The sequence below is a fragment of the Mustela lutreola genome, chromosome 13 (assembly GCF_030435805.1).
Source record: "Mustela lutreola isolate mMusLut2 chromosome 13, mMusLut2.pri, whole genome shotgun sequence".
Taxonomy (NCBI): domain Eukaryota; kingdom Metazoa; phylum Chordata; class Mammalia; order Carnivora; family Mustelidae; genus Mustela; species Mustela lutreola.
The window spans coordinates 14,849,319-15,426,034 of NC_081302.1; the positions used below are offsets into that span (position 1 = coordinate 14,849,319).

Here is a 576,716-nt window from a genome sequence, read left to right on the forward strand (position 1 = left end):
GCAATGTCCACGTTTTTGCCAGATGAGGGTGTAAAGGGAGCCCCTGTTTCAATTTGCATTCATTTGAAACCTGAGTTTGAGCATCTCTCGCACGCTTTTAACTTTTTGTTTCCTTTTAGTTTTTCCTCTTCTGACTTGGCCCATTTTTCCTTTAGGATTCCTTTTGATTTTGCAGGCATTCCTGGTACACTCTGGAGAGACACCCCTTTTACCGGTTTGAGACATTTCCTCTCTCTTCTCCCAACCTGGCATCCACACCTTTTTTCATGATTGTTGTGATTTTCATCCCATATTAAGTTCTTCTGTCTGCACGTGGGCCCATTTCTCTAATTTACTGCTCCGGGTGTGTATCCTTCTGTAGGCACTACCCTGTTTTTATCACTTCTGCTTCTATATGTATCCTAACATCTGGTAGGAAAGTCCCCTCTCTGTGTGTGTGTTTTTTTTTTTAAATAGAAAATAATTTTTATTGTTTTATCAGAAAGACTTTGTATATACATATATATTTTTTAATAGATTAAAAAAACATGATGGTTTTGGACAAATTTTAATAAAGCCAGATGTATTTTGGGGGTCGGTGGTGAGTTTTTTGGAAAAAAAAATTTTTTAAAAGCTAACCTTCAATAAAGCATCTTAGAGCACATCAGTTTTATTAAAAAAATGGTAAATTGTATATTATAAAAAGTCTTTAATATGAAACACACGGGCTCATACCTTAAAAATTTTCAATCTTTAGGTGGGACCTACTGCTTGTCTTTGGTTTCTGAAGATATAAAATTAATTTAAATTATAGCAGATCAAACATCACGTACGTGTGTGTGAGGCTGAGGCAGAAGGGCTGTCGGAGTGAAAGTGGGCTTAAGAGTCATGAGAACTAGGGTCCCCTGGGTGGCTCAGCTTGCTAAGCATCTGACATCAGCTCGGGTCATGATGTCAGGGGTCCCACTCAGCAGAGTCTGCTTCTCCCTCTGCCCCTCCCCCACTCTTTTATGCACACTCTCTCTCAAATAAATGAGTAAAATCTTAAAAAAAAGAAAAAGTCATGGGGCACGTGGGTGGCTCAGTCAGTTAAGCGTCTGCCTTTGGTTCAGGTCATGATCCCAGGGTCCTGGGATTGAGCCCTGCATCAGGCTCCCTGCTCCGTGGGAAGCCTTCTTCTCCCTCTCCCCCTGCTTGTGTTCCCTTTCTCGCTGTCTCTCTCTCTGTGTCAAATAAATAAATAAAATCTTTAAAAAAAAAAGTCATGGGGCACCTGGGTGACTCAGTGGGTTGAACCTCTGCCTTCGGCCGGGGTCATGATCCCAGAGTCCTGGGATGGAGCCCCATGTTGGGCTCTCTGCTGAGTGGGGAGCCTGTTTCCCCCTCTCTCTCTGTCTGCCTCTCTGCCTACTTGTGATCTCTATCAAATAAATAAATAAATAAATAATCTTTTAAAAAAATTCAAAAAAAAAAGTCATGAAAACTAAACATGATGTGAATCCTTGACTAGATCAAGAATTGGATTTTTTTTTTCTTTTTTTAAAGCCGCACATGACCTTATGGGGTAATCCAGAAAATCTGAAGCTAGGCTATATTGACACCATTAGCATGGCAGTGGTAAGTTCCCCGGGTGTGATAGTGTCCGTGTGTCACATAGAAAAATGTCCTTGTTCTTAGGTGGATGGAAGTATTTAGGAATGAAATGTGCATCTGCAGCTTAATTTCCCATGGTTCCAAAAATTAGTATATAAAGCTAAGGAGGCAAGATGTTGTTGATGGAATGGCTAAACTTAACCAGTCAGGGAACGACGGGTGTTGGCGAGGATGTGGAGAAAGGGGACCCTTCCTACACTGTTGGTGGGAATGCAAGGTGGGGGAGCCACTCTGGAAAACAGTACGGAGGTTCCTCAAAAAGTTGAAAATAGAACTGTTCTACGTTCCAGTAACTGCATTACTGAGTGTTTACCCCAAGGATATGAATGCAATGATCCCAAGGGGCACCTGCACCCCAATATTTATAGCAGCAATGGCCACAATAGCCACACTGTGGAAAGAGCCCAGATGTCCATCAGTAGACGAATGGATAAAGAAGATGTGGTATATATAATGGACTATTGCACACCATAAGAATGAAATCGTGCCATTCCAACGACGCGGATGGAACTATAGCGTATTTTGCTAAGTGATATAAGTCAATCAGAGAAAGAGAATTATCATATGATCTCACTGAAATGTGAACTTAAGAAACAAAACATAGGATCATACGGGAAGAGAGGAAAACAAGATGAAATCAAAGGGGGACAAACCATGAAAGACTCTTACTCATAGGAAGAAAAAAAACTGAGGGCTGCTGGAGAGGAGCGGGGCGGGGGTGACGGGCATTAAGGAGGGCACGTGAGGTCAAGAGCACTGGGTGTTATCTAAGGAATAAGGAATTGCTAACCTCTACCTCTGAACCAATAATCCATTATACGTTAATTAAATGAATTTAATTTTTTTTAAGTGGGGGAAAAGAAGATGTGGATATTTGATGAGGAAGGTTGGGGTGTCTGGGTGTTCTTTCTGTTATAATTTCAACTTCTCTGGCCTGAAAATTTTCAAAGTAAAATATTGGGGGAGAAGAAATAGGAAATCATAGAAACAGTAGCAATGCCTATGGAGAATTGGGTGTCAAGACATTCACGTCCTCGGAACAAAGCAGTCCGTCAGACTCTCCCCAGCCACCAGGTCTGCATAGGAAAGAAACCCAAGTCCCGCGCCCCAGAGCCTGCCTCAGTGGCCCAAACATCCCCACCGTCCCTTTTTAAAGATTGATTTTGGGGGATGTCTGGGTGGCTCAGATGGTTAAGTGTGTCCTTTTGGCTCAGGTCATGATCCCAGGATCCTGGGATCCAGCCCCGTGTAGAGCCCCTCCCTGGGAGCCCCTTCCCACCCTATCGAGCCCCTCAGTCTCCCTCTCCCTCTGCCTCTCACCCACCCTACCTGCTCTGTCTCTCTCTCTCCCAAATAAATAAAAATAAATATAATCTAAAAAGAGAAAAAAACATTTTACAAGGAAGGGACCTACATTTCTATGATTCCCAGTATTTTGTTGTGCTTTCTTTTCTCATTTTTAAAAAATATTCACTGCCACACCTAATTTCTTCAAGAAAGCTCTCAGAACCATAAAACCTTTGATTCCGGTGGACCTTTATTTCCCTACGTACATGTCAGAGTAAGCTTATCAATTCTTCACGGCATCGTAGTGCAATAAAATGTCAGTGTTCTTCGGCATCGGTAAGAGAAAGAGGACTTTGCAAACGGAAAGAAAGCGGATCTCTAGACAGAGACTATCATTTTTAGGTCTTGAATTACCTGGAAAAATTTTTTCTCTACTTGGACTTTGGTAAAAATCAAGCTCTTAAGCCCTTTGCTCACGATACCACTGCCAGCAGGTGTTCGTAAGAAAGTCAGGTTGAGAAAGGCTGAGATGCTGACCGGGCGCAGATACGGGGAGAAAAGGAGGTGTTTTGCATGTTCTGGACAAATCCCTTAGCGAAACTCGTGGCCGATAATAACTGTATTTCTTGTTCTGTGTCACTGAAAATTATCTAAAATCAGGAGGTAGATGTCCCGTATCTATCTCTCTGATTTCATAGTAATGTGATCACAAGCCACGATTATGGTTTTATTACAGGAAATCGTAAAATGTATTGTCCGGCCAACTGTGTTTTCACTTGGCCACCCTCGTTTAAAGTGGCTTTCCAGCGGATATCATGGCCCCATTCTAGGTGGGAAATTGGATGGACGTCGGCTAAAGCCATCAGCACTGGGGTCAATTAACAAAGCAACATCATCTGGAATTGTAGTGGCTTATTTTAAAAAGTGTTATTGGATTATTTGTCACTTTATGCAGTAAGTCTGAGGCCTCCACAGAAAGAACCAGATTTATAGCCCTGAACGGGGTTCTCCAAACAGCCCGCGGCTTTGCCCAGGGCTTCCCGCTTTCAAGTTGGCATGTTGCCACCATGAGTAGCGACTCAAAAGGCTCGATCTGGCCTTCACCCAGGACACAAAGATTCAGGCTTTTCTACCTGTAAATAAACAAAGAAAATTAGGAGTTTTTCTGAGGATGCTCCTTGGCCATAAAGTCAGGGAAGATCCTTCTAGGTTCAGACAAGCATGAGTGGGGCTGGTTCTCTTGACGTTGGTTGTTGCCCGAATCTGCCCTGGGAGACACAACCCGGAGACCCTTCGGGTACATTCCCCCTGCACGTCCCCAGGAGGGTGGGTGCGGAGCAGAGGGGCGCCAACTCAGCCGGCTTCTGTCCCCAAACCACGCATTGCCGCACACACCCGGCAACGTCAGAAGAGGCAGAGCTTGAGGCAGCAACTGGTGTCCCCTCCAGCTCCTACCTGAAACACAACACGCTGAAGATCGGCCACGGCAGGAACAATTACAGAGAACACGGCAAGCCCCAGGCCTCGCGCACAGACGGTGCACTTTCCCTTCTCTTTATTGTGAAACGGACATGCACAGCAGGAGAGGGCCTCACACGGAACCTCGGGGTCCCATCACGAGTAGCTCAGACAGGCTACGAAGGGAAGGTCCGGCTGTCCCCATTCGGGCTCTGCTCTGACACGCACCAGTGGCCCAAAGGTTTGTATTCAGCCCTTCCTTGTGGTTCCACATCTCTCTCCAAACTGGCATTCTTGGTGGCTATCAGTTACCTGGCCCGGGTGTCTGACTCTGTTTGTCTATATGGGTCTGGGATTAACTTCAAAAAATATATATATGTTATGTTATGTTATGTTATGTTATGTTATGTTATGTTATGTTATATTATTTATTTATTTTAGAGAGTGAGCGAGCAAGTGAGTGAGTGTGCAAGCAGGGGGAGGGGCGTGGGGAGAGGGAGAAGCTGAGAATCCCAAGCAGACTCCATGGGGAGTGTGGAGCCCGCCCCGGGGTTCCTTCTCATGAACCAAAGATCATGACTTGAGTTGAAACTGAGAGTTGGACACTCAACGTACCGAGCCACCCAGGTGCCCCCAACTTTTTTTTTTAATGATTTATTTATTTGACAGACAGAGATCACAAGTAGGCAGAGAGGCAGGCAGAGAGAGAGGGGAAAGCAGGCTCCCCACTGAGCAGAGAGCCTGATGCAGGACTTGATCCCAGGACCCTGGGATCATGACCTGAGCTGAAGGCAGAGGCTCAACCCACTGAGCCACCCAGGTGCCCCCCAACTTTTTTAAAAATCACCTTCCAGACCTCTTTCCTTCTTCTTTGGTTAGCACATCTCTGGACCTTACTTACTTCGGGCTGACCCCTCCAACGCATCCCAGTAGGACTGAACCCTGGTGAGATTACTCCAGAACTATACGCAGCGTCTACACCTCCCAGCACCGACGAAGAAGCAAAGTGAGTTGCGGCGTGAATTCTGTCAACCTGCTACCTCACAGCAAACCTCCCTAACTTCCCCTAAGAAACTTCCTGGCTTCTTTAAGAAGATTAAAGTTCCTTCAAAGCAAATGTGAAGCTAGTTCAATATTTTGTACCCCTGGACAGCTCCTTCCGAAAAATGAATCGTCATCTCCAAGCGACTTGTCAAAACCTCATCGTCTCTCCACACAGCTTTCTAAATTAATACGGATTTGAGTAAATTCTAGACAGGATTTTGGATGATAATTTCATAACCATATCATCATTTGGTGTTGGAACTGTCTTTTCTTGATTAGTTTGTAGTGAATCAACTCTCAGCCTAGAAGCTAAAAACATAATTTTATATTAAACGGAGATGGATTAGCATTTGATGCAGGTCCCACTGTCAAGCCGTGGGCAGCAATGCACTATAAGCGAGAGGCTCCGTCTTCCCAAACTGAAACTCTGCCCACTAAACCGTAAGTGTCTCCCCTCCAGCTGCTGGCAACCACCATTCTACTTTCTGGCTCGAATTTGACTGCTCTGGTCACCCCTCATAGGAGAAAATACACCGGGGCGCCTGGGTAGCTCCAATGGCTAAGTGTCTGCTTGGGCTTGAGTCATGATCCTGGGGTCCTGGGATCGAGCCCCCATGTTGGGCTTCTAGCTCAGCGGGGAGTCTGCTTCTTCCTCTCTTCCTGCCTCTCCCCCTGCTTTCTCTCTCTCTCTCTCTCAAGTGAATAGATAAAATCTTCTAGAAAGAGAGGGAGAAAATACACCATATTTGTCCTTGTGGGACTGGCTTACTTCATCAAGCATAACATCCTCAAGGTTCATCCATGTTATATGTCCGAGTTTCCTTCCTTTTTGGGGCTGAGTACTATTCCATGGTCTGGATGTGGCCCATTTTGTTTATCTGTTTGTCCGTCAGTGCCCACCTGGCTTGCTTCCATGCTTCAGCCCCGATGGGTGATGCTTCCAGGAACGCCCCCACTTTCCATCCTTCTGGGTGTATGTAGCCCAAAGAGGAGTTGCTGCACCCAACGGTAATTCAACACTTCATTGTCCGAGGCTATTTGTAGCTTATTATGAAAGCAGAGCAGACTATCCGAAAACGAACAGAGGTGTGCCGTTTGTGGAGTTTCCCCGAGCTGGGCACTGGCTCACAGGAAGACGACGAGCACCCCGCGGGCACCACCTGTCCTGATCTCCCGGCCTCTCCCCCACATCACCCTCAGTGCCCCCCGCCCAGCTTTCAGCAACACAGATTCATTTCATAATCAAAATTATTTAAACTGTTAAAAACGGGGAAGGAAAAGCCGATCTTCTCAGGGCTGTCGAGACGATTCAGTGAGGCTCTCGGAGTGATGCCTGGTTGTCCCGGGCGCTGCGAACCAGGCAGATACAATCCCCTGCCCAGTGTCCTTTCTAAGGGCGTGTGGAAAGCAAGCAGGGCGCTTGGCTCATATGACAATCAGCAATGGTTTGCTCCCCTCCCCCGCGCCCCCCTAGTCAGTCATACCCTATCCACAGCCTCATCTCTGTCTTCAAACGCGGTCCCATCTGGCGGGAAGCTCGAGATGTCACCAGGGTCCTGTGAGCCCAGAGCCGTCAGGGCAACCTCTCATCTGATAAACGTCCGAGTCATGTGCGAGCCTCACGATGGGCTTTTCCCCTTACCCTTTCCTTTCTCCTTCGTGGCTTTTCCCATCATCAACACCCTCCTACACCTTCTTTTCTTCTTCTCCCCGCCAGCCCCAAGCTGCTCTCCAGGGGGTGGGGGAACCTGTTATCTTCTGTGGATTTGCGTGGATTTAAGTCTGGGGGCGCCCCTCCCAGGGATAAAGGTTTTCAAGCTCAGTGACTCAGTGATTTAAAGCTGTCCCACGTCCCGCCACCACTCTGGATAAAAAAGTGCATCTGCCAATAAATGCACCTTCAAGACGGTCCCTTGGCCTCTTTTCCCCGACAAATTGTTATCCTGTTGTTCCTCCTGTGTAGAAATTCTGGTGCTCCGACAGGTTAACCCTTACTTGTACTAGTTGTGTAGGTAATTACCTGGAATGTGGTGGTAGCCTCCAAGAGTGCCTCTGAGGTGAGCTGCCCTAGGGGCCAGGAGACAGACTCATGGTCTGAAAAGTCAAGAGGCGCGGGACAGTGTGTAAGGGGATATATGGACGACACTGCCTGAATTCCGGCTCACGCAAAGTTCCTCTGCGCTCCTGCACCTGCCTTTCTCTCTCTCTCCACCCACCCACCCTTGGTCTGCGTCAGCCTCCTGGAAGCATAGATGTGAGGACCAGGGTTGCCACTAGAGCAAGCGGCCCAACAGAGAGCAGGTGCAAGGGACCATATGCCACCTGCTGGATCAGAAACACCGGGGCATGCGCACCCGGCCCCAGCGGAAGCCGCCAGTTCGCCTGTTGAACAGCACTGCACTTTGTCTCCGCCACATATGGGGCCACAGTGGGACAATCCTGGGCATCCCTGGTGTGTGGTCAACATGAACACATCACAGCTGGCAGCTTAGAGCAAGCATGGTAACTTGATTTTTCTTTCTATCTATGATGAATATTGTTTGTTCTATTATATATTCTTTTTAAAAAGATTTTATTTATTTATTTGACAGACAGAGATCACAAGTAGATGGGGGGGGCAGGTTCCCTGCTGAGCAGAGAGCCCGGTGCGGGGCTCGATCCCAGGACCCTGGGATCATGACCTGAGCCGAAGACAGAGGCTTTAACTCACTGAGCCACCCAGGCACCCCTATTATATATTCTTTTTATTCTATGTATCTTCAGCCTAGCTTTCAGATTGCCAGCTTACCAGCTATATTCAATATATCCCATTCATTTTGTTAATACTTCACAAGTGACTTTCTTGTGTACTATCCATACCTAGCACATGGGAGGTTTGTGCATCTTGCTTGTTTGTCTTGTCTTCTGTAGCAGAAGGGACTGTGACCAAATAATATAGCAAACACACATCATGACAGACAGCTTTGGTCTCGATCAAAGGCATTCCTAGCATTCACAATCACATACCAAAGGTTTGGAGAGAACAAAGCACCTTCCTACTGTCCTGAAATCATCGCCCCAGGCAAAGGCCACGACTCCCATGGAAGAGTCACGGAACACTATCCAATGTGCTAGGAAGGATAAGCACATTTGTAACTGGGTTTCCATAGTCCTGTCTTAGGTTTGGCGTTTACTGAAATTGGGAATATACATACCCACGGAGATTTATTCTCACAATGCTACGTTCTTCTAAGATTACTACTATCAGGACGCCTGGGTGGCTCAGTTGGTTGGATGACTGCCTTCAGCTCAGGTCATGATCCCGGAGTCTCGGGATCAAGTCCCGCATCAGGCTCCCAGCTCCACGGGGAGTCTGCTTCTCCCTCTGACCTTCCCCTCACTCATGCTCTCTCTCACTGTCTCTCTCTCTCAAATAAATAAATAAAATCTTAAAAAACAATAGAAGAATTGCTTATATCCCAATACCTCAAGCATGATTGTACTTCTGTGTCCCTGATTAATGCCAGGAAAAGAGGCATCAGTCTTATGTGAATGATAAAATGCTCCTGGCCATGTTTTGGCTCCTCCGATCTCCCCTTTTCTATTTCCACTGACATGTGAATTCGGGAACACAACTTTAGTTGAGAAAATTCATATTGATGTTACTCTCTTTAAATAAAAGAAAAAAAAAATCGGCTAGAGAGCTCTGTTGTTACCCCCAAATAAAGCACTAAGCCTCCCAAAGAGAGGTACCGTTGGTCCGTACAGTTGCCCTGTTCGGCCACCAGGTGGCAGCACGCACCAGTAAGACACCACGGGCTGTCGCTCAGTCCCGCTCTTCTGCAAGCTTGGGTTGGCAGCAGAAAGGTAGCGACGGAGGGCTGGGGACCCTGAGAAGGAACACCGACAGAATGATGACGCAAGGAAGTGAATGAAGGCTGAGAACAGGGAGGCAATGTAAAGAGTAGAGGTTAATAATGCAGACTTTGGGATCACATAGCTTACTTTCCAACCGGGTTCTGCCACTTCCCTAGCCCTGAAGCCACAGACACTTTAGTTTTCTTATGGAGAAAATAAGAGGAGGGGCACCTGGGTGGCTCAGTGGGTTAAAGCCTCTGCCTTCAGCTCAGGTCATGATCCCAGCGTCCAGGGATCGAGCCCCACATTGGACTCTCTGCTCAGCAGGGAGCCTGCTTCCCTCTCTCTCTGCCTCTCTGCCTGCCTCTCTGCCTACTTGTGATCTCTGTCTGTCAAATAAATAAAATCTTTTAAAGAAAGAAAGAAAGAAAATACGAATAACTGCAGGTGCGGCATCTGGCTGGTTCAGCAGGTAGAGCACGCCACGCTTGATCTTGGGGTTGTGAGTTTAAGCCACACATTGGGGGTGGAGATTGCTTAAAAAAAAAAAGAAGAAGAAGAAGAAGAAGGGAACACCAAGGAGACTTTGCATACACAAAAAAGTTTTTTTAAAAGGTCGTTTAATTTTAAAAAAATTTGAATATAGTTGACACACGATGTTACATTAGTTTCATGTGTATACAACATTGTTATTCATCTTCTCTATATGAAATCAGAGAGGGAGACAAAGCATAAGAGACTCTCAACTCTAGGGAAAAAATAGGGTTGCTGGAGGGGAGGGGCATGGGAGATGGGGTAACTGGGTGACGGGCATTAAGGAGGGCACATGATGTAACGAGCACTGGGTGTTCTATGCAACTGATGAATCACTAAACTCTACCCCTGAAACTAATAATACACTATATGCTAATTAATTAAATACAATTTTTTTTAAAAAGCCACTTCTCTATATCTTATGCTGTGCTCACTAAAGTGTAGCTACCATCTGTCACCATCAGCACTGACAATGTCATTGATGATGTTCCCTATGCTGGACCTTTTGTTCCTATAACTTAGCCATTCCACAACTGGAAGCCTGTATCTCCCACTCCCCTTCGCCCATTTTGTTCATTCCGCAGCCCATCCCCCTCTAGACACCATCAGTTTGTTCTCTGTGCTTCTAGGTCTGTCTGATTCTGCTCCACAAAGGACCGGTCACCCAGTTATCTCTAATACTTCTCATTTTGTAGAAAGGGGAAACTGAAGGCATAATCTCTTGAACTGTTGAACTGACTTACCCACAGCTAGTTCATAAAGCCCTTGAAACGTTCCGCTCCTCTCTGTTCTGTCTGTACCTGTCAGATATGCTGCCGGAGCAGTAATGCCCAGACAAGAGCTCATTCCCCAGCAAGCACCCAGGATCGCTAGCACTGGATTTTGCTCTCCTGTCCCCGGACAAAATGCCCCTGATTAACACGCATTAAAGAGGATAGGGAGGTGCTTGATGGGGGTTGTTTCAGGTTATCAGTTTAATGATGTATTTATTTTGAAAAAGAGGAAGGAAAAGGAGAAAGAAAAGGAAGTTCATGAGTGGTACTCAGCATGACTCGGCTTTTTCTTTTTTCCTTTCTTTATATATGCTGATAAAAGCAAAAAAGCAATTGGCTTTGCAGCATGGACCACTTATAGATCCCTTTCATATTTTAAAATTAAGTTTTAAACATTTTTGTTTCCATTAACAACTGAACAGTATTGTAGGCTGTAATAATGATCAGAAATAGGGACCCTGAAGAAAAATTAATCCTGGCTATCATTTGGTTGACTTGTGGTATGCCATTCATTTAGAATGAAAGTGATGGTTTCGTTTGCATGGTTTACATTTTTTCAACAATAAAAAGGCAACAATTTTTTTCTTTTTTTGTTTTTGTTTTTTAAGATTTTATTTATTTATTTGACAGACAGAGATCACAAGTAGGCACTGAGGCAGGCGGGTGAGGGGGGGGAGCAGGCTCCCTGCTGAGCAGAGAGCCCAATGCGGGGCTCGATCCCAGGACCCTGAGATCATGACCTGAGCTGAAGGCAAAGGCTTAACCCACTGAGCCACCCAAAGGCAACAATTTTTATACTTTGAGATGTTCATTTACTCTAATGCCTGCTACACTGCTTGACATGGTCTTGTCTGTCTGCTGAAGGCAAGAGAAAAGTGGTATCAAATTGCAATCATTGAGGCAGGAAGAAAAGAAATCTGTTTATGCTTCATTGTCTCTGCTGAGGGTACTCTGGGTTTTGTTTGAGAATTACCGGGCAGATGATGGATGAAGAGAATTCCACTCTCTAGTTTGCTTCAGGTTCTGGAGGATACCAGAACCAGAATCCCAAGACACCCTCTGGGGTGGGAGTGGCCCCCCCCCCCAGGTCACCCGGGAAAGCCCAGAACTACTTCCTCTCCCTTCCAATGCAGCAGACCCAGAACACCCCCCTTAAACAGTTGGTCCAGTGAAAACTACACCCTCAGCGCCCAGCTGTGTTTATGCATCTTTGTGTGTGTTTGTGTATTTAAAATGTTTTACAGGAACTTAACTTGGAATTATTGAGTAAAGCATGACCGTGTTTAATCCTTTCTTCCTTCAAATCACAAATTCCAAATAGTGACATTTTAAGCTCTTCAAATTATGGCCAAAAACAGATCTCTTGGGGTTTTCAAGATCCTCTTTCAACTAACAGCGAAACAAGGCTTTTTTGAGAAGACGGTGTGGTTCCATAGGCAGAAGATGATGGCAGCCCAGATTACGTGGTGTGAGAGAGGGGGAGGTAGAGTCGAGAAGCAGTTTGCCAGTAGAAACTTCTGGGCTTGGAAATGGGCTAGAAGAGATGGGGGAGAGAAGAAAGCCAACAAGACTCCATCACCACGCATAGTTACAAATTTGTTTTCTTGCAGTAAGAGCTTTTAAGATCTTCCCTCTTGGCAGCCTTCAGATACACAACACAGTACGGTTAGCCATAGTCGTTGTGCCGCACTTCACATCCCTGGGATTGATCTATCTCAGCACCAGAAGTTTGTACTTTTTGTACTTTGTAACTTCCTAACCCCCTACTCCCCACCACACTGCCTCATTGCAAAATTAGGATGAAAGTTACAGATATTGGGCCACCTGGGTGGCTTAGTCAGTGAAGCGTCTACCTTCGGTTCAGGTCATGATCCTGGGGTCCTGGGATTGAGCTGCACATTGGGCTCCCTGCTTGGCAGGGGGCCTGCTTCTCCCTCTGCCTGCCACTCCCCCTGCTTGTACATTCACACTCTCTCTCCCTCTCTCATTCTCTGACAAATAAATAAATAAAATCTTTAAAAAAAAATGATACAGATATTTACTGGGTAAACAGTTTTTAGCAAAGAAGGTACAACATAGTTCATGCGGCCACTTTTGCAGCTCAATCCACTCCCCATTCTCTGACCTTGTGGGATTACTAGGTTGCATTTCTGTCTCTGTTCCTTACTACTGGCCAGCAAGCTCCAGCTTGGACATATATGGTTTCTGGCCAATGAAAAGTGAGTCGAAGCAATATGTATTGCTTCTAAGTAGAGTAAGTTTTAAGATCCTTCCCCTGGTTCCTCCATCATTCTTTGCCATCTGCCTTGAGACCAGTATATCCCAGAGAGGAATGCTTGTGGAAGGAAGAGCAGAACCTCAGTTGACCTACAGCCAATATACCTCAAGCCTTGATCACTGTAAGTCACGGAAAGTCAGGAAACTATTTATAACACAGCATGAGCTGGCTGAGGGTTACCCATACATAGGAATTCCAACTTACATATTCTTGCAATTCTGTGAAGAATTCGCTTGGACAACTTTTTTTTTTTTTTTTAAAGATTTTATTTATTTATTTGACAGACAGAGATCACAAGTAGGCAGAGAGGCAGGCAGAGAGAGAGAGAGGAGGAAGCAGGCTCCCTGCTGAGAAGAGAGCTTGATCCCAGGACCCTGGGATCACGACCCATGTCGAAGGCAGAGGCCTTAACCCACTGAGCCACCCAGGCACCCCTCACTTGAACAACTTTGCCAAGGCAATACTGCTGGCCTTTTCTTTGGGATGGCTGCACATAGGGAGCCACCAGCCCTGTCCATTAGAGCTGCAAACTGGAGGTTTCCGCGGATACTTTTCCTACGTTCACGTAAGGCAGGTAGATGTACAGGTGGTGTTTTCCAGCTGTCTCAGCTGGTGCACACACATGAGACTCCTTTAATATCCCCAAGCTGTAGCAACTTTCTAATATCCATCACTAGAAATAAGAGGCCAACAAAAACCTGTTTCCTAACACCCAACGTATTAACAAACACAGGGTCAGCTTTGGACTAAGTAAAAGAAGGGCAATATTGCGATTTGTTGTGGCCAGCCCTGGAGCATGGCCCTTTCTGATATAATGCTGGACACCCTGGACTGGGCCTTTTGTTTTTGTTTTTTGAGTCTGTAACATTTTATCAGCAACAAAAATAGTAGGTTTTTATCATCTGAGAGAGGTAGTAATTGAAAATACTACAGAATTATTAGAGGTTGAACAGATTAGTTTAAAAATGTAATTTCGTGGGGGGCCTGGCTGGCTCAGTCAGTAGAGCATGCAACTCTTGACCCAAGGGTTGTGGGTTTGAGCCCCACATTAGGCATAGAGATTCCTTTAAAATATTTTTAAAATAAAAATAAATTAAAAGGCCATTTTTTTTTTTTTTTTTTTTTTTTTTTTTTAAAGATTTTATTTATTTATTTATTTGACAGAGAGAAATCACAAGTAGATGGAGAGGCAGGCAGAGAGAGAGAGAGGGAAGCAGGCTCCCCGCTGAGCAGAGAGCCCGATGTGGGACTCGATCCCAGCACCCCGAGACCACGACCTGAGCCGAAGGCAGCGGCTTAAACCACTGAGCCACCCAGGAGCCCCAAAAGGCCATTTTTTTACTTGGAGGCAGAACAGGTGACAAAGACGATTCTCCCTTCAGAAGGTTCTTGGGGCCATGGTGACGCGTGTCTCTTTCTGTCACCCCCAATTGTACTGTGTTGCCATTCCCTCTCCATCCTATTTCCGCTGATGCATCAATGCTTTCAGACCTCAATATACCTTTTTATCTTCAATTCTCTTGCTTCCCCCTTTGAAAAGAATCAGCTTTTTGTTTTTAGAGAGAGAGCGAGAGCACATGCTCACAAGGCTGGGGAGAAGGGCAGAGGCAGAGGGAGAGAGAGAATCTCAAGCAGGTTCTGCGCTGAGTGTGAAGCCCCATGTGGGGCTCGATCTCACAACCCTGAGTTCATGGCCTGAGCTGAAACCAAGAGTCAGATGCTCAACTGACTGAGCCACCCAGGCCCCCCATGAATAAACTTCTTAATCAACAGAGTCATCCATGGTTAGCACAACTGGATGAACATGGAAGAAAGGAGAAAGCCCAGAAAAATGTCAAAAGGATGACGGAAAAATCTGTGGAGTCTCACGCTACAGCTTGAGTGGACCTTGAGGACATACTTGGAGTAAAATAAGGCAGATGCAAAAGGACAAATACTGGGGTGCCTGGGTGACTCAGTGGGTTTAAGCCTCTGCCTTCAGCTCAGGTCATGATCCCAGGGTCCTGGGATCAAGCCCCACATCTGGGCTCTCTGCTCAGCGGGGAGCCTGCTTCCTCCTTTCTCTCTGCCTGCCTCTCTGCCTACTTGTGATCTCTGTCTGCCAAATAAATAAATAAATAAATAATCTTGAAAAAAAAAAAAAAAAAAGGACAAATACTATAAGATTCCCCCCAACATGAAGCACCCAGAATGGTCAAATACATAGAGCCCTAAAGGAGAAGGGTGGTCCCCAGGGGCCGGGGGCTGGGGGACGAGGTGTTCAACCGGTATGTAATTCAGTTCGCAAGGGGACAGGCGCTCTGGGGCTCGGTGGCACAGCGGCGTGAATGGACCAGCACCCCGGAACTGCGCACTTAGGAATGGTTAAGTTGGGGGGCGCCTGGGCGACTCAGCCGGTGAAGTGTCAGACTCTTGGTTTCAGCTCAGGTCTTGATTTCAGGCTCCTTGTTGCACTCCGCACAAAAGAAATGGTTAAGATGGTAAATGTTATGGTGTGTGTATTTATCACAATTAAAAGCAAGGCAGGGAGATAGGGACGGAGGCCTGGCTCTGCGGAGCCTCTCCAGAAAGCCTGGATAGGATAGTTCGTTCCCGGCGAGGAGAACACCGAACGGCAGGCCTGTTCCGTGCACACAGACCACTCCTGGGCCCGAGTTTACCCAGTTTGCCGCCAGGAGACCCACAGAGCTGATTCTAGGCACCCGCGGACCAGTTCTAAACACGGACTGGAAGTTAAACCGCTCAGAGCACTAGCACTTTTTTTTTTTTTTTTTTTTTTTTGCAAAGACATCCTTTTCCCTGTCTTTCTTTCATTTTTTTTAAATTTTTTATTATTTTTTAAAGATTTTATTTATTTATTTGACAGAGATCACAAGTAGGCATAGAGGCACAGAGGCAGGCAGAGAGAGAGAGGAGGAAGCAGGCTCCCTGCCAAGCAGAGAGCCCGATGCGGGACTCGATCCCAGGACCCTGAGATCATGACCCGAGCCGAAGGCAGCGGCTTAACCCACTGAGCCACCCAGGCGCCCCCTTTTCCCTGTCTTTCACATCAGGAAAGCTCGCCAAGCCAGAAGACAAAGAGCAGGTAATTAAGAAGTGATGTTGTTAACCAGCCGCTTCTGTTTCCACTCACAATAACAGAGCTCTCTATTTCCTGGTGGAAGGAAGGTCTTGATTTCAAGGATAAATCCCAGAACACGGAAAGGATGGGATTAACTGAAGTCCCTCTGGCCTGGGCCCAGGTGAGCTCCCGGCGACGTTTGACCAGGAATGGGGACATCGCTGAGACCTCAGGTCAGAGCCACACAGGCCAGGGCCCTGGGGAAGGCGACGAGCGAATGAATTAAGAACATTGCCCTGCGGGTCACAGCGCAACCTGTCCAAACAGGGCAGGAGTCCGCCGCAGGCCACTTCCGGACCTGGGCCGGAAGGAAGACGCTCTCCCCGCAACGCTGGCCTAGGACTGCGCCGGCCCCGACTTCCGGATGCGCCACTGCGCATGCGTCTGTGATCGCGGTGGCCCCGCCCCCCTTCCCCCGCAGAGTTGAACCTCTAGGTTGAACCTACCCGCCCCCGCTTCCCCAGAAGAGCGGCACTGAGGTCCAGAGAAGGCTTGGCGAGGTTCCAGAACGAGCCTCTTGAGTTTTGAGTGAGCCCAGGACTGACAGGGAAGATCATGAAGAGTCCGAATGACTCACCTCTGGACCCCAAGCTGGTTCTCCCGCTGTCCTGCCCTCTGGGGTCTCAACCCTTCATGGGTCTGCTCTTGGATCTGTCCTTGGACTTTGCCCTCAAATCCATTCAGACCTCCCAGAGTTCCGTCTCAGAGCTGAAATCTATCTACCTAACCTACCTACCTACCTTCCTCCCTTTCTTTTTTTACAGATTTTTTAAAAAACTTTTTTAAAAAGATTTTATTTATTTATTTATTTGACAGACAGGGATCACAAGTAGGCAGAGCAGCAGGCAGAGAGAGAGAGAAGCAGGCTCCCAGCCAAGCAGAGAGCCCGATGTGGGGCTCAATCCCAGGACCCTGGGATCATGACCTGAGCCAAAGGCAGAGGCTTTAACCCACTGAGCCCCCCAGGTGCCCCACAGGTTTCTATCTTTAAGTAAGCTTGAACTTCAAACCCGGAGATCAAAAGTTACGTGCTCCCCCAACTGAACCAGCCAGGCACCCCAGAGCTGAAATCTTTCTAAAGCCAACTTCCAGGTTGTTTAAAGCATATTCCTTGATATTCAGGGAGCTTTACTCGGAAGGGCAAGGAGGTGGTGAGGATACAAATGGTAAAAGGGGCTGAGATATGGCTCTGTTACATCTCTCCACTTATTTATTTTTTTTTTAAAGATTTTATTTATTTTATTTGTCAGAAAGAGAGAGAGAGAGTGAGCACAGGCAGACAGAGTGGCAGGCAGGGTCAGAGGGAGAAGCAGGCTCCCTGCGGAGCAAGGAGCTGGATGTGGGACTCAATCCCAGGACACTGGGATCATGACCTGAGCCGATGGCAGCTGCTTAACCAACTGAGCCACCCAGGCGTCCCTCTCCACTTCTTTTTAAAGATTTATTAATCTGGGAGAGAGAGAGAGGGGACACCCAAGAGAGCATGAGTGGGGTGAAGGGCAGAGGCAGAAGCAGACTCTCCTCTGAGCAGGGAGCCCCATGTGGGGCTCGATCCCAGGACCCCGGGATCATGACCTGAGCCAAAGGCAGACACTTAACCCACTGAGCCACCCATGTGCCCGACATTTATTTACTTATTTATTTATATTTTATTTATTTATTTGAGAAAGAGAGCATGAGGTGTGAGGGGTGGAGGGAAAAGCAGACTCCTGGCTGAGAAACAGCCTGATGTGGGGCTTGATCCTGCCACTCCGGAATCATCACCTCAGCTGAAGTCAGACGCTCAACCAACTGAGCCACCCAGGTACCCCCACATCTCTTTATAAAGTAGGGTATGTAGCATGCAGCAAACACAAGCATTTTCACTGGATCCAGGCCCCCTACAACTGTGACAGGAGGACAAGTTGCTTTTGGTGGCCCATGACCTCCACTTGGTAACATCCTCCCAACACTGCAAGTTTTGCTATATTCATACCTCTCTTCAAAATTATTTTTAATTTCTAGGAGGCCTGACTGGCTTAGTTGGTAAAGCATGGAGCTCTTGATCTCGAGGTCATAAGTTTGAGCCCAAGGTTGCTTAAATAAACTTAAAAAAATTTTTTTAAAATTATTTTTAGGGGCATCTGTGTTGCTTAGTCGTTAAGCAGCTGCCTTTGGCTCAGGTCATGATCCCAGGTCCTGGGATTGAGCCCCACATTGGGCTCCCTGCTGGGGCAGGTGAGCCTGCTTCTCCCTTCTCTTTTGCCTCCTGCTCCCCCAGCTGTGCTCTCTCTCTCTGTGTCAGAAAAATAAAATTTTTTTAAAGAGATTTTATTTATTTATTTGAGATAAAGTGAGAGAGAGCATGAGAGCAGAGAAGGTCAGAGGGAGAAGCAGACTCCCCATGGAGTTGGGAGCCAGATGAGGGACTCGATCCCAGGACTCCGGGACCATGACATGAGCCGAAAGCAGTCGCCCAACCAACTGAGCCACCCAGGCACCCCAAGAAATAAAGTCTTTTTAAAAAATTATTTTTAATTTCTAATATCAGATGTTGGGTGACAAGGTATCTGATTATGTTACTGAATAATAATGACAAAAGAGGCTGTATTGAGTTATTTCTCCAGCATTTCAAAGGGAAGACATGAATCATTCCACAAACCCATCTTGTAAAATTCCAAAGTACATTATGAAACTGATGGCCTGTAATGATTTAGGAAAGGAAACAGTGATCATTGGGACAATCTCCTGGGTTCAATAAAGAAAGAAATCCAAGGCCAAATTAAAGACGTTTGCTCATAAAAGCTGATGGGTTAGAAGAAAACTTTAGTGAGATCTTGTTTTAAGACTTTAGAAACCATCTGACAAAGTTTCTCAAGATTTTTTTTTTAACTTTTTAAAAAGATTTTATTTATTTATTTGACAGACGGAGATCACAAGTGGGCAGAGAGAGAGGGGGAAGCAGGCTCCCTGACAGAGCGCCCGATGTGGGGCTCGATCTCAGGACCCTGAGATCATGACCTGAGCCGAAGACAGAGGCTTAACCCACTGAGCCACCCAGGTGCCCCTCAAGGTATTCTTATTTTTAAAGATTTTATTTATTTATTGGAGAGTGAGTGCATGGGGGGGTGGGGGAAGGGCAGAAGGCGACCGCAGACTCCCTGCTGAGCAGGAAGCCTAATTTGGGGCTCAATTCTGGGACTCTGGGATCACACATGATCTGAACAGAAGGCAGACGGTTAACCGACTAGGCCACTGAGGGGGCCCCATCTCAAGATATTCTTGAGAATATCGTGCTGAAAATATACATTCAGCTTCAGGATGATTGGGTATTAGATAATATTTAGGTGATTATCAAGTGTGATAATGGAGATGTGATTATCTTTTAAAAAGTCTTTATTTCTTAAAGCTGCATTCTGGTATGTCTGTGGGTGAAATTATATGCATCTAGTTGTGATAAATGCGGGAGGCACCCCCTGGAAAAGTGGAGAGTTTTATGAAACAAGATTTTGAGGAGACATTTTTCTAATTTCTAACCAGTATACAATTTCTAAAAAAATATTTTATTTATGTATTTTTCAGAGAGAGAGAGAGAGAGAGCGCACAAGCAGGGAGAGCAGAAAGCAGAGGGAGAAGCAGGCTCCCCATTGAGCAGGGAACCTGATGTGGGACTCCATGTTAGGACCCAAGGATCATGACCTGAGCGAAAGGCAGATGCTTAACTGACTGAGCCACCCAGTCTGTAACGTTTACTATCATTACCCCAACCTTATTTGGGGGAATGATTTCTGGACGCGTCATTTTCCTTTACTTTAAACTTTTGATTTCATTACATTTTGGGTGGATTTCTCATAAATAGCCTATAGTTAGATGGTGTTTCTTGTCCAATCTGAAAAATCTTTCCTATGATTGATAAATGTAATAATATAATACATATATGATAAGTAGAAAACATTACACTCACCATATTCTATTGTCCTTTTTTTATCCTATTTGAGATGGAACCTGCTACTTTAGTTCTGGGCAATTCTCAATTTCTTTTAAAAAATTCCTACTTTACATATATTCTCCCTACGTCTCCTCACATTTCATACATTCTGGCCCCCATTTCTCTCTCTCTTTCTTAAGTACGCCAGCGCGGGGCTTGCAACCAGAGCCCCGCGCTCAAGCCGCCCGTTCTCCTCCCTTTCTCTCTGGTCTCATTCGTTCCATCTCTTCTTTGCTTTGTGCCGTCGTCCGTTCGGCTTCAGATTTCCCTTCCCGGTTCCTAAGCCACTTTCCAGCTATGTCTAAATTGCTATTTAATCTAGTAATTGAGGTTTTACACATTGTAGTGGCCTTCAGTGGAGGTTGCTTTCTCTGTGGGAGCTCCCTGTTTCATGGTTGATTGGTTGGTTTGCGAGAGAGCAGGGTACGTGCGAGGAGGGGGAGAGGGAGAGAGAATCCTAAGCAGGCTCCACCCTGAGCGCAGAGCCTGATGCGGGGCTCGATCTCACAACCCTGAGATCATGACTTGAGCTGAAATCAAGAGTCAGATGATGAACTGATGGAGTCACCCAGGCGCCCCTTATCTAGTCATTTTAAATTTGCTTCTGCCAGGTTCAAGGTGGAGTGGAACAGGGTGTCACTGGTTCCAGTTAAATAACCCCCACCCCGCCCTGCCTCCCTCTCTCTCCTCTCCTTCCCGACTGACGCCTTTGTTCTCAGTTTGTCGAAGTCGGGAGCTCGTTGGGAAAACAGAGACCATGCTCGTATATTAAACAGAGGGACTTAATACAGAAAAATACAGAGAACTGATGACCTAGACAGCGGGAATCTGAACGCCAAATGGGGACGCCAAGGTAGCCCTGAGATTAATAACGGCAGGAAGCAGATTAAATCCCTTGGATTGAGGGAACAAAATGAGAAAGGTGGGGTGACCAGAGCTAAAATTTTGAAAGAAAGGCCCCACATGTGGCTGTTTAGATTCCCCAGGGGGCATCTCTCAAATCGAGGGGGGAAGGGCGGTTGCCAGAGGGCCAGGGGGGGAGAACAGAAGTTAGTGTTCGGTGGATACGGAGTTCCAGTTTGGGGAGAAGAAGAAATTCTGGAGAAGGGTGGTGGTGATGGTTGCATAATGTTGTGACTGAGCTTAATGCCCCAGAGCCGCAGGTCTGACAGTGGCTGAGTTCCAAGAACGCAGTAAAGATCAATAAATCCTGGTCACCGTTCCCAGGGGGGGAATCCCCTCCTCTTTATCAAAATGCTTTTGCTAAGTCATCCTTACCTTTGGGTTTTCAGAGAGAAACATAGAGTAGATTTTGCTGGAGCGGCCTCATTCCTGGAATTTCTGATTCTGTCTGTGTAGCGGCCACAAGTTAAAATGTAGAGGAAGGTCAACCCCTCCCCTCACAACCTTCTACTAAATCTTAATGATTGCTGATTGCAGATGGGCTTCTGCCACAAGTAATGTCGCTTATTAGGCAAACCATTTATGAACAAACAAGCATAAAAACAGTTCACCTAACCGGTTCTATAAGCTCTTTGAAGCGCAGCTCTCTGTCCTCGTATGTACTCGGATTACCCCTCAGCTTTAAGGTTGAATTGAGACAGATGACAGCAATTTAAAGACAAGAATTAGTTAACCAACTGACAATCAAAATTCTCTGAAATCATGGCTGGACACACGGGACCATTTCAGAACCATGTCTCGGGATCCATTGGCAAGAAGAGAGGGAAAATTCTTTCAAAGTCTTACATACAACCTGCTCATGTAAGGTTTATATGATGCTGTCCAAATTATTTTAGTCTATCCACATATCTTAAATACCTCTGATTCACCAATGAGGGTCCATTTCTAGCATCCAGAGTGCCAATTAGAAGATATCCATTTTGCCAGTGAAAACCCATTAGTTCACACTGGATTGGTTGTTTGCAAAAGCTGTGAGAACTGCGTTGCTAATCTGCAGTTGGACTGTGTATCATAGCTCCTAATTTGGGTCTTGAGACTTTTCATTGCTACAAAGATTCCATCCTCTCCCAGTCCTGACCTGTTGTGGTTTGAAAGATAGAGTGAAGTTCAAACACCAATCTCCCCACCTGTGAATGCAACATTTATTTGGAAACAGGGTCTTTGCAGATGTCATCAAGTTAAGAGGAGGTCACATTTAATTACGATGGGCCCTAAATTCAATGATTGGTATCCTTATAAGGACTCTGTCCTACTTATTATATTCATTTCATAGCACTCCCCATTATCCGAAGTTATTGTTTACTTGTTTATATCTGTCTTCCTCTACTAGGCTAGAAACTTCATATGAGCAAGGATCCTCTCTGTCCTTTTAAATTCCGTATCCTCAGTGTTTTTGGGAGTGATTGGTGGTACGTGGTGCTCAATACATATTTCAGAAATGAATGAATGACTCTGGCTATTTTAGCTTCCCCATAAGAAAGTACCAAACCTGGGTGTTGTGTGTCCACTATTCATATATAGAATTTGTTTTCTCATAATTCTGAAGGCTAGACACAGCAACAGTTTCTCAGCACAGTGGGTTGGGGGTTGGGGGAGGTAGTATATAGATGAAGGTCCTCCTTCCAAGGGGAAGCAAAACCACTAGGTGAAAAAAATGTCTGGGTGACAGCAGGATGAAGCTGGAAGAAAGAATTTAGGGCCTGGGCCAGTTAGACCTGATGTAGTGAAACTGACAGAGGAGTTGCAAGCCAGTGCTCAGTGCAACAGAACTGGGTCAGGTGTTGCCCAGCTGAGGACATATTCTTTAAGTCCAGCTGCAAACTGGGGATGGAGTGTATGGTAAGACCAGTGGATCCAAAGGGCATTGTCAGGTCATTGCATTACTGCCTTTGCCGTCAGTGAGTTTCTTGATCAGGATCAACTGTGGAATGTAATGCATGACTTTGAATAAGGTATTCAGTAAATCTCACTGGTGGTGGGGCTGGCAGAAGTATGGTGCAGAGGGAAATCAAATCCAAATCCAGGACATGCATGGCCAAATTGCTGCTCTCGCGATGATAGAAAGGTCCAAGGACCAATATGCCATGAGGCAGCTGGGGCGGCTTTGCACACCCTTCATAGGGTACCATGCTGAGAGGTCAGGGCTGGTTGCTGCCACTGCGGGCAAGCTGGACACTCAGTAGTCACAGCAGCAAGCCCAGCCTGGTGAGATGAAGTCTGCGTTACTGAGTCCAGACATAGCTTCCACCTCTAGCTGCTCTGCCATTTTGTTCGTGAACTCACTGAGCAAGTCTTGAAGAGGCCAAGCAAAGATCTGTCCTGGAGTGGGGATACCCCAATAGCAAACGTCTTCGGCAGTGAAGGACTTCCAGGGGAGTCTTCCCATGGGACAAGAATATCATCCTACTGAGGGACTGCGCCCAAGTTCCGTCCCTCCACCCACGTATCTCTTCCCTATACTTGTTCTTCCAACCATGAATTCCCGCCACCTAGCTAAAAGTCTAGCCATGATGGGTAGCTAGACAAGATAAATAGGCTAAAAAGAAAGAAAGAGGAAGGAAAAAGCACAGAAGGAAGGGAAGGAAGGAGAGAAGGATGAAGGGAAATGACAAAGACTTTGTCTTTTATCTCGGGTTATCTTTCTCAGGCCAAGCTTTCCAGACAAAGTGGGTAAGGAAATGTATGTACCACTCAAATTTTTGCCCACGAGGAGGATTTCCCATCAACTCATTTGGTTCTGTCCTTCAGGGTGGCTGTCATTATGTCCTAGTCGTTGACCTCTCCCGAATAGAACCATTCAGTGCAAAGCCCACTACTTCCTGCTCTGCAGGTCCAATCAGCATGATGTTCTCAATGTCGTGGGCCAGACGGATCCTCTGTGTAACAGTGAGATGATAAGTCCCCGCTAAGTAAGTTGTGTCATAATGCCAGAAATTTATGTCATCCTATCGTGGCATTATGAAGGCATAGTATATGCTCTTGAAGATAAAAGCCAACTGCCTTGGTGTTCTCTGCTTGTTGGGGTACAGGAATGAAATAGCTCAGTACATCCATATCCAGTAGCAGGTGCTAAGCTGATTTTCTCCAGGGAAAAACTGTTATCTAGATTAGCAGCTGTATTTAGAGTTACCATCTGATTAGCCTTATAATAATCCACTATTTTTACTCTAGTTGTATCTGACTTCTATCTTGGCTAAACTGGGACTATGATAAGATTTGCCACCAGCAGAAGTTGTTTCTTAATGTTTGTTTCTCTCATTCCATGATAGAACTTTTTAAAAAAGTGTGTTTATTTACTTATTTATTTATTTGTAATCCCTACACCCAGCATGGGGCTGGAACTCTCAACCCCAAGATCAAGAGTCGCATGCCCACCTTGTGAGCCAACCAGATGCCCCTCTTCCCTTTTCAGTCCCTGCTGGCTAGAATGAGCATGTAACCTCTGGCATTTCTGCAGTTGCAAAGTCATGGGAGTGGATGAGATCACCTTGGGAGTCAGCACAGATGAGAGAAAGAGAAGTTCATGGGTAAGAAGATCAACAGAAATCAGAAGAGGTGACTAAAGTAGGAGAAGGACCAAAAGAGAGCTATGCCATAAGAAGCAAGAGAAAAAGGTGATCCAAACATAGATGTTCCACAAAAATATGTGATGCTGGTAGGTTGAGCAAAACCTAGAATGAGAAATGACTATTGAATTTTGCAACAGGAATGTCATTGGTGACTTGTGGGCTTATCAAATATCTTCTTGTAATTAAATCTAGGTAACGCAATTTTGGCGGGAATGCTATAGAAATGTGTTGTGTTCTTCTCCTCTGTCATGTGTTAGGATTCTCCAGAGAAGCAGAGCCAAGAGGATATATATACACCTATAACAGAGCGTTTATTATGAGGAATTGTCTTACACAATTATGGAGACTGGGAAGTCCCAGTGTCTGCCTTCTGCAAGCTGGAGACCCAGGAAATGGTGTAATTCTAAGTTTGAAGGCCTGAGAACCAGGGAGCCAATGGCACAAATCCCAGTCGGAGGGCATGGGAAGATGAGATGAGATGTCTACCTCAAGTGGTGAGGCAGGGGAAAAGGAGTGAATCCCTCCTTCCTGTCTTTTGTTCTAGGCAGGCATTTAAAGGATTGCGTGATGCCCACCCACACTGGGGAGGGCAGCCTACTTTCCTGAGGCCAGCCATTCAGACGCTAATCTTAGCTCCAAGCAGTGTGTCAGCTGGGCACCCCTGGGACCAGTCAAGTTGAAATCCACCCCCCCCTTTTTATTTTATTTTATTTATTTATTTGAAAGAGAGTGTGAGAGAGAAAGCACTAGGGCCGGAGGGAGAAGCAGACTCCCTGCTGAGCAGAGAGCCTGGTGTGGGACTCTATCCCAGGACTCCAGGATCATGACCTGAGCTGAATTCAGACACTCAACTGACTGAGCCACCCAGGAGCGCCTCAAGTTGAAATCCTATTGGGAGATAGAGATAATTTCAGGATGATCTAGAGAGCTTTCCGTACTGATGATATCACCTGGATCAAAGCTCTCTCCAGACCGTACATTTACTGTTTTCCCATGGAGCTTAGTAAGAGTCTTGTGCGGATACCCTCTGAGACTATGTAAATATCCTATTGCTGATCATGATTGTGCCTGCTAGTGTTAGCACTTATTTTTGCCTGCACCGATGATTACTGTGATTTGCTGTGTGGTGATTTTCTAATTTCTGCCATCTTTTCCACATTGACTAATGGGAATTTACTTTAAAAAAGAGCCTCGCATTCCCTTCTCAGTGAGAAGGGGTAGGACTGAGTCCCAGCTGCTGGCTGGGTTCCTGGTGGTGATGCTTCATGGTCACCTTTGTCCAGAAGAGAAATTGGAGGTCGATGAAAAGGTGCTGGCCTCTTGACCCTGCAAAGAAGAATCGGCTTTCAGTTTTTCATATTGTTCTCTGCATTTCGATATGATTGCCTTGCCGTGGGTTTAATGATACCGATTCCAGAGTCAAATCGCCTGCATGCAACGGACTACTGACTGATACTGGGGGAGAAATGCAACCAGCATTTTGCATTCAATTTCCCCCCCTTGTCGGAAGCAAAGAAAGGACACTCTTCTCAAGCTCGGCATGAATGAGACATGACCTTTATGAACCTGATAGCTTTAGATAACCTCACAAAGCCTTTTTATTGGACTTGGCTAGAAGCTCAGGAGGTGCCTTTGACTCAAGAACAAAACTTTGATTTGAAAGGGATTTGGGTATCTATTTTTTCCTTCGTAGGAGTAGAAAACACAACCTTTCTTCTCTTACAGAAAACCATACTCTATAGGTAGAGAAATAAGGGCAGGATCTTTTAGTGAATGAATTCCAAGTGTTTTAGGGTTGGGAACTCACAATCCTCATAATACTTCTTTGCAGGCAGGCAAAGGATAGAGAATCATTAGTCTTTGAGTAAAAACCAAGGCGAAGGAGGGCACTCGTAATAAAAAAAAGAACAAGCTGGCCTCTGCGGAAAGGTGGGATGATGGCTAGACGAGCGTCATTGCAGCCGTCACTGGTAAGGTGTGCAGGGGACCTCTGCAATTGCATTCCAGAATCTTCTCTCCACTGTCATCACTTCTCGGGCTCTGCTCTCCAAACCTCATTGAAAAACAAGCCCGGAAATACCCTGAATTGCTGATCTTCAATCAGTTCCTCCAGGAGACTTAAGCCCTCCGTGAACGTGACATCCCCAAACTACAAAGGGGTGCAAAGCAACTCCGTATTGCCCATGTTTTCTGTCTACCATCTGACCGTGAGTATTTCCCAACATAAGCAAGACCAGATTCTTTGGCCAGAGCATGTCGGAGTGTTGAAGGAGCAGGGCAGAGAGCCAGGTTGAGGACTGGACCCTGGGAATGGGTCCATCCACCCAGACAGTCTGGGTTGGGTTCCTCTTTTTCAAATCCCAGCTGCCTATCCCACCCCCACCCCACCACCCAAGTCCCAGCGATGAGTACTTCTCTCCTGGATCGCAGTAATAGTGGCCACACGAGCCCTGCATTCACTCCCTGTGGTTCTCAGCCTGCAGCAATTTGGCCCTCCAGGGACCTCTGGCAAAGTCAGGACACATTTTTGGTTGCCATACCTTGGGGCTGGGGCGCTACTGGCGGGGAGGTCAGATCGCTGCTAAATATCCTGCCGTGTACGGTACGAGACCCCCACCAGAAAGAACTGTCTAGTCCAGAATGTCAATAGTGCCAAGATTTAGAGACCCTGCTTCTCGTTCCCTTGCAGTATCTCACATATATAACCTTGCTCTTTTCTTTTTCTTCTTTTGAGTAAACTCTACCCACGATGTGGAGCTTGAACTCATGATCCCAGGATCAAGCGTCACATGCTCTACTGACTGAGACAGCCACATGCCCCAACTAGGCTCCTTCTTAAGAAGAGCAAATCAGATCATGCTTAAAAGCTCTCTGTGGTTTCCCATTTTTCTTAATATGAAGATTAAAAAAGAAGATCCTTAGCTCCTTGAACTGCGATGGGGCACCCACTCTCCCTCTTTTCTGGTATCTCGTGCAGTAACCAAACTAACTTTATTCCTTTTTCTTTTTTCTAGAAAGCATACTACTTCCTTCTGCCCGACACGGTCTTTCATATGTTCTTCCCTCTTATAAATCATGTCCCTCCCTCTTATGAGCCTCTCCGCCTTTGACCTGCTCACTACCTCCTTCTAATCCTTTAGAAGACCTCAGCTCAATCCGTCCCTGAGCCCTATCCTGTGATGTAGCCTGAGATGATCCATGTGGAGAGAGGAACCTGGCCATCCAGCTCTTCCAACCCTCCTGGCCGGCTCAGGCTGCAGGGTACGGGAGGCCATGTTGGACACCTGGGGCCCGCCAAGCTCCCAGCTATCTGCCGGCATATGGGTGAGCTCACGTGAGGCCAGCAACAAAGCTGCCTAACCAACCATCACAACGGTACTAAAGAAACAATTATTTTGTTTTTGTTTTTATTTTTATTGAGAGAGAGAAAGTAGTTGCACGCATGCAAGCACGAAAAGGTCAGATGGAGAGGGAGAGAGAATCTCAAGCAGGCTCCTGCTGAGCGTGGAATCTGACGTGGGTCTTGATCTCATGACCCTGAGATCGTGACCTATGTTGAAATCAGGAGTTGGGTACTAGGGGTGCCTGGGTGGCTCAGATGGTTGAGTGTCTGCCTTTGGTTCAGGTCATGATCCCAGGGTCCTGGGATGGAGCCCCATATTGGGATCCCTCCTCAGTGGGGACTCTGCTTCTCCCCTTCCCTCTTCACCCCATGCTTGTGCTCTCTCTGTTTCTCTCTTGTCTCTGTCTCTCTCAAATGAATAAATAGAATCTTAAAAAAAAAAAGAGTTGGACACTTGATTGACTGAGTCACCCAGGCACCCCTAATTAACTATTTTAAACTACCGATATGAGGGGCGCCTGCGTGGCTCAGTGGGTTAAGCCTCTGCCTTTGGCTCAGGTCATGATGTCAGGGTCTTAGGATTAAGTCCTGCACCAGGTTCCTTCCTCAGCAGGGAGCCTGCTTCTCCCTCTGCCTGCTGCTCCCCCTGCTTGTAGTAGTTCTCTCTCTCTGACAAATAAAAAAATAAAATAAAATAAAAATTAAACTACCAATGTCTTAGGGTGGTCTGTTATGCAGTAATGGACAACTGATTCATTCTTCCCAGAACTCTTGAGTTGCGTACTAAGGAGAGTCCCCTGATACTGTGTGGAATTTTCCCTTCAGCTCCCTGCTCGCTCACCCCTCACGGAGCTGCTGGTCCAGGCTTGGAGTTTCTGAGTCACGGTCCACTTGACCACACACAGGTCAGTCGGTAGAGGAGGGACACTATTTTTTCCTTCCCATGTCACCACCTTGTCCTCTCAGCCTCCCTGAAACTGCAACACTACACTAGGCAGGGACCTTCTAATTTAGTGAACTCCAGAGTTGGAATAAATTCAAAAAGTATTTCAGTGCAGGAGAGGAATGCCTGAAGTTTTTGACAACTTGTCTTTTCCCAGAGTATAAAATGGAAATCCCTGAATTTGGTCCTTCGCCAAAGGTCTCTCAGCGGGCACTCCCCATGCCAACATTGTCCCCTTATCCTTGTTTTTTTTTTTTTATGGGGGGCCCTTCTGCACCTCTCTTCTTTGACTCTCTACCCAACACCCCAATAGAGACAGCTCAACATCACCTAAATCAATTTCCACTCCCCTAGCTAGTTGTACAAGTCTCCAGTCTAAACCACTTGGTCTGGGCTGATGGGAACTTCTTCAGGCCATGAGTCGGTAGCATAGGGGTGTCTGAAAGAGCAAATGCTCTGATGTTGGTGGCTTCTGGGTCTAATGTGAGTATGGGTCTCTAGGACGATGGATTTCCTTCCAGAATCCCACCCCCGAGAGGTCTGTGAGTGTCTTCTTCTTTAAGTCTTTGATCTGATAGAACAAGAAGGTCTATAAAACTCACCTAACTTCCATCAAGAGGTAAAACAGAAGTTTCCAACGGTAGATACCACTCCTCAAGGAAACGATGCAGACTATACTTATATTTAAGAAAAAAATAATTTCCTTAACTAACCCAGTGTTGCTCCTTTACACCTAGGTCTCTAAGAAATGTCACATCCCAGTTTAGGGGCAGAAAAGGGTCTTATTTCTTCCCGTCCCATTACAGCATGGCCCTATTAGAATATTAAGGGAATGGAACGCCTGGGTGGCTCAGTGGGTTAAAGCCTCTGCCTTCGGCTCAGGTCATGATCCCAGGTCTTGGGATCAAGACCTCTGGCTCTCTGCTCAGCAGGGAGCCTGCTTCCTCCTCTCTCTCTGCCTGCCTCTCTGCCTACTTGTGATCTCTGTCTGTCAAATAAATAAAATCTTAAAAAAAGAATATTAAGGGACTACCTCACCTTTAATGACTGTTTCCTTTGCTATTCCATAAGGCAATCCTCATAAAAAGAAAGAGACCCATTCCTTCCCTTATACCAGAAGGCCCTATATAGAGAAAGTATTAATATAATATTTTGTGCTTGTTTTTATTTTTTGTTTTGTTTTGTGATGTTTCCTGAAATGAGTGGTGACCCATATCTTCCCTTTGAGGAAGAAGATTGGATATTAGTTCAATTGAGGGGAAAGGCTTAGACATTAGGGTGCATAGAGAACTGGGTGAGCTCCTAGGTGATGGGCTAAGATGGCATCTTCAATATGGAAACAGTGTCTCTGTGTATAATGTGGAGGACAAAGAATAGATTATAGATCTAACCTAACTATAAATCAGATGATCTAGATTTAAGAAGAATTCATTAATCTTCTATTGTTGTCCCTTCAACTTTAGCAAAGTCTTGTTTCAGCTTTCCAGGGCAGGTGTTCTTTAAAGTTTATTTTGTTTGGGGACACCTGGGTGGCTCAGTCGGTTAAGTGTCTGACTCTTGATCTCGGCTCAGGTCATGATCTCAGAATTGAGAGCTCGAGCCCCATGTCAGGCTCTGGGCTGAGCATGGAACCTGCTTAAGATTCTCTCTCTTCCTCTCCCCCCTGCACCTCCCCCACCTCGCTCCCTCTCTAAAAACAACATTAAATTAAATTAAATTAAAATTGATTTGTTTTAAAAATCAGGTCTGCTATGGGATTTCAAAGGAATACACTAACTAGGTCTCCCTGAGTAGACAATTCATGCTTCATCTTCTCTCCTGCTGTCTTACCCTGGCTCACGGATCACTGTAAGACTGCTGCCTCCCCTCCCCTGTTTTTACCAGACCCCTAGTTGGAAATGACTTACTCTTCACACAGGCTCACGGCTTGGGAACGTGCTGTGCAGCGCTGACGGCCCACCCTGCTCCTACGAGGAGACAAAGTTGGAGCCATACCTGCAGGGGTTGTCTGGTGCCCACCCCCTTCCCCCTGCCCTCTCCGTGGAGCTTTGGAGGTGGTGACAGTGGGTGACAGGGTTCTCCAACTCTCTGCCTTGAGTTCCCAAGCCTTGGCTCCCCTCCAGCCTGAGTTTTCATTTCCATCCCGTGGAGGAGGATTTGGTCGGCCATTCTCCCAAACCCCACTGTCTATGCCAGGACCAGCCCCCTTCAAACTAAAAAGTCAGGAATCCCGTTCTCTCGTTCCTATTTGTACTTTGTGTGGCCTCCTATTTCTTCCATGCCAAGAGGTAAAGGAGGGAGGGCAACCACATACCAAAGGCATGATGGGGACACAAAAATGGCCTCCGACTGTCACGTGAAGGCGCCTTGCCTTCCAGTAATACGGAAGTTTCCAACACCAGCCATTCCCATCAGTGCTCAAGAAGACAAGAGCGATTACACAGATGAGCGTGTGACACACAAGATCAGACAACAGGCCCCAACGACCTCAGAAGCTGTTCGAGGACGCAGAAGATCCCATCAGAAACTGTTGAAGGGGAAGAGGAATCCTCTACTAGAACAACATGCACATAATAGGGAAGAGTTCAGAAGCTGCCAAATGGGCTTCAGCCCACAAAGGGCTTTCGTGTCCACCTTGGCGCTCTGGGAGCTTGTGGGCACGGCATGGATGTCCGCCAGTGGCATCCCACCAGCTGGAGCTGAGGAACCAAACAAGAACAGAAGCCACCTGGAAAGTTTATTTATTCTGAAGTTTTCCTATCCCACCTAGCAGCACAAGTGGCAAAACCCTGAAGCTGCTATGGAAACCTCAGCCAGTTTTACAAACACTGGCCTCTGGCCTGATTTCTGGAGCTCGAGTACACAAAGGTTTTCTGTATCAGATAAAGTTTCCAGATTCCTGTGCTAGTAAGTACTGTCCATCTTCAGAAAGAGAGGGAGAACTACAGAGACCAAAATGTTTATTTAATATATTCTAAACAGAATAAGACGTCCTCATAGTAAGAGGAAAACATGAATAGCCACTGGTTTAATTTTTGGAGAGTTTTTAAAAGCTCACTTGAAATAATGAGGAAAGATTGATTAAAGCTCTTGGGGCGCCTGGGTGGTTCAGTTAGTTGAGGACTTGACTGTTGGTTTTTGGCTCAGGTCACGATGTCGGGGTTGTGGGATCAAGCTCTGCTCTCAGGGCAGTCTGCTGGAAATTATCTCCCTTTCCCTCTGCTCGCTCACTCTTTCTCTCTCTCTAAAATAAACAAATAAAATCTTTAAAGCTTGATTAGAGCTCTGTACCCTGTACAGCCCACAAACCAGCAGCAATAACATCACCTGGGAGACGGTAACAAATGCAGATTCTCAGGCACCAACGAGACCTACGACTTCAGAATGAACAGTTGGACCAGATTCCCAGACAATCTGTGTAAACATTACAACCAGGCAAGGCACTGATCTACGGAGCTTTACAATTACTGTAAGTAATAAGAAGTGCCTATTTATTCATGACGACAGACTGAAGTCTTTGGAATGGTGTGATTCATGTGTCAGGATACTATTTCTTTCCTATAAGATCTAGGTGGCTTGTAGCTATTACAAAATTATTCTCCTAAAGTCTTGAGACTGAGATTTTAACTGAGATTTTCAAGATAAACATTTCCTTGTCGCGTGGAATCATTTCTGTGTTGGGAAAATTAGCAAAAGCAAGTAGAGGAAGGAAGATGTTAGGCTTCCTCTGTGTGAGAGCCAGGCACGTTCAAACAAAGCAAATGCCTCATGGTCATGTTTCTATGTCGTGGCCCACAAGGGGACCGAGCTCTGCTGAATGAACTGGATTTTGAAGGAGTGCAAGGCAGGAATCCTTGTCCTTCTAATCAGAGTCCATCCCATAATGGCCGGTAGGCACCTGAAGGCTTGAAGATGCCCTTAGCCTTCTAGAGGTTCATGTGGCTTTTCCACGTGGGTATTTCTTCATGGGTATGGGTATGTCAGTGAAGCACGAGAGCTAGGTTTTTGTCTCACGGGGTCGAAGAATGAATCGTGCAAACAAAGGAGAGTGGGTAAAGCTAGATAGAGTTTTATTAAATAAGGATCCAGAAGAAAAGCTCTCAGGAGTAAGAGGGATCTCCAAAGGGTTGTCACTGAGGTTTTTTAGGGATGGTCTTTTATAGAAAGCTAACCAGGAAACTTAAATCTTTTTGACTGCTCTACCGGCAGCATCCTTGAGTAAGGACTAGTGATAACATCTTCAATGCCTTACTTCTTTTTAGGGTCTGATTCTTTTCTGTTGACCACAAGAGACTGTCATATAAGGTTTCCCCTCTCAGACACTTAGGACAGGGAGCTCCGGTGTGTTCTCTGATCTCTGGTTTCCTTATACCTCCACATTTTGGGGATTTCTGTGAGCTTGATCACAGAGCCCCCTCTCTATCCCTCCCTCCCTAGCCCCGCCTGTCCCTTATTCATTAGGAAGTCCAGTCAGGATGTCCTGAGGATGAGGGCTGAAACACTCGGGTGCGAGCAGCAGCGGTCAGTAGAGACCTCTACTCTGTTCTAGTAGTAGTACGTTATCCTCAGGCTGCATAGACTATAACACATTGCCCAAATTCATCCAAACTCCGCCACATAGACAGATTCATCCCATCCCCCGGTAACCATATGTAGGACAGCGCTACCACGTCTTCGCTGAGCAATCGATGTGATTACTGGAACTCGGCTTTATTATGAAATAGGAAAAGCTTGTCTTCGACCACTGTGGAACTTTTGTTTTCAGAACAGACCCTGGGCTTGTAAACAATTTGTAGGCTTGTAGATAACTGGGCTTGTAAAACTGCCCTTGTTACTGCCAACCGGCACAGACATGGCCCCTCGCACGTTCCCTGATGCTGGACCCCATTAGAGCTGTTACCCCCACACCTGGAAACTGCACTGGTAACACCACCTGGGCAAGAATGGATTCCACCTAAACTGCCTGTTTGCGTTGTTAGTTCCCGAGCCAAAATCCTGTGCAGGTAAGTCCAGTTGTCAGAGTTCGAGCAGGTGCCTGGCCAAGGGGGCAGGTGAGTAGGCAGTTCGGGGGGTCACCCTTGTGCCCTGCTGGCCCAGCTCCAGTTCTGTTCTGGTATCTGTATACCAGAATGCTCTGCAGGCCTGTTTAGAACAGGGGCATCCAACGACCTCCGGAAATGAATCTCAAGCCTTTCAGGAATTCTATTCCCTGGTCAGTTACTGGCTTAGGAAGGGACGTGTGATCCAGCGAGAACAAGTGGAGAGAGCAGCAGGCAGAGGGAGAGGGAGAAGCAGGCTCCTCACTGAGCAGGGAGCCCGATGTGGGACTCGATTCCAGGACCCCAGGATCATGACCAGAGCTGAAGGCAGATGCTTAACTGACAGAACCACCCAAGTGTCCCTTGAGGAAACTTTTTAACAATTATTTTTAAAAAGAGACATCAATCAGAGTTAGTGGGCTTTTCCCTTTCCTTTCCTTCTACATATTGGTGTTGAAGGATAGTTGGAAGAAAGCAGGCAGGGACGAGAAGCCCCTGCCCTCAGAGGAAACCACTCTTAAAAGAGTTTTACACCCACCCTGGAAGGAGCCCCCCACTCTTTCCCACGTGATAGACGGATGACTAAAACCTGACTGGACGATGGGTGCGTGGAGGTTAATCAGATTAAAACAGCCTGCCAACGAAGCCCATAAAACCCCTTAGACTTAAAAACTGGTGGCAACCCTTTCAGGTCTCCTCCCTCTTTGGGAGCTTTGGACTGTCACTCAGTATACTTTGCTTTACTACCACTCAATAAACCATGCTTTGCTGCCCATCCCTCTGTCTGGTCTGCCTCTTGATTCTACCAGGAGGTGTGACCAAGAACCATGGGCACGGAAGGAAAACAAATCCTGCAATAGTGTGATAAGATGTAATGTTTGGAGGTTTTGCAGCCTTCTTGTGACTAAGAGGCAAGGTCAGTGATCTAATCTCGGGTGGGACACACCAGGAACATCCAGAGCCAAGGCTGGCTCTATGGGCATGTGACCTATGCATTAGCTCAGGGTCCCATGTTTGGAGAACCCTGAGATTGGTGTAATGCTCTCTTGTTGTCATTTGGGGAGTCTTTTTGAACAATGAACTCCACGTTTTCACTTTGCACTGGGCTCTACAAATTATGTGGCTGGACTTGTCTGAAACTTAATTAGATTTTTATTTATTTTTTTAAAAGATTTATTTATTTATTTGACAGAGAGAGATCACGAGTAGACAGAGAGGCAGGCAGGGAGAGAGAGAGAGAGAGAGAGAGAGAAGCAGGCTCCCTGCTGAGCAGAGAGCCCGATGCGGGACTCGATCCCAGGACCCCGAGATCATGACCTGAGCCTGAGCCACCCAGGTGCCCCTTAATTAGATTTTTAAAATTAACGTATAATGTATTATTTGCCCCAGGGGTACAAGTCTGTGAATCATCAGGCTTACACATTTCACAGCACTCACCATAACGTATACCCTCCCCAATGTCTGTAACCCAGCTACCCTATTCCTAGCTCCCCATTAATTAGATTTTAAAGCGTCCTGGATAGACCTATGTCTCATTCTAAAACAATACAGCTGTTGCTGTCCTTTGCTTCAGTTTATTGTTAGGTCTTGGGCTTAATTTATTTGAAAAAAAATTTAACATTTTTTTGTATTACAGGGTAGCCTAGCTTTTAAAAGTTGGGGAAGCATTATACTATGTTAGAAAAAAAATGTTTTAAACTCTATTAAACAAAGACACAGACCAACATGGAAAAGCATTGCAAACAGCGCCAAGAACTTAACAAAAAATAAAGGGCACTTCAAAATTAAATTCAGACTAAGCACTTCAAAAGGTATCTGAGGCCAAATTGCATCTAGGCTAGGAACCAAGAGTGAACAAACATTACCTCCACAAATTAAATTTTAAGTGGCTGCAGGACATTTTCATCAAATTCAGATGAAGTTTTAAAATGGTTGTATCTACCATCCATCAAAGTCCTGTCTAGACAAAGGATGGCATTTTCTGTTTGGGGAAACCAGGAGAGGAAAAACCTTGGGGCCATATCCTGCTGATATCCTAGGAGACTCAATAGCAGGATAAGGCCCCCGAGTGTTGGGGAGGCTCACTCCAACACTTAACCCTCCCCTTTCCTCCCACGCCCTGAGGAATCAAGGGCCAGGTGGGGACATCGCCATGTGTGGACATAAAAGGAAACCTCACTACTCTAATGACTGGCTAGAGGGCAAACACTCTCTAGAGGTCTTTAGTGCGGTCTTTGGACAGGATGAAAGCAAGGATGGCCAGGGAGAATGGTGTTTTTCATCACCACCCTCATCAGTTTTATGATTTAAATCAAATTTATTTTAATTTGCTTCCCAATTTTTTCTACTTTAAAAGGAATATGGGCTCATCATGGAAAATGTTGAAAATATAGTAAAAAATAAGATGGTTGAAATAAGTCCACATACATCAGTTATCATAGAAATTCAAGTTGATTTTACCAAATAAAAGAAAGAAATTGTCATGTCATGGGCGCCTGGGTGGCTCAGTGGGTTAAGCCTCTGCCTTTGACTCAGGTCTTGACCCCAGGGTCCTAGGATCGAGCCCCACATCAGACTCTCTGCTCAACAGGGAGCCTGCTTCTCCCTCTCTATCTGCCTGCCTCTCTGCCTACTTATGCCTACTTGTGATTTCTCTCTCTCTGCCAAATAAATAAATAAATCATCTTTAGAAAAAAAAAAAAGAAGAAGAAATTGTCATGTTGGATGACTCACAAAAGCCAGACCTTTACCGTTTACAAAGATGTAAGGACCCATTAAGTTGAAAGGGAAAAAAAACAGGAACATTAATTACATGTCAGGTAATATTAGCTAAAGCAAAGCATGGTCATATCATGCAAAATATATCTATCTCTAAAATAAGATCTGAATAAAAATGAAGATATTATATATCACATATTGTGGGCTGCAGATAAACGGGACGGATTAGGAGGAGTCATCTGGTGTCCACAGTAGGTGTCTGGTTATCTATGTATTTTACAACAAAATAGCTGTTCCAAATTCCTTTGTCCCACCTCACTCCTCACTCATCCCAGACCCCATCAACGCACACATTTCTATTAAGTCATGATCAAAATACTTTTTTAAAGATTTATTTATTTATTTGAGAGAGAGAGAGAGCGTGTGCATGAGTGGAAGGGAGGATCAGAGGGAGAGGGAGAAGCAGGCTCCCCGCTGAGCAGGGAGGGCTCAATCCTGGGACCCTGGGACCATGATCTGAGCCCAAGGCAGATGCTTAACTGACTGAGCCTCCCAGGGGCCCTCAAAATATTTTTCATTTGCATAGTGGCTACGAGATGGTTACAGAAAAGCATGCGGCCAATCCTTTCTAAATTAAAGAGATTGCTCACTTCAGATATTCTGAGTGCATTAAACAACAACAACAGCAACAACCTATTAAGGAAAGGTAAGTGTTCCCGCATCCTAGCCCCTAGCCACCCTCTCCAGAGGCAACAACTGTTAGGGCTGTGAGGTCCTTTGTTCAGATGCAAGCGTGGGTGATGTATGCTAGTGGCTCTAGTTTTCCACAAATAGCACACATGGAAATACTATCCTCCCTCTGGCTTTTCTCATTTCGTGATGTGTTTCGGACCGCCTTCTGTGTCAACACACAGAGATTCACCTCATACTTCTTGTTTCCCTAGTATTGCACTGGGTTAATGCTCCGTGTTAATTTAACCCATTCTCCCCTGAGGAGCACACGTGTTGTTTTCAGTCTACACCGTGACAACCAATTTGTGATAACATCTTTCTTCAGAGCTACTAACACACATAGGTGACTACATCTTTAGGATGTATTCCTGAAGGACAAAGTTGTGTTGAAACACATGACCCTTAACGTTTTGATAGATTTTTTTTCAAGAACTTTCATCATCAACAAAAACAAAAAACCAGAAACCAACCAACCAACCAACCAACAAACAAAACAAAACTGTTCATCCCTTGTTAGGGGTGCCTGGGTGGCTCAGTTGGTTAAGCGTCTGCCTTCAGCTCAGGTCACGATCCCGGGGTTCTAGAATGGAGCCCTGCATCAGGTTCCTTGGTCAGTGTGGAGCCCGCTTCTCCCTTGGTCTGCCACTCCTCTTTTAAATTTAATTAATTAATAAGTAAATCCCTAACAAAACACTTTCACCAAGATTTCTAAAGGTGCTTATTTCTGCACCACAGTCATTGTTACACAAATACATTTTTTTTTTAATCTTATGTATTCTGTGAGGTGAAAAATTGTATCTTGTTGTCGTTCTAATTTGTATTTCCCTAATTATGAGCAAGGTTGAGCATCTTTTCTCCAGTTCATAAGCAGTTTGCCTTTTTCCCCCTATGAAGGGCCTTCTGGATCTTTTGTTAAGCGTTCAGCCGGGTTGCTGGTATTTTACATGCTGCTTCATATGCTGTCATTGGAAGTTAAAGGAACAACCCCTTTTACGTGTCCTGTATGTCCTGCCATTATTGTTTCCTGGCTTGTCATTTACATTTTGATTTTTCTTTATGTGAACTTTGCCCTTGTTGGGGCCAAGGGCAGACTGCCTCAAAACGTACCAGTTTGGCATACTGATTATTTTTTATTGATTGATTGATTGATTGATTTACAAGATTTTATTTACTGGGGCACCTGGGTGGCTCAGTGGGTTAAGCCTCTGCCTTTGGCTCAGGTCATGATCCCAGGGTCCTGGGATCGAGCCCCGTGTTGGGCTCTCTGCTCGGTGGGGAGCCTGCTTCCCTCTCTTTCTCTACCTGCCTCTCTGCCTACTTGCGATCTCTCTCTCTCTCTAAATTCCTTCATTTAATTCTCTTAAAAAAAAAAAAGATTTTATTTACTTATTTGAGAGAGCAGGAGTGGGATAGGGGTGCAGGAGGGATACAGCCCGAGGTGAAGCACAATACCAGGACCTCAAAATTATAACATGAACCAGATTCAGATATTTAACCAACTGAGCCATCCAGGCACCCCGATATTGATGATTTGTTTTAAAATTTTATTTTATAGGCAAATCATAAAACCAAATGATTTATTATTATTACTTACGATATCATTTTTCTGAAAGAGAAAGTGAGAGACAGTACAAGGGGAGGAGGAGGAAGGGGAGAGAAGGAGAAGCAGGCTCCCTGCCGAGCAGAGAGCCCCATGTGGAGTTCAATCCCAGGATCCTGGGATCATGACCTGAGCTGAAAGCAGACGCTTAACCGACTGAGCCACCCAGGCACCCCAGGGATATTGATGATTTTAAATAAAAGTTACTTAAGAGGCTGCGCAAGGACATTCAGACCCTCCTGAGAACCACCTTCTCTCCCAGCAGGAAATAAATCTCCCGTGTGAAAGGTACCCTGGCTGTGCCAGCAGGTCACGAGACATCCTTATCACCAAAAATGGGAAATTTTAGAGCCGAGAAGCCTGTGTAGACAATCCTTATCACTTTTTCCTAATTTACTACCCCAGCAAAATCATGTTTACATTTCCTTACTAACGGATCTCCCAAAGTCCAGTTTTCTCATCCTATCAATTTCTCACAGATTTATTGTCTTTCTGTCTAAAAAGTATTAAAGAACTGCCTGTTTTGGTCACTTTTTTATGTCTCTGTTTGGTTATTGGGCCTCTGTGGGCACATAATAAAACTTCTGTTCCCCTGCTAATCTGCCTCATGTAAATTTAATTCATAGTCCAGCTGGAAGATGGTGCCAGTAGAGACGATTTTCCCCTTCCGTTCCCCATGCAGCCAACTTATATTTCTACCGAATCCACTGGAACACTCTTGTTCTTGAAGATGGCCGGGTTTATGCCTTCTTACAAAAGTCTTCTCTAAGCCAAGATTATTAGAAAGAAATCACCTATGTTTATTTCTAGGACTTTTATAGATGCATTTCTTAAGTATTTAAAATCTTTGAATCATATATACATGTTTGGTGTAAATTTTTATCGAAATTTCTTTCTCAGATAGTTGGCTTGTTACCTCAACACTTTTATTTTTTTTTTTAAGATTTTCTTTATTTATTTGACAGACAGAGGTCACAAGTAGGCAGAGAGGCAGGCAGAGAGAGAGGAAGGGAAGCCGACTCCCTGCTGATCAGAGAGCCAGATGTGGGGCTCGATCCCAGGACCCTGGGATCATGACCCGGGCCGAAGGCAGAGGCTTTAACCCACTGAGCCACCCAGGTGCCCCTCAACACTGTTTTTTGAAGAACGTGTCTTCAAGAGTCGCTCCCTTTGTCCCATTCTAAATTCCTTCATGCTTTGTCATCCAGAATGCAAGTGCCCTGTACCTCATGACTTTGCTGGCACTGAACTACTTTAATGATCTTAGCATAGGTTTTTGCCTTTCTACACTGAGGTGCCAACGCACTTTTAGTCCTTCTGTTTTGTCTTATCTTTAATCACATTTGTTCCTTCATCCCTTTGAATTTCTTCACAGAAATTTCTTTCAGACAGACCCTATGTCTGTCTGTCTATGTGATTTAAAGGATTCCTATTTCCCCTAAATTTCCTTCCAGATTACTGACGTGTGTGGTCATTGGTTTCGGATGGAGGCTTGGCCCCACAGAGCAAGGCTGGCTCCTTAGGTCTATGAATAGGTTCCATTGTTCTGGAAGAAAGACTGTTTAACTTGAAATTATCTCCCTTGTACAGAAAAATAGTCAGGTAACCGGAGTCTCTGAACTCTGTAATTGTATAGCAAATAGGCCTTCCAGTCTTCCGCATGATTTATGTAACCTTGATCGCTCAGTTTAGAACCACACGGATTGTTATGGAAGTCGTAGGCCAGTGTCTCGGGAATAAAATTTAACAAGACTTTTCCTCTTTCGAGGGGCTTCGAGTCTCCGCTGTGGAGAAAGGAGGGAGGGCGGGGTCTGGACCCAGAGGCCCCGGACTCTAGAACATTACAGACCCAGCCCTTGCGAAACTGGCCAGTATCAGGGGGCATGGTTGGGATTGTGAGGCTACGTTGTTGATGCCGGTGGCTTTTAAGCTGTGCTCTGGGTCCAAGCCTATTTGGTGGAGGACAACTTCACTTCGAGGAGAAGTCTTCCTTCAAAATCTCTGTACAGTGGCTGCCCCAGCCTCGAATGAAGCCCCAGAGGCAGAGGATCAGGCCTCCCTCCTTCTCAGGGCAGAACCCGTTTTAAGTGACTCGGTGACACAGGCTCCCCAGAACCCAAATCTCTCTAATTCTCCACTTTGTGGAAGGGCTACCGAGCTCCAGCTTCCCCTCAGCAGCCGGGGAACAGTGGGGCCGGCCCAGAAGGCAGGAAGGGGCTGCTGGAAGGCAGGGTTGGGCAGAAATGCACCCTGTTTCCTGTCACCTCAACCTTGGTTGTTGGACTTTTTTTTCTTTAGTGCCTGAGGTTCTTGGTCATGCTGCTTCGAAGAAGGAAGGGGTGTAGACTAGACAGAGGCATGGGCAGCAAAGCCAAGTTTATTGAGCGATAGTACAAAGCTTCCCGAGAGGGTAGGGTGGTCACTGGAGTTTCTAAGTCTAGAAATTTTTGTGGGCTTGTTGGCAGGAGCTGTTTTAATCTGATTAACTCTCCAGGCAACTCTCATCCAGTCAAATTTGTCTATTCACATGGGAAAGGGCAGAGGGCTCCTTCTAGGGTGAGTGCAAAACAGAGACTTCTGAGAAATGAGGTCTGTCACAAATCCTCTTCCTGGGAAGGGTTCAATCCCTGAAGAAGATTGAAAGTGGGCATCAAGCCGGGTCTGTAAACAAACCTTGGCACAGGTTTATCTTCTCTTCCATTAGCTTTCTCCATATATTTACTCTAATGACCCCCTTGAGTGACTTATCACTGGATTTCTGTGCCACATCTCTGAACAAATTGTTTCTCTCCTGTTAATCTATCTTTATCAGGTGAAATTTTGAGGCCCCAGCCGAGAACCTAGAAGTACAGAAGAAAAAGGATTCTTTTTCTCCCCTATGTGATAAAATATACATAACATAAAATTTATCCTTTTGACCACTTTTAAGTGTACTGTCCTGTGGCATTAAGCTCATCCACATTGTGGTGCACCCATCACCACCGTGGGTCTCCAGAACTTTCTCATCTTCCCCAGCAGTAACTCTGTCCCCATTTCGCAGTAACTCCTCGTCTCCTGCCACTTCTCCCTAACCCCACGGTCCCGCAGCGGTGGCAGGCACCATTCTAATTTCTGTCTGTATGAATCTGACTTCTCTAGGTACCTCATCTGACGGAAATCACCGTATCTGTCTTTGTGCCTCCAACATTTCTGGCCACCAATGTTTGGGTTTCCTCCCCACGCCAACCAATTTTCTGATGGTCTGGACACCAGCTGGGTGCCCTACAACTTCACTCTATTCTGACACTATCTACCTGGAATTAGTCTCAGACCCCACAGGTGAAGGGCTCGGGCCCACCAGACTGACCCTCCCCACCACCCACTTCAGAAGCCAATGGAGAGTCCTGGTTGTCAGTGGGCTTTCTGACCCACTAGCTATAAATCAGGGTTCCCAGAACCCCTTGCTTGGGTTTTGTAATCTTCTAGAGTGGCTGACAGAACAGAGAAAGACAGTTCAGTAACCAAAATATCCATTTCTTACAAAAAGGAGACAACTAGGAGCATCTGGGTGGCTCCGTTGGTTAAGCAGCTGCCTTCTGCTCAGGTCATGATCCCGGGGTCCTGGGGTTGAGCACCTACCCCTGATCCCCATCGGGCTCCCTGCTCAGCGAGGAACCTGCTTCTTCCTCTGCCCCTCCCCTGGCTTGTGCTCTCTCTCTAATAAATAAATAAAATCTTAAAAAAGAAAAAAAGGAGACAGCTCAGGAGCAGCCGGGTGGGAGAGAGATGGGCCGAGAAGAGTTTGGAGGAAGAACCATGGAACAGCCAAGCCCTCTCCAGGTGTGCTACCTGGTCAGCTCGTCCACATATCCACCCACCCAGAGGCTCCTCAAACTCCTTCAGGCAGGGATTTTTTTTTTTTTTTTTTTTTTTTATGGAGGCTTAATTCATAGGCATGATTGATTAAGTCCCTGGCCATTGGTGGTGGAACTCAACCTCCAGCCCCTGTCGCATCCGCCAGGTGATGGATGTGATGGAGTGAAAGCACCAACCCTCTAACCAGTGTTTGGTTTCCCTGACAACCAGCGCCCATCCTTAGGGGCTTTCCAAAAGCCACCTCATTAACATGCACTCAGGTGTGACAGAAAGGGGCTTGCTAGAAAAACAACTCCAGAAGGTCTGCTTAGGGGCACCTGGGGGGCTCAGTCAGTTAAGCAGCTGCCCTTGGCTTGGGTCCTTGGAGCCCCACCTTGGGCTCCTTGCTCAGGGGGGAGCCTGCTTCTCCCTTTGCCTGCGGCTCCCCGTGCGTGCTTGTGCTTGTCCTCCTAACCTCAAATAAATAAATAAAGTCTTTTTTTTTTTTAAGTTTTTTTTTTTTTTTTAATTTACTTGACAGAGAGTGTGAGGGAGCATAAGCAGGGGGAACAACAGAGAGAAAGGGAGAAGCAAACTCCCCCCCAAGGAGGGAGCCTGATGTGGGGCTCAATCCTACCACCCTGGGATCATGACTTGAGCGAAGGCAGATGCTTAACCAACGGAGCCACTTAGGCGCCTCCCAAATAGATATTTCTAATTATAAATCACAATATCACAGACTTCAAGGCTCATCCACGTTGCTGCACGTGTCAGGATCTCCTTCCTTTTTAAGGCTGAGTAATGTCTATTGTCTGTTTACACCACACTTGGTTACATTTCTGAGTGCATTTATTTTCTTCATCTAAATCTTGACTTCTATTCAGATGGGTTTTATAGAGCTTATTTTTTTAAAGGCTGAACATTGAACCAGCAGCTTCTTTCCCCTTATCTCCTGAAGATTCGTTTACATTTTACATGTAAATAGAGTAGTAAGTATATATACTCAGCAAATGCTGCTGTGAGGTAGGTCAATAAAAGCTATTGTTTTCATTTAAGTGTGACAGAAGTATCTTAATTCTGACCAAGAATTTATTCTGCTATAGGTAATTATGCAGTGTGTGTGCCGTTTTTTAGCCCTTGAGGTTCAGATATACTTTACGTGTGTGTTCTTGGGTTGGGCAATTTCATGCATGTATGTACGTATGTCAGAAAGAGAGAGAGAGAGAGAGCGCGTGCGCGCACAAGCAGGGGGGAGGGGCAGAGGGAGAGGAGGAAGCAGGCTCCTCGCCAAGCAGGGGAGCCCCACGCAGGACTCGATCCCAAGACCCTGAGATCATGACCTGAGCCAAAGGCAGAGGCTCAACCAGCTGAGCACCCAGGCACCCCTGAGCTCTTTAAAATTTATGTGAGATCTGTTTTGGGTTTTTTCCCACAGATAGTATTTGTTTGCTCTTTGTCCTGAACCTCTTTTGCAATCAGATTGTTCCTGCTGGAACTGTGCCAGCTTGAACTGTGTTGGCCTTTGATTCAACTCTTTTTGTGGGATCAGACGGTGCTTTTGGGGTGGTGCTAGCCTTTTGCTTCACTCTTGTTAGGGGCTGGACTATTTGTACTGGGTCAGTACAGGACTTTGGTCTGATTCCTTCTGGAGCCAGGCTGTTGCTGTTGAAATTGTGCTATATAAGAATGTTCCTCCTTACTCCAGAGAAAAGCCTCTAGGAGATGGGATCCCAGTTGTCAAAATACTTGGAGCTCACCCCAGAATCTGTTGGTTTTATGTTTAAAAACTATGTCCATCCACATGCACATTTATAACTAAATAGACTGACTTAACGAGAAATAAATTAGAACTTCAGTGGTCAGTATGGACAAATTTTTGATGTTGAACTTGTTTTACTCTAAATTGGAATGCTGCAACTTCTAGGGGGAAAGCCTGGGATGCTTATTTTATTTTATATTTTATTTTATTTATTTGACACAAAGAGAGACATAGTGAGAGAAAGAACACCAAGGGAGCGACAGGCAGAAGGAGAGGAAGAAGCAGGCCCTCCTCTGAGCAAGGAGACAGATTTGGGGCTGGATTCCAGGAACCCAGGATCATGACCTGAGCCAAAGGCAGCCGCTGAACTAACTGAGACACCCAGGTACCCCTCGGATGCCTATTTTACATGGTGCTTTGAGTCTTCCAAATGTTTTCAGGACTCTAAATTTGTCTCTTTGCAAAAAAAAAAAAAAAAAGAAGAAGAAGAAGAAGAAAGCCTTCACAAACATTATTGCTAAGTTAACTGAGACACACAGTTGAAAGTTGAAAGGAGTCAACCTGTCCTCTGAGGCCCCTGCTCCCTCCCCCCACCATTCCTCTGCAGCCACTTTGTGCTGGGCCTGTTCCTGCCATTTTCCTCTGTTCTCTCTTCTGAAGTTCCATTTGCCTCTGCACCTCTCCCCTTCTCCCCACTCTCCTTTGTCTATTTTTTTTTTTAAAAGATTGCATTTATTTATTTGTCAGAGAGAGGAGGGGTACCAGCAGGGGGAATGGCAGGCTCCCCACTGAGCAAGGAGCCCAATGCGGGACTGGATCCCGGGACCCCAGGACCCCGGGACCCTGGGACCCCGGGATCATGACCTGAGCCGAGGTGAGACACTTAACTAACTGAGCCACCCAGGCATCCTTTCCTTTCCCCATTGAAACCTGCTTCTTTGAAGTCAAGCTTTCTGAGGATCTAACTAAACCCCACATTTGTTATGTTCCCTGGACTAAGACCAAATTAGGAGCCGTAGTTGGAGAGTTTCCTAAAGTGACTGAGGGCCCTCATTAGTTTGCTGAAGAATTTAGCGTACTTGTTCAAATTTAGCAACTGGTTTCTCAAGATTCATATCAATTAGCTCACATGCTTGTTGGTGAGGCTCGGGCCAAACACTGGATAAAACTAATCTAATGAGAAGATCCTGAAAGGGGTTTAGAGACACAGACACCTAACTTTTGGCAAGATGCTAGAACACTTATTGGAAATCTCCAGTGAGCAATTACAGTAGTTTTCCTAAGCCTGTTGTTCTGAAGAAAATTCAGGCTGGAACACAGAAGCCTGATGAACCCATACTTAACAATTACAATCAACTCCAAATCGTCTTTTAACAAAGTTCTGGTCTTAGGGCGCCTGGGTGTCTGACTCTCCATTTGGGTTCAGGTCATGATCTCAGGGTTGTGGGATTGAGTCCCATATCCCTGGAGTGGAGTCTGTTTGGGATTCTCTCTCGCCTCCCCCCTGCTCCTCCCTCTGCTAGCCTGCAGTCTCTCTCTCTCTCAATAAATAAATAAATAAAATCTAAAACAAAACAAAAAACCCCAGAAAGCTCTGTTCTTCTTTTGAGAAGAAGGCAACATTTAACTCTGTTTATTAATAAGCTAAACCCAGGGGCGCCTGGGTGGCTCAGTGGGTTAAAGCCTCTGCCTTCGGCTCGGGTCATGATCCCGGGGTCCTGGGATCGAGCCCTGTATCGGGTTGTCTGCTCTGTGGAGAGCCTGCTTCCTCCTCTCTCTCTCTGCCTGCCTCTCTGCCTACTTGTGGTCTCTGTCTGTTAAATAAATAAATAAAATCTTTAAAAAAAAAAAAATAAGCTAAACCCAGCTCTTTCTCCTTTAGTTAGAAGGAGCAGGATGGGAATGGGAAGCTGTTCATTTCACATGTAGTTAATTTGGCAAACCAACTCCCTCGCATCCAAATGAAAGGAACCATCTAGTTTCTGCCGTTACTGGAAAGATCCAGGGCATTGGAAAAGAAGATTGTTACAAATTTTAGCACCCCGGACACCTTCAGCTTTCTAGTTAGTTTTTCTAGGTGCTCCTAATTCTCAGTGTCAGGGTATCCGAGGAGCTACAGAGCCTTTTCCCAAACCTCCCCTCTTGCCAGACCCCAAGAATCCCCTCCAGATTAGGACTAGATGCTCTAGCTACACTCTGGTGCCTTACCCCACTCTCATAGAGCTACCCCTTCTTTCAGTACTCAAATAGCTCCTGTGTGGGGGCCCAAACCTCAGCAGGTTTCTGTCTGAACCTATTCCCTTCTGTGGGGGCCCTTTGAGGGATACACTCTCTTATCCTTGTAGTTCCTCTGCCTCTATTCATTTATTAGACCAAGATTTCTTAGAAAAAAATCATGCTGGAATTTTCTTTCTCCCTAAAAGGGGAATAATGTTAAAATTTGACCATAATTATCAAAATAGCCAAGTAGGTAAATTAAATGGCCCCTTGACATCTTTTATTTGTTCCATTTTTCGATGGCTCTATAGCGGGGTCCGAAGAACACGGGTCGTTTGTTCCTATGGGATCCGCAGCCATCTTCATTACGGACAGCATCTTCAACTGAAAATGGCAAAATCCCCATCGTGCCTCCCATCTAAATTCAAACAGGTTCTCAAAACCTCTTCCCATAATTGAGCAAAACTCTACAAATAAGCTTTTCAAGGGAGAGAGAAGAAGCCCAAGAGAGAAGATTACAAAACTCAGGGCCGCATTCTCCCTACAAGAGTCCCGGTAATATTCCTTTTTTTTTTTTTTTTTTTTACCTCTGAGAAAACCCAATGGCTGAGATTGGAGGTTTGTCCACAACCTCTGAGCCATAAATAACCTTATCATCCCTTAACAATCTGTTGTTCCTAAGCCCCATGTCCTACTGACATCCAATCCCATGGAAAGCAAGATGTTGTGATTTATACAGTGCATTTTTCGTGTTCCAGCTGATAAAGACAGCCAATGTTTGTGCTTTCCTTTGGGAAGAACAGAAATACACCTGGATAGTAATACCCTAGGGTTTCATAGAGAGTCCTTCTTTACACACACCTTAAAAGCTGATTGGAATGATAGCAAGTTTTTGGCAGGCTCTACGTTGTTAAAATACATAGATGATTTGCTTCTCTGCTCCCCTTCTCAGACCTCACAGGAGACAGCATCCACCTGTTAAAACTTTTGGCATTGGGGCGCCTGGGTGGCTCAGTCGGTTAAGTGTCTGTATTCAGCTCAGGTCATGATCTCGGGGTGCTGGGATCAGCCCCACTTGGGGCTCCCGCTCAGCGGGGAGTCTGCTACTCCTCTGCCACCGCCCTCCCTTCACTTGCCTGGGCTCTCTCTCTCAAATAAATAAAATCTTTAAAAAAAAAAAACACCTTTGGGGCTTAAATGGACATAAAGTTTTCAAAATAAAATTACAGTTTGCTCAAACTCAGGTTCACTACTTAAGGCATCTGATTTCAGAACAAGGACTACATTTGGATCCAAGTGAACCCCTCATGCTGACAGGTTACCTTCTGAATTCCTGTGACAGTTTATGGAAACCTCTACTAAATACAGGTTTTTCGTGGGTTACTTATGGTCCTCATTTGAAGGATAAAAATGGTAGGGGCACCTGAGTGGCTCGGTCAGTTAAGCATCTGACTCTTGATTTTTGCTCAGGTCATGATCTCAGGGTTGTGAGATGGAGCCTGCTGTTGGACGTTGTGCCTACTGTGGAGCCCTCTTTTTTTTTTTTTTTTTCTTTAAAAGATTTTATTTATTTATTTGACAGACAGAGATCACAAGTAGGCAGAGAGGCAGGCATAGAGAGAGGGGGTAGCAGGCTCTCCACTGAGCAGAGAGCCCGATGGGGGGCTCGATCCCAGGACCCCGATATCAAGACCTGAGCTGAAGGCAGAGGCTTTAACCCACTGAGCCACCCAGGCGCCCCCCACTGTGGAGCCTTCTTAAAATTTTTCCTCTCCCTCTGCCCCAGATCTCACTCTCTTTCTCTCTCTCTCTCAAAAAAAAAAAAAAAAAAAAAAAAAGTGATAATGGCCAGTAGTGTAATGGTGAAGTTATTGCAGCTCCTCCTGGAGTCATTCAAACACCACTTTTACATTTGGCTGCTTTAGCCCAGGAGGTAGAATGATGTGCTTGTACCTTAGCTGAGGGTAAAACTGCAGACATTTATACAGAGGGTTGATACGCCCTCGGGGTAGCTCATGACTTTGGAATATTATAGAAACAATGAGGCTTTCTTACCTTAGAGGGGAAAACATTAAAAATGGTTCCTGTGGGGGCACCTGGGTGGCTCAGTGGGTTAAGGACTCTGCCTTTGGCTTGGGTCATGATTACAGGATCCTGGGATCAAGTCCCGCATCGGGCTCTCTGCTCAGCGGGGAGCCTGCTTCCTCCTCTCTCTCTCTCTGCCTGCCTCTCTGCCTACTTGTGATCTCTGTCTGTCAGATAAATAAAATCTTTTTTAAAAAAATGGTTCCTATGTCCACAATTTATGTCAGATGCCACACTTTTGCTGGCTGCTCTGGCTGTTATTAAGGGCCCTGGGCATTTCAGACTCAACATCCTGGAGGCCAAAGGAAACCATTTCACTGATATTTCTGCCCAGAACCTTGCCCTCAAGGAAATCAATAGCCAGACCTCTGTCATGGTCTGGAGGGATGTTCTCCCAAATGATAGTTTTGGAAAAATTGGTGAGATATCCAACAATTGGCTCCAGGGTGGGAAAAGCAATATTGGAAATCTGGTAACAGTTGGTCTCTAAAAAGGAAACTCTGGTTAGACCAAATAACAATCTGTTCCCACCAGAAATTCCAAAATCAGCATTCATTAACACTGTGCATGCATTAAACTATTGGTCTATTGGCATTCATGAACCAATGTTGGTGGGAAAATCTTAATAAGGTCACGAAAAGTGCCGACCTTTCTTGTCTCACCTGCCCAAAGTATAATCCACGGGAAAGTGTCCATATAAACAGTTTGGATTTCATACAACTTCCCCCTTTCATGGATAAATATGTCTTAGTCCATTGTTTGTATGTTTTCTCACTGGACCAAAGCTTTCTCTTACAGAGACTCAATGCCGCTTCTGTTAGAAAACATTATCCCTACTCAAAGAATCCCTCTCAAACTTCATAGCGATCAGGGAACCCATTTCATTGGTCACATGCTTCAACAAGTTTGTGCTGTTTGGCTGGTTTTACACCACCTTCATTGTGCGTATCGTCCTCAGTCCTCAGGGTTAATCAAACACACTAATGGCCCTATTAAACGGGCCAAGTTTGTAGACTGCCAAATATGTTGGCCTAAACTGCTGCCATTGGTCCTTCTAGATCTCAGACCTACCCCTTGGGAACTCATAAACTCTCACCCACTGAGATAGCCATGGAGTGTCCAGTATACTTGGCTCCTGCTTCTTTTGACTTAAGTTGATAAAGGAGATATATTTCAATAGTGTAAAGGTCTAATTGCTTCTATTAAATGTAGCTATACCTTGGGAGAGCAATCTTCACAGTGCACACCTGGGAGACAGATGACCTTAAGCATCGTATCTTGCAACTGTTAGAAGAAATACCTCCAGAGAAACTCTTCAACCTCACTGGAAGGGTCCTTTTTCAGGAACTGGTAACCAACCCTTGTGCTGCCGAACTCCAGGGTAGAGACTCTTGAAATCACAAAACACCTCTAAAGAAAGCACCTAATCCTGACTGAACCCGCACGCCTTCTGGTGTCCTGAAAGCAAAGATTTACCAGAACTGAAGCAGATGACATCTGACAAGACCCTTCCCCAAGATGTTCAGACCAGGCCTGTATACTTTTTTCTCGCTGTTGTTTCTCTCTTTCTCTCGTGGGAAGACAATGCCTCTGTCTGCATTTCCTAAGCCCCTGTGAAACGGGAAAATCTTTTGATTATGGCCTTTTGGAAACAGCCTCCTCCTAGCTTTGCGCAGTGGCAGTATCGTAGCCAATGAGGTTTATCCGAGGCACGATTATTGCTAATTGGAAACAGCCTCCTCATGATCCTAAGACAAATTAATTTTTCATTGCTTTTTCTGAAGGTAAGAAGGTCCAGAATTCACAAGTCTTCTTTCATCTGAACTATTTTTTAAATAAAGGTTTTGTTTATTTATTTGAGAGAGAGAGAGTAAGAGAGAGAACATGAGCAGAGGGGAGAGGGAGAAGCAGACTCCCCACTGAGCAGGGAGCCCCATGCACGGCTTGGTCCTAGGACCCTGGGATCAATACCTGAGCTGAGCTGAAGGCAGATGCTCAACCGACTGAGCCAGCCAGGCACCCTGAACTGTTTTTTAAAAATATTTTATTCACTTATTTTTAGAGAGAGAGAGAGAGAGAGTATGTGTGCAAGCAGCAGGGGAGGGGGGTAGGGAAAGGGGGAATCTTAGGCAAACTCCATGCTGAGTGCAGAGCCCAACTCAGAACTCAATCTCAAATCCCATGAGATGAAGCCTGAGCCAAAATCAAGAGTTGGACGCTCAACCGACTGAGCCACCCAGGTGCCCCTCATCCCAACTGGGAACTGACTTTGAATTCTTATCCAAATGCATGGTCTCTGAATTTGCAACCTAATACTAGCTGTATTAGCAATAACACATTTAGTTCCAAACACTCATTTTGAGATAGCAATGGTGTTTTAAGATGTGTTTGGAATTTTAAGACATTTCGCCCTCTGCAAAATATTCATCAACCTCTGCTTTATATTTGTACCTGCACTATTCCTTCCTAGAAGGACTTGGTTATCTCCTTCAGTGTGTGCTTGCAATACTCGCTATTTTGCTTTCACACCTGCTTTACACAGAGACTTCCGGGCGTGACTATGGTTTGCCTTCGCAAGGAGAACCTTTCTCCCGTGTCAGAGTAAGTGCCAATAAATATTTCAGTTGGCCACTTTCAGACTTAGAGTCCTAGTTTAGAACCATCACCCAATTGGGAATTACGCTACATCTTCTGTTTTTATGTATCATAATTTAAGTTTTGTATTTTATTGCCTGTCAAACTTGTTTTAAAGAAGTAAAGCAATGTGGGGCGCCTGGGTGGTTCAGTGGGTTAAGCCGCTGCCTTCTGCTTGGGTCATGATCTCTGGGTCCTCGGATCGAGCCCGTCATTGGGCTCTCTCCACAGCGGGGAGCTTGCTTCCTGCCCTCTCTGCCTGTCTCTCTGCCCACTTGTGATCTCTGTCCAATAAATAAATAAAAAAAAAAGAAATAAAAGCAATGTGCTCTTGAAGGTGATGTTGACTCAACACTGAGGTGGTCCCCAACACTTATGGCCTTGAGAAGATACAGATTTTTAGATGGAAAGTTCCTAAGATTTTTCTCTCTCCTCACCCTCCTGGTTACTCAAACATGGCCTTAAGTAATTTACAGCACCTCTGCACTTTCCTCCTGCCATAAGATAGGAAAACCAGGAAAGGTCCTTCTTGTCACTAAGGGACAAAACCACTAAATATAAAGAACTTGACTATTCATTAGAGAGCCTTTCAAGGAAATATTTTGATTAAAAGGGAGAAATGTGAAAATTAATAAAAGGAAATCTTGTTTAGAATGGAGTTGGGAGGCTGTCACCCGGAGTGCCCTTGCCTTCTCGCTCCTTGTCAATGGCCGACCCAACAGGGAGAGACACACCTTGCTCTGGATACTACTTTGCTCCCGCTGCAGGAGGAAAGAAGGCTTTCCTCCTCCCCTGGCAACAGCTGAGCCAATGGGAGGCTGTCGCAGCACAGCCAATCAGAAGCCCCCATATGGAACTCCCAATTCACACTAATGGGTTTTCCTTTTTTTTTTTTTTTTTTTTAATGTATTTGTTTCAGAGAGGGAGAGAGTGAGCACAAGCCGCGAGAGCTGCAGGCAGAGGGCCTAGAAGCAGGCTCCTCGCTGAGTAAGGAGCCCAACTGCAGGGCTCCATCCCCAGACTCCGGGATGATGGCCTAAGCGGAAGGCGGCCCCTTAAACCACTGAGCCCCCCAGGCATCCTCATGGACTTTTCTTTTGTATCAGGCCTTCTCAGCCTCCTGTTTTCCTCTTTAAAAGACTGTCTCCTGGGGCACCTGGGTGGCTTTGCCACCTCTGCCTTGGGCTCGGGTCATGATCTCAGGGTCCTAGAATCAAGCCCCGCATTAGGCTCTCACTCAGCAGGGAGCCTGCTTCCCCCTGTCCCTGTGCCTGCTGCTTTGCCTACCTGTGATCTCTCTCTCTGTATCCAAAAAAAAAAGACTGTCTTCTGCTTTGTTTTGGGGACTTGCCTGTGGCTTTGCTGTAGCTTGCTTGTGCTGGATTGCAACTTTTCTGCTAGTCCCAAATAAACTCATCTTCGCTGGTGAGAGAACTCACAGTTTTGTTTTTAAGGCTAACATTGTACACCAGCTCTTGTCAGTGCATGGATTGGAGGCTTCTGGAGAAGGCGGCAGAGGGAGATGTTAATTCCCTGGGACTCCTGGCTTGCCTCCTGCTTGGGCAGAGCTGACTCGGGTGACAGAGAAAGTCCTTGGCCATGGCTGCAGGAAGTCAGTGTCCTGCGAACTGGGACAGGCCCAGGGCTGCTGGGCAGGTGCGGGCAGCATCTACGACACCGTCTTATTAGAGATTGGCCACCAAATAGTCCACATTGCCGATGAATATGTTCTCAAGAACTCCACGCCTGTAATTATTTCTTTTCTGTTCCTCCTCACAGCAGAGTTTCTCAAAGGAGTTGTGTATAATCACGGTCTCCACACCTTCACATGCCATCTCTCAATACGTTTGTGTGGGGTTTCTGTCTCCTTCTCTTTGAAGTGCTGCTTTAATTTTCCAAAATGCCCCACCTTGCCCAATCTCATCATTACTCCTCTGTCCTCAATTTACTAGCATCTCAAAAGCATGCATTCCAGCCTTTCCTTCTAGAAACACAGTCCTCATGTTCGTGACCACATCTTTGTCCCCTTCAGTCTCCTTGGGTGGGTTCTCTGCCTGGAAATGTCGGAGGGCCTCAGAGCTCAGTCTGCCTTCCCTCCATTAGTTTTTTGGTTTGTTCCCATCTTATTTCTTTAACAAACATTCTTAAGTAAATCTAGGCAAATGTCATCATTTTATATAATCTGCTTGGGATATATGTACATTTTTTAAAGTAAAATTTTGTGGATTTTTTAGTATTCTTGAAATAGTTTGTATTTAAAGAAGAGGAAACTTTCACAAATTGTTTGGGAACATTCATGAAGCTATTAGGAAACCAAAGCACATTACAATGACATTCACTTTTCCAGCTGTCATTCCTCAGGCAATTTCTTTCTTTCTTTTTTTAAAAGTTTTATTTATTTATTTGAGAAAGAAAGAGAACACATGTGCAGGGGGGCAGGGGGAGAAGCAAAGGGAGAGGAACAGACTCTCTTCTGAGCCCAGAGCCCGCAGGGCTGAGATAATGACCTGAGCCAAAATCAAGAGTTGGACCTTCAACTGAGCCACGCAGGCGTCCTTCTTCAGACAATTTCAGTCACAAAGAAGACAACTGAGACCAAGAAGCATCTAAATTGCCAAAATTATCTGCCCGAGCTAATAATTATTCCTAGCAGAGATCCTCAGATCCTTACTTAAAGCCTAGTAAATCTTAGGGAAGGGAGAAGAGATAAAAATATGAGAAAAACAGGAATGTAACTTTAAAGAGTTAAATGGCTTTTATTAAATATGTGTAAGTAAACCCATAAAACCCTACACCTGTGTTTCATTAGGCCTTAATAGTACTGTACCAAATGGAGTAATAATGCATGCTTCTAATGATTTCAAATAAGAACATTTGTTGGGGCGCCTGGGTGACTCCATCGCTTAAGTGACAGACTCTTGGTTTCAGCTCTAGTCATGATCTCAGGGTCGTGAGATTGAGATCGCACTCAGGCTCCTGTGTGGAGTCTGCTTGGGGACTGGCTTTCCCTCTCCCTATGCCCCTCCCCCTGCTCTCTAAAATAAATAAATAAATCTTTAAAAAAATAAGAATAAAAAATAACCTTTGTCATTCTGTCTCACATACCTTTAGAAGGGCATCAACAATGTATTTTAGAATAATGCCCATTAAAATTAACATTTTTGTTTTAATATTGAAACATTATGCGCTTCATTTTTGTTGCTCAGATTATAGTAAAAGCTTTAACCCGAAAGTGTGACTCTACAGATAACAGTTTCATTTTCCTCCCATATAACAAATATATTATTTATATATTTATTTTATTCCAAGTTACATAAAAAGCTTCTGTTTTTTACTATGTTTGAGGCATTATTTTAAGTGCATTACAAATAGGAACCCATGTATTCCTCATCATTTTATTAAATTAAAGATTTTATTTATTTGTTTGACACAGAAGGAGAGAGAGAGAGCACAAGCAGGGGGAGCAGCAGGCAGGGGGAAAGGGAGAAGCAGGTTCTCCCCTGACTGGGGAGCCTGATGTGGGCGGGGCTCGATCCCAGGACCCTGGGATCAGGACCTGAGCTGAAGGCAGACACTTAACCTACTGAGCTACCCAGGTGTCCCTAGAACTTCATTTAGATGCAACTTGCTACTTTTATCCGTACAGCTTCTCCCAGAGTGCAATTGAAAGGGCAACCAAAGAGGAGGAAGGGAAGTCTCCCCTCAGGAAACAAAAAAGAATTCCAAAACTTCTTTATGTATAGAAAGTACTTCAGCTTTTTTATATCCCTGAATGTCCTACAATGTATCTGAATATCCAGAACGATTGAACATTAATAATAGACAATGCAAATTAATCTTATAAATGTATTTCTTCAAATTCTACGTCTCTTAGTTTAACTAAAGCCGCCTTTAAAAAACTGAAAAAAAATTTTTTAATGGAGGAAAAAATGGATCCTGTGATGTAATTGGCAAGGGTTGGAAAGAAGATGATGATGATAACTTTGGTGTTGTTTCACAAATTATTTTTCAAAAATAGACAGGACAAACACTATGTCTGGCTTTCTAATTTCTGATTGCGTCAAAGAAAGTTGTATCTCTATCAGATGATGTATAAGCCTATGAATTTCTCTAAGGGATCATTGAATATTTTATTAATATGTAATATCAATCTATAACTTTATTTATTTAAGAGAGAGAGACAGAGAGAGTGAGAGAGAGCACACACTGGGAGAAGAGGGAGAAGCAGACTCCCTGCTGAGCAGGGAGCCCGACAAGGGGCTTGATCCCAAAACCCTGGGGAAAAAAAATCTCTCCATTTCCTGTTCTATTATTACACTTGACCTTTTATTCACTAATAATTTTTCTAAATTTATTCACTAATAATTTCACTAATAATTATTGAACTAATATTCACTAATATTTTACCAGTATTTCATAGGCTTTTTTCTTTTTCTTTCTTTTTTGAGGGGAAGGTACAGAGATTTCCTATACAGCCCCTCTTACACATACAGAGCTCCCCCGACCCGCATCCTGTCCTAGAGTGGTGCGTTAGTCACAGGAGGAACGCACACTGACATGGCACGGTCACTCAAAGTCTCTAGTTGACTTTAGGGTTCATTCTTGGTGTTGTGCATTGTACGGGCTTCAACAACTGTGTAATGACGTCTCCACCACTATGGTGTGGTACGGAGCCTTTTCCCTGTGCCCCGCCTATTCACGCCCCTCCCCCCCAACCTACACGCTCTGCCAACCACTGATACTTTTACTGTCTCCATAGTTTTACCTCCCTGAGAATGTCATACAGTGAGACCCATCCAGTCCGTAGCCTTTGCAAACTGGCTTCTTTCACTTATGTGCATTTAAGTTTCTTCCATGTCATTTCATGGCTCGCTAGCTCACTTCTTTTCAGTGTTAAATCATACTCTGTTGGCTGGATGTACCACAGTTTGTTTCTCCGTTCGCTTACTGAAGGACATATTGGTTGCTTTCAACTTTGGGCAATTACGAATAAGGATGCTAGAAGTGTTTCTAAGATTTAAAAAAAATTCTCACCCTTGAGAATGAAACCTATGCTCCACCAGCATACTTCCAATATGTATCCAAAGCAGATCGAAGAGGCACCACCCTTGGCCCACTTCATGATTTCTCCCTCTTTGCCTTAATTGCATTATTGCTAGTTAATGTTAGCATATTAATTTTCTCCATCTGCCATTTACTTATATTAAACATTGCAGGAAAATATAATAAAACACTCAAATCGATCTGCAAACAAGTGTTTTCATTTATAGTGCAGAAATGGTTGTTTTATAGCAACTGAGCAAGTTGGTAGGCAGGAATGGATGGCAGTGTTTGCTATTCGGTCACTGGACCAAAGTACAAATTTCAAATGAGAAAGGTGGTTTTAGGGGGCGCCCGAGAAGCTCAGTCGGTTGAGCATCCCACTCTTGGTTTCGGCACAGGTCACGGTCTCAAGGTCATGAGCTCAAGCCCTGCACTGAGTTCTGTACTCCACAGGGAGTCTGCTTGAGATTCTTTCCCTCTTCCTCTCCTGCTCACATGTGTGCTCTCTGTCTCTCAAATCAATCAATCAATCAATCAATCAATCTTTAAAAAGAAACAAGAAATAAAAAATGCTTTGAGGGTAGCAGAGTAAAGTTAGAGGTTCCATAGCACTCGCAGATAGAGGCTAGAAGGAGCCGGTCTGGCTGTTTTCGGTTGACAAGTGAAGACTTAAGCAGTCTGGCTGTCGAAGAATGAAAAATTGCACACGTACACCCCAGTTGGTGAAACAGGTAGTAACTTCTGGGCTAGAATTTGGTCTCAGTTTAGAGAGCGGCATCTCTTCCTGGGTACCAGCAAACCGTACCACATAGTTTGATTCTGAACTTGGCTGAGATACCTGACGTGGGTTACATATGTCCTTACAGACCAGCTTATCTGAAAAGGTGGCATACTGATGAGGGAGCAGGAGGCTGGCGGAGGACAAAGCAAAAGCTGGCGCCTTGCACCCCCCCTCACCTACTCCCCTCCATATGTGTAGCATTCCTCAGGCACCCCTGACTGCCATAAAACGATAAATAGTTAACTTGCAGAGATCACAGTCCTGCAAGGCAGGAGTCTCCGTTGGTTTGCAAATATCCTTGAGATTTACAAACAAAGAAGTTACCTTATCAATAGCCCAATTTCCAAAGACACAGAACTCAGTTCCTCAAGCCCTAATGTCACCCTCCCCTCCATAAAAAAACCGAAGGAGGCGGAGGTAGAAGGAAAAGTAAATAAAGTTAAATTTCTTCTAAACCTAAATCTCATTAACAAGGATGCTTGATAGCAGGAATGTAACATTCCACCAGGAGACTCCCAATTGTCTTTACTTGATAGTAACCAGGCCTTCAATATCCTGATAGTATTCTTTGCCCCAATAGCCCTTCTGAACACCCCTTTGTCCTCACCTACCCAACTCCTGTGTACATAACCAGCCACTCCTCACAACCCAGGGCAGCAGCTCTTCTTGCCTACAGGTCTTGTCCCCGTGCTTTAATAAACCACCATTTTGCACCAACGACGTCTTAAGAATTCTTTCTTTAGTCGTCGGCTCCGAACCTCCTCACCCCACCGAACCTGACTTAGGTTCAGGGACTTCATCAATACCAGGCTTTCTTAGCAAAGCTACCAGCCTTGGGCTAAAGGCCAGCTGTCCCTTTTCACTGGCTTCTTATCCCCAGCTGCAAGTTTAATCTCATTTCCTCCTTCTTGCTGACTGTGGTCAGTGGTAAAATAACCATTACCAGGAAGAATGTAGTGAAATCCACTTTAGGAGGTAGGAAACAAAAAAGAAAAAGAAAAAAATCATCTCACTCACCAGGGCTCAGGCAGAGTCAGCTGATAGGAATACAGAATCTATAGTTGAGTCAACGAGTGCTGTGAAAATGAATCAATATTCAAGTCAAAGACATGGCTGATCCCAAGTCCATCGATGAGGTGTAAGCATGTGATTACCATGGGCGAGAAGTGAAAGCGGAAAAACGGGGAGCCGAGGGCAGCATCCTGTCTGCGAGGATCCCTGGCCACTTCTCTGTTGCTTTTACCACTGTTCTTCAGATGCGCCTCTTGCAAGATCTGCTTCCACTGCGGCCTCTGTGCAGAGCCTGCGATATACCAGTTACCTGTCCCCGGCATAACTGTCCCTTCACTTACTCCTTCCAGGCTCTTCCTTTATGTAGATCTGAGTTTCTTTTCTTTTCTTTTTTTTTTTTTTTTTTTTTAAGATTTTATTTATTTGCCAGAGAGAGAGAGAGAGAGCAAGCACAGGCAGAGAGAGTGGCAGGCAGAGTCAGAGGGAGAAGCAGGCTCCCTGCGGAGCAAGGAGCCCAATGTGGGACTCGATCCCAGGACGCTGGGATCATGACCTGAGCCGAAGGCAACTGCTTAACCAACTGAGCCACCCAGGCGTCCCTAGATCTGAGTTTCTGACCTCCATGATTTTCCTTCTCTCGAGAGAACGTCCTTTAACATTATTTTTTGTTTGTTTTGTTTTTGCAAGGCAGGTCTACGGGCAACAAAATGCCTCCCTTTTCATTTGTCTGAGAATGTCTTTATTTCACCCTTGCTCCTGAGAGACCGTTTCTCAGGGCCCAGAGGTTGGTGCTTTGTCTCTCTCAGCACTTACCATCGGCACTCCCCTCTCTTGGTTTGCGTGGTTCCCGAGAAGCTGGGTGTAATTCTTACCTTTGTTTCTTCTAGACGCAAGATTTGAGCATTCTGGTCTATTTGAAAAATGGTTCCTTTTCCCTTCACCCCTACGGGAAGCCCTAGGGGGTGTCTCTCTGCTGTGAACTGTAGGGACCTGGTCAAATGAAGGAAATCTCACAATATTGTGGGGTTCCCTCCATGACTGGGTCCCCCTGGATTTTTTGACTTTCAGGCTTGTGCACGCTGAGCCTCCAGCAGTTAATCAGCTACTGTTCAGGTCCCTTCCCTGCCCCTTCCGGCCAGGGGAGCCTGCGTATCCAGGATAGTTATGTTATAATGTTCTCCCCATTCTGGGGAGGGGTGGTTTGCTGTGTGTCCTCCCCTCTCTTAAGGATCCGAAAAGAGTTCTCTCTCTTGTCTTTGTCTAAAGCTGCTTTCTCTCCCTACGTTATACTATGTAACGACGTAGATTTTTAATTTTAATTTCGGATTGTTGGTATTTTGCTCGCAGATTTACACAAGCCTGGTTCCTTGGCTTTCATGTTTCAGCTCAAGTCTGTCCTTTGAGCAGTGTTCCTAACTGCCCAATGTAAATCCGCTCGCCAGCCATCTCCAAGCACTCTCGTTCGCTGCTGATTTTCCCTCCTAGTCTTCATCAAACCTGAAATTATCTTGCTCATTCATTTACTTACTTGCTACCTTACTGTTTACTGTCTATCTTCTACACTTGACCCTCAGTACTTTGAAGGGTATCTGATGTACAGTAGGTGTGCACTCATTTAAAGTGATTCATGATTGATTGATGATAGATGATTGACTGATTTTAAAGATTTTTTTTGAGGGGGGAGGGGCAGAGGCAGAGGGAATGAGAATCTCAAGCAGACTCACTCTGAACACGGAGCCTAGGTGGGGCTAGATCTCAGGACCCTGAGATCGTGACCCCCAGCTGAAACCAAAAATCCAACATTAAACCAACTAAGCCACCAAAGTGCCCCCAAATGCGGTATTTCCTTTTAAAAAATCTGTGGTGGTTTGATAGGTGAGAGCAGATACATGGATATATTTATATTTATATTATTTTTTAAGATTTTATTTATTTATTTGAAGGGAAGAGAGAGGAAGTAAAAGAGAACATAAGTGTGAGTGTGGGGGGAGGGGCAGAGGGAGAAGCAGACTCTTCGCTGAGCAGGAATGAGGGGAGCAGGGGTGAACCATCCACGTGCCCCAAGTATTTCATTACTATTAAGAAAGTTCTGGGCGCCTGGGTAGCTCAGTGGGTTAAGGGTCTGGCTTCGGCTCAGGTCATGATCCCAGGGTCCTGGGCTCGAGCCCCACATCCAGCTCTCTGCTTGGAGGGGAGTCTCCTTTTCCCTCCCCACTCCCCACTTGTGTTCTCTTTCACTCTCTCTGAGCCAAAGGCAGAGGCTTTAACCCACTGAGCCACCCAGGTGCCCCAATAAATAAAATTTTTAAAAAAGTTCTGAAACCTAAGGATGCCTTCTTTTTACAAAGTAGAGTACTTTCAAGGTCATTTGTAAAACAGCACCAATCTTATTCATTTGCTTTCTAGGTAGGACAGCAGTGAGTGTTGTTAGAGCCTATCCATTGGTTACAGCAATGCTGTCCACAGAAATACACAGTGAGCCACATCTGTGATTTTAAGTTTTATAGTTGTCACTTTAAAAAGGTAAAGAGGAGGGGCGCCTGGGTGGCTCAGCGGTCAAGCGTCTGCCTTTGGCTCAGGTCATGATCCCAGAGTCCTGGGATGGATCCCACATTGCGTTGGGCTCCTTGCTCCGCGGGGAGTCTGCTTCTCCCTTTAAAAAAAAAAAAAAAAAGTAAAAAGAATGAGAGAAATTGAAACCAGTATGAGCAAGGTATTTTTAAATCAGTGTGTCCAAAATACTACTGATGAGGAAGTGGAAGGCCAGCAGCAGCCGACACACAAGCTGACCCCCCGACTGTCCCGCCTCCCCACTCCTGGGTGGGGATATGGGTGTTACTCTTCCAGGACACTTCCAGCTGCCATACTGTTAATGACTCGCTAGAGGGAAAACCAGACTTAGCTTGATACTAGCAAGGCCGCCAGCATCCTGAGGGTCTACCTCCTTCAAACCCATAGTATAAAATTAATTGCTCTAAGTGCAGCTCTCTTTTTTGGGGGAAGATTTTATTTATCTATTTGACAGAGAGAGAGCGCGAGCTGGCGTGTGTCTGAGAGCACAAACAAAGGGAACAGGAGAGGGAGAAGCAGGCTTCCTGCTGCCCAGGACCCTGGGATCATGACGCAACCTGAAGGCAGAGGCTGAACTGACTGAACTACCCAGGTGCCCCTCCAGTGCAGCTCTTTCTGCCCTGGGTCCTGTGCCCATGCTTTCATAAAATCACCTTTTTGCACCAAAGACACCTCAAGAATTCTTTCTTGGTTGTCGGTTCTGGACAACACCTACATTCAAAACTATATCATTATCATTTCAGTATGTAACAAATGTAAGAAGTCATAAAGGAGATGGTAAATATTTGTTTGTAGTCTTTGAAAGTGTTTATTTTTTTTTACACATACAACACATCTCAATTTGGATGACGTGCATTTTAAGTCTTCAGAATCCTCGTGTGAAGAGTGCTGTTCTGTTGGACAACCCAGGGGTTACGGTGTCTTCGTTTGGGTTCTCACCATAGCACACCTGAGGTGAAGACTTGAGTGGGTGTAGTTTATTTTGGAGGTGATCCCAGAAAAACATTTGTAGGGAATGGAGAAGTGAGACAGAGAAAGGATGAGGCCAACCAGGGGTGTCTAAGCAGGCACACCGGGGCTTACAGCTGGGCGCCATCCTGCTAGACAGCAAGGGCAGACAATATTTCAGCTGTCAGACGAGGAGGCTGGAGCAGTCATCTACCTGGTCCCCATCATTTGGGGGTCGATTACAGGGTCCTGGCTTGCCTTGCAAATGGGCCCAATGTGCTTCTGTAGCCAGAAAAAGACCTTGAAGCAGAAAAAGCTGCCTTTGACTTGGAGATGTGACAGAGACTATGATGGAGAGCGATAGCTCCTGTTACGACACTAAGGATCCTATCAGCTTCAGGAACCCCAAAGATGCGACAGCACCAGGACTGTCCTTCAGATTACTCTTCTTACTTTCTTCTTTCTTTTTCTTTTTTTTAATTTTAACTCATCTTTCTCTTAGGTATCCCTACTTCCTGGAACACCACTTCTTGGCACACAGTTGGTGTTTACTAAATAATTGTTGACTGTGTGACCTTCCCATGGATACCTGCTTTATTCTTTCAGGCCTCTCCACGTATGTGGGAGGCATGGCTACCAGCAGATATGGGTCATATCTTTTTAACTCCCTGATCATAAAAGGAAAGTGAGGTTTTCTTTTTCTAGCTCCAGGAGGGGAAAAAATCTCAAGAGAAAAAGCCGGTTGACTGGTTTGGGCCATGAACTTGTCTCTGGGCCCATCCCTTTGGCCATGACCATAGCGTGTTATGACTGGCTAAATTTGAGTTGGGCGTCCACCCCTGAGGATATGGAGGTGGCGACTTACTAGAAGGGGGACCCATGGAGCAGTTGTGCCCTGCTGTGTATGCCCACTGGGGTATGTTTAAAGGGCGGATGCCGTTTGTCCCATATTTCTTGGGAGAAAAATGTTTCAGGAGCAGCTCTGTCTTAGCTGGGCCATTTTATTTTTTATTTAAAAGATTTTATTTATGCATTTGAAATAGAAAGGTACAGAAAGAGCATGAGCAAGGGGAGAGGCATAAGGAGGGGGAGGAGCAGACTTCCTGCTGAGCCAGGAGCCCTATGTGGGGCTCGATCCCGGGACCCTGGAGATCATGACCTGAGCAGAAGGCAGACACTTAACCGTCTGAACTGCACAGGTGCCACCCAGCTGGGCCATTTTAGTACTGTATTATTAGCGAGTCTACCTACTACAGATTTCACACTTGACGCTTTGGGTATTTGAGAGGGATCCCAAGGACCATCTAGTAATTTGTAGTTTGTAAAAGCACAAATTCGCATTATGTCTCTGAGGTTTGGGAATAAATCACCAAGTAGGAGACGGAGTCTCCCTCTAGATGTCCACTATCCCTCCTCAATAGTCAATGGTGGACTCCACTCACTCAGCGTAAGATTTTCAATGTTATAATTGTTATATGTTAATATAACATGTAATTAATATAATATAATGTTATAATTTCTGTGTTACAGCATGCATCCGTGTCCTTCCTTAAATAATATTCCATTGTGTGTAAGACCACATTTTATTTATCCGCTCCTCGGTTGGTGAGTTGATGGACATTTGGTTCTCAATCCCCCCGACCCCAACATATATTTTTTGGCTTTTATGAATAGTGCTGCTTAGGATATTTGTATTTAAGTTTTTGGTTTTGTATTTTAAGTTTTGAGATACATGTTTTCATTTATCTTGGGTAGGGAGTGTTGGGGTATGTCATTGAAAAGACCTGAGCTGCGCCCCAGCAATCGGAGTCTGCTCACCCACTTCTTTGTCCTTGGAATGTGGGCTCCGCTTGCTTTTTTCCACTTGCTTTTTGAACACTGAAAATCTGCCAGAGGCTGCCCCGAGGACGTAGTCCTGATGTAATGATGTGGTGTTGAGAAAACTTGTTTGTTCTATGTGAGTGAAGCTAGTTAAGATTTGCCTGGTTTCGGGGGGCGGGCGGGATGCCTGGGTGGCTCAGTTGGTTGAATGACTGACTTTAGCTCAGGTATAGTCCTGGAGTCCTGGGATCGAGTCCCGCATCAGGCTCCCTGCCTAGCAGGGGGTCTGCTTCTCCCTCTGACCTTCCCTCCTCATGCTTGCTCTCTTTCAAATAAATAAAATCTTAAGAAAAAAAAATTTGCCTGATGGGGTGTGGGGTTGCTTTTGTCTTGCTGTCCCCGCAAGACAAGCCTTGTATGTAAGTTCTCTTCACATGCGATCACTGCTGCCTTCCAGCTGGAATGACCTGCCTCTTTCTTGAGTCTGTCCCTGCCCTTTAAGTACAGCAGCCAATTTCAGATTACACGGCTGTGATGGTGGTGGTGGTGGTGGTGGGGGTCCTCTTGGGATGGTTCCAAACCCATGGCTATGAGGAGTGCAATTCCTGGGTAATGTCATTTTGCAGTTGTACATTTTTTTATCCCCACCAGCAACGTGTGAGGTTTTCAACTGCTCCACTTCCTCTCCAACTTTACTGCCTCTTTATAGTACTGAACTGTTTATTTAAGATCAACGAACGTATGCAGGTCAAGCTTTGCAAACTCTGTGCCTATGCCTGTCATATACCGAAAGGCATTCATTGAGCCAAAGGCATTTGTTGAAAGAATGAAACAAAAAATTAAAAAAAAAAAATTTTATGTATTTATTTGAGAGACAGAGGGCGCCTGGGTGGCTCAGTGGGTTGAGCCGCTGCCTTCGGCTCAGGTTGTGATCTCAGGGTCCTGGGATCGAGTCCCACATCGGGCTCTCTGCTCAGCGGAGAGCCTGCTTCCCTTCCTCTCTCTCTGCCTGCCTCTCTGCCTACTTGTGATCTCTCTCTGTCAAATAAATAAATAAAATCTTAAAAAAAGAGAAAAGAAAAGAAATAATTTATTTGAGAGACAGTATGAGATGGGGGAGGGTCGGAGAGAGAAGAAAACTCCCCGCTGAGCAGGGAGCTCCATGTGGGACTCCATCCCAGAACTAGAGCTCCGAGATCATGAGCCAAAGACAGATGCTTAGCGGACTGAGCTACCCATGCGCCCCCAAAAACCCCTTTTATTTGCATGCTGTCTTATGTTTCATGAAGTACACTTATGAGTTATGAGACTCATAGTAACTCTGTAGGAAGTAGGAAGCCTGGAGAATTTTGATTCCTGTTTTAGATCTGAGAAAAATAAGGGTCAGGAAGTTTAAGTAATGAAGGAAAAGTCTAGATCCTTGGTCTCCTGGCTCCAAATCTAATCTTCTCTCTACAATTCAACACTGGTTCTCAGTCAACCTTCTAAATACCATATTAGCTCACTGACAGGAAATAATGGTAAAAGGTTTCAAAAGATCTTAGTTTAAAAAACAACAACAAAAAACGAAAAACAAAAATCAGTAGAAGCTAAAGGGACAGGGTGTTTTTGGCAGTTGGGAGCCCTCTGTCATTCTGAGACTTGCAGGGGCTGGAGAGAGTGGCCTGGGGCAGGGGTGACAAGGGAAGTCATTAGGCTTCTAACTTTAGTGAGAGGTTTTCATTTTTTTTTTTTTTTAGATTTTTATTTATTTATTTATTTTTAAAGATTTTATTTATTTATTTGACAGACAGATCAGAATTAGACAGAGAGGCAGGCAGAGAGAGAGAGAGGAGGAAGCAGGCTCCCTGCTGAGCAGAGAGCCCGATGTGGGACTCGATCCCAGAACTCTGGGATCATGACCTGAGCTGAAGGCAGCGGCTTAACCCACTGAGCCACCCAGGCGCCCCTAGATTTTTATTTATTTATTTGAGAGAGCATGAGCAGGGTGAGAGCAGACGGAGAGGGAGAGGTGGACTTCCCCACTGAGCAGGGAGACCAACACGGGGCTGGAGCCCAGGACCATGGGATCATAACCTGAGCTGAAGACAGATGCTTAAATGACAGAGCCACTCAGGTGCCCCACAACCTTTTAAAAAAGATTTGTTTATTTTAGAGAGAGAGAATGAGAAGGAAGGGGCAGAAAGAGAGGGAATCTCAAGCTGACTTCACACTGAGTGTGGAGCCCACTTTGGGGCTCGATCTCACCACCCTGATCTCAGGGCTTGAGCTGAAAGCAAGAGCCGGAGGCTTAACCGACAGTGTGCCCCAGGGGCCCCAGGGGCCCCTTTAGCTCTGACTAGACCTGGTGGCTGAGCATTTATAGGGCTGGAAAATTCACGGAGTTTCAAAGAGAACTGTAATCAGGAGAGGGCTGATTGTTTAGATTTATAGATTGCATTATCTGAGAAATCTCACACGGAAAGGCAGTAACTGAATACTCATAGTGTTCTTACAATATTCAGACCTAATAGTCTTCCTTTTTGTAACAAATTCTGAAACATACATGAAATATCAAGGAAATAGCATAATAAACGCCCATCAGCTATCAATGAAAAGTTATCAACATTTTGTCATTCTTACACATTTGACTTACAAAAAATGTTTGAAGATAATAAAGCTTTCTTTAAAAGCCATTGCCCCCCCCCCCCCCCCCCCGCTTTACTGAGGTATAACTGACAATCAAAAATTGTATTTCTCTAAGCTGTACAACCTGATGACTCGTTAGGCACACAGTGTGAGGTCCTTGAACCAAGCCAATCAGCACACCCATCACTTCACAGCTTCCCCATCTTCCTTGTTTTCTTGAGAACACCCAAGATTGACGCTCTCAGCCGACTTCAGGCATACAACATAGTATTGCCAACGATAGTCACATCGCTCTCTCCGTTTTCCAGAACTTCTTCATCTTGCATAACTGAAACTAAAAAACCATTTCTTTAAAACATTGTTTATTTATTTATTTGACAGAGGGAGACACACAGAAATTGGGGGAAACAAGCTGGGGGAGTGGGGGAGGGCAAGGCAGGCTTCCTGAGGAGCAGGGAACCGGATGTGGGCGTCGATCCCAGGACCCTGGGATCATGACCTAAGCCGACTGCAAACGCTTAATGACTGGGCCACCCAGGTGCCCAAATGCCTTTTTTTTTTTTTTTTTTTTTTTTAAATTTGTGGAAACATGGACCTTTGGAATATCTGGTTCCTGAGGGAAAGAGAGAGTGAGAGCGAGAGCATGTATGCATGAGCAGGAGTGGGAGAAGCAGACTCCCGAATGAGCAGGGAGCCCGAGGGGAGACTCAGTCCCAAAACTCTGGGATCATGACCTGAGAGAACGCAGATGCTTAACCGCCAGAGGCACCCAGGCGCCCCACATGGTGTTATACTAGTTTCAGGTGTACAGTATAATGATTCAACAATTCCTTACATTACTCTGTACTCATCATGGTGAGTGGACTCTTAATTCCTTTTACCTATTCCACCTCAGGTAACCAAAAGCCAAGATCCATAACACCATTTTAGCCATGGGAAATGGGAAATTACAAAAAAATAAAATGATCTTTGGGCACCTGGCTGGCTCAGTCCATAGAGCGTGTGACTCTTGATCTCTTGTGGTGAGCTTGAATCACCCCTTGGGGGTAGAATTCACCTAATATTTTAAAAAAAGTGATTTGGTGGGCACCTGGGTGGCTCAGTCGGTTAAGTGGCTGCCTTTGGCTCAGGTCAGATTCTGGAGTCCTTGGATGAGTCCTGCGAGGGGTTCTCTGCTCAGCGGGGAGTCTGCTTCTCGCTCTGCCCTTCACCCTGCCTGTGCTTGCTCTTTCTCAAATAAAATCTTAAAAACAAAGTGATCTTGCTATAAATACCATGTAACCTTGTTTTTTTCATTTAGGGTTGGAGGGGGAGAGAAGCTGCTGCACGCTGGCCATGAGGGCCACCGGACAACTGAAGTCGTCGAGCGGGAGTCCGAGATTTTGTTCATTAGAAGCCCTGCAATCATTCATTCATCCCCCCGGCACTTTCCGCACACACTGACCATCACCAGTGGGACAGAGCAGGTTGGACTCTTGAGTCCCGGTTGGGTTTCATCATTAATGACTCTAGGACACTGTAAAAGATTTGTCCTTAAGCCTTATCTCTCCCATCTGGAAAACAGGGGTCATAACACCTCCTTGACTCCGGCCTTGTTGGAGTCGGAAGTGAAGTAAGGTCCCGGCAGTGCACATCCCCGTGTTCGGTAAGGCAGGCTCTGTTGGCCACTTCTACTGGGCTAGGTTCTGAGGCCACGATGAAAGGAGTCATAAAGCCGGCTCTCTTCTTTGCCTAACCCCTTCCCCAATCTCGGAGGGCAGCAAAAAGCCGACAGGTGCTCCTGGGCGCAGTGCAACCTGTGAGCGGCAAACCGCCTGCGGCCAGCGACCGCGTGCGTTCATCGTCCCAAGTCAGTTGTTCTTGCAATCCTGCCACCTTTCTTTAGGTCTCGGAGCTCCACCAGTTTAATCTGTGCTAAATCCTGCTCTTGGCCGAGGTCACCGGTTTGACTCTCACGTTGGAGAACCTCCCACAGCACCCTTGTTTGGTCCTGATGAGGGCAGCAAGCCCAGAAGGCTAAAGCAGCGCGGCGGCTCCCCCACGTGCTCCGCAAGCCGCAGCCCAGGGGGCGTCGCCGAGCCGCGGGGTGGGCAGGGTCGGCTCCTCCCCTCCGCCCCCAACGCTGGGTGCCTGGATCCCGAGCGCCAACTTCTGCAAAGTTCGCCGCCCGGTGAGAGCACGTGGGCGCCTGCGGGCAGCCGGCTCGGCCTACCCCCCTCCATCGGACGCGGCGGGCGGCCTCGCCTGGCGCCGCACGGGGGACGCGCAGCACCGCCGCCCGGTCCCGCCGCCTGCACTCCCGGCTCCCGGCGGCGGCTTCAGCAGCAGCCGCCGCCGCCGCCGCCGCCGCGCGGCCCGGGGGGCGGGAACGGGGCGGGCCGCCGGCGCTCCGCTCCCGGAAGCGGCGGGTTCTCGGGCTCCCGCCCAGGGGACCGGCGCGGCCGCCGGAGCTCCAGCATCCCCGCCGGCGCCTCCCGGAGCGGCGCGACCCCGGCGGCGAGATGCTGCCCGTGTACCCGGACGTGAAGCCCAACCCGCTGCAGAACGCCAACCTCTGCTCGCGCGTGTTCTTCTGGTGAGCGCCCCGCCCGAGCGGCCGCATCCCCCCGCCGCCGCCGCCACGCGCCTGCCCGCGGCCGCCGGCGCCTTCGGGGGCTGGACGGGGGAGCGTCGTGGCGGGGGGGCTCGGGCCGCCGGCGCCGCGCGGCTTCTGGCCGCGGGGGGGGGGGCACCCCACGCCGGCCGCGCGGTCCCCCGCCTGCGCCCTGGCGCGCCGGGCGGGCGGGAGCTGGGCTGGGGAGGGGAGCCGGGGACCTGGTGGCGCGGGGCTCCCAGGGGGCCCCTGCCTGGGCGTCGGCGGCCTCGCCAGCCTCCGGGGTCTGGGAGGAGGACGGGGAGGAGGAGGAGGAGCCGGAGCGGCCGCGGCAGCCGCCGCCGCAGCAGGGGTTGGGGAGGGGGAGATCCGAGGCCGCCCCGGGAGAAGTCCTGCCCACAGGGAGCACCGCCTGGATCCCCCCGCCTCCAGCCGCTGCCGCCTTGCCCCGCACCGCGCGGGGATTCGCCCTTCTCGCAAACCCGAGCTGCACCTTTTCCTTCCTAAGCAAGCAGCTTCTGAACAGCCTCCTTTATCTAAACCGAGGTCTAAGTCGGGCCCTGGACCGTTGCCACCCCCCCGTTGCGTCCCCACTCTTCCGATATACCGATCTGCCCTACGTGACCCGGAGCTGCACACTCCGCCGGCTCCTGTGTTCGTGACCACGTCCTGCTGTCTGTCTCCCTTTGTCCGCGTGCGGCTCACACCGTGTGTCCTGGGATCTCGTGGGGGCAGGTTTCGTTTCACTTTATTTCATGAATGGGAACACTGTTCTCGAACACGGTCAGCGTTTGTCTGGGACACACGTAACCACAGCTGGAGTACGGTTTTGGCACAGCCGCTTTCCCTTTTGCAATTATTTCCATTTCCACCTTGGAGGACCAGCTCCGGAGATGGGGTCCTTGAAGCCTGTGGGGTCGTCTCCGGATGTCTAGGCTTTGGAGAAGTGATCCGTGGTCTTCATGCGGGTGGTCCGGTCCAGGAGTCCTATCACCCAAAAATCACTGGAGGGTCCCCGAGCTGGGAGAGGACGCAGGTGAAAAACGGCTCAGAGAGGTGACGCAGGTGGCCGGTTTTCCATGTGGTAGCTGGGACCATGAACTAGATGGGCCCGAACCTGTGGGCTCTAATTGATAATTAGATAATTGATAATAGATAATTGATAATTAGATCTTCTGTTTCTTGACCCTAAACTAGCCCTCAGGCTTTAATCGTTCCCATATTCTGATATTTTAACTTTTTTTATGGGAAAGCCTAGGAGATACCAAGGGGGTGAGCTCTCTCTTAGGCTTGTTTTGATGGTGGCTTATTCCGTGTGTGGGGACCTCTCTTGGCCCTTTGGCCCCCCTCTTTTTTTTTTTTTTTTTTTTAAGATTTTATTTATTTATTTGACAGAGATCACAAGTAGGCAGAGAGGCAGGCAGAGAGAGGGAAGCAGGCTCCCTGCTGAGCAGAGAGCCTGATGCGGGACTCAATCCCAGGACCCTGAGATCATGACCTGAGCGGAAGGCAGCGGCTTAACCCACTGAGCCACCCAGGCGCCCCGCTCTTAAGGAAAGAAGAATTTGGGTAGAAGAAGGAATTTGGGTGTGGTTATCATAAATAGTAATGAAGTAGGCAAACATCTCCTTAACTTCAGGCTAGGGCAAGGAACTCTGGGAGCACTTTCTGTTTATGGGTTTTTCACAAGGTGTGTGCATGAAAATGGGCCGGTGAGGACTCAGATTGATGACTCGGGTAGGCGCTGTTTCCAGCTTCCCCCTTCTAGGGAAGGACCTCTGACCTCTGTCTTGCACCTGATGGCCTGGGATCATACAGCTGTGTCTTGGTAGAGCAGGATCCCCCATCAGGCCATCTGGCCCTGAGCCCTGTGTTTGCACCTGCTGGACTGAGCCACTGCTGTTGGGATCCTTGTTCTTAAATGCACGGAGAAGGCTATTCCAAACATGCCTTTGTGCTTATAGGATGGATTTTTTTTCTTTTTTGTTTTAGGCCTGATTTTCTTAAAGTCATTGCTGTTGGGGATGAGCTGGTGGACGTGAAACCTATCATGCTTGAGGATGTGTGTCTAAGGGCGGCTTGAGGGCGGCTGTCCTCTAAGCATGGCCCTCACACCTTCGGTGGCATCACCATCACCATCACCCAGGCGCTTGTTAGAAATGCAAGTTCTCTGGCACCCATTCCAGACCAGTTCTGTAAATTATGTAGAAACTTGGGGTGGGGGTGAGGTTTAAGCCTGTGCTCCAAGTGATTCTGATGGAAGGTTGAGCCTGGCTCACGACGCCCACTGGCATTGTTATTCCAGTTTTATAGTTTTAAAAAAGGGGCAAGTCTTTTGAGGTTATCTGTTGACCATGATTACCATCCTGTATCTGTTGACCTTCTGCATGTCTAGAGATTTGAAAATCTGAGGCCGCCTTGGTGATTTCCACGTGTACCCGGATGTCGGCGAGAAAGTTGAAATGAGTCCGGGCAGGAAGGGCTGCCTGGAGACAAGGCCCACCTTGCAGGGAAAACCTGCATCTTCTCATTGGATGTTTACTTTTCTTCTCAAATTTCATCTGCTTTCTGAACTTGTGAACTGGTAGCCCTCTACTCACAGGCTGCCAGGAACGAGCTTTATGGAGTTCTACACACATGGCCTTAGCGGGGTTTTGGTGGGTTTTGGTATTTCGACATCCAAGCTTGAACTTGGGTTTAGGAGGAGCTGTACACAATGGGTGTTGGTAATTGTTGCAGAATTTTGGTTTATTTTTTAAGTACGCTCCATGTCCAACGTCGTGCTTGAGCTCACCACCAAGACTTGCACACTTGACTGACTGAGCCAGGGAGGTGTCCGTGTTGTGTATTTTTCAAAAGAATATGTATAAGATTTATTTATTTTCTATTTTAATTTTTTTTGGTAAGATATTTAAAGCTACAGAAAGAGAAAGGAATATGGATGACTTATTTCTGTTAGCCAGGTAAACCTGCTGATGCGTTGGTTTCTTAGTCTTCCCCCTAAAACTCACAAAACACACACATGCCTTTTCTATAAAACCAAAAAGTTATTCTTCCCCTCCCAAATAGTTTTGAATCCTGATCCCTTCTTAATTATTTATTTATTTATTTTCCCTTCTTAATTTTTTACGGCTAACATTTATTCATAGCATTAAATCTTCAAAATGTGGTATTTAACAATTATAATTTACTTCCCTTTTGTTGAATACTGTTTATTTCTAATTACGATGTAATGCAGATCCATGCCTGTATATTTTGGTGCGTTTTTCCTTTTTCTCTGTAGCCAGAAGTGGAGTAACTGGTGAAAGGCAAAATTTTATTTTCTAATTTTGGACCAACTGACCCTCAGTGGTTTGCATGTATAGCTCATTGTCAACTTTAAGGACCTGAATTACTTTTTTTTCTAAGTCATGGATTAAGAATAATATCAGGGTTTTAATTTGAATTTGATTTTGTATCTTTGAATTGTGTATTGGACTTTTTTCCTGTGAGGTCTTTATATGTTTGAAAAAACTTGTAATAGTGCTTATTTTTTGAGATTTTCATTTGACTCTTAATTTAGATCAGAAGTTTTTTTTTTTCTTAAAGAATTTTAAAAAAGATTTTAAAACTTATTATTTTTAAAAGTTTTTATTTATTTATTTGACAGAGAGAGAGAGATCACAAGTAGGCAGAGCAGCAGGCAGAGAGAGAGGGGGAAGCAGGCTCCCTGCTGAGCAGAGAACCTGATGCGGGGCTCGATCCCAGGACCTTGGGATCATGACCTGAGCTTGAGGCAGAGGCTTAACCCACTGAGCCTCCCAGCCGCCCCTAAAATTATTTTTAATCTCTTCGTCCAATGGGGGCTCAGACTTACAACCTCAAGATCAAGAGTTACACACTACTGACTTAGCCAGCTAGGTGCTCCTAGATCAGAGGTTTTAAATTTCTAGATTATTGAGCTCTTCTTTCTGGTTTTTCCTGTTGCTTCTGTAATATATCTTTTTTAGATTCCAGCATCCTCTAAATCTCCGTAAGCATTTTCTTATACAAAGTCCACTAGAATTTCCTTTTGTATTTGGTATTAGGCCTCTTTTTTTTTTTTAAACAAAACAGCCCATTTTCTCATCATGGTTTATTGACTGATTCTTCCTCTTTCCTGTTATTGGAAACAAGTGGTGTAGGCTTATCCAGCTGGTACTAGATTGTCCTGTCCCCTGAGATGCCCTGGACGTGTCCTGCTCTCCTGGTGCACAGCTCCCTGGAGATGTGCTCCTGGTTTCCCTGTCTTCCCTCTCCCCGTGGTTAGCCGCTCAGGACCCGTTCCTAGAGAAGGCTTTGGGCCACACGCATGCAGGCCACCTGAGGGTGGCTGTGTTCTCACTCCCCTGCCACTGGTTCAGTCTGTGAACTGTCACTTTGGAAAGCCAGTGCTGTTAAGTCTCCAATCTGACTGCCACTGGTGTCAGATTGGAGACTTCCAATCTAAGAGGTTTGGTTTTGTCATTTATTTATTTTTTGGCGATGTTTCAATTATTTACTTGAGATGTTTCATTTTAAACTGGGGTTTTGCACCTTTTTAAGAATGCTTAAAATAAAAAAATATTTTAATTTCTTTTTTTTAAATTTTATTTGAGAAAGAGCCAGAGTGTGTGCCTGTGCCCAAGCAGGAGCGGGGGGGAGAGGGAGAGGAGAGAGAAGCGAACTTCCCACTCAGCATCTCATAGTCTGACACAGGGCTCGGGTCCCAAGAGCCTGAGACCTTGACCTGAGCAGAGAACCTGATGCTGAAGTCAGGTGCTTAACGGACGGAGCCACCCAAGCTCCCCATGAGATTTTAATTTTTTAAGTAATCTCTATGCCCAACGTGGACCTCGAATTTACAATCCTTAGATCAAGAGTTGCAAGTTTTAGTGACAGCCGGCTGCCCCTAGAATGCCTTTTATTTGTTCTTCTTCTTATTTTTTAAAGATTTTGTTTATTTATTTATTTGGGAGAGAGCATGGGAGTAGGGGAGAAGCAGAGGGTGAGGGACAAGCAGACTCTGTCCAGACTGGATGCCGTGACTCTGAGATCACCACCGCAGCCTGAACCAAGTCGGGCTGACTGAGCAACCCAGGTGCCCCTCCCCAGAATAACTTCTAATGTTAATCTCCTGTTGTTCATTAACAATCAGACGTACACATTTTGTACAAGGAGGCTGGCTTAGTTTTTCAGGGCCCTGTGTTTGGCTTCACCCTGTTCCCCTTTCTTTAGCATTTAGTTTGATGAGTTTTTGGCCAATTTATACAATAATTCCAAGCCCAAGCAAGATGTGGAACACCCTGAAGGTGTACTGAAATTTACTAAGCCTCTGCAATGAAATAAGTCGAGTAACAGAATATAAGTTCATCTCCTTTAATTTCTATTTGATTTTTTCTGTCTGTTTTTACACAGTTCCGCATCTGCTCCATGTGAGTAGGGTTAACTCAACTCATATTCATCAGGTGTATTAAGTAGATAATTTCCTTTTTTGAGTTCTCCAGGGGATCCCCTCTCCCTCTTGTATCTCCCAGGCTTGGCCTGCTCTGTGGGGTGAGGAACCCAGTGAGGTCATGCGCCCTGTGAGCCTTTATCCGAAATCTTGCCTGTCAGTTCTCAGTGGGGACAGCAAACCCTGTCCCCTAACACGAGAATGTCTCTGTGGGTTTCTTTTCTGTGTGAATCTGAAGCCCCTGCAAATGTTTTCTGTGTTTCTATGCTGATGAATTGTGTAAAGGTGGTTGCCAGCACTGCAGTGGGAAGGACAGGGCTTTGGAATGCGTTCACGTCTTCTCTTTGGCCCTGCAAATTCCCTGTGGCTACCTGTAAGAGAATGATCTGAGCCTTGAAATTGGGAGACTGGGGATGATTGTTAATGTAAAGTCTCCTAGTCCAGAGCTAAGGCCTCTGGTTGTTATGGCCAGGGGTTCCTGAAGACTGGAATGTTAAGTTTTAGATCCATTTCAAGATTGATCCATTTTTTATTTTTTTATTTTCAGGGTTTTTTTCTTTTTTTTTTTTTAAGGTTTTATTTGACAGAGCGTCCGCGCACAAGCAGGGGGAGCAGGTGCCCTATTTTTAGTTTTTAACTATTTTTAAGTAATCTCTACACCCAACATAGGGCTTGAACCACAACCCCAAGATCAAGAGTCACATGTTCTTCCGACTAAGCCAGCCGGGGACCCCAAAGATTGAGCCATTTCAAGATTAATCCTTCTAAGATCTCTTTATATTATGTACATAGTGTGAGATAACTAAAAATGTAAGATAGAGGGCAGGATTAAATTTTTTTAGAAGTTAAATCTCATGTTTATCGGGACGCCTGGGTGGCTCAGGTGGTTGGGCATCTGCCTTCTGCTCATGTCGTGATCTCAGGGTCCTGGGATCAAGTCTTGCTTGGGGGAGGGTCCCTACTCAGTGGGGAGTCTGCTCTCCCTCTCCCCCCTCCCCCCTCGGTATCTCTCTCAAATAAATAAAATCTTTAAAATGAAACAAACTCGTGTTTACTTATTTCAGTAGTATTTTCCAAGACACGATTAAAAATGCAGATGAGGGTCCTTCCTTCTGGGAAGGTATTTTGGGGATCTGCATTTCAGTTCCTGCTGGGCACTTAGGGCGAAGGTGGTTAGCCCTCGGGGCTGGGTCCACTGAGACAGCAGTACTGATCGTCACTAACACCTGCTGAACGCTTCCTGGGGCTCAGCCTCGTTTGCTCGCGGTTTCAGTGTCTCAGGCAGTCCTCGGTCCTGTATGGCAGTGCATCTCCAGAGAGGTTGGGGCACTTGTCGTCGACAGCACAGCCCGGTGGGCGGGGGGAGGTCTGCAGTGTGCCAGTTGGTGTGGTGCCCATGTCCTCAGCCCACACAGCCGCCCAAGTGCTCAGGCTTGTGTCTGCCTGGCTGTGACAGGTAACCCCCAGCAGACATTTACAGCTCAGGTCCGGGAGTGACCACGCCCTTCTCAGATGCTCACAGGAGAAGGTTCCACCCTCTCTCCATTATGCCGTCGCCCGATCTGCCCTGTGTGTTGTTGGCCATCAGGTTCATAAGGCACCAACCTGTCTGTTCCTGCTGATGTTGCTGACCTCAGATCCCGTCAGCTGAACTTGAGACATGCCCTTGGAGTCCTTCATTCGGCAGGCGCTTCCAGAATATGAATGTGTGAGACCCGAAGGGAAGGAAAGGCACAGAGGTGCGCGTCCTCCTGGAGCGTGTGTCCCTCTCCTCTGTTCCAGCCTCCCTTGGCTTTTCCTCCTCACAATGGGTTCCCCCCACCAGTCTTTCCCCTAAGATCCATGCCGTCCTCCTGTTTAAAAACCTCTCATACCTCCCAACGGCTTTCAAGAGCAGGTCTTAAGGGTGGCAACTCAGAATCCTTCAGGACCTGCCTTTTGCGTCTCGTCTTCCATCATCTCTCTCACCTCTGGACTTTTCTGATGAGGTGAGGCAGATCTGGTAACTACCGGAGCCGGACTGCTGTCCCGACTGATGAGGGGCAGCTGCCTCTTGGTGAACCCCTTACTGGGCTGTTTGCCAGGGTGTGGGAGCGAATGGAGGAAAGCAGGCTGGATGCCCGTACCCTTGCCAGAGGCCCATGTGTACAGCCCTGAGCTCTAATCCAGGAGATACCGACCGTGGAGCTGCATCCCCCCTGCCTTGGAGCTGAAGTGCCTGCCATATAGATCTGAACTCTACCGCTTACCCAACCAAAGGCAAGTTTCCTCATCTGTGAGATGGGAATAATCACGATACCCATCTCCTAGGGTTGTTGAGAGGATTAAATGAACCAAACACTGTTGGTTTACCAAAATAGTGAATAAATAGTAAGAGGAAACCAGGCCACCTTCCTCTAGTTACTTAGCATTTGTAAACTAACAGTTTCATTTGTAAATTGCCAGAGTTTATTTCCCAGTTAGAGGATGAATGTAAATTTCGGAGTCTCATGCCTTACCGGTAGGAACCTAATGGGGGGTTTGCGGGGGAGTTGGCAGCCCGAGTCAATTTTTTTTAACAGGGTTCTGGGAGACTCAGGGTTCTGAGCTTTGGGAACCAAGTTTCCGGGCTCTCTTTCAGCCCTTAAAGTCCATTTCTGGTTGAGAGCACAGTGGGAGGCCAAGGGTACTGGTCCAGCTTGTAGTTTAGGTAATTCTTTGGGCCAACATTTGAGGGCCTTTTGTGTTCCTGCATTCAAATCCATAAAAATAACATTCCTGTTCTCAAAGCGCTCACCCAGTCCAGTCTTCTTAATTCTGTCACTGGTGTCAGCTTCTGAGCAAAACAAGCCCCTAATCTTAGTGACTTAGTTAAAAAACCAAAACAAAACACACAGGAAGTCACGTTTGTAGACCTTTCCGGGTTGGTGGGAGTGGGGAGCCACCCCACACACTTACTCAGTAGCTGGTCTTTCTGTATCTTGTGGCTCGGTTCTTGGGTCCTCTCCAAGTCCTCTTAATTCAGCTGGAAAGGAGTTATTTGTGGCCGGTTTTTGTGTTCGTGGCTTGGCAGCTACCTACGTCCTTGACACTCACGTTTTATCGGCAAGGTGTCCGCCACACGGTTGCCTCTACCGTTAGGTGGGCTAGAAAGTGTGGGCCATGTGTCCAGGTCGCTGTGAGAGAATGACGACACGTCGGGTGTGCGGTGTTTAGATGTGGGACTGATGCACGCGCCAATGGGGGGGTTCAGGGAGGGGTCGCGTGGGACAGGTGGGGAGTCCTCTTGGAGGGTGGACGGGCATGTGTAGGGCACAGGATTCTGGAAGGCTGGAATGTCCTGAGAACAGTGATCAGGTGTTGTGGACGCCCCTCACCCCCCCAACCTGGTGATTTTGATACTGTCATCCAGGATCACACTCCTGCCCGTTTCACCCTCCCAGCTTTCGTCCTTATCTCTTCTGCCCAGTCCTGGCCTCCATGAGCACCTCTAGTCCTTCTGGCGTTAGCTCCTAATTCCTTTCACTGGCTCCGTGGCCACTTCTGGGCCATCCTCTTCCTGGGGCTAGTTCCTGTGTGCTCTGCTTCCCCAGGCTAGCTGGTATCTGCCCTACTTCCAGGGTCCCGGAGTTATAGGGTTGGATGGGAGAGATCTTAGATCATACTCAATGCAGGAATCCCTTCTGGACATCGTTCAGTGGGGAAGTTTGCTGCTCTTACTAATCTTCATTCTGGAATGATAGAAGACTGCTGTTACAAGCCAGTTTTCTTTTTGGGTAGTTTCTGCCCATCTGTATCTCTCTCTCTCTCTCTCTTTTTTTTTCTTTTTTTTTGTCAACACACAGCGTTGACTCCCCCTTCCACGTGCTGGCCTTCTGGTATTCTTCAAAGACCACCCTCATGGTTCTATTTAAATCTTTTTTTGGGGGGTGGCACCTGGGCGGCTCGGTTGTTAACTGTCCTTAGGCTCAGGTCGTGATCCTAGGGTCCTGGGATTGAGCCCCATATCAGGCTCCCTGCTCGGTGAGCAGCCTGCTTCTCCCTCTCCCACTCCCTCTGCTTATGTTCCTTCTTAAGCTGTGTCTTTCTCTGTCAAATAAGTAAATAAAATCTTAAAAAAAATTAAAAAAATATGGATCCATTAAATCTTTCAGGTATTTGTCTCCAGTTCTTAGGTTGCCTTTAAATGACAGGGGTTTTGGACCCTTTTCCATCTGCTTGAACTGAATATGCTTTGGTTTATCAACGTCTTTATATTACTGTGGCATCTAGAATTTACCTACTATTCTAGGTTTATTCTGGCCAGCGTCAGTGTTTGAAGTAACTGATCTGACAGTTTAACAACTATTTTTGAGTGCTTGCTGTGTTGGGGGAATGTTCTAAAGCAGGAGTTGGCAAACTGTGACCCGCAGGTCAAATCCAGCCTACTGTCTATTTTTGTAAATAAAGTTTTATTGGAACATGGTTGTGCTCATTCATTTATATATTGTCCGTGGGCTACAACAGCGGAGTTGAGTGTTTGGTACAGAGACTGTATGACCTGCAATGTCTAAAATATTTATGATCTAGTTCTTTACAGAAAATGTTTGCCCCGCCCACTACCCCATTCCAAATGTTTGGGATATATTAAGAATAGATTAAAATCCATGGGCAGAAGCAGGGAGACCTGTGGGAGATTTTTCACAGTGGTTCAGGCAAGAGGTAGCTTTGACCAGGAGGGTGATGGGAGTGGCGATGGTGAGTAGTTGGGTTCAGGAAAGAGTTTATTCGAAGGTAGAGCTGGGCATCTCGGATATTAGATTGTGGAACTATCTAATATCTAATATGTAATCTATCTAATGTCTAATATCTAATATCTAATATCTAACTATCTAACTACCTAATAATTGTGGAAGAGACAGGCAAGGTTGCCTCTGGGTTCAGCCCGAGCCCCCGGAAGGATCGAGTCCCCATTCAGTGAGCTGCTGACGCCTGCAGGAGGAGTAGGTTGGAGAAGACCAGGAGTTCGGATTTGACCATATTCAGTTTGAGATGCCTTCCACACGTTTAAGTAGGGAGGTGGGGTATGCATTGATCGTGTGTCGGGGGCTCCAGGAAGAAGCCTGGGCTGGCGAGAACACTTGGGTATGGTGAGCGGTATATACCGCTGGGCTGTGTTGGACACATGGACAACTGACATCACAGTCAGTGGGGTTTGTCCCCACACAAAGTTCATTTTGTTGGTCTCAGGGTCCAGCATCCATTGCTGTCGGTTGAAAGTAATGCCAGAAAGGACAGGTCTTGGAACTGTCCTGCAGGTTGTGGCTGATCCACTCGTGAGCACTGGGTCGAAGATGAACTTGCCACAGGTATGTGGGGAGGTCATGTCGTCTGTCTTATGGGAGTCCAGAGGTACCTTATGTACTTGGCAGTCAGTCTGAAATCCTGCAGAGAAAGGAATTAGCACGATTTCCTCTTAATGAGCACAGCCTGGCTCTTGTGGGATCTTTCCTTTTTTTTTTTTTTTTTTTTTTTTAAGATTTATTTATTTACTTGAGAGAGCACGCAAGCAAGAGCACACACAGAGGGAGAGGGAGAAGCAGACTCTCCGCTGAGCAGAGACCCTGACATGGGGCCCATGCCAGAACCCTGGGATCACAACCTGAGCTGAAGGCAGATGCTTAACCGACAGCCATCCAAGTGCCCCGCATTTGTGACTTTTTTTTTTAAAGATTTTATTTATTTGACAGAGAGATCTCAAGCAGGCAGAGCGGCAGGCAGAGAGAGGGGGAAGCACGGTCTCTACTGAGCAGAGAGCCGGAAGCGGGGCTTGATCCCAGGACCCTGAAATCACGTCCTGGGCCGAAGGCAGAGGCTTAACCCACTGAGCCACTGAGGTGCCCCCCATTTGTGACTTTTAAAGCTAAGCTGTTAACTCATTGAGGGCAGGAACAAGTGTCTTTAACACCTTTATTCTGGTGCCTAACCGAGCATCTTGAACTTAGCAGGCTTACCCAGTGATTGTAAGTTATGACTTTAGCCTTCCTAATCGAAGTTTCTCTAATTTGGAAATGCAGGGCTCTGCCTTAAAAAGGAGCAAGCTGGGCATTATGGAATGTTGACCTTAAAAATAAAACTGTCAGTTGTGTTACAAGCAAAAATGAATTTATATCGGAATAGCAGAAAATTGCAGGCGGGGACATTCAAGCTATAGCAAAACTGTAGGCAAGTATGAAGTGTAAAGAAGAGGAACCTCCCCCCCCCTTTTAAAGATCTTTTTAAAAAAAATTAATTTATTTGACAGAGAGAGAAAGATCACAAGTAGGCAGAGAGGCAGGCAGAGAGAGAGGGGGAAGCAGGCTTCCTACTGAGCAGAAAGCCCGATGCGGAGCTCAGTCCTAGGACCCTGAGATCATGACCTAGGCCAAAGGCAGAGGCTTAACCCACTGAGCCAGCCAGGTGCCTCAAAGATCTTATTTATTTGACAGAGAAAGCAAGAGAGCACAAGCAGGGGGAACAGCAGGCAGAGGGAGAAGCAGGTTCCCTGCTCAGGGAGGAGGCTGAATGGAGGGGTCTCGATCCCAGGATCCTGGGATCATAACCCGAGCTGAAGTCAGACGCTTGGCTGAGTGAGCCACCCAGGTGCCCCTCCTGACTCCATTTTAATTAATTAGTTAGTTTTTGAAGATTTTATTTATTTAGTAGAGATGATGAGAGGGGGAACACAAGCAGGGGGAGTCGGAGAGGGAGAAGCAGACTTCCCACCGAGCAGGGAGCCTGATGTGGCTCATGACCTGAGCCAAAGGCAGATGCTTAACGATTGAGTCACCCAGGCACCCCAGTCTCGGTGTATTCTAAAACTTGTGTTTTAAATATAATAAATGGATAAAATGCTATCCACTTACTTTTCGTCCCCACTTGGAATGAAGCAGGGCAAGGCAGCAGGGAGGGAATGTGGAAGTGGTGTGGTGTGTCATCTCCATGTCCCATGGAGAGGTAACCTGTTAGTAACTGCTGCAGAAATTAAGATTTGTTAAAAAAAAGCAACGAAGGGAAATGTAATTTGTACTGAGAATGGGGTCACTGTCCGGAAGCACTTGGGAAATTATAAGATGGTGGTAGCTGTATTCTCCAGAAGGTTCCTAGAAAACCCTTGCATAGCAGAGCAACGTGGCCAAAACCACCCAAGTGAGCATCTGGCACCTGCTTTATTTCTGCCTTGCTCTTGGACTCCATCCCTGCAGAACCGCGAGAGGCTCAATTTTGTTACTGAAGTCACCTTGTCTGTGTATTTTGTAATGCATTCCCCCCCACTCCCACCCTATCTGAGGCTCCCTGTGTGTCCTGGAAGGTCCTGGTTGGAGCCAGTGTCCCTCGCAGTCACTGGTCAGAGCTGCTTTGTATCGTGGTCATTTGACCTCTATTACACTGAATTCACTAAGGACTTTGACCTCACGACCTTAGCCTTCTCTCGACCTGCTGGTTATGGACCTGCTGCCTCAAATTTTGAGTCGAATTTCAGGGTAAAAGTCCCCAGAACTTTTCAGTCTTGGAGGCAGTGCCCTTAAAAACCCTTCAGAGGACTTGACCCGGTAGGAGAATGAGCTTCTCTCCTGGACGGGCGGGCCGGGAGTTCAAGTGTCATTCTCGCTCCTGAAACTGGATCACGCAGGCTGGTGTCCGTTCCTGGGAGCCAGGTCTGCATCCGGGGTGAGGGACCGTCCCACGTACGTTAGGTTCTTTAAGGCTCGTGCCCCGAACTTTCTCTTTTACATCCGCATGGAAATGAACCAAGTTAGTTTGCTTCTGTGAAAGCCCCGTGCAAGTCCTTAGTGTGCCAAGTATTAACAGCTGAGAAAAAGAGGGGACCGTCATTCTCAGCATGCTCCGAATCCTCTCTGCTTTTCCCCTTTCGCGTGCACGTAGTCCAGTTTTTTTTAAAAGAGATCTTTTAAAGAGAATTCGCCCCCCTGAGTCAGCCAGATTAGGATCCCTTCCTCCCTCTCTGTCTCTTTCTCTCACTCTGTCGCTCTTCGGTCATCTCCGCTAGGAGCTGCTCAGAAAGGAAGCCGAAGTCTTGGAATTCCTTAAGGCTGCTTCGTGGACTCGGACCCCCTGGAGGGAGGGATTCCTTTCCTGTAAGGGGGAGGCACAGTTTCTAAGACGGCTTCCAGGAAGGATGGGGTGCAGCAGGAAGGAGCCCCACAGAGCAGCGACTCACACACGCTCCGCTCCGGAGCAGGGAATTTCGGCGCCTTTGAGTTCTGGGAATTGGCGTTTTTCTGTCGAGGGCAGAACGAAGTGAAGGCACGGCTCCTCCTCTGTGGGTCAGGCTGTGGGGACGGTGGTGTGGGAGGTGCGTGAGGGCTGTGGCAGGCGGGTTGAACCCCGACTGGCGAACCTGAGATCAGCCAGAGGCAGGTGGGCTTAAGCCAGCCCTGGGTCAGACCGGAGAAGGTCTGGTTCAAAGCCATTAGCGGTTTCCTCCCTCTCACAGGGGATTCCTGGCAGGAATTTCAAGGAAGAGGTAACCGTGAGCACGGATGTGGCACCCTGTGTGCGGAAGGGCCGACCGTCTGGTGCTGGGGGGAGAACGTAAGCACGGGTGAGGCTAGCATGTTCTTCCAGGATGGGGACCCCCCACCCCAAGGAAGCCTGGCGTGCTGACTCCTCCCTGTGGCTCCTCCCTGTGGCTCCTAGGGCGCTGCTGGTGGCTGAAGGTCCCATTCCACATTACCTGCCAGTGCTGTGCTTCCTTCCACCTCCTGCTTTACCTGCTATGTTCTCTTGAACCTTCTGTGTCCCCCCCCAAGTCAGCCCCGGTTCCTGGTTCTCTCCCGCAACCCAAGTCACCCCCATTAGATTCCACAAAAATCTATCTGCGATGGGGTCTGGGGGTTTGTGAAGATAGGGGTTGCGTGTTGGGTGGGCTCCCCCCCGGCCCTGCAGGCAGTGGCCCCCCTCATCTTGGGCACAGACATTCTGATCGCTCCAGGCCTTTTGTGAACAGTTTGCTGCCTTACTGTGTACACTCCTGTCACATGAGGTATGGTGGTACTGTAGACGTGGTGATGTTTGTACACGCTTTGCCCAGCGCACCCCTTTGCCTCCAGCTGAGGATACTGGGGTGCACAGGGTATGTTTTGGGCCCACAGCAGCACAACTTCGTCAATGGAGGGGATGGGGCTGTTTGATCCCCAGCTTCAGATGTTGGAAGTCATGAGCAGAGGTCCCTGGAAGCAGAGGAGGGAGAGTTACCAGTGAGCGTGTGGGCTGAGCCTGAGGAGCTGGTGTGATCCAGGGAAAAAAGGCTTCTTAGAAGAGGTGCTCCTTGTTAAACTGCATTGTGTTTTAGTTTGTGCAAAAGTTCTTCCCTCGGGGCACCTGGGCGGCTCAGTGGGTTAGGCCTCTGCCTTCGGCTCAGGTCATGATCCTTGGGTCCTGGAATGGAGCCCCGCATAGGGCTCTCTGCTCAGCGGGGAGCCTGCTTCCTCCTCTCTCTCTGCCTCTCTGCCTACTGGTGATCTCTCTCTCTCTCTCTCTCTGTCAAATAAATAAATAAAATCTTTAAAAAAAAAAGTTCTTCCCTCTTCTCAAATCCCAAAAGAGGTGTACCTCCAGAAACCTGATGTGTTACAGATGGCTTCTTTTTCCTATATTAGTAGTCTGGTGTCTGTATTCAGGCCTAGTCTTTACTTCTTCTTCTTCTTTTTTTTTTTTTTTAATTTTTAAAGATTTGTTTATTTATTTTTTTGACAGAGATCACAAGTAGGCAGAGAGGCAGGCAGAGAGAGAGGAGGGAAAGCAGGCTCCCAGCTGAGCAGAGAGCCGAATGCGGGACTTGATCCCAGGACCCTGATCATGGACCGGATTATAACCCAAGCAGAGGCTCTAACCCATTGAGCCACCCAGGTGCCCCCCCAAGTCTTTACTTCTGAGGTGGCCCCTGGCCCCTGATGGATTTAACCCTTAGGTTAGACTATAGAGAGAAGGGTTTGTGTTCTTTATACCTGGGTTCTCCATTAAAAAAAAAAAAAAATGTTTGAGAGAGAGAGAAAAACATCACAGGCAGGTAGACGGGGCAGAGGGAGAAGCAGACTCCTTGCTGAGTGGGGAGCCTGTCGCGGGGCTCAATCCCGGGACCCTGGGATCATGACCTGAATGAAAGGCAGGTACCAACTGACCGAGTCGCCCAGGTGCCCCTTCCCATTTTATTTATCTGAGAGAGAGAGTGTATGTGTGTGTCCGGGGTGAGGGGGGAAGCAGAGGGAGAGAAGGAGAATTTCAGACAGACTCCCCGCTGAGCCCAATGTGGGGCTTGATCTCATGATCCTGAGAGCATGACCTGAGCTGAAATTGGGAGTCAGATGCTTAACCCACTGAGCCATCCCGGCGCCCCTGTCTATATCTGGGTCTCCAGATAGGCCACTGTTCTCTGTGGTGTTCTTGCTTCTTTTTATTTCGGAAGGAAATGGTTTGGTGTGGTAGCCTTCCCCCCTCAACTCCCCCCCACTAAAGGAAAAGAAATCCTACCTCGATTTAAAGTAAATCAGATCAAGAGTAAAATTTTTTTTTAAAAGATTTTATTTATTTATTTGACAGAGAAATCACAAGTAGGCAGAGCAGCAGGCAGAGAGAGAGGGGGAAGCAGGCTCCCTGCTGAGCAGAGATGCAGGGCTCGTGACCTGAGCTGAAGGCAGAGGCCTAACCCACTGAGCCACCTAGATGCCCCAAGAATAAAATTTTTGAGGGGTACCTGGGTGGTGCTATGGGTTAAGCATCTGGTCTTGGTTTTGATTCAGGTCATGATCTCAGGGTCTTGAGATCGAGCCCTGCCTCGGGTTCCTAGCTCAGAGGGGGGAGTCTGCTTGAGAGTCTCTCCCTCTCCCTCTGCCCCTCCCACTTGTGCTCTCTCTCAAATAAATAAATAAATTGTCAATTTTTGTTTTTGTTTTTGTTTTTTTTTTTTTTTTGATTGCCTGAGGTCCTAGAGCTGTTGCCAGTCTTGTTTTTAATTTTTCTTTTCACCTGTGCCTTTTGCTTCTAACTCTTGTTTTGCCCCTTACCCTGTTGTAATTATTAATGACCCCTCATTTTACTCCTAGGGGTGTCTTAGGTTGGATGATAAATAATATCGCTCTAAGTGAGCTGAAGTTTGTATTCCCTAAACTATACCCTTCACTGCGCCGTGGAACTTGGGCAGCAAGTGTGGTCAGGGTGAGGCCAGACGTTTGCTACTCTTGTGCCGGGAGTGATGGGTAGTGAAAACCCGGGATCCGCCCCAACCTGGGAGAACCTGCCGCCTGGGCTTCGTCGGTGAGAATGCGTGAAAAGCTCCCGTGAAAGCTCCCGGGAGAGCGTGCGGCCCTGGAGGTGGCCCCTCGTAGACCAGGCGGGTCCCACCAGGCGATGGGAGTGTGGACGGAGATGGGTGGTCCAGTTCGTGGCGCCGGACGGGTCTCCCGGGATGCGTTGGAGTCCAGCCAGTGAAGACCACTGTGGCCCAGCACTCAGCTTCTCTGCGTGGGAGGTAGGGGGAGCGAGCTGGCCAGGGGGCCATGGCCCGGGGCTTGTGGTGAGCTGTCTGGGAACCGGGGAAGTCCTGGGGCAGGAGGAAAGGCTGGAAGTCCCCTGAGATGACACAGACCTTCACCTCTGAGTGGCCCTGCATGGCGCCCAGCACTTGGGGGCTGCTGAGCTGGTGGAGGCTGGCAGGCGGCACCCCCAGGTGACTGTCCTGGCTGAGGAACTAACAATGTGTGCCCTCGGGCCACATCCAGTCCCAGCCAGTTTCTGTCTTTGTCCATGGAACATGCCAGTAGTAACTGGGTAGATGGAAGAAGTCCCGGAGCCCGGCTCCCTCTCCCAGATTCTCCGATTCACTCCCTTCTACAGGACATTCTTTTATTATCTCGCTCCATTAGCGGCAAATGCTTAGTATTTCAGGATTTTTCTGTGCATGCCATAGACCTCCGGGCTTCTCACTCGCTGATCTTTTTCTTGGAACATGCTGACCTGCGTCTCGGTCCACGCCCGGCCTCCTCTGAGAGCCTCCCTCACCTCCAGCTAGAGTAACCGCCGCCAGCCTCAGCCGCCTCTTTCATTTTCGCCCTGATCGTTGTCATCGCTCTGGACCTGTCTTCAGGCAGTTGTCCCTGCTTTCCTTCCTGTGAGCTCCACGGAAGAGGCCATCTGTGGGCAACAGTCCAGGAAAGGTCTTGGCACATGGTAGACCAGCACTTAGGACCTCATCTGAATTAGTGACTGTCAGAATTCCTGTTTACTCCAATCCTGTTGCTGAGAACCTGGTTAAAAAGAAAAAAAAAAAAAGAAAGAAAGAAAAAAAAAGTGAGGGACGCCTGGGTGGCTCAGGGTCATGATCTCAGGGTCCTGGGATCAAGTCCTACATTGGACCCCCTGCTCAGCGTGGAGCCTGCTTCTCCCTCTCCCACTGCTGCTCCTCCTGCTTGTGCGCACTCTCTCTGTCAAATAAATAAATAAAATCTCTACAACAAAAGTTGTGGGTTACATTTGAAAAAAAATGCATAAAGGCATGTACGCATTCTGTGCTTTGAGAGCATGTGAGGGCTGCTACCTTGGGGATCAGTGGGGATGATGGGGGAAGATGCCGTTTGACTCTGGCCTCTTTGGAGGGAGAAAGGGTGGTGTTTCCTCTGCTTCTGGGTTATACGTTGGTTCCTCACTCTTCTAGACTCTTGCAGCGGGGGTGGGAGGGGGGTGGTCTGTGTTCCCTCCTCTTTGTTTCGATGAAGTTCGGGTGACCTTCGTGGAGGGACAAGGAGCAGAGTGGCTTGCTAGAGGGAATCGGATTTGCCTGGAAGCGGAATCCGTGTCCCTGGGGTGGGTATGGGACTGGGGAGACGGGACAGATGGGAGCCAGGGGTGACAGCCCATTTGCGGAGTATGTCTACCTGCAATACCCCGTGCTTTCTGCTAAACCCATTTGTGTTGTTTTCAGTTGCTCTTTTTCTCCCCCCACCTCTGAGGTTTTGCGGTCACAGGAAACATTTTTCAAAGCGGGAGAAGAGCCTAAGATTATTAAGAAAGCAATTTTAGCATGTCCCGAGATTCCCTATGGAGCTTTCCGTCTTCTACTTCCTACTGAATAAGCCCTTTAATAGACCGTGTAAGAGGCTTTTCAAAGGCTGTTTTTGTTCTTTCTGAATCTGTAGCTAGGGTTGGTATGTTTGTAATTGACCTAATGCTTCAAAGAATGAACTGGTTTAGCTGGAGTTTTCCGAAAATCTGTCCCATTGACACAGTATTGCCCAAAGAGAAAAGTGTATGGTTTCTAATTAGCTTCTCCCCCTTAACGCTGAACACTAGGTAGAGAGGTTCTTACATTTTAAGTTGGTGTAATCGTTCGGGACAGCTGTTCTCTGTATTGTGTGTAAGAGAGGGTACGCTGGGCTTCTGTTTTCTGGTTCGGTTGTTTTCGCTTGTCAGAATGTGGCCGGCAAATCCCATATTCCAGGTCTGGAGTCCCCCGCTCAGAGCTCTGAAGAGTTGTCTAGAAGGGAGGTGGGAGGGGGATGGCCCCGAAGAAGGACCGGTTCGCCGTGGAGGAGTCGTGGAGGAGTCGTTCCAAGTTCAGAGCCCGCTGGAGCCCTGGGGAGTCTTCGATCACACCTTCACTTCTGCCTTGGGGCTGGGAGAGCCTTGTAGCTTTTGTTTGTGGACTTGAAGCAGCCTCTGTTATTAAGTCGTGGATAATAGGAAGTCAGATCAGTGCTTGTTAACCCTGTGCCTTTTCCCCTAAGAATCTAGGGTGGTGATGTGATAAAAATGAAATGAAAAACTAGGCACAGCTACTTTAATTGTGTTTTCTTGGAGTACAAAACATAGGTGTGCGACCGCCTGCCTTCCCCCTCTGCCCCTCATATCATCTGCCCCCCCAAATATATATATTTTATGGATATAAAATATATATAAAATTAAATATATTTTAAATACAATTGTATAAATATATATGTTATATAATATATAATTGTATAAGTAAAATATATAAAATATATTTATTTAAATATATAAATATAAAATATATATTATTAAGAATATATGTTTTAATTTTTTTTGGATTGTATGACAACCAGGCAGGGGCCTGAAATCTCCATCAGAGTGTTCCAGTGGAGCCTTAAATGTTATATTGCTCTGTTGTGTGATGACCTAGAGAGAAATCTGATGGTCAGGTCAGAGAAGGGAGCTTGGGCAGAAATAATAGCTGAAGCAGGCTTGTTAAGAAGACCCGGGGTTGCCCGGGTGGCTCAGTCGGTGAAGCGTCTGGTTCGTGGTTTTGGTTCAGGGTTGTGAGAGCGAGCCCTGGGGGTTCAGGGTTGTGAGAGCGAGCCCTGGGACAGACTTGCACTCAGTGTGGAGTCTGTTTGAGATACTCTCTCTCCTCTTTCCTCCCTCTTCTGCCCCTCCCCCTGCACTCACTCTCTCTCTCTCAAATAAAAAATCTTAAAAAAAAAAAAATGCAGAAGAACCCTGGAGTCCTCTGGAAGGGCCTGGAGAAGGGCCTCCGTGGTGCTCGACTGAAGTCTTAGAGATCATCAAAGCGGAGTCACCAGGAAAGAACAGGTTTAAAAACCATAACACCACGTGCTATTTGGAGACTTAAGGGAAAATAAAAAGGGGTTTGGAAGTTTGGGGGGAGTTTAAATAAGGGAACTTCTTTTGAATAAATTAATTGCTTTTGAGTAAGGGAGAAAGCTGATTGTGGTAGATGCTTCTTCCTAAACTTTTTGGGTTAAACTTAGTGTTTTCTTTGTCTGCCTTGAAGACATAAAATGAAGTGACATGTTTGGTGTATGTGTGTTATTTCTGTGTTAAGTAGGTGTTTGGGTGTTTTTTTTTTTTTTTTAAGATTTTATTTGAGAGAGAGTGAGCACACAAGCAGGGGGAGGGGCAGAGAGAGAGGGAGAAGCAGGCTCCCCGCTGCACAAGGACATGGGACTCAGGACTTGACCCCAGGACCCCCGGGATCATGACCTGACCTGAAGGCAGATTAACCGTAACTGACTGAGCCCCCCAGGCACCCCTAGAAGGTGTTTAGCTTTGCCTAGCATACACTTTTCATTATTCTAGGCACTTTGGAAGAGACAGAAAAAGGTAAAAACCACCTAGGGCCCCATGGGGCTTCTTGACCACTCAGAGTAGAGAGGACTGCTCTAGACCTCGTGTTTGCTTAATGAAATCTGTGGTCATTTCAAGAAAGGCTAGGCTGGGAAGTGCTGTTTTCCCTGCCTGTGAAAGGTCTGTCTAGGGCTCATGAACTTGGAAAACGTGGTAAGTACATTTCACCGCAGATACCTGAAGTGCCCCCAACATCATTCTCAGCCGAACCTTAAGAGTATTTCCCCGAAGGAAGTTACTTTTCAGCATGCCCCGGAGGTGAACCAGCCTGCACTCTGAGTACAGGTCTATAATCTAGATTCCTTGGGAATTCAGATTCAGATGGCTTCTTCAACCTCTTGGGTGGGTGGGAGCTCCCTAGGTCTGCCGCCTGTTTTCAGGCTTTAGACTGATTGCGATTAAGGCCACAGGTTCACGGGAGAGCCAGCCCCATGCTCTGCCTCTCTCAGGTCCGTGGTCTGTTATGTAAATAGAGAAGGAACCTCAAGTTAACTAAGCTTGAAATTAAACCTGAGAAAGTCCCCGGCAAACCAGAGCGGACTGACTCAAAGTGTCCTTGGGGGTTACTGCCAAGTTCTCGTCTGCTTCCTGCAGGTTTTGGACAAGCATGGTGATCCCTGCATGTTTATAAACACTGGGATGCCAAGGGATCAGGTGATACAAACATTGGCGGAGGCTTTATAGACAAACCCTCTGTTGATCACCGCGTCTGTAAGTATAAAGGCTCTGCCTGGGCTTCCGTTGGAGCAAGAGCAGTGTGGCCGCTGGAGGCTGCGTGACCTTCTGGTCCTCTGCCCCCAGGCTAGTCGCTGTGGTTTCAGTGCAGTCACAGCGGCTGCCTTCATAGATCGCACTGTTGACAGCCCTGTCCTCTGACTCAGGGTGGCAGATTCCGTTGTTGATAGAAGCCAGCCAGCTGCTATGACATTGCACACGCTAGTGTCATCTGTCTGCAGCTGTCGCCACACATCCCAAGCTGTGCTGCAAGACCGGGGTTAATCATAGGTCCGAGCTGATCTATGATAAGGGTCAAGAGCCAGGCCAGCTGGCTATTTCTGGTTGGGTCTTTCTGCTGCGTCTTCCGCTGCTCATGATTTGATCACCTTGTCTGAGGCCTTGGGAAGGAGAACCTCCCCGCTGGGAGACCCTCCCTAGAGCCTTGTTGCTGGAACTGTGGTCTGCACACCAGTCCCCTGGCCATCACTGGGTGCCTGGGAGAAATGCAGAGTCTCAGGCCCCGCCCCCAGACTGGGTGAATCCGAATTTGCATTTTAACAGACCCCAGGTGATCTGTGTGCATGGACCCGGCTCCTGTGGGTTGCTGCCTCGTGGAGGTTGGGAGAGCAGGAAGGGAGAGTGTGGAGAGCTGTGGACAGGGTTTGAAGGCCTGAGCCCTACCTGTGGGCTCTCCAGTGCCACATGGTTCCCTTCCTCTCCAGTGCCACATGGTCTCACCTAACTGTAAGGGGGGGGTGGGGCTAGGAAATAGGGTCAAACCCTGTGCCTGGGATAAGGGGAGGAGGGAGGGTCAGACTCACAAATGGGCCAAAGATGGAATTAGGTGAGCCAAGCTATGGTGTGGTTCAGTGGTCAGTAGAGGCCCATCTTTCCTTCCACTGCTCCTTTTCTAGGGCTTTTCCTTAAATCACTGTATCAATTGATTAATGCATCTTCTTTCTTTCTTTCTTGTAAAGCACGTATGGGCACATGAGGGTGGGGAGGGGCAGAGGGAGAGAGCATCTCAAGCAGACTCCCTGCTGAGCGTGGAGCCTGATGCGGGGCTACATCCCACGACCCTGAGATCGTGACCTGAGCCGAAGTCAAGACTCCAGTGCTGAACCAACTCAGCCACCCAGACGCCCCTAATCAAATTATTTACAAAGTATACTTAGTACTGATAAGAGGAAAAATATGTTGTTCTTAACCATAAATGGCACCTATTTAATTGTTGGATGACTCACTTTTATGGAGAAGGTACCCCGCCACTAAGACCTACACAAATGTGGGTTTTCCTCCCGTTTCTGTTCCTCCCTCTTTCATCCTTCCTTCTCTTTTATGATGGATAATGAGCAGCATATGCAGCAGTGGAGGAACAGTGTAATGAACCCTGAGGACGCAGGTAGGGGTGTTGGCGTTTTTTAGCTCCTGGCCAGTCTTGCCTCAACTCTGTTCTTCCTGTCTTGGGTGTTTGTGTCCGTTTTTTTCTTCCCCCTGGCTAACTCTGATGGGTGAATGATAGTGTAATGGGCTGAATTGTGTGTCCCCAAAACTCATGTTGGAACCCCAATGCCTTGTACTCGCTCCATTTGGAGAAAGAGCTTTTAAAGAGATGATTGACATGAAGACATCTGGATGGGCCCTAACCCAGTCTCCTAGGTGTCCTTAGAAGAAGAGAAAGTTCGTGCGCACACAGATAGACCGGGGCGGGGGGCACGTGTACAGAGGAAAGGCCACATAAGGACACAGGAGGTGGCCATCGGCAAGCCGAGGAGAGAGGCTTCAGAGGAAACTAACCCTGCCAGCACCTTGGTCTTGGACTTCTAGCCTCCAGAACTGTGAGAAAGTAAATTACTGCTGTTTAAATCATCTTGTCTGTGGTATTTTGTTATGGCAGCCCTAGCAGCCCAAGGCAATTTTTTTTTTCTTTGACGAAGGGTAGCAAAATCCCTACTTTTGTTATTAGGTCACTGTATGCATTTATTAGGTGATTTTTGCAAATATTTCTAGGAAGTGGTCAATTTGTGATTATATATAATTTACCCTTGTCCATTGTACTTCTCACTTAATGCCACTTTTTTTTTTTTTTAAAGATTTTGTTATATTTGACAGACAGAGATCACAAGTAGGCAGAGGCAGGCAGAGAGAGGAAGGGAAGCAGGCTCCCCTCTGAGCAGAGAGCCCGATGCGGGGCTCGATCCCAGGACCCTGGGACCATGACCTGAGCTGAAGGCAGAGGCTTTAACCCACTGAGCCACCCAGTCGCCCCAGCCACGGTTTTTAACCTTTATTTTATAAAACAGGCACAGAATATTCTACAAAATAGAGACCTAGATTAGAGAATTGTTATGGGGTTAACCCCCTTGTAACTACCACTCAAGTTCTAGAATAAGATTTTGCCAGCTTCTGGGGTGTGTGGGTGGCTCCGTGGGTGAAGCCTCTGCCTTCAGCTCAGGTCATGATCTTAGGATCCTGGGATCGAGCCGCACATCAGGCTCTCTGCTCAGCGGGGAGCCTGCTTCCGCCTCTCTCACTGCTGTTCCCCCTGCTTGTGCTCTCTCTCTCTCTGTCGGATAAATAAAGTCTTAAAAAAAAAAAAGATTTTGCCAGCTTCCCCATATCCTGTCCTAATCACAAACTCTTCCCTTCCTTCAAAAAGAACTAAAAGTTGCCTTCAAACTCTCTATGGTATTTCTTTTAAATCTCAATAGGTGTATAGTTCTTTTTTTATAAAAATTTTATTTATTTATTTGACACAGAGAGAGAGATCACAAGTAGGCAGAGAGGCAGGCAGAGGGGGAGGGGGAAGCAGGCTCCCTGCTGAGCAGAGAGCCCAATGCCAGGCTCGATCCTGGGACCCTGAGATCATGACCTGAGCCGAAGGCAGATGCCTTAACCCACTGAGCCACCCAGGCACCCCTCAGTAGGTATATAGTTCTTTTGTTGTACTTTTTAAAAGGTTTTAAGTGATCTCTAAACCAATGTGGGGGCTCGAACTCACAACCCCAGGATCAGAATCCTATATGCTCTACTGGCTGAGTCAGCCAAGCACCCTGCTTGGTTGTATTTTTAATGCGTGTGCCTACTTTGATGGTTTCACAATCTGTTTTTAAAATTCAGTGTTTATTTATTTATTTTTAAAAAGATTTTATTTATTTGACATGAGTGTGTGCGCGTGTGCATAAGCAGGGGGAGCTGCAGGCAGAGGGAGAGGGAGAAGCAGGCTCTCTGCTGAACAAGGAGCCCCATGTGGGACTCGATCCCAGGACCCTGGGATCATGGCCTGAGCCGAAGGCAGACACTTAACCAACTGAGCCACCCAGGCATCCCTTTTGTTGTTGTTCTTGTTTAGATTTTATTTTAGAGAGCGCACTTATGCTCAGTGAAGGGGCCAAAGGAGAGAGGAGATCTCAGGCCGACTCCCCACTGAGTGTGGAGCCGGACCCCGCGACCCCGAGATCATGACCCGAGCTGAAACCAAGAGTTGGATGCTTAGGCGACAGGTGGCCCTTCCTGAGCTGTTTTAGAGAAAAATTGGATCAGTTTGAGATCTTAAAATCTTGTCAATGTGTCTGTTAGCTCATAGGTCAGCTCATATTGGAATGAAAAACCCCATATACACACAAGTTATGTACATATATACATAACATAACACATGTATATACATATGTATACATAACACACATAATGTATGTATATAAATTGTCTCTGGCATAACACCTTCACTTTGTTGTCATTGTGATTCCCAGCGAGGCTGATGGCCTCCCAGCATGATTTACTATTGGGTCTCCTGAGCGAGTTGGCTGTTTTTTGAGCGACCCCTTAACCCGTGAGGGAGGACCAAGTTTTCTCCTGACAGGTGCCCCTGACTTGAATCCTACTTTCTTCCTGGTGGCGTGGTAAAGCCCAGGGGCTCCCCTTCCCTCTACTGAGAGGCCTTGTTCCTCGTGTGTTTTGCTGCTGTCCCGTCCCACAGCTGTTTGGAGCCTTATCCCTGTTCCACTTCTGAACCAGTGATCGGTGGCGACATGGGTGGGGGGTCGTGCGGGGACACCGGGGGCTAGGACTCGTGTGTCCTCGTTCAGTAGCTGGTCTGTTGGGCCATGTGGGGAATCCCTGCTTCCCTGCCCCTTCCCCAGGCACAGCTTGTTCTCTGGGGAGGAAGGGCTCTTGGATCTACCCTTTCCGGGTTTCTTCAGACCAGGTCCTGGTTCAATTATGTAACTGACCTTGACATCTTCGGGCCAGGGTTTCCCTCTGAGGTTTACAGGCTGTACCAGATTAGCAGCGTATGCTCTCTAACCCCCTGTGATCAAAGGATCATTGACCGTCCTCCTTCGTGTGTCTGTCTTACGTGGAAACATAATTAATTTGCCATGCAACTCCAAATGAAACCCATGAGCAAGTTCCGCAATGTAGATTCTTCGTCTCTGCCCCAGGTCCTCGGACACAGAACCCCGGCGAGGGGGGCGGTCTGGGTTTACCGTTCATGAACGTGTCAGGTGCTTTCATGCCCGCTGCTTACATGAGAACTTTGCCCTAGACTTAGAGCATGTGGTCACAAGGCAAGGGGAGAGGGCTTTTAAGACCTTTCTGGTCTTTTGAGTCAGTGCTGATGGGAGTCTTCATAGTGACAGTGACAGGCTGGAGAGTGCCTGGTCTGGGACTACTGTTTGGTATTAACTTGGGTGAGCAGAGGGAGACCATGGCAGAAAGGGGACGGTCAGAGCAGGGCAGCCAGTGGCGAGCTGATCTCAAGGCCAAGCTGAGGAGGTGTCTTGAGATGTGAGCATCGGTCTGGAGCTCTAGCAAGAGCTAGAAAGTTCTGGCCCCAACTACCTGGAGTTCGTCCAAACCGCACAGGGGAAGGGTACAGCCCTCTGTAAGACTGGCCTCTCTTCAGATGGCAGTTGCAAGTTTGGGGGTCCCTAGGCCACCCTCTTTACTGGCCAAGCTGGCTGCAAAGTCAAGGGTTCCCACAGCCCACTCAGGTTCAGTAATTTGCCCGAGCCCCTACAACTCGGGAAAGTGCGGTCTTGACAATTACAGATTTATTCTAACAGAGACAGATTGGAACCAAAGGGAAGGTGGTGAGGTCTGGGAGGGTCCCAGATTTGAAGCTTCCGTGTCTTATCCCTGTGGTGTCACAGGGTATCACCCTCCTGGTACTTCATTGTGTGACAATAGTCAGAGTATTGCCAACCAGGAACATTCCCCCAGGCTCTGGTGTCCACAGAGTTTCTGTTGTGTTTTTCTCATGCAGGCATCACCAGTGGAATCCATCCCCAGCCTCCCCCAGAGGCTGGCCCGGTGCCCTATCACTCACTGGCCCAACACTCTGATCAGTCATATGGCTTGTCCCTGGAACCCCCATCCTGAGTCATTTGTTAGCATAAACTCAACTTGGAACTGCTGTGAGTCACCTTGGTTACCATAAACCATCAGGGCCCCATCTCTAGTTACTTATAAAATTCCAGGGATTGGGGCGCCTGGGTGGCTCAGTGGCTTAAGCCTCTGCCTTCAGCTCAGGTCATGATCTCAGGATCCTGGGATTGAGCCCCGCAACGGGCTCTCTGCTCGGCAAGGAGCCTACTTCCTTCTCTCTGTCTCTCTGCCTGCCCCTCTGCCTACTTATGATCTCTCTCTGTCAAATAAATAAATAAATAAATAAAAATCTTAAAAAATATTCATTTATAAAATTCCAGGGATTTAGAGCAACCAGGATGAAGTCCAGGAAGAGCGTACATACCAGCCAAAGTCGTCATCTTTTTTTTTTTTTTTCTTTTGGCCCAGGTTTGAGGCATAATTGACAAAATGGTAAGGTATTTCAAGAGAACAGTGTGACGCTTTGATATATGTACACGTTTTAAGAGGATTCCCCCACCATTTGTGTAATGAACACCTCCATCATCACCTCAAATCTACCCCCCCTTTTGTTTGGTGAGAACATTCAAGTTCTCTCCCAGTCGATGTCAATGATAAGGTAGAATTTTATCAGCTGCAGTCACCACATTACATGTCCGAGCCCCAGACGTTAGTCGTTCCAGAGCTGGACGTCTGGATCCTTTCACCCGTCTCTCCCTACTCCCCCTCCAACCCGCCCTCCTGCCCCCCGGCAACCACTCTTCTCTTAGGTTTAGATGATGAAGACGTCTTGTTTAAGATTCCGCATACTGGTGAGACCATGTGGTGTTCATCCGTCTCTCTCTGACTTCCTTCTTGTAGCGTAATGCCCTCCACGCTCATCCGTGTTGTCACAAATAACAGGATTTCCTTTATTTAAAGGTCAGATAGTATTTCACGGTGTGTGTCTATATGCGGTCACACACACCCCTGCTGTGAATACTGGGGTGAACACAGGAGTATGGGTATCTCTTTGAGATAATGATTTCGTTTCCTTTGGGTACATTACCCGAACTAGGACTGCTGGACCGTGTGGTGATTCTGTTTTTAATTGCTTGAGGATCTTTTTCAGTAGTCGCTCTGCCCGTCTACCTCCCTGCCAGCCGTGGACGAGGGTTCCTTTTTCTCCACATTCTCTCCAGCCCTTGTAATTTCTTGTCTTGTTGATAAAAGCCGTGTTAACAGGTGTGAGGCCACGTCTCTCGCCGTGGCTCTGATTTGCATTTCCCTGAAGAGTAATGATGTCGAACATCTTTCCGTGTACTGACTGGCCGTTTGTATGTCTTCGACAGAAAAATGTCTATTCAGATCCTCTGCTCATTTTTTGATCATGTTGTTTTTTTCCTGTTGAGTGGTGTGAGTTCTTTACATAGGTGATTGTTAACCCCGCATCAGATACAGATTTGCAAATGCTTTCTCTCATTCAGCAAGCTGACTTTTTGTTTCTTTGGTGATTTCCTTTGCTGTGCAGGAGCTTTTTAGCTTTCTCTTTATTGAAGTGTAGTTGAGATATATTATTAATTTCAGATATACAACACAGTGATTCAATATTGATATATGTTAGGAAGTGATCCAGGTGACTAAGGCTTATCCAAGTCACCAAGATAAGTCTAGCTACCATTTGTCACAGTCATTACGTGTTATTTACTCTATCTCCTAGGTATGCCTTGCATCTCTGTGTCTTATTTTATAGCTGGAAGTTTCTCTCTTCTTTTTTTAAACTTTTTTAATTAACATATAATATATTATTAGCCCCCGGGGTATAGGTCTGTGAATTGCCAGGCTTACACACTTCACAGCACTCACCATAGCACATACCCTCCCCAATGTCCATAACCCAACCACCCTCTCCCTACCCTCCGCCCCCCAGCAACCCTCAGTTTGTTTTGTGAGATTCAGAGTCTCTTATGGTTTGTCTCGATCCCATCACCCTGAACATGCCTGATCTCGTCTGATCTCGGAAGCTAAGCAGGGTTGGGCCTGGTTTGTACTTGGATGGACGTTTCTCTTTTTATCCCTTTCCCCTGTTTTGCCCATCCCCTCACTCCCTTCACTCGGGCAACAACCAGCTTGTTTTCCAAAGCCGAGTCTGGTTTGTTCTGTCGGTGTTTTAGATTCCACATATAAGTGAAATCATGCAGTATTTATCTTTCTCTGTTCTGTCTGTGTTTTAGATTCCACATATAAGTGAAATCATACAGTATTTATCTTTCTCTGTCCGACTTACTTCATTTAGCATCGTACCTTCTAGGGACGTCCATTCATATTGTTGCACAAGGAGGGAGCAAAGGGGAGTTGGATAGAGTCCCACTTGTTTGTTTTTGCTTTTGTGCCTCTGCTTTTGGTGTCAAATCCAAAATATTGCCAACACCAACATCAAGGATCTTTCTGCCTTGGTTTTCCTCTAGGAGTTTTATAGTTTCATGGCCTCCCTGCCCTCAGCTAAGTTAATACCAAACGATGGTCAAGTCTTTGATCCATTTGGAGTGAATTCTTGTGTATGGTGTAAGATAGTGGTCCAGTTTCATTCTTTTGCATTTGGCAGTCCAGTTTCCCAACACCCATTTATTGAAGAGACCATCCTCTCCCCATTGTATAGTCTTGTCTCCTTTGTCATAAATTAATTGACCTTATATATGTGGGTTTATTTCTGGGCTCTCTATTCTGTTCCATTGATCTATGTCTCTGTTTTTATGCCAATACCATGTTGTTTTGATTATTATAGCTTTGTAATACATTTTGAAATTCAGGAGAGTGATGCCACCAGCTTTGTTCTTCTTTCTTGAGATTACTTTGGCTATTTGGGGTCTTTTTAAAAAACAGTAATTTTCTATTTAAGAAATATTTTATTTATTTGACAGAGTGTGTGTGTGTGTGTGTGTGTGTGTGCATAGCAGGGGCAGCAGGCATGAGGAGAGGGAGAAGCAGGTTCCCCATTGAGAAGGGAGACTGATGTGGGACTTGATCCCAGGATGACCCTGGCCGAGGTCCTGACCTGAGCTTAACTGATGCTTAACAGATGCTTAACTGACTGAGCCCCCCAGGTGCCCCAATTTGGGGTCTTTTGTGTTTCCATACAGATTTTATAATTACTTATTCTATTTCTGTGAAAAACAGCATTAGAATTTTGATAGGGATTGCATTAAATTTGTAGATTACTTTTGTAGTATGGATTGTTTTTTCTTTTTTTTTACGTAGTATGGATGTTTTAACAAGATTCTTTTAATTCATGAACACAAAGTATCCTTCCATTTATTCATGTCATCACGCATCAGTGTCGTACAGTTTTCAGAATGCAGGTTTTTTACCTCCTTGGTTAAATTTTTTTCCTAGATAGATTATTCTTTTTGCTGCAGTTGTAAATGGGATAGTTTTCTTAATTTCTTTCTCTTTGTTGTTAATGGACAGAAACGGCACATTTGTGTATATTAACTTTGTATCCCGAAACTTTACTGAATTCATTTATTTGAATAGGGTTTTGGTGGAGTCTCCAAGGTTTTCTGTATATAGTGTCATGTCATCTGCAAATAGTGAAAGTTTTACTTCTTCCTTTCCAGTTTCGATGCCTTTTATTTCTTTTTCTTGCCTAATTGCTCTGGCTAGGATTTCCAACACTACTATGTTGAATATGAGTCATGAGAGTGGGCATCCTTGTCTTGTTCAGATATCTTAGAGGTTAAGTTTTCAGTTTTTTACTGATGAGTATAAAGTTTGCTGTGGGCCATAGAGTTTTTAAAAATTTTTAATTTTTTAAAGACTTATTTATTTTAGAGAAAGAGCAAGAGCATGAGTGGGAGGGGGAGAGAGAGAGAATCCCAAGTAGACCCCACACTGAGCTGAGTGTAGAGCCTGATGTGGGGCTGGATTCCACAACCCTGGGATCACAACCTGAGCCTGACCTGAAGCCGAGATGCTTAACCAACTGCTCCAACCAGGAAGGCACTGCTATGGGCCATAGAGTTTTGATAATTGCCTTTGAAATATGTTAAAATCTGGTACTTTTTAAAAGTTTTTTTTAGATTTTATTTATTAGAGAGAGAGAGAGAGTGTGTGTGTGTGTGTGTGTGTGTGTGTATTTGTATATGTGTGTGGGAGCAGAGGGAGAAGGACAAACAGACTCTACACTGAATTCAGAGCCTGACATGGGCTTGACCCCAGGAGGTTGATGCAGAGCTGGATTCCAGGACCCTGAGATCCCTACCTGCGGTGAAATCCAGAGTCTGGTGTTTAGCTGACTGAGCCAACTAGACACCCCTGCTATTTCTTATTTTTAATTTTTTTTTTTTTAACTTTTTACTTTGAAATAATTTCAGCTTGACAGAATTTGCAAGAGTGGTACACAGCACTCACAAAATCTTCATCCATATTCCCTAATATTAGATTCTGCCGTATTGGCCATGCTATTGTATTACTCCTTTTTATCTGACTTTTAAGGAAGTAGATTGAGGGCCTGATGCACCATTTCCCTCTGACAATTTTAGCACAGATTTCCTAAAAATAAGAACACTTTTTTGCATTACCAAGGTATTCCAATCAAAATTCCGAAATTGATGTTGATACATTACTACCATCTAATTCTCAGCCTGCATAAGCAATTTGTTTACATTACCCATTTTAGGCCCAGGATAATGTGTTGTATTTCGTTTTCCTGTGTCTTCAGCATTTTTCAATATGGAACAGCTTATGCAATCTCTCACGTTGTTGATATTTTTAAAGAATGTTGTGGATTATTGCTCTGTAGAATGTTCTTCAATTTGGGCTTGTTTGATTTTTCTTTGTGTAGGAACACCAAGAAGTAAATGCTCCGTGTAATCCTATGCATGTGATGCCAACTTGTCTTATTACTGGTGGTGGTAACTTCTATCACTTGGTTAAGATGGTGTCTACTGGGTTTCTCCACTTAAGAGTTAATTACTAAATTTTAAAAACTTTTTGCCACTTATTCTTTGAAGTTAATATCTTCATTTATCATTAGAAGCCACCCCCCTCCACAGTCTCATTAGGCTACGGTAATGCAGTTGGTTTTGATCTCTTTATTATGCATCTTACAACTTGCCCTTAGTACCTTTGAGTTGGACTTTCTACTTTTGTAAACTATCTGTATATACATTTTATTACTTTTCTTTATCTGTGCTCCCCTTCCACTCCTTTGATAGCTGTTATTAGTATGTGATGAGCCATCCCTTTTTAGTATCTTATTTTAATGGGAATGAATTTATTGGGTTTTGATGGTAAGCAGAGTTGCTCATGGATGTAGTTTTTTTTAGATGTTTAGTAAATACAATACAGAATTTTATTTTATTTTTATTTTAGTTTTTAAAAGATTACGTATTTGAGAGAGAGCGAGAGCGCATGCACATAAGCATAGGGGAGGGGTAGAGGGAGAGGGAGAAGCAGGCTTCCTGTTGAGCAAGGGGCCCAGTGCAGGACGTGATCCCAGGACAAGGAGACCATGACTTGAGCCGAAGTTAGAAGCTTAACCAACTGAGCCACCCAGGCACCCCCCAAATCTTTTTTTTTTTTTTTTTTTAAAGATTTTATTTATTTATTTGACAGACAAAGATCACAAGTAGGCAGAGAGGCAGGCAGAGAAAGAGAGGGGGGAAGCAGGCTCCCTGCCGAGCAGGGAGCCGGATGTAGGGCCTGATCCCAGGACCCTGAGATCATGACCTGAGCCAAAGGCAGAGGCTTTAACCACTGAGCCACCCAGGCACCCTACCACTCCCCGAATCTTCAAATACATATTACTGCTATGCCAATTTTAAGGAATTTAATTAAGAATAAATTTGACAGATGCTTCAGTTTATATTAAATAAGGATATTAAAGTTTTTTAAAAGGTTGGTTTGAATTGCAATGTTTCTTGTTTTGATACAGTCAATTAGTAATAGGATGTTGAATTTTAAACTCTGATTATTGATTATGTGATTTATCCTTTTGGTGGAGTGGCAGTCTCAGAGTTAGGACCAAGCAAAGGGATGTGAGATTTATTTTAACGAGAGGGAAATAAGGCTGGGAGAGCAAATTGGGTCTAGTTTCCTTCCATGAAGGAATGTGGCTATTGTCTTTTTCTTTTTCTTTTTCTTTTTTTTTAAATAATAGGTTTTATTTACTTATTTGTCAGAGAGAGAGAGAGAGAGCTAGAGCAAGCACAAGCAGGGGGAGCATGAGGCAGAGGGAGAAGCACACTCCCCGCCAAGCAAGGAGAACATTGCCGGGCTTGATCCCAGGACCTGGGACCATGACCTGAGCCAAAGGCGGAAGCTTAACTCACTGAGCCACCCCGGCGCTCCTTATTGCCCTTTCTTAATGTTTCTTTCAAGTCACATTCCTGACTGGTTTCCTTATCTCCCAAAGTCCATCATCAACAAAGTGGCTTGAAAACTTGTACTATTTCCCTTTTTTAGGGTAAAGTATAAAGTTCATTTGGAATATAAGACCTTTGGTTACCCCATTACCACACCAGACCCCATGCAGTTTTGAACCTGCTGTTCCTAGACAGTAGGTCTTTGCATATCTGGTTTTGTTTTCCTGAAAAATTCCTCTTTCTCACCTGGTCTCCTCCAAATGATTCTCCTGAATTTTACTCAAAAGCTTTGTCTCTTCCTGGTAACCCTCCCAAACCTCCTTTGAGGGCCTCCAGCTGTCCATGCTTTCCACTCCTCATGGTGCAAATGGTTCCTGGATCTGGCCAATGACTAGAACTGGCTGGGCTTGGTGGACCTTTGGAAAAGACCAACCAGTAGGGTTCTATCTTGGCTTACTCTGATTCAGCCATTGCATGGGGCTTTGCCATCTGTTGGTCTTGGTTTTAAAACTCTCCAGGTTGAGATTGGGATTTTGATATTTGGTCAGGGTTGGGACTCTTGGTGTAAGTCCTGATGGTCATGCCAGGCGCACTGTATGGCACAGTCTCCAACTTGAGCCTGTGTCTGCATCACCTGCGGGAGTTGGTAGGGTACAGAGGGCTGGCCCCACTCCAGAGATTCTGACTCAGGGGTCTGCGATGGGACCCGAAGGTCTGCATTTCCAGCAGAGATGCTGATGCTGCCGGTCTGGGGAGCCCACTTTGAGAATCTATGCTGGAGAGGGGATCAGTCACTGGTGAGTGACCTGAAAAAAGCCAAGAAGTTGATCTTCTGCAGAGCTCATGATCGCCCTTGTCATGTCCTACTGTCAGTCTTCAACATAAATCCCTTACTTGCTGGACCTGGGCTGTGAGCTCCTGGAGAGGAATTGGGCTAACAAACAGAGAAATGGGTTTGTACCGTCCTTGTTTTGGTGGCTCAGGGATTGTTATCAATGCCCTGTGGTGACTGTCTGGGCCAACATTTGAAGGGAAGTGGCTTTTCTAGAAAGAGAAAAGGCTCAGGACAATGGTTCTGACCCAAGGGTTTTTGCCACTCAGGCCATGTCTGGAGACATTTTTGGTTGTCAAAACTTGGGAAGAGGAGATGCTACTGGCATCTTGACGGTAGAATCCGGGGGTGCTGCTGGCCATTCTAGAGTACACAGGACAGGCCCCGTACCTAAGATGTGTCCAGCCCAAGGTCGGCAGTGCCAAGCTTAAGAACTCCTGCTTTTAGGGGAAAGGGGTTCCAGTGAGCTAGTGTGGGTCTGACCGTGAGATCCGTGTGCCTCTCTTTTGTCCCTCACCCCAGGCCCTGCTCTTGGTCTCCTTGACCCTGAGAACCCCACTTCCCTTCACCCCTTGTCCCCCCAGCTCTGCCTTGGAGCCCCCAGTGACAGGCGGGCAGAATCTCCAGGGAAAATTAACCCAATGACTAATAATTAGCCACAGCTAAGAGTGCTTTAAAATGCATCCTTTGAACAATAAATGACTTATTTAATTGGGGCTCGGGCACTTGTTGAATGATTTACTGACCTCGGCTGACCTGCACATTCCCCTTTCATACCAGAGCTCACAGAGGGGTGTCTGAGTGTCCTCTGTCCCTGCTTCTTACCCAGGGGAGAGCCGTGCAGACTGACCCACTCTGGGCCAGGCACGGGGAATACCCTAGAAAGACGGTGTCCTGCCCTCATGGAGCTCTTTTCTAGAAGGGAGAGAGACAGAAAAAGTGGATTTTTTTTCTCTGAACATATAAACTGTAGTAAAGGGGTAAGAAAGAAGAGGGAAACAAAGTGGGGAATCGGGGTGTGTTTGGTTTTTGAAGAGCAGGTAGCCTCGGCCTTGCTGTGGGGGTGACCGGGAGTTTGGGACCTGGAGGAGAAGAGAAGGTGCCATCGTGGGAGCAAATGGGGAAGAGTGTTTGTTCTCAGGAAAGGGAGCGGCCAGCAGGGACTTGGGACCACCGCAGGCGGAACACTGACCTGGGGGAGCCCGGGTGGGAGATGCGGCCGGTGAGCTGGGAGGGCCCCGGGGCACACGTGACCCCGTGAGGAAGTCGGGCATCATTCTGCTGCACGGGAATCACATGGCCTTGTGTTTTTAAGAAGTCATTCTGGCTTTTCTGTGGAAGGACCCGGAAACCAAGAGTGCGAGCAGGCGAGCCAGTGAGCCGCTGTGGTTCAATGAGACAGGCAGGTGGGGTCAGCAGGTCCGCGGGGGGCCGAGCTGGTGGGTTGACTTGATGGGTTGGCTGAGGGGAAGGGAGGCATCCGGGGACGACTGGGTTTCCGGTCTGAGCGGTGGGCTCTTTGAGGTTGACACTTACAGAGCGGGGGAGGACAGGTTCGGCAGGGAAGTCGGGAGTTCCATTGTGGGAGTTAGAGGGGCTGCCTCTTGGCGTCCGACAGGAGGCCACAAGTAGATGCTTTGCTGTAGAAAACTGGGGTGTGGTGGGAGGGGCCTGGCTGTCAGCAGTTGGGTGGTACTGGAAGGCCGGGGATGGACAGCTGTCCCCTAGGGGGCACGAGGCTGCCCTCCAGTCGTTGGCTTGCAGAGTGAGTAAGGGGATGTCAGGTGAGGGAGCACAGCCATCGGTGACCCCCGCAGAGGTCCGAAAGACCATCCTTGATGTGTTCATAAGAGGAGTGAGAGGCAGGGGCGCCTGGGTGGCTCAGTCATTGAGCATCTGCCTTCGGCTCAGGTCATGATTCCAGGGTCCTGGGATTGAGCCCCACATCGGGCTCCCTGTTCATTGGGAAGCCTGCTTCTCCCTCTCCCACTCCCCCTGCTTGTGTTCCCTCTCGCTATGTCTCTCTCTGTCAAATAAATAAATAAAATCTTAAAAAATAAAAAAAAAGATTGAGAGGCAGGAAGGTTCCAGAAGGATCAAGAATGTGAGCAGCTGCGGTTTGGGGTGCTCTTTGTGTTCAGTGTGAACATCACTTAGAATGATGCAAGGAGTTGGTGGGGGGAATGTGCTCTGCTGAAGTCCCAAGGAATGACAGAGAGACAGAATGTGTCTGATGTAGCAGTAATAGCAGGTGTGGGGGGTGTAGACAGCTAGGGGGCACAGGAAGAGCATGGGGCTAGAAAATGGAGTTGGAAAACTGCAGGGCCATTGCGAGGCTGCGAGGAAGCTGTGTCCGCAGGGGCCAGCCAGGGCTCTGCTTAGAGGGCAGAGCTGAGGGCACAGGGCAGTTTGCCAGTCAAAGGCAGGAGTTGCAGAGAGCTTTGGGGAGGGTTGGAAGGGAGGGCTGGGGCCAGGGGCCAGGGGCCGGACTGTAGGTGGTGGCTTGGAAGGAAGAGCTTCCTTTATGGGGACAAAGTGTCCTCCTTTATGGGAGATGTGGTTCAACAGTTTGGAAACAGAAGTGCCTGTTTCACTGAACCGGCCCGTTGGCCAGATAATCAGGGAAGAGGCAGCACCAGGCACGCTCGGGCTCAGAAGGGGATCTTGGGGATGGTTGGATCGTGTGGCTAGCGCCGGCCGGGCTCGCTCTCATGACTTCATAGGGCATCACCCGCTGCTTGTCTCGTCCTTGCTAGTTCCGGCCAGTGGTGCTTTAATCTCTTCCCAGTCTTGGGGGCTGGTCTGCAGGAGCAGTGGCTTCCTCGTGATTCTTCTTACTGGTACTGAATTGTGTGAAAGATTTTTTTTTTTTTTATAGAAGGGAATTAGGACAGTAATCCATGCGTGATGGTTGTACGGTCTCGGGTTGGTGGTGGTGCGGGGAGGTGTGGGGAGACGAGGAGCACGAGGACGAAGAGGTGTTGGGTCAGCTGGTAGGAGAGGAGGAAGACAGGAAGGCCAGCCAGTGAGCCCTGGAAGCTCCACAGTGGAGGTCGGAAGCCTCTGCAGAGTCCACAGCTTGGAGGGGGGATGGAGGGAGCCGAGTGAGCTGGGGGAGTGGCCCGTTTTGAGGATAGCTCACCTGCAGTGGGCGCTGTTCTGACCTTGCAACAGGTGCCTTCCCGTGCACCTGTGCCCAGGCTCTGTGACGAGCCAGGCTCTGTGTGTGGTCATGCAGGTGGCCAGTGGTATGTGAGTCGTCATTGCCCCGAGGGGCTGACAGTCCTGCAAGTCTGGGACTGGAGGAAATGTCCCTGCTGTGTTCAGGGCTCTGCAGGAGGCAGGAAGGAGAGCGAGGAAGCTGGGAGGGAAAGGAAGGACCTTGGGGCAGAGCAGAGTTGCAAGATGGCTCATTCGGGGGCGGTCTGGAATTGTCGACTGAGTAGCCCTGGGGGTACATTGGGAGTCAGAGGTCTTTGACTCAGGTCTACGCGTCCAGGTCCTTACCTAGCTGGTAGCACAAAGTAGGCTCGCCATCGGATAGAAAAGAAAACCGTCAGAAAAAAAGAAAACCCCTTGTTGGTGTCTGTGGCGCTCAGCCTGGCTTTTTGGGATTCGGGCACTGAAGGGGGTGGGGAGGGTCTTTAAATCAAGAGCTGGGGTAAAAGAAGTTTTCTTAATTGAGTGACTTCATCTAAGTTATTAGAGCCTTTTAAAGGGGCTCTAATGTGATGTGATTTCCTAAGAGCTTTGTCGTAGTCAGGGCTGGTATTTGGTGGGTCTTTGCAGGGACCAGAGCAGCCTCACGTGGTGTTCTCCCTGTTTGCTGGAGGTCAGTACTGAGGGATCCGATGGCTAGTTCAAGGTCATACAATGAGAAAGTTGGCACAGTCGAGGTTCACCTACAGCACATCCGGCAGAATTTTTTTTTCTCATTAACTTCTAAAAAATGGTGGTAAAATACAGATAACATATGGTTTACCATCTTAACCATTTAGAAGTGCACGGTTGGGGTGGTAAGCTCGCTCATGTTGTTACGCAGCCCGTCTCCGGGACCCTTTTCATCTTGCATCAGTGTTTCATTAAGCACGGCGTCCCCGTTTCTAATACTGTCTGCATTAGACTAAGGACCTTGAGTACGTGGAATCGTGACGTCTGTCCTTGGTGGTGGCACCATTTTGCATTTCCCAATGGCCGCAGGCAAGGGCTCTGCCACACCCTCGCCAAACTCGTTACGTATTTCTTTTTTGATAGTGGCCATGCTCCTGTGTGTGAGGTTCTGTCTCACTGGGGTTTTGATTTCCTTTTCTCCAGTGATGAGCATTTTGTCCTCTGCCAGCAGAATTTCAGGGCAGGGTGTTATCATCTGGGTGCGTCCCACTGCTAACTGCCTCAGCGTTTTCCACAGGGAAAACCACCCGGTACGGTTCAAACCTCTTTGGTGGGAAAGCTCACACGGATTGATGCTTTTGTCTGGGAGGGAAACAGACGCAGAGGTGTTGGCTGACCAGTCGTGGAGCTCCTGACCTTGGAGCGGGGAGCGGTCCGGGACCGCGGGGTCCCCAGTACCGTTGCTGGGGCTAGAGCCCAGCCTTCACCTCCTGGACTGGGGTTCTTCAGAGGCACCAAGCTACCATAGCAAAACGTGAAGCTCAGTTTCTCTTTGCTTTCTTTGTGATTCATGGAATTCATTGTTACAACAGCAAAACATTCCTGAGCCGCCCTTCATTGCTGGTGTTCGGTATTGTGCTGGGGATAAGGCCCTGAATAAGAGAAATAGGAAGGAGTCTACTTTCCCGGGTTGTCGTCTGGCCTCTGGAATGTCCTTACTGGCAACATCAGTGAGATACTGTTTACTGCTGGGCTGTCTCTGCATTCATTATTGTCATTTCCGGAACATATAATCCATCTGTGTAGGGCTCTGGAGATCTCTGGTACCGTTGTTTGCTTTTCATAATTAGTAACTTGTAGAGCTCATTGAAATTATATAAATACCGTGGTGCACATCATGCGTTGACCCATGAGTTTTAACTTCATCAGTCATTCCCTAATTCCGCGGTTCCTTCTGTATTTGCATTCTAGAATTTTCCGTCCCTCCCGTTTGTGTGGCAGTAAGGATTCACGGATTCTTCTGTTCCTTAATGGTGTGGCTCATTGCTATTTATTTATTTGATGCTGGAAGTATCCCGGCTTTGTCTGGCTAGAGCCCTTCGAGCTGTCTCCTCTGGCCTTTGGGCACATCCTTGTGATTCCCAGAGTGCTTCCTTGTTTTATGGTGTGCGATGTTCCAGGCCCGTCTTATACTTCTCTCTGCCCGTCCTGTGTTGGTGTCAGCCTGTGGAAGAGGCGCTGTCTCTAGGAATGACTTGGACCCTGCTCGCCCCTGGGGGCACTTTGCACCAGGCCCCCGTAGGCATTTCGCTCTAGCAGCTATGCCAGTGGCCAGACCAGCCCTTGCGGTTTCCTGGGGTTGCAAGTCAAGTCTCAGCAACGGCCTTTAGGGAACTTTAGAAAAGAGAAGGTCTATTACTCACGGGTCCTACAGGGTGCAGGGCGTGCCTGGAGCGTGCCTGGGGCCCGCATGGGCCAGGTGCTGGTAGCACAAGCATGCACGCACACACACTGGGATCTGGGCTTCTGCCTTTAAAGATTTCATTTATTTATTTATTTGACACAGAGAGAGGGGCAGTGAGAGAGGAATGCAAGCAGGGGGCATGGGAGAGGAAGAAGCAGGCTTCCCGCTGAGCAGGGAGCCCAATGCGGGGCTCGATCCCAGGACTCTGGGACCGTGACAAGAGCTGAAGTCAGACACGTTTAACGACGGACCCACCCAAGCGCCCCTGGGCTTCTGCCTTTACCCCTTCTGTCGAGGAGTGGGGTGTCTGGAGTTTCGTGAGTTCACTCTTTATTGGTGAATTTATTTATTTATTTATTTATTTTTAAATTTTTTATTTATTTATTTGACAGAGAGAAATCACAGGTAAGCAGAGAGGCAGGCAGAGAGAGGAGGAAGCAGGCTTCTCGCGGAGCATAGAGCCCGATGCGGGGCTCGATCCCAGGACCCTGGGATCATGACCTGAGCCGAAAGCAGAGGCTTTAACCCACTGAGCCATCCAGGCGCCCCCTTATTGGTGAATTTAAAACGTAAGAGGGAATTAAAGCCCAGGAATGGAAAAGCCAGTGGCCAGAGGGTCAGTTATCTAGGTGAACGTGAGCATCTTAAAAGAGGAGGGACCACTAGCTACTGTCCGGGTGGCCTGGCTCTTTATTTCGTATGGCTGGCAGTGTCTTCCTTGGAGAGACGGACATCTTTGAAGTGGCTGCCCCAGCAATCAAAAGGTTAATGTCAGGCATTTAAATTACAGTTAGGAAAGCTAATTGTTAGGGGTGCTCATAAACCTCCCCAACCTTGGAATCGGACATTTTTAGGAGACCTGGTTCCTTACTTAGGGAAGAAAGGTAGGAAAGTACTCAGATCTGGGTGAAGGGGGCCGAAAGGCTCAAACATCTAGTTACAAAATTAAGTTGCGGTCATGTCATGGATGACATGCTGACGATAGTTAATAATTCTGTATTTTGTATTTGAAAGTTGCTAAGAGTAGCTTTTAAGAGTTCTCATCATAAGAAAAACTTTTTTTCTACAAATTTTTCCAAATAAAGTGTTATATAAATGAGATCATATAATATGTAACCTTTGGGATTTTTTTTGTTTTGTTTTTTAATTTTTTATTTTTTATAAACATATATATTTGTATCCCCAGGGGTACAGGTCTGTGCATTGCCAGGTTTACACACTTCACAGCACTCACCATAGCACATACCCTCCCCAATGTCCATAACCCCACCCCCCTTCTCCCAACCCCCCTCCCCCCAGCAACCCTCAGTTTGTTTTGTGAGATTAAGAGTCACTTATGGTTTGTCTCCCTCCCAGTACCATCTTGTTTCATTGATTCTTCTCCTACCCCCTTAAGCCCCCATGTTGCATCTCCACTTCCTCATATCAGGGAGATCATATGATAGTTGTCTTTCTCCGCTTGACTTATTTCGCTAAGCATGATACGCTCTAGTTCCATCGGAAAATGGATTAGCGGTTGTCGGGATTTGAAAGTGGAAGGAGCAACTAGGTGGCTTTAAAAGGACAACAACAGGGCGCCTGGGTGGCTCAGTGGGTTGGGCCGCTGCCTTCGGCTCAGGTCATGATCTCGGAGTCCTGGGATCGAGTCCCGCATCGGGCTCCCTGCTCAGCGGGGAGCCTGCTTCCCTCTCTCTCTCTCTCTCTGCCTGCCTCTCCATCTACTTGTGATTTCTCTCTGTCAAATAAATAAATAAAATCTTTAAAAAAAAAAAAAAAAAAAAAAAAAAAAAAAAAAAAAGGACAACAACAGGGGGCGCCTGGATGGCTTTTTTTGAAACTATGTATGGTAAAAAAAAAAAAAAAAATCCAAGATTTAGGCCCCAGAATACATACATACATACACATATGTGTGTGTGTATATATATATATATATATATATATATATATATATGTATATTTTAAAGATTTTTATTTATTTCTTTGACAGAGACAGACCACAAGTAGGCAGAGAGGCAGGCAGAGAGAGGGGGAAGCAGGCTCCCCACTGAGCAGGGAGCCCGATGCAGGGCTCGATCCCAGGACCCTGAGATCATGACCTGAGCCGAAGGCAGAGGCTTTAACCCACCGAGCCACCCAGGCACTCCTATATTATTTTTTATTGTGTTATATTAGTCACCATACAGTACATCATTAGTTTTTGATGTCGTGTTCCAAGATTCATTGTTTGTGTAGAACACCCCGTGCTCCACGCAATATGAGCCCTCCTCTTGATATGCATCCCTCGGCCAACCATCCCCCCACCCCTTCCCCTCCAAACAAACTCTGTTTGTTTCTCAGAGTCCACAGTCTGTGATGGTTTGTCTCCCTCTCCGATTTCCCCCAACTCACTTCTCCTCTCTATCTCCCAATGTCCTCCATGTTATTCCTTATGCTCCACAAGTAAGTGAAACCATATGATAATTGACTTTCTCTGCTTGACTTATCTTACTCAGCATAATCTCCTCCAGTCCTGTCCACGTTGATGGAAAAGCTGGGTATCCATCCTTTCTGATGGCTGAGGAATATTCCATTGTGTATATAGACCACATCCTCTTTATCCATTTGTCTGTTGGAGGGCGTCTTGGCTCCTTCTACACTTTGGCTATCGTGGCCATTGCCGCTATGAACATTGGGGTACCGATGGCCCTTCTTTTCACTACATCTGTATCTTTGGGGTAAATACCCAGTAGTTCAATTGCTGGGTTATAGGGTATACTTTTTACTTCTGGTATGTCCCTGCTTCTGGGACTTCTCAGTGGGTAGAGCTTTGTTTGCGTGTGTGTGTGTGTGTGTGTGTGTGTGCGCGCGCGCGCGTGCACACGCACGCATGTGTGTAAGCACATATTCATTCCCTCCCAATATCTCTAATGTAGACCTTCAAAAAACTGAAATGTAGTTGTCCTACAATGTCACATTCATTTCAGCTGTGCCATGTTGCCCTTTGTCAGCTCCGTGGGTTGTGCTGTGCTCGCCCCAGCTGTGGCTGCCGTCTGCCACCACACACCACAATTACAACACTGCTGACTTGATTCCCTGTGCTGTGCCTTTCCTCCCTGTGACTTACTCGTGCTCCGTAACTGGAAGCCTGTCCCCCTTCCCCGAACCCTCTATGTTGCACACTCCTCTCCCCCCCCAACAACATCAGTTTGTTTTCTGTATTTATGGATCTGTTTCCAGTGTTTTTAGATTCTACACAGAAGTGAAATCATATGCTATTTTGTTTTATAGACTTTTTTTTTAACCCCATGAATGTGGGATTCTAATTAGACAGATGCCTAATTTGTCTTAATTCTTCACAGGTGGCTGAACCCCTTGTTTAAAATTGGGCACAAACGGAGGTTAGAGGAAGATGACATGTATTCGGTGCTTCCAGAAGATCGCTCCAAGCATCTGGGAGAGGAGTTGCAAGGGTAAGCCCCAGGAGGGAAGGAGAAGGGTAAGGAGGAGTGAGAATTTCTCCTAAGTGTGTGTCTCATGGTTTGAGAAGGTTTCTGCCTTCCCCTAGGCCCTTCTGGAGCCTCCTTCCCTCCTGTTGTGCCCTGCCCTCCCCCTAGGCTGTCCCTGGACTTAGCCTCCTTTGGTGGCTCCGGGGATGACCTGTCTTTCCTGTGCTTTTGTGGCGTGGAGCTTGCCAGCCTCAAAGGCCCTGGACGCCAGGCTCTGTCCCCGGAGACGGTCTCGCCGGAGGAGGCCGTCTGTGCGCCCGTCTGGCTTCCTGGCCTGCGCCTGGCGCTGTTAGTCCAGCCACGCTTGGCCGCGACTTGTTTCCTGAGACTGGAACTTTTCCCCTCAAGGCTTGTTTTTTCTGGTGTTTCAGATTCCGCCCCACGTGTCTTTCATGGTGGGGGTGGGGGCCTGCAAACAGTTATCCAGGGGGAGGGAGGCAGCCCCCCGGGGCCTGTCAGCCGCCTCCTCTGTTCTGCCTTCTGGTTAGAGGAGCTGTTTCTCATCGCGCTTGGTGTTTCTCCTCGCAGGTGCTGGGATAAAGAAGTTTCCAGAGCTGAGAAAGACGCACGGAAGCCTTCTTTAACGAAAGCCATCATAAAGTGTTACTGGAAATCCTATGCAGTTCTGGGAGTTTTTACGCTTATTGAGGTAGAAGCTTTCATGGGCCCATGTGTTGTTTTCCTCGTGTGGGTGGGCACTGAGGTGGGCGGCACACTAGGGGACAGAGGCAAGTGACTTCAATGTTTGAGGAGAGCGCACATCTAGGCAATGTGATGCCCGTGGCTCAGCCGTTGTGCTCATCTTCAGGATGGGTGGATACTCGGGGGGGTGGGAGGCATTACTATTTTTCTTTTAACTAATTCAAAGGCCGTATTGTTGGAGGATGGGGCCCAGAAGTTTTATGCCCTGTTAGGATGCTGTTGGCTCTCAGTAAATGTTATAAATGCTAAGAGAGATCGTTGCCTGGCTGGCTCAGATGGTTAAGCCTCTGCCTTTGGCTCAGGTCATGAGCTCAGGGTTCTGGGGATCGAGCCCCGCATCTGGTTCTCTGCTCAGCGGGGAGCCTGCTTCTCCCTCTCCCACTGCCCCTGCTTGTGTTCCCTCTCTCACTGTATCCCTCTCCGTCAAAGAAATTAATAAAGTCTTTAAAAAAAAAAAAAAAAGAGTGGCCCTTGACCCAGAGAAGACTTCCCAACCTCAAGGAATATGTGCCCTCTGATTTGGAGGAAGTGAATTTGGGTCAGAGCCCAGAATAACATGAAACAGTTTATTAGGTGTTTAGCAAATTACAGTGAACTTGACCAGGCCAAATCTGATAAATGCTTTCCCCAAGCAGGTTTTCTTGTGTTTCCCCTTCCAGGGGATCAGAACTCTGGGCCCTGTGTCTGGGCTGGAGCTGGCCAGAGCTCTCAAGGGTGCCTTGTTCTCTGGGCTGCCCCCTTTCCAGCTGGACACGTGCTCTGAGCCAAAACCCCCTCGGTGGAGGAGCTCTGGCTCCATGAATTCTGGAGGCTTCGGGCCCCACCCTATTCTGGTTTCCTGTCGCTGACTATTGGCGTGGATCGCTGCTTAGAAGGGGGAGCTTTGGTAGCGTGGCACGGCAGCTACTCTAGGAGTGATGTGGAATGGAAAAGCAAAGGCAAAAAGCCAGGAGGTCGGTGACTCCATTAGCCCGATGGGCCTCAGTCAGGCTTATCCAGCAAAATCGTGTTCTCCCAGGCATAGCGCCAGTGAGAGCCATGAGCGCCTACTGGTCTGGGCTGTGGGCTGCTGGAAGGGTGCCTCCGCTCCACCTGGCTTGCCCCGCTCTCGGTCTCACCGTCATCCTGCCCTAGGGATGTTGATGGGCCTGTGAGTGTAGGAGAGTCGTAGGGGCGGGAGTTGCGGTTGCCGTGAAAAGGTGGTTTTAGGTGGAGAAGGGCGGTGAGTTGTCCTAAGTGTGTTTTGTTGGGCGTGAGGTGGGTGGGCTGGCTGGTTTGTCTGGTTAAAGGCTCTGTTGTATGGGAGAGCGGTGGGGAGGTGCGTGATCCCTGCCCTGTGTAACTGCAGCCAACCAGTCTGTCAGCCGACAGGGGACGGGTGGTTCTGGGAGAGTGAAGTTGCCCTGGGTGACAAAGGGGGTTGGCCAGAGGGTGGGGGCAAATACCTGGGACACTGAGCAGCACCTAGATCTGCCGTGGCTTGTGATGGGCCGGGTGGAGACGCAAAGCAGCAGGACTGTCTGGGGGCGGGGGTGGGGGTGGGAGAGGGGACAGGACACCCTGAAGCTGTCCCAGCCTGGCTTTGACCTGTGTACTGATGTCCCAGTGATGGTGTTTCTATGCCGTCACTATAGGTCTCCATTCGAAATGCACAGGGTGACAAGCTGGGGTTTATTGTGGCCGGTGGGTGTGGCATTTCCAAGGAGATGTGGCTGCTGACCTTCCAGAGCAGAGTGCCCGTGGAGTCAGCTTGTTGCGCGGCCTCGGAGCCTGGGCACGTGCCTGGGGCCCATGTACTGTGTCTGCTTGGGCGTGGGCAGGGACCCGCGTCCTTGGAGTCTGGTGCTGGATCGTATCTGGAGTAGGCCTGCCTCTGCGGCCTCTGGTTCTCTCCTTTCTGTTTGCTGCCCAGGGCTGAAGAAGCTGAAGGTGACGGCTCTCAAAGGGTGGCCCTTGTGGCCGCGTTTGGACTGAGCTGCTGGGTTTCCTCGCTGTTGTGGGCCGCTACCTATGTGTATTACACTGCACTACACTCCGTGTATATATACTCTACTTAGTGTAGTATTACTACTACTGCCAGCTGCAGAGGCGGTAGAGACATACTCGGTGGTAGTGTTGCTGGCGGCTGCAGAGGCTCGTATTCTGTAGTCACGGCAACAACAGTAGTAGTTCCTACGAGTGGTAATAGCACTATTAGTAGCAATTTCGGCAGGGGCTCGTTCTCCTGGTGGTGGCGGCAGGGGCCACAGCAGTACTGGCAGTGGTGTAGGGCTGTAGTAATAGTAGTAGTGTAGTAATGAGTACTTGAGAAAGCTCAGAAACTGCTGCAAGGGGGCAACCCGGCTGACTCCACAGGTCAAACATCTGCCTTCGGCTTAGGTCATGATTGTAGGGTCCTGGGCTTGAGCCCTGCATTGGCCTTCCTGCTCAGCAGGGAGTCTGTTTCTCCCTCTCCCTCTCCCCCTGCTTGGGCTTATGCTTGCTCTCTCTCTCTCTCTCAAATAAATAACTTTAAAAAATCTTAAAAAAAAAAAAAAAGATCTACATGTGGTAATACTTTCATTCCTTTGGGCAGCTCAGATGAGAGGGTGAGTATCGCTTTTATCCGCATTGGAGGAGCGAGGCTGCGTAATGCCAGGTCGTTCCAGGGAGTGCCCGGGGTCCCACAGAGCACGGAGGACAGAGCTGCGCCGCGGGTGCTCCGACTCTAGACCACGAGCCTGACCGCGTCCATGACTGGTAGCTCACCTGGTGGCAGGAAGGCTTGCCGAGAGCTCAGACTGCAGGGTCTCCGACACGTGCATCTTGAACTTGGCTCTTGCATGAACGTAGGATGCTAAGAACTCCCTGGGCAGGAAGTCAGACCGGGACAGTAAATTTGGGCAGAGCTCTGGTGTCGGTGTCTCCCGGCCGCTGGAGGTGGCTAGGGCGGACCCCCGCGGGATCTTTAAGTGGGCCCGGAGACTTCAGAAGGTCACCTTCTACTCTTGACCGTCCCTTTGTGGATGCAGGTGGGGCCGCCGTGGGGCCGTCCTGGTGCCCGAGTTCGTAAACAGCCCCCCATGTGCGGAAGACCCCGTTCTCGATGAGCTCCTGGAGACTGACCAGGAGGAAGCCCGAGGCCTCTGGTGGGACTCCGGTGATCCAGGCAGAGGCGGAGCTCTCTCTGTTGTGACTCGCAGGTGCCCCTGGCTCTCCGAGGAGAGATGGTGGCTGCAGGTCTTGCGTGGGTTTGCACTTGCTGGGTAAGGATGAGGACCCCAGGTCACCAGTGTGTGGGCAAGCCCCCAGACGCAGGGCGTGCTGCCGGCCTGGGGCCGCACAGTGACAGTCTGGGGTGGAACCCGGCACGGTGGAGGGCACAGACCTCCTACCCGGAGGACACTCACCGCTTTGTGCTGTGACGCAGCCAGTATCTTGGTGGTTTCCACTAGAAAATGAGATGGTGGCCGTGCTGGGTGTTCCCATTGTGTCTTTATTTATTTATTTATTTTTAAAGATTTATTTATTTGACGGACAGAGATCACAAGTAGGCAGAGAGGCAGGCAGAGAGAGGAGGAAGCAGGCTCCCTGCTGAGCAGAGAGCCCAATGCGGGACTCGATCCCAGGACCCTGGGATCATGACCTGAGCCGAAGGCAGAGGCTTTAACCCACTGAGCCACCCAGGCGCCCCCTCATTGTGTCTTTGAGAGGATACCAGGGCTCTGCGTTTCGGTGGCTGGCACTCTGGTAGCCCACGGTGTGAGAGTGCAACCAGAAGTAAACCTTGAATTTGTTTTTTAATTAAAAAATTTTTTAAAAAAATATTTAATTTATTTATTTGACAAAGAGAGACACAGCGAAAGAGGGAACACAAGCAGGGGGTGTGGGAGAGGGAGAAGCAGGGAGCCCCATGTGGGACTCGATCCCAGGACCCTGGGATCACGACCTGAGCTGAAGGCAGACGCTTAACAGACTGAACCACCCAAGTGCCCCTAAACCTTGAATTTTTTCTGGCAGCAAAAGAAGTCTGAAATCCAACAAAATTACTCTGGTTTTTCTAGACTTGCCTGTTGGCACAATGCTGTTTTGGAGACATGAGAAATGATTTTGTACACTGGAGCTGGTAAGGCTCTGTTGCAGTTCAGAATCACTCTGAGGTGCCGTTCCGGGTTTTCAGTGGTTAAAGGTAGTTTCCGCATTTCATGGGTTGCGGGCTAGTGTAATAGTTGATTTAATGAAGCAGTTTCCCATTTTGTGATCTTTCCTGCTGCTTGTTGGCCTTCGTATTTTAGGTAGTGGAAGATCTAAACTCAGCGGTAGGATTTTCTCAAAAGCTTGCAGCTCGCGGATTATTCGCAGTTTGCAAGCACCGGAGTGTTCCCAAGCAACGCATGGGCAGGGCCTTCCCAGGGTGCTCCTGGCAGCCGCCAGTGGGGAGAGGCAGGGCGGTGCTGGCGGGGGCGAGGCTTTGAAGGTTGGATTTCAAAGGAGTGAACATCTCCGTCCTGTGAGAACTGAACGCCTGTGTGGCTCGCAAGAACAAGCTCTGAGCCGATGTTGAACGCGGGGGCGTTCCTGCGGGCGGGCACCAACGGGGCTGGAGCAGCTGGCAGGCTCTCTGGGTGCCCGGCCCCTGTGTGCATCTCCGTGGGGACAGAGCAAGGGTCCTCCTGCCCAGAGCCGTGGGGGTGGGGAGGAGGCGCCTGAAGGCTCTTTACCGGGCAGACAGCAGCAGAGACTCCCTCCCCACACAGCCTGGGCCCTTCTCTGTGACAGTGACTTGGCCTTTGTCTGGGGCCACTTTTGCCAGTGGTTTCTGGTCCAGGTAGAGGCTGCAGGGAGGCAAAGTTTTGTCTTCATCTGCGGGCTGGAACTCAGCTGCTGGGCAAGAAGTAAACCAAATCCTTTTGAGTCGTGTCTCCACCCCCCGCCCCATGTCATTTGTGCTTCTCCTCAAGGCTGATTGCTTGAGTGTTGTCCCAGGCCTTTGTGGCTTTTCGTCCCTCCTGGGTTCCAGACCCCCTTCCCCTCTCTCTAACCCAGAGGGCTGAGGAGTGGCTGCTGGTTGCATTTAACCATTCAAAATGGTTAAATTAAAAAAACAAACAAACAAAAAACCAAACCAAAAAACCAAAAAACTTCTGGCAACTCCTTAGAAAAGTTGGCTTTATGAGCAACTTTTCTCAAGAGCTCCTGTTCTCCGATGGTTGCCTGTCGGGGAGCGGTGGGTTTTCCAAGCCGTGTGCAAAACCGGCCTCTGCCTGAAGCGTGGACTGGGCCTCATCTTGGGACTCGCCTATAGTGAGCGTGAGCTTAGTTTGTACGGACTGCGGTGCTGGTGTTCCGACACCGTAGGCTCGTGCATCCCATCTACCTGTCTCAGGATCCCTCGGAGGTGCACCAGGCAGGAATTTCCAAGGATAAAGATACGGTGGCACAGGAGGGCATGGGTGGTCTTAGGTCATGGGACATGCAAGTCACCGGCCTGGTTTCTGAAGCAAAGTGTTCCGACTGCCCGACGAGTGCCTGTTGCCTTCTGCCCTGACTCCTTCTTCTGCCAGGGCCACTGCCCACGATGGGCAGAGAGCTGAGAGGAGGTGTTTTTTCTCTGACAGCGGTTCTGTGCTACAGTGTCCACTGCTTTGTACGTGTTCACACACTCGGTTTCTCCCCCACTGCCCCTGTCACTTTTTAGGAACACTTAAAAATACAAACCTAGAATATGATGGAAGGATAGCAGAGTATGCCTTCCCAGAATATGCCACTTTGGGCTACAGATTATTTTGTGCTTATTAAACAAGTTTTGTTTTTTTTAAACTGGGCTCCATGCCCAGTGTGGGGCCTGAACTCACAACCCTGAGGCCAAGAGTCTCATGTTCCACCTACGGAGCCAGCCAGGTGCCCCTGAGCGGATTGGTTTTGAGAAGCATCAGTCACAGAAATTCTGAAAACGGAGCAGAACCAAGGGGTGTTGTCCCTTTACCTTTCTGTAAGGGACAGTTAGTTTTATAAAGGAGACCTACGTTTGTAAGAATGTCTCCCTCTTTGTGCCAGGCAGACGACGGTGGCTCTGAATCCCAAGAGAGTCCTGTCAGCAGAGAGCTCAGTCAGCACAGTCAGCCTTCCCTGTTTCCCATGATTTTTGGGTTAAACACACCCATGGCGGTGGCTCTGGCCCCGGGGGTTACTCCGTTTTCCTGGGGCTCTCCAGAGCCAGAGGTACACCTGTTGATAAACTTGTGTTTGTTTCTCTCCTGTGAATTTGTCTCTTATTACAGAGGTTCTCAGTCCTTAGCTCAGAAGGGTTGAGGGGAAATGGCTCTTCCTCCCCTGCGGATTAAGCTTGCCTGTCCCCCTAAGCCAGCCTCAGTGGGTATCAGCCCATGACCGGTCTTGACCCTTCTATACCCCACTCACTCTCATGCTTCCCAAGAGTATTGTCAAGTAGTTCTTAAGTGCTGCATCATTTTATCTCGATGTCATTTTATTTTATTTTTTTAAAGATTTTATTTATATGTTTGACAGAGAGAGACACACAGATAGAGGGAACATGAGCAGGGGGAGTGAGAGAGAGAGAAGCAGGCTTCCCGCTGAGCAAGGAGCCTGATGCGGGGCTCAATCCCAGGACCTAGGGATCATGACCTGAGCCAAAGGCAGATGCTTAACAACTGAGCCACCCAGGCGCCCCTTCATCTGTATTTTAGTATGTGTCTTTAAACGGACTCTTTCCACTATATAATCTAAAGCTATTATTATGCATAAATATTAACACTGATCCTAGAAACCGTCAGTATCTAGCTCACCTTTCTTTCTTTTCTTTTCTTTTCTTTTTTCCCCTTGCTGTTTGAATCCATATCCAGATCAGGTGCATTTGGTTGGCAGTGGTTGTCTGGGTTCCTTTCCATTCTCTCTCACTATAATTTTATTTATTTTTTTCAAATTAAATACTCGACTCCAAGTTGTTTGTCCTGGAGAGATTCCCATAGTCAGGACGTGGCCCGTACCTTAGGCCCCGAGTCATGGAACATGTTCTTCTGGGTAGATCTAGAACCTGGGTCCGACTCGGTTTTTCCCCCCTTCCCTTCTCCTTTGCTGATTGATTTGGTAGGTCTGCTGGTGGGCCTCGCTGATTAGGTACCTCCTGTCTGTTTGTGATCATTGCGCAAGAGCTGTTAATTGACTGGACGGTCGCAGAATGTGGGGGTTCTCATCTTTCCTCTGTTCATTCACTGCTTTTCCCCTGTTAACCTTACACATAGAACTTCCCACTTACATTACCAGCAAAAACAGATTTATTCAAGAATGGCAACCCGTTGCATTCTGGGACAAGCAAGCTCTGGCTAAATCGTAGGCCATTCTGCCCAACTCTCTTTTATGGGAGAAAGCAGGAAGTCGGGAGGGACTGTTCTAAACAGGCCGACCTTTTGGCTGTTAGGTTTGACTCCATCATTTTCTCTTTGTCGGATAGCTTCTTTCTGTTTCCTCTGCTTGCTTTCTTTTCTCCAACATTAGGCGTGGTGGGGTTGGGTAAGAAATGTTTCCACTACATGGGGCAAGTTGTGGCATCTAGCCGTGTAATAAGTTACCCTAATAAGAAGCAAGAGTAGAGTTCAGACGTCTGATGTTTCAGGGAGCTGAATGCCCAATGCTCCATTAAGAAGTACTTGCTTCAGAGACTCTGAAACTCTGGTAGGACCTTGAACCAAGGCGTGTTGTGGTATCATATCGGGCTCTTCTAAAAACCCCTTATGGTTGGGGTACCTGGGTGGCTTAGTGGGTTGAGTCCCACTGCCTTTGGCTTGGGTTGTGATCTCGGGGTCCTGGGATCAAGCCCTGCGTTGGACTCTCTGCTCGGCGGGGAGTCTGCTTTCCCTTTTCTCTCTGCCTACTTGTGATCTCTCTCTCTCTGTAGAATAAATGAATAAAATCTTAAAAAAAAAAAAAAAAACCCCAACCCCTTATGGTTTTACAATCAAGAAGAAATCTTGTGAAGGAATAATAAAGACCGTATTCTCAGCTGGTTTGTGGGAAGAATCTTGACCGGGCAGAGATGACTGTCAAAGGTGGGCGTATTTGCTCACGTAGTTTTTGACCTCGCTCCTGCTCTCCAGAAAGTTTTAATATGGTTACTTTCAAGTTTAATAATACATATTTTCCTGGTTTTATTTCTTCGTAGTTGAGAGTAAGGATCAAGAATGGACAGATGAGTGGGGAGTTGGGGGTCTCGAGCTGGCATTACTCTTTAGTGAGTGTGTCTGATTGGTGGATTATTAAGTACTGTTAGCAGAAAAATCCCAGTGTTTGGGTGATAATGCCCTGTCTTTATTTTGTGTTCTTTTTTTTTTTTAAGATTTTATTTAAAATCTTTAAGAAAAGATTTTTAAAAAATCTTTTAAAAAAGATTCTATTTATTTATTTATCAGAGAGAGAGAGAGCACAGGCAGACAGAGAGGCAGGCAGAGGCAGAGGGAGTAGCAGGCTCCCTGCCGAGCAAGGAGCCCGATGCAGGACTCGATCCCAGGATGCTATATTCGGGTTGCTTTCATAAACTCAGTGCTTCTTGGGACGAAAGATGGGGCCTGCTGGACACGCAACAGTGAGCCTTTGTGTTCTTGAGATCTGATTATCTTCCGTGAGCAGCGTTTCCTTGTAGTACAAAAGGGCCATGACCTCCTGAAAGGGGAGGCTGATGGTGAAGGTTGCCAGCGGGTGTATGCATGTCTGTGGTGTTGGGGTTCATAATGTCACACCCATCTCAGGGATGGGAACCGCTTTCTGTCAATATCCTGAAGGGGCACTGGTTGGTTGAGGAGAAAATGCATGTTACCTGCGTCTCGGGTTTGGCTTTTCGGGGTTCCCTTGCCCTTCTGTGCTGTGGGTTCCTCCGGACAGACGGAGGAGAGCCACCAGAAGTGAACCTGTTAGTTGGTTGCCACGTCTGCGTTAATAAGAACAGGTTGCCCAAGAGGAGATGTTTGTTTCAAAGTGGAGTTCTTGAAAGATTTCCAAACTTTTGGCATTAGTTGAAGTGTGGCGGAAGGTCTGTGTGTTTACTTTGGGTGACATGTATTTGCACTGAGTGTTTGGCATCCTTTGATGGTACCTGACAAGAGCGGATGTAGGTTGTGGGGTAGAAAGGCCATCTGGCACGGAAGGGCAAGGGTTGACGTTTCTTTGCCTTTCGTTTTAGGGGAAAAAAAAAAAAAATTCTTTCCTTACGTCTTAATTTGGGAGGTAAGTAAGCCCCAGCATTTCCTTAACTCAGTGGTGTAGGATTTTAATTTTTTGCTTTGGGGGAGGGAAGCGTTCCTGTTAAAATTCTTTAAAACCAACACCTGCGATGTATGGCTTACGGTGAACCATGGATGGCATTATTTTGAGCTTGCCTTCTGCTGAGCTTAATTTTTGACTCCAAGGCAGCAGTGCTCAACTTCTAGGGATAGATATCTTTGAAAGCAGAGCCCCCTGTGACTGAGAGCTTGGGAGCCTCTTGAGCCTGGTCCTGTTTCCTTACTCCAACCCACGTTGGAGGTTGGACTCCATTCTTTTGATCTACTGACACGTGGAATTTGGGGTTGGGCTCAGATCCGTGTTTGCACCAGTGTCTCTGTTCCCCCAGAGCCCTTCTAATGCAGAAAGGAGGTTGTAAGAGCCTACCTCCCGTGAGCGAGCCATTCGTAACTTTGCTTTGGGCTGGGATGTTGATGGCAGAGACCCAGCAGGGAGCCTGTGAGCTGGGCTGCCCACCTCTGAGCGAGCACACACCACACCTTTCTTTTGCCATTTTTCCTTATTTATCTTGGGCCAAGCGTTCTAAACACAGGTTGCAATATTCATCGAGCACCCACAGTGACCCCAAGCACAGCAAACTAAAGCTTTAAAGCTTTTGCACTTAGAATTTTGGCTTAAGGTTAAACTATTATCTGGTTGTCTTACATAAAAGAAGAGTTCTGTTTTCTTTGGGGATTAGTGATGAATGTAGCACTTTGTTAAAATGCCTTTTTAACATGCTTGTCATAAACGCAAAGCTACCTTCAGAAAAACTGGTAGGACCTGTATTTCTAATTACAGCTTTCTCCTTTCCTTTTAGGAAGGCACCAAAGTAATCCAGCCCATATTTTTGGGGAAAATTATTAATTATTTTGAAAACCATGATCCTACTAAGGCTGTGGCTTTGCACGAAGCCTATATCTACGCCACCGTGCTGACTGTCTGTACGCTTATCCTGGCCATACTGCACCATCTGTACTTCTACCATGTTCAGTGCGCGGGCATGAGGCTGCGCATCGCCATGTGTCACATGATTTATCGGAAGGTAAGTGTCACTTTGTGTCAGAACGCCTGCCTCACCCCAAGTATCAAAAGCATTTTGGGAAAGTTCGTAGACTAAACATTTTGTAAAAAGGATCTCTGTTTTTATGTATTTATTTCAGCGGGGGAGGGGCACAGGGGGAGAGAGAATCCTAGGGAGGCTCCACGCGCAGCACGGAACTAGATGCGGAGCCCCTTGCAGGGTCAGTCTCAGGACGGACCCTGAGGTCATGTACCTGAGTCATAATCAAGAGTCACACTCTTGACTGACTGAACCACCCAGGTGCCCCCCGGAATCATTTATACCTTACCAGAGAAGCTTGTTATTTATAGCAGGGGAATTTTTTTTTTCCCTTTAAGTAACTTTACCGATACATGATGGAAGTTTCCTATTGTGATCAATAGATCACATTTGATCTATTGTGATAGATCACAACCCCTGCCTTTGATCACATTTGGCCACAGGCTGTTGCAAAATACTCTACAGGTAATGGAATCTAATGAAAAAATAAGTATCAAAAATAAGGATCAAATTGATTTAGGCATGAGAAATTTCCAGTGTCGTCATGCCTAAATCTCTGAGTTGTATTTATGGAAATTTTTTTGTTGTTCATTAAAACTTTCGTTTACATCAAAATTACATTTTACAAGGGACCGTCTGTGAAATTGGATCTGTAAAATTAAATCTCAGAGAACAGATTGTATTTGAGAAAAGAAATAATTGTATTTTTTAAACGAAGCATTTAACCCTGTTCAGTGTAATTGTGTTAATTAAAGGAAAATATAGAATCCATGTCAGACACATTCACTGTTCTGTGGTTATGGTTTTTTTTTTTTTTTTTTTAAGATTTTATTTATTTAGGGGGAGAGAATGAGTGGGGGGGGGAGGGGTGGGAAGGATGGAGGGAGAGGGAGAAGCAGACTCCCCGCTGGGCAGGGAGCCCGATGTGGGGCTCGATCCCAGGATCCTGAGATCATGACCCGAGCCAAAGGCAGACACTTAACCCACTGAGCCACCCAGGCGCCCTGGTTGTTTTTAATAGTATTAAAGAAAATGGTTGATGTTTGGGATGAAACTTAAAATTTTGCATTGTTTTTAGTAATTTTAGAGAGAACTTATGTTGTACTTTATGTTGCTTTCCATTTCAGTTACTAGTTTAGGCACCGTGTTCTTCTCCTTTAGTATACATTGTAGCTGTTTCAATAACAAGACCCGGTTTGATGTGGTCAGCATTTTTTATTGAGAAATGCCATAAAATTCTTCCATAGTTCACCCTGGTCTGAAGTATCATGGAGGGAGTGAGGCTTTCAGGGGTCTTTACCAAGGAGTTGCCATAGACAGAAGAAGTGACAACTGGATAGCCCTCTATTTTGGGCCGTTTGCTTTAAAAACAAAAACACTCCATTTTAACTCTACTGTATACTTGAAATTTACTAGGAGAGTTCGATTTTAAGCATTCCTGCCGTACACACAGAAGGATAAGCTTGTAGAGTGATGGATATATTAGCTTGGCTCTCGTACTCATTTTTCAATGTATATCTGTCAAAATTTGACTTAACTATATACAATACTTTTTTTTTTTTTTTTTAAAGATTTTATTTATTTATTTGACAGAGAGAAATCACAAGTAGATGGAGAGGCAGGCAGAGAGAGAGAGAGGGAAGCAGGCTCTCTGCTGAGCAGACAGCCCGATGCGGGACTCGATCCCAGGACTCTGAGATCATGACCTGAGCTGAAGGCAGCGGCTTAACCCACTGAGCCACCCAGGCGCCCCACAATACTTTTTAATTAATTAATTTTGGGGTAATCTTTACACCCAATGTGGGCTCAAATTTAAGACCCCGAGATCAAGAGTCCCATGCTTTTCTGACTGAGCCAGCCAGTGCTCAATATATACAATTCTTATTAAAAAAAATATATCCTTATTGGAAGTTCAAGTCAAACAATTTAAATTTAAAATATTGCTTCTTTAACCTAGTTGCTGCGTATCTAGAGCTTCTGTTTCTTAGGACTACTTTTCTTAGCAAAACGCAAGATGTCTCCTCCAGCTCCTCCTCTGAGCAGAGTCCTGTTAATCTTGGAATTGTGGGCATGCCGGAGGCTTCTCACTGTCTGTGGAGGCTGTGACATGTACCTTCAGGTGCCTCCTGGGTGATGTGAAATATTTAGCGCTGCCTGTCCGCCCCAGTCAAGGCGTCTTCGTGCAGTCCTTCTCCTCCTTGTGCTTGTTCTGTTGTAGTCTCTTTCTACCATTTAGGAAACGGGTCTGATTTCTCTATATAATTAGTTAGATCATGCTTCGCTCCCATAAATAAATAGGAAATTTCACTAGGACTCTACTGTGAGAACCTTAATCGTGGGAGCCAGGTTTGGGGGGATGGTTCAGTCCCACAAAGCTCTTTCCTGCCCAGGTGAGGTGGTGATAGTTCACCTGTTTTTCTTCCTCTCCCCACTAACGTTTTAGAACTTGCCTTTGGGAAATCTGATCCGATCTGGCACATTGTAAACATCTCCCAAAGGTGTTAATTTGCTGGCTTGATTAGCCTGAAAGAATTGTCCCCTTACAAAGACTTGGCTTGGGTCAGACCATAGGCGTAACTGAAATGGCAGGAACGTGGGAAACACAGGTCTCCTCAGGCACTGCCTTGTGTCTAGAATCCTGCTGGGGACGAAATAGGACACTTCTTCACTGCAGGTGGGCTGACTCTTTAGGGCAGAAGCTGGCACTGCAGCGAAGCTCTGAGAGCCCCCTCTGAACATTCATGCCTTAGGCTGGGGCCCTACCTCCTGATCCCTGGTTCTGGGAGAGCACTGGGTTGGGTGTCTTCACTGGAATGGCTGCTGGGTTCGTAGTAGAAGTTTGTAATATTGCAAGATGTCATGGGATGTAGCCTACAAGAAAATGACTTATGACTTCTTTACCTTTGCCCTGCTTTGGTAAAATTGCACTTGGCTTTTGAGCTTTTTTCTTTTTTTTTTTTTTTGAAGATTTTTATTTTTTAAGGAAGCTCTGCACCCAGTGTGGGGCCTGAACTCGTAACCCTGTGGTCGGGTGTTGCCCGCTCCACCAACTGAGCTAGTGAGGTGCCCGGAGCATTTATTTATTTACTTATTGTTTGGCTGATGGTGGTAAAATACGCATAACCTCACATTTACCCTTTTAACTCTTTAAGGGGACTGTTTGGTGACATTTAAGTAAATTTACACCGTTGTGTGGCTGTCACCACTATCTCACCATTCATCTCCAGAACTTTCTGGTCTCCCTGGACTGAGACTCTGTGCACGCTAGACACTGAACTCCCCGGCCCCTACCCCCACCGCCATCCCCGCGTTACTTCCTGTCCCCGAATTTGTCCCCTTTTCCTAGGTACCTCATATAAGTGGATTCATGTGGAATTTCTTCTTTTGTGTCTGGCTCACATCACGGAGCCTCATGTCTTCAAGCATTATCCCTGTTGTCGCCTGTGTCAGAACTGAACTCCTTCTCGAGGCCGATGACCGTCCCACTATATGGACGGGGCCCATTCCTCTGTGAGTGGGCATTCGGGAGATTTGCCTCCACTTTTCGGTGATTGTGAATACAGCTGCTGTGAACATGGAAGGGCAGATCCCTCTTCAAGTCTGTATTTTCAGCTCTTTCTGGGGACATTTCCCCAAAGTGCCATGACCGGACTAGATGGTAAATTTTGAGGAACTGCCCTACCCTTTCCCACAGTGGCGGCGTCATGTTACTTACCCACTTGGTCATTGGTTTTTCTGTGAAACGTGAGGACTAAATGAAGAGGAGTTTGGATGAACTGTGGCATTTTGTTTGGATCGGTGATTCTGGTTGGTGGTCTCTTGATACGGCCCGTGGGAGTCTGTTTAGTTTCCTCAAATCTATAGGACATTTTTTTTTTTTAACTTTTTACCAAATAAAGAGATTATGCAACATAGGCTGTGTCTTTTGGAAAGTCAACAGATTGACATGAAGAACATAGGTTCCTCACCGTAGTGATGTTTTGAACATTACACTTGCTCATTTTAAGGAAGTCACTGCCTGTCATGGGTTATATTCCCAGCATGGGTTACTGTCACCTCTGCAGTGGGACTGGTGGCTTCTGTCCTGTCTTTGTTCTTGTCCAGGCCACAGAAGAAGCAGGACATGTCCAGTTTCAAATCTCAAGGGGCTGCTTTCCCAGCTCAGAGCAGAGCAGTCAGGGCCAGACTGGGGGGAGATGGCAGCTTCAGCCCCATCGCTAGTGGAAACGGATCTCGCAGTTGCCAACTTGACCTTGGCTTTAGGCTTGGGTGCGCGTGAGCCTGAATATTCTAGGTCTCTAGTCCTGGGCGCACAGGATGGCCTTCTCTGTAATCAGGATGGTACAGAGATTTTCTTGTATTACCAAATGCATACGACACAGAGGTTTTTTCTTAAGATCTTCAGCCTGATGGGCCGTGGGTTTCCTGACTCTGTGTCCAGTTTGAAGAACTGTGGCAGTTCCATAATGAACCTTGATGGCTGGTTTGCTCTGAACGCCAGGGAAAGCTGGAGCTGTCAGCTTTTGAGCTCGTGGACATGTTCTCTGTCCTTGTTTCTTGGTGCAGTCTTCCTTGCAGAACGGATCATTCTGACCGTCCTTTTTATTCTGGCTAAAATCTCCTCTTCACTCTCTTTAGAATTACCCACAGGATAGTTTTTTTTTTTTTTTTTTTTAAAGATTTTATTTATTTATTTGACAGAGAGAGATCACAGGTAGGTAGAGAGGCTGGTAGAGAGAGAGAGAGAGAGAGAGAGAAGCAGGCTCCCTGCTGAGCAGAGAGCTCGATGTGCGACTCGATCCCAGGACCCTGAGATCATGACCTGAGCTGAAGGCAGCGGCTTAACCCACTGAGCCACCCAGGCGCCCCCCACAGGATAGTTTTTGAGAGTACTTGTCTTTCTTTGGTTGAACTTGAAGATGAGTGACTTCCTCCCAACATCTGAGTTTCCTTTTATCCTCTGTTGTGGATCAGTCTTGGCAAGAATTTATGTACAGGAAACCCTCATTATTCACAGATTCTGCGTTTGCAGATTGCCTGCTTGTGGAATTTATTTGTAACCCCCAAATCAAGGCCTGGAGCTCCTTCACAGTCATTCGTGGGCACACACAATGTCACTAAAATTTTGTATCCTCTGATACGCATATTCCTAGCTGGGGTTGCTGCCTTGTTTCAGCGGTCCTACTGTAAACAAAGTGTTCTTTTCACGGGCTTTTTTTTTTTTTTTTTTTTTAAGATTTTATTTATTTATTTGACAGAGATCACAAGTAGGCAGAGAAGCAGAAAGAGAGAGAGGAGGAAGCAGGCTCCCTGCTAAGCAGAGAGCCCATACAGGGCTCGATCCCAGGACCCTGAGATCATGGCCTGAGCCGAAGGCAGAGGCTTAACCCACTGAGCCACCCAGGCGCCCCTCATGGGCTGTTTATATGTAGGGCCTGTTTTCTGCTCTTCTTTGCTTCTTGTTGGTGATTTTGCTGTTTTACATGGCCCCACCCAGAATGCTAAGGTGCTTGTCTGGTGTTCCTGAGTCCAGCAAGGCTGTGATGTGTCTTGTGGAATAAACATGACACGTAGTACGGAGAAAATGCCTGTGTTAGATAACCTTGGTTCAGGTGGTTTGTTTTTGACTTGGTATATATATATTTTTTTTTTTTTAAAATTAATACCTATAACGCAGTATTTGTTTCAGGGGTACAGGGCTGTGATTCATCAGTCTTACACAATCCACAGCACTCCCCATAGCACATACCGTCCCCAGTGTCCATCACCTGCCACCCCAACCCTCCCCTTCCTTGTTTTTGGTAAGACTTCACTCTCATTTGTGCCTTTGTCTTCCTGTGTGTTATCTCTGGCAGATTTAAAGACATTTTTCTTTTTCTCTTTTTTAAATTTTCTTTTTAAAGAAAATGTAAATTTTCAGAAATTGATAGTGAACCCTAGGTGTGATTTCCCTTGAATTTATTATGCCTCTTCGGGTTTGTTGAACTTTTTGATTCTTAATTTATTCTTTCTCTAAAACCTTGGGAAATGTTTGGCCATTATGTCTTTTACAATATTATCTTCTGATCCATTTCCTTCTTCCTCTTTCTTGGATTCTTATTCCATGTATGTTAGAACATCTGAAAGTGTCTCGGAGTTCCCTCTTTTTTTTCCCCCCTAAATTTTATTCCATTTTTTCCTCTCTATTCTTCAGATTGGATAGTTTTCTTTTAATCAGCCTGACTCCCTTTTCTGTTATCTTCAAACTGTTACTAAGACCAGCTAGTGCGTTTTCCCTCCCTAGTTTTGTATTTTTCAATGATAGAATGTTCACTTTGCTCTTTTTTACAGTTTGTGTTTTTCTGCCAAGGATTTGTTTACTCATATTTCTCTTTAATTCTTTGAACATATCTCCCTTCAACTCTTTGAACATAAAATAAAAAAAAAACAGTGTCTGTGTCAAAGTTTTTTTTTTTTTAATTCTTATTTATATATTTGGGGGACTTGCTTTTTATTATGAAGACTGCTTTCTTTCTTGTCATGGTTTAGATTTTCCTGTGGGTTTTTTTGTTTGTTGTTGTTGTTGTTCTTTTTGCGTGTCTCAGACTTAAAATTTATTGGGCATTTTGAATGCTACATTGCAGATCTACCTTCTGATAGTCTCTTGAGGAATGTTGCATTTTGCATTAATAGGTCACTCACCAACTGATCTCTTTTAACTTGGCGTAGGCTTGATTTATCCTTTGTTAACTTACACTTTTGGGAATTCTAAGGTTATTTTCTCTAAGCTTCCAGTTAGTAGGTTTTAGCCTTCAAGCTCTGTGTCTTTTGTGGGACCTTGTTAGGCCTTGGTAGTAATCTTTTCTAGGTTGAGTCTAGAGCAGATCAGTTCTAGAGAAGAGATTCTCAGCCTTTGCACTGCCAGCATTTAGGGCTGTGTAATTCTTTTTGGGGGGCTGGGGGATGGAGGGGACCCCATGCATCGTGGGATGTTGAACAGCAACTGTGGCCTCTACCCACTCGATGCCAGTAGTGTCTTTGAGTTGTAACAACCAGTAAATGTCTCCAGACAGTGCCAGGTGTCCCCTGGGAGGTAGGACAGCACTGGCCCAGCTGAGAATCCCTGCTCCACGCATGGTCTTTCCTTCTCAGGTGTGGTCTTCCTGGTGTCTCAGCTGTATTCCAGCCTTGTTGATCGCTTATTAATAAGGTTTCTCCGCTCTGGCCCGGCAAGAACTCCAGTGCCCTAACTTGACCTTCAGGGCTCTGTGTTCTGCTCCTCGTGCCAGCTCTCTGGTGAGCCTCAGCCTCTGCTGACCTGGGCCTTTTTAGCCCGTCCCTCAGCTAAGGCCTTGGCCCCAGCATCCCTTCCCTGCCCTGGGACATTGAGGACCCTTTCATTCATCCTCGGAGGTGCCAGCTGGTTTGGCCGAGCCCAGCCTCACCTCTGCCTCCTCAACTCCGTGGGAGCTGCTGTCCCGCGTGGGCTCCATCCAGCTCCCTGCCACAGCTGGAAAGATGAGCTGCTGGCCAAGAGCCACGACAGCGGTCGCGTTGACCTTTTGAGTGTCCCTGCTCCCAGGGATCTGTCTTGCACTGCCTGTTACCGGTGCCCGGACACATGATTTTGTCTAGTTCTCTACTTGCTCGTGGCAGAGGTGGGGCTGGGGCTGGCCCACCGTCAGACAGCAGCTGTCTGCTCGTGGCCTTTCCTTGCCGAGTGTTTATGGGCCTTGCAGCGAGGAGCTCCATGTACACGACAGGGCAGGGTGGCCCTCCACCGGAGCGTGGACCCGCTCGGCTTCTTTGCCGAGCAGAGCAAGGGGACAGGTCATATGCTAGGCTGCGGGTCACTGGATTCTGTTATGAGTCATTGTTGTGCTTAATACAAACCCAGATCCTGGGTTTAATCCAAGACCTGCTCCCCCAGAGTGAAGAGAAGCCTGGAAATCTGTATATTTAATCTGTATCCCAGGGATTCTTATCTGCAGGACAATTGGGGAGTCATCGTGCTAGGGACGGTGAAGGGGACAGTGGGCAGGGCGGTGGTGGGTGTGGAGCCTTCTTAGACAGTGAACACACAGCACACAGCACGGCTGTCTGCATTCCTTAACCCAGGATTTGTGCTGAAAACACGACTGACACTTAACTTTCGGGATCCAATTAGTTTAATTTTAAAATTTTTATGTTAGTCTGGAGATGTTTTTGTTTCTTTGTTATTTGAAGGTATTTCTTTAGTTGTAGAATTTTTTTGGTTGGTGGCTATTTCCTGTCCCCGCCAAAGGTGATCATTTTGTTTATATATTTATTTGTTTATTTTAAAAAGGATTTTTAATTTCTTTTTTAAATTTTTTTTTTCTTTTTTAAATTTTTAAGTTATCTCTACTTGATAACTTGAACTCACAATCCGGAGACCAGGAGTCACCTGCTCCCCTGACGGAGCCAGCTAGGCGCCCCTCATTCTGTTTATTTATTTTTTTAATTAATGAATTTATATTTTTTAATTTAAAATTTTTTAAAGATTTTGTTGATTTATTTGACAGACAGAGATCACAAGTAGGCAGAGAGGCAGGCAGAGAGAGAGGAGGAAGCAGGCTCCCTGCTGAGCAGAGAGCCCATTGCGGGGTTCGATCCCAGGACCCTGAGATCATGACCTGAGCTGAAGGCAGAGGCTTAACCCACTGAGCCACCCAGGCACCCCAGTGAATTTTTATTTTTGTAAGATTTTTTAATTTGTTCATTTGAGAGAGAGATGGAGAGCGTGTGTGAGCCAAGAGCATGAGCATCTAGCGGCGGGGGGCGGGGGGGAGGTGCGGAAGGAGAGGGAGACACAGACTCCCCGCTGAGCAGGGTGCTTGACTCGGGGCTCCATCCCAGGATCCCGAGATCACGACCTGAGTCAAAGGCAGATGCTTAACCCACTGAGCCATCCAGGTGCCCCTAAATCCATGAATTTTTAATTATGGTAAAATACACATAACAAATTCACCCCGTTTACCATTTCTGAGTGTCCCAGCTCGGTGGCCTTAAGTATGTTCACATCTTTGTGCAACCATCACCACCATCCATCTCCAGAACTCTCCATCTTGGAAAGCTGAAACTCTGTCTCCATCACACCAGTTCCTCGTGCCCTCCCCCCACCCCTGCCCCCCCCCCCCCCCCCATCCTACTTCCTGTCTCCAGGAAACTGCCTGCTTAGGTGCCTCCTGTTGAGTGGAATCACACAGGCTTTGCCCTTGGGTGCCTGCCTTTTCTCTCCCTTGGCACAGTGTCTTCAAGGTTGACCTCGTTTTTTGGAATGGGTGCGGGTCCTACCTCTGCTTAGTTTTCATTGAAAAAAGTTAGAGTTCGCCCTTGTCCTCAACAGTGGCCACCAACTTTCAGTCACTTGCGGAGGAAGAGGAGGGCATCTCCAGACAGGACGGTACCCCCGCTCCGGGTCCCTGTGCAGAGCCCGCGGCCGTGGCTGGCTTAGTTATGTTTTGAAGTCCTCGTCTCCTCCCTCTGGGACCCATTAGCTGAACTGACCGGGTTATTTTCTTTGTTTGGATCTCTGTGACTTGACAGGCGTTGGTCCCCAGTTGCTACTGGTTACTCTGCTCTCTAGTGACAGGCGAGCGTTGGGTGTGGGACAGTGGCATTCGGTGGAGACTGCGGTGGGAGAAGGCGGTTTCCTCCCCCATCTCTGCACTTTTCTCTTTGTTCCTTCGTATAGACTGATGATCCATGTTAAGGCATTGCTGCTTTTTAATTGGTTTGGTTCTAAAAACGAATGTTGTGAAAATGACGAGTTGAACAGCATCTCCTTTTGTCAATTATTTTTTTTAAATTTCTGTACAGATTTACTAGTTTTCTGAAGGCTTCAAGCACGGTATTTACAAGGGAATGAGTAATTATACAACTTGTGTGATAGCACAAGAGGGTACACTGTTCCTTTACGTGTGCTGCATATCCAACTTCCTTAAGTTCCATGCTTTGAGAAATAAAACACATTAGGAAAAAAGGTTATGCACATTTGTAAAACACTCTCTCTCTCTCTTTTTTTTTTTTTTTTAAAGATTTTATTTATTTATTTGACAGGGAGAGACACAGTGAGAGAGGGAGAAGCAGGCTTCCCGCTGAGCAGGGAGCCTGATGTGGGGCTCGATCCCAGGACCCTGGGATCATGACCCGAGCCAAAGGCAGAGGCTTAATGACTGAGCCTCCCAGGCACCCTGACACAGTCATTTTTGACAGTAAAATTATGCACAGTGGTTGACTCTGTGGAGGGTGTTTTGCTTCCCTTTCGTAGTCTTAGTATGAAGGAAAGCACACGATTAAACTTTAGAAACTTCTTTCGAGACAAAAGAGTTCTGAGTAAATATAGATGTTATAAAAGACGACGTGTGGCCTCATATCTAGATTTTTATGACTAAGCCTGCCATTTCTGGCAAGATAGTTTATACTCAACATTTTTAAATGTTTTATAATTTTTAGAAACAAAAACATATTACATGGTATTTTTAAAAAGTTGATGATAGTTTTTTTCTTCTGTTGGGGATATACTTCCTCTTTATTTTTCTCATTAAGATAGTCTCTCCTGTAATTGTGTGTGTGTGTGTGTGTGTGTGTGTGTGTGTTCGCTGTCCTTTGTGTCCTTGTCATTGGGTTTTTCACATTCACTGTATTATTACTTCTTCCACCGAAGGGCCACTCCCCCCGCAACCCCCGCAACTCACCTTTGCCCCAGCTGCCCTGTGTTGTTCTATCTCTTCCCCTCTCTTGTGTGGGAGACCAGTCACATGGTGCTTGTCTTTCAAAACAAGAAATTGGTGATGGGAGGGCCTGGGTTAGGGGGTGTCTTTTGTTATGTAGGGATGTGACCTCATTGTGAACGTGACTGTCATCGTATGGCCTCACACATTCAGGGACTCATGGAGGCTAGAGGTGATGAGGTCAGGGAATGTGGAGTCAGTCTGACCTCAGAGCACATATCACAGACGCCCTGGTCGTTCTTGGGGTCCACATTGTGGCCCTTCTGCTCAGAACGCGTTAAGTCTGTATGTGTCCTTCTGGCCTCTTAACCCCCAATAGATCACAGCGGTAAAATGGTAAAGGAAAGGTGGCTGATGAACTTAAAGAAGGCTGATGGTAGCCTCAGGAGGGCCATGCCAAAGCTTGCAGAGAACTTTCCGTACAGGTGTGCTAGCTTATAGGACAGTCATAGAAAACAAAAAACAAAAAAACAAAAAAAAAAAAAAGAAAGAAGACAATGGAACTGTCGAATTATAGAGAGGTTGTTGATTTTGTATGCACTTTGGTTTTCATTTCCTTGAATCTCTTTTCTTCTACAGAAGCATAGAGGGGCTCTGATTAACTTCATGGCGATGTCACCCATTATATTTATGGGTATGGAGATACTAGGTGCTCCCTGTGTCCTCCTTCAAAAACAAAATTTAATGGTTTCAGGTTATGCAGTCATGAAAGAAGACGTGGCAGCATTACTAAGCAACTCTAGGCAACAATATTGGAAAAATATAGGCAATTTTCTGCTTTGGGTGAGCTAAGTGTATACTTTTCCTACGAGCCTGTTGCAGTCATACCCAGGGTACCTGGAAACCACCTTATCTGACAGACTCAGCTCTGGGGCAGGGCCATGAACCAGGAAGGAAACCAAAAATACCAAAGAGGTGACCCAAGTACTTGGTTTTTAGTTCTGAAAATCCTTTAGGTTCTTCCTCTGAGCCTCCTTGATGTGATTTTACTTAAAATGTTATGAGGGGCGCCTGGGTGGCTCAGTGGGTTAAAGTCTCTGCCTTCAGCTCGGGTCATGATCTCAGAGTACTGGGATCAAGCCCCGCATCGGGCTCTCTGCTCAGCAGGGAGCATGCTTCCCTCTCTCTCTCTCTCTCTCTCTGCCTGCCTCTCTGCCTATTTGTGATCTCTGTCTGTCAAATAAATAAATAAAATCTTAAAAAAAAATGTTATGAAGCTGTCCTGGTTTGGAAACAGGAGTAGGTGCTGGTGAGAGGGATAGCTTGACAGCAAGGGAAGGGGTGGGTGTGGAATTCCAAAGACATGGCCGCTTGGGGCTGTCTCTGGGCGTAGTGTCCTCCACACACACCCAGGGTCCTTGACATTGGGTCTGAGGCACGTTGGTGGTAAGGAATCGGCATCATTCGGATGGGGAAGAACGGTTTCTGTTTTTAAGGACTGTTAGAAGAGTGATGTTATGTGTCCATACTTGGGTTTTGTGTTTCACGTGTATTGATGAAAATAATTGAGAAAGAAGAAAACAGTATATTTTTCAAATGAATGACAAATATTACTTATTTTTTAAAAAACTGATTAAAATCATTCTTCTGGGCCAGATTATAGAGTTGACTTATAACTCTAGATGTATTTTGATGCCCACCCAGAGAAGGAGCCCCCTATAAATGGATGCCTATGCTGATCGAGTTTGCATTCCACAGTCGGCAATGTTGTTTTTAATGGCCATGTGGACTCCAGGATAACCCATAATTAGGCATTTCGATTGCTTCCCAGTTTTTTATATTAACAGATGTCAGTGCAGTGAACATGACCAAAGTGAAACCTTTGGAGACATCCTTAATTTCTCAGGGTATATACATTTCAAGGTTTTTTTTTTTTTGTTTTTTTTTTTTAAAGATTTTGTGTATTTATTTGACAGAGAGAGAGAGAGAACACAACCATGGGTGTGCGGGAGGGAGAAGCAGGCCTCCCATGGAGGAGGGAGCCTCATGCGAGACTTGATCCCAGGACTCTGGGTTCATGACCTGAGCAGAAGGCAGATGCCTAATGACTGAGCCACCCAGGTGCCCCAAGGCTTTTTTTCTTTCTTTCTTTTTTTTTTTTTTTTTTTTTTTTTTGGCTGATCTTACTTATTTATTTCAGAGAGAGAGTGAGCAGGGGGAGAGGGAGAGGTGGAGAGAATCATGCTCAGCGTGGAGCCCGACTTAGGGCTCCATGTCGTGACCTCATGACCTTAACTGAAGTCAAGAGTTGGTCGCTCAATGGACTGTACCATCTAGGTGCCCTGCAAGGCTTTTGAATGCTAGATTTCCTTCCAAAGAGCTGGCAACTATTTATAGTCTCTGGGAAACTGAGATGGTCCCCACCCTTGGCCAAGACTGGCTCTTGTAACTTTCTGTCTTTGCTACGTTCACCAGTTTCTAGATGAAAAAGAACACTTTGTCATTATTTCTGAGTCATAACGAATTTCAGTATTGGAAAATTTTCAGTGGTCATTTGTGTTTACCTCAGTGAGTTTCCTGCACCTGTTATCTGCCACTCTTTTATAGTAGCAGACTTTTATAATTTTATATATATATAATAGTAGACTTTTATAATTCTTGATATGTAAGACTTCTTCTTTTTTTTTTTTTTTTAAAGATTTTATTTATTTATTTGACAGAGAGAGAGATCACAAGTAGGCTGAGAGGCAGGCAGGCAGAGAGAGAGAGGAGGAAGCAGGCTCCCTGCTGAGCAGAGAGCCGGATGCGGGACTCGATCCCAGGACCCTGAGATCATGACCTGAGCCGAAGACAGCGGCTTAACCCACTGAGCCACCCAGGCGCCCTATGTAAGGCTTCTTGATTTAGCAAAGATACTAATCCTGGGTCTGGTATATATAGTGCAAATAATTGCTTCCAGTTTCTGTTTCTTTTTTGCTCTCATGGTGGAACTATTGTGCTCTTACAAGGAAAATAAATTTAACTAAACAGTATCCGTTTACACCCTGTCAACTTAAGGAAATATGAAACCAAAACATTGCTTTAATATGTGCGTTTTTTCCTCTACACCCAACGTGAACTGTTTTTCAACTGTAACATACATAATTTATTAGAACCAAACTTGAATTTTCTACATTAATGAAGAGTGGTAATTTTGCTTCATTAAAAAAAAAAAGAAGTACCCAATGTTCTCTGTCAGGCATGAATATGTTCAGCTTCTTTTCTCATCTGAAGAATAGGAGTAATTCTTGTTTTGTAAGGTTGTTTCTTAATCAGTTGTCTGGGTTGTAATAGGTGCTCAATAAAGGGCAGCTATTTCTATAATTTTGCTGATGTAGATGAATATGACAGCCTCTGTGCACTCAAATGAGCTGACAGATCAAGGGGGCAACAGACACGTAATTGATTTTACTAGAGGCTCTTCTGTAGGTATGAACATGCTTGTTTGTGTGTGTGTGCGTGCGTTTCTGTTCCTTTGGTCTTGATCTTACGTAGACTTAGATCATCAGTTTTATACTTCTCTTTCTTTCTAATGTCAAACATTTAAAGCCAGAAGTTTCTGCTAAGACTTGGTTACCTGTATCCTACAAATTGTGATATATGGTCTATTCTCATTTATTTAAAAATATTTCTGATTTCTCTTAGGAGGTCGTCTTTGTCACGTGGCTGTTTAGAAGTTATGTTGTTAATTCTCACATATTTGGAGTTTTGAGAGCTATCATAGTGATTTCCAATTGAATTCTTCTGTCACCAGAGAACATTCTGTGTAACATTTTTATGTTTAGAAATTTATTGAGATTTATTTTATGGCCCCAGCATATAGGGTCAGTATTGAGAAATATTCAGTGTGTACTTGAGAAGTCAGTCCTGCAGCTGTTGGACATGGTGTTCCATAAATGTCTGATGAAGGTAGTTACTAGTGTTGTCCACATCTTCTGTATCCTGATTTTTTTTTTTTTTACTTTCATCAATTACTGAGAGAGGGATGTTGAAATCTATGATTGTAGTCTTTTCTGATTTTTCTCTTTTGTTCTGTGTGTGTTTTTTTTCTTTAAGATTTTATGTATTTATTTGACAGAGACCACAAGCAGGCAGAGAGGCAGGCAGAGAGAGGAAGGGAAGCAGGCTCCCTGCTGAGCAGAGAGCCCGATGCGGGGCTCCATCCCAGGACCCTGGGATCGTGACCTTGGGATCATGACCTGAGCAGAAGGCAGAGGCCTTAACCCACTGAGCCACCCAGGGGCCCTTCTTTCGTTCTCTTTTTGTCTCATGTATGTTGAAACTTTATAATTTGATCCGTACACTTTTAGGGGTGGTGAAATGACATTAGTATGAAATGTCTGTCTTAATCTTTGGTAATGTTCCTCGTCTCAAGGTCTGTATTGTCTGATGTTAATAGAGCCACACCACATTCACTGTACCTATTGTTTGTGTGGCATATCTTTTTTTATCTGTTCACTTTCAATTTGTCAGTGGATTTAAAATCTGTCTTCCTTATACTGCAATTTGGTTTTTTTTTTTTTTTTTTTTTTAAGATTTTATTTATCCATTTGACAGACAGAGACCACAAGTAGGCAGAGAGGCAGGCAGAGAGAGAGAGAGGAGGAAGCAGGCTCCCCACAGAGCAGAAAGCCTGATGCGGGGCTCGATCCCAGGACCCCTGGGACCATGACCTGAGCTGAAGGCAGAGGCTTTAACCCACTGAGCCACCCAGGCGCCCCTGCAATTTGGGTTTTTTATTAATTCTTTGTGACAGTCTCTGGCTTATAGTATTAATGTATTACATTTGGTGTAAATACTGATGTGATTGGGCTTCAGCTTTTCACTTTGCTATTTATTTTCTATTTGTTTCATCTGTTTTTTTTTTTTTTTTCATCTTCCTGACTTTTTTGGGGGTTTATCAGAAATTTTTTAGTATTCCATTTTGATTCCATTATTGGATTTTTAGCAGTATCTCTCTCTTTGTGTGTTTTTAGTGTTGACTTAGAGATCCAAATAGGCATCTTAACTTACTATAGTCTGTTTAATCTTAATATTGGACTATTTTACACAAAAATGTAAGAAATGTACAAGCGTAAAATTCTATTACCCTTCCTCATTCATTGTGGTCTCGTAATCATTCACATCTACACCATGCAGTGTGACCATTTTTTGCAATAAGCAGCCATTTGTCTTTCAAAGAGATTAAAAGGAAATTTGTAATCTTTTATGTTTAGCTACATATTTGTCATTTGGGTTTCTCCTTATTCTTTATTGTACATCTTGAGTTTTCATCTGGTACCAGATCCTTTTGACTGAATGAAATTTATTTTTTTAAAAGACTTTATTTATTTGAGAGAGAGCGAGCACGGGGTGGGGGCAGAGGGAAAGAGAGGAGACGGAGAAGCAGGTTCCCCGTGGAGCAGGGAACCTGATGTGGGACTTGATCCCAGGACCCCTGGGTCATGACGTGAGCTGAAGGCAGATGCTTAAACAATTGAGGCACCCAGGTGCCCCTGAAGAATTTCTTTTATAATATCTTAAAGTTTAGTTTGGTGATAAATTCTCAGACTTTGTATATCTGAAGATGTCTTAAATTCACCGTCATTTGAAGCACATTTGTGTTGGTTATAGAATTCAGTTATTCTTTCTTTTCTCTTAACTCTCGCTAGATGTTCCACTGTCTTGTTTCCAAGGTTTCTGATGTCAGCCCTCAGTTGTATTGTTCCCTTATGTGTAAAGTGTTCTTTTTCTTGGTTTTTTGGTTTTCTTCAGTCTGAGTCTGATGTGCCCTAGGAAAAGTCTTTGTTTTGATATTTCCTGGTGTTTGCTAAGATTCTTCAGTATGTAATTTAATATTTTCTACCAGCCTTGGAAAAATTTCAGACATTATTTCTTCACATATTTTTTTCTTCCCTATTTTGTCGTTTTCTTCCAGGAATCCACTTTCATGTGTGTTTCAGTCTTTGTTATTGTCCCACTGAACCCTTATGCTCTTTTTTTCCCCCTTCAATTTCTCTCTCTCTCTTCTGTTATTCAGATGGTAATCTAAAAGACTTGATGAATCTGGGAACAGATCAATGGAATTTTTCTGCTTCTAAAGTTATCTAGTGGATTTTTTCATATTGTACTTTTAAGTTCTAGAATTTCCATTTGGTTCCTCTTGGTAGTGTTCATTGTTCTCCTAAAATTACTCATTCCAGTTCAGTTGTTATAACCATATCTTTCTTTAACTCCTTGGACATATTTGTATAATGATTTTATAGTTCTCATCTAATAATTCCAAAATCTAGATCATCTTAGGGTCTACTTTTATTGCCTCTATTCTCTGTCTTTGATCATGGGTCACATTTTCTTCTTTGTATGTTTAATAATTGTTTACTGTGTTGGATGTTATGAGGGTTAATATTATAGGGGGTTTTGACTAAACTGTATTGCGTTTTGTTCTTATGAACAATTCCTGGCAGATTGGTTCTGTCAGGAACAGATCTATCTACCTATGTTACTACCTACCTTCCTATTCTATGTGTCTGTGTATCTGTCTATGGCAGATATTTCCATCTTAAACTCGGTCTTAAGGGGCATGGCTCTTACTCTAGAGTATGATCTTTATTACTAAGTCATGGCCCTCCTGGTCTTTAAATAGAGTGTCTGAGGTGTTTGTGAAGATCTCTTTATTCTTGTTGAGTGGGAACTCTGTGTCTCCTCACATGACCTCTGGAATCTCTCTTGAGCCCGCAATGGGTGCTAACCCCCCTTGCTAACTCCCTGTGAAAACTTTTGGGACCTTCCCTTCTGTCACTTGGGCTTGCAAATTCCGGACATTTCTGCAACTTGGAACAGGTAGCTCTTCCTCCTTGGCTCAGTGAAACTGCTGTTCCACTTGGTCCAAAAGTGTGCCTGGGCAGAAAGCCAGGTGAGATACAGGGCTCTGAAGGCTTCTGGTCTTTTGCCGCCTGGTGGCCAATGCCCGAACAGCTGCTTCGTCTCTTTGGTCCAGCTTTACAGTCTTAACAGTTGAGGGCCAGTCCAGTGCTGACTGTTCTTTCCTGGTGGAAGCAGAAGTCTGACAGTTGGCTTGTAAGGTCTGTCTTCCTCATTAATAACAAGAAGGACACCCCATGGGTTTTTTTTTTTTTTTTTTTTTTTTTTTTTTGGCCTATCTAGAGTATGCCTGATTTTCTTTTGCCAGATGATTCATTTCTGTGTTGGCGGCTATGCTGCTGTTAACCTAGGTGAGCGTTTCTTCCAGAGTCACCCTTTCTGTCCTCAGTCTCAGCTGTGACTGAATGACAAGATGTCCCGATGGTCCACTGAGAGTGGCCCTTTATACAGATTGTCACCTGTGCCATCTTACCCTCTGGTTCTCACTGCCAGCAGCAGTGACTCTCTGTGAGTGACGATAAGAGATGGGTGCACTTGTCTTGAGGTTTTGTTTTTGTTTTTTGAAAATGATCAGTTTTAGAATCAGTTTTGTGTGCCATTCTGTCTTATTGTCATTATTCCAATTCGTTATCAGATATCTACTTCGACAGTGCATTTTCTGCATGCAGGATTCACCTGTATTTGTATGTAAACTTGGCTTTAAAAATATTTTCAGAATAGCTTTCAGTAATGAAGGCACACTAAAGTTTCTTTCTTTTCCTGGAGGGACGTTTCTTTCTTTTTTTCTCCCTAGTCGGGAGAGGGTTGTATTTTTCTTTTTTTGTGACTGATTTATTTACACTTGTGTGGCACTTCGTACTTTTCAGAGTGTCTTCATGGGTGTCTGGCTCTTCTTTTCCCTTCACGCAGTCCTAGTGCACGTCCTGTTACCTTTCACCTGGACTACGTCACGAGGCGGCCCTCGTCTCCCCTTCTTCGGAGCATCTCCCGGCCAGTCACTTCTACAGTTCAGTCTTCCTAAAGTTGAGTTTCTCACTCAAATGTAAAAAAGACGTTTATTGTTCCATTTTGTTTTCCAGACATGAGCCGCTTTCATTCTACCTTTCCAGCCAGATTTCAGGTGTTCATGGTTTAACTGCTTCTGTGTGTCCCTTCCCTGGCTCTGCGTGCTGTTCCTTCCGGCCACAGTGCTCTTCCCTTCTTCCCATAGGGTTTCTCCTCTTCATCATGCAGGGTCTGGCCTGCCCACAGTGCTACTCTGTGGATACTGTCCCCAGCTCCCTGTGCTGGGACCACTTGTCCAGGTCCCACTTGAGTTACAGCTGCTTGTTCTTATCTTGTCCCATTTCTAAAAGGGAAACAAGCACTCCTCAGTCACCTGGTGTCCTGCTCCTGGTGGATGACAGGTGTCCCACTCCTAGGAACCCCGAGCTCCGTCTAGGTAGTGCCGGGTTATTTCCATTCACACAGGAGACTTCAGACCCGGAGTGTTTGCATGACATCACATGTAGAGATAATGACTGATTCCAGATATAGTCCGTCCCCTAGCTTTTGTCCATAGACGGCCTCTCCACTCACAGAGTGTGGCTCAAAATTACGTGAGTTGACACCCAAGTATATATCTTTTTATACTTTCAGCGTGTCCAAATTCATCAAAAACCGGGGCGAGAGAGTTGCCTCGTGCCTCCTCTTGCTCCCTTTGTTCCTTGTGGGATGCGGCTGCCGCCCCGTGGAGGGGAGGAAGGCTGAACGCGGGTCCCCAGAGCCCCGCTCTTCCGGGACACCTTGCTCTCCTGACATCACTCAAGGTCCCGTCAGAACACACTCCACTTTGCTCTTTTCCCAAGTGTGGCTTGATGTCCCTGCAGCAACGTAAGTCTCCGTTCCCCTCTTCTGTTTCAGGCGCTTCGCCTCAGTAACGTGGCCATGGGGAAGACGACCACCGGCCAGATCGTCAATCTGCTGTCCAATGACGTGAACAAGTTCGACCAGGTCAGCTGCCCCCCAGGAAGCCTTCTGCATTCCCACCCTCTTCCTTGGTTTAACTACTTGGAATTTCAGGTGCCAGTTGTTGGTGTAGGCCAGACTTCTTTTGAGGACAGAAGATGAGGATACTTTTTAAAAAAAATTTTATTTCTAAAATTTTTATTTATTTATTTATTTAAAGATTTTATTTATTTGACACAGAGAGAGATCACAAGTAGGCAGAGGGGCAGGGGGGAAAGCAGGCTCCCCGCTGAGCCGAGATTCCCGATGAGGGGCTTGATCCCAGGACCCTGAGATCATGACCTGAGCTGAAGGCAGAGGCTTAACCCACTGAACCACCCAGGTGCCCTATTTTTAAAAGATTTTAGATATTTATTAGAGAGAGAGAGAGAGAGGGAGAGAGAGTGTGCACCAGTGGGCAGAGTGGGCTGCAGAGGGAGAGGGAGAAGCAGAGCCCGATGCGGGGGCCAATCCCAGGACTCCGAACTGTGACCCGAACTGAAGGCAGACAGTTAACGCACTGAGGCCCCCCAGGTACCCTGAGATGAAGATACTTTCTATCCAATTCTCATTTCTTCTGTGTTCAACTCATAATAGCATGTGTTGTCCGGTAGAGAAGAGTTTTGTTTTCGGAATGCGTTTACAGCGTACTTCAGTCATATACACGCAGACAGCAGTGTTCTTACCTAGCCTGGGGAAATGTCCCATAGTCCTTCAGGAGTGGCCCTTCTGAGCACACTTGGTCGGTGCTGCTGCCTGGATCCTTTCTCCTCCTCCCTATCATGACCTCTCTCCTCCATAGAATGACCTCCTGGTGGGCAGGGATTGTTCTGTGACCCCAAGAGTGCCCGCTACATAGAAAGTACCCTCCCTACAAAAGATTTTATTTACTTATTTATTTTAGGGAGACGGCATGAGTGGGGAGAGAGGCAGAGTGAGAGGGAGAGAGAGAATCTCAAGCAGGCCCCTTGCTGAGCACAGAGCCCGATGTGGGGCTCCATCTCTCATGCCCCTGAGATCATGACCTGAACCAAAATCAAGAGTCAGATGCTTGACCTCCTGACCTACCCACGTGCCTCGTTTTTTAAAAAAGATTTTATTTATTTATTTGAGAGAAAGAGTGAGCTTGTGAGAGAGAGCACAGGAGCATGAGCAGTGGGGAGAAGCAGAGGGAGAGGGGCAAGCAGACTCCATGCTGAGTGCAGAGCCAGATGTGGGGCTTGATCCCATGACCCTGACATCATGACCTGAGCTGAAACCAAGAGTCAGACGCTCAACCAGCTGAGCCACCTAGGTACCCCACAAAGACGTTGATTAAAAAAAAGAATGCCCAATGGGTAATTCCTAGGCATAAATGACCTATTCTTTTCTACCCTGCCACAGTCCATTTGTACTTACCTTGTGAATATACCGTACTATCCAGGGCAGTGTAGCTACTGGTCCGAGTTGTATTGCTCTACACCACTTCTAATTATTCATTCATCAAACATGAACTAATCTTAGTTTCAGGGATGAATAAGACTTAGTTTCCTCCCTGGAGAAGCCACAACCTAACAGGGAGGTAAATATCAAGTAATTACTCAAGAGTATGGCAGGTTCCATAATACAGACTTTTGCAAGCTACTGGGGAGCCCAGGGGAGGAAGTTTGGGGGAACCCTGAGCCCACGCAGGGGGCAGATAGAATTGAGGTCTTTCTTCCGATGCTTTGGTCTAGTCTGGTTCTCCCTGGATGTCCCTGAAGCCTGCTCTGTGGTGTTTTGGAACAGCTTCATCTGGGTACTTGGATTTTTGCTCCAGTGAGTTTAAAGCCCCCCATGATCATTTCTGTGTAGGTTCCTGTCTGTCCTCTCAGAGCAGATGGCTTCTGTACTGGGTCCTTCCTGGTTTTGTGCTCATGTTGTCCTAAGAACGCATTGCCTTTTTTTCTTTTAAGGTGACAATATTCTTGCACTTTCTGTGGGCAGGGCCACTGCAGGCGATCGCAGTGACTGCCTTGCTCTGGATGGAAATCGGAATATCCTGTCTTGCTGGGATCGCAGTCCTCATCATCCTTCTGCCCTTGCAAAGCTGCATCGGGAAGTTGTTTTCATCATTCCGGTAAGAGAAGCACTGGTTTAAAAAACAGGGCATGTGTGTTTGTCCATATCCATGCCTTGCCCTGTGCTTCCGATCACAAACAAAAAGGCTTCACTGATCTCTTCTTTCTGTTGAAGAAAGCTCCTAGAACTCGGAAGCTTCTCCTGTTCTCTCCTTTGCCCAGTAGAATTGACAGCCCCTTTAATCTCTGCGCCCTGGCACTTTGTTCCCACTTTTTACACTGCAGCCAATGGTATTATTGTCCATCCCAGGGGCTTTCTCTGCACACTGAGCAGGCTTCGCCCGGGGAAGGTTCCAGCCTTCAGCTGAGGGTCAGTCTTGAAGCCGGAAGGGTGAAGGCATCCGCCATCTCCTCCTGGATAGCTTTTCAGGCACTGTCCCTCCTAAGTACTGTCTTCCAGCAGAATTTATATACGATGACATTATTTAAACATGTATCAAATACGAGTACAATTTAAACGTCTCTTTCAAGACCTGGGTCTGGCCGTGTCTGTTTTTGTGATGCTTGTTTTCAGGTGTGCAGGCGTGTGTCTTGTTTTTAATTCAATGTGTCCATTAAATTACAAGCTCCCCAAGGGCCAGGTCCACCCCGATTTTTGACTGTCAGTGTCCCACAGTCCTAGCGGAGTATGTGGTAGAGAAGGTGATAGTCCCAGAGGGTTAGAAGTGGGTCACTGTCAAGGTGGTCAGGTGTGCGATGATAATGCCATGTGAAGTGCGGCCAGTTCTCTCTGCTGTGTCTCTGCTCACGGTGTTTTCTCAGTGGGGAACTGGCTTCACTCTCTTTGCCAGGGAGAAATGTTCTGTGTTCTTGGGGCCCCATTGCGGCGCTCCTAGAACTCGGAAGCTTCTCCTGTTCTCTCCTTTGCCCAGTAGAATTGACAACCCCTTTTTTCTCTGTGCCCTGGCACTTTGTTCCCACGTTTTACACTGCAGCCAATGGTATTATTGTTCGATCCCGGGGCCTTTCTGCCTCCCCTACCCAACCATGACCTCCTGGAGCTGACAGTTTGTATCTGACTCTCTTTCCTGTGCCTTTCTTAGCCCCTACTGAAAATTCTCCAAGTTACTTCTTGAATTGGGATGGACTTTGTGGACTTCCTCATTGAAGTCTTTCTCCATCTGTGTTTTGAGTAGGAGCTGCCTGAGTTGTCTGAGCAAAGGCGTTGTAGGGCATCGTTGGATCCCTGGTTCTCAGGCTGTGGCCGCTGCTGATAAGGGAAGTGGGGCTGTGGCTCATCTCTCTTGTCTGTCCCCTTAGGAGTAAGACCGCAGCCTTCACAGACGTCAGGATCAGGACCATGAATGAGGTTATAACTGGCATAAGAATAATAAAAATGTATGCTTGGGAGAAGTCATTTGCAGACCTTATCACCCACTTGAGACGGTAAGTTTCTGTGTCTGTTGGAGCCTGTTTTTGTACTTTCTGTCTCCTGCCTCCACGGAAATATTTGAGGGGTCTTCGGGTGTTTAACCTTTAGAATGTGAACTCCCAACGCCGTCCACCCCGCCTTGCGCCGTAAACCACATTAACCTGCCTTTCCATTTACTGTCCTAAAGGAAGGAGAGTGCCTGTGCTGTTTCTACTACAAAAATGAAATTCCAGATGTTTCTTAAGTCTCTAAATCCCAAATGAGCAATGCTGGTAGCATTTGCAAGTATGACATTTACATGGAAGCTATAGTTTATGTTTTTATGTTAACGTAGCACAAGTGGGAAGTTTGTACAGACTGGGCCAGACTGTGTACAGCAGTGTTATTCATGCCAAACAGAGAAACAGAGCCATGGAAATAATATTACGCCTTGTTTTGCTTTAGGTCTGTGGAATTGTTTTTAGTCTTTGATGTCAATATTTGGGGAGTTTGGCCCTTCCGCGCACGGTATGTCTGTGTCAGCGCATGTCTCTACCATCTACTTTGTACCTTTGGATGCACTCTCCTGTCTCATGCACATATCTTTGGGTTGTTTATTCTCTTCTCCTCTGAGTTCCTAAGCTCCTAAAGGAGACAGACCACGTGTCTGTCTGCCGTCAGCAAGAAGCCCGGCCCAGGACAGGCATGGACGCGCGCTTGTGGACTGAATGTTCATACCTGGTCCGACCGACCCAGGATATTAACACGTGACATGAAGCCTCTGTTTATTCAGATGAGCGATGTGGTGATGACTATGTGGTCCTCTTGTTGGGGTCGGCCCCGGGCCATGTGCTGTAGGATTATTTCCATAACGTGAGGAACGGTTTGTCTTAATCCCTGCCCCTCCCTGGAAAGGGGCCACATGCAAAAGGCACTTGAGTCCACGACTTGGATGTTGATGCTTCCTTGTAAACTCTCTTTTCCAGGAAGGAAATTTCCAAGATTCTGAGCAGTTCCTACCTCAGAGGAATGAATTTGGCGTCATTTTTTGTTGCAAGCAAAATCATCATTTTCGTGACTTTCACCACCTATGTGCTCCTTGGCAACGTGATCACAGCGAGCCACGTGTTCGTGGCCGTGTCGCTGTATGGCGCTGTGCGGTTGACCGTCACCCTCTTCTTCCCCGCGGCCATTGAGAAGGTGTCCGAGGCGGTCATCAGCATCCAAAGGATCAAGGTCTGGTGACAAACGACCTTTTTATCTATTTTTTTTTTTTGGTATTGTTTTAAAGACTTTTATTTATTAGTTTGGGAGAGAAAGTGAGAGAGCACAAGTTGGGGGGAGGGGCAGAGGGACAAGCAGGCTGCCTGCCGAGCAGCGAGCCCGACGCGGGGCTCCTTCCCAGGACCCAGGGATCATGACCAGAGCCGAAGGCTTAACGGACCGAGCCACCCAGGCGCCCCAACAAACAACCCTTTCAAGTCATAAATGGATTTAAGCAGAAGGCCTGCTTTGAATTTGGTGTCATCGTGTTGCAGTTAGGTGAAATTTAACTGTCTCGCCATCGAAGCCCGCAGTTGTCCCGGAATGTGGCCTGTATTCCCCTCCCCATCGTCCCAGGTGGCATGCACCACAGATAACGAATTTGCTGCTCATCGGCGGGCGGCAGGAGAAACAGCACCGGCCCGGGGCTCGGGGGTGCAGCGGGGAACAGCAGGGTGAGGGAAACGTCTGACGCAGGAGGAAATGCACAAGCAGATCTCATCCCTTGGGCCGTCTCCAGTGACTGGGTGGCGACTGGTGGCAGTCTGGGGAGGGGCTGGAAGAGGAGTCCTTTCTGGGCAGAGGAGGAGGGAGCTTGCAGACGGGCCCCGCTCCTTGGGAAGGGGAATGGCCTCTGCTACACGTCCTTCTTCCTGGGGAAAGGTGGGTTCCTGCCTCTGCCGATGCCGGGCGCGTGGTTTCTGAGAATGCCTGTGGCTCTCCTTTCACTTTCTGCCGGTCTCAGCCCATTTCTGGGAAGAGCTTCCAAATCTGCCCTCCCCCCGCCCCCCCCGCCCCATACCCACTACCTCCTTTTCCAAATTAGCTGTCCCTGCATGGCTCAGGGCAAATAACATACATCACTAAGATGTGGCCCCACACATGGTAGGTGCTCAATGTTTGTGAAGAGGTCGAACATGGAGATAAATTAGCTCTGTGAGCAGGGCCAGGGCATGAACCCGAGTACCTGGGCTTTACAAATAAATCTGGTTCTCCTGTTCCTCCACAGTGCTGGCTATGTCGTAGTACATCCCTAGTGAAGCTTGATGGCTCTGGGCTTAATTTCCCTTCCTCCCCTCCCCTCCCCTTTTTCAGAACAGTTTTGTCATAAAAGCTGAGATCTTCTTCTGATGAAGTTTCCTTCCTATAAAAAAAATATTACCCAGGAGAGAGATCAGTCTTACGGGGGTCCATTCTGGTCCCTAAGTTTCCCATTCTTTCCGACAGGGCCTTCCCGCAACTTTTAAGTAGTGACCCATGTATTTCAATAAAACTTATTTATTTTATTAAAGATATATATTTTTTTTTTTTTTTTTAAAGATTTTATTTATTTATTTGACAGAGAAATCACAAGTAGTTGGAGAGGCAGGCAGAGAGAGAGAGAGGGAAGCAGGCTCTCCGCTGAGCAGAGAGCCCGATGCGGGACTCGATCCCAAGACTCTGAGATCATGACCTGAGCCGAAGGCAGCGGCTTAACCCACTGAGCCACCCAGGCGCCCCTATTAAAGATATTTTTAAAAAAATTATTTATTCGGGACAGGGAGAAGCAGACTCCCCTCTGAGCCTGTTGCAGGACTCGATCTCAGGACCCTGGCATCATGACCTGAGCCCGAAGGCAGATGCTTAACCACCTGAGTCCCCCAGGCGCCCCTCAAGAACGTTTCTTTTATGTAACTTTTGCATCTTGAAAGAGCACGAACACAACTTCGGCCTCGGCGATGTTCTAAGCGTACGTCGAACTTCTCCAGATGCCTGCTGTGAGAGGGCTGTGAGTTTTGCTGTAATTTTGCAGTTGTCGCCCCTGCGGCTGGTGCCTGCTGTGGTCCGGGCCCCCGAGCTCCTTGCCTCCAGACCTCAGTGCTTGGCCTCCCCACTGGATGGGTAAGGAGGGCCTCCTGCAGGAGGTGAGCCAGTGGGCATGCGGGGAGTTTCCCCAGACCCTGCTTTCTTACCCGTCCGTCCGTTGCCTACAGTTGCCTTCCCAGTGCCTTCTGGCATGTGGAGTATTTCCTTCCGTATGGTTTTCATCAAGTCTCATTCTGAAGAGGCCCCCAGCGGTTCCTGCAGAATCCAGATTGTAAACTCTGCGTTTAAGGCTCTACCGGCTGCACTCTGTGTTTCCTTCACTCTGGTGGTGGCGGTTGGGGGGGTGCTTGTGTCGGTGATAGGCCACATTCATGTGCATGGGGGAGGGGGTCTTCCCCCCCCCCCCCCCACCCCCGCACTGTTCATTATGCTGATCTCACGCTTCCCTATTTATGTACAGGGCCGATGCCCCCACTGCTCAGTAGCAGGTCAAGTGGGTGATTCTGTCCCTAGGACTATACTAGGCAGACCGTAGCTGATCGTTCTTGTGCATAGTTCATGGCCCATGCTGGGCCCATCATGGACGTCAGATAAATACTGCATGGACTGAAGCAGCAGTTATAGAGGAGGACTGGGACCAGCAGAGGTGTGAGGGGACCCAGGCTGTACTGGAAGCCAGAGAAACGCAGTGAGGAAGCAGACTGGAGTGGGCATTCCTGGGGCAGTGGACCTCGGAAGGGGTCTTTAGCTAGAGCACGCATAGATCTGCGTCTCCCCTGTTCTGTGTGTGCACCTGTGGACTGGATGGATCTGAGTGGGACATAGTCCATGTAGACTCCGCTGGCCCAGCTCCTGGGCTGGGCTCTTGGGCCTTGCAGATGGAAACACCAGTCTTACTTGGTCAGTAACATTAGTTTGGCCATTGTGAAATAAAGGAAGATTAAAACCATGTGACTTTAATTTTTTTTTTTTTAAAGATTTATTTATTTATTTATTTGACAGACAGACAGACAGTACAAATAGGCAGAGAGGCAGGCAGAGAGTGAGAGGGGGAAGCAGGCTCCCTGCTGAGCAGAGAGCCCCATGCAGGGCTTAATCCCAGGACCCTGGGATCATGACCTGAGCTGAAGGTAGCGGCTTTAACCCACTGAGCCACCCAGGCGCCCCAAAACCATGTGGCTTTAGAGTGCTTCTTGAGTCAGAAGGCTGTCTGCAGACAGAATTCCCTCCTCTTTGGAGGTTAGTCTTTTCTTTCTTCTTGAGGTCTTCAACTGATTGAGCGAGGCCCACCCACCACGATGGAGAGTAATTTATTTAAAGTTAGTCTCATCTGTAAAAGTACTTTCACTGTAACATCCAGATGTGTTTGCGCAAATGTCTGGGGACTCTGTCTTAGCCAAGTTGACACAGAAAATTAACTGCCACACCCGCCGGATCTCCCCAGATATGACTCTGGGTTCACTTACTGTGTGTCTGGAAGCCATCTGTTTGTGGAAGTCGTTTCCTCAGTGAACTCTAGACTTCTGAGGAGTGGCTGCGGAGCCGTGTTCGTCTTTGTGCACCTCACGGATGGCTCATGCTCCGAAAATGCGCCACTGTAGGAAGTGTGCAGCTCTGCCACGTCTCTGACATTCTGCGGATATCCAGCAACTGAGTGTAGTTTTCGTGGAAAGCGGTAACTTTCATTCTCTGATGGATCATGTGGTGCATAAAATAGTGTAGCACGAAAGGGACCTTGCAGAAGGTTTTTAGGGAGTTGGGGCCGTCACGTCATGGCAAGACTAAAGTCAGTTGGGAGGAGAAACTAACACTAGTCTTTGTTTATGCTGGACCTTTTGGGGGCACATTTGGAATTCATCGAGTCACTCCACAGGATAACTGAGCACCTGCCCTAGGCCTGGGGCTGTGCCAGCTGCATGTATTCGGTGATAGTGCGCAGAGGTCCTTCCTGCTTGGTACTTATGTATCATTAAGTGGAGGCTCATAGGTACGCAAACGATGACCCTCACTGTTCACGTGTGCTTTGTGTCATCCGTCTTTGAAAGGGAAAGTCGGAGGTTCTCTGCAGACAGGCTGCTGTAATTTTGGAGGTAAGCATCCTGGGAAGGCTGAAAGAGTGACCTGGAGAGTGACCTGTGTTGGAGGTTTGCAGGGGGTGGGAGAGGGGCAAGGGTTAGGGGTAGGTAGGAGGCTGAAAGTTTACATTTTTGGGGTTTGGTGGTTAGGTGGCAAGAGCTCCTAAAGAGGGCTTGGCACACCAGAAAGGAGATCCGCGTGTCTGAGGAAGCAGAAGTGTCGGAGGCTGCAGAACAGAGCGCTGGTGGCCCGAGCCGGGGCAACGGCAGCCTCCAGGCACCATGAAGCTCACTTCGGCTGTAGCCTGGGGACTAGAGCAGAGGACGTGGGGTGGGGACCCAGGGCAGAGCCGGAAGGTGCTTCGAGAAGCTAATGCAGTCCAGGAGGGAATGACGTGGTTTGGGTTGGGCTGCTGTAGACAGGGCCTGATGGGAGAGCCCTCCAGGAGCATGTCTTGACTTTGGGTACCTGACAGAGGTAACAGGCACCAAACAGAATGAATTGATCCGGTGTTCACTCTTCTTCCTGTCACTTAGATGTGTTAATGTGCAGGGAGAGGTAACCATGGCAGCAGGAGAGGAAGCAAAGTTATGCTGAGTCCGTTCGGGGTGGGGGGGTGAGGGGGGTAGGGGGGTGGGGGGGTGGTGTGTGTCAGGACTGGGCGAGGTCTGGCTCGTGGGGTCAGAAGCTTGAGGGGCACACGGGAGCTCTGACTCTGTCTCTAACAGCCTGGACTCGGTGGGCTGGGCGGGCCCCCCAGCACGGTTCCCGGGACGGTCACATTTGGCAGTTGCAGGAACTAAATCCAGCAGACCTTCACCCCTTGAAGCTGGCGCTATGGTCCACAGCCCTGAGGCAAGGCCTCAGGTGGGCTGTAGAGTGCACTGTCATCTTTTCTACCCAGACTTTTCCATTTCCTTTTTCCCACGTACTGAAAATGAGGGATTTATTATGAGGTTAGAGGCCCAAGAAGTTCCTTCTATTTTTCTCTTACTGACATTGAACAGGTCCAATAGGATTATAAAAGATCTTGTCTTCACTTCAAAGCACTGGGAGTCTCGATGACGTCTACATCCAGTAAAGTGTGTCTCGGAGGTGATATTGTTCATAAAGCTGCTTAGGCTTTCTGCCCACCAGCCACTCCGAAGTCAATCTTTCTGGCTTGAGTTCTGACGTCTGACACTTTCCCGCATGACCTGTTCCGGGTATGGGCTTCATGGCTGTTAATGGCAATTTAAAGTCAGCGTTCTCATCAGCCTGAGTCCTGGAGAAAAATCCGCCCAGCGCTGCTGGCCCCTGTACAAGGCGTTCATGTGTTGAATGGAGAGTCTTGTTTAACTGCTGGGAAACTGTGACTTCTTTCTCCACTCAGACCTATTATTTCTGGACAAATGCTCAATAGATTTACTTTCTCAGTATGTGCGTAGTTTTTCTTCTCTTGGAGGTGGGAGAGGGATTGCTATTCTAATATGCATCTGCTGAATATTGAATTTTATACCTTGGTAATATGCTTATGCTATAAAATTGGAATTCTCTTCTGTCTCGACAAGATTTATAATATCTGTAACCTTCTGCTTGTTGCCTTGTTAACTCATGCTGTGTAAGACCGTAGCAATGTAGTTAGCGGTTAGACCCACTGGAACCGGTCACATGGTCTGTTTGTACCTTAGGGGCTGTCTATTGATGTGCGGACCCTTTGCGAGGCTCAGTATTAATGTTGGAGCTGGGGCTCTTTGTAAGTGCATGAATGGTATCGTCTTCTGCGTCGCCATGACTTGATATCCCCTTTGGGCACTCAGAAGTAAGGTGGGCAGTGCCAGCTGGGGCCATTGTGAGCCTGAGATGGGCTGAGAAGGCTGGGCTGGTTTAGTACTTGAGGGTATCAAGGTCGAGGCCACTCGGGGAGTGCTGACTTAGGGGCTCATGGGTCGGTGAAGGGTTTTAAGCCTGGTGGGCCTCCTCAGTGTTTCAGTGGGATCAGTAGGGGGTGGGGTTTGGGGTAAGTTTGGCGCAGTTGGGGCTGCTGGGGAAGGAACTGGGAGGTATGGGGGGTAGCCAAAAACTGTGTCAGTATTGTAAATAATTGCTGGTGAGATTCCAAAGTAACATTGTTTCAAGAGGAATGAAGAATTGGGAGGGAGCGGAATTGTGGCACAACAGGCGAGAGTCGCTCCCTGGTTGACGTGGGGAGAGAGAGTTTGGGTCAGGCTGGTTTTCAAGCCTGCAAGGGGGAGCCTTCATCCATCACCTGTCTGTTCCGCTGCCCTGCTCAGCACAGGCATGGGGCAGATCGCCAGGTTCCCAGCGAGCCGGGACCCCGGACGAGTGGGGACTGGGCAAGCAGACCCTGCCTCCCGCTGGCCGGTTCTTCGAGAAATGTGCGGGAGCGTGTTTTCCTGCACCGAAGAGACTTGCCATGGTCAGCTTTACTGGTTCTTGCCAAGTAGAATGTGGTACCCGATATGTAGCTTTGTGACTGGTAAACAAGATTTTAATGACTGCAAGCATGTTGACAGTTTTTGGAGGAGCAGGTGACTTATGTGCTGTTTCCCTAAAATGGTTTCACGGGCTTACCTCAGCTGCTTCCCACGTTGGTTAGGGTTAGGTTTGCCCCTTGGGTCCTAGAGTACTCTTGTATAAGCTGCGTACACAGGGTATGTGATTTTTCTCTTTTGCACAAATCTTCCTAAGGTTGTACGTCGGTTTCCTAGGGGTCCTGGGACAAGGTTTCTGGAAACTGGGTGCATCAGAGCAACAGAAACTTGTGGTTTCACGGTTCTGGAGGCCAGAAGCCTGAAATCCAGCTGTCCTCAGGGTCACCATCCCTCTGAAACCTACAAGGGAGAAGCCTTCCTCGTGTTCTCCGGCTTCCGGTGGTTGTGGGCAGACCTTGACTTTCCTCCGCTTACTGGCCCGTCACTCTGATCTCTGTCTTCATCAGGCAGCTGATGCTTTCTGCCTGTGTGTCTCTGCATCTTCTTCTTTAAGATTTTATTTATTTATTTATTTATTTTAAAAAATTTATTTATTCGACAGAGAGAGAGTGATCACAAGTAGGCAGAGAGGCAGGCAGAGAGAAAAGGGGAAGCAGACTCCCTGCTGAGCAGAGAGCCCGATGTGGGGCTTGATCCCAGGACCCTGAGATCATGACCCGAGCCACAGAGAGAGGCTTTAACCCACTGAGCCATGCAGGAGCCCCTTCAAGATTTTATTTTTAAGTAATCTCTGTACCCAACGTGGGGCTCAGCATCACAGCCCCAAGATCAAGAGCTGCACACTCTACTGACTGAGCCCGCTGGGTGCCCTCTTTGTCTTCTAAGGACACCAGTCGCACTGCATTTAGAACTCTAAAGTTCTGCTCTGCCACTACCGCACCTTAGTCACATCTGCAATGACCCCATTTCTAAATAAAGTCAAAATTTGAGGTAATTGGGTTTATAACTTCACCACATCTTTTCGGGGAGGACAGAGTTCACCCTCTAAGAAGTTCCGTGGCTGGCATTTTATTCTGTGGTGTCAGAGATCCAGATGCTTTCTTTTATTATTATTATTATTTATTTTTTTTTAAAGATTTTTATTTATTTATTAGAGAGAGCGTGCGCACAAGTAGGCAGAGAGGCAGGCAGTGGGAGAGGGAGAAGCAGGCTTCCCTCTGAGCAGGAAGCCTATCACGGGGCTCGATTCCAGGACCCTGGGATCATGACCTGAGCCGAGGGCAGATGCTTAACCGACTGAGCCACCCAGGCGCCCCTGCAGATGCTGACTTTTTTTATTATTTCACTCTGTGGGGCTTTGACTAAGCTGGCAACTTCCAAGCCACTGGGCAGAAAAAGGGTTCTCAGACATTGTCACTTTCCACTGGTCTGTACTGAGTCATGTGGCTACACACTGCTCCCTGGGAGGCTGGGAAGGAGGGTCCCTTTTCCAGGCTGCCATGTGCCAGCTGAAAACTAGGGCTTTGTTTCCACAGGAGCACAGGTGCAGCCTTGAGGGCCGTTACCAGTCTCTGCCACACGTTCAGTGATTTGGGGGAAGGGGTGATTTGGTTGTTTATCCTGTTTCTGTGCCAATGCACTCTTCTTGAATTTTGTCTAGCTTTTGCAGAACAAGGAGTTTTCCTATATGTGATTATGTTACATTTGTAACAGTTAGCAGTGCTTCATTTAAAGATTTTATTTAGTTATTTGACAGATCACAAATAGGCAGAGAGGCAGGCAGAGAGAGAGGAAGGGAAGCAGGCTCCCTGCTGAGCAGAGATCCTGCAGGGCTGGATCCCAGAACCCTGGGATCACGACCTGAACCGAAGGCAAAGGCTTTAACCCACTGAGCCACCCAGGTGCCCCTGCCCCCGCCCCACCCAGGGCTTCATTTAATTCAGTCCGATTGCAGCCTTGAGCTGCTAACTTGTGGGGAAACGGGAAGGGAGTGGAAGACGTGGCTGTTTCTGCTGTCCAGGGTATTTACTAAGGAGAAGAGTTGAGGGATAATGAGAAATGCTTATAAAATGTTTTTTTTATGAGATAGAAACTTGTCAGGAGCTTTTCTTTCTTTCTCTCTCTCTCTTTTTTTTTTAAAAGAATGATGATGGGGGCAGGGCACCTGGGTGGCTCAGTGGGTTAAGCGTTTGCCTTCGGCTCAGGTCATCATCTTGGGGTCCTGGGATTGAGCCCCAAATCAGGCTCCCTGCTCAATGGGGAGTCTACTTCTTCCTCTTCCTCCCTGCTCCCTGCACATCCATACATGCTCTCTGTCTCAAATTAAAAAAATAAAAATAAAAAAGAATGATGACAAAGGATAGTTAATGACAAATGATACACTGATTGGACACGTACAGGGAGAGCATGAACCTAAGTGCCCAGGGAGAGGTCACCGCAAATAATGGGCAGAGCCCCGTTTTTCATCCGGAGTCTCTGCCACTGGTCTCGTGTTCCCAGCCTGTCCTTTGGGGCCAACCCGATTCCTGAAGGTGGTTGGGGAGTCGGGGGGGTGCGACGCTGGCCTTCATCTTTGTGTTCCCGGCCTCTGGCGTGGTGCTTGGCACATGGTGGGATTAGGTCAGTATTTATGGAATCATTTTCTACCAACTCCCCTGTTTATTGTTGGTAACACAGAAGTAAAACGCAAATGTCCAGGTTCGAAGTGTGTTCACTGTTTGGAGCTGTATTTTCTTTTCAGGGAAGGTTCAGGACCCTTGTTGGGAGGGTTACGAAGATAATTTTGTGAACTCTTTATTTCTGTCTAGGCGTTCTATTATACAATCACCTGATGTATACTGTGTCGTGATTGCTGCCAAGCCTTCAGATGCAGTTGGTGAAGGGGTAGACGGGCTGTATAAAATGCTCCACGGCACATTCCCAGGGAAGCAATTACTCTCGTGTGTGTCTCATTCCCGCAGCTCAACCCGCCTTTTTCCTTCTTCTGCAGAACTTTCTGTTGCTTGACGAGATCTCACAGCGCACCCCACAGCTGCCATCAGATGGTAAAACCATAGTGCACGTGCAGGACGTCACTGCCTTTTGGGATAAGGTATGTATCACCCTTCATGAGATCACAGCTGCTGTAGGATGACTGGTCACGTGGATGTGAATTTTGAGATTTTTCTCCCACCGTATAAAATGTGACTGGCTGCATTTGCTTGAAAGTGTGTTATAAAAATACTTAAAATCAGGAGTAAGGTTTGCAACTGATAAAGTATAAAATCAGTTAAAGGCATTTGATGTGTTGTTCCCTATCTTTAAGAGAACTTTCCACGTATTACCACATTTTTTCGGAATGAGTACGTAAGTTGGTGATGTTAGAATTTACAGGATTGAACCAGAAGAATGATACAGTACACGTAGATTAACTAAGATACATACTCTTATGGAGGAGAGACTTTGGGGGAATCAATGTATGTTTTTTATATTGACGTTGTTGCTGTGGGGTAAGGTGATAGCTCCCCTGTGCTCAGCTTCTGGAAGTTTTCCAGCTGCTTTGGTGGCAGCCAAGGTCAGGGAGGAGGCAACCGGTGGGACTAGTCAATGCCGATGATTTCCAGCTTAAGGGTTTCGCTCCGTGGCAAGCTGACAGATAGAATAAGTGAGGTCATGAGGGTTTTCTGACACTTGGCTTTTTTATGGCATTTAGGCAAATGAGAAAAACAGGAGAGACTGTGCTCGCTCGCTCAGCCTTGCAGGCCTCGTGCGGCCTCCCTTGTCCACCGCTGAACCGCTTTCCTGGCCTGCTTCTGTGGTCTTCTATGTGCATTCTCCCGTCAGAGTCTGGGTTAGTCAGGAAAACAGAGCTCACACCATGAGAAAGGGAGTTCATCACCGAAGCAGAGAAAGAACAAAGGAGCGAAGAGGGCAAAGGGTGGTGTGTGAGGCAGCCCAGAGATGAGCGAAGGCGGGAGGGATGCCGGGAGGAGGTGGCCTCTGCCAGAGCGTCACCCATCTGAAGCAGAGCTCAGGAGCCTGGCAGCCAGCAGGAGTGGAGACCTTGGTGGGAGGGCCTGCTCTGAGGGCCCCGCAGAGGGGACGCGGCAGGTGGGGGACTGTGGGTGCCAGCCTCCTGTGTCTCCAAATGCAGAGGACCACGTCAGGCACGGTGGCACGTGGACATTCACACCAGGTATTACCTCACCGGACTGTTTTTTCATTGGTGCGGCAGATTCCCTCCTGCCGGAGAGTTCTCCTCGTGATACACCGTGAGCGCTTCTAGAAAGCACTGCTGAAGTTTCTGTCTGCGAATGCCCCTGAGTTAGAAAGCACTGAGGTCGTGACCACCTCCCGTGGGAGGTGACTCATCACCAAACTGCTTCCGTGCCAAACCCTGCAGCCCTGTTAAGTGAGCAGTTCTGTTCGCTTCTCTAGACTTACGAACGTGTTCTTGACTTTTTTCCTGTGGCTTGTCTTGTAGCAGTGGACACCCCATTCTGGTGTCTTGGCTGCATCTGTGTAAGGATCGTGCCTCACGCTGGGAGTGATGAGGGCCTGTATGATTAGGTCACAGAGGCGGGAGCCTTGGCTAGGGGAGGGCACAGACTTTGGGGGTTTGGGAGGGAAGCAGAGGCCAAACGCGGCGCTTGCTGGGCTGGGCGGCAGAAGGGCGTGGACGTTCTGAGCAGCTGTGCCAGACAGCCGGGCGGGTAACTGGGCAAAGGTCTCACCCAGGGGGGTTCATTCATGAAACGAATGCACTTGGTTTCAGTCTGTCAGCCTTGAAGTGCATGGTCCGGTGGGAGCCTCCATGCTGCCACGGGGTAGGGGTGATTCATCTGTGTGGCTCAGGGCTGCCTCTCCAGGGCCCAGCAGGTGACTGGCACCGTGAGAGGGCATCGCATAGTGATGCCAGAGTGGCCCTCAACTGGCAGATGCTGCCCCCTGCTGGTCACGCTTGAGCAGCGCCTGATCTTGAAGTCCCCACCAGGGAAGTAAATCCTGTCCAGCCCCACCAGAAATTCTGGGGTGCGGGGAGCAGGAAGCCTGTGTGAGCAGGAAGCCGGTGTGGGCATGTGACGGCTGGTTTGTAGTCGTAACTGGAGTCAAATGTAGCAAAATTGGAAGGAGTTAGTTAGGAGACATGAGGAAAGGAGAGGAGAAGCTTAAAACAAACGTTTCTACGTACGGACATCCAGCTTCTTAATAGTTTTAGAATTCTTATAAACTCTGAGGCTGGTTTTCCTTTGGCGATGGAGTGTAATTATCACTGTTTTAGTCCGTACCCATTTTGTAATCCGTTCAGTTCTTTCCAGAGAAGTTTTTTTCATTTTGAAAATGATCCAGACCTTTCACTTCTCCTGCTGTGCTTTTAGTCTCTCGGGCATTTTCGTAACTGCTTGTAGCCACCCAGGAAGGGGGGAGGGGTCCTGAAGGTCAGGCCTGGAACGTCCCGGTCTGCACGTGTTTGTGAGAAGGTGAGCTCCGCTGCCCAATCTCCACTGCTTTCGCTTCTCCGTGGTTTGGATTCTTCCTACCCCCGTCCTGGGTGGTTGTACTTGCCGGGATTGTTCTGAAGAGCAGCTTCTGCCCTTTGTTTTTGAAGAATCCTTTTCTAGAATGCTGGGGGCGGGGGGGCGGGTGGCGCTGCCTCGGATCAGCTCTCGTCAGTTTCCTGTGATAAGGGAGGCCGTTTCCTCACCTGTGTCTGCAGAACACTAGCCCTTTACTAGCGGCCTTCCGAAAGGGCTTGGGATCCTGATCCGTGCACTAGATCCCCAGCCATGGGGCTGTGCCTAGTCAGGACCCACAGAAGGATCTCATGGGGAGGCAGGTGGGGATCATAACAGGGCGAGCAAAACCCACAGTCAGGATTATCCCCAAATAGTAGCTCCTCTTTAAATTTCACCTTAAGCAGTGCCTGTTGATCTTCTTCTGGGTTTGGACAGACATTCTCGTAGTTGGCGACTACTACTGAGGTCTGTAGTCTCAATTTGAACTGTCCTTCTTCGTACCCTTGGCCTTTTGCTTCAAAGATAGATCATCCCAAGTATTGCTTGAAAAGGAAACCTCCTCATTTCAGTTTTTACCACGCTCTGCTAAACTCCCTTATTCAATACACCCTTCACTCAGCAAGTGATTTTCTGATATTTGGAAGTTCTCTATGGAAGCCAATCTAATTTGACCCCTTAACAGATTGAATGCAGAACTGTAAAACTGAACTTTTTTCTTTTCTTTTTTTTTTTTTTTTTTAGCATGGGCACTTAGAATTTTCTTAACCCAATGTCTCTTTAACTTAGATTTTTTTTTAAAAAGATTTTTATTTATTTGAGAGAGAGGGAGAAGCAGGCTCCCCGCCGAGGAGGGAGGCTGATGTGGGGCTCGATCCCAGGACCCTGACATCATGACGTGAGCTGAAAGCTGACACTTCACTGACTAAGCCACACAGGCGCCCCTTTATCTTAGAATGTATAGAATGTTCAGGAATACAACTTCTGATTAGCATGATCTTTGCTTTATCCTTTTTCCTTGTGTTGGGTTCTGTGCTGTCGTGCACACCTCCTCGTGTCCTTAACAGGAGAAGTGCTTTGCTGTCCCTGTTTAGGACAGGTAATAAAGACATGCTACCTTTAGAAAACTCGGACTTTATCACTGTGGCCCACAATTCCATTCTCATTTAGGTGTTGTTTTTGTTGGTGTTAAATTTGAGCTGTGATTACGACCTTGGCCATCGTTGACAGGAGTCTTTTTGCCCAGAGTGACCTTATAATGTAAAGTACTTTCTTGGCTTCTGTGAGCATTACTGAGATTCCTTCCTTATCAAAGGAGGTTATTGGAGCTTTCAAATTACTTACCAGGCAAGGGCCCCCTGCGTGCCATGTACTTATGCTGCCACCTTGTGGGGGCTAATGGAATAGAAGATTAAAACCAAGGGTCATAATGTAAAATTTTAAAAACCGCCTATACTAAATATGCATCAAAACCACCATGAGATACTACCTCACGCTGGTCAGAATGGCTCAAATTAACAATTCAGGAAACAACAGATGTTGGTGAGGATGGGGGGAAAGGGGAACCTTCTCCCACTGCCGTTGGGAATGCAAGCTGGTGTAGCCACTTTGGAAAGCAGTGTGGGTTCCTCAAGAAGTTAAAAATAGAGCTGTCTTAGAACTCAGCAATTGCACTAGTAGGTGTTTATCTAAAGGATACAAACACAGTGCTTCAAAGGGACACGTGCACCCCAGTGTTCATAGCAGCAACGTCCACAGTAGCCAAACTATGGAAAGAGCCCAGATGTCCATCGACAGATGAACGGATAAAGAAGATGTGAGCTATCTACACACACATACTTATACACACACAACACACGCACACAATGGGATATTATTAGCCATCAAAAAGACTGAAACCTCGCCATTTGCAACAACGTAGATGGAGCTAGAGAGGGTATTATGCTAAGCAAAATAAGTCAGAGAAAGACAATTATGTGACTTCACTCATGTGGAATTTAAGTAACAAAACAGATGAACATAGGGGAAGGAAAGAAAAAAAGGTAAAAGATACAAACAGGGAAGCAAAGCACAAGACACTCCTAACTACAGGGAACTCAGGGCTGCTGGAGGGGAGGTGGTGGGGGGTGGGGCAACTGGGTGATGGGCATTAGGGAGAGCACGTGACGAGACGAGCACTGGGTGTGACATACAGCTGGTGAAGCACTGATCTCTTCCTCTGACACTAATAATATACTGTATGTATACGAAATTGAATGTAAATAAAATATTAAAATTGTGACCCAAAACCCCCTCCTCTACTGAATGTTCTGTTAATTATTTTCTTTTCATGTTACCATGTACCAAGAAATTTTCATGTCGAGGAAATACCTACCATTTAAATTCTGTGGGTGTTGAGAACGGGGTTCATACCCAAATCTGATAAGAGAACAGGTCTTCAAAAGGCAGCTAAACCCCAGAGAAAGAGTTGAGTGAAAAGGACTCCTGGGACACAGAATCTTCAGATAGGAAAGATAGAGATGTGGGTTATGTTCACGTATGAGTGGCTGTGATTTTATTTTCTTCTTGAGGTAATTTGTGTTACTTTATTGAAATGAGTGTCTTTTTTTAAACTTCATTCCGTAGACATCAGAAACACCAACCCTACAAGACCTTTCCTTTACTGTGAGGCCGGGGGAATTGTTAGCAGTGATCGGACCTGTGGGAGCAGGAAAGGTAAGTCATAATGCCTTGTGACAGCTCACTGCCACGCCACATCCCATATTAAATTCTTGAGGTTGGGCTTTGTATCACACAGTTTTGAATTGGGTCTATCTAGAATGTGTTTCTCAAAAGGGGTTCCATGGAGCCTCAGCTTTGCAAGAAGGTTACATAGCCAAATCAAGCTGCTCAGTGTGTGTTGAGTTTTTCCTGGTGCATGAAGTCACACAGTTTGGAAATGCTTGTCTGGAAGTTGGATATCTCAGTGAAGCAGATTCTTGATGTGACTGCTATTTGAGATAGAACAGCCAAGAAAATGGGACTTACTTTTGTCAGAGCAGGGCCTGTAGGAAACCTAGAGTTGTAAAGGGCCTTTTGGAAATGCTTGTCTGGAAGTTGGATATCTCAGTGAAGCAGATTCTTGATGTGACTGCTATTTGAGATAGAATAGCCAAGAAAATGGGACTTACTTTTGTCAGAGCAGGGCCTGTAGGAAACCTAGAGTTGTAAAGGGCCTTCTGGAAAGCTTTAAACATTTCCTTAGATGACTCCCCCTCGTAACATCACTGCACAGGTGGTAATTGTATTGCCGTGTGCATGGTGCTGTGCTGGGAGCAAAAGATACACATGTAAGACGGCTCAGACTCATTTGCCCTCTAGAAGCAATCAGATCCTGGGGCAAGACAGATGCGCCAAAGGATTTTTTCAGTTCAGCGTTCGGATCATTCTGATAGTAGTAGGCACAGACATACCATGTCCACGTGTTGTGAAAGACTTAAAGGAAGTGTGCATGCCGCACTTAGCCTCATGCATCGGAAACAAAAATAGGGGAAGTTAAGTGTAGAATATATGAATGACGGGATAATTATTTCAGATGGATTTTCTCTCTGCCAGCCTGACTCACTTCAGAGTTTCTGCTGCGTGGGATAGAGGGTTTACACATAGCCTTCCAGGAACAAGTGTCTTTTCAAGTAAAGGAGGCCTGGGTGCAGGGCCCCCTCCGTGCTTACAAAGCCCGGATCGGACTTACGCAGTGCAGAGCACACCAGCCTTCTCTTAGAATGGCCAGCGTTCTCAGTCTTCGAGTAGCCCCTTTCATCTGGGGGAGATGCCCCTGGGCAGAGCAGGCTGATACTCACTTTTGTGGGCTTTGAAATTTTTGATTGCACCTTCCAGGGCTGTCCTGTATTGTATTGAAAGGGAAGGAGCTCTGAGGGGTCTCAAAGGCCCGGGGCCGGGCCAGGCTGAGGATGGCGGTAGCCAGCTCTGTGCCGGGTGCTGCTGCTGACAGGGACTCGTTTGCCGTCTGTTTCAGTCGTCGCTGTTGAGCACCGTCCTCGGCGAGCTGCCCCGGAGCCGGGGGCTGGTCAGCGTGCATGGAAGGATCGCCTACGTTTCTCAGCAGCCCTGGGTGTTTTCGGGAACTGTGAGGAGTAACATTTTATTTGGGAAGAAATATGAGAAGGAACGATACGAGAAAGTGATAAAGGCCTGCGCTTTGAGAAAGGTAAGGACTCTGCGGTTACCTGTCACTGGAGTGTCAAAGGGTAATAGTGTTGGTTTAAACGACAGGGCTTAGTTCCTTTTTTATGTTTGGAAGATCTCTGGACGTCATTTAACGCTTCAAGCTGGTCTTGTGGGCAAATGCCCTGTATTCCTCTGCACGTGTATACTCCTGTTTTAATCCTGATGTGATGACGGCATTCACTGGGTGCTTTTTTTGGTTGTGTGAAGTTTTATTCCCTTTTTTTTTTTTTAAGATTTTATTTATTTATTTGACAGAGATCACAAGTAGGCAGAGAGGCAGGCAGAGAGAGAGGGGGAAGCAGGCTCCCTGCTAAGCAGAGAGCCTGATGCGGGACCCGATCCCAGGACCCTGGGACCCTAGCAGAAGGCAGAGGCTCAACTCAATGAGCCACCCAGACGCCCCTTTATTCCCTTTTCAAAAAAAAAAAAAAAAGTCTTTATTTATTTAGAGAGTGTGAGTGAGGGGAGGGGTAGAGGAAGAGGGAGAATCTCAAGCAGACCCCACGCTGAGCGTAGAGCCCGACGTGAGGCTTGATCCTGTGACCCTCAGATCATGCCCTGAGCCGAAATCAAGAGCCGGCCTCTTAACTGATGGAGACATGCAGGTGCCCGAGTTTTACTCACTTTCAACTTTTTAAAGGGACATTTAAAAAAAATTTGCAAAGGCAGAGTCATGTAATGACCCGTTGTGTACCCATTCCCCAGCTTCAGCCATGCTCTGCTGGGGGTGGGGGGTGTCTGTCCGCCCTGGCGCCCCTGCTCTCTGGCCAGCCCCACCCACACCCCAAATTCTGAAGCAGAACCTAGACCTCATCTAGTGCATGTGCACATAGTTCCTTTGTTCTCTAAATGGTAAGAACGCCTTTGAAAAGAAACCATGTTATCGTCCTTGAAAAATGGCCCCGATTCCGTAATACTGTCCGCGTTCTGGTCAAGTTTCCATTTCGCTAATTACCTCGCGAGGGGATCTTGTCCGCTGTTGGTCTGAATCGGACTCCACGTAAGGACTGTGCTTCGCACTTGGTTCATCCATCTCCCGGGTCCCTTTCGGTCCGTAGGTCTCCTCTCTGCTTGATTTTTCACGTGTGATTTATTATTTAAAGAAAAGGAAATGCTTTAAATTTCTTTGGAGTACTACGTCCTTTCACAAGGGGAGAGATGGTTTGCAGAAACGACATTGTTCTGCAGAAAATGACAAGACGAATTGTTTAATTGTGTTTGGGATTTCGGTCAAATGGATGAATGAATGCGGAAAACGAACTTCTCTGATCGGAGAATATAATTTAGCAAAAAAAAAAAAAAAAAAAAAAAGGAAAAAAACCCCACATACTGATAAATACTGTGTGACTCCCTTTGGGTCATAAAATTCAGTGGATAATAGCGTTAAAGGGCTCACCCCGGGGTCTGTTCAATGCGGTCTGGACATCCGACTGTTCTTTTATGCTCAGTGGAAAACGCTGGGACAGACTTTTCAAGGGAGGGCATTGAAGGCTCCAAGCCAGCCTTGTGAGGAAATAGTAATTTCGCTTGAACAGTGGCTTGAACAACCTAGATTTTATCAGATGAGTAGCATTTTATGATGTGGACAAAACATAATTGCTTAATGGGCTTCTGTTTCCTTCCCCTGGGTCATTGTTAATGAGAGATGGTGTGTCTTCAGGAACAACATCAAGTTAGCAGCGATGGGCTGGGTTTTTGTCAAAATGGCAAATGCCGCGAAGGAAGAGAGAGAACAGATGTAAAACAGTAGTAATAAACCCCATGTTTTCCGAGTCCGTGTGCTGATCATTTTTCTGCCTGCCCCGCCCCGCACGCGCATACACATGCACACATATGCACACACACGTGCACACACAGGTGTATGAGTTTTTGGTCTTTTGCCGGGACCTTTGATGGCACCGTCCTCATTTTGTCGTTGCTGAAACTGAGGCTTGGAGAGATGAAACAAGTCACCTAAACCTTTGCAGCTCAGGTTCGGTTTTGGCCTGCCCCTAGATTCTCTGCTTTTCCACGGGGCCACGATGCCTCCCAGCTGAGCAAGTGTGTAAGGAAGAGCTTTTAGCATTGGGTAATGGAGGCGGAGACCAGCGTGGCACTGGTGAGAAGCTCGAGGCCAGAGACCGAGGCAGGTGGGCCATGGGCAGGCCATCAGGAGTCCTGCTCCAGGACAGTGTTGCGTGTGCAGAAACACGGGAGGGATTCGGCAGTTACAGTCCAGAACTGGGTCTGCCTTCAGCTCAGGTCATGATCTCAGGGTCCTGGGATCGAGCCCCATGTCAGGCTCCCTCCTCAGTGGGGAGCCTGCTTCTCCCTGTCTTCCCCACTCGTGCTCGCGTGCACGCGTGCTCTCTCTCTCTCTCTCTCTCTCTCGGTCCCTCTGTCTCTCTCTCAAATAAATAAATAAAATCTAAAAAAAAAAAAAAATCCAGAGCTTGTTTCGAGGACCTTCAGTTTGAGCATTGAACAGGCATTCACACGGAGTAGCAACAATTACTCTAAAAAGGGGAAGAAGTCCTGAGCAGACCACATGATCAACTCATTGTGGAGTTCGCGTGTTGTACCACGAGCAGGGGTCTTGTCAACGCAGGGGCTGCCGGGAGTGCGTGGTCAAAGAGGCCAGCGTGTGGTTCCCGTACCTGTGTGTCGTCCACTTGGGAAGGGTCCAACCCTAATTGGGTACCAGTAGCTGAGGTTTTCCTTCTCATGCTTACACCTCTGCCTTTCCCGTTTGTAAGCCATCTGGGAACCCTGGTCCTTGTCATGGCCCTTTGAGTGCGGGTGGTTGTGTGTCCAGGAGGAAGGATTTTTTTTTTAAGAGTTTATTTATAGGAGAGAGAGTATGAGAGGGGGAGGGCCAGAGGGAGAAGCATGACCTGAGCCGAAGGCAGTTGCTTAACCACTGAGCAACCCAGGTGTCCCAGGAGGAAGAATTTCTAAGAGTAAATGGTAAGTCAGTCTATCTGGCCAGTCACATTCAGACAGATACACGTGTCCCCAAATCATGAAGGGCATTTTCACATACAACAGAAAGCTAAACCTTTGCCTCCCCACACTGAGCCAGTTGCAAATGATATGTTTGACATTGACCTCTAACATGACAAGATAGATTATATTCGATTGCCTAAGAGGCTAGGGGGGCATTCCTGAAAAAAGGGGAATTAAATTTATTTGTAGCCTGAATAGATGTCACTTTTAAAATAATGAATAGATTATATGTATGTGATTTTTTTTTTTCAAAGATTTTATTGATTCAAGGGCGAGAGGGAAAGAGAGACAGCACGAACAGCAGAGGCAGAGGGCGAAGCAGGCTCCCCACTGAGCAGGGAGCCCAGCATGGGGCTCAATTCCAGGACCCTGGGATCCTAACCTGAGCCAAAGGCAGATATGCGACTAACGGAGCCACCCAGGGGTCCTTGTGATTTTTTTTTTTTTAATGTTAAAAAAAAATGGGTAATTGAAGGAGGTGGAATGCAGCGTATGCAATAAACAGCGCTCAGGCGTTTTCTGTTGACTTTCATCAAGTTCAGCTCTCAATGCTCAGAGCACTTAGGCCAGGGCTGGGCTGTTTCTCTGCATGACCTTGCATTTCTGGTGATCGCTCAGCCCTTTCTGTTCTCCCGGATTTGAACGTCTCTGCAGAAAAGCAGATGTTGGGATGGGTGGCTGCCGTTCAGGGTTTTCTGCAGGGACTGATGCTTTTGCCAAAACCACGCAGGACAACTGGACCCGTGTGTGGGCTGTGTTCTGGGGCGCCGTGGATGGGCACACACACTGGTGGGAAGGGGGTCGTACAGGGCAGGTTTGTGTTCAGCTGCTGCAGGGCGTGGGAACGTGGAGTCTGGGCCTCTTGTTCTCCTTCCCTCCTCGGCAGAAAAGGAGGCCAGGGCGCTGATGTCGTTGAGAGTGGAGTCCTGTCCCTGGCGTTGTCACTGTGGTCACGTCCTGTTAACCTGCCTGCGTCTTTGCTGCCTACTGCAAATGCGGACATTGGGTCAGAAGATTTCCAAGAGGTTTTGCCACCGTCCTGAAATGCCCTCTGACGGCCATACCACCCTGAACGCGCCCGATCTCCTCTGAAATGCCCTCTGTGACTCTGTTTAGGGCTGATAAAGGCTTTAAGAATCCAGAACACCACCTGCTGAGTTAGCAGATCCTTTGCTCATCTCCTCTTGGAATTTTAGTGTCCGTGCATGTACACGAGATGACCACAGAGGATACAGGCTTTCTGGAATGATGTTGTAGGTACAGAGATTGCATACACAGTGGAAAAGCTCTGGCCTTTGGATATCTTGGGCATTAACTTGGGGTGTCTGTTTCCTTTCTGATTCAGTGGGGGAGGTATGGGACTATCGTCAAGACGGTGGGCAGTATCTGTAAAATGCAGACATGCCAGGGTTTTGATAAATGGTGGCTATTATATTATAGCCCTTTTCTCTAAATTCTATGTAACATAAGGATTTCTCCTTACAGCCTCCCCCAAATCCTGGAAGGAAAATAAAACAAAAGAAAGGCAACATTTCCAGGTTGCATGTATTACTAATGAGTAGGTGTAGGACACCAGAACATCAGTCACTGAGCAGAAAACGTTTCTGAGATAAAATGGAAAGACAGGAAGCAATCACATTCAGCATCATCGAGTTGGGCTGATGACCTACTCAAAGTGATGGTGTATGAGTTATAGAGCATAATTTAGAGACCCGCTGGTTGAATGCCAAGGCCCCGGAGGCAGACAGCTGTGGGCTGCACCCCAGTCTCTCTGCTTACCAGCTGTGCGATTTGGGTTCGTTGAACCATACAAAGCTTCAGTTTCTTCCGCTGGGAATGGAGATGATCATCCCAATGAGGTGTTTCTTAGGATGAAAGGCAATAAGGATCCTACAGCACCCGATTTCTAGGGGCATCACAAGCATTTTGTACATGTTAGACTCACGTGGGAGAGATACTGGCTCTTAACTCTAAGAGTAGCCAATTTGGGGTAGAATCACATCCATAAAATGTGACACGTTAGAAAAAAGGCGTTTGAGTCTAGACCTTCCCTTATTTGAGTTGATCCTTGTGTGGGTGCTCTAACGTAGTTCATTACCTAAGTCCCCAGTAAAAATACTGTTCTGACATAAGCGATGGATCTTGTAACATTTGCATATTCTCTTTTGCCACTTGAAGACATTTTAGCATTTTTAGGCAATACATGTTTGAAGGTATAGCATTGATAAATTCAGGTTTAATATTTTCCCACATAGATCATTTGAGTTTATAAGCCCCTCTCGGGTGCTCACAAGCTTATAGTTTCTTTTCATATTTGCTCCATTTCTGCCAACTTGGACATTTTCTTTTCCAATAACCTTGATGGTTGTAGAATAATTATGGTTTTATCTTCATTTTTTTCTCTCTCAGTTGGGAAAACTGTTACTCACCTATGACCTACTAGGAAATCAGTGAGTACAAAAGGGGCATAGGAGGCTCAACGAAATACGGAGAATAAGTTTGTGGATCCTCTGTGTGTGCAGAAGTAGAGGTCATCAAGTCTTCACTAATTTTGATATTTTAAATTCATTTTAAATTTTAAATACACTTTTAAATGTACTTTTCAGCGACCCCTTGGGGCAGCATGATAAGGAAGGAAGAATCAAAGGCTACTACACACTCAGAGGAGCTTGGTTCAGATTCCCCATCCCATGTTAACAGTTGATGGCCCTTAGACCATGATGTAACCTGGGCTCAGTTTCCTCACCTGTGAAATGGGCCAATACTTTGCAGCTTGTGAAGAGTTGGGACTCATCGTTACGGGGTGTCCAGGTGTACCAGGCTTCGTGCCTAAGTCTTACCATCAAGGAGCTGGGGAGAGAAGCTGGGCACACCTGTACAGGTGATGAGGCAGAGATAAGGTGGGCCCTTCATGAGAAATACCATGGGAATCCAGTAAAAGAGGGATGACTTCTGATTTGGGAAATTCAGGGATGGTTGCATGGAAGCGAGTATTTGAGCTGGCTCTGGAAGGACAGGGCAGGTTCTGACAGGCCATGATAAGAGGGCCAGTCATGGACAAAAAGTTATGATCTGGGCCTAGAATTTCTGCCGTTTGACTCTGGGATCCAGCCCTCCTTGGCCCCCAGGCCTTGTAACGGACTATCATAAACCATCAACATTTGTTCAGTCGTATTTCTGCTGAAGTCTCCACCATCACCAGACCTTGGTAGGTTTCTGGCTTGGTGACATCAAAACAGCAAAGCCATTTCTTGGCTTTTCCTCTAGTCTGCTGTTAGTGAGAACCATTAGAGACAGCATACTTGGGTAAATGTCACTGAGATGTAACTAAGGTGGGAACACCTTCTGCTCACTGGGGAGACTGGAAATAGATGCCCAACTCAGGCTCTTCCCTTTCGCCAAACCAGACAGCTGTGGTTAGGAAATCAGCCTGGCTCTGATTTTTACCTTATGCTCTTCGAAATATTTTTTCTCTCTGAGGCTTGTCCGTAAATACATTGCAAAGTCAGCATCACACTCCCAAGTCTTACTCCTGGGCTCAGAGAGTTCATTCCTTATTCCCTGACTGTGCTACATGCTAGGTACATTTGAAGGGCCTCCTGCAGAGAACGGCTGAGATTGCTTTGGTGCAACCTGGTGCTATTTTTGGAAGGACAACAAAGCCACAGAAAATCCAGGCTTAAAAATGAAGAACGCTTTCCCTGGACTGTCAGCAGTGAATCGAGGCCAAGTAAACTGTGTGGGGGTGGGTGGGTGGTGGAAGGCTGGGGGCCTACTTCCGGATGGCCCGTCGTTCTGCATGGAAACCAAAAGCAAGAGATAGATGGTGTTGATGTCTGAGCTCAGCAAAGAAGTAACATGAAGTTATGAATTTTCACGATTGAGCAATTGCTGTCTTTCGTTTATTGGCATCCAGGGAGCCTCCGAGCGCACGGGGAGTTCTGTGTACCTTTGTGGGCTCTCAGGGTGGGTGAGGATGGAGGTTCCGCACTCTCTTTCCCATCTCCTTGTAGGGGGTGTGCTCTGCGTGTTGTGATTCACACTGAACGAGGTCCCATGGTTGGTTTGATCAGAAAACGTGTATCTGTCACTAACAGGCTACAATGGATATGTGTCCTTTTCCTACGTAGAGGAGGTGTTTGTCCGCGTGTCTATTGTCACGGCAGCCTGGAGCATGGCCATTCTTGTCTCCACATTTTGTCAAAGAGGAAAAAGAGGCCTTAAGGAGGTCAGAGGAGTTGCTTGTCATGGACATTCCAACGTGCTTTCTCCTCAGATTGGCCAAAATGGAGGCCAAGCGGTGGGAGTCCCGTGTAGAAAGGTGTCGCTGTGTGTTCTCGGGCGACATTTGAGAGGTATGGTTGGTAACCAGCACCCTCCCCCGAACTCTGCTTGTCTCCACCAGGAGCCCGAGAGCTTCGGGTAGAACCTGCTAGATTGCCACGTCTTCACGTCCAAGCTCATTCTCTGTGGCTTGGAGTTTCACCTGCCTTGCATGGAAGGAGCGTCTCCTTAGTATACTGACAGGATCAGTGTCCCTCGAACACTCTGTGACTTCCCTTCTGTTCTTCCTGCCAAACTGTTCTTTCTGCTCTTGTTTCTTGAACGATTCTCATCTGTCGCTCTGTCACCGTGCCTTCAGTGTGAAGACAAGTGTTCGCCTTTCTGCGAGGGCGAGAGGCTGAGGCGGAGATCAGCACACTGGCTGGTTGAGATAAATTTATTCTTTGAGAAACTGAGTCCCAGGGCTTCCCAGGCCATGGGTGGCTGTCGGCTGTCACCAGCAGCCCCAGCACTGACGTCCAGATGCGCACGTCTGGCTGCAGCCTGACGTCCCCAGTGGGCATCTTGGCTGGCCTCCACTGCTCCCTCCAGCTCCGTAAATGGTGGGGCTGTTCATCCCCTTTCTCTCGTGGAGGACAGGGCGTCATTCCTGTGCCACCGCCACAACCCGCACCCACTCATCAGCAGGTCTCACCAGCTCTGCTCTGAATTTTCTCGGAAACGTGCCCACTGCTCTCCACGTCTACTGCGCCCGCTCTGGTTCTAGCCACTGTCTCGTCTCAACCTCCAGTAATACAGGCCCGTCCTCATGTGTGCCCGGCTTCACCCTGTGCCCCCTCCCATCTGTGTTCATGACGAAGCAAGAGGGATTCCTGAAAAACTGTGAGCAGTTCAGGTGTTCCTCCCCGTGGCCCCACTCTGTTTCACTGGGCATGAAACTCGTGGCCCCACCTTCTTATCTCTGCGCTTGCTCTCCCCAATTTTTAGAAAAGGATTTTATTTATTTATTTGATAGAGACAGCGAGGGAGGGAACACAAGCAGGGGGAGTGGGAGAGGGAGAAGCAGGCTTCCTGGGGAGCAGGGAGCCTGATGCGGGACTCGATCCCAGGACCCTTGGATCATGACCCAAGTTGAAGGCAGATGTTCAACCCTCTGAGCCACCCAGGGGCCCGGCTCTCCCCATTCTTTTTTTTTAAGATTGATTGATTGATTGATTTATCTGACAGAAAGATAGCACAAGTAGGCAGAGAGGCAGGCGGGGCTGGGGGGAGCAGGCTCTCCGCTGAGCAGGGAGCCCAACGCGGACTTCGTTCCCAGGACCCTGGAATCATGACCTGAGCCACCCAGGCGCCCCTCCTCATTCTGTACTCACCCTCTTCCGCTCGGTTGGCCTCCCTGCTTGTTCTTGCACCCACTGGGCACCTGTCTGCCCTGCGCCCTTGGCTCTTGCTGGCTCTTGCACGTGGCACAGCTCCCGGGTCCGCACAGACACCCTCGTGTGTTTGCGAAAGCCCCTCGGCTCAGATCCCTTCCTGATCCCCATGTAGGACTTTTTCTGTCCCCCAAGCAGGCTTATTTTTTCTTCGTAGTACTTAGGACTTGCACTCATGCTAATTGTTCATGTTGTCAGTCTCCCTCCATGGAAACTCAAGGGTTTTTGTGTTCTTACTACCGAATTCATCGCGCCCTGAACAATGCCAGACATGTAGTCGGTGTTCAGTAAACATCAGGTAAGATGGTGAAATGCACGAACACGGTGGGAAAAGCTGCAAAACGGAAGCAAAAAGCCCTGAGTTTTTTCTGGAAAGGTTCAAGGTCACCATTTAGTCACTTCAAAGTCGACCTTTTGCTGTCAATCATATACAGGTATAAAGCACAGAGCTGAACGTCTTGGGTGACTGGAGAACACGTTGTAAATCTTTTTTTTTTTTTTTTCCCCTTCTGTCTCTGTGCAGGATTTGCAGCTTTTGGAGGACGGAGATTTAACCGTGATAGGTGATCGGGGAGCCACGCTGAGCGGGGGGCAGAAGGCCCGGGTGAACCTCGCCAGGTACCCACAGTTTTGTTGCATGTGTTCTGTGCGCTGCTCCTGGGGTGGCCGACCTGAGACCACCTGCTCCGGGGGGTGAGGGTGGGGGAGACGGGGCGTGCCTCACTATTTCATGGGCTCTTGGAGTGAACACGCCCCAGGTTGTTGAAGGCCACCACGACTGGGAGACGGGATCCCGGGAGCCTGGAGTGTTCTCCTGGCCCACGTCCTCTTCTGTTTTCTAGAGCAGTGTATCAGGACGCAGACATCTACCTCCTGGACGATCCTCTCAGTGCAGTGGACGCAGAAGTTGGCCGGCACTTGTTCGAACTGTGAGTTGGTCCGTGTTTGTCCTTGCTGCTTTCGAGCCGTCCCGTAGAGTTTGGGGAAGAGGGCTTAGGGAAGCCGGGGTGCTTTGAAGACTCGCTTGTTCTGCTGTGGTGTCCCTCCTTCTTCTCCCTTCCTTCCGCGGAAGATCCATTTCAGAGACATCTTTAGAGAATAAAAGGAAGGCCCAGATGGTGCTCGCTGCGTGTGGCGGGAGTGGAGGACAGGCCTTAGGGGGTGAAGAAGTGGGGGCACCTGGGTGACTCAGTGGGTTAAGCCTCTGCCTTCAGCTCAGGTCATGATCTCAGGGTCCTGGGATCGAGTCCTGCATAGGGCTCTCTGCTCAGCAGGGAGCCTGCTTCCTCCTCTCTCTGCCTGCTTCTCTGCCTACTTGTGATTTCTGTTTGTCAAATAAATAAGATCTTCAAAAAAAAAAAAAAAAAGACAGAATTGGATGGCAGGTGTCCCCTTGCTGCTTACCCTCGATAACCAAGACGCTGTTGATGGGCTAAGAAAGCAGATGTGCACTTTTTGTATGGAAGAACGGGACTCGGGAACATGACCCTTGGCTCCTGGTTCTTTTCCTTTATCATTTTTGCTGGTGGCACCTTAGAAATGCCCGTGTCGCGCTCCTGTGGAGTGGCCTCGCTGGTTTGTGCTAATGACCCTGTAGGTCAGGAAACACCTGGTGAAGCCTAGTGTTTAAAAAATGTCTTATTCCGTATCACAATGTGGCTCCTGGGTTCTTACTAGAATCACTACATAAGACCCCCACAGGGTTAACTTGAACTTGAAACCAGATATCTAGAATCGAGCTCCCCTTCTGACTCTCACTTGGCGTCTCTGGAGTTTGGTTTTGATGGCTCTTGGTTCGTCACCACCCGACTGAAACAGAACAGCTCTGAACTTTTTCTGCACAGAGCGTAAGCTAACACGTGGCCCGTCTATGTGGAGTCTACGCTGCCCTATTTGGAAGCATCGTGAGCTCGCTCTTGCTCAGATGGCCTCCGTGTCTACTGCACTTACCTTACTGTCGTTCACCTCGTCAAAGCCAGTGAGCGCTTTGCATGCACTTCCTGAAGCCCTGATGTGTGCACCGAGGTAGATGTTCTTGCAAATCATGTTGCCCAAAACATCTCCACTTACAACGGAGGACTAAAGCCAGAGAAAGAGAGTTTCTCCCAAGTCTGGAGGCTGAAAGTCTAGACAAGGGTGTTGGCCCAAGACCTCTCTCCCTGGCTGGCTGATGGCCACCTTCATACTCTGTCCTCACATGGTCTCCCCTCTGTGCCTGTGCACCCCTCGTGGCTTTCTCCTTAGGACCCGCCCCCCCCCTTTTTTTTTTAAAGATTTATTTATTTGGGAGAGACCATGTGTACATATGATTTAGGGGAGAGGCAGAGGGAGGAAATCTCAAGCAGACTCCCCACTGGGCCCGGAACCCAAAGTGGGGCTCAGTCTCATGACCCCAAAGACTGTGACCTGAGCTGAAATCAAGAGTCAGGTGCTTAACCGGCTGAGCCATCCGGACGCCCCATCTCCTGATATCCTAATCTCTTCTAAGGATGCAGGTCAGATTGGGTAAAGGCTCACCATCAAAGCCTCATTTTTTAAATTTAATTGCCTCTTTAGATGTCCTGTCACTAAAAGAAAAAAGAAAAAAAAAGATGTCCTGTCACTGAATTCTAAAGTACAGTGGGTTAAGGCATCAACATGTGAATTTTGGGGTTGTGGGGTGGGGAGACACAATTCATTTAAAGTCCTCAGTAGCCAAGTAAAGAGATTTTAGCAGAGTTAGCCGTGTGGGGCAGCTCTGAATTCCGGATGCAAGGAGCCTGGGGCTCAGTGTCTCCTCAGTGGGGTTCCTAACGTGCTACCCCGTTCCTCCTCGCTGAATGCGAATGTATGAAATGCTTAGATCCGGGATGACGGCAAGTTCTGGAGGTGGATGGTGGTGACGGTTGCACAGCAGGGCGAGTGTCCACAACGCCACCACTGAGAATACAGACTTAAAAGTGGTTGAAATGGTAACTGTTATACAAATTTTACCACAATTTAAAGAAAAAGCATATGGCAGTCGTGAGTCGTTCAGAACGCGGACAGGCAAGCCCTAACACTTGCTGTGGCCTCCAGCTCTCCGATCTGACCCCCTTCTTCCCTTCCCGTCCTGGTCCCAACTTGATGAGTTCTCCTTTAGGGAGGTGTCCTGTGGCTTGTGACTGAATTCAGTGACAGGGCCCAGCGCTGTGACAGAGACTCCCTGCCCCACACCCTCGGGGGTATGCGGAACAGCCCAGCCTCCCTCCCCCTGGAGCCTCACCCTGAGGTCACGATTGTGTGTCACCCCATCCTGGGTGGGTCCACACCAGTTCTCCATCACTCCGAGAACACATTCCACTGGCCATTGCGTTTGTGTCACTTGGGAGGAAAGAAGAAGGCATTCTCCTTTGCGGGGATCAGTGTGCTTATCACAAGCTCCCCCAAGTTCTTCTTTGAACGTGGGAAGTATTTATATAAAGTCCTCTCGCACCTTTCCTGTTTAATGGCTTTGGATATACACTTGATAGAAGCGAGCTTGTTAAAATTGTTGTTTGCTAATCAGAACCACGTTCTTTGGGGAAACGTAGGGCAGGGAGCACGAATGCAATTTAGGAAATCACTCAGCAGCAGCTGGAGAATGTTCTCAACGAGCTAGAAAATTGGACCAAACAATATGCTATGAAAGATGGCGGTTGTGTTGAGCTCAGTAATGTGAAGTGTTTTGTATTAAAAGTGAATGAATTACACTTCTACTCGCCATTAACGGTTTACTTCGGTCGTGAATATATATATCCAAGGTCATTAAGGTTTGCGAGTTTCACGACGGTACGTTGTAAACATTGACGTGGGTCCTGTCTCATGCGGTGGGGAGGGGGGGTTCAGAGGCCCTTGGGTGATCGGGTTTTGGTCTAAGCTGTTCTAGCGGTGGAGCTTGTCGTATTTTAGAAAGCCCCCCTGCCCCCCCCACACCCGCATGTCCTGCATAATCAGTCCTTTGAGTCTGTCCTGATGGGATCGCCCCATGCTGTCCCTGCTCTGTTCGCCTTCATTGTCCCAGGCCTTCACGTGCGGGTGCCGTTCCGCTGGCCTCAAATGCTGACCAAGGTCCTTTGCCGTCTGCCGCATCCCCTGTTCGCACACATCTGCCATGTGCCCTTGTGTCTTCTCCCAGCCCGTAGTGTCCTTTACTTGGTCCCTGGTGAGTCGTCCCCTACCCCGCCACCCCCCCCCCCCCGGTCCACCCACTCCATAGTGAGTGCACGAAGGCACTGGGTGCAGGTGGTTTCTGTCCCCAGAGATGCCGCCCCTGTTGTACCTCCCTGCAGGGACGCTCCACCCAGATAGTCTCACTGTCCCTGTGTCCCTTACCTTCCAGATCGCAGCCGTCACCTTGCTTTGTCTTCATGGCACACATCCCTCCCTGGGAGTACGTTTTCTGTATTTGTTGAATGTGCCTCCCTCCACACCGTACAGGGCATTCTCTGTTTTCTTGTCCTGTGGCTGTGTCCTCCACGCTTCGATCAGTGGCTGCAGCTCACCTCTGTCGACGGGGTGAAGGAGGGTAGTGACTCTTACTGGTACCCCTCTACCTCGGCACATGGCTCCTCTCAACACCACCCTTCAATAACTTCTTACTGAATCGCTCTCTCTCCTTTTTTAATGGCATGACTTGGGATTTTTTACTCTTAAAAATTTGGCAAATAGAATATTTTCCTGGGGATGTTGATTAAAAAGCATAATTTAGAAAAAATTTAAAGCCATCACCTAATGGCATCATTGTAATTATATTCCTTTCTCTGTGGTGGGTGTCAGGAGGAAAATATTGTAAAACTTTCCCAGTAGCCCAGCTTGGACATAGAGACCCATCAGATTCGGTTAATACCCCGTCAGGGACTATACCCTGGCATGGAATTTTGAATTAAGGAGAAACAATTCCGTTAAATGCTTTAGTGCTAAGCTGGAAGAGGGGTTTGCTCGGTCAGCAAACTTAGGATGCAAAGCCACACTGGGACCCCCCAAAAGGGATACCGTGCTTCTGGACACAAAGAATGGGGTAATAGTATTTGTGTTTACAGCCTGGGGTCTTCTGATCTCAGGCCCACTCTCAGAAGGGTCCCCATAGGACTTTGCTGTCCTGAGTCCAAAGCAAAGGGTCCCTTGTGGTTATGGAAGAGGGTGAGCAGACTGTTCATCAAGCGGAATGGTGCTCTTCCCACAACATGCCCTGTGCGTTGTCAGCAGCCGTATTTTGAGATGAGGGAACCGAGGTTCACAGAGGTCTGGTAGCTCCCTGACCTTGTCAGGCTTTGAACTTCAGTCTGGGTGCTTCTAGAACTCTCCATCTGACCTACACGTGCAGGTAGAGTGGCCCGCGTTGCTGAGATTTTCTCTGCAAGGGTTCGGGGGCCCAGAGCGTGTCCCTGGGGCCCCGCCTGTGGTCAGGGGGCCCCCACCTGGTCCACCCACTTAGCTGGAGAGGATGCAGACCGTGGTGGAGTAGAGCTCCTAGGGGTCTACATTTAGAATGAGCAGTTTGAGGGGTTACTGTAGAAAAACACCTGAGTACTGAGAGAACTGGCGTGTCCTTGGAGCCATGGGGTGATTTCCACTACGATTTGGGCCATTTGGATTCTCTTCTTTCATACTCCTATTGGGCAGGTTTTCGTCCTAGTGAAAGGCGATGTGCTCCCAGCATGGGACCGTGGGGACATTGTAGACACTAAGTGAGGCCATGCCAGCGTTTGTCTTCTAATAGTATCTGGGAAGAAGTGTCTAGAAAATGTACTTTGAAGGTGCTTGGGTGGCTCAGTCTGGTAAGCATTTGCTTTTGGCTCAGGACAGGATGCCCAGTTCTGGGTTCGAGCCCTGCGGCAGGCTCTGCCCTCGGCAGGGAGTCTGCGTAGGGCTTCTCCCTCTCTTGCTCTCCCCCTCCCTGCTCTTGCTCCCACTCTCTGTCCCGCAGAAAAAATCTCAGAAGAAGAAGAAAATGCACTTTGGTGAAGGTTACTGAGGAGTTAGGATTTTCTTTTGGCTGGTATATATATATCCATCATAAGTCCTAATCACCTAGGAGACAAAACAGTAAACATTTTTGTATGACATAGATCCCTCCTTCTCCCATTCCTATACAGGGATGAAATAACTCGTATTTTCGCTTAGTCAGGTTTGGAATCTCAGTATTGCTCAATCGTTTTCCATCATGAAATAATAAATAATTGTTGAGTTTTAGTTGGTGGGGGAGTACCCTTAGCACTTGGTGACTCCTTTGCTGGACTGCTTTTTAGAATCTCTTAGCAGAGCTAGACTCGAGTTTGCTGCTGATAGATGTGGGGACCTGGTTGGGTTCATTGATTGACATTTATTTGTATTTGATTTGTATTTGAGCTGGTGTTTATGCCACAGATCTTTGACTCCTGTGCTGTCTTTGTGTCATTGTGTTTTCAGAATGTGTGTTTTCCCGTTTGGAGCACCCCCATTAACGCGGTTTCTGCATACTGTACCTTTTACATTTATAGGTGTATTTGTCAAACCTTGCACGAGAAGATCACAATCTTAGTGACTCACCAGTTGCAGTACCTAAAAGCTGCAAGTCAGATTCTGATATTGAAAGATGTAAGTAATTTCTAGAAGTCGGTGGAGCTTGCTAGCACTCAGGTGTGTCGAAGGTGAGACCTCCCAGCAGGTCTCCTCTTGGGTTTGTGCGAAACTCCCCTTCCTTCCTCACTTCTGCCTCCCGCTCTCCCCAGAGCTCATACTCCTGCCTTTTGAGCATGAATCCAAAGACATGTAGAAATGGAACTATCGCATTCCGAGCCCTGTTACGCTCAAGCAGATAAAACTGCTACCTCAGGGTTATAAATTATAGCCATTCTGGCAGAATCATTGAGGATAATGAGGCTATTTTATTGAGAGGTTCTGTTTTCCTATTCTATGACGTAAATTAAATTGTATTATATGGAAATTCGAGCTACTAAGACATGTTTGTGTCTCTTTGTCCCCTGCAGTGTGTTCAGAGAGTGTCCGCCATCGATGGCGGGCGTGGCCGGAACGCTGAGGCCCCCCTGGTGGAGACGTGCTCTCCAGGGTCTCGTCAGTTGCTGGTCTCCCAGCACAGGGCTTTGCGCATGCCCAGTACTGGGAGAGCCTGTGCAGTAATAAGTCAGGCCAGTCCCTGCCATCACGGAGCTTCCATCCGTATGGGGAGAGATGCAAGAAGGAGTTGGGTGAGGGGCGGCTGATCTCATGACTGCCTCCCTGGGGATGTGGTGCCTCAGGGGACCTGAGTGACACGAAGGTGCCGGCCAGGTAGTCACCTAGGGGAGAGGCAGCTGAGGCAGGGGGACCAGCTGCGGGGCCCTAAGGAAGGACCTGACCTGGCCTGCTGGGGGAATGGCCGGGGAGCCATGTCTGAGGCAGAGGCTGTGGGGAGTGTGAGGGAGGTGGGCTTGGAGCAGTGGGCTGCTGGCCTGGTAGTGGGTTGGAAGCCACTGGGCAGTCCACAGCAGAGGAGGGTTACGGTCTGAGGCACGGCTTGCAAAGATGCCTCCTGACGTTTGCTGGAGGACCAACAGCAGAAGCAGAGGTCTCCGTAAAGTTCAGAAGAAGGATGCGTGGGCTCAGGCGGCGTGTCAGCGTCAAGAGCGGCCATCATAAAGCACCACAAAGTGGGGGGCTTCATCTCCAGAAGGTTATCCCCTTCACCCTTCTGAAGGCTACCAGTCCAGAACCGAGGCCCCGGCAGTGTCCTGCTCTCCTTCATTACCTCTCCCAGCTTCTGGTGTTCACCAGCTGTCCTTGCTGTTCTTGGCTTGTAGCCATGGCCCTATGGTCTATAGCTCTGTAGTCACGCAGTGCTTGCTGCGTCCGAACTCCTCCTCCTCCGTCCGCCATATTGGCTTTGGGGTGCCCCCTACTCCAGCATGACCCCAGTGTCATTCCATCTACAAAGATCTGTTTCTAAATTAGGTCCCATCCGTAGGTATCCTATTTGGGCCTCAAATGTATTTTCTTGGGCGGGGGGCACCATTCAACCCCCAACAGCCAGCATGGGGTTGGGGGGGGGGGTCGATGGAAATGAGTAAGAATTTTCTGACTTTGGTGGTGATTTGATGTTTCACTCCTTGGCGTGTTTGCCTGAGAGCCTCAGCCCCTCGGTCATTAACTCTGCTCTGCTGCCTCAGGCCCTTGGTCCGAGCCTTGCTTCCTCAAACCAGGCTCTGCTCTATGGAGGAGGGCAAGAGCACAGAAACTGCCTCTTTTGAAGCAGTTCCCCGTGTCGGCCCTTCTGCGACCCTCCGGGACGAGGAAGCTCTGACTGCCTGATCTGGAGACACTTTGTCTCGTGTACAGAGGGCAGAAGAGAGTCTGGTAGAACCCCAGTGTGGGCGGGATTATTGAGGACAGATCCAGGGGGCAGGAGAACAAGCTGGTCAGCCAGTCCCCTCACTGCTATTTTTTGAGGACCGCACTGCCGGTTTCAGTACTCGTCCACCGGAGGAGTTGGATTCCTTCCTGCTGTTCATCTGGTCCCTCTCTAGCCGCCGAGCAGTGCTGGCTGTCCTCGCGTCCCCCGGGAAATGGCTGGTGTGGGGCTGCCGACCGAGTTGCCGTCTCCCTCTAGACACCTAGTCGTTTCCTTGTGCACCTGTACTTCCTGAGTCAGAAGTGGTAATTTCATTAAATGAGGCATATGAATTTTACCTCCCAAATGGAACAAGACACACACTATATCATGAATAATTTTTTGGTTCTCCAGGATCAGACTGGTTCCCAAAAGATTCATTGGGTTTCTTTCTCTGTGGTCCACGCCCGGGCACGGGATGGGCAGGGTACCAGCCGGGGTCCCAGGCTGCCTCCCTTCCCCTGGCCTGCTGTCCCCTGAGCCTTTCCTCCTTTGCTCTGTTTGGCACCCTGAGATTTTGCCCAGGATTTTGTTTGCCACTGAGTAGAACTGCTGCATATTCTTTCCTGGGGTTGAGAACCCACAGAAGACACCTGCGCATTATTTTCTGTGACTTGGTAAGGAAGGGAGCTGTGCAGTCATGTGTCACGTGGGTTTCAGGAAAATTATTTAATTTGTTGGAGCTTAAAGGAGTTGCTTGATTTCAGAAAGCCTAGTTGGCTGCTTGTGGTTGGCGCTTCCCAAGCTTAAATTTTCATGCATTTGAGTGTGTTGATTCTGGCTTAGGGTTTGGTTTGCTCGTGATGGCAGAAACCCCCCCAACCAAGGCCTCAGAGTCACCCCAGTCAGATGGTCACCTGTGTTAACAACTTTAGCAGGTAGAGTATTGAATTCTCAGTTGGGAGCTTTCTGAGTTTGTGGGCAGCTGTAAAGACGACCTCCCTTGTGTCTGGTCTCTGTGGCATGTGATACGGTGGCCATGGCCAGCAGAGAGTCGATAGGGAACTCTGGCCATGCACAGGTGACCACATAGTGTCAAGCTTTGTTCTTCCCTGGAATTCCCTCCCTGGCTTGACCTTGTTCTTTTAAATACATGACACTTGCCTCCATTTCCATGTCGTCTAAAAAACCTGTACTGGTATTTCCGCCAATATCTGTACTTTTTACTTCTTTAAATCCCTGTGGTAGTTCGTGACCTCCATCCCTAACGCGGGGTTCCAGGGCACCTACCACAGGGTTTGACAGAAAACAGAATGCTCGGTTCTGTGTCCAGTCGAGTTGCACCTCATGTGTCAGACAGAATTCCAGGCCTAAGGGTAATTCTCTTATGAAAATGGTAATTTAAGACCAATTAACTTTTTTTGATTAGCGTTAGAGGAGTGTTATCAAAGGCACGTGAACTCCTATCAAATTCTCTTATTTTTATTTTAGGGCAAGATGGTACAGAAGGGGACTTACACGGAGTTTCTGAAATCTGGGGTGGATTTCGGCTCCCTTTTAAAGACGGAGAATGAGGAGGCTGACCAGAGTCCTGCTCCAGGATCTCCCGTCCTGAGGACTCGGAGCTTCTCCGAGTCTTCCGTTTGGTCCCAGCAGTCGTCCAGACCCTCACTGAAAGACGGCGTGCAGGAGGTCCAGACGGTGAGTTCCCTTGCTGCGGGCCCTGGTCCTGTGGGCTCTCGGCGTACTCACGTGTCTTCATTCTCCGCGCATGACCCCTTCCTTGGTCCCAAAGTGGATCCTACAGTTCCAAGGCCTTATTCCATGGACTTGGTAAAATTAAAATGCAATGAAGGGAGCAGGCCTGATCAGGGCTCTCCTTTGGGTGTTGGATGGAGAATGTCGGGGGGCTTCAAGTTCCAGAACCCACATCTCAGCCATCTCTGAGACCACAGAGGGCTACAGACACACCCAAGGACATCCTTGGCTTCTGTGAACCTACAGGACATTCTTTGTTCTCTGCACAGCCACACGGAAATGCCCTGCTTCTCCCTTAAAAATATGCATAAGTGGTCCTCAGTATCTAAGCCTGCACAGTCCAATTGTAGGAGCCTGGATGATCCTGGTAAGGATGCAGACGAGTCCTGGGGAGGACTCACTCTCTGAAATTTAGGAACCAAAGACCACGCGCTCTCCCCGGTATCCTGATGCCCGTACCTCTTGCTGTTTGAACTGTTTTCTGTATTTGGCTCATAGTTTGAGCTCCTGTGATCTTTTGCGTTTCCATTCCTGAGGGACGCCAGTAGTCTGAGGTGATACGTTAGCTCCACAGCATCTTGTGTATTATTGTGGAATAAGCTTCTGCATTTATACGTGAATCGAATACTTTGTGCCTGTGCTGGAAGTCGTAACGTTCCCCTTTCAGGGAAGTGAATGACCTCGTACAAACAACATTTCCTCTTTGCCCATAGATCCCTAGAAGTGGGATGGGTGGGTCCCACTGTGACTGCATATAGTTTGGCGAGATCCTTGTACACCCTTCCCCTGAGGACGTGCCCCATTTGGCGCCCCTCGCTGCATGGAAGACGGGCCGCTTTGCTCCTGGCTTTGCCAACGGGGCGCACTGTGGAGCTTCTGAAGTTTGGGGGTACATTATACAAAATTTTTTCTCTTACTGCCTTTTATCCCTCCCTTTCCGTTCTCAGAACGAGAACATACCGGCTGCTGTATCCGAGGAGAGTCGTTCAGAGGGAAAAGTCGGTTTTAAGGCCTACAAGAATTACCTAGCGGCTGGCGCTCACTGGCTGGTCATTGTGTTCCTCATTCTGTTAAACGTCGTAGCTCAGGTAAACGCGGGCATTTATTTTGTTTGTGGCCTCAGCCTGGTCCCACTTATGCTCTCTATATTTATTCTCATTACTGTATTTTGCAGTCCACTTGGATTTGCCTTGAAATGTGGTATCTTGGGGGACAGAGTAACGGACTTTTCCTGGTGATAGTGGACATGGCAGAAAGCTTCTAGGGGTTTTTTAAAAAAAGAATGTTTTTTAAAGATTTTAAATTTTAAAGATTTTAAAATGTAACGTGCACTCACTTGCTGTGTTCCTTGGGGTGTTGGGCTTGGCGTAGACCAGAGCTGGAAGAACCGTGTCTGTTTTCCAGGGCCTTTTGACGGTCCCTTTGGGTGAGGGAGAGTGTTGAGGTGCTAAGTGGCGTGATCTTTTTGCCTCCCTGTTCTAGGTCACCTACGTTCTTCAGGACTGGTGGCTCTCCTACTGGTGAGTTGCTTCCAGTCTCCTGCTCGGGGCCACAAAGTCAGGCAGCCTCCTTCCCACAGAGCTGGGCAGAAGTGGGCTCATTGAGCGTCCTATCCTGATCCTCCCTTAGATTCCCCAAAGAGAAAGAAAGCTAAAGTTCTTGCTGGTGGAGTATGGCCCTCCCATAGTCTCTCCCCATGAAGGATCCTCAGACAGTTTTGAGAACTGAAAGTTTGTTTTTTTTTTTTTTTTTTGTAAAGCTTTTATGCATTTATTTGACAGAGAGATACACAGTGAGAGAGGGAACACAAGCGGGGGGAGTGGGAGAGGGAGAAGCAGGCTTCCCGCAGACCAGGGAGACCGAAGTAGGGCTCAATCCCAGGACCCTGGGATCATGACCTGAGCCGAAGGCAAAGGCTTAATGACTGAGCCACCCAGGCGCCCCTGAAAGTTAAATTTTTATAAGGTAGATGTAACCGGGGCAAGGCACGCTTTTCTAGCATAAATCATGTCCCCCAAATTCAGGCTAACTTTTTTGGTTTCTTTTTGTACTTATCTGAATTCCATCTCTAGTTGAATATTTTTTTTTCCCCCTGTTTCCCACAGGGCAAATGAACAAAGTGCCCTGAATGTCACGGTAAATGGAACAGAAAATGTCACTGAGAAGGTCGATCTTGCCTGGTACTTAGGAATTTATTCAGGTAAAGTTTAATCATTCGGTTTATTATCCGGGAGTCTGAGGTGCTTACAATGAGCCTGTGTGAGTAACTAGGGCTTCCAGGAGTAATTCAGTAATGTCTTAACAGATTAAGAGTCTGAGTCGCATTTACTCTGTGAATTAATTAGAATAATTATTTTTAAAATCTACTAGAAGAAAGAGGTTGAATGAAGACTCTTAATTTGCTCTGTACTGGATTTTGGAAGTTAAACCAGGATTGAGCATTCAGAAAATCAGCCACTGGAAATTTGTGGCTATTGTCTATTCTAATGGGTTGCTTTAGCTAAATCTTATATCATTATTTGGATGGGCAAGGGGATTAGAAACGGATCCCCACCCTGTGGTTCGGATTGTTCCAATTCTGTCTGAATAAACCCCTGGCTTTTATTGAACTTGGATGAAATCCTCTGGCAGCAAGGTTCCCCCACATAAAAGCATTATTCCCTCGCAGGTATGCAAAGCTCCCAACCCCACACTGCTCTTCTCTTGGGCTTCACTAATTACTTAAGAGAGAAGCTAAGCAGGGAAAAATCCTGTGTCTGGGAATTAGGATTCCTTCTCTTTCTTACCTTGAGATCACAATGTTATCGCGTCCCCAACTGTGTGATTAATTTAACATTTGGCTTGCCAGACTAATATTAACACAGCACTCTGTTTTCACAAGAGTGCTTAGAATATAGGTGGCATCACATACTTTTTAATGAAAAGCCTCATCTAAAATTTTAAATATTCTCACCGGAAACGCTCGTACAAGCTTTCTGCAAAGATAGAGCGAGTGATCTTTGTGAAAACCTACTCACTGAAATTTGGTATTTATTTCGTTGAGCACTCGCTAAGAAACCCTGAACACATGAGCAGTTTACCTTCCACGTTGGTGAGGCACGAGGGGCCCGGAGGGAGGAAGGAACGGTTTACTGCACATTCAAGTGGGATGGACGCTGGGCGCTGGGGGGTGGGGGGTGCCCGGGAAAACGGGGAGAACATCTGTGGACAGAGTTGAGGCATTTGAGCAGCTCTGAGAGTGTAAACAACAGTGAGGTGTCCGCTGAAGGGGAAAAGTGCACTTGATGGGGTATTTTTCTCAAAAATGACCGCCGTCTGTTTAGCGTTGGGAGTTCAGGGGATAGGTACTCATTTGTGTCCGTAATAAAATCCATAATTTAAATGATTTTGTTCATTTAAAGATGCCTCTTGTTTTTGTATAAAACACTTGGCGGGAGAGATTATTACTCACTGAGACGATTTCACACGAACCCAGAATTTGTATTTTCTTGCGGTTCAGTTGAGAGATTTTCTACTTGTCACTTAATATGGTATTTTCATATTCTGTAGAAACCACCTGGGTATTTGCTACAAAGAGATGGGACATCATTTGCCGCGTTTCCTGTTAATTCACATGCCGGCGTCCGAACGTACCGCAGTTTTAGATTATGATACGTGTAAATAGTAAAACTCGAAATGTGGAGAAGGGCAGATCGACTAGTTTTTATAATTCTCTCTCTTCCTTCTGAGTTTTTAATAGAACTTGTAATTGAATTAGGAAAGCCTAGCCTGAAATTGTGGTTTACACCTGATTTTTTTTTTCTTACATATAGTTTCACTTTAATGAGTGAGAAAGAAATTATGTTCTTTACGAACGTATCTTACAAATGCATTGAACTCTTACAGAATCCATGGTGTTTTATGGAATAAAATACTCAATATCTTTCTAAACTGCCAGACGTGCTTTGGCATTGCTGAAGAAAGGAGATGTTCTCTGAGCGATGTTTCTTTCTTTCAGGTTTAACGGTGGCTACCGTCCTTTTCGGCATAGCGAGATCTCTTTTGGTATTCTACGTTCTCGTTCATTCTTCGCAGACTCTGCACAACAAAATGTTCGAGTCCATTCTGAGAGCTCCAGTGTTGTTCTTTGATAGAAACCCAATAGGTAAGTCAGACGTCTACCCAAGTTCCTCAGTCAGTCTGCCTTGTTGACACAGTTAGTGTCTGGCCACATTTCAGCATCTGGAAACGGAGGAGAGGCTTGGAAGAAATGGCTTTGTGTGTTGATTCCTTTTCTACAAAAAGCTCCACTGACGGTTTGCTTCCTGCCAGACAAAATCTGACTATGGGGGGCCTAGAAGCTTCTGTTCCAGTGTTTGTGGAAAACAAATGAGCGTTCACTTTGCACATAGATCGGCAGCAGTGAGGTCCTTGACATGAGCGCACCCGGAAGTGCCTTAGTGGTTGACCCTCCAGCCCGAGGCCCTTGACTTGTCTTGCTTCTGAAGGCAGCCTCCTGACCTGGCTTCCTGTGAAGAGTCAGTCCCTCCACACGTGTTCCCTCTGTTCAGGCCCAGCGCGGCTTTGTTTCTGCAGGGGACAGTTGACAGGGCTTGTCCAGGTAGGGAGGTGGGCTGGCTGTTCAGTAGCTGTGTGATCCGGCCGAAGCGTGTCGATGCTGCTGGGCGGGCGAATCTCAAAGCGGAATGTTGCAGTGATCAGTGGGGACTGTGGATCCAGCTGCATGGGTTCAGACTTGGTGCCAGCTACTAACTCTAAGAGCTGGTTGTGGTTCTGTTCATCCTCACGTGCTAGTTACTTAATTTCTCTGTGCCTTGGCGTTCTTACCTGTGAAATGGGGATGCTGTGTGCTTACACTCCCTTAGCAAGATACCGTGGGACTAAGGGACGCCTGGGTGACTCAGTTGGTTAAGCACCTGCCTTCGGCTCAGGTCTTGATCCTGGGGTCCTGGGATCGAGTCCCACGTCGGGCTCCCTGCTCGGTGGGGAGCCTGCTTCTCCCTCTGCCTGCCGCTCCCCCTGCCTGCCGCTCCCCCTGCTTGCGTGTGTGCACTCTCTCTATCTTACAAATAAATAAAATCTTAAAGAAAAAAGATATTGTGGGAATAAAGCAGATCAGTACATTCACGCACCTCGGAGAGTCAGTGCCTATGGTATCTTAGCTACAGTGACGAAGTGGTGGGTTGCAATTTCTGAGCTGACCTTCGTGCTTCACGAGGCTGTCATGAGGGTTAAATAAGACTGTTCCAGGAAAGCATTCTATGCGGTTCATTCCGCATGTTTGTTTAGTCCGGGCCCCTCACAGAGCACAGACACCATGACCCGCACAGGCCCCCACGAGAGAGCAGTCTTGTTGTGGCTGCCGTCAGACAGGGACTTACGAATTGGACACCAGGAGGCCGCTCCACTTTGCCAGTTACTTTGAGAGCTACAGTCATAAAGTTTGGAGCGGTTAAGTGGGGCTGCATCTCTCTTATCACAGCCTCTGAATTCTCATGGCCATGGTTAACTGGGCTCTTCCCGTTCAAGACCTGCAGGCTTTTCCTCATGCTGATTTATATATTATTCAAGGATTTGGGACCGAGCCTCAATCTTCAGGGTCGCTCATCTTAGAGTGGCACACCACTCTTAACCTTGCCCACCTCCCCCCTCCCCCATCTGTTAGCCGGTCCTCATTCCTTTGAGAAAACAGAAGCCCAAGGAAAGACTCCAAAGATAGGTCTCGTTGGCCCAGAACGTTAAGGGACCCTGAATTATTTATTCTTTTTGGTGGTAGAGTAAAAAAAAATTTTTTTTAATTAAAAATATCTTAAGTGGTAGACTTTACCATAAGGTTAAAATTTTTGTAGGTTTTTTTTTTTTTTTTTTTTTTTAAAGATTTTATTTATTCATTCGACAGAGCGCAAGTAGGCCGAGGCAGGCAGAGAGAGAGGAGGAAGCAGGCTCCCTGCTGAGCAGAGAGCCTGATGCGGGGCTCAATCCCAGGGACCCTGAGATCATGACCTGAGCCGAAGGCAGTGGCTCAACCCACTGAGCCACCCAGGATCCCAATTTTTGTAGTTTTTAACCTAAGGGGAAGAACAAGCCAAAGGCTTGAATTATGGTTCGTAGTAGACATCATTGATGGTATGTGCTTTAATGGTTATATAATATTAAAAAATAATTCTCCTCTAGAGTTGAGGGGGTGGCGGGGCTCAATTGTTAAGTTCCTTTAAGTATCCACGTGAAATGGTTACAAGTGCTCGTGTGATGTCGTGGGTCCCCCTACCCCCCCACCCCCGAGTTACAGAGTGTCCTCTGAGCAGCTTGGAGAGATCAGGAAGCACCTCGTTTTCTTCTCAGTACTTTGTCATTCAGAGCACCCTCTCAGGAAGAAGTCAGTCCATCTCATGGTCTTGAGAGTGTCCTGGAGTTTGGAAAAGAGAAGGTATAGGAAGGACTTTCCCCCGGGGGTAGTTTTCAGCCAGCGAGACTGGGAGTGGTGACGGGCTGCCGACACCATAGCCTCGCCTGGATTTGCAGGTGTCCTGCTAGAGTTGCCTTCCAGGGTCACTTTCAGTTCCACCTGTTCTGGAATATTCTCAGTGACCCTGATCCAGACTGTGGAAATGTCTTTTTCCCTTTGTTCACGGGTGCTCCCACCCGAGATGTGCTGTCTCCCTTCTCATTATCGCTCCCATCGTGTTCATCAGTGGGAGATCCTTCAAACTCACCACTTCAGAGCTCTAAATGTTTTTTATATGATATTTTTTTTAAAGATTTTTTATTTATTTGACAGACAGAGATCACAAGTAGGCAGAGAGACAGGCAGAGATGGAGGCAGAGAGAGAGGGGGAAGCAGGCTCCCCACTGAGCAGAGAGCCCGATGCGGGGCTCTATCCCAGGACCCTGGGATCATGACCTGGGCTGAAGGCAGAGGCTTCACCCACTGAGCCACCCAGGCGCCCCTTCAGAGCTCTAATTTTTGACAAGATTCCATCTCTTCAACCTCCACGGCCAGTTTCTCTCCATTTTGAACCTATATGTGCTCGCATGAAGTTTATATACCTTATTTGCTTCTGTAATGCACTATCTTATTACCCACTGATTTTTCATAAACCAATCGATCTTAAGCTGTTTGGGTAAAATTTGAGTCAGCTAGTATATCTTCTCAGAAGGGCAAAAGCCAGTTTTCTTCTTTTTCTCTTCCCTTTTTTTTTTTTTTTAAACAACCGTTTCCTCCTCTGTGGATTTTGGTAATGTTGTTGTGTTTGTTTATGAAAGAGCTGCGCGTTCTCAGCTGTCCCAGCATTTCCAGCACTTTCTGCTTGCACCTGGAGTTGAGGTGTGGCTTTGTGGATGTGATCTGTGTCCCCGTGCTGTGGGCTGCACCTGTCTCTTCCCTGATCAACTTCTGTCTTCCTCCATCTCTGTTCTGTCAGATCTAAGACACAGGTAACACAAATCCCAGGTCAAAAGGAGGATCATTCAGACATTAAGAGAGAATTCCTGTATGCAGTGTAAACCATGTTTTCCTTGGTCGGCCTGAGTTTGTTTTATTTTTTATGTCTGGCACAAGAGGGCAGCATGATCTACGGTATTTCAGGGATATAATCTGGGCACTTTATTGCAAAAACCTGTTTTATTTATATTTTATTTTATCTATTTGATTTTTATCTTTTTAAATTTAAAACTTAGAAATTCCATTTTTTTATGGCTTGAGTCTGTATTTTGTAACTGTTGATACAGAATTTTAAAGCCATTGTTGTAGGTCCTTATGTTTGAGACATAATGATGGATGAATTACAGTGTTGTCCCAGAATATCCGACATTTCTAACAGGGTCGCTTGGATTTCTTAACTGACACCTTCTCGCCTCGTAACTGGAATAGGCAGCCGCTGACATCTTGACTGGATATATTTTAATTCCTAAGGGTAAGACTATGGTCGCTCGTATGACATGAGTTTAGGGAGAACTAGGACCAGTTTCTTCAGTTTCCTTCCATGCCAGCAGAGTCCGTAGAGATGTCCTATTCCTACCCAGTCTCTAGAGTTTCACCCTTCATTTTGGAGACGAGATGGACAGTTGTCCTGTTTCTTCGTGCCTGGAAACGGCGACAATACTTGGCTGAGTGCATCAACCGTAATGGATTCCAGATAAATATTTGTTTGTTTGCATCCCGTTTGTTAATTTGGCTTTAAGAAAGGGAGCCGCTGTAATGTTGGTGTTTGTTTATTCTCTCGGGGAAGTGCAAAGTTAACACTGGGCTGTGGCCAGCGCATTTGTGTCACAGGACTGATTTTTTTACAGCGGTGTGTGAGTTCTCTTATTTAGGTCTCCAGCCTAAGAAGAGCGCACACATATATCCCCTTCCCTTACAGATTAAGTTAGGGCTAAAGTAATATAAAAGGAAAAAAAATAGAGTAATTTCTTCTTCTCTCACTTTAATTCTCCTGGTGGAAGGTGCTTGTGCTCAGGAAATGTATGGACCGTGAATTGTGAGAGACCTATTTGTGTCTCCTCCTAATCCAAAGTCTTGAATTACCCAAAGGATTAAGATTTCTAATTTGGGTTGGAAATGAGCCTCTGGAGATGCCTTCACAAATCTGAGCTATCCTGAATTTGGGGGTATGCATGGATAGGAGTTGAGCGTTGGGGGGAGGTGAGTGGTGGAGGGTTGAACCATTGTTCTGTTTCTTGAACCTGGAAAGGGACACTTTAGCATCCACTACAAGCTGCTACTAAATATCTCGAGGAGAAGTGAAAAGTGACCCGAGAGCCGCGTGGCAAGGTTCTTGTCCTATCAGAAGAACTGTCTTGCCGGAGTCTTTATAAAATCACTTGTCAACATTGTGCTGCCTTGCTCGAAAAAGAGTCATCAGTGGAGAAGCAAGATAATTGTAGGGATACCTCTCTGTTTATTCTGTTCAAATGGCCACTGGAGTTAGTGCTAAATGCATATTTTTAACAAGTATAATATTTCAGCACTGTCAAAATTACCTTGACGATAATAGGCCTGTTAAATTATAGCTCTATAAGTTAGGAGGGAAGATGGCTGTGCTTAGCACACATTAATCTATGCCTGTTCACACAAGTGATTCTGCTGAGCAGGTAGCATGTTAGAACAAGAAATACTGGTCCTAAAACCTCTGATTTATGGTAGGTGTTGTTTTGACACAGCATTGAGACGATTTACAAGGCAAGGCTTCGTGTTAAAATATTTCACCGGTGTCATCATTCGTCACCGACATAAATATTCAGTAGTGATGCCGGAAAATTGGTAATGTGCCCATTCATGCCAGATCACTGGCTGTGTTTCCTTTCAAGTGAGATCTGTTGTGGATATGGCTAAAAGAAACTATGGTTTTTCTTCCTTGAGAGCAGATGAGCTGGAAGAAATTGAGAGTAAGAATAACATCTATCCTGACAGCTTTCTTGTACTCATCTTGCCTAGGTTGCTTTTAATTCTGGCTTAAGTCCTACAGGCTTGCCCCTGCCCCCCCTTCCTTGCTTGTGCACATTGTAAAGAACATATTTATATGTACATTAGTTAAAGAGGCTTTTCGTGTTCAAAGGAAGAAGTTAGTCATCATCTGAAAGGCTTTGTTGCAAAACAGAAACACACATTTCCCTTTTCTTTTTTTCCTTGTTAATAATAACAAATGCAAGTGACTCTAAAGGGAATGACACAAAAGATTGCATCAATCATAATGATTCTCAATAGCCGTATAAATATTGTTTTTTCAGGTTTGAATGAAACAGCTAATAGTTTTGAAGTAGGTGTGGTAATTAAATCCTGTCGGCTTGTCACATATTAAAAATAATGTTTTTTCACATAACAATAGTTATATGTACTTAAACTCTTTATCAGGGTGATATTAAGTCATATTTTATGGGAGTTGCTTGTTTACTGCTAATAGTATCATAAAAGCCTTTGTTAGGGGTTTAAATAGTTACATAGTTACATATATTTGATTACTATTGTTATTTTGTCAGTAATCTCTGTAAAGATGATTATTATAGCTCTTGTCCAGAGTTGGTAAATATTGCACCATTTTGATATATATTTTTAATCTATTAGAATGTAGTCTTTAGTCCTGTTTTTTTTTTCCCCCTCCACAATCATTGTACATGGAAATACTGACAGCTTAGCAACAGAGAAAGCACTGTTTGTGGTTGTCCAATAAAATGGCAGAAAGATAAGATTTGGGAAACCTGTGCCTTGTTCAAAGTGGGAATCCCGTAATATCTCAGGAATTTGTTAAGTATGTTATTTTACTTGTGTTCTTTTATTTCCCAGGAGAGTCCCCATTAAGTGACATATGTATCATAATATAGAAGTTCTTCACTTCACTCTAATATTTGTAGCTATGATCGTAAGACTCCCCAAACTCCCCTGTTTTCATTAGTTTTGTGTTTGTGTTGCCTCAGTGTTCAGCCAGTTTGGAGCTAGGCAGATTTTGGTACTCAGGACCTCACTAGTGTATTCCAGTTTCTCGTGTTAGTGTGCTTAGTGCTCTGGCATTACCCTCTGGAGTGTGTGATTTAAAGTAATTCAAATACTATTATTTAACCAACCCCCCAAAATCGTAGGCCGATGATTACTTCAACGTTGTAGTTCTTTGTGACAGAAAACACATCAAAGTATCTTTACGACATAGTTTATCACTTTTGTGCAACCATTCAAGAGAATTTGGAGTAGTATTTCTGGGCTGGTTTCAACCCAAATAAATATCGATAAATATATATAAAAGCACCGTGCTCTGACATGTGGTGTGAGTGGATGGAAATTTGCGGGATCGAAATTCTATATGGTTTTGGTCTATGGTCAGTTGTCCCTGTCCACAGTTTGACTTTGTAGCTCTACTGAACTTTGATTTTCATTTTATAACAGAAATCTTCATCTTCTCATCATTTGCTCCCTGGCCCCTTTCCTTTATTTTTTAATTTTTATTTATTTATTTTTTAAAGATTTTATTTATTTATTTGACAGAGATCACAAGTAGGCAGAGAAGCAGGCGGGGGCTGGGGAGCAGGCTCCCTGATGAGCAGAGCTTGCAGGGCTTGATCCCAGGACCCCAGGATCATGATCATGACCAGAGCCGAAGGTGGAGGCTTTAACCCAGGAGCTCCCTTCCTTTAAACATTATCATTTATTTTGATGTGAAGAAAATGGAAAAAAAGAAAGAAAGAAAGAAAGAAAAAAACCCAGACATTTACAGCAACGAACCTGTGACATTATATTTCACATAAAGTTTTAAAATTTGGTTGTTTTAAATCACATCTTTATAGTACTTGTCCCAATTATGGTTAAATTGTAATTTAGGTAATTACATGTTGACTGCCTGTCTCTTCTCTTAGCCTTGGGGCCACAGTCCTCATAGAGCCCATCTATTATGTTATTGCAAAAGCCTCTGAACGCAGGATTGGACACTTTGTAGCCGATTAGTATTTGTTGGCTGCATAGAAGAAGTTGGGATAGAAGGGGTGGTTTCAGGAGTGAATTTGCATCTCCCTGTGCCACGCCCTTTGAGAACAATGCAACTATAGAGTGTCGAAATAGAATTAGAGCCTTTTTGTCTTGACACTCGGTGTTGACATTAAATTGAACACTTCCCTATTTATTTTCTAAAGTAGAATTTGTAATAGATTATTTATGGTGGACCGTGTTTCTGGTATGTGATGGCCCGAAGAGAAGACCTATATACATGGTTCGTTGTGTGATTCATGGAAGGCACTGTACAAAGGTTCCAGCTTCTCCTGTTATCTACCAGTCCAGGAAATGATATTGCCAAACACCTAATGTATTTCCTGGGGGTTTGGCTGTGCACTGAAGACAGATGTAGGCGCTTCAATATTTGGTACCTGATAGTTTTACTTCATGCATCTTAAAACCTCAGTAGACATTTTGAACTATGAGTAGGGAGTTGAGATGCAGGTTTTGATGTGGGGAAGACCCCATTCTGTTGAAACGTAGCTTTGGGGTAGCTGTGCCCCTCACTTTTCTGCCTCGGGTTTCACAGGTGAAAAGAGGGAAGTGTTTTTCACTCCTCAAGCATTTCCTAGTCCTCTCCTGGGTGTAAGTTGTGGTCCCAAGCATTGGAACAAAAAGTTCCTATTTTTAAAGGCATTTGCAAACTTAAATATTTGCAGACAATGGATGATTTCTAAAACAACCAACTCCCTGCCGCCCTCACCCAACCAAAAATGCTATCCAGTGTCAGTATTTGATGATTCCATGTAGGGAAGATACCAATTCCAAGACTGAATACACTTGTAGGCCAGATAATCTTAATTCACATGTACACACAAGACACACTTACACACCTGGCCCTGTGGTATATTTCTTTTTCATAATCAATTACCTAAGTCGTTGGCCTTGAGTTCATAAAATTTCCAAAACTGTTTTCCTGGAACTTCAAGACCAATTGTTTCAAAATGAAAAATCACACCAGTTGGAGAGAGGGGGGGGAATTTAGGAAACAAAAGTAAGTGATTGACTTAAGATAATAACCTCTAAGCTTACAGCAAACCCCGCCTGGCTTTTAACCAGACTTTTGATGCTACTCCAATACTCTCCTGACCCATCAGGAACCATCTAGATGCTTAGAGCTCATCTCTGGAAAGTGCATGAGAAAGAAGCAAGTTAGCCTTGAATAAGTATCCATACATACTTCTCCTGGGCTTTTAGAACCTGCTTACTGATGCTTTTTTTTTTTTTTTTTTAAATCTTTATTTTACAGAAAGAGAGAGAGAGAGAGAACAAGCAGGGGCAGAAGCAGAGGGAGCGGGAGAAGCAGACTCCCTGCTGAGCAGGGAGCCTGATGCAGGACTCAATCCTAGGAACTTGGGATCATGACCTGAGCCAAAGGCAGAGGGTTAACAGACTGAGACACCCAGGCACCCCAAAGTGTGTTACAGTTGCTTTGCCAGATGATAGAGCATAAGCAATGGCAGCTTTCTCCCTGACAATATTGTCATGAAATCCATCCATGATCTGCCCGCTGTTCTTTTCATTCTTAGTAACCAGGATCAACCTTTCAGAAATTTCCCCCTCCTTTAGGTGGAAACGCTTTAACATCTAGAAAAAAAAAAAAGGCAACAGGCTTCAAAGAACACTTTGAATGGAAGTTTATTAAAACACTGTGGTTAAGTGGAAAGCTATCAGAAAATCAAGTTCTCTGTTCTGGAAATATTTTCCTTTCATTTCTTTTTTGCATTTGCATTTTAATAGATTGTATCACATGGGGAAATGTTTCAACCTCTTGAACACCTGGAAAGTCTATTTTAGACTTGTTATGTGTTTAAAAATCTTTATCCAGACGTTATTCCAAATACAGTTGTGCTTTCGTGGTGGGAACATCCTGCCTCCAGGTCGGCTGTTGGTAGAAAGAATACTCTAGAGCAGGCGTTGTTTATACATCAGTAGAAACCAGTGTGTCTGCTCTGGTTGATTTTCAGCTTACGTCCCTGATTTTTAGGATATTGAAATCAATAACTGGTTAATGATTTTGATTGGTCTCTAAATTTTAAGTGGAGGTTTCTGGAAGTATTCTTAGTTTGAGGCATGTAGTCAGAAAGTATGAAAAGTTTCGAGAGTGGTAAGAAAAACATTAAAATTTAAAAACAAATTTTTAATTCCGGTGTGGTTTACACAGTGTTAATGTTTGTTTCGGGCATACAATGTAGTGAGCACCTAGTTTTGTTATGCATGAAGTATGCGAACGGATCTTGCAGTGTTTGTGGATTTATCCTGACATATATATTCTCACACATATAATTCCATATGTCTAGATCACAGCGGTGCTTTGAGATGTAAGAATCATGGATTAACTTTTTTTGTTACCGTTAAATATTTAAAAGTAGATGAAGAAGGAAGTGGTGGCGTTTTTGTATATAGTCCTTTCTTGTAGAATTTTTCCTCTTTCTGTTAGTGTCAGAATGACCGGGGCTCATTAAATTTATTTCCTTTGGGGGAACTATAAATTCATTATTTTAGCTTTTTGGAGAATAGAATGGCAGAAATAGCTTGAAATTATATCTCATGCTGATATTAATCTTCTCTCTATTCTCCCTCGTAGCATAAAAACGAACAGGAGTCAGATGTAGTTGAAGGAGTTGCACCTGTAAGCTCTGCGGTGGACGGAAGTATTCGTTAGGGTGCTAACTTCTAAACGTCGGTCTTGACATAGTCCCGTGTAGGAAAGGAAAATAAACGCACATTTCAAGATGATGAGTCATCAGTGTTACTAGAAAATTGTTCTTCTTCCTTGACTTCAAGATTAAATAAATAGTTGTTGACAAAAATAGCCAGAGTACTTTTAAAAGGCAACACCTGTGTCATCCAGACAGTGATTTATCGTACCATCAGATAAGCTGCTGTTTATTAACGAATTGTCAAGTCTTTAGCCCAGGTGAAGAGATTCATCATACGTTAGGAAATTCTAAAAATTGAATCAAGAAGCTTTAATCCTTGATGCCAAATGTTCTGACCACTCGTGTCTTCTTTCACACAAGGTATGCCGTCTTGTCTTTGTTCTTACTCTATCAACGTTAACTAAATCTTCCCTAGATCAGAGGAGGGTGTGACATTTTAGGTGGCAGAATGAGTATCCTCTACATTTGAATAAACATGTTTTTTTTTTTTTTTTTTTTAAATAGCCCATCTTTTCTCTTCCCTGAATTCTTATGTCCCTACATCAAGGTCCTTTTGACCGAAGCACAGTTGTCTTAAGTAGCACTGGCGAAGGTTGGGGTGGCGTGTGTGTGTGTGTGTGTGTGTGTGAGAGAGAGAGACTTTTAGTTAGAGCGTCACACCAGAATAAGGTTCATATTGTTAGATTCTATTAAAGAGATGTGAAACTTAACATTTGAAAATCAACCAGCAAATAGAGTGACCTTTCATTTTTAACGACACCCATTTGAACAGTTCTCTTGTCTTTCCCAATAGTGGTTTTGAGCCAGAGTATAATTTGGGCTCCGTGGTAAAGACTTTGGAGGCAGCCTCCCTGAATATGAATCTTAGCTCTGCCACCAACAAACCTTGGCTGCATGACTTCACCTCTTTCTGCTTCAACTCTGTCTTTACAGTGGGGATGGTAAGAGGGTGGTAGACCCAAACTTTTTTAATGTGAGAATTAAGAGATTTAATATATGTAAAGGATTGGAAACGATGCCTATCATATAGCTGACGTCGATTAACTTTGGACTGTTTGACATGTTGACATTTTAGAGGTGGCTTTTTTTTTTTTTTGCCTTTTTTTAAAAAACAAAATCCAAATGCATCTGCTAATTTTGACAAAACAGTGGGGATGGGGAATGGGGTGTGTGTTTTCTCAGATGCAAGGAAAAACAGGTAAATCACCAAACAAGCCACAAAACAACATCTTTTTTTTTTTTTTTTAAATTTTTTTTTTTTTGTGTGTGTGTGTGTGTGTGTGTGTTTGTTGTTTTTCACTGGGGGCTTAGCTTCATTCCAGAGTTCATTTTAATTTAATTTGGTTTCACAATGAGAGCTCAATTTTGCATATAAGTACCAAACATCTGGTTTACTTTTTGTTTAAAAATGATATGGCTGAAGTTTATTACAGAAGTCTATTGTATAATTAAGGAAAGACAGTTTGAAATTTATAAAATAAGTTCTATTTAAATGGAACATGGGAATCTTTCCAGGGAAGTGCATATACTTTTTGGGAATAGCAGAACTTACTATTTTTGAAAATGCTCTAACGGGTCAAAATGTAGAACTTCTATGTATTCACCTTTTTCAAAAAGCATGAAAAATGACAAATTTCACAACTGAAAGTTAAAGTTGACCTAAGGCAGTTTTAGATTGTCAAGCCTTCAAATTTTATTCATGGGATGTTTTTAGAGACATTTTGTGGTTTGTTCACTCCAGTTAATTCCAGGCAGTCCTTCTGCATTTCTATCAGATGGACATTCTGATACCTCAAAACTTCTTGCTCACAATATGATTAAAGCAGCTGGGGAAGAAAATGAGATTCCGGGGGTCGTTCTTACGAACTGTAGATTATATTTTTAAAACATTTAAAGGAATCATAAGCCCGCAGAACAAATACAGCTCTTCTATATATACTGTCCAATTAGCATTAATAAACTGACCATTTAAATGCTGTAATTTACTGGCTGACTTTAATAGCATTGAGGCATGTGAAGAGATGCATGGTTTGGGTGCAGAGACCCAAGTGAAGATAGAAGACTTAACCGGTTGAACACCTGTCTGTAGTTAGTTCTGTTAGGGCGGCAAGCGCCTAACTAGTTCTGAGTCTTCATCTTTATTCAGCCTCATAATGTCTGAGAGGGCCCTTGACTCCGAAAGTCCATGGTTCTGTGGTCTTGCAGAAGTCACTTAGAAACAGTTTGATGGCATGGACAAGCACAACAGGGTTGTCAAGACTCAGAGGGTTTTTATGAGCCTCCTTTCCACGGAAGAGGTGTTGTGTGTTGGCGTTTATTACCCCGTGGCTTATCAAATTGAGGATCAGCCCGAAGTAGGCTACCTCTGGAACACTTCCCTATGTGTTGGCATTTTATAGCAACATCGTAAATTTATTTGACAGTTTCAGCCTCTCAAAATCCCGTCACTTCCATTGTCTCGTTTCATCTTCAGAAGCAACAAGGCACCGAGAAGTCCACACTCTCTTCAGCCTCGAGAGCTTGTACGTAGCAGATGTGCGTTCGTCCTCGCCTCCTTGTTCACTCCTGTCGTTATTGTCCTCACTGGTTATTATGTGGGAATGGAGAGTTCCGATGCCTGTAATTGAAAATTAAGCAGATGATCGCTCCAAATGATTAATCAGCCCACAGATTATAATCTGCATACAGATTATAACTAAATATTTATTAAACATCTCCATACACCAGTGTGCTGGGAATTTTGCATAAGAGAACCAGAGACTGTGTTCTGAATTCTCCGTGGGCATTTTCTGAAGCCGTGTCATCCATTCCCTATGCATTATAATATTTTTACACAATAATGGTACTCTCCAGGTCAAGGTGAAATTGTCTTGCGTATTAGTTCCTGTGAAATGGATGTGGACATCAAGCTGATCAGAAATATTTTTAAAGTTTCAGAAAATTTGCATGTCCTGGACAGTCCAGCACGTAATACACATGTTATGAGGTGTATGCAATCGTTGTATTTGCAGTCAGGGTGTGTGTGTGTGTCTGTGTGTGTGTGTGTGTATAAATACAAGAGTAAGAAATACTTCAAAATTTGCGGTCTTTACCTTCCTCATTCTGTTGATTCAGCTTTTTTACGCTCTTTCTTGCTTTTATCCATTTTCAGGGGGATTTAGCATTTGGAAGTGAATTAGTCCCAAGGTGGGGGAGGAGGGGGTGGATGTTCGGAAAGTGACTGTTTCTGAAAACCAGATGATCACTTTAACCCCTTCTCACGGCTCTGCATTTTTTAGAGAGTTTCAACTAGTACCTTCTCATGACTTTATGATGGTTTTGTTTATTTGTTTGTCTGTTTTCGTGACCCGTCTGGCATACAACAATGCCTGAGTTTAAGGCATACAGCGTACATCTAGTCGATATATTTATATTGCAGTGTGATTGGTGTGGTGGTGTTAGCCAACCCCACTATTATGTCACATGGTTATTCTTGTGTCATAAACAATTAAGGTCTAGTCTCTGAGCAGGTTTACTGTTTATAATACCCTTTTGTTGTCTGTAATCACCGTCCTGTGTATTAGATCTCTAGGACTTACAAGTGTGAACGCCTAGATCGTGCCCCACCCCCGAGCCCCCCCCCCCACCCACCTACCATTTTACTCCCTGCTTGTATGAGTTCAGTGTTTTCAGATTCCACATCTAAGAGATGTCACACAGTGTTTGTCTTTCTCTGTCTGGCTTATCTCACTTAGCGGGATGTCCTCAAGGTCCGTGAATGTGGTTGCAAATGCACGATTTCCTTCTGTTCTGAGTAGTAGTAAGGTGGGTAGTGCTTGTGTGCGTGTGTGTGTGTGTGTGTGTGTGTGAGACATCATCATACATTCACCCTTTGAGGAACGCTTAGGTTGTTTGTAGACTTTGTTGAGAATAAGGCTGTAATGAAATGGGAGTGCAGATATTTCCACGACAGTCCGCTTCATTTCTGTCACACCTTCACGTTTTGCTAATTTTAAAGCTGATCATGTTTTAGGAAAATGTTAGCTCTGACATTTATAGTATTTGGTTTTATAAGACACAGCTTGGGATCATGGGATTGTAGTAGGCCCTTCCTTGCCATTCGGGTCCTCAAAGGGGAGTGAAAACAACACAGCATTTGGTATGAGCTTTTTAAAATAACTTAAAAAGGACTCAGAGAGAAAGAGTAGTAGTTCTTAAATCCTATCATATTAGGAGTACTGCTCACCATTCCAAAACGTGTGCAGTCACGAAGACAGAAGTACCTTTACGTAGGCTGTGTTGGAAATGCAGTTCAGTGTTTAGTAGGGCTCATCTTGACTTTGAATGGGGGAATAATATGGTTGGAGGTATTGGTTCATGGGGTGGATAGAATGGAGTTCTGGGAAGTTTCCTACAGAGAGAACCAGAGCAAAATGTCTTCGATATTGTAGGAATCCTATCCAGTGGTCCTATAGATAAAAAGAAGCATGGGGGTGTGGGGTGTAATAGAAGACTGGATAAATTCTCCTGTTGGATATTTTCAGACAAACCGTCCTGCTAAGCTTTGTGGTACAGTACCACACTTGTCGTGGTGGGCTTAGAACTTAGGTTAACAGCCTGGAGCCCCGGATGTATCAACTCCTGTGAATCCTACTTACAGATACATTTTATTGATTCATTCAGGCTTTGGTCTGTAGATCGCTTTTTAGATACTTAAGCTCCTCCATTCACAAATCATGGTAACGAGAAAGACAAAAAAAATTCTTCATTGTGTTTTGCTGCCTCTGTCTTAAATCTTTCTCAATAACATAGAGTTTTGCTTTCTTAGTTGTTCTCCACCGAAGTTAAGTGATATTTGGAAATTCGCAGGAAAATAGTGTCTAGGAAATCTTACCACATCACCAGGTCAGTGTTTTATAGTGAGATACTTTAAGGGTGCTCATTCGCTTTATTTCAAATAGTGTAAGGACAGGATCTAATCCTAATTTTATCCATCTTTCAGATTTTTATCGTTGTCGTCAACTTGGGTGTATAATGTTGATGCATCACTATTTCCTCTTCTTCTGGGAGAACCTGTTTCCAGTGTCCTTTATGTTTTGATAGTTTTTTGAAAAACTCAGAAATGCGGGAATAGGTATCCTGCATTAAAGCACCATTTGCTGTTGTGGGCGAGGCTGGCTCCCTGGGCCGATTGGATCAGCTTCACCTTGCTTGGGTTCAAGTAACACAAGGTTGTGGTCTCTTTACTCCTGGTCCTGTAAGGTTCTTTTCAAATACTGGCTCAAACATATAAAAAATGTCATTAGAACCCCCCCCGCCCCCATCAGCACCCTGTATAAATAGGCAGTTTCGTCAGGAGAGATGGTAATATGGGGCTTTATAGTCATGGTATCCTGTGTTCTGTCTTCATTTTGCATTTCTGGAGGCGTCTGGCATTCTTCAACTTTTGTACCTTCTTGTTTCTGTTGTGGAGTTTTGAGGATGCATGCCAGGCAAAAGCAACTGGCTGATAAAGCACAGATCCAGACAAAATGCTCGAGAGACAAAGTGAGAGACCTAGGTGAAAAGCAAACTGACCTGGGAAGTCCGAGGGTAAGGAACACTGTGTTTTGATCCGAGGAAAGAAAATTGCTCCCCTGGGCTCTCTCCTCCATTCCTGTCTCGATGACTTCTCACGCGTTCGACGGCTCGACCCGTTCAGCCTTGAGCCGCCTGCTGCCTCCACGTCGTAGCGTCTTGGTGAATTAAAGCTCTCTTCTTCCTTTCTGATGAAAATACTAGCAATTTCAGATTTGTGACTAGTGGCTCTGTTCAGCTAGAAGGAAACCTTTCAGCGATGAGCCACTTGCCTTTCTGTCTGCAGCCTGTGGAGTGGGTGCCCGTCGGAGAGACTGGGATCCAGCAGTGAGTTTTCTTCGTTACAAGCCTATACAGGTGTTATTTAATGCAGGCGAGTGTCGAATGCTGGTAAGAACACCGTAAGGTCATGGTCTGAAAGGACTTTGATGTCTTGCAGAAGCCTGATTTTCCCCTAATATGCATGAAAAACTTGTGCCGTATAGCTCTTAGGAGATGAATATTTGTTCGTGTAGGTTACAATAGCACACGTAACCCGAGAGGGATGGGAATGGTGGGCAGAATGTGCATTTGGAGGGAAAAGGGGAGAAGAAGTAGCATGCAGAAATTAGCCATGGAAATCCATAAACGGCAGGCCGAGAACATTCTGCAATTGTGTTAGCTGGGTTTTACCAGGTACAATGGGCAGACACCAGATCCTGCCCGTGGAGAATTTCTGATTTTTTTCTTCAAAGTTAAATGATTTCCTTAGAGATTTCAAACCCTCTGTCCAGCCTTTCCCCCTTAGATAGAAATTTCTACTCTCCTTAGTTCCTGGATGTTTAACGAATGTGTGAAAGGCCATTATTCGATATGCATCTTTTTAAACTGTCCACAAAGAGAAAGGCATATTGGTCCTTCAGGGACAACATCCTGGTGCAGCCTTTGGTAGCCTGGATTACTGAGACGGTTTGCTGTTCATTTTGCTTACCTGTGCAGGAGAGACATTTTAATTCCATATTGGGTTTTATACACCAGGCATATCCCATGGGCAGTCTATATTAGACCATTAGACGGTCTGTGGTGCTTCTCATCTAGAGGCTGTGGAAGATCCATGGACGGGTCTGTCCTCCAAGGGAGCCTGGAGAACAAATACCATCCCAACCCAAAGCTAGGAAAATATCGAAAGGAGTGGGTGTGTCCATGAGGCAGGCTGGTGGGACCGTGCTGGTCTAGTGATGGCGTGTTAGAGTTCTAGCAGTTAACGTCCTGCTAAGGAGACACTTGGGAGGCAGAACCTGAGGCAGGGCTGAGGAAGTGGGGCTTTTTGAGTGGAGCCAGGAGAAGTGGGGGTGGGGAGATAGTTGAGGAAACACTCAGAATCAGAATCCAGTGGCGGGTCACAGAACAGATCAGAATGGGTGCTAGAGGCCAGGAGGTCAGCCTGAAGTCCATGAAAACTTCTCCCTCTGGCTTGCTGCCAGCCTCTTACCAGGGGGCGCCATGACACTTAGGGAAGCGTGGGTTGGTATCGATGTGATTAACCTGTCAGCCACTCGGCGCAGAAACCTTTTCCTCTCAAGCAGCTACCACGATGGGGAGTTGTGTGGGTATACAGTGAGGGGGGAAATGCAATTCGGGATGATGCTGGCCCGTTAAATATCTGGAAGCTGCAAAGAAGGGGTTTAGATTGCAGAACCCGATGAGTTTTTTTATCTGTTGGGTATAGACCGTTTCTGTAGGTGGGGCCTGCCTCAAGGTGGAGGCACTAAAACTGTCCGAATGGGCGAGTTGTTTCATGGAGCTTGCTGCCCCCGCCAGGCCTGGTGGGGGGCCCCGGGAGCTGGAAGGTTTCCTGACTACCCCAACCCCCCCACACAGTTTGCCCTCATGCTTTTGTGCCGGGGCCAAGTTCCTGGGCTGCAGCTGCCACAGGAACAAGCTTGAACCATCTTTCTTGTCTTGAATTTGACCAGTGGTTATTCCCCCCGCCCCCACCGTTTATGGGCAGCTGGCCCTTGGAGGCCCCTTTCATCGTTCCACTGGACACGATGCCTGCTTGTCTCAGCGTTGGCCTCCGTTCTCACAGTCACAGTCTCTCTCGTTTCCCAACAAGGCAAATGCTGAAGAGGCGGCTTTCTGAGCACACGCGCTTACCCTTCCGTCCGTCTGTGGAGAAACACTTACTGAGCCCTGAATCATAAATTGAGCACAGCATCCCCAAACCCTGTGTGTCTTCTGCTAGATACCGCGTTAGTCGCCATGTTAGCATGGGTGTGGTCTGCATAGCGGAGAAGGGGGCCCCGGGGACCGTGTGGGTGTCTGAGGAGGCCTGAGCAGCTTTGAGGAGGGGCTGGTGTGTGGCGTCTCTGGAGGAACCGGCTAGAGAGGGAGTTGGAGTCATTCAGACGTGGGAATGCGAGGTGGGGGTGCTGGGGGTGACCCGGACCCTCCTGGCTGGTGTGCAGTGAGCGTGGGCAGGAGTGATGGCGGGGCCCAGCAGCCCCAGGCCAGCGGGGGATCAAGCAGTGTGTGTGGAGTTTTTTAACCCCCTTTCTAGAGCTATGAGAAGTGTTTCTCCTGGTCAGATGCCTTCTTGCCTTTCTGTGCTTGCCAAAGCTCTGTCTCATCAGGGGACCTCATGACGGCGTAGGACAAGATACTCCCAGGATTTTTCTCGAAGGTATTTTAACATGCCGCCATTTCTATTACTATCTGAGTCCTGGTTCACACTTGAAGCACAGGGTCTGTGGCCAGTTTGATTTCTTGGGGGTTTTAATTTGATCGTGTTGAGTATAACGTGTCTTCTCACCATTAATTACTGTTCATCGTGCCTCATTAAAAGGCAGAAACTAACTTTTTCTGCTCTATGTGTGAGCAGGAAACACTTGGGTGATGACTGAGGGTCGGTCCTTGTGCGCGGAGTTTGCTCCAGAACAGGTTAACCTGTCGTCCAGTTATTTTTGTCATAGAACTAATGACTCCCACATCACAGATACTCCTCGACCATGGGTTATTTAAAAAGTGAGTTGCAGTAACGTCTTGGTTCTAGAATGGCCTTTATGTGGTGTCTTTGTGGGGAGGTAACTACAGGACACCATCAGCTCCCTTTTCCTCCAGACTTACAGATGGCGGCTTTTTACACATTGTCTTCGTGTCAAAGGGGGTTTATCACGAGGAAAGAGTAGGACATTTTTTCATAAAAATAAAAATGCCGTTCAGGGGTGGTTGTCCTCTGCCCGCCCCCCACCCCCGTCCTTGAAAAAAGCAAAAGAAGAAAACTATAGTGCTTAATCAGGGTTCCAGATGTTTGTATGTATTTATTTATTCGGATATTTATAGTGTTTTCTGTCAAGCAGTTTGCCTCCCTGGGTGCATTCCAGAAATTTTAAAAACATACATGGCAAAGCCACAAAGATCAAAGACCTGTGTCTTATGAACTCTTCCCAGCACTTTGGGCCAGTCCCTAGAATGATTTATATTAAAAGAACTGAGTCAGAGTGGTTACCAGCCACATCATGTTTGGAGGAATGTTTCAGACCGGGCCTGAAGAACCAGGTGAAGAACCCGTCCAAACTGGGGGCGCTTCCTCTCTCCTCCGCTGAGCATGGGATTGTTTGCCTGCGGCCCTCCTCCAGCCCGGGAATTCCAGTCCGCTCTCTGGGATGCCTCTGGGCTCTTGTGTCTCCCCATCTTATTGCTGAAGTTTCTGTTCTTCCTCTAAAACATGGGAGTAAATTACTGCTCTCCTTTTTCTTCGAATAGTGTTAATTCTGTTCTATAGGATTTTTAAAGACTGCCATTAAAAGCATGGGTCTCATTTTCTAGATTTTAGAAGTCCGTACTAACTGCCATCTACATGGAAAATAGCACGATCTTTTGTGGTGACACATTAGTGCCACTGTGACTAATGTCTCTGAAAGAGGAAGCATCTGGAGCCATCGAGGCCTGATGGAGACTCAGCCTCAGGTGGGACCGTGTGGCGGCATTCTTGTGCTCTGAGCAGGAAAGTCTCAAACTCCCCATGGCCGTCTTTGATAAAATTCTTACCTGAATGTTTCAAGGATCATGGATTTGGTTTATCGAATCTTTGGTTAACCAGCAGGCTGGTTCCTTGCTTCTTCTCTGGGGGGAGGGCAGGAGTCGGGGGAGGGCAGGGTGGGTGGGTGTGTGAAGGACCGCTTTGGAAGGAAGGTCTTGCCCACGTTCATGCCAGTCCTGAGTGATGCCTGCGGTGTTCTCTGCAGAGCCAACCATGCCGAGTCGAACCCCGACCCTCCTGTTGCTCACCCCTGGCCCAGCTCTCAGTTTCGTCTTTCCAGAAGTATGTGGTGCTTTCCGTCCTACCTCAGGAGCCCTTTCTGCAGTAGTCTCATGTAGTTCTGCTGTCGGATGGTGCTGACCTGGGGAGGTGTTCGCAGGTCGGGCACCTGGCAGCCTTACTCCTGGGCACTCCCCGTGACTCATTGCATCTCCGGGTGTGTGATTTTCCATCCTTTCTTTTCTCCCTGGCATATCGACCACCCTGAGGTTTGACAGTCGGAAGGACTTTCACTCAGGGTAGGTGAATTTAGCTCGGAGGCCTATAGAATTCTCTGTCTTCTCCAAGTTAGTGTATTTGGAGAGGAACCTTTTGCCTTCGGTTAGGGGCTGGCTCTCTCCTCTGAGGAATCGGCCTTATAATCAGTGACTTTAATAATAGAACTTGGCTCAGACTCCCGATGCTGCCAATTCTTGCTGGCTGTACCCTCAGAAATGCTACCGTCTGCCTAAACCATGGTTATCCAGCCTTTTTTGTTTTTTAATTAGAGCTCTCCTTTTTCAATAAGAAAAGCCTTACTATAAAATTAGAGAATCATTTTTCCACTTAATGAATTTTGCACTAAATTGCATCTGAAAAATCACAATATGCTGACATATACTTGTCCATATATATTTAAAGATTTTGTTCTGAAGTAGCCTACACCTGACGTCGGCCTCGAACTCACAACCCCAAGATCAGGAGTTGCTCGTTCGACTGACTGAGCCAGCCAGGCGTCCCATGATATACCAACATCTAAAAATCCATCGTTTTCGATTTTGGCAGAATGTATTTCTTTCTTTCTTTTTTTTTTTTTTTTAATTTTATTTGACAGAGATCGCAAGTAGACAGAGAGGCAGGCAGGGCGGGGGTGGGTGGGAAGAAGGCTCCCTGCTGAGCAGAGAGCCTGATGCAGGGCTCCATCCCAGGACCCCGGGATCATGACCTGAGCCGAAGGCAGAAGCCTTAACCCACTGAGCCACCCAGGAGCCCCGGCAAAATGTATTCTAAAACACAGGTTGATTATTTAACTAAAATAGAAGCTACTTTTGTGATCTAATGTTTAAAAATCTTTCAATCCTGAAAACTAGTAGGGTATTTTTTTTTTTTTTAAAGATTTTATTTATTTAGGGGCACCTGGGTGGCTCAGTGGGTTAAGCCGCTGCCTTCCGCTCAGGTCATGATCTCAGGGTCCTGGGATCGAGTCCCGCATCGGGCTCTCTGCTCAGCAGGGAGCCTGCTTCCTTCTCTCTCTCTCTCTCTGCCTGCCTCTCAGTGTACTTGTAATTTCTCTCTGTCAAATAAATAAATAAAATCTTAAAAAAAAAAAGATTTTATTTATTTATTTGACAGACAGAGATCACAAGTAGGCAGAGAGGCAGGCAGAGAGAGAGGAGGAAGCAGGCTCCCTGCTGAGCAGAGAGCCCGAGTATTTTTTTTTTTTTTTAAACAAAATTTATATCAGGACGCCTGGGTGGTACAGTTGGTTAAGGCTCTAATTCTTGATTTCGGCTCAGGTCACCATCTCAGGGTCATGGGATTGAGCCCTGTATCGGGCTCCGTGCTCAGTGCAGAGTCTGCATGTGCTTGCTCTCTCTTTCTAAAATAAATCTTTAAAAAAAAAACGAACATAGTTTTTGTTCTTTATGTCCATGACGTAACTAGTGGCCTCAGGCCGCTGTCTGCCGTGCTCCTCTCTGCTGTTCATATGCTCAGTGTGGATGGCTGCTATGCCTAAAAAATGAAAAGCTAAATTGAATAGAATTGTCAAAATATTTTCTCTTTCTAAACATTAGTGTTTAGAATGCTAGTGACATGTGGATTCTTCTCTTTGAGAACTATAGGCTCTTCCTGGGATTTTACATGATCCCCAAAATGTCAGGTTCTGGGAAAAAAAGAACGTGGTTGGGTTTGTGAAATTAGAATTTCTGTGCTCCCCATTTGACTATTTTTGATTCTGACTTTATTGTTCCCTGCTTCTTTGGGTCCTATGAGCAACATAGAAACCATTTAAAATGGCCTAACGTTCAGAATCTCGCCGGGGTTGGTGGTGGGTGCTGAGTGTAAGGGAATGATATGAGTGGCTGGTGAGTTCTTTGATCTCGTCTCTAGTTAACTGGCACTCGGGCTTATTCAGAGTTTTCAAACAGTTGCTGCCTAAGGGAGAACATATTTAGCGAATTTTCTTACTGTGATAGAAAACAAATTAGCTAATGATTTTAACTTACTGCCTTTAAAAAATATGCATGAAAACCGATACAATGTGCTGTTTTCCATGAAGTGTACCTCTGGGGATAGGAGTCTACCCCCGGCTAGTCACTTAGGTCCTGTATACCACCCTGCCCTGAAGGTTAGACCTCCCCAGACTGATTCCGTTGTTCTAAAAGGGAGGCCCCAAAGGTCCCGGGAGCAATCCTTCCGAGGCCCTCTCCAGCTCTCCATTTGCCTGGAGGGTCCTTTCCTCTTCCTGCCCACTCAGCTTCAAGGCTCTTTTCCATCATTTACATGATTCTCAGGATCACTCTTTTTTTTTTTTTTTTTTTTTAAAGATTTTATTTATCTATTTGACAGAGAGAGATCACAAGTGAGCAGAGAGGCAGGCAGGGGGGAGGCAGGGACCCTGAGATCACACATGACCCAAGCCAAAGGCAGAGGCTTAACCCTCTGAGCCACCCAGATGCCCCAAGGATCACTCTTCCCTCAATATGTGTTCCTAGGTACTCTTTTCTAGAAAACTCTGTCCTATTTTCCTTCTTTAAATGTCCAGGCTAGTCCTCCTCCTCCTTTCTTGATCCCATGATATATTCGTCTTTGCTTTTCATTGCAAGAGTCGCGTGCCCAGAAGTGCAGAGAATAGACGGTCTTCCCTGTTGTGTTCCGTTTAGATTCATTTTTGTTTTACCTTGGTGTTTTCCCTTAGCGTCCTGTTCCGAGGCTATAAAACTCACAAAAGGCAGGGGCCATTAGCGCTTTTCAGAGGCTCTTAATCACGCCTTTGGCTGTTGCTGCCCTGCTGAGGCCCTAGGAGGGTCGTGGGGGGCTGCCCTTGACCGGAAACGTAGAGAGCGGCAGGGTTGGAATGAAGCCGCTTGCTGCCGCTTGCTGCCGCTTGCTGACTTAGCCGCGTCATCCAGGGGGGCTGACTTCCGACGATAGTTGATTTTTTTGGCATCTTACCGTGGAAGTTTTTTCAAGGGGTTGGGGAGTGGACAAGGCGGGGGCGTCCAGAATATTGATTGTGTAAAATATTTTTGGAGAAAGGTAAATTGCTACAGCCTTTTCTAAAGGTCAAGCCATGCTTTGCAGACTAAAATGTTAACACGGTCCACGTTCTCTCCTTTGCTTCAGCGTGCGGTGGGCGGGTGACGCGTGTGACTGTTCTGCAGCTCTGTCTGCCGCCAGCGGGCAGCCTCTCCCCTCGCTCACTTCCAACCCGCTCTCCTCATCCTCCAGGAGAGCAAGTTCTCCTGGGCTGGGGTCCGGGGTGGGGGGACGGGGCACCTCCTGGTCCCCGTGAGTGTACCCGTCTCCGTCTCTCTGCCCTTAACAGAGGTGGCCGCCACCATAGGCACCTCATCCCTGACCCAGGCACATTGGATCGCCAGGAGTGGATGAGTGTGACACGGAGGATGGATTCTAAGAGAAGCATAGCCATGAACTTTGAATCCTTCCTTTTTTTTTTTTTTCCCCAATTTTAAGAAGTGATAAAGTACACATTAAATTGACCATTTTTAAGTGTTCACTCAGTGCCACTGAACACATTCACATTGCTGGGCACCCATCGCCACCAGCCAGCTCCAGAATGTTCTCACCTTCCCCAACGGCAGCTCTGTCCCCGTTCAGCAGTACCTGCCCGTCCGTACTCCCCTGCCCGTGACAGCCCCCAGTTCTACCATCTGTTCTTGAGATTATCCTCAGAACCTCAGATAACTGGAGTCATACACCTTCTCTTGTGACTGGCTCATTTCGCTGAGCAGGATACCTTCAAGATTCATCTGTGTCATAATTTCCTTCTTTGAGGCTGAATAATATTCATGTTATTTATTTATTTTTCAAAGATTCCATTTATTTATTTGAGAGAGAGCAGGAGCCAGAGGAAAGGCAGAGGAAGAAGCAGATACCCTACTGAATGCAGAGCCAGGCACCGGGGCTCGATCCTAGGACCCTGGGATCACGACCTGAGCCAAAGGCAGACGTTTAACTGACTGAGCCACCCAGCGCTCCTGAAATAATAATCCTCTGTGCGTGCGTGCGTGTGTGTGCGTGTGCGCATGTGTGTGTGATTTGGTCTTTATTCATCCATCAGTGACTGCTTGGGATGCTTCCATCTTTTGGTGATTGTGCGTAATGCCGCCATCACGGGTAGATGAGCATTCGTTTAAGAACCTGCCTCTGGTCCTTTTGCGCTTATGTCCATCATTTTCTTTTCTTTCTTTTTTTTTTTTGTCCATCATTTTTTGTTCCCACCAGCAGCACACCAGGGTTCTGATTTCTCCACATCCTCCCCGACACTTCTTGTTTTCTCGTTTTTGTGTGTGTTGTGACTAGTGGCCATCCCAGTGAATGTGAGGGGGTCACACCCTTTCTCTTCTTGGGTGAAACACAGGAGGTGGCTTTCAGCAGCAGCCTTTGGTGGCGGCAGGGGCCAGGCCCCCTGGAGCCGTAGGGCGGCAGGCTCCTGAGGGTCCCTGATGTGGCTTCTGGGCTCTGTGTGCAGGCTGCTTTGTTGCTAGTCTCCTCCTGTCGTCTTTTCTTGGCACGCTTCCTCTTTCTTAATCCTACACTTGAAAATTAGATCAAACGCAAACCGTGTTTAGATTTATTTACAGTTTCTTAACTCCTTTCCTGTTTTTCTTTTGACAGGCTTGGCATAAGAAGTCTTTTTCAAGTAGTAAATTAATTTAGGTGGCAAGCACCCTACCTGAATTTTGTTACATGCTGGCAGTTTAGATAAATGGATATTATAATCTCAGCACATTTCTGCCCAATGCGACGGTGCCGATTTGCAGGAGTCTACAAAAGTGATAATATTCTGTCAGTTTGGGGCCTAGAAGAGGAAGAAGAAGAAAAAAAAGCAGGGCATATTTTCTTATTTGTATTTATGGGATGCCTGTGGGAAAGCTGGAAACGCCATGTGGCAGTTCACATGCCTAAATACACAGGAAGAAAGATAAGGAACTCATAGACATTTCTTTGTAGGCACATGGAGGAGAGAGGGTCCAGATCAGTGACTGTCTGCCGTGTTGGAGAGACAGCCTCTGTTGCGACCGAGGATCCCCCCCTTTCCCCCTAAACTCACCATTTCCTTGAAGAATGCCGTCTATTTTTAATGACTTCATTGATTGGACGACGGGGTTACGATGTACTTTATTTACTGCTGAAATGTTTCATTCCCGTCAGCACTTAATGGGAATAAATCTACTTTTTGGCACCACTTTGATAAACTGTAAAACTGCTTATATTTGCAGGAAAATTTGTTTTGCTATGGTAGGTTTATGTACAGACGCAGTGTGACTTTCCGCCCCTCTCAAAATCGTTCTGTGTCACAGTTGAACTGAGAAATAGACACAGGTAAGGCTGTTATCATTGTACCCGCTATCAGAGCAGCTTAAATCAGATGCTGGGTTTCATGTCTGAGGGATCACAAAAATAGGTCTAACCTTCATAATTAAAGTCAGGTTCTCAGTGCTTTATTTTTTTTCGCTGCTGTGTTATGACTGTGTACTCTGATTTATAGTTAATATGTTTTTAAAAAAATATTTATTTATTTGACAGAGAGAGAGAGATCACAAGTAGGCAGAGAGATAGGCAGAGAGAGGGGGAAGCAGGCTCCCCGCTGAGCAGAGACCGAATGAGGAGCTTGAACCCAGGACCCCGAGATCATGACGTGAGGTGAAGGCAGAGGCTTAACCCACTGAGCCACCTAGGGGCCCCTATAGTTAATATATATTTTGAAACAATATGCAGTGTGTCCTACATTCACTGTGATAGTCTGCATATGAATTTGATATTTTACATCCAACAAGATCCCGTCAAAGTGGATCTTGGTTTCCAATTGCCCAATTTATGAGCAAAGTTGAAATCTATTATACTCATAAGTTTTCCATAAAGTTTCTTGACTTTTTCATGAAAACCTTGTCATGTATATTTAGCTTTGATTCATGGTAATAAATCCAGTGGCGGCAGGGAGAGGTGAATGATATCCCCTTCAAAACGTTTTGTTTTGCATGAAACATTAAAAAATATTAAGTAGTCCATCTTTTGTTCTGAAAAAAAAAAAAAGAGAAATGCAATTAATTTTATTTCTTATAACTTTTTTTAAATGCTTGGTGAAACTAGCGATGACCCAAGCATTTAACAAAGCCAGACTAGGGAACTTCTCTCCGAGGAGACAAGTAGAATCGTCAACAGTATCCGCAATATAACCCCATAAAGCCCATTTTCAGCCAACTCGGTGATCTCTAATTCAGATCGGAATCAACAATGAAGGGCAGAAATCATGCATTTTAAAAATAGCATTAGTGAAACTATGGAAGCATGTGTAATGCTTGTGTCGGCAAAAACCAGCATCCACACCGATGTCGTTTTCCTAGATAGTCTCCTTAGCAAGAAATGAACTTGCTGGAAGGTAATAGAGTCCCTCCGAGAAGTGTGATGAAAAGTCTTTGGGAATTATCAGCGAAACTTAACAGGGACCTCTGGGTTTTCACGGGCAGTTGTGTTATAAAGGGATGTTTAATTTAAGGGAGCCAAGTTGATAAGGGAGGGGGTGCAGGAAACCAAAAATGTTAAACGGGTTTTTGCTGGCCGACAAATTGCGCGGATCAGGGCTTTTTTCTAGTGGGCAGCCGCCTGCTGCTGGCCAGATGGCCCCAGCTGGCCTTTCCTTGGGGCTGGAAGGTGGGTTCTGAGTCTGCTGTTCTTTTCCCTGTGGGGAGTGAATAAACGCTTTCCGTAGGTGTGGTCCACGGTCTCCTTTTTGCACTTGCGGAAGAAAAGAGGGACCTCACTGCTGTGCTGGGAACCAAGGGCTCCCAGGCCTGCGTTCCTGGTCTGAATTCTCGCTGAGCCCATCGGAATCACACAGGATCAGTCTGCTAAGGGAGGAAGGAAGGAATATCGTGCACCCACGGAGGGCTGATGTCTTTTTATGGGCAAACAAAAGAGTTTCGGTGCTTTCACTTCTGGCTCAGCCTGGCCATTGTATGGCCGAGGGGGTTTAATGAATCATTGTTTAACTAAGATCCTGCCAAGTTTTTGACCATTAAATAGCCTCCTATGTGTATAGAGTTCTTCTCTGACAGACTCTTATTTGACTGTGATTAATTGGCATTGAATTGTTATTGAATTACCTCTGCAGAAATCTAAGAACAGTTTGTGTTCTGATTAAGTTATTTGATATTACAAAATCCAGGGCGCTGAAGAAGGCAGTGCCCTCTGTCCTTCACGCACCTTGCTGCTGATGGGCCGACCCCTGTGCCTGCTCACAGCTCATGGAATGTTCCTTGAGTGTTGGAAACCCAAATAGAGTCTGGCTTTTAATTTTTCCTGTAGTATATCAAAGTGTTTTGGAAGCCCAGACTTAGAGCGTATGTCTGTGAAGCTTTTCTTTTGTGTTAAAATTCTTTTTAAGTTACCTATTGGACTACGTCGAACACGTTAAGGAAGGTGTAGGCTTCCTCAGCTCACAGGTACGCCATGTGTCCCGTGTACACACACGAGCTGTCCCTGGGAGGAGCCCCCCAGCTGTATGCATTGAGGCAGTGAAGAGGAAAGGGAGAGAAAAGGCAGCAGGGGTAGGTTCTGCTTGGGGCCTCTCTGTCCTTGGAGAGTGGCCAACAGCACGAGCTGGGGTGTGGTGACCATTGTTTGGGGGAGAGAGTTCCGAGAGGTGAGACCCTCAAATTACGAGGGGAGGCTGTTGTATTTCGGGAACAAGCAAGGTAGTAGGATGCAAAGAGATGGATATTAAAAAGAAAAAATACTAGGGGCGTCTGGATGGCTCAGTCAGTTCAGGGTCTGTCTTTGGCTCAGGTCATGATCTCAGGATCTTGGGATTGAGTCCTGCATCGGGCTCCCCACTCGGTGGGGAGTCTGCTTTTCCCTCGCCCTCTGCAGGCTGCTCTGCCTGCCTGTGCACACGCTCTCTCTCTCCCTGTCAAATAAATCAATAAAATCTTAAGAAAAACAAATACATGGAATACATTTAAAAAGAAAATCATCCCAGCATACATGCCCGTTTCAAAAAGAGGGTTACTAGAACGTGAGATGCCACAGAAAAAATCAAGAAGACCGAGGACTGGGTGGGGAACTGGTTATTGGTTTTAGAAAACAGATGACGGGTTTATACCAGTGTGCACACAGGACAAAAGCCGAACTGGAAAGGAGTGGGAGGTATTTGACTAGATTGTGATTCCGTGTGCAAAATAGGCAGCGGCTTGGCGAAGAGGTAGCATTTTTTTAAACCGGCCAACAACTAGATTTATAACACTTCGAGCCTTATTTCCAGTTCTGCCAACTTTTATCTGAATTTGTACAAAAAAGTAAAAATGTAGTCGAAGATGATCTCCTCATTCCCCCTTCTTTGTTTGTTTGTTTTTAAAGTAGGTTCAACGAGGGGCTTGAACTCAACCACCCTGAGATCAAGACCTGAGCTGAGATCAAGAGTCGAGATGCGTAAGGGACAGAGCCACCCAGGTGTCCCTTTCCCCGCTCTTTTTAAATCGTGTTCTTTTTCTTTCTTGCTTTGCTATTTTTTTTTTTTTTTTCTTTAAAACAAAGGTCCATTTACCTTGAACACAGCTCAGCCAGTTTTGTGTAACATCTGTTGGCGGTTCCCGGATATTAAAATGATGCGCTGGAGAGCAGATTTGGGTGTTGGTTGATCTGTCTCCAGCACACCTTTGGTTACTTTACATAGGGTGGGTAGTGGGAGGGCCCATTGTCTTCAAGTTTAGTCACGTTCTCACCCCAGACATTTTGTTGTCCTATTTTTGAGCATTACGTATAAGAATTGATTTTGCGCGCCGCGTGGTAATTTCCCATCGGGGTTTTCTCAGTGACTGGGGCTCATGCTTGTTGGTGTGGAAGCGGGACTTCTTTGCTTAGGTGAAGGCATCCCGAACAGATGGGGCTACCACCACCTGTGTGGGAACAAATCCCCCAGGTGAGGACGGCGCCACGTTTTAGGTGCTTGTTCCTCCCGGATTGGCAAGAGTGTCTGTGCACAAAGCCTTGGAAGACATTGGGGTGCAGTGCGCCAAGAGAAGAATCCTTCTTGGAGACGGAGTGGTGCATTCCCAAGGCAAGAGAAGTCAAGTAATTGGTGGTTTCCTGTTCTCGAGTTGGAGGTTCCTAGCCGGGCCTCTGAACTCCGTGGCCATTCCATTCACTCTGGTTCCTGCTTTAGGGACTCTTGAACTGAGGCAAATCTGTGGTGTGGGCATTTCCCAGTGGAAAGGCTCCACAGTGTTCATTGGGCCTGCTGTGTTTCCAACCCACTGTCTTAGAGATTTTCTGACCTGTTCTTGTCCAAGAGTTTGTACATCCCTGATCGTGTGTGAGCCGTGAGGTCACACGTAGTCCTGTGTGATAGACGTGTGAGGTCTGGGGTCATGGAATTAGCCTGGTCTAATTTTCCAACGTTTTTCTTTGTAATACCCAGGAAATGTAAAGTAATAATGATCACTTACTGACTTATCATGGCAACGCATATCTGGCTACTGTAACAAAATGGTTTCCTGGGGTGATCGTGGGGCAACCTTCAAGGTTAATCTCCTAAGGTACTTCTCAGCAGTCACCATTGAACTTGGCCCCGGGTCACACAACAGGTCAAGGCCTGGGGTGAGCTGGATCTCAAGCCCCTGGACTTTCCCAATCAGTGATACACATTTTATTAAAGCCGTGTGCTTCTTTATTCTCTCGCCGATTTGCCCGCTTGTTAGTCTCTGGCTTCAGCTTACAGTAACTTGTGTAATTGAATTTCAAGGTGGAGTTATTTTAAATGTTTTACTTTAATTATGGTTAGCTAAGACAATTCCTGGAACTCTTAATCAGGTGTGATATTCAAAGGATTTAGGATCCCGTGGGGCAGGCGTTAGCCAGTCAGAATGAGCCTGGTCTGGCCATAGCCCTTGATACCAGCCCTGCCTATAATTTAATTGGTTCCTCCTTATTAATAGATATTAATAGAGCTTTCAAATTGTGTCTGGTAAAGAAGCTCCATGCCGTTGATCTGGTGCTAAGGAACTTTCTGACTCCCCATCACACTGGGCATGAGTCCTGGCTTGGCTACTTTACAGCCAAGTGTCCTTGAGTTAATTTCTTCCTGTCTCTAAGCCACAGCTGCTCCATCTGTAAAATACAGACTCTGTCTGGCCTATAGTTTTGAGATGATGTGTACCGTGTGCTTAATAGTTCCTGGCACTTACTGGGTTCTCCTATGGTGGTGGTAGGTGGTGGTATTCTAGAAACCAAGCATCAGTGAACCAAAACAACCATAAGAACTCCTGCCTACATCTCTGAGGTATAGCTCAAGGACGGGAAGGGGGTGTAGTCGTTGTGGGGAGTTTGCGCACATAGAGTCTGAATAGAATGGGTCCCAGGACATCTTCTGGAGCGCTCCTCAGGCTTTGGCCAGCCTGGGGTGACAGGGGTGGGGGTAGGTGGGTGCTGCCCTCAGTGCTTCTCCATATAAGAGAATGGCTTTGAAGAGGCGTGATGGGAGAGAGCGCGTGGATCTTTCTGACCACAGGGAATTTTCCCTGGAGTTCCCCCAGCACTTGGCTTTTTCCGTCCACGCACTGAAGCACACACCTGTCTTGGCACACCTGAGATCATGCTCCTTCCATCCAGTAGGCAAACATTTGTCATCCCTTCGACGTTCCCACGTCTTAGTCCTCACACATGTCGTTCCTCGTACCTGGACAGACTCCATTCTCCATCAGCCCATTCTCTGCTCTCCTTCCAAGTTCTTGGGCCATGTCTCCGCCATGGAAACGAGTCCAGCCAACTGTGCCTTACCTTGTGTGTGACTCCCACTGACCGTGGTTGAGTGTGCGCTCCATGCCGTGTGTGTGTGTGTGTGTGTGTGCGCGTGCGCGTGCGCACGGCATTCTTTGTCTTGTAGGTGCTGTATTCCCTTCTGTGTGCTGCCTTAACCTGCCACCAACATTAGGTTAGAAAATGTCCCAAGAGACACCAGGCAATCAGGTTTTAAATTTAAATGGCAAGCCCCCTGCGTAGGGGCTGAAGAGGCTTTTCCTGATGGGCTACCAGGTGGTAGAGGTACAGAGTGAGGGGATGTGGTAGCCGGGAGGAAGGGAGACTTGATGATGTGGCTAGAAAGCAGATCGCCCTTGGTCTCAAAGACACTGTGGTTTTTACAAGTCATTGTGTTGGGGCAGTCCAGTATCTTCCCGGGGGGAGGAGAAATGAGCACTATCTAATTAGACAAACAGCACACACATCCTTTTGAACCGCCCCCATCCGTCAAATGATGTAATAGAACTTTGAGATTCCTATTTTTTTTAAAAATATTTTACTTATTTATTTGACACACAGAGATCACAAGTAGGCAGAGAGACAGGCAGAGAGAGAGAGGGGGAAGCAGGCTCCCTGCTGAGCAGAGAGCCCGATGCGGGGCTTGATTCCAGGACCCTGGGATCATAGAATTCCTATTTGTTTTTATAATTTTTTTTTCATTTTAATTTTTTTATAAACATATATTTTTATCCCCAGGGGTACAGGTCTGTGAATCGCCAGGTTTACACACTTCACAGCACTCACCAAAGCACATACCCTCCCCAATGTCCATAATCCCACCCCCTTCTCCCAAACCCCCTCCCCCCGGCAACCCTCAGTTTGTTTTGTGAGATTAAGAGTCACTTATGGTTTGTCTCCCTCCCAATCCCATCTTGTTTCATTTATTCTTCTCCTACCCACTTAAGCCCCCATGTTGCATCACCACTTCCTCATATCAGGGAGATCATATGATAGTTGTCTTTCTCTGCTTGACTTATTTCGCTAAGCATGATACGCTCTAGTTCCATCCATGTTGTCGCAAATGGCAAGATTTCATTTCTTTTGATGGCTGCATAGTATTCCATTGTGTATATATACCACATCTTCTTGATCCATTCATCTGTTGATGGACATCTAGGTTCTTTCCATAGTTTGGCTATTGTGGACATTGCTGCTATAAACATTCGGGTGCATGTGCCCCTTCGGATCACTACGTTTGTATCTTTAGGGTAAATACCCAGTTGCGCAATTGCTGGGTCGTAGGGTAGTTCTATTTTCAACTTTTTGCGGAACCTCCATGCTGTTTTCCAGAGTGGCTGCACCAGCTTGCATTCCCACCAACAGTGTAGGAGGGTTCCCCTTTCTCCGCATCCTCGCCAGCATCTGTCATTTCCTGACTTGTTAATTTTAGCCATTCTGACTGGTGTGAGATGATATCTCATTGTGGTTTTGATTTGTATTTCCCTGATGCTGAGTGATATGGAGCACTTTTTCATGTGTCTGTTGGCCATCTGGATGTCTTCTTGCAGAAATGTCTGTTCATGTCCTCTGCCCATTTCTTGATTGGATTATTTGTTCTTTGGGTGTTGAGTTTACTAAGTTCTTTATAGATTTTGGATACTAGACATTTATCTGATACGTCGTTTGCAAATATCTTCTCCTGGAATTCCTATTTTTAATGTCTTAATTATATGAAGAGGCAAGTGACCTCTGGACTTCGGTAGCACAGTGTGATGATTCTGGGAAATTTTTCATATTGCTAAAGAGACCCTGGGATCCCTAGTGGAATCCTGGGCTACCCCCGATCGTACTTCTTAGGTTTGTATACCTGTCACTTTCCCCGAATCTTCCCGCTGCTGCCACTGGAGTGAGCAGGAGTCATGCATCAGACCTGCCCCCTAGACCTGACTCTGTTCATGTAAGCAAGTAGTCAGGGTGGGCAGAAAAAAACCAGCCCCCATAGGTGCATGGATCCCATATTCACTATGATGAGGAACAAGGGCCCTTTGAAGGGCTGTCTGTAGGGGACAGTAGGCTTTCTCCCTCAGTGTGTGGTTAATGTCACCCTCTTAGGCCTGGATACCAAATCCAGTGCCTTAAGAAAATGGTGTGTGGTCACCTTCGGAAGGTGGCTGCTGAAATTAAATGGTCTCTTGTGTGTTTTACCTTTGAGTTCTTAGGGGGATTTCCTAGCTTCAGAGGAATTCTGTAAGCCCAGGCCACGATGGGCCAGAGCTTTCCCTCCATATCTGGCGACCTGTCCCATTAGAATCTGCACCTCGCACCTCCCCTCTCGTCTGTCTGTATTTGCTCTCCTCTGCTGGCTTCCTCACCCGCACAGGACCCCAGTCTGCTCCACACCCGTCCCTTGAGGCCACGCACCCAGCCCTGGCCACTGCTGTCCTGCCTCTCGGCTCTTTCACCTCTGAAACGCCCGGATCCCTTACTTTCTGGGACTTTCCTGCGATCGCGCCATTGCTGTACCCAGCACTCCCGGTCTGCACGTGGACATTTCAGACAGCCTCTGAAGGAGCGCAGACAAATTGGTTCAACAACAGCACGAGGAAAGTGACAAGTGTGACAGAACAGACACTTCATGTCACAACACAAATTTCCCTAGTTGGGAAAACACTGCCAAATAAAACTGTGAAATATCAAGCACCAGAAATAGAGACCGCAATTTGGAAACGAACCATTTGTTACTTCCGGCAGAAGGGCTTGTTTTTATCTACTCATTCAGAATGTGTTGGAGCACTTTCGATGTGCTAGGCATTGTTCAGGCCCTGGGGAGACAGCAGGGGATAAACTAGACCCCCCAGTCCTGCTGATGCCTATATTGAAATTTAATGTGTGTGAAGAGAAAAAGACAAGTGGTCTTCGGCTCTTGGAAGTAAGGAAAGGGATGTATTTATTTATTTGTCTTTAAAGATTTTATTTATTAATTAGAGAAAGAGAGAGTGCAATCAGGTGGAAAAGCAGAGGGAGAGGGAGAAGCAGACCACCTCTTCCAAGTGTAGAGCCCGATGCGGGGCTCAATCCCAGGACCCTGGGATCATGACCTGAGCCAAGGGCACACACTTAACCCATGGAGCCACCTGGGTGCCTCAAGGAAAGGAATTTAAAAGGGCAGTAATTACGATTGCAGTGGTGACAAGGTTATCTTCTAGGTTCTTTTTTTTTTTTTTTAAGATTTTATTTATTTATTTGTGAGAGAGAGCGAGAGCGAGCGCACAAGCAGGCAGAGTGGCAGGCAGAGGCGGAGAAAGAAGCAGGCTCCCTGCTGAGCAAGGAGCCTGATGCGGGACTTGATCCCAGGACCCTGGGATCATGACCTGGGCTGAAGGCAGTAGCTTAACCAACTGAGCGACTCAGGCCTCCCTATCTTCTAGGTTTCTGAGACAGAAGGGACACGGGGGTGCCTGGGTGGTTCAGTGGGCTAAGCCTCTGCCTTCAGCTTGGGTCATGACGTGATCTCAGGGTCCTGGGATGGAGCCCTGCATTAGGCTCTCTGCTCAGCGGAGAGCCTGCTTCCCCACCACCCCCGCACCTCTGCCTGCCTCTCTGCATCCTTGTGATTTCTGTCTGTCAAATAAATAAATAAAATCTTAAAAAAAAGACAGAAGGAATATGATCATCTTTTAAAAAAGTTGGAAAGCCGCTGGGTTTATGGTTTTTTTTTTTTTTTTTTAGCAAATCCAGTTTGTGTACCCGCTAGGCACTTGGCATTTTATTATGTAGATTGTGTGTTAAATGTGGTTCTGGCTTACAAAGGGTGTACAAGCCAGTTGTGAACATAGGACTAGTATACTTAAAGAGTAGTTAAACCCCTGAATGGGTTTATGAGATATGCTGAGAATATACCCAGACCCTGGGGGGAATCTGGAGGCAAGCAGAAATAGTCTCTCAACAAATAAAGTGTCAGAAAACCTGTGCCTGAGACCACGGAAGTTGCTTATGTCTTTGCTGAGAGCAGGTTGAGTGTTATTTTAGGCCCTGCTTGATTGCAGGGTTTCCACAGTCCTCATCAGTAAACGTCAAGGAGCAGATCGGAGGCAGGCTCTGCACAACGGCGAGATGTGGTGGCTGGAAGCACGGTATTAGAAAACTGGTACGTCGGGGTGTGGGAAAGCGTCTCAGGTAGCCCCAGAAGACCCTGCCAAGTTTCAGTCAAACCACGGATGCGCTGAATGCTAGTTCTGGGTTATCAAGAAAAGATGTATTTATGCTCTGTCTCTTTTCTTTAAAAACACAAATCTGTAGTTCACAAGAAAAAGGTTCTGCCAGAATGATTACAAGAAAAAATAAGTTTTGTGACCTACAAGGTAATGAGTAATTTGAACATTTCACTGGACAAAAATCTGTCATGTCCCTAATTTTGATAAGCGAGTCTCCTGTTGGATCTGTGGCGATAGTTCTAGTCAGGACGTTTAGGGTGAAAAACGGGATCTACTTGAGTTATTCAGATGTGAAACGTTTGGTTGAAGGGAAGGGGGCATCCCATGGACCCAAAAGCAGAGACCCCCTTTCCAGAGGCTGGAGCTGGGTTCTCTGTCCTGGGGTGCCTGCGTATAGCTGGGTCCCTCGGCTTGGGTGGGGAATGTGTTCCACTTTCCTGCTACCCTGTGACCTTGTAGTTCTTGAGAGCAGAACTCTGAATGACTTGGCAGCTACTCAGCGGCTTGGCCACCCTGGTCTCCTTTGGTCTGTTAGTTGTGGCCAGGCCTGTGGTGGGCTCCTGAGGGGACAGCACAGGTCTCCCGAGCCTGTCTGATCAAGATGGAGAAGGTCAAGTGAGTGGCACATGCTTGGGAGCTCCATTTGTCAGCAAGAGTCTCATGGAGGAGAAAGGGCTGAGAAATCTGGGTGGATGGGCCTGGATGGTGGGCCTACTTGGCAAGCGAATGGGAGAGCGAGAAGGCCCTCATGAGAACAAACATGGAGCCAGGAGTGATGAATGGTTCAGGTAGGGATCTCTTTTCTCTCCCTTCTCGTCGCTGTTCTGATGGGTTGGATTTGACAGATAACAAATCAAGGATGTCCATGAAATTATTGTAAGTGAGCAGTGAAGTCCCGCTAGTAATTTATGTGAGGTAAAGATCAGTCAGAATGACTTACAGGTTTCCATGCTGGGTGTTGGGGCAGAGGTCTAAGGCAAAGTTGGAAAAGTTGGACGTGGGCATTTGTGGGCCAACCTCGAAGACTTCTGTTCAGTTTAGATGTGTCGCGTCTCAGGTGTTTTATACAATAGCCATGTACGTGCCCAAGGAAGCCCTAGGAGATCAGGAATGGACATAAGATTTGGTGTGTATAAATGCACAGGAAGTCTCAGGAAGGATAGTGAGCAGAGTTTACGAAGAGAGCCAGAAAAACTGAAAAATGGCTGATGGTTCTAGCCTGAGAAAAAAAGTAGACTTTCTCATGTCTCCTTTTTCTGATGTGTGGAAATGCCAGGATGGCTTGGCCGTAACACCTGCCTCTTAGGAAATATTACTGCATTACCCTGAGCAAAGCTGACCGTGGGTCCTCCTCTCTAGCACCAGGAGCTTGATCTAAAGGGATTTGAACATTTCTGTTAGCTTCAGAACCCTCTCTTCAAAGGCCACCGCTGTCTGAATGTCCAGAGGAACATGAGGGAGCCTGTTCTGGGAGAGTGCTGGAGGAGGGAACTGGCAGCTCAGGCGAGAAGGGTGGGGTGACCTTTGATGGTGAGAGAAGATGCTTCTACTTCCTTCTCAAGGCACCTCTGCGGAATCACAGACTCTTGACAAGGTTTGGAAAGGACTAGCCCTCATGACCTTGCATGGTCCTTTAAAGCTCTACCATCCCTGATGAGAATGCAGACAACAACCCCCACGAGTGTGCCATCTCACAGCTTAGAGGGTGCCGTCCTAAGCACTGTCTCTTTTAACCTCACGATCTTTGATCCTGTAACGTAGGAGAAGCAAATAAGATTGTCTCCTCTTTACAGACAAGAGATTGTGTCTAAGTGGGCCTCAAATGAGTTACCCACAGACCAGTTGCTACTAAGTGTCAGAGGAAGACAAGAACCTTGCTGGTTTCCCACTGATGGTTTCCTAATTCCTGCTGCTCTATTTCATGCCATTATTTGAGCAGCTACCATGTTGATGACCTGTTCTGATGGTGAAGGTGATGGACACGGGGAACTCCCAAGCTTGCATAGCTCCTGTCCTTACGCTGAACTGGTTTGTGTAGAATGACGCAGAAACTCCATGCTCATCCTCTCTCTCTCATGCCTACATTGTGATTTTTCAGCCTGGTGACCATCTCTGGCACCCACTGAACATCCTTTCCTTTCAGTCAGATTTTCCCCATCATGTTGCATTGTCCCTGTAAGGTACAGGTCCGTCCTCTCTGCCCTTTTGGAGAGACTGTCTCCTCTACTGCTTGGATTGAGATCCTACTTATCACTAGGACAGTGATTCTTTCGCTTGTCCTGCCTTCCACACTCCACCACCCTCACAACCTGGCCCAGACCCAGCATTCCTGGCTTCTGACTCTGCAGGGCTATCAAACCAGTGGCACATTCATAGCAAAAGAATTAGGTTCTAGAACGTTCCATGAAGCTAAAAATGAGCATGTAAAAAGAAGTTCCTAATATCCAAGAGTTGATGAAACACATCTACTTTCACCCTTCCAGTCAGGTGTGTTGTGGCCTGATAGGGCTGATGGGGCTGCTGTTGAAGACCACTTCTGTGCTAAAGAATGGCACTTGGAAGGAGGGAATTACTGATACACTGTTGCATAGATGGACCTCGGAAATGCTGGACTAAATGAAAGAATTAAGACATGAGAGACCACATACCATTTGATTCTTTTTTAATGAAATCTCCCCCAAAGAGCAAAGAAAGTAGATTAGTGGTTGCCTGAGGCTAACTAAGATTGGGAACAGGAAGTCACTGTAAACGACATGAGGCATCTTACTGGGGGAACAAAAATGTCCTAACACTGATTTTTGGTGATGGTTATCCCACTTGAAATGGGATGAATATTACAAGATACAAAGTATATGCCTCAATAAAAATATACTTCAATATTTGATTGGTATGTAAACCTACCTCCTTTTTTGTTTAAAAAAGAAAAAGCATAGGGTCTATACTAGACATGGGAGCTTCCAAGTTTCATGTTATACTTTATTTTAAGGAAGTGGAGGAATCCTCCGGATGAGAGATTTGTCAGAATTCTACTGACAGGTGATTGACTCCAGCTCAGACTGTAGACCCTGTTCTTAAAGTAAGATCGCTTACAGATTTGTATTTTGACCAGAAGTTTGATGACCTCTTTCCTGGAACCCTGTCTTGTGGACAGAACAGTTAGGAGACCCTGGTTGGTTCTCTGGTGGTGTGGACTCCAAATGAGGTCTCTCTGTCTCTCTCTGTGCCTCCCCTTTGTTTCCAGCCTTATTCCCTTCCCCACGTTTGTCTGTCTTTCTTTCCTTCTCTTTCTTTCTTTTCTCCTTCCTTCCTTCCTCCCTTTCTTTCTCTTTATTTCTTTTCTTAAGATTTTATTTATTTGAGAGAGCGTATGAGTGAGCACACAAGCAGGGGGTGGGCAGAGGTAGAGAATCCTCAAGCAGACCACCTATGGAGCATGGAGCCAGACACGGGACTCGATCCTAGGACCCTGAGATCATGATCTGAGCCAAAATTGGAGGCTTAACCAACTGAGCCATCCTAGTTGACCACCCCCCCCAGCTTTACTTTCTTACAAAAGTAATACATAGTCACTCTAGAAAAAAGCATTGATAAAAAACAATTAAAATTGCACACAATACATTATAGACTTTATTTCAGACTAAATGTTCGGGTTCCCCCGTCTCACTTGCCAGATAACCCACACTGAAGATCTTTGATGCATATATCCCTACAATTTCTGGGTCATAAGGAACACTTTCTTAAAGTTGTTTGTATACATCCCCCAGTTGTTCCCTGAAATCTACCCGTGCAGTGTGGGTTTTCATTCTGTGTGAGTCTAAAACGTGATCTGGCCACCGTAGCTGACTGTCGTGGTCGGTCTCATGATCGGTTATCTGTCCTGTGCAGGAGAGGGGTGATGGTGTTGCGACTCTACCCCGAGGTAATCAGACGAGGCGTGGGCTGTTGACTTGAATCCCAGACATAAGGCATTCACTGAGACCGGCCACCTGAGTCTGGGCGGGAAGCAGTGGCCAAGATGGGACTCAGTATCTCAGGAGGGATAATTGAGGCACCAAGGGCTAACGGCGTGTGGGCAGTCTGGGAAGGATGTGATTAACTTTCTTCAAGCATTTGATGGGCTGTCGTGTCAAGAGGAATTAGATTCACTCCGTGTGGTTATAAAAGCAGTATAAGCACAGGGTTGCCTGTTTTAGGCAGGCAAGATTCGGTTTAATGTCGGAAAGTCCTGCCTAACAGAATAGTCTGGAAATGGGTTGGGCTCCCCCTGTTCATGGTGAATCCCCCTTCCCTCTACGTCTCGGGGGTCGCTCCAGCAGGGCCAAATGCCGTTTGGATGAAGAGGCATGGCGTGTGTGTGATGGGAAATCGTCGTGGATTTGATTTGAGGGCCTTTGAGAAAAGTTGATAACGAGGCCGTGAACTTGAAATTTGTCCCTTTGTTTCTTGGAGTGAGGAAGTAACTTATTGACTCTCTTAATGTCACGTTGTCTATACTCTGCCTCTTGCTGAAGGAGCGTTTAGGTTTTTGACCGTCTTTGACGTCCAGCTCAGTTACTGTAGTGGCCGTGTGGGGAGATGGTTTTTCTCATATTTTTGCGTGTTTTTGGTTTTTTTTTTCTCTTTTTGTTTGTGTTTTGCTGTTTGCCAACCATGGGTCTCTCTGGATCTACATCTGGAGGAAGGTAAAAGGGGTGGTTATCATGTATCATTCATCTCTGTGTAGCCTTTTCACCTTTCAAAGAAAGGTGGGGGGCGCCTGGGTGGCTCAGTTGGTTAATTAAGCGACTGCCTTCAGCTCAGGTCATGATCCTGGAGTCCTGGGATCGAGCCCCACATCAGGCTTCCTGCTTGACAGGGAGTCTGCTTCTCCCACTGACATCTCTCCTCTCATGCTTTCTCTCTCTCTCTCAAATAATAAATAAAATCTTTAAAAAAACCCCAAAACTTGAATATTGGTTTCTGTGTTATTTAAGCTGAGCTATATTCTACAGTGCTCTGAATCTTGACTATGTTGAAAAGTTGGGCTTTTTCATTGAAGAAATAATAAGTGTTTAAACTATGTCTTTTAACATCTTTTTAAAAAAATATTTATTTATTTATTTATTCATGAGAGACAGAGAGGCAGAGGGAGAAGCAGTCTTCCCACAGAGCAGGGAGCCGGATGCGGTGCTTGATCCCAGGACTCTGGGATCATGACCTGAGCTGAAGGCAGTTAACTGACTCAGCCACCAGGCGACCCTCTTTTAACAGTTTTAAATGTATTTTTTCCTCATTTTGATATTGATACTTCGGGAAGGTCAAAAATAGCCAGGTAGTTCACAAAATCCGTTAAGAATATGTGGGAAGTTGCCCCACTGATTTTCATGTTTCTAAAGCACAACTGATGAAATGATCACCTAACCTCTGGCCCTCAAAGTGTGGTCATCACTTGGCGTCCCAGGTGATGTCGCAGCAGCAGACACCACCTGGGAGCCTGGTAGATCTCAAGCTCCATCTGAAAGCTCTTGAATGTGCGTTTTCACTGGTTGACCTTCTGAGGGTGCTGGTAGCCGGGCTTTTCCGAGAGACCGGCTTCAGGTCCTGTGGGCCACAGTGGTTATCTCACCTTGCTGTTTTGTTTTACTGTGCCTGGCACTGTGACTAGGTTCTTTCTCATGCATGAGCCCAGGTAATCCTCAGAATCACCCTCTCAAGGAGGTATTGTTAGAGTCTCCGAGAAGCTGTCGCCCGGCCTGCCAAAAATGTCACTGTACGAAGACCGGTTCTGGAGTCTGTATCTCCTGAACCTGAGTCAGAGACCTGGAGGCCCAGGTTGTCATGCTGTGGCCTGGCCAAGCACGGAAGCTTCCAGTCGCTCCAACTCTTCACCCCGGGTGACCCTGCGCATCTGGCAATAGCTCAGCTCCTTGCCGCTGGCCTTTCATGGGCCGGGTCGTGGTCCAGTAATGGCCCAGTCGTGGCCCAGTTGTGGCTTGGTATGGAGGGCCCCAGGGGGAACTCACTTCTGACAGACATTGGGAAGAGTGTGTAGAGGACCCATGTCTTACCTACAGGCTGGCTTCCAGAAGCTTCCATTACAGAAGAAGTTCAGGGGCCGAGACAAACACAGTTCTCCAGAGTTGTGTGTACCAAAACAAACTGTGTGTGTGTAACTTCAGTTTCTGTGAATTCTGTCTTTTAAAAGACTAGATATTTATTATAGATCTGTTCTCACTTTCCAATCCTGAAGCCTTTAGGATATACTGTTCTCATGGATTCTGAGGAGGGAGATACAAGGAGTAATAAATGATCTTTCTTTTTAAAAATTAACATGTATTATTTGTTTTAGGGGTATAGGTCTGTGATTCATCAGTTTTTGTTTTTGTGGTTTTTTTTTTAAGTTTTTTCTTTATTTATTTGAGAGAAAGAGTTATAAGCCGGGGAAGGGCAGAGGGAGCAGGGAAGCAGGCTCCCCTCTGAGCAGGGAGCCCCAAGGGGGCTCAATCTCAGACTCTGGGATCATGACCTGAGCTGAAACCGACTGAGCCACCCAGATGCCCCTGTGATTGATCAGTCTTACATAATAACCAGTGCTCATTACAACATGATTTTTTATAAAAGATTTTATTTATTTGAGAGTGATTGAGTGTGCAGCACATGCAGGAGCAACAGTGGGGGAGGGGCAGAGGACGAGGGAGAAGCAGGCTCCCCTCTGAGCAGGGACTCCACGTAGGTTTCGATCTCATGACCTGAGCCGAAGGTTGACACCTAACTGACGGAGCCACCCAGGCACCCCACAAAATGATCTTTCATCATTAAGTCATATTTCTGTTTTTCTGCCTGCATTCCTCTGGTCGTGTTGGATTTTTAAGAATGAGTCTGTTTGTCACACTCGCTTATACCTCAGAAGATAGCAACTTATCACCCCAGTTGTAAACTCTCAACTCGGGAATGGCAGGATTCCAAAATTTTTCAAAATGGGAGGTTCTGGGGCGCCTGGGTGGCTCAGTGGGTTAAAGCCTCTGCCCTCGGCTCAGGTCATGATCCCAGGGTCCTGGGATCGAGCCCCACATCAGGCGCTCTGCTCAGCAGGGAGCCTGCTTCCCCCTCTCTCTCTGCCTACTTGTGATTTCTGTCAAATAAATAAATAAAATCTTAAAAAAAAAAAAAAAAGGGAGGTTCCCTGAACCATCCTGGGTCGGGGGAGGGAGGTAGAGAGGTTATAATTACATTTATTTAATAAGTACCACATAGTAAAATTCTGATAACCGAAGCAAAATTCGTATAGCAATTGTGATCAATTTATGGATTTTGTATTTGTTTGTTTACCAACTCAGCCTCTGGGCAGGAGGGCACCTGAGAAGGCACAGGAAAGGAGAGAACATTCTAAAATCCACCAGCCCTTCCTGATACTGCCAGAAGATGTCTTTCCCCCTTCTGTTTTATTAAAAATCAGGACCGAATTTGAACTCCCTGCCCACCACCCTCTGGTGGTATTTTTGTTTCTCTTTAGGTATCATCTCATTTTCTTTTTCTTTACCACTGACATGGGCTTATTTTGTATGAATGTGTAATAGATTAAATACATGTGCATTTAAAATATTGTTTTGATTTGTCCGTGAACTGTTTCTCTTAAAGGGCCTATCTGGGGAAATGAGTAATTTCTCATATCCTGTTCTTGCAGGAAGAATTTTAAATCGTTTCTCCAAAGACATTGGGCACATGGATGACTTGCTACCCCTGACGTTTCTAGATTTCTTCCAGGTAAGGTCACAGTGATGCCAAGTTCTCCAGTGGAAAACTGTAGTTCCTGTTCTTTCAAGTCCTTTCCATGGGGGCCGAGGGTGGGCCTCTCGGCCTGACGATGTCATGTTATCTTAGTAAAGGCTGTGTTTGTAAGAGAAAGGTGTGGTTCTGATTCGGAGACTAAGTTAACATGAGTAATACCTCATGTGTAGGAGTGGCTACACAGTCTTGTCAAGGTTGGTTCGAAGCAGCTACATGCTTGGTAAGTGCTTCTCTATCTGCCCGCCAGGTATCTGGCACAAACGTCCCTTTACCGTGAGCACATTTCATAATATAGAAACAATCACCTCTCACGGAAAGATAGCTCAGATTAACTAAATTATGCATTGTATTACCACAAAGGACAAATATTTACTGCACTATTTGGGGGGATAAAACCAGGCGGGGTTGCTAACAAAGAAAAGATTAGTAATAATAAGGTGAAAATAATACTTTGTTAGCAAGGACAATAGGGAGCGGTTACTGCAGATACAAAGCCTTTAGAGGCAAGTACATTTAAGCCAATAATTTGAGTACGGGATCAAAGTCATCTCTGAAAATGTCTTTTTTGTTTTTCTAGGCAGCTTTTCTTTCACACGTTGATGGCTCTAAGTCTTAAGGGGGGGGGAGTGTGTGTGTCTGTGTGTGTGTGTGTGTGTGTGTGTGTGTGTGTGTGTGTGTGAGAAACCCAGCAATCTCAAAAGTACCTTCCATATAGTATTTGTTTTGTCTGTGAACTTGGAGTTCTGCGGAACGATATTGAGTCATCTCATGCCTCATCTGCTCACTCAGTATTGCTGCACACGTGGGATGATTTTCCTGCTGTTTAATTCTGTCTACTTTTCAGCGATTCAGGTTGGGGGCCTTTCTTCTTCATTTCCAAGTGGGCTTTTTTTTTCTTTTTTAAATGACACGCATTCATCAACAGCTGCACGTATTCTAAGCTCACCGCTGCTGTTGCTAACACTTCTTGAATTGTTGTTTCACTCCCCCTGAGTAATCACGAACACCTTGTAAGGCCAGGATGTTGAAATGCTGCCACTGGGGTCCGCAATCATGGCCTCATCCTGATGGTCGCTCCTCACCCTCCCCCACTTTTGTTCAATGCTCAGATGTAGTTCAAGTCAAAACTTAGGGACTTTTCTGGAGCCGTTATTATAAAAAGAGCCAGAATTACTTAATTTGGAAAATTAGCTATGTTATAAAAGTCACTAATAAGCCTGAAATGACCACAGGCATTTCTGTGAGTCACTCAGAAATGCAGCCATGAATATGTGACAGCAGACAGTGTGGCCCCCGGGTGAAGGCGTGCACTGTTACCAACGTGAACCAAATGGAGACTCGGAGACAGTGCTTTTATTGCAAAGATCTCTGCTTTTCTGTCCCTCTTCTGCGAACTTAATTTTTAAACATGTCCTGCTGGGTTTTGCTATATAATTTGTCCGCAAGAAGGAATTCTTTGCTAAAACAGGATCACATTTTCCCGGTGATGGTTAATGACATTGAGAAGACTTGTGGGAAGGTTCTTTTGCTTGCCAAGTGCAAGTTAGGCAGAGGTTGAGTTTCCAGAGCTGGCTGGCCCACTGTGGGCTCGGCACATGGTCAGCCTCCTAATCAGAATCTACCTACCTACTTTTGCATGATGGATGGAAACACAGGGAGAGACGCCGCCTGAATTCATTCTAAAACATTCTCAGCTGCCCGAGGAGAGAAAATTCTAGTCTCTGTACTTCTCTTTCACTGAGAGACAAGGGCCTTTTTATTACCTGCTCACTTAATCTTGGTGAGACTTCCACCGGTAGTCCCAATTAGCTGATGTCTTGACTCTAATAGCCGAAGTAAATCTCGAAGTTATTGTCTCCAAGAAAGAAGTTTTGTCTCAAGGATAACTCAGTTATCAATTATGATAAAGATCTATTGTCACTTGTTTTGTTTGCAGGTGTCTTTAATAAGGCTTCTCATAATCCCTCCAGGAAGAAATATTTTCTCCTTTTAAAAATAGTATTAGCTACATAGAAAAGCTCTGATCCTTGCTATTGTTGTTGGTTCTTTGAGGGACACTTCCCAACAGTCGTTGTTTAAATGGTTGTCAGGAGGAATCAAGAGAAACTTCATAAACAATGCCGTAACTGGTTCATCTTACTTGGTGTGTAGAAGCCTTTCCCTGGAGGATTTGCGTGCAATGAGCAGGCTTTTGACGGAGGTATCACTGGGATCATTTTGAAATATTTAGTCCTCTTGGCTATATTAGAATGAAGATTTTTATTAAAGCCACAAAAATGAATTTTACCTGCCCTTAAATAAAGGACAACAAAAATCAAAATGTAAATTGATTTTTTTTTTTTTTTTAAGTTGGATAGGACCCTGTTAAGGCTAAAAACAACCCGGTGGTGTTCTGAGACTCTTAATGGAATCATGTAAACTTAAAATAAACACTATTATGGTAAGCACATAGAATGAAAACTAATTTTCCAAATCAAATACATTATATTCAATTCATTTTCCCCAATCAACCAAATGTTTAAAACCTGTTAGTTATAACAGCAATCTTCTGGAAATTAATTAGAAGCCTATTAGCTCTGCTAGCTGAGCCGAATGAAGAGGGTTGCTTGTTACATTTCTAAATAGGCTCCTGAATTAAAGCAAAGCAAGGTCAAAATGACAATCAGCTTGACTCACCTCATGGCTTTGCTTAAGCAGATCTGGGTTTTCTTTGCCTTTTTATTGGGGGGGGGGTGTTAGTTTTTTATAAGAAATTTTACCCACTTGGATTCAGTCCTCTAATACATTTAAGAGTTTTAACGAGTCCGGGAAAGCATACGGGTATCATGAATGTTACGTGTGTGAACAGGAGCACCTTCCCCAATACACGGGGATCCGAGACGGGAATGGTTTTCAGACCTTGCGTCCAGCTCCTGAGCTCCCCTCAAGGGTTGTGTTGGCCCCATTCCGTATCGAGCTAGTAAAACGGTTCCTTGTTGCCCCGGTTTCTGATGTCAACAGCGAAACCTGCTGCTGACTTGGCGGGGGGCCCCAAACATACTGTCTCACGTCAGAGTCTTTGGGTAAGAGCACTCTGACTCCAGCAGCAACTCCTGTGCTCAGAGAAGCTCCCAGAACTTGAGTCTTTCAAATGGAACAGGTGAGTTTAATTGAAACAGTTGGGTTTTAAAAAGGACCGGGGATTCCCTTGTCATGAAGTTACCTTTGGCGTGACCATGAGCAGATGTGGTCCTTCCCAATCTACACATCTTTTACGTTTAGCGCTCTTGAGCCAGAAAGAACTTGGCAGGATGCCTGTAGAAACAAATGGAATGCAACCTGAAATCCAAAGCTTAGAGACCTTCATGAAGGGGGTGGGGGTTACATTTTCCACTTATCAGAATATTCAAATTATGGCTGACATGTGTGATTTGTTTGTTTGTTTTGTTTTTCCTTACTAAAGAGATGCCTGTGGTCATGCGTTTTGGGGACAGTGAAAATCAAATAGATATAGAAATAATGTGATTACATTTATCCATGTGAACTTTTTAATCCAGATTATGCACGTTTGGTTGCTTTTTCTGTAAGACGGTGATGGTTTTGTAAGTAAGATTCAGAAACGTGAACCATTGGGTTAGAACTTAATTGTTTTTCCGATTGAGTCTGATGCTGAGAAATTTGAGGAGAGACCTGAGATCAGAAACTTCCATCGGAGCCATGATTCCTGGAGGTGATAATACCCTGTAGAAACGAGTCAGAAATCAGGGAAAGATTTGATTATTTGTCGACTAAATGATTGGGATGAGAACATTCTGGCCAGGTATGCTGGCCGGGTAGAGGGTGTTTACCTAACTCTGTCCCTTGAACTTCAACAAGAGATTTGTATGTGCCTAAATATTTATGGCTTTTTTGGTTGTTGTTTTGTGTTGTTTTTGGATCACTAGCTATTCCTAATCCTGCTCATGGGAGACTATGACACGGCAGATTTTGAAAATGTGTCTCGTATTTTCTATTGTCCTGAGTGAGAGTGAGAAATCCCACAGAGCAGTGGAGCTCACATGTGGGTTTTGGGAACCGGGGCTCACCCAGGTGCGGAGCAAGTAGTGAATGAAGAGAGATTGATTTTTGACCAGTGAGGTGTTTTTGGAAGGCTGCGCCAGAAGGGAGGGAACTTTCTGAATATATCCTCGGAAATAAATAATTTATACAGTACAGAATAACAACAGTCTGCAGGTTACCTCAGGGTTGCCCTGGGCTTATCAGATAAGTAGCCAGTGGCTGGCGGTACACCTTTGTCTTATCAGTGATGTTCAGACACGTTTTGTTTATTTGCTTTCACAAAAATCGGAACAGCATCGGGTGTTAACGATAGTTTTAAAACCGAGTCCTCTATCAAGCTGGGATCTCGTTCTTCACGTGTTAGAACTGAATTTCTCTATGAAAATAGGGATAGGAAGACAAATAGTATCATGCTTTTTCCTCTGGGCCTCAGACATGAGAAATCAATGATGGGAAGTGAATCTTCCCATCATTGAATAAGACTTTGGCCCTCCAAAACATGATGTATTTGGGCAAACAAAGAAACAAACAAAAACGTAGACACAGTAGTTAAAATTCACATTTTTAAGTGTGTGGCTGACTTCCTACTACTGTAGCCCAAATCCCAGCAGCCTAAATCTCATCTTTTAATTTTCTCGAAGCAACGATTGGTGTAATTAATAAAGGTACCACGCAGATGTAATATTTGTAATGTTTTAATAACATTTAAGTTTTGAGGGATGGTTAAAATGAATTTTAATGATTAATTTTAATTATGCTGGTCTCTTTCTCCTATCTGTGCCGATCTGTTGTTTTGTGAATACATTTGCAACTAGAACGATCATGGAAAATCCTGAAATTTCTCCCAAAAGGGAGACATTGTTTTTATAAAGTACCTACAGTGTGCAGACTTGTAGTTTTACCAGCATTTCTCATTCCGATAACATGTCTCTGTGTTGCTTTTCCCACCCCATCTTTTCTTAAACTCCCACCGTGTGCTGGGATGAGGGATGGGAGATGGAGACTTTGTCTTCTTTCGTTTGACCAAATGCTGTATCTTTTCGGCACCCTGCTGGACTTGGTTGTGGAGTCAAATGACATTTAATTCCCAGTCTTCCTTGAGGCTCACTCTCTTGGGAGAGACAGAAGGTCAGCCATGATCATACCGTGTGACATTATAAAAGGAGGGAGCCTGTATGGGAGAACGGCTGAGGCTCTAGTGGGAGAGAAGAGAAGTCTGCTTTCTTGTCCCCGTCTGCCATTTTTAGTTCCCTTAGCTTGGGGACGTTCTGGGACTTCCCAATGGAGGCATGCTACGGGCGGCTGGGAGTGCGAGCCCTGGTGTTCGAGAGACCCGGCATGAGCGTAGAGCCTGCATCTTCTTCCTGGAACAGGTGGTCATGGATGGTGGGAAGATGGATAAGATTGCCCAGAGAGAGCGAAGCATTTTTAGGGGCCAAGATCCAGAACTTGAAAGAAGTCTTGACACTGAAAGAGAAAGCAGAGGGAAGAGAAGGCAAGCAGAGGAGCCCTGGGAAGAACAGCAGGGCAGACAGGAGGGGAGTCGGGGCTGCAAAAGCGAAGGAGGACAGGTGTATGAAAGGCGGAGCGGAGGTGAGGACGCAGACAGCTGTCGGCTGGATTTGGCCATGAGGGTCCGGTGAGCAGCCGGCGCAGGTTTCGGGTAGGAGGAGTCCAGGCTGCAGAGGCCGAGAGTCAGAGTGGAGGCAGTTGGGTTGAGAGCAAGCAGTTGGGATAAGAGCAACTTGTTCTTTGGAGGAGTTTGCTCAGTGTGTCCCTGGGTGGTTTGGGTTTTAGAGCTTGTGTTTCAGGGGCATTGTGGGGGGTGGTATATCTCCCCCCGAAATCCCGCTGATAACCAGGGCTTAGAGCCGAGGTTCTGAGAGACGGTGGTGAGTGGGACGCCCTCATGGCTCTCCTCTAGCCCCCGCCCGTTTCCGGGAGAGGGAGTCTTCCAGAAATTCACCACTTGCCAAGTATGGGACACTAATTTTGCAGAGTGCCCCAGAGGAAGTCCCGGGAGGCAAGGGGCTTAGCTTTGTTTTCAAGAATAAAGTCGGTGCCAAGTGAATTCAGCTTCTAACGATTCTGTTCATCCTTGGTGTATCTGGCAAGCCTTGAAGGATACTTGGTCATTTTAATAATTTTTATTACTTTAAAGCGTTCATTCCATGCTCTTTTCTGCAGTGGACTCCTTCTCATTCCTCTCAGTGAGAGCTTAGATCGTTTATTTAACATTTCGTAATTATAAAAGAGACCCACCTTTTATTATTTCTTTGTTTCTTCCGTCTTTGCCTCATGAATACGGTGGTGCATAGATTAACCTGCCCATGATCCTCTGAGATCAGCAGATATCTTTGTTCTTGGGGTTCAAGTGCCAGTCTCTTTGCTTATGCTCGTTCGAACTTAATTTGTTTTCTTCTCTGAACCAGAGACTCTAGTCTGTCCTAGAAGGCTGGGACCATTAAAGGGACAGGCGGATTCCATCTTCCTACCGGACCGGCTGTCCCCACCGCGGGAACCGGGACTCACACCCTTTCCTCACCACGGCAGCCCTATCCTAGCATAGATGCCTAAATGGTTTGTTGTGTTTTGTTTACCAGTGATATGTATTACAAAGGAGCTCAGGCTGAGAGAGTAAAATTCAGATTTTCCAGCCCTTAAATTTAATCTATTTACAGCTCCTGGAAAGGAACTTGACGTGCCTGCTGGGCGGACCACTGAGGCTCTTCTCTGTGTTCCACACCCCCCTTTGGCCCAATCCCCAATGGACCCCCCCTCTTCCTTCTTCAAGGATCAGCAGAGGTTTCTCTTCCCGTTAGTGAAACTTTCCTTGGGCACGCTATTCTGCAATAAAACCATCCCTGTGTCCTATGCCAAGGCCATGTCAACCTCATTTCCACTCAGGCGATAACTTACTGAGCACTTCCTATGTGCCAGGTGCTTTTCCTAGGATTTGGGTGTAGAACCAGGCATTGGCTTCCAGGAATTTATGTATTTTGTATTTTTTAAAGATTTTATTCACTTATTTGTCAGAGAGAACAAGAGAGCGAGCCCAAACAGGGAAAACAGCAGGCAGAGGCAGAAGCAGGCTCCTTGCTGAACAGGAAGCCGGACATGGGACTTGATCCTAGGACCCTGGGATCATGACCTGAGCCAAACGTAGACGGTAAACCGACTGAGCCACCCAGGCGTCCCGGCTTTCAGCAATTTATATTCCAGGGCAGAAGACAGATGGGAAACGGGCACATTTATAAGGCAATTCCAGTGATTCCCTAATGCAGTAAGAAAAGGAAAGCATTTGCCGCGGACTGGCAGGAGTGCTTGAATGAAACATGGTGATGATCAAGGACGCGGTGATGTCTGGGTTTAAAAAAATAGGAAGGAAACAGCCATGCAGACAAGACCTGGACGCAGGCCGGTGGGGGAGCGTGCTCAGGGAAAGGGGCAGGTGCAGGTTCCCAGGGAGAGGGAGGAGCGGGAAGGCGGAGCGGGAAGGCGGAGCGGAGACATGGGAGGGAGGGAGCTTGAGGCCTGGGCAGAGCCGGACTGCAGAGGTTAAGGGCTTTAGCTTCTCTTCTGGACGCAGTGAGAAACCACTGGAATCTTTTATTTTTTTAAAAGCATTTGTTTTGGAATTTTCTCTACTTTTTTTCCTCATTTTTTTTTTTAAAGATTTTATTTATTTTTTTATTTGTCAGAGAGAGAGAGAGAGTGTGTGTGCACACAAGCAGGCAGAGCGGCAGTCAGAGGCAGAGGGAGAAGCAGGCTCCCCTCCAACAAGGAGTTCCACGCGGGACTCGATCCCAGGACCCTGGGATCATGACCTGAGCCGAAGGCAGTGGCTTAACCCCCTGAGCCACCCAGGCATCCCCAATGGAATCTTTTAAACAGAGGAGGGTCATGCTCACATTTCAGATGGCAAAAAATGTATATTTGACATGGATCGTAGGGCTGAAAGAATTTTAAATGTTTTAAGTCCTCAGTATAAGCATAGTCCCTTCAAGGCTAGGCTCCGGGCTCTATAGCGGCCTCCCGTCCCTCACAGCGCAGCTTCGGAAACCGAGCCCGATCTGTACGTGGTGTTTCAGTCCTTAAAGACGAGAGCGCTGTGTCGCCCGTCCCGGGACAGGAAGGCGGGTCTCTGCGGTCAGCGCGGACCTCTCGTCCTTCCAACAACCTAACCGTTTCCAGCAGTGGCTCTCACGCACCGGGTTGCCCCCAGCTGAGTTAACGTGAAAAAATAAGGTTGATGTAGGATTTTTTTTTGCAAAGCTGAATTTTCTCAGTTTTTCTCTTTTAGGATTTCTTGTTTTCTAAACACAGTGAGTGGCTCTCAGCCAGAAGGTCTGAAGTCACACGGAAGGTGACATGATAGTCCGCATTAGCGGGTGGTGACCGTCATCCTAGCTGACACTGAGTGACTTCCGCGTGGCTGCCAAGCCTCGTTTCAAATCTTTTCTTTGTAGAATCTCCTTCTGGCAACTCGGGAGGTACCTGCAGTTACTGTGCTCGTCTCACAGATGAGGGAAAGGAGACTTGTAATACATAAGGACATAATTTGTCCAGGGTCACACAGCTAGGAAGTGATCAGTTTGAAGCTTTTATTTGTATATATATATATATATATATATATATTTAAAAGATTTTATTTATTTGACAGACGGAGATACAAGTAGGCAGAGAGGCAGGCAGAGAGAGGGGGAAGCAGGCTCCCCACTGAGCAGAGAGCCCGATGGGGGGCTCGATCCCAGGACCCTGAGATCATGACCTGAGTCAAAGGCAGAGGCTTAACCCACTGAGCCACCCAGGTGCCCCTTATGTGTATATTTTTGAGTTATACTCATTTCTGCTTTTGAGGGAGAAACAGGGTGCCCCTTTCTGTGTTTCCATCTCAGCAGAGTATTCTCACTGAGGGAAATTCCAGGTAGAATCTCTAATGTTAATTAAATTATTTGTCATCTCATGCCTCTGTCTCCTCCCCGGCAGGTCGGAGAAGTGCTCATATAACACAGCCCCATGGTATCTGAGATTGAAACCTTTTGCAATTGTGGGACTAGCCTTTTTTTCCTCCCCTTTAGAATTAAAGGTGGACAAATCGGTTTTCTTCTCCATAAATGCCTTTTGAAATGTGTGCTGGTTGTAAAGTTGAGACCAAGAACTTTAGAACTTTATTCCTTATCTTACCATAAGCCTGATGTCAGGAGAAGTACAGGAGAAATTGTGACTTTTTTAGGCATGCGCACGAGGAGGTGGAAGGTACCACTTTTACGCATATTTTGACACATGTTTGGGGTGTGATATGTACAGCTCTGTAGTACTGTCATGTAAACAAGGACAAATAATTGGGATACGAACAAATGAACGTTTCTTGAAGTTTTGTTGAAAAATAGAAACTTGGCTTTAAACCCATGAACAACAGCCAATTCTATACTGCACCGGTGATTAGAAATGCAAGACAGGGACACCAATATAGTAAAGTTAAAAGTTAGATTGTTAAACTTAAGCACTGGAAATAATATATGAACTGCATAAAATAGCTCTATCATTCGTATAACAAAAATAAACACTTCATGGTTTAATTAAAACAACTGTCCAAGTAGCAGTTTAAATTTTGAGTACTAGGAAAAAGTATCAATAAAATAAATTTTAAGGGCACCTGGGTGGCTCAGTTAGCTAAGCGTCTGCCTTCGGCTCAGGTCATGAGCCCAGGGTCCTGGGATGGAGCCCCACATTGCGGTCCCTGCTCAGCAAGGGACCCTGCTTCTCCCCCCTCCCACTCCCCCTGCTCATGTGCTCTCTCTCGCTCGCTCATTCTCTCAAATAAATAAAATCTTTAAAAAAAAAAGTTAAGATTTTATAATGGAGGCATTAACATTCTTTTCTGTGAAGATAGGAGTCTGATGTGCTTGAGTTCAGACAACAGAGCCTGTGTTTTTATATACATGTGTGTGTGTGTGTGTGTGTGTGTCTGTGTCTGTGTACATGTATAAAGGCATAAACACAAATGCCCCGTGAAGGAGCCATTACATCATTGATACGTAACCCTTTCAAACCAAGTAGCTTGCTGCACATCGTAAACTGAGTAAGGCAGGGAAAATAATGTGTGTGGCCGGAACAGAGGGTTTTATGTAGGGTTCTATGTGAAGCATGGTCTGCATTTGAAGATAATCTTGAAAACTTGTCTGAGGAGTTTAGATTTGAACCTATGAACTGTCGGCCCCAGCCAAGGTCTTTGAGGAGGTTGAGTGGCTGCTCACCGCATCATTTTAAGGGAAACAAGAATGTGTGGTGCCTCTTTCTTCTTGGAAAACATTATTCCCATTTGGTGGATTTTACTGAAAATCAAGATGAGTAGTGTGGTTTGTGCTGCCCAGCACGGTGGCTGCCCCGTGCATTGAGACCTTGGCCGCTTCTATAAAGGATCTCTATGCTTCAGACTTCTCTCTCTTCTTGCGGCCACTGTGTTTCATGATCTGATGCAGTCTGTGAGGCCATCTGTCGCCTTCAGGAGAATTAAGGGTGAAGTCAGTGAAATACGCATTGAGTGTCACCGGAAGTTAAGATATTGACTCTCAACCTGCCCTTGACCCTCCCGAGGTAAATATTAGCCTTCCCTTGTTTTTTCATTCCTTCACTCACAAGTGCTCTAGATCGGGTGGCAGAGTCAGCACCCGTTCTTGGTGTTGAAGCTGTTCCTGCATTTTCTCCCACCCCTGCACTTTGTTGGGCTCTCCATCCCTGCCGTAAACGATTTAGTGGCTGGCGGGCTCTGGGGTGCGCGTGCTCTCTGCTGCCTTCTTTGGCCTTACTGTCTTTCCCCCGGAGTCTGCCCTGATCCTTCCTACACGTGTTCCTGCTCCTTGCCCTTGTTGCTGTTTTATAATGACAGTAGGTGCTGTGTGAACTCATAAAGCAGGTGTGGTGAATGGAGTGCTTTGGAAAGACTTAGTAAAGGCTTCACTAAAAAAAAAAAAAATTTTTTTTCTAAGTATGGATAAGACAGCCCATCAGTGGGGCAGAGGGGTGTTGGGGGGGGGCTTGGAGAAATACAGGAGGATTCTGTGTTAAGAACATCCCAGGGGTCTCGGGAGTCCTGGGTGCTGCATTCCGGGGTGATCGATGTAAGAAGTACTGCGAGACACTCCCATACCAGATCTGTACATGCTTTTAAATTAAACCAAAACTTTAAGATTTTGTATTATTTATTTCCGTGTTGGCCGACTCTTAGTTCAAAGTGTATCCCTTAAGGCATCTCTGTAACCCTCCCCGGGAAAGTGGACGGTGACATCCTGGTGATCCCTGAGCCTCGTGTGGGGAGAGGCAGACACCAAGGACAGGAAGCCAAGGAGAGCTTGGGAAGTTCGCAGGGGTGCCAGAATGTGAAGTTTGAGATCTGGCATAGAGGAGATGAAGATGGACAGGTACAGAGGAGGCAGATGACTGGGGGACCCGCGTGTCTGGCTCAGGGATTTGGATTTGAGTATCGGTGGAAAGTCACAGAGACGGAGAAGACACCTCGATGCTGGGGAGTTTTGCCAACATAGGGGACAGGAAGAGGCGCTGGTTTGGCCAACTCTCTGGGACGTGTAGGTAGTGATGCTAAGCGTGGCTGGTGAAAACACTTGTTTCTGATTAGTGTGTCTACACTGCCGGAAGAGTTGTCCCTGCCCCAAGTGATGTCCTTCCAAGGCCATATCCCAGTAGGGGGCGGTCGTGAGTCTGTATACCATTGTGTCCCCCAGCTCCTGTAGCTACTGCGGATGTTGCCCCCTTGCCCAGCCAAATTCTAGTTGATGACCAATTGGGACCACTCACGATTCCAGAAGAAGAAGGAAGGCAGCCTAAAAAAAACAAATTTATGTATCTGTGTCATGTGATTTGTACTTGAGGGTGGAGAAACCCTGCAGATGTTTTTTGTCATTGCTCTTGGCTCTCTAGGAAAAGCTTCTGTTCTAGTGGTGTGAGGGTTGAATGTGCTGCCATAAACACGATTATATGTTAATGGGTATCATTTATAATGTAAACAGCTTTAAAATGTGGAGTGGGTACAGTGGGTACCCCCCACCCCAGCCTGCCTTTCCACGTTTGGCCCTAGCTCTGCCTTTTCCTGTCCCTGCCCTCAGACACCCACACATTTCTGATCTGTAAGATAGAGCCAGTGGTATTAGTTCACAAGGGTTGTTGTGAAGACAGAATGAAATGGTTTTAATAAACGTCCGAGCATAACATCTAAGTACACTTAAGCACTAAATAATGGGTAATTCTTTTTAAAGCGCTGCCTATCTTTTTAAATAGGAGAAGGAGTTTGGTAATGGTGTTCTGCGGCGTCAGAGGAATTGTCACAGGGTTGTGGGGTCCGTGAATGTCACCACACGGGCCTGGATCACAGAGATTCCAAGTTCGAGCTCCCTGAAGATTTTAGTGGCTATTTTTACACGTAGACTCATGTGTTAATCCAAAAGGGACTATGGGACCCTACCTATTTCATATTAGCAAACTTAAGGCAGTTTCTGGAAGCCCCCCCCCCACAACCCTCCCCGCGCCCTGATAATATCTGAGTAAGGACACTCGGTTATTTAGAATTCATGACCTGAAGCAGCGATAACCTCCAAGAAGTCTCTCTAACAGCAAAACAATTCAAAAGGAAGGTAAGAAGCCGGAAGTTTGACTTAAGCATTTTAACTTAAAAAAAAAAAAAAAAAAAAAAAGTGGGGCTTCTTGAGCATGTGAACTTGCACACAGCTGCCCTCAGCAAAATGCTGTGATTTATTGAGGAAAACTGAATTGCAAAACCTTTCTTCCCCACACACCCCTCATCCAAGAAAAGAAAAAAAAAATTAACAGCTTGACTGAGCTTAAATAACTGACTTTTCATATCCTTTCATGGAGCACAAAGGGCTAATCCCGAGGCCACTTGAGCCACCAATGCAGGCAGTGGTGGGGACCACCACGGAACGTGTCATTCCCTCCTCACCACACACAAAACACATTGACTGCAGCTTTATGAAGTGAAAATGCCCCAGAAAAAAAGAAACTGTGAAGGAGGTGTCGGCAGTCATTTCTTTCCAGAGGGGGAACACGGAAGAAAAAGCTGCCGCATCTGGATATTGAGAACAAAGCCAGCCTAAGACTTGGGCACAATAGGTTGGGTCACTTGCTTTTATAGACGCAAAAGAGTGGAACTGCCTTTCCTTGTCTCAGTACCGCTGACCCTTGCATGGCTTTGTGTAGAGATGTCAGGGAAAGTGTGTAGAAAGCATTCCAGCCTCTTTCACGGAACAATGACGTCGTCGTTTTGCGATTTCTATGGGGTGTTGACCCCATTCCCCGCTCCCGCCCTGAAATCCCCACTGGACAAAGGAGATGGTTCGTTAGGCTGCCTTGCCCTCATTTGGAAGATCTCTGTTTTACTGACTCTTTAAAAGTAAACCCCTCCATTTGCACGGAACCCACAGTGCCTTCATGCTTTTAAAAAAATCAACAAAAAGCCCTTTAGCCGGAGCCATGGCAAGGATGGAAAATTCCAGGGCACGGCCAGTCCCAGCGATCAGGAAGGATTCATGCAAACTGCCAGGCTGAAGTGGGTTTCCTTGCTAAGAGAAGGTGATCTGGTGATCTGGGTTCCTGGAAATATCTGCAAGCACTTGACCTTTAGGTTTCTGAGATTGGGGTGATAGGATTCACACAAGCCCACTCATGTGATTCCTTCACCTGTCTTGTTTTTTAAAGGAAGATGAGCCGGTCAGTATTTCCCCAGCCTGATGCTTAGTGAGCCCAATTAGAGAAGCATCAACATCAGCATCAGCATCCTGGCTGTTAATCCCCGGGGACCCTCCCAGGCTGGCAACGAGCATCCAATTTGTCTGTCCCAGCATGTGTGCGCCAATGATAATGTTTGTAGTTTACGAAAAAGCTAATTAAGACCTAAAGAAGAAGAAAAAAAAAAAGGATCTAATTTTCATCCCGCGTGGTGGTATTGCGCAGAGCGTAGAACTTGGCGGCATTGTTGGGTGATGTCCGTTGCAGAAGGGTGGGCACTCACTCCCGGGGCTCTCGCCGGGCCATCTTGCATCCCTCACGAATGGCTAAATGGGCAGTTGTTGCTCGGGGGAGGCAAGTGGCGAAATATTTGCTGAGTTTGACGACCTCGAGAGTCTCCATATGCTGTTCTTGATCACGTTCCTTCAGTTCTAGCTACTTTGGGGGTTTTCAGGATGAGAGGAAGAGGAAAGGGGTGGGCTGGAGAACTGGCCTCAGCTGTAGTAAAAGTCTTGCCCTCGCTGTTTTCTGTGTGGGTCTCTCTCTCCAGTCTGCTGTGGAACATGATTCATGGTCGTCTGTATTGTCTTTGCTGGCGAGTGTCATGACTCACTTGTTTCTTGGAGCCCTTTCTGTGGGTTCATTGATTTGGTGTTCTCGGATCGGCATTTGCATGGAGTCACGAAGGAGAGAAGAACATCTTTGGCCTTGAAGCTGAGGGCCAGGGCTCCACGGCAGATACGCCAGACGCGGCACAGCGGCCATTTTTTGTCTGAGGCGCGCAGGCTGCTTACCAGTAGCCCTTGCCTTCCCCTTCCCTCCCCACAGGGCTCCCCAGGAAATCACCATGTGACATTATGGCTGTGTATTCACATGCTGCCAAAGCCTGCCTGAGCATGACAAAGGAATGGGAAAGGAATTCCTTGTCATAATCTCTCATTTTTTTTTTTAGTCTGTTGATATTTTTACTGAGGTATTGCTTATACACAATAGAATATTTTTTAATAGTTCAAGGAGGTTTTTTTTTTTTTTTTAAGATTTTATTTATTGGAGAGAGAAAGCATGAAAGGGGGGAGAGTCAGAGGGAGAAGCAGACTCCCCGCTGAGTAGGCACCCCACCCCCACCCCCACGCCACCGCCATGTGGGACTTGATCCCGGGACTCCAGGATCATGACCCAAGCCCAAGGCAGTTGCTCAACCAACTGAACCACCCAGGCGCCCCTGTTTGAGGAGTTTTGATGATTGTGTGCCTCCCTGTGACAGACTATCTGAAATAAGACGTGGAACCTTCCCATCACTTCAGAATGTCTCTCTCACCCCTTGTAGTTAATTCCCAGACTTCGCCACCCCCAGCTCTCTTGGATTTCCCCTGACAGGGAATCAGTATTCTTATTTTCAGGCTACGTACATATAAACGGAATCAGTATAGTACGTGTTTTTCTGTGGCTGCCACCTTTTTGTCAGCATCTTTTTGCAACCCATCCCTGTTGCATGTCGCATGATTCATTTTTCTTTTCCTTGAATGATTGTCCATTGAATGAAGATCTCACAATCTGTTTATTCCCTAGTTGACGAACATTTGGGTTGTTGACAGTTTTTAAACAATGAATCTTCCAACACAAGTGTTGACGTGGACATGTGTTTTCATTTATTTTAGGTCGAACACCTAGGAAGGCTAGGTCATAAGGTCCGTGTGTGCTAACATTAAAAAAAATTACCATGAAGGTTTTTGAAAATAGTTGCAACATTTTATAGACTCGCCAGCTATATGGGACGGTTCAGGCTGTTCTACACCTTCGCAATAGTATTATCAGCCTTTTTGGTTTTGGCCTTTCTACTGGAGATTAATCTCTTTGTGGTTTTAATTTGTACTTCCCTGATGATTAATGAGTGACGCAGAGCTCTTTTTCCTGCATGCTTGTTGGCCACTCAGATATCTTCTTTTGTGATATATTGGTTCAGATCTCTTGCTGATTTTTTAAACCTTAAGAAATTCTTTTTCTCGTTGATTTATAGGAATTTATTTATTTATTTATTGAGAGAGAGAGAGCACTCATGAGATTCCCAGGGTGGTGGGGAGGGGCAGAGGAAGAGGGAGAGAAAGATAATCTTAAACCGGGTCCACACCCAGAGTGCAGCCCTTCACGCAACTCCCTCCCTCAACCTTGAGATGGTGACCTGAGCTGAAGTCAAGAGTTGGACCCTTAACCCACTAAGTCACCCAGGTGCCCTTATGTACATTTCTTAACATTAGTTTTTTAAAAATACTCTAATCTAGACCTTTTTTGGACTACTTTTCGTACAGTCTATGGTTTGCCTCTTTATATTGTTAATGAAGAACAGTTCTAATTTTGTTGAGGTCACATGTTCGCATTTTCCTTCCCCCTTGGTTGTAGTCCGTGTGTGTGTGTGTGTGTGTGTGTGTGTGTGTGTCTGTTTATCCTAAGAAATCTTTTTGTATCTTGAAGGGGTGAGAAGAAACTTTCCTCTTTCTCCCTTTTTAAACATTGAGGCATCGTGGATTAATTTTTGTGTATGGACTGAGGTTCATTTCTGTTTGATTCTCCCCAGTTATTTTATTCGTATCTGCTGAAAAGACTTTTATGCATTTAATTGACTTGGCACCTTGCGTAAAAATGCTTGGACTCTGAGCAAGTCTATGTCTCTTTATTTTGTTCCACTGATCTGTGTATCTGTCCTTAGACCCACACTGCAGTTGTCCTTATTGTACTTTTTAGTAAGACCTGAAATTTAGTGACTTTGCACTGCTTTGTCCAGATTGTTTTGATCATTCTAGATCCTTTACTAGAGTATATAAATTTTAGAAGCCTTTCAGTTTGGTTTTTTTTAATAGAAGCCTGCTGGGATTTTGATATTTCCTTTTAGCTGTAGATTTTAGCTATATGACATCTTTCAGTTACGAATATGGCTTATCTCTCCTCTTTTACAAGTCTTCTTTTTTTAGGCATGTTGTATAGTTTTATGTTTAAAAAATTTTGCACTCTTGGTTAAATTTATTCCTAAGTATTTGTTGTATTTTAATTCTACTTATGGGATTGTTTTTAATACCACTTTCCAATTGCTGCTCCTAGTGTACAGAAATACAGTTGATTTATGTATATTGGCATTGTGTCATTGAACTTGAGAGCTCGTTTTGCATTTCCTGGAGTTGGTGTTTGTTTTGTTTTCTGTAGAATTTTCTACTTATACAATCATGTCAGCTGTTCATAATTGTAATTTTACCTCTTCATTTAAAATATATGACTGGTTTTGCCTTTTCTTAACTTACTACTGTGGATGGACAGCTAGAGCTTCAGCACATTGTTGAATAGAAATGATGAGATAAGATCATCTCATAATCTTTTTTTTTTTTTTTAAAGATTTTATTTTATTTATTTATTTGACAGAGAGAAATCACAAGTAGATGGAGAAGCAGGCAGAGAGAGAGAGAGAGGGAAGTAGGCTCCCTGCTGAGCAGAGAGCCCGATGCGGGACTCGATCCCAGGACCCTGAGATCATGACCTGAGCCGAAGGCAGCGGCTTAACCCACTGAGCCACCCAGGCGCCCAGATCATCTCATAATCTTAAAGCAAAAATCTTTTAATATTTTTCCCTTAAGAATGATGTTAACTACAATTTGGAGTAGATATCTGCTACCAGATTTTAAGAGTTTTTTTTTTTTTTTTTAATTCCTCATTTGGTGAGGATTTTTATTTATTTATTTTTTTTTAAGAATAGATGTTGAATTTCGACAAATATTTTTTCCACATTTCTTTAGATACATGATTATTTGCCTTATACCGATTGATATTTACATGTTAAATTAACCTCACATTCCTGGTATAAACTCCACTTGGTCATCTTGTCACATTTAAAAAAAAAATATTTATTTATTTGAGAGAGAGAGAGCATGAGAGGGAAGAGGGTCAGAGGGAGAAGCAGACTCCCCGCTGAGCAGGGAGCCTGAATCGGGACTCAATCCCAGGACTCTGGGATCATGACTGGAGCTGAAGGCAGCTGCTTAGCTGACTGAGCCACAGGCACCCCATCTTGTCACATTTTATTCATGTATCACTACTTTGAATTTGTTGTGTGGTTTTTATATCGTGATGGAGGTGGACCAAATTCTCTGGAAGAAGTTGGTATAATTTTTTGCACAATCTACTTGGGAGGATATCTGGGCCTAAAACTTCCATGAGAAGTTTATGCATTCAAATTTTTAAATTGATATGGAATTATTCAGATTTTCTCTTTCTTCTTCTGTCAGTCTTGGTACATCACTTTTCAAGAAATTTTTCCTTTGCATTAAAACTTTGTAATTTGAGGGGTGCCTGGGTGACTCTGTTGAACATTGGACTCTTGATCTCAGCTCAAGTCTTGATCTTGGGGTCATGAGTTCAGGCACCGTGTTGAGCTCCATGCTGGGTGTGGAGCCACCTGAAAAAATTCTTTTAAAAATTTATCAGTACAAGTGCTGTGTTATCCCCTTTTAACTCATGATAATGGTAGTTTTCCCCCTCTTTTTTTTTTTTTTTTTTTCCTTGATCAATCTTGGTGAGGGTTCATTAATTTCATTGATGCTTTTAAAGAGTCAAGCTTTGGGTTTGTTGGTTTTCTCCTTGGAAGTTAGTTTTCTTCTCATTCATGTCTAGTTTTCTCTTTTATTCTGGATACTTCAGTTTAATATGCTGTTGTTTTTCTATTGATTTATTTTAAAAATTTTATTTATTTATTTGACAGAGAGAAAGACAGCAAGAGAGGGAATACAAGCAGGAGGTGTGGTAGAGGGAGAAGCAGGCCTCCCGCTGAGCAGGGAGACCTGATGTGGGGCTTGATCCCAGGACCCTGGGATCATGATCCGAGCCAAAGACCAGATGTTTAGCAACTGAGCCACCTAGGTGCCCCTGCCCATTTTAAACCCGTGACTTTTAGCCTTTCTCTTTTACCCCCTTTAATAAGGCTGTATTTTTTTTAAGAAAAGCTTTAAGTTCACAGCAAATATAAGAGAAAGGTAAAGATTTCCTATGTATCACCTGTAGCCCTTCTTTAAAAAACAAAATAAATAAAGGTAGAAAGTTACCCCTAAATACAGCTTTAGTTGCAGACCTTGAATTTTAATATTAGCAGATTTTTACTTTCTTTTATATCAATGTATTTTCTAATTTTATTATAATTTCTTGGAATCAGATGTCAGGGAAGTGTATTACTGAATATCCAATTATTTAGTGACTTTCTGGCTATATTTAGGTAATGGATTTTTTGGTTGTTGTTGTTAAATCCACTTAGTTCAAAATATATTCTGTATAATTTCTGGCCCTTGAAGTTTGCTGGTGTTTGCTTTATAGCCCAGTTTATGTTTAGTTGAAAAGGGTGTATTGTATAATTATTGGCTGCAGTGTTGTATGTCAATCAGATCAAGTTTGTTCATGTTTTCACATCTGTATTTTTAATCTTTATGTGCTATTCTAGCAAATATTGAGATAATAACTTGGTTAAAATCCCCCACTATGGTTATGGATTTGTCTGTTTCTCCAGGGTTCGGTCAGATTTTGCTTTATATATTTTGGATCTGTGTTATTAGGTGTATATAAATTTAGGGGTGTGTGTATGTGTGTGTGTGTATAAAAAAATGGATAAATTGACAAATTATTCTTTTGAAATGTTTTGCTTTATTTCTAGGAATGCATCCTAGCATAAATGTTTCTGTTTAGTGTGGTATAGATAAATACTTCAGTTTTCTTTGGGTTAGTGTTTTCATAGGATACCCTTTTCCAACCTTTTCTTCCCACCTTTATTTTTAAGGTGCGTCTTTTAAAAGTAGCATATACATGGGCTCCGTCCTTGAATTTCAAAATAAGCTGTACCAGTAAGAAAAGATAGAAAAGAAGCTATTGACAAAGGAAATATGCTGAAGGTTAAAAAAAAAAAAAAGAAGAAAGAAAGAAAAAAGGAAGAAGTGCACTATGTTTCCCTAATGCTTTATATTGTGTTGGTTAATAAATTATAAGCCTGGGTCACCTGGAAGACTCAGTCGGTTCAGCGGCTGCCTTCAGCTCCAATCATGATCCCAGGGTCCTGGTTTCAATCCCCACGTCCAGCTCTCTGCTCACTGGAAAGCCTGCTTCTCCCTGTCCCTCTGCCTGCTGCTCTGCCTGCCTGTGGTCTCTCTCTTTCTCTCTGTCAAATAAATAAAATCTTTTTTTAAAAAATTGTAAGCCTAACAGCACCCATCCACTTTTCAGTGGAGTTAGCTGTGACTCGGGATTAAGAGCTGGTGTGGACGTAAAAATCCAAGACCAACAAATGGAGGGTGAGAACAGTGACTAGTATATCTCAAAGAAATAACAAGTTTAGAATAGTTTACTCTTAAAGAGAGATTGTATAGTTGTCTTCATACAAATAACACATCAGTGTTCCATAAAGTTCTGATTTAACAGAGCTGATTGAGTCAGAAGAGACAAGTGACAAAGCAGGGCTCTGGGAACCAGAGTTGATTTCTGAACTCCCCGAGACAAGCAGAATCCCTATATAAGCATGTCCCCTACACCTGCCGCCTTAATATGAACCAAAGATCGGTGTTAAGGGTTAGGAGCTTATATTTAAGAGCCTTTCATATTTGTCCCTTTGCTTTTATATATCTGGTCATTGATGAGTAATGAGGAGGTGATGGGAATTGCATTTTAGTTCCTAATACTTGGAGTTTCGTTTAGCCTGTTCAAAATTTTACAGCCTCCACAAACATATCGTATTAGCCAGCAACACAATCTGTGTGATCGTCATTTCATTGAAAGCTTATTTTTTTTAATCTCATATGTTTCCAGAATAAATAGGTAGAAGAATCTCTCCAACACCCACATCAGTAAACAGCTTCTGATTAAAAACTAGGCATTGCTTTTTTTTTTCTTCTCTCTAAATCAGAAGACAATCTTGCCACGTTTTCTTGCCAAGAAGTGAATCTTGCTTTGTTTATTGCACGTCAGGCCTATCTTCTGCAAAATCAGTAATCGTTTAAGGCAATCTGGATGATTTGTACTTATCAGAACTTGGAACAGAATTCCTAAGAGTCTGACTGACAGCAGAATTCAAAGCTTTGAAATTCCTTTGAGGTGTTTGCAGTCTTAGTGATCCCGATTTTATTTTTTAATACTGTAAACAGATAATAAAAGTACTGTCTACGCACTAAGTGGCCCCCTGATTAAATACACATTTCACTTTGTGCCTAATAGAAGTCGGAGAGCAAGCAAGAGTTCAAATAAGAATGGGGTGAGCCAGAAGTATGGATGACATAGTTATTTGCATAAAATAAGAAGAATACATTTTTACTGCTGTTTATAGGAAACATGTTCCTTGGCACAAGCTTCACAAAGACTAGCAGGAACAGAATCCCGTGGAATTAAGTTTAAAGTAAATTGTGGGTAGATACCTAGGAATTCCTATAGGGCTATAAGCAGTTGGTAATTAAATGCCAAACAGACCAACCAGATTTTTATTTATTACTTGTGCTTATGAAAAGAAATACATTACAATCTGTAAGGTTAGGGATACAGTGGTAATTTTAGAAGAAGACCTGTTGTGGGGAAACTGTGTTCACCACCATCCCAATACAAATTCAAAGCATGTAGAATAGTCTCATTTTATGCTTTTGGGTTTTGTGTATTTATTTCAGTTAAATTGGCTCTTCCCCTACTTCCCCCAAATCCGTTTGCTTTCTGGGCTTACATCTCATCTTATGAAATTTTTTTTTCTTATCAAACAATATTGCTTAAATCAGCATGTGTTTGTGTGTTCTATTAGACAGCGTATTTTAGGACCTTTTTAGTGATCAGCCGTGCTCTGTGAGCCAAGTACACTGTTCCCTAAGAGCTGGGAATCTAGGACTGAGCACTTCACGGGGGAGACTTGATACAACCGCAGGAAACCCCACAAAACTGGAAAATGCAAAAGAAAGGAAAAACATAAAACAGGAGTGTATTTAGGTATTTTTAAGGTATGAATCTTTATATGGGATGCAGTATCATGTAGAGATCCTAAGAACAGCCTCAGGGGCACAATGACTCTGAATTTTGTAGCTTTGGGCAAATCCCTAAACCTCTCCGAGCATCAGCTTCCTTCTTGGTGGGTGGAGGGATAATCCCTCTGCTTGCGTTGAACCTGTGGATGAAATGACACAGAGCGTGTGAAATACTGCCGAGCTTGGACACAAGGCAAGCCTCGTGGAATGTTACCCATTGTTGGTATTGGGCGGAGTAGGACAGTTGCACCACACCTTTCTTTCTTTCTTTCTTCTTCTTCTTTTTTTTTTTTTTAATAAAAATTTGACAGAGAGACAGATAGCAAGAGTGGGAATACAGGCAGGGGGAGTGGGAGAGGAAGAATCAGGCTTCCCGCTGAGCAAGGAGCCTGATGCTGGGCTTGATCCCTGGACCCTGGGATCATGAGCTTAGCTGAAGGCAGAGGCTTAATGACTGAGCCACCCAGGCGCCCCTTTTCTTTGGTTGTTAAGTAGGTACGGAGATTTTCTTCAGTGCTATGAGAAAATTTGCCATCGGCGCTAGCAATAAAGTAATGACATTTTTCTCAAGATTTGTAACTGGGCAGTTTTTCAATCAAAGCAGTTAGAATTTTTTTCCTTTATTGCTTTTGTAAACTGCATTACCAGTTTATTTAGATGCCTGGGTGGTTTAATCAGAAAGAGCAGCCACTCATAGGGCAGCTTCTTTTCTGAGAAAGAGAGGCTCATTTGAGCCGTCCATTCCACAGAGGACGGGGACAGGGTCCTCCCGGCATCTGAAGCGGCGTAGTTGTGCAAGAAGGCCAACCTGCAGTGGCCACCGCTTAATTTCCTGGAATTTGCTAGTGCACAAAATCTGGCTTTTGTATTTCCCTTGATACCGACACCGGCTCACGATGCATGAAGTAGAAAATGCCAAGCTGGTCTCTTCCTTTGGCCATATTGAATAATCTGGTGTTTGGTTTGGTTTTGTTGATTTGGAGGTTCTCTACCTTTTTCCTTACGCTCCTCGATGAGCTGAGTAATTTCAGGGTGGGACGTCTTCACTAAGAAGCGAGGCTTGAAGCAGAAAAAGAATACGCAACAAGAAAAGAAAAAAATCTCAAAAAAGGTTGAGTTCCCTTCGTTATCCTGAGGTTCTCTTTGGGAGGCCTCCAGGTGGGGTGAAAATGGAGACTGAACAATGTAGTCCATGTGAGGTTTATTGGTCATCACATTTCAAACGTGCATAGTCACACAAAATAGACCTCAGATATGACAGCCGAAGAAACGCCATGGTCGCGTTGGTATAGGTGACCTTATCACCACCTGCAGGGAACAGTCATATCTGCTCTCATGTGTCCCTGGGTAGCACCAAGTTGTTCCAGTGGCTAAAGGGAGCCATGTCTCAGGATCCAACTTCCATGATATTTTTAAGATTCTTTGGGCCCATAAGTGTTAACGAAGCATCCCTCCTTGTCTGCCTCCTGGCTTCCAGAGCACACAGAAGGGTAATAATAATGGTACTTAGGATGTTAAGTTTGGGCAGCTAGGCACTTTCTATACACTGAATTCTTACTACCTCTCCTCAGCCTTTTATGTTGGTGGGGTATCCCAGTGAAGATGAAATGGTGAAATGGGTTTCCTCTCCTGTTCCTGTTCATGAGAGTTGGTCCTCGACCCTGTCAGACGGCACAGTGCCAGGCTAATGTAGCTCCCCTCCAGGCCTAGGCTGACCTTCTCTATATGCTACAGAATTACTCTGAAGTACAAAAAGTCACATGTCCTCTCAAGTGAACGACATTCAAGAATTGTTTGTATTTTTACCTGTGGGTTCCTAGATTTGAGATCGAATTCCTAACTGGTATGTTCCAGTTGGGATGCAAGGTTATCAAAATAAAGGTTATCCTTAGGTCTTGGGCAGCAAGGCTTGGCTCAGGAGCTTCTGGGTCAATGTGTTTCTTGCTGTGTAAAGATCATTGTCTCTTTGTGCCTTATCGAGATCAGAGGTACAGACGCACTGGCTGAGGACATAGGTCTGCAAATGGGCTTGGAATCCAATCAGATGGAAGGAACTGAGTGTCTCCCTTTGGGCTCCTTGGAATTCCTGAGAATATGGAAGAAAGAAATGAGATCGGCTTTAAGGAAGGGATAAGGGTTTGTTTTCCACCAGAATCTTCTGTTTCCCCCTTCGGAAAAATACCTTTTTTGCTCGGATACCGTTTTTGCCCTTTGCCAACTTCATAAAGAGTTTGCCTGCTGGAGGTGCCTGGCTGGTTCCCTCGGTAAAGCATGAGACTTCATTGCAGGGTTTTGATTTCGAGCCCTACATTGGACATAGAGATTACTGAAAAAAAAATTTGCTTGCTGTAGAAGATAAACATATGTCTGTACATAAACATGTATAAATGTAAACCTATACATTATGTGTTTACATATAGTATAACAACTAATTCACTGTGAGGCTGGCTAAAGCCTGACCCACAAGAGGAAATAAAACTTTTACCGAAACCCTCTTGGAATTGCTTTGGAATTCGGGGGCATCAAATCTGAAAGGCCTAACCTAACTAGGGAGTTGCGAAGAGTAGCAGTTCATGGTCTTTAGTGGCTACCCAAAAAAGGAGAGCCATTTTGGCACAGCCCTGTGTTTTGAGCCTCCCTCTGCTGTCCGGGTAATATGGTAGGCTGGGTTAGCCATAAAAGGACACCTCCCTAGGGAGAGCCAGATCATTGAAACTGGTGAATAGTTGTTCAATCAAATGAGACTAGTCTCCTGGAGAAAAATGTACATTAAAAAAAATTTTTTTTTAAGATTTTATTTATTTATATGACAGAGAGAGAGATCACAAGTAGGCAGAGAAGCAGGCAGAGAGGTGGGGGTGTGGAGGAAGCAGGCTCCCTGCTGAGCAGAGAACCTGATGCGGGGCTGGATCCCAGGACCCTGAGATCATGACCTGAGCCGAAGGCAGAGGCTTAACCCACTGAGCCACCCAGGCGCCCCATAAAAAACTGTATATTTTTTTTAGATTTTTATCTATTTGAGAGAGATAGTGTGTGAGCTTGAGCAGGGGGAGGGATGGAGGCAGAGGGAGAGGGAGAAGCAGACGACTCCCTGTAGAGCTGGGCGCCCGACTTGGGGCTCCATTCTAGGACCCTGGGACCAAGACCTCAGTCGAAGGCAGATGCTTAACCCACTGAGCCACCCAGCCACCCCCCAAATTGTCAATTTTTATATTTTTATGATTAACGACATCTCGGATTTTTTTTTTCTGACAATTGATAGTGGCAAGCCTAGTGATTACTTAAGACCAGACATAGAAGGAGCTAGAAGGACCTCATGAGCATGAAGGAAGAAGCTTGTCTTCCTCATTGTTGTAGGAGGGTGGAATGCATCAGCTAATCCAGTAGCTGTCAGAAACTGGTCAGGTGTAGGTATGAAAGTAGAGAGGCCCAGACAGCCCTGTTCGCTCCATTTACGATGGGACTTTGTTCCTTCAGAATTCCATGCCTCTTTGCTTTGGGTTATGTATGGATACCACAGGAGAGACTGGCAGAAACCATAAAAGCACCTGAGTCTACATCAAAATAATGCAGTTTGCTTCTCCCTAGGGCTCCCATCCGCACATTCATAGTTCTGGAAGTTTCCTCCTGTCTCCATGCTCTGGCTGCTTGCAGGATTCCCTGCACAGGCACTCCTCCTGGCTTTCTCCGTAACACGGCAACATCCCAGGAGATCTTGGGACGACCACTTAACCTCCAGCTTTCACATCCCTTATCTGTAAATGGAAATGACAGCTCCTACTTTTCTCATTCAGGAGCTGGTTGTGAGGCCCCTCGGAGAAAACTGACTGGAAATAGCTGTGAGATGATAACCTGTGTCTCTGTCCGGCATTACCCTGCTAATCCTTTCCTCGGAGATGCGCCCCGGGCCTGCTGCCCGGGCTCGCGCCTTCTGAGAGGCCACAGAACGACCTAGGTCAACCGTCGTGACGCGGCTCGCTCTTGGGCCGGCATGTCCATCAGCTGTGAGCACTACTGTGCAATGCCGCTCCTTCTGTTTGTTAAACCAGCCTGCGAAATTCTTTCATCAGTCACAGAACCTTCTAAAACGTGTTTGTGGATTCTTCCCTATGTTTCCACAGCCCTCTGTGGCTGGTGCGCTGGGTCCTGGGTTTGTGTCCATCTGAGTTCACAAACTCTGGAGCCCTCGGCCCATGCCATGCGAACGTGCCTGTCCCCACCACTCAACGACTCTGCTGTCCTGGCCAGCAGACGCGAAGTGTCCCTTGCATTCCTCTCACCTGAGGTTGTGCCCCATGATGTCCCACTTTTCCTGACAAAGATGGACACTTCCATCCTCCTCGTGCAGTGACTTGGGTCTCTAGGCTTCCTGGTCTTTTTCACCAATATCATTTCCCCAGGTAAAATCCTCTCCTGGGATAAAATCATCTCCCGGGATCGAGGTCACCATCGAGCGTTCCCAGAACTCCACTCAGCGCCTTGTGTGCGCTCACACCCGACCCATGGTGCCGGCTCTTGTGACCGCCATTAGCCTGTGAAATAAAGATTATAAATATTTACCCTAATGATAGAAAATTTAAATATCCAGATGACAATATTTATGGTGGTTTTGGCAGTAAAACCAATTTTTTGTCATATTCTCATTCGAAATCTTTTTCAGAAATGGGATAGCCTGGCCTGTAAAAATGTGGTGGCCGTGCTGGCCTTTTTAAATTAAAGTATGGTTGACACGCAGGGTTACCTCAGTTTCATGTGACAACACAGCAATGTTCTCACCCTGTGCTTAGGCTGTGCTCACGCGTGTGGCTCCCATCTGTCACCATACACCCCCACGACAGTACCATTGACCCTAATCCCTCTGCCATAACTTTTGACCCTGTGACCCGTTGATTCCATAGCTGGAAGCCTATGTCTCCCACTTCCCTTGCCCCATTTTGCCTATCTCCACCCGCTTTCCCCCTGGCAACCATCATTTCTCCGTATTTATGGGTCTGTTTCTGCTTTTTGTGTGCTTCCTTTTTAGAGTCCACATGTAAGCGGAATCATATAGGGTATGTTTCTGACATTATTTTGCTTAGCAGCATACCCTCTCCATTCATCCCTGTTGTCACAACTGGCAGACCTCATTCTGGTTTATTCATTCAGCTCCTGAGGGACACAGGCTGCGTCCCTATCTTGGCTCTTGGAAATAATACAGTGATAAATATAGTGAGGGCACATACCTTTTCAAATTAGTGTTTTCCTTTGCTTTGGGTAAATACCCAGTTCGTGGAGTTGCTGGGTCCCATGGTATTTCCAATTTTGAGGAACCTGTGTTCCGTTTTCCGTGGCGGCTACATCAGTTTGCGTTCCCACCTGTGATGTGTGAGCATTCCCTTTTCTTCACATCCTCACCAATATTTGTAATTTCCTGTGTTTTTGATACTAGCCATTCTGAGGGGGTAGAAGGTGGTATCTCATCATGGGTCTTGACTTGCATCTCCCCCATGATTAGTAATGTCAAGCACTTTTTCATGTGTCTGTTGGCGTGGATGATAAAACGTTAAAAACAAATTTTAAGACCTGTGTTTCCTTATTATCAAAACTCTTCATCAGATTTCTAAGAAATACCAAAGATGGGTTGCCTTGTATTCCTCTTCTTTCTTTATTAGGCATCTTGGTTGAACTCTGAGATTCCTTCAGTAAGGTCTTTAGAGGAAAAATGAAGGACAAATTAGGGGGCTCAAATAAGTCAAGACTGTATTCCCGAATAATAAAAAGTTGCATTATGTCGAGGGCTGGCTTAAATAGATCAGGACGGCTAATGATGTCGGCTCCCTGTCTCTGGTGACTCCGGCTTTGCAGTCTTGATCAAGTTGCTTTTCCTCACTCTGTGCTTCAGTCTCTGTCTGTAAAATGAGATAGTGCCAGTATTCCGTAGGGCTATTCTGAGGATTAAATAACTTAACACATGTGAAATACATAACGGGTAGCCCTGTACGCAGTGAACACTCAGTAAATGGTAATTGTGGATAGAAAACCAGGAAAGGGGAATCCCCACTTCCAAAGGTAGGGCAGATGGAGCCACACACGTGAGCACAGTCTAAGCACAGGGTGAGAACATTGCTGTGTTGTCACATGAAACTGAGGAAACCCTGCATGTCACCCATACTTTAATTAAAAATGCATTTGCATTTTCCTACTGGATTTGTAATGAGCCACTTCTTTATCCCCACACGTGTAGTTGAGTCTTAGGGGTTCCTCATCGGTGAGTCCCACTCACTGATTTCCCTGACGGTATCTACTGACTCATGATAGTTTGGGATTCAAGTCCTGCTTCTCTGAGTCTCCAACTTTCCATTTGTTAAATAGGGAAGATTGTAAGTCCACTCTCCTAGGCCTCCTGAGCATGTTAGGAGGACTCGTATCTAGAAAGTTCTTACCGTGTTTGGCACATCGCAAGTATGAGATAATATCCTCAGGACCACCTATAATATTCTGTTATTTTTTTTTTAAAGAATTTTATTTATTTATTTGACGGAGAGATCACAAGTAGTTGGAGAGGCAGGCAGAGGGGTGGGGGAAGCAGGCTCCCTGCTGAGCAGAGAGCCCGATGCGGGGCTCGATCCCAGGACCCTGAGATCATGACCTGAGCCGAAGGCAGCAGCTAAACCCACTGAGCCACCCAGGCGCCCCCTGTTATTTCTTTGATGGGAGAACATTCCCTTCTATTCCAACAGGTCTTTGAATCCTAACAAAACAACCCATTAAAGTCCGTGTTTGAAGTGAATTCTTCCTAAGAAGGCCTCTGTCTCTGTTTTCCCTGTTTCAGACATTTCTACAGGTTCTTGGTGTGGTGGGCGTGGCGGTGGCTGTCATTCCATGGATCGCAATTCCTCTGATCCCCCTTGGCATCCTTTTCTTTGTTCTTCGGCGGTATTTCTTAGAAACGTCGAGAGATGTCAAACGCCTGGAATCTACAAGTGAGTACAGAGGCTCTCAGGTTGGGATGGTGATACGGGCTCACTTCCTTTACGCCATAATTAAGGGGACCCCTAAAACCGTGCAGACTCTACCTTCCAGATTTTTCCCTCCAAGTTAGTATTAAATCATCGAACATGATGTCCACTGTGAGTCAGTGTGGCGCTTAGGGCCAGTGGAGCTGGTGGCCCACCAGGTGCAGCTTTGCAGGAACACCAGGAAGAGACAAGACAAGGATGTCTGTGCAATAAAGCTCCACTGATCTGTGAGCTCTGTGAGCAAGGATGTCTATGCAATAAAGCTCCACTGGTCTGTGAGCTCCGTGAAGATAGGGACCGTTTCTCTCTCGGTTACGATGTACTTCCAGACATGGAGCAGGCACTCGAGAAATGTTTTTAAAGAAATATTTCACGCTGGAACTAACACAGAGCGAAAATAGGGAATTTTTCTTCCCCTGAAGGTTCTAGAAATGACAAAGGGAAATATTAGGCAAAGGAGAAGGTGTCGTATGTCAGAAGTGATACATTTGAAAAATATATTACTATCGCAGACTCAAAAAATGGCAAAAAAGTTGCGGTTGTTAAATGCCTTGAAAAGATAAGCACTGTTATTTTTACATACTCTTTATTATCACTGGTATTTCCTGTCATGCCACACTGTTTGAAGTGTTCCCCCCTCTCCTTAGGCTGTACCTATAAATGGATCCTGAATATAATTCCCTTGGGAGGGCACAGGAGAGGGTTCTGCTCAGTATGCATTCATTTTGTTCTCTATTCAACTTCCTAGTTTTGGAATAATGGGAAAACACAGCTAATCACAGAGGATGAAGTAATTCAGAGCTTATCGCATTCATGCACAAACATATTTCACTATTTTTAAAAAAATCATAAGGAGAGTCGGTTGGTGTATTTACCAAAAAAGGGGTATAAAGTCCTAAATATGAAGAAGGAAGATGTTTGTATCGGAAAATTCAACTATGGATAGTTACTGCGTGTTAATACCAACTGATCTTTCTGAAAGTCAAGCTAAAAAGAGAAGCATTGAGTCTCATGGTTCTTGGATCCACCAAGTGGAAAAATACTAGTTCGTCAGCATAAAGTGGTTTTTTTGTTGTTGTTGTTATGATGTATGCGTGTTTATTTTTTAATAAATTTCGTTTTGCTTTAGAGCATGTGCAGGGCAGCAGAGGGGCAGAGAGAAAGACAGAATCCCAGGCAAGCTCCACACTGAGTGCGGAGCCTGACGTGGGGCTCAATCTCATGACCCTGAGACCATGACCTGTGCGGAATTCGAGTTGGATGCTTAATGGCCCTGGTTAATAATATCATAAGTATTTGCATAAAGGATAATGGGCATTGATTTCATAAAAGCTGTAGACAAATTTTTTAGTCCTCGGAGAACCAGCTAAGCTGTGAGGTGTGGTTTTGTAAGGGGTTTCCTTGGGGTGGTGAGGCAGTGTTGTCCAGATGTGCGGGCCAGCGGGCTGAGGCGATGCTACCGTGGCGATGCTACCGTGGCGGGACGTGGAAATGGCAGAAGGAATAAATAATGAGCTCCATGCAATCTTCCGTGTAAACAACAAGGTTCAGACATTTATGATTGGAGGCCACTCGTGACATGGAGTCTGTCAACATCAGACTTGTTCCGAAGGAGGTGTCGGGTTTATTCAGAGGGGGTGTCTGGAATAAGAAGGGGATCCCCTGAGCCTTTGTCAAGGAACAGTATAGGATTTGCCCAGAGCTTGATCTGGAGGTTTTGAGAACGTTAGCATGGACCCTGTAGGATATTTGGAAATAATGTGGACTATTCCCACACCCCCAACATTAAGGACATATATTCCTTCCTTCGCACACCCAGATGACCAAATGCTGGTGGCCATTTGATTAGAACCATTTGTTGTCATCTATCTGGGTTGCGGGTTGTGCCATAAATAACAATTCTTTTGTTTTCTCTAAGAGGTAAGTGATAGTATTTCTTGTGGCCACTGCTGGATCCACCAGCAAAAAGGAGGCTAAAAGGTGGATACCTGATTGCTATGGCTACCGGGCATAAATCTGCTTCCCCCGCGGGCTTTGAAAGGACTGCTGACATTCGCAGATGACTTTCAGATCGTGCTGCCTAGCTGCCTCTGAAACCTCAGGCCCAGAACTGAAACCAATTGAATGGTTCATTTGTAGCCGATCGTAATGGTTTCCCGTTTTTGCAAAAATGAGCCTGGTAGCCCTAGGCTACCTGCATAAAACCAGGACCCTGCTTGCTTGCGTCTTTCTAGCCAGCTCTCATCATTTGGCCATGCCTGAGTTAGGAAGCCGCATCCCAGTTCCATGTGTAAGGGTACTGTGATCGACCAGCAATGTCTGCTGTGGGCATCGCCAGGGAGGGCTAACCCTGTGTCCTAGGTTTCAGACCATAGCTGCCCGAGTCTGCTGCTGTTAGTTCTCATGCTGGATTTCCAGGGGCTTTGTTCAACCGAAGGTGCCTGGTAAGACCTACAGTAAAGGGTAGGCTACTGGATATGCACTAAGTACGATTCTTGGGGTTTTCTAAACTTGAACTACAAAGTCTGGAGAAAAATGCATTTAGTTATATGTTGGCATCTTGATTTAACCTGATTATTGTCCCTCTGAGACCCTGTGGCAGTTGAAGAAGAGCAGCTTCAGGAATGAGAGCTGGGTCCAACCCCCGCCTCTACCACTGGGGTTGGCCAATGTTCTTAATCCCTCTGCCTACTTTGTACTTTGCCCTCTGTCAAGGATATCATAGCACCTGCCCTCTGGGGCTCTCGTGAGGGTTGTTTGTGTTGATGGTTGTAAAGTGCTTCTTGGCCATGTGGAAAGGTGCTAGAACCTTGAACGTGAGGAAATTAAGAACAGCCAGCAGACTTCACCCAACCTAGATGATAACCTACAGCCAGGCTGGAGGCCAGGTCCTCGAGGCAGCTCCCTGCCCTCTCCCTCCTGGGGAGGGTTTGCAGTCCTTGTAGGGTGTGTCCCAGAGAGTCCTCAGGGTCATGGGACACGCAGTCATCAGTTTCGTGAAAGGCCGGGTTGCATTTGTCTAACGCCACAGGTGTCGTAGAACTCTACTTCAGGATTGCCGGCTCAGTCGCTGTGGGGAGACAGGTGTTCTGTTGGGCAAGGGAATGTACCAGAGCCTTAGCACTCTCCCTCTGTGGAGCTGGTTAATTTTCATTGAAAACTCTCCAGTTCACTCAACCTGGCATCCCACTCTGTCCTAAGTGGGGTGTGAAAGAAACAGGATCGCTGTTCCCGGGTAGAGAACCCTGCTGTACCACTTGTAACTCTTGGTTCTAAGGTAAAGTTGGTGCTGTGGTCTCTGGGTTCCCTGGTGTTCAAGGCTGGGATGGCCCCTGATTTCTGAAGTCGACCCTGACCTGAAACCTTTCCAGAGAAAAATCAACCACAGCCTCTATCTCCTGATGAGGGAGGCCAGTGGGGATGGCCGGTGGGGAAGCATTTCGTTCAAGGACTCTGCCTGAGAGAAAGGCCACATCTCCCTCCTTCTCACAAATGTCTGTGCTAAAACTGTGTATGTCCCAGCATTTGTTCAGGAAATGAGGACATGGTTCTAGTGAGTTCTCTGTGCTTTCTGGAGCTGGACTTTTGGTACTTTTCTTGGTAGGCCCGGAGCTCTCCTGAGCGCCCTATTTCCTCACTTTGTTCTGGGGATTTGCTAGGGAGTGCCAGAAAAGGCCTGTTCGGAATTCCCAGCCTTTCTTACTTAAAACATGGACTTGGCCCCTTATGTTCATATGACTGTCTTAAAAGTACAGATTTAATGGAAGTTAAAATACTGGAAGGCCAAAGGTTCCTTGGTATAAGGAAGAGAGAGAGTGGTGTGGATCCTAGATCAGAAACCTACAACAGGATGGTCCAAACCACCGCTGAGTTCACTTAAGGCTCTTTTGCCTAAAGTAGATACAAGGGGAGATGTTAGCTCATGCCTTGGTTCAGAGAAGGTTTTTTTCCTTAAAACAGCATCCCAGGCAAGGGCCCTTATCTGTCACTATCCCAGTCAGCAAAGAGGTCCACAGCCCAGCACGTCCCATCTTCTCTAAACCACAGTGTCTCACGGAGAACCTGCTCTTTCCTTGCTTGAGGAGCCTTGGTCACCGAGCTGTCAGAGGAGGTCCTGCGTCTGTACCCAGCACCCTCCCCCCACCCCCCGCCCATACCTGCAGTGCCACGTGCACAGAGGTGTTGACTGAGCTCACACAGAGACACCTCCGGATGCCATGCTCAGCAGTCAGGCTCCAAAATAAGTTTGCGTTTTCCCCTCGGTTGTTTCTCCCCATCATTTCATAAAACCTCTGCAGCCTCCCATGAGATAAGTGATCTTTGATTGGCCTGGGATTTTACTAAGGCTCTCCTCTAGGATGTGCACAGGTAACGAAGTGGTAAGTGAGTGTTACCTGCCGATAAAGCGCAAGGTGTTACTCGTCCCAGAGAGAGGCCCCAGGCTCGCAGCCCTGCCCCTGACAATAGCTAGTCATGGCCTCATTCCTGGTGCCCACCAGCCTGCAGCCCACGTCTTCCCTGAGAGGCAGGGACCAGACCTGGTGTCCACATACAGTGCTCCTAAAGAGGGTGGCAGGGCAATGAACGACTGGTCAGATGACATCAGGCCTCAAACCCACATGAAATTATTCAGAAGAGAGTGGCCACTAAGGCCACGGTCAGGTTCTGAAAGAGTGATCAATGTTAGTGTCCCATGGCGACCTCTGAACACCAGGTGTCCATCAGGGCAGATGCCTCCAACCAAAGTCAAGACTCTTCATAGGTGCCATGGCCGCCCAGGCCCTGCAGGCACAAGGGCAGTACAATACCCAGGTTCTCTGTTATTCCAGAAAGAGACTCTTGGCACAGGAGCAGACACAGAGAGATACCCGGGAATGCAGGGAGAATGGCCGCCTGACCAGTCCCTGCACACATCCCTCACCTGTCACAGTTTCAGGGATGTGCTGACTTATCCTGGCCCTTCGTTAATAGTCCAGTAGTGGACATGGGCGCACAGACAGGCGTTCATAATTCGGTGTGGTGAGTACTGTAGCAGAATTAAATGTAAGAACGTTGGTGACTCAAAAATTACTAGACAGAATTTCCCCCAGAGGGCTGTTAGGGAAGTGTTATGGGGAGGGGCCGGGTGTGAGGCAGACCTTGACAAATGAGTTAGCAAAGAAGGAATTCGGTTATTCAGATCTAGCAAGGACTTGAATTTGGTCAAAGATCGGTTCAAAGCGAAACTTGCTTTTCAGGCCTTTAATGCAATGGTGTGACCAGGAGTTTGAGGGTTGACATGTTTGTTCGTCTCCAGGAGGCGTCACCGTCCAGTCTTCCCCAGGCAGCCGTCATGGCAGAGCTCTGGGTTTGGGGGTTCAGGTAGCCACAGAGCACGGGAAGCAGCCGGTTTCGCCACATCCGGCCTCACCGACTGTCTGTCTCTGCCTCCCCAGCACGGAGTCCGGTGTTCTCCCACTTGTCGTCCTCTCTCCAGGGACTCTGGACCATCCGGGCGTATAAAGCTGAGGAGAGGTTCCAGGAACTGTTCGATGCTCACCAGGATTTGCATTCAGGTCTGTAAGTTACTGGAAATGGTTTCAGAGAATGGGATAGGCTCCCTCTCTTGTCCTTGGTGGTCAGTTCCTCTCTCTCAGTCTCCCCCTGGTCCAGACCCTCACCCTTCCTCAGCATGTCTTCGTCCCCTCCTCTAGGCCACGATTCCTCAGAATCTCCTGTGTGTGTCCCCATTCTGCTGGGACACCACAGCTTCCCCTCACCCCACCCCCCACCCTCTGAGGGCCTTGCATTGTCTTTCCACGCCCTGTGGCTTTCTGTCCTTTTAGGGCAGGGGTCAGTCAATTATTTTGTAAAGACCTGGATAGTAAATGTTTTCAACTTTTTGTACTTCATTGTCTATTATAGCTCTTCAACATCACTATTGTAACAGGAACATAGGCAAAGAAAGTCCTTAAGCAAATGGCTATGGCTGTGTTTAAATAAAACTTTATTTACAACAATAGGTTGTGGGCCATTCTTGGCCCATAGACTGTAGTTTGCCAGTTCTTATTTTCAGAGCCTGCGGGGTGACAGGATTTGCTGAGGAAATCAGTTTCCTGATGATCAGATTTGCTACCACTTGATATGTATTATTTTGCATCTGTGAGGTTTTTTGCTATTAAAAATTTCAGAGTTTCCTCTAAGTTTATAAAATCCTGGCCCATCTTTCCAATCTTTATTGTATTTTGAAGATAAGATGGCATTTTGAAGGCTGCAAGTAGTTACTTTTATTAAAGTGATCCCTGAGATACCAGATCCTAAGGAATAAACACTGTGTGCAGAGCCCTCTAGTAAGTATGGAAGGTGCTGGAAACAAAGTGGGAGCTGTGCTCTCTGCTACCAGAGAACCAGGAACAGTAAACCAGGTATGAGGACAAGCTTCACGCTGAGTTCTGGTGCTGTGACAAACGTACTGATGAGCCCATTTATCCATGTATTTTTTATTAATCCTGTTTCTGTTTGTAATCTCTGGGTTGAGTTTTTCAGTGCATTGCTTCCCACAAAGCCACTGGACCATACATCGTCTTGTGTCAGAATTTAGCTTTCTGGAACCTTCTGGTTCCTCACGTGTGGAACTTTGCTGTCCGTGTTGTATAAAAATCTCCTGGAGCTCACCCTTGCAAAATGCTCTCCCTCATTCAGAGCAGTGAATCTGTTTTTTTCTCCTTCTTCCTTTCACTTATGATGCTTCTCCAAACCCAGAGGCATGGTTCTTGTTCCTGACAACGTCCCGATGGTTCGCGGTGCGTCTGGATGCCATCTGCGCCATCTTTGTCATTATTGTTGCCTTCGGGTCCTTGATTCTGGCAACGAGTGAGTACAGATGTGAAGAACTATTTGTGGTATGACTACAATTTATAGCTGCGTTTACAGTTATTAAATTAAATTCTTGCCACCTTGTCCAATGCCATTACTGTTTAGTTCTAATGAATCGCATAGAAGCCTTTGCTGCGTGTCGGGTCGGGTGTAATCCAGCAGCATGGTCCACGCAGAGTGGTCATTTGGATCCCGATGAGGTCCTTCTGTCTTCAAACAGGTTGAGGACTGTGCCGGTGTAGTAGCTAATTTTCTGTACATTTCTGGTGTGGCGTCTGGTTGCTGTGAGGGGAGAACCAAGTTTTCTCTTAGGCATTTTGTCTACTTAGGGCTTTAAGTTTTCACGTTAGGGTTATTCGGCTCTCTTGGTCACCCCTGCCTGGTACTCTAGGTTGAGAAAGATCCTAAGCAGGAAAGAACGCTCTCCTCCTGCCAGGTGGGTACCCGAAGAGCAGGTGTTGGCGTGTGTGGCACACATTCACTATCCCTAACAATTCCACAGTAACAACGCTGACTCACAATACTTAATAATGGGACAGGGAACGTAATGGCTTGGATTTAAACGCCTTGGCTCTTAGAACCCAGTGCCTTATTTTTAGTGGTTTCCAACTGCGGTTGCATTGGCTGTAGAAAGTGAAATTTGGTACCAGGATTCTTGAAACCGTCATGCTGGGGGTCTCAATAATGCCGCTGTTTCTCACCGCTGGCATACAGTCAAGAGTGTGTCAATCTTGTTGGGATTAATAAGCTCATTTAATAGCCTTTCTTAATTAATTGTGACTTTTCTATTTTACTGTAGTCTCAGTCATCAGATAGTAAAAGTAGAACTGTTGCTATCATGATAGACAAAGTACTTAAACATGATAGAGGAATCTTGTTGGTGAGCTGACAGAAGGACCTGTGCGGAACTAATTTTATTCCCGCTTTTTTTTTCCTCTTTCAGCTGTAGATGCTGGGCAGGTTGGCCTGGCATTGTCCTACGCCCTCACCCTCATGGGGATGTTCCAGTGGTGCGTCCGGCAGAGCGCCGAAGTGGAGAATATGGTAATGTTTATCTGAACGTTCTGAGCCTTTTCAAGTCTCCCCGCCATTCAATGGCATAAAAGCGCTTCTTATGTAAAATATTAAAACTGTTATTTTTACATCGTAGCTAACCAAGTTTTTTAGATCCCTCTTCCATCTGTTTAAGGTTAACGTAAAATAAAATATATACATCTTTTTCTCAGTCTTCTGTGTGCTATGTCAGCAGGTTTTACATCCGCCGCAAACTCTCTTCAAATGTAATAAATGTCTCTCTCTCTGTGGGAGGGGGTTTCTGAAACCCTGGAGAGGATAGAAGCTAATGTCTTAGAGGCCTGTTTATTTTTGTTTTGTAATGGGTAATTCCTTATTCCTGATAAAAGAAGAATTCAGTGTTTTGAGGTTGTTTGTTTAATTAAATCTGTCTCCCCTTGCGCGCCCCCTCCCCCACTTTAGCATTTATTCTTGTACGTGTTGTGCACCTGAATTTGCTGGTGTCCCTTTTTTTCTGGTAGAATAAGCTCCTTCTTGGAGTGCGCTAGTCAAAGGTGTCAGGATGGTTGGTTAGGAGGCCTCAGTCAGTAAATAAATTATCTCCTCCTTGGGTATTAGCGCCTTCTCATCAAGAGAAAAACAATGAACAAGAAATCTTTCCCGTGTGCTCTTCTGAGAGAGGAGAAAGTGACTCATCATTAAAATGAGACTGGATGACTTAGCCAGTTCAGCCCCCAACACAGGTGGCTGTTCTGTGGCCAGATTCCGGATCGTTGGCCACAAGTATCCCTTTCTTTGATAAAATCCTTGTACTTTTTGTTCAGAAAAAACAAAATTTAAAAAAAAAGTGGAAAAATAAAATCTCCAGCATCCTCTAAGAATCTCTAATTCTGTAGTTCTTTTAGTTTTAAAGTAGTGCTGAAGGAAGTAGACCTCAGAGAAAGTGTTATGAGACGGTGCACAGGTTTGTAAGTCATCAAAGTTTCCTCATCAGACTCGTCCTCCTGTCCTTTGGGAATATCGAGACCTGAGATGTCCCTAGCCAGCTAGTGTAAAAGATCAACAGTTCATTTGTAATCTCTGGACACTTGTGAGAGCTCCGTTCCTAAGCCATGTGGTGTCCTTTGTCTTTTAGATGATTTCAGTGGAAAGGGTGATGGAGTATACAGACCTTGAGAAAGAAGCCCCTTGGGAGTACCAGAACCGCCCTCCGCCCAACTGGCCCCAAGACGGCACGATCGTTTTTGACAACGTTAGCTTCTCCTACAGTTTAGATGGGCCTCTGGTTCTGAAGCACCTGACAGCACTCATTAAATCAAAGGAAAAGGTTTGTTTAAACCATCTTGCCTCTTTAAGATTTCCACAGAAGCTTTAACACCGCATCTGCTTGTTGGCTTCTTGGTGACCATGTCGGGGGGAGGGGGGGAGGGGGCACCTAGTGCCTCTGTGGCTATAATTTCGGTTGAGCGAGCCTATTGGGGAGTCCTGGAAATGAGCCATGGAATGGGGATACCAGACTGTTCTCGTATCGTGAGCTCCCTTATGGCGCTTGGTGGGCTGACCCCGGACACTAATTATTCATACCTGAGACCTGGTAGTCGACCCTCGCTCCTCATCACTAACCTTTCAATCTCTATCTCCTACCTATCCTTACTTCTTAGGATTTCTCAAATCCCTCTCTTCCTCCACCATGGCAGCCTCTATTACAGCCCCCCCGTCCCTGGCCCTTTCCAGAGACTTGCCCTTCCGTAACCCGTATTCCCCTGTCTCCCACCTGTGGACTGCTTCTTTCGGAAACACAGATCTGATCCTTACGGGGCCTCCTGATAGCTCCCAGGCTGGGCACACGGAGGGCGGAACCATAGTGAGGCCCCAGGTTCACTTGAGCTGGAGCTGCACGGCCGGCTTCAGCCACCAGAGAAGAGGTTGGAATCTGTGACCCAGTCAGGGCTTGAGCCAGAGCCCCCAGCGGGAGGCAGAAAAGGGCCCAAAGTTGGTGAAAGGAAACCCAAGGGAGCAGGGGCTGATTCACGCAGGAGAGGTTTGTGACCTGCACTTGCTGGTGTTTCTGTCCAGCAGCGGTGGGACCCGGGTCCCTCGACCCACACCAGGGCAGGCCCTTTGAAGAATCTGTGGAACCAGGATAGACGAGACTTGAGGAAGCTTTTTCCCCACCTACCTATCCAGCCTCAATTCCTTAAATTCTTTTTAAAATTTATTTCAGAGAGAGAGAGAGAGAGAACTAGCCGGGGCAGGGGGTGGACAGGCAGAGGGGGAGAGCCTGATGCGGGGCTCGAGCCCAGGACCCTGAGATCATGACTTGAGCCGAAGGCAGATGCTTACCTGACTGAGTCACCCAGGCGCCCTCCAGCCGTAATTCCTAGCATGCCAAACCCCCACACCCCCACATGGGTATTTCTTTTGTAGCTTCTCCAAAGCCTCCTGCTCTCCCTGTCCCCAGGATGCGTACATTGTCCCTCCCCCTCAAGAGACCCTGCCCTTCTGTGGTCTGGCTAGTGAAAGCTGGCTCATTTCCAGTCAGCTCTGATGCATCTGCCTCTGTGAGACCCTTAATTCTCCCACAGCATCTTACATATTTTTAAACAACCACATCTACCGTACGCCTTTGTTTATGGCGGCATTACGAACGCCAAAAATGGAAGCAGCCCAAGCGGTTCATCAGTGTAGGAATGGAAAAGCAGATGTAGTACATCCCTACCATGGAATATTATCCAGCCTTAGGAGGAGGCGACTGCCTTCTCGAGGACCCGTGGAAGGTCCTCGAGGACGTTACGCTCAATGAAATAAGCTTGAGGACAAAGCAGGACAAATACTGTCCAATCCCACTTACACGAGGTTCCTGACCTGCTCAGATCCAGTAGAGACCAACAGTAGGATGGCGATCGCCAGGGGCCGGGGGAGAGGTGAAGGCGGAGTTGGTATTTAATGGGCACCGAGTTTGAGTCTCGAAGGACGAGAAGCATCTTGGGGAGTGTTGGCACTACACCGTGAGTGTACTTAACACCACTGAACCACACCCCCGAGGTGTTGGGACACCTGGGTTGGGACATTTTTTGTTTCGTGCATTTTACCGCAATTAAAAAAAGAATTAAAAATGAAAATGAGAAAGTAAAAGGTAGCACTCGCAGCAAGCTTTGTGGTTTGGGCTCTGGATCTCACGGCACCCAGAGGCTGCTGCTTTTTGTCTTTGGTCCCCCAAAAGTGACGTGCTGGGCACGTGGTGGGTGCTGACGGTCTGCCAGCAGGGGTGGTGAGTGGGTAATACACGGGGGACACCAGCCCGTCACAAAAACATACATGCATTCCAGACAGCTCTCGGAAACAGCCCATTTCCCAGATGCATTAAATATTTAGAGACCTGCCGGCTCTTTCTCCCAGACCCATTTAGGGGACTGTGGCTGTAACGTAATGATGATACCCTTGTGATATGAAAGAATAAATGTTCAACTTACTACTCAAATGATACCCAGAGAGCAGCTTTAGTGCGTCGCGTGACAGATGCTAGCTGCTCATGATTTCCAGCCCCATGTGCAGACCCGGAGGGCAGTGAGGGCGGCCGGGTCCCGAGACAGTTCTCCGTAGCTGGTTTTGTCCCTCCGAGTGCACTCAGGGGTGCTTGCTTCCTCGCAGACCGTGTGTCCATCAGGATGCCCATGCTAGACAGAATTCTGTTAATTTGCACACATCTTAAATTTCCCTCGAAGCCATACATGGAATCACCCGAGAACTGTGGTACAACTTAGAAATGTAACAGGTGTGTACTTTTCCATCGTAAATGCTCCCCTCCCCTGAATTGTAGGATTATCTGAGATTATACAGTGTCGGGGGCATTGAGTTTGGAGACAGTTGTAATAACAATGGTATCGTTTGGTTTGTGTCTTGGCCTATGGACAGTGTCCCCTTCCGCTTGGTTTAAGTAATTAGCGACTATATCCAGGCCGCGGAATCATGAAGTGACGTCACTACTGGTTTTACCTCCTCTCCACCCAGCCCCAGCCCTGTTATTCCGGGACATCACCGTTCCCGTCCTCTGGTGTATTTGGCTGGGACAGACGATTGCAGGGTCGGCAGAGTGGGAATGGGCCAATACAGGAGAGATGGGGCTTTATTCTCTTCCAGCATTTTCCTCTGCTGTCCAGATTCCTCGAAGTGATAGTAAACAGGAAAACGTAATAAGTACTAAGCAGGTTTCTAATTCATGGAAGAAATAATAAGTAAAAATAAAGAACCAAAATGAGGTAAACAGCACCCTAGGCTTCCTGGTTAGATTCTAACCACTGGCTGCATTTTTCATTTAGATGATTTTGTGGTTGATTTGATCATTTTAAAGAGTACTGGGCCATTTTAAAGCATTTTCCAGCTCTAGAGGTAGATTGATTTTGGTTTGTTATTTTTTTTCTTGCTCAGAGCTATTACTTGGATAATACATTTTTACAGATGTGTACCAGACCTTGCTATAATGTGCAAAAGTATTAGTTTCCTACATTTTCACCTCTTTTACATAATATCTTCTCAGAAACCCCTCACCTCCCTCCAGTCCGTCTCACTTCCCCTGCTGACTTTCTGATTCCTTGCGGCCCAGTCTGTGGTACCTGCGTCGCTTGGGAGTATCTTGGAAATGCTGACTCTCGGGCCACCGGGTCGTCTTGTCTCTGAGCCCCTGCCCTGCCAAAATGTCTTCTCTCCCACAATGACTGTAACTCGTGGTTTCCAAGAAGTGTCCTTTGACAATTTGAAGTTGGGCTCATGAATTCTCCCAACCCCTGTAACTGATCATGATGCTCTAGAAAGGTCTCTGTCCCCACCTTACAGATTTATTTACTTTTATATTCTGCCAGTTGTGGATTTCCATTATAATTTCATTCTCTATGACTCTAAGTTTATGCATCGATTTGTCTTTTGGTGGAGTCTGTCTGCAACAAAGACAGCATTCCTCCTGCTCTACGGCCTTTCCCTAGTACCACCGTACAGGGTCCATCAGTATTGTATCAGGCTTGGCCCTGCTTGGGCCTGGAGTCACTGACCACCAAGTGTAGCAATATGTCTGAGACCCTTTTACCACCTGCTGGGATGGAAAATTCATCTCACGGCACAAGCCAGGGCCATAGGTCTGTGTGGCCTGTTTCCCAGGCACCCTGTACCTTCTCAGTCTGGCTGTAGGTGCCCGCCGACCACGGGTATCCTTTTCGCTGAGAAATGTCAAGCCTTCTGTCCCATCCTCCACAGTAGACGCCTTGAATGTCAGGTGGTAGGGTCAGGAGAAGGCAGTTGCTTGATCCCAGCCACACCTGTCCTGTCCCCACAGGGATGTAATGAGCTGCCAGGCCATCCAGGTGTAAGGGGGCCACCGGTGGAATGGGCAAGCGTTGAGCAGACCTGGTTTTGTGTCCCATTCTGCCCCTTCCTGGCTCTGTTCTTCCAGGCAGGCTAATTAGTCTTATTAAGCCTCCCTCTGATCTTCTGCAAAATGAAAGTGGTAGGTCATCTAGGGTTGTACACTTCCAACAGGAGGAGACCCTCCCGGCTCCAAGGCTGTGGCCAGACAGATGTTCAGACAACCGTAGCTGTAATTGCCTTGGGGCACGATCTGGCCATAACCACTTCCAGTGCAGAAGCTGTCGTCTGCCGTTTGCATTAGTTTCTATGATGATAGGATCCATTGGCCATGTCTGTCTTCCCTGGCCCCCTATCCTAGACCCCAATAGTGTGGCAACAGGTTTTCCATAAATTAGTCTGTCCTGACTTCAACCACCTCAGTTCCATACAGGATGCCACATATAATAATAAAAAGTGTGCAAAGGTGAATCCGGACAGAGCCTGTGATCTAGGAGAACAAGGAAAGTCGTATAAAATTGGCTATTAGATAAGCTAGAAGGTGGCCACCTTTTATCAAAGTTTAGAAAAAGGTGACCTGCCTCCGTGGCATGGGAGAAGGCTACATGTGGGGGCAGGAAGAGTATTTGCAAGGACTTAGGCATTTGAGATGGACCTGGTGACACATGGGCAGGATCTCAGCAGGTGGAAATGCATGGAAAGAGCCTTCGGGGTGCTGGGACCAGCATCAGCAAAGGCACGATGCTGTCCCCCTGCAAATGAAGGATCGAGCCCCAGGTGACGTGGCACAGCGCTTGCGCATGTAACTCTTGCCACTTCCTAGGAATCCCGAGAGAGCTGACTCCCAGCAATTTAAGAATGCAGAGGCAGTTGGGGTGCTTTCCTAGAAGGGACTTCCTGGGTGGGCACAGAGCTGTTCTGCAGAAACATGGACCAGGAAGTGAGTGCATGTGGACCATGGTGGGAAGAGGCAGGAGATAGGAAGCCAGTAGCTACTGTGTACTCCTACCAAGATATAATGGGGAAAGTGAGTCCACATGTTGGAATCAAACTGATGTCAATGAAAACAAAGTTATAGGGGTGCCTGGGTGGCACCCAAACGTCCCCCTTTTGATTCTGGCTCAGAGGGGTCAGGATCCTCAGGGTCCTGAGATCGAGGCTCCGTGCTGGGCATAGAGCCTGCTTAGGATTCTCTCTCTCTCTCTCTGCCCCTCCCCCACTGCTCACGTCCGCACTCACTCACACTATCTCTAAAAATAAATAAAAATAAGGCACTGTTATAACCCCCAAGCTTGTGAACATGCAGAGAAGCAGGTGGGAGTCAAAACTGCTATCCTATTTCTAGAGGGTAGCTTGGCATTACTTTTTGAAAATGTTTATACCTGTTTTTCAGCAATTCCACATCTAAGAATTTATCTTTTTGTTTTTTTTTAAAAGATTTTATTTATTTATTTGACAGACAGAGATCACAGGTAAGCAGAGAGGCAGGCAGAGAGAGAGGAAAGGAAGCAGGCTCCCTCCTGGGCAGAGAGCCCAATGTGGGGCTCGATCCCAGGACCCTGAGATCATGACCTGAGCTGAAGGCAGAGGATTTAACCCACTGAGCAACCCAGGCGCCCCTAAGAATTTATCTTAAGGAAGTAATTAGAGTTGTTTGTGAAGATTTAGCTTCAAGGATATTTAACACAGTTATTTATAATAGCAAGATATTGGACACAGCTGAAATAGCCACAAATAGGGGGTCTGTTAAATAAATGATCACATAAAATCTAATATTATGTGGCTATTAAAATATTCTGTTGAAATATTAAGTGCAAACAGTTTACTATAGTTGGTTCATATTAATCTCGTTTTGTTTAAGTCTGTGAGCTTGTATCTTTAAGCACACACACACATAGGTCCAGAAAGCAAATCTGTCATCTGTAGAATGGTTTTAAATCAAAGTGCTGGGGTTATGACTAATAGCCATTGACTTGTTACCTTCATTTGCACTGATTATAATTAAGAAGAGTTGGTTTTGTGTTTTCAGATGCCGTGCAGCCTTGTGCTCTGGTGATAGACTGAGTCAGGAAAGCTTGCAGAGGTAGAATCTTTAGGGGTTGGTGCCATCCTGGGCGCGGAGGAAGCTGGAAGTAGGGTGAACATGTTGAGCCCACGAGCCTAGAAAAGAAATTATGGGATTAAGATGGGAGAGTTAGAAAAAGCAACTGTTTTGTTGAAAGGGAAATTGGCTCTTAATCATGTTGAGTGTGATCTATAGAGATCCAGATAGAAATGTCTCAACGTACAACACACCAATACAAATTTTTAAATTGAGGGGGAAAAAAAAAGACATCTCTCTCTCTCTCTTTTTTCCAGAAACCCTCAGCCTCTTTGGGAAAATGTATAGGGTTAATTGTAAATCAGCGTAAATGAGAGTATCTTGAAGTATCTGTTTGGTTTTGCGTGTGTAAACTTACTGATAGTGGCGATATTCTCCATGGGAAGTTGGTAAAGCCCACTGGTGCAGTGCAAATGACACGGGCTACCGTTTGGATGACTGAACAGGAGAGAGGGCTAGCTAGAACCCGGTTTTCTTTGAATTGCCTTTTGGTGTTTATTCTCAGTTGAGCTTGGAGATCACAGTCCTGTGGTTGAGGGGAGCCCTCCGTGCCCCCTGCCGTATCGCAGCAGACCCATCTTTACGAAAAGTCTGCAAACGTTCTAGTTTGCACAGATGAGTTGGTTTTAGTTGGAGTGAGGAAAGCCTGAGAACATCCACACATTCTCAGAGACACAATTTGTGCCTGTGTTGTGATATGGCTTGATACACATTTGAGAAGAACCTTACCTCAATGTACATTGAGAAACCCAGGAGATATATACATGTGTGTGTGTATGTGTGTGACGTGTGTACCTTTGGACCTACTCATGGGCAGAAAATGACCCATCTGTGAAATGATGATAAACAGATGATAAAATTAGCCAAAGCCACTTCCCTTACATTTATCCCCGTAAAGGTAGGGTCTTTTTTGAAAGGTCATCAGTAGTTACACACGTGAAACTTTAAAGCTTTGAAAGTATTCCACTGAGATGATATGCAAAGTTCCCAGCATAGAATCAGTGCTCAGAAAGTTCTTCTCTGTTGAAAGCTGTGAGTTTTCAAAATGTACTGAATTTACAAATGCTCCAAAGCATGTCTTAAAGCCGTCATTGATTCCAGATAGCTAGTTGGGATGACACCATCTCTTGGGAAGCTCCCACCAGGGAATTTGTAGCTAGGTGTTGGGCAAGCTCATTGCTGTTTAAAAAAAAAAAAAGGTCAGTTTCTGCATACAGGTTTAAATGCTCACAACTAAAAACCAATTTTATATAATACAGTTTCGTTCATGACCGGCATTTTACCTGCTTTATATTGGCGCTTTGATCTTGTCACCGCATTTAATTTCTCTCTGCTTCGGTTCTAATAACCAGACTGATACTGGACACGGTTCTAATAACCAGACTGATACTGGACACGTATCTTTCCCAAGGGGGTAATTGTGAGTATTAATTACTTTGCAAAATGCCTTTTGAACTGCTCAGATGAAAGGCCCCCTATAAAAAGCAAATGTTATTTGTATTGTTGTTGTTGATGATGACGATGAACTCATTAGGGGTATTTCAGCTACCGGCTACTGTTTTTTAGAACCCTGAGACTTAGATTTTAAAATTTTAAGGTGTTTCCTTCCAAGACAGAATGTAATAGCCAGAAATGTGTTGGTTGTTCTCCCGAAGAATAATTCCTCTTAGGTGGTAGAATTCTGAGAAAATGATTACTTGTTTATGTATAGCGCTTTTCACTTATTGATATCTGTATAAAATTCTCCAAGAAATTCTCAGGGTTCAAAATACACAGACACTGGGAATAATGCTGATTTTAAAACCGACTTACTAGCTGCTGAGGAAATTGTTGGTTTTTCACTGTTGGTAGGCTGATGGTATTTTTAAAAGATTTTATTTATTTACTTGACAGAGATCACAAGTAGGTAGGGAGGCAGGCAGAGAGAGAGGGGGAGGCAGGCTCCTTGCTGAGCAGAGAGCCTGATGTGGGTCTCGATCTTAGGACCCCAGGACCATGACCGGAGGCTGAAGGCAGAGGCCCTAACCCACTGAGCTACCCAGGTGCCCCTGATGGTATTATTTTTAACTTTTCTTTACACGAAATGGATCTCACCCAAGGACAGTGCCTGCCTCTTCCCGCCCCCGGCCCCCAGACACAAGGGACATTTTTGTTTTCCACAATTTGGGGGGTGCTTCTGGTATCTGGTAGGCCAAGAGCAGGAATGGAGTTAAACATTTTGCAAGGTACAGGACGGCTCTCTACGATGACGAATTATCTAGCCCAGAATGTCAACAGTGCCAAAGTTGAGACACTCTTTCTTACCAAATTCAATATAGAACTTCCTTAATCCATATTCAACAACTCTAGTGTCTCCTAGGTATGTGGCATATTGTTAAGCTTAATCCTTCCTGGATCTCTTTACAGGTCGGCATTGTGGGAAGAACAGGAGCTGGAAAAAGTTCCCTCATCTCCGCCCTTTTTAGATTGTCAGAACCGGAAGGTAAAATTTGGATTGATAAGATCTTGACAACTGAAATTGGACTTCACGATTTAAGGAAGAAAATGTCCATCATACCTCAGGTATACAAGTCAGGGCATTTCTCGTGTTCTTTTTGTAAGGGAACTTAAGTTTAATTGCTTCTAATTTTACTGCCTTTTTTAAAGAAAAAATGAAGCGTTAATCCTTTTGCCCCAATAGGGTATATTTTTAACAGCAAGTATTTTTATCTGATACTGGGTTGTGTGTGTATGAGTGTGTGTGTGAGTGTGTGTGTGTGTGTGTGTGTGTGTGTGTGTGTGAGGTTTAATAACTTACCAGAGAAATTTCTGGACTCAAGACTTCCCCAGGTACCACAGTTTTATCCACTGATAAACACCTAATTCTGAAAAGGAAACCACAAATGATTTGTTTAGCCCCTGAGAGGCCACTATAGGGAAACATGAGTTTTAAGTGTTTTAGTGATACAATTTTGCTGTAGGAGATAAAGCTGACTTTTCAAAGGTAATTGTTTCCATGGAGGGTGAGACGTGAAACCGCTGGCTTGGGGCACTACTGTGTGTGGAGATGCTTTGGGGAGACTTCGAATTGGCCACTAGTAAATGAACTGTGACCAGGAGGCAGTAGAGAATATTGAGAAGAACACAGGATAAGGAGGGCCGTCTCTCTGCACCTCAGGTTTCTTTCCCTCATGAGGCAGCTCGTAGCACCATCGCCCAGAGCCATTGTGAAGCCTGGCTTCGTGTGTGTGGAGTGCTTCTGACCTGATTCTGTTTTCTTATTCTGCTTATTTATTTACTTACTTATTTGAGAGAGAGAGAGAGAGAGAGAGAATGAAAGAGAGCATGAGAGGGGCAAGGTCAGAGAGAGAAGCAGACTCCCTGCTGAGCAGGGAGCCTGATGTGAGACTCGATCCCACGACTCTGGGATCATGACCTGAACCAGAGGCAGTTGCTTAAGGGACTGAGCCACGCAGGCGCCCTCTTATTCTGCTTCTTAATAGAATTGTGACTTTCAGGAAACCTTCCAGAGATTGAATTACACACAGTCCAAGCTCCTGTCACTCCTTGTGGTTGGCCCATTCAGTTTCAATAAAAATGCAGAAATTATGTATTGAGCAAATGCTGTCCTCCAAGTATATAGCTAAGGGCAGCGTAGGCCCCATGCCCAGTGGCCTGAGGCCTGCAGCCCTGGGGTCTGGTCTTTGTTCTGCCCTCTGCCTTGGCAGTTAACACATACTCAACTCCAGACTTAGCTGATTTTTGTTTTGTTTTTGTTTTAATTTAGGGCTTTGTTATACTCTACAATCATCAGCCTATCAAAAGAAGCTGAGAAATACTCTCTCTCTCTCATACACACACACACACACACACACACACACACGCACACACTTGAGAAACACAGGGAATGAGACAAAGCCATGCAGATGTGCTTCTTGGCATGTGGATATAAAGAGCTCGTGCGTGCCTGTTTATTAGAAAGCATATAGAATACAGCACCCAGAACAGAGGAGAATGTGGACTTTCATCCTAAGATTGAGTAAAGCTGTTGCTGCCTACCACGGGCCTCTGAAATAATTGGAATTATTATTCTAAGTAACTTCACAATCAAAATCAAGATACTCCTTTCAGAACCACAATGAGATGCCTCCTCACCCCCCGTTACTACTCTCAATAAAACGGACAAGACTAGGGCATCTGGCTGGTTCAGGCAGTAGAGCATGTGACTCTTAATCTCAGAGTTGTGAGTTTGAATCCCATGTTGGGTATAGAGAATACTTTAGAAGACAGAACAGAGGCACCTGGGTGACTTAGTCATTGGGCATCTGCCTTTGGCTTGGGTTACCATCCTGGGGTCCTGGGGTCGAGCCCCACATTGGGCTCCCCACTCGGTGGGGAGCCTGGTTCTCCCTTTCTCACTCCCCCTGCTTGTGTTCCCTGTCTCACTGTATCTCTTTCTCTCTCTCCGTGTCAAATAAATAAATAAATAAATCTTAAAAGAAAAGAAAACAACACAACAGAAAACACCAAGTGTTGGCAAGGTTGTGGAAAAATTTGAACCCTTTTTTATTGCTTGTGGGAGTGTAAAATGCAGCCCCTGAGGAAACCAAAATGGAGTTTTCTCAGAAAATGAAAAATAATAAAGTCACATATGAACGATCATATGGAATTATCATATCCCGTTAGCAGTTCCACTTCTGGATATACACCCAAAATAATCCAAAGCAGAAATTCTAAGAGATACTTGTACACCCATGTTCATAGTAGTAGTCTTCTCAAGATCCAAAGTGTGGAAGCAGTCTGCATGTCCTTAGGTAGGTGAATGGATGAACAAAGTGTGGTGTGTTCACACAGTGAACTGTTACTGTTCAGCCTTCAAAGGGAGGGAAATTGTGACATGAGCTACAGCAGAGATGAACCTCGCGGACATTATGTTTCATGAAATAAACCCATCACAAAAGGACAAATACCATATGATTCTGCTTATATGAGCTACCTAAGGAGTCCGTTTGGTGGAGACAGGAAGTAGAGTGGTGTCTGCCAGGGGCTGGAGGGAGGGATGGAGAGTTAGTGTTCAATGGGTACAGAGTTTCAGTTTGGAATAATAAAAAGAGGCCTGGAGATGGCTGGTAGGGATAGCTATGCAACAATGCAAATATATTTAAATATTCCTGAACTGGTCACTTAAAAATGATTAAGGTGGTAAATTTAGTATTATATGTATTTTACCACAATTTAAAAAAAATCTTTCCTAGCTCTCCCATCCTGATGCTTCTGTGTTTTTCTTTTTCTTCTTTTTTAATTGAAGATTGACATACAGTAATTGTATGAGATACGGGTGTACCTCCCAGTGATTCCGTATTTATATACATAATGAAATGTTCAGCACAGGACAGGCAGTTCACCTTTTAATCCCCTTCACTTATTTTGTCCATTCTAAAAAAATTTTTATTTTTAATTTTTAAAAGATTTTTATTTATTTTGCCAGAAAGAAGGAGAGAGAGGCAGGCAGAGGGAGAAGCAGGCTTCCCACTGAGCAAGGAGCCTGATGTGGGACTCGATCCCAGGACCCTGGGACCATGACCTGAGCCGAAGGCAGGTGCCCAACCGACTGAGCCACCTAGGCATTCCTAAAAAAAAATTTTTTTAAACCTCTCCCTTTTCAGGAAAAATGGAAAGACATTTTCAGCACATTCAGTCCCTGTATTTAACAATTCCCTCTGGCTAGTAAATTCATGACTTCGTGATTGCAGTAGAAAATATATGAGTTGAAATTCCCAAGTTTTATATTTTGGTTGTACCCATCTCTGAAATGGGCCAAATGAGATTAGTTAGCAGAAGCGAAGGGTGTGTCCGTGAAGTACTTTCATGTCCTTGGATGAAAGGATCGAGGAACATGTCCCACATTATTTTTAATGCTTCTTAATAAGAAATGGTTGTATGCTTGTGTACATAAAAGGACTGTATAAATAAAGAAATAACGTTAGATGATTCTTGGCTCTGCCACTAATGTTTTGGAAGCACATCTGAGCAAAGACTAAATACACCTTGACATCACCAGGTTTTGGTTTTCTTCCATGACTTCCCACCCTACTTCTGAGCTTGCTTGAGGTGTGCACACATCCAGAGACTGTGCTTACAAAACAGTACTAAGCTTTGTATCCATGTAGATAGTGATCGCCAACCATTGTAAACACAGAATCTTTCTCTTCTCACTTGCTGTCTCTAAGGCGCGATGTTGGTTGATGAAAGCAAGTCTAGAGAGACTGTGCAAAATGTGTAAAGGGTCCCAGGAAATCTTGCAGGAGGGAGCCTGGGATAGAATCTTCAAGGGTCAACACGACCCACGTTTTTATTCCGAGTGACCTTGATGACGTCACTTGGCCGCCAGCCTCCACTGTCCTTGTCCTTAAATCAGGTCTAGTAATTACTGCCTCACTGATGTGTCCTGATGATGTAACGGGATGAGAAAATGTGTGTGGCCCCATGCTCTGCTCTCAGGAATGCTTCGTAAGTAGTGACTAGTATCAATTAAGGGTCAGGGCACTAGCCTTTCCAGTATTACTGTTACTTAAGTAAAAGCAGGAACAGATGCTTTTCAATTTCTATTTATGTTTTTGTGGTCCTTGGTGATTTCCTTTACATCTCTTGCTTATCACGTAAGCCAACTTGTTTCTAGAAATTTAAACGGTGGAACAAAACAAGTGAGCCCAATGTGAATTTTAGGGTAACACGGAACAGAAAACCTGTCCCAACATTTTTCTCACTAGGAACAAGAGAAGTATCACTTGTTTTCTTTAGTCTTCTGGCTCCTCGCCCACCTGCCTTCTTTCCTGACCACTGCTCTGTGCCCCGAGAATACTGCGCAGCCCCCCCATGAAGACCCTGTTTTCTCCACTCTCCCCACATGCCTGGCTATTTCTTACCTCCCCTGGAGGCTGTCGCTCTCATTTCTGTCGCTCTGGTGCTGGTTGTCATCCCGGACAGATGTCACATGTATTCCTAGCGCATGACATTTGCGGAATCCTTCACGTGTTTTAGCTTCTCTCCTTCCTGTCCCCCAACTTCCTCCTCACGGTTCTGTGGTTCCCCCTATTGTTGGACCCATTTACAAATGGAGGCACCGGGAGCTGAACCCACGTAACAGCAAGCGGCTGAGCCAGGGTTCATGTTTACTTTAGGGGGAGTCCCCCCTCCGCATCCCGGGCAGCTGCCCACTGTGCTGGGGGCCAGAGCCCCAGGGACCTACGTCCACAGCAGCACTGCTGTCTCACGGTCCTGTGCACACACGTGTGCACACACACGTGCCGAAACACGTATTCCCCCCCCACACTGTCACTCCTAGTGCTCCGCACTCTAGTTTCTGTTATGTCCATTCTGTGCTCTTCCGTATAAAAGACAGAATGATGGTCATGAAGCACAAAACGGCTTTCATGACCCATGGGCCGCACCAGCAGTTTGAGAAAGCACGTTCCCTCACGGTCCCCTGTCTGGCCGGGCTCCTGTGACGTATGAGTCCCAGGCCTGGAGCCTCCCGGGTGGCCCCAGTTCTCACAGCAGTCCCGTTGGCTTCTCCCTGCTTTCCAGGAAGGAAAAGAAAGCTGGTGGGCCTGGTTAATGACATACCCTGAGTCCAATAGATACGGAACAGTAGAATCAGAGCTCAGGGCTGTCTGACTTAAATACATATAGTTTTTTGTTTTTCTTTTTTGAACTGGACGACCTCCGATATCTCTCCCATTGTTTTCTACCCCACTCCAAAAGGATTCCCAGAAACCACGATGAAGGAGAGTCAATAGAGAGCAAAGTCAAAAGATACTTCCGGTGCAGTTTTTCCCATTTGGATGGTTGTGGTTTTGAAAGGCTGAAACACTTGTGACTTTGGCTGAAGATTTGAAGCACACTAGCACTGAAAGAAAATCGATTTAGGAAAAGGGGTTAATTCATTTATAGGTCATGGGTGAGCCTCAGGAGTAGGTACTCGAAATCATACCTTGTTAGACCTGAGAGCCCGTCCTCTGTACGGTGTCTGACTGCGGAGGTGGGAAGGTCTGGTGGTCTCGGCCCTTAAAGTTATTTGTCTACAGCATAGCAGACAGCTTGCACCCTTCTGTCTCCCCCAAATCAATAGGAAGCAGCGTCCTTGTGTCTCAACACCCTGATTTAGGGAACCAGCGAAGTTTGGAGCAGTCTCTGCAAAGAAGAATGGAGGGGTTTTGTTTTTGTTTCCAGGGTTTTTTGTTTGTTTGTTTGTGTTCCCACTTTCGCTGAGACAGGTCTGCGTCATTCCCTAGCTCCAGGCTTGCGTGAACCTGGCTGCAGCCGTGAGCTTCCAAGGCGGTCCCACTCTGCCAGGCTCATCCTGGTCCCCCTTGACTGCGCGGTGAGAGATCAGACCTGGGAGAGAGGCGATCGCAGGCAGGACCGACGTCAGAACAAGCAGCAGGGGAGTGGCGACACGTGGCGGGAGGGTCAGGGGCCAATCCTGTAGGGAACGTTCAGAAACGAAACCTCTATTCTGATGAATGTACTCCGCCACTCGTATAATTGCAAGGGTGAGCAAAAAACATAAAAAATAAAAAAAATAAAGATGAAACACTTTCTGAACTTCCAAACAGAACAGGTCGCCAAAACAGACGCTTCCATTTGTGCTCACGACCTGAAATAGTTAAACACGTTCCCCACAGAGATGAGCAAGACAAGATTGTATTTAGGGACGAGCTTGCTTATCTGCAAGGATCTGGAAAAATGGATTTCAAAACTTTTGGATGGATCCTCTACATCTAAGGCCCCTTCCTTTCCTTTTGGCACCAAGAAAATGTTTTCAGTTGAAAAGTGATGCCATGCAAATTCATTATTTATGATTGCACCCCAAGGGCTGGCACAGATCAACAGCTATCCTCTTTATCATGATTAAACAGATTCATTTTTTACATTTAATAGACTTTTTGAGAATCAAAGCAAAAGCGAGGTATTTTTTAAACCATCCACTCTGCTTCTTCGGTATTTCCATTCCTTGGGTTATCTTCCGTAGGTGGAAAAGGTTCACCAGAGCTGTCTCTTTAAGACTTCTTTATTCTTACCTGGTTTTCTTTCCTCTCTCTCTCTCCCTCTCTTTTTTTTTCCCTTGTTGGGAACAAAACTCTGCAAGAGAAGAGGTAGGTATGCTGTTACTAGTAAAGAAATACAACTGGATTGTAGCCTAATGCAGTCAGCCTTTTGTTTCTGACACTGAAGTCTTCATTAAAGCCCAGGGAACTGCTTCCCAGAGCTCCTGACCTTTTTGTGTCCAGAGAGGACTTTACAGGACTTAACTTCTTTTTCCTTTGTTGGCAAACAATGTTCTTTTCTTCTGAATATGGATGATGATCGGTTCATTTAGAGGCTACAGGATTAAAAGAAAAAAAAAAAAAAAGGAAAGCAAGATTTAAAGCTCCTTCAGGTGACTCTCATTCTCGGAACAGGGATACGCGCTGCCCTTTGTAAAGGTCCTCCAGTTAGAGATGAAAACGTCGCTGGTAGGACGTGGGGGACCAGCAGCCAGTCCGGAAGATTTTAGTCGCGGGCCGCTTCCTAGTTGGGGCCTGACATGACGAGGGTGCAGTAAAGTGTTGTGCATTATCTGCCTGGTTTGTAACCACTTGTACCTTTTGTTTGTTTGTTTTTTGGGTTTGTTTTTTTTTTTTTTTTTGTCTTTGACCAGGGTCATTTTAAGCTTTGGAAGGTTAGTGGGTAGGGTTTCTTTTTAGGATAACGGCCGGTCTGTCTTTCAGTAGCGTATACAAAAGGCCCGGTCGGACTGTGGTTCTGTCTTACAGTTGTGTCGAGGGATTATCAATTTACTTCACTAAATGCGTTGACTCAGAAGGGCCGTTTTTGGGTCACATGGCCAATAGGAACTTGTGTTATGTTGGTAACAAAGGAGAACATTACTGAATATGGCACAGAGGATTAAAAAAAAAAAGTCAACTTTAAGCTGATGAAAAACAGATTGGAAGCTCAGGTTCTATTTAAAAGATGACACAGAACAAGACTATTTATTTACCTAACTCAGCCATGCCAGCCACCTCTTATTAAATGAGGTTTAATTGTGTACCTTCGGAAAAAAAATATACTTGGGCTAATATATTTAGTCTGTATTCTGTGTTTACATGAAGGGTGTGTGTCCGGCCGTAAATCTCGACACTGAAATGTTCTGCCTGTAAACATTTTTACAACATTTATTTATAAGATTCGTTTATTAACTTCATTGCTTGGAGGTGGGTACTTTAAATAATAGTATCTATCAGAAATGATAATTAATTTGACCCTTATCTGCTTCTGCAGTATGTGTCTCCCGTGAGCACTTTTATTACCTTTTGAAGATAATATAGTGGTTTCTTATTTGGCAAGTGGATGAAAGTAGAATGAATAGAAACCAAAATGAACACCATGCATAAAACACATTGGCATATTAAAACAGACATTGTTAACAAATTGCCTGCTGGTTTAAAAAAAAATACGGCTTCAATCAGTTAATGTTCTAATAAATCATTCCCTTTATTCAAGTTTTGACTGAAATTGTACTCATTTTGAAATACATATTTGGCATGTCATGACAAAGAAAAATAATTCGAATCCACTAAGCTCTTTTCTTCTGATGACTGCTAAGTAAACATGAGTAATCGTCTACCATATCCCTTCAGACTGACAGTAGAGTTTTAAGTGGCAGTAGGAAAGGGTTAAATTGAACTTTTTTCTTTTTCTGGTTGCGGTGACTCGCTGACGTGAGCACAACCTCCGTACGGCCTGCAGGTACCCGAAGGGTCTGTTTCAAGCTCAGCATAAAGCAGCTGCAGCTTTCTGCAAAGAATCCCACTAGCTCCCCAGTCTTTGGAGAGAGTCATCCCTTTCCAGACCTTTTCCTAAAGAGAAAAAGGTGAGGGAGGTGATGAGAGAGACCCTTCCTGGTGGTGAGCGAGGCGATCGCATTTTAAAGGTGTGCTCCCATGCCCGTTCTCTAAAACCATCAAAACCATGACTTTCAAAGCTGGGAATCCCGGGCCCTTCTAGCATTTAACAGAGGAAGGAAATTCTGTCTTTTAAACACAAGGCCGTTTTTTTGTAGATTAGCTTTGGTAACGCCTCTGCAGAGTGTACTTTGGAAACCAGGCGGACCCTTTATCGTACACCTCTTACTGGACGCGAGTTTGCTTTATGAGAGCCCCCGAAGGCAGACATATTTGGGTCCTGTACATCCGGACAGGCTTGTGGTTAGTAGAAGCCAAGAGACCTCCTCCTCCTCCTTTGGTGTTGAAGCTGATTCCTTAATCTGTTCTCTTTCAGCCTCTTTACCTCCCCAAATCCCAGTCCTCAGAGTTTGGGCCCCAGAGCAGATCCTGGCCATGGTTTAGAGCCTTGGCGGAAGGAGGATGGGCAACAGCCGTCCTCCCTTTGGGAACCTTCCGGGAATCAGATGGAGGAGGAGGAAGGCCTAGCTTGTTGAACTCTTGTTGGAATTGATCATTACGAAGAGTAAGACAAAACAGAATCTGAAGAACTTCTCAAGTAGAGCAAAGACTTTCAAATACCGAAGACAATGATTGTTATCTCCCTGATGGAGAACTCATACCGGGAATCAGATGGAGGAGGAGAAAGGCCTAGCTTGTTGAACTCTTGTTGGAATTGATCATTACGAAGAGTAAGACAAAACAGAATCTGAAGAACTTCTCAAGTAGAGCAAAGACTTTCAAATACCGAAGACAATGATTGTTATCTCCCTGATGGAGAACTCATACCATTGCTTAGATGGTGGTTTAGTCTTTGGTCCTAAACTTGGTAATTTTAAGGAAGACTTTGACCTGGCGTCTTGGGGTCTTTCAGTTCAGGAATCATTTTGAAACATCATATGACCAGTGATTTTTCATTGCTCTTGGGGTATATGGGACACTTAATCAACTTTGTAAAAACAAAGTGTCCTTTTTAAAATGTCTTTTAATATTTGGATTTTGCCTTGAGGCAGGCATGTTTCGGTCAGGCGAGATTTGAGGCAGGTGGGAATTCCCTTGAGCCGTTCTTGGATGCCTATGGAAGAGTCCCTTCGCCTCCCGTTCCCACATCTGTGCATCTCATTGTTCTGCCCCCTTCCCTGAAAATACCCAGTTGGGCTCTTCCCTGCTGCCCATATTCTTTTGGCCTGGGTTATCAGAGTCTTCCAGAAGAAAACGTATGTGGCCTACATACACTTGCATGAACGGGGTTCTCTCCTGAAACCCAGAAGGAGGCATATATTGCAAGAGTGACTTAATTGTGGCTCCTCCTCATGCACATGAATAGGAAAGAGCTATTTAAATTAAAATAATTTCCTTAGTACACACGCCACAATGGGTTTCAGGTTATCCTGCCCTTGCAGTTGTAATGATGAGGTTCTGTGAGGCGTGTAATCCCGATGCACAGACAAGATAATGTGGGGATCAGCTGGTCCAAAAGCAGAGGCATCTCTTGACGCACAGAGGCACCGCTGGGCCCATTTGTCTGCATTCTTTTAGGACAAGAGAACAGGGTGTCCTGTTCCTGCGTGGGGAGAGATTCCCCATCCCAGAAGACAGCTCCACCTGTGGAGGGAACATCTTGGCTTCTTCATCAGTGCATGTGGGAACATATTGCCCAGTTTTGCTTGGAGTCACAACCTTCAACAGAACATACTCTTACTATGTTCTGGAGTCGCACCAGGAGTGACGATAAACTTACCAAGTGCTCTTGATGTAACATTCCTGAAATAATCCTATCCGTGTATTTCTTGTGTAAGCAGATACTGTCAGGAAGGCGTTTTTAAAAACCAGATCGTCCTTTCTCTTCAGTTTCTTCTTAAAATGACACATTTCAGCAGTTTCTTTTGTTAGCGTTCAGGGGTCTGGAAGATATTTTGGGTCCCACTTCGTATAATAGAAAATTAATAGAGATACTGATTTGTCTGAACATACATTTGCAACTGTATTATTAATGATTATGGTGAATTTTGGTTTTATATTTTAATTCTGGAATGTCGCATTGAAATAAAATGACAGGAGCCTATAATAATATCCACTCTTCTGGGGTATTTAGGAACCTGTTTTATTCACTGGAACAATGAGGAAGAATCTGGATCCCTTTAATGAGCATACGGATGAGGAACTATGGAATGCCTTAACAGAGGTAATTTATAAAATGGAATTATTAAACTTGTTACCATCGGTTTGTATGTCTGTACCTGTAGAACATTGTGAGTAATTAATGGGAACGGATTGGTTTGACTCACTTTGTTCACCCTCCCGGAGAGCGTTGATGACTTGGATACACTTAGAATGTGTGTCCTGATGATGATGAAAACCAAAAGTAAAATGTCTCATGTTTTCATTGTAATTTTCTTCCTGGAACCCAAAGCCCCTGGATATATTATCTTACTTGTCTTTAGCAAAGCACTAAACTGGACGTTGTATTTATGGGTCCAAGTTTCAATGACCAGTTAACCTGCAACATTCATTTTATTTCTCTGTTCTTGTGGAACGTCCACTAAATGAAGACGGTGAGAGTTTTTTATTATTGATGGGAAAAGTAAATGAGATCATACTAATAAAATGCTTTGAGGGTTTATAGGAAAGTGTTTATTAAAGTTAAAGAGAATGTGTAACAGTTACTTTTGGCAAATGTAATTTTAATGCACTAAGTATGTAGAAATAACAGAACCCTGGAACTTTTGCTAAGTTTTTATACTGATCTATTCATTTCTAGAGGATTTTCTATTATTTGTATAGTGTTTCCATTTGGACCACTCCTTTGAATTTCCTTGCTCTTGCATGGGAAGGATTCAGGCTGTTAGGATGCTGTTGGTTTGTATGTTTTGATACTAATTGTTTTATGTCCTTGTCCTAATTCTGCAAATTGACTCTAAGCTCCTGGGTGGCAGAAACCATGTCCGACTTCTAAACCTTAGGCAGTCTTTTAAACCCTCGAAGCACCTAGCTCAGTCTTCGGCTTTTAAAAAAGCACTTAATAACTAGGTACTAAGTATTTGATCTCTTCATTTGGAGACCACGTGGCTTATTTCTTTAAAAACAGTTGCACACAGCCCGTGACTGATGGCTCATGGTGGTGTTGTTCTGCATTAATGTGTTTGTCATTGAGTGTCACCCTTCCAGGGAAAGCTGAGCTCTTCCAGTTTATAGATGAGCTTTGTGAGCAGGCCGAGTTGGAGGCCCGACAGTTTCCTGCCGGTCGTTCTGGTTTCTGAAGGCATGTCGGTGCTGAGTCTTTACACACCCGCCCTGCTTTCCAGTAACCGTAGGGATTTTATTTGCCTAAATTGGGCCGATTACTTCACCTCCTTCCTACTTGAAAGCAGGGGATCTCTGATTTCATTTAAGTTGGTGGGTCTTTTCTGGTGAAATTCTGGAAGAGCAGAGGTGGGCAGAACAGTTAGCCATCCAACCTAAGGAAAAATAGGACGAACATTAATGCTTTTGAACTCGTATGACAAATTTGATGGTGCAATTGTGACACACCTTAATAAAACAGGAATTACTGGTAAATTATTTTTTGTTTCAGAGCTTGAGTTCTCTCCTGATAGATTCTCAGATAGTAAAACTACTCTAGAAACTCACTGTTCCAGGACCATGAAGAAATGTTAATTAGGAGACAAATCCTATAAAAACTATCTTAGAACTTTGATCATAACTTGATTTTTTTAAGATTTTATTTATTTATTTGACAGATGGATCACAAGTAGGCAGAGAGGCAGGTAGAGAGACAGTGAAGGGAAGCAGGCTCTCCGTCGAGCAGAGAGCCTGACTCGGGGCTCGATCCCAGGACCCTGGGATCATGACCCAAACCAAAGGCAGAGGCATTAACCCACTGAGCCACCAAGGTGCCCCTTGATCATAACTTATATTTCATCTTAAATTTCTTTCTTCTTCCAAAATTAAAATAAAAATTAATAACTTCTCAGAATTCTAAAAATGATGCAATGGAAGTGGTTATAGTAAGATCTACCTTTATTTTCAACTACATTAGGAACTTTCTTGAATAGAAACAAGCATGACTGTTTTACAAAGTGAAGTGAGTGGTTTTCATGTGTTGCTTCTGGAATTGACCTCATTGCTTCCGTGATACTTCTTAGAGTGAGAATTCATCCCACAGTTGTGTTTCTCTAGAAATGATTTCTTCATGATGTGCATGTTTTTCCACAAAAGATTTGGTAGATTTTCTTAAAATAGGAATGTCTCATTGTATTTACAGTATGATTCCAGCTGTTTTAGTCATACACAGATAGGTGTCCCTAATAAAGGCACCAAAACATAAACATTGCTTAGTTGGGGAATAATAAAGCAATAAGTCATCCTCCACCTTTGGCTTTCTTGAATTCTCCAGATTTTCTCTTACTTTTATTGCTTTATTACTGGAGCGAACTCCTGGCAGGTGAAGGCCCACACACTTGGCACAGTGTTTACCTGGGTTCCATGACCCTCTTCAGGGAGGTTCGCTCTGTAATAGATCAGGGACCCTTCACCTCGAGTCCTTAGAATCTCCAGGTCTTTGGTCTGTGGACGAAGAGACTTCCTTCCCGAAAATTGTGCTCCAGGTAGAAGAGATGCGGGTTTATCCAGAAAGACACCATACAGAGGAGTCAGTCTAATGCCATTCAGGTTCTTCTCGATCTCTCGTACTCAGTCTACCCACCATCTCCACAGCTTGCTTCTTCCCATGCCGTCCGCACCCGAGTGCATCAGAAGCAGCCCTGCTCTCCAGTAGAGGGTAGGAGACCGGTGTCTTCGGACCTCCCTTCAAGGTGGGCTAGCCAAGTGGTCAGCTGCTTTACAAATGATGCCAGACAGGAAACGACTCATCGGGTTGGCTTGAGAGCCAGTAAGAGAGCACTACTGTCTTCTCCTGTTTAGGAAGTCCAGTTAAAAAGATTTTTTATTTTTAAGGCCTTTTGGTTGTGTTTCCTCCTCCTCCTCCTTCTCCTGGACGAGCCAGAAGGTCAGAAGGGGCAGTCCTGTGCACACTGCCCATCTCATCTGACCTCTTTTTTCATGTATTGAAAAATAGTCACAAACCAAAGAAAGTTCACTAGAAAATTGGTGGCCTTTGGGGTACCTACAAAGCAGCAGCAATATTTAAATACAAATAATGACTAGAAATGAAGCAGTTATTAGTCAAGGGGCTAAAAGATTATAACATAGAAAGCTCAGCGGTATGATACTCCTTTAAAAAGCCACAACGACAACGAACAGCTTTAATCCTGGGATGTGCAATTAAGAGTGGGGTACGTCTGGGGCGCCTGGGTGGCTCAGTGGGTTAATAAGCCTCTGCCTTCGGCTCAGGTCATGATCTCAGGGTCCTGGGATCGAGCCACACATCGGGCTCTCTGCTTAGCAGGGAGCCCGCTTCCTCCTCTTTCTCTCTGCCTGCCTCTCTGCCTACTTGTGATCTCTGTCTATCAAATAAATAAACAAAATCTTTAAAAAAAGAGTGGTGTATGTCATGTTAGAACATGGAGGAATTGTCTGGTTATGTTCACCGCTGATGGTGTCTCTATTAGAATACGGGTCTTTCTCAATATATAGGAAACCAAGCCCAAGAACTCCGAGCATCAGCACTGTACCCTTGGGGGGTATAACGCAACTCTTCTTTTGTGAAATGTTGCATTTCCATTTCTCTTGAGGCTGCGCATTTTGGTAAATGAGCTCTCCCTTCCCTTCATTTACTGTTGGCTTAGTTCTAGGAAAAGCTCCTACCCACCTGTTGATTGCACTTCAGACTCTCTTCTCTCTCCAGCCTGCATCAGCCTTTCTCTTTGACAAATAAGAAAGTTCTACAACATGTGGAGAGGATGCGGCATCCGTGTTAGCCTCCTGTGATGGGGGCTGGCACCTGGTCCATTCCGTACACATAGCAGGTTACCCTGACAAGGTTTACGATGCTGCAAATGGCTGTCATATGAATTCAGTTCATTATTTTCAGTTTTGCTGTAGTTTATTATTTTCCTAAGGTTAAAAATGATCTGAAGGATTCTGTATGGAGGAGATAAGTATTTTTGAATAGCATTATTTGAACTTTTTTCCTTAAATTATTTTTTTTTAAGATTTTATTTATTTATTTGACAGAGAGATCACGAGTAGGCAGCAAGGCAGGCAGAGAGAGAGGAGGAAGCAGGCTCCCCGGTGAGCAGAGAGCCTGATGTGGGACTCACTCAATCCCAGGACGCTGGGATCATGACCTGAGCCGAAGGTAGAGGCTTTAATCCACTGAGCCACCCAGGCACCCCTTAAATTATTTTTTAAAGCTTTTTCTTTTTTATTTGAGAGAGAGAATGAGATAGAGAGAGTATGAGCAGGGGTAGGGGCAGAGGAAAAGCAGACCCCCTGCTGAGCAAGGAGCCCATGTGGGACTTGATGCCAGGACTCCAGGATCATGACCTGAGCTAAAGGCAGTTGCTCAACTGACTCAGCCACCCAGGCGCCCCTCCTTAATTATTTTTTAAATGCCTTTATACACTTTAAAGTATGATGTTAGGATATCTTGAAGCTTCGTAGCTGTTGTGAGGAACTCATTTCTTTTACAATGACATTTAATAAGAAGAAAACGGTATCTTGTATAAATTACATGGATTTGTTTTCTGATTTTTATAGGAGTAAATATGTCACAAAATGAAGTACACTTTTGGGTTTATTCATGCATCCAATAAATACCCAGTGGGAGCTTTTTAGAGAGGCATTCTTGTAGATTCTGGGACTCTTACAGTCATCAAAAGAGACTATCCCCTTTCGGAGCTAGAATTCTCATGGAGTAGATGGAACATAAGACAATGGATATGTAATCAAGTATCCATACCGATGCGTGCGAAGAAGAAAAATAAAGCCGAACATGAAGGGAGTTTAACTGACCACATTATGAGACAGAAAGTATCTATTGATCTCTTTGTATCAGGCAGTATTGAAAACTCTACACATCCTGACTCCTTTTATATTCCAACAATGTTAGGTGCTAGGCACCTTTAAAATCATTGCAGTCTTATTTACAGGTCGGGAAGCTACGATAGAGAAAGTAAAGAACTTGCCCAGTGGCTAGACGAAGGCAGTACTCATGCCCAGGCTGTCTGGCTTCCGGGTCCCAATTTTGTATTTAAAAATTTTCAGATAACAAGAAAACAGAAACAATAGTATGACCCACACACATGCACCCTTCACCTGGTTCTTTTTTTTTTTTTTTTTTTAAAGATTTTATTTATTTATTTGACAGAGATCACAAGTAGGCAGAGAGGCAGGCAGAGAGAGAGAGAGGAGGAAGCAGGCTCCCTGCTGAGCAGAGAGCCCAATGCGGGGCTCGATCCCAGGACCCTGAGATCATGACCTGAGCCGAAGGCAGTGGCTTAACCCACTGAGCCACCCAGGCGCCCCCTTCACCTGGTTCTTATATGACCACGTCTGCTTCCTCTCTTCTGTAGTCTGTGCTGTGCTGAACCTGCTGGAAAGTAAATTGCAGAAATTTTCATTATAAGTTACAATTCACCGGTAGATATCTAACTATATGTGGTATAAGAATAAGGACCTCCTCCTACATAATCCTCATCTCACTCAAGACCCAGAGGTAATATTATGCTGGTCACAGGTGTTCACATTCCCTCAGTGTAACTCCTGCTTACTGCCTTCTGCCTCTCTCATCTTTTCTTGGTTTCAATACTTCATTATAGATAGAATGAATGAATGAATGAAAACACTAGAGACGGCTTTCATGTTCATATCATTCTCATAATCAGCCCTGATTGGTCATTGAAGACAGAATCTCAGAAAACTGTGTTTTCTGGAAAACCTGTTTATTATTCATCAGGCAGCTATGGGCAACCCAAAGGAAGATTAAAAACCAGGCTAGTGAGCTGTCATGTGAGTCAGGGGGTGAGCATGAGGTTATCTCTTCCAACGTCAGGATGTCCAGTCTTAAGAAAGACACATTGGCTTAGGTGTTAGCAAAGTCAACTGGGAAGGAAGAGCTGGTCAAAGCCTCAATGGGTTCCATCCCCTGGGGTGTAGATCAAGGAATCTTTTCATAAGAAGAATCACCTGTGGGCCCTCCTCCTTGTAGTGGAGGGGGTTGACTAAGCCAAATCTCTCATTTCATACTTTCCAGTGCACGGACTGGCCCCCACCATTCTGATCTTACACTTTAGATTTTATAGCTTTCGTGTGAATGCTGAGTACCAACACTGTGTTTATCCCAACTCAGATTCCCATTCCTGGGGATTGGACTTTGGTCTTAAGCACAATAATCACATTCACAGAAGTGCTTCAGCATTTAGGGTGCTGTAAAAACATTGCTCACGCACCCTTGGGGTTCGTCATTTGACGTTGCAGTTCCATGTGCCTGCTTTTTGGCCATCACCCAACGATCTCTTGGTTTTCTTAATTCCAAGTGTATTTACTTTCTATTCTTTAACCCTCAAGGATAGCGTGAGTTTGGTTCTTATAAAATTTCCCCAAATAGGCATGGAGCTGAGCTCTACCACTCAGCCTGGTTTCGGATTATCTTCAGTGTTGAACAGCTTGTTGTTTTTGGAACTTACAATTGTATGAAGGTAGATTAATATAAACACTATCTAAACTCAGAGTCTGGGGAAAGTAAGATGTGATGTTGTGCCCTGTTTCCATGAGTTTTCATTCACTGGAAATCCTTTATGAGATTAAAGTAAATTCACTTGACTGGTCTAGCAGGGTGTATTAAATTTGGGAAAGAGCCCATCCCCAAAATAGGTTCCAGGTTTGCTAATATATGAGGTGTGGTTTGCCATTGTTTGAATTTGTGAATTTATTTTTTTTTTAACTTTAAAACCTTCCAAAATGGTAAAGTGCTGACAAGATTATATCTTTAGAGAAGCATACTTCCTGTAACAATTAAATTTTTTCTTCTCCCTTTAGTGTACCAACTCCCATACAAAAACGTATTCTGGGAAACTTGACTCAACCATACTGATCCATTTAATGTTTTTAGTGTTTAGACTACACTGAGAGAAATAGCTTCATGTTTTGAGAAATTTCCGTACTTAATCCCGAGAGGGGTACCTGGTGGACATCACGTGGCAGGGGTGATTTCTTATCACCAACTTGATTGGTATCATTTTACAGAAAATTTCCTCACTGTAAGTGTGACTCAGTGGTTTTTGGTAAATTTGTAGTCATTGTAACAATTTGTAGTCATCTAGTTTTAGAACATTTCTATCCCCCACCCCCGATTCTCTCTTATCTATTTATGGCTAACCCTCTGCCCCCAGGGAACCCCTGTTGTGCTTTTTATCCATATAAATTCCTACAGTTACCTTTTCTCTAAAAATTAAGGAGGGACATTTTTAATTATTCCCTATGTTACCTTGAGAATAGCTTTATTCAGCATACTGTATATCTCTTCATGTGTGAACAGATGGTGCCTACTGATGGCAACACAAGAGTCTAGACTCCCATTAAGCATGTGCTCCTAGGTCAGAATCATTCTGTCCTGAGTTGATGCAACCGTCTTTTTCAGTAAACAGCGATTGGCAGTAAGTCCCCCCCATCACGTGACTAGGCATGTAAAATACGAGACGTCCTGAGGACTTCAGAGCTCTCATGTCCAGTGGGCTTGTCTGCTTCAATAGGAGTTCGTTTAGGAAGAGGTCATTCTTTCTGCATCCACAGGTACAGCTTAAAGAAGCCATTGAAGAACTTCCTGGCAAACTGGACACCGAATTAGCAGAATCAGGATCGAACTTCAGTGTTGGACAGAGACAACTAGTGTGCCTCGCCAGGGCCATCCTCAGGAGAAACCGGATATTGATCATTGATGAAGCGACAGCAAACGTGGATCCAAGGTACAGAACTGAAGTCCCTGGACCCTGGAATTCAATTTTTAAATGCGGTCGGTGAGAAACATTTCATGATGCTCAGAAATGTTTCTGAGCGTTCTCTTTGCTCCCAAGACACCTCTTGATAACATTAATTCTAGAAAACAGAGGGAGATGCCAAAATGAGTGATAACAGTGTGAATGGTTTTGGAAGGAATCCTAACAGAGCTAGTTGCCTAAATTCAACTCCTTTAAGTTTCAAGCAGTTGGAGGGAAGAATATTTTATGTCATTATATGCAAAATAGGACATTTCTAAATAGATATTTTGATACTCAGTTTTTTCAACAAGATCATGTCTGTGATTTTTTTTAAAAACATTATGAAAATGTCATATGATTGTTTTAAGTCTTAAGTCTGCTTTTCCTCATCTACTGAAATAAATACAATTCCTTTTGTTCCAGAACTGACGAATTGATACAAAAAAAAATCCGTGAGAAATTTGCCCAGTGCACCGTGTTAACCATTGCCCACAGGTTGAACACCATTATTGACAGCGACAAGATCATGGTAAGACTCTCACCTGTGGCATTCCAGGTGTTTCCATTAATGTTCAGTTTTTCAACTTAACCATCCGTGTACAGCCTGATAGAAACCTCCAATAAGTTCGTTTTGCATTCATTTTTCTGCTTATCCCTGACAATAACTTAAATACTTAACTGTACCTTCAGAATATAAAATTATATAATAATTTCTTATTTCCATATTAAAAGTTTTTTGAATTGTCCTTTTTCTGTATGATGGTCAGCCATGGAAATACTTCAAATCCAAGATCTGGCCTCCTCTTACAGCGGGTAAAACAGTCATTTTCACTGTGTCACAGTTGTTTCAGTATTTTGGATTCTCCTAATCAAAAAATTAGCCTTCATTTAGGCTGCCCGTTGGTTTTTGGGTAAGTTGCAGGATTTCTCGGCTGTTGGGATGTTCACATGATGTAGCATCAGAGGGGAGTCTGAGAAGAGAGGCTCTGGTCAGAAACACAATGTATTTCAACAGAAAGGATTTAATGTAGGGGATTTAACGTAGGAATTGGATGGCTGAGAACGTGGAAGGGAAACACAGGGTTAATAATTTTAGGAAGCAGCTACTGAGCCTCAGGACAGATTTCTGGACCCACGAACTCAGAGGAGAGTCCCTAAGGACTCCTGTGCTCAGACCTCCAAGGAGAGCCACTGCCCAGCGGCAGGTCACGTCTGTGAGGTGCACCAAGAAGCTCGTTCTCAGTGTGTGTTCTCATGGAAGATGGGGGCTGGCACCAGTTCCCAGGCGATGCTGCAGGGTGGCATAAGCCAGGGAGACCTTTGGCTCCGTGTCCCACCGTCAGGGCCCCCCAGTCCTCCTTGCTGGTGGAACCCAACAGGGCACCCACTGACCAAGGTCTCTGACCTGGGATTTGCAGAAACCCAGCCCCAGCCTCTCACATGAGAGTGTAGGAAGAAAGGCACATCTGGGCCCGAGAGGCTAGGTGACCAGCCAGCAAATCTGCCACACAGTGGATCAGGCAACCACACACGTGAGAAGCTCCAAGCTTTGGTCTCTAGACCTTGATTGGCTTTTTCTTTCTTAGTAATTCGGGCTTTCCTTCTTTTTCTTTCCTTTTTCCCTTCCTCGAGGCCTCCCTTTGGTCTCTATCTTCCTCTCTTTTTTTCTTCTGTCTCCTTTCCCTCTGTTGCTTGCTCAGGTTCAGTAAATCCTAGAATGTGGCTTTATAAGATGATAAGAAAGTCATCCCTCAAAGGCAAAGCCTTTGTATGCAAATGATTCCAAGGAATGCGAGTTATTTTCAGGCTGCCTCTCCACCTGTGGCAAGAGGCTGACTTTCTGCCCATTGTCACCAGACACTACAGTGACTCTTTGATTAGTGGTGAGGAAGGAAATAGATAAAGAAGGCCTATACAGTGCATGAGAGGCAACAGATGGGGTTAACCAGTGATTTTGATGGTCTGGACTACGTAGGTTAATAATTCATAATAAACAATTAGTAATATCCAAGCTTCCTTATGTCTGGTGAAAATGGAGCTATCTCTTTAGACTTTTGGGGGCAGTTTCTGGAATATTGCCTCCCAGCCTGCTTCCTATGCATTACCAGACGGGATGGGGGTGGTGGAAGGGGGCACTGAGAACACCCCAGACTCTCCACAGTGAAGCAGTGCCTTCAACCTTGGCACTCCCAGACCCGGACATGTATGGAATGAGCTCTGACGAGGCAAACAACAAGAGTTGGGTATTCCCAACCAAAAGGATGCTTTGGTTTTCAAGCAATGTGGCCAGTCTGGATTAGAATGTCACGGGAGGAAGCAGATCACCCCAGCTGTGGTGGTCCACAATGGCGGGACAGTGACTCTTAGATTCCGGAAACATTTAGCATCAAGCATCCTTAGTCCTCCGTTTTGTGTTCTTGAATGGGAACTGGAAAAATAACCTGTCATTTCTGTTTGTTTCCTGTCACGTTGTTCTCGTCTCTCGGCATCGTATGTTACAGGCTGTCCCCGGAGGCGACCTTCCTCCACAATAAATGAGTGATGCCGTGACGTTTCCCTGTCTGACACACTTTGTCAGGCCTTGGGGGAGGCAGGAAGCTGGCTTGATCTCCAGTTCATTTGGGGTCCCGTCCAAAAAAAGCCCTTGCTCCTAAATCTACCCTATAGAGTTAGTTTTGGTGTTTGGTCTGACGACAGGGATGGTAGCAGCTCCTTTGTGTCGCCTCAGACTCAGACTTACTTGGAGTATTGTGGCCTTGGAATGTGTGATCAGTTAGGGAAACAGCAATGGACAGAACCTGGCACATTTGTTTGCTGGTCGTTCCTAAATCCTACCCATCAATGCCTGACCCACAGGTGAGAACTTTTCTGTATCCCCTTAACCAGTCAGCTTTATTGCTGTTCTCAAAACATGCTCATTTGTGGAATGCTCTCCTACCAGTATCTCCCGGTAAATTTTGAGAACCTCAGATTTTTCTCTCTCCGTCATTGTCTTTGTCCACAGCCTTCATAGGGTTTTGCAAAGCAATTTACAGTCCCTCCCTTCCTTTCCAGCCTGGCCTCACTCTGTTCTCCCTCATTCCTTAAAGAGGGAGTTAAAACCACATAGGTAACCTGTCAGTTGCCTTTCAGTTTGGACTGGATGATGGCGGCTCAGGTTAAGGCATTGCTGGTGCCTTGGGTTGCTGAGATGGCTGGGTTGGTGGCCGATAAAGGACGATGTGCTGGGTTGAGCCTGGAACATGAGGGAAGGGGCCTGAGATCCCGGGGAGTTGGTGAGACTGAGGGACAAGTCAGTTTGGAGATGGGAAGTGCAGGGTTCTCTTTAGAGCCTGTGGCCTGTGCCTGGAAGGCCTTTATTTTCCATGGTGGCCTCTGTCTGTTTCCATGGGGCTGCCGCTCCCACCAGGAGAGGTGACTCGGCCACTAGCTCCCATCGCGGTCAGAGCTGGTTTTGACTGCTGACTCCTTTGACAGGAACGGCCGGAGGGGACCTCAGGGAATCCCTCTGGCATGCGTTCCCTAGCTTCCTTGATGGGGAGCTGTCCTCTGTGCTCTGTCCACTCCAGGTGGAAACCTTCTATTTTATTCTAGAGCATCTGATATCCCATTGGCTTCCGGTCCAGCGAAACACCATGATTCGTGTTCTTTTCTCGAACCTTTGATTTGGGGAGCAATTCTTCTTTTCTTGCTAGCTTTAGAAATACCCATTTCCTTTCTAAAAAGCAAGCGATGGTCTGTTCTGTTATTCTGAAAGCTGTAGGGGCATAAAGACGTGTCCATCAGCCGCAAGGCCCGCTGCTCAGGAGAGGGGTGGAGGGTGGCCGGCCTCGGGGAGCGACTGGGGAGGTGACGGATGCTAAGGAAGGGCATAAGCAACAGCCCTGTCATCGTAAAGTCGTGTAATTGTGCGCACTCGCGGTGTCATAATTACATTTTGTCGCACTGGTGAATACTTCTGCACAAAGACATATGGATATTGTTTTGTTTACTGTCAGTAAATCAAACAAAAGACTTGTTGGGAAACAACTGTGACCTAATTAATAGCTTTGTTTATGTGTTGGCTCTCCAAAGGGATTTGCCCAGTTTTGGTTCATTAAGCGCCATTAATGTGTTAGGCTTACAATTCTATTTTACAAAGATGTTCTCCAATTTTAACTTTATTAAACATGATGTAGTCGTCGTGACAGCTAATTTAATCTTCCTCATTGCTCAGTTGCCACAAAACAGTGGAGCAAGACAGACAAATTAGAAATCCTCTTTCTCCTAATACTCACCACTGGTTCTGCGTTAAAGACGGCTTCTTCCCTGTTGCTGGAGGATTAGCTGGTTACTGGTGACCTTTCTTCTCTTCAGCCAGGGCGACAGCTTTTTCCTCTGGTCCCCGCGTCCCCGAAGTCCAGATAGCATCCCTGGACTCCCCCCGGCAGCGGGAGCAAAGCAGGCGTCCACTGCCCACCACTGCTGCCTGCCGTCTGGGTTCAGCATCTTCACTGTCAGGAGTCCGGGCGTTCTGCAGAGCGATGGCCGGGGCTGAGAAGCCCGGAGTCCTCCTCTTCCGTTCACAGGCCATGCTATGGTCTTACAGTCTTTACCTTTCTTCCTAAACTCCTGCCCCTGTGGAGTAGAGTTTTTCCCAGAGAAATCAATCCTGACACTGTTGTAACATACCCACCTGGAAGAGCACAGAAGCACAGCAGAGCTACCTGGAGTTTAAATTAAATCCCGTTTTTCACCTTTCTGGAACTTTCGCTTCAGGGAGCCTCCATATGCAGCCGCAGTTAGAACATTCCGGAAGAGAACAGCTCCTTAAATACTCGAATCCAGGTTTTCAGAGAGAAAAATAATGACTCGGAAGGTCGAAAGCACAATCTGGGAGACGAAATCCTTGGGGGGAGGAGGTGGGTGCTTACAAGCAATGGCGAGAATTAGGGGGGAGCGGCTCCCCCACTGTGACCTGGCCTTCGCTTCCCCGGATGACAGTGGTTGACCATTTCAAGACCGAAGAAAGGATTCTGAGTAATACTCCCCACGGTGTCTTATCGCAGAGATCACAGGCATCCGTCTCAGCAGGGAGGGACCCAGCTTCCACGGCTGGGAAACTTACCATCCCTCTGCCTCTTCAGTGCAGGCCACTGAACGCAGAGGTCCGAGACTCTGACCTTCCCACTCCGCTGGCTGCTAAGTGGGATTTCCCTGAGTTGCTCGTTGCCATGTTGAAAACTGTCCCGGGCATCTCTTTGCTGTTGTCAGGTTTCTCTTCTACCCTGACCCGTACTGCCCACCACCCCCCGCCCCGGCCCCACCTCTCCCTGCAGCCACCCCGCTGTTGCTGATGGCATCCCTCCGTTTAAACATGGTGAGATTATTTTGCAATGGGTCCATTTAATTTTTATATCTAGGACAGGTACCTGGAATATCTGTGGATTCACAGGCCTGAGAAGCACATTTTCATTGAGTTTATGTAACTGACTGACTCATCCAATACAAAGTGTTTCCCTTCGCCTGCTAGAGAGCTCAAGTGATTTGAGGTTGGCGTTCCTGGAAAAATGCTGGTGCCGTGGGATTGCTCGCACACCCGCTCGGAGCTGTGGTTTAACTCGGGCTATAGGAGGGTTGGGGGCACCTGGGGTGATCACAGGAGGCTTTCTTTCAGATATAAAAGATGTTAAAAATAAAATCTCAAAATTCGACCTGTTTTTCTGTACTTAAAGTCTGGAGCTGCTTTGTGTTTCATTGCTCTGAAAGACCTGGAATCTTTGCTCAAACCAGTAAAGGGAAAGGCGAAGCGGGTACAATTGCGTTCCTGGACTTTTTTCCGTCTGCATCCCCAAGGGGGGCTCTGTAGACCTGAGTCTTGGTGGCTCCACACTCTTGTTTCTGCCAGTGCTCCCTCCTCTCCGACCGCCCCTTCTCTCGTTTCTCTTTTCCAGTGTGTGAGATAAAAGAGTTTCAAGCCTCCGTCCTCAACCCTGGTCTGGTCTGTCTGTTCCTCAGGTGCCTCTCTTGCCCACTCAGCAACCTCAGGGACCTGGCCCTCTGAGTCTCTGTCCCTGGTCCTGCAATCCCCGGATCCCATCACCTTAGTCCCAGTGCCAGCCACACCCCAGAGTCCTCTCAGCTACGCTACTGGGCAGTCACGCCGTCATGCCCCATATTTAGTTTCCTTTGTATTTCACTCGGAGTCCACATGTATCTTGCATGTCCTACATACCAAGGACAACGCCGCGGTGTGGAGATGCAACAGTGGAAAGGGAAACCATGGCCTCCTGCCCTTAAGGAGCTGACAGGCTCAACTCCAGACCTCTCGACCCATGTTCTCTGTCTCTGGAATGACCCCTCTCCACCCCCCAGCCCCACTGCTGCATGTCCAAGCCCCCCCCCCCTTCTTTCAGGCTCGGCTTCGCACGCTTTCTCCATCTTGAAGCTTGTCCTCAGAACCCGTGGCCAGAAGTCACCTCTTCTGCTATCAAACTCCCCCTTGTGCTTTTTTTTTTTTTCCTTGCCTTTATTGACATTTGAGGACTTTTTTCTCTTTCTCTCAGTATAGATTCCAGAAAATCAGGGGTTGTGACTTATATATCTTTGGCCTCCCGCATAGCATAACTCATAATGACATGAATGCAGTTAAGTATGCAAGAGGTGTTTGCTGAATAAATTCAGGAATTAATGAAAGATTACTTATTTTCCTCAAATGTGTTTTTGGCGTGTATTACTTGCGCTTTATTCATCCTAAAAGTTTCATAAAATTGGTTTTCTTTTTCTGTGAGTATCTGCCAGGGACACAGTAAATAATTTGAGCCCTGAGCATAATAAAAATGCAGTGGAAAGCGGACAGGGGGAAGTGTTTACGTTTATAGGCATATTTTCCTAAATTATAAAAAGTTAATCTATGATACTATCCATAAGGAATGGTATCTTAGAAAATTGAATGTTAAAATTCTCATCTCCCTTATTTTGCTTTCTGATAATAAATAATCCAAGTGTCTTTCTCTGGGAAAGAATAGGGATTCTGGGTTTGAATCCCACCTCCGCTCTCTTTTTGATTTTGTAGCCTGAGCCAAATGACTCAACACAGTAGCGCCTCAGTCTTTATCTCTGCCTGTGGGTTTCTGGACACAATGTGTCTTGCTCAGCTTGGAATTCCCTGTTCCTAGAATAGTGCTTTTGGTATTGGGTGTCAGTATTTCTTGGGTGGGTAGATGGATGGAAGGATGATGGCTGGGAGAGTGGAAGGTAAGAAGGAAGGAATGATAAGTGGGTGGATGGAAGGAAGGAAGGGCAAGGAAAGGAATTAAGTACCTTGTCCACCTTGAGATTTAACAATGATGTCTCTAAAGCATGTAGTACAATGAGTGTTGAATCCACAGCTGTTTTTATCCTTTTCAAATTCAAAAGATCACTATTTTAGTTATGGGATGGTGTTTTTTTTTTTTTTTTCATCTTAAGGTAGTCATTCTTTGTTACATTGCTTTTATATTTACTATTTATAAGGCTCAAAGTATTTTGACCCAAATAGCCTTTTGGTAATTGATATTGTTAATCCTGTTGCTTTTTTGAAAGTACAAATTTTTTTTCTGGCTCTGCCTTTTCAGATACTGGTCAAGTCTGGGAACTAGTCATCTCCGCGACATTTGTGTGTTTTCAGACAATATGAGAGGAAATGGAAAATTTACTATTCACTCAAATGTGAATAGAGTAGGAAGTTGGACAAGGACAAATATCAGTAATACTTTCATTCCGTTAAAAATTAGGTGAAGTCTTTATAGTCGGAGAACTCATTTTCTGCCAAGTCTGAATCGTTTTGTTTTTTTTTTAAAGTCGTTGCTTTTGCAAGAATATAAAGTTCTTCATTGTATGAAGTAATTTGATTCACTTATTTACTTAGTCTTCAAGCATGAGAGAAACCTGTATTTTACAATGGCTTTTTCTCTTCTTCAACATCAGGAGGAGTGGTTATGCTCTCTAATGCTATGCTTAAGTAAAATTACACATTCGGGGCATCTAAATTGGCATGCCAAATTATAGGACATTTTAATTATTATGTGGATGTGACAGATTCAATTATTCTTGAACTCTTTTGAGAAAGCTGCCCTTAGCAGTGATTCACAGAAGTAAACAAAAGATTAACAGGAAAATGCCCTTTATGAGACTTAATACATGTTTCTGATTAAATACCATGGGACGGAATTAACTGCAGTCCCTAGATGTGGACAAACAGCCCACGTCCTGCTTGGAGTTCCTGCCGAATCCCCTTAAGATAAATTTACTCTAAATACCACCGAAATGATGAAGTACCACTTAGCATCAGGACTGTTTTCCTAGGTACATCATTTGGGGCCAATTGTCTCAGCCTCTTTCTTCCCTCCCCGACCATTAACCAGAGCTACTAATAAGTAGAAATGGAGAGTTAAGAGCCCCTTCCTCTCCCTTTCAGTTTCCAATTAGTGGACATATTAATGAGCAGTAAAGTGGCTGAAAGGCCGGCCCTCGGAAGAAAGAGAGAAAAGGAAGTGGGGAAGATAACTGTGAAAACAATACTCAGATCTTCTGTAACTGAGATTGGGCTGCCCCCGTGGACTGTGCGGGCCATGATCGCTGGAATTTGGAGCTCAGTTTCTTAATTACTTCTTTAGTCTTATCCAGAGAGAAAATTGGATTTCTAGAGATTTCTTCTATGCGGAACAATTAGGCTAAAAGCTGCTTAGGTGGCAGCTCTTTGAGCCGGTCTTTCACTCCTAGAATAATAAGCTCCAACGAAAGCCAACTTCAAGATGCCCCTTACTCTCGCCGATGGGAGCATTTTGTCCCCTCTTACGGCTGCCCTATTCCAGGACCCTAAAGAAATTCCAGAAGAACTGTCTTCTTTTCCAGATACTGCTCAGATCCTGTCAAGGCCGCTCGGCAGTGAATCTGCCGTCAGGTCACCTCCGTCTGGTCTGGATGACATCACCCTACTTTTTAGATAAATTGATTTTGATTTTCTTAAATCAAGAAATTTCCCAGGTCTGAATGTATGTATAAATGGCCCTCAAAGCTCAGAGTCTGAGAGCTAAATGCACTAACTAATAACAACCCAAAATGCCTTTGGCGGAATATAAAATGCCACAGGACTGCTGAGTGCCCATAATCACAGTCTAAAACTTTCATTTTCTTCCTTTCCTATAACATTATAATAATAAAAGGTCGGGCCAGGCCTTTGTCTGCCTAGTAAAACAGGGTTATCAAACCATTTAAACACCAGCCAGGCCTACCACCCAAATGGATGTTCCCTATTCTCCTTCGCCTGCCCCTTTCCGAAATATTGTCTGAGTTATAATAGGTGACTGCAAAACATTGTGCGCTAATGGGTTTCTTTCTGCTGATTAACAGGTTTTGGATTCAGGAAGACTGAAGGAGTATGATGAACCCTATGTTTTGCTGCAGAATGAAGAAAGCCTGTTTCACAAGATGGTACAGCAGCTGGGCAAGGCAGAAGCTGCTGCCCTCACCGAAACAGCAAAACAGGTGAGCCCGCCGCAAGGAGTGGTAATTAAAGTTCATCGCAGCCGTTCACCCTCGCAATCTGGCACCAGGGGTGCCGTAACAAGCACCCTGTGCCCTTTTCAATTATAAGCCTTCAGAGACAACGCTTCATGACTGGGTCTTAACAACATGTCCCGGGTTGAAGTCAGGTCTGCTGAGAATCGGCAGAATCGGTGGGGGAGAGGGGAGCCACAGGTGTGCAGGGTTACTTGTGCCCGCAGTTCGGGATGCTCAGGTGCACGGGCACATGGGGGCGCTTGGGTGCATGGGCAGGTGGGCCTGTTCTGTACACTGTGGGTTGCTCAGGTGCGCCGGCCTCTGTGCCCACCTGCAGAGAGAGACCAGATTCTAAAGATTTCCCATGTTCGATTCTGGGGGGTACAGATTCTCCTGTGGCACAGAATGTCCGTGTTTTGCAGACCAGTTACATTTCAATCTAGCGGCTGCCCACCTCTGACATGCAAATGTGGTCAAGGCACGTCCAGGATATTTGGAAGAGTTTGGGGAAAAAGAAATATGGGATATTTTCGGTCTAGTCTAGAAAGAGCCAGTTCTAGAAAAATCCAGCTATGTGTAGGTGGCTTTTCTGTTTCATGATTTGTAAAGAAAACTGCATGATATGGGTACTTCCTGCCCAGGTTCCTCCCTGATTCTTGGTTGTTTAGAATCAGGCCTTGTTCCAAAACCTGTGCTTCTTCTGCCTTGTGGAGGATGAATTCGCCGTTTGAATGATCAAGAATCTGTACTGTCTTAATGCTGTAGTCTGAGTGGTGCTTGAAGGTTTACAAAGCATTTTTATAGAGATGATGGGTGTGAAAGTACCAAGCACTGTGTTTGGTGAGAAAAAGGTGCTCAGTGAATAACATTCAGATTATCTGGTATCTTTCTAATAACAGTATTGAAGGATCTCATTGTACAGGTGTGATGTGAAAACTGAGGGCTGCTTTCAGGGACTTAAGCTATTGTCTGGCATCACTTGTAACTTTCTGATACAAGGTGGGAATTGGATTGATAGAAACATAGAAGAAAGAAAGGAAAATCAGGTGTTCTTGCCATTTGAGATGCATGGAACCAACAGTCTTCTGAGGTTTCCCATCAGAAGTCTTCATCTGGGGCATTTTAATTACGGATACATTTTTCTTTTTACTTTATTTATTTATTTATTTGCACTTCCCAGATTTTCACTGTGGGGAGAAATTACTTGTGTAATATCTTAAGTATCTGGAGGAAATCTGTCCTAGGATTTAATAGTACTTGCGTATAAGAGATTTATCTAAAACACAGCTTGAATTCTCTTCTGTCCCTGCTTCATCTCACCCGTCCTTAGAAACGAAGATCTGTGCTTCCATTATTTATAAGGGATTCCTTTGAATTCTGCTTTCGTCCTCAAAAACTATTCAGTAAATGTATGTATGTGTGCACAGTACTGTGCTGGGAACTCACGTGTCAGAGTTGTGCCTTAGTCATCTCCGGTATATACCCTTGAACTGAGAAGAGCAGAGATTTTCCGTCTATGTGCTGAGCCTCTGGAGCCGCAGGATGAGGCTTAGATGTCACATGCCATGCCCTGTAGCCTGCTAGAGCTTGTCTCTTCCTGGTGCTGATTTAAGAGGCTGAGATTTCGAGAGGGGAAGGACATTGCTTGAATTCACACAGCTGGCTGAATAACTAGGAGATTCAGAGTTCAAACCGAGGGTCAGGGACAAGGAAATCTGTACCCTGAACTTTTCATAAATACCTACATTGTATGTGAAGGTAGAGACGCTACACTTGGAGCCCTGTGTTGCTTTTATGCCTGAAATGCAGAGTGTTTTCATCTAGTGTCTCCCAGGGAGCCCTTCCCTCCTAATACCCAGTCAGTCAGTCACTGGGGATCCCCTGTATCATCTACTCATGAAACAGCCAGGAATCTCACAAACCCCTTTGTTCTTTGACCTCAGGCAGTTCACATCAAACAGATGGGTCCCCACCTACGTGTCAAAGCCTCCATCTTAAAAATGTGTTATCACTGTATATTATCAAGACGTTGAGTAATGAGAAATAAATCACAGATAGTTCCAGATAACATAAGACAGTATATATTTGAACACCCTCGCTTTACAAATGAGGAAACTAAGGCCCCTTATAAGGAAGATAGCCCTAACTTACGTTAACTCTAGTTTGTAGCAGACACAGAAGTAGAAATCTGTCCTTTTAACATGTTTTAGTGCAAGTGTAAGGTACGTACAGAAATGTTCATAGGTAGCAGAGTTAGAAATCTTGTGGTACCTAGTCCAGTAATCATACACCTCATTTAACAATATTAATGGTGTTACATTTGGGTAGTTCTCTGTGTGTATTTCTTGCTCTATTATATTTTTTAAATTTAAATTGAGTTAATTAACATATAGTGTATTACCCAGTTACCCAATCCCCCTACTGTTCTCCCTTCCGGCAAAGCTCAGTTTGTTTCCTGTGGTTAAGAGTCTCTTACGGTTTACCTTCCTCTCTGATTTTGTCTTGTTTTTATTTTTCCCTCCCTTCTATGATCTTCTGTTTCATTTCTCAAATTCCACATATGAGTGAGATCTAGTTCCATGCATGTCATTGCAAATGGCATGATTCCCCCCCTTTTTGATGGCTGAATAATATTCCATTGTGTGTGTGTATGTATATATTATACATACACACAATGGAATATTACACACCACACACACACACACACACACACACTACATCTTCTTTATTTACTCAGCTGTCAATGGACATCAGGACTCTTTCCATCGATTGGCTATTGTGGGCATCACTACTATGAACATTTGGGTGCATGTGCCCCTTCGGATCACTGCATTTGTATCCTTGGGGTAAATACATAGTAGAGCAATTGCTGGGTCGTAGGATAGCTCTATTCTCACCTTTGAGGAACCTCCATACTGTTTTCCAGAATGGCTGAACCAGCTTGCAGTCTCCTATTTGGGCCCTTCTTGATCATTTATCTTACACGGCTCTCACATGTATGATTTCATTTCATCCTCATGGCGGTTCTTTCTTATCCCAAATCTCAGTTCATGGATGAGGAGAATGGATCAAGGACTCACCTGGGGCCACAGAGCTGGTCAGTGGAGAGCAGAGGGCGAATTGCTGGGTGGGGCAGAGAGCTGCTCCGGTCCATGTGTTAAGTTTCAAAACCCTGCTTCTTTTCTTATGAGGTGTCCAATGTGAGGCCAGGTTCTCCTAAAGGCAGAACATCCCCGTGGGATTTCAGTACTGCCACTGGCTCAGATCCAGTCTCTGGAGAGATGTAAGGACATACATGCCCCAGTTCTCACCCCATTTGAGTATCTTCTTGACATTACTTCTGCATATGCTTGGTCTTCTTAGAACAGGTGGTCAGATGGTCAGCTTTTTAAAATGTGTGAGCATCGAATATCAGTGCATCGCAGAGAATGATAACAGCAGGCAGATTAGCGTAAGTCAACAAGCCTTCCACTCCTAAGAGACTGGAGTTCATTCCTTTGACAAGAAAACTCAGCATCTAGGAAAAGGGACTTCCAAGTCATGTTTTCTTGACATATAGATATTTTTCTGAAAATATTGGTGTAGGCAGGCTTAATCATTCTCTGATTGACCCTCATAAATGAGCCATGAAATAGTAGAGAAAGTATTTTTTAGGTACATAAAGCTGAAAGGTGCATTAGTGTCTTAAAGCAACAGAAATGTATTTCTCACAGTTCTGGAATCTGGAATTTTGAAACAAGGTGTCTCAGGGTTGGTCTCTGAAACATCTCTCATTGGCTTGTAGGTGGCCATCTTCTCCCTTTGTCTTAGCGACATGGTCTTCCCTCTGTGTGTATCTGTGTCCTAACCACCTCTCATACGGGTACCAGTCAGAATAGATTAGGACCCACCGATGTGACCTCATTTTAACTTAACTGACCCTATGTTCACATACCAGTCCCATTCTGACGTATTGAGGGGTTAAGATTTCAACATAGAAATTTTGAGAGGACACAGTTCATCCCATAACCAAGGGTGAATGCCCATCATTCATTCTCTTCCATGGTGAAACAGACCTAATTAAGGTTTTTTGGAGTTTTTTGTTCCCAGTGTGTAACAGGTGCCATTTTATCCATTTGTGAAATCACCAGATACAGCCCCAAAGTCAGGAAATCCTGATATCCTACGCCCTATAAGCCTGGACCCAGTTGGAACAGATGGAAGAAATGCTCAGCAGCCCCATGGTCCTGTATGTCTTCTAAGATCCCTGAGCCTCTCGGGGTCCTTATTTGCTGTGCTGGGGTTACAGTACTGCCTCACTCATCGTGCTCTTACTACAAGGACCAGATGAGATGGTGTATACTTACCTGCTTTGAAGAATACAGAGCATTTTACAATTAGAAGAGACTTATCTCTCAACGATCAGAGGAGGATTGGTTTCTTCAAGGCTGTTGATGGAACCCTTATCTTTCTGTAATAACAAAAGAAGTACCCAAAGTTCTTCTAGGTAGCTTTAGGGACTCTTTAATGGTTAAAATTTATTTTTAATAATAGGGTTTTTGTTTTTCCACAGATGATACAAGCTAGTGCCACAAAATTCAGAAACTTAGCTGTTTTTAAAAAGAGTTGTTCTAGTTTATAAATAAAATGTAAGTCCTCTGCCCTCACCTGTCGTGACTTGGCTCCGCCCTCAGGAGGGACCTTTGGCACCACTTGGGACCGTCCAGTTGTGTGAACACAAACTTGTGCACAGCCAGCCTTTCTGTGTTTGAAGCACCAGTGACTGCCATGTTTTCCTTTTTCATTTACTCTCTCCAATTATATAAATGCATGTAGTTATCTCATTCTTTTTATTTGTTTATTTTTATTAACATACAATGTATTATTTGCCCCAGGGGTACAGGTCTGTGAATCATCAGGCTTACACATTTTATCTCATTCTTTTTAATGGCTGCCTAGTATTTATGCTTTCTCTGCTCCTTTCTCCCCATTTTTCCTTCTAATTAAGTTAATTGTTTTCTGGGTTTTTTCCTCCAGAGAATACACTCACAGATTTACTTAACTGATTCTTATATTTTGTGTTACAATTCATCACTTACTGCTTTTATATCCTTTAATTCCTTCCTTCTGTGCTTTATACTGTTGTGGTTTCTTGACTGCATTTGTTTTCATTCTTTCTTACTCATTCATACAGATATTTTAAGACAGTGAACTTTTCTCTGAATACTGTTCTGGCTAAATGTGATAGGTCCTGAAATATAGTGCTTTTGTCATAGAAAAGTTTTTATATATAAATCTACAATTTTGGTTTTAGTTTTTACTTTGGTCCAAGAATTATTTGAGAAAGAGGTCTTTAAAACTTCCTTGTGATGGGGAGGTTGGTTTTTTCTGTTTTCTGTTTTACCCATCAACATTGATATTCATTGCCTTGTGATCACAAAGTTGTCTGCGCTGTTTCTACCCCAAACCAGTGTTTTGTAACACTTTTTTGTGTTCTAATATATGGCAATTTTGGTGAATGTTCTTTGGGCATATGAAAAGATGGGCTGTTGTCTGTTTAAGGTATAGCATTTGATAACTTTTAATTAGATTTGCCTTGTTGACTGTATTGTTTAGGTACGTCTTCTCTGCCCTTATTTGGTCCATTTGATGTGACTTAGGGAGGTCACATAAGGTTAGTCTCATAAAGAGGTTTCCACTTTTTAATTCTTCTTATTTTTTGGTAATTTGGATAATTAACCACCATTTTTTGGTAATTTTGATGCTATGATATTTTAGTCTACATATATTCATGACCTGGGTTTTTGCTATGAACTATATTTTCTACTATTTAAAAGTGCTTTTCTTTCTTAGAAATGCACCTGACCCTGAATGCGGGCTGTTTCAAAATTGCAGTTGAGTTGCTTTTCACTTTGTTTTCAATGTTTTCATATGTCTTTGTCTTTTAGTATCAGATTATAAATATATCTCCTGCAAATGGCATGTGGTTCAGTTTAGCTCTGAGATTCAGTCTTAGCCCCCTGCCTTTTTAACAGATGAATTTAGTCCATTTACATTTATTGAGATTATAGGTGTATTTTATCTTATATTAGGTTTTCAGCTTTTAGTGTTCTCTTTTAAAACTTTTCAATTAGTATGTATTTCTTTTTTAGTTTTTGTTTTTGTTTAATTTTTGAGTAATCTCCACCCAACATGGGGCTGGAATATGTGATCCTGAGATCAGGAGTTGCAGGCTCTAATTGACTGAGCCAGCCAGGCACCTCTATTTTTTTTTTTTTTTTCTTTGCTCATTGTTTTATGTCTGTACTTTACACTTCTTCTAGGAACACTTTATTATTATTGATTCCCCATTGTGAACAATGACAACATCTCTTCCCTCTCTCTACCAGATTTTAGTTGTCTAAATAGCTTCCCTTCTATTCTACTATTTACCTTCAAATCTTTAAAAATACTTAAGCCCTGGATGCATGGGCAGCTCAGTCATTAAGCATCTGCCTTGAGTGCTGGTCATGATCTCAGGGTTCTGGAATAGAGCCCCGCATCGGGCTCCCTGCTCAGCGGGAAGGCCACTTCTCCTTCTCCCATTCCCTCTGCTTGTGTCAGCTTTCTCGCTTTGTCACTCTCTGTCAAATAAAATCTTTTAAAAAAATATTTAAACCCCCTTATTTTACTTACTTACTTGTTTAAAATGCTACTTTCTCCATCTCTTACTTGGCTAAACTCTGTCCTCTAGCATTTTGTCTTTCAGACTTGGGGTTGTGAGATCCATTCGTGGGGCTGTGAAATCTGTTTAGTCAGTCATCACTAGCTTGTCTTAAAATATGAGATACCAAAGAATGGAATGGGAGAAAAAGAACAGTGTAATAGTAAATACTTCTTGGAAGTTCCTTCAGCATAGGTGTTGATTCCTACTGAGTTTCAGTGAATATGGAAAGTACATACAATTGTGGTGACAGTAAAAATAAAAGGATTGGAAAACGGAGCTCTCTACCATCTTAAAGGAGGGCTCATTGGAGTTAGAATCCGTGACTTTACCACGTGTATGAAGTATTTGCTGCGTCTCTAATTTAAATGTTCTGGTTATAAAATGCTTGGGTCACACTTTCTTTCACTTAGTATGCTATAAATTTTGCCCCGACATTGTTTATTCATAGGGAGATGTCCAAGGCCAAGTTAGAAGTAACTCGATCTTCTTTCCTGGATGCCTGAAGGACTCTTTCTTTATTATGAAGGCACGTAGTTTTTCCTGGGGTATTCTGTACTCTTCAGGTCCCTAGCTCAAAGTCTTTTATTTCTGGAGGTTACCTAAATGATAGCTTTGAAGTATTTGTTTTGTTTTGGGTTTGTTTGTTTTATTTTTGGTTGGAGTTTCCTCTTTTTAAGTATCTGTTGTGTGTGTGTTTTATCTGGCCTTTGTGTTATAAAGCTATTTTCTCCTTGATCCTTTTAATTCTTTATAAATTCCTAATTATGCTTGCTTTCTCAATCCTGTCCTCCATGTCTCATCCTGTTTGTTTCCAGCCATGGCTCAGTCACTTTGGGCTACATCTCTACCATTGTCATTTCTGTGATTTTTTTTTTTTAAGATTTTATTTATTTATGTGACAGAGATTACAATTAGGCAGAGAGGCAGACAGGGAGAGAGAGAGAGGAGGAGGCAGGCTTCCGGCTGAACAGAGCCCAATGCAGGGCTCGATCCCAGGACCCTGGGATCATGACCTGAGCTGAAGGCAGAGGCTTTAACCCACTGAGCCACCCAGGCGCCCCCTGTAATTCTTTTATAGTCTCCTTCCCTTCACTTCTGGCCCAAGGCAACTCCTGGTTCATCATTTTGTGTTGCTGCGCCATATTTCCAAACTCCCAAACTTCTGTTGTCCTCAGGTTGATTGTTCTGTTTGCTTTGAATGTATTGCATTGTCTATTTTATATAATTTTCATCTGTTTATTTGTTTTTGGGTTTTGTTTTTTTGTTTGTTTGTTTTTTTGCCGTATGTTTATCTTCTTCCTTTTCCTCACTTTTTTGGGGTATATTTTACAGATTGTGTACTAATATATTTGTTGTTGTTGTTGTTATTCTGACTACTCACCTTGGAATTGAGTTTTTCCTGGACCATATATTTAGGGTGGTGCTGACTAGGGCACTGTCTCAGACTAAGGGGAATTCTCTCCTTAACATAGAAACTCCTTCCTTATGACCCAGAGAAAGAATGTGAGTGTGTGAGTGTGTGTGTGTGTGTGTGTGTGTGTGTGTGTGTGTAAGAGAGAGAAATTGAAAATGCGTGTTCACTTCGCCTGTCCTTCTTCCTCCCTAGCCTGCAGAGATGGGCAGTCACTTGCGTTTCTGTATTTCTCTTCTCTGAGGGCTTCGTCACTGTGCGTGCTTCAGGCAGAGATGGTGATTCTGGTCGGTTCCTCGCCGACATGCCTTAGAAGTCACCAGTTAGTTGGAAACCTGTGCTTTCCCACGATGGCCGAGCTCTTCCGTAGCTCTCCCTCTTCTGGCTTAACTAGCCCCACAGGATCCAGCGGCATATGGTAGCCCATCCGATATCTTGCCATTTGGGATTTCCGAGGACTCCTGAGTTCATCAGAGATGGGCTGCTTTCTCGTCTGGCAGCACCCTTGCTGCCTGGGGTGATTTCTGAGAGGATAAGGGGAGGGGGTGTCCACTTCCATGGTGAAAGAGGTCTTCTATGGCTCTCCAGTACTTTTTTTTTTTTCCTTAAAGAATTTCTTTATTTGACAGAGAGTGAGAGAAGGAGAGAGAGCACAAGCAGGGGGAGCAGCAGAGAGAGAGGGGGAAGCAGGCTTCTCGCCCAGCAGGGAGCCCGATGCGGGACTCGATCCCAGGACCCTGGGATCATGACCTGAGCCGAAGGCAGAGGTTTAACCCACCGAGCCACCCAGGTGCCCCTCTCCAGTACTCTTGAACCTTGCTGACACGCCTGCCAGCGTATACCCCGGAGTTAGACCTGGTGTAAAGACGAGTTGGAGAGTTCCTGGCCTGGAGCCAGGCCTGGGCAGTGTCATGAGAATGAATGAAGGACCTGGAGCCAGAACTGAGCTGAACTGAAGCCTTCTGGAGGCGACGGCAGTAAAGCTCCGTGGCTGGCCTTCGTCCGCGCCCAGGGAAGCTTTTATCGCTCTGTTGCTTTTAGTGGGATCTGATTCCGAGGTTCCTGCTTCATTGACCCGTGGGAGTGACACACTCAGTGACACACTTTGTCTCAGCCTCCATCCGAGGGACTGTAATGACCCAAACCCAGGAGAAGGAGTGGAGAAGGGACGAGAAACCCGGTCCTCCCTGGTCTTGCTGTCCTCCTGTCCTGCCTTCGAGCTCTTAAGGGCATCGCTGCCTTGATGCGTCCCAACTCTCTGGAGCTGGCATTGTTACTGCCCCTTCGGACAAGTGGAGAAACTGAGACAGAACGGGGCAGTCAGCAGTCAGCGTCAGGGCTGCACCGTGTGTCATTTTTCACACCTCTCTGCCTCCCCGGTGACTCTGTTCCCCGAACGGGAGGCGTCCCAGCTGTTTTGTTTTCCTCACTCAAGTGTGGTGCTGCTGCTCTCCTCCATGGACCCGGGGTGGGGGGTTTGGGGAGGCCCCACTCAGAGCGGCCTCGTCATCACACCTGCCACTTAACCGTGGCGTGTCTTTCATCAGCCGTTGGTAGCCGGTAATTAGTCCCTGGGAGGTAAGTCGCTGTCTCACTTCGCAGGTGAGGCAGCCCCTATGGAGAGGGCAGGAGCGATTTTTTTTTCCCAGGATCAGCAGGGAGTCCCAGAGAGAGACCGTGGACATGGGTCTCCCCATCCCGGGCTCAGCCTGCGGCTGGGGGCCCCTTCCTCCAGCTGCCTCCATCGCCCACCTGGGGCACAGGATCTTTCCCTGTCACCACTGTCATCGGAGTGTGCTCCCAAACACAGCAGCACAGGAGGAAATGAAGGTCGAGTCAAGGATTTAACGACGCGGGAAACTCTGCTTTCAGGGTTCAGTTTCAGGTTTTTCAGACCACGCGACTAAGACTGTTTCAACGAAGCCTTGCTAATAATGACGTTTTCTGCGCATTAAATGACATTGAGCGGGCTATGGGGAAAGGCATCGGCTTACTTGGGAGAGGACCGTCAAACAGCAGAAAATGAGGGTGTATTTTTCTCTTATTGGCTGATTTGAGTTTCAACAAGAAATAGCTGTTTCAGAGTACAGACATAGATCACCATACAAAATATGAGCTGCTTTGCATTTGCCAAAAAAAGATAAAAAATCACCACCCCAAAAGTGTTATTTTGAAATACTTGCATGATAATGGAAATAGCCTCCGATTTCACCCAGTGCGGTCCAAACATTCTTGAAGTCCTTCTTTTTCTCCTTAAGTGACATTTTAATATATAATATTTCAAAGGTAATGTTATTTTTGGAGTAGCAAGTATGCAAGCAGCAAGAGAGAAAGAAAGTACACTTAATCTGCAGATAGGTGTCCCAGCAATTTTCTTTTTTGTATGGGCAGCCCATTATCTGCCATGATAACTTTGTTGACAGCACCCACAAATGTGTTCGGAGCCTGGTTTTGTAAGATAGATCCAGGATCGTGCGACTAAGAGATCCAGATCAGAACACGTGTCAACCTTCAGATAGATGGTACATTTTCTGTTTTAAAGACTCAGACAAAACTTTTCACATTCTTCTTTGGGGGGAAAAAATTACATTTGAAGTCCTTTTTCACCCAAACCCATTTTGAGATAAGCGCTCACAAGTCTTGACATTATTCCATTTTGTTATGCGCACCTGTCAAGGAACTGAGATAGGATACAGCTACTAAAAACTGATGATTGCGGAACAGAGAAACTTGACAGCATTTCATTCCCTTTATGTTCTGATTATACATTTATCAGAAAACCTGTATCTCTTCTAGTTCAGCTAGAAATTGGTAGAATTCAAGAACTCAAAGGCTTGGCAAAGAACTGTCCTATTATTTGGTATCATCTTACATTTTAGAGAAGTTGCTTGGTTGAGTCATTGTTAAAGCTCTTGCTTCTCTTTTCATTATTGTCGCCCACTATCCACAGATCACATTTCTATAGGGCCCGGTAACTGCTTTGCTGCGCAAATTAAACGCTGGGATATTTCATACGTATACGCCAGCGTTTCAATGCTTGTCAATCAGAGTTTATAAAATATAGGGATTACAACCTGATATTAACATCCAAATCTATTGTGCTCATTTTATGTGTGAAAATGAGAAACCCTCGTACTGACACTAGATTCCTCGGCCTCTTTGTCACCCTGTTTTTAATTTATCTTCAGGTTTTGTGTCAGTAAAATGATTTTGCTTTATCAATTTAATGTAGTGATAAAATGTATCTGTGAATCAGAATGATCAGAAGCAAAAGGGGAGCTACAGGTTGTTTGGCATTAAGCCCAGCTCTGCTGAGGAGTTTAATCGGCTGCTTCCTTCATTGAAGGGAACAAGTCCCTGTTTTGGTTTTTGGTGTTTTGTTTTGTTTTGTTTTTTTGTTTTTTAATTATACCTCCACCAGCGGTGGGATGCCCTTCACGTGAAGACGTGGGCATAGACATGCATCGCCTTGGGGAGAAGGACTTGGAAACTTTTAAACATGTTCTTTTTACACCTGTCATTCTTCTTCTTCTTTTTTTTCTAGGAGTATTTCAAAAGGAATTACCCAGATATTACTCACAGAGACCACGTGATTATGAATGCTTCCAATGGACAGCCCTCAGCCTTCACTATTTTTGAGACAGCGCTGTGATCCTACCCCAACATCAAGTCTGTTCCAAAGGCATTTTGTATAGTTTCTGCACTGTGTAACTATATATTGTACTTTTTACACTAGCAAAAAATATTTTACACATACAAGATGTTTGGAGTTTTCCTCCGACTTCACTTGGTGATTTCAAGCTCGAGCAGGATGATGTACTATTTTTTTATTTATATATTATAGTTTGTTTGTTTTTTTCTTATCCAAATCACAGGTGCAGGACACCCGTAAAAGCTGTTAACCAGGTCTGGTGCCTTAAAGAGACGTCAGAGCCAAACCTCATTTTGTTAGGTATAAGACAAAGTTGTCACAGACTTTTCTTTTTCTTTTTTTACTGCCCTCCCAAATTACATATTACTTTCCAGTGATATCAGGGATTCTATTTACTTGAAGACTGTGTGAAGTTGCCGTTTTGTTTGGCCACTTCCTTTAACATCACGGAGATCCATTATTTCTCCCCAGAGGCCTCTGGTTGAAATCGTACAGATACAACTAATAGGACAAACTGAAAATACACTTTAAGGGACATTAGAGTGACCCCCTCCCAAAAAGGATATATGCTTGACACACAGGAGGGCGGTGTTTAATGACACGTGCTGAAAGACAAGGAAGAGAACATCATGCCTCTTCACCATGGGTGACTTGATCACGAAGAACACACATGTGACCATCGGTCACCTTCTGGATGTGCGCACCTCCACCACGGGCACCACTTCTGCCCCAGGGCTCAGTGTGGTGACATTTTCCGGAAAGACCCAACCACTAGCTATAATTCTGGATCACAGAGCAGTTGTCTTATCTGGATTTCTGGCTCACTGCCCCCTAACGGTCTGTTGACTAAAAGCCTTTTTGATTTAGCCTTTCTTGCCATCCTTGTTCTGCACACGCAGGCTTTCCTGACTTGGTGAGGAAGCCCAAACCTCTTCGGCAAAGATGGCAATGACTGTGCAGTGTGTTCTTGGGGTGCACCCAGGGGCTGCCCAGGTTATTCTCCTTGGGACCACTACTAGTGCTTCGTTTGGGTCTTTCTGATGAGCGACTCTGCAAACTGCTCTACTCTCCAGGCCTGCTGCACTTTATTTGAACCATGGGTCTTTTCGTTCTTCTGGATGGTGGCTCCGGTGCGTGAGTTCAGGTTGCTAAAGGTTTAACGGTTGCGGTTCTAAGTTGATGCTCGTGACCTCCAGGTGAAGGCGTGACCACCGTCGAGTTGCCTGTATTCATCGATACGCCCTCAATACAGCAGATCTGGGCACTCTTCAAAGAGAGAAACAGATGTTTCATACCATCAAGCCTTAAAAAGCACACCCAGCAAACTACACAAGATACACTGAGTGCAGTCGCTGTTGGACTCCTCGTATTTAGAAATGATAAGGTGAACGTCTAGTTCAGCAAGTCAGTAAGTCGTTCTGTAGTCGTGGGTAGTATTTCAGGAGACTGAAGGACAACAATGATGACAATGAGGTTTGTTAACACAGCGGAAATACTGGAAACGTGTATGTGCTTTTTTGGTCTCTAGAGGTGAAAGGCAGTTTAAAAAAAAAGTATCTATTTTATTTCTGTTTTAATGTCATAGCATTTTTTTTCTAATGAAACAAAATTCATTTGAAATAAATGACAGTTTTCATCTCCTTTCCGGGGTCTGTGTTTTGTTCTTAGAGGGATTACTGACTCATGTCCTTGCTGTTGAAAGCCAACGAGTTTTCCAGAGATCAAAAAATGTCTTCATTATCAACTGGTTCTCTTGGCTAACTAGATGTATCAAATATTCTAAGTTTAGCCAGGTGGGTTTCAGACAGGTTGAAACACCAGCCTGGTTGCATCCCTTCCAGGAAGGGATAGAGTATTAGCTTCTGCCCTAGGCTTGAACAAGTATTAAGTTGTTGAGGTTTTTGTTTTGTTTTTTTGAAAGGTGACTTAGCCCTGAACTAACAGGAAGCATTTATTGCTGCTACACTAAAACACTGTAGAACGTTGGTTCTCAAAGGGTGGTCCCCGGACCCACAGCATCAGCCTCACCTGGGAATTTGTCAGAAATGCAAATTTTTGTGTCCCTTCCCAGATCTACTGAATGAGAAACTGGTGGTGTGGACCAGGAATCTGTGTCTTAACAAACCCTTTGGGTGCTTCTGATACTAAAATCTGAGAACCAGGACCACAGAACATAAAGAACTAAGAGATCATTAAGAAAAACACAAGAAAAAAAAAGAAAAAGAAAAACACAGAAAGCCCAGTTAGAGGAATGGACTAGAGACCCAAAAATGTACCTTGCAAAAGAGAATATCCGAGTGACTGATAGCTAGAAATGTCTTACTCTTTATCAGTGACCAGGGAAATGCAAATTAAAGCCATGTCCAGCTAGCACTGGACATCCGCTAGCAGGCTACAATGAAAAAGCAACCCATCGGGGCGCCTGGGTGGCTCAGTGGGTTAAAACCTCTGCCTTTGCTCAGGTCATGGTCTCAGGGTCCTGGGATCGAGCCCCGCATCGGGCTCTCTGCTCAGCAGGGAGCCTGCTTCCCAGCCCCCCCACCACTGCTCCCTGCCTACTTGTGATCTCTCTCTGTCAAATAAATAAATAAAATCTTTAAAAAAAGGAAACCCATCAAGCACCGCTGCGGCTATGGGAATTCTCATGCACTGCTGTGTGTGTTAAAAAGAGTACATCGAATAAACAACTTTGGAAAAACACTTTGATGGCATTTACTCAAGCTGCACACCTTGTGATCCATTAACTCTACTCCAAATGTATACATGGGCTCCAAAAGTTCGAAGATGTTTCTAGAAACATAATTCCTAGGAGTCCCAAACTGGAAATAATCCAAAAGCTCATCACCAGCAGGAGGAAAATGCACGATGTGATAAAATACTCCACACCAATGGAAGCAGTTACACCACATCGACGACACAGGTGAATCTCAAAAACTTAAATCTGCCCCCAAAGGTTAATGATGACTCTGTTTATGCAAAGTTCCAAAGGTCTTGAAACTGTAGTGTTCAAAGTCATGACACTTGGTTCACTTTGGGGAGGTGGAAGGTGTTGGTAATTGGGAGAAACAAAAAGAAAATTTCTAGGATATTAAAGTGGGGTGTTTTTTTTTCTTTTTTTTTCTTTTTTTTGATTGGGCAGCGGTTAGGTCAGTATTGTGTTCCTTTATTTTCTGTTGCATGTCCCTTTTTGCAATTCAGGAAAAATGTTCTCAGCCTTGTATTTCTTTTAGAATCTCATTTAAATTCAGTGACCAACCTGCATCTGGGAAGTTACCTGTGCTGAGTTCTTAAAATATGAACTTGTGGAAGCCTTGTCCTGTGACCCCTAGCCAATGGCCTCACTTGGAGCTCTTGGTACATGAGAGGTCCAGGTCTGTATTTCCTTTGGCCAATTAATAAGATAAATCCCACTTATCCAAAGGAACTGTAAGATCTTTCTGGGTTCCTTTTTAACCACTTGACTGAGGTACATGGGCATACAGAAAGCTACATATTTAATGTGTACAACTTGATAAGTTTAGATCAGCTTAGGCTTCTTAAGTCATCACCACAATCTATACCATAAACTTACCCATCACCTCCAGAAGTTTCCTCCTAATACCATAATTGGTTGCTGCCTTGTGAAGAAACAGTTTAAGTCAATTCAATGCAGTGAATTAGACTTGTTAAGTATTATGATAATTTGGTTAGTCATTGGTTAACTTATCAGGTGACTACCTTGTTCCTGTGTGAGCTGAGGAAAATCTATGTTTTTCTTACAGAGGGTCTGACCAGAGATTACGCAGCTATTTGTTTCTTACCTAATTCTGAAAAGTTTAGTGATGTTTAGAATACTATGTCTTGAAATGTGTTAAATTTAGCACCTGAATGTGAAGTCACTTTCCACAATTCTGTTTTGGAGTGTTTTCAAGATAACATTTTTGCTCAAGATAATTTATGACATTCTGAGTACCACATCTCAAGGGGAAAAAAAGTTTGCAGTTTCTCTAATGTAGTTCTGGGAATAGTTGAATTATATTTTGACCAAAAGGAAATTTTGGTCAAATTTCAGTTGGAATGAAGAAAACTAAGAAAGTTCAAACTAAAAGAAAACTCCTAAAAACCATGTTAATGGTTAACCCCATTTAGTGATCAACTGATTGAATTCTCAAAAGATCTTTGATTGTCAGTACAAGGAAATTATATTCTTAGAAAGTTATAAATGACATCATTCCACAAGTACAGGCTGAAAATGGTTCTAGAGTTCCTTAAGAATTGCAAAAAATTCATGGATTTGCTTCCACAAAGCAGGCATTTTAATGGGCATGTTGATCCTTATCAAGTTGACTATTATTTTCTTTTTAAAATTTTAAGTTTTTTAATTTTATTTTTTCAGTGTTCCAAGATTCATTGTTTATGCACCACACCCAGTGCTCCATGCAATATGTGCCCTCCTTAATACCCACCACCAGGCTCACCTGACCCCTTAGCCCCCTCCCCTCCAAAACCCTCAGTTTGTTTCTGAGTCCACAGTCTCTCATGGTTCATCTCCCCCTCCGATTTCCCCCAATTCACTTTTCTTCTAATGTCCTCCAGTTTATTCCTTTATGCTCCACAAACAGGTGAAACCATATGATAATTGACTCTCTCTGCTTGACTTATTTCACTCAGCACAATCTCCTCCAGTCCCATCCATGTTGATATAAAAGTTGGGTATTCATCCTTTCTGATGGAGGTATAATGTTCCATTGTATATATGGACCATATCTTCTTTATCCATTCATCTGTTGAATGGTATTTTGGCTCTTTCCACAGTTTGGCAATTGTGACCATTGCTGTTATGAACATTGGGGTACACATGGCCCTTCTTTTCACTACATCTGTATCTTTGGGGTAAATACCCAGTCGTGCAATTGCAGAGTCATAGGGTCTATTTTTAATTTCTTAAGGAATCTCCACACTGTTTATAAAGAACTCCTCACTCAACACTCAAAAAACAGATAATCACGTCAAAAACATGGGAAGAAGACATGAACAGACACTTCTCCAAAGTAGACATACAAATGGCTAACAGACACATCAAATTGAATATTTTTTAAAAGATTTTTTTTAGAGACAGTGTGAGCCCAGGGGATGGGGATCAGGGAGTAGGAGAGGAAGAGGAAAAGAAAATCTCAAGCAGACTCCCCGCTGAGGATGTGGGGGATCCTTGCCTCTGCCATGCTGCTAAGGTCATGACCTGAGCTGAAATCAAGACTTGGACGTTTAACTGACTGAGTCACCCAGGTACCCCTCAAATTCTGTATTTTAAACAAAGGTTAACCATATTCACACACAAAGTAATTCCATTTTGTGTTTCATTTGGGGGATTTAGAGACAATATTATATATATAACCAATAATTTTCAAGCAAAACCCCCAACCGAGTATTGGAATCATTTTTGATACCTGTTGCATTTCGGTTCTCTGGGACACAGACTCCAAGGTGGCGTGTTGGGAATGTTTATTAGGGGTGCCTTTGAGATCAGTGCTTGTAGAATCACGAGGGAAGAAACAGGATAGGGCAGAGGGAAAAGCTGGATGAAGCTGGAATGCTGGCTGGGTGACCTTAGCTGACCCTGCCAGGGTTCCTGGAACTCACATAGCCCATCAGAGTGTCCTGCTATGGGCTGATGTCCAGGCCTTTAAAGATACTCCTGCCTTGATTGGCTATTGCATGTGGGATGCTCCCAGAAGGGCTGGTGGCTGGACATTGCCTACTAGCAGCACTTCCGGCAGCTGGAGCAATGTCCTTGAAGGGGCATTTGGGCAGAGTATCTCTGTGTCCACCTGGTGTGTCACAGCTCTGGAAGGAGATGACAAGAGTGTGCTGGCAGAAGACCCTTGGTGATTGACATTTAAGTCAAAAGTACTGACCAAATGGTTGTTCTCAATGCCCTGGTCTAAAAAATAGAGGAGAGCATCCATGTAGGGCACATAGGCCCATTCTCTAGGGTCAGCCCAGTTTTCATCCCTTCTAGGAGACCATTTTAGGATCAACCTTTTCCTGGGTTGCTCCTATCTATGTATTTCTGTAATACCCGACCAACCCATGTGTTAAACTGAGCTTGATGTCCTTTGTTGCCAAGCCTAAACTTAGCTTGATGTCCTTTGCTGCCATCTTGAAACACTTAATTTTTAATCAAAGGACCTTGCTTTGTCATCTTGCACTGGGCCCTGTAAATTCTGTAGCCTAGCCTAACTAGACCTGTTTCTTCACTCAACCAAGAGCTTCTAAAGACTTGAGCGGTGCCCTCTTTGTTTTTTAATTACATCTTACAGCAAAGTGTTACAAAGGGGATGCTCAATAAATGTTTGCTGAAATGAATAATGACAGAAGAAATGCTCCTTTTTTTTTTTTTTTTTTGAGATTTTATTTATTTGAGAGAGTGTGAGCAGAGGGGAGGAACAGAGGGAGAGGGACAAGCAGATTCCATACTGGCTGCAGAACCCAGCATAGGATTCGGTCTCATGGCCCTGAGACCATGACTGGAGCTGAAACCAAGAGTCAGATGCTTAACCAACTAAACCACCCAGGTGCTCCAGAAGAAATCTTTCTTTTAAACTTTATAATTCTGACATTTTAAGATGTAGCCTGCCTGGGCAGAAAGCCCTGGTTTGGAGTCAGTCCCACAGATCTGCCTGCCAATTCTGTCTCTGCCACTTGCTAGTAAAATGGGTGACCAGGAGAATGTACTATCCAAAGTGGGACATTTCTGACTGAAAGGAAAGTGTCAACCAGCTAAGGTGCCTGAGCAATAAACTAGCACCATCCACAACAAAAATGGGATATGTCACCCTCTAGCCACGTAGCCCTCCTTCTATGCACAGGTTTCTCAATCTTTTTCAACTTCAGTTGCTTCATCTGTAAAGTGAATCTATTTCCTGCCCTTGCATAGTTGCTTTGGGTGGGATGATCACAGGGCCAAGAGCCTCCAAAGAGACGGGATTGCATCATTGACCTTGGACAAGAAGAGGGTCGCCCTCTTCCACCAAGAGAAGAGAGCAAGATGGGTGTGGATGAAGGTGGGTCTGTAGACCATGGAAGATATGTTTGAGGAGCTCCTCATCTGATGGTCTCTGCCAAACTGTTCTTACTACGCATAGAGTTCAAAGGAAACAAGCACAAGTTCTGGAGACAGTCTTCTAGGTTCAAATACTGGCTCCTTCTGCGCATTGGCTGTCTGGCTGTGGACAGGAGATCTATCACTTGCTAACCGTGAGATCTTATGGTCAGGAAGAGCACTACACATCAATCCTTTGTAAGATTGAGATCAGAATGGTGCTTTGCTCAGAGGGCTCTTGCAAAGTTTAAATGTGACTGTGACACAGTATACGGTCTGTGAACTAATACCAGTCCACGAACCGTCTGCAACTATTTGACATTGCCATGACATCCGAACTCTGGATTGGTGGAATCTTGTCCATCAGGCTAGAGAGGAATTTGAGTGTTGACCTTGTATGGTGAGGAGCATGTAGCCTGAGCTACGTTCTCGCCGTAAGTGGTGGAATCTGCATTAATTTGCAGTGGACTGAAAATTTAAAATAATTAAATAGGGGCACCTGGGTGGCTCAGTTGGTTAAGTGTCTGCCTTCGGCTGAGGTCATGATCCCAGGGTTCTGGGATCGACTGAACCCCATGTCCAGCCCCTGCTCAGTGGGGAGTCTGCTTCTCCCTCTACCTCTCCCCTCCCCCCACCAGCCTGTGCTCTCTCTCATGTGCGCTCACTCTCTAACAAAGAAATAAAATCTTTTTTTTAAAAAAAGATTTTATTTATTTATTCGACAGAGAGAGATCACAAGTAGACAGAGGCAGGCAAGAGAGAGAGAGGAGGCAGCAAGTTCCCTGCCGAGCAGAAAGCCCAACGCGGGGCTCGATCCCAGGACCCCGGGACCATGACCCGAGCCGAAGACAGAGGCTTTAACCCACTGAGCCACCCAGGCGCCCAAATAAATAAAATCTTTAAAAAGTAATTAAACTGATTCTTAATCCCAGATCATTGAGAAGCACTGCTTTAGGGCAGTGCTGAATATGTAATTAGGTCTCAATAAATACTAGCCTCTTCATTAATTGTTACCATATCAAGCAAAAATTATTTCATATTTATGCTTAAACTTCAACCTCATAGGCTTTCAAAAGTCTCCACTCTGCATTTGCGATACTCCATAACATTAAAAAGTTAAAAATAATGAAATTCCTGCTCGAAATTAAGAGTTTTTTCCCCCTTAGTCTAAAAAGATACCGAAAAAACAAAACAATACTGTGTATGTGTTTATACCCGCTATATTCTTGAATCTAAAGCATGCTCTCGGGGAAGGTCCCTAAGAACACACCAGGCCACTTGAAAAATCCTCTGAGGAAAAAAAAAAAAGTCCTCTGAGGAACTTAAGGTTTTATGTGTGAGCTGTTGATTTCCCTTGGAAAACAGAAAGAATATGGATTAAGTGAACTTGTACTTTTTAAATCTAATGTTCTAAGGAAAATAACCTCATTTTCCCTCCTAAAAACTAAAACAGCAATGTGTGTTGAAAAACAGAGAGAAACATATGTTTATTTGATTTTAGAACTTAAAAATAACATTAATAAAAGGTATAACTTGCCTCAGCCCTGTAAGACCCCCATGTATACTCTGGGCCCATCTAACTTGCCTTGGGGGTCAACATTGGGATGGTAAGATTCTTCAAGAAGAACCAAGATCAAGACTTAGATACACTAAGAATGTTTTGCGGAAAGCTTACATTGGATGGTTTTGACTAAATTCTGTCTTTCAGCAACCATGCTCATAAGACTAGCCAACTCACAATTATCCATCCCAATAGATGGAAGCTTTGGGTATTCCAAAAACAGTGTTTGATCCAAAAGTTAATCATATTTAATTTTGGAGGGCATTACGTGCAAAACATTTTTTAAATTAAATTTTGCAAACTACTAGACAAAAATTAAAAACGAGTCTCTTTGAGGCAGAGTTTATATCACGTTAAGAGTGCTGTAAGAAAGAAACCATCAACAGAGGATGGAGGATTTTTTTATATTTCAATTTTAGAGCACATGGGTTTTTTTTTTTTTTTAAATCCATGAATCCATACTGATTCTAATAAGATAGGTGATCGATAAAAGGGAAAGTTTATTTTGTTTTGTTTTTGCAGTAAAATATCAACTAGTACTTGTGGAAGGAGTGACGGAAGAAGTACCACATGGCAGTCCTCATGTCAGAAATAATTCAGACAACATCCAACAGAGGCTGCTAAATGGATATAGGGTGAATGGGTTTTGGGAGGCAGAAGGACAGGACAGGGTATTTGCACAGACTGAAAGTATCTTTTCAGACTAATTAGTTCATAAGGGAAGAATTGTATCTTTAAAGTGGAAAACTCTGGCAGACCCCGCCCTAACCAAGTGACCATGGGTCACCAGTAAAGGACCACCTGACACCCTGCCCCTTGATGTGCGAGGCAATGATATCATACCATTTCTGGGGTACTTCTGCCTTTCCACTAAGGGGAAAAAAAAGCATAATCTCAAGTCAACAGACAATCCCAAATTGAGGGCATTCTACAAAACCACTGACGTGTATTCTTCTCAAAACAAAACAAAACAAAAAACAGTTTTTTTATTTTGTAGTAATCTGATGCACAACGTGGATCTTGAGCTCAGAACCCCTAGATCAAGAGCCATGTGCTCCACTGACTGAGCCAGTTGGGAACCTTTGGCCTGTACTCTTTAAAAATGTTAATGACAGGGGCCCCTGGGTGGCTCAGTCATTAAGTGTCTGCCTTTGGCTCAGGACATGATCCAGGCTCCTAGGATCCTGGGATTAAAAAAAAAAAAAAAAAAAAAAAAAAAAAAAAAAAAAAAATCAATACTGAGACAATTGGTAACACAAGAATGAGAATTGTAGATAATAGATAATAGAGTCTTATCAATATTAAATTTCTCAAACCCTGTTATGTAAGAGAATGTCCTTATTCTCAAGAAATACACACTGATATATCTAGCAGTGAAGGGTTATGGTGTCTGTAACTTACTCAAATAGTTCAATAAAAAGAATTATGTTATATATATATGTTATATATTATATTGTATTATATATGATGTCATATCATATATGTCATATCATATATCATCTGGGATCAGAAACAATTTTTCTGCCTACCTATCTTATCTATAAAGAGAGAAAGCAAATGTAGTTAAACATGTTAAATGAGCAAACCTGGATGAGAGATGCACTGGAGTTCATTGTACTCTTACTGCAACTTTGATGTAGACATCAGTTTAAAAAAAAAAAAAAGAAGAAGAAAAGAAAAAGTGCCACAGCTCAGCCACAATGAAGACTCCATATTCGGCAAAGCCGGAGTTGACTCCCCATGGTCTGTAGAGATCATCAGACAATTCTAGTTCTGTGAGTAGGGCTGGTACAGCCCCCTCCATGCTGCAGGCTTCCCATCTAGCTGGAAGCAAATGCTCTTCACCAGGGAGCAGGTAGACTCATGGTGCCTCCTGCTAACGGATTTATTTTCCATGCAGGCAAGAGCCAGCCTTATGTGATCTTCTAAGGCCATGACAATGTCAAATGCAGAATCACTATGGGCCAGATCTGCAGGACCGTTTTTTACTCCGTTTTTGGAGGGAGCAGCCACCTGGGGGGTCCCCCGTGTTTTGAGTGGAGGTTTTGTCAAGAACAGAACCGGGGTTAGAAGTGGTTGCCTGGGGTGTCCACGGACAATTGAAACACCAAGTGCTGTTCGTTGCCCTTCAACAAAAACCTCGTGGACGATTCCAAGCTTTGTGTTCTGGAGTCAGTTCATCTCCACCAGCAGGCTCTCATTCTTGCCCGTGATACATAAGACATTCCTATCTGGAGTTGTACCCATCAGGCTTATCCTGCTGTGCATTTTCCTAATCTGAAAATAGACGAACTTCTTTTCATTCATTTTCTTAAAGATTTGGTTTAACCCATCTGGTTCTGGCACCAGTGAACTTTAGAAGAAAGCATCATTGCTATGTTGATGCTACCTGTAAATATACAAGCACATGAGCCAAGGATATTTGTTCTAGAATTCCTTTCCTCCAGATAGGAAACCAATTTCAAGAAAGTTCACCTTGGCAATCTGAAAGAGTGCTGAGAAATAGGAATGTCTGATTCTACAAAACAGATGAACGTCTCTGGTCACTTTACAGTTCTACTGAAATTTGATTTCTTTTACTAAATATTTCTAGTTTTTCTAGAATTTTATAGTTTTTCTTCCTTGCTGTTTTACAGTGAATGTAGTGAAAATAATGAGGGTGCATTATGGTCTCCAATTTGCCATAGTTAAGAGATAGTACTTACTTGTGGCAAGGACATAACAAACCAAGCGTTTTCAAAACTGCTGGTGGAGATGTAAATTGCAAACTTTTCTGAGATGTCACATAGTAACACATATTAAGGTCCTTAAAATGTTCCTGTATTTTGGCTCAAAAATTTCTAGGCATCAACTTCAAAGATAGAACTATGAATTCTAATGAAAAAACCCATATTCAAATATATTTGTTGCAATACTACTTGTAAAATCAAAAATGGAAATAAGCTATATTCCAGAAAAGGTCCAAATTTGATATATTCATGCAATAAAGTATTAGGAGGCCAACAAAATAGTCTTTCCAAAGATAATTTCCAAAAATACTCCTTTTATAATATTAAATGAGAAAAATCACCTAATTTTTAAACATCTTGTAAAGCACATTCATATCTTTAAGGCTCTGAAATTAAGTAATAAAAATATTAACAATAGTTATTTCTAAGAGATTTGATTATCACTGATTTTTAAATTTTTCTTCTTTATTTTCACTTTCCAAATTACCTACAACAAGCATGAGTTAATTCTAAGGTCCAGAAATTATAAAGAGAAGTCATATTGCCTCTTTCAGTTAGAATAGTGAGTTTATATTTTATTTATGAAAAATGTCTTATCTGTCCACACAAATGCTCTAACTTCAACACCTTTACATCAGATACTCCATTAGCTCATGAGCTGTACGCTTCCTTAGAAAAGTTTTTATCATGGTCTACATATCATTCCAGTGTTCCTATTCTCTTGCACTATCTGGCCAGTTTGAAAATTCCGATGTTATTCCCATTAAAAGTCCAGGCCACATGAACACTGGGCTTATTGAGGCTTTGCATTCAAAAACAATTTTTGAACCACACTTTTAGGTCAGATAATCATTCATTTCTAAAACTTGGAAATCTTTTTAAATAAAGACCTAAATGTCACTGTGGAAGGGTTAAGAAGAAAACCAAGTTAATAGTGATGAACACGACCTACTTTGTCCATACACCATCCAACAAGGACAATAATGGTCTCCTGTATATCACATCTGGTTTTACTGAAATGCTGGCTTTGAAATTACACAATGGGTCTAAATTTGCTACCACATGTCTTTGTGGGGGGGGGGGCAGGAGGCATCTAAAATCAAATTATCAGGCAAAAAGAAATTTTAGGCAAAATTTTCTGAGAAACTTAGTGTTTCCCCATTTTGTAATAATGTTTGAGCTTTTGATTTCCAAGTGCAGGGGCAGAAATGCAGATGACAACTAGCAATCTAAGACAATGACTTGTTTGGGTGGAATTTAGACTTTCAAGTCCTTCTCAAGCAGGTGGGCTCCTGGGGAATGGTTGAGTAGGAAGACTGTATCATCACGTCAGCTCAGCCATGATGACTGCTGCTGGACACATGCCACCCAGGGAGGAGAACAGCTTAGCCATCTGCCGGTAACTCTGGGTTCTTTCCTTGCTTTCTCACCTCTGTTCCCTCTGCCGCTAAATAGAACATGACTAGAGCTTAAAGAATTTCCTGGCCTTTGGATGGAGATAATACAACCTATCTGAGAATCAGTTCCGTATTGAAACCAGCAATAGTTACCTCTACCAGAGCAAGATATCACTATGTTGATTTCATCAGTGCCAGGAGCATCTCTTCAAAGCTTGGTTTTTGAGGAGGTAGACCAGATGCCCACCCATGTTACTGTGACTTAAGGAGTCCTGGGAAAATCCTCTACATAGAATATGTTTCTCACTGATGCTTGAAGGGCCATCACTGGTGATGCATTCCTATGGATACCTTGTGCTCTTGACTTTTAAAAATAAGATACTGCGTTCTTATGAAGGGATAAAACATGAAGTCACTAATACTTTAGATGAGTGAGTTTACCCTACTGCTTTCTCCCTAATGGAAGAAGTAGTAGATACCACACCTGATTTGGAGGAAGTGGTATTTGGGAGCCTTCTGGAAGGGAAGAACTCATCCTCAGTAAACAACACAGAAATCTTATCAATATAGATATTTCAACAATCATATTGCAAGATATCAAACATAATAAGGAAATTGCCAACATCCTGCATAACACACAGGAAATTAGTGAATTTGGCTTCACTGTCTATAGCCAAAGGTATAAATGTGACCACCAGCCACCTGCCGGTCTTGCCTATTAAGCCAAATTATCCTTCATATTCACTTTGGGACATAGTTGGTGCAAGGATCTTGGAGGATTTGACTTGGAGTTCATCATTTTGGGGAGAAGGAACTTGAAGATCCAGGCTGCCTTAGTAAAGAAAGATTTCTCCTTAAGGTGCCAAGGGAGTGTTCAAGGTCAATGAGTTCTCTTTTATCGGAGCCTGGCTAAACACGGCATCTGGACCATAGGAGAAGAATAATCAGTGTCAGTTGAGAGAATGAATGGCTTTCATATGGAGTATTGTTGAACAAGCTGATCCTTGCTTACGGCAAATAACCGTCACCCACATCTCAACATGAAAAAATTCAGATGTAGTTAAACTTTGCGATCACTGATTGGAGACGTGTTTTTATGTACTAAGTGTGATATTTATGCCAATCATTTCTGTTTTTTCTCTGCTTTGATGGAAAAAGTATCTACTACTGGCAGGCCCCACCCCTAATATTTTCCAGCTCAGAGCAAGAGAACAAACGGAGGCCCACATATCATATGTCTAAATAGGTTTAGCTAAAGTCAAGCTAACACAATGTTCACTAATATATGTTTTATTGTCCCATCTTGGAAATCCTTCAGAATCACCTGGAAGGCCTGATTCATATTTAGAATTCTTGGGTTCTCTGGGTTCTGGGCTGACACGTGGAAGTGTGGGGAGAGCTGGCCAATACCCACAGCCCACACCTGCTAAAACCTCAGCTGCACAAGTAAGGACAGCATGAACGACACAGGCCATCCTGTCTACCGCCAACCCCAGCCGGTAGGCCCTCCCAGGCCCAGGACGACTCATACCATCAATGCTGCCTGATGTCGTCGCCCCTTTGAGGATGGAGTCAGGCAACAGATCCATCCTGCAGGTGGGCTGGGGCCGTTCGGGCAGCCCGTTCAGCATCCTGGCTGCCCTGAGTCGTCTAGATCAGTACTGCTGGATCTTTTTTTTTTTTTTTTTAAGATTTTATTTACTTATTTGACAGAGAAAGAAAGAGATATCACAAGTAGGCAAAGAGGCAGGGATGGGGGGAAGCAGGCTTGCTGAGAACCCTTGCTGAGCAGAGAACCTGACTCCGGGCTTGATCCCAGGACCCTGAGATCATGACATGAGCCCGAAGGCAGAGGCTTAACCCCATTGAGCCACCCAGGCGCCCTGGTACTGCTGGATCTTTAATGTGCATAAAATCCACTTGGGGATCTTGCTGATGTGCTATAGATGAGAGGGCAGGGCCGAGAGCATTGCATTGCACAAGCTTCCAGGTGATGCTGAGGCCGCTGGCTCGTGAGCCACACCGTGGACCGAGCCCCTGCATGCAGCGGCTCTGGAGAGCTGTGCCCTTTGGCTCTCAAACACCTCATCCTATGGAGACTGGCCTCCTGCCCTGATCTAGGGCTGGTTCTGGCCCCTTGTTTGCCCGTGTTCCCATTGCATCACTGGGCTCTGTTCCCACAGTGCGGGGCCCTGGTCCTCCCCCAGCTCCGCCACCACCACCTTTGATCCCCCACCCACTCTCCCCAAGTCAAGTTTCTCTTGGCTCCTTTCCCTGCCGTGTTCCACTCCTTCCTCCGCTTTTCTCTTATGCCACAAAGCAAATGTAAAAATAACATTTCAAAAATGTTGAAAATTAATGCTGACGAAATCGTGTTTTTGTTTTCCTGGGACCTAAGCAGACAGTAGTAACAACAACCAGAGACGCAGTCTCTCCAGCGCCTAGCTGCTGTTTGCTCAACATCCCATCCGCGCGCCCGTGGCCTGAAATCAGGATTCGCAAACATAAACTCGCGCTGGGTTAGGGCAGGCGGGATTTTCCTCCTGCATTTGTACTTTGACAAGGCTCAGAAAACGGCTATCTCAACATCTAATGGAAGCAAATAGGCTGCTAAAACATAGGTCCTGCAAGTGTGGGTTACAAGCGGGCAGCACCTCTCCCCATTCCTGCCTGTGACTCTGATGAAGCTTCACCCTAGGACTTGTTTTCAAGTATTTGCTCTGCTTTGTGTTCTTTTCTTCTTCCAAGGCTGTTCTGCTCTATTTGCCGGAGTTATTTGAACAGGTGGCTTTGCACAACCGATGCTAATGTGGGGCTTTTGTCTGCTTTGAGATTGCACAGGGACCCGTTTTTGGAAGAAATGTTTCTTTCTTGCTAAACGATTCACACCTGTTCTAATAACCACCTTGTATTCAGCAAAAATACCATGAGCGGGTTCTCTCTGGCCAGACCCTTGCTCAGCAAAGCAGAGGCCCTGCTGCCCACAAGGCGGCCCGAATCCACCTTTTCCTCTGTTCTCACGCACGTGATGAGCGGCGGAGGGCCAGGTCCTGTGGCTGGGGGTGGGCTGTGCCCCTGGCTCTGTCCGGTGAGTGGACAGGAGGGATCCTTGCTGCGAAGGTGTTGAGGCGAGCGGGGTGCCCTCCCTGGACCTGGCCAACGTCGTGGGGGCAGGCGGGCGCACGAGGCCAAGGAGCAGCCGCAACGCACCAAGGTCCCCGGCCGAGCCGGGTTCCCCCGTCCCTTTGCCCCGGGCCACCCCCGCCGGGAGCACCGAGCGCGGGCCCGGAGCCGCGCTTGGCGGGCGATCAGAGGCGGGCGCCCGGGGGACACTCGGCGCGCGCGCTCCCTGGCCGCAGATCACAGGCGCCCGGCCTCCGCCGGCCCGGCCCGGGAGCCCGCCTGCTCCCTGGAACGCGATCACAGGCCGCGCCTGCGGGCCCCGGGGGCGGGGAGGGGCGCGGCGCGGGCCCCCGGGCAGGGCGACCGCGGGCGCGTTCCCACGGGGAGGTCCAGGGCTGCGCGAGGCCTTCTCCCGCATCGCGCGCAGGGGGTCCTCCGCCGGTGCAGTCCCCCCGGCGCTGGGGCGAAAGGGAGGCCGGCGCTGAGCCGCCCCAAGGAAAAAGGCTGTGGTCGACGCACGGGAGTCGCCGCCCTGCGATCTGGGGCGCACTGAGGATGGGCTGTTCTCGGATGTTTCTTGAGGAATCTGCCCTCTTGGCTCCCTGGTCACAGGAAAAGAAAGAATGAAGCGCGTATGCAATAGGCAGGCAGGCTTGGGTAGAGTTGAAAGGGGTCGGCTCCTGCCCACAGAGCCCGGTGCGAGGATGCCCAGCTGGTTCCCCGAGAGGCAGTCCGCGCCTGCGCGCTGCACGGGGGCTCCCAGCTGCCTTCCCCGCAGAACGGGTGTTGGGGGGGAGGGGAGCCCTCAGGTCCCATATCCCTCCCTGCAGGAGGCGTAGGCCACAGGACACTTTTGAGAGGTAATCCCTAGATGCATTTGCTCACCAAGCATTAGCTGGAAACGGAACCACATGGAATGGCCAGAAAACAGGTAGTGCCTTTTTCTTTTTTTTTTTTTTTCTTCAAATGTATTGGGGTCGGGGGGATGGCACTCATTAAACATTATTTGGAAGTGTTCCTGAAGGAGGGCACGTGATAGGATGAGCAACTGATGAACTGCTGAACACTGCATCTAAAACTAATCATGTACTATGTGTGGGCTAATTGAATTTAAATTAAAAAGAAAAAAAAAAATAAAGGGGCGCCTGGGTGGCTCAGTGGGTTAAACCTCTGCCTTCGGCTCAGGTCATGATCCCAGGGTGTTGGGATCGAGCCCCGCATGGAACTCTCTGCTCAGTGGGGAGCCTGTCCCCCCCCACTTGTGATCTCTCTCTGTCAAATAAATAAATAAAATTAAATTAAATTAAAAAGTGTTCCCGAATTCAAGGTGGCGCTCCTGCAGAGGCATTTGGCCCACCAACAGGACACGGCAGTGCCCCCAAAACTGTGCTGGTAGCTGGCATTGTGGTTACCTTCTTGGTATCCATCCACACCTCCCCCAATGAGTGGCAGCGTCTTACAGCTGTTTTGGCTTGGCCAGAGCTCACGGTTCACAAATCTGGCTACACTCTGGAGTCACCTGCATGAGGAAGAAGCCGAGGGAGTTTGGAGTAGACCCCTGGAGGAGAGCCCAGAGAGATGCACCATAAGCAACAAATGCCGATAGCCACCGGAAGCTGGAAGAGGGAAGATTTTCGGTCAGAACCGCCACAGAGAAAACCACCCTGCCTGCCACCTTCATTTTGGACTTCTGGCCTCCAGATCTGTAAGAGAATAAAGTTCTGTCATGTTAAGCAACGAATGAGAATTCCATCGTCTCCACAGCCTCACCAACACCTAGTAATGTCAGGTTTTTTAAAAAATACAAGTCTAGACCTGAGATCTAGCCTGTAGTAAGGTCCATTAAAAAAAAAAATTAGCCATTCTAATGGGGGTGTGCTAGTGTCTCGTTTGGTTAACTTGCATGTCTTCTCTGGCTAGTGTTGTTGAACACCTTTGCATCTATTTATTTCTTCCGTGAGAGATACCTGCAAATCTTTTGCCCATTTTTTTTTTTTTTTTAAGTAAGCACCATGCACAGTGTGGAACCGGACATGGGGCTTGAACTCACCACCCATGAAACAAGACCTGAACTGAGATTGAGTCGGACGTTTAACCAACTGAGCCTTTCAGGCGCCCCTCTTTGGCTCAATTTTCATTGAATTGTCTTTTTATTATCGATAATTCATATGCCTTTAATATGCACTATCACAGACAATAACTTCTACAAACACAGCTTTACATAATTGAACAACTATATGACAAACTAAAGAATAAAATCAACGTCTTTCAGCTTATACTTTGTATTATATTATACTGAATAGACTTTTAATGAACTCTACTTTATGTCTCTTTATCAGGTATTAACATTTGGAACAATGGGGCTGAGTCAGAACTTCGTATCAGGTGCAACATCAAGTCTATTCATTTACGTTGTTTTTGTTGGAGCACAGAGGGTGTTGTAGCAAAGGGAAGGAGAACACAAATTGCATGTTTTGCAATATTTGGGTATCTTTGCAATGGCTGCTCCAAAAATCATTAATTATTTCATCTTGGAGAGCTCACCTTCCAGTTTTTTCAGGATCTGGAGGCTGAAATAATTTATCCTCACTTGGAACGGTTCAACTTTTTGTTGAAAAGATCGGCTTTTCGTTAAAACTGCCATCTCTCAGCTACAACTACGAGAAAAGCTGAGTGGGACAAACGTGCTAACACAGAACGAGCTTTGAATCCTCGCACACCTGTGCGGAGACCATCGGCTTCCTAACTGGCGGCTACTGATTGAAGGGAGCATGCGCAGTGAATCAGTGAGCGTGTGCGTCAGGTGACCAGACTTTCTGGTCCCTCCAGGTGTGTTGTGCCATTTTAAAATGTAGATTACCCGAATTTAATAATAACTGCCATATAAATATATTTATATTGGTCTTATGTATGTGTTTTAAATACATTTTAGAAGACGTATATTTGCATAGTTTTTTTTTTTTAAATGATTTTCCCATTAAGGAGAAATTACTACCAAGCAGATCCGCATTCATTATTTTACAGAATTTTTTCTAAACTCTGGATCAGTTGACTTCAAACATTAGCATGTGTAAGCGTCATCTGGGGAAAGAGTTTGTGACAGTGAAATCTCCTTCCCCCAAGGAATTCTGAATCACTTGGTCCACGTAGGGTCTCCCCCAAGTCATTCTGAAGATTTGAGAAGCAATACATGCGGCCCTCCATGGTCTCAAACTAGCACTGTTCAATTTTCTGGTAGAGATTTCTCCTGATACAGGGGTGGGAATTCAAAAAGTTATTGTCTAGTAACAAGCAGAGGCCATGGGTGGGGTGGGGGTGGGGGGTGGTGGGCACACTTCGAGGACCATATAAATCACAGCAAGGAATCTATTTTTTTATATTTAAATTTTATATTTTTAAAGAGTTTACTTATTTATTTGTCAGCGAGAGAGAGGGTAAGAGAGCACAAGCAGGGGGAACAGTAGGCAGAGGGAGAGGGAGAAGCAGGGTCTCCACTGAGCAAGGAGCCCAACCCCCTGGGGCTGGATCCCAGGGCCCTTGGCATGAGCCAAAGGCAGATGCTTAACCAATGAGCCACCCTGGCACCCCTCACCTTTTTTTTTTTTTTTTCTTTCCTTCTTCTGAAGAGTCCAACATATGTTGTACACATCAGAACCAGTATGAAGTAGAAACCATAGGCTTAGTGGGAGCCATGATGTCCCGGAGTGGAGAAAGCTGGTCCCACGCCTTTACCCCGCACGAATTGTCTGTCCAGGACTCCTCAGATCCAAACCTAAAGGAACACTGGGGGATCCCCATCCAGTTGCTGTGGCACTCTCCCGGCCATGTTGGTTGGTTGGTAGGCTGGGTCTTTTCCCAGGCTTCACTGGGATTCCTTGAAGGGAGGGCGAAGGGGCAGGTAGCCACCTCTCCTCTTTCATTGCCCATAGTTAGGAACAGGGAAATCCCCACTGGTCGGACTGGATACATTTCAGGGCATTTCAATTTTCCAGTTCAGTTTTACCTACAATGTAACATGCAATGCAGGGAACATTTTGGTTAGAGGAGAGATTGAGAGAAAAGGGAAAGAAATATATAGAACTACTATGAATAAAGACAACAAACAGAGAGGAAAACAAGATGATTTTGCTTCATGATTGTCTCTCGTCCTCTTCTCTCTTTTTCTGGGGTAGGCAGAATTCTAAGATGTTCCCCCAAATTCCTGGGCCCCTGGTATAAACACATATTTTCCTAGTTAGTCAATGAAAACACCAATCTAGGTATTGCTGTGAAAGGATTTCGCAGATTAATTAGTCCCAAATCAGTTGATTTTAAGATAGGGATATTAACAGACCTGGCTTCCGGGTCTGGAAGTTGGAAAAGAGAAGTCAGAGCAAACAGAAGGACTGGCCAACATGGGGGATGGCGGAGCCAAGTGACGTGATGTGGGAGCCACCTCCATCACGTTGCTGGGCAGCCCCTACTGATAACAAGGAAACAGGGTCCTGGGTCCGAGGACGCAAGGGACTGGATTCTGCCAACAATTGGAATGAGCTGGGAAGCAGAGCTTCCCTAGAGTCTCCAGATGAGAAGTCAGCCTGGCCAACACCTTTATTCATGCTGTCACCCCAGAACTTTGACCTACACAGCCATGAACTCATAAACGGGTGTGGTTTGGAGCCACTCAAGTTAGTGGTAATTTGTTATGTGGTAATAGAAAACGAATGCACATAATCTCTGGCTCTTTCTCTGGGTCGTCCATGTTTTTGTCAAGGATCCCCACCTGGAAGATGAGAAGCTATATAATTAGTTGATTCCCAAATGTGGTGCCTTTTAGGGAATTGATTTAAAAAGCTTAAAGTCCACATCATTATTTTGTAACTTCAGTCATGATGAAGGGCTTCAAATATTGCCTCGCTATTAGGAGGTCATTAAGTCAAATTCCTCTCTCCATTCCCTCTTGTTTTAGCTCTCCTTCCTTTTCACTAAATAGCCTTTAATAGCAAATTTATCAAAGTCCAGAATAATTTGATTTGGCCATTCAATTGAACACAGTGTATTATTTCAGCTGCTGTGGAAAAGGGTAAGTGGCCATCAAATGAGGGAAAATAACCTGTTTCCAGGGCCTGGCCAACCGCGGGCAGGAAGTGCTGCTTACCCTTACAAGCCACTCGACAGAAGTGCTTTCAAGTGGGAAACAAGATGGCGGAGAATTGGGCACAGGCTGTGACTTCAGTTAAAACTCTTTCAGCGTGGATGCCCCTGTTCTGTGACCTTGAACAAACTGCTCAGCCTTGGTTAACACAGGATGATAACCTTAATTTCTAGGGTTTTGTGGTGATTAAATAAGATCATGCATGTAACCCACAGTGGTTGCTCAGCAAATGATGGATTATCAAAGGTTAAATAATCTAAAGCTGACAATCTGTATGTTGTCTGCAGCCCTGTTTGCTCATCACCATCACCTATGGAACTAGAGGGTCTGAACATTATCTCAGATTGCCCAAATTGGAATCCCCAAGTGCCTGGCCCAGGCATCTTGGCCTTTTTTTTTTTTTTTAAATTTTATTTATTTATTTGACAGAGATCACAAGTAGGCAGAGAGGCAGGCAGAGAGGCAGGCAGAGAGAGAGGGGGAAGCAAGCTCCCTGCCGAGCAGAGAGCCCAATGTGGGGCTTGATCCCAGGACCCTGAGATCATGACCTGAGCTGAAGGCAGAGGCTTTAACCCACTAAGCCATTCAGGTGCCCCCTTAGCCTTTTTTTAAAAAGCTGCTCAGGTCAACACCATTTGGTCAGTGGTGTTAGTCATGGGCTAGCTCACCAGCACTACATTTTCTGAAAGGCCAGAGCTCTGTGGGCTACAGGAGGAGTTAGAAATGATGAGCTTCTGATCCCAGGAATTTAGTTTTCATTTGGTACTCAGATTGTTTGAAGGCTGGTCATGATAAAGAGATGAGGCTCTGTGGAGACATGGCTGATCCTAGGGCCAGAGCAGGGAGTCTTCACCATAAGCCCGGAGCATCTGAAAATAGCAGGAAGGAAGGAAGGTGCTCAAAAACAGAACAGTGGGGCTGTGTCAAAGGGATACAACCTGAGAGAGCTGGCAGTGGCCAAACCTGGAACAATCTGAGTAAAAAAACAAATGTTAGATTCTAATCCAAAGTACAAAATAAATATCCAGGAGCCCACATGAGTAGGAAAGAGACATTGAATAATTCAGTAAATAGGGAGAAAAGGTAAATGCACTATACAGCAGAATTCCAAATAATTGATGTCAATATTTCCTCTTAGCTTAGCTTTCCAGTCCCTGAGTGTGGGCTGTGCTTAGTAATTCAGTGTAATGGGGTGTTCTGGATGGTCCTGGAACAGGAAAGGGACATTAGGAAAAAAAATGTATTCTATAGGAAGTATACTATAAGAAGGTGAGATATTAAAATAGGGGGAGCTGGGTTTGTGCAACTTTTCTGTAAGTCTGAAACTATGCTAAAGTAAAAGGTTTGTTTAAAAATCACCTGGTTATGGGTGCCACACCCAATGTGGGGCTTGAACTCATGACCCCAAGACCAAGAGCTGCAAGCCCTACCGACCAAGCCAACCAGGCGCCCCTCAGCGGGCATATTGAGCTTGGGCTTCCCAACCTTCTGAACTGTGAGAAATGAACCTGTTTAAGCCACCCAATCTGTAGTATTTTGGTGCAGTAGATAAAATAGACTTAGGCAAATAGTAAACTTTTTAGTTACTGTAGATCTGGGATAAGAGAGAGTTTTGCCCATCCCCTCTCTCCCCCAACATCTCCACCTCCACCAGTGTTGATGATAATTTATCTGGGTATAAAATTATATATGGCAATTACTTCCCTTTATCATTTAGGAAATACTACTTCATCATTGTCTCCTGGCACCTAGTCTTGGTAAGAAATCCACTTTAACTGTTTTTACTCTGTAAGTAACTTGTCTTTTCTTCATGATAGCTTTTATGATTCTTGTCTTTGATATATCATTACATCATGATATTTTAAATTTAATTTATTATCATCATGATAAGTGTACTCTTTAATCCCTATCCCCTATTTCACCCATCCCCCTACCCACCTCTCCTCTGATAACCACCAGTTTGTTCTCTAGAGTTAGAAGTCTATTTCTTGGCTTGTCTCTCTCTCCTTTTTCTTCTGCTTGCTTCTTTTATTTCTTAAATTCCACATATATGAGTGAGATCGTATGGCATTTATCTTTCTCTGACTGGCTGATTTCACTTAGCATTATACCCTCTAGGTTCATCTATGTTGTTGCCAATGGCAAAATTTCATTCTTATTTACGGCTGAATAATATGCCTATATATATATATAGATAGATAGATAATGAATGGATAAAGAAGATGTAATATATATATATTAAATATATATATGAATGGATAAAGAATATGTTATATATATGTATATATATATATATATATTTTTTTTGATGGACACTTGGCTTGCTTCCATATTTTGACAATTAGAAATAATGCTGCAATAAATATAGGGATGCATGTATCCCTTTGAATTAGTCTTTTGATATTTTTTGGTAAATACCCAGTAGAGCAATTACTGGATTGTAGGGTAGTTCTATTTTTAACTCTGAGGAAACACCATAGTGTTTTCCATAGTGGCTGTGCTAATTTGTATCCCAGAAGCAGTGCAGGAGGGCTCCTTTTTCTTCACATCCTTAACAACACTTGCTGTTTCTTGTCTTGTTGATTTTAGCCATTCTGACAACTGTGATGTAATATCTCAATTTAGGGTTTTTTTGGTCATTTTAAAAAATTTAATTTAATTTTTTAATTTTGTATAAACATATAATATATTTTTATCCCCCAGGGTACAGGTATGCGAATCACCAGGTTTACACACTTCACAGCACTCACCATAGCACATACCTTCCCCAATGTCCATAACCCCACCCTCCTTCCCCCAACCCCCCTCACCCCAGCAACCCTCAGTTTGTTTTGTGAGATTAAGAGTCACTTATGGTTTGTCTCCCTCCCAATCCCATCTTGTTTCATTTATTCTTCTCCTACCCTCTTAACCCCCCCATTGCATCTCCACTTCCTCATATCAGGGAGATCATATGATAGTTGTCTTTCTCCGCTTGACTTATTTCACTAAGCATGATACCCTCTAGTTCTATCCACGTTGTCGCAAATGGCAAGATTTCATTTCTTTTGATGGCTGCATAGTATTCCATTGTGTATATATACCACATCTTCTTGATCCATTCATCTGTTGATGGACATCTAGGTTCTTTCCATAGTTTGGCTATTGTGGACTTTGCTGCTATAAACATTCAGGTGCACGTGCCCCTTCAGATCACTACATTTGTATCTTTAGGGTAAATACCCAGTAGTGCAATTGCTGGGTCATAGGGTAGTTCTATTTTCAAGATTTTGAGGAACCTCCATGCTGTTTTCCAGAGTGGTTGGACTAGCTTGCATTCCTACCAACAGTGGAGGAGGGTTCCCCTTTCTCCACATCCTCACCAGCATCTGTCATTTCCTGATTTGTTAATTTTAGCCATTCTGACTGGTGTGAGGTGATATCTCATTGTGGTTTTAATTTGTATTTCCCTGATGCCGAGTGATATGGAGCACTTTTTCATGTATCTGTTGGCATCTGGATGTCTTCTTTGCAGAAATGTCTGTTCATGTCCTCTGCCCATTTCTTGATTGGATTATTTGTTCTTTGGGTGTTGAGTTTGCTAAGCTCTTTATAGATTTTGGACACTAGTCCTTTATCTGATATGTCATTTGCAAATATCTTCTCCCATTCTGTCAGTTGTCTTTTGGTTTTGTTAACTGTTTCCTTTGCTGTGCAAAAGCTTTTGATCTTGATAAAATCCCAATAGTTCATTTTTGCCCTTGCTTCCCTTGCCTTTGGCGATGTTCCTAGGAAGATGTTGCTGCAGCTGAGGTCAAAGAGGTTGCTGCCTGTGTTCTCCTCAAGGATTTTGATGGATTCCTTTCACACATTGAGGTCCTTCATCCACTTTGAGTCTATTTTCGTGTGTGGTGTAAGGAAATGGTAAAATTTCATTTTTCTGCATGTGGCTGTCCAATTTTCCCAACACCATTTATTGAAGAGACTGTCTTTTTTCCATTGGACATTCTTTCCTGCTATGTCAAAGATTAGTTGACCATAGAGTTGAGGGTCTATTTCTGGGCTCTCTATTCTGTTCCATTGATCTATGTGTCTGTTTTTGTGCCAGTACCATGCTGTCTTGATGATGACAGCTTTGTAATAGAGCTTGAAGTCCGGAATTGTGATGCCACCAACTTTGGCTTTCTTTTTCAATATTCCTTTGGCTATTCGAGGTCTTTTCTGGTTCCATATAAAATTTAGCATTATTTGTTCCATTTCTTTGAAAAAGATGGATGGTACTTTGATAGGAATTGCATTAAATGTGTAGATTACTTTAGGTAGCATAGACATTTTCACAATATTTATTCTTCCAATCCAGGAGCATGGAACATTTTTCCATTTCTTTGTGTCTTCCTCAATTTCTTTCATGAGTACTTTATAGTTTTCTGAGTATAAATTCTTTGCCTCTTTGGTTAGGTTTATTCCTAGGTATCTTATGGTTTGGGGTGCAATTGTAAATGGGATTTACTCCTTAATTTCTCTTTCTTCTGTCTTGTATTTGGTGTAGAGAAATGCAATTGATTTCTGTGCATTGATTTTATATCCTGACACTTTACTGAATTCCTGTACAAGTTCTAGCAGTTTTGGATGGAGTCTTTTGGGTTTTCCACATAGAGTATCTTATCACCTGTGAAGAGTGATAGTTTGACTTCTTCTTTGCCGATTTGGATGCCTTTAATTTCCTTTCGTTGTCTGATTGCTGAGGCTAGGACTTCTTGTACTATGTTGAATGGCAGTGGTGATAATGGACATCCCTGCTGTGTTCCTGACCTTAGTGGAAAAGCTTTCAGTTTTTCTCCATTGAGAATGATATTTGCAGTGGGTTTTTCATACATGGCTTTGATAATATTGAGGTATGTGCCCTCTATCCCTACACTTCAAAGAGTTTTGATCAGGAAGGGATGCTGCACTTTGTCAAATGCTTTTTCAGCATCTATTGAGAGTATCATATGGTTCTTGTTCTTTCTTTTATTGATGTGTTGTATCACATTGATTGATTTGCGGGTATTGAACCAACCTTGCAGCCCTGGAATAAATCCCACTTGGTCATGGTGAATAATCCTTTTAATGTACTGGCTAGTATTTTGGTGAGAATTTTCGCATCTGTGTTCATCAAGGATATTGGTTTGTAGTTCTCTTTTTTGTTGGGATCCTTGTCTGGTTTTGGGATCAAAGTGATGTTGGCCTCATAAAATGAGTTTGGAAGTTTTCCTTCCATTTCTATTTTTTGGAACAGTTTCAGGAGAATAGGAATTAGTTCTTCTTTAAATGTTTGGTAGAATTCCCCCGGGAAGCCGTCTGGCCCTGGGCTTTTGTTTGTTTGGAGACTTTTGATGACTGTTTCAATCTCCTTTCTGGTTATGGACCTGTTCAGGCTTTCTATTTCTTCCTGGTTCAGTTGTGGTAGTTTATATGTCTCTAGGAATGCATCCATTTCTTCCAGATTGTCAAATTTGTTGGCGTAGAGCTGCCCATAGTATGTTCTTATAATGATCTGTATTTCTTTGGTGTTAGTTTTGATCTCTCCTCTTTCATTCATGATTTTATTTATTTGAGTCCTTTCTCTCTCTCTCTTTTTTTTTTTTTTTTTGGATAAGTCTGGCAAGGGGTTTATCAATCTTATTAATTCTTTCAAAGAACCAGCTCCTAGTTTCATTGATATGTTCTATTGTTTTTTTTTGGTTTCTATTTCATTGATTTCTGCTCTGATCTTTATGATTTCTCTTCTCCTGCTGGGTTTTTACGGTTTCTTTCTTGTTCTTTCTCCAGCTCCTTTAAGTGTAGGGTTAGGTTGTGTACCTGAGACCTTTCTTGTTTCTTGAGAAGATTAAGACCTTAGTCTTAAAGTGTACCTGAGACCTTTCTTGTTTCTTGAGAAAGGCTTGTACCGCTATATATTTTCCTCTCAGGACTGCCTTTGTTGTGTCCCACAGATTTTGAACCGTTGTATTTTCATTATCATTTGTTTCCATGATTTTTTTCAATTCTTCTTTAATTTCCCGGTTGACCCATTCATTCTTTAGAAGGATGCTGTTTAGTCTCCATGTATTTGGGTTCTTTCCAAATTTCCTCTTGTGATTGAGTTCTAGCTTCAGAGCATTGTGGTCTGAAAATATGCAGGGAATGATCCCAATCTTTTGATACCAATTGAGACCTGATTTAGGACCCAGGATGTGATCTATTCTGGAGAATGTTCCATGTGCACTAGAGAAGAATGTGTATTCTGTTACTTTGGGATGAAATGTTCTGAATATATCTGTGATGTCCATCTGGTCCAGTGTGTCATTTAAGGCCTTTATTTCCTTGTTGATCTTCTGCTTGGATGATCTGTCCATTTCAGTGAGGGGAGTGTTAAAGTCCCCTACTATTATTGTATTATTGTTGATGTGTTTCTTTGATTTTGTTATTAATTGGTTTATAAAGTTGGCTGCTCCCATGTTGGGGGCATAGATATTTAAAATTGTTAGATCTTCTTGTTGGACAGATCCTTTGGGTATGATATAGTGTCCTTCCTCATCTCTTATTATAGTCTTTGGCTTAAAATCTAATTGATCTGGTATAAGGATTACCACTCCTGCTTTCTTCTGATGTCCATTAGCATGGTAAATTCTTTTCCACCCCCTTACTTTAAATCTGGAGGTGTCTTCGGGTTTAAAATGAGTTTCTTGTAGGCAACATATAGATGAGTTTTTTTTTTTTTTATCCATTCTGATACCCTCTGTCTTTTGATTGGGGCATTTAGCCCATTAACATTCAGGGTAACTATTGAGAGATATGAATTTAGTGCCATCGTATTGCCTCTAAGGTGACTGTTACTATATATTGTCTCTGTTTCTTTCTGATCTACTACTTTTAGGCTCTCTCTTTGCTTAGAGGACCCCTTTCAATATTTCCTGTAGAGCTGGTTTGGTGTTTGCAAATTCTTTCAGTTGTTGTTTGTCCTGGAAGCTTTTAATCTCTCCTTCTATTTTCAATGATAGCCTAGCTGGATGTAGTATTCTTGGCTGCATGTTCTTCTCGTTTAGTGCTCTGAATATATCATGCCAGTGCTTTCTGGCCTGCCAGGTCTCTGTGGATAAGTCTGCTGCCAATCTAATTTTTACCATTTTTACCATTGTATGCTACAGACTTCTTTTCCTGGGCTGCTTTCAGAATTTTCTCTTTGTCACTAAGACTTGTAAATTTTACTATTAGGTGATGGGGTGTGGACCTATTCTTATTGATTTTGAGGGGTGTTCTCTGCACCTCCTGGATTTTGATGCTTGTTCCCTTTGCCATATTGGGGAAATTCTCTCCAATAATTCTCTCCAGTATACCTTCTGCTCCCCTCTCTCTTTCTTCTTCTTCTGGAATCCCAATTATTCTAATGTTGTTTTGTCTTATGGCATCACTTATCTCTTGAATTCTCCCCTTGTGATCCAGTAGCTGTTTGTCCCTCTTTTGCTCAGCTTCTTTATTCTCTGTCATTTGGTCTTCTATATCACTAATTCTTTCTTCTGCCTCATTTATCCTAACAGTGGGAGCCTCCATTTTTGATTGCACCTCATTAATAGCTTTTTTGATTTCAACTTGGTTAGATTTTAGTTCTTTTATTTCTCCCGAAAGGGCTTTTATATCTCCTGAGAGGGTTTCTCTAATATCTTCCATGCCTTTTTCGAGCCCGGCTAGAACCTTGAGAATCATCATTCTGAACTCTAGATCTGACATATTACCAATGTCTGTATTGATTAGGTCCCTAGCTTTCGGTACTGCCTCTTGTTCTTTTTTTTGAGGTGAATTTTTCTGCCTTGTCATTTTGTCCAGATAAGAGTATATGAAGGAGCAAGTAAAATACTCAAAGGGTGGCAACAACCCCAGAAAAATATGCTTTAACCAAATCAGAAGAGATCCCAAATCATGAGGGGGTAGAAAGGGGATAAAAAGAGGTTCAGAAGGAAAGAAAAAAAAAAAAAGCAAAGAAAAGAAACAATTAAAAAAAGAAAACGGATAAAGAAAAAGTATAAAAAAGAAAAAATATATATATAGTAGATAAACTAGTTAAAAAACGTTAAAAAAGAAAAGCGTAAAAGTTAAAAAAAATTTAGCAGAAGAAGAGAAAAAAAAATTGAAAAAGAAAAAAAAATAAGTTAACTGCAAGACTAAAGAATCATGGGGAGAAAGCCATGAGTTCTGCGATTTGCTTTCTCCTCCTCTGGAATTCCGCTGCTCTCCTTTGTATTGAACCTGTATTCTTTGGTAGGTGAACTTGGTCTTGGCTGGATTTCTTGTTGATCTTCTGGGGGAGGGGCCTGGTGTAGTGACTCTCAAGTGTCTTTGCCCCAGGCGGAATTGCACTGCCCTTACCAGGGGCCCGGCCGAGTAATCCACTCGGGTTTGCTTTCGGGAGCTGTTGTTCCCTGAGCGCTTTCTGTAGAGTTCCGGAGGACGGGAATGAAAATGGCGGCCTCCTGGTCTCCAGCCCGGAGGAGCTGAGAGCCCGGGGCCCCACTCCTCAGTGCGCCCTCAGAGAACAGCGCCCAGTTACTCCTGTCTGCCTGGCCGGAGGCCACACTCCGAGCTTACTGAGCCTGCGATGGTTCAAGGTAACTCCGAGCTGTGAGCTTACTGTCGGCTCTGTCTCTGTAGCCGGCTTTCCCGTTCCAATACCCGCAAGCTCTGTGACACTCAGACACCCCCGATCCTTCTGTGACACTGCGGGACCTGGGGCCACGCTGACCCCGCTTGAACTTCACCCCGGTTTAGCCTCTGGAGCGATGTCCCTCAGTGGAACAGACTTTTAAAAGTCCTGATTTTGTGCTCCGTTGCTCCGCCGCTTGCCGGGAGCCGGCCCCTCCCCCCGGGGTCTATCTTCCCGTTGCTTTGGATTCACTTCTCTGCCAGTCCTACCTTTCAGAATGTGGTTGATTTTCTGTTTCTAGAATTGCTGTTCTTCTTCTCTTCAATCTCCCGTTGGATTTGTAGGTGTTTGCAATCTTTAGATAAGCTATCTAGCTGATCTCCTGCTAGTTGAAGTAGTCTCAGCCTGCTACTTCTCCGCCATCTTGACTCTTCCTCAATTTAGTTTTGATTTGCATTCCCCCGATGAGGAGTGATGTTGAGCATCCTATCATGTATCATGTTGTCTGCCCATTTTTAATTGGATTATTTGGTTTTGGGGTGTTGAGTTGTATCAGTTCTTTATATATTTTGGATACTAACCCTTTATCAGATATGTCTTTTGTCTTCTCCCATTCATTAGGTTCCCTTTTAATTTTGATTGTTTCCTTTGCTATGCAAAAACTTTGTATTTTGTTGTAGTTCCAAGAGTTTATTTTTTTTCTTTTATTTCTCTTGACCTCAAGAGGCATATTTAGAAAAATGTTACTACGGCTGGTGTCAGGAAAAAATGACTGCCTGTGCTCTCTTCATGGATTTTTATGGTTTCAGGTCTCACATTTAGGTTTTTAATCCATTTTGAGTTTATTTTTCTGTATGGTGAAATAAAGTGGTCCAGTCTCATGTTATGATATTTTAAAATGTAGATTCAAGTCAATTGGAATTAAAGTCACAGGGAGGGGTGCCTGGGTGGCTCAGTCAGATAAGCAGCTGCCTTCAGCTCTGGTCATTATCCAGGCAAGCCCCACATCAGTCTCCCTGCCCGGTGGAGAGCCTGCTTCTCCCTCTCCCTGTACCTGCCTATGTGCCTACTTGTGTTCTCTATTTCTCTGTCAAATAAGTAAATAAAATCTTTAAAAAATAAATAAAGTCACAGTAAGCAAGCAGCCTTCACAGTAGATCAATCATATTTTAAGATCTGTTAATGATTTTGATATCTGTGGATCTGTGGTGGTGATTTCCCATTTGACACTTTCATCTTCATTGATTGTTCTTCCTCTCTGTCTTATTTGGAAAGAAACACACTTGGGCTGCTTCAAGGGCTTACCTTCATTTGATTCGACAAATGAGAGACATCATCTGGAGACTGATGGGCCAGAAAAGTGGAAAATGGAGGTGTAGCTTCCTTTTCCCTACCTTCTTCAGGAAGCATGTCTGGGCGTACCAGTGTCCTTCCATGACTATAGCTCTTCTTTCCCACTCCAGCTCCCACTGGGCACAGACACTACCTCCTTCCCTGCACCAGCCATGTGGTTGTGACAGCTTTCCATTGTCACCATTCTCTTGGCCTCACTGTCCTGGGATGGCCCAATCCCAGCATCCTTGTAGAATCTGCCTTTTTTATCATGGGTGGGTGAGCTGGCAGCAAATATTTTCTCCCCCACCACCACACCCTCACAGCTTTGGAAAGGTAAGATAGATTTTCATTCATTCTTTCATTCATTTGCTCACTCATTCATACATAAGCATTGTGCAAGGCACTGCTATAGACCCAGGTGTGGGTATAAAACATATCACACAGGCCCTGTATGTCATGTCATCATGTGTCTTTCTCTGTCATCATCCCCTTCCTCCTAGCCAGCATCTTGGTAACAGCATGGTGTCTGTTGTCTTCTTATATTCATGCTCCTTACCTTACTTTACTGATGCTCCTTACCTAACACTTTTTACCTTAGTGCTATGCCTCCTTCTTTATCTATTCAATTCTTATTTAACCTTCAAAATTCATTCACACAATATTTCTTCCAGGAAGCCTTCACCAATTCTCTGGTCTTCTTCACATTCCCTATTTTATGATTATTCTCAGAGCACTTGGTATAAAATATATCAGATACTATGCTAAGTGCTTTACATGGATTGTTTCATAAATTCTCAGAATGGCCATATTAGGGTGATACTATTATACCCCCATATCTTAGATTAGGAAATCAAACCTCAGGTTATTTAATGCCAGGCCCAAGTTCATATAACCAGCAAGTAGTGGAGCTAGAATTCTAACCCAAGCAATATGATTTCAAACACCATCATGTAAAATCTTTCACATTTTGTAAGACTAATAATTTCCTGCCCTTTTTTTTTTTTTTTTTTTTTGGTCCTTGTTTCCACTACACAATTATAATCTAAGGACATTATTTTGCTCATCCATGACTTTCTGGTGACTATCACAGTGTTGGGGGAAGAAATGAAATCCTTCTCAAGCTTCAGAAAGATTAACAGTATATTTCCTAATAATTATACTTGTGGAGAAATTTACGATGTGGTGTGAGGGCTAGGAGTGGCTTACATTCCAGAAGCAACTTTTATTAAGTTGCAAATGCAGGGGTTCCCAGGTGGCTCAGTCAGTTAAACATCTGCCTTCGGCTCAGGTCATGATCTCAGGGTCCTGGGATGGAACCCCACATCCGGCCCTCTGCTCAATGGGGAGTCTGCTTCTCTCTCTCCCTCTGCCTCTGACTCATGCTTGCTCTCACACCCTCTCTCTCACTCTCTCTCAAATAAATAAATAAATAAAATCTTTAAGAAAAAAAATTACAAATGCTAAAATATGCTCAAAGAACTTTCAACTTTTCTGATAAAACATTTTCTTTCCTTCGGATTTTTGCAGCAAAACTAAGGTGGTACATGAAATGATATAAGAAATAGCCGGTGCTTATGCCATTAATTTTATGTCTTGTTATCCCCAGAACCAGACACTGAACATTTAGATGATCCAGTAGAATTGAATGGAATAGCGGTCATGGTAATAGAGTGAGTGCTGGGAAGGTGGAGCTTTGGGATTACTGACAAAAGCTACTCTGGCACATTGGGGCTACATGGGGCCACTTTTTGGGTAAGCTCCTTTTTCTCATTCAAAGGTAAGATATGGGTATATATGGGCACTTATTATAATATATGAAATATCTCTGAATTATTCTAATTCTTTGTAGGGCCTGGGATTTACTATCATATAGATGTGGTTTTGAATTTCAGTCCTACAGTTTACTAATATGATTTTGAGCAAGCTACTTAACTTCTGTGAATAAACTTCCTCATCTGTGAACTAGAGATACTCCCTAAATCCATGACTACCAACTATCAACTTATCTGGTGTGCATTAATATGACCATGCCAGCTGTTAGAAAATAGTGAAATACTTCTAGAACAGCTAGTAGGGTTCTCTGCCTCATGCCCTCCCTACTTCCCCCCGTCACCCAGCTGTCCTGGTCTCACCCATGAGACCTCCCTTCTCCAGAATTCCTCCTGACCCAGTAAATAAGGGGCCAATGCCTGGTGTAGGACGGGCCTCTGAGATCTTGCTCTGGGTCTGTAGGGGCCTTCCCACATTTGTTCTGATTCACAGGTGACTAAGTATTTTGACTTTCCTCCCACCTTCGTGGGATTGTTGAGTAGATCAAATGTTTTACCATTTCTAAAGCTCTTTGTACAACTCCTACCACTTAATAAATCCACAAGGCATGGTATTTATAGTGGAGGTTTATTTTCTATTCTGGACTCACATCCATTACCTTGTCTTCTGGATAGAGACCATATTTTCATATTTTCCATGCATACCCAACCTGATAAGGGCTGGCAGTAACATATAAACATGCCCAGCCAATTAAGACATTTCATCTCTCCTACTCACATTGATGGGTCCGGGAAAGGGGACATGACCCACCGTGGATTCGGTGAGCCGTGCTTAGCTTATACTCCTTAGAGCAACACCCTTAGAGGAATTTGGAGTGGTTGCCAAGTATTCTCAAAGGCTCTTCCAGCTCTAAGAATTTATGTTACAGAATACCCAGCTGATGTTAATAAGAGTCTTATTCAACATTAAGAAATGAGAGATGGACCGCAATCTGGGCATTAGGAGTACCTGTGTCCAGCAAAGCCTGTGTGCAACTCTGAGTTTTTCAGGAACATTAATAAATTTCCCATCCCCCTTTTTCTGTTTAAATTCATGTAAGTGGGTATTTTGACGCTTGCTGAAAGAGTCCTATAGCAGTGGTTTGGGATGATGATTATTTGGCAAACATAGAGTAAGTACTACCCTGTGCCATTATTCTGGCTTCTGTTTTCAACCTGTGAGACTCGATTCCCTTCATCCATTTGCCACACCCAATAGCTGGCTTCACAGGGGAATGAGGACACTGATGCCTGTTCTCCATGGACGCTACGCCTCCTTTCAAGACTCCCAAAGAAAGATCTTTCTGCCCTATGTTTTGTTACTTATTCAAGCTCCATCAGTCAGCTGATGGTGTATCTTTCATTGAGACTGTGAATTCCCCTAAGGCAAAGACACATTTTATAAATATTTATTATTCTCTGTAAGCAATGTGTTTCCCCCAAGATGAGTGAGTAATAGATGTTGGCTCACCCTCTTTAAAGTGAAATAAAGTGGAGAAATATCTGATCAAGTACGACTGTACTACCTTGATTTGTCCAGTTGCCCTGTGACTTCTCTGAACTTCAAGTCTGATGCCCTGACAGTCCTTGGGGACCTTCAGAGACATCTCCTTCAGCAACAGATGTGGCCAAAATCATTGGGTTCTGAAGTGTCAGTTTCCCTTGAATTTGGCCTTCTCAATAACTAAATCAGATCAACTATGTGGCATTCCAATCAGTTCTGCATTGGCCCAACAACCCAACTGACTGTGGGAACTGTACTTACTATGTGACTAAATAGAAAATGATTACGTGTTCCCTTCTCTTCGGGCCACACCCTCCAGCCATTGGGCACTAGAGGACTGAGTTATCAGGCAGACTCTCTTGGCAAGCCTCCACTTGTACTTTCTGGAACTCCTCTTCCCAACCATGTGGACAGGCGAGGACTGCCCCCTCAGCACATCCAGAGGGGAAATTAAAAAAAAAAAAAAGTCCCTGCTGAATCCTTTCTGGGAAAAAATGAAGTTGCACAATTCTTTCCAAAACGAGTGCCCTAGAGAGCTATTGTTTTTACGAATCTACTCAAATTGCACTGAGGAGTAAGGTTTATGATTACCACGCAGGATCCTCGGTCCATTTTTCTGTGCATCCAGGCAGAGAACAGACCCACGACACATTCTTTATTCAGGAGCTTTTCGTATTCCACCGACATCTGGACCCCCTTCGGAACTCTTCTATCTGACAAGACCCAAGCTCAGGCATCTGATTTTGAGTCTCACTTATTACTATCAGTTGCCTATTCTGCAAAAGAGACTTCAATTTGGAAAAACCTCAGAGATTACTTGGCAACTGCACCAAATTTCTCTTCCTGTGTCTTCCTAAAGTGTGTAGATGACGCAGATAAAAGCTGAAGAACAGCCTTGAGTAGCCCATGGTTCTCTATGGAAAATATGCAAGCAGACTGTTTTCTAAGACAAAAGAGCAAACAAAAAACATTATACGTAATAAGTTTTTTTGCAGACAAACCCGAAAACCGGGAATTTCTCAGCCCAAGTGTGTCAGGTGAGACACCACATAATGAAATGTCAAGTTCAAGAGAGCCCAGTCGAGTCATAGTCAAAAGCACATGGGAACCACCCTGACAAATACAGAACACAGAATAAGATATTCCAAATGAACATTTGAAGTATATCAACATAGGTATCTAAATTCCTTAATTACTGTGTTCAAAGGAGCAAATACTAAGGTGCCACAACTCTCCTGAATATTTACTTTGGAGATAAATTTTTCCATGCTTGCTTTTAATCCTTAGGCAGTTTTTTTTTTTAAAGAAAAAAAAAATCAGATGGAATCCACCCAGCCACTTCTAATTATGTGAAAGAAGAAAATAAGATGTCTTTCTTAATATACAGAAGAAATATTACAATTGATGCCATGTTCCTTTGATGGAAATGATGTCTTTCATTTTGTCTTTCTGTGTGAAGCTTTTGGTGATGCAGTTCTGATATGTAACTTTCTATAGATAAAAGTCTACGAGATCTCTCTTGGGGCGCCTGGGTGGCTCAGTTGGTTAAGCACCTGACTCTTGATCTCAGTTCAGTGTCGCGAGTTCAAGCCATGCATGGGCCAGCGTAGAACCTATTAAAAACAAAAAACAACAAAAAACCCCCCACAAACCTCTCTTTCTGGAAGCACCTTGGTGATGGCTGACTTAAAGAGCCAGAGAAAGTGGGCAGATCTCTAGAAAAAGCTCACTCATTCATTATTCATTCATTCCTACATACAGAACTTAAATTGATAAGCCAATGAGCTGATAATCAAAGTCACTCGTGTCACAGTTTCCAAAGACTCGGTGGGCAAGTGGAAAACAGAAATTAGGCTTTGATAGTGGAAGATTTGAGGGTCTTTTCTGATCATTTAATAGAACTGACCTACTACAGAGTACTTCCAAGGAAAATGGCGTACAGCACGGAACCCACAGGTTTCGTAAAGGATTCCACAGTTCTAGAACCCGGGCTGCACAAACCAATTGCCTGAGGAGCTTTCAAAAAAGGCTAGACAACCCCTCACCCCAAGAGAATCTGGCTTGAATGGTTCAGGGGAGAACCGGGAATCAATCATTTCTAAAAATTTCTCCAAGTGGATCTGCTGTGTAGTCAGGATATAGAACCACCGCCCAGGGAAGGGAGGAGGGGTGTGTGAGGTGGGGGGGTGGGGCAGAGGGCAGAGGGATGGAAAACAAAGAGGCACAAAGAAATTTTGGGGAAGATGGAATGTTACTGTCCTATTCGTTGTTGGGATTTCATGGGTCTATACATTTGTTAAAACCCTTTAAAGTGCACGTATCTTAAAAAAGAGCCATTCATTTCTTGTGAACTATGCCTCCATCACGTTGTTAGAAAAGAAATGTTTGCAGCCTCCTCTGGGAGAGCAAGTCAGCCAACTGAAAGGCCACTGGGACTCCAACACGTGAGGGGATTTAGAAGTGGCTGAAAGGCCTGGTGGAAGGAAAGGTGTCCTGGATTTAGGGTAAGCAGAGGGGCTGTGAAAGTTGTCATGTATCAGGATGGTTCATAATCACAATTTAAATGAGTAACGGAACCTTGTGAGGAAACCCAGGATTTCCCCATTTCAATGAGGCCCTCACATTTCAGGGTCATGAGCCTTCCAGTGTGTTGCTCAAGTCTGCTCCCTGGTGCTTGGAAAGGAGTCTCGTTCTGGATTTGTCTTCTCTGGGACAAATGCCCTCTACTGCTCCTGTTACATACGCCTCTCTTTGAGGGCTCCAGCTGAGCATGGGTGGGGAGTGTTCTCCTGCTGCCTGGGCCTGGGCCTGGGCCTCCTGGTGCAAGGAAAGGCCAGAGGACAGCTACTAGTGCCCTCGCTTCAACTTCTTGAGTGGATGGCTTGCACGCTGTGTTTCACTGTTGATCCTCTTCAGATAACATCATTCGACCCACTGCTAAAGGACTTCGCCTTAGCTATCTTCAAACAGAGAACAACAGTTCTCACTTTTCCACTCTGAAACAGGATGTGTTTGGGGTGCCTGGGTGGCACCATAGGTTGGGTGTCCTACTCTTGATTTGGGCTCAGGTCATGATCTCGGGGTCGTTGGATCAAGCCCTCGTTAAGGCGCTGCTCTCCGTGTGAAGGCTGCTTGTGTGAAGGCTCTCTCTCTCTCTGTCTCCCTCTGCCTCTCCCACTCCACACTCTGTCTCTCCAATAAATAAATAAATCCTAAAAAGATAAAATAGGACATACTTATAAAGGAACTTGAAAGTATTGGAAATTGGGAGCAAGGGAAACTATTTCTTTTAGTCCTACCATTCAAATATAACCACAAGACGCATTCAGTTTTTTTCCTCCTTTATTTTCTATTGAAGGGCTTTTACGAAAACTCTTGTCATTCTACTATACACACAGCTTTACCCCTGCTGTTTTTATCGTCTCCTTCTGTGACTTTCCTGCGTTACCACGCAACCTTCGTAAGTATTCTCTTTCATGGCTGCCCTCTATTTCAGTGAGCGGACGTGCCCCTGTTCACCATGGTCCTATTAGCAGAGAGTCTGAAAAACAGGGTGATTTCACACAAACAGATTTCATTGAGGAGGAAGTCTGCTGGGAGAAAGACCACTTGGCTGGAGTAGGTCTCAGACTGTGCTTCGAGCTGAGTTATTAGCTGGTGACCATGACCGTGGGCCATTACTTTACCATGGCCTCCCATTGGCCCGGCCAGAAGTCCTACAACCAGGTAGCTACTTAAGACCCCTTCCAGCTTTAAGATTCTGGGGTTCTGGGATCTGCTCTCTAAACTGAAGTGCCCGAGTTTGGCCATCCAGGTTTCTTACCCATCCCTTCATTCTTCATACTTTAAATTGATTTGAACTGAAGTCATTGGAGTTTAGTTGAGTTCTATAAGCCTTGAATAAACCTTCACTTCAACAGAACTTGGTAGGAAGAAAAACAATGAAATTCCTTCATTAACAGAAATAAGGATTTTGAAAGATCTGACTTATTATCTACACATTCACTCAGGATAGTTCTAATTCACGTCCCATCATTGAGAACGACCCAAATTAACACAATGAGTCTCAATTTCAGTGGTGATGTAAAAATCAGGCAACATACAACACCTGGTCAACAAGAACCTGGGTAAAAATATACATTTACTAGTATCTACAATTAAAATGAATCTTCAGGCTTGGAAAGGCTCCTCTGAATTACATGGAGCTCACTGGATTTGTTCCATACATAACAACTTTGAATTTGCAAGATTGTATGCCTCCAAAAATAATAGGAGAGACTTCTGCCTGGCTGTCTGAAGCCCGATAAACAACTCCATTAATTAAAATGTGTAAGTCATTAGCATATGTTACTACTATTACTATGTACTTCTCTTTAATGTGAATTACATTTGCTTCATTATGCTGAGTTAACTTTGTGCTGCTTCTGACACTTAAAAAAAAAAACAAAACCAGGAGTTTCTATTTTATATTTACCAGAATAGTATTATTATAGAGTAAGGATAATCTCTTTATTTCTATTTGAGGACAAATCTAATCTTAATAATTTAATCACTACTTATAGGAAGCTAAGATGCTAAGTAAATAATGTTTCAAAAGCAAAAAGATGAGACCTTAGAAATATAAAATCAGGGCATACAAAATGACTATTTAATATTCCCAAGTGATATTACTAGGTAGTGGTTAAGAACTTGACTTAGAATATCACATAGTGACTAGAACAATTATAACAAAAAAGAATATAAAAAAATATGACAGATACAAAATGATGGCATGTCCTTGGTGGACCTCCACAGAAAAAAATGAGGATGGTGGGAAACAATGTAAAAATATAATTTCCCCAATTACTTTTATAATTTTTGATAGAATATTTTAGCAAACTCTTTTCCTAAAGTGGAATTAAATTTAGTATAAAAACGTGATCACCTCACTTTCTTTTAGTCTTTGTTACACTTTTTATGAAATGTAGAAGCTTTGGAAAATTAAATTCATTAAATTAATGTGGAAGTCTATACACTTTCTTTCAAACCTGAAATTATTTTAGGTTAGCAGAATCCTAAGAAGATCACTAATTCATAATTTATATAAGTTCACCAAACTTTAAAAAGGAGGCTTCTTAACCTCGCCAATTGTGTTTTCCTTTATAAAGAAAATTACATTTGAGTTGGTTTAAATGCTCAGAACTGGTGTAAGTCTATTGATTTTTCAAGATGTTAAAAAGAAAAAATAAATATCCTGGTTGCTCTGTGGGCTCGGAAATGTCTTTATTTGCCACAAAAATGCATGGCATGTCTCATTCAATTACCGAAGATACCTTAGGGTAGGAATTCATTCAATCAGGAGAGCCATTGATCAATAAGAAAGTGGATAACCCACTCATTCAGTTCATTCATTTAATGTGCGTATGAAGTGCTTCCTATGTGCTAGGCACATAGGAAGAAAATGCTAATTATCAATTCTTCGATCGCAGTGAGATGATCCTGAAAAGTCACCATAAAGCCTTCCTAGACACACCCCCTCGAAGTTTCAATTCTCAAAAATAATTCTAGCAATTGCTTTCACACATGTAACATATCCCTCTCTATATTTCATCAGTAATTATTTACAGAGAGTGTCCCATGTACATAAAGTTGGGGAAGACTCATAGATAAATAAATTATCTACCATCAAAATACTTAACCACTTGGCAGGCAAGGGAGACAATGTTACTAATAACAACAGTCATGGAGGGTAGAAAGGGCTAAGTGTGTATGAGAATCTCCCAAAGCTCAGAGGAGGAAGAAATTGCGTCTGTTTGGAGATTGGATTAGAGTCCCTTGTTAGATTTTCTTTTCTTCCTTGCTGTAGTATAAACTCTGTGAAATCAGGGCCTGGGTGTGTCTGTCTTAGTTGAATTCTCAGGAATGAATGCATACCTGACACATACTAGGCGTGCAACAATATTTGTCTAATGAATCAATGACTTAGCATTGTGACTTAGGTCATAGAAGATTAGGATTCAGTTACATGGACAGGGAGTAGGTAGAGGGCATTCCTGATGAGGGAAGAGTGAACCCGAGGGTAGGCACAGGTGCACAGCATGGCTTTATATTTCCAGGTTGAATTAGGGTTATTAACATGGGGTGCTGGAACAGACAAATCCCAACTCTCAAAGTCTTAATACAATCATACTTTATTTCTCTCTCAGGTCAGCCCTTAGGTGTGTTGGGCAGTCCTCCCTCCTTATTTTACAGTTATACCATGTGAAAAGCATGGCCTCCAAGGTTGCCACAGAAGGGGAGGAAAGGAACGGAGGAGCAAACCCAGGTCTGAACCATCTTAGCCATTGCACATAGTCAGTTAGAACAAATCCTAACTACCTAACTGCAGGAGAGACTGGGAATCCGGGAAAGATACAGAATATATAGTGAGCACTCTTTCTCTTTCATGTAAGTTTGTATTTATTCGCATATCACTTTTGTGTGTGTGTGTGTGTGTGTGTGTGTGTGTGTGTATTTTCACTTATATAACTTTCATTTGTCACCATTTCCTCTAGCCTTTTCCAGATCCGAGATTAAAACTCTTACTTCCTTTGTCACTCTCATAGACTAAAGGTAAGTGCCCTATCCTATCTAGTTGCTCAGTAAACGCCGCTGATAGTAGCAATTACATTCAAATCTCACACTGTGCCTGTGAATAATCTGAATTTTATTCACAAATACAAGAGATAGAGTCTCTATTGTCACTTACTTGATTATAATGTATTTGAATTGGAAATTTGACTTAAAGAGGTTTTCATTTCAAACAAACCAACAAGGATTTTGCTTAATGTTTATATCCAAACAAACCTTTCTGTGCCTCTATTTCCTGATCTGAGAAATGGGATTATGATACTACTTTATAAGATTCTTTGTCTTCTTGGATAACCCTAATGCTCTGATCAAGGCTGAACCATATAATGACTAAATACTTGATTTTTATACATTACACATAAACACGCAAAAGCACTTGCAGGATGATAAGAAATTCCATGGGAAAACAGATAAATATATCAGATAATTAGACTGTCGTGTGTACCATGTATGTGGTCTTTGACATAGTCCTGTCACTTTTTTAACTTCATTTTGTTCATTTCCTGTGAGGATGGAAAATGAGTTGGATTAGTCAGAGGAGTAGTGTGTGAGTGTTTAATTGACAAGAAAAAAAGGTTGGGTTGGGTAAAGATTTCTATAAAATTTAAACTCAAAAAATGGGAACAGGTCAAGCGGAATTTACCCTGGATTGGAATTAGGCAGAATGTAGCTGAGCATCAGAAGAAAACATGGACAAATAAAATCTCATCTGAATTCTTCAAAAATGCTAGGGTATTTGTGTTTGGACTTAGGGCCAGTTGGTAGTTAAAAAGAAATTTTGGTGGCAGCCACCCTTAAAAAGACAAGCCATCAGAAAAGGCTGAAACAATTGATAGATTTGCTTCTTGCAGCCATGCACAGGGGTGTTTCTCTCATTCAGTCGTTCTCCAACTTCAGGGTGAATCCGAATTGCAGATTTGCGGGGTGGGGGACCCAACCCCAGGGATTTTAATTCTGTCAGTCTGGGGTGGGATCTGACACTTGATATTTCTAACACATAGTCTTGATCCTGCTGGTCTGAGAGCTAAACTTTGAGAACCACCATTTTAGATCCTTCTTTGTGAAGAGGACTTAAGGGAGGAGAAGATGAGAAGCTGCACTAAACCACTGTCTCTGAGTTTCCCACCCCACTTGTGTCTCTGGGTTTCCCACCCCACTTGTCGCTGTTGCTGGTCACTCCGCTGACTGCAGTAGGACCCACTCAGCCCTTCTTGCTAATTTGATTTCTGCAGTGGAAATGGGATCAAGGTCAAGATGGCAATTTCAATTGCTTGTGGATAGAATCAAGTGAGGAAATCACTTTAAGTTCCAGTTATTTCACAGAATTTGGGGTCTGAGAGGGATGATAAGAATGGTTTGAGATACACCATGAGAGGGGCAATCTAGACTCAGTTGATTCCACTGGTTTCATCAATGGAGGGAAGGATGCAGTAGCATTTGGTATGGCCAACACAATGCTCACCTTGACCAGCTCAACGTTCCACAGGGCAGTGATTTAAAACCTATCTTCATGCATGATTTGTAAAAATCATAAAGAGACTCTTCCATGTGTGAAAATAAAAAAAATACATGTATTGGAAGGGACAGACTAAGAGTTAAGTTTGGCCAAGGAATTTTGTAGAAATTAGCCTCTCAGATAGCTAAACCAGAAAGACGAATCTCCAAGTTGCTACTTAAATCACTGTGCATAGAGGAATCTTCCATCTTGTGCATAAATGAGGCTCCTTTTACTATAAACAAATAGCACTACTTAGTAATTTTTATTAATAGAGTTTCTGTATATACAATACCACTTTTAAGTTTGATATCCTATTACACAAGTGCCTTGTAAAGTGGGTCATAAATACCCAAATTATAAGGAATGTAGAAATGCTAAGGCAGACTTGCAAATCGGTATGAAAATAAATCAGGCTGTAGAAACTTTTAATCACCTTGCCACACACTGGGAGATTCACATGTAATAAAGTAATAAAAACTATATCATTTTCTACCTGCCTGGCATAAGTCATTCCTCTCTAAGGGCTTCACAAGCACATGTTCAGAAGCGAGGCAAGAGCACATCACCACTGATTATTCTCACAGGGAGAAAGTAGAGAGGAGCTCATGCCACTTTACCCAGAGCCATTCTGGATATTAACTGGCCTAAAAACCATGCCTATAAATTCCTTCACTAGGCTGTACAAGAAACTTACCGACCAAGAGGATATTTCAGTAGAATCCTAAAAATATTCATGACAGGATTCCAAACTCCAAACATGTTTGGGCTTTTGAAAGTACTGCTTATTGGTGAAGGTTCTTAGGCACAGTGCCTCTGACTTTCCAACTTTGTTCTGATCTTCCATATGTAATTTGAGGAAACACATACACAAAACACACACACACACACACACACACACACACACACAGAGCCACACATTTATTATTCAATATAGGCATACATTTGGATTAGGCAAAGACGTTTTACCCTTAGTTTAAGGGAAGAAGCTAATAATTAATGCAAGTGCTCCTTTCACAGAAATTCTATGAGATTCTTGGCACCCAGCCCTTGAACAATACTTTCCGTCCACTAAGTTCCTTCCCCATAGCTGCCTCCAGCCTCCACTGGCTTTAACAGTCTTCTGTGTTTGTCTTGAACTGCCGAGTCCTGCCATACCTTGCTTTGAGCCCAGGAACCCTGTAATTCTTATTCAAAAAGTTTGGCAGTCATGCCCCACTTCTCAGCAAGACTTAATAACAGTGATCTTCACTAAGGGCTCATAATACTAGGCCATCATTATTTGGATAATATATGCTATTAAGAACTATCACAAATAATGGAAACTAAACTACCCTTGTAAAAAAATAAAGAAACAAAATACGGACTGTGGTGTGGCCATCCAGGATAGTTCTCCCAGGCACTGGGGGAGGGGAGTAAATTTGTTAAGGGTTAAATGAGTAGAGAAACCTATAGTCAAGAACAGTTTCACTTGACTGTTGCAAGCAGTACTTTTGGTTTATTGAACTTTGCTTTGGTTTTTATCCACTGATACTTAAGTATAATATTATGACATTTCAAATGGATGATGTCTTAGTAATCTTCACCCATATGCATAATGCTCTGACCAGTAGACATTATCCAATTTCCCGAGAATGAGAGAATTAAAGTGGATGGCAGTGGTGCAAAAAAGCAATCTGAGTAATCATGAGGGGAAAAAAACCCCCAGATTTCTGAACTACAAGGCAAGATGCATCAGAATATGGCCATGGGACAACTGGTTTCACCAATGACATTAATCATAACTGCCATTCATTGACTGGCACTCAGGTACCATTTTGTTTGTTGAGGAGAAAGAGGCATGGAACAGATGACCTTGGCGGAGCTGAGGTGTGAACACATATCTGAAGCTGAAGCTTCTCTCCACAGGAAAAGGAAAATTCAGTCTCTGAAAAACTGGGGGCTCTATGCAGTGATGGTTGGGGGTTGCCCCTCTCTCTTCTTCTGCAGGTTTCAGGCCAAGGCCTGACCCTCGTGGCCCTTCCAGGCCAAGTGGAAGTGCAGCCAGTGATGCAACGCTCTGTGTCCACATGAAAGAATTTGGGAGGTTTTCCTCAGTTTCTCCTGGAGTATCTCCTTGCTGCTGCCCTACCAGTTTGAAAGATGGGATCTCCACTGCCCTGTGGCAAGAGCCAGCCCTCATCTGAGGGTTAGAGCAAAGAGAGAGGGGCCACTCTAGGCTACCTCTGCCTGTCAGACAGGCTCAGTGACCCTATAAGGGCTGGTGGTGAAAATGGGCAAATGGTCTGATGGCTCTACAAGGCTCAGGACAGGTTTACAGAGGTGACCTCGGCCCTCATTAACCAAAGAAAGAACAGAAAGGAGTTTGAGTTGATCAAATTCCCATTGTCCCCAAAGGTGTATTTCAAACATACTTAAATAGGGGGACTAGAACTGACCTTGTGGAGGTACTTGGAGGGCTACACAAGATATGAGGGGGTGCTCAAACCAGACTTCTTGGGTGGGGAGGCTGGCAGAGAAGATGGCGTAAGGAAAACCTCAGGTTCTCCCAGTGGCTCAGTGTGTTCACTGCTCACTGCTGAGGAGAACTGCAAACGCTGAGTAGACTTCACAAGTTAGTAGGCTCATGGGTTGGGGGTAGGGTATCACTGTGGACCCTGAATGTTTCCTTTTTTCTTTAGAAAGAATGCAGACCATTATGTAACAGCTAAATACTCTCAGGAACACTCTGGTTCTGCCCGATATTACCTGGTCAAGGCAGTATGACTTCCTCTGGTTGAGGTAGCATCAAGCATAAAGAGCCAGCTTACCTCCAGATTCTCAGGTTTGGGAATGCCCTGCCCTCCAGCACTGGCTGCTTCCACTCCATTTCTCAGGCTCCTGGACATCTTATGGATGCTTACAGGTGGAGCTCATCCCAACTCAAGGAGGGTTCCTTGCATTTTCCTACAAATCTCCAGCACTTTCTACCTCTCCAGTCACCATTGGAAGTGGCTACCATTCTTTTTGCACTGATTTGTCATTAAGGTCGACAGAATTATCTTTTTCTCCTTTTGCGAACTAACTCATCTTTCTGCCATTACCTGTCTTTAGATACCTTGTACCTCGTCGCCAGCCATCAGTTGTACCTGAGATGCCCTTCTTTGACTAGCCCTTTGACTGTGTTCCTGTTTTCTCAAAACCTGTTTTCTACTCTCTGACAATGATACTTCTGACCACGGCCCAGCTTCTGTTCTTTGTCTCACTCAACCTGGTGATCACTGTTCACCCAGTGCTTGCTGTGTTAGAGCCGAGCACCCTGCCTTCATGAAATCCACTTCTTTCTTGAAAAAACAGTTCAGTAAATAAGTGAATGCGATAAGAAACAGCTCTTCCTTAAAGTAGAATTCTGATTAATAAAAGTGAGAGGAATGGTGGAAGGAGATAGTTACCATTTGGCAAATATCACAGTAATAATTGTTGCAGGCAAGAATCACGGGGAGATCATCACAATTAATGGGCAAGAGTATCATGTGAAGCAGAGTATTTGCACAATCTCTACATATCTTCCCAGAGGAAACTCCTTCATTATGCAGGGAAAATAGTAACCTTTCAGTGGAGAAACTGTCAGATATCACCAGGACCCACTGAGGAAAATGAACATTGCCCAGAATAAGACAGAATAACTTCATGCTCTTGGGAAGGACACAACAGCGAAATTCTTGCCCCAAAAGACACAACCTAAATCTAATCAAGAGGATATGTCATACAGATTCAAACTGAGGGATAGTCTATAAAATAACGGGGCAGTAGTCTCCAAAAGTCATGACAGGCAAAGAAAGACTGAAGAACAGATTCAGGTTACGAGTGAGTAAGGACACTGGACAACTTAATACAGATAACACCTGGGTCAGACAATAGCTGTTCATGGGACAGTCGGTGAAGTCTTGAAGACCAGTGAATAGTCTTGTACCTAGGTTAACTTTCTGGCTTTAATAATGAATTATTCTGTGGTTATATAAGACGTTAACATTTGAAGAAGATGAATGAATATATACAATAGGATATTAGTCAGCCATAAAAAGGAATGAAATCTTGCTATTTGCAAGGACATGGGTAGAGCTAGACAGCATAATGCTAAGCAAAGTAAGTCAGATAAAGACAAACACCATATGATTTCACACATATGTGGACTTTAAGAAACAAAATAGATGAACCAAGGGGAAAGAAGAAAAGAGAGGGAGGCAAATCACAAGAGACTTTTAACTATAGAAAACAAATTGAGGGTTGATGGAGGGAGGTGGGTGGGGGATGGGCTAGATGGGGGATGGGCATAAGGAGGCCACTTGTGATGAGTACAATGTTACACGTAAGTGATGAATCATTAAATTTTACTCCTGAAACCAATATTACACAATATGTTAACTAGAATTTTTTTTAAGAGAGGGAGGGGGAGGGTCAGATGGCGAGGGAGAGAGGGAATCTTCAGCAGGCTCCACCCCTAGTACAGAGCCCCCCAAGGGGCTCGATCTCACAACCCTAAGATCATGACCTGAGCTGAAATCAAGAGTCAGACGCTTAGCCAACTGAGCCACCCAGGCACCCCAACTACCTAGAATTTGAAAATTGAAACCTGAAAAAAAAATTAAAAAATGAAGGTGATACACAGGAATTGATTTACTGTATTTGGAACTGTTTTGAAAGTCAGAAGTTATTGAAAATTGAAGGCTAAACATTTTTAAAAAAACTTACTCTAAAACCAACTTAAGCATGATTTCCCTAAAGCCTACTACATAAACACAGTCAAATCCCATGCATAACCACTTGGGCAGAGTGTGAGATTGGGCTTGATAGGGAGTGAAGAACTATTAGTTTGACAAACACTTACTGAGCATCTACTATGCCCCAGTACTTACACTAGGTACTGGGACATCATGGTTAGGTGCATTTTGTTATGCTTATATGCCCCGTTTCCCTGATTATATGGAAAACTCCTAGAAGATTAATTTACTATTTCTTCATACGTTGCTACAGGATGCCTGGAGCTATGCCATTTACAAAGCAGTCCCTTGGTAAAAACATATTCAATCATTGGATGACTATTTCTGTTACTCTTTTTCTGCGAGTAAGCATGGATGGTTGGTTACTCACTGGTCCCATTGTCCAGTTAAAGGCAGGCTCTATCCAGATCTCTTTCTTTTTATATCAAGCTTTCCTGGCTATTCCTCTCCACCATAAGCCTCAGGTTTCAGCTGTGTTTCCACCAAACTCTTCTTTTTGCTCTCTCCTGCTAATAGTTCTGGGGGAGCACATCTCTGTCCCTAAGATACCAGCTACTGTGGAAGCACCGGTGGAAGGAATTATTGCAACCTTTGACAAATCACTTAACCTTGTGCCTCCTTTGCTCTGCCTCTAAAATGGGAATCCTGATAAAGATTCATCAGGGGCTGTGACATCCTTCTTTCCCAAGTTGAAGTGCAAATTATCCCTAATTAAGAGTATCGATAAGTGTGGCTACTTGAGTGAGCTTGCTCCTGGGGAAAGGCAAGGCTGCTTTGACTCTTCAGTCAGAGAAAACGTCTTGTGCTCGAGATGCTTTTAGTCACGCTTTCTCTTGGGTAAATCCTAGCTGGCAAAGGACTTGTTTGTTCCTAAGAAAATGTATCCAGAAAGTAAACAAAATCATATCCCAGATCCCTGCCTTGGCAACTGTTCTCTTTCAAAGGACCAAAATCGTTGGGATACACAGAGCACATGATACATATGCCTCTAGCAATTTTATGGTAGTCTGAAAAACATAAATAGGAATAAAGATTAGTTATTTTTGAACAACACCAGAATAAATTTGTCATCTTGCAGATCCAATTGTAAAGAGAAGATGTGCCATTCCAGGGGCATTTTGGGCAAAGAGAGCAGGTTCTCCCTCCTGTGTTTCATTCCTCCAAAGCCGAATTTGCCCTTGCGATGAAGAGTGCCGTTTGTAGGGAAGCCAGTCTGTCTCCTGCACACCTGCGACACTCAAGCCAGAATTCCCAATGGCCTTTTAGCGCCTCTGTTATTGTCTATATAAGAGGGTTCAGCGTATACATATCAACATGCTGTTTTGCATGCCATAGTTTTATAGAAGTGTCCCGATATTGGCAGTTTAGGGATAGTTCACTAGTGCCTTAACCAAGAGACTGGTGTAGAACTGCACATCCAAAGCAAACGGGCGAAGATTTGTGATGAAGAAGGGGGTGCACATTTTAGAACAGCTTGGGAACCACTGTGCTTCTGGAAACTGCAGCAAGACTTGCACCGGGACTGAAAGCAGCCAGAAGACACAGGCAGGCATGCATAAAATGATTGCATTGTCGCCGTGTGCCAGAATTCAAAGCAGGCAGGGGCATGTTGCTGTTGTGGGAAGGCTATCTGTAACCATTCTGAATACACATTCGAAGATGAGTATTTCAGGAGATGTAACAGAAAAGGGAAAATCCAAAGATTTCCCTTTCGGGAAGGGCACAGAGAGAGGATTCCCTAAGGACTGGAAACTAAATAGAAATATGCATGCTGTGGCTGCCGATAATGGAGACTCAGGCTGTGAGAGTGGGCTAGCTAGTTTAGAGATACAGCATTCAGCGTATTCAGTATGGGCGAGAGTGATAGAAAAATAATCTGTTTAACACCCCGGGTGGAGGCCGAGATGCTACGGATGTGGCCGGACCCAGGATCAGCAGTATCCATCATCTTATGGCAGGAATGTAGAATATCCTGCAAATATCTTCAACTGACGGAGACAGACCAGCTAAGGATGCATATTTAGGAAAAGAAAAAAAAAAAAAAGAGAGAGAGAGAGAGAATCTCCTTAAATAACTGGAAAAAACATCAGAATCTAGCATCAGATCCATATGCCTAGTAGAATGCTAGCTCCAAACATTTTGTTCCTGTGAATAACTCCTTAAAATTCAGCCAAGCCAGCACTATTTTAGCATAATTCACTCACCTCCACTGACCAATCGACCAATGGCTGGACAGCTAAGCAGCTTTTGAACATGAACCTGAAATATTCTACGGACTGGAAGCAGGAGTCTAAGCTGACTGAAAATAAACACGGTTCCATCAGGCACAGACAGTGCCATCTGGTCCGAAATAAAAAACAAAACAAAACAAAAAAAAACGACTTGAAAAATTAAAGGTCGCTTTAAAAGGTCTCATGGGAAACGGAGTGTTGAACTTTTTCGTTCTGTTAATAAAGCTCGATAATGCTATCATTTATATGTCTGAGCAGATCTGGGAACTTTTAGGTGGAAAATCTGACAGCTCCATGTGGGACCCAAACTGGTTTCCTTGCAGAGGAAGGGTGCTGAGTGGGAAGACAGCCGGCATCGGACTCCAGCACTCCCGAGCTGTCTCATTGTGGACGAGTCCGGGCATCTCTCTGAAGCTGAGGTGCCTCGTCTGCTTTTGCAAATCGAAAAAAACCCAGAAGACCCACACGAGAGAACCTTTGCAGAAGCACTTTAGAAATTGCAAAAACACGGCACAAATGAAGGGCTTCCGTGAAAACACTGTTAGGCTGACAGAAAACCCCTAGCTTCAGGGGGAGGTTGAAAAGGGACCACAGGGGTTTTGGAAGCGCACAACAGAGTGAAGGTACCAAGTCACCTTCACGGCGGACACAGCCCCCCGCAGCAGGCTCGCAGGAAGGAGGCGTCGTTGGCAAGAAAACTTCAGAGAAGAAAAGAAACATTTGAAAATGGATTTTGAAGTCTTTAACCCTTCCACACTGAGGTGAATCCTGCAATATTGTGCCTGCCTTCCTCTCAGCGGATCTACGGGACACCACTGGATTCTCGTTAACAAACATTCGCTCTACAGAACTGCAAGCCGCCACCGTGGATTCTGCCCATGGAGTTGATTCCAACTTCTCCGAAGAGGGAAACAATGACGTTTTAAGAAGCTCAGCGTGTATTGGCTCATGGCTGTGACGTCACACACGGCTCCACCAATCACGGCGCGGTGAGGAAATTTCCGGCAGCAGCCGCATCCACCCAGGTTCCTGGGATTCATTTGTATTTTTCTAGAGTCTGGTAATTAAAGTGCAGAGATCGCTCCTGTCCCGAGGATGCTTCTTGACATTCAGATAATGCCGAACGATTCTGAGAGTGATTATAAAAAAAAGTGATTATAGGGGCGCCTGGGTGGCTCAGTGGGTTAAGCTGCTGCCTTCGACTCAGGTCATGATCTCAGAGTCCTGGGATCGAGTCCCGCATCGGGCTCTCTGCTGAGCAGGGAGCCTGCTTCCCTCTCTCTCTCTGCCTGCCTCTCCATCTACTTGTGATTTCTCTCTGTCAAATAAATAAATAAAATCTTTAAAAAAAAGTGATTATAAAGAAGATTTAGTTAGTACCTGTGGGGTTGTACATTGGTGCAATAGTTGGAAGCTGACATGACTCTGCTGTTTTCATTTTTTAAAAAAAAAGATTTCATTTATTTGACAGAGAGAGAAATCACAAGTAGGCAGAGAGGCAGGCAGAGAGAGATAGGGGAGGAAGCAGGCTCCCTGCGGAGCAGAGAGCCCGACATGGGGCCTGATCCCAGGATCCTGGGATCATGACCTGAGCCTAAGGCAGAGGCTTTAACCCACTGAGCCACCCAGGTGCCCCTGCTGTTTTCATTCTAATGGAGTTCTTTTCACTTGGAGTGCCTTCCTGAGAAGAAACCCCAGTTTGACCACAGCAGAATGACGCACAGAGAGCCTGGGTCAGAGGGATGAGCCCGAGGACACAAATGGTTGGGAACAGACTACCTCAGGATGGGGACCTCGGTGATAGATATCTGTAGATAAAAGGATAAACCATAATTTGGGCCCTGTTTCTACACCATTAATTCAAGCGAAAATAAAAAAAAAAATCACACGAGAGGAAGGTGCTTAAGGTGTTCACTAGCAACGATGAAATGATAGCCATGTCTTGTTATGTATCGCTGTAAGAATTGCTATTTTAAAATAAACCAAGAGTCAGGGACATTTCCGAAACACCTTGCAGCTTCTAAGGTGACTTCACCCAGCTCGATGGATTCTCCTGCTAGAGGAGGACAGGCTTGGGAGGACTGACTTAGATTCAAAATCGACTTCTCCCACTGACTTGCTGCATGGCATGAGTAAGAAATTTAACATCTTTGAGCCTCAGTTTGCTCCTCTGTGAGAAGGTGATAATAATAGCCTTGGGTGCCATTTCGTGGATTAAATGGGCTAATGTATCTAATACACCCAGAACAGGTGTAGGTGCTTGAAATGTTAATTTTCCCCTCCCTTTGTGAAAGTTGATGAGTTCAGACAGCCTTTCTGAACTGAACTTGAATGAGTCAATGGGAAGAACTCTCTTTGGAATTTTGTTTATTCCGTTGACCAAAGAGACAGTACAGTCCAAAGCAAAGCATAGAATTAATACCCAGTAACAAATTAGGAAAGTTTTTTTTCTCTTTCCTAGCAATGCACTAATGGTAGGCATTAATTTAGGTGAATGTAGTGTAAGCTCTGTTTGGGAAGGGTCTGTAACGCCAGAGCTTGATCAGTGCCTGGAGCTAGTAGGTGCTCAGTAAACATTTGTTGAACAAATGAATGAATAAATGCCTCCCAACCCCTGATGTCTTTACTCCTTCCTACTCTTTTCATCCAGTTTTGAACATTTCTATAATTTACATCCATGCCTTTAACATATGTTTTTCCATGGATTTCCCCCACTTCCTTGCAAAAAGTCGAGTGATCTCCCTTATCTAGACTAACGACGAACAGGTTGGTTATTTAATTTTCTGTTGATGTTCTCAGTGCAGAACAACTGTTTTGTACAAATGAGCATTCAGCAAGCTGCTTGGTCCCCTGCCCTTGGGAATTTCAGTGTATTTGATTCCCTCTGTAGGGTTTCTGGAATGACCCTCATCTCCTCCAGATGGACTTCCTCCTTCCTCTGGTTAATGACATAGTCCTTTCTCAATGGAGACCTGGTCCAGGCGGTTGTCGGTTAGACCATCTTTTGATTCAACAGTGTTTCACTAGGAGAATCATTTGGGTTTGTTTTCCCAATTAACTCTAACAGTTATACTGTTACTATAAAGTGATACCTCCTTAATGCCACTTCTTACTTCCCATTGTTAGATTTTAAAAATCAAGGGAAAGTGATATTTGCATGTTAAATGTAACTCATATACTTGGTTGTTTTTGACATATACTTTAGGGACAGAGGAGGGGGGGATGACACCAGCAAGGGAATAAAGCCTTATACGCCTCATACCAACCTCTTCCACCAATTGCTTCCCAATATTCAAACCAGAAGAAATGATCATTTAAACAATAAGACGTAACTTCAAAAAACAAAGGAAATATGGAACGATGATGGGAAATTCTCAGTTTTCAGTGCTAATAGCATACCTTCAGTATAATAAGACCATTATAAATTCACTAGACATCAGAGAGACTGAAGAACACAAACCTGCCTTTTCGCCGTATTATATGACACTTCAGACTTAATATTTTAAAGGAGTTTTGCATTGATTAAGCATTTCATTTACATATATCGTCATAGGTCTGCGTTTACAAATGTTGCTGCTTTGCATGCATTTTCAGATTGAGAAAAGGCAAATCTAATGGCTCAGCTTCTTGACATTCCTCTCAGTGAAAGGGTTCCTTTAAAAATCAACAGCTAAAAAATAAATTGGCCCAGGCATTTTTAGATCACCGATCAGAACAAACGATGGTTTTCCCTTTCTTTTCCCTTTGAGGTTTGTGCATGAGTCAGTATTTTAAAATTGAAAAATGTGCTGCTTCATAAACACATTGAGATCACGGGCCTTTGGAATGCTGGCAAAAGCAAACAGAAGAAAACTTTTTCCTAAATTGTAGGTGTGCAAAATAGCAATCAATGTGTAGTCTAAATATTCTCTCCTTAAAGCCCCATCAGAAATCTCTGCGTTATGATCTATTAGGGATAACAATTTTAAATACATTTAAAAGGTCAGCACTCATCTTCAGGCCAGTACCTAGTAGTTGGTAATTTGTAGAATTCACTGTCTTCACACCATCATGGCAAGCAGAGTTCGGATGAGTTCTAAGGAAGTTATTACAGCCAGCTGGAGAAGAAATGCATGTATTTAAAATACGTTAAGTATTGTTTTCCTTTCAACAAAATAGAGTGCTTTTAAAAACTGCATGAACTGGGCTTCTGCCTAGCACGTTGTCTGATACTAAGTAGCTAATGAATGAAATAAGTCTTTGCTAATGTTGTTTTAAAAAACAAGCAAAGAGAAAGTAAGCCTACAGAGTGGTTACAGCTCAGAGCGAGTGGAATCCACGGAACGGACCAGTTTCCATCTGGGCCCTGACCGTGCTGTGGGCTCAAAAGGCCCTTGCTGGAGGTTGGAGAGGTGAGTCGCGCCGAGCCAGAGTCTGCCTTCCCGCCTTCTCAGAAGCGCGGCTGACCTGAAATCACACCCATCAGCTCGAGGTCAGGATTTCAGAGCCGGGGCTGGGTGCGGGATAGAATTTCGACCTCGGTGTTCGGCCGGCACGACTGACTTCTGCACATTCCACGCCGGGACGCCTCCCCGAGCCCCCGGCTTCGTGCAGACTCTTAAGTTACCCGGAGAGCGAGCAGAAGGGTAGCTCCGACGGGGCCGAAGGGATCTCCTGGCTTAGGCGCTCTCGGTTTCCTTTCTCTTCTCCCCCTTCCGTCCCCCGCCCGTCCTCCCCCGGGAAAGTGAAATCGCCGAGGAGCGTCCCGGGGGCCGCTGGGGCTCGGCTAGCGCAGAGCCGCCGCGCGGGGGTTGGACGACGCCCGAGCGCCCGGCCGCCGAGCGGGCGCCCGCGGGCGCTGGGGCTTAGGGAGGGCCCGCCCGGGTACCCGGCCGCCCGGGGCACACGCGACGGCCGCCGCAGCCGCCGGCTCGGTGCGAGGCAGAGGGGAGGTGGAGCGGGCCACGCCGGCGAGACGAGCACAGCCCCCGCCGGGTGCTGGGACCCGAGCGAGCCTCGCGCAGCCCGCGCCGCCCTACCCCTCCCCGCGCGCCCAGGAGTTCCGGGCCCCGGCTCGGGCGCTCCGCCGGGGTCCCCCCCTTTTCGCCCGGGGAGGGGGCCGCCTCCCTCCTCCTGGGACTCGACGATTTAAATCCGCTCCCATCTCGCTTCTGCTCCCAGACGGCGGCCCCCTCTCCGTAGCCCCCAGGGCGCTCGGGGACCCCCCCCCCCGGCACCGTGAGAGGCCCCCGCGGTGCTGGGGGAGGACGGAAGGGGGAGCCAGGGACCGGGCCCAAACCCAGCAGAGGCACGAGGGTGGAGGTGAGGATGGGGACTCGGGGGGCCTGCAAAGCCCCCTGCCCCCGTGGAGCCTGCAAGCACCAAAGGGAGCGAAGAAAAGGCGCTGCCTGTTCGCTGTCGGCCCCAAACTTCGGGCCCGGGCCCGCGGGCAGCTGCGATCGCCTGCGGGAGGCCGAGGGTGTGAAGGGCGCCCCGGCCGCGAGCCCGCAGAGGCAGGGGTGCGGGGGGCTGCGAGCCCCCGTGGCCGGCGCTCGGCCCCGGGCGCCACCTTCCCGTTAGGCCGGGGAATTGGGCGCCACGCCGTGTTGTCCCTGCGGCCCTACACTTTGTGGGGCTGCCAGGGGGAAGCGCCGTGTCATCGGCCTGCAGCGAGCGGCCAAATGACAGAGCGCCCGGCCGCCCGGCGCCCCAGCCTCGGCCGCGCAGCCGGGCCGGGCGCCCGCAGAGCAGGCCGAGCTGCCACCCGGCGCGGGCGCTTGCGGGGCTCGGGCGGCGGGTCTCCTGCTGCGGCCCGCGCGGGGTGGGGGTGGGGGGGCCAGCCCCAGCTGTCCGCGCCCTCCACCCCCTCTCCTGGGAGCCCTCGGGGTCTGGGACGAGCGGGGAAAGAGACCTGTTGAAAACTCGAAACGCCAACTTGAAAGACAATCAAATCGCCCGAGTGAAACCGTCTCTCCAATTTGATATTTTGAAATGTCATAAACGCTGCATTGCAGTAAGATTGCTGCTCCCTTAAATGGGCCAATAATTTCCAGTTCTCTCCCACAAATTCCTCCGACCGAGGATTTCAATGTAAAGCAATTCAAAGAAGTAAAAACCACTTTATTGCTGTTCGAAAATTCGCATGCATTTATTCTGTTTAAAATTTGATATAGGGCATTTTTTTTTTTTGTATTCTCATTTATCGCTTGCCAAGAAATAATTAAGAATAGGAGCTCGAAGATTAATTTTAAATAAAAAATCTTCTCAAATGAAAATGTCAGGTCATAAAAATTCCTTTTAAATCATAACAGCATATAAATCTTTGAAATTAACCATGTAATTACAATGTCTATCAACTTTTACCTTGAGCTTTGAGCCTCTCTTTTTAATCTTCCATTCTTTTTTAATGAATAGCTATTTTGAAATTAAAAAGTACTGTTCATTACACATGCCCCACTATAATAGGGTTTTTATCATATTTGCTCTATGTAAAAATACTTGCTACTTTGTAATTATTCACACGCCGATCCTTTCCTATATTGAGTAGAAAATAAAAAATGAAATAGAAGTCAAAGGTGCTTTAGAGCTGAATGATTTACACAATTCATTAAGGACGGTGATTTTTCAGTTAGCATCAGATTAAATGGTTACTTACTCTCAAATAGCCCTTGGGGAGTTGAATTGCTGGGTAGCAAACAGATTAAAGTTTGCATTGAAAGAAAAATTGAATTCAGAGGTAATCAATAGCATAATAGGGGCAGTGAGTGGTGCCTGCTGCCTGAAATGAAATTACCATATTTTTAATCTTAATTTTCCACTCTGTTTATCTGACAGTGTGGATGTGCAATCCAAACAGATAATGAGAGAGTGGGATATTGACACTGCTGTCCTCTGGAGTGCTTGTTTTCAGTGATTAAATGCTGTGATCTGTGATTACTTTGTGCAAGGATGTCGGGGCTGCTGGCCAGAACCGTGGGAGGGGCACTCACTCAGCAGCTGTAGCTCCTGGCTCTCCCAGGTCCTAATGTCTGAAATCATTTTCCACTAGCGATATTGAAAAATAAAGATTACCTATTTATGTATCTACATCAGCTGCACAAATTACAATAATTAATCCCATTATTATTGTTGTCCTGACTCAAAAACATTTAATTAGATCAATAGGTAGTGAACCTTCTCTGTAAGTTTTGTATTAATGAGCCAACAAACTTGCTTCTTACAAGAAGATGTGAGCTATAGAGTGCAATACACTGGAAAACTTCGAAGGGAAACTGAATTATGGTGAGAGAGGCTGCAGAGAGAGGAAGACTGGGGGTAATGTCGTAGGCATCCAGCCAGCCCCACTGGCTGCAATGACATAACAAGCTATGATAATTTTTAAAAATGCAAATAGTCTTCTTCGGGTATTGGGAGGAAGTCCTCTTGTACATTTAATTAAATTAATACCTCTAGCCAAATAACAATGGAACCCAATCCCAAAAATGCAAAGTCATTAAAGCCTATATTCTCTAAAGTCATTATCTTTTGATATCTAACCGCAGCTTGTAGTTAGTATAGTTCTGAAAAATATTCTGTATGGAAAGCGTTACTCGATTTTTGCCATGAGGAAATTTACAATGCTTCACATTAGACAACATATTATGGAGGCATCATTTGAATTTGAATCACTTAATCCTGCTGTGGGAATAGATTTACAACAGATGATGGCTATCTACCATCTACACCAACTACGTGCAATGTACAGCTTCCTTTGGCTTCCACTGGGTAAAGTCTGCGTGTGTTTGGAGAATTCGGTAATTATGCACAGTTAATTAATTTATCCTCCTTTATACATATGTGGACACAAATCAAAAGACATGAAGAGAAAGAGTGACGGGAGGCACTGGCTATCTGATAATGCTTACACAGTGTTTATTTCTGCAAATCAGAGAGTAGTCACAACAAAAAAGTGATAGCGTCGTGCCTCATTCTGTCATTCCTTAACTTTGGGTCGGGGTACTGTCTTTAATCCCTCACACACATAATTATTTTTTTCTCTCAGTCATTGCTGATAATGCACAACTCTGGGAGCAGAAAGATCTCAAGGCTAGGACTCAGAAATGAGGAGTGTGAAACAACTGTATGAAGGAAGTAAATGAATGCCTTGGCTGGCTGTGAATTCAAGTTCACTAACTCTCTGAGTCTTGCCCCTCACAGAAATCCCCAGCGTCTCCCAGAAGGCACATGCTGAAAATTGGAAAAATTTTAATCAGTTAGTATTTTAACCTGTGAGTGGCCACAGGTACCTCTGCTCCCGTAGCCAGCATTGACTGGGTGGAGAAACTGGGGAGGCGTGATGAAAACTGACTGACGACTAATGCTGAGTTTCAGATTTTAAGCATAGACTAAAAAATTTCCCTCCTTTCTCTATAAGCCTGCAGTAAGATTTGCACCTCTCGGTTTTACCGTTTGCTTTAGATACGCCCTGTGCTGCGGTATTTTGTAAATTGCTCTAAAGAAAGGTGACATTAGACCCACACAATAAATGAATATACTCAAATCCCAGTGAATCTATGTAGCAGAGCTGGAATGAGCTTAAAATTTTTGCTTAGAGTCTTCAGGAAAAAATCACAAAAAGATGTATCAAACAGATTAAGTTTGGACTGATTCTTTTACATCGAGTTTTAGTGCCATTTTGACAATTTATTCAGTATTCAGAAAAATCCATAAACTTGAATATAAACTACCTACAGTCCTGTCTTCATTACAACAAACTCATCCAATTTTTTGATAACTTGTATTGTGCCCTTTAAAAATTTTTTTATCAATACTTAACCATGCTGATTCTTATAGCAATGGAATATGACTGATACATTTCCATTGACATGGAAAGTAGTCAAAGTGCTGTTTGAACTTTTTTTCTCCTATCTCTTGACTACCTCTATAATCCAACTGAAACCTAGGTTTTCTAAGGATACAAAAGCTTTCCTCTACCCCTATACCTGCAGTCACCATTGGAAGTTTATTGAGCTTCAGAGCACACAAAGAGAGTGAGAAAATCCAAACCAATCTCATTCCTTTCACTTTCTAAATCCTGACATGGTCCATCACCTTTTAAAAATAGTGAGCTGGCCTTCCCCAAAAAGGAGAAAGGAAACAAAATCTAATGGAAAACAATGGCAGAAGGATAATCTAATCTTTAAATAAGGAGACATGTTTCTGAAAGCTTAAGAAGGGTGAGTTTCACACTGATGTCACCTTCTCCTGAAAAATGCGAGCTCTCCAGGAGGTGAAGAGGAAAATATTAATGCCATTAATCCATTGTCCCCGAATTCTCCCTAAAGAGATGGGATTTGAGGGGAAGGCTCCAGGTCACAAGAAGTGGAAGCATTCATGGAAAACAAATGGTTTGCTCCTGATTGGCGCTTAGCTCGTTCAACCATTAACAAGCTAGTCCTGGGAAACCTCAGTGTTCCAATGAACCACACACAAATGAGTAGCGATTACTTCCCGTAAGTGACCCAAGCCCTCCTTCTGATATTACTTTCTTATGACTCACAGAAGAAAGCATTCTTGTCACAAACCCTGGAAAGGAAAGTCCATTCTGGGGGTGCTGCTAGGTTGACTAAGGTCTTCTGTACACTTGGTATTGAGGAAACAAACTCCAAAATGGGTTTCTCTAAGGAAATGATAACACCGATTTGATAACACCAGATATGTTCATGATTTTTCTTCACCTGTAGAAGCCAGCGGTCTTTAGGCTAACTTCTGAAGCCTGAATGTCCTTGTGGCAGTAGGCACAATCTTGTCAGCAAGAATGACAAAATAAAGCTACCAGTGATGCAAAAGGGGGTAGTCACCATTTCTGTAGAAGGAAGGGGAGGAGTAGGCTATGAGTTTCATAAAACCTGCTTGGGGACACACGTGGGTTATTTCCTGCTCTGTCTTCAGTCTCTAGCCCAGTCTCTGACACGTGCTAGATATGAATTATCTGCCTAAAGAAGGAAAAGACAGGTATAGCCCAAGTTTGAGAACTCTCAGATCTGATTTTAAGTACCATTAATGGTCCAGGCCTCAAATGTTTAAGTTATGGTGAAAAACCAGTATTCTCAGGGCTGGCTGCATTCCCTAGCTAGACCCTGTCTACAAATTCATTACCTGACTAAGGAATCTGGGCAGTAGAAGCAGTAACCCAGTGAGTGAATGAGCCTAGCCTAAGGCACCTTACACAGCCCCTACCACTCACATACTCAGTAAAGGGCAACTGGTCACCTTCCAGACACAGTCAGTTCCAACGGCTACAGAGGTATGCTTGGGCTCTGTCTTCTTATCACATTGCTCTGACATTATGCTTCAGCTTTGCCCCTCCCTCCCCCCTTCGAGGAGATGGATTCCTTGAAGACAAGAACCAATTCCTATCTTTATTTCTTCTTTCCTTTATACAGACAGTCCTCCCTAGGTGTCTACTGAATAAATTAAAATAAGGCTGTGTGGTATGTTGGCAAAATCCTGTTCTGAGCTCCTCCTGGCTAAAAAAAAAAAATACTATAAATACTATCCTTCTAAGAGTTCCATTCAGAAGTCTGTCTCTGCCTCAGTGGCCCCTTGGGAAGGCAGTTACTAACCAGGGTACCCCTTCCATCACGCACGAAGCAAACACATGGCTCTAGGTATCTCGCAGCCTTGGAATCCTGTGAATCCAAGTTAGTTTTCTTGAAAAGTTAGCCCCTGACTAGGGGCTAACATTTTGGGAGACTGCAGTAACTACACGTGAAAGTAGAATTTTCCAAATCATTTTCCCCTGACCCCTTCCTCATTCCAAGTAGAAAAGACTTGGAATGAAAAAAAAAAAAAAAAACCCCTTTCCAAATCAGGACTCTTTTCATCTCATGCAGAGAAGCCACAGGAAAAACATATTTTCTCTATAGAAACATAACCACAATATGAACCTTCAGGAATGGCCTCACATTTGAGTGCCTGGGAATAAGTCTTTCATTTGATTTTGCTCTAACCGAGGCCCTCCCATGACCACGAGGCCCATCTATCCTCCTTCAGCCAGAGAAAACTCGTAACTTTAAGTCAGAGAAGAGCCCTTTCTGCTGCTAACGGCTATGGGTATTGTGGTCAACCCCCAAGGTGGCCGTAATCCCACCCCTGGTCTTCATGTCTTTGTGTCAGCCTTTCCCACACTGTACAGAACTGTCCATGAGATTAATAGGATACAGAGAGGTGGTGATTAGCCACTTCCTAAATTGGGTTATAAAAGACTGTGGCTTCAGAGGGGGGCCCATTCTCTCTCTCTCTCTCTTCACCTGCTCTGGGGGAAACCAGTTGCCATGTCGTAACCCTGCAAAGAGCTGGAGAAGCCAGCTGCCAAGTCATGAAGACCTTCAAGCAACCTATGGAGAGGCCCATAAAGGAGGAAACTGAAGTCCCCAGTAACAGCTAATGAGGACCTGAGGCCCACCAACTGCCCCATGAGTGAGTGAGTTTGGACCTAGATCTTCTCCCAGTTGAGCCTTCAGATGAGACAGCAGCCCCGTTCAATAGCTTGACTATAACCGCAAGAGAGGTGATCCCTGAAACAGAATCACCTAGTAAGCTGCTCCCAGATTTGTGCTCCCAGGAACTGTGAGATCATATATATTTGTTGTTTAAAGCTGCCAGGTTTTGGTGAAATTCGTGACCCAGCAAAACCAGTTCTTAAAAATATAGGTATGAAGAGTTTTACTTCTGCATCATGCGATAACAATTGCACATCTTCAGGACTCCTTTTTATGCTTAATGAGCCTTTACTGCCTGCCTTAGTAGACGTGAGTCTAAGTATTCTAAACTGGGAGGTCTAAATTAATAGTATACTAAGATGTGGAGGGTGCACAACCTTGTTTTTAGAGTTTGTGGCAAAAACCTTCTCTCTCTTTTATAAAAGATCTTATTTATTTATTTGACACAGAGAGAAAGAGCATAAGCAGGGGGAGTGGGAGAGGGAGAAGCTGGCTCCCCATTGAGCAGGGGGCCTGATGTGGGATTCTATCCCAAGACTCTGGGATCATGACCTGGGCCAAAGGCAGATGCTTAACCAACTGAGCCAGCTAGACACCTGCAAAACGTCTTCTTGATGTTATGCCTTTAATATGTAAGTTTGAGGACCTTGCTGGGACTGCATTGATTTGACCTGGATCAGTAACTATTTTTCTCTGGCCATAATTTTAAAAAATTATGTAAATAGACTTACAGTTTGAATGAGAACAGGAGAAACTCCTGTGGATACAGTTCATTCATTTTGTCCCACATTTTGAAAATCAGGGTAATGGACCCATATGGGTCCAGAGGGGATGCTAAAAGCAAGATGTGATTATAATGTCACCCTGGATATTACTTGAAAGATTACTTTTCCTTTTTAAATTCTCCAAAAGATTATAATATGATAAATATTTACAAGCAAAAGCACGCACCCGGTCTGGAGTTTGGTAGAATAAATAGAATACATTTGTTCAGAGTTGAGAAGCAGAAATCCATTCTAGTTTGAAGATAAGACATTTCCCTTACCATCTTAACCTGAGTATTTAACAATAGTTATGAATTTATGACAACACCAATAATGACTGTTTACTGAGAACTTCTGTGATTCACATCCACATCTGCACCTGTAATTCAGATCTCCTTTTAGACTGAATTTGAGTTATAGGTATTATAATCCCATCGTGTGGGTGTGGGGTTGAGGCTGAGGGGGTTTGTATAGCTTGCTGAGGCCATGCGGTTGGTAGTAATGGACTGAGGACTCAAATCCAGGCCTTTCAGAGTCCAAGGTTCATGTTCTTAGTACTATGCAATATTGCTGCCCCGGAACGTTCTTTTATTTATTTATTTATTTATTTATTTGACAGACAGAGATCACAAGTAGGCAGAGAGGCAGGCAGAGAGAGAGAGGAAGGGAAGCAGGCTCCCCGCTGAGCAGAGAGCCTGATGCAGGGCTCGATCCCAGGACCCTGAGACCATGACCTGAGCTGAAGGCAGAGGCCTAACCCACTGAGCCACCCAGGCGCCCCTGGAACGTTCTTTATGGTAGTTTTAGTAATGCCAATGTATTAGCAACAGTTGAATTCTTTAGTATAGATGTATAGCAAATCTATAACCATCACTAACAACAAAAAACCCCTCATGTTCAAAAAAGATTTTTTTACGAAGGTCAAGGTGAAAAAAGAGAGTCTCCTCATTGAGAGGATGCTCAGAAGAGAACAGGTAAAGGGTGATGGTTCTTAGCCTCTGAGCCCTTCTCCCCACACAGCGGATGAGAGACGTTGTCAGCACCTTACAGATACACTCTCCTCACACGCCTGCATTTTGTAACTGTTGCCATCTCCTAATTTCAGAGTTGGCCCTTTGTCTCAGAATACTATTTCCCTTTCAGTTTTCCTATTGCGAGAAAATATGATTTTAATACATTTCTAGTATTCAGTGCCAACCTTTAAAAAAATCTATACACATATAATTAGATTTTTTTTTTTTTTCTAGGGGAGAAGGCCATTTATGTTATTCATCTTCCCCTGGAGTCTGAGCTGAAGTCTTTGGTTTTTCTAGTTAGGATTCAAATCAGGCAGCTTCGTCAGAGAATTTCCGGGCGGCAGGTGCCCTGGCGCTGGGCAGTGTTTGTGGCTCGGACTTTGAGAGGAATGGATGAAAAGGAAGATGGCCAAGCTGCCTAACCCTCTTGAGCACATTAGCATCCTTGGGATTCTGCTTTGTCTGTGGCCCTGCTTCTCTGCTTCCATCCCCACTGAGATGCAGAGAGATGCACCGTGGTTCATGGAATCCCACCCAGAAAGGAAGTTCCTGACCATTTATTAAAGTACATCTTCAATAGGGACAATTATCACCCATGACTCATCAGCTTTAATGACAACAGCTTGTCTTGTAAAAATCATAGCAAAACAGACCTAGATGGATTCAGTGCTTTGGGTATTTTGCGTTACTCTGTGTGTGTGTGTGTGTGTGTGTGTGTGTGTACGCACGCGTGTGTGAGCGCCCCTCCTCTTCTTTAAGACTTGCTGCAAATTCACTGCATAAATAATGTGCTTCTCAAGTGTTTCTTTTTCCTTCATATTACAGCGAAAGACCCCATTTTGAGGATGATTTGCTACGATATTACTGACACTGCGGTGTGGAAATATCACTGGCAGGTTGAGAGTAGAAATCTTTCTCAAGTAACTATACGTGGCTCGTGTCTCTATCTCAGACTTCTTAAGTTCACCTTCCTTACTTCCTAAGTTTTTGTTTTCTGTTGCTTTCTTCTCTTAAACCAGATGTTTCTTCACGACTCCGTGCCACGACCCCCATTTTAAAGAGAGAGAAAGATCTAAAACATTAGCACTTGATTCAGGATTACAGAAAGAGCCCATAGCATAGATTTGTACTGTCCTGATTTATGAAGTGTGTACCTGAACAGAACACAGACTATCTCTGCTTTATGCCCCACTGCTCCAAAAAAGAGAAGTGGTTCCTGAGTAATCATCACCAACAATCTTTCAGAAAAAAATATTATCTTGACTCAGGTAACTTTTATAATAGCAACAACAACATTAAAATAAGAAAGTTAACTCAATAGGAAAGTGATTTCTAAGTGGATTGAATGGGTATTAGAATACACCTTTGATAATTTCTGTTTCTGTAAGGAGGTTTTGTTTCCACTTGCCCTATTTTGGAAAGCTTTGGACAAACTGTATCTATTTGATTTGGTTATTAAAACAGCTGATGCAATTTAAAACACATTAAAATAGATTTTTGACTTGCTTTTTGGTTGTCACGATCATAGACCTTGTTGTAAAAGGTCTCTTTTACATTTTAGGACACTAACATCCTACTCTCCTTACAGAAATTTATAACTAACATTAATGGATTAATAGATCACAAATATAGTTTAAACCACAGGTCCCCAGACACTTTTGAAAGTGCATCCCTGTAATTAAGGAAATCTGAGCATGTATCCCCAACCTATGCATGTTTATTTGTAAATTTACACATGTCCTGCTCCAGGTAATGAAGCTCAGCAGGACTTAGTTTCCTTCTTGTATTTTAGATGAAGAAATATCGGTTATAGTTTTCTTCCTGCATCTCAAAGGGTTATTTGGAGCATATTCCATTTTGGAGTTGGCTAATGTAAAACACTGTAGAGTTTCTAATATCAAGTGGAGATTTTTTCCCCCTTTAGTTAACATATTTATTCTTTACTGTCCATGCACTTAGGTTACATATATAGCATTTTCACTGTGATTTAATATTAATGTTGTTTTATTGCAATGTAAGTGCAAACGAGGACCACAGCTAAAGTGGAATCCGGACCTGTGATCTGGAGCAAAGTGGGGCAGTGTGTGTCATCAGAATGTTGGTGACGGGCAAAGGGATGGTGCTATCAGTATTGTCAACTCTATGAAAGTTAGGGCAAAGGGATGGTGCCATCAGTACAGTCAACTATCTGAAAGCCTATGAGAAAGAGGTTCCTGTTTGTTCTTTCTCTTTCTAGAAAGACCAGTGGAACCCAGTGGAAGTCACTGGGAGGCAAATTTTGCTCAAGGGACATTTTAATTTACTGACTTTTTGACAATGGAGGCTGCCTCATGGCTAACTGTCATCCTCTTGTGGAATGAACTCCCCATCTCAGGGACTAATTAAGTAGGGGCTAGAGCTGTTGGAAGGATGTAGATAGGTTCCTACAAACAGGAAAGTTGGACGTAATAGTCAATAATGTGGCTTTCAGTTCTTAAGTCCTGTCATTTTATAATAATCAGAGAATAATTATTCAAAGGGACGAATTGCTTTGCCACAAAGAGACATGCTGATGCTGCTCAGAAGGGTTAATGTTCCATTGGAGGCAGCGGCCAAAGGGAGATCCTACTTCCAGAACCACAGAATGAATCCACCTTTAGTGGGGCACGGGGATAGCTGAGTATCAATCTTGAAGTAGTATATGACATGAGCTTCTTTCATTAGAGACCTTTGCAGAGGGAATAAAACATTATTTTTCAGGGACGGTCTGAACCTCATCGAGTCAAGGGTAAACTGATCTTACCAAGTCCCTTTCATTTCTCTGGTTCTGTGGGTTATGATGACCATCTGCTATGGTTAACCAACTAAAACTACCAAAGGAAAAAAAAAAAAAGAAAAGAAAAATTTCATTAAAGCATAGAGGAGAAAGTGTCATTTGAATGCTTTCCCTCTGACACGCTTCTTTTGGTTATGAGAAATTTACTATGAGTCAGTGGACAGAAGCAGACTCATCACATATCATCTTTTAAAGAAATAATGAAATACTATGTTGTGTCATTTCTTGCAGATCCAGAACCAAAGGCTGTGTGTGGGTTTCTGGTCTCTGAAGTCTCTTACAAAAATAAATACACTGGAAAATAAAGAGAAAAGTTCCATCACATAGACACAAGAAGCTAGACCCTTCTTTCCGGGTGATAAACGGGGCAGCAAACCCAGTGAAATAGTGACACTTATTGAGAGTTTCTGGGAGCAGAAATCAATGCGATTGCTTAGGGGGCAGGTGCAGTGTGAATAGAGCCCCTCAGTTCTGTCCCGGGCTCGGAAAGGCATGAGATCATGCAGTTCACACGGGCCGCAAGAAAGCTGCCAGTTCTGCCCATCTGGAGCCCGCTGTCAGATGAACTCCCCAAAAGAGCGAGTGCCTGGCTCTTTTGCCTTGCTTACTGGGCTTGCAACTTCCTTCCTCCTTCCTCAGCACAGGCTGGGGTAGGGGGGCGGGGGGGGGGCGGGGGAAGGCCGGCAAACATCCTCTTTTCCAGGTCCACTGGCTGTTGCAAGACTCAGATAACGGGGAAAGTTCCAGTTCTATCAACTGGTCCGTTGGTGCTAATTGTATAATGCTATAATGATTTGTAATCGAAGTTGGGGTAATTTGATCCATGGACGAAACCCTAAATGTCTAATATACACCAGGGCGGAGGTGGGGAGGGGGGTGGCAAACTCGACCAAGACTTTGCACCCAGTGATTACTTAAATACTAAGGAAAAGCTAAGTCATGATTTAAATCTCAGGTTCTTGATAATGTTGCCTAGAATATTTTATTAATCCTTAATTTGCTATAAACCATGAATTTTTGCCTGACTCGGTGGATATGTTTAGTTTCTGATTATATTGAAAATAAATCCCTTCTGTTCTGTGAATATAATTATATTAAGTTAGTTGATTTCAAAGTTTCTGAGGCAGGATAATTTTTGATTTAAGGTTTTAATGGCCTCTCACATTATAATGACAAAAATAGAGACAGGAAGAATCAATTCTATTGTCTGTCATTATCCATAACTTTGAACATTTTAGAATTCTGGGTGTAATGGTATGTTTTAAAGTCTAATTGAGCTTTATTAGTTTTTGCCAGTTATTGAGAAATTGTAATGGCTTAAGCAAGAACTGAGCTGAGGTTTATGAAGCTTTTGAGAAATATTTTTTGGCAAAGCCAGATAAATCTCATCAGAGAACCCAGAGTCAGACAAGTAGAGTGAAATTGAGTCATGTAAAACCAAACTCATGACAGACTGATGTATAAACCAGAAATGATGAGATTATAGTTTTGGATGTAGCGCTGCAATCATGCCTCTGGGTCACACCTGATTGTCTCTCAGCCTCCTTGGACAAGACCATTGTCTCCTGATTCTTAAATGTGTTCCTCTCAAAAAGTAGGTTTTATGTCCAATTTCTAGGGATATCTTGTCTATTTTCGATAGGGAGTGATACTATTAACAGTGAAGCATCTAGAATGAGCATTATACAAAGATAACTGTCCCTGGTCATTTTTAAAAATAAATACAATTTTCATATTATAAAATTCACCCATCGTGAGTATACAATCAATGATTTTTGGCAAAGCAGGGCTGGGTAAACATCACTACAAACCAGTTATAGAATATTCCCATCACTCCATAAAGACCCCCTAGGGTGTTCACTCCCTGCTCTCACCCCCAACCCCCAAGCCACAGGCAACCACTGATCTATTTTCTATTGTTGGGTTCATGGTCAAAGGAGTGAGACTGATACAAAGCGAAGGTCAAGCAAAGCTTTATTTTGTGCCAAGCATCGAGAATCAAACCGACTGGCCAGGGAAGTCTTTTGCAAAACGGTGACCTCTCTCTGACTTACAGACTAGCTTTTAAGGGCAAAGGCCATGTGATTGGGTCTGGCCATGCACAGGTGACCAATGAGATTGTAACACAGAGAAAGCTGCACAGTCCTGCTAAGTCACACATAGGTGACCAATTGAATTACAATTTACCCTATAGTAGATATTTGAATTAGCCTATCACCTTGGTCAGAATGGGCACCCAGAGAGCACCCAAAGGGCGGGGCCCATCCACCTTGATGGCTAGGAGACAGTATACGCCCTCACTGATTGGATACCTCAGCCTGGCCTGACCCACCCTTGTATTTGGGCTTTGTTATGTGGGACTGGTTTCTGGGACTTGTTTTTAAGTAAGTTCTCTGAGGGGGTTGGGGCAGGGTCAGGATAGAGCTGTTCTGGTTAAATAGGCCCTTACACTATTATTGTTATTTTTTTAGAGAAAGAAAGAACGTGTGTGCGCAAGAGGGCAGAGGGAGAGGGAGACAGAGAATTTTAAGCAGATCACATGCTGAGCGTGGAGCCCAATGCAGGGCTTGATCCCATGACACTGAGATCATGACCTGAGCCGAAATCAAGAGTCTGATGCTAAACCCACTGAGCCACACAGGTGCCCCGCAACCACTGATCTATATTTTCTTGATGGATTTTCCTTTTTGGGAAATTTCATACAAAGGTAACCAGAACTATATGCAGTCTTTCACATTTGGTTTCTTTTATGTAGTATAATAGTATTGAAGTTCATCAACGTTGCAACATGTATCACTACGATTTCTTTTCATTGCTGTGTGATACGTCACTGTTGGAACACACCTCACTCACCAGCTAGTGGATAGTTACGTTGTTGTCATATTCTGGCTACTATGAATATTGCTGCTGTGAGCAATATTCTTATATAAGTCTTGGTAGGGACGTATGTTTTCATTTCTCTAGGGAGGATACCTAGGGGTGGAATTCTTGGGTCGTATGACACATCTATGTGTAACTTTTTATGAAATTGTCAAACGGTTTTCCAAAGTGTTTCTACCATCTTGCATTTCCACGGACAATGTATGAGCATTCCAGTTTTTTGCCATCCTCACCAAAACTTATGATTCACTGCCTTTTTGGTCATAGCCATGCTTTCTCTAATATCTCATTTAATGCACATTTGCTCATTTAACATGTGGGCCGACTGGGGCTCTGGGCGGTGTGGGGGGACCACAAGCACCCTACCTGGGGCCAGCCTGATGGCGCACAGTGGTCAGTGCTCCAACCACTCCATTATTGCATTTCTCAGCTGGAGGCATGGGCATAACCACCCTGAGGAGGTGGGGGACAGGACCCTGGGAGAAAAGATAGGGCAAGAACTCCCCACTGCATTCAGGCATGGTGAAGAGATGATAAACAGTGATGAGGTTTCCAAACGAAGAGAGTAAGGAAAAAGACACATCCTGAGTAACCGGCTCACCCACCCTGAGAATTTCTTCTCTCCCACTTCAGCATCTCTCAGTGGCCCCCAACGCTAACTGGCCAAAGCAAGTGGATTCCTCTTCTGCAGTGTCTTGTCCATCTTTTTCTGCATGTATGCCCTGATGGTTCCTGCTCTCAGGCTTGTCCTCATTAGGATGGTCTCTGGGTCACCATGGCCCCTGCCCACTCTCCTCTCCGCCTCTGCCCCTTTCCCAGTGGGAGAAAGGCATACCCTGTGTCTAGCACACAGGCTGGCGGGCACCTCTCCAGGCTCATTGTCCCCTCCCTGCCCAAGCATTCTCTGTTCCCCCCAAAAATGGCTCCAAAAGTTGACGAATATCCCGGGGTGGGTGAGGGTCTCAGAATTGCCTCCGGCTGAGAACACTGCCTTGTTATTCATTAACGGGCTGTCACTGCAGAACTCATTATACCTCATTAGCATAATCTCAGTGAGTTCCAGACCAGGCATGAAGTGAATGCATGCAATGTTTGGGTTCATACTTCAGGCAAGGGAAGACTGAGAACTTGAGAATCAAACAGGGCTTCTGTCTCTTCTCTAGCCCTTTCCAGTTGTGTGAAGCGTGGAGAGTTACTAGGTCTCCCCAAGGCTTGGTATCTTGCCGGTGAATGGGGTAATCGTGCTCTTAGGCTTGTGGTGCAGATGACGTGACGCCATTACTTGGAAAGACCTGATCCGCTGTAGGATGGAGAGGAAACATTCACAAATGGCTCTGGAAAGCGTATTCCCTGCCTGCTTGATTGCAGAGGTCCCATTTTTATTCCTTTTCCATTACTGGGGCCGTGCCCAGCGCCCCACACAGAACGCTTGCCCTGGTATACCTTTCCGGATGGGGCTGAAGCGAGAGAGAAAAGATGTGTGAACTCGGAGGCTTCAGGATGGACAGAGGAAGTCAAGCAAGCAAAAATAGGGATGGTGAAGACGCGGACAGGAAGAAAACTGCCAGCAGATGGCCTCTTCCTGCTTTATCATCTTTGCTCTGGCTTTTCTCTCATTATCTGATCCCTGTGTTACTTTAAGCAACTTCAGGAGAAAGAAAATAGAAACCAGCAGCTGAACTCTATGATGCATACCATCGTGGGTCAGACAAGGCGCCTTTTACTCAGGGTCAAGTGTGTATACGCTTTCCTTTCCCTTTTAGATCACAGTCGGCCTGAGGGTAGAAGGACTGCGGCTTGTTTAGGTAAGTCTTCCTTTTCCACAACCACAGTTCTTGACACAGATGGTCAACAGGTGAATAAACGCACGTCTGATGTGGATAGACCCACCGTTGAGTAGAGCGTGTGTTTCGGCGAGCTTCTCGGTCTGTGTTGAGGTCCCTGCGATGATCTGTCACTCCCTCCGTCGCTTATTTGTTGTGCTTCCATTGACAAATGGTTGGCTAGAGTCAGAATCAGAATTTGGGGCTTGGAGACCACTAACTGGATCAGCTCCCGCAGAACTAGCTTTTGCTAGTTATTTTTAATTGATATAAAAGAATTCCATTCGCTAACATCACTGCTAGCAGACCAAATGAACAGGAAACAGTGGAACTAGAGTACAGGTGAGAACACTAAATGGGGGTGGGGGAGGTGGCATGCCTGAGTGTCTCAGTTGGTTAAGCATCTGCCTTTGGCTCAAGTCAGGACCCCAGGGTCCTGGGATCGAGTCCTGCATGGGGCTCCCTGCTCAGTGGGAAGCCTGCTTCTCTCTCTGCCCCGACCCCCCATTAGCTCGCTCTCTCTCTTTCTCGCAAAAATAAAGAAATAAAAATACTTTAAAAAAAATAAAAAAGGAAAACTAAATGCGGATCCTCCAGAAGATGGAGTGGGGAGGAAGGAAGGAGTGGATACTTCCAGGTAATTTTTCTCCAAGTGTGGTCTTTGGACAACCTGCCTGGAAATGACCTGGGTAGGACCGTGTGCTTTTTAAAACAATACAGTTTCCTGGGTCCCGCAGGAAACCTATGGAGTTAGAATATGTTGAGAAAGACCTCCCTTCTCTCTCTTTCTCTTTAATTCGTGCTAACATTTGAGAGCCATTGCTCTAAAGAAAAGAATTTAATGTACATAGCTTCTACCAACCCAGTATGTGACACCGGGCAGAGTCACTGTTCTTACAGAGTATTTTTTAAGGTCTTAAGAGACATCAAGTAGTGTTAGAAAGAGAACTGTGGTTTGCAGTTAGAAGAGCTGAGAACTGGTCCGTCAGTGTGTGCCTCCGGCCGATCTGGCCCCTTTGGACTGCAGACTCTCACCTGTCAGGACGACCCAGATGTTCTCTGATGGCGCCAGGATGCCATGAGGCTGGGGTCTTCAAAGCCCTCTTGGCTGTTTTATAAACCAAAGAGAAGAAAACAAAACAGCCATCCAGGCTTACTCCAGGTCTCTACTGGAGTAAGTCCCACCGGAGCCCATCTCATCGCTCTATGCCGTAGGCTAACGCGCATGCCCGGACAGTGAGAGCGAGGTGCAGAGAGGTGAGGCAAACCTGTCCAAGATTTAGCCGCTAAAGAAATGACCAAAAAGTTTGTTTTACACGGGAAGGAATTCTGTATTCAAAAAAATTTTCTATATTCGAAAGAGCGGAACAGGGAATCAGGGAGACCTGACATCTACCTGGGCGGCTATTACTAGTTACGTGACTCTGGCTGGTCATTTAACTCCCTGGCTCTCATTTCGTCTTCAGTAAAATGACGTTCCAGAACATTCCAAGGGCCCTTCTAAAATCTGTTTGTGCTTTCATCACTAATCTTCCTCACTATATTTGGTATACCCGTTATGCTTAAAAAATAATAACAATAATAAAATAGAAGAAGAAAAACTCAGTATGCGCCAAAGAATGATTATCATTATTGATTTACTTAAAGTACTTTAAATTCCTACTTAAAAATATCTGTATAAGTAAATTTCTTTTAGACAGAGGGATCAATATTTTAAAGGTAGGCATTCTATTTCTAAGGATTTATTTGATTTGAGAAATTATTTAATTTTAGTTTTCTTTAGGTACCTGGTGAAAAATGAGGGTACCCTGCCCCAGACACTTCACAGAGCCAACAGAGGGTTCCAAAAACAGCGACCTGCCCGACTAATCCAGCCGCACGTAGCTCTCCCTGTTTTAAACTGAGGCGAAAGTTTCTACGGAGGTTCCTCTCGCTGTGAAAATTTCATCTGTTTTTACAGACGAGTCTCCCCCACGGGTGATATCGAATCCGATAAGCGAGCACACCCCAAATGTTTCCTTCTCATAATTATCTAAAGCACAGACGAGTTGTGAAAAGACAATTGTCTAGCTTCTTGTGCTGCTTCATGGGCTTTAAGTGCCCACAGAGAGGATTCCTTATGCTTTAATTTCTCTTTATTTTTCTGACTGTAAAGACCCTTGGGGTAAATGCCAGCCCCACAATCCCACCCTTATGTGGTGACTGTCAGCCGGCTCCAGTGATGTTTCCCGTTCGCTAGGCTCCCTCTTATCTACCCACAATGTGCTGCCTTTGTAGTAATTCTCCGTCAACGCCCATCTCTTCAATGGCCTGTGAATAGTATTAAATGGTGTTTATGCTAGCTATTGTTGCCTTTTGTGTGCTTTGTCTAATTCACAGAGAAAAGTCTGCTTTTGTGGTCGAAGACCAGCTACGTCATGGCACACCATGTGCCTTCTGATGGGACCCAGTCCTGCTGAGTGATAACATTGCAGGCCTGAGCTCCTTTGCAACACAATCCCGCATTCTTAGCACAGTCAATACGCTCGCAGGCGGACTGGTTTACTCTTTTTATGAAGAGGTAGGGAAAGATAAAGCACAAACAAATACCAGATCCCGAAACAAAACAGAAAAGAGGGGTAAGTTCAACTGATTTGCAACTTACTTGGCCAGGCCTGGCCGGAGAAGCGAGAAAGCAAGTGGAAAGGAAATCATGGATTTATTCTATTAAGCGACCAGACGTACCAGGTGGACTGACCGTGGCAGCAAATACTCCGCATGTCAGGAGTAAGATTGCATGATGGTTTCAAGGTATTGTTTAAAATGACACTTAATACCGGAGTCACTACTCCACCAGGCTTTCTCTAAAGTGCTCACAAAAGAGAAAGGATATAGTATTGATGATTACATTATCCTCTGGTTCAAGAGTCTTTGCCGGGCAGGTATGTGGCTGTGTCTTGAAAGGGCTTTTGATGTAGGAAGATCATTACTGGGCTCAGTGGTAATTGATCCTCGGCAGCCCTGGCTTTTGGTGCTGGGGTTATTTCATCCTGGTGCACGGCGTAATCCGTTTTCCAGCTATCTGCAATCTTTTTTTATACTCCTAATGGTGGCTTATATTTTAGTTTATTTTTTTTTCTTCCTTTGAGAAGAGAAGTGCCTTTCAGATGATAAGAGTCAGGTGTACAGAAAGGGAAAGACTTTACCGTTAGCTGATGGCACATGTCTTTCACTATAGAAAATGTGTTTCTGAATTATGGGTCCAGCTTGTCTGACTCATGTCTTTCTACTTCTTGACATCAAAACTGACCCTATGTAAGACCGAACCCAGGCACAAAGAAGGAAAAAGAAACCAGGAACCGTAGGCTAAAAATGTCACAGAATCCCAATTTTCTGGCAAAGAAAGAGGGCCAACCAGATTATAACACGGAAAAATATCTCCCAAATGAGATGATTTTAATTCCTGTCTTAAATTCTGAAAATTTAGTTATTTTCTCTAATGAGAAAATCACAATAGAAAGAGTAAAATTTCCCATCCTGTGCCCAATCCAAGAAAACCAAGTGATCTGGAAGTTTTGTCCTAGGATGAGTCATGTCAACCCTTGAAAACCCACCCCCTCCAGCTCAGGTGGCAAATATTTATCATGCCTACTATACATTTAGCATGCAACCAGTTGCTGTGGTGTGTTTCCAAGAAGCTGAGCTTGAAGTCTCTTAGGGGAAAGTAACAGTATCAAGAAATCTGGGGTAATTCAGTACTAGGGAAGCAGGTCATGCTAAGCCTGGGTTGGGGGTCAGGGCAGCCATGTGAGCTGGAGTAATGGGGACACAGGACTGTATGTACTTCATTCATGCCGGTGCCTTTAGGTCTATGTACAGGGGACAGCATATTGATAGGTGCTAAGTAAGCACTGGCCTCATTTAGACAGGCTGTTGTTGGAAGGATTCAAAAATATTTAAATAGGGAAAGGGAAGAATATTTCCTTAGAAGCCAGGAAATATCTGAAGTGATGCCTGGAGACAGAAACGGACTTTCCAGGGGTGGGACTGGAGCCTTCAGCAGGCAGATGTGAAGAGTACCTTTCCCAGACAGTAGTTTCTGGTTGGGAAAGTCAACAGCAATGAGGGTAGTGGCACAGTGAGCGACGGAGCTGGAAGGAACTGAACAGACGAGTGAAGTAAAAACTGGTGACCAGTATGAGGCGGGGCGGCAGTCATCTCATTCGAATCAATTGCCGATCTGACCAGACTGAGCAGAAGACAGAAGATGTCTCAGGAAGAAATAAAGTCAGTGTTGGGGTGGGGGGCACAGTAGGCATCTGGACTGAGGAAAATCAATTTGCACTTGAGGAAATGAGTCTTCATTCACATATCCATATCTGTGTTTGCTCATCTGTGTGATACATACATGGATAGTGTGAACAATTATATTTATTGGGCAAAACAGTATGTTAGAGTCTCTAGAGGATTTCAGGAAAATTTGAGACTCATGTAGAACAATGTGTCTTGCTCTCTATTCTGGAAATATTTCAGTCTCAATACCTGGGGATAGTCATCTGCTACAAGGGGCTCGCTCCTCTTCATGGCAGACTAAAGAAACAGGATATCGGCGTCCATAGCCTGGCCTCAGCTGGGCTGCTGGTCTTTCACTCATTGATTCATTCCTTTATTCATTCATCATATTCCTATTGAGCCACAAATATGTACCTGGCACAAGGTGAAACATCAGCAGAACATCGTCCCTAGCTCTGAGGGGCTCAAGGTCTAGTGCAACACTCATATATATTGAGAATAATTATGTGCTGATAATTAATTACTAATGTAATCCTTATGTGGAAGGAATTTTTTTTAAGGATTTTATTTATTTGAGAGAGAGAGAGAGAATAAGCAAGAGAGGGAAAGAGAGAGAGCGAGCGAGTGATCATGAGAAGGGGGAGGGTCAGAGGGAGAAGCAGACTCCCTGCCGAGCAGGAGCCCGATGCAGGACTCAATCCTGGGACTCCAGGATCATGACCTGAGCAGAAGGCAGTTGCTTAACCAAATGAGCCACCCAAGCGCCCTGGAAGGAACTTTTAGAACACAGAGAAGGAGGTGCCTACCTCTGCTTGGAGCACCTGGGGGGACTTCATGGAGGAGGTGATGTGAGAGCTCTGTCTGGAGGAAGGTCTAGGGGATTGCCATGAAGAAGGAAGGGAGAGAATTCCAGGCAGAGGGGACCGCACGAGTAATGAGAGGGCTCTGGGTGCTCAGATCGGTGCCAGCAGTCTTCTGTGGGCAGGGTAGGGGATGGCCTGGGCAAAAACAGGCTGGGTCAAGAGCATGAAGGGTCTTGGTTTCATTGAACTCTGCTTCCAAAAGTTGGTTACTTGCTTTCTTTCATGTGACCGAGCTCCACTTTCCATCTCCACCTTAGATCATTTGTTTACTAACCCTGTGGACACCTTCCCATCTCGAGAACTTGCCTGTGGCCAAGCACTCCTCCCTTCAGGTGCAGCTACTTCTTTCCTAAACCTCTTCCAACTGTCTTCCACCACCTTCTTCTAACCGGAGCTACACCTGCTGTCCCAGATGCACAATCTTTGATTTTCCAGAATCAAAGTTACTTTTTAAAAAGATTTATTTACTTACGTTAGAGAGAGGGAGAGCATGAGTGGGAGGAGCAGAGAGAATCTCAAGCAGGTTCCACCCTGAGTGTGGAGCCAGATCTCACCACCATGAGACCATGACCTGAGTCCAAACCAAGAGTCCAATATTCAACCAACTATACCACCCAGGTGCCCCCAGAATTGGAGGAACTTTTTTTTTTTTTTAAAGATTTTATTTACTTATTTGAGATGGAGAGAGAGAAACAGAGAGCACACAAGCAGGGACAGAGGGAGAGGGAGAAGCAGGCTCCCCACTGAGCAGGGAGGCCGATGTGGGACTCGATTCTAGGACCCTGGGATCAAGATCTGAGCTGAAGGCAGATGCTTAATGACTGAGCCACCCAGGTGCCCCACATTGGAGAAAGTTTTAAAGAGCATTGGACCAGAATTGTTTTTGCTTTTCTTTTTTTTTTTTTTTAATCTTTTTTCCTTCTGCATTAGCAGACACGATATATGTTCTTTAACAAGACGTACTTCCAAGGGTACCACATATTATTGGCTGCAGCACATATAAGAGAGCTTGGGGGCACCTGGGTGGCTTAGTTGGTTAAGTGTTGGACACTTGGGTGTCAGACCATGATCTCATGGGTTGTGGAATGGAGCACCATGGGGGCTCTGCACTCATCAGGGAGTCTGCTTGAAGGATTCTTGCCCTCTGCCCCTCCCACCTCTCACGAGCGTGCACGCACGTGCTCTCTCTCTCAAATAAATAAACAAATCTTTTTCTTTTTTTTTTTTTTAAAGAGAGAGAGAGCTTGAAACCCTGTTCTTCTCTCTCCAGTTCAATAATGCTTAATGGGATGCTACTAATTGAAAGTGACATTATTATAGGGCTAACACTGGAGCTGCAAACCTGGCCCTATTTAAACTATGTATAACAGATTCCCTGTGATTTTGTGTCTGATCTCAGCTAATGCTTGACTTCTCTTACAGTGCCCCTGAACCTCACTTGAATATCCATGTCGATGTAAAGCTCACTCTCTCATCAGGCGATCATTCAATTTGTGGACATCTCTGAAGAGTAGAAAACTTTCTTAAACAGAGTAGGAGTTTCCCATTCTATGACTGCGCTGTCTCAGTCCCACTCTCTGATTACAGAGGGTAAGTATAATCATGCCTTCACATCACAGTCCTTTAAATATCGAAAGATGATTATTTGTTCCCCACTAACAGATTTCTTTTTCTGGCTTAAATATCCCAATGATATGGTTTCTGTTCTTGGAGGAACTTCATTTTGTCAATGTATCTCTTCAAATATGACACTCGGAACTGAAACAGTTCTCTGAGCACGGGCACACCAGCAAAACATACATCTGGGGCTATTACTGTTTTTATTCTGGGTGAAGTATTTCTATTAACATAATTCAAGATCTCATTAGCTCTTCCGGCAATTCTGTCTATTGGCCAGTATTGCAATTTTCATTAAATGAAACCCCCTAAACAATTTTATTTGAATTGCCAATGGCTCAGGTGTCTCTCATCTTATAATTGGTCCAACATTTTTTTTAACCTCATTGCAGAACTTTACATTTATCCCTATTAAATTTCATCTTATTAGTTTTGCTGATTGTTCCGAGCTGTCAAAATCAATTTGAATATGTATCTGACATCTGGTATATTAACATCCATCCAACTTTGTGCCATTACTAAATCTAGCAAGGATATCCGTTTTATTCTAATTCAAATATTTAATCAAAATACCAAACAGAATTGAACTAAACACAGAGACTAGCGTTATGCCACTAGGTAGCATCTTCTTTTAGGCTGTATTGATCCCAATTAATGTTAATAGAATAAAATATTTAAATCAACTGTGAATCTACCAAACCATTGTCTTTCATCCTACTTGACCACAGATATATCATGAATGGTATTTTTGAAATAGTGTTATTTTGGAAGTCAAAATATTCAATTTAATTGGAATAAAATTCTTTTGGAAATGTAAATTGAGATTTTTAGTTCATTGTACCCTGATGCAGAGAAAGGGTCTTTGGAATTCTCAGCAAGCAAATCAGTAAAAACAGAAACTGTAAAATGAAAAAAATGAGCAATATGTTAAATGTTCACATAGAAAAAAATCTTAAAGGCAAAGGACAAGTAGAAAACTGGGGCAATTATTAGGAACATCAACAACAAAGGATTAATTTCATTAATGTATGAAGAGTTCATATGTGTTAATAAAAAAAGAATAACCCAAAAGAAAATGGGCAAAGGTCAAGAACAGGCAGTTCACTCACATAAACGGATGCACATGTGGCCAATTAACACAGAAAGAAATGGTCAGTCTCACAATTAAGGGGTTGGAAGTTAAAACACTAGATGAGTTGCCACTCTTCATCTATCAGCTTGATAACAGCATTGTTTGCAATGCTGATAAAGGCACATGGAGAAAAGCGCTCTCATATTATAAATTGTAAACCGGTACCACCCCTGTGGAAAGCAATTTGAACTTATCAACCAAGATTTCAAATGCACTTACTCTTTGGATCCAACAGCTTTACTTCTAGGATTTTATCCTACAAATATATTCCCATAAGGTAGAAGGAAATAGAAAAGTTGTAGAGAATGGATGGGATTTAACCCCTTGTCAGACATGTGACCTTGAGCATGTCAGTGCCCTTCTCTGGGAACTTGGGATAATAATAGTATCTGCTAATTGGAATGTCAAGAGAAATAAATGAGTCCTTTAAAACAGAGCCAATCACACAGTAAGTGCTCTATACATGTTTGCTTTTCATCTGCTATTTCTAGAGTTTACTGCTTTCCCATAGGATATAAGCTCTACAAAGATTTTTTTTTTTTTTTGTCATTTTGATTCATTGATGAACCCCCAAGGGCCTGGAACTTGACAATTGGTACACACGCGATAAATACTTCCTGACAGATGCTAGCTATCATCACGTGACTACGTTGTTCAGGAAGATTGATCAGCTCCTCATGCTCTCCTCTCTGACCACCCAGAGTCCTTCTGGTTCTTTTGAAAGAAAACACTGAGCAGCTGGTGACATGTTCTAGCTATCAAGTGATCGTGTGTTCCTTGAAACTTATTTTGGCTACAACTCAGTCGCAGGAGCTTGGTTGGTGTGAAAAACCTCTGGGTGATCTGATAAAAATCAAATCCCTAAAAATGCAAAGCTGAGCTCCTGACCCTCAATCCAGTCTCCCCTGGGGACTGGAAAGAGGAAAAGGGCAGCAGCAATGTGGAAAATTGAACAGTTGATCATGGGAGCATTCTGGGATGTTTGAGGGAGAACCGGGATATGGGTGGCTGTGCTTCAGGATGACCCTGGCTGTGGTAAGTGGTGTGTGGTGTAGGAGGAGCGGGGACCTGGAAACCAGCACAGAGGCAATGAAAGTTTTATCTCAGAGTGACAGGGGATTGAAGGAATGGCAAAAAAACAATGATACCACAAATGGAAAAAGTTAGGACAGAGTTTTGGGCTTGGTTCTCATATCCTAAATAGTCATAAGGACACTTTTGAAGCTGAAACGAAGAGGAAGTTAGGAAGGAAGTCCATGTTTTTAAGGAGTTAACATGGGATGTGACCTCATATTTAAGATGTTCCTGCTTCTGTCTTTTCCTGTCTTGCTCTTCTGACCTCCCCTAAGTTGGTGGCAACACAGCAGGTGACCTTACAACATTTATGCCGAAGCTGCATCTAAAACGAGCAGCCAGAGCTAACTCAGTGGTTCTATTTCATGCTCTTTTTGGGCAGCTCCAAGTTCAAAGAAGGTTTGCACAGCTCTGCAGTGGGTTCGAACTAGACACGTGGGTCTGTGTTTTGCAAACATCATGTCTTCAATGGCACTGCTTGCCCTTATCTAGAAGGACATCTCTGTTTCCAAAAACCCAACACATGACAAAGTTAGGGCAGGACCGTAGACTCTCAAAGCATCCTCTTGTACATGGCATGGTTTACAGAGTCAGTTTTCCCAAAACGGCTAAGTGAGCCTTGATTTGCAGCGTATTGGGACAGTCACAAAAAGCCATGGTCCGCAATAATTGTTCTGCTGGGACTTTATAATACCAAAGTCAGATCTTAATGTCCACCACATAGATCCCCCTCCCTCTGTGTGCAAAAATTGATTTCCGCTAGTTGAAATTCACACAATAAAGGAAACCTTTGTTTTCAATTCTACTGATGAGAGACAATGTATGCAACCTCCTCATTGATTGACTGTTCTGTTTTCTTAGATTTACTCCTTGAGAGAATCATTAAACATAAGAGAAAATGATTTGTTTCCATTGATTGGGTGATGTGAGCATCTGACAGCCATGGTTTTTATATTAAAGTTATTATGTCATTAATGTAATTTGCAGAATCAAGAAGAAATCACTCAGGTTCTGATTGTGCTGCTGGTTATGTTTTTTTTTTTTTTTTTAATTAATGAGAACTTTTTAAAGGGAAGAAATCTGATGACAGCAATAAGAGGTGAAAAGGCCAACTGCTCACTTCATATATCACCACAAGCTTAAGGGAACTTCCTCTGATTACTAAAGTGCTGAGTGCTATAAAGCCGGGTTCCTCAAAATGTCCATTTTCGTATCGTGAAATTCTGAGGGTCACCGCTAATTGCAAGTACTTAGGAAAGATGACTTCCCATTGTTCATTTAAATTCCTTTCTCACTCTTGAGGCTGTCTCATTGCTTAAGGTTAGTAAGTTACATGGAGCGTGGTGAAGCCGGGCTCGACTCAGGCTTCCCGAAGTCGCCTCTGCACTGTGTGTTCGTGCTAACTGGGGAGACTGTATGCCTCTCTCATTCTCAGTAGCATTTCTCTCCCTTGGCAATGACTGCCAAGAAATTAATTACGACAAGTCGGGAAGTATTGCTGCTTTGTGGCCTGGCCCTGGCTGACTGCGAAGCTCCAGCCTTGAAGTGAACGTCTGGGTATTGAAATTAAGTGATTCTTAGAAGCTTCTAGAAAAATAAAATTGAAATCAATAGGTAGAATTTGGAAGCTAACTTATACCCCGTTTTCTAATGTTAGTTTTTAAGGGTCTTAATTTCTGCTGCCACTTTTGGAGAGCAGGGCTGGTTGTGAGTAATTTTCTGACCCATGACAGGTACCCAAAGATGATCCTCTTCTTTTTACCAAGAGGCTGGGCTGGTTTCATGCACATGTGACTTACCATTTAGTTAGAAGGTGCTGGCACTTAGTTTAATGCTCTACAGTTGCTGATTTGAAATTCTTAATCATTTTTGAGCAAGGGCTATACATTTTCTTCTTGCATTAGGATTGCAAATTACACAGTCTGTCCTGAGCTGAGGGCTAACATGTGATATATGTACGTGAAAGACACTTTGCAGGATTTGGCTTGCTTACTCTTGCCCTGTGTCGTGTCCATGAGAAGGACCTACCTGTTGGCTAGCCTGCAGGTTGATGAACTTGGCCACCTTGGATTGGCCAACAGCCAGCTGACCTCTGCACGTATAAGCGAGCCCAGCCCAAACCAGCAAATTTACGCACCTTCCGGCAGTCCAGCTCTAGCCGAGTGTGGTCAGAGCGACGGAACCTGAGAGACTCAGGAGCTGAATAAATGCATATTATTATAATCTAGTGAAGTGTTATGATTGTTTGCTGCATAGCATTATTGTGGCAACAGGTAACTGTCTGGCAGGCTGCTATGTTGACAGGATGCACATTTTTATCCAGGAGACCAGGTAGGATGTCTAGATGATGCCCTAAAAATCCTCCTGGGAAGGTAAGACCGTCAGAGGGAGAGACTACAGAAATGGTGAAATAGCATAATGAGAACAGTGGAGAAAAACCTCTCCAGAAGTAGAGAGGTAGAAAGGTGTGAAAAGTGGAGTTGAGAGTCCAGGTAAGGGGGACAAAGGCGTCCCTGTCATCCTTGTAGCTCCAGAATCTAACGGAGAGCGTGGCGATCAGAGCGAAGGAATGGACAGATGTCAGTGGAACAGTGTGGAATACTTACTCGCCTCCTTTATTTGCTCTCCAGCACATCTCACTTCTGATCTGTAAAATCCGGGTCCACATAGACATTTGCTGAAACATGCCATTTCCTTTGGGTGATGGCTGTACCATTGGTTGCTGAAAGTTTAAAAATCACTAATTCTGATTGGGTATAAGTTAGCTTCCAGTTCCTCTCTACTGAACAAATCCATTATATAGAGATTATGTGAAATAATAGTGCAACCATTATCCAGAGCAAATATTTGAAATATATTAGAGAATAAATGGTTTTATTCATTCTTAGTTCCAAAAAAAAGGCATGGATATCTATTTTTTTTTTTTTTTAGATTTTATTTATTTATTTGACAGACAGAGATCACAATAGGCAGAGAGGCAGGCAGAGAGAGAGGGGGAAGCAGGTTCCCTGCTGAGCAGAGAGCCCAATGCGGGGTTCCATCCCAGGACCCTGGGATCATGACCTGAGCCAAAGGCAGAGGCTTTAACCCACTGAGCCACCCAGGTGCCCCATATGGATATCTATTTTTTAACATTTGGTGCCTTTGAGCCAATATTTAATTAATTCGAAATATTATATCTGAAAATAATTAGCTTCATTCAAAAAACTGTTTGATCAAAAAAAGTAAACTAGTCTGATTTTATTTTCAGTAAGTACAACTTAGTGAAGTTTTATTACTGCTAAGAAAACATTTAATCATGGAACGCTCTTGTTCATTTTGAGAGTTTTATTCTGTTTTTGAAAGAATTTGATTTAGAAATCTTAACTTTTCCAGAAAACACCCTCCTGCCTTGAACCATCATCAGGTAGGAATGTTATTGCAATGACCTTGGTGGGTTATTTTCTCCCCCTCTGAAAGTGGGTTTATTATAAAAATGAATTTTATTAAGTAATTAAAAACATTACATGAACTCACCTACTCACCATTTTGTCCCAACCTCAACTTGTCATTTCTTATCCTTCTTGTAAGAAAGAAACTGCTGTGGAGGACTCTGGAATTCCAGAATGCCCTGGAACATTCCAACAGACCAGCTTTCAACAAAGCTTTAACTGGCAACTTCTACACCTGTGTTTGAGGTAGAATGATGAACTTGGTGTCCCAATTTCTGATCTGACCTATTCTGACAAACTCCCATGTTGTTTCTGCCTCCCTCCTTAGGGGCTCAGTTGTTGACTTCAGGCAAATTTTGTCTTAAAAGAATCGAACAGTAAATATTTTTGGCTTTGTGGGCCATATAGTTTCTCTTGCAACTACTCAATTCTGTCATTTCAGCGCAAAAGCACCTTTCAATAATGTGTAAAGGAATGGAAGAGGCTTGTGTTCCAATAAAGCTTTATGGACACTGAAACTTACATACCAGGTAATGTTGACACAACACAGAGTCTTATACTCCTTTTGATAAAAAAAAAAATTTTTTTTTTTTAATGTAAAAACTGTTCTTAGCTCTTGGCCATGCAAAAACGAGCAGTAGGCTGGACTTGGCCCATGACGATGATTTGTCAGCCACTGACCTTAAGTTACCTGGGCTGCTAAACCAGACAGAATGGGATGCCTCCATTAGAAGCAAACAAGCTGATGCCAGAAAGTCCAAGTTTGAATTTCAGCTCTGCCTTTTCCCATCTGTATAATCTTGGACAAGTTTCTTTATGTAAAAGAATGGAAATATTAATAACACTGCTCTGAGGAACAAATGCCTTAATGCAGATAACATGCTTGACACTTGTTACAAAGTAACATGTTAGTCAGAAGTATAAGTAAGAAGTAAGTAACAAAGTAACTCCTATACAAATAACTGTATAGAGTTACTTTGTTACTTACTTCTTACTTATACTTCTGACTTGTTACTTTGTTTCTTACCACAATTGGCAAGTCTGATTTTTTGGAAACCTGCAGAGGAACTAGGCTGACCCCATGGAATCAGGGCTCTTGATTCTAATTCCACCCAGGTGCCCTAGATTGGGATCCTTGAACAGTTTTGCACTTGTACCTGGAGGACAGTTCTTGCTTATGCTTCTTGACGGGCATCCAGAAGTTGAAATTGTCAAATAGAGCCACAGCATTTTCCCTGACCTACTTTTTATAAAAGTATTTGTCATAGTTAACCAGTTTTAATATCTCAAAAGGAAAAATAAAACAAAAACCCAAATCTGTCACTTAATAAGAGTACTAAAGAAGTACTATTTTAGTACTAAAGAAGTACTAAAATACATACACTAGCCAACATTTTAAAATGTTGATCTTTATTTTATAAAAGGAATCTTTTTTTTTTTTTAGATTTTATTTATTTGACAGATCACAAGTAGGCAGAGAGGCAGACAGAGAGGAGGGGACGCAGGCTCCCTGCTGAGCAGAGAGCCAGATGTGGGGCTCGATCTCAGGACCCAGGGATCATGACTTGAGCCAAAGGCAGAGGCTTTAATCCATTGAGCCACCCAGGGACCCCATGAAAGGAATCTTAAAAAAAAAAAAAAAAAGATTTTTATTTATTTTAGAGAGAGAGAGAGACACAGAGTTAGCAAGAGAGAACACACAAGTGAGGAGGAGAGGGAGAAGCAGGCTCCCCTGTGAGCAGGGTGCCCTGCTTGGGGCTCCATTCCGGGACCCCAGGGATCACGACCCAAGCTGAAGGCGGAGGCGCAACCAACTGAGCCACCCAGGTGCCCCTGTAAAAGGAATCTTGATTGTTTCTTTTAGACCTTCCCTCTCCAGGTAATGTTAATGAGGCATGTGGCAAATACTATTGGAAAATAAGCCCAGATAACTTATATTTAATTGCTAAAATAGCACACAGAATTTATTGTTCTCATGGGTTTTTATTAATACTCAGAATACTTAAAAACTCAATTTAGATTATTTTGTTGCCTTCGGGACCAAGAGAAATGTCCATGGCCTCTTTCTTGATCATAGCACAGTGTAGATACACTGTTTGTTTCTTTTCATCTGTCCTGGGCTTTTTCCTTATTACAATGTTATCCATCAGTAAAATGAAAAGAACACGGAGGTAATTTTGAAATCAGGCCACGGCAGCCAACACAGCCATAGCAGGAGCCCCGCCCCCTGACCGCACCGCCCCCCCTCCCCCCCCCCACCCCCACCTGGCTCTCTGGCCTGTGACGGGGTGACCTTGCCTGCAGGCTGCGTGTCATTCCTTGTACCCTTTGCAAGTCCCTGGGCACTTAGCAGGGATGCGGTTCAAGGCAGCCCTTTCAGGCTGTTGGAGAGAGACAGTGAAGCTATTACGGACTGGTCTGGCTTCTGCTTTGATGACCAGCACTCTCCCTTTATCCCCCCAACTTCCCCCCAAAACCCAGAAAAAAATACTTTTCAGATGTTTGTTATTATTTAACAACAACACTGACCTTGACTCTGTGGTATGTCATGACTCTGCCTGATAACCCCTACCCTTAAGAAGCAAAGCCTAAGATGCTACCATCCTGAGTGAAAACAGTGACAAATGAGCTTATTTCAAAGGCAGTCCCTTTAGTCCCGTGGTTTCTCTCGCTGGCTAAGCGTCGTAAGGGCAGCTCGAGTCGCATTCAAAGCTCGTGATATAAGAGAAGCTACTTTAAATGTTTATAATTTATAGGAAAAGAAAAACATTGTTTATATAAATTATCCCAAATTATTATCATATGCTAAAAATAATGGTTTCAATAATAGAGTCCTAAATCTTTAGTAAGTCTTAAACTAAGCTATTTCTGTTACATAATGGCAAGTAGCAGAACTCTTCTATTAATAAATGGACAATGGATAGAGAAAGTAGCATTACAGTTTACTGAATATTCAGCAGAATACCGTTCATCTATGGATAAATTTATATCCAAATATGCTTTTTTGGTGCATAAAAATTCTAGTCAAAAACAATTAAACAACAGAAATCATCTCCCCCCATCCAAAATAATGTGACCCTAAAAATGTATGCTTCGAATTGAAGCACTTATTTTGTGTACTAATTTGTCCTAATTTTGTTTTAGTATTTTGATAAGGAGAAACACATCCAGAAAGTCTAGCCATTACGTAAATTCAGCAAAAGAGAATTGAAGTACCGTTATGACTTTCCAGAGCCTGGTGTAAAGCTCTGAGTCTTGACTTCTCCCGGCACTGGGAAAGGTAGTTTAACTTCCCTGAATGGCTGGGAAAATTGTTTCTGCTAAATATGCTTTTGGAATGTCAAAATACTGGATTCTGAGATGAGCTTTTATTAGCATGGGCACTAATTTTAAACCATATTAAACTTCTACTGTTACCTATAAGGCTTGTTCAACATGGGGAAAAAAATGAAAAAAGAGAATTATAACAATCACATAGCTACTTGAAAAGGAAAGACAAACAGTAATACGTACATAATTGAGGAAAAATTATTTTGTCTGTTCTGAATTGTCTGGGTAACTACCTTAATTATCTACCTCAGGGTGCCAGTGTGGCGTCTGTCCCGAGGTGGCTATAAATCCCAGATTTTAGGAAAGGTAACTCTAGAATGCATTAGCACCGGGGAGGGTAATTTCGTGGCCAGGATTTATGGGAACAGTGATTGACTTCATCGTTGACTTCCTCGCCCAAGGGGAAAGAAAGAACCCCACACCTTTTGGGAGCAGGGAAGTATTGAAAGTGCTTTGAGGGCAATTAAACTAATTCCTTTTCAAATATAAAGTGTTCTCTCACCTCTGACTGTGCAATTGTACCTCCAAATGCAAGATTAACATCTAACACGGGCACTACTGTGCTGTCCCAAACCATTTTTCAAATCTACGCAAGGCACAGTATCTTTACCAGTGGGAAGGGGTGTGGAGTAGATTTCAGACATCTAGATAGAGTTAAAATGCTGGTTGGACTGACTCCTCAGTGGATTTTTTGACCCAACTGACGTTATTTTGGGTGAGCTCAGCTGTGGCACATGGACACGGAGCTCTGCCCACAGAGTAACAGGGGGTGGGGGGGAGGCGAGGTTCTGGACACAGAGAAAGGTGAGCTGGTCTCCAGTTCTTCAAAGCGCTCTGGCTCCTTTACTGCTTTGCCATTTGCAGAAATCTCTCCCGACAGAAAACTGCGGAGCACACACAAAAGGAAGAAAGGAATAGAAACAAACCGGTTCCTGTCATCTCTGTTGATTTTTCACTTAGCAGACTTCTTTATGGATTAAAAAACTTTTTTTTTTCGTCTTCTTGTAAAGCAATGTTCATTGGAGCTTGGCCAATAGATGGTATCACTCCTTCCAGAGTCTATGCTCTGGGCGGCCTAGGGAAGCATATCTAGTCAGGGCATTCATGCAAATTATTACTTACTGCCCTATATGCTCATAAATTAATAGCTTCTCTGTGGATGAAAAACAGAAATTAGACAACCATTAAGGTTGAACAATGTTTAAAGAATATTAAATATTAATATATGAAATGAAAAAATATTGTGAGTGATATCAGTAGATATGCTAAAAGCGTAACAAGCCAGACCTAAGAATGCAAATAATAAAAACATGTTTTCAGCTAGATATTCTGGATGGTTTAGTATTCAAATTAAAATTCAGTTTTTTTCCCTTTCAGTTAAAAACAAAACAAAGTATTTACTACTGTTGTACTATATGGGTGTTCATTTTCATACTCAGAACGAAAATGATTTTAAGGCAAATAAATTAATAAGGAGGTCTGGGTTATTTTGGTCATAGTGCTATGAGAATTTTCTTTGCAATATTGAAAATACACCCTATGAATATTTAGAAAGGGCAGTTTTTATCAGTCTATGGTGTATTTTTTTTTTTTAAAATTCCCAGTATTTTAATAAATAATTGTCAAGTTACCTCGTGTATCCCTAAGGATTTTGTATGTCAAACGCCATAAAATTGGGATGGAATTTGGGATGGCAGAAGAGTCTTCTGGGTGATAAGATGGGGTGACCCATTACTCTTCAAGAGTGCAGGTATGGTCACTGGTCTCTGGCAATAAGAAGCATAGGGTACAAGTTTTTATGACCTGGGGTGCCTGGCTGTCTCAGTTGGGTAGAACATGGGATTCTTGATCTCAGGGTTGTGAGTTCAAGCCTCACTTTGGGCATGGAGCTTACTTAAAAAAACAAAAACAAAAACAAAAACAAGCAGATTTTCCTCTGAGCAGGGAGCCCAACCCGAGGCTCCATCCCAGGACCCTGAGATCATGACCTGAGCAGAAGGTGGATATTTAAATGACTGAACCACCAGGCGCCCCTGGAAACCCACTTAAAAATTCACTGTGTTCCCATTGGGCAGATTTAACAGCAGCAATATTAAGATATTAATCCTGCACAAATGATCAGCCAAAAAGAGTTCTAGTTCTGGTCCTGCCACGACTTTGAATTTATTGTGAGGTCTTAGGCAAGGGAACCTCCCCAGACCCCTTCCCCACTGATTACCTAGGGCTAAAAATGCAAAGCTTACAGACATCACAGAGGTACTGGGTTTGCTTGGTCTAATAAGACAAAACCCAAACAAACACTGTAATGCGTTCTATCAGTCAATATCATAACATATGTGGCTTACCAACTAATTTCATCTTCACAATGATCTCATTAAGTAGAGACCTCCAATGATTCCTCCTTAACAGACGGTGAAACTGATGCACAAAGAGGTTAAGTAACTTGTCCAACATGGCACAACTAGTTAGTGGCAGAGCTGGGACATGACCCCAGATGGCTAGCTCCAGAGTCCACTCTCATCACTCCGCTGCACCATATCCCTAGTCCAGGGTCTTGGCAGAGTCCTGGCAGAGACAGACCACTGTAAACCAGTATGGGATGCAGTGAGATGGCGTGTCCCAGGCATCAGTATGGAACCCTGGGGACGGGTGCCTCACCCCGCTTGGAGGGCAGAAAATTCAGGCAATGGTGGGAGGTCCTGCGGGCTGTTAAGATCCTTTAACACTGGTAAGGAGGGAGCCTACATACCTGCAGTTTTCAGACCTTGATGTGCTAAAGATTCAATGAGGGCACATGTGAAAAATGCAGATCTTTAATGAGGGCGCGGGAGTGGCAGCTGAGATTTTCCACGAGCTCCCAGGTGGTGCCCAGCTGCTTGTTGGGACCTTCCTCCGAGCAGGAAGGCCATGTGGAGCATACACAGCCTTGAAAGGTAGTCCTTCGCTCTCCAAGAAAGCCTGCAGAGTTACCTCAGAGCCCAGGTGTGTATGGATGGGTACATGTCAAGGGTTCTGCAAAGAAGCAGCAACACTTCTTCCCACCCAGGGATTGGCCTGGTTTGATCAACGCTCCTTCTTCTGGAGAAAAACACCTGTGGTCCTCTCCTAGGCATTTGGTTCTCCCACCCCCAAAACTTGTTTCCAGCCTCTTCCTTTGTGTTCTAGAAAACTAGGACTAAGGGGTTAAGGAGAGCAGAGGAGAGGACAGAGAGCCCATGACATCGCTTACGTGTTTGATCTATCAGGCCATACCTTCCCCGGATTGCTTTATTGGATATATGTGTCTTTATAAAAATTCAAGGGAATAAAAGTCAACTTAGCTTTGAAACCTACATAGAATCTTTTTTTGGGGGGGGGGTAAATTGAGGTACACCCAGAGAGGTCACAGAGGGAGGACTGGAAAACCCTACCTTGGAGCTCCAGTAAGCTTGTGTCTTTTAAAAGGTGTTTAGGGGGAGACACACTTTCTGGAATCTCAGGATGCCTGCAAAAGCATCCCGTTATCACAGGGTTTCTGGGAGTCACAACTCTTGATGCCCGTTATGGAAACTCAACATCCTTGAACAAGAGGGTGCCCAGAGAGAAGGAGCCCACGGCCTCGTAGCTGTGGGGAACCACCCTGAATTCTGCCCCATGTTTGTCCTGCTTGTGTCACTGAGGGAAGTGTGGGCATGGCTGACATGAATTCTGGTCATCTCTGAACCAAGAGCTAGCCTCCAACCAAGGCAGAAACCCCAGCTCAGGATTCGTACTAAAATAACTTTCACCACAGGTGATAGGCAGGATAGGAGCAGCCAGGACAGCGACAGTCATCATCCAAAACTGTGGAAATTGCTACTTTGGAGTTAGCTCTTGACACAGACGCACTTTCCCAGGTGTGCTGAGCCTTCTAGTCCCCAACCCCACCCAACTTCCCAGTCTTGAGGTCCCGCGTTACCCCAGGCGCTGGGGGCCCCAGAAGGTGAAGCTTCGGCCACTCTTCAAAGACTTATTTTCTTACCATCTCTCCCTCAATGTACGACGCAAAGCTTATGTTTTACATGCATTTTCCATTGCACGAGGACCCAATATGCATCCTGGAAAACTATGGGGAAAATAACAGAGTGGAAAGACAGCATCACTTTTAAGTTTTACTTTTATTTCTAGGCATTTTTCTAGTCTTCAGTTGTTGACATTTTGAGAACTGTGAAATTGTAGGAGGGAAAAAAAAGGAGAAGGAGATGGAGAGTCTGTGGCCTCAAGGCAGCCCTGCTGATTTAGGGCCATTTACTCTCTGGTCCCTCTGCTAGGAATTTATATGGCACCCAGTCTAGCCTAGGTGCTTCGTAAGCAATGGTGACAGAAGGCAAGAGAAGTAGGTTCCGGAAATCATTGTGGGACATGGAAGTTGTGATGGTTTAGTCCAGGTGGCTGGATGGTAGGATTCAACCCACACCTCTTACTGGGGGTGGGGGGGGGTAACAAAGAATTTATCTCCATGTTTAATTCTAGACACAACCTTGGTTGTGGTGAGTCCCCGGGGACCCTGGGGGATCCGCAGTGATGGCTGCCGCTATAGGTCCTCAGCCGCTGAGGCTCCCAGAGACAGGGGGTTGCATGTGTTAGTTCTAAAGAGGGGGCCTGGCGATGAACCACAGAGTCTGCTGCGGGAGCAAGAACACATATTCTTCAGAATTAACCCCAAAATAGAGTTAATGCGTTGGTGGTATAGTGGTGAGCATAGCTGCCTTCCAAATACAGTTAGCATTGGATTGTATTTTGGGGTGGAAAAAGGAGGTTTGTCTGAGCAACTTCCTTAGTATCATTCCACAGAGGGGCTTGAACGCCCCGGACAAAGAGCAGGTGCGCCCTGGAAGTTAGCGGAGTCAGCAATAACCCAGGTGCGCTCCTCAAGTCTACAGCTTCGGCAATGGGCAGGTGTCTCTTGAATGAACCCTGATAGAACTAGTGCTAAATTAAAGCCTTTAATATGTAAGATTCACAGGCCCCCAAATGGAAAGAAGTGGATGCAGGGTCTCATGTCCTTGGAAAATGTACAGCACCCTTTAAAATCATGGACATACATGAGAGCTGAGAAGCACTGGTGACCACTCAGCCCCATTTCCGTTTCACAACAGAGAAACACAGAGCTTGTCTAAGCTCTTTCAGCCAGTAAATGCGAAACAGGCACAGAGGCGGGTCGCCTAACTTTCCGCCCAGGTCTCTTCCTTACTCTGAGTGTTTTCACAGCGGAAGCTCTCTGGCTGTCCTCAGCGTGGTCTCCGATGTGCCTTGGGAACCTGGGCACGGACGGGCTGGGCCAAGATAGAGAATTTCTGACATACAACTTTTGACAGCAGGCATCAAAAATGTATAAGGTTTTTGCTATTAGAAAAAAATTGAAAATGATTCCTCTAGGAAAAAGTACAACTTTTTTTTTTTTTTTTTTTTTTTTTTAAAGTCTGCATATCCAACCAAGTAACAGCACCTCATGAAAAGATTGGAATTTCTGGTTTGTGTTTATTTGCTTGCTTTCGATTCAGTCCAGTCCAAAAACTCATGCAGCTCTTAAGGACAAGGCTCTTTGCTACAAGCTCTTAGGACTAAAAAGCTGAGCAAGAGGGGTGCCTGGGTGGCTCTGTGGGTTGAGCCTCTGCCTTTGGCTCAGGTCCTGATCTCAGGGTCCTGGGATCAGGCACTCTGCTCAGCGGGGAGCCTGCTTCCCCCTCTCCCTGTGCCTGCCTCTCTGCCTACTTGTGATCTCTTTGTTTCTCTGTCAAATAAATAAATAAAATCTTAAAAAAAAAAAAAAAAAGCTGATCAAGAGGGGAGCCTGGGTAGCTACATCAGTTGAGTTCTGACTCTTGGTCTCAGGGTCTTGGGATCGAGCCCCCCATGGAGCTCCCCCATGGAGTCCGCTTGTCCCTCTGCCTCTGCTCCCCACCCCCACCCCTCTCTTGCACAAATAAATAAAATCTTACAAAAAAAAAAAAAAAAGCTGAGCAAGATACAGGTTCCCTGCTCTCAGAGACCTCACAGATAGCGGGGGAACCACTGAAGATTTTAGACCATGGGAGTATTAAGATTAGATCACTGCCTTTTTAGGAAGACATTAGGGGCTGTTTCCGTGGTCCAGATGAGCACAAAGAACCCACGGCTCTGGGGCTAGGAAGGAGGGGCAGCTTTATTAGGATGTCAAAGGTTTAATGGGAAGAGTCCCAGCTGTAGTTTTCCTTTAATCACATCGCAGGGCGCACTGAGCTGACTCATTTAGAAACAAGATTGCAAAGGCAATGCAGCAGAAGGCAGAGTCACGTGACTCACGGGCTCTGGGCTCCCACCTTAGGTTAAGTAAAAGGGTCTCTGTTGTCTAGCAGATGCCTAATAAACAGGCTCACCTTTCAGCGACAAATGAAAACACAGATACAAATTAATGGGCAAAAAAGGACCCCGATTGTCTGTCTGTGTTGCTTTACAAACAGCTCAGCAAAAGCAGCCTGGTGAGCTTCAATCACCCCATTTTTCCTTTTTCTTTTCTCTCATTACACTCATTATTGGCCACAAAAGGCTGCTCACAAAACAGCTAGTGATGATAATTTAATGCATCCTTTCTGAAACCTGCAGGGAAATTAAAGCAGGGAGCTAGCTACCTGGGGGGGAATGGGCCGGGGACAGAGGAGGAGCACATCTGAAGCAGTACCTTCAGGTGTTAATAGTCCTGCCCTTTCCCAGACGGCTGACCTTGACCGGGCTTGACCTTAGGCAGCCAGAGCCCTGCTCACTTCCTTGCAAACAGAGTCAAGCTGGTGGTTTTGGAATGGAGTGGGTTGTTTTATTTTCAGGAATTTTGTGAGCTGGTTGTTAAGCATCATCATGATTTAAAAATTGACTCCTGGATGGAGTCCCCTGTGCATCTGAGGAGGCTGCCATTGTTCCTAAAGTCTAAGGAAACCCCAGAAATGCCTGCCCGTGTCACCAGGCATCTCACGTCAGCTCTGGACCAGGCAGCCATGCTGTGTGTTGGCTCATGGGAAGGCAGGATAGCAGGCTAAACCATTTCCTGCTGGCATTAGCATGCAAACTCACAAAGCACCAAGAATTCAATTGAGAAGGAATTTTCAGTCTCCCTCACTGTCTGCCACTCCCTTCACCACTGCTCCCCCCAAATAACTTGAGGTCAGATCCCAAGGACAATACAAACTAAATTCATTGACATGAAAGAGAAAGATACTCATCTAGCAACTGAAATAAATGCTCTTCCAACAGTCGTCAATGGGATAGGTAGCTTTGTGCAACCCCCCCCCAGGCCTGGCACACTCCATTACTAGCCACATGTGGCTATTTAAATATAAATTAATTTAACTTACATAAGACTTTAAACTCCCTCCTTCAGTCACCTAGTCAGTTTCAAGCACTCCATGGGCCTGTATGGCTGGTGGCCGCCATATTGGATAGCGCAAACCTCAGTGTATACATAAGAGGGAAATAATTAAGGTGTAATGAGTTTGGGGTATTTATTACCTTTATTTTTCAGATAATACTTCATATATTTATGGAATTCAATTTTTAAATCATGATGATGCTTAACAACCAGCTCACAAAATTCCTGAAAATAAAACAACCCACTCCACCCAGCCAATAAAAATCAGCTCCCGTAGACCCCTGAAACATACCCATCAGAGCAGAAGATTCTCTGGGACAGTAATGACCCAAACAAGGCACCAGCTCACCGGGGTGACGATAGCAGTAACCAGAATGAGAATGAGACACCCAGCTCCCACACTGGTAACAAAGATAAAAGACTTTAAGGGTCGACAGGGCCCCATCGGTCCTTCCCTCCCCCAGACCTAAACCAGATTTCTTGCCACGTCTTTGCAGAAGGGAACGGACGCTTAATGGCTTTAGAGTGTAGCATCGTTCTTTTAGGGCTCTGCAACATGCTCTCTCCTGCATCTTCTGGCACACTCTATAAACCCCCTCTTCCTTCATTTCCTCTCTTCCTCTGACTGTAAACCTGTTCTTTTTTTTCTAACTTCATCATCGCAGCAAGGCCCGAGGCCCGTGATTATCCGAGTCACCTCCCAATTCACCAGCATCCCTGGTGTTTTGCATAGAATTCAGGACAATGCTGCAGGCTGAAACCTCACCAGAAATTTATACAACACCGGAATGTTCTTCTGACTCCCCAGGCATTCTTCCCTTGATTGGAGCCGGGGATCCGTTTGCTTTCTCCAGATACCAGAGCTTGTTTCTCTGGGTCAGAGAATTCAGAGTGAGGTTTGTTTCAGAAGAGAATAAGCTCACAGAAGACTCTTTCTTGTCGGCAAACCCAAGACAGAAGCTTTTTTCTTTTCTCCGAGAATACGCTCAAGAGAATATTCGCAGGAGGCGACGCCAGTGATTTTGGTTTTTGTTTTGGCTTAAACTAGCAAATGCCATTTTGGTCTCAAGGATGAGGGTTTCCAAGGCATTCGGTCGCAGCGGAGACCTGGAGTTCTAGAGCAAAACTTCTCAGCACTCACTGTGCAGCCGAAAGTGAAGTTTTGCACGAGGCCAGAGTCCTGACCCCACTGTCAGACAGTCTGATTCCGGGAGTCCGGCTCTGGCATTAGTCTTAAAAAAAAAAAAAAAAATTAATTTGAATTGTGATAAAATACACATAAAAGAAAATCGACCACATTGGCCATTTTTAAGAGTTCAGTTCAGGGGCTTTAAGTACATTCCCATGGCTGGGCAGTCACAGCACGCACATTTCCAAAAACTCACCTTGCAAAACTGAGGCTCGCTTCCCGTTAAACAGTGATGTCTCTTTCACCTCTCCGCCTGGCCCCTGGGCTGTCTCTGGGCATTTGGCTCCCCTGGTGCCTCATATCAGTAGAATCGTATAGTCTCCATCCTTTTGTGTCTGGCTTGTTTCATTTCTCGTAATGTTCCCAAGGTTCCCCCCATGCTGTAGCAGGTGTCAGCAGGTGTCCCTTTGCTTTGAGTGCTGAGTGCTGTTCAGTGGTGTGGATGGAGCACGATTCGTTTATCCACTTGTTTGCTGATGGGCTCTTAGGTTACTCCCACCTTTTGGATACCGTGAATACGCGGCAGTAAACACGGATGAACGCTTAGCTCTCTGCCTACCTGCTCTCACGCCTTCTGTTTACATAGCTCCAAGTGGAACTCCGGGAACTCCCAGCTTAATTTTGTTGGGGAAGAGCCACCGTACTGTGTTCCGTAGAAGCTGCACCATGTTGTCTTCCCACCCACAGGGCACGAGGGATCCGATTTCTCCATGTTTTCGCCAACACTTGTCATTTTCTGTTTCTTTGTCTGTTTAGCCATCTTAATGCGTGTGGGTGGCATGTCACTACGGTTTTGTATTTTTTAAAAAGCGTGGGGATCCTAATATGCGTGGGTGAGAGCTATGGCTTGAGAGACACCATGGACTTGCTATAGGTTAAGCCATCCAGGCGGACATGGTGGACTCATTCCACTCTCCAGAGAAACCAAAAGACAGACACTTGGCTTTGGCACCTGATAGTTCTCCGTGAACTTCGGGCAAATCACTTGGCTCCCCTTACCTGCTTTCCTGTTTGCAAATGGAGGGAAGAAAACGTTCTTTGATAGGTGTTGTGATTATTACCTGGCAAGTTACTGTGATGAAAGGCTAGAATTTTTAGAAATTTGGAACATCACACCTACTCTCTTGCTGTAACTGAGAGAGAAAACGGAGCCCTACCAAGAATAAGTTTTTTTTTTTTTTTGAAGATTTTACTCTATGCGTCAAGTCACCTAAATTAAAATCTAGATTCCGATGACATTGGGCTTCATGCCATCTTCTCCTCTTACTCATGATTCCCCAGAGTTTGGAAAGGAAAGTGGAATGGTTAAGTCCTCTCCGCATTTCATCCTCGCAGAGGTACAAACGGTTACGATAAAATTAAATCTGACCAGCTGCTCAAGATCATGTTTTTGTTTTTGTTTTTTAAGATTTTATTTATTTATTTGAAAGAGTGTGCACGAGCAAGGGGAGGGAGAGGAGGAGAGCGGGAGGAGGAGGGGGAGGGGGCAGAGGTGGAGGGAGAACCAGACTCCCTGCTGAGCTGGGAGCCCAAGGTGGGGCTCGATTCCAGGACCCCGAAATCCTGACCTGAGCTGAAGACAGCTGCATAACCCACCGCCTCTCAAGATCATGTTTAAATCAAAGCTAAAAGCATTAAAGGGAAGAAATCGCACTCCAGTGATGATGGTCAGTATTCCTGCAGCAGATAGGATGTAAGGCGAATTGTTCCCCTTGAAACAAAAGATGAGATCATTTTTACCATCATTCTTCACGTCAGCAAGAATGCCATGTTATTTCTCTATCTTATTTCTTATTTTTTTTTTAAAGATGTTATTTATTTATTTTACAGAGAGAGATCACAAGTAGGCAGAGAGGCAGGCAGAGAGAGAGGGGAAAGCAGGCTCCTCTCTGAGCAGAGACCCCGATGTGGGGCTCGATCCCAGGATCCTGGGATCATGACTTGAGCCGAAGGCAGAGGCTTAACCCACTGAGCCACCCAGGCGCCCCTTATTTCTTGTTTTTTAAAGCACTCCCATGGGCACGATCTCCTTAGTTCCTCGTGACATCCCTGCGAAGTAGGCGCTGGAGATGAAATCCGTCCCATTCTGCAGATGAGACCCGAGAGCTGAGACAAGGTGCCTTCACTTACATGGGCAAAAAGATGTTACTGCAACTCTCCAAGGCGAGCAGTTTCTCGTGTTAAGAGAGGCATTAAGCCAGAACAGAATTCTTTTGTTTTAAACAATTTTCAACCTGTCAAGGTGCATGTTCGGAAATCAGACTTTCTGTTGTGTTGCCCACACAGAGCTTCACTTCTGACTTCCTGGTCAGGGCTTGGAGCACCTACATTTGCCAGAATCCTCTGTGAGAGATTAACCACATGGATTTTCCCCCTCGGTTATATCAGATGCTAAACATGAGCGTGTTGTAATAAATAAAAGTTATAAACCGAAATGAACACTTCATAATGATCAGAACCACCTAAAGGTGTGAGGACATTGAGGGGTTTGAAATTTAACCCAAGTGGGGCCAAAAGACAAAACTCACGAGCTCCCCTTGCACAGAGGAGATTGGACCGGATTTGCTACGATTCTCTTCCCTTGCCCTCAGAAGACCCATCGCTAACTGGCAACAGGCCCTCACAAAAAGGGCCTGTGATAGTCCCCCACCAGAGCGTTTCAAAGACAAACGCTCTGAAACAGTTCTCTCCAAGGCTCTGATTGGTTAGAAACCTGATCTGGTAACTTCTGACAGGGAGGAAACTGGTAAGAGACAACGGACAGGGTTTCTAGTAGAAGGACTTTAGGATTAAGGTTTGGAACTTTTTATGGTTTAAAATCCCATCCTGTAAAATAATAATCATAATGATAATAGTAATCATACCTACGTGTAGGGTCGGTTAAGTGAGAAATGGTTACAAAGGGGGTGACCTTGCACCTGGCAGCGGTAAACCTTGGTAAATGTCACTGATATCGAACTGCATGCCACATCGCAGTGAGGCTACATTTTTCTTTCTTTCTTTTTTTTTTTTTTTTCTTTTTAGGATTATTTATGTATTTATTTAGTTGAGAGGGAGAGAGCAAGCGAGCCACCAGGAGGAGGGGCAGAGGGAGAAGCAGGCTCCCCACTGAGCAGGGAGCCTGATGCAGGGCTCCATCCCAGGACCTGGGATTATGACCCAAGCCCAAGACAGATGCTTAACCGACTGAGCCACTCAGGCACCCTGAGTCTATTTTCTTAAAGACTGGAATGAGACTCTACCCTGTACTCCACGGCACCCAGACACAGGAGCTCTTTAGTAAGTACTTCCAACAGGAGGAGACCTCCCTTCTCCCCATAAGGAGCAGCCACAGCTGGGGAACTAAATTGTCAGCGGCAGCCCTAGGGTCCCCTAGCGGTAATGTCTGGCCCATCTAGACCCACTTCCCACGGCTAATGGGAAGCTAGACCATGCTAATATCCATCAAAATTCCTGGAAGGTAAAGGGGCTGTTTAAGTATTATGACAAGCAAATAATAATAGTAAGAGCAGACACTCTCTACCCACCATACCCGTCTCCTGAGAACACCTGGGAAGGAGCTTAGTGCAGGGGTCGGGCATTCTACCTGCGCTGACCCACTCTGTCCTACCCCTGATCCAGTGAGGGGGAAACTGATCTGGTCCCCATTTGGCTGATAATAATAATAATAATAATAGCTAACATTTACTCAGGATTTCACTACATGTCAGTATCAACCCATTTAATTGTAACAGCCTCAAGGTTTTCACTCCTTTTTCTTCAAACAGATCTTTAGAGGTATAATGCGCACACAATAAAATGCATAAAATAAAGTGTATATAATCTTGATGAATTTTGACGTTTGTATATACTTGCAAAGCCATCATTGCCATCAAGATAGTGACCATATTCATCACCCCACCCCCAAAGTTTTCTTGTGCCTTTTAAACATTCTCCCTCTGCATCAAGGATCATAAAAGAATACCAGGAACAACTCTGGTCCCTCCCCTTTGAGAACATAAATAAATAAAGATTCTCCCTTTTGTCCCTCTCTGACCCCCTACCACTGATCTGCTTTGTGTCACTACGTATTAGTTTGCATGTTCTAGAATTTTACATAAATTGAATTATACCCTTTGCATTCTTTTTATCCAGCTTCTTTTGCTTGGGATAATTAAATTATAACTCTCCATGTTGCAGCGTGTATAAAAAGTCATTCTTTGGGTAGCTGAGGATTAGCCCGTTGTTTAGGTATTCCACAATTTACTCCTCTCCTGCTGATGGACATTTGGATCATTTCCAGTTTTGATTATTATAAGTAACCTTGCCTTGAATATTTGGGTATGATTTTTTTTCTAAGGATATACGCCTCTATCTCTCTTGCATAAATTCCTGGGAGTAGCATGGCTGCAACAGATGATAAGTGTACGTTTAACTTTTTAAGAAACTTTCTAAGTGTTTGCCTAAGCGATTGCACTGTTTTACGCTCTCAGCAGCACTGTGTGAGAATCCCACCTCCTCCACATTATTGGGAACTCTGGCATGATCCATTAAATTTTTTAGTCATTCTAAAAGAGGTGCAGTGGTAACTCATTGAGGTTTAAATGTGCCTACATCTTTGGTGAGGTGTTCTTCAAATAACGAACCATTTCCTCAAACAGGGTGGTAATATTAGTAATCTAACATAGCTATTTACATGTGCTGGCATGTCTCCAAAGAACAAAAACACAAGGCAAGAGTAAAAAGTGGGGGAAAGAAACAATTCGCTTTTGATCAAATGAAAATGTCATTGATCCTGAGCCAAAAATTATTCTTGGGGTAGACTTTTTTGATGCTCTAAATTCATCAAGATAAAAAAAAAAAGTTTTCAAAGATCAGTCTCCATTCCTTGAAATAGATTGGTTTCTAATGGACATCAAAACTAGTATACCTTGTCTTAAAAAATGATCAAATATTCTGGCTGGAAGGGATCTCAGTGATGACTAAGCCATCATTTTGCATTCATAACACATTTTCAAATACAGACTTATGGTTATTATACTTAAGGGAATTGAGTCAGTTAAATATACTAAAGAAGACAGCACTAATTGTAATTTAACCATAATTCCAGCTACACACAGAGTATCCGTGTCTTAGAGAGTTTGTAAAGAGATCCATACGTATGGTCCCCCTTCATTCCTGGGTTAGTGACTGAAAAGAGCCATATCCCATCCTGACCAAGATATCCTTGAAATGCACGAGACAGTGTTCTCACAAACTGAAGAAACACATAATTTTCTTTGTTGGTGGCTTGATGTTATGTCATGTGTTTACCAGTTACTTGGCAGTAAGTGGAACCCTACTCTCTATTTCATCATATGACCCATTCAGCACAACATGCCATATAAAAGATGGTACAAAATGTAAATTGTCACCAAAGTTCGATGTTAACATCAGTTGAAATTTAGCAGCATGCCAAGGTGCCTCTGCCAGTAACTGTCAACCACTCAGTCTAAACTCCCCTTCTCTCCCCCCTCTCAATGTGGTCCTGCCTCGGGTGTCACTCTCAGATAACCCAGAACTAGATGGCCAGTCTCCTCATTTCCAGGGCAATGTTTCTGTCATCACTTCTGCCTTTTTCCGCTTCAATTAAATTCAGTGGTTATATACAGAAAAGGATGAGATCTATATACATACATAAGTATTACTAAATTCGTAGAAGAAACAACTTTTTTTTCACATTAACAGAGCAGAGGTTGATATACTTATGCTACCAGGATCTCAATAATACATGATTAGAATTCTTAGATCTCTTTCTACTCATTTCCTTCATATTCTACAGTATGCCTGCTGCCATTATCATTGTATGGAAATGACTGATTTTAAAATCACAAATGACCTACTTCTTGGCAAATTTCATGGCCTTTTCTCAGTTCTAAGGTTCTTCTCATGCTCTATAACACTTGATGCTTTGTTTGCTTCAGATTAAAATTTTGTGCACATTAGACTTCTTTGGTCTTAAATTTCTTGGTACTCTTGACTCAAACTTTCCTTGGTTCCATTGTCTTCTTACAGTCTCCACCAATAGTTGATGTTTCTTACTTTTTTGGCTTGTATTATCTATTCCTTTTCCCTGTATATCTTTATTTTATTATTATTTTTAATTTTTTTTTATTTATTAAAATATAATGCATTATTTGCTTCAAGGGTACAGGTCTGTGAATCATCAGTCTTACACAATTCACAGCACTCACCATAGCACATACCCTCCCCAAAGTCCATAACCCAACCTCCCTAACCCTCCCCTTCCCACCCTCCAGCAACCCTCAGTTTGTTTCCTGAGATTAAGAGTCTCTTATAGTTTGTCTTTTTCAAGATGGGACTGGTCTCTCATATATCTTTAAAGAATTATTTGTGTCTTTTAATTATTTAAACCCTCATTTATTGGGATTACCTTGGAATCCATGGGGAGCTCTTTCAGTGAAAAGACTCATATCTTTCTACAATTTTAAAACTTCTTTTCCTTCTGGAACTTGGCTTAGATGTGTGTTGGAGTTTTAAAATCTACCTTCTTCATCCTTTAGTTTCTCTTTTTTATTTTTCATCTCCTTGTCCCTTCATGTCTTGTTTTTGGTGATTTCTCCACTTGAAACAATTTTGACAAACTTCTGGAAGCTGAATGTAGGTTGGTATGAGAGTGAGAAATTCCTGGGGCTATATCTTAGGGTGGGGGTGGAGGGTGGCAAACATTTTTATTCCGTCCAGGAACTCCGTCAATATCTTACAGTAAAGATCTAGAACGATCTCATGGCTCTGGCAGGGGAGAGGAAGAGTAATCCTGGCAAAACACAGTAGTTCCCCCTTCTTTGTGGTTTTGCTTGTTTTGGTTGCTGTTACCCACCCCCAAGCTTGGGTCAGTACCAGATCATCCTCCTTCAGACCTAAAGTCAGAAGGTCAATGACAGCTTAATGCTACTTTGCCGTGCTTGTATCAGTCACCTCACGTCATCTCCTCCAGGAGGCATTTTTATCATTTAACCTCAACACAAGAAGAAGGGCGAGTATAGTACAATAAGATAGAAAGAGACCATATTCACATAACTTGTTTTTCAGTATATTGTTGCAATTGTTCTATTTTATTATTAGCTATTGTTCATCTCTCACTGTGACTAACTGATAAATTAAACTTAAGCATGGGAATGTATGTATGGGAAAAAAACACAGCATCTCTAGGGTTTGGTGTTATTTACAGTTTCAGGCATGTCTGGGAGTCTGGGAGGTGTCTCCCGTGAATGAGGGGGGCCCGCTGTACTCTCAGAGTAGAAGATTCTCCCAGAGCCTTCTCCCAGCTGCGGGAGGCCATTCCTCCCACTCCACCACCCTTTACACTTTCCGTCTAACTTACGGGGACTGGGGGGAAGCTGAGAAACACTTGTGAAGGTCATAAGCCAGAGTCCCAGTCCCCTTAAAGGACTGAGATTAATCATTAAATTTATAGAATACTTTCCCTCTTCCCCACATCTGACCACCACACCGGGGGCAATTCTGATACGGGGCAAGACTTATGCCACTGGCTATTAAGTCTCATTATAAAGTTCTAGAAATTAAAAGGGGGAAAGGTTAGTGTAAGCCTGGATAAATGAATCCGTGGAAAGGAAGCAGAGAAGTAAATGAAGGACTTGACAACTGCGTCTTGAGACAGTTGGTTTTCTACATGAAAGAACATAAACTCTGGGTCCTATTTCACTCCAAACATTAAAAACCTCAGGGGCGCCTGAGTGGCTCAGTGGGTTAAAGCCTCTGCTTTTGGCTCAGGTCGTGATCCCAGGGTCCTGGGACTGAGCCCTGCATCTCTCTCTCTGCTCAGCGGGGAGCCTGCTTCCTCCTCTCTCTCTGCCTGCCTCTCTGTCTACTTGCAATCTCTGAGTGTCAAATAAATAAATAAAATCTTAAAAAAAAAAAAAAACCTCAGACATATTAATAATCTGACTCTGAAAAAAGTTACATATTAAACTGCAGAAAAATAATTTTATGACCTCAAGAAAGAACAGGATTTATTAAATAAGATACGAAAACAAAAATCATGAGAGAAATATGACAAAGCTGACTATACAGAAGTTAGAACTTTAAACTGACAAAAAGTCACAAGAAAAGTCAGACACTGAGATAAATGATTTTCAACATATGTATAAGGCAAAATAATTAATATGCTGACTATATAAAGAACTTGCATGAATTGATGTTAATAAAACAGACTAAGGAAATATTAGAAATTGGGCAAAGGAAATGTTTAGGACATTCACCTGAATATCCAACTGAAGTGTATTTATTTTTATTTTTAAAATTTTTGTTCATTTAAGTTGATACACATGTTGCCTTGGTTTCATATGCCATATGTGTTCCCCATAAGTGTAGCTCCCTATGTAGCTCCATAAGTGTAGCTCCCCATAAGTGTAGCTACCATCCATCACCAAACAACACTGTTACAGTATTATTGATTTATATTCCCTACGCTGTGACTTTTACGAAGTATGTTTCTTAATTTCCATATTTCAGGATTTTGTAGTTAACTTCTTGCGGGTTTTAGCTCTATTCTCTGTGTTCGATGTACATCAATGCTTTGAAATTTTCCAAGATTTGATATGTGGTTCAGCAAAAATGACTCCTTTAATTGCGGTGATTAGGATATCCTATAGGATAGTCTATATGTATAGTAAATATTTGTTGAAGAAATCAATGCAAAGTCACAACATAGTTCATTCTTTTCCATTTGTACCTTTCTATTTGCCCCTTTGGTCAGAGCATCAGAATCCCCTGAGATGATTATCCATTTTCTATCAGATTCAAGGGGAACACTCCGGGAACCTGACTTGAGTTTGAATTTTGGCTCAGCAACTTACGAAAAATCCTAAACCAAACAAAGCTGTCTTTTGGAGTGTGCTTCCTCTTCTTAAAAATACTTACAAAAATCTTTCTTGGGGGTAGAATTAGAATTAAAATATTCAAAATGCTGAACACATTTTAGCGACAATTGTAGGAACACAATTTTACAAAGTTCACCCAGTTATCGTAAATATATATAAATTGGTTGTTTACTCGTATGCTCATCATGCCTTCTAGATTATTAATACAATGACTCAATTTGTTAGAATAAAATGCCAATCGGATCGTGTTCTTAAATAACACTTCCTAATAAGAAAAAGACTCCACATCTTTTACGGCTGTGATTGTGGATCCTTGGGATTAATCCTTTGTGGTATTAATTCTAGAAGAATACCAGTAAAGCTCCAGGAGAGGGGTAAAAAAACCCTACGGGGGTCGGGGGAAGAAAAAAGAAAACCCTATACTTGCACACTTGAGTTAGAAATTGTGACTGAAAGCATCCACCAAAAATTTCCCAAGTGACAAGCAAATCAAATGAAGGGCTGTCAAAGTCAAAAGCCACTTCCACGAATATGGGGCAATTCAGAGAGCAGCGTCTGGCGAGCAGTTCTCTGGGAGTGTAAAACTGTTAATGTAGAGATCCTTGGCAGCATGTGGACCTCATTCACGTCAAATCACCCCAAATCTGGGCAAGAAGTACACTGCTACAGCTTCCAGTGGGTGAAGTGACTGCTGAACACCCCAGGGGTGAATCTCCCTGGGTCGGCAACCCCCTGTGAGGCGGTTTGAATAAAGGAGAGACACTTTGCAATGAGCTTTTCACAATTTAGAAAGGAAGCGGCTTCGTGGGTATAAAAGGAGGCAACTCAAATATTCTCTTGCGATACCTATGTTTCTAACTCTCAAATTAAAAAAAATAAAAAGAAAGGCAAGAAGTCTGAGCATCTGGTAAATATGAAAAGTTATTGTTCAGAAAAATGTTTCACCAAATTTCACAAATTCTTAAATCCTAAGAAGAAAAAGATGTCCTCTTGTCATCTTTATTTATTTATTTATTTTAGAAATTTTATTTATTTATTTGAGAGGGAGAGTGCGGGAGGGGGAGGGGCCGAGGTTGTGGCCTGGGTGGGGGGGGGCGGGAAGAGGGTGGTTAGGAGAGGGGGAGAAGGGACTCCCATCTGAACGGTGAGCCATTGCAGGGCTCTATCCAGGACCCAGAGATCATGATCTGAGCAGAACTCAGACGCTTGACCAACTGAGCCACCCAGGCGCCCTGTCCACTTTATTTTGAAGCTTGATTTGCTCTGACTTACTTCTAGGTGTTGATACTGAACTCTGTCACAGTACCCAACAGTGTATTTTTTTTTTTTAAAGATATTCCTATGTTGAATGACATTCTGCCTAAACTGTTTGCTGAAAATGCTGCCTCTGACATTTCCTTCATTGCTGTTGGGCACACTCGGTAACAATCTCCTAGTTTGCCGTTTTCTTTTGAATGATAACCAAAAGTACTCTAAAAATAGCTTAGAAAGAGAAAAATGGTAGAAGAATTGAATTATCACACACCACATGGTAGGCCAGACTTTAAAAAAGAGTCTGTGTTGTGGCTATCAGCCCACCTGACATAAGTTTGCGATAGTATTTTCAGCAAAATGACATCGTACTTTCATGCTGCTAATTGGAATTTTAAATTTTTTATGTTTGATTTATCACGAGACTGTGAGTATCGGGAAGTCATACCACGTTTTACGCTCACATATTTTAAAGTAACATTATTAATCCAAATTGGAAGTCAGCCATTAATGATGCAGTTTCCCCCTTAGAAGAAGTCTCTTCATTAGCACTTCTAAAGAGTACTTCGCTAGTGCTTCTCAAAGTACTAATCTAAATTCCTCTTCAACAAGCTGCTGTATTTTTGTTGACAGGTACAATGACAAAGTCAGTCAAGAAAACATGGCTGCCTAGGTTCTGGCTACAAGAAGGGGATGCTTATTGGATGATTTGGTCACGTGACATTTTGGCTCTGTTAAGGGATACATGTGATGTGACCTTCACTCCATGGAGGCCCCAGGAGTCAAAAGTCAAAGTAAGTTTTTGTCAGCTGGCTGTAATTGTCCTCTGGTTCTAGCTCCTGCTTCCTGCAGGCAGCACCTCTAGCCTAACGGATCAAGGTAGCCACTATGTGGGCTGTCTGGAAACAGCCCTTGTATGTGTGAATGTTGTGGATTCAGTCTTCGGAGAAGGGTTGGTGAACATATGGATGCAAAGACCACCTGAAGTAAGTCATGGTCTACCAAGGGCCCAAGGCTCACCAGAGCAGACAGTCCCAGGGCTTCTCGGCATTGTTAAGAGCTCCCAGAAGGGCAGCCCCAACAGAGAGATAGGGGAATAATTGACTGTTGAAATGACTTATTTTAAGTCACCTGAGTTGTGCCTGTATATATGTATGTGTAGACGTGTGTGTACATTACATACATATATCGAATGTACACAGATGTTAAATCAACACATGTAAATAGATAAATTTAATAAATCAATAGTTTATTATTTTTAATAGTATTATTACTAGTTTAAATATTAATATTGCTATTATTACCAATAGTTTATTGATTTAATAAATTAATAATACATTGTAAATTCTACCATCATTCAGTGGCAGACCTGGGACACAGATTTTTTTTTTTTGGCAAGGCTCCGGCAGATTTCCTTATTTATGAAGCAGACACTAAAAGAGAGGACTTCAGGAAGCAGAAAACAAATTATCCACTTAAAAAAAGAAAAAAAACCCCTCTTCCCCTTCCCAGTGTTACTACCATGTAATGAACAACCAACAAAACCTAGAGGGGTGACGTGATTTCCTGTAAACAACTTTCTCGCGCTACACGGGGCAGCCCACTTCAGTCAGTGGCTGAATTCCAGAGCGTTGACTGTTGTCAACCGAAAGACTGAAAATGTTATCACCTGGTAAGCCCCGATGACTGACGGGCATTCAGAAGCAAATCCCAACAGTCACACCCACTCCTCAAGCACCTGGGAAACCAGATGAGACCAGGGTGTCCCAGAGCCGGTCGGGAATGGATACTTTCTCTCCTTCTGCCTGTGGAGTACTGAGAAGGAAGGAAGAATTGCATTAAAATGTCATGTTTGTCAATGGCTGTGATAAAAAAAAAAAAAAAAAAAAAGGAGGGGGAGAAGGAGGAAGCAGGGGGGAACTTCCCAGCCGGTTGCTGGCTAAGGTATGCAGCCCTCTGAATGCATTGGCGCTGCGAGGGGCTGATTAGTTTGGAAGGCTGCCTACAGGTTAGCAGGCCTCATTTCAAATCTCTGACAGCAATATCTGTCGTTTCATGCTTCATCCTCATTCCTCATGTTCAACACAAACCGGGGTCACTCTATGTATGGAAATCACTGTCTTCGGGGCAAAAAAATTAAAAAAGGTGAGATTGCCGCTTTAACCTCACTGGCCTCAGAAAATATGTTTTAGTCTGATACATTATACTAGTAGGAATTATTTATCAAGAAGATACAAGCTTGATATTTCAGAAATAATGAGATGTTCTGGTTTTGCAGCTGAAATTTTATGGTCCACAGAGCATCGGCTATGAATCCAGGGGAATGAAGTAAACTTGCAATGAATGATAGACACCATGCAGCCAAAGAAAAATGGCTGTGGACCGGGTAATATGAAAGTTATAACACAGCACCGAGCTTCCTGCAGCGAAAGTTCCTTTGTTGCAAGGAGAGGAAATATATTTTAAGGAAAGATACAGAAAGGGTCCGCACATAAAAATCTTTCAGACTTTTCCTTCCTGCTATTTTATTTGGCAAGCTTCGCGCAGGATGAGGAAACGGTCATAAACGTTACAGTCTACGGTTTACATGAAATATTAAAAAACTCACTGCAAAATAATCTGAAAGGCTTCGCGACCTGTCATCATTGTGTACCGTGAAAGCTGTAACAAGCAGAAACCTTGGAAAAGGCAATTAGAAAATGGATGAACATAGATGATGGTGCTTTTTGGAAATGGCGATTCTGCTCCTGTGTTTCTGGATCAGACAGCTGTCGTGATGGAAGGCCGTTTGTCATATTATATTTCCAGGACTTTAAAGGACCCCATCCCACCTAGGAAATAACAGGAAAACACTGATGTAAAAAAGATGACTGTAAGCCAGCCTTCCTCCAGCTGCCCTTGGCATGTGCGGTCCCTAGGGATCTTCCTACTCCACATCCGGCTCTTTCCTGGTTCTAGAGCCACTGCCCAAGGTCTTAGAGACCACTCACCATCCAACAGCGCACAAAGTAGGGACGCGCTGTCCCCCTGACCCTGCCCTGGGGCCAGAATTTAAATCATCAGCTGGAGACTCCAGTCCTTTGCGGATATTTAGCCAACAAGTCTAATCATGAGGGCTCTTCCTTCTAGCACCCAGCTTTGTAATGCTTGCTCCTTGGCACAGAGTCTTAGAAAATAAATATCAATAATTTAGAACCCTTTGCAAACATAATTACCCAAAGTAAGGGGTTTTAAATCAGCCTCTTAGAAACCTGGGCATTTTCACTGTCAGTCAAGATCACCAAAAAGCCTTAATTAAATACTTCAGGGTAAGAGGTGCCGCGTGAGGCTGTGTACAAGGTATCAGACAACTAAAAGAATCTCTGTACATCTCATTTTGTCAGCTGTAAACCAGACATAGCAGCACTTACTTCTCAGAGGTGTTATGAGAATCAGTGAGTATATGCTGAGCACTCAGGACAGGGCCTGGCACATTATGTGTAACAGAGTCGTAGAAAGCCTTGCTAAGTGGTCATTTTCCTATTGTGACAAAGACGGCTTGTTGTCCCCAGTGTTCTTCCTTGGTCAAGGTATACCTGCTTTTTAATGGGCCACATGGAATCAGGAAAAATTTTCCCACCTCCTTTGCATCTAAGTATGGCCATGTGTTGAGCCAATGGCTTATAGGAAGTGTCACTTACCAGAAGTGTTTTTAAAGTGTCTCTTACTCCTTTCTGCGATCTGGAATGTAGCTATAATGGCTGGAGCTCAAGCAGCCATTTTGGATATCAGGGGGAAAGCAACAGGTTGAGTAAAGCAGTACATAAAAGGAGCCTGGGACCATGACAACTCTATGAAACTGATTTACTAGCCCTGGACTTCCTAACTCTGGAGTTCTCTCATATTGGAGAAATAAAATTTTATTTTGTGTACACCACTGTTATTCTGGGTTTAGATCACATGCAGCAAAACCCTTTTGAAATTAAATGCCCTCTAGAATTCTTTAAGTGGAAAAGCAGCTTGCTGGAGAGGGCCTTGGAGTCCTATGCATACCCATTGTGGCAGATATTTCAAAAGATAAGACCTTGGCTGAGATGGCCATTTATATATTAATACATAAAAAATATTTAACATGCCAGGCATTTGTAAGTCAAGAAGTCCTGGGATTCCTTTTAACCTTCACTTCCTTTAAAAAAGAATTTTGATGGCCAGGAGCCCTGCATTCATGAGGTGGTATCCTACCCTGTACAATGAGTATCAGGCTGAAAGGGGAAGCAAGCATTAAGACAAACAGAAAATTACTTTCTGTAAAAAATTAATTTCTTATAGAAGATATTGGTTTTGATCTTGTAAAGAGGTGGAAGAATAATATGATTGACCAATGACCATCATGCAATTTTTTTAAAAGATTTTATTTATTTACTTGACAGAGAGAGAGATCACAAGTAGGCAGAGAGACAAGCAGAGAGAGGGAGGGAAGCAGGCTCCCAGCTGAGCAGAGAGCCCGATGCAGGGCTCGATCCCAGGACCCTGAGATCATGACCTGAGCCGAAGGCAGAAGCTTAACCCACTGAGCCACCCAGGTGCCCCCCCATCATGCAATTTGATCGTGACCCTGATACATGTTAATTGCAAATACTTGTACTGTACTTTGGACTGCCAGATGTTTTCAAAATATGAGAAACTTGACTGAAAAACTTAAAAAATGCTTGAAATTGCATAATATATTTTTGCATGTGGACTCTTAGAATTTTAATGGTGATCACTTACATTTTGTATTTTTGCATTTGATTGTACAGGTTTTTTTTCCAAAATGTTATTTAAAAACAAATCACAGGGTGCCTCAGTGGCTCAGTTGATTAAGGTCTGCCTTTGTTCAGGTCATGCTCTTGGGGTTCTGGAATTAAACCCCACGTCTTGCTCCCTGCTCAGTGGGGAGTCTGCTTCTCCCTCTCCCTCTGCTTCTATCGCTCTCTCTCCTTTTCTTTCAAATAAGTGAATAAAATCTTAAAAAGAATAATATTAAAAAGAAATAATATTTTGCTTTCTGTTTTAGACACTATGGGCTGCTTATTTAATATCTATTGGATATCTATCTTTGCTTCCTTGTTAATTCCAATTTTGTTTGGAATCACATGCCCAATCAAGGATAATTTTCCATTTCCTAGGTCCCAGGAAGATAAGAGTGGCCATGTGACACAGTTTTGTCCAATGAGAAGTGAGTGGATGAAAGATGGGGGAAAGAGCGAGAAGTCTAGTTTTTTCCTGCCTCAGATGTTAATGTGGTATCTGGAATGGCAGGAGCCATTGCCTGAGGTGACAAACGTGAGGACAAAACCCACCATCCTAGAGAGGGTGAAATAAAAAGGCACAGAATCCTTTCCTCATAGCATCATTTAGAAGATGAGCGAACACCCTAAATTATCTACTCCCCGAATTTTTTTTACAGACAAAAATAGCTCTTTACTTATTTAAGCTACTGTTATCTGGATTTTTGTTACTTATAGTCAGACATTTCTAACTGACATACTCTGAAACTAATGAAGCAAATATGAAAAGAACCCCAAATTCCTTTCTGAAATCATTTCACATCCAATATATGCATCCATGAAAAAAAAATTTTAAGATTTTTTTTTTTTTTTAATTTGGGAGAGAGAGAGAGAGAAAGTGAATGAGTGGGAGCAAGAATCTGAAGTAGACTCTGCACTGAGCACAGAGCCTGATGCAGGGCTCCATCCCACAATCATGAGATCAGGACCTGAGCCAAAACCAAGAGTCAGAGACCCAATGGCCTGAACCACCCAGGTGACTCACATCAGTAAAAATTTTTGATAATATTAGTAGTAGATTTTGAATTTAGCACATGTATTTCTCTTCCCATTCCCAGATTCTAGTAAAATGAAAGTAAAGACGTTTTTGCAAAGCATAATCCCGTGCAATGAAGAGAAACTGATGGAGTTCCTAAGTGAGGGAAGGATATTTCTGGGTGAAAGAGAGTGAGTGGAAAATACTGATGGAGATGTAACATGGAGACGGCTGCTGTCCATAATAAATATGGAGGGCACAATAGCAGGAAGAGAAGGAAGCAACCTGGTAGAATCTTGGGGAGACATCACACCTGAATGAGGCAATTCTACTAGGGCTGTTGTGAGAGGGGTGACTTACAAGGAATTAATTATTGGTATATATTCACTTTACTCAAGAAGTCTCCCAGCTGACCAACACTATCCATCCACATTGAGTTCTTACACATCTTCCTGGGACCTCATTTTAAAAAATGAAGTCAGTCAAGAATCACTAGATATTTGAAAGAAGTTTAACCAGCAAAATATCAACAGAAAAACTGATCAGAAGAAAACAGAAGAGAATACATTCAGAAAATTGAACAATATGTCATAAAAAGAAATGGAGAACTCTTGAAGATTAAACTTTTGGTTGTTGAAATGAAAATACTGATTGGATGTTTGAAAGACATTTAAAGAATGAAAAAATTGAAGAAAAAAGGTAAAACACAAATTCTGAAACAAGGAATAGGAGAGAAAGAATAAGGACATAGAACACTATTTTTAAAAAAATATTTTATTTATTTATTTGACAGAGAAAGATCCTGAGTAGGCAGAGAAGCAGGCGGGGGAGGGGGTGTGGGGGGGGTGGAGCAGGCTCCCTGCTGAGAAGAGAGTCTGATGTGGGACTCGATCCCAGGACCCTGAGATCATGACCTGAGCCAAAGGCAGAGGCTTAACCCACTGAGCCACCCAGGTACCCCAGAGCACTAATTTAGATGAGTCAAAATACAGTTAATAAGAGTGCCCCCCAAAAAGGAAGTACAGATTAGAGATGAGGAAATTAGCAAAACGATAATAACAACAAACATAGAAATTTTCCTAGAGCTAATAGGGGTGCAAATCTTCAAATTGAAGGGGACTACTGTGTACTAACTAGGTTGTTTGAAAGAATTCCCACACTCAGACAATCATCATAGAATTGCAGGATGGCAAGAATAATAGCATATATTTAAACGTTCTACTGAGGAAAAAAAAATAGACTACTAATAAAAAACCAACAATTAAAGTAGCATCAAACTTATCAGCAATCTGGATGCTAAGAGGCAATGGGCAGTGCCTACAAAGAAAGAATGCATTTTAATGGATTTCTATATCTAGCCAGAGTACTCATCAAGGAGGAGAGCAAAATAAATATACTTTCAGACCCATGAAAACTCATGTAGTTTACTAGTCATACACTTTTCTTTGGGGAATCATTTGAGGATATACTCCAGTAAAATGAGAGAGTAAACCCAAAAAAGGGAAGAGGAGGTGCAGGGAACTGTAGAATAATCCAGAAAAGCAAAGAAGGGAAGTGCCAGGAAGACAGTTATGCAAGGGGTCTAGAAAATAAACCAATCCAGGCTCATGCGGGTGGATGAAGGGTTTCCTGAGGAAGGTCTAAGGAGTGGAGTGATTCCATCAGAGAGCAGAAAAACTGAGATGTTAGAAGACCTTGAGGATTTACTAAAGGTACAGAATTCAAGAGATAAAATGACACTTAAAACTTCATGGGAGGAAAAAAAAATATATAAGAAAGTGATGGCCCAAATTTGAAGCAATTGGTTTCTGGTTAGCAGAGAAAATCAGTAGATTTTATTTAAAAAAATTACTGAAATTGACTTCAAGTAATAGAATGCATAAGAAGCTTGAAAGATATTAAGGATACTGTATGAATGCATGTGATTCTTCTCTCAACTGGAAGAGCCAAGTCAGAATCTTGTGGAAAATCGAAAAGTTGTGCAAAGCCTGATGCGGTTCCAAAGCAAACAAAATTGTAGGAAACTTTTCGGTAAGTGATGGAATTTAATAAAGATGAGTCCATTTTAACAATGGAATTAGGGTAACCATTTCAGTACTCTAGAGAAGGAAATACCATTGTATCACAACACTTGAATCTGTGGTGAACATGATTTATGTGTTGCCCTTGTTTTTGGCAATTTTTATCTTGAAAAACACAGTACGGCCAGCAGAAATGGGGTATGAGGGGATAGTTGGGGAGGAGAGCAGGCGAGAAAGACAGAGGAGTTAATATTCTCACCTTACAAACTTGAGTGTTAAGATGTACTATCTCCAGTTGGCAGAATGAGAAGTATAAGTTGAAGCAAATTTGTTAATTTACAAAGGTAAACAGATAGAAGAAGTAAAATATGGTGATAGTAAAACATGGAGATGAGGGGTCTAAGTGAAGCCAAATCTGCTTGAGAGGTAAAGAAATGAGGGTGAAATATACCACTTACAGGTATGTAGGTAAGCACTAGAAGGACTGAAAGTAGGGATTCTGTGATCCCCCCATCACTCTGGGAGGTAGCTGGGGATGAAGAGGGTTGGAGAAGGAGCTATTTTTCCACTATAAGCTCTTTCTACTGTTAGGATTTTTTTAAAAAGTCATATGCATATATTACTTTTATTTTAATTAAAATTCTTTCCATATAGAAATTTGCCACAGGAATTGAAACAGATTATCACATCAATTTAAATGAACTTAAAGCAATAGATTATTTGCTATAAAAATATTTTCATTGATTGAGGGTGTTTCCCTAAGGGAAATGAATATTATATCAAAGAAACCAACTTCTTCATAAAGAATATTTTTCAATAGTAACACTATCCAACTTTTAATGACTTTGTTTTAAAAAGGAGATTTCTCATTGTTAGTTGAATTCAAGGCACTTGGAGTACAATCTAGAGATTTTCCAAGAGGAAACCATTTCTCTGGATGTTTGGGTCTTGTGTACATGGTGTTTCAGAAGCAAATCTGTTGGCCAAATGAATTGGTCTCCTCTAATCTAAGTACACCTTTAGGTAACACAAAACTAAATTAAATTTAAATAGTTCTTGTTTTAAGGCAATCAGCCTTGAGTTTGAGTTTAAAATTTGCAAATATTCTTTGCTTTAGAAGAATGGGGGAAGAAACATAATTTTCCCCAGAATTCTCTTCCTAACAGCTCTTTAGCCTTCACTTCTTGGCAAGCACCTACTAATATTTCAGGATTCAGCTCACCTAACCTCTTTGTCATCATCCTTTCATGTGCTCTCTACACCCCAGTCATACATCTGTCACCATGTTGCTTATACATTTATCCCACCAAGTAAGCACTCGGGAGGGTCTTCATTTCCAGATCCCCTCATGATATTTTTGTATCCCTTTGAATATCACTTTGGTATCACTTGGTGATAGTAGGCCAGTTAATAATTTATGGATGGATAGATAAATCCCTTGTTCTGTCTGGATCTGTTTGTTATTTGTTTTGTGTATCACAAATACTCAATGCATTGGTTCTTTAGAAAATGCACTAATAGAAAAAGGTATAGCTAAAAAGGTCTGTGGGGAGGGGAGAGGGAGAAGAAAAGAGAAGTGTTAGGTTGTCAGCTAGTGGAGTTGCCTAGATAGCATTTTCACATTACCTTTCCATTCCCTACTGCCCCCCTCCCATTGTTTTCTCTTCTCCTTTCTTCCTGTTTCCCATCTCATTCCAAAAGTGGTTTGGAAGTGTTGCACAATAAATCATAAATAATGAAAAACAGAAAGTGTATGAGTAAGACTACCATACCACAACCAGAAAATATATCCATTTATTCTAGAAATATTTATTTATTGATCACTTACATTCCAGGCAATGTGCTTGGCATCAGGGACACAAAGGTGATATGAGCCTGATCACATGGACATTATATCCTAGTGGAATAAAATTATTTCACTAATTGAATGGCAAATTTGGTTTGGAAATTTCAAAATACAAAGAAAAAGGACAACACTTTAGAATAAGTTGTTTCCATTTAATGTGATAAAATGTTTGGGACAAAATTCTATTTCTCCTAGCCACGTACATCAAGAAGATTAAGTGGGGGGCACCTGGGTAGCTCAGCCAGTTGAGTATCTGACTCCTGATTTTGATTCAGGTCATGATCTTAGGGTCATTAAGCCTCTTGTGGGGCTCTGTGCTCAGCAGGGAGACTGCTTGAGATTCTCTCTCTCCTTCCCTCTCTAAAATAAATAAATCTTTAGAAAAAGAATATTAAGTGAAAGAATGCATATGATATGAAAGCATGGGTGAATATTAGTTATTACATAAAGAATGCTAAATAATGTTTCAGCAATCGTTTTACTGAGTATATTGAAGCATACTTCATTAAAACCCAATGGGTGGATACAATGTAAGCCTCTGAGAGCTTAGCGGTAGCTCTTGAGACGGGGATGAGACCTCAGTTGGCTGGAATTATATTTCTACCCCTTGCATGGAATGGAGACTTAAAATAGAAATGAAACTTATAGAAGAAATAAAATTCAATGTGCTGCATTCCTAAGTTTGTGGACTGAGTCATCCTGATACATGTCAGGGCTCATTCGGGATTGCTGAGGATCCCTGTACAGTACGTAACCATCTGCACTGAGGACTGGTTACAAATGCTAGAATTAGAGCCAAGTCATTTGAACAATGGCACTGCAGTGAAGAAGAGTGGGAGAGCAGCAAAAATGCAGGCTCTTGGAACTCACTTCCAAGGAACTGTTCTGAGACGGAGTTTGCAAGAATACTAAGGAGGCTATAGACTCCCTGGTCAGACACAGTTTGGTCTGTAGATGAGAAAAAGAGAATGTAAGTGTTAATTAAGCTTTGCTAGAGTTTGGTGATAGCATTAAGTGCTTTGATCCCAAGGAATATGCCCAGAAAGTGAGCATCACCAATATAACAGAATCTGACTCTGTTTTGTCTGAGTGCTGGCAGCTTTTAAACCTGACTCCTTCTTTCCCTCTCTCCCACATCTGGAAAAGCTGATATGACAGCATGGGTGCACTCCCCTTTGGTGTTGACAGGAAGTTCAAATTACATGTGGAACCCTTGCCCCTTCCCCAAACTACCATAAAAACCCCAAGTCAGTCTCCTTCTCTTACTCTCTTAAGAACTTCCAAACCACTGTGGGGGCCAGAAAAAAGAAACAAACAACTATAAGAAAATAAAACTCAATCCAATGAGAAAATGAGCAGCAGAAAAAGGGGAAATATAGCAATAAAACATACTTAGTAGAGGAGCATGTGACTCTTGACCTCAAGGTCATGAGTTAAAGCCCCATGTTGGGTGTAGAGATTACTTAAATTGAAACAACAACAACATACTTAGTAGAATACATAAAATAAGATGGCACAAGGAAGCCCAAATATATCAGAAATCACAATAAACATGAAAGAATTAAATTTCTCTGTTACTTGAAAGGGAATTTAAGACTTCAAAAACACCATAATCTTTTCCTGCATTATTTATAGAAAGTACATCTTCTAAACAATAGAGAAGTTGAAAGCAAATTTTGTGAAAAATATATAATAGACAAATAGGAAGAAAAATAAGAGAGTGTAACAATATATGAGATCGAATTGAAGTCACAATTTAATGGAACAAAGAAGTATGTTTCATATGGTGTAAGTACAATCAACCAAAAGATGAGATGAACTTAAATCTTTTTTTCTATCAAATGATATAACGTCCAAACATGTAAGTCAGAAACTAATAGAAATACAGGGAAAAACATGAGAAATTCACATTTATTGTGAGGGTTTTTTTTTTTGGAAAATCCATTCATGACTGATACCTGGTCTTATACAGGATTTGGGAGAAGAGTGAAGATGTTTAGTGATTTTCCCAAAATGGGGGTGTTTAGGAATTGTTTGACCTTTAGCTGGGGGAGTATGGATACTCCAGTGAGACTGTCGTTGATGGACTGAACAAAAAATGTGTCTATTAGAGTGAAGCTGCTATTGATTGACTCTTTACTTCAGAAACCTCTTTCCTGATACAAAATTGTGTTTGATCAATGGGATATATACAAAGCCAGCTCTGGTGCTCTTTGGTATCAATCCAAGGAAGACATTATTAAGGTTAATGTCAGCGACATTGTGAAAATGGAAGCGCATAGCCACAGAGAGCACACCGCTGGGACAGAATCAACGGGGTGGGATGGAGCGTGAAAGCAGGAGTAGAAGAGGTGGAAGAGGACTCTGTGCGTCCAAGTACCAGTGGCTGGATGAGAGACATGGGATGTCAGAAGGACGAGAAGACTTGGAGAATGCAGATTCTTCATCAAAAGTTTGGGAGACATGCCCCGGGCCATGCCACCATCAGGCCTACAGATTGGGAGTGAGAGCTCATCAGTGTGTAGGTTTGTGTGTGTGTGTGTGTGTGTGTGTGTGTGTATGTGCATGCACGTGTGTGTAGGAGTTATCCATGCTAAGTTGACAGTTGAATAACAGGAGTAAATGTGTAAGTAGAGAGCTTCCCATAGACTTTGGGACACCCAGATTTAGGGGTTGAGCAAAGAAAGCAGAGTCATATGAATCTTTAGTAGGAGGGAATTTAGAATCTTAAAGGGAGACCCAGGAAAGTGTACTATAGGTAAAACCTAAAAAGAAGGAAGGAAAGAGTAAGAGGCCAGTGATGTCAAAGGCTTCCCGGAGATAGAGCAACATGAAGATAGATAATATGAGGACTTAGTCATTTGAATAGGAGGTAATCTTCATGAGATGGTCTTGAGGGATAAAGCCCCGTGGCAATGTTGCAAATATCAGATACCCTTTAAAGATATTTAACAGTGGAAGTAGAATTGAAATAGGATGGAAGTGTCAGGAAAAAAGATATTTGGACTAGAGCAGGCAGAGAAAAGGAGTACAGTAGGCAGGGAAAAGGCAGAGATTGGAGATGCTAGCAAAAGAGAATGCAAGGTTGATAAAGAAAATCTCTGGAGGTGGCAGGAGGTGTGTCGTGTTCTAAGGGAGGAAGGGCACTTCTTCTCAGAAAAGAGGAGAGTGAATGAAGCATTTCTGATGATGGGGACAGAAAGACAGTGGTAGAGATGAGGGGAGTTAAGACACTTAGTATTGAGTGGTCTTGATTTCCTCTACAAGAGGTGATTTTTTTTTTTAAAGATTTTATTTCTTTATTTGAGAGAGAGAATGAGAGGAGAGAGCATGCGAGGGGAGAGGTCAGAAGGAGACGCAGACCCCCCGCCGAGCAGGGAGCCGGATGTGGGACTAGTCCTGGGACTCTAGAATCGTGACCTGAGCCGAAGGCAGTTGATTACCCAACTGAGCCACCCAGCCGCTCCACAAGAGGTGAATTTATGCAGAAAGAATCGTGAGGTGAATTTTAAGATCAGAGAGAAATGCCTTGGATAGGAATGTAATTGGAAGCTAATTAAAAGGAGAGCTCAAAGGGGTTGTCAGCCACCAGGCCAAGGTGAATGGATATAGAAAGTGTGACACATATGTATCATAGAATAGCACTCAGCCTTGAAAAAGAAGGCGATCCTGCCATCCGTGACAATGTGGATGGACCTGGAGGACATTATGGTGAGATAAATCAGACACAGAAAGACAAATACGGTATGATCCCATTTATAGGTGGAATCTATATAGTCAAACCTACAGAAGCAGAGAGCAGAATAATGGCCGCCAGGGGCTGTGTGGAGGAGGAGAGGGGGAATGTTGGTCAGGGGGCACAGAATTTCAGTTACACAGAGGAATAAACCAGGTAAATCAGATCTGGAGTCTGATGGAGAGCATGGTTATGGCATCATACTATATACTTGAAATTTGCTCAGAGGGTGAATCCTGTGATCTCACTTCATAAAACGACAAATGGCAACTGTGTGAGGTGATGGCCCAACTGGTAATCAGCCCAACTGTGATGATTATTTCACAACGTACACATGTATCAAACCACCAAGTTGAACACTTTAAGTATATACAATAAAAAATGAGAGTAGAAGTATTAATAGCAGTATTAGTGGTAGGTGACATTATATAGAGCGCATTGTCTTATCTAAAAACCTCAGCAGCCTGGACGACATCAGGCTGGAAATGAGACCTGCCCAACAGAAGGTCAAAGGTGAAGGAGGTTTCGGGGGTGAAAAGGAGTCCATTGCAGGACTAATCAGAAAGTCAAACAGGGTAGGCCTTGGGGGTAAAGCCAAGGAAAACGGGCATTCTGGCGGAAGAGAGAGGGATGGGGGCACTCGGTAAACAGATAGAGGTACCAGATCGTGGGGACGAAGGGGAAGCACTGAGGTCAAAATCTTGGAGATGAAGCAAAGCCACATGAATCAAGGTTCTCCTTGTGGTAACACCATGAGAATCGGAAACCGTTTGGAGGGGAGGGTTTGCGGAGTTGCGACGGTGAAACAGCACAATGCTCACGTGTTGGAAAGATGGTTTCTCAGCAAGGAGGATGATGTCACCAATGAGGGGGCAAGCAGAGGACAGGAGACGAAGATGAGCCAGGTCTGAGGTCCTAGAGGTGGACGGGAGTTGTCTGAAAGACCGATGGTGACTGTGACAAGTGGACAGAGAGAAGACAGCGGGGAGCAGTGGTGATAGAATCCCACACTAGAGCAGCCTCTGGTCAGAGAGCGGATGCCGGCAGGAGTGCCCATAGGCATCCTTTGTTCAGTGCACAGACCGTGAGGAGAATGGAGAGTGGGGGTTTCAGGGCTTCCCACCCATTTCATGTTTAACACTGGGTCTCCCTCATCAGCTTCCTGCTGCAAGTGGGCATTCACACAGAGCTCCGTTTGCCTTAAGCCAACACAGAGGCTTCTGCCTTTGCTAAAGAGACAGTGTGCTGAGGAAGGCTGCCCGTAATCAGTCATTAAACATAATCGATCACCTGCACTGGCTGCGGATAGATCTTTGATAGGAGGCGATGGAACAGCACGAGAGCATGCTGGGCAGGAAAGGACAGAGAAGGGGCCATATGCCTCCCAAGAAGGAAAGAGATGCAGCAGGTGTGCAGGGCAGTGTGACGTCGGGCCCACTTGGTTGGCCTGGAAAAGCAGTCTTTGCTGGGTTGGGGAAGAGGAGGAGCCATGGAGAGGTGAGTGCGAGGATGCCCAGGACTTGACTTTGGAGAGCTGGATATCTTATTGGAATGCCAAGGTGAGTGCCTTGGACTTCCAGTTCTGGCTTAGATGGCCTCTACTTTATATGGCCAGAGATGGTCTACAACCTCAGTTGTACATGGTAGCGCTATCCAATAGAAATAGAATTCAAGGCCCACAGGTGAACACCTACGCCACTTAAAATGTTCTAGCAGATACATTTAAAAAAGTAAAATGAAAGAGGGGACGTTAATCTTGATAATATATTCTATTTGACCCAGTATAACCAAGTATCATTTCAACACGTAATCCAACTCTAAAAAATTATTGAGGTATCTCGTTCCCTTTTTTGTGTACTGTCTCTTAGAAATCGGTATGCATTTTACGCTCGCAGCACATCTCAATTTGGATTTTGCATTTCAGGTGCTCAGTAGCCACACGTGGCCCGTGGCTGCCATATTGGATGGCTCGGGTGCATGTGATGTAAGACACACCTGTGTCACAGGGGCAGTATGGGTAATATGGATCTTAGGAAATTAGGAACAGGCAGAGGTTAATGAAGGCTGATGGTGTCAAGTTGGGGAATTCTTTATGGAATTTAGGATGGGGTTTAAAATTAGGATGGGGGCAGGGAGGGGAGAAGGGGCCACCTCAAGGCAAAGGCCTTTGGGGATATTGGGATAGAGGGAAGAAGGGAAGAGTAGAAAGCCCCACTGTTTAAGAAGAAAGGGAGCAAAAAGGACCAAGAACCCACCTGGTGTGTAGTTGCTAAAATCCACACATTACGGCTGGCCATCCTTACAATGGTCCCCTCTTTGGGTGTGGCTCCTCCCCCCCCCCCCCCGCCCAAATTTACACCAAAGCCCTCTCCCTCTGCCTCTCCATTGTGAGTAGAAATGGCAAAGCTGGCCTGGATTGCATTTATAAAATGTTGATTATCTATAACTGGCTTTTAAATTTTCAGATTTGTCCTTCACTCCGCAGCTTTTGATCCCGCACCCAGCAGCATTTTACAAGGGTCTGGGCGTGGGGGGCGGTGAGCGGGGAGGAAGGAAAATGTCCTCAGAAAACAAAAACAGTATTTTCAGAATTGCACTCCGCTGCTTTCAGACTATTTCCATCAGCCCTCTTATTCATTTTGATTTATTTCTATCCGTAAGCAGACTAACGCTTCTCTATGCTTTTATTGTTCTTCGAGAATAGGCCTTCTATTGGAGGAAAATAATGTCTCTACGACCACCACTTTGCTCAATGCAGATCTTCATTAATCTGCAGCCACAGAACAGGCTTTCAGCAGCGAGCCCTTGGATGGGAATTGAATTTGATATTGCATTATGGTTGCAGGGCGTCTCACAATAGACTGTGTTCTTTTCTGTGTCTGAGCACAATCAGAGAGACCCAATTAAATAATTTGGTGCAATAATGGAGCACAAAGGAATATGAGGGCTTAAAGTGAGGGCTTCAGCATCTGTATTCTCCCCTCTCTGTATCATGTTAATTAATTTGCCTCAAAACCAAAAGAAAGAGCACAATATGGAACAGCGTATCGACAACATGTAGACACTTTAAATGCAGATACCAAACCAAATGGACTCTGAAGAAAAGGGTAGGGTAGCACTTTGCTAGGGCTGTTGCAAGCAGGCACACCAGCCTGGGGGGGGCCTTCAAACCACACAGATGATTCCTTCCCGGCTCTGGAGGCCAGATTCCCAAAGCACCGTGCAGCCCGGGCCACGCTCTGTCTGAGAGTCGGGGCAGAAGCCCTCCTTGCCTCCTCTGGCTTCTGATGGGGCTGCCGGTCCTTGGCATTCCTTGACTTGACTTCCCAGCCCTCAAGCTCTGCCTCCACGGTCACATGGCCTTGTCCCTGTGTGTCCCCGCCTTCACGTGGCCTTTTCCTCCTCTTGGAGAAATACCAGTCATATTGGCTAAGTGTCATTAGGTGACACCAGTCATGCTAATGACCAAATCTTAATTCGATGACTTCTGCTCAGACCCTATTTCCCAATGAAGTCACATCCCCAGCCACGTGGGGTTCAGACCTCAATACATCTTTTGGTGGGGGCACAATGGATCCCACAACAGACGTTCTCTGGATATCCAGGTAAAAAGTGAAATTATTACTCATGCTGATGCTGTATGATTCCCCGCTCAGCGCAGGAGACTGTGTTCACCGTCTGTGTTCTTGAGGAGACAGACCTCTGGAGCAGCTCGAGAGCATCTTCTGGTGAATGCTGTGGCTTGAACACGTACCTGGGGATGAGAATATGAACTCAGCTAGCAGTCCAAGGGCGCAATGACCTGGTCAGACCCAGAGTTTGTAGAGCTTCAGTCAAGTACTTGAGACAAAAGTGTCTTGGGAACTTGAGCTCTCAAAGGTGACTTTTTCTTTTTCTTTCCTTTTTTTTTTTTTTTAAAGATTTTATTTATTTATTTGACAGACAGAGATCACAAGTAGGCAGAGAGGCAGGCAGAGAGAGAGAGAGAGAGAGAGAGAGAGAGAAGCAGGCTTCCTGCGGAGCAGAGAGCCCGATGTGGGGCTCGATCCCAGGACCCTGAGATCATGACCCGAGCCGAAGGCAGCAGCCCAAACCACTGAGCCACCCAGGCGCCCCTCAAAGGTGACTTTTTCTAAGGCTGTTTTGGGCCCATTGCCCAATGAGCATGGCCATTGCAACAGGTGCTTCCGTGCCGGGGAGAGTTGGGTGGGTGAGTTTCATCTTGATGCATTTATTAGTTCTCTCCTGTTTGGGGGTACAACATACCTTTTTGCAGACTTCCTCCTGGGTTTCTGCTGAATCAGATAAAATTGACCCCCAGGAAAGGACAGCACGAAATCGGGGTGGATGTGGAGTTAGTTGTGCGAGGTACATCTATCACCCTGCCCTAAGCAGTACATTGGACTAAATTCCCAGACTGAAATGCCATGTCCTTGTCCAGGCCGCTCCAGGACAGTATGCAACTAAGACTTGGTTAAATGAATGGCAATTGTGTGTGATGTCAGCAAAGGAGAAAGGATCATTAACCCAGAGGTAAGTAAACATATTCTCTAGACCATCTGGCAGTAAAGGGAGCCCCATGGGATGTATTAGGCAAAGCAGCTGAGAGTTTAGAGCTCATGGCGTCTTGGGGACATGCAGGTTCACTTTCCAGGGTGATCCAGTTCTAGTTAACCTAGGAAAGGGCAGCAGGGTGGGGTGACACTGGCTGAGGATGGAGTCTTATTCCCGTGACCCAGACACGAGAAATAGCACAAGGGCCTTGGAAGGAAGAAGTGGGGAGGCTGCACGCTGGCCTGGCCAGGATTTGCGATCTGGTTCTAGTCCATATTGCCATGAGGTAAGTGCTAGGGCCAGGGAACAAGAAAGCTCAGGAAGACTGGGGCAGGAAAACCAAAGAAGGCCTTGGTTCAGACCCAGACCTGAATTCAGGTGAACCCATGTGCTCGTGTAACAAGTAACCTGGGCCGGCGACTTAGTCTCTCTGTGTCTCAGTTTCTTCCTCTGTTAAATGGGATTCCTAGAACATTCAGTGGGCAGATTATAAACACTCCATCAATATTAGTTTCTGAGGTTAGCCCTCAGAGGGTAACCAGCAGCCAGGCAGCTGAAGGACTGTCCCTGCCCATCACAGAAGAGGACTTCACCTGGGCAATACTTCTGCACATTTGTACATGACGGCAGACTCACAAGGTGGAAATAATGACTGAGTGCCCTGGGGTAAACAGATGATACTGCTCTTGGGCCACCCTCAGGCCTGAGGCCTAGGAGGCAATATATTTAAAAAATGCCCCAGGAGGTTCTGATGTGTCCCCAGGGGTGACATCCACTCAAGATGCGTGTCCCAAGGGGAGGTCTTGAAACTTTGGGCAAGCCGCTATTTTGCATAAGTCAAAGGATTTAGGATCAAATAGCATATATGGAACATCAGTCCCAGAGGTTATTTTAAAAATTGATTTAGCACTTTTTGTTCTTTTTTATTGTGGTAAAATAGATGTAAGATTCAGCCCTTTATTTTTTTTTAAAGATTTTATTTATTTATTTGACCAAGAGAGAAATCACAAGTAGGAAGAGCAGCAGGCAGAGAGAGAGAGGAGGAAGCAGGCTCCCCGCCAAGCAGAGAGCCTGATGCGGGGCTCGATCCCAGGACCCTGGATTCATGACCTGAACTGAAGGCAGAGGCTTAACCTACTGAGCCACCCAGGTATCCCAGATTCAGCCCTTTAATAACCACTTTTAAGTGTACAATTTCATGGCGTTGAGAACATTCTCAATGCTTTGCAACCATCACCACTATCCATTTCCAGATTTTTTTCATCATCCCACTCAGAAACTCTGTACCCACAAAACAGTAACTCCCCATGCCTCCCTCCCCCCAACCCCTGATGACCAGCACCGTACTTTCTGTCTCTGTGAATTCGACCATTCTAGGTACCTCTCATAGTGGAATCATACAACACACGTCCTTTTGTGTCTGGCTTTGTTCACTTAGCATAACGTCCTCAAGGTGCATTCCCGTTGTAGCGTGAGTAAGCCCTGCATTCCTCTTTCGGGCAGAATAATATTCCTCTGTGCATGTAAGCGATGTTGTTTGTTTATGCATTCTCTGATACACATTTGAATTGCCTCCTCCTTTTGGTTACTGTGAATAATGCTACTACAGACAGGGGTGTGTACGTATCCATCTGTCCTGAGCTTCTGCTTTCAGTTCCTTTGGAGATATGCCTAGGAGTGGAATTGCCAGATCATCTGGTAATTCTATGTTTTGTTTTCAGAGGAACCGCCAAACGGTTGTCCACAGCACCTGCAAATTACACCGCCAGCAATGCTTGGAGGTTTTGGTTTTTCCATGTCCTTTGTTAATAGCCATCCTGGTGGGAGTGAGGTGGTATCTTGTTGTGGTTTTGATTGGTATCTATTTAGTGTTATTGCTCATAGTAACCCCGTGAAGTGAGCATTCTCAGCTCTTGACTTTAGAGATAAGGAAAGCCAGTCGACAAACCTGTCCGAGGGGACTTGGGCTGTGGTGTGGCAGCAGCACGCGACATAACGGTGATCTACCAACGGAAGTGCCTATTTAAAGAAATTCTGTGGATAACCCTTCTATGGAGAAAAACTTTTTAGTTGAGTAGAACTTTTCATATTTTTCTAGGTTCAGGTGGTCCTAATTTGCTTAAATTGAGGTCAGCTTGCCTAATACCACCAGCGGGCTTTCAAATTCTGCAGCCTTTCTTAAAATATGGTAGTTCTGTGCTTCCCCCGGAGAATTCTTCTATTTCCCTCCCACATGTCACCAGGAGTTTTGTTAGCACTGCCGAAGGCCTCCGTGACAGCCCTCAAGGACAAGGACTGAGAACAAGGAGTCCCTCCTAACAGGTGCCCCATCGTGAAAACCCTCCAGTAGTCAACTCACCTTCTGTTGCAGGGCTGGGGGCGGGGGCTGGAGGCAGGGAGGCCAGGAGTCACGATCGTGCCTCCGAGTCCCCAAGAGAGAAGCTGTAGGACACATTGCTTTCTTACCAGCTGCAATGAATACATCATGGAGAAAGTCTTTGCTGTTAAAAGCATCAGATAATAAAATACCTATATGCTTTGCCTGTCCACATTCTGGAAAGCATACAAACATGATGAAAGGTGCTTTGAAATCCATGAGTGAAAGACCATTTTAGATTGCACAGGGACTGCTGTGCAAAGCCCTGCCTTAGTGGTCGAGAACTTCCTCCTGTTCCCATGTTTCGCTGGTCTGAGGGCAGAGAGAAACCGACCCCCCAACCCCAGCACCCGCACACAGGTGGCTGTATTCTGCTCCGCTGGAAGGGCTGAGCTGTGCTGCTTGATATGAAACGAAGTCAGAGAGTTTCCTGAATATAGGACGTTATTCACCCTCAATCCTGAGATCACCAGGGGAGCCGGTAAAATCACTTGAACGGCAGGAAGATAGGCAGAAGCTGGTTGGAGAGTGGAAGCCGGAAGCAGAACGAGTAGCTTAGAACCTTCTGTTTTCCCCGTGAGGTCCTGTTCTCTGTTCTCATCTCACTTTAGAAGCTCAGTCAGAACGAATAATAAGTCCATTCCCACTTGGGAAGACTGCCTAGGCACTGCTAAGTTTGCCTGGAAACCAAGAGCGGCGTTTCAATGCGCCTTACTTTAGAGTCACAGTCTTTGAACTTGAAGGAGGAGAGATTCTCTTAAATCTTAAATTTCTAAAATCTCTTATTATTTTGCAAAAAGCATGGCTTCCATGCCTTACCTTTCTTCCTTTCTTTTTTTTTTTTTTCTTTTGAGGTTTTATTTATTTATTTGACAGGCAGAGATCACAATAGGCAGAGAGGCAGGCAGAGAGAGAGGGGGAAGCAGGTTCCCTGCTAAGCAGAGAGCCCGATGCGGGGCTCCATCCCAGGACCCTGGGATCATGACCTGAGCTGAAGGCAGAGACTTTAACCCAGGTGCCCCCATACCTTACCTTTCAAATGAATCATAGGATCCGAACCCTTCCCAGTGCTTACCTCCCAACAGAATTTACCCAAATGGGTATTTCTTAAGGTGCTCAAAACCCACCGAGCAGCTTGCTCAAGCTGCTAAGATCATCGGGACCGCAGCCTCACTGATCCTGCTCCCAGGACAGCGGGGAGAGTCTATAGTGTAGGTAGATAGGAGGCCACCCCGGGACCCCACTAGCTGAGTCACCTCTTCTGACCCAAGCCGATTCTGCCTCGTGAGGCCACAGATTGGTAACTGCATTTGCAACCCGGCAGCTCGGGGGACAGAACCCGCCATCGTTACTTTGCCAGCCCATTTGGGAGGACTTCCAAGTCATCTTTATTAGTGCTGTCCTTTCTGGTGGCTCCTCAGGGTTGTAATTGAAATAAACGAGGCGTGCCGTTGTTACATTACATTTCTGATTCCTTCGAAGTGGAGGGAGACTGATGAAGTCAGAAGAAACAGTTTGCTCAGGTCTTCTTAAATGCCTACAATAAGTGGGCAGGGGTGGGGGGGTGGGCTGGCGGGGAGGAGAAGCGGGGGAGGGGGCAACAGAGACGCAATCTGCATTTCCTCATATTCTCAATTAATTCAGCCTAAAAGTATCACTCTTATTCAGCAGCAGTTAAAATAGGCTGTGATGAGAGCATGACAATTTCCAGCTAAACTAGAGGATAATTAGAAATGCCCTGTAGCAGGCAACTCAGCGCTTCAATTTATTTGCTGTTTATTACCGAGTCCCTGCCCCTTGGGTGTAATGACTGGAAAACCACGCCGGCAGCTTCCCTGGGTTTGATTTAGTGCCGTAAATGGTGCTCAGAGAGTAGATTAAGCTGGAATGTGATCAAACCTTATTTGCAATCCGATTATACAAACTGCTCCTTGCACTGACCAGATTGAAGTAATTTCCCTATAGAAACGTTACACTCACTTTGGTGTAAAAATGATTAACATTCCCTGACTGTAGGTCAGCCTTTCACTTCTACTGTAATTCTTTATCAGGCAACATGCCCATCTTTCTCTTAGGTTTGTCGCGTTCATGTACTGAGGGGTATTTAACCAAGGCATAGCATCTCGGCCAATTAAAAAAAAAAAATTATAAGTCAGTGCTCAGGCTTAGGGTGATGAATGATTACAATAACAAACACTCGGGAAGGAGTGGATTAATAGTGTATTTTCTTTCGGTTTGATTGTTGAACATTATCGACATACTTAATGATCTAACAGAGAACGCTCATGGACCTCCGGAGAGATCTCCGTATCCTTCTGGAAAAGGCTATCGAGATTGTTGGAGGCGAGGGGTCCACGGGCAGGGAATTAACTGCAAATGGGTGTGATTTGGGGACCCGAAATAATCTGAGCCCCCCCCTTCAAAAAGTATTGAAACACCAATGGCTACTACTAATCCTTCCTCTTTTAAGAAATCACCCACATAGGGCGTCTGGGTCCCCAGGAGTCTCCCTGCCCTCGCCCCCAACCCTCTGGATGTGAATACAGTTTTCAGACAATTAGCCTCTGGTAATGAAATGCAACCAACTCCATGCCGAACCCTGAATGCAAACCCTAGGCTCCTCACATATTTCTGTGACAATCAAAGAAAATACTTGAGTCTGAAATTCATTATCATAGCCTAACTCCCATACCCGCAATAACATGTTTTGTTGTACAACATATTTAAGCTGATTTTCTTCAGACATTTTCTGCCTTAACCCTGTAATAACCATACACCCTATAAATATGTTCTTGGGCTTCAGCTCGATAACTGAAAAATGCCAGGACAGCAGAGGTTAACTTTCTTGGAGAGTATTTCTGAGTGATTTAAAAAGATGCAGATGGCATTAAACGAAGGGGCCACACTTAGATAAATTGTTTGTAGAGCATTTTTGGGTGAAATGTAAGTGGTGTATCAATTACATTCGAAGGCTGTGTAGATTGGACGAGAAAATGGTTTTATTGTTTTGTTTTGTTTTGTATTTTGTCCCTTCCGCAAAAGACTATTTCTCAAAGCCAGGAATCTTTGCGGTAGCAGAATCATTGTAATTTTTAACAGTGTTGCTAATTTTCTTTGCAATTTGCAATCCATAGACTGAGTGGGAAATAAAGTCAGACAGCTGGGCCCAAAGCTTCAGAAGCTGGGTTGTACATTCTTCTCTTTCTAGGAATCAGAGAACATTTTGAAGGCGGAAGGTATAATGCCATATGACAGAACTTGACCTTTCCCACGTAGTGTGTATGTGCATGGGTGAACATAACAGGCAGACTTTATAGTAACCATCGGGAGTCAGCAAATCAATAACAAGGAACGCCTTCTTGATTTCCTGTCTCCATTTTATAGCAATGGTCCATTAATGACTTAGAAATTCATTAATGATTCAGAAATTAGGTCTACTAAAAGGTATTCTAAAGCTTATTCTTCATTTTATTTGATACAAAGTCTGAGAAATCACCTGAAAATTAAAAACCTACTTGAAGAACATATTCGCCCACCACTGATGAAATAAATTCTGCCTGTGGGTTTTAAACAGAACAGCAACGGCAAGTAAACAAAGAGCTGTAACATCAAACAAACTTCTGGTCTAACTTCTCTGTCCTTGCTCTTGGGGTCTGACACACAGGTCATGCAGGAGACGACGGGGCACACCCGAGCAGCTACTGTTGCAAACCCTTGCTGCAAATACACCCGGACATCCAAACTTCAGCTGCCTCAGGTGGGCAAAGCAGCAAGCTGTCTTCTCCAGCGGTCGTTGCTATGAATCCGGACTGTCGTGAACATAGTCCTATGGCAAGAGAGACAGTAGAGCAGCAGAGCTGGGAGTATAGAGCAGTCCTCTGTGTGATGCTGCAAGAGAAGTCGTCTTTGGAGGAGAAACAAGGAAGCTAGTCTGCCTGGTGAGCCAGTGTCCACTGAGTTCGTGGTGCTTGGTCACCTCTAAGTTGGTCCTGACCGGAGCTTGGAGGGATGAGGCTCGAGGCACCATCCTGCCCGGAAACAAGGAACCCTTACCCCTAGGAAGCTTGGGATGGAGATGAGCAGCTGTACAGAGAACCAACAAATGCGCTCAGAGAGCTAGAAGAACTTCTCTTCCCCGTTCTTGTCTCACCAGGAACCTTCTCAATCGCTTTCTGTCAATGACCAAGTTCTCTTTTTGTGACACTTTTCATGCCCGTTAACTTTTCCTAATGTGAAGTTTTCAGAATAATAATTTGTTAAGACTGGGGAAGAAAGTCATGCATATCAAGGAAAATCCAGGGGTTGTCATTCCTAAGACCTCACCTCACGGCCACTCTGAATAGTTCTAACGTTTTCTGGACGTTCATTCTTTCATTATCGCACCTTGAGGGAAAATGTAAGGTGGGCACAAAATGTGAGATTTACCTCAAATGTCACAGCTCGGAAACCATCTTCTGAGTAATGCTTTGTTGGCACAAATAAAATATTTTCACATTGAGTATAAAGGGCAGGGTCTGTTTCTACTTCTGCCCCATGTCCCAGAGGTCTTCCTGTTTCATGTTACGCATTTTTTACAAAGCATGCTGACTGGCTAATTTTGTAGTGCCGTGTCTAAAATAAGTAGCATATGTATTATTTCCAACCTATAAAGTCCAGTATTCAAATATCATAAAAATCACTGATTTGGGAAACATACATATTAACCGTGTTTAGTTTCTGATTTTTCATACTGTCCCACTGAGAAAACAGATCAGAGGGCGTGCCCATCGAAGTGACTCAGACATTGCTGTTGGAAGATGGCTTCTCATAACTAAATCTTTAATAATAATTACTGAGCAAAGAGAGGAATTATTTTGAAAATACACAAAGTTGGGAGCCATCTTATATGTATTACAAAATGAGTCTTAGACCCTACCATGTTTGCCCTGCAGTGGTACTCTGATATAATGATCAAAATAATTTTCGAGTGATTGCTTTCACTTTTCCAAACACCACTCCCGTCTGCCTGCCATCGAACTTGACAGTGCAACCGCATATTCTGAACACAACCATTCACAGGGTTCCTCGCCCGTTGGGAAAAGCACACAGAACGTGCACTCTGCTCAACACCGTTAGAAGCCTTAGACCTGTGACTTTTTTTTTTTTTTTTTGCAAATGATCCTCCTTTCTCTTCGGTGGCTGCTGACATTAGAACAAGTATAAATTGTTTTTTTGAAGTCGTCTCCAATTATGCAAGACATTTAACTTTTTATTTCTAGTGCCAATCATCCCTGAATAGAAGTAGACAGATTTGTTATAAAAAAGAAAGGTGGCTTTCCAGAAAAATCAAAACAAAAATGGAGAAAGAGAAAAGACTTGTTCTTTCTGTCTCTGTCTCTGTCTCTCTTTCCCTCCTCCTCTTCTTCTTTTTCTCTGTGTCCCTCTGTCTGGACCTCTCTGGATGTGTGTTAAGTCGGCTATACATAATACAAAACGTGGTAAAACAGCAGATGACCGTCACAAAGAAGAATAGGAAGAGCCAGGCAAATTGTTTAGTGTTCAAGTCTTGGGAAGTGTTAAGTCAAGGTCCGTTGCGTAGTTTCGGCGGAGCTGTTTCCACACACACCGTGGAGCCTGCTGGCCGGAGTCAGCGGGATGTTCTGTGGATGAACTACAGAACTGGCCCATAAATTTGAGCCCACATTTTCTGACTTCCCTGCCCCTTATTTGTGACGATGGCTATCCAAGCTAGCACTGTGGGTGTCTTTTCTTAAAAGCAACAGAAGTTGGGGGCACCTGGGTGGCTCCGTTGGTTAAGCATCGACTCTTGATTTCTGGTTCCGATCTCAGGGTCGTGAGTTCAAGCCCTCGTTGGGCTCCATGCTGGGTGTGGAGCCTACAACAACAACAACAACAACAACAACAACAACAACAGAAGAGGGGTTGTGTCATGTGGAAATCTGCATCACGGTATCATTAAATGTGACACCAAACAATTCAAGTCACACTCCTTTCTTCCAGGATGGAAGTGAGTTCACCCAGCCTTTGTTCCACGTCTGACCTGGGTGTGTGACGCTCAGCTCGAACTGGAGATTTTTCGATCTGGTTCTTGCTTTGCCACGTCTCCAGTTCCTTGTCTGTTCTGCTATGGGTTTAGCACTCTGTGGTGCGTGTGCCGATGTGAGGGGTGCGTCTGTGTGTTTAGCTCTAATTCTGGGGCTCTTTTCGAGTATTTCTGCAACCATCGCCCATGAGTCCTGTAGGGGAACCGAAGAGATGGCTCTGAGTGATGACACGGCTAGCCTGAACTCTTGTCTGGATGAAAATTCAGTGTCCCTTCGTGGGTTTCACGGCGGCTGGAAAGACACCACGTCTGAAACTGCTGCATCTGTGACAGGTTCCTGCTTCGGTTTTGTAGGGACGTTGGTCATAATTTCACCAATGGGGAAACTGAGCGGTAAAAAATCCCTGCCAGGAATCAAATCCAGACATCATCCTGATCTGTTCTGTTTGTTTAATGAACCCTCTCCAGTCACCGGGAGATTTCAGGACTTCCTGATGCTGTCACTAATGGGCTCGTTTGGCAAGCTGGGACAAAATTCAATTTTGGAAGTGAGGTGCTAGGCATCAGATGATGGGACACACACAGCATTCCACTGAAAAATTAAGGGCTGACTTTTTAATAAGCACAGTGCCATCGCTTTTGGAATCTGCCTTGCATATGCAGCTTTATGGGGCATTTGTCGGGCAGAGGCACAAGGATTGCAAACTCTATTTCATTTTCAATGAGGTTAGAGTGATCTGATGCTAATGGGAGGCAAGGCACGGGTCTCCTCCCTACCTAGACTGCCTTTTGGGGACTGCAGGGACCTTGCCACCCTCCCCCCGCTGGTGTTTTGTGTCTCTGCAGGGGTCTCCTCTCCAGGGGCAGCGGCAAAGGGAAGCTGCCGTGAAGACAATGCAGGTGGGGAAATGCATTCCTCCCCCCACCTTCGGAACAGCCCTGGGCTGGCTCCAGCGACCCAGGGGCTGCAAACAGTCTTCCCAGTCGCAGCTGCCGCTGAAGTGGACAGTCTGGGACTTGTCCTCCACGTTAACTGCCAGGACAGCCAGCCCACGGCTGCCCAGCAACGCGGAGCTGCAGGAGGACGAAAACATCTCACCCCAGCAACATTTCTGCAGAGCGCTTACATAACTCCTTCCTGCCAGGGGCTTCCTCAGGCCACCGCGACAACAGTGCCCCAGCCCCTGAATGGCCTGGCCAGGGGACACGTGTGCCTGGGCCCCCAGGCTCGCATCGCATCCATCAGCTCCCGTCCTGCAAAGCGGTCCAAATGCTACAGAGAGCGGAAAAGCCACTGAATGTACTGGGGACCCACCTTCTTCCTTGCAGTCAGAACTGCTGGGCTAGGCTCTTTGGGTTCATCAGCACAAGCACACTCTTACTTTTCAGAAGGGAAAAGCAGACCCTGCTCACCAACAGGGTCAGAAGGCACAACACTGGTTTGTGGCACTTTGGCATCCAAGACTTCCTATCCTCATGATTTGTGTATTTATTTATTTATTTTTTTCCTGGAGGAAAAGCCTGGAAATTTAACTCAGAGTATTTCTCTACCTGTAGACTCAACATCGCGAGAACACCTACTTCTTCATCACCTAGGGCAGCGCTAATTTTTCAGGAGGAATTTTAATACCTCCCCAAATGCTGGAGACTGTACCAGAGGCTGAACCCGCAGCTCTCACCAAGGCAGGCCCTCCCTGGGCACCCGCCCTGTAAGAGCGAGTCCAGAAATCATTACTGAACCAATGAATACAGATTACTTTTTTTTTTTTTAACTTGCCCGCAGTGTCTGCAAACTACCCTATTTCAGTATCAGCTGACCCGTCAGCAAAATAAGAGCCAAACAAAACTTGAAGTGGAAAATATTTAAAATCCATGGGCTTCATCCAACTTGTCCTTCATTGTTTTTTTTTAATGTATTAAAAAAATTTTTTTAAAGATTTTAAAAATTTATTTGACACACACAGAGAGAGGGGTCACAAGTAGGCAGAGAGGCAGGCAGAGAGAGATGGGAGAAGCAGGTTCCCTGATGTGGGGCTCGATCCCAGGACCCTGAGACCATGACCTGAGCCAAAGGCAGAGGCTTTAACCCACTGAGCCACGCAGGTGCCCCCCTTCATTGTTTTTAGAAACGGACATTAATGGGCTAGGCTATGTAACAGAAGACTGCTTTAGCTTGTTTTTTAAATGTGTATTACTGACCTTGATTTTTTTTTTTTCTTTTTTAGAATTATATTGTTTTTCATCTACTCCGGCCTTCCTCTGCCATGATGTTGGCCCAGAAGGGAGATCAGTGGTAACTCAGAAGCTTCCTGGCCGGCGGGCAAAGGCAGCCTGAGATGAAGAATAAAAATGAAATGTGGGCGGACGGGAATGCTGGCGTCCCTTGTTGCATTCAGCAATGGTCCTCAATTTCGTTCAGGAGTGTCCACCTGCTCATGACTATGTCCGGGGCAAATGGGGTGCCCGAGTGTGTCCATAGGATCAAGCCCAGAGTCCCTTGGTCTTCCTTTGTGCAGCCTATCTCTTCCACCAAGAGCTGGGACGCGAATGGCCAGAGCCGGGTGGGCCGGGCTGTGGGCAGGAAACGCGGAACAGGGAGTGGACCGTATTTGTATGTTTGCGTCATAGGATAAAGGTGCTGACGGGCTTCGGACACAAGACGTGTATCTCTATTGGATGGGGTTGGGAACATAAAACAGAAGAGCAGAGGCACCCTACAATCCTATAAACTAGCCAGGGACCCAGCCCTGCCGGGCTTGAACAGATCCCAAAGGCTTCTGGCTAATTCACTTGCATTAAACACAAAGATGATGGATTCTACTTTTTCATACTCAGCATTTAAGAGTGTATTTCAGGATTATTTCTTCTTTACTCGATGGACTTAAAATGGATATCTGGGGGCGCCTGGGTGGCTCAGTGGGTTAAAGCCTCTGCTTTCAGCTCGGGTCATGATCCGGAGGTCCTGGGATTGAGCCCCACATGGGGCTCTCTGCTCAGCGGGGAGCCTGCTTCCCACTCTCTCTGTTTCTGCCCGCCTCTCTGCCTACTTGTGATCTCTGTCTGTCAAATTAAAAAAAAAAAAATCTTAAAAAAAAATCGATATCTGGAATCGGCCCACAGAACATCATTAAGGAGACTTCTGTCCTACGTAGTTTTCCCAAGGGTTTTCCAGTTAGTTCCTGGTGCCCCTACAGGGTCTGTCGCCGCTCCAGGAGGAGTTGCCTGTCCTTCCTCATGCTGAGTGACAGCTAGCTAAGCTGCGACAATCCCTTGTGTTAACGGTGAAGGTAGTGGTGATGAGTAAGTGCTACCTCCTCCATCTGGCTAGCCCGCTTACCCCTGGAGAAGGCTCTCTGGAGCCAACCCTCTCACTAGAAACCATTAATGGGGGTTATTTCTGGAACTGTGACTGGATGCCCTTCTCAGTCTTCAAATCACACCCCAAAGATAGCTGCAAACTCTTCAGGGCATAGGAGTAACCCTGTATCTAGCAAACGAATCACTCCAATGATAGTAGACAACAGGCATGTGTATACATGTGTTTCTTGAGAAGATAACAACTGACAAATTTTTATGTTTAAACTCTGGCTTGTGAAGTATTCCTGTTCTCCAAGGCTTTGGTGGGATTGCTGTTGCTTGTGGAACTGGGAAGAGAACTTTCTGGGCCTCCCACCATGTACCTATGCAACGTTCAAGGCTTCAACGTCACCGTCCTTCTATAGGCGTGGTGGTTGGAAGAAAAGAGCCATTTCCTGCAGGAAAATGGGGCAGAAGAAGAAGCACTAACCACTGTTTTCTGGGACTTGCTCACTTCCCCAATCTGTTCTTCTATTCAACACCCAGGATGAAAGCATTTTGGGGGCTCCACATAGGATGAGACCACATGATGCATTTATCACAGAGCTCTGGAGTGGGCGGTTAGGGAAGCAGCAGCCCTTCCTCTCCAACCACAAGCACACCAGAGCCCACTTCTCACTGTCATGTAGGCTGTTACAGCCTTGATTGCCCTGTACCCTTTTCCATAAAGCTTAATACATTGGCTAGACAGTCCCAGGGGGAAGGACTCTAAAAAGTGGGTTTGTGAGCTTTTCCATTAGGAGTGTATTCTACAGGTAAGTTACTTGGGAAACTGCCAACTCCTCTTGAGGCTTGTTTTATACATTTCTGAGAAGAAACAGTTGTCCATATTCTCTCCAACAGAAATGCAAAAGCAAATGGTCTTATCTTACAAAGAGAGACTTCTATGGGCAAGTAAATTGCACACTGCAATTTGGGGTACTGTTTTCTTGTATTTCTGCAAATTCTCTGAGTTCTCAGATAAATTGCAGAACCCTGAAATTATGGGCAAACAGAAAATTGCATGAATCAACTTTTCCCTGTAAGGTGAATTTTAAAATATCCATCACAATCTTAGCAAGCCAGGTGAAAACCTCTTGTGAACTACTTAAGAGACTCATTGTAGTCCTTCAAAGAGATGCTGGTGGTCACTGTCCAGGCATAAAGAATAGTTTAATTAAGGATTAAAATGGTCTTCTCCCTGGAATTACAGCTTTCATGCAAATATGAGCCCCTCCTTCCATTTTATCCTTGCTGGGTTGTAATTCTGACCAAAATATCCTTTATGAGAACATCATATAATAATGCTTCAATCATTTCTAAAACATCAAAAAAGTTTAAAATTATCATCATATTCTGACCCTAGCATTCAGGTTCTACAAATACACACAGAAAAGCACACAGATCTTGAGTGTCCAGCTTGATGGATTTGTACAAAGTGAAAACACCCAAGTAACCATTAGATAAAAAAATAGAGTATTACTAGAATCTCATGTCCTCTCAGTCATTACTTGCCCAAAGCACCCACTACTCTGGCTACTACCACCAAAATACATTGGTTTTGCACAATTTTGAACTTAATGTAAATGGAATCATACAAGATATCCTTTTTTTTGTTTGACTTTTTTTTCCCTCAGCCCTAAGTTTGTGAGATTCATTCATATCATGCTATGTAGCTGTGGTTTATTTTCACTAATTGTACTAATAAACCACAACTTATTCATGCATTTTACTGTTGATGAAAGCTTGGCTTATTTCCAATTTGAGTTTATTTTTGACTTTAGGAATTGTGTTGCATGCCCCTTACATAGCTTTCTTTCTGTATACTCATGTGCACATTTCTGTTACGCATATCCCTAGGCATGGGATTGCTGGATCATAGATTGTGTGTACAACCAGCTTTAGGAGTTACAATCTAACAATTTCCTGAAGTATTATAACAATTTACATTTTCTCCCAGAAGTGCATGAGAGTTCCAGTTGCTCCACATTCCAAATTCTCAGTTTCAAGACAGTTTGTCATTCTGGGGAGATACATAGAGTATCATGCTGTGTTTTAATTTTTATTTCCTTGATGAATAATGAGATTGAGCACTGAGATGCTTATTTTAGCCACGTGGCTCTCTTTATTTTGTGTAATGCTTACAGAATTCTTTTGTCCATATTGTAGAAACTTGACTTGACTTTTCCTCACAGATTTGCAAGAGCTCTCTGTATATTCTGAATATAAGTCTTCTGTCAAATATATGAACTGGGAATGTTTCCTCTCCATTCTTAGAATTGGTGTCTTCAGATAAACAATAATTCTTAATTTCAACAAGGTCCAAATTATTAATATTTTTAATGTTTCATTTAAGAAATTTATACCTTGGGGTGCCTGGGTGGCTCAGTTGGTTGAGCATCTGAGACTCTTGATTTTGGCTTAGGTCATGATTCTAGGGTTTGAGATGAAGCCCTACACAGGGCTCAGCATTTGGTATGGAGCCCGCTTGGGATTCTCTCTCTCTCCCTCTCTCCCCTGCTTGTGTATTCTTTCTAAAATACATACATACATACGTACATAAATAACCTGTACCTTTCCAAAATCAAGAAACTTCTAGGCTAGTTTCTAGCAATTTTTAAGTTTTATTTTCTTTCCTCATTTGTATCTAAAGTCATCCAGAGTGGACTTCGTGTGTATAGTGTGAGGTTGCTGTCAAGAGTTCATTTTTCCGTGCAGCTCTTCAGTCAACTTGAATGCTGCTTACCCTTGGCTTCTTGGCTTTATGGCTTTCCTTCCCACCTTGTCCACTTCCCAGTCACTCCTATTTTGAACTCTTTCCTTTCTGCCTTTCTTTAAAACTGCCTGGAAGAGGCTCTGCCAGTCACTGGCCATGTGTTAGCCCATCATTTGCACAGATTTTTTTTTAAATTTTAAAGATTTTATTTATTTATTTGACAGAGAGAGATCACAAGTAGGCAGAGAGGCAGGCAGAGAGAGAGAGAGAGAGGGGGAAGCAGGCTCCCCGCTGAGCAGAGAGCCCGATATGGGACTCGATCCCAGGACCCTGAGATCATGACCTGAGCCGAAGGCAGCAGCTTTAACCCACTGAGCCACCCAGGTGCCCCTGCATAGATTTTTGTTACCAGGTGGAAAATGCTTCCATAGCTGTCACAAACGAACCACAGAAATGTAAGAGGTTAACATCGGAGGAAGCTGGGTGAGGGGTGGGTGGGAATTCTTTGTATTCTTTCTGCAACTTTTCTGTAAATCTAGGACTATTCTAAAACTAAAGATTGGTTTAAAAAGTTCTGCCTCTAAAAGAGGTCATGTGAGGGGTACCTGGGTGGCTCAGTCAGTTGGGCATCTGCCTTTAGCTCAGGTCGTGATCCCAGGGTTCTGGGATTGAGTCCCACATCTAGCTCCTTGCTCAGCAGGGAGCCTGCTTCACCCTCTCCCTCTGCCTACTGCTCCTCCTGCTTGTATTCTCTCTGTGTCCAATAAACAAATAAAATCTTAAAAAAAAAAAAAAGGTCACAAGAATTGAGCCATCATCTGGGTACAAATTTGTCTGTGGTTTTTGTGCTTGTTCCTCAATAAAAAGACTTGAAGTTAAAGTTGGATAGTCATCTCTATTTTTAAGGTTCTTTTCTTCCCCAATGAAGGATGCTCGTTCACAGAAGTTGCAAGCAAAGAACAAGTGTTTGACTGCCCCATACAGGAAATGATGATCAGATCTTAAGATGGGGTATGAAATTAAAGCCTTGGACTTGTGGGATCATTGGTTTGGGGCAATGTTCCCGCTGCATCGCATAATCACCATCGTGATCTCCATTCAGCTGCTGCGATTAAGAAACCCTGTGGGGATGATAACAGTAACACAGAGCTGGCTTCTCCCCACAGTGATCCTGAGATAGAGGTCTATTTGAGCCACGGCCCACAACTTCCTTACCAAAATATAACTCAATCCAGATAGATCTGATTATGCTCAGGTTCCTGATACAGCTGCTATCTCCAGTAATTAATTAGGATTTCATGAAACAGTATAATAATTATTGAGTCCTTATATTGTCATAAGCATTGGTCTACTTCTTAAGTGTCCAATCACAGAGCATGCCAAGGATGGCCAAGATACAGGCTCTCTGAGGACAACTACATTGTAATGCTCTTTTGCTCCCTAAGTACCTAGGATGTACCGTGTCATAAAAACAAGTCAGCAGGGAGGCATCCATGCTATGGGGATGGCTGTGCCTTGCAGTGGGAACAGCAGGAGCTTTGGAGTTAGTATGGAATTCTAGTATGGATTTGGAGTATCTGGATTCTAGTCCTGGCTCTTACATTTATTTGACCTGGGGAACTTACTTAAACCTTCAGAGTCTTAGTTGTCCAATCTGGAAATGAGGGTCCTAACATCTTCTTGGGACTACCATTGCCTGGACTGGAGAGTGGATGTGATATGCCAGGTGCCTCATAGCCTTTCAGGAAATGCTTCCTTAAGATTATTTCCTGGTAGACCATGAACTGTGTTAGGAGTTTATGTATCTGATGAAAACATAACTGTAAAACAACAACAACAACAACAACAACAATGTCTTCTTCAGGGGTTTCCAATGGAGGTGGCAAAGGCGGTTGTGCAGAAGAATAATGACCATTCTGTGAACTCAGTAGAGAAAGCAGCTAGCTCTGAGTGGCTTCCCAGTGCCACCTTGAATTAAGTCACTGTCATTATGGTGGGCATGACTGAAGGTGAAATATAGTAGAGCATTATCACCCATAGGAAGTGAACATGAATTCAGTCATCTGAGCAAAGAGTTGCCATCATAGACTTGTGGCCCGGGGACAATGGGCCCAAGATGGGTGTCTGGTCTAAATTCATGTCTAAACTTCACCCCAAAAGATGTGTCCCCAAACAGACACCGTCCCCTGCCGCTGCCTGTCAGGCACTGAGAGGAAAGAGAATGAGGGAAAGGGTGTGTGTGTGTGTGATAGTTATTCTTTCATTCCTTCAACAAATATGTATCAGGCTCCTTTCATGCGTCTGGTACTGAGTTAGACAATGGGCATTCACTTGTGATCAATACACTGATCAGGCCAGACAATTTCTCTTCTACTGTTAATAAATACACAGGCAGTAAGAAGTGCTATGAAAATTGCCTAAGATGAACTGTGCCTGGCTTAAAGATTTTCTGATATCGCTCACACTGCATAACTGAAAGGATACTGAGCGAATATTGATGGAGTATCTCCCAGTCATGAATCGAGAATGAATGGGCGTGGATAATGGCGCCCACTGAATAGATTGGTTGAACCCCCTGAATGAATGGGCCTTCCCAGAAGGCTGTGGAATTTGATGGAAACTGAAATGGACCGAGAGTCCAAAAGGATATTTAACATGCTGCCCATTTGCCATATTAGAGCCAGGTTTCCAAAGCTAAAGCACCAGGAATGGTCGAATAAATCATTCAGATTACTTTACCTTCTCTCGGCACTCTGCTCTTCTCTCTCGTGCCCTCTTTCCTCCTGATCCACAATCACTTTTGCTTAAATTGCTTAGAAAAACAACCTAACTTTTCCATTTCCTTTGACTACAGAAGTGTGGTCCATCAGACTTAACCAGTTTCTAGAACAATTTCTTTTGTCTGTTAAGTCAACAAATGTTGGCTAATCAGGCTCCACTAGCAGCTAAACTCTGGGTTGAGGCAGCTAAACTGGGTTGAGGTCTGGGGTCGTAATCAAACTTTAAGCTAATTATACTGTTTTTTTTTTAATATGGAAAAAAGATATTATTCTATAAAAGTTATTTCTGATAAATTATTAGCCACTAGTTGCAGGAAATCACTCCAAATTTTGTTACCGTAGTATTTTTACAGACACCCATAAGAATGCAGAAGCAACATGTCTTTTCTCAAATTGTCACTGATATATTATTTTGCTCCTTTAGAATATCACCTAGCTTTCTGTAGCAGTTTGATGATAGAGATTTCCATAAGCATTTAAAAAGCCATGGGTAAGAATTTTGGATATGCGCAATTTAGTTATTAAAAGAAAGAGATCTGGCTTCTAGTCTTTATGCAAACTCAACCTCAGTCCCCATGTTACAATGACCAAGTCCTTTCATAACCACAAAATTCTATTATCTCTAATACATAGCAACTTGCTAAAAATGAAGTTGAGTCACATAGAATAAAAACTGAGAGAGCTCTTCAAACCCATAGGAAAAAGGAAGAAAATCATGTTTGCAATAAATCAATTTAAGAAGTCTAACACAGTCCAACAGTTATAAAAAATTCACTTATGATTCTTATGTATTTATAAATATATCATCATATTTTGTTATTATAAATACAGATTGTGTATTATATTATCATTATAAAATTGCATAGAAATATTCCTTAGAGCCCTGTTACATTTGTGATAGGAATAATTCTTTTAAATGAAGACTTTGCCTAGCAAACTATTTAAAAAGTGTAAAGAACTTCATTTAACAAGAAGAAACTCCAGGCAATGAGAATGTGTACATAAAAACTGAGATCAATTGTTTTCTCATCACATAACATTTCACTGGTTTCATTTCAAATGCCTAATGCTATTATGAGTCACCAAGGCAAATATTCTTTTACTGCAATATCTGAATAATGACACTCTTAATTATCTTCCTACCAATGACTTATAATTGTTGGTTTCCTTCCAGTATTTTCTAGCCCATTTTGGTCTCAACTTTTTAAATTTCATAGATTGTATTTCTCCAGGAAATATAAGAAGCAAAAGTTCACATTTTTTAAACCACCTAGGTAAAATGGATTCTTACAGCCATTTTCTCTAAATTCCCATTCAAACTCCCTAATCCAATGATAGCGTTAGAAGCATCTGTCCAGTTACAAGTGTGTATCTGCCTTATGTGTTTAAAGTGTGTAAAACACAGACTCATCAGACATCTCAAACTGCTCCACTTTAGGTAAACTTAGAATATCTTGTGTCAAGTAGTAATTTTTTCTTCAAAGAACTCCAGGTCCCACAAGTCTTGTTAAAATCAGTGTGGCCACATTCTAAGAGCTCTTCAGCAAAAGAAAGTGGAGAACGGTTCTCTATTTCTGCGCATCATGAAACAGGAAGAAATGCCCTTGAGATTTAGATTTTAAGCAATAGATAAAGAATTTCTCCAGCATGTCAGGAATGAGTTAACTAATGTCTACTTATTTTAATGCAATGGAGAGAGCAACAGGGATGAGACACCGTACAGTGATTTTGTTGTGACTTACGTATGTGTTTGAGGGAAGGATTGGAGGACACGGGGTGGGAAACGAGTTGGGGGAGGGTCCTATTTCCCATGACAAGATGCATGGGAAGAAGGTTCTGGAAGGTGTGCACCTGATGCCAAGAAATACATATTCATTGCTTTCTATTCTCAAGGAGCTTCAGGGGTGCCGTCACGAAGACGTCCCCCAGGAGGCTGCGGAGGGGACAACCAGGCTAGCTGGGCTGGGGTTCTCTGTCTGGCTGCCAAGCCTCTCCTATCTTTGGGGTTTGTTGGGAATGAGAATCAGGCGGCAGGCTGCTGGAAGAAGTGGGGTCCTCTTTCACCTGGGCCAGACCTTGCGGAGAATTAGGGAGTGGGAAGGCCCCCTTCACTGGTTCTCTCCTTGCAGGTCTCAAAGATATGTAAATGGTCACACTTTTAATTAAATCTTACCTGAAAAAGGAAGCTGACTCCTCTGTTTCTGCCTCAGCAAATTACTCCCAGCCCAGCTCCCTCACGCTTTCGTCCTTAACAAGTTTCCCAGGATACGCACTCATACCTGTTTGATGGGAGCGCACCTGTTCACCTATCTGTTTGCTCGAATCACTGTGAGACCCTTGAGGCCAGAGATGATCTTTCTATTGTAATAGACAGTTGAGGACATTTGTGTGTGCGTGCACATATATCACACGAAGTCATTAGGACTCTGCAAACAATTTTTCTTGTCTGGGATGATGATGATGATGATGGTATAAATAATAAATGTTAACATATACTTATTACTTTCTATGAACTAAGCACTGGGTGAGTAGTTTATAAATATCTCATTTTTCTCCACTGCTATTGTTCTTATCTTATTTTTATTGGTTTGTTTATTTTTAGATTTATTTATTTGAGAGAAAGCAAGAGTACACAAGTGGAGGGAGGAGGAGGCGGAGAGGGAGCAGGAAGAAACAGACTCTCTGATGAGCACAGAGCCGCTCTTGAGGCTGGATCTCGGGACCCTGAGACCATGACCTGAGCTGACACCAAGAGTCCAGCGGTTCTCAACCCACTGAGCCAGCCAGGTGCCCCATGTTCTTATTTTAGAAATGTGGACACTAGCAGAGGGGAAGGCATCTCCCCGAGGTCATGCTCCTGCACCCGCGAGCCAAGATTCACAGGGGCTCAGTCACAGCGAGGTGGGAGCTTTCCTCTACAGCCTCTCTGTAATTTCTCAAGTTCCCCCAGCAGCTTCTGCCTCCCATGAGGGTCTCACAAAGCCACATGCAGATGCTTAGTCGTAGAGGGCCCTTTAGGGGGGACACCTGTGAGGGAGGGCAAGACCCTGGGATCATCCCCACTCCCTCCCATGGACTCTCTCTGACCAGCAGCTCGGTGGCCTGGATGCCTAGGTGGGGGTGTCTTTTATCTTCCCCTGTTTCCAGAGGCCTCCTAGGCAAGTTAAGGGGGATTATTCCAAAAATGTAACAAAATGTGTTTAGGTGAGAAATTAAAAAAAAAAATTGGAGCTAGGAATAAGGCTAATATGAAAACGCTTATTTTAAAATGCTGTGCACTCTCTAATGGGGACCCTAAATTTGGCTCTAATCCTGACTGGGGATGTAACTCACAGTGTCTATAGCAAAAACCATCCATTTTGGATACTAAGACCAGGTAGAAACAATTCTACCTAGGAAAGCTGTTTCCTGTGCAGTGTAATACACGATATCTTCACCGATATCCTCACAATAGGGACAGCGTGAACCTCATCACGATCTTTTATTTGGTGATCAACTATAAGGTCATTTTCTATGGGTCACAGTTCTGCCAAGAAAGTGGCAGCACCAAGATTCCTGTTAGAAAGAGGGGAATGGAATGGGTTCTAACACCCTGAAAACAAACAACGGCCCTTACATTTCTGCTCCCTCCAGCCACATCTTGCTCAGGAACTCACCAGGACGCTTGGCCCACAGAGGCGGTGGGCGTACCCCTCCCTGCCACCCACGGGGGGTGCACAAGGCTTTTGGGCCTGATATGTGCCCCTTCCCTTCTCCGCGGTGGGTCTTGTAATGGGGGTGAGTTGTTGTCCACAGAGGAGGACTCCATTCCCTGATACTGTCGTCTCCTTGCCCTGCTGGTAACCCTGACGACCGAGAGAGCTGGGACTCACACAGCCTCATGGAATAAGGCATGGCGCCCCTACAGACGAGTCTGCGAGACCTCCATTTTATTTTGCTTTGCTATCTTCAGAACGGTAGGCTATCCTACTCCGTTGTGTGTTCTGTTGGAATGTGGCTTATATTTTGGCCACACCGTCTCCTCTTCCTAAATTCATTTTCACTCAAGTTTGAAAGGTGTGCAGGAGACTTAGGTGATTGCGGTTCCCGTCCTGGTCTTACCACTTCCTTTGTCCCTCCATGGAAGATGGCGGCCTTCAAGCCTCACTTCCGGATTTTACATTCACAGGAATTAAATGAGGTAACATGGATAGAAAGAGCCAGCACAGCTCCAGGCACAGAGTGGGAGTGCTATGAGTATTTTTTTGAAAGAAAAACTTCGAGAATGCTTATTTCTTCTCTCATCCCAACACATTTGCAAGCACCCAACATAGTATATGCGCAGGACCAAGGCTGGTTCACTGGGATATTTGCCAGCAAGTTCAGGCTGCCAATATACCTCTCAGGGCAACGACCAAAAGATATGACAGTCATGTGTCATAAAGTAAATTCTGAGAATAAAATCTGGGTGCATTTACCCTTTTTTGCAGCCTGATTTTCAAACCCTAACTATATTGAACTGCGAGGTCAAGAGGAAGAACAGTTTCACAATTAAATTATAGTTCAAGATGCTACTATTAAGTTATTAACTTTTATATTTTAAAATTATAGAATAAATATAGCCTTGAAACTACTTAAACCACAGTACTGCACTTCAAAGGGAAGCCTATGGGAAAAGCCACACTGAAGATCGTTTTTATTAGTTTTATATTCCCCAAACTTTTATAAACACATTTAATATTATAACTTAACAAGCCAAAACCAAACAACTAAACACTATAAAAACAGCCCTCTCCCCCCGGAAACTGATAGAACACCGTGAATGTGTATGGATATGTTTCACTTTTTTAAAATGCAAATTACTAGCCCCAAAATGTTGACATTTTTAACTTACTTTCCAATTATGAGTAAATCGAGATTTGATTTTCTTGAGTGGAAACTGGCTCAGCCTTTAACCTTTGAAAACTTCATATCTTAACAAAATAAATGCAAACCAGGTGAAACCTAGAGTTTTTTATTCTTTTATTAGAATCTCTGTTAACTACAAAATAGGGGGTTGCCATTTTGTTTCTATCAAAGCAAGTGGTTTTTAAGAATGTTTTTCTGATTATGAAATTACATGTATTCTTCATGGAAAATCCAGAAAAGGTGAAGAAGTTGAATTTTCTAAGAATAACTCATAAACAGACATGATGAGAGGTATTCATATTTGTGATTTAAAAGCTATATATATTTATAATAGTTTGTTCAAATTTCTAAGTTTTTTTTTTTTCCCCTCTTCCATGAAAGTTCCTGGCTTCGACATGCTAATTTCGACATGCTATTTTCGGTTGCCAATTATTTCTCTAATGTTCTGTTCATTTGTCTTTTTAAGAGCATCTATGTACTTCTCTTGACTAATCGTAGTTTCCAAACTTTTAATAGAATTGCATACATTTTTAGGTCCTTTACTAAACTAACATTTCTTTCATTACTCAATACTTGATTGGTGCCTCTTTCTTGCTATTCCTCTGAATCCTTCATCATTCCACAGAAGTAGGACCCAGGTAATATAATTTGAATTGCCGTGTATGCCTAGTAACAAGGACGTTAACGCTTAAGAAACATTTCTCAGCTACCTGACACTTTGCCTTATTTCTATGTCATTTAATCTTTCCAACAGATCTTTGGGAGTGGACATTCCCATACTACAGATGGGAAAACAAAGGCTCTGAGAAATTAAGTGACTTACCCACCTATTTTGGATATCTTCTGGAGGAAGACCCAACAGGCCTTTTAGAGTGATTGGATGTGGGATGTGCATAAAAAAGGCAGTCTGGAGGACTTCTGATTTTTGGGTCGAGCAATCAGAAGAATGGAGTTGCTGTCCTTTGGATGAATGACGGAATGGGATCAAAAATAGGAAGGAGAATGCTGAATTGGAGACACACCGGAAACACTTTAAAAACCAAGGGAGAAAATAGTCCCTCTGTGAGTGGATTGAATTGATAAAGTCTACACGCCATGTCCTGAGTCATATGGAACATGAAGAGGAGGGAAGGTTCAACCAGAGCCCGCATCCTTCTAAACAAACCCTACAAATCCTTGGAAGCAGCATTCAGGAAACACCACAATGTAGCTGGTGGCGTTTCCTTTAAGCTGAAGGACAACAAGATTGGTATCTACTCTATGCATAGAGATACCATCACACTTGTGAACCCTTAGTGATTTCCTTCATCTTGATTTGGAGAGATACCTGTGACTGACAAGGGCAGTGCTGCTCTGTGAAGGCTCTCATTCTTCAAGGAAAAAAATAATACGTATTTTCTCATCATCAAAATGAAGAGCAAGTAAAGAACTAGCAAGACCCTAGAGCCCAAGACACCTGTCTTCTCCCCCAAAAGGTCATTTCCAGCTTTGGCCTCCTCTGGATAGGACCCACTAACCCATTCTCAGAGCCAGCTGATTAATCAAGGGCCTCATAAGTGATAGCCTGCCTGCTCTCCTCCATGGTCGTGTAATTAGGCTTCTTTAATGTTTTACGTTGCATGACTTTGCCTTGTAAATAGTTCTATAATGAATGCTATAATTAGCTTAATAGCACTTGGACTACATTATATTTAAGGGCGTGGCCTCCTGTATCTTTTGGAGCCGTGCCAAGGAGATTTTGTGTCAAGGTAAACTTGTCAGATCCCCAACCCCCACCAATCCCCTAGCATATTAACTGGGGGATGGGAGGGAGAGAAAGGGGCGTAACCCTATGACAAAACTGAAATCGCTTGTTTCAGATCTAGTACTTCTCTCTGAGATACATCCCCACGGGGCTCCCAGGTGATGGTAGGCCAGCCAAGGAAGGGGTCCTTGGCAAGGCCCATGTTGTCATGACCTCATGGGAGACCTAAAGAAGGAGCCCAGTGAGAAGTGTGAGGCTCCCACAAATGAAGAAACGACAGGGCATCCGTGAGAAAGGGCTCTCCCATTCCACTGTGGCTTTCCGGAGCCCTGGGATAAATAATTCCCATTTCCATCCCTAGCAGGAGAGGACTGTGATGCTGTTGGGGGAAAAGCAGGCTGGAGAGTTGAGTTTATTTCAGTACTGCTCTCTTAAAGACTTCATTGCAAAGCTGCACAGGTTCACAGATATCATGCTGGGAGAGCAGTTTTTCCCTTTGGGGCATGTTCTAGAAGGAATTGCTGGAAGGAAATCCTCATGAATGTCCAAATTCAATAGATCGGCCAGCCATTATTCAGGTTTATCTCTCACACGTCAGCCCATCATTACCTCTGAATCTGCCCCTTGATAAAATCTGTTTGGGTGGTGATATGTTTTCACCCAAGGAGATATTCTGATTTAAACACGTATCTTCCTGTAAATCACCGCACCTTCACTTTTATGGTTTCCATGGTGCCCTATTTACAGTCTAAACTTTGAAATAAATTCACCTACTTAAGAATGGACTGTCTAGCCTATGAACTCTATTTGGCATAAATGCCACTCATGGAGGAAGTAAGCCAGTCCCTATGGCTCCCTTTGATCAAAACTGGAAAATAAGTCTTCAGGGGTCAGTCTTGGCTTTTGGAGGCCTTAAACTTTTCAGATTTCACTTTGGTAATCTCGTGACCATGATAGGAGAGAGGTGGTGTGGGTTTCTATAAAAGAACCAGAGAGAGACTCTGAAAACTGAAGTCCACCTAAGTCTATCTATTCATCCATCCACTAACTCAAATATATGTGTATTCATTCAACACATATTTCTCGAAGGTTCGCAGTGCCCGCGGCAGCCCCCTGGTCCCACCCCAGATTGTCCTCCGAGGACTCCCCATGTAGTGAAGTGAAGACTCACGCAACTTCTGACATCTATAACATAGAAATAATATTTATTTGCTATCAAGCGAGAAACACTGTTAAGTGAACAGAATGTGTTTTTGCTTCCTGCAGTTTCTCCTTTCAGAACCTTCCAGTCTTTTCTGGCCTAAGGTAGGTCCTGATATCTGTGGAAATTAGATGGTCATTAAACTAAATCAGTCAAAGTCAGGGCTTGGGTTACAAAGCTGTATTAATAAAAAAACATTACCATGCGATTATTAAAACAAGAACCATAAAAGCTAGCCCTCTGGCATTCGATTTTGCTCATACACATCACAGCTTGAAATAAATTGTTAAAGAGTTAACGGTATTGAAAAGTTAGGAATCTCGTGCTTTAAATATAAATTTTTAAAAATCTTGTACCGAATGTCCTTGGGTGATAGCACCCAAAAAGAAAAGTGTGCACCTCTACAGAGCTTTTTAAACGGCGTCATAACGCAATGAGGTTTATTGGCACAATGAATCAGTTAAAGTTGTAAAGTGTGCCCATAGGAAGCTAGATCCAGCATCCTCCGAGAATCTGTTTCTTACAAAAATGGATGCGGTTCATGGTGAAATTCAGAGCCCCGACTGCACAATTTTGATTTTGTGATTTGTGCCTGTTGCCCTTTATAGTAGGGAGGGGCCTGTTCCTCTCATAACCCCCTGAAGTTTGGGGGATGGTGATAGTCAACATTTTAATAAGGGGTTTAAATACTAAGTAATGGTTGTTACTATAAAAAATGCAATATGGTTAAATAAAGAAGGAAGAGAAGTTAAAATTTCCTACCCAAACCCCTACTCACCACAGCCACTCCTGGGGGCTTGTGTCCTTCCCAAACTTATTTAATACAAGAAAAAATAGGATAATGAAATTTAAAATATCTGAGGATACAAGAGAAAAGCCAACCCTCCCCCCCTTTGTATTTTAGTTCCCTCTGCTAAAGGCAACCACTTTAAGCTTTTATATTTTTATATTTTTTTGTACTTCTTTTTTATTTTTTATATTTATTTTATATTTATATAAAATATAAATTATATATGTATTTTCTATTTCTTTTATATTTCTCCCAGCAGTTACCTCCATATATCCAGATATTTTGTGCCCTCTTTTCTTACTTGACTTGTCAACTTGAAGGTATACTAAGTGGCTGAGAACTTTGAACTCACTTGAACTACTTTCTTGCTCTTTCTCTATTCCCTCCCAACGTCACATTTATTTTTAGTTCTATTGGTTAATTTTATCAATGAAAATGATCTACTTATTCCTCTATTTGTTTGACCCACTAGCTTCAGTCTGTATGGCTTGACCTCCTATCATGTGATTTGAGGAAATTCGAGCCCTTACCTGTCCCCTCCACATTTCTGCCTCTGTATCTCCGACTTCCATGACTTTTATATCCTGTTATTTAATTATAATTAAGCCTGGTTTTTCCTTTCGTTTATGTGACAAATTCAAAACCAACATAGGGGAAGGGAGGGAAAACTGAATGGGAGGTCATCAGAGAGGGAGAAAAACCATGAGAGGCTCGTAACTCTAGGAAACAAACCGAGGGTTGTTGGAGGGGTGGTGGGTAGGCGTGATGGGCATTAAGGAAGGCACGTGATAAGATGAGCCCTGGGAGTTAAACGCAACTGATAAATTATAAAATACTACTTACAAAACTAATGATGTACTATATGTTGGCTACTTGAATTTAAATTAAAAAAAAAAAAACCAACAACCACATTTATCATCTACCCATCTACTGAATTTAAGATTTTAGTCATCACACTTGAATGATTCTTTTCTGTTCTTTGGGTTCTTTTTGTTTTCTTTTTTTTACCAAGCAGCCTAATTTTTTAGTTAAATGGATGCAGTGTTTTTTCAAAACTTTAAATAGAACTTCCGAGGGCACCTGGGTGGCTCAGTGGGTTAAATATCTGCCTTTGGCTCAGGTCATGATCTCAGGGTCCTGGGATCCAGTCCTGCATCGGGCTCTCTGCTCGGCAGGGAGCCTGCTTCCTTCTCCTCTCTTTCTCTCTCTGCCTACCCTTCTGCCTACTTGTGATCTCTCTCTGTCAAATAAATAAATAAAAACCTTAAAAAAAAAATAGAACTTACGACATGTCTCTTACATTTGTTGAATCAGTTCTGAGGTTGATTGTTGTCTTTTTTCTGTCTTGTTCCGTCTTGTGCCGTAACACTGAATGTTTATTGTTCATCGTCTGGTTGTCCTTTGCTGTACGAGTCTGTTCAACAAAATCTGCTCTGCTTCTTTCTGGTTCAAGGTGAGACTTTATTTCCCAGGTGTGCTTACGGCTACGTGTTTAGTCTAAGGTCATGAGCCCATCTTGGGTGAGTGCTTTAAGAGCATAAGCAGGACTCCTCCAAGACCTCTTTACCTCTTTCTGCAGGCTGGAAAGACCCCAGACACTATGGGTTAATGATGGCCGAGCTGCTCTCCCAGAATGACTCAGGAGAAAAGCCATCCTCTGACTGGTTGCTGGACAGTGAAGTGAACTTTGATGTTTCTCCAGCCAACAACGAATGTTACCCATCTCCTGGATTGGGTAACACTGCAAAACACTTCTGTGACTATCATTTTTTCACTCACTCCTGCCATCCGTCGCCACCTTTGTGCTTGGAGCCCCTGTCTGGCTCACCCCTCTGGCTCATGCCTTGCATGCCCACCACTCTTTCAGGAACTATTCAACTGTCCAGTTCCAGAACGTCGCTCTACTCTTTCTGTTACCGTAGCCGAGTTCTTGGCCCTGATAACGGTAAGAGCGACCTCGAACCTAGAACTCAAAGGCACAGGGAGGGTTCTACTAGAGCTCCAGCTGAAGGAACTCCAACACCATTATAGGATACACCTACCCCGCCCTCCCAGAACGGAGGGGCGGGGCCTGTTTTTATGGAGAAAATTCCCTTATCCTGATTGGCTGGAAGGCAACTCAGGCTGCTCATTGGTGCTTTTGGGAGCCAGGGTCCTCTGTTATAAGTCTGGCTGATACCTGGGACCACTTCCTGGCCTCGTCCTGCTTCTACTCCGCAAGGAGCTTGGTTCAGCAGTAGTAGGGGCAGGAGATGCCCCAAGTGTGCAATGTTTTTTTGGTTGGAGCTTGTTCCCGTGGCCCCTCACTGTCTCACTTCTGCTTCCTGTTTCCAGAAATTCATCATTCTTTCTGGTCTGATGTTTCTTTTCCCGTTTCCCTCGAGTTCCCTTGTTCCCTCTTGTTCTTTTTTGTTGTCATCACAATGGTATTTGGGAAGAAAGGAGAGTAAGCATTTATATTTACTCGGCTGGCTGGTGTGCCAAAGCCAGAACTCATTTTCAGCGATGCAGAGACTTCATGCAGAGAAGGAATTAGGATTTCACTTTTCTCACTGGGGTCTTGAAAACTAGTATTTAAGGAGCAAATTGTTCTGTAATCATACCCACTGGACAGTAGTAGCAATGGGTACCCCAAGTGGCCTAGGATTTGCTGGCCTCTGTGTGGAAATATGGTCATCTCTGCATGAATATCCACATTCAGGAAGCTCCAAACCCTGACCTGCAAATGTGGGGGAACCCAATTCCTTGGCGTTTACCCTCCTCCAAACATTTCCACTAATTTGCAAGAGGCATTTTACATGTTTTCTTGAATCAGTGTAGTTGTTTTCTGCCAAACCAGGGCTCGGCTTCTGCTGGCCTTGACCAAGCAACACCCCTGCTACCTCAGGGCTCTTCTGCTGGAATTCAGACCCTCCTGGCTGAGCCGCTCTGGTCCCAGTGCCAACGGAGCTGGCATTCCACCACCTCTTAGAGGGGACACCTGCCAATTCATGTTGGCCAGCAAGGATCTTGTGAAGTCGGAAAGCAAACATCCCTTCCTTCTCTGCTATTCTCAATTAAAAAGAGTCTCTCTCACAGCAGCACTACTTTAACCTTAGAATTTTAAGAGACTTTTTGGGAACAGCTATTTTCTCTATCATAAGCCAATAGAGGATCTTCTCCGTTAGCATAGGCTGCCATCTTGGTGCTGATTTCCTTTAAGATTCCACATTTGGCTGATGATGTTCTTGACCTTGTAATGCTGGGACAGCTGAGCAGTCTCCTATGAGGGGAGAGGGCAGAGAGGGAGGGTTAGAAGGGGGGTTGGGACCACAGTGTGGAAACTTGGACCCAAGGCACGAAAGGCTTTAATGAAGCAATTCTCCCAGTTCATAGGAACAACGGTCAGTTCACGGCAGCCACACATACAGGAATTCCAACCCCTCCTCAATTCTTAGGGCCTGTTGCTTCATTCAGCTCATTCTGTGCCTCTCCTTCCTCTTGCACAGAAACTAGCTTCTGTCCAATTTCCTTCTCCCAAACCATCAGTGTTGATATGTTTAACCACTAACTACATGTGGGGTTCAAGTGTGTCCCCCTCCCAAAGCTACTTTCTTAGCCCGGGTAAGCCCCTAAAAGTAAACAGATTCTGAGAGAAGGCGGGGTCACATACAGGTTCCTTAGGCTCGAAAGGAAGTTCTCTTTCTCCAGACATCATTTATTCTTCCTCTTGTTATCATTTGTATATTACCAATTTTCCCTGACTCTGTGGGATAGATGAATCATAAAGCAACTTTCAGATACCAGGAGAGCCCACTAGTAGCCAGACAGTAAGAGCTTTATTATATAAAGTGCTCCCACCTGGGATATGAACAGGGAAACGTCTAGAATCTTAACCTGTGCATGAATTTCCGTATCGGAGCTACTATTTTTCTCTATGTCATGAGGGATGGTGTCAGGTGCACTCTCCTGGGAACCAATGTACATACCGAGGCTCTTTTTTTTTCTATTAAAGTGGCTGAAGACCAGCCCCCAAATCAGCAGATTCCAAGGTCAGCCACCCCACTGGGATCCTCCATTTTCAGGGAACACCCACTCTTTTCCCTATGATAATGAGCAGTAAGTTTTCACAGAATGGAAGTGACTTCCAATGTTAGTTCTGCCAAGCTCACTCACATCCTTGAGAGTTTCATGCAGTCTTTTTGGACCTCTATGTCTTCATCAGTAAAATCATGGACTTGAACTAGATCAGTGGTTTTCATCTGTTAAGCTACAAACCCTTTCTTCAAACAGAATCCTATGTGGAAGCCCCAAGGACAAAGCATAGAAAAACACAAGACTGCAGTGAAGTAAGACTGGGGGTCCTGGAAGTGGCCTGCTTGCTCTCCTCCTTTGACATTGTGGGCGGCCCTAAGGTACCCCCCAGGCATGACCTAGAATATTTTTTGAGGTCCCTCTCGATCTAACATCCTATGATCTCAAATAACAATAGGGAAATCTTTCTTTGCTCTGGAGAACAAGTATCACATGGGATTAATGTAGAAATGCCCTGGGCTTTTACTAGAGCTTACTTAGCTAGGGAGCTCCAAATTGCAGGCAAGGTTCCAGAGAAGCGGTGATAGGGCGCAGTGCTCCCAGCCTGCAACCTGAGCCAGAGGACCTGGGTTTAAGTTCCAACGTCACCACCTGTCAATTCTATGCATTTGTTTGCTACAACAAAATACCACAACGGAGTGGCTTAAACAGAAATATATTGTCTCACATGTTTGGAGGCTGGAAGTCTGAGATCAGGGTGTCTGTAGGGTTGGTTCCTCAGAGGGCTGTAAGGAGGGATCTGTCCATGTCTCTCCACTAGCTTCTGGTGGTTTGCAATTTTCAGCATTCCTTGCTTTGTACAGGTGTTGTCCTATCCCTGCCTTCATGTTCCTATGTTGTTTTCTTGTGTGTGTGTGTGTGTGTGTGTCCAAATTTCCCCTTTTTATAAGAACATGGTCATACTGGAGTGAGGGCCTACTTTACTCCAGTTATGACATCATCTTCATTAACTACATCAGCAAAGACTCAATTTCCTAATAATGTTACATTCTGTGGTACTGGGGGTTAGATGGTCAACAGATGAATTAGCAGGACTGGGATGGGGGTAAGGAAGAGACAATCCAACATGTGACACTGTGTTAGCTTAGATAAATTATTTTACCTCCCAATGCCTGAATTTCTAACACCTATGACTTGGGTTTGTTGTGAGGTAAGGCAGGTAAAGTGCTTTCTTAACGTAATAAGCATTCAATAAATGTTAGCTGTCATCATGGTCGTGGTTTTTGTTTCATTTTCAGTACTTCTAAAGGATCCCCTTGGATTTGTTTCATTGCAGCTCTATATGGGGTCCATGTCCCTAGGGGACCATCTGGAGTGACTTCCTAGACCCTCAAATGATTTCTTTGATAATTACCTTGCAGTTGCATGAAAACATATGGCTTTTTGGGGGGGGGGTCCTCCTTATCCAGATTCAAAAGATGATCTTTGTATTCTACTCCTAATTGAGCTTTGAATGGGGAACTGCCTAAAAATAGTGAAAAAACTCCACTTGGTATCCGGCTAAAACCTACACCCGAATGAGTGGGTAGGAGAGCGGCAGGATCCTCTCACTCAGCCTTCGGGTTTTCTAGAATCTCTGGGTCTGTTCGATTGTCTGCTTTGCTCTGTTATATCTTGCTTTGTTATATCTTGCTTTTTCTATATCCTTCCCATGTGGTAGCATATAGAAGGATGGAATCCAGGTGGGGGCTCCCAATGTATGCGATTTTTTTTTTCCCCTGCCTTGATGGACAGTAATGGCACCCCTGCCGTCAGTCTTTGTGTGATCTCCCTCCCTTTTTGTAATATCCATACCTGCCTCTTTTCCAGAGGATGAGTATTTTGCCCATACGTCCAGAGTTCCGATATCTAACATAAAGAAAAACATTCCAGTGTTTGTTATAAGCCTAATCCGAGACGTCTTCCGTCCTGACCGGCAGGAAGGCGAGGGAAGTAGGCGTGGCTATTTGACAAATAGGTTTCCCATCACCCAACACTCATCTCCAGGCTTTTATAAATCAGTCTGACGTGGAGTTCTGTCTGCCTGTGTGTGTATTTGTCATTTGTGCCAGAGGAGGGAAAACAAGTCAAGGGACGTGATTTCTTCGGTATTTGGAAAGAAGTGAAAGATCCCTTTTAAAATAACGTCTTGTCAAATTTTCTTGCTTTGGGTTATGGCTATAAACGTGGCGTATGGACCAGTAGATCCTTTTTAAGAGCCAGGGGATAAATTAGAATTTTAAATTAAGATGATAATAATATGTGGTGGATCCGTCTTCTTAGCACAGGGAGAAGCTGTATCAAAATCTCATTTTATTCGAGTTTTTTTTCTCCATACGGTAAGATTTGGAGATTTCCATGGAGTTAGTCTGTGCTCATGCTTTTTTGCAAAAATTAAATGTGATTTTTTTTTCCTTTTCCCAGTTTTGATGAAATGTAATTGACATATGACTTTTTCTTTCTGAATAAATCACACATTATTTAAACTAGACATTAAAAAGATGATAATTCAAATGGAAAGAAAAATGAGTGAAAGGAGAGAGAGGCCCTTGGGAATGTATTTAATTACAGACAGCACAGAGGCAGAGGAAAGGGAAACAAATCACAAGAAAAGAAAGATCTGTGTTTAAAGTTCTTTAAGCGGGTGGGCTAGAATAAACATAACAGATTATCATAGGAATTTTATGAATCACACCCCTTGTTCAACAATGTTATAAATTATTGCATAAAAAGATAGCTTTATCTAATAATTTTTTTTTAAAGATAGTAGAGAAAGATAGCCTTAGGGGAATTACGGCTGTCTTCCAAGGGCCTGCTTCTTTAAACTTCTTTAAACTTTTCTCTGATCAACATGGAAAAAGAAAGAGAGCGTCTAAATCCGACAGGAAGTCATTGCTTTGGGAATATTATTGACACTTGGGCATCTGTTTTGAGAGAAGAGGAAGCCCAGAGTTCTAGAGGTCGCTGAGTTATATGACCTCAGTATACATATGACCTCAATAATCAATAAATAGAATGAACCATCTATTCATAATATATGTAGAATCTCTAATTTTGGCCTTTCACATTAACTTCCAGTCTTGCCACTCCTTATTTTTGAAGGTCAATACCAAATTGAACACCAGGCATTATCGAGAATACCCAGTCCATGTGCGCAATGACACAACGTACATCTCGCTGTGCGATGAAGTGTTTATTTCTGTACATAAAAGACTCTCCACCTTACACACATAGGGCACCCTGATGCCCACCAGCCATTGAGGACTAACTCCAAACACAAGGACCTGAGCTGCGTATCATACCGTTTCGCCAGACGCTGGCTTCATGTTCACTGTTGCCTTCAGAGACAATGAGGTTCCCCCATTCAAATACTTTCATTTAAAAAATGTACACTATCCTCCGTAACCTTCAACCACACTGTGCTTACTGAACTAAAGCCTTCTATTTCCTTCTGAATAGGAACGCCTCCTGCCCAGACCTTGTACAGCTAGGGATTTGAGTGCAATAGACAATTTCAAAGACTGCTCTTTCTACTTAACAATTGATGCATTAGGCTAAAATGTTCACACAAACGCAATAGCAACAGAAGGGGTTTGCAGTGTAGTGACAAGGTCCTTCTTTTACCTGGATCTGGAGAATGATGAATGAGTATTAGCAGAATATTCCTCCGGCCCTCAGGTTTACCTTGATCTTCTCACAGAATGCAAATTGACATTATACCCACATTTCTATTGTATTTATTACCATGGTCATGATGTGAGGGCTTTTTCAATATGAATGGTATAAAAGAGGAAGGATATAACTGCAAAGAGACATTATTGCACAGTGGTGGTGGTGGGGAGATGTATAAACAAATGAGAAGAATGGACGGCATGCTCATAATAGAAGCTAAAAGCTCCTCATTTTGTCCCGATTGTCTACCCTTCCTTTTTAAACAACCTTCCTTTTTTCTAGCTATCAATACAAAGTTCTTTTTGGTAAAATGAAGTGCATTCATGCCGCTTGAAAGAGGCTTTTAAAGTTGATCTGCGCCCACACAAAGGAGAGGCAGTGCTGGGTCTGACCCGTTGAGGAAGCCAACTTGGTCAATGTTCATTACTCATGGCTCGACACGCCGGCCTCCGTATCATTTTGTAAAGAATCAGATAAAGTTTCCTCGTGATAAACAACTGAAATAATTTTTCTTAGCTGTCAGCTCCCTTTCTCTCCTTCCCAGCCGGTTCCCACACTCTTCCCTGCTTGTAAAAGCAGCCGAGCGCAGCTCTTTGGTCTGATAAATGGGTCCCTTTCGACCGGTGGCAGGCTTCAGGAAAAAGAGATAATCCTGGATAATGTGGACACAGTTTTCATTTCATGTCACCCAATTAAACTGCAATTATCCGGACTGCAACAGCAGAAAAACTGGAGAGAATGGCGGGAGAATGAGGTGCCGAGACTCCCCGGGATTCTTTATACCAAGCGCATCGGCGAGATTTGTTCTGTTCTGATAATAAAGTGTCGGCCTAAGCACTCAGCTGCACAAAACCGGGGCCAGGCCAGCTGCAACCTGTAGTCACACATGAAATGCTCCTGCAAATTCTGTGAGAAATAGCAGTTCAAGTCCCGGTGGCTGATTTATTCAATCATTTGCCTCTGAAACCAGTGTCTGTGCGCACAACCCTGCCTCCCGTCTCCTCAGCACCCTGGGACAGCCTTGCCTTTCCCCAGGCAGAGCCAGCAGTGGGGGCTGATCCTCACACAAGAACAGAATAACTTCCCCTCTAAGACAGTCTCAGCCCCTCATGAAACAGCCGCCGAGACCCACTCATTAAATAGTAAGAGAGAGTAAGGGTAACGCTGTCATTACAAACGTGTTTAGTAAATCCCAGAGCCACGTTAGTCTCAGGCTCAAATAGACAGAAAAATTTCAACAAACCACTGATGCATCAGTCGGGAGGTTTTCCCTTCATTTAAAAGTGATGCTATTGAGCCCTGCAAAGAACTATGGGACGGAAGTAGATACAGGGACCTACCACCTCACACCTAGAAGTTAGTTTCTCAGGTTTTCAAAACATTGCCCCTTCCGTGGAGGAGAAGGAAAAAGAATCCTGACCTTAAGGGCAAGGATTTCAGGTAAGTAATTGTGGCCACATCTGTCACCACAGTAGCCCGGGCACAAATAACAGTAGAAGTCCCTGGGGGAAAAACAATGCAACAGAATGACAATGACCTTTGAGTGTGACATTGTCAGAGCACAGCAAGATAAAATAAAGCAGGTCCCAAACTCACAAACTTCAAACTACAATTTTCATCACCGATAACATCAATCGTTGGATTTATTAATACCCTCCTCAGAGAGAACGTACACCTTTACCAGCTGGTCCATTTAGCGATGGATCGGCTACTCAAATCTTAAGAAAGTGGTTCTCCCGTGTGCTGTTTGGCTCTCCATCTCTTCTTCCTTCCTTTTTCCCAAATGGTTCCCACCTTCATCTTTTCCAGAACAGCCATCTGTGGCTCCTAAAGGTGGCAAATGTGACGGAGGAGCCCCTCAAAGTTGGTTTTGGCCAGAATGGCTTAGGTGACAGTGGCTGTCGAGAGACTTGCCCCCGGACCCCTCCACGCTGGGGCTCTGGCCCAACAGGGATACACTCCAGCATCCTAGGAGACCCTGCCTGTCTCTCCTTGGCCCCAAGTGATGTCTTGCCCCAAGCCATCAAACAGATAAAGAAGAGCACACGATTGTAATCACATAGGAAACATCAAGAACAATTGGACGACTGTTGCGACAAGCTTGAATCCTGGTTCGTTGTTCAATAATCGTACATACTACCATAATCCCAATGAGCACGCTAACACAGGGCAGCGCGGGTGTGCCTTTCGCCTAGGCTCAGAGCCCTAGATGAATAATGGTCCAGGGCAGGATCCCATCCTGTGAAGCTTTATGGGAGAACCCACACAATTACAATAACATAATGACACTATGCTAATAATAATAATAATACCTTATGTTTATCTAATGCCTATCTCTGGGAAACCTAAGGCAATTTAGAGATGTTAATCTAATTAAACTCCAGGTCCCTGTCAGACGAGGAGGGGGCAGATATTTTTAATTCAGATGCTGTTTAGGAAATGATGGGAATGCTAACACATATTACCTCCCTCCCTCCCCCCCAGGTATTTGTGAACCTAAAGAACAAAATATAGCCTTGATTTAAATCTTCCAATGACACGGAAGAACAATGATAATAGTAGAATATAATAATACTGTTTAGATCACTTTTCATCTGATATACTTGTCTTTCAAATTATAGGTTGCATTCCTATCCTGTCTTTGTTCGTGAGAGATTTTCACACAGTTCCACCGTGTAAGAGATAAAATGGCTATGTCCTGTGGGAGAGAGCCATTCCCTCTTGCTGAAAAACCTCCTGTAGTTCCTCCCAACATTCCTCCTGGGACATAATTTTAATTTTCTTGAGGACATGCCTCTAACCATTTCACGGAGTTAGAGTGTATAAACTCAGATCCTTTGAAACTCTGAATCCAGAATATTAAAAAATGCACATAATAATGAAACTGGTTTGGGTTCAACCTGGGAGGAGCTCAGATTAGAAGAATTGGCTAAGTGGTAAAATACTATACATTGCACGGACAAATGCAATGGAAAGAGAGTTTACGTAGACCCTTTCCTGTCTTTTGATTAGAAGATATTTAAAAAGAGTTTGTTTTAAAGCAATCTCAAATATTAGATGGGAGCCATAGCATTTATCAGAATCTGTGACCTGTAATCTATTTACTTATTCCCTTGTTTATTTTTTTCCCCTACTAGAAGAGAAATACCACAGAAGCGAGGATGTCTGTCTCATTGACTATCATATTCCCATGATAACATGTGTTTAGTACAGAGTAGATATTGAAAAAACATTTTTTGAGTGACTGAATGAAGAGACCCCAGCGTAAGAACATGGCCAAGTACCTAGACTCTGCAGTCGGCGGAACCAAGTTTGAATCAGGACTCCCCTGCTTACTGACGTTGGGAACTCAGGCAAATCACTTAAGCTCTTTGAGCTGCCATTTTCACTGCTGTAAACCGGGAATTGTATCTTCGGGATTATTGTAAGAATTAACTAAACGGATGCAGGTAGGTTCTTTATCGCAGTGCCTACGCCCTTGGTGAATATAAGCTATTACTTGTTTTGTTTGCTTCAAAAATAAAATGTCAGTTTGACCCAGTGTTTAAGGCCAACCATGTGCTTCCAAAATACGGAGCTTCTCCCAGCCTCCTTGCTGGCTCTCTTACTACATAGAGTTACCACCTAGGACAGACGCATGGTTTCCTTCCCTGGCACCATAAGGCACTGTCCTGCTTTGAGCACAGAGATGGGCAGCCTCAGCAGCTTCCCGGGAAGGCCATGCTGAGGTCCTGGACAATTTCTGCCTTGGCCTTTGTAACCTGGACCCAGATGCTGCTGTCATTTGACCCCTTACAACTGCCAGGACTTTGGGGGCACCCCTGGACTGATATTCTCTGATGTCTTGGCTCTACCCACACTCAGGCCAGCCTAGAGGGCCAGGGAAGAGCTTCCAGTGCTTCTCAGGTTCCCTAAACTCATCCTTTTGTCCCTGATTAGCTAGCGGGGCATCGGGTCATTTCAGGATAGACACAAGAAGGGAGAGGCAGCAGAGCCTTGAAAGTCCTGTGGGCCTCTGACTTCAAAAGGGAGAGGCTAGCTCAGCCATGCACCCCTCTGCTCTCCCCAGAGGGTGCCCCGGGGAAACACAGCCTCAGGCAGAGAGAGATTCTCAAGCAGGGCGGTTCTTGGAGACCCAGGGAGAATGCAGGTGAGGCAGGAAAACTCTATTTATGTGTGTGGGGAGGGGAGAGGGGGTTGTGCATCCTGGGCAACTTTCCAAACCTTGTACAGCTGCTTAACAGATCCACTCCCTCCTGAGGGCTGGAAGCTGGAAGAGGTAGAAAGCTGGGTTTTGATCCATTTGCCAAAAAATGTGAGTTGGTGCCATGAAGCTTGCGGGGATCAGAGAAGGAGGATCCTGGTCTCCTCTGCAACATGGGCCTAAATCAGAAGGAGGCAGGCCCAGGAGCATAGTCACGATGTTAGGTATTCCTGCTCTGGTTCTTACGGTTACTTGACCCTTGGCATGTTGTTTAACCTCTGCAGAACTCAGTTTCTTCACCTGTAAAGGGGAGATCATAACCTCTTCTTATAAGATAGCTAGAAGAATTAAATGGGATGCTACATGTAAAGTCTGCAGCATGGACCAAGAATGGCTATGTTGTGATAAGCGGGCTGTTTGTGATGGCCAATGTCTATCAATGATGGGCTGTTCAAATAAACCATGCCATAATAGCTGGATATTAAAATGGAATAAATGACATTTCTATATACCACTGTGGGGTGATTGGTAGGATATACTGTTGAGGTTAAAAAGAAAAATGGCGGGGCACCTGGGTGGCTCAGTGGGTTAAAGCCTCTGCCTTTGACTCAGGTCATGATCCCAAGGTCCTGGGATGGAGCCCCACATCAGGCTCTCTGCTTGGCCGGGAGCCTGCTTCCCCCTCTCTCTCTGCCTGCCTCTCTGCCTACTTGTGATCTCTGTCTGTGAAATAAATAAATAAAATCTTAAAAAAAAAAAAAAAAGAAAAAAGAAAAGCAGAGTAGAGAAAAAGTGTAAGAAGTATGCCATTCATCAGAGAAGTAGGGACTTGAATTTTGTATGTATATTAATATACTTTTTAAGCAATGACAGAAAATATAAAAATGTACAGAGGTGGGGAATAAGGAGTGGGGCATGGGATTCTGTTCATGCTTTGGATCCTCACTGAGAGATTTCTCAGTTCTGTCCCTTGTTGTCATCTTCATCATCATTCTCAGAAGAAAGAACTTCAGTTTACAACCTTAGCAACTGTAATGCTTTGCAAGGAGGGGACACCCCAAGTTTTCTGTTACTGAGTATAGCTATAGCCTTAAGAGCGAATGGTGGTCATCAGTAGTTTTCAATTCCTGGGTTTTCCTGTTGGAGGGTAATGGATGGACCATCTCCCTTCCAGACTTTGCTTTAATTATTTCCATCTGGCCCCTAATTTCTTCTTCTCTATACACTTGGGCACAAGCGAAATATTCCCTGCAGCTATTGGCAGCCTCTAGTCTAGAGTAGGGGTCAGCAAATCAGTGATCAAGTAATTCATTATCTACTTTTCACTAGTGCTTGCATTATCTACTCTTTAATAAGTTTAAAATCTTCCATAAACAACGTTTTTCCTAAGGAATAAAATGGTAGCCATAGAAGACACACACACTTTTAGTCTGTGGCAAGATAGTGCTGGTGAAAAGATATGTTTTCTATCAGGTATAGTTTTAAATGCTTGTATTAGAAAGAACAAAAGTTGAGAATTAAAGGCATAAGAATCCAATTTAAGTTAGAAAAATAACAGTAAAATTCTCCTTCCTCAAAGTAGAAGAAAGTATATAGTAGAAGTAATAGCAAAAATTAATGCAAACATGATCAAAAAAGCCAAAATTTGGTTCTTTGGAAAGACTAATAAAATTAACAGACCTATGATAAACTTATTCAAGGAAAAGAGAAAGAAGTTACAAATAAAAAATTTTAGGACTGAAAAGGGGGCATGAGTATAGATAAAAGAAGACATTTTGAAGAAAATAAGAGAGCACTAAGAATAATTTCATCAACATATTTGAAAACTTGGATATAACTGTATACATCTTCCAGAATTGTAACTTAGAATATCTGACTCAAGAAGACTAGAAAGTGCAAATTGTCCTGTAATTATTAAAGAATGTGAATAGTAACTTGAAATTTTTTCCAACATAGGAAACATCAAGTCCAGATGATTTTTTTTTGAATTGAGTTTCACCAGACTTTCAAGTAACAGGTCATTCCACCTTTAAACAATTTTTCAAGGGAAAGGGAAAGAGGAACTACTGCCCAATTTATCTGATTAGGCTAGTAAACTTTAAATTAAAAACTAGGTAAGATGAGAATAAAAAATGAAAATCACTAACTTGTTTCACTTATAAATACAGATGAAAATCCTACACAGTGAAAATATATCATGAACAAACTAAATTTACCCCTAAGTGTGGAATTGTTTTAACATAGAAATTTCATTATTGAAATTATTCCCATTATAGCTTTGAATATAACCAAATGTTTATTCATGCTAAAGAGTGGGGAAAAAATCTTAGTCAAATATGATTTATAAAAAACTTCCTATATCTTACAAAGAGACCCTTATAAGAGGTCTCTACTAAAAATCTACTGTGAACATTTTTCATAAAGGCAAAATATTTAAACCAGCTTTAAAATTGGAAAAAATACAAAGAAAGTATTATCACTATTTCAACTCAATGTTCAGCATTTACTAGAGGTCCTAACCAGAGATGTGAGACAAGAAAAATAAAAGTTAAAAAGGACTGAAAGAGAAGAAATAAAACTCTCACTCACTAATGATATGATTGTATATATAGAAAACTCAAAAGAGTCTACAAATTGCTAGAACTAATAAGAGCATTTACAGAGGGGCTGTATATAAGATCAAATATTTTTAAATGCCTTTTAATAACTTAGTAGCTCTAGTTAGAAAGCCTAATTTTTTTAAATGCCACATCATTTACAATAATAAGAAATAAAACAAATTTATTTAAAGATATATAAAACCTAAACAAATGGTAAGATATATTATACTCATGGATAGGAAGAATTTGAGATAATAAAGATACCAATTCTCTTTAGGTTAATCTATAAATTCAAAGTAATCTCCACCAAAACTCCAAAAGAATTATTAGAGGAATTTGGCAAACTGATTCTAAAATATATACAGAATAATAAAGAGCCAAAAACAACCGAGACAGTTCTGCAGAAGAGTGAGGGAAGATTTCCCTACCAGACTTATCAAGACTTATCATAAAATTATAGCAATTAAGTCCATAATCGAAAAGAACAGAGATAGAAAAAATTACCAATGCAACTGAATAAAGAGTCCAGATATAGCCTCACATATATATGAAAACAAGATGTGGTACCACAGATCAGTAGAAGAATGGAGGACATAATCAATAATCAATTAATAAGCTATTAGGAAATTGGATCTTTACTTTATGCCATGCACAAAAATCAACTTTATATGGATTGGACATAAAATATAAAACTTTAATGTTTTCAGAATAAAATATAAAATACCTTTATGACCTTAAGGAACAGAAGAATTTATTCTGAAAGAAAGGAAAAGCATAAAGAATAGAAAAAGATTTATAAATTGGGTTACTTTTAAATTGAGTTCTGGTTACTTAATTACACAGAAAGTGAAAACAGAAGCCACTAACTAGAGAGTAGGGGGAAGACAACTATTTGCTGCATATTTATCAGGAAAAGGAATTAATATCTGGAATATATAAAGAACTTTTAAAATGGTGAATAAGGACAAAAAACTACTCACCCTTACTTGAGATAAAGGAAATACAAATTAAGAACCCAATGAGATACTATTTTATAACTGTTGGGTTGGCAAAAATAAGTGAGTTGACAATGCCTGACATTGGCGAGGAAGTGGAGTGATGTGAAAGACTGTAAAGATTCAAAAAAGCTTTTTGGAAAATAAGTTAGTATTATTTTTGTAAGGTTGACCAGGCATGTGCTTTCTGGCCCAGTTCTAATCTTAAGTTTATGCTCTAAGAAAAAGATGCAGAGGAAATATATGCTTCTGGAGAAATATGCAAGAATGTTCACAGCAGCCTTGTTTGTAAAGATAGATGGAGGAGTAGACAATACAGCAGTATTAACTGGAGCCATCATGTTTACATTACATCCACAGTACTTATTCATAATTAAGGTGATAATTATATATATAATTATATATATATATATATATATATATATATTAACTAAAATTAAGGTCAAAGTTCCCTTCGACCACCTTCATCCAGTTTCCCCCACCTTCTTCCCCACACCTCTGATAATCACAAAATCTGATCTCTTTTTCTGTAATTGTATACTTCAAAGCTGATCAGAAAGTAAATCCTAAATATTCTCATTACATGGAAAAAACCATAGTTTTGTAACTAAATGAGGTAAGGGATGTTCACTAGACTTACCATGATTATCATTTCACAATACATCTACATCAAATCATTATGCTGTAAACCTTAAACTTAACATGGTGTTGTGCATCAGTTGTATCTCAATAAAGCTGAAGGAGAATTAAAAAAAAATTTGGATGGAGGAATGGATAGAAAAACCTATAGACAGACAGGTGAGTGGATGAAAAGAGAAAGAACATGCAATGTTCATTGAAGAGAAAACAAATTGTGATATATTTCCATGATGGGCTACTATACCACAGGGAGGTTGAATAAGCTGCAACTATGAATGGAATCTTAGAAATATAATGGTGAGGATAAAACCAAGTAGAGAAGATAACACAGTTTGATACCACTATCCAAATCTCAAACACCACAAAAATTGCAAAACATATTCTTTATGGACTCATACCAATATAGACAAACAACAGAATGATGCAAAACTCAGACTTGTGATTGCCTCTGGACAAGGAAGAGGAATATGGTCAGAAGTCCATTTCTTGTGTTGCGTGATGGACAGGTGTTTATTTTGTTTATTTGATTTTTGTTTTGTTTTTATTTCGTTTATTTGTCCTTCATAGCACAGGTTTGCATTATGCGTATACTTTCATACATATTGCGTATTATGCTGAAGGGGAAAAGATTACTTCAAAAAACCTTTTTGGGATGCCTCGGTGGCTCAGTTGGTTGGACGACTGCCTTCGGCTCAGGTCATGATCCCGGAATCCCGGGATCGAGTCCCGCATCAGGCGCCTAGCTCCATGGGGAGTCTGCTTCTCTCTCTGACTTTCTCCTCACTCATGCTCTTTCTCACTGTCTCTCTCTCAAATAAATAAATTTTTTAAAAAAGAAAAAAATCTTTTTAATATCATTTATATTTTTAAATCTAATTTTACATAATTTCATTTTCAATAATCATGTTAACACTTCACCCCATTGTGTGAATGATTACTTGTATTTGTAGTAGGAAGGAAGGAAAGAAGAAGGAGCAGGAAGAGGAGGAAGAGGGGAAGAGGAAGAACATGGCGCCTCTAAGAGGTCCACGAAATGAAATTCACTGAGCTGGAAGCATGAAGGGCATGATGGAGTGAACATCAGCTCCCAGAGGCAGCAGAATGGACTGGGGGAATGGAAGGACCTTCCGTGTTTGCCTCCAGCAGAGACAACTTGGCCATAGTCCGGGGTGGGAGGAAATGGAAGAAGAGAGAGAGGAAGCACAGTTTTCACTTTTCCCCCTGTTTCGCCCTCTCTTAGGTCTCATCCTCTGTTTCCTTATCATGCTTTAGGTCTTAAAGGGCTCTGTCTTCAAGTCCCTGTCATACTTTCCCAACATGCATTACAATCCTTTCTCTTGTAACAGTTCTCAAGGTTACATACTCTAAACTTCCTGAAGGTAGAGATCATGTCTGTTTTATTCATCCTTGCCCTTAGTACAGAATTGGACATGTTGAGGTGAATAATTGCATAATTAAATCACAAATAGATTGTTCTTGAATGTGTAAATGAAACTGATACAAAACCGGCCCTTTATCTTTGTATCCATTATTAAGTTCAGTATTTCCAACTTGGGAAAGGCATACTGAAGCTGACTCGTTGCAGACAAGATCATTACATAACATTTTACAATATGATTTTAGATCCCACGATCAGATCTTCTATGATTCAGGTACTAATAGGTTCGAAAGGAACTGCCAAACTATCCTAAATTTGTCAGAATTTTCATACATGTGGTTGAGAGGAAAGATGTTTTATAACCATCCAAAGTGCTAAAAAGAAACCTTTTTTTTCACATGTTTTGTGATTTTTTAAGAAAGTTCAAAGTGGGGTGATTTTTCTAACTGTATGCCTTGCTCAGCACCAGGTGAGAGTTAAATTTCTCTCAGATAGTGATAACGTTGACCGACAGTTGCTACCTCTCTTGACCCTGACCCAAAATACTTTAAGCTGAACAAGCATGTTAAAGCACATTTTGAAAAACATTCCAGGGCAGTGATAATTTTTCTAAAAGCAGATTTATTTACTTTTTCTAAAAGTAGATTCCAAAAACTTGGAAGCCCAGATTTATTTCCACCTAGTCTAACAGCAAATAATTTTGAATTAAAAATGTCTTCAAATAGAAGGCAGATTGGCATTCTATAGAGGCAGAGAAACAGAATGGAAAGAACGTTGGGCTGTTTGCTCTCATTCCAGCTCGGACTCTAACTAGCTAGGTAAGTACTATTGAATCATTTAGATTCTCTGGTCTCAGCTTCTTGATAGACAAACTAAAGAGACTGAACAACTATATATATACTTACTATATATATACTATATATATACTTACCAACACTTGGTTTCAAATATCCAAAGTATCTGCAAAATCTCCTCATGCAGGTGTGGTCAGCCACACCTCTGGAGGGACCTGTTCCCACTTTGGTCAAGTTGGAATAAGTGGTCATCCCTTCTGGTTTTTTGTTTTTTGTTTTTTCTCAGCAGGACCAAGGGTCAATGTTCACTCTTCTACTGCAGCGAGCACTTCCAAAGGCAGATACTCAAGAGGTTTGCCTTTTTGGAGAACCCTTGCAGGCACTTATCGCCCCCCCCCCCCCACTCCTGACCCCACTGGCCCCCTAGGATATGGACTCCATGGCTGAGAGGGCAGAGGTACTCCCTGGACTGCTCTGTGCAAGAGACTGGCTGCCAAAAGTGCTTGAGAAGGTATTGTCCACAATAGCCAGGCATCCTGAGAACAGCGACAACTCCAGCTTTCATTAATTTGAATGCAGCTCTGTGAAGTTTAAATTTTGGAGTGTTTATGTTTTCCCTGAAAGAGATGTTTGAGCACAGAATCCCTATTCGATCACCACAGACAAAAGAGGAGAGAGCTGAGGACTTTGTTAAGAATCTGTGCCTTTGCTATAAAGAATTTGTATCCTAAAGAGCCCTTCTCTGGCCTTCGATCTGCTTCTGTCCCTTAGAGAAAAGGGAATATTAATGGAGAGTCCATTCTGGTACCTTTGAATTCTTTACTTAAATAGAGAAGTAAGTGTCACTTGTCTTAATTTGATTTTGAGACCAGGAGCCTCTACCTCCTTACATTCACCGTCAGTCACTTAAATGGTCAAAAACATTTCCTTATTAATGTAGTTACTTCCCCCATTTAGTTCTTGAGCATTCCCTACCTGTTAGCACTGCCCATGGTTCTGGGTTACAACTACTACTAAGAAAGAGCTGCCCTTCAAGAACTGACAATCTTTTGAAGGAAAATAATGAATAAAGAGAAAAATTACAACAAACTGAAGTAAATTCAAGGATGTGTGTGTGAGTGTGTGCCTGTGTGTGTGAAATACATATCCTTTGAGTTTCTTCTGAGAATCGTGAAGAAGTTTTGAAAACACGGGAAGACACACCTTCTTCGGGTACACTGAGAGAGTCATTATTCTAAATAAAACCATCCTCGGTAATCCATCTATAAAGTTACCATAATTCCACTTAAAGGGCCAGCAAGATTTTAAAAGTATCATATCGAAAGTAAACATTTAAAAATACTGAAGAAAATGTTTAAAAGAAGAATAAGGGAGAGGGACAAGTCCTACCAGATTTTAACACCTACACTCAAGCTACTGTAATCAGTAGTGTAATCAGCAAAGCAATGGAAAGTCCAGAAAGAGATGCAAAAACTTGTGTCACATTAGTATATGAGAAGATGGCATTACACAGCCATGGGGGAAAAGATGATCAGTTTGGTATCATTCACAGATCTCGCAGGTATGCAAATGCAGTACAAAACTCTCAACAGCTCTTACACTGTCTTAGGCTTCCTATGGTCTTACTAAACTGGTAGATGCTTTTGGATTGGTAATTCCTTATTCGATCTAACAATGTGGATGGAAAATAGTCTCAGGCTGGCCAAGAGTTGAGTTCATGTCATATTGAGTTAGTCTTCCTTTGCAGATTGGATTTATCCAATTAAAAGTGATTATGGCATTTCTGCTTAATCGTTTATTGTTTACAAATGATCATAAATGTCTCTAGTGTGAAAGGATTACTTTCAGTAATTTTTTTAATAGAATACATGAAATAGAAAGCTAAATTTAAGAGTCGTTGGAACCTGTAAAAGAAATAGTCAATCTATCCAAATATATCTAAGTTACAAATGGGCCAGAAATTATGCAAAATGCTGGAGATCCAGCACAGGAAGTACTAGTTGCCACTACTCTAGGGAGAATTAAAGTCAATGGCACCAAAGATTATATGATAAAATGTGACCGTTCTGTGTGAGAGAAGAGGGCCTTCCATCTGGCTAGTGGTGAAGCAAACTGGCGGCCAAAGGGGAGTGACATCACGAGCAATTTCCCTGTGTCTATAGATTCTTAATGGGATAGTTGCAATTTCTGAATCACACACACGGGACATATTTATAAGGTTGAGTTTATCTGAGCAACAACAAACAACAGGGTATTGATAATAGTCCATGGGATTTGCAGAGACTCTGCTGGTGGCCCTTGTCTACAAGACTCTAATGATGACACCCATCCTTTCTGGGTCACAAGGAGAAAGACTACACAGCACAACAAAAAAAAGGAAAAACTTCGAAGTCAGCAGCACTTGGGATCATCTTCCAGTTCCGCCCCCTGTCTATTTGACTCCCTTAATCACACAGGTTATTCCCATTTTCTTATCCACAAACATGGCAATACCTACGTGGCTCAGTTGGTATAAGAACTAGATAAGATACTGTATTTGTGACCACACAATATTTTCAAGTGGTAACTACTGGTTTCTCCCTCACAGGGACCCCCCCACTCCCACTTGTCACCCCCTTTACCTTTAACACTAGCCCTGGGAGTGAGGCTCACTGCCTCCTGGAGGCCAGATGAAAAGTAGATGGTTGCCTTCCGACTTTCAGAACAGATGATGAAAACCCACAGCAGAAACAATCAGTTTCCCTGTTCTTACACCCACCCACTGTGCATTTTGTTAAAAGTTATCCCTTTCATCCCCAGTTATACAGAATCTTCAGGTTGAATATGTTTTAGCAGGACCTAGGCATTCTAAAAAGTAGCTGATTACAAACTTTTCTGATAGCTCCAACCGATACATGAAACAGGTGAATGGCATGGCCAGAAAAGATGGAGAGATGAGACAAGGAAGAGAATCAGGGAAAAAAAGTTAAAAAAAAATTAGATTTCTAAGTGAATCTTGTATGTATATTCCATGAGCAGCTACAACTCCATACTCTGTTACAAACCAGACATTCTCATTTCCTTACACACTTGTCTTTTGGAGAAAGTAGCTGAACTCTGGTGCCTTCTTTCTCAGGGGGGCCATTGGAGCCAAACCAGTGTCTTGGATTGTTCAGTTTTCTAATCTAACCAGTTGCTAAGACTCCTAATCATCAGTGTAAATCTGACTGGATGTCATCAGATTTATCATCTGTATCTTTTATACAAGAAGGAAAATAATTACTTATATTAGAAAAAAAGAGAGAAGGTTAATAAATCACTTGCTATGGGGACACCTGGGTGGCTCAGTGGGTTAAGGCTTCTGCCTTCGGCTCAGGTCATGATCTCAGGGTCCTGGGATTGAGCCCCCCATCGGCTCTCCGCTCAGCAGAGAGCCTGCTTCCTCCTCTCTCTCTGCCTGCCTCTCTGACTACGTGTGACCTCTCTCTCTCTCTGTCAAATAAATAAAAAATATCTTAAGAAAAAATCACTAGCTATGTAACCTAACATTGTGGTCATCTTTTTACAATATATACATGTATTTAATCATCACATTGTAAACCTTAAACTTTTATGCACTATATGTCAATAATATCTCCAGATAGCTGGGAATAAATAAAAAGCTCACTAGCTAGTCTGATAAATAATAGAGAAAAGACACAAATAACCAAATTAGGAATAAGAATGGGTGAATCACTTCTGATGCTGACAAAATGGGAGAGTTACGGCAAAATACTTTTAAAAAAGTCATGCAAATTTATTAAATTTGTGTCCAATACATTGATTTCTATGAAAACATAAATGAACAAAAATGAGACCCAAGCCCTAATAAACAGATCAATAAACGTGGAAGAAATAGAAGATACCAAAGAATTATTTCCTCCCTACACACCAAAATGTGTTAGGAGTAGCTTGTTTCAGAGTTGAATAATTTCAAATCTTCATGGTGTCCTTATTAAGCTTTTCAGAAAATGAAAAAAAAAAAACAGTTTCTAAGTTCTCTTTGTGAAGCTAATAATGATAAAATCAGCTTTATAAAGGGAAAGTACAGATCAATACCACTTTTGTAAACACACAATATAAAGTGCTAATAAACAGCATCATGAGAGAATATCGTGTCATATATCGCTAGTTCAAGAAAAGATCAAAATCAAAATTCAAAGTGGTTTCTACTGAATGTATAGCAAACACTCTTATAGCATCATCAAGTCAAAAACTTATAAGTTGAACCGTCATAAGTTAAAGACCATCTGTATATTCACTGACATAGAAAAAACTCCAAAACATTTTGTTTGAAGTCAACAATAGAAGCAAAATCTGCATTGTGTTGTGTACATAGAATTGAGTCTATATGCATAGAGAGATATAATGTTCATTAGCAATTTAGAAAGGAATAGTTTGTGGTTGCACATTTTCTTTATAGATATTTTTATCAATGATTTTCTATTTATCAATCAATTTTCTATTTTGAAAATAGAAAGATTGTGAATATCATGTTAAACTTTTTTTATTAACACATTTTTAAGAGAAAAATATGGATTATACAAGGAAACTATTTGGGATTGACATATTCCAAGACAATCAATTGCTCTACCTTCCAGGTCTTCCAGATTTTGAGAGATCTTTATGTCTACCAAATTTCTCTAAAGTAACCACTGTACTGTTCAAGTAAATTCTTTAAAGTACATACTATGTTCAAGATCATGGGACACAGAACAGTGAACGATAAATCAGACTGCTGTTAACTTCCAGTTGTTTTTATTTCTTCTTGGATATTTTTTTAAAGTTTTTATTTAAATTCCAGCTGGTTAGCAAACAGTGTAATATTAGTTTCAAGTATACCTTGTAGTGATTCAACACTTCCACACAACCCCTGGTGCTCCCCAAAGCCAGGGCTATCCTTATCAACAATAACCAAATTTTGGGAAGAACCCAATGTCCATTGACTGATGAGCAGATAAAAGAAGATGAGGTACACACACGTGCACGCACGCATTCACGAGCACACACAATGGAATATTATTCAGCCATAAAGAAGAATGCAATTTTGTCATTTGAAACAACATGGATGGAGCTAGAGTACAATGCTAAGTGAAACCAGTCAGTCAAAGAAAGACAAATGTCATATGATTTCACTCACATGTGGAATTTAAGAAGCAAAACAAACAATCTTAGAAGTTACAATTCTTGTGGAAAGACTTTTGGACACTGTGTTGGATTATAAGAAATGTGCGCTTCACAAACCATAAGAGACTCTTAATCTCAGGAAACAAACTGAGGGTTGCTGGAGGGGGGTCGGAGGAGGGATAGGGTGGCTGCGTGATGGACCCTGGGGAGGGTATGTGCTGTGGTGAGTGCTGTGAACTGTGTAAGATTGATGAATCACAGACCTGTACCCCTGAAGCAAATTATACATTATATGTTAAATAAATAAATAAATAAATAAAATGTGCTCTTCGGTTGGGGAAACCTATATTTTGATATTGTGTGTGTGTATGTATGTGTGTGTTTGCACAAGGAAAATGAGAATTGTCCAACTGTATAACCCAAGGTAAATAATAACTTAAGGAGGAATGATGACATAGGTGTACTATATATTGAGAATGACTGTAAGAAGCAACATTTTGGATTCTAGGTAGAAATTTAGTATAGCACATCTCACAATCCACGGGCCTCATTGAACAAAAAAAAAATCCCCAACTCTGCATTAGTTAGATACTCACCATAATGCCCCACCTGCCCCCGAAAATATCCATTGCAGATGTGATTCATTTAAAGGCCTTGAGATAGGGAGATCACCCTGGATTATTCGTGAGACACAATCTTATTGCATGAGACCTTAAAACTGGAGAATTTTCCTGGCTGTGGGCAGAGAGTGATGTGGTCTCAGAGAAGCAGTGCTTCTGATTTGAAGGGTGGGGGTATGGAAGAACAAGCCAGGGAATCCGGGTAGCCAACAGAAACTGGGAAAGGCGTGGAAACCAATTCTCCCGTGAAGTCTCCAGAAAGGAAGGCAGCATTGCTGACATTGACATCAGCTCGAGTGAGACCCAAGTCCAACTTCGAACCTCCAGACTTGTAAGATCATAGATTTCCACTGTTTAAGCCACTCCTTTGTGGCACTGTGTTGCAGCAACAATAGGAAACTAATACTCTAACTTTTTAGTTTTTGAGAGATTTACTGTGTACAGATAATTTATCTCATATCTACCTCAGCTTTTTAGAAGAAATGGAAAGCTTTACACAACAAACACATTCAAAATAGTAGAAAACTAGGAAAGGACCATTTCCAGCATCCAGTGCTTAACTGGTTGATCCATGACCAAGTGAAGCTAAAACTTCTGAATGTATCTGACATGAAATAAAGCAAAAATAAGTCCAAGAACATCTGTTTCTGGCAAGTGGTTGTTTCTCAAAACTGTCCAAGGTAATTTTTCCTAAGATATTTTTAAAGCTTGCAAAGGACTCTCTTATAATATGGCATTACATACAGGTCTTGTCTCCAGGGCCCTGTTGTAGACCAGACCAGTGGTCCATGCCCTGTGCTCTTTTCTTTCCTTTTTAAACCCTTCAATCCTTGGCTAGAGCTTGCTTTCTTCTCCTCTTACTAACAGCCCCATCCTGCCTTCCCATAGAGTGGGCTCCCCCAAGCTGATGGCAGGGTAACCAGTCTTCCCATGCTTCCTGCCTCTTAGCTAGGAAAAAGACAAGCACACGGGCTCATTTCATTTGTAGGATTTCCCTTCTGAAACAAAGACAGAATGACAAAAAGAGCAAGTGTGGGAAAGGTCTTCTAGTTTACAGCTCTGAGCTGATTAAAATCACAACTGCTGAGAAAGAACAGGGCTAAACAGTCCCTAACACACAAAGGGTATGAAATAAAAATTTAATAATTGAGAAAATATTAAGTAGACGTGATGTTTGTGCATGATTAGGTGGCTCTGTGTGTGTGTGTGTGTGTGCATATACAGTAACTCCAGCCCTTCATTCTCTCTTTTTCTCTACACTGGAACTGTACAATCATACAATGACAATGCAGGAAGAAGCCACAGAGGTCATTTTGTTCAACCCCCACGTTTGCCAAGGAAAGACTGAAAGCCAGACAGGTGGAGACTTGTCTGTCCTTTGACTTCTTTTTCTTTGCTTTTCAATGTTTTTCCATCAGCAGCAGCACATCAACCAAATGATGGGATGAGATTACTCAGGCTGGGGTCATTCTCTTCCTCATTCTTATTGACCATGACAATCTCTCCCTTTAATGCCTTTCCTTCCTATCTCATCTTTAACACTATTAATTCATTTCTTTCATGATTAGTCTCCACTAGATTTGTCTTTTACAGATAAACTGAGTCATCAGCAGGCATTTTCCTAGAAGTCAGCCTTGCTATATGTCCAGCCCATAGAAGTCTGTGACTTTCTATCTTATCCTATCTCCTGGATCAAAGGTTTTTGTTGACCTAACTTTCTTATCATGTCAAGTGTTAATCTTTTTTTAGTGATAGAGGAATTGCCAAACTAAAGTGCTTTGGAAAAATGAGTACAATGACCTGTCATTTCAAAGTCCTCACTAGCCAAGGTCCTACTTGCCCTATGGGTGCCATGGTACTGAAATTGTGAAGGCAGTGGACAGGGGTCCCAGAGTCACAGAAATCTTGAAATCCACAGAAAGAATACTCTGAAAACCCGGCATGCCTGGCTATTTGACTCTGAATCAATCCAAACTTCATATAAAAAATAATGGTAGCTAATATTGTGTGTACAATGTGATAGGTATTATTCTAAGCACTTGACACAGATTGTCTGATTTAAGTCTGGGATCAAGTGCATTTGGTGCCCCGATTTCATATAGGGCAAATGTGGGCACAGAGAAGGTAAGCAATTTGCCTGAAACCCAGAGACAGTAATTAATGGGGCCAGGATTTAGAGAGTCTAGTCTCCTAATGCCTCTGCCAAGCCACCTCTGCTATCGGGGCTAACTTAAGTCAACCTTCACCCATGCCTAGTATTTGAAAAGACTGTCTTTGAAGGCATGACCTACAGGCCGGGGAGATGCCATAGTTGCATAGATGCCATCTACTAAGCATATAAAACAGGTTTCAAGGTACCTGAAGTGGCCACAGGCTTTTCTGTCTGGTGATGACCCAAAGGAAATTGTCCTAAAACCTAGAGCCTGATGGTGGGTCCCTGGTTCAACCATGGCCCAGAAGGACTGCTGCTAAACCACCTTCACAACTTGAGATGTACTTTGTAGTAAGTTGGTTAATTCTTAGCAGTTGAGCTCTGAGCTTTAGGTCTGACTTGGGTGGAATGCAAACTTCTGGATCAGCTCTTGTCTCTCCCTGCCTTTGTTGAAGTCTAGAGCCTCACTGTGCAGCAGCTCAGAATTGAAACTGGACCACCTGTTTGAGGCTTCTTGGGCTGCAACATACAGCTTGTAAGAAAAGTCAACCGAGAGCGGTGGTGGGAAAATACACCTGGCTTTCTCCACTGGAAGTTAGTCCTTTAAGGAATCAGGAATAATATGGCAGGCTCATGCATTCTGCTCAAACCAGGGTCACCTTTGGCCAATTAGCCTGCCATATTGGAATGTTCCATGATCAAAGCCAGGGTAGATGCTTTTGTCCACTTCCACATTTTTGAATACCGCCTCTTTGGAAATGATTTCCAATTCATTTCTCCAGCCATTGCCTCTCTCACAGGCCCCTGATTCACATTTCCAACTCAGACTAAAGCAAAACACATTTTCTATCTTATCTTACTAATGGGCACCACCCTCCACATGTCACAGAAGCCAGAAACCTCTAAAATAACCAAGGTCCTTTGTCCTTAGCCTCAAGTACAGCCCTATGCAGAAATCCTCTAACTTAACCGAAATGGCTCTGGAATCCATCTCCCACCCACCCCCTCCCCCCACCTTGTCCATGACACACTCAGATACTCAGACAGACTCAAACACCATTGGTGATCTCTGTGCCTGACCACTCCAGTAACCTCTTAATTGCATCTGCCTCCATACCTTCCACTTTCAGTTCACCTTCTTCACTGCCTCCAGCTATTTTTCCCAATTACAGATGTAACCATGTCATTCCTATGCTTAATTACCTACGTGCCTTCCTATGAACATAATCCTAAAATTTTATGTGGCATATAACTTCTGTCCCAGTCTGGTTTTGATCTATATCTTGGCCCATTTCCCACCCTCCCTCTCTACCACCTCTCCACGTACTCTCCCAGATGACAGTAATCATTTTCATAATTAGGCTCTCATTGCATCCTTCATTCACAGCATTTATCACATTTTAGCTCATTGTTCTGTGTGTGTGTCTCTCTGATTTCTAAAGTATATACACTTTAGGAAGGAAGGTGTTGTTCAACACCCCATCCTGAAAGAGAAGCGTGGGACTTAGAAAATACTCAGATAATATGTGCTGAATAAATGAATAAAGGCAGTAGTGCTTAATTTTGTGTTGACCATTAGGAAAAATGTTTATGTATATATATGACTCTCATATCAAGTAAACAATAATAGAGTATTTTGTAAGAAGTAGCAAGAAATCATTTCCACAGGTGACTGGACAAAGAAAGGTGATACACACACACACACACACACACAGGGGAATATTATTCAATTATAAAAAAGAAGAAAATCTTGCCATTTGTGATGACATAAGTGAACCTACAGGGTATTATGCTAATGAAATAAGCCAGACAGAGAAAGAAAAGTCCTGCATGATATCACTTATGTGTGGAATTATAATAATTTTTTAAGAAGCCAATTTCATAGAAACAGAGAAAGAGTGGTGCTTGCCTGGGGTTGTGGGGGTCGGGTTTGTGGAGATACAGGTCAAATTACAGTCTTTTGGTTATAAGGAGAACAAGTTCTGAGAATCTAATATATAGCATCATGACTATAGTTATTAGTCAGTATCATATACTTGAAAGTTGCTGAGAGTAGATCTTAAGCTTACCACACACACACACAATTTAAAAGAGTTAACCACATGAAGTGATGCATGTGTTCATTATCTTGACCTTGGTAATCATTCCATGATATATATTAAAACATCACAGTGTATGCTTTCAACATGTATTGTATTAGATATATTTGTCAATTACTCTTCAGTAAAGTTAGGAGGGAAATAAATAATGTAAAAAAAAAATCATGGACCTTGAAGTCAGATACCCGATTTACAATCCCAACATCAAGATGTTTTACCTAGGTGATCATGGGCAAGTCAGGTACATCCTTCAGTTCATTTTTTCAGCTGTAACATGTAGATAATAATACACCTCATGGGTGGGGAGATGGTGAAAAGCAAGAGGCATGTACAAAACTGATTACCCCTGTGCCCAACACAGACTTGATTTTTAACAGATGACAGCATCCCAGTATGACACCTGTGTGCTTACTTGAATTATTTGCAACCTTTCCAGTTCTTTTTTTTTTAAAAGATTTTATTTATTTATTTGATAGCGAGAGAGATCACAAGTAGGCAGGGAGGCAGGCAGAGAGAGAGGGGGAAGCAGGCTCCCTGCTGAGCAGAGAGCCCGACTCGGGGCTCGATTGCAGGACCCTGAGATCATGACCTGAGCTGAAGGCAGAGACTTAACCCACTGAGCCACCCAGGTGCTCCTTTCCAGTGGAATCTGGAATCCAGTTCCAGGGGAATCTGTTGTGATTTCACTAAATTATCTAAATGTCTAAACCTTAGTATAATCTTGATTTCTCTTTTTTTTCTCCTTTTTTAAAGAGCCATGACAGGAAACCAAATATAGAGGGAAATTCCCAAGCACAGGCTGAAACCCGCCTCACTAATTTTCTCCAACTCACAATGTCAGATCATCACATCAAGAAAATAAAGTGGCTATTCCTCTTATCATTATTATTTAGTGAGCATCTACTATATGCACAGTACTGTGCTGGGAAACATTCCAGATGGACTCCCACAGGGAGTTTTCAATCTGCTTCAAAACATAAAAAGAACATTTGTGGGACAATGGTGACATAAAACTATACATAACAGAGACAGATCTGTGCCATGAGTAAGTTCCGCAAGAAACGAAAATCATTGTGGGCTGAAAGTCTTGGGGGAAGCCTGGTGAAGGAGGCAGGTTTGGGCTGGTTCTTCAGTGTGGCTGAAATCTGGATAGCTGGAGAGACTGGAGAACCTACCAGCTGGGGAGGTGATGACAAGAGGAGGCAGGGAGCTACGACTGAGAAAAGCCTTGTCAGGAAGGCATTAAATAGACTGAATTTATAGACAGGGACACTCAGGCTAGTACAGGATCAGCAATGAGGGAAGAACCAATCATTCTGAGACTTGACCCGAGCTTTATCTGATACCCACCTCTACCTCTGACCTTTGAACCATGCAGGATTTTGAAATTTTAAAATAGCATCAACATAAAATTATGATAATTGTTCTTTTATTAACCTTTTCCCTGTTCAGGATAGGAACAGGGACAAATGCTCCCCGGGAGAGAAATAACTCTCTCAATGAAGCACGAACTCTTATCTGTAAGGTGAGGTCCCAGGAGAAGGTAAATAAGATCATCCATTTTGAAATGCGGCTGATTTCAGCCTTGATGTCCTTAAGACATAGCAATGTAAAAATTACAGATATATTGGCTTTCCAGTGAGGGAGAGAGGTTTTCTTGGAAGAAGAGCTTTCAAATCTGGCAAATCACTCAAATAAGTTTCTGCAATGCTCTCCCCTGGCAGTCATTCATAGAAATTTACTACTTGGCATCTTGAATCAACCACATATTATTGCTTAATTAAAAGTGCTTCTTTTAATAGATCAATAGACTTGCTTTTAGGAGCTGCCATAATAACACCTATACTTTTATTCAAAGTGGTAAAAGGTAGTCAGGAGGGATGACACACAGGAGCTCCACAAAGCTGGAGTTAAGACGTGCATGACCCAACACGCCATTTTGTGTCAGGGTGCACGTAACACAAATCATAGCTCTTTGAAACAGAAAGAAAAATCCGGGCCAATTCAAACTAATGACCTGGCTCTTGTTTCTCAAGTGGGCGGGGGTTTACATGAAACCTCTTCATGCCGCTCCAGAACAGGGTGAGCACCCGAGCGTTAGGCTTCCTGAATCATGGCCAAAGGGCTTGGCCAAGGCCAGTGAAGGAGTATGAGAAGGTAGCACAAAAGGAGAGACGAGATTGCACGGGCTTTTCTACTCTCTGAAAACCTGTATCCCATTCTTCCTTTCCTTTTGTATGTGCTTTTTATCAGATTTCTTTCTCCTATTAGATTTTCTGTTCTTCCCTTTTCTGGAAAGTTTGTTGCAAAAGATTGGTTCTTCACCTCTTCTTGGGACACAAATGTTTTTGAAAAATCTGATCCAAAGCATGTACTGTCTCAGAGAAAAATGAGCATAAGACTCAAAACGGGGCAGAAATTCTCAGATCCACAGATTCTCCAAAACCCTATAGACCTCCAATTAAGATCCCCTCCAAGTGATCTTTGATGGCACTGAATGAGGAAAAAGGACAGGTCTTTTAAGTTACTGTAGAAATATATTAAATCTGAAAGGCATTTCATTTGTAAGCCATAGCTTAGAGTAGTGAGTTCATAACTATCTGGCTGGTCAGTACTCCAGGTGTTGCTTCACCTAGATTTTATCCTGACTCTGGGAGGAAGTCCCATGTATTTGGGAAATTTCTCTCCTACCTCATCTTTGGGCAATGGCCATAACACACTTCATCCTGAGGCCTGAATTCTCTTGCCCTGAGTCCAATAGCCATCCTGGTCAGTAAAAAAAAGAAAGAGCATATAATTCTAAAGAGGATTCTGTTTACTCACTGAAAACAGCTTTTCTTTTCTTTTCTTTTCTTTTTTTTTTTTTTTCGAAAACAGCTTCTCTAAAGGAAGTTTTAGATTATAAAGAAACCTTTTAATTTTAATGTAACCTTTTTTGGTTGAATCTGAAACCCAACATGCAATCAGGTTCCTGATGCTAACACCCGGTGTTGGTCTGGCTTCTCACTATCTAAAAGCCTATTTCCCTTCTCTGTATAAATATACACTATGCAACAAAACTCTGCTTCCCTGGGACAAACGGGCCTCCAGGAGGTTCTTCTTACCTGTCAGACGTACAACCACGCGTGACTTAATCACCTTATGACTTTGCTTCTGTGACTCAACGTGAGCCAAACAACCCTGGCCATTCAGTAAATAAAGTATGCTCCAGAAAAACCCGCCTCACCCATGGAGACCAGACAATGATTAAGGGCAGAGCGATGTCTTGCCCATTGGCTCCACTGGCCCAATACTTACTTTTCCTTCAACCCAGGGCACCATTTTAATACCCGATGAAAACAGCTAAGAGTGATCAATGGCCCAGCACTCACTGTGTGCGTACTTCAGTGCATGTACTCAGTCTGTCGCCTTCCCTGTAAGGTAGGTGGGGTGACTGTGCCTATTGTACAGATGAGAGAACAGGCATTGGGAGTAACTTGCTCAAGGCTCCACATCGGTAAGCAAGGTTATGTGATGTACCTGCGCTCAGACACCATTGCCAAGGCATTTAGTCAAAGGAGATGAACAACTTTCATGGCTCATGCAGGAGATTCGTGGAGGCACTGAGTTGGTCTTCCCCTGGAGCCACTGGAAAACCATCAACATGGGGGTGGGGCCATCCTCCAGGACCTGGTGTCAATTTCTAAGTCTACTTGGTGAAAGACAGAAATAGAAATCACAACCTACAGTCATGTTTTGGATGCCCTCTGGAAGGTTTTATTGTGCTGTTCTACTCTTTGCAGGGGATACATTTGAAGTCATAGTAAATAAATAAACGGTCTTCTCATTGATTAAACTGTATTTGAACTGAGGACGTATAATCTCAAGTCTTTTTTTTTTCCCAGAACAACTGTAAAGCAATTAAAAAAACACACAGAGTAAGTTCCTCAAACAGAAAATAAAAATAAAGGGTAAAATACCAGGAAAATAGGACTTAATAAAATTCATCCTTATTCTAGATGAGCCTCAGAATCCAATTATTTTTCTTCCTTTTTAAAAACCTGGGGCCCCTTCTTTTCGTAGAGGGCCAACTCTGATCATCTCCTTAACTCTATTCATAGCTAACTCTTTTTTTTTTTTTTTAAGATTTTATTTATTTATTTGACACAGAAAGAGAGATCACAAGTAAGCAGAGAGGCAGGCAGAGAGAGGTGGGGGGAAGCAGGCTCCCTGATGAGCAGGGAGCCCAATGCTGCGGGCTTGATCCCAGGACCCTGAGTTCATGACCCGAGCTGAAGGCAGAGGCTTAACCACTGAGCCACCCAGGCACCCCATGTAGCCAACTCTTATGTCCACAAAAAACAGTTTAAAAAAATTAAATTAAATAATAAAACCCTATGCATTCTGCAGTAGGGTTTTATTTCTCAAGGACAGCCCAAACTTGTCTCACACCTATTCCCTTCAGAGCTACTCTGTGAAAGAATGGTTTTACAGAAGTGCAAGGCACAATTCTAATTTATCTCGATATCACAAAGAAATCAAACACGAGCACAGAAGAGCTTTTCAACAAGCTGGGAAATTGTGTCCAGATACCTTGCTATCAGCGTGTGTGCAAAGGCATTCATGGTGAGCTGACAGGTAGTGGTTATTAAGAGGAATTACTGTTTGTTGTTTTAAATAGATCATCCCATAAAGTAAATTAATCAAGCCAGATTAAATATTCATGAAGGATGTAATTTTAAAAACCACATCTGTAAAACCACATTTTAAATCCGACCCTTGGGAAATGTGCACCTTTTGTTAGTATGGAGAGCAACACATTTTCTCTCTCACCGATGTCCAACCACACACACAAATCTGCCTTTCCCATAATGGGCAGGGTTGTCTGCAACGTTGTCTGACAAGCAAAAGGAAGATTTTTCAAGCTGTTATTTATTAAAATGAACTTTCACTGAGTGTTTTTTAAAGTCCACTTAAATGAAACTTCCATTGTTAAAATGAATGTAACTATTTTTTTTTTTTCATTTCATTTCTCACTTGTTAATTTAAGGTCAATTAATATTAACTAGACTCACTACTAACAATCTCAATATTTATAAGAGTGTTATGAAAATTAACCCTAAAATTTCTTTTTCTCCCTAATAGGCCTTTCTGCCAGAGTGAAAAAGAACCTTTTGTGTTTCAGTGGGTAGAAAGGCTCAGTTATGCAAGAGGAGTGAGTTCTGGAAAGTTGCTGGGTTGTAGTGCCTGTAATTAACCAGACGTGCTGAGCACTTACAAATTTGTTAAGACTGTAGGTCTCATATTAAGCTTTCTTCCCACAAACAACACAAAAGGGGGACACAAGGAAACTTTGGGAGGCGGTAGCCTATGATTATTACCTCGATTGTGGTGGTATTAACAGGTGTGTGCATGTCTAAATTCATCAAACTGAGTATTAAATATGCACAGAGTTTTGTTTTTTGTTTTTTTTTTGTTGTTGTTGTTGTTGTTTTGGTACATCAACTGTACTTCAACAAAGCTGTTAAAAATGCCCTTTGGGGGAGACTTGGCTGGCTCAGTTAAAGGTCTGCCTTCGGCTCAGGTCATGATTCCAGGCTCCTGGGATGGAGTCCTGCATCCAGCTCTTGCTCAGAGGATGGGGATTGGGGGGGCCTTCTTCTCCCTCTGCATCCTTCTCCCCCTGCTTCTACTCTCTCTCTAACAAATATAAATAAATATAATCTTTTAAAATTGCCCTTTTGAAACAAAACAGATGAACATAGAGGAGGGGAAGGAAAAATAAAGTAAGATGAAAATGGAAAAGAAGGCAAATCTTAAGGGACTTAACTCTAGGAAACTACAGGTTGCTAGAGAGGAGGTGGGTGAGGGAGGTGACCATTGGGTGATGGGCATTAAGAAGGTCACTTGATGTAATGAACACTGGTGTTATACAGGACTGATGAATCACTAAATTCTACCTCTGAAACTAATAATACTGTATGTCCTAATTGAATTGAATTGAAATAAAATATTTTTAAAAATACCCTTGTGAATTTCCAACATACTTTAAAGGCAGTGGCCATGAGGTGAGCAAATTATCCCATTTAAATAGATATGCGTATATAAGCATATACCTCTAACTGCACTAACCAGAATGGGAGTACACGTGAGCGTGTCTGCACACGGGCGTGCATGCGTGTGTGTGCGCACACGCACACACACACACACACACACACACACATCACTTATTCTTGAAACCTGTCCTTGGGCTCAATTCCCCAAGGACAATTCCCCAGGGGAAAAGGTCAAGGAATTTGTCAAAGAGGTACCCATCCCATGTACCTATATATTTTTTTAGAAATCAACTTTGGCTCCGAGTTTTACAATCAACGGCAGGCCAACCCCTTACCAAAGGCGATGTTTCCGCAGGTGTGTGTACACAGCAACTTTGCCCGCGCCCCCAGCGCCCCCTTCCTAGCGGCCCGCCGGCCCGGGCAGGTGCACCTGCTGGACGGCTGCCCGAGCTCCCCGCCCGGCGCGTGGGTGTCCACGTGCGCTCCCGTGGCCACGCACCCACCCGCACCCAGAGGCAGGCTCGGTGCTCCGGTCCGCCGGACGATTTCATTAAAATTTCATCTCCGTAGCCAGTTGCCGCCTGGGTGTTTCCGAGAAGAAAAGGGGAAAATGGCTGCTGCGGAAGGGAGTAACAGGAACCTCCCGAACAAATACACTGGCAAGTGCGTCTCATAATGGCCCGGGCTCAGCGTTTTTCTGCGATAAATGAGTAAACGTTAAATGGATCTGTGAGATGCACTATCGCAGGCATTGCCATGGGCAAGTCTTATCCAATGATGAAACAGCAAGGCCTCGTGAGATAAAGATGATAGAAGAGGCGCTATCAGGTGGCAGCGGGGTAATTACAACTCTCTATTTGGGCTCTGCAGTGATGCTGCCTGTGATAAGTGGCGAATAATGAAGAAAAAGGAGCAGTGATAATGCAGGAGCTAAATGGTAGAAAATAGCCTATCGTAGCCCACAGCCCTCTGCGCGCCTATGGGGACTTTGAACTATCTTCCTCAGTTTTCATCCGCAGAAAAAAAAATACTCTCTGTCTTTCTTCTGCCTTCGCTAAATTTATGTCTGGTGGGACAAAAGGAAACACTGAAAGGAAATCAAGGGTATGTGAAGAGAATATGACCTTTGCAAATAACTCTGAAGGTCACTGTGTAATTATTCTAAAATAAAAGTATCCTGTAATCTTGCCCGCACTCACAAAAGATGCGAGAGCATTTTTTTAAATGTGATTTGGCAGCATTTTGTTGGGGGATCATGGCTTATAAAAGGTCAAGTAAAGTGTTTCTAATTATAGCCTGTCAAGTAGAGCCTCAGAACACTCAGAGCCATTTGTTACTATTGAGTCGAACTTTGATTACAGCAAAAGACAGGCCGAAGACAATCCATTACCGGGAAGGAAAATCCAGCTTCTGGAGGATAGTTTCTGTCCAGGGTTTTAAGACAAAATAGCCTGTGCAAAAGTTGTAGAGTTTTAACCTTGGTCCTTCTGTCATCTAAAGCAGGGTAAGTCTGGCCTTTCTCCTGCGAATGAATTTGGATTAATTTTGTGAGTACATATCTGTTTCACTTGGAACGACCGTGAGCCTCACAATGAGGATGAATGAAATCAAGGGAGAGGAAGTGTGTGTGTAGACATGTTGGTGTGACCTGTGAACACACGCATGAGATGGTCAAGGACCTTTTAAATTGTTTTAAATGGTGATAAAATACACACAAAATAAAATGTACCAAATCAAGTTGTACAGTTCAGTAACATTAAATACATTCACATTGCTATGCAATCAATCTCAAAACTCTTTCCTCTTGCAAAATTGAACTTTGTACTCATTGAACAATTTCTGTGTTCGCCTTCTCGCCCCGCCCCTAGTAACCCTCACTCTGCTGTCAATTTCTATGAATTTGATCCTTCCAGGTACCTCATGTACACGGAATTGTACAGTATTTGTTCTTTGTGATTGACTCATTCACTCAACGTAATGATCTCAAGGTTTATCCATGTTATAACATTTGTCAGAATTTCCTTCCTTCATAAGATGGAAGAATATTCCATTGTATGTATATACGTGTTTTGTTTATCCATTTGTCTGTCAGTGGACACTTGCATTACTTCCAATTCTTGATTATTCTGAATAGTGCTTCCATGAACATGAGTGTATAAATATCTTCTTGAGACCCTGCTTTCAATCCTTTTGGGTATGTCTCCAAAAGTAGTCTTACTGGATGATTTGGCAATTCTATTTTCAATTTTTTTTTTTTTTTTTTTTTTTAGGAAACACCAAATTATTTTCTACAGTGGCTGCACCATTTTTATTCCCATTAGGAATGTTCTAGATCGCCAATGTCACCACATGCTTGCTAACACTGATTGTTGTCTCTTTTTAAAATTTTTTAAATTTTTAAAAAACATTTATTTGTTTATTTGAGAGAGAGTCAGAGCACAAGAGAAAGCACAGCAGGGGTAACAGCAGAGCAGAGGGTGAAGCAGGCTCCCAGCTGAGCAGGGAGCCCAATGTGGGGCTTGATCCCAGGACTCTGGGATCACCACCTGAGCAGAAGGCAGATGCTTAACTGACTGAGCCACCCAGGCACCCCCTTTTTTAAATAGCCATTCTAGTGGGTATGAAGTGGTATCTAATTGTGGTTTGATTGGTATTTCCTTAATGACTAACGATATTGACTATTTTTGCATGTGTTTATTGGCCATTCTTCTTTGGAGACATGTCTATTTGTGCCATTCAAATCCTTTGCCTATTTTTAAGCTGGATTATTTCTCTTTCTCTTGTTGAGTTGAAAGAGTTTCTTAGGTATCCTTGATGCTAGACCCTTATCAGATACATGATTTACAAATATTTTCTTCCATTCTGTGGAATGTTGTTTTCTTTTCTTGATAGTATCCTTTCATATAGAAAAGTTTTCTATTTTAATGAGGTATAAATATATATATATATATATATATATATATATATATATTAGTTATTTGTGTTTTAGGTGTTATAGCTAATCCAAGGACACAAAGATTTAGGCCTAAGTTTTCTTTTAAGAGTTTTATAATTTTTTAAATTCAATTTTTAAAGAATGCAATTTAAAATTTTTTAAAGCTGGGGCCTAAATGACAATATCTAAAGCTTGGATTCCACATTGAAATCCACATGGACAGAAATTTCCACAGCAAACAGATACATGGAGTCAGTCACTCTGCCCTAGTGGCAGCTGTGAACTAGGCTCTTGGGGGTGCAGTGGAGACAAAGACACCATGATATCCTTGAAGAAGCTCATAAGGTTGTGTGGGAGAAGGTTTATTATTACTCTATTAGTCCATTCAGTGGAAAGTAACAAAATACAAGAGACTGAGTGGCTTACACATGCCAATTTATTTTCCCAGAGTTGTGGTTTCTGGAAGTCCAAGATCAAGGTGCCCGTGAGATTGGTTTTTGGTGAGACTTCTCCTCAGCTTGCAGATGGGATCTTTGCCCTGTATTGTCTTTTCTCTGTGTTCTCGCACAGGGAGAACAAGAGCTAGTACACTCTGGTGTTTCTGCTCCTTCTTATAAGGACACCATTCCTCTTGTGTTAGAGATGACCTCATTTAATTTTAGTTACCCCCACAAAGGCCTATCTCCAAATACAGTCACACTGGGGATTAAGGTTTCAATATATGAACCGGAGGTGTTGGTGGTGGGGGACCCAATTCAGTCTGTAACAACAATATATAATTGTCACATATAAATTATCTTCTCTAAGACTTACCATCTTGTTGAGATAAGTATTACAGATGTGGACAGTCTCCGACATTGAGCCCTTTCTCCAGAGTCACACAGCCTGATGGGCCCGAGTCAAGATTTGCTTGTTTAATTGATGTCATTGACAGTCAGTGTTCTCTGTCCCCTCTGTATCACCCTGGTCTAAGGCCACATCATCTCTTTCTCACCCTTTTGCACTTGCCCCTTAACCTTCTCCACTCTTGCCCACTACCATCCTATCACTAATTGGAGTAACCATTCCCAAATGTATATGACCTTACTCTTCCCTCTGCTTGAAAATCTACAGTGACTTCCCATTGGAACCAGGATAAAACCTATACTCTTCCCATGGCTTACCTCATAAGGCATGGTTCATATGGTTCATAGTCCCATAGAGTTCACAGCCCCCAAGAACCAGTTTCTGCTTACCTCTCTGACCCCAGCTTTGGACCACTAACCCCATGCTCTCTACTTAGAACACACTCATCTCCATGTTCCTTGCCCATGAGGTGTATGTATCTTTGCATTTATGTCTCCTTTTGCCTGAAACACTTCCCCTGAGCTCTTCATAGCTCCTTCCTTCTGATAATTTAGCTCAACCCAAACATCCCCTTCTTGGTAAGGCCATTTAAGACCACACAGTGGAAAGCAGCTCCCTTCCTCCCTGTGATTCTCTCATACTGTTTCTATATCTTTTTCACAGCACTTGTCCCTATCTCAAAAAAAATTTTTAATGTATTTACTGGTTGATTCTCTACCTTCTCCTACTAGATTATAAACTACAAACGCAAGGACCTTGTTTCCCTTATCCATTGCTATCCCACCCTAGAATACTTTCCAACACATAATAGATGATAAGTTAAGTATTTGTTGAGTTCATTAATCATAACGTGTACAATGCTTAAGAGAAGGGAACAGTTAGCCACTGGCTAGAACAAAAAGAGAGAAAAGGAGTGAAAAGGGAGACTTTGTGGTGTTGAAAAAGTCTTCAGTGAGAAGACAACTCGAACTTTTGAAATTGAAGAATACAGTTGTGTGAGCCATAGAAAGAGATAGGGGATGAGGGCATTCCAAAAGGAAAGCATGTGTGATGTCACAGAAGTATGAAACACTATTGCAATCTTAATAATATTTCACATTTCCTGCCCTTCATACTTTGAAGGCACTTTAGTAGACACAATTTTATCTTCATTCATCTTTGGAAAATGAGCAAATTAAGCTTGCCAGGCCAACTGATTTCCCAAGTATACACACAGAGCAGCTAAGAATACAAATTCAGTGATAGGCCCTTTAAAAAACTGTTTTTGCAAAATAAATAATCACTAAAAAGAAAATCATATTTACTGTTATCTTTGGAGGAACTCTGATGGCTGAAACAAATAAACCCCAAAATATCAGTGTCTTAACGTGACACAAATTTATTTGTTGTTCACACACAGACCCAGGTGAGAGTTTCTGATGACTTTGCTCCAAACAGTAATTCAGGGACCCGGTCTTATTCCAACCTGTGAATCCACCAAACCCTAGGGCCTTGTCATCGGCATCTGCTCAGTGAAAGGAGCAGGCATGTGGGTGAAGAATAACATCCTAAAATGAGATACCCATCATTTCCATTCACCTGCCATTAGTGAGAAATGGTGATATGACTCCATCTACCTGCAAGGCCATCTGGGAAATGTAGTCCCCAGCAAGGCAGCCATTTTCCAGCACAACTCTATCCTATTGGATGGAGAACATAAATTTTGGCACACCAATAACCATCCTGCCCTGCTTAGTTCTTTTAGAGATCTGATTTTGAGGTTTAAAATGTAACTGTCCCAGAGCATGACTATATGGATTTAAACATAGGGGTGTGGAGAGGGCACCCAAGGTATAGGGGGAGGATAAAAACAACTCTTAAACATTCTAACTGGTGACTGGATATGTTAGACATTTTCTGGGCCTGCATTTTAAAGGTACATTATCCTTCTTAACTATACTATGAAAATACTTACACAACTGTTCATTAATACTCTGCTTCTCAGGACACCTGAGTGGCTCAGTCAATTAAGCCTCTGACTTTAGCTCAGTTCGTGATCTCAGGGTTCTTGGATAGAGTCCCACATCTGGTTCCATGCTCAGCACCAAGTCTGCTTGTCCCTCTCCCTCTCCCCCTGCTCATGCTCTCTCTTTCAAATAAATTAAAGTCTTTAAAAAAAAAAAACTTTTCAATCTCCCATAATCACTTCTATCATTTTTATTAAGTCATGTCTAAGTTATTACCATTAAACATTCAAACCAACTCTGCATATCTATACAATTTCAGTTTTCTTGTGTATTAAATAAGGACTACTCTACCTCACATGATTGTTAGCAATTAATACAAAGATTCATAAAACAATGTTAGAGGGCTAAGATAGGAATTAGTGATCCTTCTACTCATTTTTTATTTTTGTCTTCCAAAGCTTGTGTCATTTCCTAAATCCTTTAGGTATCTAAGGAAAGGAATCCTTGCTTCCAAAACTCCGATGACAATCTCTCCCTTGGCTTTATTTTCTCTTTCAAAACTCCCATTTCTCTTCCTTAGCCATGTTTTGTGATATTCTTCTAAGGAAGTAGACCTTCACATGTGTCCCGGTCCCTCACCATTTTTTCACAGGTACTTTGCCAAAGTTTTCTCTTTTAAACACATTTTAGACAGTAACAGATTTTCCCCTCAAGTCCGCGTTCTTCCCTCAAGATATTCATAGACAACCCTGTTTGATATTAGGGTAAGGCACAGACTTCACAAATAATTACGTCTTGGTCTTTTGTGAAATTTTATTATGTTTTTCTAATCATTTAAAAGCTACAACTATTTTTGACTGAAAAAAAATGCTGTTTTACCTTCTTAAGTTTTTAAATACTCAGCCAATTAGTGTGGGCTCCTCAGAAGAGATAATGGTTTATGACGGTAACATTCACAGTTAACACTTACATAAACTTATAATGTGCCAGGTGTTGTGCTCAGAGCTTTATATACATTTAAGTGATTCAATTCTCACAACAATCTGATGAGGTAATCACTTTTTTGATGTCAGTTTCCCAGATGAGGAAACCATGATACAAGAAGTTAAATGACTTGTGCAAGTTGTGTAGCTGGAAAGTGGTAAAGCCAGGATTTGAATTTAGGCTGTTAACTTTTACAGAAGCTTGCATTTTGGAAAGGCTATAAAAGTATTAAGTATAGATATGGAAGAAGGTTATTAGTTTGCCTTATTTTTAATTTTTTTAAAGAGATACTTATTTATTCATTTGAGAGAGAGACAGAACAGAATGGGGGTGGGGAGGAGGCAGAGGGGGAGAGAGAGGCAGACTCCCTGCTGAGCAGGAATTCCTACTCAGCCTCCATCCCAGGATCCCAAGATCATGACCTGAGCTGAAGGCAGACACTTTACTGACCCAGCCACCCAAGGGCCCCCAGCTTTCCTTATTTTAAATCATGCAAATTGTCAGTGACAGCGCTGAAACTTGCAGCCTGTGTTTCCCATCATTCTTTTCACAGCCTGCCATGATACTGCCACATACGACAGGCACCTTGAGTTCAGAAACTGCCACCCACCATGGGTTTCTAAGTGCTTATAGCACTTGTATTTGTATCTTGAAACTCAGTATAATTTAATTTTTGTATTGATTCTTTTTCTTTCCTTTTCTCAATTCAAGTTTGTTGACATAGCTCTTACTTGTCAAGATAAATCTTAGAGACAGGACAACAGTATCTACTCAGCCTTGAATAACAATCTTTTTAGTGGAAAAAAAAAAAGGAATCAAATGATCTTCATTTCTTAGTAAAGATTTCTACAGTTGTCTCTCCTTCCTCTCTCCCACCATCCTCACTGCAATGAGTGGAGGAAATGAACCAAGAAATCAGTTGCCACACTACCACTTCAACATTTAAAAAAATAGGATTCATCTTCCCTGAACCCTGTACCTTCTCACATAGTCTCCATTTCAGTGAGGGGCACCATCATGCTTGGAATCACACAAGCCAAAAATCTGCTAATCATCTTAGGTCCTCCCTTACCCTCAACTTCCATCTCCAATTAATCACCAAGTTCTATTGATTTTACTCTCCCAAATATTTCTATATGTATCTTTCAATCTCTCTCCATTCCCACCCTCTTTGGTCCATGCTTTGCTTTTGAGATGGTCTTTCCCAAACAATGTTCTCTAAGCCTCCACTTAAAATAGCATAAGGATCATTACTACCTCTAAGACCAAATCCAAACTCATTGGCATGACATATAGAGCTCTTGTGTTCTGGTCCATATCAGCTGACCAGTTTCACTTTCATTTCCCCAAAGTCGTGTTATCCTCCAGACACACCAAGTTTCTCCAAATATATCATAAAATTTATCATTCTTCTTTCCCCAGCTAATTTTACCTATCTTTCATTAGTTGGCCCATATACTCTGTGAACTTCTTCCTCTCCCTCTTCTATTCCCACCATCTCCTTGCACCGGGCACCCCACCCCATAGTCTAGGTGATTTTCCTCTGAATTCCATTAGTGTGCTATGTATATTTCTATCATAATGCATAGCACAGGGTATTAGAATTGTTGACTTATTTGTCTTCTGTCCATCTAGACTATGAATTACTGAGGGTAGAAAGTAGTTGTACATTAACCATCATTCTGTAGAGTGATAAATAATCTGGGAATACAGAAACATGGAGAAATGGATAATTTCCATGAAAAATGGTTCATTGAATTGGATATATAATATAGATAATCTAGAATCTATAAACCATCAACAATGTATTTTTGCCGAATTATGCTCCTTATAATATGCTTGATTTCCACGAGTGAAAATGTTCTGTCCCAGCATAGTGATAGGAGAAGCATAAATGGAACTTTTCACTTCTTTTTTGAAAGTTATCTTTCATCTGGTTCACAAAAACTGATATGATTTACCCTCTAACTGTGCTGCAGCTATTTTCACTGAGCTCCAATAATTCAATTAACTTAAATCCTTAGTAGATTAAACGAGGATCTAGATCAACTAAAACTGATAAAGGAGCAAAGAATCCTGTTCTTAAAAAAACTTTAAGATCACCAGCATGGCCATTACTCCTGAGAGGTTCTAATAAAACTATAATAACAGCCAGCGATCGTAATAATAGCAACAATCATGATTGATAATCACAATGCCTCTGTATTTACCCCATGCCTTTCATCCACGGATCTGAAAGCTCCTTTTGTAATTATTATGATGAATATTCTCATGGACTGAATAGTTACTGTGTCCAGAAAAGGGACAGAACTACTGTCAATGATGACAATAATCCAACAGGTGTAAGATAGAATGGCACAAAAGGGGTAAATGACAAGCTCTAGTTCTCCTACCAAATTCTAACTCTAAACTCTGTTTTCCATTACACTGAATGGCCTGTGATTGCCACGATACTGTGAGTCGATAAGGACAAAGGATAGCAGTTCTATGCAATTTAGGAATTATGTTAGGTACGATTGCTAAAGACATTCCAGCTACAAGAGTTTACCATAAAAGCAGTTCTGCAGAGAAAATGAAACTTTGTCCTTTCTGTCCCAAATGCAACCTGTACTTCATCTTCACCTCAACCTTTTTTTTAAAGATTTATTTATTTGAGAGAGAAAGAGAGCAAGCACGTGAACAGGGGAAGGGAGAGGGGGAGACAAGCAGACTCCCTGTTCAGCAGGGATTCCGACCCATGATTTGATCCAGGACTCCAAGATCACGACCTGTGCTAAAATCCAAGAGTCGGACATTCTACCAACCGAGCCATCCAGGTGCTCCTCAACTTTCAATATTACCAAAATGTAGCCCGGGCAAATGATTTTTGGTGTTGGTTTGACCTAAAGGAATAATTGAATTGGTTGGTTTTTTTTCTTAGTTTGCATTTGGGATGAACAGACATGCTTTTATTTTTAAAATGAAGTCTCATGAACGGTTAATGAAGAGATCCACGTGGTTCTTCAAAAGCTTGGCTGAATGGGTGGGTTTGGAACTGTCAAGGAAGGAGCAAGAAAGTGTTTGGGCAATCCATTTCTTAAGTTGCTGCTCGTAAGTCTAAAACACAACACAAAGCAAAACCCAGTGAAATCAAAATGAAAGCAAACTGAAAATGGAAGAGGAGGGGAAAATGGTGTCATGAAGAGACAAGTATTTATTCATCCAAGCAATCTTCTTTGAGCAGCTACCAAAAGCAAGGCATTTTGGAAGTTCTATATGCATGTATCTATGCACAGAAGGTTATAATAATAACCTCCTTGCTTGCTTGGTGGGTCTGGCTCTTTTCTCACTGTTTTTGGACTGCAGTTTTTTTTTTTTTTTTAGGTCAGATGTTTTGGTACAACATATCAATGCATTAATCTGTTTCCTTGAGAGTGTTATTTTTATTCATGACAGTTTCTTCTTTTTTTTTTTTAAAGATTTTATTTCTTTATTTGACAGACAGAGATTACAAGGAGGCAAAGAGGCAGGAGGAGAGAGGAAGGGAAGCAGGCTCCCTGCTGAGCAGAGAGCCTGATGTGGGGCTTGATCCCAGGACCCTGGGATCATGACCTGAGCCGAAGACAGAGGCTTTAACCCACTGAGCCACCCAGGCGCCCCACGTCAGTTTCTTCTAATGTAGGGTAGCTATCACGGGGATGTGATATATCTTTTGAACTTGTATGTACAACAGCAAATGGAGTATCAAGTCAATGGCAAGAATTCATTTACTAGATATTCTTAGGCTTTCATGAAACTTCATCTTAAATCTTTAATTTTATTTAGAATGAAGAATACATTCACCCATACCCTTCGGTCTGGCTCTTACCCCAACCCCTATGTGTTCTGTAGCAACTTTATCATTCTTGGCTTCTTCATTTGCCTGGAAGGGGCATTTTAGCATATGCACGTAGAGAAAATTGGGACTCAGGGAGACTGGGGTCTTACTGGAGGCCACAGACTAGTTGATGAGAATTTGCCACAGAAATCAGACCTTCAGGTCACCATCCTCTGCTCTTTTCTGCTCTGGTGAATGAAAATCACGGCCAGCTACCCAACCCTTAGCTTGGAAATTAGGGTTTTTTACAGCCATAGGCTTCAGCAGTAAAGAGTAGGATGAAGCCATTAATAAAAAGCAACACAAGTACGAATCAGCCAAAAAGTCCCCATAGCTAATCTATATTATGACAAGGAATTATATTTGCCTTTAATTAATCTATATAGAATTGTCCCAAAGTGGAAAAATCCAGTTCACCTTCTATTTCCAGATTCATTAACCAGGAAGCTCATCCTGATAAATATGTAGTAATCAAGACATTAAGTTCTGTCAGGTTTTTACATTTCCTTGTTCTTCAATATATGCCTTGAGTATTTTGTTTTCACCTCATTCTCCTCCTTAATTGTATAGACTGTTTCCATCACTAGTAGTTCTCACTTCCCTCCAAACAAATCTATTGTTTCTAGCCTATCACTTTAATTCCATTAGTTATGAATATATGTCATTTTAGTCCTTTCCTTTTTTCCTGCTTACATCAACAATTCTCTCTCTCTTTTTAAAGGTTTTATTTGTTTATTTGACACAGAGAGAGAGAACAGCAGAAGGAGAGGAAGAGGCAGATTCTTTGCCGCGCATGGAGCCCATTGTGGGACTCCATCCCAGGACCCCGAGATCATGACCTGAGCAGAAGGCAGGTGCTTCACCGACTAAGACACCCAGGTACCCCTACACCAACATTTCCTAACAAACATCATAGCCATGTAGCTAAAGGATATGTGTGTACAATGAATTTTTTTTTCCAAAAAGTTTCAATTTTCCATTAATTTGGCCATCTGGGCAATTTGGTTCAGAGAATCTTTTCATTCGATTGTAACTCCATGAGATTAATAGTCCACTGAAAGAATCCATGCACGAACTGATGGAGAAAGGTTTATTCATTGGGTTCCAAAAGCTGCTGTAACATTACCACAAATTTGACTTTAAACACTAGAAACTTACTGGCTCATGGTTCTGCAGGCTGGGAGTCTGAAATCAAGTTTTCAGCAGAAGACTCTAAAAGACTCTAGAGAAGAATCATTGCTTGCCTGTTCCTAATATCTAGCGATTGCCAGCAACTTCCCATGTCACTTGGCTTATAGCTACGCCATTCCAATCTCTGCCTGACATCACCTGACATCTTCCCTCTGTGGGCCTCTGTGTCTGAATTCCCCTCTCCTTTCTCTCATCAAAGAACCAACCACTTGGTTTAGGGCTCAACCTAAACCAGTATGTCCCATCTTAATTACATTTGCCAAGACCTTTTTTCCAAATAAGGTCATGTTCTGGATGAGGTCCTGGTTGGATGTGAATTTGGGGAAGGAGGGACCCTCTTCAACTCAGCACAGTGTGTTTTTTCCATTCAGTTCTACAATTTTCTCCCAGGTTTTGCAGACCAGTGTGGCTGTTCAGACCTTCTCGGGACAGGAACCAGTCAACTCAGGGGATGAAGCAGAGCATAAAGGCTTCACACAACTAGAAATGGGTCCTACTTCCACCGGTTCCTGGCTTTGAAATTTGGGACTCTGCACAAGTCACATAATTTCACTGAGCCTCTCGTGTCTCCTATTCAAATTGTATAACATCTATATCCCAAGAGGCGCAGTGAAGCTCGAAGGAGATTATAGAACTGAATGTCTTACATTTAGCAAATGGTGGTGCTCGGTAGCTTTCGACATGTTGCAGTTCTTTCAAGGGTTGATGAGCATTTGATGGGCTGGAGGCACTGGGACAGGAGCCCTTGAAGGTACCCCACTCTGCCTAGCAAAAAGGAAGAGCACACACAGCGTGCCTGGGAAAGTTCACTAGCGCTTGTCATTTTATAAAAAGGGAGCTAGAAGAGACCCACTGAGCTCCTGGTGGATGCTTATTACATGGCGACCTCGTATTTACATATGACATATGGCGCCTCAAGTCTGAGGACCTCAAAGCCTTTAATGAGGGTTAACTCATTATTACCTGTGGAGAATGTCACGAGGAGTCATCTCATCTTGTTTCCCTCCCTCATTAGCGGAGGGAATTGAGGCACAGGGCGATCAAGTGCTGACTCAAGGTCAGTGCCAGCTGGATGCTAAAGGGACCAGAAGTCGGCACTGGACAACTGAGGACAAGGCCTTGAGTGTGATAATTTAGCTGTTACCTTTATTTGTCTCCTTCCCAGGGGAGCAGGGCTGCTGGCAACATACTCCCAGGAACGAGAAGAGGGTGTCTTCGAAGAGAAAATAACAGACAAAAGTGTGCACGATCCACACAGTGGGATATTACTCAGCCATCAACAATCCTAAAGTGCTGGTCCATAAAGCACTATGTTGCCGTGAGCTCTGTTTGGTGAGTGAATCCACATATTGTATGATTTCAGTCTTATGAAATGTCCAGAACAGGGAAGATGACAGAGATGGAAAGCAGATCTGTGATCGTCAGGGGCAGGTGTGGGCAGGGGAATGGGAACAAAGTGATTAATAGGCTCGGGGTTTCCTTTTGGGGTGATTAGAATATGCTGGAACCAGACAGAAAAGATGGTTGCACAACATTGCAGGTGTAGTAGATGCCCCTGGATCAGACACTCAAAAATGGTTCGTTTTATGGGAATCCTAAGTGAATAAGAAATAATAAAGAATCTGCAAATAAATGCTAGTCACACCACCTGGGTCCGGAGGCCAGACTTAGGAAGAGCAAATTACCTGAACTTGTAGAGGCCACTCTGCTGTAATTGTGTCACCTTGGGCTAATTTCTGAGTCTGATTTCCCAATTGTGCGATGAGATCTTACACCAAATTAGTGGCAGTTGTTTTCAAACTGCTGTTTTTAAAGGCTACTTAACTTTTTAAAAACAAAATCCTATGTAGAACTTTAATACCCAAGACAGACAGAGATGAGCTCAGTGAGAGATCTGTCCAATCTGCTCTCTTTTAATATCCTTGGCAGCCCCAAAGTACCCTCTTCACTGTAGTGCTCTCAGATATAGTTGAAAATGACCCAAATATATAATTTCCAAACTCAGGATCCCATGGTCCCTCCCTGTTTAAAAGCAGAATAGTGAGATGAAATAGGATAATCAGTATCATGTATACTGCGGTTGATAGATACATGGCCTGATGAAGATTTAGGAAGATAAAGTATAAAATTGAGAGTGACAAGTGCAGCCAGCCGTGGGCTGACTGGGGACCTACGGCAGCTTTGGGTGTAGGGGGGCCATGAGGAGTCCCCGCCGCTATCACCTCACCCGCAGTCTAAGACAGCCCGATGGGACCTGATCCAGGAGACCAAGAACAAGCCACTGCCACTTTCTCAGGGTTCAAGATTCCCCTGGGTCTCCTGTGGGGAAAGCCAAGGCTTTTCATGTCAGGTGCTGACCAACGCGGTGATGACAGGGTACAGGAAATGTACACAAGGACAGAAATAACAGAACAAAACTAGAAGCCAGAGGACATAGACTTGATCACAACGATTTCACTCATTTCTCACCACATGTGGCATGGGTAAAGATTCATTCCAGAGGTGGCCTCCTCCACAGAGATATCAAAACATCTGTATAGGGAGGCCCCAGACAGACTCTGACAACCTGTTAGTTTATACACAAACTCAACAACGGGCCAGAATTTCAGGAGCCCAGCCGCTCACCAACATCCCTGCCTGACTTGCGCCAGGGAGACGGTCCCCCCCCCTCCTCTCCCCAAAGACGTCAGATCTGCCAAGAGGAGGGAAGAGATAGGGGAGGAGAAGGACTGAAAGTTTTGGCTGAGGGGAGCTGCCTTATCGCTTCACAGTGAATTAAATAAGGCCTGGATAGAAATGAAGGTGACTTTCATATGCTCTTGGAATCAGAATGTGAACTGCCGGTGGCGCCCAGCCGGATGTGCTTCATCAAGCCGTCCAGTGACTCTGATTTATATGAGTTTGAGGCCCCCTTGGAGATCTCCTGTTCCAACAATTTCCCTAAGTTTCGATGAGGAAACCAAAGCCCAAAGGAAATAAATGGCTCTCCCACGATCACCCGGCTGCACGTGTGAGCTAGAGAAGAAGATGGAAACACGGACGTCTTAGAAATTATGTTTTAAAAAAGAAGTCACATTTCCTCCCCCCTCCCCCAAATTAGGGGAGAGTCGATGCTTCCGGCTTAAAACCTGATTTTCAATTCATCAAACGTGGACTTCACAAGCACCGTTCTGTGCTCACTGCCCCAGTGCTCATGAAAGATCTGGGAAATAATAGACAATAAATATTAGTTATAATATTTATCATTTATAGTATCAGCTCCCCCAAAGATGTTGGGCAAGTACTCCATCCATTTCCTTGCATGATGGGGGGGTGGGGGGCTCCGCCCAACTTGTAGAAACTCGCCCAGGAGCAGAGATTCCCCAAACACCATTTTCTCTCCGAGGAAACGGTTTTGATGAGGAGCTCAGCTTCCCCCATCTCCACCCAGATGCTTCTGAAAGTGGATTGAAAAGGAAGAATCCATCGTGAAAACCCACAAGCTAAGAGAAGTCTCTGAAATGCTACCTGTGTAAAATTTCCCCTAATTAGTACCCAGACAATTTTCTGAGCATGTGGGCAACTTTCACTTATTTTATCTATCTTTTTTTAAAAAGATTTTATTTATTTGCTTGTTAGAACACAAGCAGAGGGAACGGCAGGCTGAGGAAGTGGCAGGCTCCCTGTTGAGCAAGGATCCCAATGTGGACTTGATCCCCGGACCCTGGGATCATCACCTGAGCCGAAAGCAAACGCTTAACCGACTGAGCCACCCAAGCGTCCTACTTTCACTCATTTTAAACATCTAAAATCTTGTTTATTTTTCTTTTACCAGCAAACAAATTGAAAATGCAAACTTGGCCTCTGTGAGAGCTTTGCTTTTGAGAAACGGGAGGAAAGTTTGAAGCGAAGGTAGAAGGAGATCCCAGGCTGAGAGAAATTACGAAACAAAACACATTTTTCCAAAAGAGAACTGAACCAAAAAGCACGTATATGTAAAGAGCGACATCAATAATTGTATGTAATATCCAGTCCATCTTTTTTAAATATCTTTTTTCTCTGTAGCAAATTCTTGACTTGTGTTTTAATTGGTAGTTGTCTCTTACTTTTCCTCTGAATTACTGGTCCTCTAATAAGAATATTCCTTCAAATAGTTTTTATTTTTCTATTTTTTCTTAGAATAATTTTTCCTTAAAAAAGTAATGACTGTAACAGGAGAAATTAGGGGCATGTTTTATTGGTTCAATAGTCTTTACATCTGATGGTTCAAGGTCAGCATCACCGTGTACTTATGGCTTATATTACTATTAAAGGTCTTTATTGAAGAGCAACAGCAACCAAATTATATAATGCAAAATCTAACAACTATACCTAATAAAAAATACTGTACAATTAAGCCATTTGCCTGAACCACATGAACCTTGTGATCAAATAACTTATTTCAAACTCTTTATGTGGCACACCTCATCTACTGACAGATTCTGGACCACTTAAACATTTTAGAGCATGAACAATTTGGGTTTTTTGGGTCTGTTCTTCATAATATCTCTTGTACCTCAATTAACAGAATGAGCGTCTGGGGTTAGGAGCAATGCAGAGCTGAATTTTTTTTTTTTTTTTAATGGTAGGTAAATGGGTTTTCAGACCTTGATCTGGAACCCATTGCTCTCATGCCCAAAAGAAGAGAGTGGATATAGGAAACCAGCTATGCTGAAAGGTACATTTTCTCTGGGGTCATTTTTTTTCTACCAAAGAATCCTATCTGTTGACAGCAGTGATTGTCCCTTAAAGGGCCAACGACTTCTCTAATAGGCCAATCAAAGCGAGTAGTCCATAGTTTGTTTAAAAAATGGTTTGGGGGGTAAGAGAAGAATAAATGAAACAAGATGGGATCGGGATGGAGACAAACCTAAGTGACTCTTAATCTCACAAAACAAACTGAGGGTTGCTGGGGGGAGGGTGGTCGAGAGAGGGGGGTGGGGTTATGGACATTGGGGAGGGTATGTGCTATGGTGAGTGCTGTGAACTGTGTAAACCTGGAGATTCACAGACCCGTACCCCTGGGGATAAAAATACATTATATGTTTATAAAAAAAAAAAAATCAACCATCAGTCATCGGCAATGCAGCAAATCCTCCAGGCAGGCCACGTTGATGCCAATTCTCATTGCCTCTAGAATTTAGGGACCCAGGAAAGTTGCACTGATGAACTAACTTCCTCTGAGTTTTCATGGTAAAATACTAAAGTAGACTAAAGACACCGCCAAAATGACCCATAGGAGGAGAATGGTCTTAAGGAACGAAAGCCCAAGTTCACGAGCAGAGCTCCAGAACTAGTCCCATATAATTGCCCTTCTAACTCTGTGAGAGCTTTCTTAATTCCCACCTTCAAAAAAATAAGGCTAATAAACGTACCTGTAATCAACTCAATTATTCTTTGACCTGCATATTTTCCTAGCACTTTTCTCAGCCTTGGGCAAAACTCTTTTCTTCGCCATCTTTAAATGCTCTGGTCTTGGGGAAAGTATGAAATCCCATGTACTATAAAAAATGTGAATGGTGTCATAGGGGCATTGCAAAAGCACTTATATTAGCTAGATGTGCAAAGAAAAAAAAAATCACTTCTTTTTTTCCCCCCTCTATCACCGATCTGCTTTTCATTGTTGACAATACGAGTAAACTCAGCCGGACCCACTAACTTAAGCATCTGTTTAAGGTAACTTGGTTTCCTGAGGGGAGGTGCTCACTTTTCCAAATTTCCTCTCCTTCCTTCTACTCCCATCCAAGATGGCAGCTCTGTGTGTACATCAAGGTAAACTGGGGGCCTGGATCTATCAGTGCTGGTCCTTTCCCAACCCCACGTCCATTCCATTGGCAGGAAAGCCCTCCTTTCCTCTCAAGGAACCCATCTCAGCCGCCTGGGTATTGTGGCAGTCTCAAGATAGGGCTGTGACACCCTTTGGTCTCTGTTGTGGGTGATCCCCATGGGAGACCTCAAGATCAGGGACCCATCTCCCCTGTGCAGTAATTCTATATGAAGCTTTCAGGTGGTCCAACAGCCAACATATGTACCGTTCCACAGGCTTCTGGAGAATCTGGGATGCCTTCTCTGCCCCCATACAATAGTTGACTAAGAGACAACCTCAGGACCAAACCCAGGCCCTCCTCTGCCACCCTGGAAGGAATACAGCCAAGGCCCCACTCTGCCTGAACCTTTTCCACCTAGCCAACATTCCCCTGCCCCATGTCCAACTCCCTCCCTTAGCAATACCATCCCCTTGACCCGTGTTTGAGGCTGTAATTGTGAAACCCAACTTGCCGGGAATAGAATACACCTAGGACAAATATTTTTTGAAATATTACCCTGATGCAGTATGACTTTCCCATACTAAGGATCCCATGTACCTCCGAAGGTGTACCTTCCTTCCCATTCCCACTGCTTCCAACCTGGCTTCCTGCTTCCAAACTGATATGCTTCTCAACCATCCCATAGGTCGGTGGTTTCTAACTGATTATCAGCATTAGTGAGGAGCGTTATAAAAATATAGGTTCCCAAGCTTGCTCTTTCTGAACGAAATCTCAAAAAAAAAAAAAAAAAAAAAAACAAGACAAAACAAAAAACTCTAAAGACAAACCTCCCTCAAAACAATAACGAAAAGCAAGGTGCGGAATAGTGACTATAATCTTCTACCCTTGGGCGAAGAAAGGGAACAAACAAATTCATATTCATAGTTTCTTGGATTTCATGAAAGACCGAAAGGGAGACATAAACATAAGTGGAAGTAATTTTTTTGTTTGTTTGTTTGCTTTTTTTGTTACTGAGGGTGTGAAAGAAAATGGGGCTAGTTCATCTTTTCAAATGCTTTTGATTTTAATGTTCAATGTTTAACCTGACGAAAGCAAATACAATAAATGGTGTTTTTGCCTTTACTTTGTGTCATTTAGTCCTTCCACTGACGAGCCAGCTCTGGAAGGCCCTGAGCAGGGCCACCCGAGAGAACTTTCTAAACTTGCATCTGAACATACCACCCTGCTAATCCCTCCAACCACATCCAGTCACCTTGGGGATCAAATCTAGTTGGCATGAGCCAGGCTCTGTCTGACCCGAGCCCTCTCGGCATTTCAGCTGCACCTGTATTTGATTGCACTCTCTTCCTTCCTGCCTCCTACCAGGTCCTTCCCACAATTCCACACCATTTTTCCAGAAAAAAATGAAGTCTGGTAGCACCCTTTCTACTGTCTGTCCTCCCCAGAATTCACCAGAATAAATAAGATTCTTCTCCGATGTCACACTACACAACACATCTTTGTGGTCGTCTTTTCTCCCCTCCCCCTTCCAGCTCAGGGGTGACGGATTCTCAGTGGTGTGGTTTGTTGAATGAGTGAATACGTGATTTTCAGGAATTTCATGATTTTTAAGGGAAAGTTTTTTTAAATAGTGAAATAGGCATAGACGAACACTCATTAGATCACTTAAATCTGTGATTTTTTAAAAAGATATGTGTGTGTGTGTGTATTTTAGTAAGCAAACAGCAAAATTATGGTCAGGATAATGGGCTCTAAGTGTTAAGGAGTGACTGCTAAGTCTGTTAATAGGTAGATAAGAATCAGTCATAATTGGCATGTTCTTTGTATGCCAACAATGCCACTAGCTGGTTTCTCAGGCCCTAGACAACTGTCAGGCCTCACTCTTAAGTAAAGAAAGTGTTTCCCTTGTTTACACAATGAATTTGTTCAAGGAACTCTGTTTTCACGGGGAGAACAATGGTGTTTTTACATCTCTTCACACTCAAATTATCGCGAATTAAGAATGAATCTAAATGAGATCATATAGTGTTTATAAACACGCTATGAATTCATGATGAAACGTTACCTTGTGATCTACCTGATAGGAAGATAGTTTATTATTTTCTACATAAAAAAAAAAAAAACTTAGTAAAATCCTTTTACCTCATCCTTTTCTGTCTTGCCTTGTAGATAAATGAAAAACACGCGATTCTGCCACAATTGAGGCATCCTGGCTTTTATGGAATTGTTTTTGTGTGTGTGTTTTTAAAAAGAAACTTGTGGTCGTGAAAATATGTGTGTGTCATCTCAGGTCTAGATAAGATCATCGTGTTCACAACTCAGATAGCTTTTGAACCAGACTTATCTAGCTAATACCCTGCTTCCTGAAGAAGAAATTAGCTGTTACTATTGAACCAGGAAAATGCTAAGCATTTTTAGATCAAAAAACAAATAAACCTGAAACAAGACAAATTAATGGTGCTTTAATTCTTTAAAGAACATATGTTATTTTGATTCTGCAATCACCTGTAAGAATGTGCCCCCTTTTTGAAGTCAAACACCAGACCGCTAATTCTCAAATACTGGGTCATCAATACAGATCCACAAAAGAGCTTAAAAAAAAAAAAAAAAAAAAAGGTACCAAGAATTGATTTAACTTGCTGCCATGTATTAAATATGGTTCTAATGAGAAAATTAATTTTTTTCACAAGTTATGAATCCTTTGAAATTGGAATCCAGAAAATTATATGTGGGAGACACTTCTTCCTTTCCTAATTAAGTGGGTAGTATTGTCTTCGTTATTCAGCTGGTTTCTCAGAAACTGAAGTCAGCCTTCCATATAAATATAACTTCATTTTATGAGAGGGAAGTTCTACCTCACTACATACCTAAGCTTCTTTAGATGTAAATGGAACGGTCCCCGAAGGGCTATCTTCCCAATTGAAACACGAAACCAGCCTTTCCAAATGGCTTAATATTTAACTCTCAACTATTAAGACCAACAACTGCCCAAAATAAAAGTCCTTGGCATAGTAACCGTTTTCACAAAACTAATTCACCCAAATAGGCATGTCCTAATGGACCAATAAAACTTGCCTTGTCGTGTCTCAATGCACCATTACTGCCACTTAGAGTTGGCTATAATTGGTAATCACTGCTCAGTGAAAGTGGGAGGTGAGGAGCTTTAAATAATAAGACTTTAGACTGGGTTTCCACGGGGCCTTTCATCTGAAGATCTCAAAGCACTTGACAAACACTAATTAATACTCATGACACCCCAGCGAGAGAGGGAAGTACTATTATCCCCATTTTACAGATGAGGAAATGGTGAGGTTAAGTTGGGTAACCTGGTGAGTCAGGGGCCGAGTGAAGAGCTCCTAATTCTCCATCTTGGGCTCCCACAAGCATTACAGGGGCTGCCATTGGAAAGATAAAAGGAATTGCACCTCATTTTCAAATACCTCAAGGTGAAAGCATCAATTATAAATGGGATCACAATTAAGTCATTTGATTTTAACAACCGTAATACCATCTTGTAATCTTCCAACTTTATTTGGAAAAACGAAAATAGTATTAAAAGTAGCTTCTTAGCCTCTGAAGTATAAAGATTATTTTATCGCAGGAGAAGCGACTGTCGAAATTTACGTCGAGTTATTTGTTAAAGTAGCCCCAAAATGTTTTATGTTTTAAGATGGTGGCTCAGATTCCTTCAGCAACTCTAAACTCCCTGAGGATGGGCAGTCATTGTTTTAGATTTTGTATCCTCGTGTGGAACACCACTGGGCATATGGTTCAAGAAATGTTAGTGACACCAGTGAAATCCACTAAACGCCAAGGTGCTAGGGGATCTGTGAAGATGAATAGGAGAGACCTTTATCCTCAGAGGGGCTAGGGATTTAATGAGAGACACAGAATACAAGAAAGTAATTAAGAAATGAGGGGCGAGAAGATGGAACCGACCAAGCATTCAGTGTGAAAACACCAACGTTCTGGGTTCAAATGATAACAGTGAGATTTTGATGAATTCCCAGATAATGAGACCATTGCTTCTTATAAACCGTTATGGCATCAACTCTTACAAACTATATGGCAGCTTTCTTCTGCTAAACCAACTGGCTTCTAAACAGCCCATTAAGTTTTTGAATTCATTATTTGGAATGCTGAATATTGTGACAAATATTGTTTGATCCAAGAGAAAACTTGGAAATAGCTTTCAGATGGACCTTCTTGTGGTTTCTCCAAATTCTGTCTGCCCCAGGGCCTTTGCAAATGATATTCAGTCTACCCAGAATACCCTTCCCACCATCCATCTCCACCTTCTTCACCCAGCTAATTCCTACTTATGCTTTCAATTTCTGCTCAAACATCAATTTCTGACTCTATAGGCTAGGTTAGCTCTGTGGTTATACTTTCTGACAACTCTGCACTTTTCCTTCATAATAGCTATCACAGCTTGTAATTAAATACATTTTTTCTTTAATTAATGTGTTTCCATCTCTCTTCTACCCACTGTGGCTCTAATTTCCAAAAGATTCCATGTCTGCTTTGACCATCATTATATTCCCAGAACATAAAAGTTGCTCAATAGAAGTCAGTTGAATAAATAAACACATATCACTAGTTATTGAGTAACAGTGAACTACTAGCATCTGGGGAGAACTCATAGTCAGAAAGGGAAAAGCAGCCCCGCCAATGGGGGGAAGCCTAGAACTGCCCAGTTAGGTCCCGGCATCATTATGAGTGGGCCTGACACTCACAGTGAGGCCAGAGTGTTCCCTATTAAACATAAGCAATTTCACAGGACAAGTTTGTCTAGTGACCGTGATAGATCAAATCTAAAGACAAGATTGATGCTCCATAATCATGTCTAGACTCAAACAAAAACAAGAATAAAATAATGCTTTTGGTCAAACTTGGTGTCCTACCTAACTTATTTGCCTGTCGTTTCTGTTTCAACCCTATTAAATGATCCGTATTTTCTGTTGCCCTATGAATCCAAAAAACCCTTTGCCAGACTGTCTTGGAAGCATCCTTGCTCCTTCTCTCCCGTTCTGGTCTCCCATCTTAGCTCATGCGCTCACATATTCAAGCTCTCTTTCCCGACCCCCGTTTCCTTCTCGCTTCGTCTGTGTATTGCATCTGAAGGTCAGCTTGTTTGAGACCAAACTCATCCGTCCTTTCCTGCCACCAAACTAATTGTTCACATTCTGCCTCCTTAAATTTAGGTCTTTTTTGCTGATGTCCTCCCCATTTCCGTGGCCCCTCGCTTTAAATAAGTTTTCAGACGCCTTTGACTTTTCTTCCATTCTTTCCTTTCCATTCCCAGAGACCATTCCCAATGTTCACACTCACGTTCATAGAAGACACTTATGCAAACCACTGTGGCGGGCAGGCTGGGTCTTCTCTCCATTCTGTCTGCTAGGTCATCACCAAGTTATCTCCACCGAATCTTATTTTGATCAAGTCATACCCCTGTTAAATAATAATAATAATAATAATAACAACAACAACAACAAAGAAACACCTACCAAATCTAGTTCGGACGCTTTGTTTGGAGTTTGGGGGGTTGGGGAGGAATAGGGACCCTGACTAGAAAGGAGGAAGCTGCCTCCCTGCTCCCTTCCCTCTAGGAAATGAAAGAAAAGATACTCCTTAGAGAAAGAACCAGGATTCGAACTCCAAATCTGTGCCTAAACACAAAGCTATGGTAACTCCTTGCTAAGTTTCTTCAACTACGTTTCTCTATTTCCTTTGTAAAATTGAACACCACCTCTCCTACCACCATGCTGGAGGGCCCACACCATGAACGGGCTTATGAAGAGGCCACGTCACACCTCTCCCAGATGTCCTCTTGTCATTCCTCTCCTTCCCCTTCTTTGCTGACAATGCCAAATCTGGTCAGAAAAGGACGGGTATGAAATCACAAGTAGTGAAATACACCAACATGGTGTCAGGGCTGCTAGTCAATGGCAACAGTCATGGGCACTGATGACGTGTGGTAATTGTGCGCTAAGTGACTGTGCCTTCTGAGCTCAGCTCCTCTTCACCAACCCTCCCAAATGGTTGCCATGGTGCCCCCTGTTACTGCGGCAGAACAGCATCTTAGCCTGGCTAAGGGAACTATCTGTCAAACATGACCTGAGAGTCCTCCTGCATGTGCCCCGTATGTGGGAGGTGAAGGAAGAGCAGGCGCTATAGTTCCCGCCGCTGATTTAGGAATGACTTCTACAAATCATCAGAAAGAGTTAGAATGAACAGACCTCTCTGTTAACATTTAATTTTTTAAAACACCCTGATCTTATCATACCTATTTGAGTTTCCATTTTTTCATATAATATTTTTTAAAGCAATATGATTTTCGGAGAGAGAGGGCTTGCATGCGAACAGAGGGAGAAGGAGAAGCAGACCCTTCCCACTCCACCCCCCGCTGAGCAGGGAGCCGGATGCAGGTCTCCAACCCCAGACCCTGAGATCATGACCTGAGCCAAAGACAGACGCTTAACTGATTGAGCCACCCAGGCGTCCTAAAATCCTACAGGCCTGATGTCCATCTTAACCTCTTAAAAAATAAATAAATAAATAAATAAAGAGCGAGCTCAGAAAACACTTACATCCCAGAGCAGGGCAGGGAGACAGATAAGAAACCTATACTCCACAAATACATAATCACACTGATCACTGTACATTGAATGTTAGCTAGGATCATCCTGGAAAGCATTCTGAGCAGGTGACATTTGTCAGAGAGACCTACAGAGGCTCTGGTCTGCTTTTAGAAGGGCTCTGCTCCTGCTGGGAGGAGCCCCACCTGTGGAGGGGTGGGGTGCACGAGGTGGGGAGGGGACAGAGAGGAGGCTACCACAAAACTACATGTTTGGACCAGAGGGGAAGCAGTGGAGAACGACAAAAAGCAATTGTCATCTACTTTCAACGGAGCTGCTGCAGTGGGTGCAGCAAAGGGTAGAAAAAACAAGTCCAGGAGCGCCTGGGTGGCTCAGTGGGTTATGCCGCTGCCTTCGGCTCAGGTCATGATCTCAGGGTCCTGGGATCGAGCCCCGCATCGGGCTCTCTGCTCAGCAGGGAGCCTGCTTCCTCCTCTCTCTCTCTGCCTGCCTCTCTGCTTGCTTGTCATCTCTCTCTGCCAAATAAATAAATAAAATCTTAAAAAAAAAAACACACATAAAAAAAAAAAAAGAAAAAGAAAAAACAAGTCCAAAGATGGCCATTATACAAAATATAAGGTTTTTTTTTTTCTTCAAAAAATAAAACAACAAAATGAGTGGGTTGTGTGCTTTCAAAACATATTAGAAATTTTGTCTACATGGACCTGGGAGATGTGCTACGTCCAAAACAATGGCCCCTTAAAAGATAACGGACACAAGTGCCTGGAATGTGGAAAGGGACCTTATTTTTACTGAAAAGAGTCTTTGTAGAGTTAATTAAGGATCTTGAAATGAGATCATGTTGGATTTCATTTAGAGAAGACCCTAGAACCAAGGAGAAGTGGCTTCCTGAGAGAGAGGACGGGGCAGGGGGAGGGGCCCACGCAGGCAAGACGAGCATGCCGTGTGCCCACCAAGGCAGAGACTGGGGTGATGTGGCCCCAAGGACTGCGGGCCACCACCAGAAGCTGGAAGAAGCCAGAAGGGTTCTGTCCCAGAGCCTTCCAGAGGAGGTGGGGCCTCGCCAGCACTTCCAGAGCCATGAGAGAGCGCATCTCTGTTGTCCAATGTCACTGAGTTCTTGGTAATTTGTTACCGTAGCCATGGGAAACCAATACAGGAGAGACGGGGAGAGGTTTTATAAATATTCTGTTGCTTATTTATTTATTCATTGGCCATGTCCCTTCCCCGCCCCTCACTGAAATATGCTCCCCGAGGACCAGGATTTCTATCTGTTATTTTGCTGCAGTATCCAGAGTCTTAGAATAAGTTCCAGGTAATAGTCGGTGGTCAGTGTGTATTTCCTGAACAGATGAATAGTGGGGAAGGGAATCTGCGGTATATTTGATATATGGCCTAGAAAGGCTGAAACGAAGGGGGAACATTACTTCGAGGTAGAGGGGCAGACCCTGAAGAGGAGAAGGCAAGAGCTCTGAGCAAGGTTCTACTGCTTTGGAGGGTTCTCCTGAAGACGGAAGCAGAACCAGATGTTGTAGGACCGATGCCTTGAGGGGGTGGAATCATCAGCAAGCAGTGGGGACCACTAAGGGGTTTACCAGCAGACTGACCTGGTAAGAATGCTATGAAGAATTTTATCCGTGTTCCTCCACCTGCCACAAATTCCATTCTTTGGATCTCATATGTCAGTGGGTTCTTTTTCTCCCTCTTGTTGGATTTGGCCATAATCGTTTATGATCATTAACTCTTATTTAACGCCATCATAATGCCAAGGGGAGGTTTGTTGCTGTCCTCAATACCAGCTCCCTCCTTTTTTTTTTTTTCTTTTTGGTGCAGTTAGTAAGCACTCTTTCCCCCAGTTCCCTTCTTCCCATGCTGACCTGGTCATTTCACTTTTGTCAGTTCTTCCAGTTACAAAACATGCGGCTTTGCCGTGGCTGATTGTAACTGACTAACGATATTTATATAACATTTCATCTCCAGGGCTTTTTCACTTTTAAGAATCTCTTTTGTGCGCTTTTTTTCCCCCTCCCCCCTTCTTGTATGCATCATATTCAAGTATCAATTTCTTTTTCACTTCGAACATTTTTCCTAACAGCTTTTCTTCCTCTAAATATTTCTTATTAGTGGCTCATGAATTCCAACTCTTCCTCCTTTTTTTTTTTTTTTTTTTTAGATTTTATTTATTTACTTGACAGACAGAGATCACAGTTAGGCAGAGAGGCAGGCAGAGAGAGAGAGGAGGAAGCAGGCTCCCCGTTGAGCAGAGAGCCCGATGTGGGGCTCGATCCCAGGACCTGGGATCATGACCTGAGCCGAAGGCAGAGGCTTAACCCACTGAGCCACCCAGGCACCCCAACTCTTCCTCTTTTCATTGTGTTTCAGTGACTGTGGTTTATGGGCTTCTTACAAGAACATCCCCCAAGTTATCCAGGTTCTGCTGTCCTATTTGGTCAGGAATCAGCTTTTAGAACCACAGGAAAGCACGACAGGAGCAGCAAGCTTGACCGTTGCCTTCTGTTGACATTTTACCTCTGCCCACAGCACAGCTCAAGTTTCATGTTCTTGTTCTCTTTTACCGCCGCATAGTTTTTCTCCAAGGTGCTTGTGTTGTAGGGGAGAACTAAGATAGGAAGGATGCTAGGGCCAAATCCTTAAGTAATGGGATTTGAAAATGCCTGAGAATGAGTAAATCTAATAATTCAAGAATACCTCAGAAAAGTTGGTGGTTTTACCTGTTACCTGTATAAGAATCGACAAACTATTCAACTTAAGTGTTTCCACAGCTTTTCAGGGCCAACACATTTCAAAACAGAGACAGAACTATGAAAGCAATTAAAATAAAACAAAAAAGTTCCTTCTAAAGACAGCCAGTCTTTCTGAAACAGATGCATGGACCCAGTATTTTATGTTTTCTTTTGAAAGTATACATGAATTTTAGAAAATTGTCTACCCTTGGTTAACAATCTCAAAAAGAAAAGAAAAAAAAAAAAGATAACATGATAGTTTCTACTTGTCATTCTATTTAACTTCCGGTTTTGAAGTTTGTTTGTTTGTTTTTTAAAGTGTGAAAGCATTCAGAAGCACAAACTAGTTTTAGAACCCAGGTGTCTCCTTTGCTCTGTGTGAAAACAAGCTGAAAATAGGACTTTCTCTTAGGAAACCAAGCCCCTAAATTCTGGGGCCCAAGCCAATTGAGTTGAAAGTTTGAGGAATCAGACTGATCATTTGGTAACGCACACATATAGATAACTGTATAATTTCAAACTGTAAGACTCTATAGGAAAACTCTTTCTGCAGCTCTGTAAAGAACATGCATTTCTAGAACATAAGACTGAGTTCAAATTATAACTCTGGCACTAAGATGTAACCAGCCATCTAGCAGACATTCCTCAACTTCCTTTTTGCAGGAAACAAAGGAACGATGGCCCCATTGTCCTCCTCAACCCTGGAAGGCACCAGCCAAATGCTCTCTTGGGGCAATAGGAAATCTTAATGGCCAGGGTCACTGAAGGCATTGTTAAGAAGAGGGAGATATTGTGTGGGTGCCCCTGCCATTAAGTAAGAAAACTCCATACTTCCCAGGGAATAGCATAGTGTCCCCTTTCACCAGAACTACCTGATGACCTCTGCTTCCGAGCTCTGTGGAGAATTCCTAAACCCCATGTCCTTTCATAACAATAAAGAAGAGTGCACTTTATTCTTTTAATTTAAATTCAATTAGCCAATATATAGTACATCATTAGTTTCAGATGTAGAGTTCAATAGTTCATCAGTTGGATATAACACCCAGCGCTTATCACATCATGTGTCCTCTTTAATGCCCGTCACGGATCTAGCCCATCCCCCCCCCTCCTCCACTAGGAAGAGCTGCTTTAACTGGAGGGAAATAGACACTCTTTCCAGCTGATAAGGAGGACCACAGTGAAAGACCCTAGAGGACCCGCACCCAAGGACGCACTCACAGACCACTGGATGCAATAAGCAAGAGGATTTTATTCGGGCATGCTCGGACTCCCAGGGACACTTGACCAGGATGGGTCAGTGCCTGAGAGCCCTGATCTGTTTCGGGAGTCCCTTAATATAGAATTTTACAGTCCATTACATCAGAGCCCTCACTTTTGTAGCCAGTAATTTCAAAGCATTACAGGAAGGCCTACACATAGGTAGCCAATCCTTTAAATCCAACCATACATTCTGGCCAGTCACCGTTCAGGTAGTGTACAGTAGAGGGTACGTGTTGAATTGCACGTTTCTAACCTTTATCTGTATATGTGCTGAACCGCACGTCTCCAGCTAGCATACGTGCCGAACCGTACGTCTCCGGCCTTGGTACGGGAGGCAACCCTTATCAATTTTACTTAGTAGTAGGGGAAATTCTTAACAGGGGAAGGGTATAACTTTATTTGATTACACAGCGAACGAGGGTTTAAGCAATTTTTCATTTCTTAGCAAAGCATTAGAAGCATTATTATACAGAAGCCAGAGACAGCTGGGTTAAACACAGATTTTTGCTATTCGTTATCCTGTTATGCTGCTTGCTGACTCCCTTATCTATGGTCAGTTGGCCACAGTTTCTTAGTTAGCATAAGCTGGTTATAAAAAGAATGTTAAAACTTATAGGCTATACTATAGTTCTGACCTGGGGTCCTTCAACAGGAGTAATAAACCCTGTGACGGACTCCCTCTCGGTGATCATTTACGGAGAGTATAAGAGAAGTGGTAAGTTCCTGGATGGCATGGTCATGCTTTAAGCCAAGACAACATTGTGACAATAAGGAAATTAATTCTCAATTAGTACATAATCTTAGTGAGTAATTAGATCTTAGTAGTAAGATCTAAGTAAGAAGATCTTAGCAATAATCTTAATACCATCTTAGTGGTCTAGCTCTAATTTTTAGGCACTTTCAGCAGATCAGGCCTAAATAAAGTGTTTTTATTCATGCAAGCTCAATTAATGCTCACAGTCACTCAATGATATCCATTTTATGGATGAAAGGCTAATCATCAGAAAGGTTGAACACCTTCTTTGTGGCATTCCAAAGCCTTGCTCTGATCTACCACAGTGCAATGCCTCCCACTTGAATTGCTATATGAAGATATTTATGGCTTCTGGGATATTTGTATCAAATATTGCTTGAAGGGAGCAATTGGCTGGAACTCATTTTTTCAATGCCGATTGATCTGGTATGGCCTTTGTTGCAATTGTATCATTGCTACATTTCTATTCCTTACTTCTATTCCTTGCTACCCAGCTTCCTTTTTTCTTTCTTTTCTTTTTGTTTCAAGATTTAATTTACTTATTTGACAGAGAGATAGAAAGAGAGCACAAGTAGGCAGAGTGGCAGGCAGAAAGAGAGGGAGAAACGGGCTCCCCGCTGAGCAGGGAGTCCGATGTGGGGCTCAATCCCAGACCCTGGGATCGTGACTTGAGCCAAAGGCAGATACTTAACCAACTGAGCCACCCAGGCGCCCCTGCACCCAGCTTTCTATATAGCCAAAGTATGCACATTCCCAGGGAAGATATAAATTGTGCTCAATATTGGTTATAAATTTTCTCTTTCACAAAGAGTGTTATGAAATAATCTTAAAATTTAAATGACCCTAACGTACTTTGCAAATATAAAAATTAAAATAATTTATAATATATGCTAAAAGCAAAAAGTGTTATATAAATGCTAAATAATAACATCGTAAAGCCCCTCTTTTCTGTGATAATGAGTGCTATATAAATGCTAAGTAGAATTAAACAGAAAACGTAGTGTTTTGAATTGGTTCATAATGTATCAGGCTTCTCATGTTCCCCTAGACACAGAAATTATATCTAGGACTTGCAGCAAAAATGCAATAGCAAATACTTCTCTCTTTTCCTAATTTTACAGCTGTGCTAGTCTGTAGGATACCGCAATTCTTTAACTCATGGCATATCTAGGAAGAAGGGAACATTTCCTGTTATCTGTTACTATGTAACCAACTATCCCAAACCTTAGTGCTTACATCAACAGGCATTTTATGATCTCTCATGATTCTGTGGGTTGCCTGGGCTCAGTTAGGCAAGTCTTCTGCTCTATGTGGTTCAGTGGGAGGCTCACCTGGGTTGGACTAGCCAGGGTGGCTCATTCGCATGGCCGTCAACTTGTGCCAGCTATGAGCAGGTTGTTCTGCTGAGGGTCGCATGAGTGCCTCCCTTCTTTTCCATTGGCCTCTCTGTGGGGCCAGGATTCTCAGACCATCATGGCTGGGAACATTCCAAGCAGACAAGGCCCACACACATGGCGTATTGACCATCTACTTGCACTATGCTTGCTCATGTCCTGTTGGCAGATGCAAGTCATGAGACCAAGCCTAGAGTCAATGCAGAAAGGGTCTACGCAGAGCAAGAATGCTTATGGGGGCTAAATGGGAGCCACCATTACAATAGCTCAGCAGAGCTATGACTAGTTTTGCAAATATCCTCATACCCCAGAGAGGCACCAAAACACATGATACCCTTGCCGCCGCCACCAATACCATCACAGCAAAAACTAGAACAGAAAATAAAAAATGGCAGGGTTCAGAAAACAGAGGAATACTCAAATTGGTTCTATAGTTCAGTAATGTATTTGCAGCTTAGGGCCTGGCTGGTATGGTCACAAGATTGTTGCCACAGCTCCAGGCATCACATCTGAGATCAAGGAGGAGAGAGGTGGTGCCAGCATCAGGTCATGTGGTTACAAAAGTTTTCCTAGAAAGTTCCAGCTGACTTCCTCTTATGTTCACTGGCCACAATTAGTTACCCCAGCTGCAGAGGACGCAGAGAAACAGAGACTAAGCTGGGCACTCTGCTGCCCATAGGTCAGTATTTTTTTAACAAGGAGGGTGGGGGAGTTACATTGGTTAAGAACAGTGTCCATTACAACTTTAATATTTAGAAATGACCTCAGGAAAAGGGGGAACCCTGAAGTATCTGACAGAAAGTATCTACAATCCTATAGAAGGGGATCCTGAAATCTAAATAATTCTAAAGAAAAACCAAGTTACACACAGCTACTATGACTAGATAACGCCTCTAACATGTTTTATGTCCTTGGCCCAAAGCAGGTAAATGCTAACTGTTGCAATAAAAATGTTGTAATATTGGTAGAGATGAAGATATTAATTATTATTACAACTGGCATGACATAAATCAAGGTTCACCCATTCATCCAACAAAAATTTACTGAGCTTTCTCTTGATGCAAGAAACTTTTTGGTTCAAATCCCAGGAAACAACACGCTTGATGGGTGATTCATATTACCAGGAAAAAAATACAAGCATTTACTTTGGATACAGCATTAGGAGAAAAGGGTAAGTACTTTGGGAAGACAGTCTTGGTAATTCAGAATGCGATTCAGTCTCTTGGAGAATAAAATTCTGGGTATGGGAAGCATTGTGACCACAATAGAAAGATATTTTGGTTGTATTAAGGATTTCAGTGAAAACAAACAATAAACCTTTGGAGCAAGGGAATACAGATACAAAATAAAATTGAATGGATCAAGAAAATTACTGTTAAAAAGATTGTCATGTTTTTTTTGTTGTTGTTGTCTTGTGGTTTTGTTTGATTCGGTTCGGTCTGAAGAGTCAGCAAAAGATTAAAGTTGATACAGAAAACCACACATTCAAAATTCCTCCACCAGCAAGTCTGTTGTGGGGCTGTGTCTCCTCTTTGTAATAAAAGCAGACACAGGTCTGTTGCTAAGCCCAGGCAGGTTTGCTGGACTAGCTCTAAGGGCCCACAACGAAAATCCTGAGGAAAAACCCAAACAGGTAACGTAAGCCTGTTTCCTGGGTGTGAGAGAAGGAAACAGGGAGAAGAGAATGCAGATGGTGTGGCAGAGTGGGGAAAGGTTAATAAAAGAGATTTCATGAAGGAACACGGGAGAAAGTAAAACAATGTAAAAAAAAAAAAACAGAGATGGAAGTTACCTAAATATTATCGAGAATAAGATACAAAACACTTCCTTAGGGGGAATCTGGGTGGCTTAGTCGGTTAAGCGTCTGTCTTCCGCTCAGGTCATGATCCTGGAGTTTCTGGATTGGGCCTTGCATGGGGCTCCCTGCTCAGCAGGGCGTCTGCTTCTCCCTCTGCCTCTCCCCTTGCTCATTGCTCATGTTCTCTCTCTAATAAATAAATAAAATCTTAAAAAAAAAAAAAAGAAACCCAAAACACTTCCTTCGAAGGGAGAGCTTTATTTGAAGTGTCCCAAAACAGAAAGGATAGAGGAAAAAAAAGAGAAAACAAAGCCCAAGGAAGGAGAGGGGGGAGAAGGGGAGAAGAAGGGAGGAGGACATCAATAAATGGAATGACCAAAGAAGATAAGAAGCAGGTCTCGTTGCATCTGAGCCCCAGAAGAAGGAAGAATACAGGAAACAGCACACCTGTGGTCAGGAGGAAGTACTACACCCAAGTTATTTTAAGAAGACAGAAAAATTTTGAGAACGTTTTGGAATCACAAAATATGGTAAAAGAATAACTTTTATAAGAATAAAGGCATGCTCCATCTTAATGTTAATATTACATAAAAATTATGTCGAAAAATCTAGAGATAAGTCTAAGTACCAGAAAGGCAACAATGTAAGCTCTAGTATAAGAAATGAAGGTAATGAAGCTATTTAAATGTAGCTGTTAATACCTAAGTTCAAGTGCAGAAGATACGGGATCATTAATAAGATTGGGGAGGAGAAAAGAATCAGACTTCAAATTCAATAGCTCTTACCTGAGCACCATCCCTAGGTCAGGTCTTGCTTAGGACACATAGACACACACAAGCACACACAGTCACAAACACCCACACACTGACTCAGACACACACACACACACACACACATTGATGGAAATGAATTGCATTTCCATCTTGGAAAATGGTAATAGAACTGGAAGTAAAGGAAAGGTAACTTTTGAAGCATCAATCTGAAGGAGAATGGAATTAAGCATATGCAGTTTGGTACAGAAGTGAATAGTCTGGAACATAATGACAGAAAAGTGGGCTAGCAGAATTAGCGGACTTTGTTGACAAATAGTAATTAGGGTTGAAAAAAATGGGACTGATACTATCTTTTCTAATTATATCATTCATTTATTGTTTATTCATTGAACAATAATTTTTAATAATTTAATAAAAATTTATTGAATTTTCAGTTATTCAATCATCATATACTTTTTTAAAGTTTGACTCTGTACCAGGCCCTGGGCTAGATACTGGATTTTAAAAGTCAGGTAATAAATCATCTCTGCCAATGAGAATATGGTCTCATGGGAGAAAAAGATGCATTTTCACGTAGGAAAATGTATTTTTGAAGTACATTTGTGCTAAGGACTGCCTATGTTATTTCACACACCATAGCAGCTGAAGCCAATTTCTCAAAAGTTGGGAAATTTGTCAGGGGCCCAGAAAATTGTTCATTTTTGGTATAATAACTAGAAAAAAATTTAAAATTTAGCCTATTAAAAATTTGTCAAACTTCATTTTTATGGCAAAGAAAGTTTTCAAGGGATCCAGTCCCTCGGCACATAGAAGAAAAAGGACAGGAAGGAGAAAAGAAGTTGAGTTGGACTCCAGAGAGAAAAAGGAGTTCCATAAGACGATGTCTGAAGCCATGCAGTGGAGATTTTCCTGCTAGGACTTTTCTCGAAGATAAAAAAAAAAGTTCTGGAATGTCACGAACATTGGGATCAAAGAATGAAGGGAATTGTTTCGATGAAGACAACACAACTTAAGAGTGAGCTGTGTGATTGCCTTGTGGGAAGCAGACTGTGTGCTCGGGTCTCATGACCTCACTGCTGGGCTCTGTGTGACTTCTGAAGATTGCCCAGTGCACACCTCTGACCACCTTGATGTCATGTGCACAGATGCTTTCCCAGGAGTCTGCTCATTCAAGTACTCAACAGACATAGATGAAGCATGGCTCTGTATCAGACATTACACAGAAGCCAAAAAGTGGTCACATTTTTTTCTTTTCAAAGAAGAAATAGAGAAAATTAGAATCTGGAGAGGCAGATCTTACTCTTTTTTCACAGTGAGATTTGTGCCTGGCTCTTCCTGGAACAGTTGACAAGAATAGCAAAATACATACAATTTCAGTGTACCCAGGAAAGAAAGTACTAATGCATTCTAGTGTATGTAGGAGCTTAGTGTTTCATGGAGACTTCGTAAGTCACTTGCAAAAAGAAGATTTATTCAATAAATGTGCAATTGGAGAGCTATCAGAGAAAAAGTAAAGTTGAATACCTACATCTCCATATGACAAAATACATTGCAAATAGAGTAAAGATTTAAATATTAAAAACATAGCAACTGGAAGAAAAAAATATGAATTTTTTTTTTTTTACTTTACATTGGAAAAGGACAATCAAACATGAAATCAAAGGCAGAAAACTATGAAGAAAAATATTAATAAATGTAGTTTATGAAAACATTTAAAACTTCTATATTTTTTCTTTTTTTAATTCTAAATTTTGTTTTTGTAAGCTCTACATCCAGCAGGGGCTGGATCATGAGTCACCATCTCTACTAACTGAGCCAACCTGCAAAGACTAGATTACGTAATATCTGACAGATCATTTGTTATATAAAGAGCATTTGTTAACCAATAAAAACAAATCCTGCAACCTAAAAAAAGAGGCAGAGGCAAGAATAGTCAAATCATACATAATATATGCACAAAAATAGCCAATAAGCATATAAAAATATTCAACTTTACCAATAATTAAAGATAACATTTTGCCTATATAAGTAGGTAAGGATGTTTACAATTATAATGTCAGTTTTGTCCAGGAGATTGAAAAAGGAACACTATTAGTCAAAGCCAGTATGAGTATAAATTGGCATAATAGGTTAGAGATAATTTAACAATATCCATAAATATGCTGAAAGATAAACAAAAATACCCTTTGATTTAGCAATGCCATTGACGGTCTGTTCTCAGAATTTAATTACGAATGCTTTTTTTATGTAAAAGATTATCCAACATGATTTTAACATAGCATTCTTTTTAATGGTTAAAAAATAGTAAACAACATAAATGAATCGGTCTGGAAATGGCTCATTCACATACAGGTGTGAGTATGGTTTTTGAATATCCCAAGGAATGGGAAAATATACTTGTTTATCGTTGGGCAGAGGGAGGGGTAATACTATTTTTATTTTTTCTTTCCTTCTTCTTCTTCTTTTTTTTTTTTTTTTTTTTTGAGAGGGAGAAAGGGAGAGCATGTGGCAGGAGGGACACAAGAAGAGAGAGATTCCCAAGCAGGTTCCAACACCCAGCTTGGAGCACAACAGGGAACTTGATCTCATGACCCAGAGATCATGACCTGAGCCAAAATCAGGAGTCAGCAGTTTAACCAACCGAACTACCCAGGCGCCCTGGTGATCCTTATTTTCAAACATTGGTGAACTCCAAGAGATTTGTTCTTATCTACTTCCAATTTCCCACTTGTCCATAAAAGGTACTCAGTTATTTTTATTGAATTTGAAAGAATATAGGTGCCCCCAAACAGAGAGAAGTAAATGTAAGTTGTCAACATCAGCTTATCCTGCCTGCCGAGGTTATGGGTGATTCTCACCGTCTTCTGTAGAGTTTATCTTTCAAGTCTCCTACAGAAAATTTTTACGACATGTGTGAGTAAAAAAGTGGTTTTATTGACTTGAGTTAAAGATGTTCACAGAACATTTTAAAGGCAGTAAGAGAGGATTTGGGGCTGCTGTGTGGATTTTTAAGGGACAGCTTTAGGTCAGACAAATCAGAATATCGTCTTTCACATCGTACAAAAGCCTGGCACTCCGGGATGCTGCGTTATTCTGTGGGTTAGTCCCTCACCCAATATGGCAACATCTTGAGTGGATGCTCAAGGATGCATCTTGAGTCCAGCACCCAATATGGTACCCAATACGGCAGCGTAATGAGTGGATGTGGAATGAAACGGTGAACAGGGAAGCAAAAGCAGGGCGAGTCTGCCCTTGTATGAAAGGCGGCTTGAAAGTGATCCATGAGTTCACCCTGGGTCTCTATAGTCTCTCGGTCCTCGGCTCAGAAATAAAGAGAATTGAGTGTAAAAATTGAGCATAAAGTTGAAGGTAGAGTTGAAGATAAAGGAGATCCCAATTCTGCAGGCCTTGTCACCCCGGCAACAGCATCATGGGGGTCATTGTTTTGTACTGATACATCGTACACCAAAGAAACGGAAGACAGGGTCAAGAGGAAAATGTATTGTCCATTCTGTGATTGGTGTGTATTAACCCAGCTGGATTGTCCTACAATACTACGACCTCCGTGAGGGCAGAAAAATCTTTTTTCTCTGTGTCAGGGAATAGTGCCGTGTGAAAGAAGCCAGATGCAAAAAGCCACATATCCTAGAATTCTACGTATGTAAAATGTCCAGAATAGGCAAATCTACCAAGACAGAGCAAAGATGAGGGGTTGGCAGGCTTGGGAGTTGGGGGAAATGTAGAGTGACTATTAATGGGTAAGGGTGTAAGGGGTTTTGTTATTGTTTTGGCCAGAAGAACTTGTTCTGGAATGAGATATTGATGGTGGCCACTCAACTCTTTGAATACGCAAAAGCCACAGAAATACACATTCTAAATGTGTGAATTTTATGATATGTGCATTATGTCTAGTTTCTTTTTAATTTTAATTATCATCTTTGAATAGAGTAGGGAGGAAAAAGACCCATGTGCTAGAGCTCTTCTGGGACAGAGGGGAGAAGTTGGCCAGTCTCTACCCAGTCCAACTATCCTTTGGAGAAAAAAGAGTTAGTTTTTTAGCCTTTTTAAAGCCTTTTAAAGCCTTTTTAACCTTCAGTCCTTAGTTTTTTAGCCTTGAAATTATAGGATTGACAAAAGGATTCATCAGCAGCAAATGACTCAGAGTGTGATGTATGTAATGAGGGACAAATATATTTTATTACCTACAAAATATTGTATTATCTGCCTGTATTCTTAGTACCTGAATATGTCAGCGTGTCTAAAAATTACGAGTGGATTCTGATGTTTACCTTGATCTTGATGTTTCTCTCCACAAAAAACCCTGATGAAGGAACAGTTTCTGGTATAGAACAGTCTGGATTTGTCTTCTGTTTCTGTCAGTCCTCTCCTATGTGACGCTGTTCGTGTCTTCATGACATTTGCTCTGGAATGGTTATATCTATATCCTCACCATTATTTTCCACACTTTAATGAGGGTGTTAAACAAATCAATGACATCTTTGCACCATTATTGATTGTTAACATTTGATCACAAACATTTATGTCTTCCCAAAGAACTAAATACCAGAATGAAATTATAATTGATATGCTCATCAGAGCAAATAATTAAAAACATCGTGTGTCATCATAAATACTTTAAGGCACAATTTAATGGACTACCAAAACAAAACAATAAATTTTATCCAGGTATTTTGGATGCAAATAAATATTAAGGCAACTCTGATTCATACTTCACTAAAGAATAATGAATAGTAAAATGTTCACCAAACTGTGACATAGTCATTGAACCTTGTCAAAAACCCATATCTTTTTTTTTTCTCCTCTCATGACTTTTATTTCTTCGGCATGTTAGTAGCAAGGTGTGGGAGTGAGGGGAAAAGAATAAATTACTTTAAGGAAATGAAAATTATAGGACAATTTTGTCACCCCTGTGGTTATTAAAGCTTTGAGGCTCGTTACTATTCCAGATGTGCAAACGGCAGGTTAAATATTTCTGTTGACGATGAGTGAAATTTAAAAATCCAAACCAGAAGCCGAGAAGGATGAATCAAGACCATGCAGATATAATTTTTTTTTAAAGTGTCAGTGGGATAAATGATACAAAAAGAGAAAATTTAAATAAAAATATAAATACGCAAAACAGATCACTCGCAAGATTGTAGTATCTGGCAATTGGTCCTATGAAATTTCAGGTTATTCCAGAATATATGTGTGCATATTTATTTTCCCTGCATCAAGAATAATACGTAAACATCATCAAATGTTTTAGGGGCTTCTGGGTGGCTCAGTCGGGTAAGCATCTGACTCTTGATCTCAGCTCAGATCTTGATCTCGGGATCAGGAGTTCAAGCCCCACGTTGGGCTCCCTGCTGGGCTACTTTAAAAAAATAATAATGTTTTAATTATAAACATGATTAAATGCCCTGCAATCGACCTCTTTTAGGGTGATGAAGGTCTAAGCATGAAGCCAGTTCTAGAGGTACTTGCTAAATATTTGCAGGGAGAGATCCCGAAAGCAGTGCTCGGTGCTCTCTAGAACCCAGTTTCATAGGTTATCATATTGTTAAGTGCTTACTGCTTGGTGCTCTCTGTAACCACAGAGACGGTGTAACATCATTTCAGATCTGGTCCTCTCTGCTTATGTAACCGATCAGGAGGCTGAAATCTCCAGGCCTCTCTATTCAGTTTGGTAAACATGGACTTGTCTGTCACCTTTCATTGTGCTTCTTCAAAGAAGACTTGCCACCTTATCTGGTAACAGCTTTCTTGACGAGTGCTACTCATGTGAAATCATCTTTCACCACAGAGGCCACTGTTTCCTGAGCGCAAGAAGAGACCTTTATCTTGCCACCAAATGGATAATTAATTTTAAAAATGTATATTATGACACAATTAGAAAAAGAAAAAAAAAAAAGGAAAAGGCAAGCTGGACAATGCGACAAAATGTCCCTTCTTCAAATTGACTCCTATTTAGTTCTTCCAATGTCATCCCAAACACAGATAACTTTTCTTTCATGAATTGTCCTCCTGAATGATTTATATGTGTCGTGTTATCTGAGGCTCTCTCCAGGTCCCCTGGTGGGTTTAGCCAACCATCAGCTGCATAATTGTTAATTTTAACACTATAAAAGGTTCTGATGCAGAAGAGATAAGGTGTTGGTGGAAGAATTAATTGAAATGTATCTCCCAATCACACTGGTCTCCTACTCCTGGTTTCCCATACACAAGAATCATACTTTAGATTTAAGGCTAAAATAAATTTACATCTCTGCCACTCATAAAGCTTTGGTCTGGTTGTAAATGGAAACGGTAATTGTTTCTAATAGTCATGAAGGTTTTTCACCCTGAGAACAATTCCATGGACTGTACAGGTCACGGTCCAATGCACATTTTCATAGGGAGAGAAGCTCCTGCAGTCAAAGGCAGACAAGAGATAGGGTGGGAAGAGAGGTTATTGAAAAGCAAACAAGGGACAAAAGAGGAAGGAAGAGGAAAAGATGAAATACTGTGGGTGATTTCTTACTAAACCTGCAAGCCTCGTTTTATACCTCTCAACACCAATTACAATTTTCTAGACTTTTCAGTGCAGCTAAGGAAAGCAATATGAGCTAATAGAAGCCACATTTTGGACCCTAAAATTTATGTGTTCTCCCAAAGAACGTAAGTGGGTGCCCTAAAAGGCCTTGGGAACAATTATTATTTAAATAGCCAAAGTCATAGAAAGAAAAAGCATGTTTTATGGAAGTTATCAGTCACTTTTAGTTTCCAGTCTAGAAATTGGAATGCTTCTGAAGGCTCGACTCAGTCCATGGGGCAACAAACTTAAGAGTATTTATGATGTGCTAGACCCAGTGAAAGGCTTGGTGCGTGGAGCTCTCAGACAGGAGTGAAAGAGTATTTCCAAAGAAAATCGTGGGTCGGGGATGGGGTAACTAGGTGATGGGCATTAAGGAGGGCACGTGACTGATGAGCACTGGGTGTTATACACAACCGATGACTCATTGAACACTACATCAAAAGCTAATGCTGTACTATATGTTGGCTAATTGAATTAAAAATTTTTTTTTAAAAAGATTTTATTTATTTATTTGACAGACAGAGATCACAAATAGGCAGAGAGGCAGGCAGAGAGAGAGAGAGAGAGAGCGGGAAGCAGGCTTCCTGCGGAGCAGAGAGCCCGATGTGGGGCTCGATCCCAGGACCCTGAGATCATGACCCGAGCCGAAGGCAGCAGCCCAAACCACTGAGCCACCCAGGTACCCCAAATTAAAATTTTTTAAAAAGAAGCTTGTTGTAGTCACTCATTTGCTTCAGCCAACAGTTCATAAGCACCTACTAAGTGCCTGGCCCTGGGCCAGCCACCTGTACAGACTGGGCCATGTGAACTTGGTCCCTGCCCCAAAGGAGTTCACAGAGGACCTGGGCACAGAGGCAAGTAAGGATTGAATTACAAAGGAGCAAGAAGCTCTGGCTACTGCCCCGGGGAGAGACACCAGAAACATCTTAAGCTAACATGGCTCATTGTTTCAAATGAAAATGCCACCAGATGTTATACACCGGGCCACTTCCACGCGTATATGCTGACACACCCCTACCTTCACCAGTGCCTGTTTCTTTCTGCCCAGCCTGCAGCGCTCAACGGTGCACATCAGGGCCAGCCCATCCCCCACATCATAAGGAAGAACTTTCAAAGCCCTTGACCTTTGGTTGGATTTAACCAGTCCATCTAGTCGGTTTTTCTTAAACACGGAAAGCCAGAAACTGCTAAGTTGTGGAGGGTATTATCACTTGAATGACATTTTATTCCTTAGTAAAATACTAAGCATTTTGCTTTCATATTGGGTATTGAGTGTTCAGTAAACAAAAAGAGTGCGCTTGACTTCTTTTTTCCTTCTTTGTTTTCTTTTCTTTCTTTCTTGGGTTTTTTTTTTTTTTTTTTTTTTTTTTGGCCACACAGCAGATTCAAGGATTATGTGCCTATAATTTTAGGACACAAAGGCTCAGCTTCTTCCAGCCAAAAGAAATGCCAACTGATCTGGGAACATTCTTATATATTATGTATTGTATTAAGACATAAGAGCGTCACCCAAGTCTTTCTAAAGCAAATCTCGGAGATGTCCCATCTGGGGTCAGGAATGGGGAAAATTTACTCATTACTTTTGGTGGAATAAAATTCCTCGTTCACAGCAATCTGTGTCTTTAATTGCATTTTCTTTTTAAAGCTCAATGTAGTTAGGTAGATCTATAGACAGAATTACAATACAGCAATTGAGAACCCGTGATTTTCTAAGCCAGAGATACTGGGTATTTAATTTTGCTTTTTAAATCCATGCTATGGTGGGCTCTTATGAATACAATAGAAAAGGAGTTATGTCCTAATCAGTTTATAAGATAGTATGGAGAAAGTGCGTAATAGACCAACCAGATGTATAAATACAATAATACAAAGAAAGTTAATCTACTGCAAAGCTATAATTTAATCCTTCCATAACACAAGAGTATTGAAAATTGGCTTATGCATAGCTCAAGAATGCATAAACTGAACTGTACAGTCGTGGCTCAGTTAAAAATGTTTAATTTTAACTTAGAGTTTATAGAAATTATTATCTAATTTTTGCATAAAGAAGAAGTCATGGATTATACCTCAGGAAGAGATTATGTATAAATAATAAGCTAAGTATTTAAAAATAGTGCCAGGCCAGGTGCTTAGAGTGAGCAAGGTGAATTTGTGCGTCCTTAAGGGTCTGTGCACCTACATACGTCTGTCTAACAAAAGACAGAGATGAATGAATCAACGTGAAATAACAAAAAGCCACCACTTAAATTTTTTTATTTTTTGATATGAAAAACAGCAACAAAAGGTTGCTGTTATAAAAGCCATGGTCACATTTATAAAATGATATCTACAAAACAAAATAACCTTATAACCAATGAAAATACTATTTGACCTTTTTTTTTAAGAATAAAGGAAAGCTGAGCTCACGAATACAGTGAGACTTTAAAATCAGAGAGTAAGATAAAGAGAAAAGTCTGCTATGATTTTAGCAAGGGTTATCTTTTAATTAAACCCAACATTTGCAACTAACCAACTTTGGTTAGTAAGCTTTTGAGTGACTCTTCCTGGAATTCAGTTCCAGGCTAATAGGACTTGATATGCCTCGTGTTCCTTGTCCCCACTGGTTTCTCATGACCTCTAGTCTCTCTCGGCCCTCCTCCTCTTTTCTTTATAAACTTTCCATTTTCTCTTTCTTCCTTAAACCCTGCTCCCACCCCATATCTGAATGAGGGCCCATCAGCTTTCAACAGCACTGGGGGTTAGGCCTCTGTACCCACTCGAGCAGAGAGAGGACAGAGGAGAGCCCCAGAGAGAAGTCAGCTTCAGAAGAGCACGTCCTTGCTTTGCTGTGATCCCCTTCTCAAATGAGAATGCTCCGGTGTGTTTCACACGTGTGTTCCCGGTAACACACACATAGTGTATCTGTCCTACTTACTTGATCCATAATGCTGTGCCTGATGAAACTCGATTAATTGCGTGGAAGTCAGACATCCCAGTTGCTATGTTGGTTTGTTTTCTTCCCTGGATAATGTTACTATGTCTCCCAGAAGGAAAAGTTCATGGTCTAAAAACTTCTCAAGTGAAATAAAATCATACATGCAACGTGCATCAGAAATCGATTCTGGCTTTGAACGTGGGAGTTGACATACACAGTCCACTTCGGAATGAGGAGGTCACGTGTTTATGGCGGCGCTGGGTAAGGATCTTGGTCTCTGCAGAACAAGGTCATGTTCTATGTCGGTACACAAGGAACTCAGGGCACATTCCAATCTCTCTATACCAAACATGCCATCGGTTTAGCAGGAGCACTGTTGGCTATCTTTAGATCTGTGTGTATATCTGAGATCACCTTTCTTCTGAGCAATCTAGAGAAAGAATCCAGTGTCATCAAATTTTTAAGAAAATCATAAAACAGTGACAACTGATACATCGAGTCATTTTGGATTGAATTTGGATCTGTAAAGAATAAGATGAATAAACTGTATAATTAATGTTTTAAAGAAATATCTGAATACCTGTGTGATGATTGAAAAAAAAGGCTATAAGCTCAAGATGTGGTAACGTACTGAAATCACCTTACCAACACTGAGCTGTATAATGTGGAAAAAAACCCTTTCAAGTAGCTGTTATTGGGTCCCAAAAATAATAAAGCAATATTAGTTGAAGCCCCATTGAAATACCTACCTGGTGGCAAAGTATATAATATTATATTATAATAATATAATTATATTATACTACATTAGTATTATATTAGATAATATATAATTATATTAGTATTTATATATAACTTATATATGATTATATATAATATAACATATATTTAATATAATATAATTTATAATATATTATTATTAATATAATATTACTAATATATCATAATGCATTAGTATTAGAGGGCGGCAAAGTAACTTTATTTACCAGATATTTAAGGATATGAAATGTAAAATTAAAAATGGGAAAAGAACTCAGATATTTAGGAAGTTGCTTGGTTCTTGTCTGCCATCCCACTTCCTCAAACAAACCACCCAAGAAATAAGCACCATGAAAACAAGAAGGAGGGATGCTGTTTGGGGAGAAAAAACAAACTAGAGAGGCGTAGCCATCATATGCGACACACGGGTCTTGTTTGGATTCTGATTTGAGCAAATCACCCATTCCCCAAAAATGAATACTGACTGGCTATTTGAATAGTACTTGCTAATTTTGTCAAGTGTGCTAAGACGGTGTAGTTCTACTGGGAGAAAAAGAAAGTCCAGACTTGCTGAAGAGATACCCTGCATCTCTGCCTGTGAGCCTAAGTGAGCTCTTGGATGTGCTGGAAAATACTACAGCAGAAAAGAGAAAAAGAGATACGAAACAACTCAGATGAAAAAACTGGCAAAACGTTGGGAATTACGGAAACTGGGCAATGAGCTCATCGTGCTATTCTATCTACTTTGGTTTCTGTTGGAAGACTTTTTTTTTTTTTTAAAGATTTTATTTATTTGGGATAGAGAGAGAGAGCGCGAGAGCAAGCAGGAGCAGAGGGGAAGGGGGGGGGAGGCAAACCCCCCACTGAGTAGGAGTCCTGCAAGGGGCAAAGGCAGATGCTTAATCGATGGCGCCACCCAGGCGCTCCAGGAAGATTTTTATATTCGAAATGAGAGAGAAACAATAGCCCAAACTCTTGAGGGTCATCTAGGCCAGAATCCAGTGGTGCCATTAGGGAAGGTAGGGTGAGTGGGGATTATTTCCAGGTCAGCTACTGGGGAACAGAAATGCAAAGGCCGAGGGGTGCTGGTCCTGAATGCCAGTGCTCAGCGTCTTCGTCCACTGGTCTCATCATGGGCTCCGTCTCCAGTATTCCGTCAGCTCCAGCACCAAGCCGCTCAGCTTGCAAACGGTCAAAACTCTCCCCAGGTAAGCTGTGGGTAATGGACCCCATAGTTCTTTTTTTTTTTTTTTAAGGATTTTGTTTATTTGACACACAGAGAGAACACAAGTAGGCAGAGCAGCAGGCATAGGGAGAGAGAGAAACAGACTCCCCACTGAGCAGGGAGCCCCATGCTGAGCTCCACCCCAGGACCCCAGCATCATGATCTGAGCTGAAGGCAGATGCTTAACCCACTGAGCCACCCAGGCACCCTAGAATCAACAGTTCAATGAGCCTGGAGAACATGAACTAGGCATGCTGTGAGAGTTAACACCTGAACCAAATGTTCATACCTGCAACCCTCCCTCCTATACATGCTGCCCCTTGGGACATCTGTGAACCTCCTGGAATCCTTGTGAACAGAATGTGAGACTGAGATCACCCTGTCCTGTGCCTACTAACCCTCACGCTCGGGGGCCATACTCCCCATATGTATGGTCTTTCTGTCCATCTACGAGCATCACAGTGCTTAGAGTGTATCCTTGTCTCTTTGAAGATAGAAAGTCTGGCTGCCATGCGCTGAGCTAAAGAAAACTGTCAGGTTCACAGTGCGATGGTGAATACGGACAACGATACCTTCCCTGTCTGGGATCCTGTGTGCTTTGCTCTGAATAACGCATCTGGGGTTTCCCATCTAATACCCAGGACCACCTTCGCTGAGACATGTCTGGCACTTGGATCGTCAGTGCCCAGCCTCTGGAACTGGGAGAAATGAATGTCTGTTGTTTAGGCCACCTGGCTCATGATTTTTTGTTTTCTGTTGTTTTGCAGGAAGGACGACATCCCCAGAGACTGACTGGTTTGTGCCAAGACACTTTGTTTGCCTATCTGGCCACATCCTGGTCAGCAGTTCCACCAAAAAAGTCAAAAAAGAAAAAGGCTGTGGCTGACCATCCAACTGTGGAGACTTTGGGCGAACACAGAGCGGTCATCTGTAAACCGTAGGAACCGGGCTTTTCTTCTCAGCTTTCAGACTTTCTGCTAAACCCTCAGAGTCTGGGGTCCCTGTGAAATGAAAGAGTACATATTTCCTAGACTAGTGATGAGTATTAAAACAGTTCATTCAGGGGCAGCTTTTAGCACAGATCTCAATACGTAGCTCTCAATGAAGAAGGAAGAAGAGGCAGAGGAGGTAGGGGAGGATATGCATGCCCTAAAATAAACAGAAATACATTTTAATGTCTGGTTGATCATTAATAAGTGAAATTATCTTCTTATTGCAGGAAAATAGTCCTTATCTGAGTCAAAACAGCAGCACTGGGGAAAATGTTGAGTTTTGGTGCATGAGAAAAGTCATTGAGAATGACAAAAATCTGCTTAAAGCCGTGGCTCAAAACTGAAGGTGGGACAATCCTTAGAATTTGTGGGGGGGTGGGGGATCCTGCTGAGCATTTGAAGACATTCTTTCTCCTCACCCTTGATTTGCCTGGCCTTTTGTGTGCATGGCTTAGCTGAGTTTATGAGGGATTCCCCTTACAGATCAGTATATGATATTACAGTCTGTTTGGGCTGCTATAAAAGAAAATTACCGTAAATTGGGTGACTTAATAGACATTATTTTTCACAGTTCCAGAGGCTGGAAAATTGAAGACCAAAGTGCCAGCAGATTGTGCATGTGGCTTGTAGACGGCCACCTTCTTGCTCTGTGCACACAAGGCAGAGAGTCAGCTCTTGTCTGTTCCTCTTCTTATAAGGGCACTAATCCTGTTATGTGGCCTCACCCTTATGACTTCATCTAAACCCAATTACCTACTGAAAGCACCCCTCTCCAGATGTCAGCTCACTGCAGCTTGGGTCTTCAACCTATGAATCTGGTCCCAGGGATGGGGCGTAGGGGGGCAGGAATACTCAGCCCCTAACGAGTGGATATTATTATTGTAAACATAGCTGAGAATCAAAAGTCCGAGCAGAGCCAAAAGCAAAAAAATCCAATGTTTAGTTTAATGGATTCTTTCAAAAAATTTGGAAGTGGTTGAATTCATTTACTCTCCCACCAGGATTAAATGAGAATTCCAGAATTTCATGTCTTCTCCAATACTTCATAGCAACCAGTCTTTTACATTTCAGCATTTGTCATAGGTGTGCAGTGTCATTTTTAACGTGTAGTTCCCTGAGTGCGAGTGACTTTGAGCATTTTTTTTTTCTAAATATTTTCATTTGCGTATAGTTGACACAAAATCTTACATTAGTTTCCGGTGTATAACATAGTGATTCACCTTCTCTATGCATTGTGCTACGCTCGCTACGGGGTAGCTACCATCTGTCACCACACAACCCGTTCCGATATCATTGACGGTATTCTCTGTGCTGTGCTTTTGAACCCTGTGACTTACTCATTCCGTAATTGGGAGGGCGTATCTCCCATTCTCCTTCCCACATTGTTCGCCCTACCCCCCTCCTCCCTCCTGGCGACCATCAACTTTTTTCTCTGTGTTTTTTGGCCTGATTCTTCTTTTTGTTGGCTTATTCATTTGTTTTATTTTTAAATTCCACCTATGAGTGAAATCATATGGTATTTGTCTTTCTCTGTCTGACTTAGTTCACTTAACAGGATACCCCTTAGGTCCATCTATGTTGTCATAAATGGCACAATTTCATTCTTTTTATGGTTGTGTAATATTCCAGTGTGTGTGTGTGTATGTGTACCATATCTTCCTTATCCATTTGTCTGTGGATGAACGCTTAGGTGGCTTTCATATCTTGGCAGGTTTAAATAATGCTGCAATAAACATATCAAATCAAATTAGTGCTTTCATATTCTCTGGGTAAATACCTGGTAGTAGAATTATGGGATCATCTGGTATTTTCCTTTTTAATTTTTTGAGGAACATCTATACTATTTTCCATAGTGGTTGCACCAATTTGCATTCCTACCAATAGTCAAGAATTCCTTTTTCTCCACATCCTCTTTACCGCTGTTAATTTTTGTCTTTTTTAATTTGGCCATTCTGACACATGTAAGGTGATATCTCATTGTAGTTCGGATTTTCATTTTTCTGATGATGAGAAATCGAGCACCATTTCATGTGTCTGTTGGCCGTCTGTGTGTCTTCTTTGGAAAAATATCTATTCAGGTCTTCTGCCCATTTTGTAATCAGATTGTTTGGGGGATTTTTTTGGTGTTGAGTTGTATAAGTTCTTTATATATTAGATATATTAGTGGCAAATATCTTTTCCCATTCAGTTGGTTGCCTGTTTTGTTGATGGTTTCCTTCACTGTACAAAGGCTTTAATTTTGGTGTAGTCCTAAAGGTTTGCTTGCTGATTTTGAGGACTTTTTCATATGTATATTGGCCTTTTGTTTTTCTCTTTTCTCAAGTGTTTCCCCAGTTTTTGGTCAAGTGAAGAAAAACACTATCTAGATCCAAGAAGCCTTTCATTTGGCTTTTATAAGATCATATGAGCCCTGCTTCCCAGTATAACGAGATGCTGTTCTAGAGACAAGCAGAGGAAGTGAGAACATTATGTAGTTGTCTCAGAAAAGCAAGCATTATTTAAAGAAATTGTTTGAATTACTAGTTTAGGCAAATGTCTAAATGGTTTTAGGCATCCCAGGAGGTGAGAGCTCATTAGGAAAACTAGACTGATTTTAAACAAAATAAAGAAACTATATTTTTTATGTACATCTATGTTGTGGAGTAAGCAAATTATTGTTCCTGTCACAAAACTCAAAATCTTTCATCTTGTATTAATTTTGGAACATACACTTATAAGAAATTAATACTTGTTTTCTTCTTGTTTTTTGTCTACGTTTTCTAAATACCCACATGCTTTTGGCTTAAAACAAAGAGTTTTTTAAGGGCTGTAATCCTCAAAAAATCTTTATCAATCTCCTGATTTATAACAATCTTTCAATTTCCTATCAGTTTTAAAGAAATAATATTCCACATAGACTTGTATTCCAAAGACGTATGATGTCAGTCTATAAAAATGGAGTTGCTTTATTAGAGTTGACAGGCCCTGTGTTTATAGGCCTGATTCTGCTTTTTTTGAGTTTATCAACTTTCTTGAGTTTATAGATCAATCCATACTGCTTAAAGTGTACCCCTGAAGCCACCTTTTTTTTTTCCCCAAAGAGATCTTCCATTTGCAATGATGTGGATGGAACTAGAGGGTATTATGCTAAGTGAAACAAGTCAATCAGAGAAAATCAACTATTACATGATCTCACTGATATGTGGACTTTGAGAAACAAGGCAGAGGAGCATAGGGGAAAAGAGGGGGAAAAATGAAATAAGACAAAATCAGAGAGGGAGACAAACCCTAAGAGACTCCTAATCATATGAAACCAAGTAGGGGTTGCTGGAGGGGTGCGGAATGGGAGGGAGGGGGTGGCTGGGTGATGGACACTGGGGAGGGTGTGTGCTAGGAAGAGTGCTGTGAACTGTGTAAGACTGATGAATCACAAACCTGTTCCCCTGAAACAAATAATACGTTATATGTTAATTAATTGAATTGAAATGAAAAAAAGAGAGATCTTCAAAAATTAATACCGTCAATAAAACGTCAAGGTGCCATTTCGAACAAGATGTTTAGCATTTTGCTGCTTTAATCGCTAATATGTAAAAATGTCTAAAGACATGCAGAACTGTTTACCTTTAATAGTCCTTTAAGGATGTAAGAGGACTTCTTCCTGATGTTCTAGTTGCAGGTTCCAGGGAGAAAGCAGTTCTCTGGTGATCAGACCTATAGGCTTTGGTCGGGGGCACACCCAAGGTCTCCACATGCCAGCCGCATCTATCAGGCGAGATACAGGGTCTATCCATTTTCTCTCTAAGTCATTTTTCTCATCTGTGAAATGAGAATGATCATCTTCCGCCTCATCAAGTGGCTGAGTGAATTAAACGTAACTGGTGTTTGCACAAATTCCAGCCCGAGGCTCAGTTGTAGCTCCACAGTAGGTGGTGGTACATGAGTCTCCTATGTCTGCTGTGACAAATTGCCACCAACCACCCAACTTTATCATCCTACCGCTCTGGGGGGCAGAAGTCTGAAGTGAGTCTTTCTTACAGGATTCCCCTCTGTGGGGTCAGGGGGGGCTGCATTCCTTTGTGGCTCTAAGCAAGGGTCTGCTTTCTGGACTTTTCCAGCTTTCTGAGGTCACCTGCATTCCTTGACTCGAGGCCCTACGTCATTCCGGCATCTGCTCTTGCGGTCACAGTCACGGTCATGGGTCCTTCTCTGACTCTCACCTTCCTGCTTCTTCCTGCTGGGATGACACTGGGAGCACCCTGAGAAGCCAGGATAACCTCCCCCATCTCTGAGTCCTTACCTTAACCACATCTGCAAATCCCCTTAATCACATCTCCACAGGTCCCAGGGATTAGGTTTTGGACATCACTGTGGGCCATGACTCAGCCCACGTCACACTGCATGGTGACTGTGGCCGCTGGTGGCTGTTCAGCTCTCTTACGGAAGGTAACCTCTTTGTTTTTCTTTTCTTTGTAAGGAGAGAATGGAAACATTTACCCTTGCCTCCTGGAAGATCTGCCCTCAAGAAAAGAAGAACTAGTCGTTTGTTAATCATTTCGGGGTCCGATTCTATTGGACACCAACATTTATTGTGAATGCTCCTGGGGAGGACAGAGCAGGATTTGAGAGACTCTTAAAAGGCAGACACAGAAAGGAATGCCCACAAGTTAGGGGGAGAGAGTGAGCTCCAGGAAGGAGAGAGACCTGTGAGTCTGGAGTAGCAAGGCTGCCAGGAACGGGTTCCCCTAGTGAGCCCATTCTTTACCTGGCACATCTCAGCTTCAAGCTACCTTTCTATATTCTACCTCTGATGCTGAAACTAGAGCTCTGTAAACTTCCTTTCCCAGACTCCTTTGTCACCTGGCCTCCTTGCCATGTTCTGCCAAAGGAAGGCTCTGAGGCAGATTGGAAGATGGAAGGAGGGAAAAAAATATTCCTTGTTTTTTTGGGGGGTGGGGGGTTCTCATCAGCATGACTCCAGCAACAGCAGTTGGCTTCAGCTGCCATCTTCTTTTTATGCAACCAGAACAAGCCCCACCATTTCAGAGATACCAGCAGCAGAAAGGTGGGACCCCCTACTCAGAGGTCCGAGAACCAATCCCACGGGTCCCGTCCTGCACTCCTAGATTCTGGTAATCCCCAAATTCCTTTCATTTGTCTAGTCTTCCAGGTGGCAATGGCTTCCTGTGTCAGCATCTCCGGTTACTCAGTGATCCCTGTTTGCTCTTTCAGGTTTTCATCTCTTGTGTAACAGATTCCAGATCGAGCGCTTTGTATTTGAAAAAACCTGGTGTGGTTTCTGTTTCCCTGGTGGGACCTCACTGTCATTCAGGTCTCCTAGGTCACTCAGATTCCTGAGTCTTGGCCGCAGCAGGGGAACCATGAGGACCGGTGGAGCTGAAGGGTCAAATGACACTGCATAAACCCCAGGAATTTGAAGGGATGCCCATAACAACTAGCAGTAACTGTTCTACCATGCTGGCTGCCCAAAAACCTAGAACAAGTTCATTTACAGAAGACAGAAAGGAGTGGTATTTCTCACACACCCAAGAATACAAATTGAGATTAGCACCCACCATACCATTATCAAAAACCACCTCTTCAGACAAACACATTTTCTTGCCTCTCAGTTCTCAAGATAATCATAAATACGCCCACATATGTATCTATTTTGGAGAGCCATTTCTAAAGGAATAGGACTTTAGGGGTTTCATTTCAGAAACTGATCTTCCTCTGGGTTGTTAACTTTTTATTCTTATTTTCCCTCGTCTTTGTTTTAGAAAGCATGTAAATATATTTTGCCCAGCTAAGTTGTAAGCATCTTTGTAAATTGTATTAAATCATTTAAGGTACAGAGTTAAGTTTTAATTTATTAGCATTTAATTAGCTTCCCCATCCAGTCTATTAGCAACTATTAAACACTTAATTTTCTGTGTATCTTTCAAACCATTCACTTCATTCCATTCTCACACGCACCCTAGAGCAGACCATCCAGATACCTCAGAGACCTCCAATTTCCCCCATGCTTCACAGACAGAGTCATCTTTTTTAACATGCATCTGATTTCACTTGGATAGACCACTACTGTCCACAGGTGAAGGACCAATCACTTTAAGTGGCTGACTTAAGGCTCTTTGATCTCTTTTCCTCTCTTTCCAGCCTCATTTCTATTCATTTCCTGTCTTGAATTCTGACATACTTGACTTTTAAGAGTTCCTCAAACCCCCTAGGCTTTCTCTTGTCCTTGGGCTTTGAACATGTTCTCACCACTTTCTAGAACTTTCTTCCCATATCCTGCCCATTGAACTATGCTTTTCTGTTAACTCTTACGCATCCTTCAAATGCCAGCATCAAATCCACTTCCTCAGGAAAACCTTTGAAAGATCATCTGTCCCACCAGGGTTAGTTAGAAAAATTGTGACTTGAAGCCCAACAGTATCCTATACTTTTTCCTTCATGAAGCTGTCACTCTTGTTATTACTTGTTTCAATGCCTGATGGTTTCATAAAGGCAGCAGTTATGTCTACTGTGCTCATCATTCCTAAAACAATGGATCACCCCTAGTAGATCAATAAATATTTGCTGAATAATGAAGGAATGATTGTTTCAACTATACCATTTAGAATCATGAGATTTTAGAGCAGGAGAAATATCCTTAGATATTACAGAATCCAATCCTTTTATCATATGACAAAAGGAGTTAAATAGTTTGTCTAAGAAAAGTCCCATAGTTCCTCACAGTTAAAAAAAGTGTTTTAAGCATAATGAGTAAATAAATGAGTAAGGGAATAATGGCAGAAGTAGATCTAGAATCTACCCCTGAATTTGAAATATTATCCTCATAGATTCCTTAAAATTCCATGGACATTGATAAATTACACTAGCTCTAAGAAAATAATTGCATCAACTAATAATTTGGGTTCTTGTAGCTTTTATAAATTATATGTCAGCTTTTCACAGACAAATATTCCTTCTTAAGTTAATTCTCGATATATTCAATCATAATATTTTTAATCTTTAAGCAGAATATCCTGTCTCATATAATAAGGTCTGTATTTCCTCTCCACATTCTTTCTAGCCATGGGAACAGTGCTTACTCTTATTTCTCTTTTATCTAATAATATCTCCCTCCCCATTGACAATAAATCCTTGAATATTCACCCAATAGTGGTAATAGGTTTATACATATATACCACCCTTTCTGAGCCCTATTCCAGCTGGCAATTAATTTAAGCAATTAAAACACTAGACTAGAAAATATTCACTTAGTGCAAAAAGAAAATAGTTAAAGAGAGAGGAACAAAAAGACTTGAGACATAGAAATTAAAAAGCAAACTGATGGACATAAATCCAAGTATATCCCTAATAACATTGAATTTGAATTGGTTAAACAATACAATCAAAAGAGAGAGAATGTCAGACTGGGTTTAAAAAAAAAAAAACAAGACCCAGGTGTATCTTATATATAGAGACATTTCAAATCCGAAAATTCAAATAGGTAGAAAGTAAAAGCGATGAAAAAGATACATTATGCAAATGACAACCATAAGAAAACTGGAGTGGCTATAGTAATATCAGGCAAAATATTTCTTTTTAAAGATTTTATTTATTTATTTGACAAAGAGAGAGAGAGATCAGAAGTAGGCAGAGAGGCAGACAGAGAAAAAGGGGGAAGCAGGCTCCCTGCTGAGCAGAGAGCCTGATTTGGGGATCAATCCCAGGACCCTGAGACCATGACCTGAGCTGAAGGCAGAGGCTTTAACCCACTGAGCCACCCAGGCACCCCAGGCAAAATATTTTTTAAAGGAAAAAGGGTTAATAGAAATATAGACATTAGGTAGTGATAAGAGTCAATCAGGAAGATAAATCAATTATAAATATATATGTACCTAAACCAAAAAGCCCAAAATATGTAAAGCAAAAACTTAACGAATTCAAGGAAAAGGTAGACAATTCAATAATAATATTTGGAAACTATAATATCCCACTCTCAATAAACAGTAGAACAACTAGAAAATCAACGAGGAAACAGAGGACTTGAAAAACACGATAAATTAACTAAACCAAACAGACATCTATGCAACACTCCACTCAATGACAGGAGAATGCATATGCTTTCCTTTTTTTTTTTTTTTTTTGAAGATTTATTTATTTATTTTAGAGAGAGAGAGAGTGGAGGGAAAGGACGGATGGAAAGGGAGAGTTACAGAACCTCGAGCAGACCTCTAAGCATGAACCCTGGGATGAGGCTCTATCTCAGGACCCTGAGATCATGACCTGAGCTGAAACCAAGAGTCAGATGCTCAACTGACCGAGCTCCCAGGCCCCCAGAATGCATACGCCTTTCAAGAGCAGATGAATATTCTCCAGCGTACCATATGTTAGGTCAAAACATATTCTACAGTAGATTTAAAAGAATTGAAATCATACAAAGTATATTCTCAGACCACAATGGAGTAAAATTACAAATCACTAACCGAAAGAAAATTGGAGAATTCACAAACATGCATAAACTGAATAATATATTCCTATTTAAGAAACCACCGATTCACTGTATTTTATAAGGCACTAAAGATTAACAGGATATAACTAAGTGTGGCTTACTGCTAAAGCAGTGTTTAGAGGGAAATGGATAGCAATAAACCATGTATTAAGAAAGAAGGAAGATTTCGAATCAGTAACCTAACTTTCCACCTTAAGATACTGGAGAAAGCAAGAGCAACCTAATCCTAAAGCAACAACAAGGAATAAAACAATAGATTAGAATGGAAATTAGTGAAATACAGGATAGAAATTGACAGATAGTATCAACAAAATCAAAAGTTGTTTCTTTAAAAAGATCAACAAAATTATCAAACCTTTATCTAAACTGACCAAGAAAAAGAGAGAGAGAGAGAGAAGACTAAAATTATTAAAATCAGGAATAAAAGAGGAACATGACTTCCAGCCTAATAGTAGTAATGGATTATAAAGTCTAAAAGGATTGTAAGAGAATATTATAAACAACTGTATGCCAACAAGTTAGATAAAATGTAAAAAAAAATTTAGAAAGACACAAGAAGTCTTAGAAAGACAAAATCTAGGAAGAAATAGAAAATCTGGGTCGAACCTTTAACAAAAATGAGTGAATTAATAATCTTAAAACTCCCCATGAATAAAAGCCCCTGGCCTAGATGCCTCACAGCAGACTTCTACCAAACATTTAAAGAATTAATACCAATTCTTCACAAACACTTTCAAAAAAATTGAAGAGGAGGAAACACTTCCCAACTCATTCTGTGAGGCCGATATTACTCTAATATTAAAACCAGACAGAGATATCATCAGAAAAGGAAACTATAGATCAGTATCTCTTATGAATATAAACACAAAATTCCTCAATAAAATGCTAAGAAATTGAACCGAGCAACGTATATAAAAGATTATTCATCATTACAAAGTGGTATGTATCCCAGGAAAGCAAAGGTTCCACCATCAATGTCATACTCTATGTGAATAAAAGAAAGGACAAAGGCATCTGATCCTCTCAATAGAGAAGAAAAAGTATTTGACAATATTCCACACCTCCTCATGTTTAAAAAATAAAAGCTTCAATAAACTAAAAATAGAAAGAAACTTCCTCAACCTGATAAAATGCCTCAGAGCTAAGATCATACTTAACAGTGACAGATTAAAAACACTCTAGATTTGTTCAGCAGTACCCTGGAGGTCCTACCCAGAACATATAGTCATTAAAAAAAAAAAAATTAGAGGTATCCAAATTAGAAAGAAAGAAACTTTCTCTATTTGAAGGTGATATGAACTTGTATATTGATACTTCTAGGAATTCACAAAAAAATATCAGAACTAAAAAATGAGTTTTAGAAAGATTGCAGGACATAAGACCAATATACAAAAATCAATCATGCTTTCTTTTTTAAAAATTATTTATTTATTTATTTATTTATTTATGACAAAGAGAGAGAGAGAGACTGCAAGTAGGCAGAGAAGAAGGCAGAGAGAGAGGGGTAACAGGCTCTCCACTGAGCAGAGAGCCTGATGTGGGGCTCGATCCCAGGACCCTGAGTTCATGATATGAGCCGAAGGCTCAACCCACTGAGCCACTCAGGCGTCCCAATCATATTTCTATACACTATTATCACACAATCTGAAAATTAAGTAAGCAATTTAATTTACAATAGTATCAAAAACCAAAAAGTATGTGGGAATAAATTTAACAAGTTGCACTTGTGCACTAAAAACCACAAAACACTGTTGAAACAAAGATCTTAATAAATGAAAAGGCATACCATGCTCATGTTCCCAAGGGCTTAATACGTAAGATGGTAAAACTCTGTAAATCGATATATAGATTCAACACAATACACACAGAAATCCCAGCTGGACTTTTTGGTAGATATCAACAAACTTATTTAAATGCAAAGAACTCTAGACAACCAAACAATCTTGAAAAAGAACAAGGTTGAAGGATTCACACTCCCCTATTTCAAAAAGAGCTCTTACAACTCAATATTTAAGAAGACAGCCCAATTAAAAGTGAACAAAGAACAGACATATTTCCAAAAAATGATATATAATTGATCAAAACGCATTAAAAAGAAACTCAAACCTATTAGCTAGCAAGTAAAGGCAAATCAAATCACAGGAAATGCCATTTCTACCAACTACGGTGGCTGGAACCAAAAAGACAGATAATAACAAGAGTTGGCCAGGATGTGGAAAAATTGGCACCCTTGTAAGCTGCTAATAGGGATTTGCAGATGTACAGTTGCTTTGGAAAATAGCTGAACAGTTAGCTAAGACCCTTATTACATTATCATTCTAGAGACAAGGAGTTCATCTGAAGGTCAAACAGAGTTTCCATATCACTAATAATTCCACTCCTGGGCATGTACAAGAAAAGTAAAAGCCTATGTTCACAGAACAACTTCTACATAAATGTTCATGACAACAGTATTCATAATAGCTACATTATAGAGACAACCTCAATGTCCATCAACTGATCAATGGATAAATAAAACGGAGTACAGCCATACAAAAGACTATTATTCGACAATAAAACTGAATAAACCATTGATATATGCTACAACATAGATGAACCTTGAAAGCATGGTGCTTAATGAAAGATGTCCTTCGCAAAAGACCACATATTACATGATTATGTGACATGTCCACAATGGGCAAATCTGTAGAGACAGAAGGTAGGTTAGTGGTTGCTCGGGGCTGTCGGGGCTCAGGGGGGATGAGGCAGCTGAGGTACAACACGGTTTCCTGCTAATGAATATAACCTTCCTTCCTTCCTCCTTTCTCTCTCTCTTCTTGCCTTCTTTTCTTTTCTTTCTTCCTTCCTTCAAATGATGTTTCTTTTAGTGATAAAAATGGCCTAAAACTGATTGTTGTAATGGTTGCACAACTCTAAAAACATCGACTTGTACACTTTTAATGAGTGAATTGTGTGGTGAATATATCCTAATAAGGAAGCTTTAAAGAAGTACAGTATGACACGAATGCTTGCCCTGATGACGGAGTCCTGGGAGGGATGAAGAAGGGTGTTGAGCATCAGAGGAGGCAGAGTATACAAGCCTTATAATGTGCCTTAACATGGAAAACATCCTGTGGGGGAAGATAGCATGAACAGTTCCAGCTAGTTCAACCTCTGAGGGGCTCTGGAGGTGTCTCTGCACTAGACCTAATGAGCAGCCATCTTGCCCACACTCTCCAGGAAACCAGACACACCTCTGTTCTCTACCCTTGGCTTGCCCAGTTAACAGATTGTTTTTCTGAAAAATAACAACTTACCACTCATCTGCATTGCCTCATTTTATTCAATTCAACTTCACAAGTGAGTTAGGACGGGGGGACTATTTTGCAGATGATAAGACCAAGGCTCCAAAAATTAGCTGGAAACCAAGCAGAGAAGGAACTCAAACATAGAGCGTGTGATTTCTGGTTTACTGTTCCTTATGTTGTGCTGCTCCTACCTGCCTTTTTAATACATATTGTTTATTCTCTATGATAGTGTGCTATTCAGCGTGTTTATAATTAAAAACTCATTCATTGCAGTATGTATTTTAATTGATGGGCTCTGCTGATGTCAGAAACCACAAAACCACTGATTCATCAACTTGAGTAGGAGTCCAGTCGGCTCTGGAATTTATTAATCTGTCTTTGCAGACATTACTAATATTTTCCTTAAGCAACACATCCCCCCAAAGAGATGAAAGTAAAAAGCTCATCGCTAAAGCAAAAGAGGTGGAACCACCCCCAGATGAAGGTCATCAAAGTCCTTTGTTACATGTTAATTTTCAGTAAAGCTCTTGTGTCTTCTAGGGAGGTCTTCTGTTGCTACTCAGTTTTGTTTTGTTTCAACAGTATCATTGTTAGATGTGCAGTTTGCTCTCATTAAATAACAGATTACTTTCTCAGACCAATGAAGATAATTTATTCACGTTTATTTCAAAATAATAAAATCCCAAATTTAGAGTCTAAAAGGAAAAAGAAATGTAATCCTGAATATAATCTCTAAAACAAGGACTATGTTTTGGGACCCTAGAACCTCCCCAACACCAGGCAAATATTAACAAGGAATATGAAATATTTGGAGTCCCTGTATTTGTCTTTTTAATTGAGATCTTCTAATACTCTACATTTGAAGCACTGTTTTTTTACAGAATATCCTAGGGCGCCTGGGTGGCTCAGTCATTAAGCGTCTGCCATAGGCTCGGGGCACGATCCTGGGGTCCTGAGATCAAGCTGCGCATCAGGGTCCCTGCTCAGTGAGAAGCCTGCTTCTCCCTCTCCCCCTTCCCCTGCTTGTGTTTCTCTTTTGCTGTGTCTCTCCTTCTCTCAAATAAATAAAAATCTTAAAAAAAAAATAATAATTGTACAGATGAAAAGTGGCATATGTGATCATATAAAGTTTGTCTTTCTCCTGTGGAGAGTAAAGGGTATATTGTTGACTGGCTATTCCCAGAAAATCTGGAAGAGAAAACTTAATTTTCTGAGCAAGGACTGAAAAAAAAAAAAAAAGACTAACTTGTTTTCAGGTTGGGAATGAGATGAGATTACAACAGAGTAGTCTCAGCTCTGCATAGGAACTCCTAACTTCTCCATCCTCCCTACAAAACCGTATTTAATGTAAGATTGGTGGGGAGGAGGCTGTCAGATACAGAATTTCTCCAGCTGTTAAGTCATTCCCTTTGCACTGAGAGAAAGTCTCCCCCTACAGGCTTTACCACCTCTGTTTTCCTCCTTCACTTGCTAGATTACATCTGACTTCTCCAGGTCAAGAGAAGGAAGGAATCCTCTACAGAAGCCACTTGTAAAGTAGTAGATTGATTTGGTTAGTTCATTATTATACCCTTGACCTTGATGTCCAGATGCAGGCTGTTCTGGTTTTCTATTGCTGTATCACAAGCTTTCCTTAAACTAAGGGGTGTGATACAGGCATTGTATTATATCTCACGCTTTTGTAGGTCAGGTGCAGGGGCAGGGCTCAGCTGGGCAATTCTTCTGTCGCATATGGCATGACAAAAGGTCACGGGGTGGGATTCTGTGGGCGGATGAGCCACTCTGGAGGATCCAAAACAACATCACTCTGATCACCTCGGCAGTGAAGGCTTGAGTCAAACGGTCCTATGAAAGCATATCTCTAAATAGAGGGTCTCAGCGTAGTTGGAATTTTCACACGGAAGTTCAGGGCTCCTAGAGACCAAGAGACCCAGGTGAAAGTTGCAAGGCTTCTTAGAAGTCCCACTATAACAATCCCGCTGTGCTCTGTGGTCAAACCAAACACTAAGACAAGCCCAGATTCACTGGTTGTGTTACTACTTCTTCACCTCTCTCTCTCCCCCAAGGAGTAACAGAGAATTTGCCTCAATCCGTCATCTCCCATAAAGTCTGTCGTCATTGAGCATGGGGGGTAGAAGCAGCCCATTCCATTTCTATGGCAACACAGTGAACACAGTGAAAGATTCATACCCTTAACCCTCAGTCTGCCATCCCAACCCCCCATAGATTTCTCTGCAGTAATTTCTTAAAAGCAGAGCAGTGTGAATGCTCCGGGTAACTTTCCTCACCCACCCTCACAAGTTTTGCCTCTGGAATCATCACCCCAAGCAGTGCAGAGTCACCCATCCTGTCTCAAAGACCCCTGCCTCAGACTTGTGGATAGAGGTCCTTAATCCCAAATTGGAATCCCAGACCACCGTTGGTCTATGAGCAAAGATAATATTAACAATTTTTCATAGTTTGTGCCATTGAACTATTCTGTACTTATACGTGGAACCATCATGCTTTGGAAATAAGGAAGGATGTTATCTACCCCAGAATGATTTATTTCATTTCTGGGGTGAAGTAGAGTGAAGTTCTCAGAGGATGAGGGTTATATTTATTAGCTTTCTATTGTTACAAAAAAAAATACAAAAATACATTTTTTGATGTAAAATATCGAACAATACAGTTCTAATATTCCTGAGTCAGCTCAGGTTGTCATAATAAAATGCCTCAGACTGAGTGCCTTAAACAACATAATTTTTTTTTTCTTAATAGTTCTAGAGGCTAGGAAGTCCGAGATCAAGATTCCAGCAGGTTCTCTCTCCCTGGCTTGCAGTCAGTGGCTTTGTCCTCCGTGGCCTTTCTTCTGAGTGCACGCAGGGTGAGCTCGGTCACTGGTTTCTCTTCTTCCAAGGACACCACCCCTGTTGGATCAGGGCTCCATCCTTGTGACCTTTTTTTGACTTCTGTATAGGCCCCACCTTTAAATACAGTCACACTGGGGGTTAGGTCTTCAACATACGAATTTGGGGGTGAGGGTCACAAACTCAGCCCATAGCAGAAGTTCAGAACAAAATATTTAAGTCCCCCTTGACCTGCTCTCTTCCCAAGATTCACATGTAGCTTTTGTGACTCAAAGGCAGCTTTTGGAAAAAGGCAAATCTTGGCACACCTGTGAGTCTGACACACTGGATAGAAGGGCTGAGGGTTCGCTGCCTTGGGCTTTCAGAGTAAACACTCCATCATTCATGGCAAAAGCCCAGAAGAAGCTTGTGGTGTTCAGCATGTAGCCAGTGAGATTTGCAATCACCTTTAAGTGTTTTAAGTATTTCCTTCATTTTATAGGGGGGGGGGGGGGGGAAGAGGTATATGGTGATTTAATCCAGCTGTAAATTTTCCGGGATCTTCAAAAAACCAGAGGTGAAATACCTTCTCCAGTTGAACGCTCTAAAAATTGGTGTCCTTGCTACAGATGTGTCCTTGGTTGCAATGTAAGATGAAGAACTTTAATAATGACCAAGTCCCCCGGCTACAGAAGGCAAGAATGCGGGAGTTCTACTAGGGGGATCAGAGACGTTACCAAGGTCTCCTCATTTCCGGCATGCCTCCAGACGTCATTAAGACTAATTAATTAAATAACTGATCAGGATTAGCTTCGTCATCCTGTGCCTGAATCATAAGGTTTGGTCCTCAACCCTCCTTGGCGGTGTGTGCACAGACCTTCAGCGTGGGGGCGAATTCATTCATTGAATGAATTCATTCATTCAGCAATTTATTTCATGCCTACTCAATGCCCAGGGCCTCATTAGGCACTGAGATACAAAGATCAATAAGATACGGTCTCTGCCCTTAGGATATTTAAAGTGAAGTCAGGAAATACATAGTAAGTTAATAGTTGAAATCAAGAGGTGCAAGCACTGGGGGTGTCTGGGTGGTTCAGTGGGTTAAGCCTCTGCCTTTGGCTCAGGTCATGATCTCAAGGTCCTGGGACTGAGTCCCGCATCAGGCTCTCTGCAGCGGGAGCCTGCTTCCTCCTCTCTCTCTCTGCCTGCCTCTCTGCCTATTTGTGATCTCTGTCAAATAATAAATAAAATCTTAAAAAAATAAAAGAGAGGTGTGGGTACTGGAAAAACAGTTGGGCTGGGCATGAAGAGACATAAAGCAGAGAGCAGTGAAAGCAGCCTCTTGATGTTACGCTTATAAAAGAAGCAGCTCCAAATTATTATTAATGAATCAATCTGATCTTACTTTCTTATCAGGTCGTTGCCAGCCTCTTAACTCACTCTCCTGGGTCCAAAGAGTAAAGGCAGTATTTTCTTAAAAAGCAAGCCCTGGGACACAATGAAAAAGCCCTTTGCCTCAAGTAAATAAACAAAGACAAATTTTATCAAATACCAGGCTTTGTTTGACAGCAATAGATGTATTTGCTAGGAGACAATGTACATGCATAAATGTCAAATACTGTTTTAAAAGTGCCTTGAAATCCGCGCTGCAGGCATGCCTATGATCGCAGCGTCTGGCCACTCCTGACAACTGGCTGGAATGTGAAATTGGAGGCTGATTATGAACAAAAGGACACGTCAACTAGGAAGTTAGTGTATAGAAACACTTTAGTGCACAAACAAAGCGTTACAATACAATGCAGCTCTCCAAATACCAGGGGGTGATAAGTGCACTGAGGTCATGAGTCAACTTCTCAGGCAGCTGGAATGATTAGGAGCAGACTGCTCTCAGACTAACCATCATTCCCTAATGCTTCTGGATTGCTGCCTTGTATCCTCCTTAGTACACTGAAGTTGCAAAAATTAGAAGGATTTAGGTCATTTGCTTGCTTATGGATTATTTTGCTGTGCTTCTAGAAGAAGGAAAGGGAACATTATGCAGCTGGGGAAACAAACATCCTGATTTTGGCATGGACCATGTGGAGTGAATGGAGGACTTGTCTTGTCCTCAATACACCGAGCGCTGAGGCTGGGACAAGTAGTGACCTTCTCCATAGGGGGTACAAGAAACTAGAGAAAACCAGTCCCACCACCTAGCCCCTAATGGTGCAGGCATAGAAGGTATAGCTCCTAATGCAAGGTGAAGATAGCAAAGTGGCATTCAGACAGGTCAGAACAAACAATCTAATATGAAAACCACTCAGGGGATGAGCAATGATATTTGGCGAATACCTCCACCAGGCTGATGGAGGAATGGAAGATGCAGGAATTTATACCAGTGGAGATATTCTTCCAGTGTGCAGAGTTCATGGACCCAACCAGGTGGGCTTGCTGTTGTTTTAGAGAAAAAGACTGGGTGGTTGAACAAACTGTCCAAGTCAGAAAAGCGTAACCAAGTAGAATCCCAGGAAAATGGGTTTGGGTGTATGATTGGGTGACAGTGGGACCAGAACTGAAGTAGATCACTGACAGCCAAAAGCTCTAAAGAGTACCATGACTCCCTCCCCTCACTATGCCATGCACAGGTCAGGAAAAACGTGGAGATGCCCACTATCACAACTTCTGTTCAACAATGAACTGAGGAGTGTAGACAGCGCAATAAGACAAGAAAAAGGAAATAAAGTGTACAAGATTGGAAAGGAAGAAAGAAAACTCCCATTATTTACAGATGATGATTTTGTAGGTAGAAAATCCAAAAGAACCCAAAAATAAATTTCTTGAATTTAAAATGGTTTTACGGGACACCTAGGTGGCCTATTGTGTTAAGCTTCTGCCTACAGCTCAGATCATGATTTCAGGGTCCTGGGATCAAGCCCCACATCAAGTTCTCTGCTCAGTAGGGAGTCTGCTTCCCCCCACCACCCACGCCTGCTGCTCTGCCTACTTGTGATCTCTCTCTCTGTCAAATAAATAAATCAAATCTTTTTAAAAAATGGTTTTACAAGGCTGCCACTTAGAGTCAATATACAAAAATCTATTGTATTTCTGTATACCAACCATAGAATATAAAATCATTTAAAAGATACCTTTTTAAAAAGATATTTTTAAAATGTGCTATTTGTAATAACATCAAAAATAGTTTTAAAAACATAGGAATAATAGATGAATAAGAATTCTACTAGAAAATTGTAAGATAACAGACTATTAAAGAAGAACAAAATTAAGGGAAGGAAATTAGGCTCGTGGATTCCAAGTGTTAAAATTGTAAAGATGTCAATTCTCCCTACATCAACCCCAAGAATCACAGCAATCTTAACTAAAAGGCTTTTAAAAAATGTTTTGGTTGGTTTGGGTTGGGCAGGTGGCTTAGTTGGCTAAGCATCTGCCTTCAACTCAGATCATGATCCCAGGATTCTGGGATCCAGCCTCATGTCGGGGCTCCCTGCTCAGGGGGGAGTGTGTTTGCCCCTCCCCACTGGCCCTTTCCCCCATGAGTGCTCTTTTTCTCTCTGTCTCTCTCAAATAAATAAATAAAATATTTTTTAAGTGTTTGGGTTTTAGTAGATCTTAAAAAGTTCTCAGCAAAAGAAAAAAGTTTTTGCAATTACTTATGATGAGAGATGTAAATTAGATTGTGGTGATCATTTCATAATGTATACAAATACCAAACCATTACAGTGTACACCTAAAACTAATATAATGTTTTATGCCAATTATACCTTAAGTTAAAAGTAAAAATAATGTTAAAATTTGAGGCGTTTAAAGAATATTTGGAACCTAACAATCTGTTCTAAAATTTATATGGGCAAAGGCCAAGAGAAGCCAAGATAATTTTGAGTAAGAACAAGATGAGAAGACTTGTTCTGCCAGAATTAGGATAGTGCAATATTGTGAAAAAATAGAAAAAATGAATAATATGAAGTAAAATAAAGAGCTCAGAAACTGACTCACATCAGATGGCAAACGTGGCACTAATGAACAGTATAGAAAAGCAGTCTTTTCAATTAATGGCTCTAGAAAATTGAGTATCCTAAGGGGGGGGGAATCAAACCTCATCTCAATTTCAGATGGATTCTGGAAATGGAGAAAGAGCTCCTATAAGACCTACCTGCCCATAGATAATAACCATGAACTTTAGACAAAATATAAAGGACAACTTCTTTGAATGCGCAGGGAAAAAAAATCAAAGGCAAACAAACACAAAGGGACACACTTGGAAGAGGGGTACAGCACCAGGTATTTCCCATTTTCACAGCTTTGTGCCTGTAACATTTCTTGCATGTGTATAATACACAAGAACAAGGATGCCTCTGACAACCTGTTCCCATGGTTAAAAACCGGAAACAACCCGCATGCTCAAAACAGGAGAGTATAAGCAAATACACTGTGGTACATTTATATCATTGAATATTACATTGCATCTAGGACGAATAAACTCAATGATATCCAGTACTATTGAATCCATACAATATAATTAAATGAAAACAGTTCATTAATAGATATTATATTAAAAATTAAAATAAAAATGTTCTTTTAATGGATACGTATTGATGAATTTTAAAGGATACATATAAATAAATGAAAAACTATATAGCTAAATTTAAAAAAAAAGGAAGGAATGAAAATCGTTACATTGGGTTAGGGGAGGCAAGTACATAGTTCACTGGGGAGATCATTTGGTTTGATATAGGTTTACAGGCAGATTTTATTTTGAGTGGTGGATTCATTGTTACCTTATAAAACAGACCATTGAGGGAGCAATCGGCAAGCATGTCAAAAATCTGGTGGGAATTGCGATTATACCAACTTTGTGTACTTGGAGTTCACAAAAGAGGGAAGGAGAGAGGTAGGATGGACAAGGAACATCTCTTGTGTTGAGGAACAGAAAGACTGAGATTAGAGGTCACTGGTAGGAGACTCTCATATAGCGACCCTGAGCCAGCTGTCAGAGAGAGGGTAGAGATTGGGGTCTTTCTGGGCTGGCAACTGAGGGGTGCTTGTGGTGGGAAGCCCAAAGAGGGGGAAAGGTGGATCGCAGCTGAGACCCAATCTGTGCTGAGAGGAGCCAGCAAGAGACCTGCGGAGATGACCTCTCAGGTGGATTTGGACCGTCTTCCTGGGGAGAATGCCACTGAGCACTCCCTCAGAGGGGCGGTGGGTCATGGAGGGAGTCACAGAAGGTCTGAGGAAGGAGGTGGAATTAAGATTCTGTGCCAGGAGGGGGCTGAGTCTTGTGCCAGGTCTCAGATTGGTGGTGCTGGTGGTGAGGGACATGGGCTTAATCCAAAGGCCATTCCTCTGTGTTGGGTTGTGGGACTTTGCGCAGGTGATTCATCTGCTCTGAGGCTCAGTTCCGCAATTGCAAATGGCGGTCGGTAGGTCTTACCTTATAGAGCTCTCCTAAAAAAGTGAGCTCGAAAGCAGACCCATCCTTAGACAGGAGACATTCTCAGGGGCAGGAACACTCAGGGAGCACGTTGGAAGGGGGTACAGTAAGACGGCGAGTTTGGAAAGCCTGAAGCATGGCTTCTTCACCACCCCTCTGGAACACTTAAGGGGTACTCCCTCTCTCAGCTTTGTTCCTTCTGGAAAACAACCAAAGCCCTTGGGGTGATGAAATTTACAAGTAGCCCCACCACACCTGACGGCAGTTTCCTCGCTTGCAAATAGGTTGGGATGAGATTTCATTACACAGGCCGCAGGGTATGCCTGAATGGCCTTGTTCATTTCTGGGTTTGTTCCCCGCTGTCTCCCTCATATTTCAAGAAGCTCTTGTCCTTAGAGGGGTAATTCTCTCCTTGCTTTGAAGAATGTCTTGGGATCTGAAATCAATACTTTGTGAAGTTATCTGTCTTGGATTATTTGCATTGTCTTTTTTTCCCCCCCTTAGGTGTTTTTTGGCGGGGTGCAGGGGAGCGGGAGGGTGCGCTGTTTTGGGTTTTGTTTTTCTTGCTCTGTCATCTAGGTGAAGCTCCTTTTGGAAAATGCTCGCCTGCCCCAGCACTGCTAAGGATGAGGAAAGGTGTCTCCCTAATTGACTTGTCTAGTCCCAGTTTCCAGGTATGGCAGGAGCGGTGAGAAGGAAGGGACAGACATCTCAAAAAAATGAAAATGTAGCAGGAGCCAGTGAAAGTCCACTTGCGCAGCTGTTGGCTCCTGCTGTGCCTGATCCAAGGCCTCTTTCATCTCCTCGGCTTTCTGCAGACTCCAGATTTGGGGTTTTCCCCCGTTTGGGGGCTGATGGGACAAGAGTTAGGGAGCTCGAGAACAGTGACAAGAGCCCAGATGAGGTAGCTTTTGTCACAGTTTGCTCATTTCCTCCTTAACCGGACAAACAGGCTGTATTACCTTTCTATGCAGGTCTGAAACCTTATGAATTCTTTCATTACACTTGCTTCAGACCAGAACCCCAAAGTTCTTTTACTGTGGCTGCTAGTGTTCCCAGGTGCAAAGACTTCGTCTCTAACTTCCAGTAAAGGCGGCACCTTTACTGCTCAGTCACTTTCTTCTGCTCACCTCTTGGTCCCCCACTAGTGGACTTTCTTTGCTGTGGTTCACCAGCTCCGTGGTTCTAGGAAAATGTGTTGGTGAGCCGGCTCTGTGAAAATCCAGTATGGGCGTGAGGACTGAAAGGATGGAGGAAAATGATTTAGTTCATTCTGATCCCTTGTCTTCCTTTGGGAACAAGATATTCTCTCTTCTTTTATGGAAGAGAAAGAGAAAGAAAGCCAGTCGGTCTGGTGTTGCCAAGGTTTTGTAGTTTGTTTTTTGGTTTTGTTTTGTTTTGTTTTTAATTCCCCAACAACCTCATTGCTGCCTCCTAGTGAAAGCTTTAGAACGGAAAAAAGACCACTGACTGGGGAGGACTTCAGGGGGAAAAATAGAAACTGAATTTATACAGACTCACAAACTTTTTTGGATAGAATTTGCCTCTCAGTTTCTGGCGAGACAGATTTGTGATCGCGGGTATGAAGCGGCCACAAGGAAAATGCAGAGCCCACGCCGCCTCTACTGCTCAAGATACAGGCTTCTTTGGTTGATCCCACTCAAGAGCAAACCATATAAAGCCCGCTGAACTTATAATTCTCATTCAGTTTATTTCACCTTCACTTTTCACTCACACACACTATTTCCTATATCTTGGTATTTTTCATCTTTAGGTTAAAAAAAAAAAAGAACAAAAATATAACCTCATCTCCATTCGAGCATATGATCTGTGGACTTTAAAACTGAATTTACATTTTGGCACGTAAGAGAGAAGACGGCATAAAAACTTTGTGAAAAGCTCAGTCAGATTCGGAGAAGTGTGAAGGCTGGTTCAGAGGACCAGTGCTGCCTTGCCTGCCTTTCACTCCAGCTTACTGAGAGGGCCCTGCCTTGGCTGGGAAGGGCCTAGGCCAAGGCTATTCACCCTCTGAAAACCGAAATTGAAAACCAAATCTCTCCTCTTTTGACATGTGTGAAATTTAATTTGGTGACTAGGCAAACAAACACACAGGAACTATTTTCTTTTCAGGTATGGAAAGCACCTTTGTTTTCTATAGTTCAGCCTTCTTGGACTTAAAAACTTTCAAATTTGGGTCACTTAATATCACTAAACAGGCAATACTGCACGATTTATAAAACTATATCCAAGGAAGCTTATGTATTTTACTTTCTCTAAGACGTTCTAACATATAAGCACACGTTTCAGTTCCATGTATGAACATTTTTTCCCCCGTGGTAATAATTTATTACAATAGATTTTTTAATGTAAATTTGCAAAGAGCAGATTATAGTTTAACTCACCAATATAAATACCTTTTCTCAGTCCTTATCTGTATATGTTAAGATAACTTTCATTAGATTCGACTTTATCCACAATGTTTAGTGAATAACAGTTTTTCGAATTTTGCATCCCTATGCATATGTTCTTCATATGACAGTGTATAATATTTTTGTCTCAAACCTACTATAGAAGTTGGGTTGAAAGCTCGGGGATGATAATTTTGTCATTTATCATCACAAAACAGTATATTTAATATTCTAGTCTATGTAATTACACCTGCTAGTGTTTTAAAGTTACTCCACCCAGAGTCTGTGAATGACCTGGTGGCTTTATAGGGCTTGTAAAGGAAAATGGTTCTACAGAAATCAGCCCAATTGTTTCAGCAATACAGCAATACAAGGACATACAAAGTAAACATACAAAGTAAGATACTGTAAGAAAAATACAGACTCCCATACATTCCACTGTTGGCTCACATTTCTGTATGTCACAGCAACTAAAATAAAAGCAATAATCATTATTTTTAAAATGAGTACTAAAACAAGCCTAACTTTTAAATATATCTGATGGCCCAAACAGTTTTATTTAAGTTCACAACTACAATCAGTGCCCTGTGTCTGTGTGTCTGGGTATGGGATGAACATACATCCCGGGGAAGTCTTCAAGAGTTAACTGCTTACAGAACTTCCTGCTTGTGTACACCGCATGGCTAGGTCCCATCCTAACTGCCAAAGAAAGAAGGCAAGCAAGTTCTCCCTGAAGGACAGGCCAACTTGTGAATAAAACCTCCAGACCGATCATGCTACAGCATACCAAGAAGTGATAAAAATATGCAAACAAACGCATGCTTTTTTTTTTTTTTTTTTGCATCCTGTCAATTATGAGGGAAAAACTACTCTTTCTAAAGGAAACTGAGCTTAACAGCATAAAGCGATTTCAGTACAGAGTGATTGGTATGTTTCACTTTGCTCTTTCAGAGCGACGTTTGACACTTACTGATTCTGAACACCTTCCCCCTAGCTGTGCATTTAAGTGAGATCGTGTTAAGTTAACTGTACCTTAAAGAGATCAGCGTAAAGGTGGCTCTGTCGACCAGAACAGAAACAAAACAAAACACTCAGATTTTTTTCAAAGAGCTCAACAGTCAGCCAAAGATGCCTATTCTCACCCTGGGCGAGCTCCTTTCCGAAAGGGTTGCCAAGAGCACGCTCAGTTCCTCCTGAGTTATTTTTCACTTCACTACCTCTGACTGGGTGCGTCACCAGCGCAAGAAAATGCGGGCAGCATCTGTTGCCAGTAACATCTGGACCTCCAAGGAAAATGAGCTTTCTTCCTAGGAAAAGTCTCCAACATTTTCTAGAGCGCGTCCCCTCTTCTGCCGTCGTTGGAGAGGCTCTCCTCCTCCAGCGCGCCTCCTTCCTCCGGGCAGAGGAGCCCAGAGCCGCGACCAGGGCCGGGGTGGCCGGGATGACACCAGGGGTTGCCAGCACCAAACAGTGCGCAGACTCCGCGGCGCGCTCCTAGCTCTCCGCTCGCCTCAACCTGCTCTCCAGTGAATGGGGTGGGAGGAGGAGTATGGAGGGGGCGGAGGGGCTCCAGTTTAATTCGCGGTCCTGGGGGTGTGGGAGCGGGAGGAGGCTCCGCTGGTCCCTCCTCCCTCCTGGAGTCTTGGGCTCCACCTCCTCCATGCCCCCAGATATACACACACTCAATCGCGGCCGGACATGCACACCCCGCGCCGGCTCCGGGCGCGTGCACACGCAGGTAGCCACACTCACCTGAGCCCGTGCACGGGGCTCCTGCCGCCTCGGGAGCGGCGGAGTGGCGGCCTGGGCCAGGAAGGGGCCCCCTGTGCTACGGGAGTGGGGGAAGCGGGAGCAGCCCCAGCGCGGACCTGCGAATAGAGGTGATGGCGCGTTTTGCTTAAATCCCCTCCTCCAGCACCTCCGCCCGGCGCCCGCTCGGCTCGGGCCGGAGAAGCCGGGAGAGCGGGGCCCCGGGCGCGGCGCACACGCGGGCGCACGCAGCCGGGCGAGCGCGCCGGCGCAGGAAACTTGGTTGAAGTTAGTTGCAAGTGCCGGGCGGCGGCCGGGAGGAGCCAGGAGGGGACGCGGCCCGGAGCCGGCCCGCCGCGCCGCACCGCGGCAGCGCCGCCCTCCACGCCCGGCGCTCTCCGGGAGCCCGAGTCGGCCGGTGCCCCTGGAGGAGCTCAGAGCGAGCGGAGCCGGCATGGCCCGGGGGACTACGGGACGCGGCGCCTCGGCGAGCCGGAAGGATTTCCCCTGAGGCCCAGCGACCCCAGGCTTGCTCAAGCCTCCAGCCTCCTTCCCGGACCGGCAGCGGGAGAGGAAGACCCGCGAGGCAGGTGCTGGGGCGGCAGACGTCTTCCCCGCCCCGAGCCCCCAGCCGATCGGGGTGGGGGGGGATTCCCGCCGGCGAGCCCTGCCGCGAGTCAGGAAGACCGGCCGGCGCTGCTGTATTTGTATTTATAACCGTTGCTGAGCTCTGCGTTCCCTCGCTGCGCCCGGACCCTCCTCCGCCTCCCCCTCCTCTTCCTCCTCCGGGGCCACCTCCCCTCCTTCCCCACCCCCATCTGCTACTGTCAAATGAGAAAGTCACCGAGGAGAACCCAAACACTCCAGCCGCCGAGGGCCCCCTTTGGCACTTGGCAGCACGCGGCGGCGGGCTCCTCGGCTCAACTTGGTGGGGTCCTCGCGACGCAACTTTCCGAGCTGCGCGGCGTTTGAGAGAGAAAAGACCGAGGACGAGGAGAGTTCTGCGGGGCCGCGAGCCGACGCAGCCGGATAGGAAGGACAAAAAGAAAGCAAAGGGCCCACTGCCACCGTGGGGTGGGGGCAGCGCCGAGAAGTTCCTGTGCCCCCGAGAGGATCTTCCCGGGCGCCCGGCGGGAGAGACCAGGGAGGCCCGGGGCGCGGCGCGGCCCTGGGCTCAGCCCCCAGCCCCCTCTCCCCGGGCGGGAGCGACGCCGGGGCGCGAAGCTGGGCGCGGCGAGCGCGGGCCGGCCGAACGGGTCCCCGCGGACAGCCAACATTGATTTCCTCCGGGCGGAGGGCGACGGCCCGGGCGGCGGCGGCGGCGGCGAGCTGCAGCCGCGGCACGGCGAGAGCATGTCCAAGCCGGTGGACCACGTCAAGCGGCCCATGAACGCCTTCATGGTGTGGTCGCGGGCTCAGCGGCGCAAGATGGCCCAGGAAAACCCCAAGATGCACAACTCGGAGATCAGCAAGCGCCTGGGCGCCGAGTGGAAGCTGCTCACCGAGTCGGAGAAGCGGCCGTTCATCGACGAGGCGAAGCGCCTGCGCGCCATGCACATGAAGGAGCACCCCGACTACAAGTACCGGCCGCGGCGCAAGCCCAAGACGCTGCTCAAGAAGGACAAGTTCGCCTTCCCGGTGCCCTACGGCCTGGGCGGCGTGGCCGACGCCGAGCACCCGGCGCTCAAGGCGGGCGCCGGGCTGCACGCGGGCGCGGGCGGCGGCCTGGTGCCCGAATCGCTGCTCGCCAACCCCGAGAAGGCGGCCGCCGCGGCCGCCGCCGCCGCCGCGCGCGTCTTCTTCCCGCAGTCGGCCGCCGCCGCCGCCGCTGCCGCCGCCGCCGCGGCCGCCGGCAGCCCCTACTCGCTGCTCGACTTGGGCTCCAAGATGGCAGAGATCTCGTCGTCGTCGTCCGGCCTCCCGTACGCGTCGTCGCTGGGCTACCCGACCGCGGGCGCCGGCGCCTTCCACGGCGCGGCGGCGGCGGCTGCAGCGGCGGCGGCGGCCGCCGGGGGGCACACGCACTCGCACCCCAGCCCGGGCAACCCGGGCTACATGATCCCGTGCAACTGCAGCGCGTGGCCCAGCCCCGGGCTGCAGCCGCCGCTCGCCTACATCCTGCTGCCGGGCATGGGCAAGCCTCAGCTGGACCCCTACCCCGCGGCCTACGCCGCCGCGCTATGACCCCGCGGGGCCGCCTCGCGAGGACCGGTGTGCGCACGTGTACATATGTATAGGTACGAGCTCCGCGGCCTCCCCGTGCGCCCTCCCGCGACGGGGGCCCCGGGTTGTATGTACATAAGATGTATAGGTGCAGGCAGAGGCGGAGATGCCAGTCGGGGCGCGAGTGGCAGAGCGCGCGCGTGCTCGGGCGAGTGTGCGTGTGGATTCACAGGATCATTTCAGACCCGCACTTCGGCAGCCCACTTTAAGGAGGGCGGTTGTATCCGACAGCAGTTGATGTTTGCTTTGCACTTCGGAACCTGTTGCGTTTGGGCCCAAGGAGGTGGAGGAGTAACTTCTTTTTTGACATGTTGGGCTTTCCAGTTTTGTTTGTTGGAAGTTAATTGTCGGTTTTGTTTTTGTTTCTCATTATCTTGTTTTTTTTGTTTTTGTTTTTGTTTTTTTGGGGGGGGGGGCGCTATCCCCCTCCTGGTCTGTGTCGCATGCACTCTGTTCAAGTGTTAGGTCTGAAATGGCTGGCACACGGGAAAAGCTGATCTGTGTCATTAGTTTCTCAGAGCGATACGGCTCTGAGCGGCCTTGCTCCCTATTTGTACTTTTTGACTTTGCAAATCTCTGTTCTCTCAAGCAGAACTCACAGACCGGATCCATTCTTGACCAGTGACCGGCTCCAATCTGGCCTTTTGTATGTGAGATGATCACGCTTTCTTTTGTCTATCACGTCATATGCAAATGAGAGCGAGAGCTCTTAAGAGCAAGGAATGCAAACAAGAAATCTGTGCGAGATGAAAAGTTGTCAATTCGATTTTATACCTTAAAACAACAACAACAACAGCTGATAAGTCTCCCTGAGTCCACTTGCTCGGATTTCTGACACAGTTTACAGAAAGATAAAAGGCACTGTTCCTATTTTCCCCTTATGGCTGAGTTCACCTTAAGATTGTAAATGTGTATATGTCCGTGAAAACATGGAGTCTGAAAATGTGTTATTTGCGTTGCCCTAAATTTGAGTCGGTTTTAGACTCTAAAGCATTTTGAGCAAATGTCAAAGTTAACTTTTAAAAATTGCGGGACTATTTCAGAATCGCAATTTTATCTAAGATTAAATCAGACTTTTTTCGTCTGAGTGGCAATGATATATTTATTATTTAGCAAAACTGGAAAGAAAAACAGAATTGTTTGACAGATGTCTCTGATTTTCAGCTAGCATTTCTTCACCAACTTGAACCGCTTAAATGTGTTTTGGAGTTCCTTCCCTAATTAGCTTATTTTTTAGATTACCTGCAATTCATTTGCAAATTATGATAAAACACATTTTAGAGAAAAGAACCTCAACTATAGCTTTTTGTTTCTTTTTAAATGTATATATTTTTGACTAATGTTTGTGAATGAAGTTGGCTAACATGTATTTAGTTTCATTTTGACTTTATGTAATATAAAGTTTTAAAAAGTTTAAGTATTGGTTTTAACCTTTATGTGTAAATGGTTTTCTTGTGTGATCTTCTAATTTAATATTAGACGTCTAAACTATATCTGTAAATTAGAATCCGACTATCACTCTGTTCATTTTTTTTGAACAAAGAGTTTAAATAAAGCCTGAACCAGGGAAAAGAGAAAATCCTCTATTTCTTGTTGAGTTCCTAACAAGATTTTTATCTGAATTGCCCTTACGTGCCTGGTCCAGGTGAAGTGTAAGGTATCCTCCAAAGGCAGCCTTTGTTTCACTTTTGAATAGATTTACTAGGAAATCTAAATCAAGCCATTGTTATTCAGAGCCAAAAACCTGATTTATCACATTTTTAATCGTGAATAGGAAAGAAGATAAAAAAAAAAAAAAAACCAAGTAGTTGTATTATCTTGGGGGGGAAAAAAAAGGGCATTCATGAACCAGTAGAACAGAGCCCATTGAAAACATCCAGACCGTTCAAAGCATTTCATGAGTTTCCAGTAACATTTTAAGAGAGGAAAGTTGCCTGACCACTTTATCTTGTTAGTGGGAGAGCCCCACCACTTAAGTCAGTGTAATGTGTTCACGTATCTTTGGCATATTCCTTGTTTACACCTTAAGATTTTATTTGGAAGGCTAATCACTGCTAACGATGATGTACAACTTTTGGCCTCTTAAGGGCTTTATTCTGTCATACCAAATGGCATTAAAATATAAGTATTACAAATTCTGCAGAAGAAGGTTGAATTTCCAGGGCTAGACAAGTTTTCATATACAGGATTTTCATTTTAGAAAGGAAATGACAGGGGACCAGGAAGACTATCAGAGAAAAAAAAATTTTTTTTTTTTTTTAACTGTAGGAAGATCTTGATTTTCCGCCCACCAAGAAAGAAATTCTCAAGATACAGGACTCAACTAGTCCTAAACTAGTTTGCCCATTGACAGAGACCATCTCTGGGAGCTGCACGTCTTTATAAGCGACCCAACTCTTTAAAGTCATTGTTTTCCCCCAACGGAATAATATTTTAAAAACCATGAAAAGTTTTGGAAATGTGAGAAATAGGCTCTGCTGGTTTGACCCTGATTCACTAATTAAAACGATCCTTCTCCTGTTATTCCCTGAGCTCTTTGCAATATTATAAGTTAATTCATATGGTTCTGAGCGATTATGCAAAACTAATTTGGACTGTCCAGGGGTAATTATCCCTGACACGGTTAATTAAATCCTTTCAAGGCTTCGTCTTTCCCTTTTGTAGCAGCCCATCACTTCTCAACACGGAACTTCCTGCGGCTTGCTGGAAATCACCCCAGCCCTAAATCTTAGTTACCTCCCTGAGCCTTCCAGCTCGGGCCCCACCGGCTCCAAGATTCCCCGCCCCCTCCCACCCCCTCCCTTTTTCCCAAAGATCAGCGCTTTCTGGGAGCAAGGCTCCCGAGTGCTGATGAATAAGAAGAGGACTGGAAAGATGAGTAAGAGGAGGGGGGAAGCCGCTGGGGGTGCGCACACAGGGTCACGTCGCCAACAGATTGTGCGGCTGTTTGGTTGTTTGGGTAGGTCCGCAGGCCCCACGGGGGTGACCAGGTTATCACCCCTCTGACTCCAGGATTCTTGCCAACAGGTTACGTCTGGAGAAAACCTCGCTCTGAGTTAGACTGTGCAGAAGTAAGTGGGAGCGACTCTGGGGCAAGCGCGTGGAGAAGGAGCTAGGTGTGCGCGTCCAAGTCGGAAAGTGGCCACAGACACAGAGCGGGGACCAGGCAGCGCGCAGCTGCGGGCTTGAGGTCTCTCTCTCTCTCTCTCTCTCTCTCTCTCTCTCTCCTCATCCTTTTCTCTCCTCCCTCCCTCTCTTCCTTTCCTCCCTTCTTAGATTTTCCTTTCTTTTAAAGGGTTAAACAAGCCACGACGACATTTTTTAGGTAGGCACGGTTGCCCAAAGGCTTTAAACGAGCCTCACCTCTGAAGGGCCAGGCGTGTCGCCTGTAGGCTTGGCGCAAACAGGTGGAATCCACCCCGTCCGAGCCGTGAGCCCCGGCGCTGGGGGTCGCAGCCGCGCGAGAGGCGGCTTCCGGGCAGCCGCGGAGCTGCCGCTATTGTCCCTTCTCTGGACAGTTTCCTCCCCTCTTCGCCCCCTCCCCGCCCACCGCAAGAAACGGGAACAAAACAGCGCCCGTCCCCCCTCTCGTTCCCCCGACTCCGGGCGGCCTCGGCGAGGGGCGCAGGAGATGGAGAGACGATCCGACCGCCTGCCCCGAGCAGAGAGAGGGACCCGCGCGCCAGCCAATCAGAGCGCGGCTCGGCGCGGGCGCTCCCCGCCGCCGCCGCCGCCCCCTGCGGGCGAGGGAAGTTCCCCGCAACTCGCCCGCCCCCCGTGTCGCGGTCGGTCCTGCGCCCGCAGCTCGGCGGAGGCAGAGAGCGCGCCGGCCAAACTTTATTAATCTCTCCCCCGTTCTCTCTCCCTCAGCCCAGTGCATCTCAAAGGTCAGCCCTCTTCTTTTACAAGACTGATATTATTAATTCACTGACAACCCCCCCCCCATTTCTTTTTTCTCTCTTGCAGGGGAAAAAGGGGGGGGGGGAAATCGTGAAAGAGCTCACCCCCCATTCTTTCCCCCCCTTTTTTTCTTTCTTTTTTTTCTTTTTCTTTTCTTTTTTTCCTTTTTCCTTTCTTTTTTCCTTTTTCTTCTTTCTTTCTTTTCTTTTCTTTTTCTTTCTTTTTTTTTTTTTTTTTTGTCCTTCAGTGGGAGCGTTTAGACAGTCGAGGAGGTTTTGTCCGGGAACAAAACGCAGGGTTGGGAGGTTTTGTGAGAGTGTTGTTTGTTGAAGTGGAGCTAAGAAAAAGCGGCGGCTTTCTCCTCATTGTGAAGAAACCAATCAGTGGTATTTGGAAAACTGTTAGCATTGTGCACTTCTTCTGTGTCCATTGTGAGGCGTTTCTTTTCACAAGGTTTTTTTTTCAGCCGATCCAGCTGGCCGGAATGAATAGCGGTGCAATGTGTACACGCTTTGTCCCTCCGGCCTTCAAGTAGCCCCCATTGAATAGACTAAGTTGACACTGCGTGACAGTGAAACAACATAATAAAAAATACATGAGCCCCTGAATAGGAGCAGGCGCATAAATAAATAAAATGGGTGACCAAAACTGGATAAACTGAATGACAAAACGGTGAAAGGGGAACAAAAAGATATTTAACACGCTAGATTAGCATTAGAATGCGATCTACAAGGCAGAACAATTGATGAATAGGTTTACCGGCCAAGAAAGAAATGGACTAAATGCCCTTTGAATAGATATGCTTTTTGCAAGGGCTTTGAATAGATATGCTTTTTGCAAGGGCTGAATGGGAAAAGGTAAAGATGAAGCTATGCAAATGAGCGGGGGAACTTTTTATATATATTCTTTAAACACACACACACACTGCGGGAGGAGAGTGCTGCCTCGGGATGTTTATAGAAGCAATAATTGCCTTTATTAGCATTGTCTGCAGCAGATAGAAATTGAACAGGTTGGGATAATATAGGGTAGCAGTAATTATTCTTCTAATTAATGGTGCTTTGGTACTTGAGAAAAGAAAAAAGGAAAGGAGAAGTAAAAGTTATGCAGAAGTTATGTTTCCTTGTGTCCGTTTGCCCAGCGTTGGAATCTGGAGAGCAGCAAGTCTGGCGATTCCAAGATGCATGCTGATCTTAGAACATTTCAGGGAGCCAGTCCTTGGGCTCTGGGTTTGGGGCCTGATTTCCATTTATGCTGTGATTTAGAGGGTCTTATACAGTGTCTGGTATCTGGTAGGTGCTGAAGAAAGAGTTGTGGAATGAATGAATATAAATTTAATGGGGGGACCCGGACCTCCTATGGATGAGGGGGAGGGGGAATACCAAGACCGATTAGCTTTTCGCCGCCCCCTGTCACCCCCGCCCCCTTTATCTAGGGGTGGGAAGTGGTCCAGCAGGGAAGATCGCCCCCACTTTTCTGAGGGCTCTTTCTTTGTCCATCTGGGCCGCTGGAAAAGATATTAAAAACCAAACAGGCCACGAGCAACTCCTACCCCCCCATTCCACCTCTGTCCTCACCCCTAAATCCACCGCAAAGGCAGAGCCTTTGAGGAGCCCCACCTGGCTGCGTAGAAACGTTGTTCCCACCCGTTCAAAGAACTCGAATACACCTAAAGCTTGGCTTTCTCTCCGCTTTCTCCCCTTACCCACGCCCCGTTTCCCTTCTTGTCTGTATGTCTTCGACCCAATTCCACAGGACTGGGGAAACTCCCGGCTGAACTGCCGGCGAAGGCAGGGCGCGAACCCGCCGAGATCCGGGCTGGCCTTGGATTTCTTGTGCTGCCCCGGAGGCGGGCGTCGGCAAGAGCCATTGCAGCCAACGAAGTCAATTATTTTCGATGGTTGACCACCAGGCCTACAGGGCCTGCGGGCCACCCAGCCGTCGAGCTTTCCAGTCGCTTTCTGAGTTGCCCCTAACTTAAATGAATAATGCAAATTACAGACCGCGGAGCTAACAGGTCCCGAGAACTCGCCGAAGCTCCGAGGGCGCTCAGAACGCAGCTCTCCTAACCTCCCCGACGGCTGGCGGGAGACTGGGTTTTAAGAAGCAGTGACAACTGCTTCTGAATCGTGCTGACAGAAAGGGTGGGGGTGGGGGGTGGAATCCCAAACTCGAAAAGCAGTGGGGTTTTCCCCTCCTTCTTATTTATTTATTTTTTTTAAAGAAGCAACTGAGCCTTACCAAGCCACGGGGCCGCGCGGAAGCCTCGCATATTTTAAAGTGTAACCTGAGCCTTCGCAGCTTCAGCTTCGCTTAAAACATGCAAATTCTTAGAAACCGAAATCTGAAAAACTTGCGGAGAGCTCTATCCCGGATAAACCCTTTGAAAGTCATCTTAAGGTGATAAAATTTACAGCGATTGGGGGTGATGGGCAATTGTGCAGGAGGCAGCGACCTGTGGGACTGGGCTTCCACGTTCAAGGTGGCCGCTGGGCCTTCGGCGACCTCCTGGACGCGAAGCAGGGAAGTGGTATCCACAAGGCAACCAGCAAAGGCCTCTTCGCTTTTGTGACCCCCACCGCCCTGTCCCTCTCCCCACCCCAACCCCTCACTGCAGGCTTTGTCAGGTAGACTCCAGCACCCTTGCCACGGCTGCCCCATCATTCACACTTGACTGGAGGAAATAAAATCGGCTTTGGCTTTTTAATTCCTTTTGAAGATGTTTCCACCTGATTTCTACCTCCTTTGGGCTCCTCGCTTGATTGGGGGAGGGGTTATTTAGGGACTTTTTGACAAACAGCCGAAGTTAAGATACTAATTGTAAACACCCCGTTGCTCTCTTTGAATGTATTTATTATCATATTAGCCGAGCACTTGGAGACACACGGCCTATTACTCATTTCGAGCCTCTAGGCAAAGAATTCTCCTACTGAGATCGACCAGTAAAACCAGATTTCTTGGGGGAAATTACGAGGACGTCTTCAGCCTCGCTTCACGGAATGATATTACTGGATTGTCAATTTCACTGGAGCACCCTCCTCCCTTCTCAGCCCAGCCTTAGTATTTTATTTCGGGATCACCCCAAGGTAATTAGCCACTCGCAGAAAGCTTGAAATCTCAAAAGGAGAGGCGCAGCCTCGGATAACAGAGACCAAGTGAGGCTTTTCAGATCGGTTGTCTCCACTGGGGCTACCTTTTTCATGAGGTCAGGAGTGGAAAGAAGTCTGTTTGCAGAAGAGGGAATGCCTTTAAAAGGACTCTCAGGAACCCAGGGTGTGTGTGGGCCGGGGGGGGGGGGCATGGGGGAGGGGGAGGAGGGTAGGCCCAGAGCGGGCGGGGAATCAACCGTCCTAGAATGTCACCACCTCGCAGGGAGCTCAACCTCTCCTCCCCAGA

At 44.3% G+C, this 576,716-nt stretch overlaps 2 protein-coding genes and 1 pseudogene across 2 annotated transcripts; all 3 read left to right on the forward strand.

The window, feature by feature from the left end:
• Positions 1-50,397: 50,397 nt before the first annotated feature.
• On the forward strand, positions 50,398-50,517 carry LOC131814254 (U4 spliceosomal RNA; annotated as a pseudogene).
• Positions 50,518-68,518: 18,001 nt separating this feature from the next.
• ABCC4 (ATP binding cassette subfamily C member 4) lies at positions 68,519-316,565 on the forward strand. The gene is made up of 31 exons (XM_059144719.1): positions 68,519-68,745; positions 111,500-111,610; positions 112,175-112,295; positions 122,421-122,645; positions 142,142-142,231; positions 144,160-144,323; positions 145,585-145,710; positions 146,662-146,911; positions 156,245-156,346; positions 161,373-161,462; positions 162,763-162,954; positions 172,200-172,294; positions 172,519-172,605; positions 178,156-178,252; positions 181,473-181,682; positions 182,687-182,827; positions 183,222-183,259; positions 183,845-183,939; positions 185,737-185,883; positions 228,571-228,650; positions 257,298-257,448; positions 262,920-263,039; positions 264,226-264,336; positions 265,283-265,383; positions 266,489-266,680; positions 275,216-275,371; positions 285,872-285,961; positions 293,470-293,642; positions 294,078-294,183; positions 303,027-303,161; positions 314,817-316,565. The coding sequence occupies exons 1-31, from the start codon at positions 68,672-68,674 to the stop codon at positions 314,922-314,924; spliced, it is 3,978 nt and encodes a 1,325-aa protein (XP_059000702.1). The 5' UTR covers positions 68,519-68,671; the 3' UTR covers positions 314,925-316,565.
• A 251,637-nt stretch (positions 316,566-568,202) lies between these two features.
• SOX21 (SRY-box transcription factor 21) lies at positions 568,203-571,006 on the forward strand. Its single transcript, XM_059144316.1, has one exon. It carries the CDS (start codon positions 568,551-568,553, stop codon positions 569,379-569,381), a length of 831 nt encoding a protein of 276 aa, XP_059000299.1. The 5' UTR covers positions 568,203-568,550; the 3' UTR covers positions 569,382-571,006.
• Positions 571,007-576,716: the final 5,710 nt, after the last annotated feature.

Coding starts and splice junctions, on each gene's coding strand:
- ABCC4 (XM_059144719.1), top strand. CDS start 68,672: ATGCTGCCCGTGTACCCGGACGTGAAGCCCAACCCGCTGCAGAACGCC. Junction 183,260..183,844: donor GACTGGTGGCTCTCCTACTG/GTGAGTTGCTTC, acceptor TGTTTCCCACAG/GGCAAATGAACAAAGTGCCC. Junction 275,372..285,871: donor AAATGTCCATCATACCTCAG/GTATACAAGTCA, acceptor TGGGGTATTTAG/GAACCTGTTTTATTCACTGG.
- SOX21 (XM_059144316.1), top strand. CDS start 568,551: ATGTCCAAGCCGGTGGACCACGTCAAGCGGCCCATGAACGCCTTCATG.